Source organism: Hemiscyllium ocellatum, chromosome 16, assembly GCF_020745735.1.
Source record: "Hemiscyllium ocellatum isolate sHemOce1 chromosome 16, sHemOce1.pat.X.cur, whole genome shotgun sequence".
NCBI lineage: Eukaryota > Metazoa > Chordata > Chondrichthyes > Orectolobiformes > Hemiscylliidae > Hemiscyllium > Hemiscyllium ocellatum.
In genome coordinates, this window is record NC_083416.1 from 55,761,087 (window position 1) to 56,337,802 (window position 576,716).

Below are 576,716 nucleotides of genomic sequence, written 5' to 3' on the forward strand. Positions count from 1 at the left end.
GGATATTTTATACTAGAAAATAACCATCTGAAGTCAGTTGAACTCTGTTATATGACAAAGTATACAATAGTCCCTCCCGTACCCACGGGGGATACATTCCAAGATCTACCGCAGATGCCCGTAATCACGGATAGTAAGGAACCCATTCATTTATATGGGAAATATACCTCCATGGCAGCCTCCTGGTTCCGGGTTCTGAAATGTTCCATGTAATATTTTCTGACCATGGCAAACCATGGATAACTGAAACCACGGGTGCCAATTTCGCAGAGACGGCGGTCGCGCCGTACGTAAATTCAGGCGGCACAGTAACTCAATGAATAGCACTGCTGCTTCACAGTGCCAGGTACCTGAGTTCAATTCCACCCTACGTTAACTGTCTGTGTGAAGGTTACATATTACCCCCCACCCCACCCCACCCCCCCCCCCTCCACACCATCACCACCCTCCTCTTTCCACCAACACCCCATGTCTGTTTGGGTTTCTTCCACGTGGTTTGGTTTCCTCCTACATTTCAAAAATGTGCAGGTCAAGTGGATTGGCTGTGCTAAATTCCCCACAGTGTCCAAGAACATGTAAGTTAAATGGATTGGGCATAGGAAATGGGAGTTACAGGGATTGTGCAGGAAGTTTGGTCTGGGTGTGATGGCGTTCAGAGGGTGCTGCGGACTTGATGGATGAAATGACTGCTTCCATACTGTGAAGTTTAAACAATGGAAAACCACAATGGGCTAGTATTCAGTTAGGATGCAGATAGCCTGCCATCATGTGACAACATCCTGGGACTCTTCTTTAGCATGCTGAGCTTCTAAAAGGGACATAACTTCAAGGTGATAAAACAAAATTAGCTGATGTCAGAATTAAATCAAACTGTGACACTTTCTTTCCATAGCCTAATGCACTTTAACACTTATCAAATCGATACTGGGAACCACCCATGCTTCAGCATCCGGGAATGTCGGAGGCAAACTATGGGAAAGAAGTTATTTGTAACAAAGGCAATTCATTCCAGGAACATGGCTAAATGATGTCCAATTTGAATTTTAAATGTCAATAAGTTATTAGAATTGCTGCCAATGGTGAGATTCTGGAAAAAAAATGAGTATGAACAGCAATGGAATAAATTATGTTTTAACTAAAGTGACAATTCAAGGAGGAGCCAGTGCAGGTTGGTATTTTAGAATTTTAGAGAGGCATGTTCAGAGGAACAAAGGTAATGCTGCTCAGATTGTGTTAATACAAATTTTATGATGGAGGAAAGAGAGTGACTGGAGGCTAGGATTGATTTTCAGGCGACAGTATTTCTCTTCGACTCTCAGAGTGTTAAGTGCATTAGAAACGACTTCCTGATTTTAGTGAAGTACTAAAGCTCTGTCAATATTTAAGAATCATGAAATGGAAAAATAACTTTTTGTTTTAAAATGGGGGGATTGATCTTATGGTTGCAGCTTAGGAAAGAGCATAAAATGATTTGTCACTTAATTCCTCTTAATGTGTATGCTTCTGAGCAGAAGATTCAATTCTTCACATTGATCCATCTTACCAAATGCATGAATCACTTAATGTGATGTATGTACGTTATTCAGTGAAAGACATTTAGTTTGGATGTGTGCAAAGCAGCCAGGATGATTCCTGCGAAGGATGATTCCTGTGTGCAATACAAAATAAAATAAAATTAAAATCAAATTTTCCAAATACACTTAGCCAAATTTTGCAGACAAGTAACAAATTATATTTAAAAGTTATAACTTTAACAGCAAATGCTTAAAAGTAATACCCAAGAGAAGAGAAAGTGCCATTAGGAAGGCAATCTGTAGTAAACTAATAATATGAAACTGCATTCAAAGTTTCAAACTGAAAAACAGAGGCACAGGAGGAAGCCATTCAGCTTAAAGTTTGGGAGAAGATTTGTAGCTCGGGTGCTCGTTGTTGTGGTTCTGTTCGCCGAGCTGGGAATTTGTGTTGCAGACGTTTCGTTCCCTGTCTAGGTGACATCCTCAGTGCTTAGGAGCCTCCTGTGAAGCGCTTATGTGATGTTTCCTCTGGCATTTGTAGTGGTTTGAATCTGCCGCTTCCAGTTATCAGTTCCAGCTGTCCGCTGCAGTGGCCGATATATTGGGTTCAGGTCGATGTGCTTGTTGATTGAATCTGTGGATGAGTGCCATGCCTCTAGGAATTCCCTGGCTGTTATTTGTTTGGCTTGTCCTATAATAGTAGTGTTGTCCCAGTCGAACTCATGTTGCTTGTCGTCTGAGTGTGTGGCTACGAAGGATAGCTGGTCATGTCGTTTCATGGCTAGTTGGTGTTCATGGATGCGGATCGTTAGCTGTCTTCCTGTTTGTCCTATGTAGTGTTTTGTGCAGTCCTTGCACGGGATTTTGTACACTACATTAGCTCATGCTGGGTATCGGGTCTTTCGTCCTGGTGAGTTGTTGTCTGAGAGTGGCTGTTAGTTTGTGTGCTGTTATGAGTCCTAGTGGTTGCAGTAGTCTGGCTGTCAGTTCAGAAATGTTTTTGATGTATGGTAGTGTGGCTAGTCCTTTGGGTTGTGGCATGTCCTCATTCCATTGTCTTTCCCTAAGGCATCTGTTGATGAAATTGCGGGGTTATCCGTTTTTGGTGAATACATTGTGGAGGTGTTCTTCTTCCTCTTTTTGCAGTTCTGGTGTGCTGCAGTGTGTTGTGGCCCTTGTGAACAGTGTCTTGATGCAACTTCTTTTGTGTGTGTTAGGGTGGTTGCTTTCGTAGTTTAGGACTTGGTCTGTGTGTGTGGCTTTCCTGTATACATTTGTGGTGAATTCTCTGTTCGGTGTTCTCTGTACCATCACATCTAGGAATGGGAGTTGGATCTCCTTTTCTTCCTCTCTAGTGAATCGGACTCCTGTGAGTGTGGAGTTGATGATCTGGTGTGTGTTCTCTATTTCTGTGTTTTTAATGATTACAAAGGAATCATCCACATATCTGACTCAGAGTTTGGGTTGAATTTGCAGTAAGACTGTTTGTTCTAACCTTTGCATTACCGCTTCTGCTATGAGTCCAGAGATGGGTGAGTCCATGGGTGTGCCATTGATTTGTTCATATATTTGGCTGTTGAATGTGAAGTGTGTTGTGAGGCACAGGTCCAGTAGTTTGAGTATGCAGTCTTTGTTGATAGGTTCCCCGTCTTGTTGTCTGTTCTGTATGTCCAGCAGGTTGGCTATTGTTTCTCTGGCTAGGGTTTTGTCGATAGAGGTGAACAGTGCCATTATATCGAATGAGACCATAGTTTCTTCCTTGTCTATGTGTATATTTCCGATGATGTTCAAGAATTCCTATGTTGACTGTATGGAGTGTCTGGATCCGCTGATCAGGTGTTTCAGTTTCTGCTTTAGTTCTTTAGCCAGTTTGTGTGATGGTGTCCCTGGTAGTGATACTATGGGTCTGAGTGGGATGTCTGGTTTGTGCACTTTAGGTAGTCCATAGAATCTGGGGGTGTTGTTGCTTTCAGGTTTCATTCTCTGTGGGTCAAACCTGGTTATCTGTCCGTTTTTTTGTGGGTTCCTTAGTGTGTTGTTTATACTATTGATGAGCAGAACACCAACAGAGAAAAGCCAGGGAATTCCTAGAGGCACTCATCCACAGATTCAATAAATAAGCACATCGACCTGGACCCAATATACCGACCACTGCAACGGACAGTTGGAACTGATAACCGGAAGCGGCAGATACAAATCACTATAAATGCCGGAGGAAACATCACAGAAGCGCTTCCCAGGAGGCTCCCAAGCACTAAGGATGTCACCTAGACAGGGGACGAAACGTCTGCAACACAAATTCCCAGATCGGCGAACAGAACCACAACAAGTAGCCATTCAGCCTTTGTGTCTTTTCCATTATATAATGATCATCATTGTCCTGACCCCTTTTTAGCTGTGTTGGCTCTGAATTCCTTTTTTATCTTAGGTGAGTAAAATGCTATCAATCTCAAACTTGAAAATTTTAATTGAACAAGCATCTACCATCTTTTGGCATAAACTTCTACTTCTACATTACTTTTCTGCGAACAGTGTTTCATTCCTAAATTGCCTCACTTTAATGTGTTCCCTTGTGCTAGACTAGATTACTTACAGTGTGGAAACAGGCATTTCGGCCCAACAAGTCCACACCAACCCTTCAAAGAGCAACCCACCCATACCCATTCCCCTTCATTTACCCCTTCACCTAACACTACGGGCAATTTAGCATGGCCAATTCACCTAACCTTCACATTTTTGGACTGTGGGAGGAAACCTGGAGGAAACCCACGCAGACACGGGGAGAATGTGCAAACTCCATACAGACAGTTGCCTGAGGCAGGAATTGAACCGGGTCTCTGGCGCTGTGGGGCAGCAGTGCTAACCACTGTGCCACCGTGCTGCCCACATGCTAGAATGTGTTACCTGTGGAAAATGCATGTCTCCATCTACTTTACTAATTTCTTACAAATATCATAATCACCTGTAGACCTCCTACATTCCAAGGAGTATAACCTACTTTATGTAATGTTGATTCATAATCAAACCCTTGGAGAATTTGGATGAATTTGTGTTGCATATTATTCAAAATGATAGAAACATCCAATATCTTTTCTAAGGGCCACTGCGCAGAATGGTACACTGTACTCCAGGTGTGATGGAATCAGGACTTTACATGGTTGCTGTAGAATTCATCTCCTCCAAATTTCAGTTGAGAATGTGGTGCTGGAAAAGCACAGCAGGTCAGGCAGCATCCGAGGAGCAGAAGAATCGATGTTTCTGGCATCAGCTCTTCATCAGGAATGAGGCTTGTGGGCTGGGGTTGGGCGGGGTGGGGGGTGGCGGTGGAGGTAGACCCCAAAGTGTCCATTCTCCTGCTTCTTGGATGCTGCCTGACCTGCTGTGCTTTTCCAGCACCCGCATGCTCTCGACTGATCTCCAGCATCTGCAGTCCTCACTTTCTCCTCCAAATTCTAGCCTTGTAATTATAAAGACCAATTGTCAGCAAGCATTTTTGATTTTTTTTTAAATGTAATTATATTATTTTAAATGAACAGTGCACATCACAGAACTCCTCTGTCCCCAATTTGTTGGGTCCAAAATGAATAGCATCATATTCGTCTATATTGAAATCTATCTAATATGGTTTAACCTGTTTACTTCATCTATCAGTGTGTTGCAACATCATGCCACTTCTATAATATTGACTATACGTCAAATCTTTGTGTCCTCAGCAACCCTGCATATATTGCTGGAAAAACTCAGCAGGTCTGGCAGGATCTGTGGAGACAAAGCAGAGCTAATGCTTTCTTCAGTTTTGAGAAAAGGTCACTCGACCCAAAACAGTGACTCCGCTTTGGCTCCACAGATGTTGCCAGACCCGCGGAGTTTTTCCAGCAATCTCAGCCTATGTTTCTGATTATTCCAGCATTTGCAGTTCTTTGTTTTTTATGGATATTTCATTTTCTATTGTGTTATCTAAATTAGTTATAATCATAAGTGGTAGTGACAAATCAAGTCAGAGACGTTTTCCCCAGGTACAACAGAGTGTTACAAGGGGACATAAATTTGAGGTGAAGGGTGGAAGGTATAGGGGGATGTCAGGGGTAGGTTCTTTACCCAGAGAATGGTGGGGGCATGGAATGTGCTGCCTGTGGGAGTGGCAGAGGCAGAATCATTGGTGACCTTTAAGTGGCAATTGGATAGGTACATGGGTAGGTGCTTAAGCTAGGACAAATGTTCAGCACAACATCGTGGGCCGAATGGCCTGTTCTGTGCTGTATTGTTCTATGTTCTAAAATAAAAATGCTAGGGAGTTTGGAATTCAACTCAAGCAAAACTAAACATTGAGTACGCTTAGAAAACAGAATGGTGGCAAATAGCCAAATTTAAGGGCACTCGCTCAGAATGCATGCAGCATTCAAAACAAGGTAGAAAATCTAAAGGCATAAATAGAGGTATACAGGGTCAAATCACATTGCTACTTTAGAAATTAAACAAATAAACACCAGGACCGTGAACAGAATACTCAAGGAGGTTTGCAAAGACAAACAGGAAAGAAAAGGAAGTGAAGTTCTCCTGACAGTAAGACACCAGAAATTACATTAGTCAAAGAGTATCTCAGATCAGTAGAATAATGTGTGGAATCTGTTCAGATGAAACAAGAAAGAGCAGCAAACTTGGTTGGAGACATTTATCAGCCACCAAATAGCAGTGGGGCACTTTGATTTTCAGAAGGCTTTTACTTAAAATCCCCTACAAAAGGCTGGATGGAAAAAATAAAGCACATGGGGATAGATGGTAATGTACTAGCATGGATTAATGGTTGGCTAATAGACAGAGAACAGTGCGCAAGAGTAAATGGGTCATTTTTGTTTTGGCAGGCATTGACAGTGGGGGACAGAAACAATCAGTACTTGGGACCAAATTATTCACAATATATATCAATGATTTCATGTGGGGGCTAAATGTAATATTTCCAAATTTGTGGATACAAAACTAAGTTGGAATGTACACAATGAGGAAGATGTAAAGCAGCCTCAGGGGATTTGGGCAGGCTTAATGAATGGGCAAGAAATAGCAGGTAGAATATAATGAGGAAAAATGTGAGGTTATCCACTTTAGTAAGAAGAAATTATGAAATTCCTCTATAATTGAAACAAGAGTTCACTTCTCTGTACAAAGATCCTCTTGCAGTTATGGCTAACATTCCATTCGCCATCCTAAAGGCCTGCTAGAAGCTTGATTAGACTGCTCCTGCAGTCCTGTGTCTCCTTATCTTAGGAAAGATACTATTGCCATAGATTGTGTTGAATAAAGATTCATCACACTTGTTCCTGGGACATTGGAACTGTGATATGAAGAGAAATTAGCAACCTGGGCCCCTATTCTCCAGGGTTTTGGAGAATGAGAGATGGTCACATAGAAATTTACGAAATACTTAAAGGGTTATTCAGGGTAATGTTATGGATGCAGCCACACCACTCAAAACACTCTTAAGCAGGCAACCCAGACCAGAACCTTGAATTTGTTTCGGTAAGTGTACAGTGAAAATTACCCTCAGTAAGTTAGCTGAGTTGACTACTAGGTTTTAAAACCGACAAAAAGAAATTTATAAAATTACACAACAAAACATAAAGAACACAATAAAGAACCCCTACAGAACTCAGACTATACAAACCAGACTTAATTATGCTGTTCTAAATATACACAACAGTCCCAATAAGCAAACCCTCTTAAAAAAAAGTAAAAATGGAACAAATGCTTCTAGATTGAAGTTGGGCGGGCAGAAGGAGAAAGAGAAAGAGCCTGTTTCCACACAGCTGAACTCCTAACTAGTTCTGGATTGAATTGCTCAGCTAGAGAGCTGACCACTCTCCTTTCATTATACAGGTCACTTCTAAAACATGACCACTTAGGCCTGAAGTCTCTTCTGTTTACATATAAACAAAAGGCCTCTCAAAATCCTTTTCATCTCTGGACCAAACTAGTCACCCCAGGACCAGGAGCTGTTTATGACCCCTCTGAAAAAAAATCAAGGACACAGCATCCTTGAGAAAACAAACTTTTCAGAAACAAACTGGTAGGTAGTCTAAAACACACATATACACTATACTGACTATATACATGCACAACTGCACACACACATGCATAACACACACTATAAACATGCACAACCACATGTAAATTCAGGCCAGAGCACACCCATCACCAAACGCCTCTGTATCTCATTTGAGTCTCGATAACGCATCAGCAATCACATTTTTGCGACCTGCCACATGTGCAATCATGACAAATTGAATGGCTGCAACAACAAGCTCCTTCTAAACAGTCTGGCATTTTTGTCCTTAAATTTTTCCACAAATGTCAATGGGTTATGATCAATGTATACCATCGTCTCAGGTGCATTGCTGGTAATATAAACACTGAAACGTTGTAATGCCAACACCAAGCTTAAAGTCTCTTTCTCAGCCGCTGAATATTTCTGTGGATGAATGTTCAACTTTCTGACAAGTACCGGATGGGTCTTTGTAATCCCTCATCATCCTCCTGCAGGAGCACCGCACCGACACCCACACCACTGGCATCGATAGCAACCTTGAAAGGCTTCATGTAATCTGGTGTGTCTAATACTGGGGCAGTGATTAACGCAGTGTTTAGGCTCTCAAATGCCTTTTGACAGTCCGCTGTCCACTGAAACGTTTTGCCTTTTGTTTAACAATTTGGTGAGTGGAGCAGCCACACTGCTAAAGTTCAGCACAAACCTTTGGTAAAATCCACTCAATCCCAGGAACTGTAGTACAGCTTTTTTTGTCAATGGTGCAGGAAATACCCCAATTACTTTTGTTTTCGAATCCTGTGGGGCCATTTGTCCATGTCCAATAACATGGCCCAGGAAGGTGACTTGGGCTTTCGCAAATTCACTTTTAGCTCAGTTTACCACCAAGCCTGCCTTCCGAAGTCAATTGAATAAGTTTGATAAATGCTGTAAATGTTCCTTTCAAGAATGACGAAAAAATCACTGGGTTATCAATGCAAACAACAGAATTGGGTAACCTGGCAATGATCTTATTGGTTTGTCTCTGAAACGTGGCTGGAGATCTTTTCATACCAAATGGCATGTCTTTGAACAGATATAGTCCATTTGGCATTACAAAAGCTGAAATTGCTTTTGCTTACTCTGACAGAAGTACTTGCCAGTTTTTGTCCTTAAATTCCACAAATACCAATGGGTCCAACTTCAAAATGTAAGTTGCTTGTCCCAGGAGTTTGCACATTCTCCCCATCTCTGCGTCGGTTTCTTCTGGGTGCTTTGGTTTCCTCCCACAGTCCAAAAATGTGCAGGTTAGGTGAATTGGCCTGGATAAATTGCCCGTAGTGTTAGGTGCAGGGGTAAATGTAGGAGAATGGATCTGGATGGGTTGCTCTTCAGAGGGTCTGTGTGGACTTGCTGGGCCGAAGGGCCTGTTACCACACTGTAGGGAATCTAATCTAATCTATCACTTTTTTGACACAGACTTCCAACGGTGGAATTGGATATGCATCCGTCTTTGTAGTGGTGTTGACTTTGCGATAGTCCGCACATAACCATTAGGTAGCATCTGGCTTTGGTACCATGATGATGGGTGAGCTCCAATCACTGTAACTCACTTCGATTATGCCATCTTGGAGCATGAGCTCTATCTCCTTCTGAACCTGTGCCAACTTTAGAGGGTTATGCCTTTAAGGATGTTGCTTAGTCAGAACAGCATTTCCTATCTCTACATCATACACAATTAGGTTAGTACTTCCCAGTTTATTTCAGCATATCTCCCCACGTGATAGTAATAACTCTTTCAGGTCTTTTGGTTTTCTTGTGGAAAGTAACTTAATACTTTATCCCAATTTTTGACAACTTCCTCATTGTCCAATTTGATTTGTGGAATGTCCAATTCAGAATCCTCTACTTGGTTCTTCCTTCTGTGCTGTAATCATGAACACCTTTTCCTCTTGTTTTCCTTCCCTCCCAAAATACTTTTTGAGCATATTCACATCACACGCTCTATGAGACTTCTTCCTGTCTGGAATCCTTATCAAATAGTCCACCTCACTCAATTTCTTCTCGATTTGATAAAGTCCACTGAACCTTGCTTTTAAAGGCTCACCTATTACTGGAAGTAACACCGATACCTGATCCCCAATTGCAAAATTGTGAATTTGTGATTTCTTATCTGCTTCCTGTTTCATTGTATGCTGTGATACTTTTAAATGCTGCCTAGCCAACTCTCCATCTCTATTTAAGCATTCTCTAAAATTTGACACATAGTCAAAATGGGTGGTCTTTGAATTCTGACTCATTAATTTCTTATTACTCAACTTTAACAGTCCTCTTACTTCATATCAGAAATTAATTCAAATGGACTGAATTTGTTTGATTCATTCGGTGCACCTTTGATCACAACAAGTACAACCAAAACTCCCTTATCCCAGTCATCTGGAAAATCCTGGCCATAAGGCCTCAACATAGTCTTTAGTGTTTGATGCCATCTCCCTAATGCTCCCTGTGATTCTGGATGGTACACAGAAAGTTTGAATTGCTTTATTTTGAAGTTATCCATAACCTCTTTGAACAGTTTGGATGTGAAGTTTGATTCTTGATCTGACTGGATCTTTATTGTTTGTCCATATCTAGTAAAAAGTTTAAGTAATTCATCTACAACCCCCTTTTAGCTGTAATGTTGTGTAATGGGATTGCCTCTGGAAATCTAGTCGACACATACAATTATTGTTAATAAATACTAATTCCCACTTTTTATTTGAGGTAGGGGACCTAACAATCAATCAAGTGTCTTGTGAAAAGTTCTGCAAATGCTGGAATAGGTATTAAAGGTGCAGGTTTTATTACTGCCTGTGGTTTTCCAATTCTACTATTTGTCATTTACATAAATGATTTGGATGCGAGCATAAGAGGCACAGTTAGTAAGTTTACAGATGACACCAAAATTGGAGGTGCAGTGGACAGCGAAGAGGGTTACCTCAGATTACAACAGGATCTTGACCTGATGGGCCAATGGGCTGAGAAGTGGCAGATGGAGTTTAATTCAGATAAATGCGAGGTGCTGCATTTTGGGAAAGCAAATCTTAGCAGGACTTATACACTTAATGGTAAGGTCCTAGGGAGTGTTGCTGACCAAAGAGACCTTGGAGTGCAGGTTCATAGCTCCTTGAAAGTAGAGTCGTAGGTAGATAGGATAGTGAAGAAGGCGTTTGGTATGCTTTCCTTTATTGGTCAGAGTATTGAGTACAGGAGTTGGGAGGTCATGTTGCAGCTGTACAGGACATTGGTTGGGCCACTGTTGGAATATTGTGTGCAATTATGGTCTCCTTCCTATCGGAAAGATGTTATGAAACTTGAAAGGGTTCAGAAAAGATTTACGAGGATGTTGCCAGGGTTGGAGGATCTGAGCTACAGGGAGAGTCTGAACAGGCTGGGGCTGTCTTCCCTGGAGCGTCAGAGGCTGAGGGGTGACCTTATAGAGGTTTACAAAATTATGAGGGGCATGGATAGGATAAATATACAAAGTATTTTCCCTGGGGTCGTGGAGTCCAGAACTAGAGGGCATAGCTTTAGGGTGAGAGGGGAAAGATATAAAAGAGACCAAAGGGCAAATGTTTCACACAGAGAGTGGTACATGTATGGAATGAGCTGCCAGAAGATGTGGTGGAGGCTGGTACAATTGCAACATTTAAGAGGCATTTGGATGGGTATATGAATAGGAAGGGTTTGGACGGATATGTGCTGGATGCTGGCAGGTGGGACTAGATTGGGTTGGGATATCTGGTCAGTGTGGAAGAGTTGGACTGAAGGGTCTGTTTCCATGCTGTGCACCTCTATGACTGTATGGTTATTGAGTGTAGAACTAAGGGAGTACAAATTAAAGATAAGAGGGAATGTCACTCAATTCTCAAGTGAGGGGATTTTTTTTTTACTTAGAGAATTGCAAACCTTTGGAATTCTGTCCTTCAGACAGATGTGCAGGGTCAGTCTTCAAATATCTTTAAGTAGAGATGGTAGATTTCTGATTACCCATGGTGTATGGAATTATGGGAATGGGGCAGGGAAAAAGGCATCGAAGTTTTCAATCAGCCATGATCGTATTGTGTACATTTCTGGTCACAGCATTGTAAGAAGGAAAGGTTCAGAAAAGATTTACTAGGATGTTGCCTGGTATGGAGGGAAGGTCTTGCGAGGAAATACTGAGGGAACTGAGGCTGTTTTCGTTGGAGAGAAGAAGGTAGCAAGGTAACTTAATCGAGACTGAAGATAATCAGAGGGTTAAACAGAGTGGACAGTGATAGCCTTTTTCCTCGGATGGTAAAGGCTAACACTTCACATCTCAGGAACCTATCTACCATCCAAATGTGGAAGTGGCCAATCTAACTTCAAATTGTCTGGCGATGTATTTATAAGTATAGGCTTGGGACTTAGAAATTTTTGATATCAATTTACAACCCTCTTTGAAAAATTCAACTCATTAAGTCTATCATTTTTGACTCCTTTCTTAATTAGAGCTGAAATTATCCATTGCAATACATTTTCTTCACTGTTCCATTATGTCTCATATCGGAGTGAATGCCAGAAACTTGCCTCATTTCGCTCCTCAATAAAGTATACATGAACACCAGAAGATTGTGTTAATTAATAACTTGTGGTGGACAAGTTGTTCCTGTTTATTCCAGATTGCTGGGAGTAAATATTTCCTCTCTCTCGCCACACCACAGTTAGATATTGTTTATTACATGATGATAATAGGTGCAATTAACATTAATTAGTTATACATAATCACAAGAGTCGAAATCATACAAACCTACCTCAATGAGGACCTTGTGCAATACTCATTACTTCTTCACTCAAAGGCATTGTGTCATCATTAGATTGGGTGGAACTAATGTAACTCTTTCAAAACCATTATCTTAAATAATAGATCTCACCTCTCATATTATGTACCTGTTCCTTATTTTCTTTTTGCTACTTTTTTCAGACTTCATCCCTCTTTTCAATTTTGCTGTTGAAAGTACACTGTTGCCGAGCTTGGAGTATACTTGTTTCTCTTAATCATTGTTTTTTGGACTTTACGTTAGATACAGGTCAGATAGGGTTTAATGGATGTTTTCAACATTAAGGTAGGACACCAATTTTGCTCCCTAATCAGCGATCTCAAGTAGACACATTGCAACACTTATTCCATACATATTTACTCACAACAGATTGCTGAATCCCATACATAATGTATTACATATTGGACATGACAACCATTTTAAATTCACTCATTTTCATCTAAAATTCTTGAGTCCTGTAACAGCACTTGAATTGCTTTTATATTGCAATTGATAGGGGATTACAATGCAAAATGCTAACAGTGCATTTTCTGGCTGTGCATCTGTAGGAGTGCTTTACACTGACTTTTAAAGATTTCTTGTTGGAGTGCAATGCAGCAGAATCTTCAAGATATCATGGACAGACCCCAAGACTAACTTTCTGTGTCTAGTGTGTTCTCACTGGAAAATCCAAGGCTGGAGTAAAATGGACACACAAAAGTTGATTTTTAGCCACCTTATTATTTAGATCTTCAGGAATTACTTCTAAAACAGATCCTTGGCTGACAGACTCTTCGATGTTTTTGCATTCTGCTCAATGAATTATTCTCAGAGGGATCATCATCTTTTGCATCATCTTAAATGACTATACTACATGACTGAATGCTGTGGGTCCTAATCCCACTATGGGGACTTGTTCCGAAAATCTATGCAGACACTCCAGTCTGGAAGCACTTTCTGAGGTGCAGTCTTTCAAATGAGATGTTTAAACAGAGGTCCAGTGTCCCCTCAATACCACACAGGGATGTGGGGTGAGGTTTTTTTGTGTGCTTAAGCACTGGAATGGAAGTTCAATCCAGAATCTTGGGGTTCAGGGGCAAGACTGCAACCAACAGTTAACATAGAGTGCAATTTTGGGGTCAAAGAATTTTTCAGCTTATGTTTCTCCTTAAGTAGAAAATAAAATTTCATAGCTGACCTTGGAGAGACCTCGTTATCGGAAGTACTCTCGGCTCGGAGTTTCAGAGCTTGAAGCAGCTAAGTGTTGCGGGGTGCGTGGGCAAAGAGATAGTGAAACGAGAGAAGTCTAAAGCTGGTACACTTGAGAAGAGGAGTAAGTCAAACAGTCGGAGCAGACATGAGCACTGCAGAGAACTAGGTAAGACAGATAAATTAAACTGCATTTATTTTGAGTACAAAAGGCTTGACAGGTAAGGCAAGTGAACTTAGGGTATGGTTGGGAACATGGGACTGGAATATCACAACTATTACAGAAATATGATTCAGGGAAGAGCAGGACTGGCAGCTTAATGATGTTAATGACTGGCTAATAGATGTTATAGGAAGGATAGGCTGGGGCTATTTTCCCTGGTGCGTTGGAGGCTGTGGGGTGACCTTAAAAACGTTCATAAAATAATGAGGAGCATGGATAGGGTGAATAGCCAAGATCTTTTTTCCCAGAGTAGGGGAATACAAAACTAGAGGGCATATGTTTGAGGTGAAAGGAGAAAGATTTAAAAGGGGCCTAACTTTTGCACACAGAGGGTGGTGCGTGTATAAAATGAGCTGCCAGAGAAATGGTGGAGGCTGGTACAATAACAACATTTAAAAGGCATCTGGATGGGTATGAATAGGAAGAGTTATGATGGTAATAGGTGTAGATTAATTTAGGATATCTGATCGACGTGGATGTGTTGGACAAAGGGTTTGTTCCCGTGACTCTATAAAACAAATCACCATGACAGTGCTAAAGTAAATTATGATTGAAACAAAATAAATTCATTAATTGTTAAACTTCTGATTGACAATCTAATGCATTTTAAAACATCCAAATGAAAATTCTAGTTGTTGGGTTTTAAAGAGTTAACTGGCGTCTCATCTGATCTAGAGGAAGATGACTTTTTGTATTCCAGTGATTAGACTAAGTCACCATAAATAATGTTTAAACTTCAGCTGGTAGAAATATTGGCATATAAATGCCAGATGATGCTCATCTTGAACAAGAGAAAACCTATGGTATTGCCCCTTGAGTGCTGTAGTAAAGACACATGTAAACATAAAGAATTATGACAGGAGGAGCCTATTTACACATGCTCTGCCATGCAATAAGATCATGACTGATCTGACTGTAACCTCAGCTCATTCCTGCCTGCCCTGATTTCATCTAATGAGGAACTGGAGATGATGGAGATCACAGTGGAGAATGCATGTACTCTTGACACTGACCTGCAGTCCTCACTTTTTCCGAATTGATTCTAAACTTACTGTGAAGCCTCTTCCAAGGATGCCTACCTTGACAAAGTTCTCCTCCTCTCTCTCCAAGGATCTCAGTTAGTCACTCTCTCACTGCACCCCCAAGTCATCTCCTTTGCCCTGATGCTCTTCGTGAAGCAGACGCGCTACCACAGCCACATCCTCTTCCTCAGTCCCTGCCTATGGAACCAAATGATCCCACATGGACTCCAGACTACATTCAGACCAGCACAATTTGAACCTGAACAGGACAACCATTACCTATTACAAATCTAAAACCTCCAAAAACAGTTCTCCTTCCAGAGCCTCAGCTCCACGCTCACAGCCATGTGCCACCACCTACTCTGTCTATAGTCATCCCTGCCCCAGCTCAGGGCCACACTCTCCAGATCTGCAAAGGACCTTTGCTGTTTTACCCTGATTTCATCCCCCTACTTACAATGAGTCTATGCACCTCTGCCTCGTGATATTCACTGCTTCTTGAGAAAGAGTTCTAAAGATACTCAACTCTCTGTAAGAAAAAAATATTTCCTCACCACTCTCTTAAACAGGTGACCCTGAATTTTAAATATTGACCACTAATTCTAGATTTTCTTAGATTATAGCACAAGTAAGTCTCCTTTCCACATCTACCCTGTCAAGTTCTCTTAGGTTCTTAGAGATTCCATTCAAGCTTATAATCTCCAGCAGAAACAAGACTAGTCTGTTTAAATTTTCCTCATAAGACAATGCACCCATTCCCAGAATTAATCAACTAAACATACCACAAAGTCTCGTACCATTGACAACCTTGAAGTCAACATTGACCAAATTGGATCAGCAATATCAATACCACTTTCACCACTTTTGAGTTCCAGAAATCCACCAAACTCTGCATGATGAAAATCTTCCATTATCCCCTCTAATCCTACTGCTCCTTGTCTTAAATCTATGCCTCATGGAATTGACTCCTTTTCTAAGGGAAGGCATTTATTCCTGTTGACAGGGGCAGCATGGTGGCACAGTTGTTTAACACTGCTGCCTCAGCACCAGGGACCTGGGTTGGATTCCAGCCTCAGGCGATTGTCTGTGTGGAGTTTGCATATTGTCCACGTGTCTGTGTGAGTTTCCATTGGATGCTGTGGTTTCCTCCCACGGTCCAAAAACATGCAGCTGAAGTGGATTGGCAATGCTAAATTGTCCTTAATGTTCAGGGTTTTCTAGGCTAGGTTGACAGTCAAGGGAAATGCAAGGTTACATGAATAGGGTCTGGATGGGATGCCTTTGGAGGGGTGGTAACACTCAATGGGCCAAATGGCCTCTCTCTTCACCATAGGGATTCTATGATAGTATCTATGTCCCTCATAATTGTATTGATCCTCAGGTTCCCCCTAACCTTCTCTACTCTACGGAAAACAAAAAGCTAAAAATCTCCAGCCTGGGCAAAATCAAAACAAATTTCTGCACCCTCTCTCATGCACTCACATCTTTCCTACAGTGTAGTGACCAGAACTACTCTCGGTACCCCAGCAGTAGACTAACCAACATCCTATCCTGCTCCATCATCCCAGCTTTTTGTGGTGCATTCTGAGCCTCTCCATGGAAGGTCAAAATCACAAATGCAGCAGTACCTCCCAAAAGCAAAGCCTCTAGGTAGCTTGGCACTCATCAGGCACAGGTGACTTCATGACCTCAGGCATTTGGCAAAAATGGGTGACTGGCATACCGATTTGCTGCATAGCAAAGCAGCTGGAGACAGAAGACCAGGAAGATTGCTTGTGTTTCAAGAATGGTTTCAAAGACTGGTTCAAATATCGATTCTTGCACTTAGGAGACACTAGTTGATGACATGGGAATTGACAAATCACTTTTAGGCAGGTGTGCATCATCACGATGATCAGTGACTTCAACAGCTTAACAGCAAATGATAGCACCGAAAACAGGAACTTAGAAAGATGCCTGATAATGGATTCAAGAATGGCACTTCCCTCTCACAGGTTGGTCTCTTGAGCCATGAGCAGGTTTACCACAAGATTCTACCTTATACCACAGTGGATTTGATTTCTTGCGAGTCAATGATGTGATGTATGGGAAAGAATGCTACTGCAACCAACAAAGCCAAAATGATCCCCAAGGATTGAGATAATAAATATGAAGGATTGGCCTACCCCAGTCCATGAGAAAGACATTACTTAGATCCTGGTGGTGCACTGCAGAGTTAATAACTATCCATTATGATAAATCTTCCAGTTCCCACCAAGCATCTTACTGAACAGCTTCAAGGACACTATATCCTAACACTTTTATTTAACTTTTCATCTGTGTTAGGGCTACAATTTACATTGAAGCAGTTGCAAAACATCATTGATACCATAAATGCAAATTAGCACCATTGCTCTTGAACTCCCAGCTGTAAATGGTGACATTATTTGCTCCATTAGATTATATTAATGGCGGAGCAATTTGTTATGGGGCTGAGCCCCTTACGAGACAGCTCTTTTCTGATTTAGGTTCAAAGGCTTTGCTTGGCAGCTGTTGTTGAATATAAATGAAGACTTATGAATAAAAATTAAAGTACATGTGGCATGTAAATGAAAATACTGTCTGCTGTTAGGCGAAAATGGCTGGAAGTGATTGTAATGTACTGTTAGAATGTTTAAACCAACTCGTTTAAATGTAGAAACTGCTGTCTGTGTGATTGTGACTTGTAGACAACCAGCAACTCTGTGCTGGCTACCTCATACATGCCAACTTAGAACATGTGAATAAGCTGATAAGTAGCTTAAAGTAGATGAAAGTGACAGGATTACCTGTCCCTTTTACAACACGTTAGGGCTTTCCTTCCATTAATTCCAGTGGTAGAAAACCAGACAGATCCTGTTACCAATTCTCCACAGCAGAGTTTTCTTTCCATATTCAGGCAAGGCAATACTCAACTTTGGTGTTAAAATTAAAGCTTAGCCTATAGCCCCATGGGAGGGCTCTTCCCTCAAGGGATAGGACAAGGCAATAATGATGATGAAATAAAATGAGAATGAAAAACACCCTGATTCTCAACATTGAGAAAAACGTTTCTGATTTATTTCCCCCCAAGCAGTAAATGGCGACTTCAGAATTTCACCATTAAGGGCTGCCATGCTAATTACATTCCAATAACCGCCGCCCCCCCCCACCCCAGCACCCTATTATTGTGCCACTTCCAATTCTCCTCTCTTTCAGCAAGAAACCAGAGGATGCCAGCTCCTCAGGTGTAAATCAGAGTGGGTACCTGGTGGCAGCAGCTCCCTGAATGCTTGTCCTGGAATCCTGCAGTCGATTTTTCAGAATGATATCTTTGCATGCTCCATGTGCCCCATGATCCTCCTTGACACTTTGTCTTTACAAGTTGGCAACTGCAAACCATCAGGTTCACCACTTCATCATGCTTTGTTTCAGACTAATTCACATACTTTACTGTAGAACTCGGGGGTACCTAGGACCGTTGTACTTCTGCCAGGTCTGATTGCATTGGGACAGCCATGCATCCACATAGGATGTATCTGATGGCTCTAAGCTTGCTTTCTTATTGCTCGCTCTCTTCACTTTATGTTGCTTTCTTCACACACATTTATAATGCTCAGTTATATGCTACCAACTTCTGTGGCTGGCATTGTTTTTAGTGCAGAGGGAAAAACAGGCAACTTGTGACAATGGAGCAGTCATGGTACAGGTGTGAATATGTCACTGGAGTGCAGTACTATGCTACCTCAACATCAGTCCTGTAACTTGTGCTAGCAATTTACTTGGCAAGCATGTACTTCAAGCAAGTAGTGTTGTTAAAAGCTCTTCAATTTTGTTATATTTTCTGCTTTTTCCTTTTAAAATAAAACCCATGGTGGAGGTTACTCGATTTGTTATGCTTCCTGACTGAATACCTGAAATTATTAAGCTCCTGAGTGCAGAATGATGAATCAGCTCCTCATGGTTATTCACCCACCCCTTGGTTGATCATATGAAATTAATTTAAAATAGAACACCTCCCCTGTGGAACTTTTCTCCCAGACCCACATGAACTTATACCTTACAAGGAGCCATTTTAACCAGGCTTTCTTGCATTGCGAAACGTGTGAGTTTATTAATAACTAACCTTGAGATGAAATAGTAACACAAAACGCATACACACAGAGTAGAAGTAAGGGATAAGTCCAAAGATATAACATTTTTAAAAAAACAATCTATCTCCAAATTATTTGTGAAGAGTGGAGAAGGTGATATTGCTGCCATTATTTGATGCAATACTCTCAGGACTCTAGTCCACACATTAGATTTCAAGCTCACAATAGTTTCGCCTTTGCCTATCCTGCTTCTTACCTACTCAAGAGTTTGTATCGAGTTGTCAAGCCTGATCTCCCCTTCATGAAGCCATACTGATGCTGCTTGATGTTATGATGCATTTCCAAATGCACTGGTATTATATCCTTTTGAAACACTCTAAAACTTTCCCAGGAGCAGGCTTTAAGCTAACTGACCTATAGTTAGCTTAAAGCCTGACATTTTGTCTTCCTCACTTTTTTTGAATGAGGGCATTAATTATTACATATAAAACAGAATTATTATTTGTTCTGGAAACTTTAATAACCTCCCTTGAGCCCTCCTCCTCTTTAACTTTTTCCATAATTTTCCATGCTCCCTCCTTCCCTAGTACCGGTACCAATGTCCCATAAGTTCAAGTCCCACCACAGCAGATGATGGAATTTGAATTCATTTTTTAAAAAATCTGGAATTAAGAATTTACCAATGACCATGAGGCAGTTGTCGATTGTTGCAAAAAACCCATCTGGTTCACTAATGTCCTTTAAGGAAGGGAAATGTGCCATCCAAACCTGGTCTGGCCCACATGTGACTCCAGACCCACAGAAAGTTAACTACCCTCTTGGTAATGAGGGATGAGAAATAAATGCTGGCCTAGGTGGTAATACCCTCATCTCATGAATAAGTAAAAATGATGGCAAGAAGATTTCCACGGTTTGAAGTCCTAGCAGAGACTCTGTAGCCCAAGGGGAGATTATGCTGCTGAGTAGAAAAGTGATCATGAGGTTGTCTCAGAATAGAGGCATTCTTTCATTAATTTCAGAAAATAGCTAGTAAATAGACACTAAGCTGTGGGACCATTGGGCTTGATGAAGATTTGTTTGGATGTGGACTTAGCCTTTCACTCCGCTATAGATCTTCCTGCTCTGATGACACCCCGCCCCTCCTGACTTCCACTGAGAATTCTCTTTTTTGTGAGCTGCTGTGCTGTCCACATGGTGCTAGGAGGGTGGGAAAATATTCACACTGTCACAAAATGGTCTTTAAATGGATCCTTATTGGCTGCACGTCTCTGAAGTGAGTAGCAGATGCTAACCTCAGCCGATGGGAATGTGTTGGAATACTATCCTAATGTGTCCCCTTTCCCCACCAATTTTTTACTCCCCTTCCTACCTCTAACCAGTCTATCCTCTGTGTTAAATTGCAAAATCAAGTTATATTGTGTAGCTTGGATTTTGATAGAGTTTAAAACCATAGTTTAATTAATTGCAAGAGCTACATGAATACTGAACTTACACATGTCACAAAAACTGTAGGATTGATCAAGGGTCCATCAGCAGTAGACTCACCAACTTTAAGGGCACTTAAATGGTCATTGGATAGTCATAGGGACAAAAATGGAATAGTGTAGGTTAGATGGGCTTCAGATTGGTTTCAGAGGTCAGCGCAACATCAAGGGCCAAAGGGCCTGTGCTGCGCTGTAATGTTCTACTTTCTAATATTAGCTAATGGCTACAGTGAGCTGTTAGAACTGATTGTCATCCAGAACTAGCAAAATTAACTAAGCTTTGTTTCTAAAAGGTGTGAAGGTATAAAGGTAAGTTTGCCATAGTCTTACCAGACTAAAGGGCTGCTCTCTCATTGAAGAGATAACTGGTAGTGACTTAACCTGAGAATCACCATGGCTTAGGTGAGATAAGAGGATGAGCAGAGTCCTTTATGATAACGTCATGTAGATGTTGAATGCACGTGATTTTAGTCAGATCATAGATATGCTCATAAATATGTTTATTGTAACCATCTGGGCTCAGACAGTGACCAGTCAAATGAAATATGATAAGGCCAACCACCTCAAGAATGTGCCAAGAGTATGAGACCATCAAAATTTGAAAAAGCGGAATCCTGGTGCAGGCATTGTTGTTTAATTTACCCGCGCTTCTTTGTTTCAATGCATGTAGACATAAAACCTTACTGCCACATTCAATGTGCTTGTTACTGCCAGCACAACTGAGTGAAGGTCACAAACTCATGAGCAGTCAGCATGAGCACAATCTGTATCAGCACCTTTTAAAGCAAAGCACATTTGAGCTGCAGCTGGTGCTGGAATTGATTGCACATTTGATTTTGACTTGAAAAAAATATAGAAACATGGCACAGAGTGTTTCCACAATTCTCCAATGTGGTGCTGGACAGGAGACCAATAAGAGAAGAGAGGACCAAAAGGTCCCCATACATATACAGGTTGGTAGTAACCGCACATTGCCCTGTAAATCAGTGCAACATTCTCGCCCCCAAAGGCTCTGGATGTAGCTTTGAAAGAATTTCAACAGCCTTACATGAACGATCAAGGTCAATGAATGTATCTTCAAATGTCATTCCAACCATCTGCTGCACTAACCACAGAGACCCCTTAGTGCAACAAACCCTATCTCTCAGCCAGCAACAGTCTCCATCAATTAGACCTTAACAGAATATTCATGACTTCAGCTCACCCTCACAAATTTAGTACTGCAACAAGTTTCACTGTTTTCACACACTACCAGCTGTATAACCATGATAAACACATCCCTCTCTCATGTAGAACAAGGTGGCACACAACTGAAGGCAGCAGGAAAGAATGAGCAGGATACAGATGTGGCTGTGGGTCTTCACCCAGACTGAGGAGACAGTGGAGCTGAATTGACTGAGGCTATGGTGATGCTGGAAAAGCACAATCAGTCAGGCAGCATACAAGCAGCAGGAGAATTGACATTTCGGGGAAGGGCTTATGCCTAAAATGTTGATTCTCCTACTCCTTGGATGCTACCTGACTGGCTGTGCTTTTCCAGCATCACGCTCTCGACACTGATCTCCAACATCTGCAGTATTCACTTTCTCCCGAGCTTCTGGTGATGCTGAAGGTGATGGTGATGTATTCATATAAAACCCTTTTACTCACATCTCATGCACCCATCTCTCATTATTTCTCTAATTTCCCAAGTAGCATACTTTCCACCAACCATCTTTTTCTCTCTGAACATGCTAGAGCTGCCTCCTGCTTCAGCCTCTGAGGATCCTGACACTAAGAGGTTTATAGTCACAATAATGTTTAGAGTCACTACAGTGCCATCTTCTCCCTCTGTGAGCAGCTTGTCCACTTCTTTGCCTCCATCATGCTGCAGGCCATAAGGGAATATTAACTCTAAAATCCACGAATGGTGTAAGTGATCTGAATAGAGCCCTTGAATTGAGAGCCAAGGCCTTCACGAGGTGCAGCACCATGCCCTGTAAACTTCATCAACTTTAACTAAAAGTAGAAATAATCAGCCAGCAGAAATCTATCAGGAGTAAACATGAAAGTAGTTGGTGATCCTATTGAATAGCACTCATAGTGGTGATAGGGCTGGTTAATTGTCCTTTTGAACTGCTGAAATCATGTTCAGCTGTGTGCAGTTGAGAAGTCATTAATTGGAGAAACTAACCATGGGTTATTTGGTGATGGAAAATAAAATGTTCAATTGTGTGTAAGAGCACGTCTGGATTTAAGAAAAGTATAGAATTGCAGAAATTAGGGTTCTTGTGTTGCAGTAGTTGAGTGGGTTCAGATCCCACCTGTTCCTGAGGTATATAATAACATCTCTGAAAAACTTGATTAGGAAATATAAAATTGCAAAAATGATGCTCAAAACGCCACTGGTCCAGTCAAAACAGTATTACTGACTGATTCACTCTCTGATACCCTGTCCACATCCACGGCATGGTTCGAAAGCTCTCACCAATATTCTCACAAAATGATATTTAGTTCAGCATGCAACAGGAATTTATATATGGACACAAAATGGTGCCCATAATTTCATGAAAAATAGATAGTAACAGAGCCAAATTTTGAGGCTTCTGTCTTAAAAACAGGGCAAGTGACAAGAATAGAGACCTTGGAAAAAGTGAGGAGAGAGAGCTGCATCCACTTTACCTTCAGCAGAAAACAGGCTGAGACTCCAGGATATTCCATGGCATTCAGGAAATTACGGACCTGATTTGGTTTTGCTGCATAGAAATTCTACACACACATGTTTAGCAAGTAAAAAATAAGTGCGGACAAGGAAGCTAAACTTGTGTTTTAGAGAGAGGTACATTAAATCTTTGAATGATTAGCTCACAAAAGGGGATAAATGTGCACTCATGCATAAACACGTACAATCCTTTATTATTTACAAAGCTAAGTCAGCTGTTTGTGAAGTACTTTTGACAGCCTTTCAGCTCACTAGAGCGATTACAAGCCATTTCCTTCTGCATGAATTGGAACCCAGCTGCTGCTGAGCAGTAATGGAGCTAATGGCGCAGCACTCAGTGAATTGCATGTCTGCCTGGTGTTTCTTTACTTTAATTTAAAGTTCATGGTTTCAGATCTGTGCATCGTCTTAATTCCAACCGGAGAATCGAGCATTGTCCGGTCATGCACTCAGTATAACCCCCATCTCGCTGAATTATGAATGAGACAACAGTATTACTGCTCATTGACTGTCACTGTGAGTTTGAAGTACCTGACAACCTGAATTTTATTCGCTTTTGTAGTCTAATCATTTAGATTGCAATGTGAAGCAGTGGCATTTTTGAGCTGGCTACCTGTATTTATGCTGTTAACTCTACTTTCCTTGATTTTGTGACAGCATCAAGAGAGCTTTGCTCTTCTGCCTTGTGCTGAACCTGATCTGAGTGATGCTGACATTGGCATCAGCAAAGGAATCTGTTCCATACTGAAAAGATGAGAACTGTACTTTTAATAGTGGCAAAAGAAATGCTCTTTACATTTAACTTTTATTAATATACATTCTAATTTTTAAAAATTCATTCATGGGATGTGGGTGTTGCTGGCTAGACTGTTATTGCCTATTCCTAATGGCACCCGAGGGCAGTAAAAAGTCAATCACATTGGTTTGGATCTGGAGTCACATGTAAACCAGACCAGGTAGGGACAGCAGTTTCCTTCCCTAAAGGACATGAGTCAACCAGATGGGTTTTTTCCGACACCAGTCAATGGATTCATGGTGCTCATTGAACTCTTCATTCCTGGTTTTTATTGAATATAAATTCCACCATCTTCCATGACGAGATTTGAATCGTGGTTCCCAGAACAATACCAGGGTCTCTAGATTAATAGTTTAGTGTTGATCCCATTAGGCCATCATCTCCTCCTATGGGAGGATAGATCATGAGAAGCAATGTTCGACATTCAAAAAAAGATGTGTCACTGGCTTGGAGAGGATATACTGATCTTGCATTCAAAATGGAACTGTGAGGATGAAGGCAGCCGAATTGGAGATCATCTCTGGAAAATATTTCCCTCAGTTTTGCTCCTGGGAAGTGAAGGCTTTGCACCGCCATTTTATCCTGTCATCAGGCCTTGAAGCCTGCAGCAAAATTCTGTTTTCTGTCTCTCTACTTAAAACCAAATTGAAAGCTCAGGCTGTAGGTAGATGATTGATGATTAGATGGAGTTTTCTAAATGTACTATGCAATGTTAACAAGTTAATTTATACTTGAAAAGAAATGTAAATCAGCTGCACACTTTCAAAATTTTAATGGGTATTTTAACAGTAATTAGAAATACTTCATCGCTGCACATGCACTTCTTAATTACAACTGGACTCCCATTGTTTATCAGTTGAGAAACTTAGACTGTGAAGGAGTGAGTCTCTTGATGATTGCTGCTTTGCCCGTTCCCCTGCAGTAGTGATAACATAGAGTTTGATTCTTTAAACGCTGATTATCTCTTGGTTGAAGGTCCAAAAGGTTTCACAACCATATGTAATTTATTCTTCATTTCTATATCTGAGTTGCTCATTAGTGACATATGAGTACATTGTATCAGTAACAGCGATCTTTTTTGCCTTTATTTTCTCTGTTAGGGATGAATGAATGAATAAAATAAAATTTGAAATATAATTCTTCATTTTTGGAGTTCTCTGCCTGGTGAATCAAGGGGTAGTTAAAATGTAGGCTTCATATGATGCCTTAGGAATTTTTTTTTAATTTGCTTAGAGTCATATAGCTGTACAGCATGGAAGAAGATCCTTTGGTCCAACTTGTCCATGCCGACCAGTGATCCATCTTCCAACACTTGGCCCATATCCCTCTTAACCCTTCCTATTCACATGCCCATTCAGAAACCTTTTAAATGTTGTAATTGCACCAGCTGCCACCACTACCTCTGGCAGTTCATTCCCGACACACCACACCCTGCGTGAAAAAGTTGCCCCTTAGGTACCTTTTAAATCTTTCCCCTCTCACTTTAAACCTATGCTCTCTAGTTTTGAACTACACCTGCCTCCCCCGTATCCTGGGGAAAAGACTTTGTCTATTCACCTTATCCATGACCCTCATGATTTTATAAACTTCTATAAGGTCACTCCTCAGCCTGCAATGCTCCAGGGAAAACAGATGCAGCCTATTCAGCCTCTTGCTATAGCTCAAACCCTCCAAACCTGACAACATCCTTGTAAATCTTTTCTGAACCCTTTCAAGTTTCACAACATGCTTCCTACTGCAGGCAGACCAGAATTGCCCACAGTATTCCAAAAGTGGCCTCACCAATGTCGTGTGCAGCCACAACATAGCCTCCAAACTCCTATACTCAGTTCACTTATGGGGATATGAGCATCACTGGTTTGGCTGGCATTTGTTATTCATCTATAATTTCACTTGAAATGATGGTGGTGAGCTGCCCTCCTTACCTGCTGTAGTCCATGAGGTGCAGGTACATCCACACTGCTCCATGGACTCTGTGGGTCTCTCCACAAATGTGGCCAGAACCTTGTGAACTTCTCCAGTGTTCACTGTGTTTGTTTCAGCTCTCCAAAGTATTTTGCTTTTACAGCTCAGATATTGACTTGCTGACTAACTTGGGATGATGGCTGCTAACAGCCCATCCCTTCGCCATTCCTCATTCTCCCATTTTTTCTTTAGCACCTGATTTGCCTGCATGGTCTCTGTTCATTCTCCAAACCAGGCTATACTTCATGTAGGAAGGCCTGTTCATGTCAGGGGGCAGCGGGCTATGGAAATACCTTGAAGTCAGCAAAAATCCCTGCCGCACCTGAATTATCCACTCCTTGGGGACTTCTTTCACTTCAAATAGCTCTGGTTAACAACAAGCACTTATAAAATCATACCATTAGATACAAGAATCAATTAGCAAATAATGTTGGTAGTTGATTTTCCCTTTAAGTAACACGTGCAGAAGATCGGGGCTATCACTACTGTAAATATGGTTTTCAGCAGAGTTAAGGTGAAGAGAGGGCATTAGCTGAAGAAAACCAGCACATTGCAGGCATCAAGTTAGTTAAATTAGCATTGCACAACAATTGACATCATGATTTGCCATTTCTGTGTATTTTTGGCAGACATTACTGGGTACGCAGTAATTCTGTCACCAATATGCCATCTGGCATGATAGGTACCACAACTGTGCACACATCTGCAGCACCATTTTGGACCCCTCAAGTGTATTTGTAGCTTTGTAGAAAGAAATGCAAGCAATTCAATTCCTCGTCTCGTGATGTTCGTAGTGGACAGACAAATCAATGGCCATGATTTCAAAAGCAAACAAGACAAGTTGAATTCAATAAATCTGGTGGGCTAGCAGCAGAAAGCTGCTGAATATTTTATAACAATCCAGCTGGTTCATAAATGTCTTTCAGAAAAGGAGAGATGTATGGTTTACTTTACATGTGACTATAGCCTCAATTAGTCCAATTGCCACTTCATGAGAAAGCATACCAATCTGTCTGATTGCCTGGCAACAGATAACAATGTCTTTGTCAGAGCTGACCACATCTTAAGAACAAATTAAAAACTAATAAAAGAGTACTGTGCTCACTGATTATGTTTATATTTTTTTCATTTTGGGAAGGCATTTTGTAACCACGTATCAGGATGAACTTGGCAGAGTTTCAATATATTTCCTACTGTGTTTTGGTGCATAGGTCAGAACATTTCCTAATTCAGTGCTAATTGGAAATCTCTCTCACAATTGCCATAGTTGGAAACAAATCAAATGACAGATGAATACATTTGAGATGGCTCCTTTGAGATTAATGTGATGTGTATTGCAGAGGTTGTATTGAAAGATGTTTGTTTGCTGATGGCTAAACTGTATGTGATTAAAGGAAACTTGAAGGAAAGACTGCTTCAAAAGAGTGGGAATATGTTCCATTCTCAACCATCATGTTAGAGTCATAGAGATAGAAACAGACCTTTTGGTCCAACACATCCATGCCGACCAGGTAATCTAAATTAATCTAGTCCCATTTGCCAGCATTTGGCCCATATCTCTCTAAACTCTTCCTACTCATTTACCCATCCAGATGCCTTTTAAATGTTGCAATTGTACCAGCCTCCACCACTTCCTTTGGCAATTCATCCTACACATGCACCACCCTCTATGTGAAAATGTTGCCCCTTAGATCCCTTTTAAATCTTTCTCCTCTCAACTCAAACTTATGCTCTCTGGTTTTCGACTCCCCTACCCTGGCGAAAAGGCCTTGACTATTCACTGTAATTTTGTAAACTTCTAGCTGGACAATCATAAAAAATTCCCAAAAAGACAGAAAAAGATGGTTTAAGCAATATCTGAATGTTGGTTGGTAAGGATTCAAGTCACATTCTCATAATTCATCACTGTTGCAGCTCATTGTTGACATCAAGTTCTCTTGAATGGCCTTTACTTCGCAATTTGGGGTAAAATATTATTTCGATACCATCATTTCACTCATGTGCAGCATGACGTGAAAATTAAAGGCTATGATTTTGAGAGGTTTTGATCCCTGTAAAATTGAAACTTCAAGTTATGCATTAGAGTTGTGCTTAAAAATATTACTGACTGACAGAAAGTTGCTGCACTATTTACAGCCAATAGTTCTGGCTCCAATGATTTTTTAACTTTCTAAATAATTTCTCTAACAATGTTAATCCTTGCTTAAATCATTGAAATCAAAGTAAAATACCAGCCAGAGTACTTTGTTAAATTGACAAACGTATGTTAGTAATATAGGTGCCTGTTGAATAACTGGCAACCTGATTATGTATTATTTACAGCTCAAAAAAATAGGCCATTCCACCACTTTTATCTCATCCTATTGGAATATCTTTATATTCCTTTCTTCCTCATGTACTTAACTTTCCTCATGTACTTATCGAACTTCTCTATAAGTGGATCTGACCAGAGGAACTAGTCTAAACATATTCTTCATTCCTGATATCTTCAACCATTCAGTTCGGGTCTCATCCTTGAAAACTAATATTGTACTTTTGTCTGTATGCCTCATGGAGTGCTGTGTCTTGGAAATGCCCTGTCTTTGAAGCAGTAGCCCTAAGTTCAAGCCACACTCCTAGGACTTCTTGATATTAGAAGAAGCATTGATGATGTGGTTCAATAGCTTGATAATAATCCTGTTAATCCTACTAACATTTCCTCTCTATTCCAAAAATGAAAAATGTGTGTGTGTGGTTACAAATCAAACAGAACCTTCTATGTTCTTTTTGTAACACAGACACCAGAATTGAATACAAGATTCCAAGTGTGAACCAACCAAGGTGCTATGAATAATTAATCTAATGTCTCTTTTTCACTTATTTTCCTGTAGAATTGAACATGAATACTTTGTTCGCATTAGTTATTTGCATTGCTACGTTTAATGATTTGTGAATGTACCTACAGATCCATTTTCTCTCTACTCTATTGAGTCTTATTTTTGACGATAGATAGTTTCCTCATTTCTCCTATCAAAACGCATTACCTCACATAAAAACCGAAAGGACTGTGGATGCTGCAAATCAGAAACAAAAACTGAAGTTGCTGGAAAAGCTCAGCAGGTCTTGCAGCATCTGTGCAGAGAAATCAAAGTTAATGTTTCAGATCCCGTGTTCTGAGGAACGTTACCAAACCTGAAGTATTAACTTTGATTGCTCTTCACAGATGTTACCAGAGCTTTTTCAACAATTTCTGTTCTTGTACATTACCTCACACTTGCCCCTATTGAAAAATGTGAAATTTTGTTAAAATCTCTTTATATTTTATTACAATGTTGCTCAGTATTAACCATATCCTCTAATTTATTGTCATCCACAAATTTTGATGTATATTTGAAAATGCCACTTCACCTTGAGTGGAAGTAAGTGTCACAAGACATGATCTTATGAAATAAAAACCATATTCATTCCAAGAAGACGATGCTTTTTTTGTGCAAGAAGATTAACAAACATTTATTCTTTGACTAAAATCATAAGACAAATGATCAAATATTTCTCAAATTACTTTTCATGCAGCCAGTACCCTATAACCACATAATATCTATGGAGCACTTAGTACAGAGGTATGGGAAATATTCAAATCCCATCATCTAAAAAGAGAACTACCCAACTAATGAGCTTACTGTTTAACTGTTTCTACCTGTTCTACTACCATGGAAATGGAAGGAAGAGAAGTGGTAAATCGAGTCCAAGTTAAAAACCTGAATTACTGAACAATTAAGATCAACAGTGATGCTGCAAGCAACACAATGGGAAGAGTCTGGAACAGAAAATTTAATTGAAACTCTGCAGCTATAAGAATTAATGAGAATTTTAATGTGGCAATGGAAATACACTGTTATAGTAATGATGGTGATGAAAAAAGTCACCCTGAAGAGGGTTAAATAAAACTGAACATGAAGAAGTAGATATAAGATGGATTTCTGTTGAAATCATACTAGCTAAGTGATCTAAAATCATCCCACTCACCATGGCTCTAAATGTAGACATTTAAACATATTACATATAAATGTTCTTGCAAATGGTAACTGTCTCTTTGATCATTGTTCATTTCACTTTTGTTAATACTCTTTTGAGAATTGGACAGATCATCATGTTAGCTACAGGCAGTACAGATGCTGAGGGAATAAAGAAAATAACAAAGGATGGTAATTGATTTATTTTACAACAAATACTTGAGAATAAAATGAAAGGCTTTATCCTGGAGTGTGTCGTAATGAATATCAGAAAACTAATTAGATCATCTTTATTCAGAGCTCATAATGATAGTGAAGACGGAAAAATGAGTGGTGTAGAGATCACATTTAGCATCTGCCAAATTATGGAGTTGGGTGACAACAAAAGAACAATGTAATCCATCCGCTCCAACTCATTCTTTTAAATAATTGCTACACCCTGCAATGCCGCTAAATGGGAGTGTTATTCCTCCCCATATACAAGATACATTTCTGGAACTATTTGATGATTAAATCACATGATTGTAGCAGTCTGATTTTGATGGGAGTGAAATGTCTGATATATTTTTTTCAAATGAACAGACCAATTTCCACAATCTGTAATGGTGTAACTGGACAAATGCTCAATTTAGTCCAGTAAAACCCAGTGACATAATGGCAGTGCAACTGAGGTTCTGGCTGACAGTCAACATAAAAAGGTAATATTTGGATGAGGGGCCAACTTTCCTTCTGGGTTTGGGAAAACCAGACCATCTCAGTTCCACAGGTCACCAAGTGTGTTCACTTTTAGGAGAATTCTTTTGCACATTTTGTGAGCCACTATGGAGTGCATGAGGAGTATGGATGTGGAGGTGGGCTGGTTAGGAGGACAGTTTTGAAAATGGCAGTCCAGCTCCAGCATAATTGGAAATCGCCTCCAGCACATCTTCACCTCCACAATTTCCCCCCTCCCCCACTCTGATTTCCCCATATCTCCTCTCATTTCCATTTCCAAGCAGAGCTCCTATCAATCAATCCCATTTCTCTAGCTTCAGAAGCAGGTTACATTTTTGAAACAATCAGATCTGTAAGTAAAATTAAATCAAAGTACACAAGTTATTGAAATGGTAAACTGTATTAAAGTTGGGTAAGAACAATGACTGCAGATGCTGGAAACCAGAGTCTAGATTCAGCCCTGTCTTCTTGACCTGCAATCTTCTTCCCAACCGCTCTGCCCCCACCCCCTCTCTGGCCTATCACCCTCGCCTTAACTTCCTTCCACTTATCTCATTCCCTATGCCCCTCCCCCAAGTCCCTCCTCCCTACCTTTTATCTTAGCCTGCTTGGCACACCTTCCTCATTCCTGAATGCCCGAAACGTTGATTATCCGGCTCCTTGGATGCTCCCCGACCTGCTGCGCTTTTCCAGCAACACATTTTTCAGCTCTGATCTCCAGCATCTACAGTCCTCACTTTCATCTAGATTAGAGTGGTGCTGGAAAAGCACAGCAGTTCAGGCAGCATCCGAGGAGCAGTAAAATCGACGTTTCGGGCAAAAGCCCTTCATCAGGAATACAGTGTTATAAATTAGTCTGAACTGAGCCAGGATGATGTAGTGAGGATGGTGCTTAGCCAATGCCATCTTGCATGATAAAAGCAAATTACTGCGGATGCTGGCATCTGAAACCAAAAGAGAAAATGCTGGAAAATCTCAGTAGGTCTGGAAGCATCTTTAAGGAGAGAAAAGAGCTGATGTTTCAAGTCTAACTGACCCTTTGTCAAAGCTAGTCAGCTTTGACAAAGGGTCAGTTAGACTCAAAACGTCAGCTCTTTTCTCTCCTTACAGATGCTGCCAGACCTGCTGAGATTTTCCAGCATTTTCTGTTTTGGTGCCATCTTGCATGAACTGAGCATACAGGCAGTTGTTGTTCTCATTGTGCCTCCGAACTATCTTGTCAATACCCACATCCCTTGTGTGCTTTTAATGCTCTGCATCACCAGACAAAAATGATATGTGGAAAATAATCCAATTTGAAATGCAGACCCTGACTGTGCTGAGAGTGTTAGAGTGTTGGAGTGTGTGGGGCTGGTGCAATATGTTGTTGACAGCAATGTATTCCTGAACTGCAAACAAACTGGAGAAAAATAGTGCAAGGATAGAAGTGCAATGGACAGTTGGATTTCCTCCAAAGCAAAACTAAACGTGTAGTTATTTCCTCAATGAAATGTCCCTCGAGTTCAGACAAGCTCAAACCTCAGGATTACATTGTTGTCAACAGCATAGCTGTACGAACCCCATGCACTCCAACACTCTAATACTCTCACCACTCCAATACTGCACTATGGTACTCATTGACACTGGATATTGCAATATTGCTGACAAACTGCTTTAAGCATAGGGTCAGGTCACATCTCAGGGCTCTTAGATGCCTTCTTAGCAGTCCAGAATTCAATACAAGCTGACTGAAATTATTTTGATTAAGAGCAAACAAAATGATGTTTTTAGCCATGTCAGAAAAGGACGCTCATTCATTCACAAATGCAAATAGGAGATGTGATGCTTATTGCTCCCTTTTGTATCTTTAGCTTGTAGTTGAGGCAGACAAAACTAGGGGTTATTGCCTCTGGGAAAGCTGACACTAAGAAGCATGGAATGAAAAAGAGAGATTATTACTGACCTAAATCACCGCCCATCCTATTCTAGAATCACTGACCTTTCCAACTCTGACCTCCAGGAAGTTCCACAAACTCCCTCTTTCTCAGCTACAGGCCGAACCTCCTAAGCCACAGTTCAACTTCCAATCATACTCCAAAGCACACTCCAATGATGCTTTTTTCCAAATTCTTAACTGAAACTGTTGAGTTTGACTTTGTAGACTTTAAAATCTGGTTGAGGCTGTAGAATTTTAAATTTTAATTACTGTAACTAAGATAACAATATTTTGTCTGCAAAATGAAACCAAATCCTTTTTACAAGGTGCTTTTGAAACTCATAAATAACAATTCATTCAGTTTTAATCATATGAAGGAAAATGTTGATGTTGGGCTTGTTTAATTAGTCAGTTACATCTGAATTCATGTTCATTACAGAGAATGCGCTGAGACCTAATGATCCTGTACTCGGGTCTGTGTTCTGCCAGTGAGGTCTTTTTACCCAGGGGATTTCTGTTCACTTTCAGACCAGCTCTGGCTGCCAGTTCTGGCTGAAGATTTGGCAGATGCATATATTGTTAATAACCTTGAGAATGAGAATGCAAGGGAAAAAAAAGCCCTGGGAATATAAATATCTTGATTCAGACACAAATATCAATTATTAAAGGAAGTGAAATTTTACCATTATTCCTCCCAGGATTTGTACCCCTTATAGTCCCTACTTCTACACTGACATTGAAGTTCATTGTTGATGGAATAAAATTTGTGGGTCAATTTTAATCTTACACATTCAAAGGAAAATGTATTTGGGACTCTCTGGTTTTAAGACAGGATTTCCCTGTTCATGGATTTTTTTTTGCCTTCAGATTATGCTATAAATATTTACTTGTATGCTGATTTTTGCTAAGCCTAATGGCTGGTAGCTGAGTGCCTGCAAAAACTGAGACAGTCAGTATTGCTCGGTTGTTAAATCATGTGAACCATCATCACTGTCTCAACATTCACTTGGGATGACAAGATTGCAATCAGAGTTGGAACCTTTCGTTTAGTTTTCCGCTTCCTAACCTGAAACACTGGGGCCAATTGTATGAACACTTCATGTCATGCTGGCTGAGATCAGTGAACTCAGATCAAACCATGGATCATTTGTTCTGTTCTGTGTGCCTCTGCTACACTCTGCCTTGACCAACAGAGATACCAGATAAATATAAGAACTAATTCATGCTGGTTCCACTGGTGACTATAATGTTCTAACAATGCCATATATTAATGTTGCCTGCAGTATGTCAGGTTACCATTCAGGCACACTGGAAATACTTGGACCCAGATCTCACATTTTCTGTGAAGTCGCAACCACCATTGATTGCTGTTCCATCGTGCTCCAACATTTTGGCCCGCAACACTTCTCCACATGTCTGCCCGGGTCTTCCACTCCCATCTTCTTCAGAAACACACAGGGTAGTCCAAGAAGTGCTCCATAATTTTGAAGTAGCAACAGGGGCAAGAAAGGTCATACTTTTGTTTTATGGCACTGTCTGCTCTATGGTAAGTTTAAATGCCCACTGCAAATGCTCATGGGGTTGAATGGATGAATGAATGAGTAGGTTGTAGTGTAGAAGGATCATAAGTGGCTAAATACTTAGTGAGGTTGAGATATGTGAAAACTTTATTTGGCTGACAGTGGCTGAGGTGGCAGGTGCGAATGGGGCGAAGTGGGTCAGTTTGTTATCTGGCATGTGGCTGGTGGGTAGGGAAACATTTGGTTTAGGTAGTAAGTGGTGGGCTGGTAAGTGGGTTGGAATCAGGTATTCGTAGACAACTGGGAGGGTAGCAGATGGATGAGGTGGGTTGTAGCAAACACAGAAAATGCTACAGAAACTCAGCAGGTCTGGGACTATCACTGGAGAGAAAATCAGAGCTCATGTTTCGAGTAGACTAGGTCTCTTCATCAAAAATAGCAAGGTGGGTTGTGGGTGAGTGGGTAGATGAATCAGGGTGGTTTGTTCAGGTTAGAAGGAGTTGTCAGGTCAAATATGAGTCAAGTTGGGTTAGGGGGACAGTCAGGTAATGTTAGCTAGTCAAGAGTGGAGTTGGGTCAGAATAGGATAGGCCATCAGGTTGGGTTGGGAGTAGTTGGGAATCAGGCGGATAATAAGGGGACTCGAAGGGAATTTGAGGGCATCACAGTGCCTCATCAATTGAAGAGTTACCCAGGTTAGACACTTTTTTTTTGTCTAACATTCCTGGATAACTATCCAGGTATGCAAATCAGAATGTCCCAGTCTCCAATTCTAACTCAGGAGAGGACATTTTTTGAAAAGTTCTGGAAACAATGTAATTGGCCATTGGAAGTTTTAGACTTTCCAGGCAATTCCTATAGAGGTCTGTACATAAGGATTTTGCAGAGTTCTGACTTGAATCTTGGGTCATGATTCCAAGCTCTGATACTGAAGAGACTCAGAAATCTGGGTGTGAGTCCGACTAAATGAGACAAAGGCTGTCAACAAAATTACAAAACTGGTGAAGCCCATCAATGTTAGTGCTTCAGTTCTGAATCTTCTCTATGGACAAAGAGGGTTTGGGCTTGTTGAACTGGGGTTTGTTTTCTTGTTTACTTTTTGTTTTTATTGCTCGTGTTGTACAAGAGTCTGAAAGGGTTAATATAGAGAAGTGCCTCAAATACCACATCAATGAAAATGTCATATGGACTTACAGGCAAAACAGTTTAGGATCCTAAGGAAGTTAGAGCTAACTTCCAGATCCTCCTCATAGTCTCTGTAACAGTGTCTATTGTATCAATGGAACCTGCAACTAGTCGCTACGATACAATAATCTACTTCGTGTTCCAAGAGCTTCTTCTGGTTAGACCAGTTTCCTTTACCACAGTCAACCAACCAGTCTCTTAAACACATACAAATACAGGATGGTTGCAGGGAGGTGAGTCAGGAAATTGCATGGGCTCTGACACAAATTCTCTCTCGCTGCGGGGGTAGTGCCTGAGGACTAGAGGATGTCTGATGTGGTTCCACTTTTCAAGAAGGGTGCTAGAGATGAATCAGGAAATTACAGATGGTGAGTCTCACATCAGTGGTAGGGAAACTATTGGAGAAAACTTTAAAGGAGAGAATGATTATCCACTTGGAATGGCATGGGTTAATTAGGGATCATCAGCATGGCTTTGTCAGAGGCAAGTCATGCCTAATTTTGTTAGAAATTTTCAAAATATGATCATATGCATGGATGAGGGAAATTCAGTTGATGTTGTTTCCATGCATTTTCACAAAGCTTTTGACAAGGTCCCATATGGGATACTGATTGAGAAGATTAAAACATGATACAATTTGGGGAAACTTGGTTAGGTGGATCGGAAGTTGGCTTAGAAATAGGACACCAAACGGCATGGTAGAGCAGAGAAGCTTGAAGGGGCCATGATTGAGGTATATGAGAGCTTCTTCATCTCTACCATGCCCCCTCAGCCTTGTCTGTTATAAAGAAAACAATCCAAGTCTATCTAGTCTACCTTACAGCTCAATTTCCCCATAAGGTGTACAGACAGGATGAATAGAAAGCAGCTGTTCCCCTTGGTTGAAGGGTCAATCATGAGGGGGCATAGTTTTAGGGTAGGGGGCAGGAGATTCAGAGAGGATTTGAGAAAAAAACGTTTTCACTCAGAGGGTGGTTGAATCTGGAATGCACTGCCTGGGAAAGTAGCGGAGGCCATAATCCTTATAATCATTAAAAAATATTTGGATGAATACTTGAAATATGCTAACATTCAAGGATATGGGACGTGTGCAGGATGTTGGGATTAGCGTGTCTTTAGTGGTGGTTACATCAGCGCAGACTTGATAGACCAAAGGGCCTTTTCTTCATTGTATTGCTCAATAACTGTAAAACTCGATGAATTTCTTCAGCCAGAGCTGTGGAGACCAAGTCATCAAGTGTAATTAAGGCAGAGATCAATAAGTTCTTGATTAGTAAGAGGATGAAGGATTATTGGAAGAAGGCAGGAGGATGGGGGTTGAGAAACATATTAGCTGTGATCAAATGGTGAAGTACACTCTGGGCCAAATGGCCTAATTCTGCTCCTACATCTTATGCTCTTATAACTGGATTGATGTTGCCTAAGGCAATGTTACTTAGGATCCTTAAAACTAGTAGGGAGGAAAATGTTGCTTCCACCATTTACTAAGTCAATTGTCTTAACATAATTGAAATTGTTCCTTTACAATGGATTGTAATATCTCTGTGAGTACAGAGTAAAGCTGACAGATCTAGAATTTTTCTGTTCCCAGATCTTACCATGTGAGAAATAGAAAAGAATGTATTTTCTACTCAAATTCTGTCTTTTCTCAATAATAAGACATTAAAAACAATCAACCTTTGTTTCCTGAAGCACTGTTCTTTAGGATGCTTTCAATATTGCCTTGGTTTTTTATGAATATTCTTGCATTTTCAGATATAATGACCATCTTATTCTCGGATTTCCACTCTATCTCTAATTGCCAAATACCTTTGTTTTCTAAAATACAAAATTACTGCAAAAAGTAATTGGACCTTGCTTTAAGTTACTTACGTTCATAGGTCATATATTTTCTCGAAGTTGTCATGTCCTGTAAGGTGCCCTAAAATTATTTTAATTGTCGCACTAATTTATATTGTGTTTTTGTTAGAAGTTCTCACCTTTTCAAATATCTCAGCTTCCTTGCTATGCATCTTTTACAGCATTCATACAGCTTATAATATTTGAATTCCATTTTCTTTCAGCAGGGGTTTGATCATTGACCATCTATTCCTACTTGGTAAAGTTATTTTCACCAACACATGCATAAAATATTCAGTTTTATTTGGCATTTCCTCTTGATATGGTTACCAAACTGACTGTTTCTCTTCAACTCTCATGGCTTTAAAACTCAGTGGTGCAATCATTTACTTGAACTGTTTGATATATAGGTTGTTCTGATATAACAAACATTTTGTCAATGTGAACTGGCTACAATACAATTAACAAATTGTGGATAACACATTCTTTCTATTGAATGGTTATAGTGATTTTCTATTAGCAATCTTCTACAGTGCCATTTTCTATATCAGTTTTCCATAGCTTGATTTTCTATAACGCGAGGTTGCAGATGAATGCAACTGTTGTGTTATACCAGAATGCCGTGTAAACAGAAAACTGTTCTTGAATTCCTTTTGGACGCAAGAAGGCAAGTGAGTGAAACATCAGTGTAACATTATAATATACTCTGCTCAATCTCCCACCTTGCTAGAGACTTCTAATAGATAATCTTGCAATCCTATCATCAAAGACTATTGAGGAATTTTTGGTCTTCCTGTTATTTTTAAAAGAATGTAATCCTTTATTGAACTTTCTTGGACAGGTCAGTGATAATAAACATTAGTTCAAGAAACTGTCTTTCAGCCAAAGGCTTTTCCATTTTCCATTTTATAAATTATATCCTATTATTTAACCTCTCACAGTGTAATTCAGAATTGGCACTCAATATTCTCCACAGATAGCCAAACAATTTTCTATGTATTATCTAAATATGTATTATCTCTCAAAGGACAATCTATAATTATGGGTGACTTTAGTCTACGTATATGTTGGAAAAATTAAATTAGTAACAATGCAATAGAGGAAGAATTGCTGGAGTGGAAATAAATGTTTTCTGTACCATTGAGGAACCAACTAGTGAGTGTCCTAGACTGTGCATTGTGCAATGAGAAATGAATCATTGAATAGAAGGATTGAATTCTTCATCAAGTTGGAGAGTGACATAGTTAATTCTGAGATTAGGATCCTGATTCTAAATAGAGGAAATGCTGATGGTATGAGGCGTGAGTTGGTTAACTAGATTATGGAATGTTACTGAGAGGATGGCAGTGGATAGGCAGTGGTAAACATTCAAAGAGCATATGCGTAAACTGCAAGAATTGCTCATTCCTGTCCGGTGCAAAACTAAATTGGAAAAGGTGGCCAAACCATGACTTAGAAAGGAAATTAGCGATTGTATTAGATTCAAGGAAGAGGCACACCAATTGAGCAAAAAATTAACAGAATTGAGAAGAGGGAGCAATTTACAATTTAGTGACAGAGCACAACAGAAATGCTAGAAAAGGGAAAATAGAGTACAGAACTAAAAGTGTGGGTAGCATACAAACTGACTATAAACTTTCTATAGTCATGTGAATATACAAAGAATGGTGAAGAGAAATCTAAGTCCTTACAGTCAGAAACAGGGAAATTTATAATGGAGAAGCAAAGAAATGGCTGACCAACTATATACCTACTTTGGCCCTGTGTTCACAACGTAGAACACAAGTAACATGCCAGAACTGTTGAGGAACACAGGGCTTAATGAGATGAAGGTACTCATGGAAATCATGCTATTAAGGAAATAGTGTTGGGAAAATGATGGGATTGAAGGCTAATAAATCCCCTGGGCCTGATAATCTATATCCTAGAGTACTTAAAGAAACGTCCCTCAAAAAAAAGATCCATTGGTGGTCATCTTCCAAGATTCTATAGACACTGCAAAAATTCTTGGAGATTGGAGGGTAGCTAATGCAGCCCTCTACTTAAAATGGGAGGTAGAGAGAAAACCAGAAATTGTTGACCTGTCAGCCTAATGTTGACTATGGAGAAATTACTGGAGTCCATTATTAAAGATTTAATAGCAAACCACTTAGAAAACAGTTGCAGGATCAGAGAGTATCAGCATGGATTTGTGAAAAGGTAATCATGCTTGACAAATGTATTGCAATTCTTCGAAAAAGTAACAAATAGAATTGATGAGGGAGAGCCAGTGGATGTGAGTTATTTAGGTTTTCAGAAAGCTTTTGAAGTATTCTCACATAAAAGATAAGCAGCTAAAACTGAAACATATTGCGGTGGTTTGAAAATTGGCTGGTGGACAGAAAACAGTAAGTAAGAACAAATGTGCCCTTTCCTGAATGGCAGACAGTGAGTAGTGGGATGCCACAGGAATCAGTACTTGGGCCCCAGCTGTTTACAATGTATATTAGTGATTTAGATGACAGAACTAAATGTAATATCTCCAAATTTGCAATGATACAAAATTGGGTGGAAGGCTGAGCTGTGAGGAGGATACAGAGATGCTCCAGTGCAATTTGGACAGTTACATAAGTGGGCAAATGCAAGGCAGATGCAATATAATGTGGATGAATGCAAGGTAATCCACATTCATAGCAAAAACAAAAAAGCAGATTTTTATCTAAATGGCCATAAATTGAGAGGGGCAAATATGCAACAAGACCTGGGTGTCCTCATATATCCGTTGTTGAAGCTAGGCATGCAGATGCAGCAAGCTGTAAAGAATGCAAAAAAGATGTTGGCGTTCAGAGGGGGAGGACTTGAATACGGGATACCTTGCTGCAATTATACAGAGCATCGGTGAGATCACACTTGGAATGTTGTGTGCAGATTTGGCCTCCTTTTTCTGAGGAAGCATGCTCTTGCTATGGAGAGAGTGCAGTGAAAGTTTGCCAGACGGATTCCTGGATGGCCGATGCTGACATATGAGGAGAGGTTGAATCAATTAGGAATAAAGTCATTGGACTTCAAATAATAAGGGGGATGTATCACAGAAATTAAAAACATTCTAAGAGGACTAGACTGGGGAGATATCGGAAGATGTTCTTAATGGCAGGGGAGTCCAGAACTAGGGTCGCAGTCTCACGAAACAGGGTAAACTATTTAGGACTAAGATGAGGAGAAATTTCTTCACCAAGTGAACGATGAGCCACAGAAATCAGTTGAGGCCAAAACATTGTATGATTTCAAAAAGGAGTTGGTTTAAGCACTTAGTCTCAAAGAATCAAAGGATAAGGGACGAAAGGAGGGAACAGGCCATGACTTGGATGATCAGCCACGAGCACAATAAATGGCCTACTCCTGCTCCTGTTTTCTATGTTTCTCACATCTCATTATGTGGCCATTCCCTGCTGCCCTGCACATAAAAAAAAATTCTAGTTAATTCCCCAGTCTCACTCAAGGGCCATTATGTTTCATTGACTGTTTGATCATAGTCAATACTGATTTCAAAAATCTGTAAGCCCATTCTCAACCAGATATTAGTTCAGCTCATTTTAACAGGTATGCATCATTAACTGCAAATGATGGAAGGCTCTCCTACTTATTCATCACTCTGTGGAGTGGAAATTCTTCTAATTAACCTAATTTCAGACTTGCTAATTTTAAGCTTATATTTTCTTGTTACATATTCGAATCCGTGTTTATACTTACATCATCTGTACCTCAGCATTTTAAACATGTGTATCATGACCCATGTATTCCCCTATCTCTTCCAGTTGATACTCTGTAATGAAAACAAATTGAGTTTTGTAAATCTGCCCTTGACATTTGAAGACTAGACCTGGTGTCATCCTCGTCCTTTATCTTTATCAGTGTTCCTCTGAAGATAGCGTACACAATTAATATTGCAAATAGAGTTGCGCCAATGAATAACAACATGTCTTGTTATCGAATGCCTCAAGACACATCCTAATGCTTGATTACCTTTGTTGATTATAGCTTTCAGTTCTATTCATAGACTTCCTTTTGTGACCTAGTAAGAAAAGCATCAGTTGCCTGGATAGCAGATCATATAATTGTATCACTATCAGGTTATAATTGTCTCACTAACTTTGACTAGTTGTCATGTACAGTCATTGATCTGAGACATTAACTTTGGGTGGAATGTAATGCCCTCCCCCCTGGTGAGTTTGGTGCTGAGTGGGGGCATTTAGTCAAGTTGAAGGGCTGCAGTTGACCACCGCACCATTTCCCATCTCAGCTCTGGTTTGGTCCATGGAGGAAAAGCCTTTGGATGGCATTCCTTTCTTGCCAGCAATTTCGCATTTTATATCAGTAAGGAAAAGCAGCAGTCAAATTGATTTTATTTTATTTATTGTAGTCACATATACCTAAACACAGTAAAAAGCTTTGTTTTGTTGAGCAGTACAGGCAGCACATAGCAACCAAGGACATACAGATCATTGGGTGCTTAGGGCAATTCATACAAGGTTACAACTGCATCAAAAGTGTGCAAAGTAAGATTAACATGAACAAGATCAGCATTATTTGAAGTTAGAATGGACCAATCAGCAATCTAGTAACAGCAAGGAAGAAACTATTCTCGAGCCGGCTCATGCATGTGTTCAAGCTTCTGTATTTTCTGCCTGATGCAAGAGGTTGGAAGAGAGTATTACTGGGCCGGAGGGGTTTTTGATTATGTAGACAGCCTTTCCACAGCAATGGGAAGTGTAGTTGGAGACCATGGTTGGGAGGTTGGCTTCTGTGATGGTCAGGGCTGTGCACACAACTTTCTGTAGCTTCTTACAGTTCTGAGCAGAGCAGTTGGTTTACCAGGCTATTATGCACCTGGATAGAATGCCTTCTATGGTGCATCTGTAAAAGTTGGTCAGGGTCCTTATGGACACGCTGAATTGCCTGAGGAAGAAGTGGCATTGTGCCTTCTTGACTGTCGCATCTACTTGGGAGGTCTAGGATGGATTGTTCGTTATCATCACTCTGGGGAACTTGATGTTCTTGACTTTTTCCACCTCAGCTTCACTGATGTAGACAGGGGCCTGTCTTCTCTCTTTTCCTCCTGAAGTCAATGACCAGTTCTTTTGTCTCATAACAATAAGGCAATGACCAGATAATCTGTTTTTGAGGATTAAGTATTAGGATGTGGGGAGGACTGTCAAAGTCATGCCACCTGAGAGGGCAGAATCTGGCCTCAACATAGGGCTTAAGCCAAAAGCAAATACTACATTCTGGTGAAAGTCTGAATTGTGTCTCTCAAATGTCTAGGATGGGGCCTGAACACGCAAACTTCTAATTCGGGTAAGATTGTTCTCATTGAACCACGTTTGACAGTTATACTTAACCTGTGTAAGAAATGTTTAATCCAGAAGAGAACTTTATGTCTGTTGAAGTTTCATTCCTCAGTATTATAGCCCAACATTTTTCAGCAACCAAAGTTACTTGTATACATATAGTTTACAATGAAAAGTACCAGTCTCCATCAGACACTGGACATTTTGGAAATTGTGTGAAAGTTTTCAAAGCTTTCCACACGGAGGTTTAACTTCATAATGTCTTTTTTCCTATAGTGTATTATGGCCAAGATGGTCTGCATGGAGCTTGTGAAAAGAACTATTGTGGCCGTGGGCAACAGTGTATCATCAGTAAAGAGACTGAGCTGCCAGAGTGTGTGTGTATACATCAGTGCAAGCCCAATTACATACCTGTTTGTGGCTCTGATGGGAAGTTTTATGAAAATCACTGTGAACTGCACCGTGCTGCCTGCCAACAGAGGAAGAGAATCCACATTGTAGACAACAAAGAGTGTTTCTTCCACGGTAAGTCACTGTGTACCAAAATCATGAAGTTGAATGGTAGATTGTCATTGTTCAATGTTTCCTTTTATTCATTCTGAAAAATAGATGTAACCTGCCCTTGGAACTTGATTAAAAACTACTAAAACTGAGTAGTCCAGCAGAATTTGTGCAGATATTTTCTCAAATTGTATAATTGCTATGAAGCAACATTCGATGGCGATGCCAACAGCCTTATGGAAATGAAAACAATGCTTGAAGTAAATAATCATCTTGAGTTTACAACAACATTGGTTGATAATGCAAGAGTTCATCATATTTTTACAAAGTAGGACATATCAGTGGCAAAATCAGAATCATTTATTTTATCTGTTTGACTAAAAGCCATAGAATCGCGGTTAGCACTGCTGCCTCACAGCGCCTGAGACCCGGGTTCAATTCCTGACTCAGGCGACTGACTGTGTGGAGTTTGCACGTTCTCCCCGTGTCTGCGTGGCTTTCCTCCGCGTGCTCCAGTTTCCTCCCACAGTCCAAAGATGTGCGGGTCAGGTGAATTGGCCATGCTAAATTGCCCGTAGTGTTAGGTAAGGGGTAAATGTAGGGGTATGGGTGGGTTGTGCTTCAGTGGGTCGGTGTGGACTTGTTGGGCCGAAGGGCCTGTTTCCACACTGTAAGTAATCTAATCTAATCACATTTGTTTCATGGTACCTTCATAACATTGCTTCCCATAATGTGGTATGGTAATTTTGATCAATTTTGCTTATTCTTAAATTTTGTTCCATGAGCCTGTCCCCATCAGCAGCTGGGATTAAATAATTCCGAAAATCTTTTTGAACAGAGTTTTTATTGTTCAGAGAAGGGTAAACTTTCACTATGTGGCCATGCCTTAAAACAATATGTGAAGGGGCTGGACTCAATCCATTAAGGGCTTATTTTTGAAATTTAGGACAACTGAAATTTAACAAAAAGCAAAACACATTGTCTGCTGGAAATGCATTAATACAATTTTAATCTCTCACCCAGCAATTTTTTTTTAAAGCTGTGAAGGATCAAAAAAGCACAGTTATGGGTTAAATGGAAGTAGAAACAAATACTAAATGGCATTGTACCTAAAATATGCAAATCTGAGCACTTTTCAGATGAAGTCAATCTTCTCTGTCAAGCAGTTCAAACTCAGTGAAAAGCACATCAAAGATGTTGGAAATATGAAAGTAAAACAGAAATTGCTGTAAATATGCAGCAATTCAATCAGCAGAAGTGACAACAGGTGGCACATCTTACTGCCATTGAGCATGTTGTTGACTCACTTATCTCAACCAACTGAAAAGCACAGTTGTGAGTGTGTCATGATGTTGAGTCTGCTAGATGGATAAATCCAGTGTTGACCATGGTCCAACATCCTTCCTATTTGTCTGTGCTAGAATGCAATACTGGCAGTTGTGCAATTCAGTTTGGAAGATTTCACGAAGTTCAGATAACGATTAATCTTAAATTGTACTGCTGTTATCATGCTGAATTGTAGGTACTGTTGCACGTGTTGGTAGAGTTTCTTTTCAGTTTTGATGCTAACGTAACAGGAGTGAACTTCTCTCTGAAACCAAATCCCAGGAATTTTCCTAGATGAAGCACAATGATTCATTCATGTAAAATACTTGACACCACAGAGAACACGTCAGCAAAGGAAGGGACCATTAAAAGCATGTGGCCGCTTAAAGCTAAACGGATACAAGTGGTGGTAAAAGTTATTACAATCTTTTCTAAGGCTATCAATGTGTTGAAAATATTGATGCAGCTGATTTGAAACCTCAGCAGCTGTGGGCATGAATCAAAGATTCAAAACTATTGAACATTTAATCCACTCTCTTGTCTACACAAAATCTGTCCTGGTCATAAAAGGTTTGTGAAATAACATCTTATTTTGCAGGCTTTTCAAAGTCTGTACAGCACAAGTGATTCTGGTAAAACATATTGAAGCAAGAAAGAGAACTTGTGTGCAAGTAATGGAGCAGCGCAGTTTGGCAGCTGCCAGAGTGTATGTGCTGTAGTAAGTGTTGGTTGTGAGAAAGATCCCTTGTGTGGCACTCCAGTGTGATCTTCTCAGTCATTAGCAGTGCACTGCATACTCAACATTGTGTACCTTAAGTGTTGTACCTAGAAATGAAAAAAATACAAAGAAAGTAACTATATGTATTAAAAAAAACTGCCGAAGGCAAATCCAAACGGTAATTTGCAATATATATGACCCATAAAATGTTGTGCTTAAACTAGTTCTATGTTTAATGTTGGCCCATATAGCTTTTAGTAAGACTAGAATGAACCCACATTTGATTCCCGACAACAACTTGACACTTCACGGAAGCACTATGGAAACGGATGGTGTCAGGCCACTTAAAGAAATATTAGGTCAGATGATCTAATTAGTAAGTTTGAAAGGTGATGGCCTAGTCATTCTTATCGCTGGACTGTTAATCCAGAGACCCAGATAATGTCCTGGGGACCCAGGTTCAAATCCTGCCACGGGTCATAGAATTTTAATTCAGTAAAGATCTGGAATTAAGGGTCTAATGATAACCAGGAATCCATTGTCAGTTATTGCAAAAATCCATCTGTTCACATTAGTTTAAAGGACTAATGTCCTTTAGGGAGGGAAACTGCCTTTCTTACCTCATCCGGCCTATGTCTGACTCCAGACCCACAGCAATGTTAGCTCTAAACTGACCTCTGGCCAATTAGGGATGGGCAATAAATGCTGGTCCAGCCAGGGATGCCCACATCTCGTGAATGAATAAAGTAGTGTCCTAGAGGAGGAATAGGAAGCACAAGGGTGGAGAGTGTTAGGTAAGAATTCTCTTGCTTGTGATTTAGGTATGGTATGTCATAGCCACCAATGGTAGAATGGTTTTGACAGGAAGTGAATAAGAATCAGAATTAGAGCAACATGGATGTTCTGGAGAAATGTGGAGTGGAAAGACATTACAAAAGAATTGCCGAAACTGCGGAGGAATTTGAAAACGAGGATGAGAATTTTTAAATCAAAACACTGTTTGACAGCACTGTCCTAATGTAGGACAGTGAGCAAAGGACTGATAGGACATGAGATTTGCATAGAATTAAAGATGTTTTGGAGTTTGGATGACCTCATGTTTACACATGGTAGAATATGAGAAGCCATTGTGCTGGAAAAGTGATATAGAGAGTTAGTGAAAGCCTGGATTAGGACTTCAGCAGTATAAGAGCTAGACAGAGGTAAAATTGAATGATATCAGGAGATGGAAATAGACTGTCTTATTTATGGCATGCATATTAAATCAGATCCTCACCTCAGAATTTCATGTCACATGAAGGTTGCAAACAAACTGGTTTGATCTCATAATGTTGCCAGGGAAACCATTCAAGACTAACCTAATAGGTACATCATTGGTTTGTCCATGGTATTAATATGCAGCACAGAAGCTCAGCCACAGTTTCTGATCCTCTGATGTAGTGGAATATTCCCAGTCCCTGGATGATGCTGTGAATGTGAGAAAGCTGGCAAAATCACATCAAATGGCTAGCAGTGGGCTTCTTGAAGTTGAGAATGGAAATTCCCAATTTCTAACCAAGTATTGAACAGGAAACCAAAATTCTCATCAGTAAGTGGCAAGAGATCTATTTTCATGCATTTGCAAGAAAAATATTCTTATCATTGCTTCATCTCACTTCATACGGCTTTTCATTCTCTCATCGACTGGATAGAAACTATATGACAATTCCAAACTTGAAAGTCAGAGTGATAAACTGGTAACTTCAGCTAGCTCCTTGGTTCTCTAGCCCTCCATCTTGAACACAAGTCAACAACATCTCTGGACATGCTTCATGGACAGTGGCTCTACATGACCTATCCATTGGGACCTCCAGGCAAAGCAGAGTGTGGGATATTTGACAGGCACTGTGAAGGACATCTACAGATTGCCAGCACTGAACTAGATGCATAGTTAGGCTTTAGGGCTGGCCCTGTCACTGGGACTCATGGAGGTCTGGCACTGACTAGTACTTCCACCTGTGACACATGAGAGAATACGATGACGTGAGCCCCATGGGGGAAGAGGCATAGCCAATGAGGTGAGTTTGGTAAAATGGCATGATTAAACTGGCTAGAGCTGGTGGAAAGAATCCCTCCAGGAAATTCACCAAAACCTAAACCTTGTAAGTTCTAGTAAAACAAATTCATCCCCTAGTATTTGTTGTGGTTCTGTGCCATAAACATTAATCAATGGAAAATATATCGCACAATCTCAATTTTAGTTAACACTTCCATACTCAAGACACAGACATCTATATGAAGCTGTAACAGTCTATTGGTCAGATGTTCAAACTTCAAAATAAGAACTGGCTCTTGAGTTCTATTTGTTTTGAGTTAAGTCTTTCTTTTCCTCGAGACTAAAGTGACATATGTTGCAATATTGTGCTTACGTAAGTCAATTATTGTCTTCATATCACATACATATTTTATAAGATACTGAATTAAACAAGAAAACTATCTTAGAAGTTCTGCAGGCATTCTAGTTTTTGTGCATGCCAAATTAGGAAAATAAAACCAACAAAAATCCATTTGATTTCTTTTGGATCAGAAAGAGTTGGAAAGTGTCTAATGTAACATTCTCAGAACAAACATTCTGTCAAATTTGTTAAAGAAATCTTTGAGATCAACTTCCCCCCTACATTTTAGTCTGTGCTGCGCATACCTCCAAGGTCTGTGCTTGGCGGTGACCTTTGCAGTGTTGAAAAATGTGATGCTGGAAAAACACAGCAGGCCAGGCAGCATCTGAGGAGCAGGAGAATCGATGTTTCGGGCATAAGCCCTTCTTCAGGAATTCTGGCTTATGCCTGAAATGTCGATTCTCCTGCTCCTTGGATGCTCCCTGGCCTGCTGTGTTTTTCCAGCATCACATTTTTCAACTCTGGTCTCCAGCATTTGCAGTCCTCACTTTCTCCTAGGTGACCTTTGCAGTGTCAGCAAAAGCAAGGCCCGATGGTATTATCATTGGATTGTTAATCTAGAGACCCAGCTAATATTCTAGAAACTGGTTTTGAATGGCACCATGCCAGGTGGTAGAAGTTGAATTCAATAATTATCTGGAATTAAGAGTCTAATGATGACTATGAATCCATTGTTGAGTGTGGGGGAAAAGAAACGATCTGGCTCACTCATGTCCTTTAGGGAAGGAAACTGCCATCCTTAAATGGTCTGACCTGCATATGACTCCAAGCTGACAGTAATGTGGTTGGCTCATTACTGCTTTCTAAGCAATTAGGGATGTGTAATAAATGCTGGCCTAGCCAGAAGTACCCTTATCATGTGAATGAATAAAAAGAGCGTGCCAAGCCTCCATAGATTATATAATCCCTACAGTGCAGAAAGAGGCCATCTAGTCTGCATCAATCCTTCAAAGAGCATCTCACCCAGACCCACCATTCACCAGGTAATCCAGGACTGGAGATTTAGGGAAAGTTTGGTATACTGAGCACACAATGCTTCATGGATGGCCCAGCTGTTGAAATGGTCAATCCTGATTGAAGTTGCTGGTGCGCCCTTCAAACCAACACCCTGCTGTTGTCTCACTGAAGCCTGACTGACTGGACTGGTAAGTCTGCCCCACTCCTCTGTGGGCAGCTGTGGGCCTTCATGTGTACTAGTGGTGGCTACCACTCTGGATTGCAGTGCTGGGATTGTTGACCCTCTGCTTAGCTAGCAAGCCTCAGAGTTTTCAAAAGCAGAGCAACTTTGATATCAGGCATTTAATGTGTAAACCCATTGATTCTGCTGGAAGCGGCTGTGGTAGCATTGCCACCAGCTTTCTGGCTAATGGATGGGGCTACCAAAAAGGCCCTGAAATTCAGCCCAAAATGTCATAGCTCACTTCATGCACCTGCTAAATTGATGAAACCATGCAATTCTGTCGGACACGCGAAATATTGAAGGAATATCTAGGCTAAAGCGTGTTTCCAACTTGTTTCAAAACATGAGTGTGAGATTACAAAAATGCCCTCTCTTATCAGTTTGTAGATGCCTTGAATGTCATTAATATCAAATGTAGTATATGTTACCTATTTATTGAGATGAAATTGAAATATTAAACATTTGAAGTGGGGCACGGTCATATGTTTGTACTCTTGGGAAGGCTGTGGTGGGTTTGAGAGTGAAATATCTCTAAGAAGGAATGAAAATTGTTTGTAGTAAAAAGGAGCAGGGTTTGTATTAATTACTGATTTTCTGCCACCTATTGTCATAGCAAATGGCATTTAACCATTATAATCATCCTGTATCCAGGACCAAGTTATGATCAAATTAAGAATATTCATACAGCCTTTCAGAAATCTGCAGAACATTGGAGTCATTAGTGACTCAGAGGGAGGGAAGCAATTTCTCTTAAGGGCTTATCATGTACCTTGACCATGAAATGTAAATTACACTCCAAGGTTTAGATCACACTGAGAAAACTGACCTCACAAATTACATGTAATCTAGTTGCTTTGGACTCACACATGGCTCCATGTGGTAATTACAAGACAATTTGTTGAAGACAAATGCATATTGTAACATTAACATGTTTCATACGAATGTTGCAGGTTCACAGTGATTTCTTTCCAATCCAATCTAATTAATTAATTCTCCATTAATCAGTTGAATCTCCATTAATTTCAAGCAATAAATACTGCAGCTGGCCATCAGAAGTGATTATTTGTGAAAGGTAAATGCTTTGTGAGATTTTCACTTGTATTTTTCTCAGTAAGTTTAGCATCTGTATGGCTTAACATCAGTAAAAGCAGATGGCTTTAACCCAGGCTTCCATGATTAAATGGTGTTTACTTAAAGTAGTTTAATGGAGCCAACTATTTCCTCATCTTCAGCCTCAATCAGAACAGGAATCCCTGAGACTAAGAAAACCATATTGTAGAGGCCAGAGAGGCGTTATTGAGAAATCAAGAAAGTAATATGAGAATCGGCCATTCCAACTAACCAACTGTTCTGAAAAAGGGCCATTGGACCCAAAACGTTTAATTCTGCTTTCTCTCTCCAGATGCTGCCAGACTTGCTAAATTTATCCACCAATTTTTGTTTCAGATTTCCAGCATCTGCAGTTCTTTGGTTTTTTAAAAACTATTCCCCATATTCTGCGCATGATAAGATATCCTGATCACTTGTTCTTACATATGTCTACCCTCACCCACCAACTAATCTTCTCTTGAATGTTAATATTGTAACTTCCCTAATAATTAACTAGGAGAAAGAGTTCTACAATGTGACAACTCTCCTTGTAAAAACATTTCTCTTGTTCTCAGATTTAAATAAGACATTGGCCTGTAATCTGCAAAGGTGGAGGCCATAGTTTATGGATTTTTTTTTAATTGCAGATGTATCAGAGACTGATCTGCTATATCTTGTGATCAGAATGGCTTTTTTTTCCAATTGAGCACAAGAAACTAAAAAGACATTTCCAGGGAAACAATGACTTTATCTACAGAAGTCCTTCAAATACCATAATGAAGAAGAACCTAGATTGATTGTTAAAAGAGGAGAAAGTGAGGACTGCAGATGCTGGAGATCAGAGCTGAAAATGTGTTGCTGGAAATGCGCAGCAGGTCAGGCAGCATCCAAGGAACAGGAGAATCGACGTTTCAGGAATAAGCCCTTCTTCAGGAAAAGAAGGGCTTATGAAGAAGGGCTTATGCCCGAAACGTCGATTCTCCTGTTCCTTGGATGCTGCCTGACCTGCTGCGCATTTCCAGCAACACATTCTCAGCTCTGATTGTTAAAAGAGTAAGGTCTCACAGACTGTTGAGTAGGTGTGCATAGGCCAGACATTATTAACCAAACAGGAAACTCAACTGCACACTGACATTATGTCAGAAGGCTGTGCTTTGACTATTGAGAAATGGTGCCAATTGCCAGCTGACGACTTGTAGTTCACAATTTTGAGAAACCCATCAGTGACTTGAATGTTTCTCAATCCAGAATCTTTATGGCATCAGATTCCTCCAGGTGATGTTATTCACATCAATGTTGTCACTGGATTAAGAAGAAGGGAGCATCTTAAATAATCTCACTCTCAGTAGACTCCAGAAATTAACAGGGTAAGTAATCAACCTTTTATCAACAGAACAGATTTTCCCTGTTACAGGGTCCTCTTGTTTATAATTGTGCAAGGTAAGGTGTTGGATGTAAATCCCTTCAATAATGTAAACTTGAAGTGTTTCCATTCAATCAATGTGCAAATAATGTGTACAGTCATTAAATTTGCACACTATGAAGCTGTCCTGACTTATTTATATTTTGTCGATTGATTATGCCTTCAATAAGGAGCTGAAGCATTATGCCAGGTTGTTTGAATGCAGTTCACACTCATGGGGTGGGGGGATACAGATATAAATCGGCAGATGAAACAGTTTGTAATTTGTGTTGTTATTCAATTGAGAAAATGAAAGCCTCACTTAAGATGCTTTGACAGATCTGACAGGGATGCATAGTACACCTTCTAAAAGATATCAACAAGAATTGTGACCTGCTACATGTTGTTCCACTATACCATTCACAAAAGGCATAATACTTCTCAGAGTAGCATGAAGGAGGCTGCAAAGGCAATATATATTAGTCAGCTCCAATTTCACATGTGATGGAATGTAAGGAGATCTGATAATAAAAGATTGTAATGGCTTCTTACAGTGTCATCAGTCCCTGCTATTACCAACTTATTCCTGTCAGTTTGCCCCTTTTAAATCTCTCACTGCTTCATCTGTGTTGGTCTTGGAGAGCTGAAGTGCTTTCTCTTCATCTACATTTGAAGCCCTGATTGTTGCCATTTCGACCTTTAAAATAGCTGTGGATTATCAGAAAACCTTTTCTTTGCAAGGAGAGTGAAAAAAAATCACTCCGTTGGCATAAAATTTAAGATCACAGTGAGAATGATTTCAGTTTCAGGCTAGCAGCAATTACTTCTCTTTGGAGTATAGCATGTCCACAGTTTGTTTGAGATATTTGAATGCTGAGCAAGAACATCATGGGGTGGGGGGGGGGGGGGTTGGGGGGGTGGAGCGGAGGAGGGTGGCAGGTTGTGATGTATGAAGTTTCCTGAGAATATTAACTGTCATGTTTATTTTTGTCACTTGCACTGCAGAGGTGTCAGATTTTGAGTGTTCTTGCAGACTGCGCGTTTGTACTGCTGGCTCCATTTACCATGGCCAGCCATATGAGATCATTAAATAGTTTATAGCACCGCACGATCACGCATGGGGTGATGGAGATGAAACCGACTGGGTAAGCTACCTGCATACTCATGTGCACATATTAAAAGATTAGAGCAAAGCCCACTTTTTAAAAAGATGAATGACTGCAGATGTATGATCCTGACATCACTAATAATATTGCAGCTTGTAACTGAGAGGAGGAGGAATTTGTTCAGCTAGAAGATAGCTAATCTGTGGAACTCATTGCTACAAAAGGCTGCAGAGGCCAAGTTATTGCATGTATTTAAGACAGAGATAAATAACTTCTTGATCAGTAAGGGGTTCAAGGGTTATGGGGAGAAGACAGAAATATGGAGTTGAGAAACATATCCATGATTGAATGGTGGAGCACACTCAATTAGCCAAATGGCCTAATTCTGCTCCTTGTATCATGTGGTCCGAGATTTTCAAACAAAGGTTTCTCTGTTTCATTCAGATTTCCAGATTTTTGAGAAATTCAAACAAACTTAGAGTGAAGAACCAACTCTGAAATGATCAGCTTGACATGTGACAATATTAGGACTTTAAGAGACATACATTGACCTATTTTTTTAATGAAGAAAATTTGAGATAGAGGGATTGTGCAGTCTGGTCAAGGCCAATAAAGTAAACAGCTTGTGAAAACTTTTTAAAAAAAGTTTGAACAATGGAAGCAGCCTGAATGGGTGGGGTCAAACTCCCACAGAATGAAAATTTTTAGTTGTAGCTTTCCACAGTTGCTGGGGTCTTGAAGCTGGATGTGGAAACTCTCATTCCTTTTTCTATTGTGGCTAAAAGCTGGTTTTCTGTTCCTGCTGCTGGAATTGTATTTGAGACCATCAATTTTACTGAATTTGCCTTTGCCAAGAATGTGTTTATGGGATGTTACTGTATTTGAAGTTAATTAGTAGTTAACATATTTTTATATATTGTTAAACATTTTGATAGAGGTACAGTTAAACAAATTCTTTTATTTTCATTTTGTTTGTATTTTAACTGTAGTGTGAAAATAAAGTGTGTTTTGCTTAAAGTTGAGTAATTTGACCAGTTGAATTGCATCTGGAATGCCGTGACTTATATTTACCATTAGAATAAGAAAAAGTTTGGGTCTTCGCTATCATCTTAATATATTTTGAGGGGATTTGGTATGGTCTACCACAATATCACATCTTCATTTTTGTTTTGAGAATAAACTACGGCAATTCTTTTCAGAATCAATTATTGTCAGGGAACATTATCGTCGAGCTGCGATTACATGGTGCTGCATTATGGCATTTTTAAAATAACTTACTTCACAGGGATGTGGATGTCATTGTTTAGGCAACATTTATTACCACACCTAATTACCTGAGGGAAGGCAGTGGTGATCACTTTTTTGAACTGCGGCAATCCGTGTGGTGGAGGTGTGCCAACAATACTGCTGGAAAGAGAGCTCCAGGATTTTGACCAACAACAGTGAAGGAACGATAACATACTTTCAAGTCTGGAGGGTATATCATTTGGAGGGAAACTTGCAGGTTGTTGTATTCCTATGCCTCTGCTGCCCTTGTCCTCCTAGTTGATAGAGACCATGCATTTAGAAGATACATTTGAAGGAACTTTGTTGAGTTGCTACACTTCATCTTATAGATGGTGCATACCGCTGGCAGCATCCATTGGTGGAAGGATTGATTGGGATGCCATTCAAGCAGGCTGCTTTGTCCTGGACAATGTCAGACTTCTTCAGTGATGTTGAACTTAATACTTGTCCAGGCAGATGGAGAGTGTTTCATCAAACTCCTTGATTGTAGATAGTGGAGATACTCAAAAAAGAAACAAAGTTGATAAATGAAGTACTTACTGCATGAGTCCTTGAAATCAGCTTTCTGAAATGAATACTTGGAATATTTTTTAGATTGTGTGGTTTTCAGGAGAAAATGTAATACTTAGTTTTTTTTTACTTGCATTTATCTATTACTTTATTGAAGGTAAGATGAAATATGATAGGTATAAAAAAGTTAATAAGAAAACGTATTAAAAAATGAATGCCTTTTTCTGTTGTTCTAGTATGAAGTGATTGCTTACCTCATTTCCCATAAACCCAAGATAAAATTGGATCGATTTTTGACTGTTACGATCTTGTAACAAAATAACTCAAACTATTTAAATCATCAAAATGTTGAGGCATTTGTTGGACATTCTTTGTGTCTTTTATAATCAACCTTGATATCTTTGGGGCAGTACCGCCGCTTAGCGGATGGCACTGCTGCCTCACAGCTCCAGGGAGCCGGGTTCAATTCCAGCCTCGGTCGACTGTCTGTGTGGAGTTTGCACATTCTCTTGTGTCTGGGTGGGTTTCCTCCCACAATCTAAAGATGTGCAGGTCAGGTGAATTGGCTGTGATAAATTGCCCTTAATGTTCATGGATATGTAGGTTAAGTGCATTAGTCTGGGGTAAATACAGGATAGGGAAATGAGTTTGGGTGGGTTACGCTTTGGAGGGTCGGTGTGGACTTGTTGGGCTGAAAGGCCTGGTTCTACACTATAGGAATTCTGTGATCTTTCACCCCATTAATAATGTTTGCAGTATAGTAATGTCCTGTGATGTACCTTGATCTGAACATCACATCAACACATTACATAAACAGAATATTGTATGACTGAGTGAATCTGGACAGAAGAGAAGACAATTTGTGAGTGGGAACTGTCGCCGCTTGGAACATTTTCCTAAAATGTGAAAACACAACAAAAGATAAAATATGAGCATGCCTGCCTAGTAGTAACCAGAGACTACTTATGACATGTTGATTGTGATAATCAATTTTGCTTATCAAAATGAGCATTCCCACAACATTGTCTGAGAAAAGAAATTCAATTGGTAGCAGTGTGAACAGTAATGAAACAGAACAAAACAAACCTAAAATGACACTTATTGAAAAAATTTTCCCTTTGGAGCATCACACATAATGATAACCAGATTACATTGAAGTCACAAAATTGATCAAAAAGAGGTGGTTTTCTTATATTAAGAAAAAAAGTAAAAAGTCAGAGAAAAATAGGAAGGATAAAAAGAGAAATGAATGAGATATGCAGAAAGATTGAACCAAAGGTAAGCAGAAAAATAAAATGCCACAGCCAGAAACATGTAAGTGTGTGAGATGTACAGAAAATATTAACAAAGTGAAACTTTTTAAACGCTACTATTTCATGAGAAGTACCACATGAGGCACTTGTGTATTCTCAAAGGGAAAAGAGACCAGCGGAGTGAACAATATGGCAAAATGTATATTTTATTTTCATGTTGAGTATTTTCTTGCCACTGTCAGTATTAGGCTCTCCTGGGTAAGGTTAGATACCAGAGAAACGCAAGCTGTACTGCTCTTTGTGAATAAGAAGTCCAATTTAGGGACATTCTGAGCAGTGAGGGCTCTGTCACTATTCTCATCAGGAGCTCGATTGAAAGCTGTCAAATGCATTCCAAAAAGCATTTATTCAGCTGCAGTGAAAAAATAACTTTTATTTCAGAGTGTGGGGCAATTTTGAGCAAAGGCTCTGGTGTGAAAAAACATACAGCGAACATGACACTACCTAGGACTTTGTATTCACATTTTTGATGCATTACAGGAGGAAGAACATTGCTTGTTAAATGTATAATTCTGAATGTTTTCTTCACAGAAGTGCTGAATGCTTTGGGGAAGGAAAGATGGGAGAAACACCAATATCTCAATCACAAAAACAATGCAGCTTCTACATAGTTATTACATAATCCTATTTAAAGCTACAGGATATATAATACTAAATTATTATTTGTTTGTCCAAATATAATTTGGAACAGTTTTTTCTGAAATTTTTCACTGATTAAAATCAGATAGTTAACAAATGAACTGTTAAATTGACCCTTCACTATAAAGATTTGTAACAATCCTCATAATGGGTCATATCAAAATATTCTTGGATGGGAGGAGACATACAAGGGCATAGTTCCACTGTTCATTCTAAGACTACTTGTCACTCTTCAATGATGAATAAAATGAACAAATAACTACACCAGTAGTGGACAACCTGCTCACAGGCTTCCGTCAATATTGTTAAAAATCTGTAAAGTGGAAGTTATCTATCCTGTTTATCGCCTTCACACTTATTCATTAACCCCGATCAAGAAACAATGTGAAGGAGGCATGGGAACCTCTTCAAAGTAGGTAATCATTACTGTCTATATATAAGCAAATTAGTGTTGGTGGTTTTAATTAGATTTATCATCCACACTAAATAATGATTAGTAAAATAGATGCACAATATAGCATCATTTAAAAAAAATACAAGTTATGAATAAAAGTTATGTTATGTTACAAGGTTCTGAGGAAATTGAGAAGTCTCTGGTATTTGCATGTAGATACGTTCTCTTGGATGGAAGTGCTATTTGTATCTTATTTCATGCTTAGAAATTCTAAACTCTGCCACAAAATTAAATTTAATGCAAGTCGGAAGGTAAACTAGCAGTTTGTTATAAATGGAGTGGCTCAGACTATCATTAATAAATATTTTCAATTTCATGTATAATTTCACGCTGCAGTATATTGTATGGTAAAGTTGACCATAAGGTTTTCAATAACCTTTCCTTATTGTTGAGTTCCTTGCGCGTGTAAGAGGTAAGACTGAAGATGATCATATTTTGCACGCAGTTAATTTTTCGTGAATTCCTGTTGAAATAAATTCAAGATACGATAATTCTGCCATCCAAAACCTGTTTCATTCCATTTCATTGCTGCTTAAATATGTTACAGAATTGTACAATAGAGTTGTTCCCTTCTTGACGGCTATGTGCAATTTTATTCCAGTATCTTGTTCACAATTCCCCCTAACAGCCAAGTGTTCAATGTTAGGCAATGGTGGCAGGACACCAGCACTTTTTTCTCTATCTGAAAAAGAATTATTTTGGACTTGAAGTATTAACTTTATTTTTGTCTACATTTACTACCAGATCAGCTCAGTTTCTTCAACATTCTCTGTATTTGTTTAAAACTTCTCGTGAAGCAACTTCACAGAGGCCAGTGTCCTGAAACCAAGTCACCCTTTATCTACATCTAGAGAGTCCTAGATACTGATACAGCTCCCCTCAGAGGCAGCTTTCAGAGTCAACAGAACCTCTGACCCTCCCGGTTATATCTGTCAGCCAGGGCTCCCAAATTGAACCAGATTAACAGCCCCAATCAGGGAACCCATGTTCTGTGAGGTCCATCTGGCTGACCTCATTACATTTGGCATCTCCAATATTTAGCTTTTACACATTTACTCTTTTATTTGATTTTAACTTTAACTTCATGAACATTAAGCTTTGAGAGATAGTGGTCAAAATTATTGCTTCAGTTTTATGGTTGATTTATTTTGCGATCAGCCCTCTGCACCGCACAAATTCTTGTTCAAAGTCAAGCTGAGCCTTTTATCAAGCATCCTTGTGTAGTGCTTGGAACAGCAATTAGACCCCTTGTGTCTTTTGACCATTTTAGGACCACTTGCCTTTGTTGCACTTGTTCAGCATTGGAAGTGGCCTCCAACACACACAGGCTTGAGTTGAGGCAGCTCCACTGTCATCAGCTCCTCCTCTGCTATGCTCCCAAACATATACTCATCTCCCTCACCCCCTCAAATTGTCCTGATCCTCACTGTTGTGAGCCAGGTTCCATAAAATTTGTTCCTGCAAAAGGGTAAATTGTCAATGGAAGGGTTCCAGGCCAGCAAACTGCCTAGGTTAATCTGATGAGTCATAAGCCACTGGCCTTCTAGTTTGAGACAAATTTGTGACCTCATCACCCTTAGCAAAATAGGAATGTAGATGTTAGCTAAAGATTCTTGATGACATTCTGTTTCTTTTTCTGCACAAACTACCATACCCTATTTAATGTCAGCAATCTCTGCAGTGAAGTGCTCCAATCAATAGTCAACTTTGCTGCTTAGCAACCATACTAATGATGGACCTGAAGAAGAAAAACACATGCCCTGGGACATCAGATTTGGCAGCACTTCATCACATGTGCCATTACTCACTCATCCACTTGCATGCATCAGGCCACAGACACTTGCAACAGGGGAAATAGTAAATAAACTCTAGAAATGTGCTGATAACCAGGAGCAGCCGTCGTGTTTCCAGTGCCTTGCTTTCCTTAGGAAAAGAGATTACATTATCATATCTAGATAACCAGGTGGCAACTATTGTATGCTTTACAGCATGTTTGGCCATTACTCCAGATGTGTTTATGGAAGTTTGGAATGATCCTGCAATAATGAACTTAAGGGTATTGGTAACCTTATTAACCATCACAGAGCAGTGGTGTAGGTTGGCTGTATGTCTGGTTGTAGCATGTGACATACCTCTGTAACGGCTTCTCTTTGGAAGTCTCTCAACAGGCCCTATAGCTCGATTAAGAGCACATAACACAATATCTCCCTGCATGGTCAACTGAGGGGGTATATTGCAAGCAGCACTATCATCCTCCACTGCTACCTTGTCAACTTGAGGCTGGTGTGCTGTTTCCTTGTAGGAAGAATATGGTGTAATGGGAATATCACTGGACTAGTAATCCAGAGGCTCAGAATAGAGCTCCAGGGACAAGGATTTAACTCACACCATGGAATTTAAATTCAGTTAGTAAAACTTGGAATTGAAAGATTACCTTAACCATGGCAACCATCATTAATTGTTGAAAAAACTTGTCCATTACACTAACATCTTTAGCGAAGGAAATCTGCCATTCTTCCCTAGCCTGATCTACATGTGAAGCCAAATGCACAGTTATGTAGTTGAGTCTGACTGTCCTCCAAAATATTGCAGCAAACCTTTGTCCAAGGGCAAATAGGAATATATAACAAATGCTGGCCTTGCCAGGGATGGCCACATAACATGAGAGATTTGATTTTACAAAAAAACAAAGCTAAAAGTGAATTTCTGATTGAAGGATCATTGCACCTGATTGAAAGGGGACTTGGTTGAACAAGAGCAATGTTTGCTCTTTAGCATATAGCATAAAGGCAAATGGGAAAACACCCAGCACCAACAACACCAAAAATGATTGTGAAATTAGCTTTTAATTACAGCTGTAAATGTTCACTGTTAGCTCTGTTACTTGTCTTCTGACATTTCCTTGGTGCCCAGAAACAATTGTAATTATTTAACCTCTACTTTGTTTAATTGTCCCATACAATACCTGCTCAGCTTCCTCTTCTGTTAAAATCTCACTCAAAATTTGCACAATCCCTACCACTATTACTTTCTTATCAACTTCTTATTCCCACAACCAATGTTGCACATTGTCACTTCCCATGACTTAGTAATTTAATTGTACAAAAGGAACTTTATGATTTGCATACTATTACAACACAGAGTAAACCCTCTGCTAATTTAAATCCGACACACAGAGAAGCTCGCCTTGCGCCAAAGTCTGTTAAATTTCGAGAGGCAAAGAACTATTCCAGAGGTTACTATTTAAAGTAAAAATTAACAATTTTATTCTTTAATTCCAACAGAGAATATTAAACTAACAACTATTTACACCTCCTTTCTCTTAAACCTATCTTTTACCTCCCCACTCTACAATACTGATAAAAACGCCAATTAAGATTTACAAAAAATTCAAATTTCAGCCAGCTGTCGAACCTTCTCTTTGTATCTTCCTCTGTAGATTTACCTCTGCCATCTTTTCTTCAGTATTTTGCTTCAGAGCTCTTTCATGTGAGTGGTACCTTTTAGGGAGCTATTTGGCTAGCAGACAATGCTTGTGGGTTTTCTTGGCAGTTCTCCCCCTAACTGTTCAAATTATCTGATTTTATACCCCAAAACATCGGATCATTTAATTGGTTTGATGTCCTCCTAAACAGTACAAATTTGATTGGAGTTTGGTATCTGGGACATAATTTAAACTGATAGGCTGAATTTGAATTTGTTTTTTGTTCCGTAGCAACACAGTACCAGCTATTTGTGTCAACCAGATGTTACATTTTTACCTTTTTCAGGACACTCTGTGCTTTCAGTCAGTCCTTGCTGGCTTCCTTTCTCTCCAAAAGGGACAGTACACCTCTATACCTTCATCACAATAGGATGGTGCAAGATTTTAGCATGCAGGGACAGCAAACAATTAAGAAGTCAAGTGAAATGTTAGCTTTATTGTAATGGAGCTAGATTTTAAAAAGTAAGAACTCTCATTACAACAACACAGGGTGGAGTTGCAGCTTAGAATATTACATACTGTTTGTTTTCCTGGCAGTTCAGCAAAGGTTCAATAGATTAATTCCAGAGACGAAAAGGTTTTCTTATGAGCAAATTTTCAGCACATTGGGCCTATACTCATTGGAATTCAGAAGAATGGAAAGTGATCTTGTTGAAGCAGATAGCATTCTGACAGATTTGATTGAGCAGATGTGAATAAATGTTTCAGTTCTGGATAAGAGCTCTTCCATTTCAAACTAAGATCAAAAGAAATATTTTCTCTCAGAGGGTTGTTAATATTTGAAATTTTCTACTTGAAAGAGCACAGGTGACTCGTCATTGTAAAACTCAGCACTGAATATATTAATGTTTTTAACCTACAAGGGAGTTGAGCATTATGTGGGACATGCATGGACGTAGGCTTTAGGCCATAGCCATATCATCCATGATCTTATTGAAAGAGAGGAGCAGGTCCATGTGCTCAAGAGTTAATCCTTCTACTTTTTATTTTGTTATGTTATTACATTCTTCCACAGAGTTCAATTTATGCTCTCTGCAATGACATCAGTTCCAAATCCTGTTAAGTGGAGCTCAGTATTTTCATATTTCATTCTGGTATTATCATGAAAAGAAACAATGAGTTACTCGTGTTGCACCCATCGGTTACTGAAGTAGAACATCACAAATACATTTTAGGAAAGACTCTTTACAACATCAATTTGAAAGAGGAGCTTAACACAACATTTCAAGGATTATAATGTCTACTGTGATCAAAAATCAATTCAGGAGCATATAAGTATACTAACTGTGGCTTGCATATAACTTCAAAGGTTTTCATGCAGCATGTTTTATGTTTGTATGTATTGTTTGACATGTTGTGTTTTAAGCATGCCAGAATTTGGAATAGATTTTAACTTGATCCTTAGCAAATAATACTCAAACTTTTATACAACTCATTCTGAAATGCTGCGGCAATTTTACAGGATTATGTTTAATTTGTGATTATTTTTGTTTATGTATATAAACTGGCACCACAACATTTTGACAGGGATGTGGAGGTCATTCAGAATTCTATAACCCAGTTTCTAAGCACTCCTTATTGAAGAAACTGCGCATTCCCTCTGGCTGTACTTCATTTGAGGTGGAGGTCAATAACTTGGCTGCACTGGAGGGAATTAATTTGTATTCACCTGCAAAATGGCCAGAGGAATATTAAAATGCAGAAGTGGCTAATTTTGACTGCACTCAAATATAGATGCCAATCTTCAGTTAGCAGTTCAAAGTTCATATCCACTAACTCCAACTGACTGACTTCCTTTATTCCACTTGTGTTCAAAAGGCCTTCTAGTTTTAAGGATTGAGGTGTTTTGGTTAATAAACACTGGAAACTGTAAAACATGATTTTCTAGTTTGTCTAACAAATCACGTTTCATTTTCAAATGCTTAGGCCTGTTTAAGTTGCAATAATTCTGAGACTTAGTTGATGAGTAGGTTAGATGATGAGGTATAAAATCACAGAACCAAGATCTGAGTTTTGACTCCCAGTTTAACTGGCTGTAATCTTTATCAGATTGACAGTTAATAGTAGTTTTACTATCTTATCTCCATGTAGCAAGAACTGATTTTTGTTAAGGTTTGTGGTATTTGTTTCTGTAAATCTTGCTTATGTTACTGCATTACCTCAGTGAAATATTTTCTTTGTGGTTACTCGCAAAGGAAGATTTCATGTCATCTCAAGGGTATCATTGACTGATTTCAGAATTTCAGTGAAATGTTGCATACTCTGCATAATGCATGACTAATGCTCATAGTCTTTGATAAGCCAGTGCACCTGATTTGTAGGATGTTTAACTATCTGAATTCAATACCTTCACATTCAAAAATCACTAGACTGCATATATGTGTTCTAATACAAATAGCAAAACCTTTGTAGACCATAAGCCTGTGAGGAACATCTTATGCATATTTGTAGATTTTTTAAAAACTCTGGTAATTGAAAATATGAGCATAGTAAAAGTCTGATTAAATGCAAGGCTAGGAATTAGTGTAAACATGCATATCAAATTCTTCTGTACTTTAATGAATATATAAGCACATTTAAAATGTGCACGTCAACATTTGGAATTCTAATAACAAGCTTGCTCACAGTAATTTTGGGCCCCTATTTTTGCACTTCATTGTGCTTCACAGATTGTTTCATTGAAGAGCTTTTGGGAAACTATTCGAGGTGAATCTAAATTAGATTACAAGAATTAGAGAAATAAGGAATAGTTAGATGAGATTAGTTGTTTTCTAATGGGCTCTGTGAAGATCTGGATCCTTGGCGATAATTTGATGGGCCCCGGGAACAAATGAGCAGACTAGTGAATGCTGTAAAATTGGGCAGCATGTATTGGCAATTTTACCAACAATGCGGTGATGTCAAGAGTCTCATCTACCTATTTGTTAATGGACTTTTATTATTGGCAGTAGGAGGCTAGTATCAAATATCCAACAAGGCCCTCCCTCAAGATCTTTCCTCTCCCGGCTACTGGACCATATATCATGCCTCAGCCAACCCAAACCCCTTCTACTTCCTGTCAGAGCCTGCCAGCCTGGTCTGTATGGGGGACTGGACATAGCTGAACACCTCATCTCCATTACAACTTACTTTCCTTTGGAAGTGATACAGTCCTGGCAATGGACACGGTTATCAGTGGCACTGCTGTGCCCAGAATTCTGTTGGGCATTTGATTGGTCAGTAACTCTTGAAGCAGGATGGTTGAGACAGAGGGCCAATTCATGCCAATTCAGGGCCCGTGGGTGTTGGTACACCCCTGCTACTCCCCAACCTTTTGTAAAGTGCAGCCTTCAGCATGGATACATGGATGCTGATCAGTCGGGATATATACAACAGTGGAAGGGTTGTAGATTTTAAACCAAAATATATGCTGTTGCCTTCTGTAAGTGAGGAAAGCCAATTATCTATCCCTTTCAAGTTATTATTACCTTTAAAAGAAAGCTTACCTTTCTATAACAAATTTTATGACCTTGGGAGAGTGAAAACCACTTTGTAGCAAAACATTTTTTAAAAAAAGTGTACTTTCTATTCTAATCTAGGATCAATGGCTGCCAATTTGTATAGGACAAGATCCCACAGAGAGCAGTGTAACAATAAATAGATAATCTGGTTTTTGTGATGTTTGGTGTTAGATAAATGTTATCTAGAACACTGGGCAGAGGTTTATTGCTCTTTGAAGTAATGCCATTTGATCTTTTATACGTACTCCAATTGCAAGTGGGTCTTTGCTTAAACATCTTATCTGAAGGAATTTTATTGAGGCTCATTAATATTAACATCTCAAGAACTCCGGTGGCTACATCCTTATAAGAGTTCAAAGTCAAATGAATCAGCAAATACTAAAAAAATGATTTTGGGTGATACACAGGATAGAATATCTTTATTCTATTCACCGGGAAATGATCAGTTGATCGAGGTGGAATCTGTATTTGGGCATTAGTGAGACAATGTTTTGACCACAATGCATGACTACCAGTAGGCTTGGCTTTTATCAGGATCTTGGGTAAAATCCAGGTCTTTCTTGAGCATGAAATTGGCAACTCATTCTAAGAACATGCTGGAAGTCGTGGAGATGGGTAGGTGGGTGGATTTATCAGCATGAGAGGATTCCACCAATTTTCAAATTTGTATGATTCATATCATACCATGATTTATGCCATCATCAAACAAAGCCAACACAATGTATTCTAGGAGACCCTTTGGGCCTCACAATTATGTGCAAACACAATTAAGTGAATTTATTTATCGAATATTAAACAAAATACCCTATTGACAACATTATAATTGTCTTGGCTGGCCATGCATGTTGTCCAGTCTGACCAAAGCCCCTGGCTTGACTTATTCTGTTTCCTATATTCAGTAGCAAAAGCAAACAAAGTTTGGCAAAGAAGCAATGAAAACAAGCAGGAGAGATCTGATCATTCTAAGGCATGAGTTCCTAAAAGCTTATTGAATGAAATCTTCTCATGGGTTTATCTGTTGAAATTATCATGTATAATTTCTAGCTCAGGCTTGTCCAGCAGGCAGCCCACAGGCCACATTATGCCCTGCTAAGGGATCCTCTTTGGCCCACAAGTGTTTGTCAAATTACGCGGAAAGTTTTAAAAGCATCTGCTTCTCCAATAAGAGATAGCTTCTCTCCTGCACTGATCACCAAATGTACTGTAGAAATAATCTGTTATTGGAGGAGAAGTGCAATACAAACAATTGTTAAAATTCCTTCCGAGGATGTGGACATCACTGGCCAGAGCAGCATTTGATGTACACCTCTTAAGTACCCTTGAGATTGGTCGAGGTGATCTGCCTTTTTGAACCATAGCAGTCTTTGGTATGCAAAGGCACATACTACTGTTCAGGGGGGAGTTCCAGGATTTTGACCCATTGACAGTGAAGGCATGGTGATAAAGTTGCAAGTCAGGATGGTGTACAGCTTGGAGCGGAACCTGCAGGTGGAATACCTGCTGTCCTTGTCCTTCGAAATGACATAGAGACCACTGGTTTGGAAGATATTGTAAAAGGAGAAAACAAAAACCCATAAAACTGTGAATGCTGAAAATCAGAAACAAAAACAGAAATTGCTAGAAACACTCAGCAAATTTGGCTGCATCTGTCCAGAGAAAGCAGTATTAATGTTTTGGGTCCAGTGACCCTTCCTCAAAACTGATGATAGCAGGGAAAATGTGCTATGTATGCTAAAGAAAGGGTGGAAGGAGGTTGGAGGAGTAAATGATAGGTGGAGATGGAGCACAGAGACAGAACAGACAAAGGAACAGGTAAAGGTCAGCTTGGGGGAATGAATGGCTTTTTATGGGGATCATTAATGGCTATCAATGGTTTGTTTGTGTGGGGATTGGGATAAGAACATGGGAGAAGATGTTCGGGTCATAAAATTATTGAACTCAGTATTGAATTCTGAAGACTACAGGGTTTCCAAGTGGAAAATGAGCTTTGTTTTTCCAGCTTGTGCTGAGCATCATTGGAGTACTGCAGCAAGGCAGAGTCAAATGTTGGCCAGAGACCATGGTGCAAGCAACTGGAAGCTGGGGATCATTTTTAGATTAGATTAGACTTACGGTGTGGAAACAGGCCCTTCGGCCCAACAAGTCCACACCGACCCGCCGAAGCGCAACCCACCCATACCCCTACATTTACCCCTTACCTAACATTACGGGCAATTCAGCTTGGCCAATTCACCTGACCCGCACATCTTTGTGACTGTGGGAGGAAACCGGAGCACCCAGAGGAAACCCACGCAGACACGGGGAGAACGTGCAAACTCCACACAGTCAGTCGCCTGAGTCGGGAATTGAACCCGGGTCTACAGGCGCTGTGAGGCAGCAGTGCTAACCACTGTACCACCGTGCCGCCCACTAATTTGTGGACACAGTGTAAGTATTCAGTAAGCAGTTATTAAGCTTCATCTTCCCATTGTAGAAGAGACCACATTGTGAGCCATAGAATGCAGTAGGTCAGATTGAGTGAAGTGCAGGTAAATTGCTGCTTCACCTGGAAGATGTGTTTGGGGCCTCGGATAATGAGGAGGGAGGAAGTAAATGGGCAGCTGATACTCTGTCTGTGGTTGCAGGGGAAGGTACCATGGATTTCTGGGGATGTGTTGGGAGTGAAGGAGGAGTGGACCAGGATGTCCAGGAGGGAACAGTCTCTGAGGAAGGCTGACAAGGAAGGGCAAAGGAATATGTGTCTGGTGATGGCTTCTTGTGGGGGAGGTGGTAGAAACAATAACTAAAGATCATTTGGATGTGGATGCTGGTGGGGTGGTAGATGATAATGCTGTATTGTGAAAGCAACCTTGCTGAGTTGTGGCAGTGCATCTTAAAGATTGCATCTTGCAGAGTGTCGGTGGTGGATGAAGTGAATGTCGAAGGAACCAGTTCCCAATAATTCAGATTGTGTTGTCCTGGATAGTATCAAGCTTCTTGAGAGTATTCCATCACACTCCTGATATATGACTTGTAGATAGTGGAAAGGCTTTGAGGAGTCAGGAGATGATTTAATTGCCTCAAGTCTCTGACTTGTTCTTGGAGCCACAACAATCACATGGATGCTCCAGTACAGTTTGTGGTGAGTGGTAACATCCAGGATGTTGATAGAGAGGATTAAGTAATGGTGATACCAATGAATATCAAAGAGAGATGAAAATAGATTTTCTGTTGTTGAAGATTATCATTTCCTGTCACTTGGGTGGTGCCAAAGTTACTTTCTATTTACTGATCAATCCTAAATGGAGACCAGCAATTACTGCATATGGACATGGACTGCTTCAGTCTGAGCAGTGGCAGTCTGATGGGGAAGGAGATAAGAGTTGGATGTGCTGAAAATAGGGTGGTCTGGGAGTGCTGTCTGAGGAGATCAGTGAGTGACTCACTGACTTGCATACTGACCCAGCACCGCACCTCCCCTCCCCTCCCCCCCCCAACCCATGCACCCCCCCCCCCCCCCACACTGCCCCACTCCTAAGTCCTGCACTCACTCACTCACTCAACACACCCAGTTACTCATTGGTTGACTGCTGAAATAGCTGGGCAGGTGGATGGTGGTTGACTGTTCAGGACTTTGTGAGTCAGATGGATAACTGTCTGGGGGCTTGCAATGTGAGTGGGGGTCCAGATGTGATGGCATTAGTGAGTGAAACTGAGCTGGATAGAAACACGGCTTTCTCCCCTCCTCCTCCCTTTTCCCCAGTCCTCCTCCATTAGACCATTAGAAATAGGAACAAGTGTAGGCCATTTGGTCCCCTTGACCCTGCTCTGCCATTCAATAGGATCATGGCTGATCTCACATTCATCATGTCCACTTATCTGTATTCTCTCCATAACCTTGGATTCCCCCATTGATGAAAAATCTATCCATCTCAGCCTTAAGTATATACCAGAACATAGCCCCCACAGCTGTCTGCGGCAAAAAGTTCCAAAGTTTCTCAACACTGAGAGAAGAAATTCCTCTCATCTGTCTTTATTCTGAGACTATGCCTTCTGATCTGAGACTCTCCCATGAAGAGACACATCCTTTCAGCATTTACCCTGTCAAGCCTCTTAGAAGTCCTCTATGATTTAATGAGATCACCTCTCATCCTTCTAAACTCGAGTGCATAAAGTCCCAACCTGTTTAGTTTATAAGTTAATCCCTCCATACCAGGAGATCATCCTTGTGAACCTTGTCTGCACTGCCACCAATGATTCTTTCTTGAAATAAGGTGGCCAAAACTACTCACAGTACTCGCCAGCACTTTGTACAGCCACAGCAAGATTATCCATTGTGACTGTGTGCTAGCTTCGTGTTTCATGTATAAATACCCCAAGTCCCTTTGTGTAGCAGTTTTCTACATTTATACTTCATTTAAATAATATTCTGTTCTTTGGTTTCCTCCTTCCAAAAAGAACAGCTTCACATTTTTTTCACCTAACACTGTATTTGGAAATATTTTGCCCTCTGACTTAACCTAACATTCTCTCTCTCTGTAAATGGTTTGTATTGCTCTTGCAATGTGCCTTTCCACCTATTTTTGTGCTGCCTGCAATTTTGGCTACAGTACATTTTCGTGCAGGATACTAATATACATTGTAAACGGTTGTGGTCCCAACACCGATCCCCGTGGAACCGCACTGGTCACAACCTGAAAAATAACCCCTTATCCCTACTGCTTGTTTCCTGTCCATTTGCCAATTCTCTATCCATGCCAATATACTACCTCCAATACCATGGGCTCTTGTATTATGACAATCCTTTGTGAAGTACTTTGTCAAACACTTTCTGCTGCAAATACAGCACATCTACTGGTTATTCTCAACTCAGTCTGGTTGAGACTTCCTCAAAAATTTCTAATAAATTAATTAGATGCAAATTTCCTTTCATGAAGCTGTGTGACTCTGCTTGATCATATTATGATTTTCCCAATGTTCTGCTATTACTATACTTCCCTTCCACCCACCCATCACCATGATCAAACTCTGTGCACAAGGTAGATTAGCAGAGAAGGCTGAAAAGCAACTCACATCCAACCCACACCTACAGTTCAGAGTTGCCTATCTAAAGGAAAGCAGAGTCAATGGTAGTTAAACCCATCCCCTTACCTCCTCACCAGTCTCCATCCCCTTCCCTAATGATCAGGACTTAGGTCTAATCGTTTTCCCTCTCTCTCCATAGCTCTGTTCCTGAATGAAAAGGCAAAAGAAAATTGGTTACTCTGCTGCTTGATGCTTCTTGATTTTTTTTGTTTTTAAAGTAATTATTTATTTAACCCAAAAGGCAGGAGCAGTAAAACTGGCAAATGTCACCTTCTGGTCCAATTCATTTTGTATACTTAAAAATGAAAACCAGTATGAATAGTTTGTTCATTCAAGTATGTTCATTTATTGCTTAGGAATTGTTTTTGTCTGAAATGCATATTTACTGTAGTTGAGAACATTCCTGTCTGAAATTTGCCCACTAACACCAGACCCCACCTCTCCACTATCTCAGTATTTGAAATGCTGTTCTCTACTTGAAAAGGCTGGGCCATCATCTTTTAGCTCTTTCTGAACAACTGTAATGGAGCACATTTTAAAGTACAATTTTGGTTAATTGTAAACACTGAATAGGAAATCTTCTTATCTGCTGCCCATTATAATTTTTTTGGGGTGATTCATGCTTAGATTAATGCCAAAAGAAGGAAAATGTTTCATTGTCAAACAGTGAAACACCTCAACTTGATTAACAAACAATTCATCAAGAAAGCAGGAAATTTATTACAGTCTGATGGCTCCAGTAATGGTCCATTTGATCTCTGGTTAGAATACCCAGTTCTAAATCCCAGCCTCTCTGTGCATGTTTCATCATTAATCAGCTGTGATCCTGGAGATTAACGGTAATGCAATACCTCCCTATGAGGAATGATAGAAGCAGCCTCCATGAACTTGTGCCAACTATTTGGATGGCTGCGTCAATCACAAAATATGGGATTTGTCTAACTGCACTGAACAGCATCAGAATGAAAATTGAACAAACCAAGTTGCACATTCTTTTCTTAATATGTTCCTTTCCTGTATCTTTGCCATTGTGTTGACTTCTCATTAAGATTAGTTTCCACAGACACAGGCAAACAGATATTTGATTTGATTTATTTATTGTCATGTGTATCTTGTTACAAAATACATAGAAAACTGTTGAGTGGTGTTACCACTCTTTGGCTCCATCTTAAAACACAGAAAACTAAACCAAAACATAGAATATAAAGGCAGAAAAATGAAGAAATAAGTAGTATCCAACCTTAAAGTTCTTCTTGTTAAATGCTCCACCATGGGCCATGAGGTTGGTGGCCAGGCATGACCCCCCTCCACCACACGCTGCCACTGGATTGAAAGTTGCCATCTTGCCTCCACCTACACCCTTGCCACTATGGTGAGTTCTCGCTGGACCTCACCAATGCATATGCTGCCAATGCAGTAGTGTACCGTAGCGGTCCAAACATGCCTCTACCACCACCTCCATGAATCCACGCTGGATGCAGACACCACCAGGAACCCATACTCACCTCTGCAGCAGCAGCTGTGAGTAGATGCTAGGACCACCTCATTAGATTTTTTTCTAGATTACTTACAGTGTGGAAACAGGCCCTTCGGCCCAACAAGTCCACACCGACCCGCAACCCACCCACACCCCTACATTTACCCCCTACCTAACACTATGGACAATTTAGCATGGCCAATTTACCTGACCTGCACATCTTTGGAATGTGGGAGGAAACCGGAGCACCCAGAGGAAACCCACGCAGACACGGGGAGAACGTGCAAACTCCACACAGTCAGTCGCCTGAGGCGGGAATTGAACCCGGGTCTCTGGCGCTGTGAGGCAGCAGTGCTAACCACTGTGCCACCGTGCCGCATTGATGCAGAAATTGTCAAGAATCCAAATTCACCCAACATCACCATCAGGGGTCTGCACTGCTGAGCCCATATTTCACTTGTGGGCACAGATAGGTCGTCAAACCATTTGATGATGAGGCATTGCTGGCAAACCCAATGTTGTTCTCACCTTCCCACCTTTTGCAGCAAAAGACAGCTGGACAGTAGTACAGATTATCAGACCCTCTTTGTTTATCTTTCTCACTCAAGCCGACTGAAGTCAAATGTAACGTCCAGCTCTTAGAGCAAGGTGAGATTTGATCAATTGTTACAGTATTGAGAGCATATTTGAAATCGTCCTAATCTACGTGGCTCAGCTATTTCCTTTTTCAGATCAACTATCTTAATGGAAATGTTCTCAGACGTTCAGTTGTGTGGCCTGTCTGATGCATTATCAGATATGTCAGGTTTAAAAAATGGTCAGATCAGTTACTGAAATATCAGATTAAAGTTTGGCTTCAGTAACCATTACTGAATTAAATGGGGATATTCTCCAGTGCATTCCAGAGAACTTCTTAAAAATCCTTAACAATAAGGATGTACTAACCTGTGTTGAGGCTCAAAAGTATAATTATAACAGAAAAGTATATTGTTTCCCCAAGAGTGAACTTTTGATTAGATTCCAGTGATTAATTTATACTCAATAGGCAAAAAATCTTTTTGCCTTGTAACATAAATAAAAGAAAGTAAGTGAGAGGTCAACTATGTTTACCAACTTTGGCCAACATTTATTCCATTTATATATACACTATTGAACTGTCCACCCTTGTGCTTTCCCTCATTGCCTGTCTTTGTGTCCTTTTGCTTGTCTTGGTATTTTTCATACTGCTTTCACTGTACAGGTCACTCTGCTATAATGTGACAGTTGCATTCCTCCGCAACCTCATGCTATAGAACATTGCGGTATGGAAAACTGCTATAGAAATGTGTGCCATTGAAGATTGCTATCGAAAATTGCTATATCTGTTCAGTAGAAAGGTCGTGTTACCAAATAGCGCCCCCAATTTGTCAATTACATTATTGCCAATTTGTATTAACAAAATGCACATTATATCAGAATGATCTGTATAGCTGATAGAATGCTGCTGTCTTTCAATGGGAAAGACTGCAAATGACTTGCAGGATGCCTCCAACCAACTCCAAGCCTTGAATGCTAGCTTTGGGCTGCATCACATTCGCACGTGCAACAGCAGTCTGGGCTAACAGGCTGACTGAGAGGCAACAGCAAGTGTGCCAATGTAGTGAGAGTAATGAGAACACGAATGCTAGTGTATAGGAGGCTTACGTACCATAGAGCCATTGTCTTGGCATGCTGCCTCAGCATTCCTAACCATCTGCTCGAGGACAGATTTCTAGGCTTCTATAAAAGCCTGTAAACCTCTTTGAGCACTGGTATGCTCAGCCATGATGGCAGCATTGTGAGCCAGCCTGGTAACAAGCAGGGCTTGCATGGCAACAAACAGAGAACTCATGTTTCCATTCTGAGTTTCCATTCTGAGTTTCCAATGCGATGCAGGCACTATTTGGCTTCTGCTTGTGCTGTCATGGAAATTGAGATACCAGCTATCAGAAAGAGCATCCCTGCTGGTTCAGCAAGCGTTAGCATGGAGATGACCACCGCTTCCAAGCTGGAAAGACCTGCAATACTGACATCCCATGATTGAATGGAAAAAAAAAGAGGGGTGTGTACACATACTATTTGCAGCTTGTTCTTCACACCAACATATCAGATTGCAAGATGAGTTTTAAGTGTAGTTTGAGAAAGGGTGCAATGCAGATAAATATTATCATCCCAAGTGGTTTCAAGATGCTGCTTCCAAAGACTCAGTGATTGTCGGTCTAATAATTTGGAGCACTCACTGCACCAAAGGGCTGAGGACACAAATCAATGCTCCTTAGTAGTCTGTCATTCCATTGCATTCCATTATACACCATCTTTATTGGCACAATAGCTCAGTGGTTAGCACTGCTGCCTCACAACACCATGGACCCAAGTTCGCTTCCAGACTCAGATGACTGTGTGTGTGGAGTTTGCACATTTTCCCCATATCTGCGAGAGTTTCCTGCATGTGCTTCTGATTCCTCTCACAATCCAAAGATATGCAGGTCAGATGAATTCGCCATGCTAAATTGCCAATAGCGTTCAGGGATATATAGGTCAGGTGCATTATTCAGGGGTAAATATAGGGTAATAGTGGAGGGGAATGGATCTGAGTGGGTTATGCTTCGGAGCCAAATGGGCCAAATGGCCTGTTTCCACACTGTAGAGATCTATGGTCTAAGTGATAGGAAATAGCATCAGTGAGTATGTCACAATATACTGGAATGATGTGTCTTCATTTCTGGAAGTTTGTATTAATTAAATGATATGGATGTAAGGCATGTTGCAGAACTGGATTTGTTTGGGTAAAGTACAGCACGCAAAAGTACAGCATAAGTCATGATTTCTGTAGATTATTAATGAGGTACAATTGCAACATTTGAGAGGCATTTGGATAGGTATATGAATAGGAAGAGTTTAGAGGGATATGGGCCAGGTGCTGGAAGGTGGGACTAGATTGGGCTGGGATATCTGGTCGGCATGGTTGAGTTGGACCGAAGGGTCTGTTTCCGTGCTGTACATCTCTAAGACTCTATTGTTAATCTTCTTAAATCTGTGTTTACTGAATTACTGGCTGTCCTGCCAAGAGAAATGCTTTATCCTTACTTATTCTTCCCACTCAAAGTGGACCTACCTGAAGCACTGGCTGTAAATAGTGCTGTGAAGAAGGCATATGGTGTACTGGCTTTTATTGGTAGAGGAATTGAGTTCTGGAGTCCTGAGGTCATGTTGCAGTTGTATAAGACTCCGGTGCGGCCGCATCTGGAGTATTGTGTGCAGTTTTGATCGCCATACTATAGGAAGGATGTGGAGGCACTGGAACTGGTGCAGAGGAGGTTTACCAGGATGTTACCTGGTATGGTAGGAAGATCGTATGAGGAAAGGCTGAGGCACTTGGAGCTGTTTTCATTGGAGAAAAGAAGGTTTAGGGGTGACTTAATAGAGGTGTACAAGATGATTAGGGGTTTAGATAGAGTTGACCATGAGAACCTTTTTCCACGTATGGAGTCAGATATTACGAGGGGGCATAGCTTTAAATTAAGGGGTGGTAGGTATAGGACAGATGTTAGGGGTAGATTCTTTACTCAGCGAGTCATGAGTTCATGGAATGCCCTGCCAGTAACAGTGGTGGACTCTCCCTCTTTATGGGCATTTAAACGGGCATTGGATAGGCATATGGAGGAAAGTGGGCTAGTGTAGGTTAGGTGGGCTTGGATCAGTGCAACATCGAGGGCCGAAGGGCCTGTACTGTGCTGTATTTTTCTATGTTCTATGTTCTAAATCAATGAAGAAGAAACCGACTTATGGAAGAGGCAGTAAGTACTAGCACATTGTTCACAGTAATAAGAAGTCTTGGAGAAGACTTGCCTACATTGCTTCTGGGGCTTTATGTTTCAAGACTGTAGTCCCTTCTGATGCAATTAAATTGAAGAGATATACTTGGCAAGGTGCTTTGAATTTCAATATCCCTGTTGAATTTTTGCATTATTCTCTAAACTTTGTGTTTTAAACTCGAGCTATCTTGGCCACTTGAGAGTTTCTTGACTTGTCAACACCTTTATAAAACAGCAATCTTACAGATGGTCTGAACAAGCTGCTGTGTACACAGCAGAGAATAAAGGATGGTAAAGTGTGTTACGAGGCTGCAACATAGTAGAAGGTTCAAACTGAATTATAAATTAAAGAGCAAAACTCAAGCAGTTTACACAGGTATTACCCAAATATGTGACAGTCTGATGACACATTCTTTTGACAGTTTTCTGTTAAAATAGCTACAACTGATTTTTTTTTTGCAGTTTTATAGTAATCACCCATAATGATTAGAAAGCTTGTCTATCTATACGCAGGAAAAGATAGGAGAGTGTCTAAAACACGATAATGGTAGAGCATTGGTATAGCAGGTTGAACACTTATGCATATTGTTTAATTTACATGTATGGAAATGAAGCTAATTGAGGGAAATCTATTTCCACATAGAAAGAAAGTACCAATTACCAAGTAACATCTGCCTCAAAATGAGTCAATTACCATTTCTAGAATTGACAAATTGCCACAAATACACACAACCTACACTCTTAATGAGGTGGTCAGGAGGTTAAGATAATGGATCACTAATCCATTGTGCTTCTTCAGAAATAAGTTTGAATCTAAAGTCGTCCAAAAAGTTAATTCAACTAATTTTTGGCCCAAAGGAAGGTTCAGCTCTCTGTTTCCCTTTGCACAGATGCTGCCAGACCTGCTAACAGGTTCTGACTTTAAACAAACATAAGCACTTCTCTTGCAAATGTACAATTTACATTCTAGAAAAAAAACCCTGTCTGTGATTCACCTCCAGCAGGAATTGATGAGGTGTGGGTGTGTTTGCTTACAATTCAACATGCAGTAAGTTTTTGATCTTAGTTAAATTTCAAAATGAGGCTGTTTGAACTCCTCAGCAAAGGGAGAGAGTGAAATTTGAAGAGGGAACTGCTCATTTAGCACAGCAAGATTGGCAAAAAGCCTGACAAAATGCCATGTGCCTTTCTTATTAAAATAATTCTAACAGGAGTTCGCTATAGCACAAGTCATAATTAGCAACATTTGTCATCAAGGTAAAATAAAAGTTACTCCTTTAAAATACACCTAAATGCAATTAAATTTGAGCACAATTCAATTTCAATTTACCTTTCCCATTCATCAGTTATAAATTAAATATAATAGTCTTGAGGCTTACCTCCTGCTATCTAAATTGTTAATGAAAGGATATTCTGGAGTGATTAAGACAAAATGTATGCCTGTTTCAAAATAGATTGCTTGTTATTGTTATCTAAGGATGCAGTTGAAATTAAATTTATTGGGATGAAAAATTGATTCATGTACATATTCTAACTGTGATTATAATTTCTGTGTAGGCTTTGTTCATATATGAGAGGTGATTTTTAATCTTTAATTATCTGGTGAGAAATGAGTAAGAGCAAAGTAGTCTCCATTTTACACCATGCTTCAGTTTCTTTTTTATCGATTTTAATGAAATAAAGTTCAGGAGGTAGTGTCATACAGCACAGAAACAGACCCTTCAGCTCACCTTGTCCATATCAGCCACGTTTCCTAAACTGACCTAGTCCTATTTGCCTGTGTTTAGCCCATATCCCTCTAAATCTTTCCCTATCGATGTACCTGTCCAAACGTCTTTTAAATGTTGTAATTGTACCCACCTCTACTACTTCCTCTGGAGTTCATTCCATACACGCACCACTGTCTGTGTGAAAAAGAGCCCCTCGTGTCTCTTTTAAACCTTTTTCCTCTCACCTTAAACCTATGCCCACTCGTTTTGGACTCCCCCATCCAAGGGAAAAGACCTTGACTCTTCACCTTATCTATGCCCCTCATGATTTTATAAACCTGAGCTCACTCCTCAGCCTCCTATGCTCCACGGAAAGCAACCCCAGCCCATTCAGCCTCTCCTTTTAATTCAAACCTTCCAGTCTCAGTAACATCCTTTTAAATCTTTGTTTTACATCCTTTTCAGTTTAATAACATCCTTCCTATAGCAGGACAACCAGAATTGTACGCAGCAAAATAGATAGCATATTCATGGGCGGCACGGTGGCACAGTGGTTAGCACTGCTGCCTCACAGCGCCTGTAGACCCGGGTTCAATTCCCGACTCAGGCGACTGACTGTGTGGAGTTTGCACGTTCTCCCCGTGTCTGCGTGGGTTTCCTCCGGGTGCTCCGGTTTCCTCCCACAGTCACAAAGATGTGCTGGTCAGGTGAATTGGCCAAGCTAAATTGCCCATAGTGTTAGGTAAGGGGTAAATGTAGGGGTATGGGTGGGTTGCGCTTCGGCGGGTCGGTGTGGACTTGTTGGGCCGAAGGGCCTGTTTCCACACTGTAAGTCTAATCTAATATTCAATGTCGCCATTGTTTTTCCCATTACTGAAATTAAAGGAACCTGTTCTTTCACATTAAGCCTTGACTGATTTTATTGATCAGTTCCTAGACTTTTAGATTTTTCCTTCTCAGCTCTTGTTCCATGTAGGCAGATATATCTGACTTTCCAGAATGCATGAAGTGGATTAGCATTGATGTTCTGGGCAGGACTATTGAGCGCTAATTCCCAACAGAAAGAGAATTGCCCCAAATGTTACTCAGGGCTAAGTAGGACTCAACTTAAACCATTGCCTCTGAGCCCACTGAGATCTAATAGCAGCCCAGGGATTTAATGGAATCTACTTGAGTCTTCCCGTCCTGTAAAGTCAGCCCAGCAATCCAACTCAGGTTTCTCATTAGTCTATCAGGACTTCTTCATTCTTCTTCATTGCCTGATTGCGAGACTCAGTGGTGGGAAGGGGGCGGGACCTTGGTGGTGGTAGCCGGAGTTGGGGGTAAATGATGAAACTAGGAGAAAGTGAGGACTGCAGATGCTGAAGTACCAGAGGTGAAAAATGTGGTACTGGAAAAACACAGCAAGCCAGGCAGCATCCGAGGAGCAGGAGAATCGACATTTCGGGCATAAGCCCTTCTTCAGGAATCCTGAAGAAGAGCTTATGCCCGAAATGTCGATTCTCCTGCTCCTCGGATGCTGCCTGGCTTGCTGTGTTTTTCCAGTACCACATTTTTCATCTCTGGTACTTCAGCATCTGCAGTCCTCACTTTCTCCTAGTTGATCTTAACTTTCTGCAAATCCTCTTGCAAGGATGCCTACCTTGAAGAAGCTCTTCTCCCTCTATAAGGATCTCAGTGAGTCCCTCCCTCACTGCACCCCCCCAGGTCATCTCTTTTAAAAAGAAGATAAATGATGAAAGCCATTCCTTTTCCCTCACACCCATATTAGCTATGAGCAGAGATTAGATAAACTTGGTTTGTTTTCACTTGTATATCAGAGGCTGAAGGATGCCCTGATGGAAGTTTATAAAGTTGAGAGGCATGAATAACATTGATAGTCAGAGTCTTTTTCCCAGGGTAGAAATGTCAATTACTAGGGGTCATAGGATGAAGGTAGAATAGCGAAAGCATGTAGGAGGTGTGAGAGGTATTTTGTTTTACACGGAGTGTGGTAAATGCCGACAATGTGCTCTCAGAGGAGATGGTAGAAGCAGATATAATAGCAATGTTTAAGAGGATACTTGAACAGGCAGAAAATAAAGGGATGTGGCTTGCTTGGAGGCAAAAGATATTTAGTTTAGAAAGGCAACATGTGTCAGCACAGACTTGGTGGGCCTATTTCTGTGCTGTACCCATTCTTTATTCTTTGTAACACCACAACCTCTCTCGTTGCAACCGTCATTCTGCCTGCTCCCCTGTCTCTGGCATTCCAAATGAAACACAGATTCTTACAGGCAGGAGGGAACAACATCCAAAGAGATTTCAGAGAGAAAGTCAGTCAGGAATCATTTACTGAAGCTTGCAAATTTTTCAGACTCCAGCATCTTGTTTCTGCCGCAGCTAAACCAAACTTGAAAAAACCTAAACCAGGAGAACTGGTCACTCCCCTGCCACTGTTAAACTAAGCTCTTCCAAGACCCCTCGGCACCTCTGTCTTTATGAGCTGTTTTTAACAAAATCATTTTGTTAAAGTGACAACATTGTTCCAAAACGTAGTGCTCAAGTTATCCTGGGTTTGTAGCCATATGTCTGTGGTTCAGCAATCTTGTTATGGAGTATCAGACACTTCACAAAAAAGGAAATTGTGCTACCCTTGCTATTTTTATATAACAATTAAAGATTGGAGATATTTAAGTCATGTCACCAGAGAAAGGAACTCAATTAGCCTAAGACATTAGCCTTTATCTGTCAATTAAGATGTGTGACATGTAATGATCCTAAATTTCTGTTTACAACAGTTACTTTGGAAATAGTCTTCAGCATTCTGTAACAATAGAGATATTAACAAACAGCAGTTTAAAAAGTTAATCAAAAACTCTGACCAGATAGTTTTTCGATTCTGACTGCATTGTTAATTGCATTGTGTTGAGTTGGTGGGTATTGTCTGAAGTTTCGAAAGCACATATAAATAGGCACTTACCAGATCTCTGGTGGTTTTGGGTTAAAAGGTGTAAGTTGCAAAGGAGAATTTAAATGCTTTTGGTCAGAATCAGGGCAAACACTTTCTAGTCAAGTGTTTTATTTCGACCAACCACATACCATTAAATTCTCCAACATTCTGTCTGATTCTTCTCTATTTTAGCATTTGTTTTTAGTCAGGCACATCTGAAGCAGGTGGGAACTAGACTGGAATCTTCTGGCTTAGAGGCAGGGATAACATGACTGTGCCACACAACCCTCCTACTATTAGATTAGATTACTTACAGCATGGAAACAGTCCACACCAACCCATTGAAGCGCAACCCACCCAGACCCATTCCCCTACATTTACCCCTTCACCTAACACTATGGGCAATTTAGCATGGCCAATCCACCTAACCTGCACATTTTTGGATTGTGGGTGTAAACTGGAGCACCTGGAGGAAACCCACGTAGTCACAGGGAGAATGTGCAAACTCCACACAGAGAGTCTCCTGAGGCGGGAATTGAACCCGGGTCTCTGGCGCTGTGAGGCAGCAGTGCTAACCACTGTGCCACCATGCCGCCATTACTATACTTTTTAATACAATTAAGTAATATGTTAACAATACCTGTTTGCATTATTGACTTTAAATCTGAGATGTTTAGTGCCCTATTAAGAGAGTTAGATATTAACAGTGTATGTAGCATGTTTGCTCAGTGGTTAGCACTGCTGCCTCACAGTTCCATGGACCTGGTTCAATTCCAGCCTGAGCAACTGTCTGTATGGAGTTTGTACATTCTCCCCATTTCTGCATGGATTTCCTCTGGGTGCTTCAATTTCCCCCCACAGTCCAAAAATGTGCAGGTCAGGTGAATTGGCCATGCTAAATTTCCCATGGTGTTCAGGGATGTGTAGGTTAGGTGATTTCAGGATAAATGTAGAGAAATGGGAATGATTGGGTGGGTTACTCTTTGGAGGGCTAGCGTGGACTTGTTGGGCCAGAGGGCCTGTTTCCACACTGTAGGGAATCTATGCTTATAATGTTTAACTCCACAAAGAAACATAAGAATTGATATAGATTAGCACCAATTTGAGCTTTCTCTGGCTGACTAACATGGAAGCAGAAAATAATGTGTCAAAGTTATGGCTATAATGGATTAAATCTGAAAATGCTTTCTAAGCTTTGGTAGCCCTTCAACACTAGAAGATACCACAATCAGTCCAGGATTCTTATGTACATTTGAATTTAGTTTTTCAGATATGGTGTATTATAAAAGATAAGATACTAGAGAATGAAAAAGCCCTGCACAATAATTGGTCATGATGATGAGAACACAATGGGAACTTCAGTTTAACATTTCATCCAAAGGATAGCACATGCCGCAATGTAATATTCCATCAGAACTTAGACATTGATGATATCAAGTGGGGCTTGAGTCTGTGACTCACTGACTTATGCCAGAGCAGTACCACAGAATCTGAAATGCATTGCTCAACTCAGTCTTTTTATTTTCTTAAGTATTGGTAAATCTTAACAAAAGGAAAAGTATTCTATTGAACCATACTTATTTTGATGGACTGTAAAAAGACATTTAGAAGTGGCTGCTATTTCTCCAATGTTCCTGTAATGTTTTACTTTTAAAATGCACACAAAAACACAGGTATCTGCCTGTGTTAAAGTTTGAATGGATCTCCTGCACAACAATTAGATGAGGCTGTGGAGAAATAAAACAAAGGGGCCAAAAGCAAGATACTGAAAAAGAAGAAAATACAGCCAGCAATAAAGTTGCACTGCTGGTCGCAGCCGAGGAACCTGCAAGAAAAGGTCTAATCATTCCTAATTATGTTGGACTTGACGTATAATCATGATTGCTTGAGAGCTGCTGTAGCTTAATATTTTATTTTCAGTAACAGTTTTATTGACCCATATCTCCTATAATATATTATGTTGCAATATTGATGAGCAGTGCATCTCTGAAGAATATCATCAAGTATCCCATATTGAAAAATGATACACAGTTTTCTATAATGGTCGCCAGAGGCACACCCCAGTCTCACTCATATTTCCCTACAGACTGACAGGCTATTTCAAAGTGAATAGAAAATATTCTGGGTGGGGGGTGATGCAATTTGGGACTGGGAGTGGAATAGATGCTGCATGTACATCGATTGCAACAAAGAGACTACAAGATATTTATGTAAGAAGGACCAAATCGTGAAAGGTTCTTTCATAGTTGAGTGCCTAAAGGCCAAATATTCTGAAGTATGCTATAAATAACATACTTTATTGTATTGGATAGTGATGGTGATGCTGCATAAATTTCAAAAGCAATTTGGCTTTTAGAAGCATCTAGAGATAAGGAGTATATCAGAGCAATTTTCAGTTATTTTTAAAGGGGTATCACATTTTTTTTTAATTTGGTGCATTTATTTTGTAGAAATGTTACCACAACAAAATCAACAGCCAAATCTCCACTCTTGCCAAAAAATAAGGAGTATGTTCAGAAAAATGCTCTTCTTCTAATCCTGTAATGACTAATAAGATGTTTTGTTTGATTTATTAATACTGGTGTTCGCAACTTACTACTTTGAAATCTATAGAAATATATTTGCTCTCAGGACACTCATCTCAATGATTCTTATTGACTGGGAATGTTCACCAAGTCAACAGACTTACATCTTTTCACTGCAGTAGAGAACAATTGAGTAACATGTACACTGCTTCCCTGTAGGTGGTCTTGTGGAGGGCACTGTCAATAGAATGTGATTGGCAGCATTCCTGACACCTATCTATGGTTGTATAAAGTAATGGTTCTGAAAGCGTTGATGTTTGAGATTGGGTGAAGTTCAGGCAATCTGATGATATCATATGAACTTGGGTGGGAAAAAGACAGAACATTGTCAGAACGTGAAGGTTGAAGACCCATGTTCATAGATCTTTTCGTAGTGTTGGAAGCAATGGTTAACTTTGTAATGTAACTTGTACTTGATTGCTGTCATGCAGCAATCATCCTGTTTCAGACAAGTGCCTCTCCTCAATATTGGCTTTCCTGTACCACTGTAAACTAAGTAAGTCCTTAGACCTGGCCAATGAAAGATGATAATGATAGCAGTGTTGGACATTGTTGCTTCATACTGTAAAGTAACAAGGATAAAGATTACAGTGAATCCAAGAGCTGAGAATTCTCTTGCATCCAGGAGTTGTGATGGACATTTACAGTTTTAAAGGTTTTGTACGATGGCAGGACTGATGTACAAAGGGAGACTGGATTGGTTAAAGCTATATTCACTGGAGTTTAGAAAAATAGGAGAAATCTATAAAATTCCAACAGGATTCAACAGGATAAATGCAAGAAGGATCCTCCCAATGTTTAGGGAGATTCAAATCAGGGGTCAGAGCCAAAGATAAATTGCATAAAGAAGGCCATTTAGGACTGAGATGTTGCAGCTGTTTTGAACTTTAATTAGGCCACATTTGAAATTTTGTGTACAGTTCTGCTTGCTCCACTAACAGAAGGATGTGGAGGCTTTGGACAGGTTACAGAAAAGATTTACCAGGCTGTTGTCTGGATTGGAGATTATTAGCTGTGAGAAGATAGAGGTAGCAGCAGATTCAATATCAACATTTAAAAGACATCTTGACTGATACGTGAATAAGCAGGGAATAGAGACTGTGCAACCCCATACGTGGATGTTATTGCATGTGATCACTTGTTCATCTCTGTCACCCAGGCGGTTGGGTACTATGTAACCCATGAGCTATGTTTTCGGTTGTGGGCTGGTGCTGGAATTGGCAATCAATCCACCATGTATAAGTAAGTCACTTAAGGGTGAATGGAGGTAGCAACATGCTCAGTTAAACCTGATAATAAAATGCCCATGGCTGCATGAACAAAAGCAGGAAGGAAGGGAGGCACATCATTTAGGAGATTAAATTGGTTCAAGGCCCCCCCACTCAAAATGCCACCCTACTCTGTCCTCCTCAGCAGCTGACAACTGACCCTGGAACGCACCACTCCTTCTGTATCTCTCTCTCTCTCCCTCCCACTCTCTTTCTTTCTTTCTTTCTCTGTCTCTGTCTCTGTCCCACTCTCTCTCTTCCCGCCTTCAACCCAACTTCCTGGGCTGTATAATCTCTCGTCATCATGAAATCCCAGGACCTATCTTGTCAGTGGTGTTTCTCTTCAGACTCCTTCCTGCCTTATCCACTACTTCCAGGCTGTAAGCATCCAATAGACAGGACTTCCCCTTGAGAGAGATGGGGAAGCCCCGCTGTTATCCAATTTAACCAATCCACAGCACGGTATGCCTGTAGGACAAGCTTACAAATAACAAGGCTGCAGTCCAGCCAACTTTCCTTCTGATTCCTGCCCTGTATATTACTTTCCAAATAGCATCTGGATGATGCAGCACTGTCATGGATTCATTTCCTTCTCCTCTCTTTACTATCAATCAAGTTATCTGACATCGTTGTAAATACAAACTAATATTTCTTCTGCTGAAAATGCCAATGTATTTTTGATTTATACTGTAATTCTGTGTCTATGGGTCAGTCATTTACCAACAGGCCTACAGACTTCAATAGTTCTACCATATATCCTTCTGGTACTCAGGTATGTAATTCAAGATGAGTGAAATATTAGCAAGATTTACACAATGTTAATAACTCTTCAAATGATCATGGAGAACATCAGCTTTTAGTTTCAGCCAAACAAAACATTTCACATCCTTTGACAGTTTGTTTTCTTATCCAGTTTCGGATCCTTTCTGTGTAAAATGGGCACAACATTATTTTTTATTCTTATTATTTTCATGAGGTAAATAGATTATACAGTATGTTTCACAGCTTAGAGAAAATGTAAAGTTATCTATTTGTTTTGTCAAGACTTAAAACATGCGAACAGCAAAAAAGAGAACTTGAATTCTTGAGACAACATTTACAATCTCAGGATGATTCCCCACACAACTTCCAGAGATCATTCAGCCCCTTCAGCCTTTCCATCATTCAATGAGATCATGACTGATTTGTAGCCTAACTCCACACATGTGCCTTTGGCCTATATTCCTTAATGCCTTTGCTTAACAAAAAATTACATATCTTAGATTTCAAATTAACATCTGATTCTGCACCAATTGTCATTTTGGGAAAAGAGCTCTAAACCTGTACTACCATTTGTATATAGAAGTGTTCCAAACATCTTCCTGAATGGTCTAGCCCTAAGTTTTAGACTATGTTACCTAGTTCAATTATCTCCAACCAGTGAAAATCATTTATCTATATCTATCCAGCCTTTTTATGGTTATTATCTTAAAGATTTAAATCATATCAGTTGCTGAGGTCGACTAGACAGATGGTCTGTATTGGGACTTTGTCACTCCATCCAAAATCTAAAAAAGAAGAATGAAACATAAGGACTGTCTCCAACCTTCAGTTTTCACCATCCCTTCACCCCCGTTACACAAACTTCACATAAACTATGGCTTTTAACCCCCTAAAATGCCTGCATGTCAACCTAAGATGCATTTACTAGCCATAATAAAGAATGGCATAAGAATGATATTGTGTAGAATAACTAAAAGTGACTAAACAAAACTGAATTAAATATTCTGAAAAATTGACCAAGTGTCAAGTTTAAGAAGTTTCATGGAGGTTTTCCCTCAGTGAGCCCTAGAGCATTTCTCAAGCATATTTATTCTGCTTACCTCATTAAGGATGCACGATGCCACAATGTCATTACTCTTATCATGCAATCAACAGCAATGAAATGTTCACTAACTCCACAAGCTTCTGGCATTCACGCCACATGCACCATTTTTAGGACCTTCCTGTGCACCATGTCAAATACTGTCAACTTGGTCTGAACTATTCACCCGGGTTCAAGCAGTGTCCATTGGTCTGGAGCAATATGCAGCATGCCTGGAAGAATATTAATTGCCTTTTGCACTCTGCAAGGATAAATGCCATCTTTTTCTCTCTGCTTTTTCACATCACTCTAATCCTGCCTTTACATGTGCCTCGCACTAAGATTCATGGTCTGCCAATCACCGTATTGCATGCAAAGTCTTCCTCAATGATTCTCACCCAACCATCTCCTCAAACAACTAACCCTTCCTGCCCTCTGCACTTCCTACTCAGGACACCTCATCATCTTTCCTGACTGAAGATGGGCCAACCCCTGAATGGTCATAGTCCCCCTTCCTTGTTTGTTATTATCAAACATGACAAGATGCCTGGTTATCAGTATGGACTAACAAGCAAGTCAGAGATGCTGTGAATGTTCAAAAAATGAGTGCGCACAAAGAAAGTAAGATAAAAGCCTTCAGCTGCACCACATTCTGATGTTTGAAATGAGTGCTTGTCTCTACATATCAGGCAAACTGGCGGCATCAGTGCAATAAAAGGTGGCAATGAACTCTGACGTTCAGCCTTGAAGTACTGGATTGTGTTATAAATGAATCCCAAATGTGCCTTGATGTGGTGAAGCTTTGCTGATGCCAGTCTCTGTGGACAGATGGTGCAGGTGGTCACTGTCCTGAAATGTTGAAGAATGTTGGTTGAGGTGCTGGTCTGGAGAAGTTGCCAGTGAGCTACAGTCACCAGGTACCCATTCAGACTTTCATGTCGGGAATGATCACCGTTTAGTTTCTGTCCATTGCCTTGGAAAGTAGCAAATAGCATTTAAATGAGGTGAAATTAAGTAGTAATGAGATGTTAATGATGCAAATTGGCCCCTTGTCACTCAATAGTGAGATTCTCATCTCGCTTTTAAAGCCTCAGATGGAAAATCAGATTTTATTTTCTTGATGTCAAGCATTTCACTTTTCTTGCGGCTTGAACCTATATGAAATGCAAAGTTCAAGTTTTTATTCTAACCCACATTTAAAATGTCCCGATGCTTTGTTTTATTTCTATCATTTCCATCTGGATTGCATTAATATATCTAAAGCAGAAACTCTACCCCCATTGTAATGTGTCAGGATTTAAAGTCATTCCCAATGATGTTCCATAAATAAGCTGAAGCACACACAATGAGACCACATTGTGGTTTAAGAATTAGTGCATCCGTGTTTGCTACTTTCAGTGCAAAGATCCTCTCATTTTAGAACATTTTAAACATTGTATTAAAGTTTCCAAGGACGGTATTGCAGTTAAGAAAGTTGCTGTGGCCTGTTGCAGAACGTTGTTGATAGAGAGCATGGTCTGGGCATATCAGATGCAGAGTTCTTAAGTTAACATTCTTGTTTCAAGAAACAGAATATCAGGCACTGCATTCCTGTTTAACATTGACAATACTTAATCTGGCAATCATCCCTTTTGACCTGACAAGAGATATTGGCTGGAATTTTGAGTACCATGGTCCCTGTTCACCTTGTTAAAAAGTTGCAGGTTGGAGGAAGGACCCATTCATAATGCCACTGGCTGCCTTGCAGTAGCTTAATCCTGGGAACAATATTAACCGCTCTAAGCCAAGATGCTGACCCCTTTCCCATGAGAAAATTGTACCTTAAGAGAGTTGCCAACCACTTGGATTGACCAGCATCTCCATAGTTCCAGCCAGCAGTCCCTGGAATCACAGGCAGCTTAAGCTCTGAGAAGCTTTGGTAAGTGTAGGGTTGATGATCTAGATGAAATGATGGGGAGTGGAGACTAGTTCAAGAGGTCAAGAAGTAGGGTTGAAGATACAATTACTTTCTCTCTGCCACAAACTATCTGCTTTAGAGGCATTTTCTTAAGTATCCTCCCAAGCTACACAGATATCCTCATGGTACTGGGTAAGCATGCTAGAGGTTGTGTGATAAAAAGCCTGATTCTAACCACTAGTACTGTTTGGTACAATGGAAAAACTATGGTTTGGGAAAAATTATCACAAACTGCATGTGCAGCAGTAATACCTTGGCTGATTCTCTCAAAGAGTGATCAGGTGGTAGTTTCTATGCAATTTATAACAGAAATGTTCCTGAAATCTATGTCTTCAGAACAGATCAATGAAAATGAGACATCCTATGTGGGACAAAACTACATTGATAAAAAGTGAAAAAAAGCAACAGATCAAAGGAAATCTTTTGTACAGAATCTTTTTCATTGCATAATCTCCTTTGGCGTGCTCATTTAATGAAATAAAGCTAGAAGTTAAATAGATTCCAGATATATATCACTTAAGTATTGACAACCATTAATTGGCAACAGAGTTAGACATTTATAGAGTAAAAAAAAATCATGAGGTACCCAATGAGCATTCTTTAGTGTAATCTGTTTACTGGAATCAGACATTCTACAATAGATTTTACTTATATTGCAAGACAAATGCTATGAATTTTCAAATCAGTAATCTATTGCTTTTTCTGACCAGCCCATTTTTTTCCCATTCTTGTCAAGATTCAACTGTTGTGTTTTGTAGGCAGTGAATCATATAAATGAAAGAAAAATTAGGGGAACGTAAAATGAATGATCTCTTGCCTTTTTTCCAAAGAAAAAGACTTTTTAAATCGCTATAAACTTATTTTGTGGAGAGTGCATTTAGTTTATTTCAGTGTACTTTAGTTGCAGTTCTTCATTTCAGTGAACTGTCACTGGTTTATTTTCATTAACAAAAAGATGAAAAAGTGGGAATTTAATTTTTTTGGTATTCATCACTCCAGAAATGTTAACAGAGAATTATTTCTCCTGAGCTTAAATGAATTTTTCCTTTGTCCCAGAAAACCTCAGTCAATCGTCATGCTTGCTTTTAAATCTCTGCCTCTCCTCTCCCTATCTCTGTAATCTCATTCAGTCCACAATTCTTAGTGATCTTTAAGTTCCTCCATTGGCAATGAATGCTGTCAGAGCTCCCTCTCTGATCCTCTCTATCTCTCTTTTAAAAAGTTGCCTAAAACCTCCATTTTCACCAAACTTTTGGTCGTTGTCCTAAAGTCTCCTAAGTTGCTTGTTATCAAATTTTGTTTGATAACATACCTTCTGAAACACATTGGTTTGTGTATCATGTTAAAGGCACAATATAAATGTGAGGTATTTTTGTCATGTTGATGATTTGACTATACGCAGCTTACATTTTCAAGTGTTCATTTTCTCCTTTCTTCTTTAAAATCCTTATAATTAAGTTCATTACAGAGTCATCAAAATTGGCAGATTGCATTTAAACTTTGGTTTTATTGTATGAAAGTTGGTTTAAACCAAATAACTAACTCACAACATGGCCATTATATTTATTGCATGATTTTATGTAAATTCCCAAGCTGTCTTTTTTATTGGTAGATCATCCTATCTGTGTCTCACTCATCTCTTTCTGCCATATCCCTGCAACTCCTTTGAATCTATACCATGCTGTTTCCTTCTCTTGAACTATGTGTACGACACTAAGAAAAAGAATTACATAAATTATTTCATGATATCACCTATACTATCTCTATCATTAATGATTATATTACCCATTGCTAACTTAATTATCACAGAGATCCTGCCATTATAAAGATGTCAGAATTGCAAGAAGATTCAGGAAATGAAGCAACTATTAAAATGTTCACAACTAAAATAATGTGCGATTACTATTCAAGACTGTAATTTATGCTTGGCAACTTTTTCAAACGAGTTACATTTCCGGTCATGAGAATTAAGGTGCTGTGAATTTGCATAACACTGTCACAAATAACATACATCTACAGGGACAAGATAAAGTAGGGTGCAAAAACACCAGGTTAATTTAATAAGGTAATCAACAGAGCACATTTGCAAGTGAACATCACTTGTCAGTTTGATACCAAGTTTTCCCTGTACATCCAATTAAAAATAATGTCATCATTTATCTTAGTATTCAGGGTGTTGCTCTTGTCTTGTTGTTACAAAGTGTATTCTTCTTGGTTCTTCCAATCCATTTTGCTTGGATTTTCAGCTGACAAAGAGAAATAGAAAGGATGCCACTTACTAGATTAGCATGCAAGTTCTGTATTAGGCCGAGGCAATTTATCTTGCTGAAGGATTGGTCTTGCTTCACAAACTAATATCCAAGTGCATCCCTCTCTCAAAATATAAACATACCAGAGCACTTTGTTGCCTTTTAACATGCTACAGAAAGAGAACAGATTTAATTAATTTCTTGTAAATTGAAAGTCTGAAGGATAAATTGTTCTGTGATATGAATAGAATTTTAAAGTTATGATCTTTAGTTGAGCTTCCAGCTGTGAAGGAGAAGGAATTTCACCTATGCTCAGTAGTAATCCTGTCTTGACCTAGATTTAAACAGCAACCAAAATGTAACTGACCTTGAAGTAGTTCAATCTAACCTTTTGGATGATGTCCATACTGCACTTCATTTTGATTCTGCTATGTTGTAATGTATGAAAAAGTATCTTGAACATTCTTTCTCTGAAAATAATTTTTACCCTAGTTTTCTTTTAAAGAATTGCATCATAACTATTATAGGATTGAATCAAAGTTCAAACTGAAAATAAGGGTGAGAATTTCAACTTGTACTAATTCCTAGCAAGAAATAGGTGACACACACCAATTGTATAACAAAGATGTACAAGATAGATGCATACGAAACTGGACCTCAGGCCCCACTTTCATTGAATTAATAAACTACAAAGGTCAATGAGTTACCCAGAAGGAACCTACTAGTTGGAGCCTGACCAATTCTGGTTGCCTCCATTACCTAGCTAAACACACTTTCTCCTCATTCCTTCTCAGCAGTGAAATCATGAGTGGCCTTCAGTGTCTGTTAGACAGGTGATAGGTATTGTACCATTAAATATAATTAACATTTAGCTCAGTCAATCCTGATACAACAATGCATGTAGATTACAAAAGAAATTTAGTTTTAATTTACAGTAGAGCTCAAGTATCAACAAAATATGGGCATGGCAACAGTAATACTTACGATGCGTTCTTTCTGAACATTCCTCATTATTTATTCACTGCTCCATCTGACAATTTTTCTTTCTGATTTAACAATGAATGTGCTTGCAGAAAATGGTGATGATTGTTCTGAAGTTTTATATTCACATTCTATTATAATCAAACTAGTTATAATTACACTTAACGCTCTTCTGTCTACATAATGAATTTATTGCATGCAATGTTTCTCAGCTTGTTACTTCAAACGAATACTATATCACAGGGTTTACTCTGCGCACAGTGTGCAAATATAGTACAGCTTTAACTTCCTCCAAGTCATGACAATACATATATTTTCCTTAGACAGCAAAATGTTGGACAAATTAATACTCTACATAAGAGCATAATTGAGTATGTTGGTGTTTGAATTCAAATTTTGCTGAATATGTTTGATTAAATGACACTGTATGCAATCTGGGCATATGGTGATAAAGATTGAGCTTTAATTGTGTATCAGGCAAAGCACCACTTCCTTTTTATTAACTAATGGTCAAAATAAAGAATCGTCAAGCATTCACCCTCAATGAGGAGAGGCAACTCAAAAAGCCACTCCACCCCACCATAAGCCACTACCAAGAAACTTTTTTCCAGACAATTCAGAGATGCCAAGCCCCTTTCTCCTCTCCTATAGCAATTCAAAGAGCAATGAGCCCGCATCTGGGCGGGAGACAATTGGCAACCTTTGGTTTACGGTCACCAGAGGACCACCACCCAGTTTTCCAATACAATGGGATCAATAGCATCCACGCTGTAGGAAGAATAGAAAGGTGTAAAAATGATTACAAGGTTGTTACCGAGACTTGAAGGTTTGCATTGCAATGAATGGCTGGATAGTCAGGGACTTTTTGCAAGTAGTAGTCACTGTCTGCATCTAAGTTGCCTTTGTAGTTGCACCAAGGACTCTAGCGTCAGTAATCTCCATATGAGATCTGTCAGCATATCACCCCTAGAGAATATCAGAAGATAATTCAATGTTATTCCAGGAATTCCTGAGCCCTCACATCCATCACAGTGAAGCTAGATGCAATGCCCTCATATCGTGTGGCATGGAGTCTTTCTAAGGTGGGCTATAAGGTCCATGTAAGGGGCATGGTTACTTGAGGCAACAACTTTTAAAGGTCATTCTTAAACAATAAATGACTGCCTGATGTGTAAATTAATGGATGCGTTATTTCTGCGCTCAAATTCCTAAAAATATATTCAGCTGCCAAAGGGAAAAGCAGTATTTTACTCTGCACATAGTGTCAGCCATTTTGTGTAGTTATTGTACAGTTGACTGTCAGTCCAATATGACAAAGCTTCAATATTGTTCTTGTGTGAGTTTCAGGCTTTATATTTGATGCACTACTTTTCTTCCACATTTCATAGTCCCATTCATACTTCCATTTACAGTATTGTCCCTATGGCACAATAACCTTTAATCTTCTATGCAACCCCACCCCTTCCTGCCATTTCCTTTTAACTTCTTTATGTAATTAGTACTGTGCTTTCTTTATCCCCGGTGCTAATGAGTCCCGTGCGCTTGTTGGTTCTACACATTTCCCAAGTCTTGGGTAAAATTAGCATGGTTTGTTTGAATCCCAAACTTCCAGAGCTCCCAGTCCCCTCCTGTTCACTGAGGTCCCAATCCCCTCTTTCATAGGAACATAGGAGTAGGAGTAGGCCATTATGCACCTTTAACCTCCTTTCCCTTTCTAAATAATGGAAAAAGTGAGGACTGCAGATGCTGGAGGGTCAGAGTCGAGAGTGTGGCGCTGGTAAAGCACAGCAGGTAAGGCAGCACCAGAGGGTCAGGAGAGTCGACACACCCTCACACTCCCTTGTCCCAACCACTTCAAATCTCTTCAATTGGCTTAAAAAAAATTAAATTTTCTGCTTTTCTTAATTGACCTGACATCTTAATTCTGTTTCTCTCCAGAGATACTACCTACCTACTAAGTTCTTTCAACTAAAATAAAAACACTTGTTGTAAGTGCTGAGGAAATTCAGCAGGTCTGAAAGCATTCACAGAGAGAGAAAAACAGAGTTAAACATCTGGTCTAGTATGACTTCTTCAGAACTGAAAGGAGGTGGAAAATTATGGCTTTTCTGAGGGAGACAGAAGGATTGCTCCTCCTCCCCCTCTATCACAAGAATAAAACCCATAACTTGCTAGCTCCTTAAAGTTGTGAAGAAAAGTCATACAGGGCTCAAAACACTGACTCCTGTTCATCTCTTCACAGATGCTGCCAGATTTTCTGGGTTTCTCCAGCATTTTCAGTTTTTCTTAAAGTTCATCCAGCATTTTTTTAAAAAAAAGTTTTTATTTTAAACTGTGTACTTTTCCTGGAAAAGATTTGATAATCAAACTAAAAAATAGTTGGTAGAGGATATGCAGGAACAGGATAGGCTTTTTTTAACAGCCAATATACAACAACATCTTTGGGTCCACAGCACTGTCCAACCAGTGACAGTCTAGAACCTCTGCACAGATGTTCCCTCTACCTGCATTCTGCATGAATTGGCTGGAATTTTGCTTTGGCTTGCAGTCAATGTGTTGGTTGGTCACTGTTTCAACTGAATCTTTTTTCTTAAAAAAGCATGAAACATACTGCCAGCTTTAAATTTTAAGTTTGGCAGTTTTGAAACAGCAATTAAAGGCTGCACAGATTGTAACCATTAAATAATTTAAATCCTCACCTGAGATAAATGTTAATACAGGTCATCAGGAATCCTGTCATGTCCCTTGTGTCTGCAGTGCTTGGGTATAAATGCCAAGCATTATTTGTTATTTGGATAACATCTCAATATGTGAATAAGCATAATGTGTGGCTCCTTCCATTTCAATCATAAATTTTAATGAATGGAGAAAGGGATAATGATCTCATTTAGCTGTGTCCTACTTTTCCACACAAAAGCACTGTTATAACCTGAGGGAAAATATAGTCACTAACATCTATTCTGATTTGGTTTTGAAATGCAGTAGCACATTGATAAATCTATAAAATATTCTCTAAATGTAAATAGGATCAAGTATCATTTTTTTTTGTTGACAGTATTTCATCCAGCTAGCCATTTTCTGCAGGAAGTAGAATTTTTGTTGCATGCAACTAAATCACAATATGTTTATTTTTAATCTCCCAGTTTGATTATGAACAGATATGAATCTATACTTAGGAAATTGTCCAAAGCATGCTTATGTAACACCATATCTACAAACCTGGTGAGCAGGTTGTATGTATAGAGGTTATAAAATTGCTCACAGGTTAACTAAGTAACAGAATTCAAGAATGTGGTGCATATTTTGGTTGCATTAACACCTGTTCTTACTTTGGAGACTCGTTGTCCTGCTGAATCTAATCATAATTGCAGAGCAGAATCTTATAGCACCATGAGAAATCGGATGAGAACTTTTTTCATGATGGGAGCAACAAATCCCATTTTCCAACAGAGTTCCAGATATTGAGATGCCATCTTAACTTGGGAGTGGCAAAATGCTTGACTGGGATTATCACTCATTATCGCCCTCATTAACACTAAATACCATCTCATTAATGTGCAGTATCCAATTCTACAAAATACAAGATATTGAGAATTCCCAACATGAAAGTTAGAGCAGGTACCTGGTGACGCTAGCTCACCACCTGCTCCATCTTGGACGCCCAGTACCAACACCTCAGGGCACATTCCTGACTAACAGTTGCATGGTGACCTTTTCCCCACAAGTCTGCATATTGCTTCTATTTAAGTAATGCTCTCTTAAATGCTCGAATTGAAACTATGTCCACCACTCTGCCAGACAGTGCATTCCTCCAACCTCAGACAATTCATGTTGTGATGCTAGTCCTTTGGTATTACATCTAATGAGCATTTATGTATATATAGTATTGCTTCTGCTATCACAAAACTTCTGGATTCAGCACACACTACATGCAGGCAAACATCCTGAAGTTATGGTCTGTCATTCATGTTTCTACCTCAGGCCGTGCTGAGGGCATCTCCTCCCCAGAGACAACTGGTCATAAATTCTCTAGCTCCTGATGACAGGCTGGAAGTTGGACAGACTGGCAAAATGGTTCAGGGAATTGTCGGAACCATATTTGATATCTTCCTATTGCCAAGCTGCAGAGCTGGCAAATGTGCTACATGTTGGGAGCACTGATGAGCCAATTAAAGACCCCCTCCTGCCGCATGATCATTTTACCATTGGTAGGGGCATCAGCCATCACATGGGAAAACAATCTCATGAAACCTTGCAGGTCAGGCAACATCCAAGGAACAGGAAATTCGACGTTTCGGGCATAAGCCCTTCATCAGGAATCCTAATGAAGGGCTTATGCCCGAAATGTCGAATTTCCTGTTCCTTAGATGCTGCCTGACCTGCTGCGCTTTTCCAGCAACACATTTTCAGCTCTGATCTCCAGCATCTGCAGACCTCACTTTCTCCTCATGAAACCTGGCAACCTGTTAATGAGCCTTGGGTAGGGGCCATCCTTTTTGAGCATTCCATTACCCATTTAGGGACCCTCACCATCCAATGGCAGTATTCACTTCTGTGGCGACAGCGTTGGCTTCCCTCAGCAACACCAACCCCAAATAAACACTGGGGTCTGCTTGCCTCACTGTAGCCCCATCCTGATCCCATTTGCCAGTTTTCAAGGGTGCCTGGCTATCTGTACACTCTCAGCCTTCACCTGCAACATCAGCACTGACCACAGATAGTGATGGCAATGCTGAGGTCGTTAAGGTGCCACACCAGTGATAAGCAGCACCATTTGGTTGGGCTGCTGAGCTCAATAGGAATACCATCCATGATGGTAGCCACTAAATTCGCCATCACCAAGAGTATGCCTCTCCTAGTCCCATGACTGGTTAAAGAGTGGTATTCTCCAACTCTGAGCCCTCATGGTCAGACTTCATGTAAAAGTTCAACCACCTCATCAGAGGTCAAGCTTGTTCAGTGAAAGTATAACTGGGTTTTTAATTGCAATCTAAGTAACATCTAATGCTGAACAATTAACTTTAAAAAATGGACACAAATATTTGTTGTTAAATGTCTCCATTAAGATTAATTCATTTTTTAAAAAATTCCTCACGGGACATTGCTGGTAAGGCTGAAATTTGGTGCCTGTCCATAATAACCCTTGATCTGATTGGCTTGTTCAATATTTTCAGAGGGTAATTAAGAGACAGTCACATTGCTATGGGACTGAAGTCATATGCAGGCTAGACTAGGTAAGACTGGCAGATTTCCTTCCCTAACAGGCATGAGTGAAACAGATAGGTATTTATGACAATCGACAATAGTTACCTAGTTGCCATTAGACTATTTTCTTTTAAAGCTTGGATTCTACTGAGGAATTTGAAACCATATCTCCAGAATACCTGAGCCTCTGGATGATAAGTACACTGACATTACCACTACATTATTGCTTTTCACTTGACTTTAAAAGGAAAAGTTTTTTTCAATTACTTTTTAAAAGTTATCTTGATATAAATTCACCCATTTGAATGTCCCAACCTTTCTTATGTTCTGTGTAAACATTTTCAAAAGTGATTTGGTTATTGATACTTTTCCTGGTTAACTATCTCCAAAAATTCCTTAATGTGATTGCCTATTTGGTCAGTTTTATAGCCTCACTGCAACTCAATGCTAGAAATCCTCTTTAAAGAAAAATCATGATGAAAAAGTTACAAGTCTCACCACGTGGATCAGCATATCCCTCAGTGAGGCTTCAAGGTCAACAAGTACCCTGCCAACTGCAAAATCCAGATCAGTATGTCGCAGACCCAAAACACCTTAACATAATGTATTGTGCATCCTGGACCATTTGGAATGTGCCACATCCTTTGCTGTCCACTGTGAAATACAGAATCAAAAAGTGTGGAAAAACATAGCAGGACAGGCAATATCCAAGGAGGAGGAGAATCGACATTTTGGGCATAAGTCCTTTATAAGGAATAGGGGAAGGGTTGCAAAGGGTGCTGAGAGATAAATAGGAGAGTGGGTGAGGTAGCTGGGAAGGTTATAGGTCGATGCAGGTGAGGGGTGATGGTGATAGGTCGGTGGAGAGGGTGTAGCGGATAGGTGGGATGGAAAATGGACAGGTAGAATACCATCTGCAGTCCTCACATTCTCCTAGTCACTATGAAATATAGCACAATCAAATCTTTATTTGGGCTAAAATGAAGTAGAATTTATTTGCATGTCAGAAAATGCACAGCAGCCGTTAGATGCAGTATGATATTATTGATACAGAAGTTAGAAATCAATAAAAGTAGAATCAATTCACAAAGAGTTTAAGCTCTATTATTTATAAACATCATGGTCCAATGAGACTCGTAGAGGAATTATTCAAGATTTACACAATTCAATGGTTTTGTAATGGGCAAAAGCTCTGCCTCCTGCACAAAGTTTGACTGTCAATTAGGCTCACCTAGAGATTCTGAAGTATTTAACCAGTGTAGATATCACTAAATAAAGAGCTGTCAAAATAAAGACCCTTCAAACAGGCAAATTGAAAGATCGAATGGCATATCACTCTTAATAACTCTAAGACAGGTTTTATCAATATGTTTGTCTCACTGCCAATCCCTTATCACCGGGACTGCACAGCATTGCCAATAAAAGATTTTACACTGCCAATGGAACAACATTTTACACATCTCACTCCTCTTTGATAACCATTTTGCAATCTGTATCCTCTTATAAAATTTCCATAACTCATTATTTTGTTTTCTGTTAGAGGGCTGCTTCAGTTCAACCCTGACTTTCAGTCCTCAAACAACTACTTAAGTGTATAACACTAAACACCTTTCTTTAACTTGTGACTCCACATCTCTATATAATTTATGCTATCTTAGTATGTTTTTCTAATTTTCCTTTTATTTACTCTATTGACTTACAAAACAAATCAGTCTGTAATGATTTCCAAAGGCAAGCAAGCAAATGTATGCCCCTAAGCTTCACTCAATTTGCTGACAAGGTGATGGAAGCTTGTCAAGAGAAACTCTGTTTCAGTTCTGGAAAATATCCAAGCCAACTCCTACATCAGAAATACATTTAATATAAGTTTTGTAATCAGAGAAATTTCTTACACTAATCCATTGCACTGGAAACTGTAAAAAATTACATTTTCAAGGATTCCTGCGATTTTTCAATTTCCCTTGTCTCCAAGGAGCCTGGAATTTGATTGCCTGAACAACAAACCAATCACCTGCTGTGACTGTCACAAAGCAAGCTTTCACAAAGATAACAGATGAGGGAGGTGATTTAAGCCAGCTGGAATATCCTTCCATGGAAACCAACATTCATCATAAGTCACAAAGATTCTCTGATTCTTTCTTTCTTTACGTAGAAGAAAGTAGTTCATTTTTTTTACACTGTTGTGAATTTGATTTGTAAATTCAGCACTTTTGTGATCATGGTGTGTGGATTTTCTTTTTTAATGTAAAACTCATGCTGATCTGCTTCACTAGGTGATTTGAATGAGCTGAAGAGACATAAGTAATTAGTTAACGTCTGCTGTTAGGCACTGAGAGATATCAAGCAAAGACCTCACATCACATATATGAGGTTTAGCCATTATTTTCTATAATGTGTAATTTATCTGATACCTAAAGTTACATGAAATATCTTCAAGATTAAATAGTACAGCAATCATTGATCAAATATAATTGAATACAGAGTAGCAAATGAATAAAATGCAAGGTTACATCAAATGTATCACCAGAGTTTTGTCTTGCTCCAGTTTCTATGCTTTTGTATTCCTTGGCACATTCTATCATTTGGGCAAGTTAAGACTCAAACATGAAAAATAGTGTTTGAATGAGTTTTTGGAATCCTACTGCTGCTTATGAAAACATTTCCCAGTATGAGCCTTTGGGAAAAGAAAGGTAAGAAATACAACAGTGCAAACTGAAGAGAACGATAGTATGCATTTTACATAACGAATTTATGACTGAAAGTCTTTCAGAGTAGCTGTACTCTATGGTCAAACTTTCTTCTGCACAGGAACAATTTTTTTAGAAAAATGTTTATTAATAAGTGTTCTATTTAAAGACACATTTTAATGTCTCAAATTTTAATTGGATTATTATCTATGTAATTCTGCCAATCGTGAATAGATTCAACTCTTTTTCAGTCTAATGGTTATCGTAACCAAATTAAAGCAGTGCTTTTTTCAAACCATACCGAGCAGACATTTTAATTTGTATGCAAAAATGCTGGTGTGAACCACATTGGAGACTGTCATTCCATCCTTTGGGAATAGCATGAAAACAGAAATGTCAAACAATTTTTATTTTCTCCAAACAAAACAGAACACCAAGCATCTATTTTGATGTGACACATTAATAATACGGAAATATCAACTTAACACTCAGTTTAAATTTCAAAAGAACCATTCATCATTGGTCCATGAAATGTGCTGAAAACTACTGATACTCCATAAATGAGATTTGAAACAATTGTAGCACAGCCTTTTTTTTTAAATTACTGCTGGCTGGATATGGATCATTGCATTGACAGTCATCCACCATTTACAGTATGAGATGAGGCAATACTGTAATTCCCAAATACAGACATGTACTCTGCTTGGACAGTAAAGATGTACATCAAAGGTTCAACACTGATGCTGCAGTAATACGCTTGAAATAATTCAAAATTAATACCTGCATTCATTAAGTATTTATGGACATGATGAACATTTGAATTCTTTTGTATCTTTCTACTCATTCTAATAGTGCATCTTAATGTTCAGCCTTTTTTTTAACAGTCAGAGATACACCATTCTAAGTAGGATATTAAATAATTTTCAGTTATACATTCCTTTCAGGTGAAAGAATACAACAGGAAAAGTGGTCCAAATATGGTTAACAAAATAAGTTATTATATCCAAAGAGGAGACCTATAAAGTTGTTAGTAAAAATTAGAAAATCCAGGAACTAGTAGCAGTTTATAATTCAGCAAAGGAGAGCCAAAGGATTGATTAAGCAGGGAAAATAGTGAATAAGAGAGACCTAACAAAATATTAAAGCAAACTGTAGGAGCTTCTATAAGTATCTAAAATGCAAAAGATTAGTAAAGATAAATATAGGCCGTTTGCAGTCTGAAATGGAGGCAATATTAATGGAGAACAGGAAAATGGAAGAACAACTCTCCAACGATTTCAGTGCCGACTTCACAGAAGAAGAGACAAAAATAACTTGCCAGTAGAGCTGCAAAGGAAAAATGAAGGAGCCTAAGAAAAAGTGCCAGAGAAGTTAATGTGACTGAAAGCTAATAAATTTCCAGCGCTTGATAATCTACATCCCATTGTATCAAAGGAGGTGCTGATGGAAATAGTGAATGCATGGGTTTACATCTTCCAAACGTCTGTAGATTCTGAAACCGTCCTGGCAGATTGGAGGGTGGCAAAGCTAACACCATTATTTACAAAAGGGAAAGAAGGAGAAAGCTATGAATTAACTACCAGTTAGTCTGACAACAGACAAAATGCTGGAGTCTATTCTAAAGGATGCAATACGTTAGCAAAACATTTAGAAGAAATCAATGGGATTACATAGAGTCAACTTTGATTTATGAAAGGAAAATTGTTTGACAACTTATTGATGTTTTTGAGGAAATAACTGATAGAATAGATGAGGAATAATGAGTGGTGGTGTTTTATTTAGATTTTGAAAAATCCTCTCACAGAATAGGTTAGTATGCAAACTGAAAGCACATGGGATTGGGGGTAATCTGGCACAGATTTAGAATTGATTAGATAATAAGAAACAGAGTAAGAATAAATAGATTTTTTTCATAGTGGAAGGCGGTGATAAGTCAGCTACTGCAGACACCTGAGTTTGGAGCCCAGCTATTCACAAAATATATCAATTATTTCGATGAAGGAGTCAAACATAAAATTTCCAAGTTTGCTGGTGATCCCAAATTAAGTGGATAATAAGCTGTGAGGACATAAGGAACCTTCAAGGTGATATGGAGAAATTAAGTAGTGAGTGGGTGAAACATGGCAGATGCAGGACAAAATGGATAAATGGCGAGTTTTTCACTTTAATAGGAAAAACGATATAGCAGAATTTTATTTAAATGGTGACAATTTGAGAAATGTACAGGATGACTTTGTGCACTAGTTACTTAAAGCAAGTATGCAGATGCAACAAGCTGTTAGTAAGGCAAATGGCATATTGGCCTTCATACTAAGAGTTTGAGTACAGCAGCAAGGAAGTCTTACTGCAGCTGTATAGGCCTTAGTAAGACTACGCTTGGAGTATTGTGTACAGTTTTGATCATCTTAACTAAGAGAAAATAGACTTGCAATAGAGGGAGTGCAGTGAAGGTTCACCAGACTGATTCCTGTGATGGTACTGGAGATCACAGCTGAAAACGTGTTGCTGGTTAAAGCACAGCAGGTTAGGCAGCATCCAAGGAATAGGAAATTCGACGTTTCGGGCATAAGCCCTTCATCAGGAATGAGGAGAGTGTGCCAAGCAGGCTAAGATAAAAGGTAGGGAGGAGGGACTTGGGGGAGGGGCGATGGAGATGTGATAGGTGGAAGGGACCTGGGGGGTGCAGCGAGAGAGAGACTCACTGAAATCCTTGTAGAGGAAGGAAGAGAGCTTCTTCAAGGAAGGCATCCTTGCAAGAGGATTTGCAGTAGGTTAAAATCTTCGGGTAAAAAATGAGGTCTGCAGATGCTGGAGATCACAGCTGAAAATGTGTTGCTGGTCTACAAGGATTTCAGTGAGTATCTCTCTCGCTGCACCCCCCAGGTCCCTTCCACCTATCACATCTCCATCACCCCTCCCCCAAGTCCCTCCTCCCTACCTTTTATCTTAGCCTGCTTGGCACACTCACCTCATTCCTGATGAAGGGCTTATGCCCGAAACGTCGAATTTCCTATTCCTTGGATGCTGCCTAACCTGCTGTGCTTTAACCAGCAACACATTTTCAGCTGATTCCTGTGATGGTAAGTTTTCTGTACAAGGAGAGATTGAGTTCCTGGACCTGTATTCAATGGAGTTCAGAGGAATGTGAGGGGATCTCATCAAAATGAATAAAATTTTCACAGGGCTGGACACAGTGGATGCTTTGATGATGTTTCACGAGTCCAAAACATCCAGAATAAGAGGCCTGAGATGAGGAGACATTTATTCAATCAGAGGGTGGTGAACCTATGGACTTCTCTACCACAGAAACTGTGGAGATCAAGTAATTGATTATGGTTAAGAAATAAATTGTGAGATTTCCAGTAGTTAAAAATGTTGAGAGGTATGGGGAGAGTGTTGGTAGTAAGACATTGAGATGCAGGATCAGTAATGATCATGTTGAATGGTAGTGTGGACTAATTGAGCCAATTGGCCTACTCATGCTCCTATGTATTGTGTTTCAACATCTTCTATGCTCTAATGGCTTTGGAGGAAAGATTTGAATTGTCATGTTTCAAATTTATTATGATTACATATCATAAAAAAAATGAAAAAGATTTCAGCGGGTCACAGAGCCTCCATTAAAAGCAGATGTCAAGGGTGAAATACAATTGTACGTGTGTGACCTACCAGATATTGGCTTTTGACATGCTTTGACAGAAGTTCAAACTCATTTCCGAATTTACCAGAAAATCTATTAATGGGTAACAAAATGTGTTCTGAAAGTGACCATTAATTGCAAGCCTAACCTTTTAATTTCATTCTATAACATTTCTAATAGATTTCACAACTGTTAAAATCTGGCTTGCTAACAATTTGTGGATATAAAGGGCATGATTTTAACCCTATGTAACTGAATAGGTTTTGGGGAAGATAACATCACACCAATTCTTCTACATGCATAATTAGGCACAAACAAGTCTGTGTATGTAGTCTGCCGAGTCTGATGTATGTGCCAAAATTTCGATTTTGGACCCCATAAATAGAGGCATTAAATACAATTGAAAATGTGGTGCTGGTTAAAGCACAGCAGGTTAGGCAGCATCCAAGGAATAGGAAATTCGATGTTTCGGGCATAAGCCCTTCATCAGGAATCACAAGTTTATGCCTGAAACGTCGAATTTCCTATTCCTTGGATGCTGCCTAACCTGCTGTGCTTTAACCAGCAACACATTTTCAGCTGTGATCTACAGCATCTGCAGACCTCATTTTTTACCCGCATTAAATACAATAGCCAGGAAATTATCATGGGCCATATAATGTTCTGGTGGGGCCAATGTCGCACTTTAGGAGCAATGCAAACATCTTTGAGACAGTGCAGAGGGGATTTACCACAATAGTTCCATGGGCGGGGGTGTTGAGTTAGAACCTGAGATTGGAAAGGCAGGGTGTTATTCACTTTGAAGCAAAGAAAACTGAGGAGATATTGGTGAACAAGATTATGTCAAGCTTAGTCCATGTACACAAATAAAAAACTATTTCCATGAACTTATGAGAAGAACTAAGAGGAAACAGGTTTATGATTTTAGGCAAGAGATGAAAAGAAAGTGTGACAAAGAATGTTCTTCCACAGTAAGTACCATATAGGTTGTAGAAGTGAAAACAATTAATGATTTCAAAAAGGAATTGGATACACACATGGGAAATGAATATTCATGATACTGGGAAATGAGTCTGACTGGATTGTTCTGAGGGAGCCAGTATGGATTCAGTGGGCCAAATGGCATCCTTCAGTGCTGTCACCAACTGAGTAGAATTTAGTTGAATGCCAGGGTGTACTGCTGAAGATCCTGTTTTTAAGGGAAATACCGAAACATATTGTATCCCTTAGGAACTCAACAGAACATTATTGCTTGTTAAATGCCTTTTTGACAGTCCACCTTGCCTCATTGGTATTCAGTTTGTATGTTGTGGTTCTGTTCGACGAGTTGGGAGTTTTTGTTGCAAACGTTTCGTCCCCTTTCTAGGTGACATCTTCAGTGCTTGGGAGCCTCCTGTGAAGGCTTCACAGGAGGCTGCCAAGCACTGAAGATGTCACCTAGAAAGGGGACGAAACGTTTGCAACAAAAACTCCCAGCTCGGCGACCAGAACCACAGCAACGAGCACCCGAGCTACAAATCTTCTCACAAACTTTGAATTCAGTTTGTATCTTAACAAACTCAAACAAGCTAGATATTGAGAAAACTCAACATAGAAACCAGAGTCAATACCTGGTCAATTCAGATAGGTAAAAACAATGACTGCAAATGCTGGAAACCAAAGTCTAGATTAGAGTGGTGCTGGAAAAGCACAGCAGTTCAGGCAGCATCTGAGGAGCAATAAAATCAATTTTTCGGGCAAAAGCCCTTCATCAGGAATACAGGCAGAGAGCCTGAAGGGTGGAGAGATAAGTGAAAGGAGGGGGGGGGTGGGGAGAAAGTAGCATAGAAAACAATAGGTGAGTGGGGGAGGGGATGAAGGTGATCGGTGGAAAAGAAGATAGGCAGGTAGGACAAGTCATGGGAACAGTGCTGAGCTGGACGTTTGGAACTGGGGTGAGTTGGGGGAAGGGGAAATGAAGAAACTGTTGAAGTCCACATTGATGCCCTGGGGTTGAAGTGTTCTGAGGCGGAAGATGAGGCATTTTTCTTCCAGGCGTCTGGTGGTGAGGGAGCGGCGGTGAAGGAGGTCCAGGACCTCCATGTCCTTGGCAGAGTGGGAGGGGGAGTTGAAATGTTAGGCCACAGGGCGGTGTGGTTGATTGGTGTGAGTGTCCCAGAGATGTTCCCTAAAGTGGTCTGCAAGGAGGTGTACAGTCTCCCCAATGTAGAGGAGACCGCATCGGGAGCAACTAATTAAATAAATGATATTAGTGGATGTGCAGATGGATGTGGAAGGCTCCTTTAGGGCCTTGGATGGAGGTGAGGGAGGAGGTGTGGCCGCAGGTTTTTCAGTTCCTGCGGTGGCAGGGGAAAGTGCCAGGATGGGAGGGTGGGTTGTAGGGGGGTGTAGACCTGACCAGGTAGTCATGGAGGGAACGGTCTTTGTGGAACGTGGAAAGTGGTGGAGAGGGAAATATATCCCTGGTGGTGGGGTCCGTTTGGAGGTGGCGGAAATGTCGGTGGATGATTTGGTTTATGCAAAAGTTGGTAGGGTGGAAGGTGAGCACCAGGGGCGTTCTGTCCTTGTTATGGTTGGAGGGGTGGGGTCTGAGGGCGGAGGTACGGGATGTGGACAAGATGCATTGGAGGGCATCTTTAACCATGTGGGAAGGGAAATTGCGGTCTCTAAAGAAGGAGGCCATCTGATGTGTTCTATGGTGGAACTGGTCCTCCTGGGAGCAGATACGGTGGAGGTGGAGGAATTGGGAATATGGGATGGCATTTTGCAGGAGGAAGGGTGGGAAGAGGTATAATCCAGGTAGCTGTGGGAGTCGGTGGGTTTGTAAAAAATGTCAGTGTCAAGTCGATCGTCATTAATGGGGATGGAGAGGTCCAGGAAGGGGAGGGAGGTGTCAGAGATGGTCCAGGTAAATTTAAGGTCAGGGTGGAATGTGTTGGTGAAGTTGATGAATTGCTCAACCTCCTCACGGGAGCACGAGGTGGCGCCAATACAGTCATCAATGTAGTGGAGGAAGAGGTGGGGAGTGGTGCCGGTGTAATTACGGAAGATCAACTGTTCTACATAGCCAACAAAGAGACAGGCATAGCTGGGGCCCACAGGAGTGCCCACGGCTACACCTTTGGTCTGGAGGAAGTGGGAGGATTTGAAGGAGAAATTGTTGAGGGTGAAGACCAGTCGGCCAGAAGAATGAGAGTGTCGGCAGAAGGGTACTGTTGGGTACGTTGGGAGAGGAAGAAACGGAGGGCTTGGAGGCCCTGGTCATGGCAGATGGAGGTGTAGAGGGATTGGATATCCATGGTGAAGATGAGGTGTTGGCCGGGGAAATGAAAGTCTTGGAGGAGGTGGAAGGCGTGGGTGGTGTCTCGAACATATGTGGGGAGTTCCTGGACAAGGGGGCATAGGACAGTATTGATGTAAGTAGAAATGAGTTCAGTGGGGAGGGAGCATGCTGAGACAATGAGTCGGCCAGGGTGGTCAGGCTTGTGGATCTTGGGAAGTAGGTAGAACTGGACAGTGCGGGTTTCCAGACTATGAGATTAGAAGCTGTAGGTGGGAGATCTCCTGAGATGATGAGGTTCTGTATGGTCTGAGAGATGATGGTTTGGTGGAGGGGAGTGAGGTCATGGCTGAGGGGGCAGTAGGAAGAGGTGTCCTTGAGTTGGCATTTGGCTTCAGCGGTGCAGGGGTCAGTGTGCCAGACTACCACTGCGCCCCCTTTACCTGCTGGCTTGATGGTGAGGTCGGGATTGGAGCAGAGGGATTGGAGGGCTGCGCATTGTGAGGGTGAGAGGTTGGAGTGGGGGAGGGGGGTAGACAGGTTGAGGTGGTAAATGTTCCGTCGGCAGTTGGAAATAAAGAGGTCAAGGGCGGGTAATAGGCCAGCGCGGGGTGTCCAGGTGGATGGAGTGTGTTGGAGGCGGGCGAAGATGTCCTCGGAAGGTGAGCGGGAGTCCTGATTGTGAAAGTAAGCTCGGAGGTGGAGGCGGCGGAAGAAGTGTTTGACATCATGGCGTGTATTAAATTCATTGATGCGTGGGCGGAGGGGGATGAAGGTGAGTCCTTTGCTGAGGACTGATCGTTTGACCTCAGCAAGGGGGAGGTCAGGGGGGATGGTGAAAACTCAGCAGGGCTGGGAGCTGGGATCTGGTGTGGGTGTGGAGCTGGGAGTGGGAGCGGAGCCGGTAACTGAAGTGGGTGTGGTGGTAGGGGAATAGGGATAGAGTCATGAACAGGGGTGGTGTTCCCCTCAGGATTCTAGGGGGCGGGAATGGTGACAGTGTGATCTGTGGGGAGCATGTCAGCAGAATGCAGGTGAGTGGCGGTGGGGGCGGAAGTGATGGCAAACATGGCAGTGGGGGGTGGGCGGAAGTCACTGAGCATGTGGCATCAGCGATGATGTGAGGGGCGGAAGTGATGTCACGTGTGGTGCATGAGGAATTGTGAGGAGCGGAAGTGGCTGTGAAAGTGGCCATGATGGCGGGGGGGGGGGGTGGGAAGTGACATCCCACCTGTTCAATTCAGCTTATTGCCTGCTCCAAAGGACTTCCATGTTAGGCACTGGGTACCGCCTTCCCAGGGAATGTGGCATGGACACACCATGTTCATAGATACTGGCATCTTTTATGTGCCAGTCTCTGAGACTCTCAGATCCACTCATTGTACACTTCTGCACTTCGATGTGTCACCTTGGTAACTATCATGATAATGCAGCAGTGAGGGCACTGTATGCTCAGGGAGATACACCCAGCTGATGGACTGGGCCAGGCTACATCTCAGAGCTTACTGAACTTACTGAACTTACTCAGAACTCACTGTCAAAATTCTCACTCTGCACTATTTGGACACTCAAAGCATCATGATTTGCATTGCCTTTCTGCACATTGCCCCTCCAGTCGGACACACCAGGTTCATTTTTTCTGTCTTGTTTTGTGGTTTAGCATAGTCACAAATACAGTCCTCAGTCAAGTCGAGGGAGATTGCTTTCACTCAGGACGCCCTGACACGGTAAATCAAGGACCATTCCAATACTAATCCAGGGGTTTGAACACAGTCTGTCACTCGAGGTGGTTAGAGTCAGTATGTTCTCTCAGTACTGCTTTATATTTCTTGTTGTGAAGAGAATGGAAGAGGAAACAAAGGCTTTGGGATTTTTACTCAAAACTTTTCTTAGACTCAATATCTCAGCTCACTGCCACAGGCTAATTTCACTCTCTCCCTCCATCCACTGCCCAACCTCATGGTAAATCATGTGGCTCCCTGCCATTCAATGAAATTATGGCTGAACTGACAATCCGCAACTCTAACATTCCAGTTTTTGTCCTTTAACCCTTGATTTCCGGATCAAAATTCTGTCTGGCTCAGTCTTGCATACACTTAATGACATATCTACAACAGCACTCGGTGCTCAAGAATTCTACAGATTCACTAGCCTCTAAGAGAGGAAATTCCTCTTACTGAGCAGAAAAATCTAATTGGTAGTTGTAATAGTATATTTTCTCTTACTGATTATATATCACACGCCCTTGTGTGATTAACCTACATTATAGAAAGTGGTGAAAGAGGTTATTAACTGTCGCTGTTCATTCAACAGGAAATGAACAAGTGAACTGAAGCACTGGTGAGGTAGCTACATGTTTGCACAATGCTTAACCTTTGTAAGGTGCTTTTGGTTGGTCATTCTAATCAGTCAAGTATTGCAAGTGACATGTAAGCAAGCAGAAAGGACTATATGTCACAAATTGAGAAAGCAAATTAATCACTCAGGAGCAGCAGGAGCTTCAGGTGGATAATAGTATGCTTGGTGTCTGCTCTAGATACTTTAAATTGACAAATTCCATTTATTTTATTCAGTAATGGGATGTGAGTATCACTACCAGCCCAGTATTTATTGACCATCCTAATTGTCCTTGAGAAGCTGGGTGGGAGATATACCCATAATGTTGTTAGGAAATGAGTTCCAGATTTTGACCCAGCAACAGAGAAGGAACAGTGAAATATTTCCAAGTCAGAATAGTGTATGGGCTTCGTTGGGACCTTTCAGGTGGTGGTGTTCCAATGAATCTGCTGTCCTTTTCCTTCTAGGTGGGAGAGTTTATGGGTTAGAAGATACTGTTGGCAAAGACTTGATGAGTTTCTATAGTGTATATTTTGTAGATGGTACAGACTGATGCTACCCTGTGAAGGCGTAGGTTGAGGTGGAAATAAACTGGGCTGCTTTGTCTTGGATAGTGTTGAGCTTTCTGAGTGTATTTGGGGCCTCAATCATTTGGGGAAATGTAGAATGTCATGTGGATGATGAACATGCATTGGAAAAGCAGGAAGCTACTTGCTACAGAATTAGGGGAGGCGGTCGTATAGTGGTAATGTCACTGGACTAGTAATCCAGAACCTTACGTTAATATTCTGGGGATTTGAATCCTACCGCCCAAGATATCAAAATTTTAATTCAGTAAAATAGTCTGGAAATAAAAGCCAACCTACCAGTGATCATATAATCACTGTGAGTTGTTGTAAAAAAACCAACTAATTCAAAGTTTGTGAGAAGACTTGTAGCTCGGGTGCTCATTGTTGTGGTTCTTTTGGCTGAGCTGGGAATTTGTGTTGCAGACGTTTCGTCCCCTGTCTAGGTGACATCCTCAGTGCTTGGGAGCCTCCTGTGAAGTGCTTCTGTGATCTTTCCTCTGGCATTTGTAGTGGTTTGAATCTGCTGCTTCTGGTAGTCAGTTCCAGCTGTCTGCTGCAGTGGCTGGTATATTGGGTCCAGGCCGATGTGCTTATTGATTGAATCTGTGGATGAGTGCCATGCCTCTAGGAATTCCCTGGCTGTTCCCTGTTTGGCTTGTCCTATAATAGTAGTGTTGTCCCAGTCGAATTCATGTTGCTTGTCATCTGCATGTGTGGCTACTAAGGATAGCTGGTCGTGTCGTTTCGTGGGTAGTTGGTGTTCATGGATGCAGATTGTCAGCTGTCTTCCTGTTTGTCCTGCATGAGCAAAACATGAGATGACAAGCAACATGAATTCGACTGGAACACCACTACTATTATAGGACAAGCCAAACAGAGAATAGCCAGGGAATTCCTAGAAGCATGGCACTCATCCACAGATTCAATCAATAAGCACATCGACCTGGACCCAATATACTGGCCACTGCAGCGGACAGCTGGAACTGACAACCGGAAGCAGCAGATTCAAGCCACTACAAATGCCGGAGGAAAGATCACAGAAGGGCTTCACAGGAAGCTTCCAAGTACTGAGGATGTCACCTAGACAGGGGACGAAACATCTGCAACACAAATTCCCAGCTCGGCGAACAGAACCACAACAACCCAACTAGCTCACTACATCCCTTTTAAAGAGGGAAATCTGCCATCCTTACCTGGTCTGGCCTATATGTGACACTGGACCCACAAGAATGTGGCTGACTTTTAACTACCCTCTGGCTCTCGAGGTAATTTTAAGCAGTTCATGTGTAACCAGGGATTGCCAACAAATGTCAGTCTTGCCAGCAGCATCCACGCCCCATTGAAGAATAAAGAAAAATAAAAAGAACTCCTAACCTCCAACTACCTCGTAAAGCACCAGTACTTGTATGGCTGGCCAGTTTCTGGTCAATACTACTCCCCAGGGTTGAGAGTTGGGGTTTTAGTGATGGTGATACCATTAAATACAGATATGTACATGTATATTCAGTATCTGTACAATTGATCAGTATTTGAACAGTTGGCAGGTTATAGAACATTTTCCTTTTGAAACACTGCAACAATCTTACAATGAAATGCTAATAAGGTATTACCTCATGCCTTATACAATGTAAAATGAAGTACATTGTAAACAATATTGAGCTTGGCAACCACCTCAAGCCCAATAAGATTATGCTTCATCTACTTGTATTTCTGGACTTGGTTCAGAGGTGGACCATGTTTTACTATTTGGACCATGTTTTACTCAGTATTTCCACATTCCAAAGAGGCCCATTGCTTTCTATAAAATCCCTGGAGTAGTATCTCCATACCTGTGTCTTTGTTCTGCTTTTACAGCTTACCTCTCACATTTGGTGGTATCTCCTGTTTCAGAAAAGCTGGGATTGTAAATGATATTCCTTTAGTCTAGAATGTACCCAGTGATTTAATAACAAGGAGTTGGTCTCATGTTATAGGACAAAGCCTGCTTCCTGCTTCCCAGTCACTCAAAAACCTCAAAGAGAATCATTCCCAGTGCACCTGTGTTAAAATCTGACCATCAGAGCAGTTATTTTCTTACTAATCGCAGATTGAATTTTCTCCTCAGGTTTTTTTTTCCCCAGCACCACCTTACTGAGGTTTCCATATATTATGATCCATTATTGTCCATTTGAGCATCTTGAGCACAAGAAGGCAAGAAACTTGTGGGCAGCACGGTGGCACAGTGGTTAGCATTGCTACCTCACAGCGCCTGAGACCCGGGTTCATTTCCCGACTTAGGCAACAGACTGTGTGGAGTTTGCACGTTGTCTCCGTGGGTTTCCTCCGGGTGCTCCGATTTCCTCCCACAGTCCAAAGATGTGCGGGTCAGGTGAATTGGCCATGCTAAATTGGTAGGTAAGGGGTAAATGTAGGGGTAGCGCTTCGGCGGGTTGGTGTGGACTTGTTGGGCCGAATGGCCTGTTTCCACACTGTAAGTAATCTAAACTTTCCTGCTCTCCTCGATAAGCTGGCTTCTGCAGTATCATTTTTATCTGCTGGAGTAACAAGAAATCATGGAAACTGAACCCTTTACTGCCATGGTAGCCTGATTTGATTCTTTAATATATTACATCTAACAATGCAAGTGAAAATGCTCCAATCTTACCTGTCTGAAATAATAAACATTTTCCACGCACTACTTCAACTTAGTTTAATTTATCTTGAATAAAGAACATTCAAAATGTAGGTTTGTAACCACAGCTTAATCATATTTAGATTATCTAACGCTTCTAGCCTGTATTTGCACTCTTTTTTTTCTTACTGTGAGGATTTTGACAAAACATGGCAAACATTTTCTGTGAAACATAATTACAGTATTGATTGATTTTGTGAGTGAAAGACTGACTTGTTAATATTGTCACTTGTTTTTCTGTTCCCAGTTTGAATTCTTACCACTCATTTTGTTTCTTTCAATGATAAGGTATTGTATGCATGGAAAATAGTTATGCAAGGTGGCTGGGTGACTAATCGATGCTCCACTAAATCTACTATACCAGATTCCATTATTCTTCAAATGCAATTCATAAGTGTATTCTCCAAACTTCATCTTGGGAAAGTTTAGAGTATAAAGGATGAGAAAAAAATGTCTGCACCTTAAGAATGTAGAACAACATGCTGAATTTGTTACTGTTCATTTTATTGCACATACTTGTGAAATCTTGTTTGTTGTCCAGGAATTACCAGGAGGTTACTGACATTTAATTATCTAACAAACCTTGAAATAAATTATTTTCTGGTAGAATCTTATAGAATAGTTAATTAAGTAATCTATCAAAACACACAATTCCATCAGAAGGATTCTTGAACTGTACAATACTCAGATGTTGAAGAATGTGATCAAGCATTTCACAGCATACATCATGTTTTCTAAACATGTTCTTTAAGCTGACCAATCAAGAGAATTACAGCAACTCAACACCTTAGCAATATCTGACTTCCTTATTTGCCATCACTCCAAAATGAAGACATTTACTAACCATTTCATTATTTACTGGAGTCTGAGTGACATAGAGTATGGCAAGATATCTGGCAGAATTGGATGAGGCTTATCTCAACTTCCCGAACAACTCACACCATATTTCATGTTTTTGACCAGTGCTGTGGCAAGATTCCCACTTAGTATTCAGGTTAACAGAAAAGCTTGTCTCATTAATATTCAGCTTCTCATTTTATGAAATAAGAAAGATGTAAGGAAAACTAGAAATTCAAAGAAACCAGAGCGAGCAACTCGCAGATTCAACTTGTCACTTGCTCCAAACAGCTTCCAGTTTGTAAACTGGGCACCAAGATTCCAGGCCTCTGTCCACTGGCATGACCCACATGCACCCCACCTCAATGGGAATAGGCATTCAACATGTACCAGCCTCTAAGCTCCCTCTTCACATATTTCTGATTTACTTCAGTACTCATGCAACACTGGCAATTATTTATTGAAATGCTATTTCAATGACATTTTGCACTCAGAAACATGTACACAGCTCATGGACTGGGCCAAGCTGCATATCTGGGATCTTCACTTGCTGTAGTGGTGCTCATTTACTCTGATTCTGTTGAGATGCTAACAGCATCTCTGCATTGAGTATTGCCTTTTAGTATATTGCTCCCACAACTAGAGGTACCAGTCACATATTACTCCTGTCTTGCCATACCATTTAGTGCAGATACAAAGCCAGGAACCTTGTCATACTTACCAGTATGAGTGGTAGAGCATATCCCTTGATGGGAGATGGGTCTGGTAGAAGAGATAGAGTCTGAGGTATCAGAGAGAAGATGGTAACACTTATGCTTGTAGACTGAAGGTCATTAACCTCCTTCCTCCATTCTTGGTTGAAACTGCTTCAATCTGGATGGCAAGCTCAGACCAGGATGGTATGGACTGGTATCATCACTTTCACTGCTAGTCCTGTGTCCTTGGCCTCCTCCATCGTCAGACCCTGGCCACACGACGCCTGGAGGAAGAGCGCCTCATCTTCCGCCTAGGAGTCCTTGGCCCCCTCCATCGCCAGACCCTGGCCACATGACGCCTGGAGGAAGAGCACCTCATCTTCCGCCTAGGAACCCTCCAACCACAGGGGATGAATGTAGATTTCTCCAGCTTCCTCATTTCCCCTCCCCCCACTTTAGTCCCAACTCTCGGATTCAGCACCACCCTCTTGACCTGCAATCTTCTGCCCGACCTCTCTGCCTCCAAGCCCTCTCCGGCCTATACCCTCACCTCCTTCCACCTATTGTATTCCCAGCGCCCCTCTCCCAAATTCCCTCCCCACTAACATTTGTCTTAGCCCACTTGGCACATCAGCCTCATTTCTAAAGTAGGGCTTATGCCCGAAACGTCGATTCTCCTGCTCCTCGGATGCTGCCTGGCCTGCTGTGTTTTCTCAACACCACTTTTTTCAACTCTGGTATTCCAGCATCTGCAGTCCTCACTTCCTCCCTGTGTCAGCACCACCCTTTTGAGCAGGGCCTCTAAAATGCTGCCTGATTGGCACCAAATTTCCCAATCTTCCATGTTCAAGGCAAATGTCAGGAACTATACAGGGCAGCTCCAAGCTGGCAGTGCTTATCTGGGTGCATAATGTGCTTTTAGAGATGGCACTGTCAAGGTGCCAGTGAGCTCCTGGATATCTGCTGATGTTGTTGTGGATATAGTGCGTGATAAGATGGGATGAAATTTGGAGATGAGAGATGCCATTGGAGAATAGGAGGTAATTAATAAAGCAGATTTTGTAAAACCCATATCAAGAATTTTCCAAAAACTTCAACTTAGACTTTACTGGAAAGACAGAAGATTTAGCCTACTTGGTTTTAACACTGGATTTTCGCTCTTGTTTGTAGATTTTGTTTTAGTTTAAAACCACTGCGGTTTTCTTTTTATTCATCCACTCTCCACTTCCCTATCTCCCACTTTCATTGTATCTTTCTAAAAGCTGTTTTAAATATTCCTTGCCTGAGTTTCCCTCTCTTGAATTTCACAAATTGATTGATTTCCATTATTAGCATTTATTTGTTATCTGATACCCATTTAAGACTTATAATTGCTTGCCCAGCTCATTGAAACAAATACTCTTTGTGATCCCTGTATCTACATATCATTCAAAGAACTTTCTCACTTATAGATGTTTCTGTTCTGGTAATGCTGCGCAGATTTCCTGCTGTTATTGATTGCTCATGTTCAACACCATTTTCTGGTTTTCAGCAATCTTTGGAATATGGCTACTGGGTCAAATGGATGCCATTAGATTTGTTTCATAGCTGCAAACGTCCATCTGAGAAACGCATGCTTGGTCAATTGATTGCTGCACTGTTCATACTTCCAGATTCTACCTTTGTGTCCCAGGCTCAGACTTCACTACTTTCAGGCATAAAGGCAGATATAATAATAAGGGTAGTCTTGAGAGTCATAGAGCTCGGGAAAGAAACAGTGGGACACAAGCACAAATGGAGACACAGATTGTGTAAGACACTGCAAGAGGAGCAAAAAGATGAGCAATGGCATGAGAATCTTAATTATGTAATAGTATTGTGTTACTTGGTATAATGCTTCAATATATGTTATATTTCAGTGGATTGTTTTGTATGGTATACTATCTATGAGAAAATATAATTTTATTCAACTCACAGGTGATGTCAGAAGAGCACAAGAAAATATCTTTGAAGAAATTTTTTACTAGTTTGCAAGAATATTTCCTCTAAATTTCTATGGAAATTACTCTGACAGTTAAAAATAAACTTAAAACATTTGAGCAAGTTAGGCAGTTGTTACACAATATAATTTTTTGATGGGGCTTTCAAATATATTCTATCTAGGCCAATAAAGGGATACTTGAACTTTTAAAATTAGAATAGCCTCAGGAACACTTTTAGAATAAGGAATTGTATTTCCCACATGACTGTGATGATGAAAATAACACTCCTTATTTTCTTTTGTTAAATGGGCTGATCTTGGTCTTGTTAAAGTGACATGCTTCTCATTTTCCACTTTCACTCCTCAGAGATTATAAATCAGTCAATCGAAAAGGCAATTGCTCTGGAACATTCTTTTTATTTCGTTTTCAAAATAAAATGAGTTTGATTTATGATTAACCCACATTCCTCATAAAATAAAGGTCTGGACCCTCAATGGAATTAATAGGAACATCATCATAGACACTTTACCCAGAGCCTTTGAATTTTACAGATTTCACTGATGGTAAAAGTTTGCAAAGTGTAAAGCGTGGAAAAACAGACCAGCTTACTAACTGAGGACAACGTACAACAACATATAAATTAGACACAGGTGTAGGCCATTCGACCATCAGGCCTGCTATTCTTCTTGATATAATCACGGATGACTTAACTGTGGCCTCATCTTACCTTCCTGTCTGCAAACACCTCACACCATCACCATAATGTCTGACTCCCTTGTCAATCGAGGATGAGCAATCCAAAGACTAATGACCCTCAAAAGAAAAAAAATCTCCCCATCTCTGTCTCAAATGGGAGACCTCCTAATTTTTAAAGTGTGCCCAGATTCAAAAAAGGATGCATCCTCTTAGCATCTACCAGTCAAGCTCCCTCAAGATCGTATATGTTTCAAAAATAACACTTCTTATTTTTGGATAATAACATATGGGAATAGAAAGCCATTTTGCACACTTATCTGATATTCATCAAATCAACTTGCTTGCCTTTTCTTTATACCCCTTGATATCCTTACTGCTTAAAAATATCTATCTCAGCCTTAAATAGTCTTAATGACTCAATTTCAACCATTCTCTGCCCTCTGAGATACAAAATTCCTCCTCATTTCAGTCTTAAATGGGTGACCCCTCACTCTGAGATTATGCCATCTGGTCTGAGATTCTCCCACAGTGGAACGCAACCTCTTGGCAACTATCCTTTCAAGCCCTCAAAGAATACTGTATGTTTTAAAAAGGTCACCTATTATTCGTGTAAACCTCAATAAATACAGGCCCAACTTTCTCAACCCCTCCTTTTCAGACTGTCTTTCCCTGTCTCAATCAATCCAGTGAGCCTGTGTGCACTGCTTCCCATGCCTATTTATTCCCATGCCTATACACCCGGCGACTATGGCAAGAACTGAATCACTTCACATATTTTGAAATGAGACAGTGCAAGATATAGCAGACGACCATAAGACATAGGAGTGGAAGTAAGGCTATTTGGCCCATCAAGTCCATTCCGCCATTCAATCATGGCTGATGGGCATTTCAACTCTACTTACCTGCATTCTCCCTGTAGCCCTTAATTCCTCGAGACATCAAGAATCTATCAATCTCTGATTGTCTCAACACCTTCTATACTCATTTTGAGCAGAATTTTGGCGGAGAGGTAGCACCTATTCTGACAAGTCCTGGCCAGCCTATACCTAACAGTCACTACATCAGAGGTCAGATCAGTTTTCCTTTGTGTGAATCCAAGGAAAGCAATGGAACCAGACGGAATACCAGGCCATGTACTTCAGAGGTCTTCCCTAACATTTTCAACCTCTCCTTACAGCAGACCACTGTCCCTGCCTGTTTCAAGAGGGCCAACAGCATCCCTGTGCCTAAGAAGGCTCATACAGTATATCTCAATGACTACTGCCCAGTGGGCCTAACTTCGGTGGTCATGAAGTGCTTTGAAAGGCTAGTCCTGGCATTAACCAACTTCAGCCTCCCCACTACTCTTGACCCACTCCAATTTGTTTATTGGATGAACAGATCCACGTAAGATACCATATCACTTGCCCTTCACTCCTCCCTAGAACATCTTGACACCAAGAACAGTTACGTAAGAATCCTACTCATTGACTACAATTCAGTCTTCAACACTATTGTCCCCTCGAGACTGATTACTAAACTTAATGGTCTCGGACTAAGCCCCACTCTCTCAACTGGGTCCTAAGTTTCCTGATCCCTAGGCCACAATCAACGAAGTTTGGGGACAATATTTCATCCTCACTAACGTTCAATACTGGAGCTCCCCAGGGGTACGTACTCAGCCCTCTGCTGTACTCACTGTATACCCATGACTGCATCAGCAAATACCAGACTAATGCCATTTACAAGTTTGCTGATGACACCACCATCGTCGATCGAATCTCAGATGGTGACATAACATACTACAGAAAGGAGGTGGAAGACCTGGAGAAGTAGTGCACTGAGAACAAGTTGGCTCTCAATGCCAGCAAAACCAAGGTACTCATTACTGACTTTTGGCAGAATGTTACTCATAGCCCCCTACACATTGTCAGCACAGAGGTGGAACGAGTGGAGAGTGTCAAGCTCCTGGGAGTGGTCATCAACAACAAGCCTTCTTGAACTCTTCATGTGGATGCATTGGTTACAAAGACCCAATCATGTCTTCTTCCTCAGGCAGCTGAGAAACTTTGACATGATGGCGAATACCTTTGCCAACTTTTATAGGTGTGCCATTGAAAGCATTCTGTCTGGATGTATCACTACTTGGTTTGGCCACTGTACCATTCGAGATCGGAGATGTTACAGAGAGGGCTGACCTTGGCCCGGACAATCACAAAGGCCAAACTCCCATCTATAGAATCTATCTACCAGGCCCGGTGTCAAGGAAAGGCCACTAGCATTCTCAAAGATCCATCCCACCCTGGCAATGTTTTTCTACAACGTCTACCATTAGGGAGAAGGAACAGGAGCCTGAACACATACACCAGCCGGTTTCATAACAGTTTCTACCCTACTGTTGTTAGAATACTGAATGGACTCACAAACTCGTAGCATTCACCTGTACCTGTGTTTTTGTTTTGCCGCTGTTCACCTTTGTTTACTTACCTATGCTATTTAACTTTGTGATATGCCTGTATTGCTGGCAAAACAAAGTTTTTCACTGTGCCTCGGTACACGTGACAATAAATTCAAATTCAATTCTCCTTAGATAAAGTCAAAAACTGTTCAGAAGTTTCCAGGTGTGCTTTGATTAATTCTTGTTTAGTTTTAGCAAGACATCCCTATATTCATATTCCATGCTCTTTGAAATAAAGACTAACACTCCATTTGTCTTCTTTATTTCTCACTGAATGCCTATTGCTATCGTTTTGTGATTCATGCATGATGACTCCCAAATATATCTGTTTTGTAGCTTTCTGTAGTCTTTCCTCCTTTAAATAATATTCAGCACCTCTGTTCTTACCAAAATACTTAACCTCACATTTTCCACATAATATTCCATCTGCCAAGTTTTTGCCCACTCACTTAACCTGTCTACATCCTTCTGTGACTCTGAGTTATCTTTACCCACTTGCCTTCCAACCTATTTTGAGTTATCTGCAAACCTAGCTATAATACATTTAATTTCCTCATGCAAGACAAAAACATGTATTGCAAGTAATTCTTGCCCCATCACTGATCCACGTGACACAACACTAGTTACAGATTTCAATACTGAAATATACCCACTTATCACAACTCTCTGTCTTCTGTTAGTTAGTCAATTCTCTATCTGGGAGAAAGTGAGGACTGCAGATGCTGGAGATTAGAGCTGAAAAATGTGTTGCTGGAAAAGCGCAGCAGGTCAGGCAGTATCCAAGGAACAGGAGAATCGACGTTTCAGACATAAGCCCTTCTTCAGGAAGAAGGAAGAAGGGCTTATGCCTGAAACATCAATTCTCCTGCTCCTTGGATACTGCCTGACCTGCTGCGCTTTTCCAGCAACACATTTTTCAATTCTCTATCTGTCCTACTAAACCACCCTGACACAATGGGCTCTTATCTTATTAAGTACTCCTGTGTATGTACCTGATCACATGCCTTTCGATAATCCACGTGTATGATAGCATTGTCTATCTGGCATGTTTCCTCATCAGAGGGTGAGGCAATAGCCTAGTGGCATTATCAGTGGGTGATTAATCCAGAGACCCAGGCAATGTTTTGGTGCCCTGGATTCAAATCCTGCAATGGCAGATGGTGGAATTTAAATTCAATAAATATCTGAAATGAAGAGTCTAATGATGACCATAAATCCATTGTCAATTGTCAGTAATGTCCTTTAGGGAAGGAAATTGCCATCCTTACCTGGTCTGGCCTACATGTGACTCCTGACCCACAGCAATATGGTTGACTGTTAACTTAGGGATAGGCACTAAATGCTGTCCTAGCCAGTGATGTCATCATCTCTTAAATGAATAAAACAAAATAATTCTAATACATTTGTCAGGCATTGCTGACAGATAGGCTTCACCGGATTTCTTGCACGATTCTACCACAAATCTTGTCATTCAAACCTGTTTAAAGATTCCTCCCAAAGTGTTATATGTCATTGGTAGCAAGAATCTTCTGGTCTAACTCCTGCCTCACGACTTGATGACTGCAGATTATTAATCTGTAAATGACAGCAATACATCTAATTGCAGTTGGTAAATTTCCTGGTGGCTGCCATACAATAGCCTTTCCATGTTAACGGACTCCATCTGTTGGTTTTTGCCATGAACAAGAATTATACTAAATTAGAGAATTACCCCATTCGTAATAAAACCACTATTTTGTTTCAAATTATAAGAGCTGGGAAGTCTTACGGCAACAGTATAAGGTGCTGATCAGACCGCACTTGGAAGACTGCGAGCAGTTTTGGTCCCCTTATTTCAGAAAATATATTATGTCATTGGAGGCAATTCAGGCAAGGTCCATTATGATTATCCCAGTATGGAGGAATTGTCTTCTGAGTTGTGAGGGCAGAGTCCTGTATATATTTAAGACTGAGATAGATAGATTCATGAACAGTAGAGGAATCAAGGTTTATGGGAAATGGCAGGAAAGTGGACATAAGGAGTTTCAGGTCAGCTATGATACTTCTGAATGATGGAGTAGACTTGAGGAGTGAAACAGTCTACTCCTGTTCCTATTCCTTATGGTCTTACTGTGTTTGAAAAAGCTGAAGATAGTATGTATTTTATGGTCGCCACATATAAACACTTTGATACTCACTGAATTAGCAAACATACCGTTTTTAAGAAAAGAACCTGTTGCATCAAATTAGCTGTGGAAAAAGAAGGGAGCCATTTGACCCTATCCCTTACCCTCGCCTCATTGTAAGACTTTCTTAAAGAGTGTGAAACATTTCATGCACCCCAAATGTGATCTCATATAAGACCCTGTATAACTGTAGCATCCAACCAAACTGTTGAAATCTTTTATGCACATAATTATCGTGGGCAGTAGATTCTTCTAGATACATGTATATTCTTTAAGAGTATTCCAGTAAATCTGATAAAAGCTATTTCTTGTAAATGTCCATTGCAGCCCAGTTAAGCTCATTTCACAAGAAGGAATTGGGCAATCACCATTAAAAAAACAGTCAAAGTTATATTTATATAATTCCTTCCATTTGTTTAGAATGGAACCAAAATTGAACCATCTTGTGCACAGCAAGATCCCACAGAATAGAGATAATGAGCTGATCATTTCTTGTATTGCTATTTGTTGTATTTAAATATTGGCATGCACACCAAGGAAGACTCTGTGGCACTTCTTTGAAAGCACATGGCATTTTCTGTGTCCACATGAAATATAATTTCGAGGTGCCTGTGTTGGACTGGGATGTACAAAGTTAAAAATCACACACCATCAGTTTATAGTCCAGCCGGTTTATTTTGCAAGCACTAGCTTTCGGAGCACTGCTCCTTCATTAGGTGGTGAAGGACCACCTGATGAAGAGGCAGCGCCTTGAAAGCTAGTGCTTCCAAATAAACCTGTTGGACTATAACCTGGTGAAGAGTGATTTTTAACTTTGTCCACACGGGATATTTAAGTTTAATGTCCTATCTGAAATGCAACATGTCTGACAGTACTGCACTCCCTCAATGTATCCTGAGGTGCCGTTCTAGATTTTGTGCTCCCAGAAAATGAGACAAAAATCCATTCCCTTCTGAATAAGAGGGATAGCTACCAACAAATGGCAAACAACCATTTTAGGCCTGACTTTGACAACCTTATAAGTATAAGCCATAGCTGTCCATCATGATAACTTGGACAGAAATGTATGCCACTCTGCTGTTTAAAGTCTGTGGTCCACATCAGGAGTAACCTGTTTAAATGTGGACCTCAGACTTTGGGCTGGATTTCTTGATCTTGACATTGGTGCCACCTATCAGTTGGAGAACCTCTTGGAAGTATATGCTGCTTCACTGAGGAAGACCTCACTAAATTATTCACCTGTCAGACACGTTTCTCATCAGCTTTGGACATTCCTGAGGATTTACAATCCCTGCAAAAGAAATCCTGCCCCATACCACCACTAACACACCAAGTGTTGAAGACAAGTGAAGCTCTGCGGTTCCCTATTGTCAGCAGCAATTCCAAGAGCTGACTACACCCCCTGCTCCATCACTGCTTCCGGCCTAACAAGAGAGTTGACAGAAGTCTGCTCATGTCTGTTTCAACATGATTATCTTTCTGCGGGAGTGAGAAGAGGTGATGGGTTTGAGACTGGGAAATCAAGAAACTTATCTTTCCCAAAGTAGTGGGGATGATTTGATCCTTCATTTCAAAGTACTAAGCATGTTTGGATTCACCTCCTTCCAGTGAAAACCAGAATTGATCACCTGCCATATAGGTTACACGACTAAGCAAGGACAGAAACAGTCTTCCACCATCAACTATTTAGACCAAAAGCAATCATAGCAAGCCTGACTTTGACAACCAACAAAAGTTTGATTCATTTTAATTATGACAATGATATTTAGTACTTCTACAATGGCTCCTTCCATAGACAACCGACTAATGTTAGCAATATTCTTGATTTAGCTTAATTAGAAAGGGACATCTGTTTCATGGCCTAAATCAGTTTCTCATCAGTTATTTGTGGCCTACTTAATTTAAATCCAAACTCTACAAGGATATTTATTCTTTCTAATAAAGTACTACTAAAGTTTTTTACTGTTCATTTAGTCAAATCCAGACAAGCAAATGAAAACCAAATTAATAAAATTGATTAACTATGTCATCTTTCCAAATAGAATGGATATAATATCTAAGTTTGGTAATTTTGAAAGACATGATTTTTGATGATAAATGAGATACCAGATATATTTATGGCAATTGTGTTCCTCTCATCTCACATTTCTTTTGTGAAATTCTTTGCCTGGTGTTTCATCTTTCATAAAGGTTCTCTAATAAAGCAAGATGTGTGTCAAAGCAATCCATCTAGTCTAGTTGCCAAAATGCTGTTTATATTTTTAAAAAACTGATGCGGACTAATTTTCCCTCAAAATGTTTCATGGGTGTGGGAGAAGTATCTGGTAATCCAGTTCAACACAATTGTACCTAAGTCATCTTAAGACTGACTTCCTGGGCTAGTTTTTCATGAGAGACTCAGAAATCAAAACCACAAGTCAGCTATTCTCCTGTACTGTGTTCCTGAGCTCTGAATGAATCTACCTACATTTGTTATTTTGTCCTCAGCGCCATGAGATCTGCTTGAAGTTGGGACCATAAGAGAGAGTTATACTCAGAGAGTCAGAGGGGCATGGAACGCCCTATCTGCAACAGTAGTCAACTTACCAACTTTAAAGGCATTTAACCGGTCATTGGATAAACATATGGATGAAAATGGAATAGTGTGGGATAGTTGGGCTTCAGATTGTTTCCATAGGTTGGTGCAACACCGAGGGCTGAAGGGTCTGTGCTGCACTATAATGTTCTATGTTCTATAATCTCCCAGACTGGGTCTGAGATGGGAACAGTGTTAAATTGATACTGAGGTCAGCAGTTTAGAAGGACCACCTATGTTCATTGGATGTTGGCCCAGTTCTGTGGTTGCCTATTAGGCTTCCTGCCACTATTCTCTCATCCATCACCATGCCTCTCATGTACCCCCCATATTTCCATGCATTCTCCATACCAACGTACAACCTCCATTACCGCTAGACCTCCTCCCTTCTCCATAACCTGATATCCTCGGTGCTTTCTCCATCTAACCTGTATACTTACTCAATTTGCATAATAAACAGACCTCTTAGGCCCTCCAATAACACCAGGAAGGTTTTGAAATTTCATAAAACAAATAAACAATCACCTATTCAAGTCTATTTGAAAAATGTTCTGTTAGAAGTTCATTATAACTATCAACACACAATCATTCAAACTCCACTTAAAAAATAATTGCTTTGAAGTGTACATGGTTCTATCTAAATAAACAAAACTGTTTTAAAACAACTGTTAGAATGCTTTAATTCTATTAACTGACCTTAAAAGTGTCAATCAAACAAAGTGGTTCATTTCACATATGGAAGTCACACTGCTAAGTTAAATCCAGTTGTAATGTTTGGCATTCAGCCAAACATTCATGATAAGTTTCAGTTGCACAACTGCACAAACACATATTCCAGGTATACAATACAATAGTGCTTTTGAAGTTGCTTGAATAAATAGTCATTGGTTTATTTTTTCCAATGGTCAAAAAGTTAGATTTTAAATGGAATAAATCAGACGCCTTGAGCTATTTCAAAAGCTCAGCACATCCTTAGACTTGTACAATGCAAGTCTGATTCACCGTGCTTACTGTGCTGATCAGAATGACAGCAAAGTGTTAAGAATCAGTTGGGACATTTTCATTTCTGCTCTTCCATTGCCATCTCTCCAGTGTTCATTGTATTGACACCAAGCTTTGAGAATCATTAACCCCAGGAGCAAGTCATCATCATTTTCCTTAAAAAAAAACTAGGTTGTCAATAAATTGCAGATAGCAGAGAATAACTTTAAAAGAAATACAGAGGCATAAATCTCCATTTTCATGGTAAAGAGTACTGAGAGAAGAAACTGAAGTCAGCAAACTTCATAAAGTTGAGGACACAATGGTCCTTATGAACTTCATAATGCAGCTTCTTGAAATTAAATTCTGCAAATTTTCATTTAATGTCTAGCTATAGTGGGAAGGAAGTAGACATTGAGTGGGAAGTCTTGTCAGCCAGTTGAGGAATAGAGTCGATAGAAAGATTGAGTGGGTGAGGTAAACCATTGGCAAGAATCAGAAAGGCCAAAAGATTGGCCATTGTAAAATGAGGAGATTGTAGCATGTGACTTCCAGAGGAGCATTCCTAATACTTATGATCCACAAGGGGAGCTAAAACAAAAGTTGGCTTTGAAAACTTGTGTTGCCCAATGTTAGGCTGCAGACAATTTGACTTGACAAGAGAGCAAAACTGGCCCCTGGCTCAGATCTCGGATTGATATTACAGATTAGGCTCATGGACATTATCGGACCTGATCAACCCATTTAATGTTAAAGCTTCCTTGCTTCCTAGAGTTAAAAATCACACAACACCAGATTATAGTCCAACAGATTTATTTGGAAGCACTAGCTTTCGGACCACGGCTCCTTCATCAGGTAGTTCACAACTTTACTGCTCCCTAGGGCTTTTCCACACATGATTCACATTTCAAAGTTCACTCACCAAGACAATATACAATCCAAAAAACCTCTGACAATTTTAAGGTGCCACCTGGCTTTTAGCTCCATGGCAACCATTGCCAGTTCAGAGTTTGCAACTCCAAAGTTTGACTCAATGCCTCACAGGTTTGAAGGTCTGCATTAAATAGAGATGATTTTCAACAGTGAATGAATCAGCTGGGGATCCAGAGCTGGTATATGCTAGCACAGTAGTTGATAGGCCTTTATTCAGATTGTCAGTATAACCACTCACCTCCGCTAAGAATTTACAACACAGCTAATGGCTTAGTCTATAATAATGTTTTGGTTTTGATCTTGGAGTACAGGAAGATTTGGTGCTGCTCTATGATGAACTACCAAATCTCAATGAAGGCAGAGGAAAGGTCATTCAAATGATCTATCAGTGTCATTTCAGGAAGGAGAAATTCAGATATCAGTTCTAATTTTATATTTACATTTTTGAAAGTGTGTGATATTTGAATTTCACTTTGGCCTAATTGATATTTACAAATATGACCCCCTTCTCCTCTTCCTCCTTTTAATGAAATAAAGTAACAAACTCCAAAATGCAGGTTTGTAGCTGAAGAATAACATCTTCCATAATGCTGTTGCTACCTGTAAAAAAGCACGCAGCACTAACTAATGAGGAGGGAACAGGATTTTAGAAATTCTTGTCAGGGTAAGTGGAATTTAGACATTGATACATTTGTTGTAACTCTGTTAAGTGGAGGCAAGAATTTCTAATTTCGGGAAAGAACACTTTTAGTGCCCTGTCAGGTGGTGATAATCCTCCAAGCTACTGAGAACAGCCATCTGGTTCAGGTGTCTGGAGCAGGCCCTGAAACATTTGGAGTCTGACAGGTTTTTTTTCAAGCCCCCTGAGAAATTGACTTCGCTGAGTGAAGCAGATATTGGGTCTGTTCTGCTTTTCGAAATATCAATGTGACTGCCACATGTTGAACAGGTAAAAATAATTATTTTAGGTAGAATAATGAGAAATGAGGGGGAGCAGGCCTTTTCCAACATTCTTTAGCTCTCCAGCCCTACCCATCACTCTCCAAAGCACTTATATGAGTGTTGGATTGGTAATGTATTGTTTAAAGGGGAACGGAACAAAGTTTTGCAGAGGAGGAATATAAAAATCTTGGGGAATGGGATGTTGCAGAAAAGAACACAGCAGCAGGGGCCAAATAGCTTTCTGTTGTTGCTACTCCTTCCAGCATGAAATTCGTCCTGTCCTGAGTGCAAGCTGAGGGTGTTGTAGCTGAGCTGAGGAAGTTCAATCCTATCGATAAGCCCTGAACTCCAAGCCCATTGTTCCTATGATCAACTGTTCAGGAATGCACCCAAATAGAAACAGTCAGATGCCCAAAGATAAATATTTTGTGATTCACCTTTGGGATTGTTCACTGTGCCAATTTGGTGTGGAAAAGTGGCCTAAACAAATTTAGAACATAGAACAGCACTGCACAGAACAGGCCCTTCAGCCCACAATGTTGTACCGACCATTGATCCTCATGTAAGGTAAACCTAATGTACGAACTCTCAAATTTCTGTGACCATGTGCATGTCCAGCAGTCTCTTAAATATCCCTAATGACCTCGCTTCCACAACTGCTGCTGGCAACGCATTCCATGCTCTCACAACTCTCTGCGTAAAGAACCCGCCTCTGACATCCCCTCTATACTTTCCGCCAAACAACTTAAAACTATGACCCCTCATGTTAACAATTTCTGCCCTGGGAAAAAGTTCCTGGCTATCAACTTTATGTATGCCTCACATTATCTTGTACACCTCAATTAGGTCCCCTCTCTTCCTTCATTTTTCCAATGAAAAAAGTTCGAGCTCAGTCAACCTCTCTTTGTAAAATAAGCCCTCCATTCCAGGCAGCATCCTGGTAAGTCTCCTCTGAACCCTCTCCAAAGCATCCACATCTTTCCTATAATAGGGCGACCAGAACTGGACACAGTATTCCAAGTGTGGTCTGACTAAAGTTTTATAGAGCTGCAACAAGATCTCACGGCTCTTAAACTCAATCCCCCTGTTAATGAAAGCCAAAACACCATATGCTTTCTTAACAACCCTGTCCACCTGGGTGGGAATTTTAAGGGATCTATGTACCTGCACACCAAGATCCCGCTATTCCTCCACACTGCCAAGAATTCTGTCTTTAATCCTGTACTCAACTTTCAAGTTTGACCTTCCAAAATGCATCACTTCACATTTATCCAGGTTGAACTCCATCTGCCACTTCTCAGCCCATCTCTGCATCCTGTCGATGTCATGCTGCAGCCTACAACAGTCCTCTATACTGTCAATGACACCTCCAAGCTTTGTGTCATGTGCAAACTTGCTAACCCATCCTTCAATCTCCTCATCCAAGTCATTAATAAAAATTACAAAGATTGGAGGCCCAAGAACAGAGCCCTGTGGAACACCACTCACCACTGACTTCCAGGCAGAATATTTTCCTTCTACTACCACTCGCTCTCTTCTATCGACCAGCCAATTCTGTATCCAGACAGCTAAATTTCCCTGTATCCCATTCCTCCTGACCTTCTGAATGAGCCTACCATGGGGAACCTTATCAAATGCCTTACTGAAGTCCATATACACCACATCCACTGCTCGACCCTCATCAACTTGTCTAGTAACATCCTCAAAGAACTCAATAAGATTTGTGAGGAATATTCTACCCCTTACAAAGCCGTACTGAGTGCCTTTAATCAAGCCATGCTCTTCCAGATGGTCATAAATCCTATCCCTCAGAATCCTTTCTAACACCTTGCAGATGACAGACCTGAGACTGACTGGTCTGTAATTGCCAGGGATTTTCCTGTTTCCTTTCTTGAAGAGAGGGATTACATTTGCCTCCCTCCAGTCCTCAGGTATGAGTCCGAGGGAGAGCGAGGATGCAAAGATCTTCGCAAGCGGCGAAACAATCACATTTCTCACTTCCCAAAGCAGCCGAGGACAAATCTGGTCTGGCCCTGGCGACTTGTCAATCTTAATGTTTGTCAAAATTTTCAACACATCAGCTTCCTCAATCTCTATCTGTCCCAGCATGCTTACCTGCTCCTCAATGGTTTCATTCACTACAAGGTCCTTTTCTTTAGTAAAGACAGAAGCAAAAACTCATTTAGGGCTTCCCCTACCTCCTCAAACTCTATACACAAGTTCCATATGCTATCCCTGATCGGCCCTACTCTTTCTTTGATCATTCTCTTATTCCTCACATACGTGTAAAATGCCTTTGGATTCTCCCTAATCCTTCCTGCCAAGCCCTTTTTGTGCCCCCTCTTGGCTCTCCTCAGCTCCTTCCTCACCTGCCTGTAATTCTCTAGAGCTGAGCAAGACCCTTGCTTTCTCTACCTTCCGTAAGCTGCCTTCTTTCTTTTGACAAGAAACTCCTCCGTTCCAGTCATCCAAGGTTCCTTTATCTTACCCCCTCTTGCCTGTCTCAGAGGAACACATTTGTGCGTCATTCCTTAAACAGTCTCCACATGTCTATAGTGCCTTTTCCATGGAACAATTGCTCCCAGTCCATGCTTCCCAACGCATGTCTGATTGTATCATAGTTTCCTTTTCCCCAATTAAATATCCTCCCATTGTGCCTGCTTCTCTCCTTCTCCATAGCTATGTAGAATGTGAGGCAGTTGTGGTCACTATCACCAAAATGTTCTCCCAAAGCAAGATCTGACACCTGCCCCGACTCATTGCCGAGCACCAAATCCAAAATGGCCTTTCCCCTCATCGGCCTGTCAACATACTGAGTTAGGAAACCCTCCTGAACACACCTTACAAAAACAGCTCCTTCCAAACCATATGCTCGAAGGAGATTCTAATCAATATTGGGAAAGTTAAAGTCACCCATTGCAAAAACCCTACTACATTCTCACTTTACCAAAATCTGCCGACCTATGCTTTCTTCAATCTCCCTGCTGCTATTGGCGGGCCTGTGGTAAACCCCTAATGAGGTGACTGCTCCCTTACTGTTCCTAATTCCACCCATACTGACTCAGTAGGCAGACACTCCTCGACAATGGTAACTTCAGTAGTTGTGATACCCTCTCTGATTAGCAGTGCTACACCCCCACCTCCTTTTCCCCCATTTCTAGCCATTGCTTTCTGTTTATGAATCCATTAGTGAATTTGAATTGAGTGGGTATATTGCTTTGATTTAATAGGCAGTTGCTAAGATGTTGATCTTTGATCTATGTCTTTAACTCTCTTGGTAATTTCTTCTTACTGAATAGTTGGTTTTCCCTTCATTTGGCACTTACCCATGAGACACCTCTCGCAAATGGCAATCTTGGCCACATTAATAGTTGTCATTCCATGACTCCATTGCACAAATGAAATGCTTGCACTTGTCAAAATAGCAACCTGGTAGCTTATTATAATTATTGAGTAAATAATTTAATACAAGGCCTGTCTCTATATTCATTAAATTTATTAACTAATAAGATATTCCAGAGCTTGATCTTCTAGTTGCTATAACATTCCAAATTATTTTCTATTTGAAGTATAGCCTCAGAGATCTATAAGATTATTTTACTCAGAACTGTCAGTTTATATTGATTTTGTTTTCAATCTACCCTCATATATTGGCACATTATTTTCTCTCCTCTGGTAAGCAATATACCACCCGTAGCCAAAACTCAGAAGCCAATTGTTTCTTTAACTCTTGTCTTTATTTTCTCTATAACTAGGGACAAGAAGTCACTTGGGAGGAATTAAAAGGTATTTAGTGTTTTTTTTCCAAGTTTTCCTTCAGCTGTCTGGATAATATTGGTAATAGAATAGCATAGGCCTGCTCAAACATCACCTCGGTGTCAGCACCAGCAACATTTCACTTTTAAAATTCTCAATTACTTGTTTAAATCCCTCCGTTACCTTGCCCTCCCTATTTCTGTAATCTCTCCAGTCTTAAAACTTCCTGAGCTATCCATGCTTCTCCAATTTTGACTTCTTGAGCAACTCTGATTTTAATCACTCCGCCATTGCTAGCCATGCTTTCAACTGCTAAGTCTCTCCAAGATCTCTCTGATAATTTCCGTTTCTATCTTCATTCCTTAAAGCCTCCCTCTTTGATTGAGCACTCTGGGGTATGACCCATTAACTATGTGGCTTGGTGTCAAATTTTGCCTCAATGTTTCTGTGAAGTACATGGGATGTTTTACGACAATAAAGACAAGTGATTAAAGCACATTGCTGTATGTCTGATGCTATGCAATACAAAATAATGCTAGTTCAACATCATACACAATAGCTAGTTCATTGACAGTCAAATATTTTGAGCACATTGATTTTAACATACAGAAACTGGTGTCATCAGAGGGTAAGTGGTAAACGCCTTAAAAGTTGGGGCTGTCGCTTTCCTACTCTGCTAATGCTGGTGATTAGCCTACTACCAATTTTATAATAGGCTGGCTACTGCATGGATATTGGAAGTGTTACAGATGGTACATCCTTATCTTTGCCAAAATGCAGTTCTAGGACATAGATGGGACTCTTGATTGTCACTTTGATCAAAATTGGTTTGAGTTTATGTCTTGGTGCACCAACCAACCAGTTTCTGCAGTGATGAAACTGAAGAGGAAGAGATTTCAGATATTTTTGAGGAGACACAAGGAGTAAGACTTTTTTAATTCTTCTAAAAAAATTAATTTTGACACAGTTTAGATTAGATTCCCCTACAGTGTGGGAACAGGCCCTTTGATCCAACAAGTCCACACTAACCCTCTGGAGAGTAACCACCCAGAACTATTTCTCGCTGACTAATGCACCTAACACTATGGCAATTTAGCACGTCCAATTCACCTAGCCTACACATCTTTGGACTGTGGGAGGAAACTGGGGCACCCATGCTGAAACCCACACAGGCACAGGGAGAATGTGCAAACTCCATACAGACAGTCACCCAAGGCTGAAATCGAACCTGGGCCCCGAATGCTATGAGGCAGCAGTGCTAATCACTGAGCCTCTTTGCTGCTGTGGTTGTAACTTGTTGCTGGCAGGAAACCACCATTTCTAGATCTAGTATAATTATTTCTAATATATTTATTATGTTGTGCAAAATTTGAACATTTGGGATTAAGGCATGCTAACTGAGATTAAACTTTTTAAAAAAATTAATTCATGGAGTGTGGACATTGTTTGTTGCTCATCTCTAATGAATTGCCAATCCCTAAGAGTCCCATGTCGGCCAGACCAGGTAAAGATGGCAGTTTCCTTCCCTAAAAGATATTAGTGGACCAGATTTTTCCAATAATGAATAGTGGATTTGTGGTCATCATTAGACTCTTATTTCCAGATTTTTATTAAATTCAAATTCCACCATCTGACATGGCCGAATTTGAACCAAAGTCCTAGATCATTACTTGGGTCTCTGGATTAATAGTCCAGCAATATTACCACTAGGCTAGCACCTCTGCTATCCCCTCACCTAATTGTTCTCTACAGAATAGAAAAGAATGGGAAATAGTTAATATATTGGAACTGTATACAATGGGAATGAATGGGATGAGGTTTGGACCATGTTAAACTTTTATGCTATTTAAGGTGGAAAAGAAGAAAGAATAGGTCAATAACAGCCTGATCCTTTGGCAAACCTGGTTCCATTTGTCCCTTTGGAATCTCTATTTTAAGGCATAGGAAGTAAAGCAAGTAACAATTGAATTAATACCATCCACTACATGTACTTAACCTCAATTGATGATGTTGTATAAAACAGTTGGTACTGAAAGGATACTACCATCACAAAGTAAGCTCCAACTTGCAGGATATGAAAGACTGTTCCTGAGAAGAGTTGTTCTGTGTATCCTACTGCTGCTTCAATGTTTATTTTCATGTTAATAGCATGTAACTAAAGTACTCAGTTGTATCACTCTGAAGTTGATCCTGATATCTCACAAGAGAACATCATCTGTCTCTAATGTTAGGAGCTGGATTTTTTTAGAAGTGGCAGCTTCATGCACATTTCCACTTCACACTTGCTTTCTTCCAAAAGGAAAAAGCTTATATTTCTGAGAGGAAATTCCACTCAGGTTTCCTTCAGAAATGCAGAGACGTACTTCCGTTCTGACACTTCTTCCACTGCGTAGACTTGTCAGGGGAAGGTAAATCATACAGCCGTTTCACAGCAGTCAGTTGCCATAATCTAAAATTTAAAGGTGTTGATCGCCTCTTTGACAGCTGCTTTATAGAAGTATTTATCGTAAGTAGGTATAATTAAGTACAGAAGCCAAGTATGCTGCCAAGGTTTTGGGAGGATAGTGTACCAAACTGGGTCAAGGTCTGAGGTTGTAATGGTCTGGGAGGATGTTGTTGGGTGTTTGAAGTCAGCTTGAGTTAAAATACTCTAATAATTATTGCATAACATTTTACTTAATTTTGACCGAACTTTACACAATTTCTTCACAATTCATATGGAATCATAGAATCCCCGCAGTGTAGAAGTAAGCCATTCAGCCTATCAAGTCCATACCAACCCTCTGAAGAGCATCTCACATCCCCCCCATAAACTATAACTCTGCATTTTACTGGGCTAACCCACCTAGCTTGTACATCCCTGGACATTATGGGCAATTTAGCATGGCCAATCCAACTAACCTGCATACTTTGGACAGTGGGAGGAAACTGGAGCATCTGAAGGAAACCCACACAGACATGGGGAGAATGTGCAAACTCTGCACAGGTGGTCACAGACAGAGCGTGGAATCATATCCATGTCCCTGGCGTTGTGAGGCAGCTGAGCTAACCACTGAGCTACCGTGCCAACCCTCTTATATGGAGATTTTCGGAGAGTTCCAGGTGTAGAGGAATTGTCCAGCAGAAAATTCAATTTTGCAGGCAAATCCATCAGACTGAGCTGCGATGGGGATTCTGCAGAGTCTGCATGCATACTTCTCATCTGCACTGAAATAACAAACTGTCCAGCCAGCGGAAAATCTGGGCGAGTGTAACTATTCGTTATGTAACATGTAAAAAAAATGTATTTACTGTTCATTGAGATTGAGCCTACCTTCTGCCTGAGATAGTCTATGAACCTTCTTCCCCATATGGTATCAGTAGCCTAGGCTAATATCAGTAAGAAGGATTGCTGGTGGAAAATAGTAGCTGTACTTTACTATAAGAGATATGATTAAAGTAAATGGTTGTTCTATACCTTACTAACTGTAGCAATCATCAGTTTTGTAAGTTGCCTTCATGACCATGCTCAGTGGATTTGTCAATTTGTTAATTGTTCACATCACATATAATTTGTTGTTAATTTTAAAAGATTATTATCTAAGAAGTGCGTGTGATATGTGAAGTTCAGTCTTTTATCTTGTTTTTAGGCTTGGTGAGAAGTCTTTCAGTGATACGCAGCATATTGAGATATAGTCATCATAGATATAAACACAGGTTTTTAAATGTTGGAACAAAGTAGTTGGGGTACATGTGCCCCATTAGTGGTATTCAGGTACCTTGAGCTAAAGCGAAAGAGATTATGGGACATGCCATTGATTCTGCAATTATTGTGTGGACCAGCAATAGATAAACTTACAATGAATCATATCATCAAATAAATTAGTGCAATGTAAAAGTTATCATTATAAAACTGAATGGTCCTATAGCATGGATAACACCAAAGGAACAAGATGAGTACAAAGTGGTCAAAAAGGGCTTTAGAGCTAATGCTGTTTTTCACACAATTACTGGGAACGCTACTGGAGGAAAATATTTTGGAGTCATTTAAGAAAGACCTGAATATTTTGATAAGTGATTAATATATTTCTGGATAGACAGTCAGTACAGTCATTCACTGAGCTGTGACAGAGAGTGCTGAATCCATAAACCATAAGAATACCTTTGTATAATCTGCCAATGAGATTCATTTGCGGTAAATATAGTTAGCTTATATTTGTGGGCCTGGTGATTTTCAATATTATAGCTGGAAAAAGTTACTATTCTTGAATACTCATGATACCAATAAACAGCAGCAGCCCTTGACAGTTAGTGAAATTGATTTGTTCCAACAAGGGAGTCTAATTTAAACTATGAGAATCATCAAATGATATCCTAGGTGTTGCATTTTGACAACTTATCAGTTCTGTTTTGGTAAACTATTCATTTAGTATATCCCTTGATACAGAAACAAGGGAAATGATGAGATATGTTTTATTCTTTGCAAGTAAAGTCACTCAGAAGTATTTAAATCTGATGATAAGCTCTATTTATTTACATTGCATTGCATAACATGCTTACTGTTCCATACATATTATATTGACTTAAGTCTCAGTTCTACAAACCTGTGGGGATGAATCGAAGAATCAGTGAGTTAATCTCATTGAGTTTTTGAGACAATTGTGGAAATTTACCTTATCTTGAGTAACCAGAATGTGGTTTGGTCAAGCTGTGCTGTGGAATGAATTCCTTCTGCTCAATAAGGGCATCAAAACTTTGAGCATTTTGGATTGAATAGCCTTTTGCTATGACCATAGCCAATTGAATAAATATCCATTCAGGCATGTATTAAGTTCATCCCTATTTTTTGAAATGAGTTTTATTCTATAGATGAGGTCAAATAATCAAGTAACCAAATTCTTTTACATTGCTCATCATTAATAAATTCATAAATCTTAGTTGATACATAACCTTCACCCAAAGCCATTAAAATGATTATCAGTACATTTATCTCAATGCTATTTCTCAATCCTTAATTTGTGCAATTTGGAGCAATTGTAAAAGTAATTATGCTATAACTAAACAAAGCACATAGTAACTGACTTACGTAGAACACTTTACAATGCTTTTGTACCCTTCTATCTCCATATGTATTACTTCACTTTCCCCACATTACTTGACACACATTGCTCAGCCTTAATTTCTTTTTTGCAGCAATTATTGTTGCACAATGCCCACCGCGGCTAACTTCGGGATAAGATACATATCGTTCAGCCCAACTGCTCATACTTAATTCGAATGCATATTTTACAGGCAAGGCCATGTACCTGATAGGCATTTGTTCGACTATAGCTGATTGTGACAGCAAAGTTAGCAGTATCTTACCAGCGTTGTGATTGTAACAGAACCTTTACATTGTTCCTATCATCTGCATGAAATTACAACCTGCCAGCCATTTTCTCTGTCATTTTAATATTGTGGGAATAATGGTCACCCATTTTTACTTCCTGCTATTGTTGTCCTGTAGATCCATCAATAATTGGGGCTACAGATGGGTTACAGATAATAATGAAGAAAATCGACAAGAAGAGCTGGGAAGATCTTTCACAAAATGGGTTTTGTTTTGTCTTTGTCTTGTGCAGTGAGGAGAAGGAGGAGCTTGAGGATCAACTTACTCATCACTTAAAGCTGCTTCATCCTGTCCATCATCACTGCCACCTTTCCCTTACTACCTCTGGTAACTCTTCTCACTCTCTCATGCACCAGTTAAGAATCCTGCCCAGGAGGAATAAGATAGTTTGCTTTACAAATGCCACCAGGCCATTCAGTAAATACTACAGATTCAAAAGAATGTGAGGTGATGGAGTATGTTGTGCACCTTATATTTGCGGTGGAAGACAAAACTCAATATGGCTTCAGAGTTGTTGGACCCAAAACTGGTGTGTACTCAACTGAAAAGGATAATGATAACTGCACAACCTTTGGCCTATCTTTTCTGTGCTCACTCATTGCAAGGGCACCTTAGTTATTCCCATTTCCTTGCTTTTTCCCTGATTTTTGATTTTTCTTCAGGTGCTTATCCAATTTTCTTCTGAATGCCAAAGTTGAAACTTTCTCCACCACACTCTCAGGTAGTGTATTCCAGATTGTAGCCACACCCTACATGAAAAAAGTGTTTTTTTTTCATGTCATCTTTGGTTCTTTTAACATTCACCTGAAAGTAGACCCTCCATTTGTCAACAGTTCTACCAATGGAGTTTCTCTTTATTCATTCAGCCTAGATCCCTCATGATTTTGGACTTTCTATCAAATCTCTTCTCAACTCTATTTGTTCCTAAGGAGAACAACCCCAGCATTTCCAAACTATGCATACAACTGAAGTCTCTCATTCCTGGAATCATTTTCATGAATCTGTTCCAGATATTCTCTGAAGTTCACAACCTACCCAAACTATGGTTCCCAGATTTGTACATACCCCTTTAACTGAGGTCAAACTGCTTTTTAGGAAGATTAACTTGATTCATCATACCTTTCTCCATTTGTTCTCGAGTATTCTATTTATAAAACCTAAGGATCTACATAGCTTAATTACCACGTTCGCAAACTGATGTGCCAACTTCAATGATTTGTTTGTTAAGTTATCCACCACGTATCTGTCTATGTCCTCTTGAAAGTGATCATAATCATTCTCACAGTTCACAATATCTCCAAGTTTTGTGTTAACTGCAAATTTTGAAATCATGCCCTATAAGCCAAAGCAAATCCAAGGTCCTAGTACCAACTCTTGGTTGTGTAGTAATTGTAAGCTGTCTTTATTAAGTCTACAGAACACCTTCGTGGTCTGATATGTTTTGTTTTCCTTACAGATTGAAGTGCAAAAACCCACAGTTGCATTGTACTCCATAACAAACGTCCAGCTAGGGCATTCTACTCTATGAAAAATGTGTTTAGAGGGGAAGTAAAGTGAAACTAAAAAAATGCACAATTTAATATAAAGATGGGGTAAGCAGGGGAACAGATTTCAGTTGTTGAAGTTAAACTGGGTTGTCTTTGCTACCCTGGAGCAGTGAACAGTTTTCGCAGAGGAACGTGAGGCTCAACAAGTGCTTGATATAGTCCAGCCAAATCTGGTGCTCAGCTAGATATTGGGTACTCAACCAGTACTGGATATACTCTGTATCACTTAGAAAGCAAGGATGTGATTCATGGCAGGAAATTTGACGACATGGACGAGAGTAAACACTTTCAGTGCGAAAAGCACCATCAAATGTGAGTAGATGGTTTTGCAGATTGATAACTGGTTAAATATTGTGGCAAATTGAATTCATAGCAATTCAGTTGAAACTTAGGAAGAACAATTGACAGTGATTAAGGGAAGTTTTATTTTCCTGGTGATAGGCAAAGAGCTTGAGGCATGGCTGGTTAAGGGAAATGGTTAGAGATGGTGGCGTCTGTGATGGCAGTATGGAAGACCTGAACTAGGACGAGGTCAAAAGAGCAGTCATAAATATTAAAGGCAGGCTGTCAATGAATTCAGAAAAACAAAATTAAGGGAGAAACTATGAAGGAGATTGAAATCCAAAAGGCAAGAAGTCATTCAATGCAGAGGCTAAAGAAAGGGAGGTGATATCTAGGAATGAAAACCTATTTATGATCAGGAATTATGACTATTGGAATGTGAAAATTGATGTAAAGCAGCTGTGATAATTATTAATTTTCAGCTTTAAAAACTTTGCAAAGGGAATGACATAGCTGTGAACAGTCAAATGAAAGATCCCCACATCTCAACATGGTGTAAAATTCATCTGGTACATTTAGTGACACCATCGTCTTCCTGATAGGAAGCTACTCTGTCAGACTGGTCTCATGTAGTAGAAGAAAACATTCCACAACATCATAAATAAACAAATGTTAATCAGCATTCTAGCCAAATAGCTAATAAGGAATCATAGGAGCATATTTTTTGTCTTTAATAGTGTATCAAATAAAGCCTTCTCAAAGTGGGGCTGTATATTTTCCATTTTGTATTGAGGTCGTCCTGGCCTTTTCTGATCCTGTTATTTTGCACAATTCATGTTATGTCATAAGTGACAATTTCAAATTTTGTTACATCTCTCTAGGATGAGGTAGTAGTTAAGCATTTTCTGTGTTTCTTGATAGTAGCTTCAATCAAATAATAAACATGACAAAATTACATTTATTTCACAGTTATTATTTGGTTAATTTTGTTTTTAAATTGCAAAAAGCATGAATATTTTGTTTGTAAATATGACACACATGGCAATATTCAGAAACAAATTATCTTAGAGGTTGGTCTCAGCATGCATTGTATTAATCATGCTTATCTCAGAAAATGCTTCAAAACCAGATGGGTCTTCAAGTTCAAGTGCACAACTCAGCTAATATTGTCAGTTTACTGGAGAGGAATATTTCTGATGTTAACTCAATGTACCTGTTAGGGTTGACACTGATTTTGCTGATAAGCTTTTGATAACAGGTCTGCAGCATTATGAAGTGTAAGCTAGCACCAGGTTGCCAATGGAATAGCACGATGCTGTTTAGCAAACATTGTAGCCATTTTTCTGTCAAGGCATTTTATCTGGCATTAACATCCTTTGGACATTCAAGTTTGGAGTTGTTAAATTCTAAAAACCGATAATGGTCAATTATGAAAAAGAGTACAAATTTGGCCTGGCTCAATTTTGGTCCTGGACTCAATACTTTGTGAGCAGAGGCCCAATGACAAGGCAAAGTTGGCCAGCAAATCTTATCCAAAAATTCTAGGTTGGTTGTCAGCATTACCTCACCTTCACAAGCATCATTTGCCTTGCTAGGACCTGACTTATTTACATTCTAGCTTCACATTATACATGAGGGAGGTCAGAAAGACAGCAGAGGGAGGTCAACTTCGTCTTGGTGCAGAGCTTATGAGTACCTGGGAGCTGGCAGTAAGTTGCAGAATTGAAGAGTGCTTTGACTGGGGAAACTGCTCTGAGGGACAGGCAGCCATGCTCAGTTGGACAGCTGCCATTTGCGTCACACTGTGGTCTCATCGTCTGCCTATGTGGGACTGAGACCTGGTTTCACACTTGGTGACAAGATGTCTTTATGGTGCGATATCAGAGTATAGTTCATTTTTGATACCAGCTTGCACACTCACTACAATATGTGACACAATAGTGACCAGGAACCAGAACCTGGGATGTTTTTTCTATCCTCCATAGTCAACACACAAGGAGGTCAATTAATGCCAATATTTCTCTCCTCTTTGGATTGCTCAGTAGAAGTCAGGAACTGAATTTGAGATTTTTTCTCATCTGTACGCATTAGTGTCAAAGAGCAATCCACAACCATTGAGGGAAGTCCGAAAACAAAGTTTTTCTGAATTAACAATTTCACAAGAATATTCCAGTAAACAAATCAAAAATGCATTCTAAAATCAGTGTGATACCATTTGCATACATATTGCTTAGTCCATGGAGCACAAACATTAATTAATTCTCAATGAATATTAGATTTACTGACTGGGATTGGATTATGCAGCAGTTGTTAATTGTCCATGAAAATGTAAGTATCAGTTGCCCTCTTAGGAGTTTGAGCAGTTTGATTCCAGTAATTGGTGCAAGTTATTGCTTTGTAAATGTCAAATACTAGCTTGAATATGGATGCATTCAGAGAAAGAAATTAGATAAGAAATCAGCAAACGTATGGTTTATCTATTTCTCTTATAGAATGCAAAAATCGTGATTATTTCTATGGAGTTTTTCTGAGATTATTTTCACTCAATGGAATATGTAAAAAAAATCTAATTATAAAAGATATACGCACTGAGAATTTACAGGTTCACTAAGACTGAACTATGAATTACTGAATCACAGACATGTTACTGTCTTGACTTGCCATTTAGTGCAGATGCAAAAACAGGAAACTTGTCATGGTTATGAGGCATCCTTATTCAAGCCAAAGGTGATAGGCTTTGGTTCTGGGCTTTCACCAGAGTAAGTCAAGGACAGCCTCTGGTACCAGTACAGGGACTTAGGTGTAGTTAGTCAGCCATTCAGGACAGTCACAGTCAGAATACTGTCCACATGGGGAGTGAAAGCTGAATCTCAGGCTCCAACTAACCATATTGAGTGTTTTCACCCTATCAAGGGTCGTTTTCCTTCTGGAATGAGAGAGGCCACTAACAAAGATGTAAATGGCTATCACAGTTGTTACTTTTGGTGCAGGTGGGAACATGCCCCAAGTGGGTGAGTAGGCAGTACAGAGGGCATGCAGAGTTAGTGCCAGGGCTGGACTGGGTAGAGGTGAGTGATAGAAGGTGGTACAAGCAACAGTGAGAATCGATAGAGTATTAGGCTTGGTGGGAGGTGGGTGCAGTAGCACAGATAGAGTAAATGTGAGGCATCAGAAACTAGGTGCTGGCTGTTACCCTGATGGAGTGGAGAATGTTATTGACCTTACCTATATTGTTGCACGATCCTCTGGACGGCTGTGATTGCACATAATCTGGAGGACAACCTTGGGCCAGGCTGGTTCTGTGGGAAGATTATATTCTGTGTATATAGCACTCTGCCACTCCAGTTCCTGCCCATAACGATGGGGATAATTTTCCTTTTCCCACCATGTTCATGGCAATTGCCAGGAGTTAGGCAGGGTATCGCTGGACTAATAGCACTCGTCCAGGTGCACGATGGATTTTAAAGATGGCACCAGTACTAAAGGTGACAGTCAATACTGGGATATCCTGGCAGTGACAAATTCTTCTAAGAATGTGATGTGTTAACAAGTGGCTAGAATTGGGCAAGAAGGGTGCAATGGCAGTGGCTAGGTCACTAATGAGGTGAGTTTGGTATGAAACTTCAAGAGATCTAGCCAGGCCTCACAGCGTGAAATCATACAAGAAACTCAACAGAACCAATGCTTCTGCAAACAAAGCAAGATCCAACACCCATATCAGATAAGAGCAGGAGAAGGCTGTACGGCCCATTGAGTCCACTCTGCCATTCTCCATAAAATCATAAAGCCACATTGTCCAACAGCATGGAAGAGGCCCTTTAGCCAAGGAAGTCTGCGCTGATCTATCTACACTGATTCCACTTTCCAGAACTCGGCACTTGGACTGGAATCTATGACATTTCAAATGCTCATCCAAATACTTCTTAAAAGTTGTGAGGTTTCCTGCCTCTACTATCCTCCAGGGAGTGCATTCCAGATTCCCACCACACTCTGGGTGGAAAAGGTTTTTCTCAGATTCCCTCTAAACCTCCTGCACTTCACCTTAATATTATGCCCCCTTGTTATTGGCCTTTCAACTAAAAGAAACAGTTAGATCTCATGGAATACAGGGAGAACTAGCCATTTGGATACAGAACTGGCTTAAAGGTAGAAGACCTTTGGTAGAAGACTACGGTGGTTGTGGAGAGTTGTTTTTCAAACTGGAGGCCTGTGACCAGTGGAGTGCCACAAGGATCGGTGCTGGGCCCTCTACTTTTTGTCATTTACATAAATGATTTGGATGTGAGCATAAGAGGTACAGTTTGCAGATGACACCAAAATTGGAGGCATAGTGGACAGCGAAGAGGGCTACCTCAGATTACAACAGGATCTGGACCAGATGGGCCAGTGGGCTGAGAAGTGGCGGATGGAGTTTAATTCAGATAAATGCGAGGTGCTGCATTTTGGGAAAGCAAATCTTAGCAGGACTTTTACACTTAATGGTAAGGTCCTAGGGAGTATTGCTGAACAAAGATACCTTGGAGTGCAGGTTCATAGCTCCTTGAAAATGGAGTCGCAGGTAGATAGGATAGTGAAGAAGGTGTTTGGTATGCTTTCCTTTATTGGTCAGAGTATTGAGTACAGGAATTGGGAGGTCATGTTGCGGCTGTACAGGACATTGGTTAGGCCACTGTTGGAATATTGCGTGCAATTCTGGTCTCCTTCCTATCAGAAAGATGTTGTGAAACTTGAAATGGTTCAGAAAAGATTTACAAGGATGTTGCCAGGATTGGAGGATCTGAGCTACAGGGAGAGGCTAAACAGGCTGGGGCTTATTTCCCTGGAGTTTCAGAGGCTGAGGGGTGACCTTGTAGAGATTTACAAAATTATGACGGGCATAAATAGGATAAATAGACAAAGTCTTTTCCCTGGGGTTGGGGAGTCCAGAACTAGAGAGCATAGGTTTAGGGTGAGAGGGGAAAGATATAAAAGAGACCTCAAGGGCAACTTTTTCACGCAGAGGGTGGTACGTGTATGGAAAGAACTGCCAGAGGAAGTGGTGGAGGCTGGTACAATTGCAACATTTAAGAGACATTTGGATGGGTATATGAATAGGAAGGGTTTGAAGGGATATGGGCCGGGTGCTGTCCGGTGGGACTAGATTGGGTGGGATGTCTGGTCAGTGCTGTACATCTCTATGACTCTATGACTCTAAGATGCTTCCAATATATCCTGTCTATGCCCCCTCATAATCTTAGGATACCTCAGTCAGATCCCCTCTCAGCCTTCTCTGCTCCAAAGGAAACAACACAAGCCTATCCAGCCTCTCTTCATAGTTAAACTGCTCCAATCCAGGCAACATCCCGGTAAATCAGCTTTGTACCTCCCTCCAGAACAATCACATCCTTCCCAGAGTAAAATGACCTGAATTGCGCACAATACACCAGCTGTGGCCTGACTAACATTTTGTACAGCTCTAACATAACCTCCCTGCTCTTATAATCTATGTCAAGACTGATAAAGGCAAATGTACCAAAAGCTTTCTAATATCCTATAACCTGCTCTGCCTCCTTCAGTGATCTATGGACAAGTATTCCAAGATTCCTCTGAGCTTCCAATGTCTTGACATTCACTGAGCTTTCCTTTGTCTTGTTCCTTCTTCCAAACTTCCACAAATTTCAGGGGTAAATTCCAGCTTCCACTGATCTTCCCATTTAATATTATTTTAATGTCTGTCTGCATTCTTCTTACCAAAATGCATTAACCCACATTTCTCTGCATTAAAGTTTATCGACCCACTCTACCAAAATATCTATGTCCTTTTGAAGTTCCACACTGTGTCCTCACAGATTGCAATGCTTCCAAGTTTTGTACCATTCAGAATCTTGGAAGATTTGTCTGAACACCTAAATACACATCATTTTTATTACATATATATTATTTGGAAAAAGATGTGCGACTGAACGAATCCAGCTAGTGCCCGTAATTTCCACTCTGACTTCTTTCAACATTCTTAAACATATTCTTATCGGTACCAGAGTTTTGTCAATGTTAAGTGCCAACAGTCTATCCACTTCTTCCTTATCAATTTTGAACAGTTTCTTCTTGTTTGTTCTCATTAAAGACAGGAGAGAATTAAAGAAACACCAGAGGAGGGTACAGTCCCTATAATGACTACTGTCACAAAATATTAGATCGGGAAGTTCAAAACATTCACCCATTAATTGTGAAGGAGATTGAATCTACCATTGACTGTGCACCCAACCTCAAAAGTCATGTTTTAAAGTGAAGTTGAAGTTCATCAGATCTTATCGATTGGTGAAACAGACTCAATAAGCTCCTCTGTCTTACAGTAATTAAAAGCAGATGACCAGATTGTTCAGAGAGTATAAAAAGACCCCAATGCCAAAATTACCAACTTCCTGCAATTTCTCATCAGAAAGTGACCACACATTAAGCCTCATTGACAGCATGGATGAAATTCCTATTAGATTTCAGATGGCCCAGCAACCAAACTAGACAGGTTTGAAAAGATGTTTAATGACAACCACAAGATGTGAAATTTACAGCGGTATTAGCCTGCATGGCTAGTGGAACAAAATTAAATCCTTAGCTAATTTTCAAGTGTAAAACCCCCTCCCAAACATCACATCCCCTGGAAGATCTTCTGTGTATGTCCATAATAGCAGTTACATGAATGAAGGTGAAGTGAAGTATTATTGACAAGGTGTGGAGTAGGCATCTTGATGACCTATCTAAAGAATGTAGCTTACCAGTGTCAGATATGTTCCAATAATATACAACCAATGAGATCAAGAAGCTCCATGAAGAATAACATCCAACACCCAGTCATGGGGGTTGTAACATGAATTCAACCTTTGGATGTGCGCTTCAAAAAGCCATTCAAGGACCATGTTTACGCTAACTGGAATAGTTGAACGATTATCAGGGAGAAAAACACCTTCACAATGAATGGAAATATGTACACTGCCAATTTCATGTTGTAGAATCATATAGCATGGAAACACACCCTTCAGTCCAACTAGTCCATACTGACCATGTTCCAAACTAAACTAGTCCCACCTTTAATCTACAAGAAAAGCCTGCAACTCAGGAGTAGCTGCAAGATTCATGCTACTCTTGTTCCACCATTATTCTTTGTGTGTGGTTTCACTCAAATGGTGACATGCTATGAGTGTATAAACTCATCTGATCATTCAGAAAATGTTGACGAATTGGATGAAGAGCAAGATTACCTGTTGTGCAGAGATGAAACCAGAAGTACAACATCTCATACAATTGTTTGCATTCAATGCTAAATGAATTTTTAATAGTTCAAAACATTTTTGTTGCAGTTAAAAGTGTCTGTGTGCAGTTATTATATACAATTAACCGTATTATATTAATTTGATATAAATTACTGGTGCTTTTATTCGTATTTCAAAACTACTTCCATCAATCCCCTTTCTGGTGCTTTATGTTCTAGCATTTGTGTATCAGTCAACCACCATTTTGGAGTGATTTGTAGAGGCTTCAGTGGTTGAGTTAAACATTGATATCTATGGTATGTCCAAGTTACGATGATATATGACTTATGGGAGAACAATGAGAGGACTTTTGATATTGAGAGGTAGTTTCTGCATGCTGAGGTATATAAAACATTGAGGCACAGTCTCAAATAGAGGGACATTAATTTAGTAAAGAGAACCATGAGGCTTTTCTGTTCCAGTGATATCAATACTCCATTGTGGAATACATTGAAGGCTGGCAGCAATAGATGATTAGTCTTTCAGGGAATTCAAAGGGACATGGCAAGATGATAGATAACTGACATTGAAACCCAGGATTAGCAGTGGTCATATTGAATGGTGGAGCAGGTTCAATGAGCCATATCATCTACTCTTGTTTTCATCTTTTGTGATTTTGTTTTCTAAAATTTTGAGCCAGTGCTTGGGTGAGTTATAGCAAGAAACAAGTACAGAAAAATTTGAAATTTCCAGTGTAAACAACAATTGATGTTGGACCACTGTTCATTACAAACCTGAGATTGATCGGTTTTTATTAAGCAAATCTGTTAAGGGATCTTGATCAAAGGCAGGATTATGGAGTTAGATGACTAGTTAGCTATGATTTCATTGAATCAGAGCAGGCTGCAAGATGAAATAGCTGGCTTGTTCCTGTGTTTCATTGATGAGAAGCATTCTGCATTGAGCCTAGCTGTTGGATGTTGCCTCAGATTTGTTCATATCTGTTTGCATCAACAGTGTCAGATTCTACTTTTGGCTCAAGGGTCAAAAAGCAGTCTAATGCCAACAAAAGAGAGCCTTAATGATTATACATTCTGTAACCACATTGCCCTTTCAAAAAGATCAACATGCAGAGGGTCAGGATAATTGGTGTCTTCCACCTATTATTATATTTCAGTTACTGACATTCTTCAGCTCTGACTGAATAAACACTAGCTTTCCATGTATATTGCTGATCCACAATCTGAATCAACAGCAACTGGCTGGATGAATCAGAATGTGATTTGACAGATCAAGAAAGAAACAGAACATCATGTGCTAAAATACTGCATTTGATGTATTTAAATTATTGTTCTGTTAGTTATTTGAAAGTACTGAGCGTTTTGCATCTGGCATTCCGAATTACCAGTGTGGAATCTCTCAATATGTCGTTATTGTACTTACTTATCTTAAAAAGTGGTAATCACCTATTAAGAACTGAATTTGAATTTAAATCAATAACATTGAAATAAAATACCACTTCTGCAAACTTTCATAGCATTGAAAATACATGAATTGGATGCTCTTCTCTTGTCTGTTTAATTCACTTTTCTTTTCCCTTGACTTTCATCTCAGGACGGGCCTGCTTAAGTGCTTAACCTTGATATGTTTGAGGCAGCAGGGAAGGTACTGCAGAGGCCAGAAGCAATCATAAATTGCATAGAGGCTGGTGATGTGGAAGTGCTGCTGAGCACAGAAATCTGATAGGAATCCTACCAGCAGCAGGCACCAATCAGACTCATTTAGAGACCAACTCTGACAATTGGTGGCACCAGGGAAAGCCAGCAATTAGGTTCTGGAAATTGGATGTGAAGAGAGCCTACTGTGGGAGATGAAAAGATCAAAGATATAGCGGCTTGGCCCATTTACTAATTTGAAGATTGTGGCTTGGTGGCAATGGAGAGAGCTTTTCATATAATGGGGAAGCTCAAAGGTCATGGGCCTGGTTTGGGGTAAAGTAGCAGATTGAGCATAGAACATAGAACTGTATGGCTCAGGAGCAGGCGCTTCAGCCCACAATGTTGTGCTGAACATAACACCAAATTAAACTAATCCCTTTTGTCTGCCCTTGGTCCATATCCCTCCATTCCTTGCATATTCATGGGCTTATCTAAAAGTCCCTTAAACACCTTTATAGTATCTGTCTCCACCACCACCCCTGGCAGTGCATTCCAGACTCCTACCACTCTCCTTTGAAATGTACCCCACTCATCTTAAATGCATGTCCCCTATTATTAGACATTTCAGCTCTGGGAAAAAGATTCTGACCGGCCCTAGGCATCTCATAATTTCAGAGATTTCTATCAAATCTCTCCTCAGCCTCCGCCACTCAGAGAAAGCAACCTGAATTTTTCTAGCCTCTCCTTATAGCTCATTTCCTGTAATCCAGGCAGCAGCCTGGTAAACCTCTTCTGTATCCTCTCGAAAGCCTCCACACCTTTCCTGTAATATGGTGACCATAACCGAATATAATACTCGAAGTGTGGCCTAACCAAAGTCTTACAAAGATGCAACATCACTTCCTGACTCTTGTATTCAATGCTGTGCAAACTCCTTATAGACAGATATCTTTCAGAGAGTTCTTCAGCTAGCAGTCTACATTTGCTGGCTTTGGTAGTTCTCCCACTAACAGTTCAAAATGTCCAGTTTTATACCCCAAAATATCAGATCTTTCATTGGTTTTAATATTATTAAAATACTAAATTCAAATTTGATTGGATTTTGGTATCTTGGGGCATAATTTAAACTGATTGGCTAAATTTCAATTTATTGTTGTTTCATGGCAACCCAATTGCTGCTATTTGTTTTGACCAAGTGTTACATTGTTGCCTTGTTCAAGACACCTTGCGCATTCAGTCCTCACTAGCTTTTCAACTCTCTTAAAGGTACAGTACATCTCTACACCTTCATAATACCAGTCCTCAGGGATGCCTCCTGTTGTTAATGAGGATACAAAAATCTTGGTCAAGTCCCTAGCAAACTCCTCTCTTGCCTCTTTCAATAACCTGAGGTATTTACCATTGGGCCCTGTGACCTAGCCACCTTAATATTCTTCAAGAGACCCAACACCACTTCTTTCTTGATCTCAAAATACTCAAGTCAATTAGCATGCTCCACACGAGTCTCACTATCCTCCAGAACCTTCTCCTGGGTGAATACTGAAGAATACAGACTGCGATCAGGCATCAAAGGAACTGAAATTCCACTATCAGTGATGCTTTGAGGGGATGAAATAAGTGTTTCTCCTCTTCCTAATTTAAAATTAGTTGCTAAGTTTAATATCAACTAGTAACCAGAGAAGACATGTCCTTTCATACTGGAATTCATTGTAACAAATGATGCATGGTGAAAACAGGGATTGGACTCAGCTTATAACCCACAATGATACATAGCTAAGGAATTTTTTAAGCTCACAAAAAGAATGGTGTCTAAGTTACGGTTGCCTGGAAGCTGGCTGAACCATTTTACCATATCATACGTCAGCAGTGCGGAGAGGAGCAGTCGGGAAAAGGAGGAGAAAAGAGCTGAACAACATATTATTAAACTAAAAGTATTTCAGGATACATAAACCGGGAAGTATATATTTCTCTAGACTCATGCATGGGATGCAGGTGTCACCGGTTAGACCAGCATTTATCAACCATGCCTAATTTCACTTGTGAAGGTGATCATGAGCCGTCTCTTGAATCACCGAAGTCCAAGTGTTTTTTTGAGATTTTTTTTAGATTACTTACAGTGTGGAAACAGGCCCTTCAGCCCAACAAGTCCACACTGACCCGCCGAAGCACAACTCACCCAGACCAATTCCCCTACATTTACCCCTTCACCTAACACTACGGGCAATTTAGCATGGCCAATTCACCTAACCTGCACATTTTTGTGATTGTGGGAGGAAACCGGAGCACCCGGAGGAAACCCACGCAAACACGGGAAGAATGTGCAAATGTGCAAACACAGAGAGTCGCCTGAGGCTGGAATTGAACCCGGGTCTCTGGCGCTGTGAGGCAGCAGTGCTAACCACTGTGCCACTGTGCCACCTACCACAATGCCACAAGGGGACAATTCCAGGATTTTGACCTAATGATACTGAAGGAATAACAACATATTTCCAAATCAGGGTGGTGAGTAATTTGGTGAGAAACTTGCAAGTGGGGGTATATTAATTTGTGTGCTGTCCTTGTCCTTCTACTTGGTGGAGGTCACAGGCTTGAAAGGTGCTGTATAAGGAGCAAGATTGAGCTACGACAGTGTATTTTGTAGATGGTACATGTTGCTGCCACTGTGCCTCAGGGGTAGAGAAAATAAATTTTGAAATTGTTACATGTGGTGCCACTTAAGTGAGTTGCTTTGACCAGGATGTTTTAGAGTTATGGAGATATACAGCATGGAAGCAGACCCTTCAGTCCAACTCATCCACACTGATCAGATATCCTAAATCAATGTAGTCCCATTTGCCAGCATTCCCTGTCCCTCGAAACCTTCCTATTCACATACCATTCCAGATGCCTTTTAAATGTTGTAATTGTGCTAACCTAAACAACTTCCTCTGATAGCTCATTCCAATCATGCACCACCCTCTGTGTGAAAAAAATTGCCCCTTAGATCACTTTTAAATCTTGTCTTAAACCTATACTCTCCAGTTTTGCCTCCTCCTGTGGAAAAGATCTTGTCTATTTACTTTAACCACGTCCCGCATGATTTTATAAATCTCTATAAAGTCACCCCTTAGCCTCCAATGCTCCAGAGAAAATAGCCCCAGACGATTCAGCCTCTCCCTATAGCTCAAACTGTCTCACCCGGGCAACATTCTTGTAAACCTTTTCAAACTCTTTCAAGTTTCAAGACATACTCCCTATAGAAGAGTGAGACTAGAATTGAATGCAGTATTCCAAAAGTGGCCTTACCAATGTCCTGTACAGCCGTAACATGACTTCCTAACTCCTACATTCAATGCACTGACCGATAAATGCAAGCATGCCAAACACCACCTTCACTATCCTATCTACCTGTGACTCCATTTTGAGGGAACTATGAACCTGCATTCCAATGTCTCTTTGTTCAGCAACTCTGCCGAGATCCTTACCATTAAGTGTATAAGTCCTGCTCTGATTTGCCCTTCCAAAATGCAGCACCTTACATATATCTAAATTAAACTCCATCTGCCACTCCTTAGACCATTGACCCATCTGATCAAGGCCTGTTGTAATCTGAGGTAACCTTCTTCATTGTCCACTAAAACTCCAATTTTGGTGTCATCTGCAAACTTACTAACTATACCTCTTATGTTCACATCCAAATCATTTATATAAATGACAAAAAACAGTGGACCCAGCATAGATTCTTGTGACACACCGCTGGTCACAGGCCTCCAGTCTGAAAAACAACCCTCCACCACTACCCTCTGTCTTCTACCTTTGAGCCAGTTCAGTATCCATATGGCTAGCTCTCCCTGTATTCCATGTGATCTAACCTTGTTAATCAGTCCACCATGCGGAACCTTGTTGAACGCCTTTCATTGAGTTTCTTGACTGTTGTTGGAGTTGCTCTCATTCAGGCAAGTGGAAAGTATTTCATTGCTCTCTTGAATGTGTCTGATCGAGATAGTGAGCAGGCTCTGGGAAATCAGGAGATTTGTTACACAATGCAGAATTCCAATCGAATGAGCTGCTGATATGGCCACAGTATTTATATAGCTGGTCCAGTTCAGTGTCCGGTCAATGTCAACCCACAAGCTGTTGACAGTGGGGGATTCAGTAATGGGAATGCCACCAAATTTCAAGGTTTGACAGCTGAATTCTCTTTTGTTTTATTGCCGACTTTGCTTGGTAACTTGTGTGGTGCAAATGTAACTTGTCATTTATCAGTGCAATCTGAAATGCTGTTCAGGTCTTGTTGCATTTGGACATGGACAGCTTCATTACTTGAGGAATTGCAAATAATGCTGAGCATTGTGCAAACATCAGCAAACATTCCAGCATCAGTGCTGTAATAGTAGAAAGGTCATTGCTGAAGTAGCTGAAGATATTTGGTTATCAGACCCTGTCCAGACAAACTCCTACAGTGACATTCTGTGATTGAGATGATTGGCCTCCAATGACAAAACTATCTTTCTTTGTTCTCAGTAGGACTGCACGCAGTGGACAATTTTCCTGTTTAATTTCCATTGACCTCAGGGCTCCATGATGACAGTTATATCAATGGCAATATCAACAGCAGTAACCCTGATTTCCCCTTTTGAATTCACCTCTTTAATCCAAGATTGGATGAACTCATAAATGAGGTCTTGAAGGGCCTCTGTACTGCTATGGTTGTATCCCTACCTCTGGGCCTGAAAGCTCAGGTTCAATTACCACCTTCTCCAGAGGTGTGTGATAACATCTCTGAATAGGTTGATTAGAAAATAAAATATCCTACATTGAAGTCAGGAGCTCAATGGCCTTGGCAAGACCCAAATCAAAGGTCAGTGGACAGGTTATTGTTGAATAGGTGCTATTTAATAGCACTGTTGAGGGCATCCTCCATCTTTTTATTGATGATCGAGCGTGGACTCATGGAACTCCATTTGCTGGATTGGATTTGTCCTATCTTTTGTAGAAAAGGCATAGCTGGCAATTTTCCACATTATTGTCATATCTTAGTTTTCTTGATTGTTAATGGGATGTAGCTGTTGTAGGCAAGGCCAGGTTTCCTTGCCCATTATTAATTATCCTTGAAAGGGCTGGCTTGCTAATAGTAAAGAGGTCAACCATATTGCTGTGGATTTGGAATCACATTTTGGCTAGGTAAGGATTACATATTCCCTTCCCCTAAGAAAATAAGTGAGCCAGATGTGGTTTTATGACCATTGATAATAGTTGTCATGATCACCATTCCTGATGTTAGCTTTATACTACAGATTTTGTAATTATTGAATTTTACATCTGCCACTGCTCAAAATAGGATTTAAACTGTTGCCCCCAGAGCAGTTGCCTGTGCCACTGAATTACTAGTCCTATAACAAAACCACTGTTCCATACTTCCCCTCCTTGACAAGACGATTTTTGATGCTGAGGCCAAATATGTTTTTTTCCCTCTTGTTGGTATCCGTGCCATCTGATGCAGGCCCAGTCCAAAGCTATGTCTTGTAGCCCTCAGCCTGCTCAATCAGTTATGGTGTCCACTTAGCCACACTATGTGGTAGATATTGAAGTCCCCATCCAGAGTACATGCAATGAATCTAGGAAGCACATTAAAATCTTCAACCAATTTCCCCTTCACTGGTTTCACAACACCAGTTTGTTCATGGACCTGTTCCTCTCTAACTTGCATTACTTTGAATAGATTTGGAATAACTTGGTATGTCTTGACCTGTTGAGAGTCCCTTTGAACAAGATGAACATCTACTACGTCAAGGACGTCGAGGTCAAGGCCGTTTGTGTGTTGATTGTAATTCGTATATATTCACAACTCTCATACAATGTTTACATTGTTTGTAACATGCCAATAGTCTTAAGAGTTATGGCACCTGAACCATATATTTTCATCTCTGACAGCTGTAAGTTCTGTTTCCACAGCCATGGTTTTTGACCTGATAAGACAGTAACAATCACCTTGTATCAAGCTTAAAATGAATGAAACATCCACTAGAAAAAAGGCTCTGCTAAACTCTAATTGGTGATTCATGGATTTCAATTTGGAATCCGTTGGGTATATTTTCTAATGCTGGCAATTCTATCGTATTACCAACTTTGTATGAATGAATTTTTGAAACTGTGTCCATTTTGAAACTATGTCCATTTTCTGCACATCCATTGGAAACATCCTATAGCTTTGTAGATGTTATATTCGTTGGTCATAGCTGGACAATGCTTGTGCTCATTCAACGTTTTTTGTTCCATAGCACTGACACTGAATCTTAGCATCTGCTGCTGGCAAACTCTTTGTGTTGGCTCATCATTTCTGCCTTCAGAGTGTTTATGCCTAATAAAGTAGTTCAGTTATGTTGCTTTCCTTTGATAAGATTGTCCTCCTTTCTGGATTTGTGTATAATTCTTCCTCCTTTCTGCTGAAGCACCATTCAATTAGCTTTCCCCAAAGTTAGATGTTTCTTGGGTTACAATAAATCTATTAAAGTTGCATGTAAACTCACAGCAACATTCTGATTTCAGAGTTCCATGGTCATAGTTTTTCATTAATCTACAGAAGATATGAATGGGGAATTTATTTGCAGATTCCCCTGGATGCTGAAATGTTAAATCCTGCTCTGTAAAGAATGTTAGTTGTTGTCAAATTAAAGTAATTATCAAAGGGTTATGTTTCTCTTTATGATTTGGTAACTTACAATGTCATCAACTTTAAGTCCTCTAGAAAATAATTTTTTTCTTGTTCTGCTTGAGGTTTAGTATTGAGATTTGAAGCAATTTTGTATCTTAAGAAGAGTTTTCACCAAGATGTTCAATCCTGTGGTTAATTTGGCCCATCTCTAGTTTTAAATCTTACAGGTAGCATTGCTTTCTCACAATGTCTTCCTGTTGCGATTTACTTTGAAGCTGTTAAATTTGGCAGTATCTAAATGCAGCTGTGATCTTGAAGACATTTATATCTGTAACATGCAATGTTTGTTTTTATTTTCCTTGCATTAATGCTTTTAAACTGTGCAATATAATAATGCTCTGTTTTTGTCCTTGTTTAAAAGCTCATGGGCTGCTAAGTATTAATGTTGTATAATTGTCCTGCATTTTGGAAGTTTTCCCATATCTTTGCAGTCAAAGTGGAGATTCCTCACCTTCTGCAAACAAAATACTTTTTCCACATTTTTTGGATGAAAAACTCTTGACTTTCACAAACATATGAATAATTGTGATTCTTTTCAAAATTTTCTAAATAGAGTTTTGGCCTGTAGCCATGAATTGTTTCACTTGGATCCATGGTTTAAATTATGGATCTAACAGTTTGTTTTATTACAGCCTCAAATATCTTTTGACTATTTTCTTCTGGTACATCCTCTCTTCTTTAGCTTTTAAAATTGTCACTTTCATTGCCTTAGTTCTGCTTCATGTTCTTTTCAGTTCTGTGACATACATTATTTCAGTTGTCCTTGACTTCCCTATCATAGTTGTGCCTCGTGGTGTCCACCAGCTCTGGCAGCCACACTCATTATCAGCTGTACTGCTGTTTTTTTCACTTGTAGACTTCTCAGCTTTTTTTTTGTTGTGCTGTTAATTTAAAGTTTCTCCCTCACCCAAGAGGGATTTTTAACTGTGACTACTGAGCTCCAACATGTTCACTTCTTAGCTAAACCTTGAATCAGGGAGTGCTCCAAAGAACCTTGCTTCCTGACAGAACCTGTAATGATCAGGTGGCACTAGTCTTTAAGTTATAGTCTGGGGTACTGTTTCTCCCTTGTTAGCCATTCTCAGAGTTCTAGCTGACTGCTTCTTTGTTCAAGCACCTGTAGCTGTCTGTGCGAGTATTTGTTCAAACGATAAAGTCTTTAAGGCTGTAAATTCATTTGACCTTCTGGAAATTTCTTCTCCTGGCTCCAGTGATTTCCCAATATTGCACCTTGTAATATTAAGCAATGATACCCACTGTTGATCACCATGTGGCATTTGCCGATAGAATGTTGGCCCAATTCCTCTTACTCTTACTGGATCTAAGAGCCTATTACTTTACAGTGGTAAATGTTAAAAATCACACAACACTAGGTTACAGTCCAACAGGAAGTGTACTTCCAATTAAACCTGTTGGACTACAACCTGGTGTTGTGTAATTTTTAACTTCAGTCCACCCCAGGCCAACACCGGCCCCTCCTCCACATCATGTTTACAGAGGTAGAGGAACAATCATTACTGAGCCTTAATGAGGGGACCCTCTTGGCTTAAACCCAATTTAGGTCTGTGAGGCAGTTTCCGTTTCTTCATTGGCACTTCATGTTTAAAGTAGCCACAATCAAGGAATGCTGCTGCCTCAACTTCAGTGTGTCAGTTTATTGGTTTATGACCAAGGAAGTTTTGTTCATCATTGCAGTTGGCTAGACTCCAAAAGAATGTTTCAGACGCCAGATTGGAGAATCTTCTGTTTGCAGTGCCACGTCAGCTTCCACTTGCCGTGGTCAATGTTCCTGACACCAGTTCACACTCCAGAAGCCCCTGGCAAAAGGGAATGCCCATGTACCTTCCTTCATCCTTCAATTCCTTTTGCTAACATCTTAACACTTGCTGCACTCTCTGGTGAGATGGTCAAGCTTTTTCCCAGAAGTAGAGTTTGGCCGAAGGATTCCTGCAATTGTCGTAGTCCAAATTCCCTCACTAGCCATTGCTCACACAGTTTGATATGTCCACTGGTGACCAAGGGTTATGATCTGTGGTGAGGATACACTGGAGTCTATGAACATATGCTGAACAGAAACAAGCACTGGAATAATCTGAAGATACTGGAAGGATGAATGTAAGTTTTTTTTAGTGGAACAGATATAAGAGGGTGAGGAATTAAAATCATAAGACCATGATACAGGAGCAGAATTAAACCATTTAGACTACTAAGTATGCTCCAATGTTTAATCAAGGCTGATATGTTTCCCAACCCCATTCTCCTGCCTGCTCCCAATAACTCTTGATCCCCTTACCAGTCAAGAACTTATCTACATAAAAGCCAAAAGAACTGTAGATGCTGTAAATAAGAAACAAAAACAGAAGTTGTTGGAGAAACTCATCAGGTCTGGGGCATCTGTGAAGAGAAGTCAAAGTTAACGTTTCGGGTCCGATGATCCTTCCTCAGAACCATCTATCTCTGTCTTAAATAAATTCAATGACCTGGCTTTCACAGTCCTCTGCAGCAATGAGTTCCACAGATTATCATCCCCTGTTTGAAGAAATTCCTCCTCATCTCAGTTCTAAGGGTTGTGCTTGGTCTCTACTATTAGTTGAAACATTTTCTCCACATCCACTATATGTAGACCTTCAAGTGTTCTCGAAGTTTCAGTGAAATCCCACCTCATCCTTCTAAACTCCATTGAGTACAGACCCCCAAGTCCTCAAACGCTTCTCATATAACAAATCCCTCATTACTGGGACCATTCTTGTTGACCTCCTCTGGACCCCCAAAAAGGCTAGAACATTCTTCCTTAGATACAGGGCTCAAAACTGCTCACAACATTTCAAATGTAATCTGACCACAGCTTTACACAACTTCAGCAGGACATCTCTGCTATTGTGTTCTCGCCCTCTCAAAATGAAAGCTAATTTTGCATTTGCCTCCCTAATAACCTGTGTGTTATCCATAAGACAATCCTAAAGTAGGACTCCTAGATCCCTCTGTGCTTCAGATTTCTGAAGCCTTCCTATATATAGAAAATTTTCCAAGCCTCTACTTTTCCTATGAAAGTGCATAGCATTCCACTTTCCCACATTGTATTCCATCTGCCACTTCTTTGCCCATTCTTCTAGCATGCCAAAGTTTTTCAGCAGCCTCCCTGCTTCCTCAACACAACCTATCCCTCCACCTCATCAGCAAACTTAACAACAATACCCTCAGTTCCTTTGTCGATGTAATGAAACTGTGTCTTTAAGAGAGATTTGTTTTGTGCTTTTTCTCTTGGAAAGAGGTGATACCACAGTGACAGGGGTGTTGGAATGACTGCTTCAGAACAGTAGGTACACAGCTTTGAGCTCCTTCGGCACCTTCTCAGATTAGAAAAAAACCTGATCTATCTTCGTTCCAGGCTGCAGTGATGTTCCTGTAGCATATGTTCCTGCAGTATTGATGGTGCTATGGATCCCAGTGGTGCTGCAAGTACTGGAGAACTGCCATCCTCAGAAAGACTGGCAACTCGGAGAGATAGGATATCCTCTCTGATGATGCCATGGACTCTGATTGTGTCAAGTTAAGCACCTGATTAACCCAAAAATTGAGCCGGGGGCACAGAATGGCATGACAGTATTGCCACTGGCTTTTCAGCCAGTGAATAGGCCCACTGCCATGAGATTTAAATTCCACATCTTTGCTCTGTTTCTCTCTTCACAGATTCTGTGGAACTTCTGAATATTTCAAACATATTTTGTTCCTATTTCAGACTTCCAATAGCTGCATTCTTTGTTTTTGTGTGAAAATCTTCTTGCTGTTGAACACATTCACCTTGATAAGAAAACAAAATTCTGTGAAAGTCATTCAAAATTTTATGCAAAAGAAGACAATAGTATTTTAATTTCCAATTATTGATACTATTGTATGTCAGTTAATAGGCAGCAGCCTGCCCCAAGAAATCTCCTGCTATCATGACACTGACATACCATTCAGTTGATAAACTTATCTAACCCATACAGATCTGCAAAATGAGAAAGCAAAATAAATGAAAAAAACAACTTGAGAACTCACTGAACACTAAATGGATTTTCCTCTAATTAATTTACACACAAGAAAGGAAGAAATGTAATTGCACCTTTGGGATATCATTCATTACAAGATGTGAACCTTGTACTCAGTGGGATTTTTTGTTTACACTTACTTCCATGCAGTACCTTTAAATAACAATACATCAGGCAGAATTAATTGTTTTCATCACTGCACTTGAAGAAGAGGATGCAGACTGATGACATGAACATCAGAACAATGTTTGACTTCATATTCCCTATACTTGATGGAAATTATTTCGCCTTTTGCAATTAACATTTATATTTGAAAAGTAAGTAGAAGAAAAGCTTTAATTGTGTTTTAAAACACAATGTCACACGATAAAGTGTTTGTAAAATGCTAGGATTGCACCTTCACCTCCTGGTTCTGCCTGGCTTGCTGTGTTCTTTCACTGCCTTGCTTGTCTGGCTGTAAAAAGCTAGAGCAGGATTGTATTTAGGGATTGTTGGAATATTGAGGTCAATTATCTTGATGCCATGTTGTCCCTCATTAAATCTGTGCAACCTTAAGACAGTGTTGTGGAGAATTCTCACCATTGTTCAGAGGGAGATGATGCTGCATATAATTATTGCAACAGCATTTCTGGATTGTATTAGAATTTTTTACTGCAGATCATAAAATTGTGCTTCAAAATAAACAAAAACCTCTGTCTACAACTTTTCTGAGTCAAAATTAAACAGAAAATTATGCAACGGGAGAACTGGTTATGGTGCAGTTTCAAACCAATGCAGATAGAGCATTCTCCCACAACTTGAATTGAGGGGCTATGGCAAGGAATTTAGATGACCTCTGCTTCCAAAAAATGTTCTCAACAATAATGTTTCTTTTTATCAGTCATCACTTCTGTAATCTTTTAATTGAAGGTTGATTTTAGAGTTCATCTATAATCAATTTTTATTGTGAAATAAATGCAAAGCTTTACATTAAACTCCAGCGACAGAGCAAATTGCTCCTTCAATGTTAATAGAGGCTTTACAATGAGAGGGAATTTAATGGACGAGATGCTGGCATAGCGTAGTTGCTATTTCTCATTTTGATGTTGACAGTTTCTATTATGTAGCAGAACAGTGTAAAGCTTTAATTTCAGTTCTGTCCAAAATCATGAGAAGCAACAGCTTACCAACCCCAGCTAGCAAACTTTCGTAAATAGCATTTACTTTAATCAGTCCCCTGAGCAAAGTTACTTCATAAAATAGAAAAAGGCAGACTTATCTTCATATATTGTGGTGAATGCTAAGAGCAGATTTATGAGTACATAAAGAGTCACTGCATAGCCTTTGCTAAATAGAGACTCTCCTCATGCACAGTTGCAACACATTCTACTCACAGTCAATCTTGTTTAAAATAGTTTGCGGTTCAGCAGTATCAAACGAAAGGCTAGTTTGAAAAGCTATAGCTTCACTGAAGTTTTTATTTCTTTTTGAGCTGTAAAACATTTTTGGACCATTAGGATCTCTTCAGGGGTAGAAATGACCTGTATAAGAGGGTTTCAGCTGAATTAGAGGGGGACAAATATCTTTGCAAGGAGATTTATTAGTGCTGTTTGGCTTCAAACTGGTAGGGGTGATGGTGGAGGAGGGCGTGGGGGGCGTGGTGGGGTGGTGGGGGGGTGGTATCTATAACAATTGAGAGAAAAGAGAAGAGGCTGAGGCCGACAGAGTAGATAAGGGGAGCAAGTCAAATAGTCAAGGCAGACAAGAGCTTGGTAGAGAGCAAAGTAAGACTGATAAATTAAACTACATTTACTTCAATGTAAGAGGCCTGACAGGTAAGGCAGATGGACTTAGGGCATGGTTGGGAACATAGGACTAGGATGTCATAGCTATTACAGAAATGTGGCTCAGGAAAGGACAGGACTGGCAACTTAATGTTCTAGGGTATAGATGCTATAAGAAGAATAGAAAGGAAGGCAACAAAGGAGGGACTGTGGAATATTTAGTTGGGGCTAACATGACAGCTGTACTTAGGGAGGATATTCCTGGGAGATTGTCCAGTAAATTTATAAGGGTGGAACTGAGAAATAAAAAAGGGATGATCAACCTTGTTGGGGTAGTATTATAGGCCCCCAATAGTCAGCAGGAAATTGAGAAGCAAACATGGAAGGACATCCCAGATATCTGGAAGTAAAATAGGCTTACAGTGTTCGGGGATTCTAACTTTCCAAACAAAGAATGGAACTTCTGTAGTATTAAGGGCTTGGGTGGAGAGGAATTTGTAAAGTGTGTACAAGAAAACTTTATTATTCAATATGTGGATGTACCTACTAGAGAAGGAGCAATACTTGACCTTCTCTGGGATAATAAGGCAGAGCAAGTAGCTGCAGTGTCAGTGGGAGAGCACGTTGGGGCAAGTGATCATAATTCTATTAGTTTTTACATAGTTATGGAAAAAAGTAGAACTGATCAAAAAGTTAATGTTCTAAATTGGAAGAAGGCCAATTTCAATGGTATTCAGAAGAATTTTTAAAAGTTGATTGGGGAGGCCATTCACAGTTAGAGGGATGGTTGGAAAGCAGGAGGCCTTTAAAAATAAGATAACAAGAATTCAAAGACGGTATGTTCCCGTTAGTGTAAAAGACAAGTCTAGTAGGTGTAAGGAATGCTGGATGTTGAAAGAAATTGAGGCTCCAGTCAAGAAAAAAAAGGAGGCTAATATCAGGGATGGATAACTCGAATTGAGTGAATTCCTTGAGGGGTATAAGGGCAGTAGAAGTGTACATAAGAGGGAAATTAGAAGGGCAAAAACATGGACGTGAAATAGCTTTGGCAAATAGGGCTCAGGAGAATCCAAAGAGATTCGATAAGTACATTAAGGGCAAAAGAGTAACTGGGGAAAGAATAGGGCTCCTTAAAGATCAGCAAGGCCATTTATGCATGGAACCACAGGAGATGGGTGAGATACTAAATGAATATTTAATGTCTGTATTTACTGTGGAGAAGGACGTGGAAGCTAGGGAACTTGGGCAAATAAATATTGATATAATAGTGATGTCTTGAAAATAATTCATATTAAAGAGGAGGAGGTGCTGGAGGTCTCAAAACACATAAAAGTAGATAAATCCCCACGATCTGATCACGCATTTCCCAGAACTTGGTGAGAAGCTAGTGAACAGATTTGCTGGACCCCTTTTTTTGAGGAATTTATATCATCAATAGCCATGGGTAAGGTGCCAGACGACTGAGATTGATTAATATGCCATTATTTAAGGAAAAGCCAGGGAGCTATAGACTGGTCAGCCTTATGTCAGTGGTAGATAAGTTGTTTGAGGGGATTCTGAGGGACAGGACTTACTTGCATTTGGAAAGGCAAGGTCTATTTAGGGATAGTCAGCAAGGCTTTGTGCATGGGAAATCCTGTCTCACTAACTTGATTGAGATTTTTGAAGAGATAACAAAGAAGATTGATGAAGACAGAGCAGTAGACATTGTCCATATGGACTTCAGCAAAGTGTTCAACAGATTCTGCATGGGAGACTGATTAGTAAGGTTAGATTACTTGGGATACGGGGGAGCTAATTAATTGGATACAAAATCGGTTTGAAGGTAGGAGGTGGTACAGAATTGCTTTTCAGACTGGAGGTCTGTGACTAGTAGTGTGCCACAAGGATCCATGCAGAGTTCCCTGCTTTTCATCATTAATATAAATGATTTAGATATGAATATAGAAAGAATGGTTAGTAAGTTTACTGTCAATACCAAGTAGGTGTAGCAGACAGTGAAGATTATCTCAGAGTGCAACAGGACCTTGATCAGATGGGCCGATAGGTTGAGGTGTGGTAGATGGGGTTTAATTTAGATAAATGTGATGTGTTGCAATTTGGAAAGGCAAACTGGGCAGGATTTACACAGCTAATGGTAGGATCTTGAGGAGTGTTGCTAAACAAAAAGACCAAGTGGTGTAGGTACATAGTTCCTTGAAAGTAGATTTTCAGATGGATATGGCAGTGAGAAAGGCATTTGACATGGTTGCCTTCATTGGTCAGAACATTGACTATAGGAATTCGGATGTCATGTCGTGTGCGTACTGGTCACTGGTGAGGCTATGTTTAGAATACTGTGTACAATTGTTTTTATAGGAAAGATGGTGTTAAACCTGAAAGGATGCAGAAAAGATTTACTTGGATGCTGTTGGGACTCAAGGGTTTGAGTTAGAGGGAGAGACTGAATAGGTTGGGGCTTTTTACTCGGGAGATGAACCTTGTAGAGGTTTGTAAAATTGTGAGGGGCATGGATAGGGTGAATCGCCAAGATCTTTTCCCTGGGGTGGGGAAGTCCAAACTAGAGGGCTGAGGTTTAAGGTGAGAGGGGAAAGATTTAAAAAGGACCTGAGGGGTATCTTTTTCATGCTGAGGGTGGTGTGTGTATGGAATGAACTTATAGAGTCATAGTCATAGAGTCATAGTACAGCATAGAAACAGCCCCTTCGGTCCAACTCGTTCATGCAGACCAGAGACTTCCTATTTTCCAGCCGTCCCTGTATATCCACTCCCAATCAACTTTTGAAAGTACTTAATGCCTCTTAATACCATCAAAATTCACCTTCCTCCAATTTTTAACTTTAATTTTTAGATCCGGTCTATCCAAAAGTAGGTCAGATCTTGTACCTTCATAGGTACATCTGCATAATGAATCAGAAAATTTTCTTGTGTGCTCTTAATAAATTCCTTCCAATCAAGCCATTAACACAATGGCAATCTATGTTTGGAAAGTTAAAACCTCCTCCATAACCACCCTATTATTCTTACAGATAACTGAGATCTCCACACAAATTTATTTCTCAATTTCCTGCTGACTTTTGGGGGGTCAATTGTACGATCCTAATAAGGTGATCATCCTTTTCTTATTGCCCAGCTCCATCCAAATAACCTCCCTGGATGTATTCCCATGAATATCGTCCCTAAGTATAGCCATAATATTATCCATAATCAAAAAAGCCATTCCCCACCTCTCTTGTCCCCCTTTCTATCCTTCCTATAGTATCTATACCCTGAAACATTAAACTGCCAATCCTGTCCATCCCAGAGTCAGATCTCTGTAATTGCTATGATATCCCAGTCCCATGTTCCCAACAACGTCCTGATTTCATCTACCTTACCTGTTAGGTCTCTTACATTGAAATAAATGCAGTTTAATTTATCAGTCTGTTGCCTAACCTGACTGTTTCACATACTCCTTCTCCCAACTGTATCAGTCTCAGAACTTATCGCTTTACTCACTATCTCCCTGTACTACCTTCCCTATTCTCAAGTTTAAATCCTCCGCAGCAGCCCAAACAAGTCTCCCTGCCTGTATATTAGTCCCCATCCAATTCAGGTACAATCCATCCTTCTTATACAAGTCACTTCTACTCCAGAAGTGACTTCAATGACACTGGGAATAGTCTAGCTAATACTAGCCTTGAGGACCTCCTTTTTAAATTCCTGCCTAACTTTCAGTGTTCTCTCCTCAGAATCTCATCCTTTTCTCTTCCTATGTTATTAGTTCCAATGTGTACAACAACCTCCTGCTGGTCCTTCTCTCCTTAGAGAATATTCTGCACTCTCTCTGAGATATCATTGATGCTGGCACAAGGGTGGTAACACTTTATTCTGATGTCTCGCTGTCGACAGCACAGACATCTGTCTGTGCCTCTGACTAAAGATTACTCTATCACACTCGATTGTTTGGAACCTGATGTACCCCTCGTTACATCAGAGCTAGTCTCAGTACCAGAAAAATGGCTGTCAGTGCTACATTCCCCCTGACAATTTATCATTGCCTACATTTTCCAAAACAGTATACTTATTTCAGGTGGGGATAGCCACAGAAGACCCCTGCACTACCTGCCTCGCTCTTATACCTTTCCTGGCGGTAACCCATCTACCTGACTGTATCTGCAGTTTATCTCTCTTTCTGCAACAGCCATCCATCACACCTGCTATCTCATGTAAATTCCTCATTGCCTCTAACTGCGGATCCAACAGATCCATGCGATACAATAGGATTCGCAACCAAAGACACTTCCTCTAGACATAATCATCAATAACATGGAAACTCTCCCTAAACTCCCACATCCAAAAGGAAAAGCACTTCACTCTACTCAAGGCCATTTTGCGCCTTAACAATCTACAGACCCAGAAAACATCACAGCCTTACTGCTCTAAAAAACACTGCTCCAGGCTAACTTAGTACCTATGTTTTATATTTTTAAAGTTTTATCAAGATACAGATCTCAATAAAACAGACAATCAAAACAGAACCCATTTGATTCACTATTGTAGATTAACAAAAAAAGTAAGGCTTCACCTGAAAAAGACACTTATTTGCCTCCCTGCTGTGAGCTCTCCCACATGGATTTCTCCAAGGTCAGCTGTGAATTTCTCTGTATATTTTTCGTAGACAAACTCCGATGTCCAGAGATACTTGAAATCCAACAGCAGAACAGTCATCTGTGCAGACTTACTGCTCAGCTAAACAGCTGTGCAAGTTTATTTCTCCACTTCATTTACTTCCCACATGGTCGCTACCATTTTCTGTCTTCCTCTTTTTAATTTGCCGTTGTTTTGATCATTTCTTTCCAGAGTTCCAAAACAATGCAACAGCTTATAAAATAGTAATTGGTGCTCCTAGAATTTGAGGAAATCAGCTCCAACACTGAAAATACCTCAAAAAAGGAGCAGCTCTTACAGCCACAATTTTTTGTCCTGTCCTTCATCTTGGATTGCCCAGAATCCTTTGTGCACCCACATTCCCTCCAATACCCCTTAGTTTCTGGTGGACAGACTTGATGGACTGTCCGGACCACTTCCTTGACCAATATTACCAGATAGTCATGAGCAACACAAACCCAAACATCTGACTGGTGTCTAAATGACTCCGCAAACATGTTAGCATTGGTCCCCAGACTGATCGCCATGGATAGTGACTGTTCCTGGACAGCAGAGTTACAGACCCCCTGATAGGCGGTCTGACAATAGCCATTTAGGCTCCCATGAACTTCATTGAGAATTACTCTAACAGTTGAATACATGGCTGCTCATTAACTGCACATTCTGTATAGGCTACTGGCACAGGGAGCCAGCATAATCAATGCAGAACTGCTTTCCTATGAGATAAAGGTTGCCTTGGCAGCAAAGCAAGCTCCTGTTCTTAATGACTGCATTAACTGGCATGACAAGGCAAGGCAAGACAGGGATACTGTGAGCATACAGGTAGACACTTGGTGAATGAGTACTCAAATTACAAGCAAGCAACCCTGAGGTTCAGCTTAGACCAGTCTAGGAGTTGTGCTGCCACAAAATGTCCTATCTGCAGCCTTTCAATGCTAGTTGCCAGTGGGCCTTGTAAGACAACTCTATTCTACCAGAGTGTATTGCCAGTGTAAGGAAAATTGCCAGGATAATCAGGAAGAGTTGACAGATGCCAGCTCTGTGGATGATGGCAGTGTGCAACTGATGCCCTTGGATCATCTCCTTGGCTGTAGTTGAGTCATGAACAATTTGGAAGCTGTACAGAGTAAGCTGAACATACCAGATACCCAGCCTGATTTCCTTGTTGTATTCGTCCAATGTCCATGCTTGTCTGGTGAGTTTGGTAAAATGGGAGGCTGAATATTAATATGGCAAGTTGTGCCCTTAAGGTATTTAACAATCAATAATCACTGTCAATTGGCATCTTGTTATTCTCTGGTGAGAATCACTACATTGCTTGTCAAAAATACAAAAGGTACCACGAGCAGACTTTGATGTGATGTACATTATTGCACTTGTTTTCCATGTTCCTATTAAGTTTCCTAACCACACAGCTGCTCTGAGCTTTGCTTATGTTGTTTGGTGTGCCAACACATTCACGTCCAGTTTCCTCAGCCGCTGCTGCACACAGACCTCAGAGGTCCATGCAGTGCCTGCAGAATTTAGAGGGAGCATAGTTTGTTGTCTAATTCTTCCACATATTCTGCCATCACCCATATCACTCAAGATCTTACAAGATTCTATCAATAGTCAATAATACTGTGGATCTGAATCCCTTCTCATTTTGTCCACTGCCATCACAGAAACAGTGTCCATGGCTGCTGACCTTGACAAGCAAATAATCAGACTCTTCTATAACAAATCTATCTCAAGTAAACATTGCCCGGATACTTCCTTCATCAACTAGCTCTAAGAAGATGTTCATGTTCCAACATGTTGAAAAAGTTGTTCTCCTGCTGCTAGATGCTATATGCTGGTGTGGCCTCCTGTATCATTCCCTCACTCCTGTAGTCCTGCAGGCTGGTTGCTATTTCTTCTTTTGCAATTGCTGTTCATCTTAGTCTCACCTGAGTGCAAGGTAACATAAGTGACACCCTTGCTAGTCAGATAGATCAGAGCACTGAAATACAATTTAGATGTATGCAATCCTCCAAAGTGTAGTGTGCCACTCAAAGTTGTAAATGTGACATCTCCACACAAGTACTATTATTCAATCCTTTTAAAAAAGGAGTTCAGGAAGGAGCTGTTAGGGGTCAGTGCTCCAAGTCTTCAGCTTCTTCAATTGCCATTGTTTTCTTGCCTTGCTTTTGCTGATGAGGCCCAGAAAGGCCTTAGACCAACAGTTAACAAAGCCATGCTAATATTATTGTGATTGAGTGATTAACATATTAAAATAGGCAAATCACCTTTACCAAAGAGTTTGCCCTTACTGAGCTGGGTTGGTTGCAGTGAACATTCTAACACTCTCAGGTGTTTGCAGGAATCAACCCCCACACGTACTGACACATTTTAAAATAGCTTGCCTGCTCACCCCTTTATAATTGTTCCAACTGTTTTGTGAAAAGTGAATGGATAGTCATACCCTCAAGCCTCAATTTTAGGTATTTTATTTCCTTTTTGGCTTCCTCTAATTGAGGGGTAATAGTTTGTTCCTCTAGCCTTTAGATTAGAATCATTATTTCAAGACACAATGGTTGGCACTGTTGCCTCAAAGTGCTAAGGACCCAGGTTTGATTCCAACCTTGGTGACTGTCTGTGTGGAGTTTACACACTCTACCCATTTCTGTGGGCTTCCGCCAAGTGCTCCAGTTTCCTCCCACCCAGCCAAAGATGTGTAAGTTAGATGGATTGGGCATGGCAAATTGCCCCTTAGCGTGCAGGTTCAGTGGATTAACTATGGTAAATGCATGGTTATGGAGATGGGATGGGAGTGTAGGTGTGGTTGGGATGCTCTTTGGAGAGTCGCCACATACTCAATGGGCTGAATGACCTCTATCTGCTCAGTAGAGATTCTATTCTCAGATTCTGTGCCTCTTGTTAAATTGAGTTCCTGAAGTAAAATCCCCACAGATTTCAATTTAATTTCAAAGATGTATCAGATTAGAATCTGTTCTTTCACCCTGAAATGTAGATTTTATTCAGCCCAGATGGATGAAACAGAAAACACTCTCTCTGGTGGCTGTGAAGATCCAACATTGGATGTCTTTCACCTACTCAAACACAGTTCCCATTGGGCATGGCTCCACAGCAGAATAATTTTATATGTTAGCAAGACTGTAAGGAGCTGAGTTGAACTTCTGCACACTTCTTTCAAATAACATTTGCTGTCTCCCACACCTGGGTATATCTCTCAAAGTGTGATCCCCTGAAAAATGTTGAACCTCCAAAATAAAAAAGATTGTTTTTGAAATTATTTTACACGTTTTATATTGCAAAGAATATATCTTTCCTCTGCCATGAGAACGCTCCAAAAAGAGAATGATGCAGTAAGAAGGAATATTGAGGAGTAATCCTCTAACATCCTGAACAACAATTCTGAAGTGCTCAGACAGTGCTCTTCAATGCTTATAAAATTGTGTGTTAAACTGTAATTTTGCCATCATGAAGGCACAGCCCTTGCCACCAGGAATCCAGAGACTGTATAAGGAGAAGGAAGAGGATTCAGGAAGAAGGCGCCAGGGATCTCTGTGCTACGGCTGGGCATCTGAGCCAATCCCCTAAATCTCCTTCTCATTCCCTAACAATGTCATCACAACCAACATCACAATTGCCCATCACTATTGAGGGGGCACCAGTGAGAAGCCACCAAGGAGGATTCTGGGAGATGGTTGTGCAATCACCATGACTGAGAAGGGGTTCACAGAGGACATGGTGCTCAACAGGAGTAAGTGCATCCAGGAGGAAGTGCTGGTAAGAAGTGACTGAGGAGGATTCTGGGAGAAGTTGGTATTGCCACCATGACAGCCAGTGTTGGGTCGTAGCGTTACCTTGATTAGCAGCCAGAAAGGGGAAGTAGACATGCAGTGAGTGGAGCAGGAAAACACTCAAACATGGGACATTGTCCTTGATCTGACACAGAGAGCTGTGCTTGATCACATCACAATGTTACAAGTAATGCTTTAGACAGAAGAGCTTGTGATTTGTAAGCAGTTATCAAGTGATTTTTTTTTCTCACCTTTCCCCAGTCTTCACTATCTTTTTTAATTATTAGGTTTTAGGATAGTAAGCTTTAGGCTGGTGCTGGAGTAGTACAGCATTGAGATTTAGAATAATACCTGGACTATTGCTTACAAAATAGTGTATTTAGTATCATCTAGGGACTGTAACAGTAGGGACCATTTAGTTAGCTGTAAATTAATTTAATAGAAATTTATTTTTAATCAAATAGGTGCTAAAGGGTAAAAATGGCAGTCAGTAGGATAGAATGTGGGAAATTAGAGACAGTTCAAATATCCCTGAAGGCTACATCTGCAGGAAGTGTGTCCTGCAGCTCCTGTCAGACTGCCTGGAGTGACAATTGGTCACACTTAGGAGCATATAGGAGGTGGAGAGTATTATATATAGGGGTTTTTGATACATGCTCGCAAACAAGGCTCAGGCAGATAGACCATGAGAAGGGACAGGTAGTCAGCTCAGCTCAGATAGCCCTGTGGCCATCCCCTCTCTAACAAGTATACTGTTTTGAATACTGTTGGGGGATGAGGGGTGGAATAATCTACCATGGAATGGCAAATAGCGGCAACCAGAGCAATAGTACCACAGCTGGCATTGTTGTACAGCATGGAGGGTCAGAGTTGTAATAGAGCAGTAATAATAGGGGACTCTATAGTTAAGGACACAATTATGCTTTTCTGTAGCCACAAAAGACACTCCAGGGTGGTGTATTGTCTCCCTGGTGCCAGAGTCGAGGACGTCTCTGGACACGGAATATTCTCAAAGAGTAGTCCTTGGGTGAAAGTTCTAAATTTGGGGAGGGCTAACTACAGCAAGATAAGGCAGAAACTGGGGAATGTAGATTGGGGTTGCTTTTTGATGGTGAATCCACATCTGTCATGTAGGGATCTTCTGAAGGCTAATGGATTAGAATTCATGATCGGCATGTTCCTGTAAAAATGCAGGATAAGGATGGCAAGATTTGGGAACCTTGCACAAAGAGAAATTGTGAGGTTAGTCAAAAAGAAAAAGGAGTCATATGTAAAGTTTTAGAAAATGAAAACACTCAGAACCTTCAGAGAAAATAAAGAAAGTAGGAAAGCACTCAAAGAAGGAATTAGGAGGGCTAAAAAGGACCATGAAATGCTTTTAGTGAATAGGATTAAGGAAACTCCCAAGATGTTTTATCCATCTATACGGAACAAAGGGCTAGTGAGGCAAATGATTTGTTCAGTCAAGGATAAAGGAGGGAATGGAGTTGGAGGGAGTTAGTGAGGACTTTAACAAATGCTTTGCATTGGAATTCACAAAGGATAAGGACATGGTGGATGGTGAGTCGCAAAAGGGAATGTTTATATTCTAGGGCATGTTGTCATAAAAAAGGAGGAAGTGTTGTTTTTTTTTTAAAAGTATTAAGACACACAAGTTCCCAGGACCTGATCAAAGCTACCCCAGAATATTGAGGAAAGTGAGGGAGAAATTTGCTGGGGCCTTGTATGAAATCCTTCTATCCTCTTTAGTCACATACAAGGTCTCAGAGGGCAGAGTGTAGCCAATGATGTTCATTTGTTTAAGAAAGGCATCAAGAACAATCGAGGAAATTACAGGCTGGTAATCTTATGTTAATCGTAGGGAAATTTTTGGAGAAGATTATTAGGAACAGGATTTACTCACATTTGGGAAAATATGACCTTATTAGAAATAGGTAGCATGGCTTGTGTTTTTGAGAAAGTAACAAATAATTGATGAGGGCAGGACAGTGGATATTATTTTCATAGAATTCAGCAAGGCCTTCAACATAGTCCCTCATGGCAGACTAATACAGAAGTTGAAATCACATGGGATCAGCATTGAACTTATTAAGATTGATGTAGAACTGGTTTAGTCATAGAAGACAGAGTAACTGTGGAAAGGTGTTTTTCTCATAGTTGATCAGTGACCAGTGGTGTTTCACATGGATCAGTGCTAGGACTCCTGTTGTTTGTAACATATAAATGATTTGGAAAAGACTATAAGTGCTGTGATTAGTAAGGTTATGGGCAACACAATGATTGGGGGAGCTGCAAATAGTGAAGAGGATTGCCAGAGGATACAATAGGACATAGTTAGGCTAGAGGCTTGGGCAGAGAAATGGCAGATGGAATTTAATACAGACAAATGCAAGGTGATGCATTTTGGATGGTCTAATACAGCAGGTAGATATACTAAATGGCAGAATGCTTCGAAGCACTAACATAGAGGGATCTAGGTGTACAGAAACACAGTTTACTGAAATTGGAAACACAGGTGGATTAGGTGGTCAAGAGGGTGTATAGAATGCTTGCATTCAATGGTCAGGGCATAGAGTACAAAAAAAGTAAGGTTGAAGCTATATAGAATTTTAGTTATCTATTGTATTCTACCAATCATGACCACCATTCCTAAATGAAAAAATCACCAACAAAAAAGATCGTTTTATCCAAGAATAGTTCCAAAAACAGAATGGTTATGCACACTGAGATGCTCAGTGCATTGATAGACCTGCTTGTGAGGCTATTTTCAATGTAGAAGACCATGTAGGTTTGGGGTACCAACTTGGTGCAGGAACTCATCCAAAGTCTAGAGCCCATTCTCTCCAATGTGGGAATAGTGGCCAACTCCATGATAACATGTAGACCTAGCCATAATATCACAGCTGCTGGTTCCTATTGCAGTTTATACTGTAGTGCTAACAGAAGCCATGCAACTTCTCAGTGCTATCATGGAAACTCAGTGTGAGAGCAAACGATCACTGCTTGTTGTCTTACAAGGTCAGCAGATTCAAACTGTCAACAATATTGCTGCATAAGGCAGTGTTCAGAGCAACTTACACTCTCTCAGCAGTATAGTAATCATTTCCCCCAACAGATACTAAGATTTCTAAGCTGTCTTTACCACTGCTGGGTTATGCATGTATCTGGTATCCCCAATCAGCTTATGACATATTTTGAGCTTTTCTCTTTGATGAGCTAACCCCCAAATTGGGATAGAAATTTTCAGGCATTGCAAGATACAATAAAACCACCTTGCTCCGTTTCCCTAACCCTATTGCTGTCAAGTTAAAGGAACATCCTTTGAGTTTACATCTGTTATCAAATTCAACAGATGACCAGGTTCTTCTTCCTGACTATATCCTGCACTATGGATTCTGGTGTTTTATATTTTCATTTTGCCTCTAATTTCACATTATGTTGAAACAGGATCATTGTCGAGTTGATTGAGTTGGCAGTTAAATAGCATAGTGATTGGGTAATTGCTGTTGAAGACCCTCATATAAATGTTTGTTGATACATTACCTGATAAACTGTCACAACTTTTGTTGTAATGATATAATACCATCTTAACTTTGACTTTTTAAAGCCGGTAGCATCAGGAATTGAATTCTTAATTTCAAATGCCCACGTAAGCAAAATGCACTTTGAAGTCAAGTTTAATGTGGTGATAGGCTGCATTCCTCCATGCCAACTTCAGAAATATTTTCATTTGCTGCATTTGTCAAATCTATGGCTCAGAGATAGTGTTAGTTGTGTGTGAATCTCTATCCTTTACATGTTGAATAAAAGAAAAGCTTAAATTGTGTGGGATGCTAACAGTCAAAGGAGACTTTCATTGCATCAGCTTGAGTTGGATGTGAATGTCTAACCATCATGCCACCCAGTCACTCAGTGAGACGGGCTTTCATGTCATATCGTGTTCATTTTTCTCTATTTACCAAATGTGCAGCATATTATACAAACAGAAAGAGTAATTCTTAATCATAGAATCACTACATCATACAAAGAAGCCATTCAACTCATTGAGTCAGCACTGACCCTCCAAAGTGCATCCCACCCACACACACAGTCCCCACTCCTATCCCTGTTAACCCACATTTGCCCTGGCTATTCCACCCAGCCTGCACATCTCTGGACACTGTGGGCAATTTAGCATGGCCAGTTCACCCAACCTACATGTCTTTGGACTGTGGGAGGAGACCGGATCACCCAGCAGAAACTCCCACAGACACAGGGAGAGCATACAAACTCCACATAGACAGATAGTCTTTCAAGATGGTAAAAACAATGACTGCAGATGTGGGAAACCAGATTCTGGATTAGTGGTGCTGGAAAAGCACAGCAGTTCCAGCAGCATCCAAAGAACAGTGAAATCAACGTTTTGGACAAAAGCCCTTCATCAGGTATTCCTGATGAATGGCTTTTGCCCGAAACATCGATTTTACTGCTCCTCAGATGCTGCCTGAACTGCTGTGCTTTTCCAGCACCACTAATCCAGAATCCATAATCCAGTCTTTTAAGGCTAGAATCAAACCTAAGACATTGGTGCTGTGAGGCAGCAATGCTAAGCACTGAGACATCGTGCTGCCTCAAAGTTACATTTGCAATGACTTTCAAATTTTCTTTTTAATTCATTTTACCACTGATCATTAAAGGCAACTTTTGAGATGGATTCCCATTGCTTTTACCAGCCCTTCTAACCAGTTGCAAAGGTCACTGCTTGCACTTGCTGTATGAATAGTTAGAAAGGACAGTCTTTGCAGTAATTGTCAATGACAATTTATAGAAGAAACTGGATTTTTTCACTTGAGTTTGAGACCTCTCAGTGAAAGATAATTGAAGAGTTCAGATTAATGATCTGTCATAACAACTTAGTTTAAATCATTACTGACCTTTATGGCAGTATGCACGTTTGATAAATGTGGTTCATTATAGAGTTTTGACTTGAAAATAACAACGTCTTGCATACTATGTCAAAAAAGACAATCACGCTTTGTTTCTTTAAAATTGTCAATAAATCATCTGCCTAAGGGTACTGAAATACTGAGTAGAATTTATTATAATGATATTGCTGACCAAAATAACCATCTACAATGACCCTCAAAATGTGTGAAATCCTTTCAAGTGCAATTATGCTTTTTCTAATATAAACTCATTGTCCTGACATAATTAATTGCTATGTTTCTGTCAATTCTCATTTTCATACAATATGGTAAATTGGAGGAGGTAAGCTCGCAACATCAAATATTGCATCAAAATGCTTGATGGAAATTGAGAAAAGAGAACTGGTGTCATTTCGATTTATTTTTGTGTGAATGCTCCCAAAACAACAGTACAGGATGATTTCTTGCTTTCAAAATTATCTAATTAAATCAAACTACAGGAACTATGATCCTGTCTAGCTATTAAATTGCAAATCCAATAACTCTGTTTTGTCTGCTAAACTTAGAAAGGTGACTGAGATTGGCAAGTTTCATTACTTGTTTGTATAATTGCAAAATGAGGATTGATACATTTAGAAATAATGATGACATGTTTTGAGCCTCCGACAATAAAGAAGATATACCATTTCAAAATAGTTTTATAAAGCTTTAAGCTAACTTTTAATGATAAATGTATTTATTTTCTATCAATATTTTCCATAATTCAGAAAAATATTAACCTATAAACCATTATAGAATTCTATGCTCATACATAAAACTGAGGTCAAACAGTTTACTTATACTTTGGATAATTTTCTAGGAAAGTCCTGAGCACCTTCAGTTTTAATCTTGATTGTATCTAATATGTTGGATGTTAAAAGCTTCGTTTTCTTCCATAGCAGGTTGACTATTGCAATTCGGTCCACAAGGATGACCCAGCCCTTTGCAATGGCTGAACTTTCGTGAGATCCATCATTAAGTATTTAGGATTGTTTTGCAGCATCATCTGAACCTTTGAGCCCACTGTGAGGAAGGGGAAGGGAAAGGTGCAGAAAATCTAGGTTTAAAGCTGTAGGTTGAAAATTATTTGCCATAACCATTTCTTTCATTGAAGTGTCTTGAGCTCAATGTTCCTCAATTCACCAACCCCACCAAATGAATACCAGTGATTACAATTATTGTATTTTTGTCAGAAAACTGATAAAGCAGTGCCAAGTATATAAGAATGAGGTAATATTAATTCATAAGAGAAGAGCCCATGATGTGAGTTCATTTGCATGGATAGAGAATTGACTCATGGGCAGGAAGCAGCAAAAGGGTTCATTTTCAGGTTGGCAGCCAATGGCCAATGGGATTCCACATGGGTCAGTCCTGGGATCACAACAGTTTACAACATATACTAATGACTTGGAAGAAGGAAGTGAACGGACTGTAGCCAGTACAAAACCTTGTAAAAAAAAAAGTTATGTTGCAAGAGAAATAGCTTACACAATGATATTTATAGTTTAAATAAGTGGACAAAAGGTTGGTGAACAGAGTATAATGTGGGAAAATGTGAAGTTGTTTATTTTTGGAAGAGAGAACGAAAGAACAGAGCATTATTTAAATGGAAAACAAACCTACAGAATGCTGCAACTTGGAGGTACTTGTGCATGAAACACAGAATGCAAGCACACAGGTGCAGGAGGTAATCAGGAAGACTAATGGAATGTTGCTTGTGGGAATATAACAGTATGGAAGTCTTACTTCAACTGTACAAGGTACTGCAGAGATCACATCCAAAGTACAGTGAGCAGTTTTTATCCCCTTATTTAAGAAAAGATTTCATTTCCTTGGAGGCAGTTCAGAGAAGCTTCATTAGATGATCTCCAATATGAATTGATTGTCTTTTGAACAAAGGTTACACAGATTGGGACTCTACTCATTGGAGTTTAGTAGAATGAAAGGTGATCGCATTGAAATGTAAAGGTTTCTTTAGCTTAGTATGCTAAATGATGAGAGAATGTTTCCCTTCATGGATGAGTCGAGGACCAGAGGTCATATTCTCAGAATAAATTGAAGACTGAGATGAGGAGGAATTTCTTCTGAGGGTTATGAGTCTTTGGTTTTGTCTCAGAGAGTTGTGGGGGCAGAGTCCTTGTGTATACTTAAGGCTGAGATAGATAGGTTCTTGGTAAGTAGGGGATTCGAGGGTTATGGGCAAAGGACAGAAAAGTGGCCAGGAAGAATGTCAGATCAACCATGATTCTATTGAATTACAACACAGGTTCGAGGGACCAAATAGTTTATATATGCCCCGTTTTCTATGGTTTATTTTCTTATGAGTGTTATAGTCTTCGGAGAAGATCCATCAAGTACACAGACCCAAAAGAAGGAGGTCAGCTTGGCAGAAAGTGCTGCTGACTTTGAAGTCATAGTCATAGAGATGTTCAGCATGGAAACAGACCCTTCAGTCCAACCTGTCCATGCAGACCTGATATCCAAATCTAATCTAGTCCCATTTGCTAGCACTTGGCCCATATCCCTCTCAACCCTTCTTGTTCATATGCCCATCCAGATGCCTTTCAAATGTTGTAATTGTACCAGCTTCCACCACTTCCTCTGGCAGCTCATTCCACACACGCATCACTCTCTGTGTGAAAAAGTTGCCCCTAGGTCCCTTGTAAATTTTTCTCCTCTCACCCTAAAACTATGCCCTCTAGTTCTGGACTCTCCCACCTCAGGGAAATGACCTCATCTATTTATCCTATCCATGCCTCTCATGATTGTATAAACCTCTATATAGTCACCTCTCAGCCTCTGATAGTCCAGATAAAACAGCCCCAGCCTATTCAGCCTCTTTCTATAGCTCAAATCCTCCAATCCCAGTGACATCCTTGTATATCTTTAGCAAATGTTCAAAGGTTCATCTGCTTTCTTTTCCATGTTTGAATATTATGTTCCGTATAGTGGAATTATTCACAATTGGACAAAGTACTCCATACCTTTTTTTAAAGTAATTCAGTAGATTGAGTAATTCAAATTCAGTAAGTGTTCAGGGACAACAGGATGTGACTGTAGGTAAGGCAGGTAGAGGGATTCTGAGATCAGGACCGAAGGAGCCTCAACCCTTGACCTTGTACAACAGATATGAGATTCTTGCTCCCTGTATGGATGAGGGACAGGGCTGTAGTCAGGATGACCACAGCACGATGTGCAGAAGGCCATTCAAGTAGTTGTTTTAGGGGATTCTATAATTAGGGGGGCATATAATATCTTATGCAAGCTTGATTGGGTGTCTCGCATGGAGTGTTGCCTGCCTGGTGCCAGGATACAGGACATCTCTGATGGCTTGAAAGGATATTGGAGTAGGAGGGGGAAGATCCAGTTGTTGTGGTCCACATTGGGAATAACAACATAGACAAGGCTGGGAAAGAGACCTGTTTGGGGATTATCAAGCACTAGGAAAGAAATTGAAGAACAGGTCCTCAAGGGTCATAATCTCCGGATTACTGCCCAAGCCACTTGCCAATTGACATAGGGATAGGGAATTAAACATGTGGCTAAGAGATTCATATGGGAAAGAGGGATTCCATTTCATGGGACATTGGCATCAGTTTTGGAACTGGAGGGATCTGTACCAGTGGTACAGTCTCCACCTGAACCGATCTGGAACCAGTGATCTAGCAAAAAAGAAAAATAGGGTGGTCAGTAGGACTTTAAACTTCTAAGTCGGGGGGAAGAGAAAGTGAAAGCGACAGGGAGCATGGAGTTACATGGAAGGATCAGCAGCAGGAGAGCATGTTTTCAGGTGGGTTTAAGCTCAAGGCAGACTAGGAAAGGAGGGATTACTGAGGACATCTTATGATTTCCAATATCTCTAATAATGACAAGAAAGTTAGCATTAAGGTACTTTAAATAAGTGCTCTTAGTATTTGTAACAAAGTAGATGAGTTAATGGCACAAATCATTGTGAATGATGATGATGTCGTAGGCATCACACATACTTGGTTGCAGGGGGTTCAGGACTGGCAGTTAAACATCCAAACATTTACAACTTATCGAAAAGAAGGGAGGTGGGCAGAAGGGGGCAGTGTTGACTTGTTAGTTAAGAATAAATTAAATCTATGGCACTGAATGACATAGGGTCAGATGATGTGGAGTCTGTGTGGGTGGAGTTGAGGAACCACAAAGACAAAAATACCATATTGGGAGTTATGTACAGACCTTCTAACAGTGGTCAGGACCAGGAGTGCAAGGTGTATCAGGAAATAGATAGCACATAACAGAAAGGCAAGGTCACTGTGATCATAGGAGACTTCAATATGTAGGTGGACTGGGTGAATAACGTTGCTGGTGAATCCAAAGAAAGGGAACTTATGAAATGCTTACAGGATGGCTTTTTGGAACAACTTGTGATGGAGCCCATAACGGAGCAGGCTGTTCTAGACTTAGTTCTGTGTAATGAGTCAGACTTTATAAAAGATCTTAAAGTAAGGGAACATTTAGGAAGCAGCAATCATAATATGATAGAGTTCATTCTACAGCTTGAAATAGAGAAGGCAAAATTGGATACAATGGTTGTACAGTTGAATAAAGGTAATTACAGGGGCATAGGAGAGGAACTGATGAAAATCGATTGGATGGAGAGCAGTAGACCAATAATGGCAGGAGTTTCTGGGTGTAATTGAGGACCGTACAGAGGTTCAATCCAAAGAAAAGAAAGATTATCAGGGAGAAATTAGACAACCATGGCTGACAAAGGAAGTTAGGAAATGTACCAAAGAAAAAGACCCTATATTGTGGCCAAGACCACTGGGAAATCAGAAGATTGGGAAGGCTACAAAAATGAGCAGAGAATAACAAAGACAGAAATAAGGAAAGGAGAGGCTCAAATATAAAGGTAGGCTAGTCATTAATATTAGAAATGATAGTAAAAGTTTCTTTCAATACGTAAGAAACAAACGAGAGGCAGAAGTTGACATTGGGCAGCTCCAAATTGATGCTGGAAGGCTAGTGATGGGAGATAAGGAAACAGCTGAAGAACTTAATAAGTACTTTGCGTCAGTCTTCACAGTGGAAGACATGAGTAACATCCCAACAATTAAGGAGAGTCAGGGGCAGAGTTGAGTATGGTAGCCATTACAAAAGAGAAAGTGCTAGAAAAGCTAAAAGGTCTAAAATTGGTAAATCTCCTGGCCCCGATGGACTACATTCTAGAGTTCTGAGAGAAGTGGCTGAGGAAATGGCAGAAGCGCTGGTGTGATCTTTCAAAAGTCACTGGAGTCAGGGAAAGTCCCAGATGATTGGAAAATCGCTGTTGTAACCCCTTGTTCAAGAAAGGATCAAGAAAAAAGATGAAAAATTATTGGCCGATTAGCCTAACCTCGGTTGTTGGTAAAATTCTAGAATTCATCATGAAGGATGAGGTTTCTAAATTCCTGGGAGGTGCAGGGTCAGATTAGAACAAGTCAGCATGGATTTAGTAAGGGGAAGTTGTGCCTGACAAACCTGTTAGAAATCTTTGAAGGAGTTACAAGTAGGTTAGGCCAGGGAAACCCAGTGGATATTATCTATCTAAACTTCCAAAAGGCTTATGATAAGGTGCCTCATAGGAGGCTGCTGAAAAGGTGAGGGCCCATGATGTTCGAGGTGAGCTATTGGCATGGATTGGGGATTGGCTGTCTGACAGAAGTGAGAGTTGGGATAAAAGGTTCTTTTTCGGAATGGCACCACAAGTGGTGTCCATTATGGTTTAGTGTTGGGATCGCAGCTGTTCACTTTTTATATATTAATGATCTGGATGAAGGGACTGGGGGCATTCTGGCGAAGTTTGCCGATGATACAAAGTCAGGTGGACAGGCTGCAGAAAGGTTTCAATGGTTTAGGAAAGTGGTCCAGGAAATAGCTGATGAAATTCAACATGAGCAAATGTGAGGTCCTGCACTTTGGAAAAAAGAATACAGGCATGGACTATTTTCTAAATGGTGAGGAAACTCATATAGCCAAAGTACAAAGGGATTTGAGAATGCTATTCTAGGATTCTCTAATGGTTAGCTTGCAGGTTGATTAAGAAAGCGAATGCAATGTTATCATTTATCTCAAGAGGGTTTGAATATAAAAGCAGCAATGCACTTCTAAGACTTTATAAAGCTCTAGTTCAGCCCCACTTAGAATACTTTGTCCAATTTTCGGTCCCAAACCTCAGGAATGACATACTGGCACTGGAGCGTGTCCAGTGGAGATTCACATGAATGATCCCTGGAATGTTAGGCCTAATGTGTGATGAATGGCTGAGGATCCTGGGATTGTATTCATTAGAGTTTAGAAGGTTGAAGGGAGATCTAATAGAAACTTACAAGATAATGCATGGCTTAGAAAGGGTGGACACTGGAACATTGTTTCCATTAGGTGGGGAGACTACGACTAATGGGTACAGCCTTGTAATTAGATGGGGGGTCATTTTAGAATGAAAATGAGGAGGCATTTCTTCAGCCAGAGAGTGGTGGGCCTGTGGAATTCATTGCCACGTAGTGCAGTGGAGGCCAGCATGGTGGGTGTCTTCAAGGCAGAGATTGATAACTTCTTGATCTTGCAAGTAATTGAGGGCTACAGAGAGAGTGGGGGTAAGTGAGGTTGAAATGCCCATCAGCCATGATTAAATGGTGGAGTGGATTTGATGAACCAAATGGCCTTACTCCCACTCCTATGTTTTATGGTCTTATGGTCTTTAACCCATAACAGTGTCTTCTCTCACAGATAAATATGGAGATAAAATTAAAAGATTTTATTGAGGTAAATGCACTTTTTTACTGCATGTATTCTTTCCCTGAGAAGAAAGGCTTGCTCGCATTTTCATACATTCAATTTCCTTTCAAGAGAAAAGAGTCAAAAACAGCAACAGCTTCAGTTTGTATCTGCAGCTGGAATGCAACAACCTGGCATGGCAAATGATTCTATATTTAATGCAGCAATGGTAAGAAATAGGAGTTTTGCTGAAAGGGGGGAAGTTGTCTGCACAAAGTCCTAAAGAGCATTACAAAGGCACCGAAATTTGTTTTCAATCAAGGATTTTTGTTTTTCATCACCAAAATGAAAATAATATTTAGGGCAAGATAGCTGGATTCTGACAAGAAAGGATAACAGAATTATTGTACCAATGGGAACCTTGGTAGTTTCTGGAGACCTAACTGCCTGTAACCATTTTGCAGATGGCTCCATTATAGATAGGAAAGTGTGTTATGAAGAGGACGTAAAGCTTTCAGTTCACTATTGATAGGCCAATTGAGTGAGCAGGAATCTGGCGGATGGAGTGTATCATGGGAAAATATGAAATAGTTGTCTTTAGCAGGAAGAATAGCAAAGCAGAATATTATCAAAATGGAAAATTACTGTAAAATTTTGAGGTAGTATTGGATTTAGTTGTTCTAGTGTATGAGTCATAAAACAGTAGTGTGCAGATTCATCAGGTAATTAAGAAGGTTAGTGGAATGCTATTCTTTATTACAAAAGGAATGGAACATAAAAATAAGGATGTTATACTTCAGTTTGTTTGGTGAAATGGTGAGGTCACATCTCAAATCCTGAAGGCAGTTTTGGTCTTCTGATTTCAAGAAGGATGTCCTGAGCTGTTCTTTGTTCTTTGAGTTGGATATAGTTCAAAGGAGGTTCACTATGTTGATACTTGGAGTGGGTGGGATCTGTTATGAGAAAAGGTTGGACAGCTAGGCTTGTTTTGATTGAAGTTTCTTTCACTGGGTGGCTTGATTAAAGTATATTAGATCTGTGGTAACTTTGATGTGAAAATGATGTTAATTTTTTTAGGTGGGTCCAGAACTAGAGGACATGGTTTTAAAATTAGGAGTTGTCCTGTTAAGACAGAGATAAAGGGATTTTTTTTCCTGTGAATGTTGACTAACGTTGAACCTCTATGCTGCACAAGTCAATGGAGAGAGAGTCATTGAATACTTCTAAGGCAGAGGTTGATATATTTTTGTTAGGCAAGGAAGTCATAGGTAATGGGGAATAGATGGGGTTGTGGAATTCAAATCACAACCAGGCCAGCCATAATCTTACTGAATGGTGGCCTAGTTGTCTAATTTGGATCATGGTACTGATTTCCAATAGTATTTGTTTTATTTAAATAAGAATGCCTTTTATGAAATTGTCTTCAGAATTCCTACGGTGTTCTTAGTGATTATACAGCTAATTATAGGATCTATTGTGTCAGTGCTGAACAATTTTATATGAAAGCAAACTGGAGACATGAGCTATGGATGCAGAGAGTATTTCAGATGCTGAATAGTCATTCAGCCTCCTTTCACCAGGAAGTAATGTGAATTATTTTAAATTGGGAATCATAGAATATTTACAGCAAAGAGAAGGTAATTCTACTGGCCTTCTGAAGGAGCAATTCATCTTGTTGTTCCCTATAGACCTGCAAGGATTTCATTTTTAAACAATGATCCAACTTCATTTTGCAAGATTCAGTCGAAGCTGCCTCTACCACAGTCTCAGCCAATGCATTGCTGCATTAAAATGTTGTAGCTCCTGTTGCCATTGCTTTTAAAGTCAATTACTTTAAATCAGTGCCCCTGGTTCTTGTACCTTCCACCAATGGGGAAAATTGGTTGAAGATTGTTTGATTGGTAGGTTGCTGATATAATTTAAAACAAATGATTCATGGTAACTGTCTGGATAGAGCCCATTGATGTGTGATTAGATGATTGGCTCTACACATCAGTTGGACACTGAATGAATCATTTTTCACAAATCTAATGATCTTTTTGAGTAGAACAGGAATGGTAAAGGCAAAATCAAAACTCCGTAACACGTCAAGTATCGCTGTGGTTTTCAGCAAGGTGGAAAGAGAAAAAGACAAAGTATTAAGCAAAGGCAAACCAAAATGCTGGAGTTTTCAGAATTTTGCAATAAAAACGGAACATATTGAGATTACTTGGTAGCTCAATCATTAGCTGCGGAAAGAGAAGCATAATTAACATGAAAGTTTATTGAACTGAAACGTTAGGCTGTATTTTATGAAGTGCCAAATATCCTGCAAACCACACACTACTCCCACCCACATAAACCTAATTCCACAACTAATTGACTTTCAATACCCTATAAGTGTGATTCATGCCTGTCAGAAACAGGAAACCCCACCTCAGGTGCTAGTCAACCTACAGTTCTCCAATACTGGCAGCATCACTGGAAATGGTGAAAGTGAGGATGAAGGGCTTTTGCCCGAAACATCGATTTTCCTGCTCCTCGGATGCTGTTTCACCTGCTGTGCTTTTCCAGCACCACTGAAATCTAGACTCAATGGAAATGGTGGCCACTGCCAGTCCTATACCCAGACAATAAGAAAACAAGTTACACTGGATCACAAACCATGGTGTCTGGGTATTATGAATAGAAGATTAGCTGATTATCAGGAAGCAAAGAGTAGAAATAAATGGGTAATTTTCTGGTTTGCAAGGTTTCAAGGAGTTCAATGCCACAGGGACCAGTGTCAGGATCTCAATTTTAAAATTTTTAGAAATGACTTAGATGAAGAGGCGGAGGTAGGGTTGGAAGATTTGCAGATGACACAAGAGTAGGTAGAAAATTAAGTTTGATGATGTCATAGTAAGGTTACAAAACAATAAAGTTAGGTTAAGTGATTGGGGAAAAATCTGGTAAATGGAGTATAATGGAGCATATTGTAGGAAAGTGTCTATTTTGTCAGGAAGAGTAAAAAAAGATTAATATTCTGTAAATAGGGGAGATTGCAGAGCTCAGAGATGCAGAGTGACCTGGGTGTCCTACGACATGAATCACACAAGGCTACATAATCAGGAGAAAGTGAGGACTGCAGATGCTGGAGACCAGAGTTGAAAAATGAGATGCTGGAAAAACACAGCAGGCCAGGCAGCATCCGAGGAGCAGGAGAATCGACGTTTCAGGCATAAGCCCTTCTTCAGGAATGAGCAGTAAATAATCAGCAAAGCTAATAGAATGTCATCATTTTGTGCAAAAGGGATTGAATTCTAAAGCAGAGATACTACGCTTTGTTTATACAAGCCATTGGTAAAACCACATGTGGAATACTGTGTATTGTATTAGTCACCTTATTTAAGGAAGAATGTATGAGAAGTTTACCCAACGAATATTTGCAATGAACAGGTTGTCTTATGAGAAATGAATGGCCAGGTTGAGCATGTGTCCACTGGAGTTTAGAAAAATAAAAGACGACTTGAGTGAAACCTGTAAGACCCTGAGTGATCTTGACAGGATGGATGTGAAAGTGAATGTTTCCTTTAATTGGAGGACTCAGAACTAGGGATCACTATATAAAAATAAGACACCATCTGGGTGAGGCATTTCTTTTTCTCTCTCAGGTGGTCATTAGCCTTTGGAGTTCTTCCTGAAAAGCTGAATATTTGAATATTTTTAAGACAGATGTGGATATATTCTTGGTAAACAAGGGATAGAGAAGTTATTGGGGTGGAAGGAATATGGATTTGAAGTTGCAATCATATTAGCCCTGATTTTATTAAATAGTGCATGGTCTCAAGGGGCTAAGTGGCCCATCTTTTGTTCATATGATCAGACGCTGGATATTTAGTTGGGTGCTAAACTGACAGGGATCAGAGTTTGAGAGTCTGTGCTGGAAAAGGGATATGGCAGTGGTAATACTTTAGCTAATCCTTATAATGGAGCCAATTAAGACTGCTTGCTACCAGTCGATAGAAGGAAATTAGATCTGTGGAGTGGCATTCTGTTTAAATCCTGGGAGCATTGCAATTAGATCCTTATTGGCATCAATCACAAAATTAACAGCTGGAATGCCATATGTGCCAATAAAATTAAGGTGAAGTTGTGGTACATGTTAAGGGTCATGTTTCGATGGTGGACCGATTCTTGGTTTTGTCATTCAATCCATTCCCTTCATTCTTCCTGCCTGTGTACATGCTTAAAGCCTGTACATCTCTCCTTTCTCCCTCTGGTGAAGGATCACCAAATGAAACATCAAGCAGAAGTTTCCTGGCTCTGTAGAGACAGACTCAAACTCAGAGGCAGAACTAAGAAAAAAAATGAAGAACCACATCAGGTCGGTTCCAAGATGCATTTTAGCCTCTAGTGGAGTTTCCCAGAGCCAAGCTCACTCCACAGAGTTGGCCCTAATAGGTATAGAGAGAGGTCATTCAGTATTGAGTTTATTCCAATAATCAGCACAGCAATCCCCAATTCGATCAACCTGATTCCTTTGTTCATTCTCTATTGCCTGCAATGTTCTGAGTGCTCAACCAATTACTTTTCAAAATCATTGGTTGTTTCCGCTTCCATTTCTTGGTTGGGCAATGGATTCCAACTCATTATTACTCACTGCAGTTTTCTGTACTACTTGCACCATCAACTAATAAGAGGAGATTTTCCTTGTCTACCTCATTTCTAATCATCTGTAATTTTGTTCAGATATCTATCTCCTCCTTCATTTCAAGGGGAACAATCACACCTTTTCAAACCTAATGTTGTCAGTAAAATCCCTGCGACCCTGGAACATTACTGCACCACCTCAAAGACCTTCACACACCTCTAATGGTGTTGTGACCTGAACATTCTGCAGTAGTCCCATTGAGATTGAACCAGAACTTTATAAATATCGAACAACCACATCATATCCACTGTCTGTGTTCACCTATCACTACCTCACCATTCCACCCCTCTCTCCATCCCCACTCTTCATCTACAGCACCCCCAACCCCAATTCCATTCCTGAAGAAGGGTTATAACCGAAACGTTGACTTCTCCACCTCCTGATGTTGCCTGGCTTATTGTGTTTTTCCAGCTTCCTCCTTGTCTATGTGGGATTGCAGCATCTGCAGGTTTTTTTTTGTTTCCTTAGTAATACTCAGCATACTTAGTGGCCATTTTGCAACAGCATTAGTATTTTATTGACATTGTATTAGCCTAAATGACTCAGTAGAGGACTGCTGGCTCGTTTGGCCCAGTGACATGACCTCGGAGATCAAAGACTGCAACATTCTGTCAATGTGCATGTGATAGGATTTCCTTCTTTACCCAGCTGATGCGAATATTGGTCAATTTAGATCCCAGAATGAAATTTAGCTTGATAGATCATAGGTTTTCTTATTTTTAATTCGATTACCCTGGTGGTCAGTGTTATGGACGAGGTCCCCTCAAAATATTTCAAGGAAGTAGCCCAGGCCGTAACTATGCTAGTATTTTAAGCAGGCATAAAGCAGATATTCCATGAGGGATGCAGTTATTCAAACCATATAGTTTTATTTAAAATAGAATTTATTCCCAAGATTACCGAATGAAACATAAACAAAAGAGAACAGAATACTGAAAAACTCAACCATTCTGAAGACCCAACATATTATCCCAAAATTAATGATGCTGTTCCAAATACTTGCAAAAATCCCCTTAAACACCCCTTGGCACAAAAGGTAAAACCAATCACAAGGTCTTACAGGAGATAAGGCAGAGAGAGAGAGGAGGATCAGCCTGGACTTGCTTCTTTGGGTCCAGTAGCTTTTATAAGTACGTGACTGCTTTCATTGAATAGCCAGACCAAACATACTAGAGAAAGGCTAAGCTGGGAGAACTAGTCACTTGTCTTTCATTGTATATGTTTTTTTTACTTGAAAGCCTTTTGCCTGAGGCAGTATCTGTTACCTATAATCAAATTGATCCAAGAAAACATCCAAATCCAGACTTTTTGGAGTTGAGAGTGTGGTGCTGGAAAAGTACAATAGTTCAGGCAGCATCCGAGGAGCAGGAGAATCAACATTTTGTGCATAAGCCCTCATTCCTGATGAATGGCTTATGTCTGAAACGTTGATCTCCTGCTCCTAGGATGCTGCTTGAGCTGCTGCGCTTTTCCAGCACCATAGTCCCAGCCCAGACTTTTCAGAACCTGTGTTTTTATGACCTCCTGAAAAATAAATCAAGGACATATAACCTTGTTAAAGGAGCAGCATCATTACACTTTCCCCTTTAAAAAAGAACCATCAATATCCAAAGATGGCTTCATTTTAAAACCCTTTAATCCTAAACTGTTCATACTTTATAATACACGCACACATACATTGCATTGAGTATAAACATGCAAACATGCACTATTTCATCTGTTTTACTCCTGCCATCGTACACCTCATGTTTCTTATTCAAGGCTTGACAACGTGTCAGCAATCATGTTTTCCCAACCTGCCACACGCACAATTTTCAAATTGGCATTTTTTTTCTTAAGTTTCTCCACAAACTTCAATGGGCTATGATCAGTGGAGATGATTTGTCTCAGAATCATTACTGGTAACATAAACATTGAAATGTTGTAATGCCAACACAAAGCTCAATGTCTCCTTCTCAACTGTTGAATATTTCTGCTGATGAATGTTCAATTTGCTGGACAAATATTCAAAAGGGCTTTCTTTCTTCTCATCATCTTCCTGCAAGAGCACAGCCCTGACACCCACATCACTTGCATCGATAGCCACCTTGAAAGGCTTTGCGTAATTAGGTGTGGCCAATACTGGTACAGTTGTTATCACAGCTTTCAGGTTGCCAAATACCTTCTGAAGTGTCTCCACTGAAGTGTCTTGCCTTTTTTTTTGTAGCAATTCAGTGAGTGGAACAGCCATACTGCTAAAATTTGGTATAAATTTTCGATAAAATCTTCTCAATCCCAAAACCGTAGCATTTTGTCGATGGTATGGGAAACTCACCAAATACGTTTTTGTCTTTGCATCCCGTGGGGCTATTTGTCCGTGTCCAATTACATGGCCCAGGAAGGTGACTTGGGCTTTATCACGTTCACTTTTAGCCAGCTTTATCAGTAAGCCTGCCTTCCAAAGTCATTCGAACAAGTCTGATCAATGTTGCAAATGTTCCTTCCATGTATGACTAAAAACCACCAGATCATCGATATACAGAGGAATCTTGATTATCCAAAGGACACGGGGGTGGGGGGGGAATATTTTGTTCAGTTAATCGAATGCTAGATAATCGATGCTGGACAATATAGTTAGCCATGCATCGGGACCTTGCGATCTTGTTCAGACTATCCGAAATTTGATTAATCAAGTGACAGATAATTGAGGTTTCTCTGTATACCATACAGTTGGGTAATCCAGTGATGACCTTATTTGTTAGTCTCTGAAATGTGACTGGTGCAATTTTCATACCAAACAACATGACTTTAAACTGATATAGTTCATTTGGCATTACGAAAGCCAAAATTGCCATTGTCTTTTTGACAAAGCTACCTGTCGAATTCAACCCCCGCAACAAAAGACACCTACCATTCATTGCCTTTGACTCCAAAGACCCTCATCCCAATTTGGAAATATAAAACAAACCCCACAAAGAACCCCCAATCTGTTATGGATCGGGCCAGATTCCCCTCAAACGTTTTCAAGAAAGTAGCCCAGACCCTAACTTTGCTAGCTGTTTTAAGCAGGTGTAGATGAGGATATTCCAGGAGAGATGCAGTTGTTAAAGCTACTTCATTTTATTACATACTGCATTTATTTACAAGATTACTGAATGAAATACAACCAAAAGAGAACAGAATACTGAATAACCAAACCTATCCGAAAACCCAACAGATCATCACAACTTAATGATGCTGTTCCAAATACTTGCAACAATCCCCTTAAACACTCTTGGCACAAAAGGTAAAATCAAACACAGGTTCTTACAGGAGAGAGAGAGAGAGAGAGAGAGAGATAGAAGGATCAGCATTGACCTGTTTCTTTGGGTTCAGCAGCTTTTACAATTGCCTAACTGCTTTCAGTGAATTGCTAGATCAAACCAAACCAGAGAAAAGCTGAGCTGGGAGAACTGGCCACTCCCCTTTCATTGCACAGGTTTTGTTTTAAAACTCGAAAGCCTTGTATCTGAGGCAGTATCTGTTAGTTATAATCAAATTGGCCCTAAAATCCATCCAAGCCCAGACTTTTCAAAACCTGTGTTTTTATGACCTCCTGAAAGAAAACACCAAGGGCAACATAACCTTTTTAAAGGAGCAACAGCATTACAGTCAGTCACTGAACATATTTACACAATGCTGCTGGTGTACTTTCAGCAAAAAGAACAATAATCTTATTATACAAAATAAAATGAATATAAACAACAAAGCTAAATAAGACAATTCTGAAAGAGATGATCAAAAATAGAGTCAATCCTTTTTTCACAGCAATATCCTTTGCAGACACTCAGACCTAGTGAGGTATCACTCCTACATTGACTTTTTAATTTCTTACTCAATTTATGTATTTATTTCATTTCTGCACATTGACCAGATCTGATTCTCTCTATTACATTCTCTCCCCGAAACACCCAATCTAATTCACTGTCATTTTGGAACAGCTCCTGAGGTAAAATCAATTCACTTTGACTAGATTGAGGCTGTTAATTGGCAAGTCTGGTAATGGCTAAAATGGATTTTTCTTTTCTTCTGAACTGAAACTGCTTCTGGTCTTCTGTATCTCTCAGGGTTGTAAAATGCTAACTTAGTAAACACTTCAACCATTATCTCTCCAAGTAGTTTGCCTAGTCATTTAGCTAAATCACATGATTTCATGGAAATGCAGTTCTGACTCAGTGCTAAAACTATGTGTCTGATCCTTAAAAAATAGTTAACTTACACAGAGCTGACAAGTAAAAAACCATTGTCTCCACTTTAGAAATCAGATCCTCAAATTCACCACAATGTGCAGATTACTCTGGAGACAGCGAAGGTTGTTTTCAGTTCAGGTGCCTGCCTACAGATTTCTTTTCCTCATTCTGCCATTCCTTAAAGTTTCTCAGTATTTATCCCAATGTTAAAATATATTTTTAGGTATTCTTCAGAGTTATTTATAATTGACCCAATGCCCATCAGACAACTGTTATAATGTTGTCACAAAATTACCCCTTAAACCTTTCTTTGAAAAGAAAATAATCAACTTGTAAAATTTCATTTTCCTTTCACTGAAACTTTGTTAGGTACAGTGTACACTGGAGTAATTCTAGAGATACATGCTAGTTAGAAGAATGATTCACTCAAAAAACAAAAGTTGTTTCATTTCTCCAGGTACATATCTTAAAGACTTTTAAAGATTCTGGAATGAAGTCTGGTATTGCTGTTGCAATGATAGCAAGTTGGATTTTCTTTTTATACAAAGGAGATTTCTCTTCAATGAACATGATTTTCCTTGATCAGGAGTCCATTGCAATAAAGATGCTTTAATGGCAGAGTAACATTTAAAACTTGAATGTGTGTAGCTTCAATAAATGCCAGTGTTCAGAGTTGGGAAAATTCAAAGCAAACATGACTGTAACAGACCATTATCCTTTTGACCATGAAGGTGTGAAAACTATTAACATTTTCATCACTATTCCAATTCTCGCTAATGGTGTTTAGCTCTGATTCAATCACTCAATGGGTGAAAACTGCTCAGGTCTTTCAAGAAGCTGGCAGTCTGCTATATCATTTTACTGCTCAGGTGACAAAGTTGAGGAATGTCTCCAGATTAGATTCTCCATTGAAATTGAATTCATGTAAGAAATGTTGGTTATTTTTCTGCAAACAGTCCACAGTTGTTTCACTCGCTTCTTACTCATTTAGTTCACCTTTAGAAAATGTGAGTATTATGATTACTTACAGCAGCCAGAGAGAGAAGGGGAGACGGCAGAGATACATGTGCTGGTTCTCTTCTCATTATCTTCCTTTACAAATAACAAAATAGTTGGATTTTGAAAGATGTAATTTCCAACCACTTTTTTTTTCTGGAGTATTTACACTGTTTCATAGCTCAGAAAAATCTGAGATGTGTAATATTTATACTGAGTTCTGCACTTGGTGTCTGTCATTAGTAAGAGGTTGGCTTGAGGAAAATGTATCTCACAAAACTGATTTGAAATTTGTTTAGGGATCCCAAGTTACATTGAATTTTATATTTTGTACCCTGTAAACTTTTCTGGGGCAGGAATGTGGCAATAATCCATACCTCTCCAATTTTGCCCTTTCTTTTCAAGCTATGCAGTCTGATTTTTTGTCGAGATAGTGGAGAGAAATTCCCTCCTTTCTGAATTTGTATTGTTAGCATTACTCTCCTTTGTGAACCATCAAAACAGCGAATTGAATTATCCTGCGTTCGGAATGGAACATAGCTGTTCCTGCTGCTTGCCTTTATTCCAAATTTTTACATCAGTCTGGGTACCACCAGATGCCATTCCAAAGCTCCAAGGCAAGTTCTTTCATTTTACTTTGGCCACCATTTGTAAGTGTACCCAAAGCTGGATATGGAGCAGGTCTTTGTAGCCAGAACTGTTTATTGAATGACGTACATTATATACAGAGCAGATCCAGGCATGGCTATCTTGGAGTAAGTCCTTCTATGCATTGAAAGTCATAGAATCATAGAATCCCTACAGTACAGAAACAGGCCATTCAGCCCTTCTAGTTCACACTGACACCCCCCTCCCAAAGAGCATCACACCAGAATCCTGTCCTGGTAACCCTGCAATTCCCATGGCTAATCCAGCCAGCTGCACATCCCTAGACACTATGGGCAATTTAACATGGCCAATCCACCAAACCTGCACATCTTTGGACTGCAGGAGGAAACCAAACCGGAGCACCCAGAGGAAACCAGTGCAAATATGGGGAGAATGTGCAAACTCCGCACAGTCGCCTGAGGGTGAAATCGAACCCGGGTCGCCAGTGCTGTGAGGCAGCAGTGCTAACCACTGAACCACTGTGCTGTCTTCTTTTACAGTTTCCTCTCTCCTCCTCCTCCTTCAAAATTTAAATGAAATACAGCCTTTGCAGGCTGGCCATCACTGGGAAAGAAGTTAGGGGTAAGGAGTCCTTCTCCAGAGCAGCAAGATGCTGCTACATCAATGCAGGCAGGTAGGGGGCTTAGCCTGCTGACCCTAAGGTGTGTAGCTGATAAACTATTTCTGTGAAGCTAAACTCTTCCTCGCCACCTCTGGGAATCTGCAAACTGTCTGAACAATCCCAGTCAACCTCCTTCAATTGGCCTTCTGTGGTCAGCAAAAGAACTGAATTGGCTACCTGCCAGCCTCACCATCCTGTCTTCAGAAAGACCACTTGGGGATGGGATAGAATCAGAAGATTGGAACACCAGTCAATAGTGCTACATTTTCGCACCAACCCTCCCTGGTCTCAGCTTCAATTCACTCAAGAAGTTTTATCCTTGTCCATCAATCTATGAGCCGAGTGTTTGTCAAAGCTCAGGTTTTGTCCAAGCTCACATTTGGTTTCACCAACGTGACAAAACTGTAGGTTTTGAAAAAGAGTTAGAAAATTTTCTCATATTGACAGACTTAGCAACTGACTGCAGTGATATAGAATTCCAGAATCTAAAGGAATGACTGCAATCGCAACTTGTAGATTAAAGGGTTAACTGCATCTCTTTTCCTCAGGCTTGCTACTGAGCATGTGCGAATGGAACTATGTCATAGTGACTTTACTAGCACCTTCCATCCCGACCTCAAATTCACCTGGACTGTCTCAGACTCCTCCCTCCCCTTCCTAGACCTTTCCATTTCTATCTCAGGCGACCGACTCAACACAGACATCTACTATAAACCGACTGACTCCCACAGCTATCTGGACTACACCTCCTCCCACCCTGCCCCATGTAAAAACTCCACCCCATATTCCCAATTCCTTCATCTCCGCCGCATCTGCTCCCAGGAGGACCAGTTCCAACACCGCACTGCCCAGATGGCCTCCTTCTTCAAGGATCGCAGATACCCCCCAAACGTGATCGATGATGCCCTCCACCGCATCTCCTCCACTTCCCGCTCCTCCGCCCTTGAGCCCCGCTCCTCCAACCGCCACCAAGACAGAACCCCACTGGTTCTCACCTACCACCCCACCAACCTCCGTATACAACGTATCATCCGCCGTCATTTCCGCCACCTCCAAACGGACCCCACCACCAGGGATATATTTCCCTCCCCTCCCCTATCAGCGTTCCGCAAAGACCACTCCCTTCGTGACGCCCTCGTCAGGTCCACATCCCCCACCAACACAACCTCCACTCCCGACACCTTCCCCTGCAACCGCAGGAAATGTAAAACTTGCGCCCACACCTCCTCCCTCACTTCCCTCCAAGGCCCCAAGGGATCCTTCCATATCCACCACAAGTTCACCTGTACCTCCACACACATCATCTGTTGCATCCGCTGCACCCGATGTGGCCTCCTCTATATGGGGGAGACGGGCCGCTTACTTGCGGAACGCTTCAGAGAACACCTCAGGGATGCCCAGACCAACCAACCCAACCACCCCGTGGCTCAACACTTTAACTCTCCCTCCCACTCCACCGAGGACATGCAGGTCCTTGGACTCCTCCACCGGCAGAATATAACAACACGACGGTTGGAGGAGGAGCGCCTCATCTTCCGTCTGGGAACCCTCCAACCACAAGGGATGAACTCAGATTTCTCCAGTTTCCTCACTTCCCCTCCCCCGACCTTGTCTCAGTCGGTTCCCTCAACTCAGCACCGCCCTCCTAACCTGCAATCTTCTTCCTAACCTCTCCGCCCCCACCCCACTCCGGCCTATCACCCTCACCTTGACCTCCTTCCACCAATCACATCTCCATCGCCCCTCCCCCAAGTCCCTCCTCCCTACCTTTTATCTTAGCCTGCTTGGCACACTCTTCTCATTCCTGATGAAGGGCTTATGCCCGAAACGTCGAATTTCCAATTCCTTGGATGCTGCCTAACCTGCTGTGCTTTAACCAGCAACACATTTTCAACTGTGATCTCCAGCATCTGCAGACCTCATTTTTTACCCTATGTCATAGTGATGTCAGATAATGTGTATCTGGTGCCTGAGTTTGTTACTTCACAGCAGAATGCATTGTAAAGTGCCTTTCACAATGCCTTGTAAAGTGTTATGTCTAAGAAAGATCTGTTAATGTTCACTCCTAAGAGTGCAGTCTTTGTAACAGTGACCAGACCCATGAAACCAGAGACAAGTGGCAATAAGTGCCAAGCAACATTTCAGTATTATGGATAAATCATAAGACCAGCCCAGTAATCCCTCCTTGAAGCATGGAAATACCTGAGAAGCATTTCAGTGGTGACAGGAAGCATTGTGTGACTGTCCTTAACTCCCACCTAAGCAGTGAAGCACAGAGAGGGAAAGCTTGAAGTGTTAACCATTCATGGTTAAAGAGTTATGATTGAATGGGGTACCATAAAATAATTTGAGGACCGTATAGCAAAGACATAGCTACTGAGCATGTGCGAAAGGTGCTACCTCATAACCACGTCAGATCATTTGGAATGGGAGCCTCAGTATAAGGTTCTGTCTGATGTATTCTTTTGTAATGCCATGTAAATGATTATGGGGTAAAAACAATGACTGCGGATACTGGAAACCAGATTCTGGATCAGTGGTGCTGGAAGAGCACAGCAGTTCAGGCAGCATCCAAAGTGCAGCAAAATCGACGTTTCGGGCAAAAGCCCTCCATCAGGGATAAAGGCAGTGAGCCTGAAGCATGGAGAGATAAGCTAGAGGAGGGTGGGGGTGGGGAGGGGGAGAAAGTAACATAGAGTACAATTGGTGAGTGGGGGAGGGGATGAAGGTGATAGGTCAGGGAGGTGAGGGAGGAGTGGATAGGTGGAAAAGGAACTAGGCAGGTAGGACAAGTTCAGACAATTCATGGGGACAGTGCTGATCTGGAAGTTTGGAACTAGGATGAGATGGGGGAAGGGGAAATGAGGAAACTGTTGAAGTCCACATTGATGCCCTGGGGTTGAAGTGTTCCGAGGCGAAAGCTGAGGCGTTCTTCCTCCAGGCGTCTGGTGGTGAGGGAGCGGTGGTGAAGGAACCCCAGGACCTCCATGTCCTCGGCAGAGTGGTAGGTAGATTTGAAATGTTGGGCCACGGGGCGATGTAATTGATTGGTGCAGATGTCCCGGAGATGTTCCCTAAAGCACTCTGCTAGGAGGCGCCCAGTCTCCCCAATGTAGAGGAGACCGCATCGGGAGCAATGGATACAATAAATGATATTAGTGGATGTGCAGGTAAAACTTTGATGGATGTGGAAGGCTCCTTTAGGGTCTTGGATAGAGGTGAGGGCACAGGTGTGGGCACAGGTTTTACAGTTCCTGCAGTGGCAGGGGAAAGTGCCAGGATGGGAGGGTGGCTTGTAGGGGGGGCGTGGACCTGACCAGGTAGTCACGGAGGGAACGGTCTTTGCAGAAGGAGCGCCAGAGGGGTGGAGAGGGAAATATATCCCTGGTGGTGGGGTCTTTTTGGAAGTGGTGGAAATGTCGGCGGATGATTTGGTTTATGCGAAGGTTTGTATGGTGGAAGGTGAGCACCAGGGGCGTTCAGTCCTTGTTATGGTTGGAGGGGTGGGGTCTGAGGGCGGTGGTGCGGGATGTGGACGAAATGAGTTGGAGGGCATCTTTAATCATGTGGGAAGGGAAATTGCGGTTTCTAAAGAAGGAAGCCATCTGGTGTGTTCTATGGTGGAACTGGTCTTCCTGGGAGCAGATACGGCGGAGGCAGAGGAATTGGGAATCAGGGATGGCATTTTTGCAAGAGGTAGGGTGGGAAGAGGTGTAATCCAGGTAACTGTGGGAGTCGGTGGGTTTGTAAAAAATGTCAGTGTCAAGTCGGTATTCATTAATGGAGATGAAGAGGTCCAGGAAGGGGAGGGAGGTGTCAGAGGTGGTCCAGGTGAATTTAAGGTCAGGGTGGAATGTGTTGGTGAAGTTGATGAATTGCTCAACCTCCTCACGGGAGCACGAGGTGGCGCCAATGCAGTCACCAATGTAGCGGAGGAAGAGGTGGGGAGTGGTGCCGGTGTAATTACGGAAGATCAACTGTTCTACATAGCCAACAAAGAGACAGGCATAGCTGGGGCCCATACGTGTGCCCACGGCTACCCCTTTGTCTTTGGTCTGGAGGAAGTAGGAGGATTATGTATAATGCAGTCTGTTAGTGTTTACTCATTAAAGTGCAAAGTCACCATTGTCTTGCCAGGTCATGGGGCTGCTCTCTCATTAGAGAAATGACTGGTAGTAGCTTAACCTAAGGGTTATCATGCCTCAGTCAAGGGGAGAGATTAAGTTGGAAAATCCTTCATGATAACCTCAAGTGGTGTAGGAATTAAACCCATTCTGTTGGCATTGCATATCAGCTATTCAGTCAACTGAATTGATAGACCCTATGTTAATGTACAGTTAAATCATGCCTAACATTGCTAATTGAAAATATCTACTTCCAACCATCTTGCGTTATATTCACAGATTTTTAAATGGCAAGAGCTTACAAATTCAATTTTTATGTAGGAACACATAATAATCACTTGTGGAGTAAACTGTTTGTAGCCCAATATTTTTAGCCTATGTTCCAACATTAAAAACTTGAAGAGAGCAAATGAAGGTGTGGCTCAATGTGCAGGAGGGAGGGCTTTTGGTTCTTGGATCACTGGGAATGTTTCTGGGAAAGATGAGACCAGTTATAGACATGATAGTCTGAACCAGAACCAGAATGGGACCGTTATCCTAGTGAGTAGGTTTGCTATGGCTGCTGGGAGGAATTTAAGCTAGTTCAGCAAGGGAAGGGGACCCAGTATGAGTACAATAAAGACACAGCACATTTTAGTAAAGAAACCAAAGTCGAGGAAGTTGAGCTATGTTATGTTTCAAGGAGATTAAGGTGAGGCTGGATGGCCTCTACTTTACTGCTAAGAATATAGTAGGTAAGATTTGAATGAAGGGTGTGGATTGATACATGGAATTAGAATGTTTAGCCATCACAGGGATGGGGTTGAGAGAACAGTTGCTTCTGGGCAACTTCTCAGAAGACAGATTTTATTGAAATAAGGCAAGATCTGGTCAAAACAGGGTGGGAACAGCTACTTGTGGGAAAATCTACAGCAGAACAGTGAGGGGCATTTGAAAAGGAAATAGAGAAAGTAAAATGTTTCATTTCAGAATGAAATTCAGAGCAACAAGAACAGAAAACCCTGGATGTCCAGGAATATTGAGAACTTGAAGAGAAGGAAAAGAAAAGCTTTTCATAGGTATAAATGGAGCAAATTAATAGAAACTCTAGTGGAGTATGGAGAGCATGAGGGAAGAAACTAGGAGAGCAAAGAGGGAGCATAAGAAAACACTGACAGGTAAAAATTAGTGAGAATTCCAAGATAATCTAAGTATTTTAAGGTGAAGAGGACAACCAGAAAGAGTAAGGCCCATTAGGAATCAAGAGGGTAATCTGTGCATCAAGTCACAGGATATGGATAGGGTGTGAAACAAGTTCTTTGAATCTGTTCTCACATTGGAGAAGGACGATGTAGGTACAAATTTGGGAAGAACATTGTGATGTTTTTGAGCAGATGGATGTAGTGAGTGAGGAGTTATTGGAGGCTTTGACTGGTTTAAAAGTGAACAAATCACCAAAGCCGGATGAGTTCTATTCCAGACTGTTGTGTGAGGCAAGAGAGGAAATTACAGGGGGTGTGACCTCAAACTTTAATTTCTCTATGAGTACAGGGCAAGTGCCAAAGGGCTGGGGGGCAGCTAAAGTGGTTCCACTTTTCAAGAAGGGTGGTAGAGATATACCAGGGCAGTGCAGACCAATGAGTTTCACATCAATGATCAGTAAACCACTGGAGAAAATTAAGCTCCACTTGGAGATGCAAGATTTGATAGTTATCATGGTTTTGTCAGAAATTGTTAGAATTTTTCAGGAAGGTGACCAGGTGTCTCAATGAGAATAATGCAGTTGACGTGGTTTCTTTGGATTTCAGCAAAGTCTTTGTCAAGTTCCCACATAGGAGACTGATTAAGAAGACAAAAAGCACATGAGATCCAGGGTACTTTGGCAAATTGGATCCAAAATTAGCCTCTTGGTAGGAGACACTGGATGGTGGTAGAAGGCTGTTTATATGACTGGAGGCCAGTGTCCAGTGACTGCCTATGGGGATCAGTGCTGGATCTTTTATTGTTCTTGATACTTATAAATGATATTGAAGAAATTGTGGGGCTGATGAGAAGCAAGCTTGCAGATGAAATGATTGACCAAGTGGTTAACAGTGAGGCAGAAGGTCTTAGGATACAGGAGGATCAGACGAGTTGGGCAGATCAGTGGAAGATTGTGAAGTGATGCACATTGGATAAAGTTCCAGGACAAGGGAGTACTTGATGAATGGCAGAACACTCAGAAGCTCAGAGGAACAGAAGGAATTTGGGATGCTTGTGCACAGATCCCTGAAGATGGCAAGACAAGTTAATAGGTAATTAAGAAAGCAAATTGTACACTTGTCTTTATCGGTCATAGCTAAAAATCACACACCAGGTTATAGTCCAACAGGTTTATTTGGAAGCACCAATTTTCGGACACCATAAGACAGAATTTATAGCAAAACGTTACAGTGTCATGCAACTGAAATGATATATTGAACAAACCTGAATTGTTGTTAAGTCTTTCATCTTTTAGAATAGGTTGCAGGTTTTGGTTCATTAATATGTAAATCCCAGAACTACTTTTAAGTCACCTTTTCTCAATAACTTAAGGTTTTATAATAGGTAACATCTCAACTCAGACAATGCATTAAAGGTGTGAGGTTAGAGTCTCTCTGTCTCCCAATCTTGAGTCAGACTGGTCCTATTTCCAAAGTGGAATTTGCAAAATATTGCATGTATTGACTGCCTGCAGATTGTGTGCATTTTCTGAGCAGAACAGAATGTATCTGAGAATATAATTCTGCACATTCACCCCATAGACTCGTGTGTGCACATGCATGAGAGAGAGTGAGCGAAAGAGAGTGTGCACATGTGAGTGCATGTGAGAGAGTGTGTGTTTGCATGTGTGAAAGCTTGGTAAAGTGTGTGTGTGTGTGTGTGTAGTGCAACAGAGTCACCTGTGGTGCAACCCGAATGCAAGGTCCCAGATGAGGCCATCCCCAAACTTGGCTATCAGCCTCTGCTCAGCCAGTTTGTGTTGTTGCTTATCCCAAAGTCCGCCTTGAAGGATGGTCACCCGAAGATCTGAGACCAAATGTTCTGGACCATTAAAGTGCTTCCCCACTGGGTGGAACACCCCGTCATGTGATTGTTGAGCGGTGTCCACCCTAGTTAAACACCCGCTCCTCCACATAATGGCTTTATTAAACATGGCATTGACTATAAGAGCAGGATGGTTATTTTAGAGCTGAACAGAACTCTAGTTAGGTCACACCTGGAATACTGTGTGCAGTCTGGTCACTGCGTTAAAGGAAGGATGTGATTACACTCGAGGGGGATGCAGATGAGATTCACTGGAATGTTGCCTGGGACAGAGCAGTTCGTTTATGGAGAGAGACTGGATCATCTTGGGTTGTTTTCTTAAGAGCAGAAAAGGTTGAGAGAGATGCTGGTTAAGGTGGTTAAGATTATGAGGGGCATGGACAGAGTGGATAGAAAGCTGCTGTTCCCCTTAGCTTACAGATCAATTATAAGGGGGTATCATTTCAATGTGAAAAGCAGGATATTTAAATGGGATTTGCGGAAAACAGTTTTCGCCCAGATGATGGTTGAAATCTGGAATGCAGTGCCTGGGAGGGTAGTGGAGGTGGGAAACCTCACAAACTTTAATAAGTACTTGGATGAGCAGTCAGTGTCACAACATTCAAGGCTATGGGCCATGTGCTAGAAAGTGAGACCAGTGTAGATTTAAAATAATTTTTGTTGTTGCAATCTCAACAGGTTGAGGGGTCTCTTTTGTAATTAGAGTCATGGAGATATACAGTACAGAAACCGACCATTTGGTCCAACTTGTCCATGCTGACCAAGTATCCAAACCCAATCGAGTCCCACCTGTCAGCACCTAGCCATATCCCTCCAAACTTTTCCCACTCATACACCCACCCAGCTTCTATTTAAATGTTGCAATTGTACTAACCTCCATCACTTTCTCTGGCAGCTCATTCCATACAGGTACCACCCTCTGCATGAAAAAGTTGCCCCTTAGATCTCTTTTATATCTTTCCCCTCGCACCCTAACTTATGCCCTCTAGTTCTGGACTTCCCCACCCCTGGGAAAAGACTTTGTCTATTTATCCTATCTGTGATCCTCATGATTTTATAAACCTCTATAAAGTCATGATTTTATAAACCTCTATAAAGTCACCCCTTAGCCTCCGATGCTCCATTGAAACCAGCCCCAGCCTATTCAACCTCTCCCTCTCACTCAAACCTTCCAACCCTGGCAGCATCCTTGTAAATCTTTTCTGAACCCTTTCAAGTTTTGCAACATCCTTCCAATAGGAAGGAGGCTAGAATTGCATGCAGTATTCCAAAAGTGGCCTAACCAATGTCCTGTACAGCCGCAACATGACCTCCCGACTCCTGTACTCAAAACTCTGACCAATAAAGGAAAGCATACCAAATGCCTTCTTTCACTATCCTATCTACCTGCGACTCTACTTTCAAGGAGCTCTGAACCTGCACTCCAAGGTCTCTTTGTTCAGCAACTTGATGAGTCAAAAGTCCCAGAAGGGGAATGGAGAAAGGAAAGTAGCTGTGTATGGAATTTTCAAGACGAGGAATAATTGATCTTTTGCCAATGAAAACTTCTGAATATTAATGATATTGCATGATAATATTGGATTGTACTTGGTCTTTCACACATGGTCTCAAAAGTTATTGAGGATTATAGAACCATGACGAATAGATGGAGTTAAATATAGACCAACCATGATTTAATTGGAAGTCAAATAATGTCAAGGGCTAAATAGCCTCATGTACTGAGAATAAAAGCTTATTTCTTTTTTTGTGATGACAAGGTATTTCAATAAAGGATTTCATCAGCATTTTTTGTAAACAGAGGAAGAACCACAAATTATTCTAATCTCTGCAAATAATGAAGGTTATGTCATTGTAATATAAATTGTACTCTCTCAGAAACATTTTAAAAAGTCACATTGTTGGTTTCCTATAGCAACAGTGCATTTAAGATTATCATCCCACTTCTCATGCCAACAGTGACGATTAAAAAAATAATTTTTTTCAAAACATACTCAACAGAACAGCAACACACTGTTGTGATAAGAAAGGGGCAATAAATCATTTTAGAGAACCCATGACTTGCACTGCGAATAATCTAATACCCTCCACTAACTGGAAGATTAAATAAATAAATTGAAGATCTATTTTTTAAAAATGTGTTGCTTGTTCGAAACCACATCAATAACCAATTAATAATCATAGACATAGTGCTGTAATTTATGTATGGTTTATATTATGTTAATTTATGTAGATTAGTGCTTCATATTGGTCTTCAGGCTGTTGTGTTTTCTTAATCCACCATTTCAAAACCAAAGCCACCCTCTTTGGGTTTGATTTTGTCTTAATTCCCAAGCAGTTTCATCATTTTTCTAGATGGGATTAAATCTAAAAGGGGGTAACTTTTTTATTTAAATTGAAAGGTTGTTTCAGTGATAATATGCTTTGAATCATTTAGATGCGAAAGATATAATTGCCATTTTAAGAACTTTTCAAAAATTCAATCATGGACATGGGTATTTCTGGCTGACCGGCATTTATTGTCTGTTCCAAAGTTGCCCTTGAGAAGGTGGTGGTACTATACGTTGACCCACAATGCCCTTATAATTTTGACCCAGCAACAGGGACAGTGATATATTTGCAAGTCAGGACGGTGAGTGATTTGGAGGGGTATGTGTAGGTAGTGGTGTTCCCATCTATCTGCTATCCTTCTAGATGGAAATGATCCTGGGTTTGGAAGATGCTGCCTAAGGGCCTATTTTGAATTTCTGCAATGCATCTTGTAGATAGTCCATTCTGCTGCTCTTAAGTATTGGTAGTGGAGGGAGTGGATGCTTATGGATGTGGTGTCAGTTAAGCAGGCTGCTTTGTGCTGGATGGTGTCAAGCTTCTTGAGTGTTGTTGGGGCTGTATCCATCAGGCAAGTGGGTAGTATTCCGTCACATTTCTATATTGTGGCTTCTCGATGATGGACAGATTTTAGGGAGAAAGTGAGGACTGTAGATGCTGGAGATCAGAGCTGAAAATGTGTTGCTGGAAAAGCACAGCAGGTCAAGCAGCATCCAAGGAGCAGGAGAATCGACGTTTCGGGCATGAGCCCTTCTTCAGGCCTTACTGAAGAAGGGCTCATGCCTGAAACATCGATTCTCCTGCTCCTTGGATGTTGCCTGACCTGCTGCACTTTTCCAGCAACACATTTTCAGCACAGATTTTAGGGAGTCAAGAGATGAGTTATTCACCACTTCTTACCTGCTGTTACAGCTACTGTGTTTATATGGCGAGTTCAGTAGAGTGGCTGGTCAATGGTGACCCCCAGGATGTTGATAATGGGGGCTTCAATGGTAATAGAATTGAATGTCAAGCAGCAGTGATTAGATTGTCTTATTGGAAATGGTCATTGTCTCACATTTGTTTGGCAGGAATTTATTTGCCACTGTCAGCCCAAGCCTGAATATTGTCTAAATCTTGTTGCAATCTAAACATGGAGAAAGTGAGGACTGCAGATGCTGGAGATCAGAGCTTAAAAATGTGTTGCTGGAAAAGCGCAGCAGGTCAGGCAGCATCAAAGGAACAGGAGAATCGACATTTCGAGCATAAGCCCTTCTTCAGGGCTTCTTCAGGGCAATCTAAACATGGACTGGTTCAATATATGATGAGTCATGAATGATGCTGAACTTTGCATAATCATTGGCAAACATCCCCACTTCTGAGATTCTGATAGAGGGAAGGCCATTGATAAAGCAATTGAAGATGGTTGGGGCTAGAACGCTACCCTGAGGAACTCCTGCAGAGATGTCCTGGAACTGAGATGACTGACCTCCACCAATCACAACCATCTTCCAATGTGCCAGTTGTGACTCCAAGTCATGGAGAGTTTATCCCCAATGCACATCAATTCCAGTTTTAATAGGGCTCCTTTATGCCACACTTGGTTGAATGCAGCTTTTATGTCAAGGGCTGTCATTGTCATTTCACCTCCGGAATACAGCTCTTTGTCCATGTTCGAAGCAAGGCTGTAGTGAGCTGAGTGGCCCTGACTGGACCCAAGATGGGCATCAATGAGCAGGTTAATGCTGAGCAGATCCTGCTACACAGCACTGTTGATGGTACCTTCCATCACTTTACTAATTATCGAGAGTAGACTGATGGGGCCGTAACTGTTTGGATTGGATTGTCCTGCTGTTTATGTACAGGACATACCTGAACAATTTTTCACAATGTCAGGTAGATTCTAGTTTTGTAACTATACTGGAAGAGCTTCGACAGGAGAGCAGCAAGTTCTGGACCACAAGCCTTCAGTACTATTGCCGGAATGTTGTAGTGCCCATTGCCTTTGAGTATCCATTGCCTCCTTAATATCACATGGAATGAATCGAATTGACTGAAAATTGGTATTATGGAGGAGCATCAATTCCCTCATTTGGTGGTGATGGTTGTGTAGGGGATATGCCGGGCAGATTGGGTTAATGTATAATTCTGCTGCAATTGATGGCCCCCAGCACCACAAGGATGCCCAAATCTTGAGTTGCTAGATCTGTTTGAGGTCTGCCCCATTTGGCATGGTGACAGTGCTACACACAGAGCTGGAGGGTATTTTCAAAGTGAAGGCAGGGGCTTTTCCCCTCAGGACTGTGTACAGCAAGTCACACTTACCAATATGGTCATGGACAGATGCATCTGTAGCCAGCAGATTAGTGATGATGAGCTCAAGTATGTTTTCCCCTCTTCTTACTTCCTTCACCGCCAGCTGCGGAGCCAGTCTAGCAGTTTTATGCTTCCGAACCCGACCAGCTCTATCAGTAGTAGTGCTGCTGAAACATTTTTGGTAGTGAAGCTTCTCAATCAGAGTACATTTTGTACCTTTGCCACCCTCAGTGCTCCTTTTTTAAGTGTTGTTCAACATGGAGGGATACTGATTCATCAGTGGATGGAGAGCAGTACATGGTAAGCAACAGGAAGTTTCTTTACCTTTCTTTAGCCTGAAACCATGAGACTTCATGGGGTGCAGAGTCAATGCTGGACTCCCATCCTTCCCTTCCTCCCCTTCCCCTGACCTGTATGGCACTGTGTCACCATCTCTCCTGGGTCTGTCCTGACTGTAGGACAGGATATACCTAGCGGTGGTGATAGCTGTGTCTGGAACACTGCCTGTCAGGTATGATTCTGTGAGTATGACTGCATAAGGCTGTTGCTTGACTACTCTGATACAGCTCTCTCAATTTTGGCACTAGTCCCCAAATGTTAACAAGGAGGACTTTGCAGGATCAGCAGGGCTGTTTCTGCTGTTGTCTTTTCCAATGTCTGGATTGATTCCCAGGTGGTCCATTTGGTTTCAAAACTTTGCTGAGATTTTGCAGCAATTGATGGAATTGAGTGGCTCAATTTCAGAGGGCAGTTCAGAGTTAAGTGCTTTATTGTGGCTCTCGAGTGACTTGTAGGCCAGACCAGGTAAAGATGGCAGATTTTCTTCCTTTAAAGCCCTTAATGCGTCAGATGTGTTTTTCCAACATTTGACATTCAAGTAGCAGGATTTGAAGCAGGGTCCCTAGAACATTAGCTGAGTTTCTGGGTCAACAGTCTAATAGTCTAACAATAATATCACAAGCCTTTCAATAGGAAAGAATTTATTTACCATAAATTCATCCAAAAGTAACATGAAAATTAGATTGATCCATTAGTTTATTTTGAATTGAACTATTTAATCTGGTGCCATTGCTGAAACGTTAATGTTAAATATATTGCTAGTCTACTTTCTAACTTATCCAGTGACCAAGAAGTTGCATTAATGACAATGCCACCACCAGAAAGTGTTTGCGAATGACATCATGCTTTTTTTTATATTCACCATGACAGCCAAGATCAATAAATAAAACTACCATTTGCATAGACCTGCAATAGTCATTACTGCACAAAGCATTTTACACCAAATCCAATATTCAGTAGCACCCAAACTTAGATGCTCTTCCTGAATGATATAGAAAGTGGAGGGAGAATATTTTCAATCCATTAAAGCAAATCTGACCTTTGACCTAATCTAAAAGTGAGAAGTTCCTAATCTGTGTCTTCACCTAATTTGCAACAAAATATACTCATTTGGAATATTTTGCTTTTCTATAGGTGGGCAGTGTAAATTGGCAGACTACAGTAGACTGAAAAGCATGTTGCTGGACCTACAGAGCCGAAGGTATTTCCAAGAAGAAAATATTACGATGGAGACAACAACACTGAAGAGAGTTTTGGTGGAGAATATGTTCAAGTACTTTGACACCAGTGGGGACGGCCTAATAGACAACAGTGAACTAGCACAGGTGGGTGTTGTGCTCTGTGAAATTCAATGTAAAATTTTGGTGAGTTATTTACTTGACTTTAGTTCCTTGTTAAATCCTCTTTGGAGTGTTCTCATAATTGATAGCACTCCAATACCTGAGATCCATGTTCAAGTTTAATTTCAGAGCTTGAATAGTCTTCAGGACTGCCATTCCAGTGCAGCACTGAGGGAGCACAGTGCTGTTCAGATGAAATGTAAAGTTAAGATACCATTGGCATGTTCAGCTGGATTTAAAATATCCCATGGCACTATTTCAAAAATCAACAGGGAGTTGGCCCCAGTTAGTTTGCCAATATCTATCCCTCAATCATGATGTAGAGGTGCTAGTGTTGGGGTGGGGTGGACAAGGTCAGAAGTCCCACAACACTGGGTAATACTTCAACAGGCTTATTTGAAATCACAAGCTCATGATTTCATCAGAAAGCTCATGATTTCAAATAAATCTATTGAACTATAACCTGGTGTTGTGTGACTTCTGATCTTATCCCTCAATCAACATCTCACAAAAAATGTTGGTCATTATCGCATTGTCATTTGTGGGAGATTGCTGTGCACATACTGGCTATCATAGTTCACTCTATACCGTATGACTACATTTCAAATAGTTCTTAATTGGCCGTGACACATTTGATCAATTGTCAAGAAAGATGTTGTATAAATACAAATATTTATTTCTCTCTCCCTGTTTCAGTCTCACTGTCTGTGTTGAGTTTGAAAGACTGTAATTTGGAATGTATTTTTGTCAACTTTTTGAGGATTTGATACAAAGTAGAAAATTTGGCACTGGCTATTTGTGTTGGTTACTATTGAGATACAAATGACACTGCTGTTCCTTGTTCATCCCTGGTTATACTAGTTATCTGAGAGCATTCACCATACAGTGTAGAGTTGAGGTTGTATTTTGTTTGGACCATAATGGCTGCCAGGCCTTCTTCCCTGAAGGATATTATTGAACCATTTGAGCTTTTACAATATTCCAGATAGTTTGCAAATGACCAAATTTATTAGGTTGAGTCCAAATTGTGGGATTTGAGCTCCAAATACTCCAACTCTGTGGATCGTAGAGTCATAGATGTACAGCACAGAAACCGACTCTTTGGTCCAACTCATCCATGCTGACTAGATATCCTAACCTAACCTAGCCAGCACCTGACCCATATCCCTCCAAACCCTTCCTATTCATGTACCCATCCAGATGCCTTTTAAATATTGCAGTTGTACCAGCCTCCACCACTTCCTCTGGCAGCCCATTCCACACACGTACCACCCCCTGTGTGAAAGAGTTGCCCCTTAGGTCCCTTTTATATCTTTCCCCTCTCATCCTAAACCTATCAGTCATCAGTCTAATACTGTACTATCATCAAGAAACTGTATTTTTTTAAAAAATTCTGTTTACTAACGCTAACAAAAAATTAAATATGAATTTAAAATGGGAAACATCTCAGGTCAGTGGAGACAAAATTTGAGGTGGCAGGAAAAGCAAGAAGTAGAAAAACATGGGGCAGCCGCATTGGAATGGCTTCAAGTACATTCGTGCCACTGGAAAGTTTCCAAAATTTCTCAGAGGTTGGCAGCCAAAGAGATTGGCTGCAGCGCCAATTCAGTGTTCCTGTCAGGACTCCAGGCCTGCTGTACCCATCATTGGGACTGTACTATTATAGGCAGGCTTGGAGGGTGAACACATAGGCTATCAGTGAGAAAACTGTCTCCAGGAAGAATGTGCCACAAATTTTACTGTCTCCAAGCTCCAGTTTGCAATTCATATTTGTTCCTGACATTGACATCCTGAAATCTAGATGAGAAAACCCAAACTATTACAGTCCCATTTACTTTCTGACAAAAATTAGCAGAGGAAAGTATACCTTTAACTTCTTAATTTTGGTGTTTCTGAACTATTCCCCTATCATCTATTTAATGTTCATCATAATTGAATCTCCTGACTCATTCTGGAGTTCTGTCATGCAGTTATGGCTGTAGATTTCCTTTTTTTATTATTGTGCAGTGAAATTTAGGTGAGCTTAATCACAGCAAAGCAATATAATTCACCGAAATGGCTTAAGCAGTGAAGACCAAATTTTATCCCGCTTCCTTTACTGTTAACCTCTTTGCTGACGGAAGCCCTCACATTTCCATCAGAGAGATTGCCAGGGCTCCCCTCCATGCATTTCCATTTCAATGTACTCCTAGCTTTCCTGATGTTTAGGACCTGGAATTCTATGTAATCTTTTCCCTCCACTCTTCTACAGCTTAACTCCTTGAGACCAGTTGTAACATCTTCTTGTCACCATGGAAAGAACTATCAGTTCTTGACAACAAATTTTGCACTTTTCTCAAAGGCACAAATTCTGCACAATGATAGCTGTATTCTTATTTAATACTGTTCTTGTGCTTTATTATATAAATACATCAGTCTAAAATAAAAGCTTCTTCTAATGCTAGTTTTCCCTTGACTTTTCTGTGGTTGGAGCAGTGTGAATAATCACATCCTCCTTAGAATCATATGAGGAAATTTTATGGGGGTGTAAATTGCATGGTAATGAATTGGCAACTCATTTTACTTTTCTGCCAAGTTTTATTTCCATTGAATGTGGAAAGATTTAAAATCGGCTAGCTGTTTGCTGTCATCCTTTTTATTTACTGTTCATTTTACCATCGGGTTATTTTTCAGTCTTGAACTCCATCGATTTCTGCAAGTCTGGGAGATCACCTGCAATAATAATAGTTGCTGGATTCGAGAATTTCTGTCCACCCATCCATGTCAAAGGGTCTCCAACAGAAAGGGCTCTTCAACTTTTATGAAGTTGACACAGCTTGTTTGAGTTCCTAGTTCCTAGAGCAGGAAATGATCACGTAACGGCTTACAACCAGTATTGCTAGAAATTCTCAATCAGTGCAAAGCTGGTGATTCAATAGATAAATGAATTCAGCAGCTCCAGTAAGCACCTGTAACATCCTTCTCAGAGCAACCTAATGCTTGTATCTGCTTCTAATGCAAAGATCCTACCTTCTTTTGGTAGCTTTTATTTATATAACACCTTAATATAGAAAAAATGTCAAGATATAAACCATATGTAGTTCTTCAATGGGACTCACATTGTTTGCATCTCATTCATTCAGTAATCATCCATAACATTTATCTAATTTCTGTCATTTGATCAACCTCTTCTCTGTGTTGCCATGGATTATCAACAACTATTGTATGTGGTACCTTATCAAATGTCTTTCAAAATTCCAACGGTACCTGCAACATTATTTATTTCAAAGAATACTATTAAGTAAGCCAAAAGTGATAGATTTTTAGATATCCATTCTTAGTTAATCCAATCAATAAGAATCAATATGTGCCAAATTGAGTTATTGAATGGCACAGATTATTTTTGGCTCCTATTTATTGTGATTCATTCATTCATGCTGCTGTCTTCTTTTCAGTTTTGTCCTTGTTCCAACTAGCTTTCCATGTGAATTCCATCAAGAGTTGTTATGATCTTCAGTGTTTTGCCTGAAAGGGTGATGGAATGTGATTCAATAGTGACTTACAAAGTTAGAGCTGAATATATGCTCATAAAAAAAACGGTAGGCCTGTGGGGAGGTAGCAGGTGAATGAAACTAATTAGTTAGCTGCTCAAAGATCCAGCACAGGTACAGTAGGTCAATTGACCTCCTGTGCTGTGATTTTTCTGGATTCCTTTTGGCATGCCTGCATTAGGCAAGGAACTATTTGCCAGGGTTCCTATTCATAGATTAAAATATGGGAATATAGATAAAAGATAGAAGAGACATATGGCTCCATGTGTGGAGAATAAAATTAGTTTGTGCTGAGCTGAGCTGGAACTCTGTACCATTTCTTTAATATGCATATGTATGTAAGGGTGGGAATGTGAGAAAGAGGGTGTGAAAAATAGACAGAATGTGCATTTGTGATGATAATAAAAATAGGCTGTGGGAGCTGGGAAAGAATAATATGGTATTATAATATAATATTGCAGTCTGGAAGAATTATTGTCAAATCTTTGAAAAAAAGTTACTTTTGCTGTGAAAAAGTCAGTGAATTTAAAGTTGTTGAAGCCTACATTAAGTTGAACACCGACAAAAGTATCATCCTCTGAACCTTTGGAATCTATCTGAAACAAAGAGTGTACAGGGCTATCAAGTGGTGCTATGAACTGATTAGATTATTCTCAATGTAGCTTTCTAATTGCAATGTGATTCATTGTAAAATGAATTCCCAGTCTTGTCCAAGAAAGAGACCAAAAACCTGCTGCTCAGAAACCAGAAGAGGTGCACGATGTCAGACAATTTTAATGAACCTCCTAACAGATAGATACAGAAGGCTAAGAATGATATGCTATTTTTTGGTCAAAAGAGCTGCACAGCATAGTTCTTAGTCCAGATTCTGATGATGTTTCAGTATCAAATATTCATACTTGTATAAATTGATTATAAAATCTAAATATTTTGTTGTTTTAATTTCACTTAAGACATGTTTCATTTTGACAGGCAATGACACAAGATCTGCTTGATAACGACCCATTTGACTGCAATCTATTTGATCTTCTTCAGTATGATGATTACAATAATGACAGGGTGTTGACATTAGAGGAACTCTACACAGCATTCCGTAAGTCTAGACAAAGGAGGATATATTCATAGTCCTGTGTAAAATGCACTTAAAACAAATAATTTATCACAATCCTGTTATGGCATAAGATTAATATTTTTTATTTACTAACTGATATGTCAAGAGTTCAAATTATCAACCAGTCATGTTGGGTAGTACTGCTTTCATTACTTAAGTTTGAATTCAGAAAATTTACATAGACTGGCCTCTGGCAATTTTTTGTGCTGTGGTCTTCTTTCCAGGCTTTAATGTTTTCATTTTTAATGCATGGTAGTATTGCAGTGGTGGGACATGAATTTGACTTCTTCCCTCATAATGTTAAATCTTTGAGGATTGTATCAGTGTGGACCATAAGGATTGTAGAAAAATCCTCATCACTCACATTCTTATATGTGTCTTCTGTCAGCCACTTTCAGAAAGAGATAACAAAGAGTGATACATGGCTTAGGGCAAAAATGGGGGAAACTTAGAGGATAGTCAGTTAATTTTATTTTTCAAAACCATGACAGAAGGCATCGATTGAAAATTTGTCAAAAGACTATTCCATATAAACCTTATTCTCTGTAATTTTGATTTAATACAAATGGTCCCAGTTGGCATCCCAGCCATGTCTGGATGCTGATCTACATGATTTCCTGGGGAACTACATCATGGTATTCTATTTTGTTGGTGACAATGGGATGTTTTTTCTGATAGACTGGGAGTCATAAAAGGTAAGTCTGTAAAGGAGCTGCAATCAGCTGAAATATCAGGACTGCTGGCAGTGGAGCTGGGTTGGGATTGTGGGGAGGATGGTTGGCATTGAAGGCTGGCAGGGATTTTATGGTGATAATATCTCTATCCTAGCATGTTGCTGCTTTATTGCCTCTTTGTCACAGTTTTTGCCCTCGAGAATAGATGCTGGAGTCATCTTACGTTTCTGAAATGAGCAGTATTTGATTTTTTTTTAACTCTGCCCTGTGAGAAAATATGTCATGTTCTCCTGATTGCCATGGGAGTTCAGAAACAGTATTCTTTTGGGAAATCCTCTGTGTGTTTAGATTCCTAGATCTCCATTGCATATTCCCAATCACCCAATAAAATTAAAGGAAAACAGTTACATTCCTTGTCACGTACTAAACTTTTTTTGGTGGTCCCACTAAACAGAAACACTCTCAATTTTTGTGTCTTTCTACCCCTGCTGTGCTTGAAAGGCTGTAATATTTTTTATAGGCCAGACAATAGAGGGCAAACAATAAATAGTAAGGTTACTTATGGCCAGAATCCAGAGCATAGAACAAAAACAAATACATCAGAATTCTGTTGGCCAGCCATCTTCGAAATTGCACTTAATTTCCAGCATATAAATCTATATTCATTGTGAAGTTTTCTGCTTTAATAGTAAAATCAATGTATGATGAAGATACCAATCTAAAAATTAGCAGTAAAATAGAAGGAGCACCCTCCAGTGTTATATGCAAGAATTGACAGGAACAAATTATACTAATTTATGGGTTGATAAATTCTGTTTCTCTGTTATTTTAATGAATTATTAACTTATTTATTTTAAATAGGTTGACAGCCGATAAATACAACTTTTTTTTAGCATTGTTCAGCTTGATTTCAATCCATGAACCAATTTTTCTGAACAGTGAGAAATAATAAAGTGGAATTTTCTGTTTTGGGTAATGGTATTGGTATATTATCCATCAAATTGGAATATATTATCCATCATATTGGTATATTATCCATCATATTCTAATATTCTGTTTGTGAAGGCCATTTCAGCATTTTATCTCTGTTATGAGGCTGTTTTTTACTTCATTAGTAGGCAATGGTCAGTTTACCTGCACCACCATTTTGCGAACATTAAACACACTCATGCATATGTGTCTAATGCCAGTTAAGTCTTGCTCGCCGATGGCAATATTCCAGATATGATGCCAAATGAAACCTGTTTGTGGATTTCCATATCATAGGTACAGCTACCTTTTATCAATACTTTTCATCCTGACATTCAAAAGTGGTTTTAGAGTTGGTATGATTTGGACCTGATTCCCTTTAAAACTTGCCAGTAGGTATTCCAACTTCGGTCAGTGCCCCTTGTGCCATGAAGTTTTATTGCTGATTCTCTTTCTCTTATCCTGTTTTTCCATTTGTCTCCTTGAACGCATAACCAATTATGTTACTGGTTTATTCTCATTTTCTAGCATTATGCGTAAGGGTTCTTCATGGTAGTTCTGCATAAATACTACAATGATAGGAAATTAAAAAGATAAATCAAAAACATTTGACTTCCAATAATCTGGTTGGTTGATTATAGTAGCTGTGTAACCAACCACATAAAGTAATATAATTTGAAACATTCTCTATAATGTTTGACTTCTTGCTCCCTATATATATCACATTTCTTTATACATCTATTTTCCACATTATTTCTTTCCCTGCTACTCCCTCTACTACCACCGCCTCTAGATTTTATTTTCCCCATGTGTGCTGTTGAGGCGCTGTAATAACTTGATCAAGTTGCTGTAAAATGTTGAAAAGCTGGTATTGAATGACAAGCAAGAGCCTACTAGTGGTTCTAAGTAATGTAGCAAACTACAAATGTATAGTTTCAAGTATTTTATGATGTGGAGGTGCCAGTGTTGGACTGGGGTGTACAAAGTTAAAAATCACACAACACCAGGTTATAGTCCAACAGGTTTATTTGGAAGCACTAGCTTTCGGAGACAACCATCTGATAAAGGAGCAGCGCTCCGAAAGCTAATACTTCCAAATAAACCCATTGGACTATAACCTGGTCTTGTGCAATTTTTTAACCAAGTATTTTATGCTCATCTAAACTTTAAGTTTTCTTTGCCTCCTTCAGTCCATCAAGAGGTACACATTGTGATTTAGATTTGAGAGAAAGGCTGCATAACGGGACATACAAATATGTGGGTAGCATGGTGGCTCAGTGGTTAGCGTCACAATGCCAGAGACCTGGGTTCGATTCCCACCTCAGGCGACTGACTGTGTGGAGTTTGCACATTCTTCCCGTGTCTGTGTGGGTTTCCTCCGGGTGCTCCGGTTTCCCCCCACAGTCCAAAAATGTGCAGGTTAGGTGAATTGGCCCGTAGTGTTAGGGGAAGGGGTCTGGGTGGATTGCAGGTCGGTGTGGACTTTTTGGGCCAAAGGCCCTGTTTCCACACTGTAAGTAATCTAATCTAATAATATGAAAATTGAAATATGTATGAGATAATGCAGCTGTGATCTAAGGTAACAGTAATTTATCTCTATATTCACTCAGATATGGTTCTAGATTCTGATACTAAACATGGATTATGTATAAGCTTGGTGTGACGTTGCATATTTCAGGAACACTCTGCCTTAGAATGGTAGATGTGGGCTTTACTTAATGATCCCTTTTCATGTGGAAGTCTCAACTTCACTCATAGTGCAACAAATAGAAATATAGATTTATAAAGGGGCAAGGCCGAATGGATGTCTGCAGTACCTATACCATAGCAGTCAATTAAGGGAGCCAATGATGGTCGTCTGGAAACAGATCCTTTATCAGAACTCTTGGTTCCAGATGAAGAGAGGAGATCTAGAAAGAAAATGAACGGGAAGCCCATTAAGCATTACCTCTGGTAGACATATTTAACATTTCCAAACATTTGATTTGCTTTTTTCAGTATTTTTTTCATTTAGTTCATCAATTCAACCGTAAAATTAAAATGTCAACTGTGAAGAATGTGCAAATGAAAACTGAAATGTAAACATATGTTCCAAATCCCAAATTGTCTTACAAATAACACACCCTAACAGGGACTGTATAAAGTTTTCACACAGCATCGTTCTTGCTAGAATGCGTTATGATGGAATGAGTTGTCCTTCTCATTGCTTGTTATGATGATTTTTCATGTCGCAAAATGGTATGCTTTATACAATCCATTAAACTGCAGCAGAACATAGCCAAATATTTGAAATGTGACAGATATTTAACAATGAACCCTTCCTTCCATCTCTCCTGTGCTTTATGGTACATGAGGCAGACAAAACAATTTTTCATTTGTTTTCATCACATGTTTTTCCTAGAACAGATTGCCAGCAAATTGCTGGAGGCAATATTGATGGGCCTTTCTCTACATCAAGCTTGATTTGATCAAGAGACCCTCCGATTCTTACCATCTGCCATGGGCAGATTAGCAGGATTTGCAGGTTGGCAATTCAACTTGTCTGATCACTTTATGAATTCAGCTTCTGCGACTGTCAAATCCTGAATTACGACTGAAACCCAAAGCATTCTGCCTCATACAATTAAGGAGCACATCTACATCAGTCACTCCCCTCAAGTCTGGCCCACCATTTAGTAAGATCTAGTGATAACCTCATATCCACAATCCTGCCTATTCCTGTTATCCTTTCATGTCCTTGTTTATCAATAATCCATTCATGTCTATCTTAAAATAATTAAAGATTCTGCTTCCAGTGCATTTTTCAAGAAGAGAGATCCAAGACTTACAACCCTCCCTTAGGAAAGAAAATGCACCTTATCACTGTTTTAAATGGCAGATGCCTTATTTTTAAACTATGAACCTGAGTTGTAGATTCTCTCAGAAGAGGAAAAATCTTCTCTACATAAACATGTCAAGCCAATCAGTATCTTATATATTTCAATCAAGTCTTTTAAATTCCAGTAGATACAAGCCTTCCCTGTAAAGACAACCTACCCATTCCAGGTATTTGTCGAGTAAGCTTTCTTTATGTCCTTCCTTAAATAAGCAGAGTAAAACAGTGCACAGTATTCCAGACGTGGTCTCACCAATGTCCTGTATTACTAAAATATAAAAGTTTTACTTTTATATTCAATTCCCTTCACAGGTAACTGATGACATTCTATTTGCTTGTTCCAATTATTTGCTGGACCTGCATGTCAACCTTTTGGAATTCATACACCAGGACAACAAGATCCTTCTGCATCTTAGACCTGTCCAATATCTCACCATTTAATAATGTACTTCCTTTTTATGTAGGAGAAAGTGAGGACCGCAGATGCTGGGGATCAGAGTCAAGAGGGTAGTGCTGGAAAAGCACAACAGGTCAGGAAGCATCCGAGGAGCAGGAGAATCGACGTTTTGGGCATAATGAATCGTTCCTGTTGAAGGGCTTATGACCGAAATGTCGATTTTCCTGCTCCTCAGATGCTGCCTGACCTGCTGTGCTTTTCCAGCACTACACTCTCAACTTCCTTTTTATGCAGCATGCCAAAATGAACAATTTATATTTCCCCACAGTTTATTTTATTTACCAAATCTTTATCCACTCACTTAACCGAGCAATTTATTTTCTAACCTCCTGATATGCTCTTCACATCTTACTTTCCTGCCTATACTTTTGTGTCATCAGCAAATTTAGCATCTGTATTTTTGGTCCTTACATTGATATCTTTTGTGTTATTTGCAAACAGTTGAGATTCTAGCATTGATCCCTGTGGCATGCCATTCATTACATTTTGCCAACATGTAATAATCTTAATAATACCTACCCTCTATTCCTATTAGTCAGCCAATTTTCTACTTATGCTGAAATGCTACCCTCTATGATGTGAGCTTTTACAATAACTTTTCTTGTGGTGTTGTATCAAATGCCTTTAAAAATCTAAGTGCAAAACATTCACTTTATCAATACACCTGTTACTTCGCAAACTCAAACAGTTTTATTAAACACAATTTCCCTTTTACAGAGTCATGTTAACTTTGCCTGATTGTCTTGAACTTAGCTAAGTCTCCTGCTACAATGCCCACCCACTGCACCACAAGATTTCTTGTCAGCAATGTCTAACTTAGACAAAAACAATGAGTTTTAATGGACTATATACACAAATTCAGAGTCAAATAGTATGGTGCTGGAAAAGCACAGCCAGTCAGGCAGCATCTGAGGAGCAGGAGAGTTGACGTTTTGAGCAAAAGCTCTCAGGATTCATCATCATCCTGATGAAGGGCTTATGCTCGAAACTTTGACTCTTCTGGTCCTTGGATGCTGCATTGTAGCACCACACTTTTGGACTCTGATCTCCAGCATCTGCAGTCCTCCCTTTCTCCTATGTACACATACTGTTCTTTTTATCTTTGTAGCATGAGTTTGGATCCAGACCAGGTTGATTGAGATTAAAACTCCCTCTCCCCAATAGCTGTGGGCTCTGTTTTTCAACTCACTTGCTAATGGGTGTTGGTCGCCAGCAATAGAAATACCAACAATTCATCAGAAATTAATGCCGAGTGCATTTTTCATCCGGAGGCCGAGGGCAGCATGGGATCTTCATAATGACCAACAAAAGGTCGTGCAGTATGAGTTGACATGCCCCCTCCAAGGTATGAATGAGAAAGATAGGATATCTGTAGCCAGTATTTTCTATTCTCGATATTCTTTCCAAAGCCTCTGTCAAAAGATTTACTTAAAAATGTTTTAAAAGCAAGAAAGATATTTGTGTACGTGTGTGTATGTATGCATGCACTCAGACTTTATTGTCATTCAAGATATAATTACCATTCTGAATCATTCCACAACTATTTACACAGTGGGAATAGATACATCACATTTTTCCCGTGTTTCCATTTCTCTTCCTGAAAACCATAACATGCTACAGTATGATTCCATGCCCATTTGTATTAGTTTTGCCTAAATTGCCATCCTTTACTCATGATCCTGAAGATGAAATACCAGCTGCCAGCAAATGTATCATTATTGCATGCAGTCCTATTCTCACTAATTACCTGTATACACTCACCTTTCAGGAAGGCAGCAGCTCAATAAAATCCCAATTGTGAATTTGTCCTGCATTCCCCTTTCTTCAACATTCAAAGTGATAAGACCGTAAGAACATAAGAAATAGGAGCAGCTGTAGATACTTAATATTATTCTCTACTACTAAAGATTCTTATGGTGTGGTGGTAGTGTCAATACATCTGGGCCAGGAGTACTAGGTTCAAGTCTCAACTGCTCCAGAGCTGTGTAATAGCGTCTCTCAACAGGTTGCTAAGGGACTATTCACTACGACTGGGATTAATTAAATCAGGACAGATCAGGGGTTGCATGAGATCTTCCTGCTCTGCGAGACTCAATAGGAAACTGGGCCGAAGACTAGGTTTATAAAAGTGAGGACTGGAGATCAAAGTCAAGATTAGAGTGGTGCTGGAAAAGCACAGCAGGTCAGGCAGCATCTGAGGAGCAGGAAAATCAACGTTTTAGGCAAAAACCCTTCATCAGGAATAATTTCTGATGCAGGGCTTTTGCCTGAAACTTTCCCACTCCAAAAGAAGACTTTGTTGCAACTATGGCAGAAAGATGCACTGATAATTAAACCCTACTGCTATACCATTTGCAGCATTCGTGCAAAAATGTTGGATCAATCATCAAAAGAAAATATTTTTATTGCTAAGTAAACTTAAATCAAGTGGCAAACATTGTTAACATCTAAGCAATGATCTAAAATTAAAGCTGTATGCCGTCAAACCCTAAAACAGACATTGGCACTGAACACAAAAAGAAAGCAGTCTCTGCAGAGATGATGTTTTTCACTAAAAGGGCAAAATGGCTTCATGGTCAAGAGTCTGGAAACAAGGATAGAATGTGATGACTCTTTTTCATGCACCGTCAGTTTCCTATCGATGAAATTATACTCCTGATAGCTCTACACCGATGGAAGATGATTTGTCCATTTTGTAGTCATCCTGAATCTGAGTCTTTGCAAATAGGTCATCGTCCAGTTTTCAAAATTTTACTAGGTGGTCAGCAATACTGGTTCATCAGATGCTGAAGAACCTCTACTGAAATACAATTTCAGGAGAGCTTCTGAAGTGTCATCATTACTGACCCTGAGGTCTTTAAAACAAAATCTAAGAGTTGCTAGGTAACGATGACCCTCCAAGTCTTTTCCAAAATAGGTTATGTGATATTTAAGGACTATAAACGTGGCTCTTCTCTCCTTTCTAAAGCTTTGTTTGCCTTTTCTAGCACAGCTTGATTTTTCTAAAGATAGTCGGTGATTTTCAGCACAGATTAAGCCATTAATTTCATTTCTTGATTACCATTCAGTCCAGAAAATGTCCAAACTATTCTGTACCTTCCAATTTTTGAAATGGTCCTTAAAATATAAATTTGTATTTCCAACAAGTCAATTGTAATTGAATTATTGAGTAATTTATAAATAATAGATACTTTGTAATTTGCTTTATTGTGAGCTTGCCCCCAATAAAGACAAAGAACAAAGAAAATTTACAGTCCAGAAACAGGCCCTTCAGCCCTCTAAGCCTGAGCAAATCCAAAAGTACTGTCTAAACCTGTCGGTCAATTCCTAAGCATCTGTATCCCTCTATTCCCCACCTGCTCATGTATTTATCCAGATGCATCTTAAATGAATCTACCGTGCCTGCACTCCCAGATCTCTCGGCCCATCAACTTTTCCCAAGATTCTTCCGTTCATTGTATAATTCGCTCTAGAATTAGACTTGCCTAAATGCATCACCTCACATTTGTCTGGTCCTCATGATTCTCTGACAGTCCCTTATGCTTTCTGCTACTCCACCAATCTTCGTGTCATCTGAAAACTTGCTGATCATACCAACAGTGAATATTGAAATAAAATATTGAAAGAAAGGCATAGAGAAAGATGACTATCAATTTAGGCTCTAGAGTGATCTGAATAAAATGTAATGCTTAAATTTAACAGTTCAGTATCATTCAGGTCAAATCAAGTTTAAAAGTATTACATGACATGTCATAAATCAAAACAAATGCTATCATGTCAAATAAACATTCAGTACAATTGGATGCTGCACCTCCACATTAAATGCTATTGAATGCTGCACCTCTTTTTTGTAACATCTGATGTAAAATGATTTGGGGCATTCTTAAATCAATCCTTAGTGAGCTTCAGTCAAAACTTCAAGATTAACTAATTTTCCCCAAAATTATGAATCTCATTCGGAGCAGTCATATGCTAATGTATTAAGGAATGGTTTTTAAAGACGAGGCACTTACAGAGTCATCGAATCACTGCAGTGTAGAAGAAACAAACTGGAGTGCGATAGAATGTTTGACTCTGCTTTTGACTGTGCACTCCCTGACCTGGAAGTAATTGGTGGTCTCATTGATTATTGACATTTAATATCCTATATTCACCAGCTGTTTCATTTTTCACTTTAAGCACAAAATTAATCCAAAGCTGCTTTTAAAATTTTGTGAGTGCAGACACACTGACTGTTTTAACATTTCCATTGTTGTCAACTGATAATCACCTTCCAAATCTTCCTTGGAATATATTAGTTGACCTTAGAATGTAAGACGCACCATATTTTTAGTGCGGTTAACCTCCGTCCACACCCATTTTATGCTAAGAGGTGTTTTATTCACATTTGTTGGTCTCTATTTGACACCTCAGAAATGCATTTATTACTCAAAGTTTAAATCAGTTCAAGGTATCAACTAGGACTGTGGTGTCAAGAAGTTGCCTTGGAGGTGAAAACATGTGCCGACAGAGTAGACTATGTGGTGAACAAGCTACAGAAATTTGGCGGAAAGTATGAAGCACCATGCTGGTTTCAAGCTGAAAGTTGTACCATTTGCTAACACATCAAATAAATATCCAGCTGCGAGGAAATTTGCTTCAGTCAAAAACTGGAGTGAGAATTGAAGAAGAAGTAAGCTGTCCTGAAGAAGACACCTGAGGGCAATTTTTTTCATAAGAATGGAGATGAGGTATGGGCCTGATCTTGAGAATAATGCATCAGAAAAGTGCTTTGAAGTTATCTGAATTGATATATCATCGCCAGCAATGCATTGAGTACGTATGCAGTATGCATGCCAAATCAAACTCAAAATCCAGCAAGGGCTTCAGAGCAACAACTAGTTGGTATAGCCACAGTATGGAATGAATATTTCGCATGTTGCGCCAGAAGACCAATATTACTGAGAGACTGCCAGAAGCCTTTGATGTGAAAATTACAAGTTTCTAATGATTCAGTATCACATTGCAACAAACCATAAATACTCATCAAGCCACTTTAGCAGCATGGATATGACACCCAATTAATTCCAATGTGAACTGTGGAATGGAAAGATTTGAAAGCCATTCTAATGAAAATTACAGGATATGAGAACACAAGAGTTGAGGTAGTAGTAGCCTGCAAGGAACAAAATGAAAGCCTAGGATAATTTTTATGCCTAAAACCACGCTGAAAATTAAGTTCCTTGTAGAGGTTTTGCATTTATCTGTAGCACTGTTGTCCCATTGGCCTCCCCAAGGAACAGAACTTATTAGTCTGTTTAAATTCCAAGACACTAGAAGATCAAGAGGCATCCATGAAGAAATAACACCCAAAAGAAATAACGCCTAAAAAAATTGCAGTGATATCATGAGATCTGAGGACCACAATTCAACCTTTGGCTGTGTGCCTCAAAAGGTCATTTATGCATTCAATTCATATCAAATGGAATGGGTGCATAATTGATGGAGAGAAATCTTACACAAATAATGGGTATTTGTGTGCTGTTTCCTTTAATATTTTGTCATTAATGTCCTTAAATCACTGGGTGCTATTAATGCACAAACTGTCCAATCATTGAAAACGTGGTATATCCAATTCAGTGGATGGAGAGGAAGATGCTTTGTTAAGGAGGGACTGTTCTGAAACCCACACACATAATTTGATTCAGAGTGGGGTTGTATGATTATGCCGCTGACAAAAATGACTCAGAATGGAATTTGATTAACTCTTGCATTGGACATCAAATACAATGAATTTAACAATATAAAGACATTTTGATTGTAAAATAAATGAATTCAATAAAATATGTCAGATTGATTAAGTTTGAATTATTACCATTTTACTTTTAATTTCAAAATGGCAATCAGCTGCATCATCATTATCAGGGTTCAGCATACATCCTGATACCCATTTTTGGAAGATTTTTGAGTCTTCAAAAGTCGACTTATAAAGCAATGAAATACACAAATTGTTTAATGCCACTTCAGATGGTGTTGAGAAAGACTTTGCAAAAACATAATCACCATAGCAGCACTGAAAGTTGTAACTGAATTTGATAGAACAGATTAATTAATCAGTGCAATGAAATCAGCATTCTGAGAGTCCCACAGAATGTCCTGGTGAGCATGAAAGAAAGATTAGAATAGTGTTTGCAGAAACCTGTTACCATGGAGAGATTACTATCTTCCTGCTGGGCAAATAACACGTTTGGCAATGATGGTCAATTAAAGCTGAGAAAATAAGCAATTGTTTTTATTACAAGCAGCCCTCAACATACTCTCTAATCACTCCCTGACAGTAACCTTTCGACACTGCAGTTAACTTATATACCTTTCTCGTTTTTGCCTGTCTGAAAATTCTGTCACTGTTGTCTATAATGATAGAGGGTATAACAAGCTTCAGCTCTTTACAAGGGTAATATTTGAATGCAAAAAAGTCTTATGCGTGGCAAACTCATCAAAAGCAGCATTCTGACACAGTATAACTCTTCAACATTTTTGTGTAATGTCCATCAATATTCAGGTATTTCAATTACATGTAAATTGAGATTTTCCTGGTCAGGACACTGGGCCAAACAGCACATAATCAGGTGAGCCTGAATACAAACCTATGAAGCACTTCATCCAGCTTTCCTTTCATTTATCCATGAGGAAGGAAAACCAGCAGCTTCTTAAAGGACAACGCTATAATTTACGTGATTTTGCCATTTTTGCTGTGCTGAAACAGTTAGTTTAAGTATAGTCCTAGAAAAGTGTCCTGGTAATTATTTTGCATAGTCTATTTGGAACATAGTTTACTGTAATTTTGTGGCAATAAATGACCTGGTGAGTGTATAATGGAAATCATTGCTAGATACTGATACAGACTTCTGTTGCCAAAATAATTTGACAACATATCCATTTTAGAAAGGTAAAGAGCTGGGTAAGAAACTGTATCATATTTTGTTAATTTTTGTAATTTTCAAATCATGAAATGGTGTTCTTTAACTAAGCTTAATTGATTGTGTTAGATTTGTAAACAAGGAAAAACTATTTGAAATACAATTTTTGTCAGAGAGTGTCATTTTAAATTTGTTTGCTATGCTTGTATTTTGTTTTGTTTGCAGACAACATGTTGATAATTTCTTTCAGCAATTACATATCCTGTTGAGTATTCACTGTGTAAATGTAATACTTAAGGTGTATTTCTGTGCAGTTAAATGTCTCAGTTGAGCTAATGAGATGTTTTAATTAAACCAGACACCTGCGGTTTAAGATAGGTCTTGTGCCTCCATTTTTCATTGTACACTATATCATCCTCTATCAGCAGCAATGCATTGCATTAGTCTTTGAGTTAATCTTAATTTTTGGATTGCATTCTTCTTTAGATGCAAATGTAATTACTTTTAGACCTTTGACTTGGCCAACTTACTGCACAATTGTAACACAGAGCTTAAAATCAGGAAATAGGATCTGGATTTTGTGGTGGAGACCGGAAGCGCAATCAGCGTTTGATATATTTCTGTTCATATTCTGAATAGGTTTTCATGATGAATTTCTAAATCCACTGCCTGGATTAGGATTTCAAATGAATTATAAACACATGTTCAAGAGACTACAACAGATTAGAACTTAGCCATTTAGAAAATCTGTCATTGTCAGCACTGGTGAATAATTTTATTGTCAATATTTCTTGTCAATATTACGCAACTTGTTCATTCCATTACCTCAGAACTTTCTAGCCTGGAGCCTTTCCTTTTGAGCATTTTTTATTTCACAGAAATATAGCAAGAAAAATAGTATTTGTTGAATTAAGTTGATTAATTAGTTAATTACATTATTACTTTATTTGAAATTTCTTTATTGGAAATTGAAAGCTGGAATTTGTGGAGTGTTTTTTATAAATGTCTATTTGGTTAAAATTTATCTAGTAAAAGTTATTAAAGCCTTGCAATTGATTATTTGTTACTCCATTTCTAATAAAAATAACTTGCAAAATCAATAACAGAAACAGAATTCTGGAAATACCCAGTAGGTCAGGCAGCATCTGTGGTGAGAGAAACAGAGTTAACATTTCAGATTGATATCATTTCATAAAATGCTGCCTGGCCTTCTGAGTATTTTCTTCATCATCTGTTTTTATTTAAGATTTCCAGTTATCCAAAAAGTAATGGTTTTCTAATAAATTTTGCTATATATTGTTCATATGCCTGACATCAGATTCATTTTACTCAAAACTCGGTCATGGCCGAATGACTGACTAAATTGAAGAAGGTGTATTTAGGAGCGTAGCAAAGACATTGAGATACTTGGTCAGGAGTGTGGAGACATAATGTTGAGACATGGGAGAGAGCACATAAATCTCTAAATACCTCATCTGCTCAAATCTCCAAGTATCACCTGACCCTCTCATGGAAGAGTCAGCTGAACACATACTGAACTTAACAACCACTTCACAACCCGTAAAACTAGTGGGAGCAAGTTTTCTTAGATCCTGCGGGAGTGCCTAAGGGGAATAAGTCATGCAAATTTGCAAAGCTTCAAACAGCAGCTTCTTTCATATTAACCTAACTATTTCCCTCGTAGAATTAAAAATAAACTCCCCTGTACATCCTGCCTTCACATTTTAGCTTCCTATTGTTTTTTGGCTCTTTTCCCTCCTTTCTTTTCTTGCTTCCTTTTTCCCTCCTTGACAGTTCCATTCTAGTAAGCTTACTTTGCTGGCACAGTTAATCCTGACTTCCATACGAAGAGGAAATTAGATCCTGCTTGTTCCCTCACTGGTGGCAGGATCCCAACTATTTAGTGTTTGGTTTCATTAAGTTAATAACAACAAATTATGCATGTCATTCACTCCCCCAGTGCAGCTTCTGGGTTGTGAGAGGCTGCAGTTTGATCAATTCATGTATTCACTCAGGGTCTTAAGAACAGAGTTTAAAAGCCACCAGTGGCACCTGGTATCAGTAGACTCTTCCTGGTTCCACAATAAAGCAAATATATTTTTTTTACCTATCTTTCAGGTGCTACATTGTTCATTGAGACCCTGAATAAACTCACTGCAGCATACATAAGACATAATGTGGTCATTCAAAGTCCAATGACATTAGTTCCCCTCTCGCTCCCCTCTCACCCCAATGTACAAATGCACTCAGCTAAAGTCAGTTTCAAGCATGTGCGTTGAACACCTATTGAGCAGTCCTGGCTAACATGGTCAAAAATTAGGAGAGAGCAAGGGGAGGGTTGATAGAAGTTATTAACAGGTCAGTTTAACATGGATGATTTGCAAAGATTCAAAGTATTCTTGCATTACTGATCAGCTTTAAAGGGGGCATCTTTATTGTGTGGAGGGGGAGGGCTTAGAATAGGAAGAACAATAACTTGTGAACAAATGCACTACAATTTTTCTAACTGAACCATGTCATTGTCATATTGTTTGATGAGATGACAATGAATTTCAACAGAAATGAAAGCTTTCATAATAAACTATTAATGGGAGAAAATCTTTAATGTTTGTAATAATGTTCAAGGTGTTATAAGATTCTAAAGTTGCAATAATTTGCAATTGATAAAGATTTTGGCAGAATAACCTGCCTTTGATTGGATTAACTTTCAAGAGTCTGCAGAGAAGGAATTATAGTTGAGCTGGAAATGAAAGGAATATGTGGGCTAGATGTATTGAAATACTAAATGGATAGAATTGATGAATACTCTTGAAACCAGATTAGTTGGGTAAAAAGAGCATGAAAATGGAATTGTTAATATCAACATTCTGTAGCTAGATGTAATTTACAATGACAAGATTTAATAAATGTCTATTGTTAAAAATCTAAAACTAATTTACATGTGTATAATAGTCTGGAAAACTGATTAAAAGGCAAATTTAAAGAAAACAAGATATATGTTTGTAAATTATTTTCTATTTTCACTGTCATTCTGATGAATGAGAAAGATCTGTTGTAGAAACAGAATTTGAGAAGCTTGTAAAGAATGGGAGAATTAAAAAGAGAGAAAAAAAGTGAACACTTGGAAGTATTGAAGAACATAACATATGAAGGGTGAGCAAAGTCAATATTGATCTTGTGAGGACAGGAGGTAAAAAGTAACATAAATCTAAAATTGATTAGAGGTTTACTGTTCGTTGGTTAGTTAAATAGTTGAGTAAGACCATAGAGAAGTACTAGAAATTATTTGACTGATAAATTTGTATGAATTAATAAAGTAAGTAGACATAGCTGGACAGGTGATGTGCTGTAGCTGTATGATATGAGAGCTGGCTGATCCCATTGTGAACGGCAGTGACCACATCTGCAACATCTGTTGGTTGTTTGAAGAACTCCGAATCAGAATTGATGATCTGGAATCTGAGCTTTAAACGCTGCAACACATCTGGGAGGGGGAGAGTTACTAGGACACTTTGTTTCAGGGGACAGTCACTCCCAGTAGATTAAGTAATTTAAATTCAGTCAGTGGTCAGGGACAACAAGGTGTGACTGTAATTGAGGCAGGTCAGGGGATTCTGAGTTCAGGAGTGGAGGAGCCTCAGCCCTTGACCTTGTCCAACAGGTATAAGATTTTTGCTCCCTGTATGGATGAGGGAAAGGGCCGTGGACAGATGAGCTGACCACATGGTGCAGAAGGCCATTCAAGATGGGGGAGCAAAAAGACAAATAGTTGTTATAGGAGATTCTATAATTAGGGGGACAGATAGTCTCCTTTGCAAGTCAGATCAGGAGTCCTGCATAGTGTGTTGCCTGCCCAGTGCAAGGTGCAGGACATCTCTGACCAGCTTGAAAGGATATTGGAGTGGGAGGGGGAGGATCCAATTGTTGTGGTCCATGTTGGGACTAACATAGGCAAGGCGAGGAAGGAGGAACTGTTTGGGGATTATCAAGCATTAGGAAGGAAATTGAAGGACAGGTCCTCAAGAGTCATAATCTCTGGATTATTGCCCGAGCCACATGCTAATTGGCATAGGGATAAGAAAATTAGGGAAGCAAACACGTAGCTAAGTGATTGGTGTGGGAAAGAAGAATTCAATTCCATGGGACATTGGCATCAGTTTTGAAACCGGAGGATCTGTACTATTGGGACAGTCTCCACCTCAACTAATCTGGAACCAGTGTTCTGGCGAAAAGGATAAATAGGGTGGTCAGTAGGACTTTAAACTTCTGAGTCGGGGGAAAGGGCAAGGGAAAGTGACAGGGAGTGTGGAATCAGGTAGAAAGATAAGCAGCAGGATAGCATGTGTGCAGGTGGGTTTAAGTTCAAGGCAGACTAGGAATGAAACAAAAAGGAAAGATAACTTCGGACATATTACTAGAGATGTTGGAAATTGTGAGGATAAGAAAATTAGCATTTAGGCACTTTACTTGAATGCTCGTAGTATTCGTAACAAAGTAGATGAATTAACAGCATAAATCATTGTGAATGATTATGATGTGATAGGCATCATAGAGATGTGGTTGCAAGGGGTTCATGACTGGCAGTTAAACATCCAAGGAACAACAACTTATCAAAAAGAAGGAAGGTGGGCAGAGGGGGCGGAGTTGACTTGTTAGTTCAGAATAAATTAAATCTATGGCAAAAATGCCATAATGGGAGTTCTGTACAGATCTTCTAACAGTGGTCAGGACCAGGGGTGCAAGATGTAGTGGGAAATAGATTGGGCATGTCAGAAAAGCAAGGTTATGGTGATCATGGGGGATTTCAATATGCAGGTGGACTGGGTGAATAATATTGCCAGTGGATCTAAAGAAAGTGAATTCATGGAATGCTTATAGGACGGCTTTTTGGAACAGCTTGTGATGGAGCACACAGGGGTGCAGGCTATTCTGGATTTAGGGCTATGTAATGAGCCAGACTTTATAAAAGACCTTAAAGTCAGGGAACACTTAGGAGGCAGCGATCATAATATGGTAGAGATCAGTCTGTAGGTTGAAAGAGAGACATCAAAATCAGATGTAATGGTGTTACAGTTAAATAAAGATATTTACAGGGGCATGAGAGAGGAACTGACAAAAATTGATTGGATGGAGAGCCTAGTGGGGAAGACAGCAAAGCAACAATGACAGGAGTTTCTGGGTGTAATTGAGGACACAGTACAGAGGTTCATCCCAAGAAAAGAAAGATTATCGTTGTGGGGGGAGGGGGCGTGGGACTAGACAGTCATGGCTGACAAAGGAAGTCAGGAAATGTATCAAAGAAAACAAGAGAGCCTATAAAGTGGCCAAGAGCACTGGGAAATCAGAAGATTGCCATGGCTACCAAAACAACAGAGATAACAAAGAGAGAAATAAGGAAGGAGATGATCAAATATGAAGGTAGGCTAGCCAGTAATATTAGAAATGATAGTAAAAGTTTTTTTCAATAGATAAGAAACAAACGAGAGGCAAAAGTAGAAATTTGTCCACTCTGCAAGAAGGCTCATGCTGGGAGATAGGGAAATAGCTGAAGAACTTTCTGTGTACTTTGCGTCAGTCTTCACAGTGGAAGACATGAGTAATTTCCCAACAATTAAGGAAAGTTAGGGTCAGGGTTGAGTATGGTAGCCATTACAAAAAGGCAAGTGCTAGAAAAGCTAAAAGGTTTAAAAGTTGGTAAATCTCCTGGCCCCAATGGGCTACTTCCTAGAGTTCTGAGGGAAGTGGCTGAGGAATTAGCAGAAACGATGATTGTGATCTTTCAAAAGTCACTGGAATCAGAGAAGTCCCAATGATTGGAAAATCATTGTTTTAACCTTATTGTTTAAGAAAGGATCAAGACAAAAGATGGAAAATATATAGGCCGATTAGCTGAAGCTCAGTTTTTGGTAAAATTCTAGGCTCCATTGTTAAGGATGAGATTTCTAAATTCTTGTAAGTGCAGAGTCAGATTAGAACAAGTCAGCATGGATTGCCATGCCTGACAAACTGTTAGAATTCTTTGAAGAGATTACAAGTTTAGACCAGGGAAACCCAGTGGATGTTATCTATCTAGGCCTTTGATAAGGTGCCTTAAGGGAGGCTGCTAAGTAAGGTGAGGGCCCATGGTATTCAAGGTGAACTACTGGCATGGATTGAAGATTGGCTGTCTGACAGAAGGCAGGGAGTTGGGATAAAAGGTTCTTTTTCAGAATGGCAGCCAGTGACAAGCGGTGTCCCGCAGGGTTGGGGCCACAGCTGTTCACTTTATATATTAATGATCTGGATGAAGGGATTGGGGGCATTTGGCGAAGTTTGCCAATGATACGAAGTTAGGTGGACAGGCAGGTAATACTGAGGAGGGGGGAGGCTGCAGAAAGATTTAGACAGTTTAGAAAAGTGGTGCAGGAAATGGCTGAAGAAATTCAATGTGCGCAAACGCAAGGTCTTGCATTTGAAAACATAATACAGGCATGGACTATTTTCAAAACAGTGAGAAAATTCATAAAGCCAAAGTATGAAGGGATTCGAGAGTGCTAGTCCAGGTTTCTCTGAAGGTTAATTTACAGGTTGAATCCATGATTAAGAAAGCAAATGTAATGTTGACATTTATCTCAAGAGGGTTGGAATGCAAAAGCAGCAATGTGCTTCTTAGACTGTATAAAGCTCTAGTAGGTCCCATTTAGAATACTGTGTCAAATTTTGGACTCCATACCTCAGGAAGGACATACTAGCACTGGAGCATGTCCAGCCAAGATTCACATGGATGATCCCTGGAATGGTAAGCCTAACATACGATGAACAGCTGAGGATCCTGGGATTGTAGGAAAAAGTGAGGACTGCAGATGCTGGAGATCAGAGCTGAAGATGTGTTGCTGGAAACGCGCAGTAGGTCAGGCAGCATCCAAGAAGCAGGGGAATCAACGTTTCGGGCATGAGCCCTTCTTCAGGAAGCAAGCAGGCTAAGATAAAAGGTAGGGAGGAGGGACTTGGGGGAGAGACGTTGGAAATGCGATCGGTGGAAGGAGGTTAAGGTGAGGGTGATAGGCCGGAGTGGGGGTGGGGGCGGAGAGGTCAGGAAGAAGATTGCAGGTTAGGAAGGTGGTGCTAAGTTTGAGGGTTGGGACTGAGACAAGATGGTGAGAGGGGAAATGAGGAAACTGGAGAAATCTGAGTTCATCCTTTGTGTTTGGAGGGTTCCTAGGCGGAAGATGAGGCGCTCTTCCTCCAGCCATCATGTTGCTATGGTCTGGCGATGGAGGAGTCCAAAGACCTGCATGTCCTTAGTGGAGTGGGAGGGGGAGTTGAAGTGTTGAGCCATGGGGTGGTTGGGTTGGTTGGTCCGGGTGTCCCAGAGGTGTTCTCTGAAATATTCCGCAAATAGGCGGCCTGGCTCCCTAATATAGAGGAGGCCTCATCGGGTGCAGCAGATGCAGTAAATGGTGTGTGTGGAAGTGCAGGTGAATTTGTGGCGGATATGGAAGGATCCCTTGGGGCGTTGGAGGGAAGTAAGGGGGGAGGTGTGGGCGCAAGTTTTGCATTTCTTGCGGTTACAGGGGAAGGTGCCGGGAGTGGAGGTTGGGTTGGTGGGGGGTGTGGACCTGGTGAGGGAGTCACGGAGGGAGTGGTCTTTTCGGAATGCTGATAGGGGAGCGGAGGGAAATATATCCCTGATGGTGGGGTCCATTTGGAGGTGGCGGAAATGACGATGGATGATACGATGTATATGGAGGTTGGTGGGGTGGTAGATGAGGACCACTGGGGTTCTGTCCTGGATGCGATTGGAAGGGTGGGGCTCAACGGCGGAGGAGCAGGAAGTGGAGGAGATGCGGTGGAGAGCATCGTCGACCACGTCTGGGGGGAAATTGCGGTCTTTGAAGAAGGAGGCCATCTGGGCTGTTCGGTATTGGAACTGGTCCTCCTGGGAGCAGATGCGGCAGAGACGAAGGAATTGGGAATATGGGATGGCATTTTTACAGGGGGCAGGGTGGGAGGAGGTGTAGTCTAGGTAGCTGTGGAGTTGGTTGTTTTATAGTAAATGTCCTTGTTGATTCGGTTGCCCGAGATAGAAATGGAGAGTCTAGGAAGGGGAGGGAGGAGTTTGAGATGGTCCAGGTGAATTTGAGGTCGGGGTGGAAGGTGTTAGTAAAGTGGATGTTCAACCTCCTTGTGGGAGCACGAGGCAGCGCCAATATTTTCATCAATGTAGCAGAGGAAAAGGTGGGGGGTGGTGCCAGTGTAGCTGCGGAAGATGGACTATTCCACATATCCTACGAAGAGGCAGGCATAGCTGGGGTCCATGCGGGTGCCCATGGCTACTCCTTTGGTTTGGAGGAAGTGGGAGGATTGGAAAGAGAAGTTGTTCAGAGTGAGGACCAGTTCAGTCAGTCGAAGGAGGGTGTCAGTGGAAGGGTGCTGGTTGGTACGGCGGGAAAGGAAGAAGCGGAGGGCTTTGAGTCCTTTGTGATAGGGGATGGAGGTGTACAGGGACTGGATGTCCATGTTGAAGATAAGGCGTTGGGGACTGGGGAAGCGAAAATCATGGAGGAGGTGTAGGGCATGGGTGGTGTCCCGAACGTAGGTGGGGTGTTCTTGGACTAAGGGAGACAGGACCGTGTCGAGGTATGCAGAGATGAGTTTGGTGGGGCAAGAGCAGGCTGAGATTGTATTCAATAAAGTTTAGAAGGTTGAGGGGAGATCTAATAGAAATTTACAAGATAATACATGGCTTAGAAATAGTGGATGTGGGAAGTTGTTTCCATTAGGCGGGGAGACTAGGACCCGTGGGCACAGCCTTAGAATTAGAGGAGGTCAATTTAGAATGGAAGTGAGGAGACATTTCCTCAGCCAGAGAGTGGTGGGCCTGTGGAATTCACTGCCATGGTGAGCAGTGGAGGCCAACATGTTAAATGTCTTCAAGGCAGAGATTGATAAATTCTTGATCTTGCAAGGAATTAAGGGCTATGGGGAGAGTGTGAGTAAGTGGAGTTGAAATGCCCATCAGCCATTATTAAATGGTGGAGTGGACCCAATGGGCCAAATGCTTTACTTCCACTCCAATGTCTTATGGTCTTAACATATTTCAGCAATACTGGAGAAACATAGAAAATGTTACACTCAGAGAGATGTCTTTACTGAAAGTAGATCCATCCAGTTGCCATTCCAATGAGTTTCTGTCAGCCACCTTTGCTCTTTCCTCATACAATGCAAAATGTTGTCAATGCTGGAAATTGTTTTTATTTCCAATGTTGAAAATACTCAGGTCAGGCAACATGTGAAGAGAAACTGTTTGAAAGAAGTGACTTTTAAATTAGGTATGAAGAGGTAACCCTGCACTTGCGGATGGATGAGTTTTATCACATGATGATATTCTTTTCAGATAGTTCCATACACATGCACATAAAATGGTAAATTTCAATAGCAGGCCACAAAAAGTTCTGCACTGTGGCATGGCCTTCCAGGCTACAACTTGCAGGTGCTACATTTAAAGGTACCCTACACAGCACTTCACACTTTGCTACTCAAGAGCATCAACCAAACTTTGCTAAAGACCATGTTTCACCCCTTGACAAGTCTCAGAGCTCACATAAGGCAGCGCCATGATTCAGCAATGTTTCCCTGGAAGTGCTGTTGGAGGGAGTTCACAAATAAAGAGAGATCCTCTTTCTAGGGATAGGATTAGGAAGCTGCCCTAAAGCACCAAGATGGTCTGGGTGGTGTTGGCTGTGGTGCCCAGAAACATTACTGAATACAGTCCTGCAGGAGAATAAATTATCTCTTGGGCACTTTTCAAATAAATGCCACTGGCTTCTCAATGCCTCATGTCCACATAAGTGTGAAAACAAGGGAGTAGTGAATGAATGGCAGGGCATTTAGAAACCCAGAGGAACAGAAGGATCATAGAGTGCTTGTCCACAGATCCATGAAGGTCGAGGACAGGTTAATAAGCTGGTTAAGGTGTGTGGGGAGGTGATGGCTGAGAAGTGTTATCGCTGGACTGTTACTCCAGAGACTCAGGCCATGTTCTGGGGAACTGGGTTCGAATCTATGGCAGCTGGTGGAATTTGAATTCAACAAAAATCTAGAATTAAGGTTCTAATAATGAAACTATTGTCAATTGTCAGAAAAACCCAACTGGTTCACTAAAGTCTTTCAGGAAGGAATCTGCCATCCTTACCTGTTCTGGCCTATGTGTACCTCCAGACCCACAGCAATGTGGTTGACTCTTAACTGCCCTCTGGGCAATTAGGGTTGGGCAATAAATGCTGGCCTAGCCAGTGATACCCTCATCCCTTGAATGAATAAAGAATAAAGGGTACACTTGTCTTGTCATGATCACTCATGGCATAGACTATATGAACAGGGAGTTAGGTTAAACCTGTGCAGGACTTTTGTTAGGTTACACCTGGAGTATTATGTGAATTCTAGTCACTGAAATGGGGGAAGGTTGTGATTGTACTGGAACGGGTGCATAGGAGATTCAGCAGGATGCCATTTGAGATGGAAAAAGACTAAAGAATTGAGGGTTTGGTTAAGAAAAAGAAGGAAGCATATGTCAGGTATAGACAGGATAGTTTGAGTGAATCCTTAGAAGAGTATAAAGGCAGTAGGAGTATACTTAAGAGGGAAATCAGGAGGGCAAAAAGGGGACATGAGATAGCTTTGGCAAATAGAATTAAGGAGAATCCAAAGGGTTTTTACAAATACATTAAGGACAAAAGGGTAACTAGGGAGAGAATAGGGCCCCTCAAAGATCAGCAAAGCGGCCTTTGTGTGGAGCTGCAGGAAATGGGGGAGATATTAAACGAGTATTTTGCATCAGTATTTATAGTGGAAAAGGATATAAAAGTATAGACTGTAGGGAAATAGATGGTGACACCTTGCAAAATGCCCATATTACAGAGGAGGAAGTGCTGGATATCTTGAAATGCATAAAGGTGGATAAATCCCCAGGACCTGATCTGGTGTACCCTAGAACTCTGTGGGAATCTAGAGAAATGATTGCTGGGCCTCTTGCTGAGATATATGTATCATCGATAGTCACAGGTGAGGTGCCAGAAGATTGGAGATTGGCAAACGTGGTGCCACTGTTTAAGAAAGGTGGTAAGGAACAAGTCAAGGAACTATAAACCAGTGAGTCTGATGTCAGTGGTAGGCAAGTTGTTGGAGGAAACCTGAGAGACAGGAAGCATATGTATTTGGAATGACAAGGACTGATCAGTGATAATCAACATGGCTTTGTGAGTGGGAAATCATATCTCACAAACTTGGTTGAGTTTTTTGAAGAAGTAACAAAGAGGATTGATGAGGGCAGAGCAGTAGATGTGATCTATATGGACTTCAGTAAGGCTTTTGACAAAGTTCCCCATGGGAGACTGGTTTGCAAGGTTAGATCTCATGGAATACAGGGAGAACTAGCCATTTGGATACAGAACTGGCTCACAGGTAGAAGGCAGAGGGTGATGGTGCAGGGTTGTTTTTCAGACTGGAGGCCTGTGACCAGTGGAGTGCCATAAGGATTGGTGCTGGGTCCACTACATTTTTTTTAGATTAGATTACTTACAGTGTGGAAACAGGCCCTTCAGCCCAACAAGTCCACACCGACCCGCCGAAGCGCAACCCACCCATACCCCTACATTTACCCCCCACCTAACACTACGGGCAATTTAGCATGGCCAATTCACCTGACCCGCACATCTTTGGACTGTGGGAGGAAACCGGAGCACCCGGAGGAAACCCACGCAGACACGGGGAGAACGTGCAAACTCCACACAGTCAGTCACCTGAGTCGGGAATTGAACCCGGGTCTCAGGCGCTGTGAGACAGCAGTGCTAACCACTGTGCCACCGTGCCGCCGTGCCACCCACAAATCATTTATATAAATGATTTAGATGCGAGCATCAGAGGTATGGTTAGTATGTTTGCAGATAACACCAAAATTGAAGGTGTAGTGGACAGTTAAGAAGGTTACCGCAGATTACAACAGGATCTTGATCAGATGGGCCAATGGGCTGAGAATTGACCAATGGAGTTTAATTCAGATAACTGTGAGGTGTTGCAATTTAGGAAAGCAAATCTTAACAGGACCTATACACTTAATGTTAAGGTCCTAGGGAGTGTGGCTGAAGTGCAGGTTCATAGCTCTTGAAAGTGGAGTCACAGGTAGATAAGATAATGAAGAAGGCATTTGGTATGCTTTCCTTTATTGGTCAGAGTATTGAGTACAGGAGTTGGGAGGTCAAGTTGCGGCTGTACAGGGCATTGGTTAGGCCACTGTTGGAATATTGCGTGCAATTCTGGTCTCCTTCCTATCGGAAAGATGTTAGGAAACTTGAAAGGGTTCAGAAAAGATTTACAAGGATGTTGCCAGGGGTGGAGGATTTGAGCTACAGGGAGAGGCTGAACAGGCTGGGGCTGTTTTCCCTGGAGCATAGGAGGCTGAGGGGTGACCTTATAGAGGGGCATGGATAGGATAAATAGACAAAGTCTTTTCCCTCGGGTCAGGGAGTCCAGTACAGGGCATAGGTTTAGGGTGAGAGGGGAAAGATATAAAAGAGACCTAAGGAGCAACTTTTTCAGACAGAGGATGGCACGTGTATGGAATGAGCTGCCAGAGGAAGTGGTGGAGGCTAGTACAGTTGCAGCATTTAATAGGTATTTGGATGGGTATATGAATAGGAAGGGTTTGGAGGGATATGGGCCGGGTGCTGGCAGGTGGGACTAGATTGAGTTGGGATATCTGGTCGGCATGGACGGGTTGGACCGAAGGGTCTGTTTCCATGCTGCACATCTCTTTGACTCTAGATATGCTTGGGTTGTCTTCCTTAGAACAGAGAAGGCTAAGAGATGACCTAATTGAGATGTGTAAGATTATGAAGAGCATGAAGCAGCTGTTCTCCTCAGTTGAGGGATCAATAACAAGGCAGCTTTATTTTAAGGTGAAGGGCGGGATGTTTAGAGGGGATTTATGGAAGTTCTTTTTCAGCCGGAGGGTGGTGGAAATCTGGAATGCAAAGTCCAGGAGGACAGTTGAAGTGGTAAACCCCGCCAATGTTTACAAAGTATTTGGATAAGTGTTTGAAATGTCATAACATTCAAAGCAAGGGCAAAATACAAGACAGAGGGCCTAGTGTGGATTCACAGTAGGTTTTTATTGGTGTTGAGTGCCTTTTTTATCTGATTCTATGAGCCTGTTGCTTCGTTGCATCTCTCCATGTTGTACCATTTGCATCATAATGCTCTTGCCTTTCTGCCATTTGCCAGGGGTAATGCTTAAAATGGACATTGAGCTACAGCACTTAACAGTTCATGGACCATGAGCTCACTGACCTTTCATCACAACTCAGAGAACCTACAGATGAAATAGCTTCTCAGTAAAGGCTTCCTGGGGACTATGATAGCACCACAAAAGCTCACTTTTGGAGAAGCACCTAAATCAGTCACATATATTATAAAATCATTAGTTGATTTTCATCATCTCCAGCTATTTGACCACATTCAGAACTTTCCCACCCATAATTTCCCCTAATTCACATATTTCTTGCAAGTGATGCACTGGGACCATTGTAGTTCTGGGGATTCATATCTCTACCTGTTTCTTCCAATGCAGGCAAATTGCTCATGAACGCATACAAAAGTCTGTTCATGGAGTGGTCAACCACACTGAAGTTCCTGGTTTGTCCATTCATGCACTACTTGCTCATCCATTGCCTCAGCTCCCTGTTCCTCATGTCTCTGATTCTGCTAGCATTGTTCTTCCTTGCTTCTTCACTTCTTTACCTTGTCAATTTTATCATTGTTAACACTGCTGCTGAGTTCAGTGCTTGCAACATCTGGCATGGAAGTTTTTAGCTGTGAGGAGGATCCTCAGATGGGATGGATGCTTTCCATTTGTATTTTTTTATATATACAGACATTTTATCCTTTGGGTTTTTATCAGCCTGCTCCTGCCATGGCTGAAAGCTGCCCTTCTATCACCAGCACATGGAGAGGTGCATCCTCCATAACCAAAAGCTAATTTTCCTTTTTCCTAATGCTGGAAAGGACCATATATTTGTGCACTTTCTGTTAACAGTCACTTCCATGCATGCCGTAAATGCATTCTGTGACTACTGTTGCCACTCATTAACCCCTGCAAAGCAGCCATTAAGAATTGGAAGGTTCAGACTGCATAACAATTTCATCTCCATATTGTTAACGTTGAGAAGCAGTGGTGTGTAAATGATCTCGTACAGCTGGCTGCATGTTTCTCCCCTCAGCCCCCAGCCCCACATCTTCCCTGGAAATGCTTTGGTACCCTAGCTGCCTTTCTTGTGAAAGGCTACTGAATGACAGGATGTGCCTGGTAGGTAGCCAGTTTTAGCTTTTATATTATAGTAAACTCTGAAAGAAATGCAGATGCTGTAAATCAGAAGCAAAGACAGAAGTTGCTGGAAAAGCTCAGCAGTTCTCTGGAGAGAAATAAGGTTTCAGTTCGTGACCCCTCCTCAATTCTGAAGTGCTAGGCTGTTTCTGTTTTAGCTTTTACACATCAGTGGCCTTCAATTTTCAATACAAATGCAGATTTCAGTCAAAGCAAAGGTTTTTTTTCCTAGTTTTGATTCCAATCTTTTCTTTTGAGTGGGTTTCTGCCCTGCCTAGGTACATGAAAACATATCTGTGACCCCTCTATTTTACACATTCACTGATACTGAAGCATAATAGTTACGCTTTGTTTTGACTCTTTACTCTTATACTCACCCCTTTTGAGTACACTGACCCCACCCTCACCTAAATACTTGTAATTGCCTTCCCATTTCCTCTGCCCTCCCTGTTATTATTAATATTAATATCAGGCCATTTACAGAAGCCCCTGGAAATTTCTTCCCATCCCTTAATTTAACTTCCATTGACATCACAATACACAATGTAACTCTTACAGCATCCTATTCAGTTCCACCAGTATTTCTCCCTCCCACCTCACCAAGTCAGCTCTTGAAATCCAGCTCCCGCCCATGTTGTACGGGTTACCCCGTAGCTCTGACTCTCCCCTCTTCATCTCTGTTTTCATCTTCCATTCCCTTGGCCATTTAAATTGAATTATCTTGTTTTCCTTTGCAGCTATCCAACCTTAGAGTCAACCTTTTCTGGTGATCTCCTGATTTAAGTTGCACCTCCAATTAATTTATTACTCCTTTTGAGTTCAGGCGCACTTGGTCTCAGTCACTTTTGCTTGATTGAACCACTGTTGTTGCCTTGATTGGGCAGATTAGTGGGAACAGCCAGCCTTCAACCCTAACCCTGCAATCTATTAAATCATGGAAGCTTGAGCTCCTCTGACTTTAAGCTTTGATGAACTGTTTAATATGTGCAGCCAAGATTCAAGACACTGCAGTATTTGCAGGTGAAAAAAACTGCTTGTTTCTGAAAGAGCATGTACTTTGCATGTTGGAGCTCAGAGGTAGCAGTCTACCCTGGCAGCTGCATTTCTAGTGTAAAGTGTTGGGATTTATGACCACACCTGTTTCCCATTTTTGGCAATTCTAAATTTAATTCCAGTGGATTAGGTTTGAATGATTATGTATGGCACCTTCATAATTGTAAGACAGACTTAACTGAAAGTTTCTCAGAACTGAATACCAAATATTTAACCCATTGTCAGGAGACTGACGTTATGCCTCTCAACTACTTATGTTTCCAAGACCTTACTTCGAAAAAGTCCAGCAGGCCTGGGAAATTCTGACCTTTTGTCACAACTTTCTTGATCCTAGGCACTTGAAAGTACCTGGGTCATTAGGCCCAAAATAAAAACCATTTTATTGTCTGGATCACCATTTCAGACTTATTCTCTTCATATAAGTCTTCAGTATTTCATTTTTTGGTTCATCATTGACTGTAATAGAGAAAAAGCTATTCTGACATTTGGCTCCAGTGTCTTGCCTCACATATTATTCCAATGATTTATCATGCTTTGGATAAAATATTTGCCCGGAGAAAGTGAGGACTGCAGATGCTGGAGATCAGAGCTGAAAATGTGTTGCTGGAAAAGCGCAGCATGCCCGAAACGTCGACTCTCCTGTTCGTTGGATGCTGCCTGACCTGCTGCTCTTTTCCAGCAATACGTTTTCAGATAAAATATTTGCCAGTTATTTTAATATTTTTGCCCTACACTCAGTCAACCTGTTCTTTCCTCAGTCTCCTGCACTGCTTCAATGAAACTCAATTTCTGTTTGAAGAATGGTTCCTTGTCTTTTACTAAGGCACATAGTGACTTGGAAGTACAGAAGTTAAGAATTGCTGAGAAAGGTATATGCTTTCAAAGCTTTACATCTTGCACTCATCAAGACAAAATACCAAATCTCAAAGGAAACAACAATTTATAGTACACCATGAAGAGGCTGCAGATTAGTGAGCAAGTTGACTGAGTGGTAGAGGCATTGCCAGAGAACAGTTAACTATTAAGCTTTAGTTTAAAGTCAAACCATGCAAGTCAATTTTGATTAGACAAGAAATTGCAATGGGAATTGCGCAAGGATATGTCCGTTTAAGCATTTGATCAATTGAAAAATTAAAATGTATGGACATTTTGCAAGGAACACAGCTCTGCGTGTGAACACATGTAGCTTCCTTCATGCAAAAGGAAGCCACATTGCAAGCCCAACCAATAGTCTTAAATTGATGATTTGCATGATTCATAGGAAAATTGGGATTGTTTGCAAGTGAAATTGTCCTATTGCAGAATCACCTCAAATGTTTATGTTATGGTACTTACAAGCATGATTTGATCGGGTGTGCAGTACTCTGGCTGTTGCAAACAGCCAAAGTGCTGAGCTGTTTGATACAATCCCTCAGTCATTGCCACATATAACCTATATGCCCGGCACTGAAATTCATATAGCAATGTAAGCATTCACATGGAATGCAGAACAACATTTGGTTTATCTTTCATTTTGATACTGTGTTGTAACAGCATTTGACACCAATTTACAGCATTCTGGATTATGTTTTGTCCTTCTCTCACTCTATTTTCCCAGTTTCTGGACCTGCATAAACTTCTTATCCTTCTAACTTTAACAAATGCTGATGACTGGTCTTTGAACTGAATCATTGGGCTAAATATCTTAACTAAGAAAGACACCCCACTGTGGGGATTGAAAGCAAAGGGAACGTGGTTAGGACACCGGGCTAGCATTTAACTGGCAGTGGCTAATTAAGCAGATGACTACCCACCTTCAACAGCTTCTGGCCCAAACAAATGATGGCAGCTTGGCAAATTCAGGGCAATGCCCACCTGCTAAAGCTGCAGAACTACATCAGAGTGCTCCCATGGCTCTGAAAGACAATGGAGGTTTTTTTTAGTGAGTAGTGGCTCGAGTCTAAAGCACCTGAGATCAGTGCGTAGTGAGGGAAGGGAAATGAAGACAGGGAACACCTCCAATGCAGTAATCCCAAAGTCACGGAAACAGGTTTTGCTGCCAGATGTTATTCAAGGCCACAGATAGACTGTGAAACAGGAATACACTTTGAGGCCAAATGGATTTAACCTGGCTATTTCCCTGGGTGGCAATGACCCTCCCAACATTGGCAAAATGCCAGCAAAGGGCAGGATGTGCCCCTTAATTGGGCATTTAACTCTCCGGCAACTAGTAATATATCTAGGGACTATGAGACTTGAGAAAAATAGAAACTGAAATAGATCTTTGAAGTTTGAGGTGGGACAGGTGTGGAATCAATAGCTGAGTCAAAGAGAAGAGCTTTCAGGAATCTTAAATGCAAGTTAAAAGGATGATGTCAGAGAAAATGTGAGCGAATTGAACAAAATGTGACACAAGTGACTGAGACTAAATGGTAAAGCAAAAGAAGAAGGGATGCACAATGTAATACTATTTAGTGCTTTAGTTGGGTGAATTCTCTCATTCACCTCTTGTTTATATAAAAATTGTTCAATCATGCTTTGACTATGGATGGTGACCAGTCTGAATGGGAATTCAACTGTTGTGAAAATGTGCGTCAGTGATGAAAGGTTGCAGCACAGGACATAACCAAATTTTAGCATTTTGGATATGTGGGGGTACTATCTGGGGTGTGCTGCACTATTTAAGGAGGAAGATAGGACAGGACTTGGTATATAATTACCAATATGTTTTTGAAATTGTTACTAAACTGCTGATTTTTTTTCATTTTGCTTATTTTAGTTTTTCTTAAGGTACTGTGAGGTTAGTGAAGACTTATCAGCTTAATGTATAACACTCAATGTTTTCTGAGTAGATGTCATAGAGTCATAGAAGTGTTAATCTAAAATGACATGTCAGAAGTATTTCTACCATATGATTAGTCAATTTTCTGGGATTTCGTTTCTTGAAGAGACAAAGATGCGTTTCTGCTTTCTGATGCTTATGGTTAATTGTTCACAGTAGTATTTGTAACTATACATTAATAGACACTACACTTTCAACATAAATCAGCCAAACTAATAGATCTTCTAGGATTAACCCACAGATTGATTGAACTAATAAGCTGTTGTCAGAAAACATGTGTGATTAAATCATTGTCATGCTTCTACTCTTGCCTCATTGGTTATGCTATCTGGTGTTATAATTGTATGCATTCATTTTGCATCTTATGATAAATCCACTCTTTCTTTATAGTAAGCCAAGTGTAACAGAAAGTGCTCAGATTGAGGGACTGTGAGGAAGGATCAAATAACAGAGCAAGGTTATATATGTACCATGTAAATCTGCATTTGAATTTGAACAGAATAATTTTATTGTGTCCCTTATCCACTGCTCTAAATGAACCATGACCTTAAGGAACTTTCATGAATCAAGCAAATTAGAGGACAATTATACATACACACTATGAAATCAAAATGTGATTATTTTATGTTTGTCAGCTGAATTCCAGGATGGAGTGAGTACTTAAACCTTCACATCAGTTTCTCTTTTAATTTTTAAAATGAAATAATGAATGGATTTTCATTGCAAAATAATTTTTCTTACTGTACTAATGATCCATTTCTTTATGATACTTGAAGAGTTAGGCAGCACCATATGTCACAAGAAAAATAAAAGTGCTGGTTTTAAAGCATGTAACAGCATTTCAAGTCAACAATTATATTGAGAATTTCTTATTTACCACTGTTAATGGTGGACTGTTACAATTCAGCCCTCCATCCAGATTTGGAATCTTTGCTGGGATGACTGGTGGAAAGGTAAAAATTCAATGGTAACTTATAAAGGGATGTTGCATATATGCTTCAAAAGAAATGAATCTGCATGTCTGTAGGGAAAATGCAAGTTGAAATGCCCATCAGCCATGATTGAATGGCGGAGTGGACTCGATGGGCCGAATGGCCTTACTTCCACTCCTATGTCTTATGGTCTTATGGTCTTAAAAGGAATACAACTATTGGAAATTTCATCCAAAGTGCCACTTCAGATATAGTGAGCTGAATGGCCTTCAGTGATATATGACTCTATGATAGAAATGTCGTAATTGGCAGAGTTTCTGCTTTCTACCAAACTTGTGTTTAAGTACTGATGTGTGTAAATTTCCTCTCTCCTACTAAGGCTCTGGTTTATCCCTAATTTTTAGGACTACTTTTCATATATTTGTGATTGCTTTTTAATTTCATATTTGTTTCAACATTTATTTAGATCTTGTGATTGTCATCCCACCCAAAATAATCACAGCTGAAGAGTAAAACAAAAGGCATGCAGTTAGAATTGTACAGTACTTTTCTGGCAGTAAAGCAGATGGAGCTCTGAGAAAGGACAGAAATGGCAAAAACTGTAGTGCCCCATTAGTGCTACAACACCAATAAATGTATGTACAAACCTGCTGACCGATATGTTGGTCAGAATAGCTATATCTCATTTCCTACTAAATTACCTGAACTGCTGTCCAATGTCACTTCACTGCTACTATTTCCAAAGTATATTACTAGGTGACATACCCACCTTAAAGCTCAGCTGAAATATCAGTTTAACCATGCTTTCGTTACAATAGTTTTATATCTGAAACCTTTGAAATGGTGAGTTGTGATAATATTTTCAACTGTAAGTCTTGGCACAGCTGTATGTCTTTGGCTTGAAGACTATTGACCTTGATTCTTTTATCTCTTTGTACTTCATGGGGGATGCTATTCCTGCAGAACTATTAGTTGATGTATTACCTTATCTGGGAGGCCCTTACTTTCCTGAATTCTCTTCACAGAGGAACATTTCACTACTTACCCAACCAATGTGAATATCTTCCTGGTAATCTAGTCACTTTCACATTCTCAGTCATGTTAGAGTCATAGAGTCATTGAGATGTACAGCATGAAACAGACCCGTCGGTCCAACTTGTCCACGCCAACCAGATATCCCAACCCAATCTAGTCCCACCTGCGAGCACCCGGCCCATATCCCTTCAAACCCTTCCTATTCATATACCCATCTAAATGCTTCTTAAATGTTGCAATTGTACCAGCCTCCACCACATCCTCTGGCAGCTTGCTGGGAGATTGCACATTACTGAGAATTATTTCTGCCACTGCTGCTTATTGTTCTTCTTTCAAAGATAAAAGATTGAAATGTTGCCATTGAACTTGGGTTGCATCGTCTAGCAGTAAAGTCAAATCTATTATATCAGCACAGTCACTGTACTGTTCCGACTAATCAAGCAACTTCAATCAAATTTCCTTAATGTGCTCGAGTGAGTTCAACTAGTCATTCTTGTTCTTAGTGTTTGCTTCTTTGGGCAAACTTTGCTAAATTTTCTTCAGTGATACTAAGAATGCAAAATATTTCTACCAGTCCAGTGAAAAACTTTGACTTTCTTCTTATAACTGCATGAAACAATACTCTTCTGCCAATGTAAGTAATCACAACTGATGTTTTCTTTTTGGTACAATCATGAGTCTGATAAACCCAGTGAAATATTTTACTAGTTGTTCCTTTAAGCATAGCAACGTTGAAAACAGATGAAGGAGGAGGCCATTCAGCTCTATGAGATTGCTCAGCCATTCAATATGATCAGTATCCTACTTTCTCCTTATACCCTTTGATCCCTTTAGCCCTAAGTATATCTAACTCCTTCTTGAAAACATTAAAAGTTTTGGCCTCATCTGATTTCTGTGACAGAAAATTCCACAGGCTCACTACTCTCTGGTGAAGAAATTTCTCCTCACCTCAGTCCTAAGTGAGCCAACCCATATCCTAAAACTATGATTCCTGGATCTCAGCTCCCCAAGAATATCTTTCCTATATCTACCTCGTCTAGTTCTGTTCGAATTTGAGACGTTTCTGTGAGATTCTACATCTAGGAGACAGGGCGCCAATTCACGGAACATTTCAGGGAATCTATCTCAGACCCACATTCCAAACAACCCTACTGCCCTGTGAATGACCACTTCACCTTCCCCTCCCACTCCGCCAAGGATATGCAAGTCCAAACCACCAGACACCTGGAGGAAGAACGCCTCATCTTCCACCTTGGAACCCTCCAACCACACGGCATCAACGTCAACTTCACCAGCTTCCATATCTCCCCTCCCCCCACTTCACCCCATATCCAACGCTCCAACACAGCACCGCCCTCTTGAACTACCCTATCTGTCCATCTTTCTTCCCATCTATCTGTTCTACTCTCCCCTCAGACCTATCACCACCTGTAGCTACCTAGCACCTTCTCAGCTACCTCACCCCCACCCCTACCCCTAGTCTCCTATTTGTCCACCCAGCACCGACCCCCCCCCCATGGGATTCATGCATCAATGGCAAAACCAGTATTTTCTGACCATCCCTAATTGCCCTTGAATATAAAGGTTTGATACAAAGGCTTCAGAGGGCAGTTGAGAGTTAGTTTCTTTCTTTCTTTTTCTCTCTTCCTTTCTTATCCCCATTAATATCATGAAGACTTCAATCAGATCACCCATAAACCTTCTAAATTCTAGAGAAAACAGCCCTACTTTATATAATCCCTCCTCATAACTTAAACCTCTGGTTATCATTCTTGTAAACTTATATTTTAGATTAGATTACTTACAGTGTGGAAACAGGCTGAAGAGCAACCCACCCAGATCCATTCCCCTACATTTACCCCTTCACCTAACACTACGGACAATTTAGCGTGGCCAATTAACCTAACCTGCACATTTTTGGACTGTGGGAGGAAACCGGAGCACCCGGAGGAAACCCACGCAGACACAGGGAGAACGTGCAAACTCCACAGAGACAGTTGCCTGAGGTGAGAATTGAACCCGGGTCTCTGGCGCTGTGAGGCAGCAGTGCTAACCACTGTGTCACCGTGCCGTCCACAGTGCTCTCTCCAAGGCCAAAGTACCCTTCCATAAAATGTCGTGCCCAGATCTGCTCATAGCAGTCTAAGTTGGGTCTAACTACAGTTTTGCATAACTGCAACATAACTTCTGCATCCTTGTACTCCAGTCCTCTAGATATTAAAAACAGCATTCCATTAGGTTCTTTATTTTCTGCATCTGTTCGTGATAGTTGGAAGATCTATGTATCCGAACCTCTAAGTCTCTTTGGGTATTGATTGTATTTAACTTCATGCCATCTAGAAAATGCCCTGCTCTATTCTTTTTCAGTCCAAAATAAATGACCCGTTGGTCAACGCTAGTCTCTTTCTGGGCCAGGTGCTCACTTGGAAATTGTTGAACCTCTGCTAGCATAAGGGCATTGAGGTCAGGATTAGTCTGCAGGCTCAAAAGTGAGAATTATTAATTGTGAATTTCATACACATTCTCAACTCTATTACGGTCTCTGTGTTGAACACTACTTGTAAAGTACCTTCAATCTTAAGAGCTATTCCCACAGACCATGTAGTTTCAACTCTGGACATTGTAAGTTCTGTTTGTCCGGCCATGGTATTTGGTCTGATAAGACAATGACGTTTGTCTCTGAATCCAGCTTAAAATTAATGAGTTGTCTTCTGATCTAAATAGATTCTGTCAAACTCAAGTTGTTTGGATCACCAATTCCATCTAGTAATTCATTGATATTTTTTCCCTCCTGCTGGTGTTCACCGAAATTAGCATATTTGCATAAACATTAGCTTTTTGCTGCTCTGAAACTGTCCTACACATGCACATGATTAGATTAGATTCCCTGCAGTGTGGAAACAGGCCGTTCAGCCCAATAAGTCCACACCAACCCTTCGAAGAGTAACCCACCCAGAGCCATTTCCCTCTGACGAATGCACCTAACACTATGGGCAATTTAGAATGGCCAATTTACCTGACCTGCACATCTTTGGATTGTGGGAGGAAACTGGAGCACCCAGAGGAAACCCACACAGACAAGGGGAGAATGTGCAAACTCCACACAGACAGTCGCCCGAGGCTGGAATTGAACCTGGGTTCTTGGCTCTGTGAGGCAGCAGTGCCAACCACAGATATATTATTCTTTTGTCATTGCTGTACACTGCTTGTTCTTCTGAGGCTTTATTTTGTTGCATAGCACTGATGCTACCTCTTAGTCCCTGCTCTTTTTGTTGGCGTGTCATATGTGTTTATAGAGTATTTATATCTAATAAAGTGGGGGGATCCTGTTTTCTTTTAGTAAGCTTGTCCATCTCCTCTCAAGACATGTCTATGAGCCTTTCTTTTTGCTTCTGGCACAATTTGAATAGGTCTTCTTTATTCCCCATACTCAAATCTTTCTTGGACTGTAATAAATCTGAAAACGATTCATCAATAATTCCAACAACAATTGTCTCTTATGAATTCTGATTTTAATGCTCAATAATGATTATTTTCAATGAGTCTATAGACTCTCTGGTTGATGAACACTTCTGTCAAATCTTGCTTTTTCAAGAATTTTGTTTCTCCTGAAGATTAAATTATATATCATAAGCTTAAATAACTTCTTCAAAAGTATCTGTGGCCTTCTGTTATTTTTTTGATGCTTTATAATGTCATCAGCTATAAGTCCTATGGAATGGAATAGTGTATTTAATTGTTCAGCTCCTGAACTAGTATTCAATTTTAAAACATTTCTGTATCTTGAGAGGTTTTTTTCCTCCAAAATATTCATTTGTGTTCAATTTAATCCATCACTGATATTAAATCTTTCCATTGTATTATTTTTCCAGCCAAGCTTAATGTGGTTATTTTTGTTCCTTCCAAAGGTATTTTAAAATCTGCATAATCTAAATACTGTTGTATTTCTGGCTTTCGAGCTTTAAATCCTGCAGAAAGTCAATGCTAATGTCATATCTTTTTTGGAAAGACTTTTATAAATAGCAATGTTTTTTGTTTCTCTTCTCTGTTTTACAGGCTTTGAAGATTTTGGTATTATGATCGCTCCAGATTGTGTATTGTGGCACATTTAATACTTCCCTTCTAAAGTTTTAAACTTTGTTCAATATCAATACTGTATCTACCTGTCGACCCTACCTCTGCAGTCTATATGGAGATTTCTTGCTTTATCGCTGGCAAAATGGATGCTTTTCCACCTTTCAAACCCAAAATGAAATGCCTCTACCTTTTGCTGCGATCTTAATAAATCTTCCCACTACATCCTCAATTTAAATTGTACATCACCTAATCTTAACCCAGTCTGTAAAATTCATCCATCTTCCTCTGTCAGACACTGTCTCTAAATGACTTAAATCTGCTCCACTTTGTTCTTGCTGCTGTGCCTCATATTCATCTAATTACCCTTGACTTCGCGACTGCAACCATGCCGTTGTGGTGCCCCATGATGGCAGCATCCCTCATTGTGAATGGTCAGTCCTCCCTTTTCCTTCTATTCTTCCCAGTCTACTCCTTTGTGCAATTCACTTAAAGCTTTTCCCTTTGCTTGGAAGGATTTTTAACTTCAGTCATGAAGCTCTTAAAGAATCACATTTTGGCAGAGTCTCAAATTTGGAGTGCCCCGACAAAACCTTCTTCTATAACTGTCAATTGTGACTAATTTTTCCTAGTTTTTCTACTCTCTTGAGTAGATTTATTTTATGATAAAACTTGTTAGGCTACTTCAGAGGGCAGTCTGAAAGAGTCAAATGTTTTGGTGTGGAACTAGAGTCATATCTCAGACATGTTGTACAGCTTTTAGAATGGTTTTTGAAATAATATTTCTGAAATACTATTAGCCTTTCTAAAGGGTCAAAAAATATCACTCTCTATCCACCTTATACAGCCACTTACTTTTACAATGTCCTTTAAGAATCCTTGAGTAACTCTGTGCAGTCAATTAATGCACTCTCTAAACTAAGTTCATGTGCACAGAGAGTGCATTCCAACAATTTTAATTGCCCATTCACAAAGTCACCAAATAATTGTAAGATACAGGAAAATTTAAATGTGAGAAACAATAGTCATGGGGTTATTGTGGTGGCCCACATAATCAAATCCATGTGTTCAGATTACTATCCATTTAAGTTCACTGCATCCTATCCAAACAAGTATTTTTTTAGAAAAAGTACTGGGTTTGATTGGAATAATGCTCATTTGTGTCTGAGCCTGATCAAATCAGTTACTTGGAGATTGCTTTGTCTCTTTGACCAGCTTAATACTCTCAACTGCAGGTCTGTGTTTTACATAGGCCTTTACAAACAACTGAGTCCTGATGTATTTAACAAGAATAATGAATGTAATGCCGCACTGTCACTTGATGTGAATAAAACTGAATCTCTCAATATTCATATATTGATGCTGTAATTTCACTGTCCTATTATCAAGGTAATTCTAGTAGACTCTGGGGGCTCATGCTGATAGAATGTATTAGGTTGATGATGAATCAGCAGTCCATTTTACATGTCAAATTGTGATTTCCTTCAATTGTAATGTAATGTTAGGACCTGACTATGCCCCTCTTATCCATCTGAACTGATAATTCAGTGTTCTCAGATCATCCCTGACTTTGCCATTAAGCCTACAAACAAGGTTGGTACTGTTGTTGTCAGGCAGAATGACCTCTACGTAATGGAGGCTGAGCGCCAACTCTCAGATACCTCCTCCAATCTATCCCTGGCCAATGATCCTACCATTGAACAGCAGGTTACTGTGTCTAGACTAATTTCATTTAATCTAGTGATCCTCCTGCCTTCACCCCCTGCCCAGCCACCACCACTGCCTTCAAACTCATGGTCTCCCAACCCTACTCAGCTCACCTCCACTCTTTCCTAAAATCCACAAACAGGATTGCACAGTTAGACTTATTGTTTCTGCCAGGCAGAAGTGGGTACTGCAAATGCTGGAGATTAGAGTCAAGATTAGAGTGGTGCTGGAAAAGCACAGCAGGTCAGGCAGCATTGGAGGAGCAGGAAAATTGACATTTAAGGGCTTTTGCCTGAAACATCGATTTTCCTGCTCCTCAGATGCTGTCTGACCTGCTGTACTTTTCCAGCACCACTCAAATCTTATTGTTTCTGCCTCCTACTGCTCCACAGAATTCATCTCTTCCTATGTCAACTCAATTTTTTCTCCCTTTGTCCAGCCACTTCCCATTTATATCCACAATTCCTCTGACCCTTTACACCACTTTCAGAATTTCCAATTCGGGGACTCCATCTTCACCATGGATGTGCAATCTCTTTACATACCCATTGCCCATCAGGAATGTCCCAGGTCTGTTCCTGGAAAAAAAGGCTTGAACTGTCTCCAACCACTACCACCCTCCTCCACCTGGCCAGGCTTGTCCTCACCCTGAACAACTTCTCTTTATCTCTTCTTACTTTCTTCAGGTTAAAGGGGTGGCCATGGGTATCCACATGGGACCCAATTACGCCTATTTGCGGGGTACATGATAAATTCTTTGTTCCTGTCATACCCGGGCCCCCACCAACAATTCTTTCTCCCGTACTTTAAAGACGTCATTGGTGCTGCTTCTGTCTCTTGCCCAATTTCCATGCATACCCCTTCACCCGGTCCATCTCTGACTCCTCCCTTCCCCCTCAACATCTCTGTTTCTATTTCTGGAAATAGGCAAGCCACCAATATCCACTAGAAAGTCAATGACTCCTACAGTCAACTAGACAATACATCCTCACACCATACTTCCTGTAATGATTCTATTCCATTCTCACAGTTTCTCCGACTGTATTACATCTGATCCAATAATGCCATCTTTTATAGGAGGGGGGCTTTGAAATGTCCATATTGAGGATTCTCCATCACTGTGGTTGTTAGGGCCCTCAGTTATGTCCAACCCATCTCCCATACTTCGGCCCTCAGCCCCCTCTTCCCTCCTAAACTGTGATGCGGTCCCCCTTGTCTTCACACACCAACCCACCAGCTTACACATCCACAGGATCATTAGCTGCCATTTCTGCCACCTCCAGCAGGATGCCACAAGCAGATACATTTTCCCCTCTGCTCCCCTCCCGATCAGCTGTGATCCCCTGTGGGACACCTTGGTCCACTCCTTCTCCACTCCCAACAAGTCTCCACACTCCCCTGCACCTTCCACCTCAATCGTGGAAGGTATTACACCTAGCCATTTACTCACTATCCAAGGCCCGAGGCACATCTTCCAGGTGAAACAGTAGTTTACCTGTATTTTACTCAATCTTATCTTCTGTATTTGCTGCTCACAATATGGTCTGCTCTACATTGAGAAGATAAAACACAGATGGATGACCACTTTGCAGAACGCTTTTATTCTGAGTGCAAAAATGACATTGAGCTTCATGTTGTCTACCGCTTCACTACACTCCCATGTTCCCTTGCTAATATCTCTATCACAGGCTTGATGCAGTGCTCTGGAAAAGCTCAGTGCAAGCTGAAAGAACAGAATTTCATTTTCAGCTTTCGCTGCAACCTTCTGGACACAATATCCAGTTCAACAATTTTAGGGCCTGAGCACCTTCCCCAAATACTCACACACTGCACCCAAGGCATTAACTCTGCTTTCTTTCTACAGATGTTGCCAGATCTGCTGAGTTTTTCCAGCAATTACTGCTTTATTTCTGATTTCTAGCATTCGCGGTTCTTTTGATTTGAACACTGACTCATTGTATTCAATTACTCATGTAATTTTACGTTCACAGGACTGTTGGAATCTTCAGAGGAGTTTCCACTTTCACAATATAATGAATGTAAATTGACTGTTATATGATGGCAAACTCACAAAGTCGAAACAAATGGACCATGCATTTCATTCTAAAGAGAAAAGCCCAGAATTACTTTCCGCTGGCAAAGAGGATATATAAAACTATTGCCCACATTCCTGATGAAGGGCTTATGCCTGAAACGTTGACTCTCTTGCTCAATAGACAATAGACAATAGGTGCAGGAGTAGGCCATTCTGCCCTTCAAGCCTGCACCACCATTCAATATGATTATGGCTGATCATCCTTAATCAGTATCCTGTTCCTGCCTTATCTTCGTAACGCTTGATTCCACTATCCTTGAGAGCTCTATCCAACTCTTTCTTAAATGAGTCAAGAGACTGGGCCTCCACTGCCCTCTGGGGAAGAGCATTCCACACAGCCACCACTCTCTGGGTGAGGAAGTTTCTCCTCATCTCTGTCCTAAATGGACTACCCCGTATTTTTAAGCTGTGTCCTCTGGTTCGGCACTCACCCATCAGCGGAAACATGTTTCCTGCCGCCAGAGTGTCCAAACTTCAATAATCTTATATGTCTCAATCAGATCCCCTCTCAGTCTTCTAAACTCAAGAGTATACAAGCTCAGTCGCTCCAATCTTTCAGTGTAAGGCAATTCCGCTATTCCAGGAATTGACCTCGTGAACCTACGCTGCACTCCCTCAATAGCCAGAATGTCTTTCCTCAAATGTGGAGACCAGAACTGCACACAGTACTCCAGGTGTGATCTCACCCGGGCCCTGTACAGCTGCAGAAGAACCTCTTTGCTTCTATACTCAATCCCTCTTGTTATTAAGGCTAGCATGCTATTAGCCTTCTTCACTACCTGCTGCACCTGAATGCTTACCTTCATTGACTGATGTACAAGAACACCCAGATCTCTCTGTACTGCCCCTTTACCTAAATTGATTCAATTTAGGTAAATAACCATACATTTATCCACATTAAACTGCATCTGCCATGCATCTGACCACTCACCTAACTTGTCCAGGTCACCCTGTAATGTCCTAACATCCTCATCACATTTCACCCTGCCACCCAGCTTAGTGTCATCAGCAAATTTGCTAATGTTATTGCTGATACCATCTTCTATATCATTAACATATATTGTAAAAAGCTGTGGTCCTGGTACTGAACCCTGCAGTACCCCACTGGTCACTGCCTGCCATTCCGAAATGGAGTCGTTTATCACTACTCTTTGTTTCCTATCAGTTAACCAACTTTCAATCCAAGTTAATACTTTGCCCCCAATACCATGCGTCCTAATTTTCCTCACAAACCTCCAATGTGGGACTTTATCAAAAGCTTTCTGAAAGTCCAGGTACACCACATCTACTGGGCCCCCCCCTCGTCCATCTTCACAGTTACATCCTCAAAAAATTCCAGAAGATTAGTCAAGCATGATTTCCCCTTCATAAATCCACGCTGACTCTGACCTATCCTGTTACTACTATCCAGATGTGTCGCAATTTCATCTTTTATAACAGACTCCAGCATCTTTCCCACCACTGAGGTCAGACTAACTGGTCTATAATTTCCTGTTTTCTCTCTCCCACCTTTCTTAAAAAGTGGTATAACATTAGCCTCCCTCCAATCCGCAGGAACTGATCCCGAATCTATCGAACTCTGGAAAATAATCATCAACGCATCCACGATTTCTCAAGCCACCTCCTTTAGTACCCTGGGATGTAGACCATCAGGCCCCAGGGACTTATCAACCTTCAGTCCTAACAGTCTCTCCAACACCAATTCCTGGCAAATATAGATTCCCTTAAGTTCAGGTCCTTCAGCCACTGTTACCTTAGGGAGATTGCTTGTGTCTTCCCCAGTGAACACAGATCTGAAGTACCAATTCAATTCTGCCATCTTTGTTCCCCATAATATATTCCCCTGTTTCTGTCTTCAAGGGCCCAATTTTAGTCCTAACCATTTTTTTGCTTTTCACATACCTAAAAAAGCTTTTACTATCCTCCTTTATATTTTTGGCCAGTTTACCTTTGTACCTCATTTTTTCTCTGCATATTTTCTTCTTAGTAATCCTCTGTTGTTCTTTAAAAGCTTCCCAGTCCTCTGTTTTCCCACTTATCTTTGCTATGTCATACCTTTTCTCTTTTAACTTTATATGTTTCTTAACTACCCTCATCAGCTACAGCCACCCATGCCTCCTCCTGGGATCTTTCTTCCTTTTTGGAATGAACTGATCCTGAAACTTCTGCATTATACACAGAAATATCCACCATTGTTCCTCCACTGTCATCCCTGCTAAGGTATTGCACCATTGAACTTTGGCCAGCTCCTCCCTCATAGCTCCATAGTTCCCTTTATTCAACTGAAATATTGTCACTTCCGATTGTACCCTCTCCCTCTCAAATTGCAGATTGAAGCTTATTGTATTATGGTCACTACTTCCCAATGGCTCCTTCACTTCGAGGTCCCTGACCAATTCTGGTTCATTACACAATATCAGATCCAGAATTGCCTTCTCCCTGGTCGGCTCCAGCATCAGCTGTTCTAAGAATCCATCTCTGAGGCACTCCACAAAGTCTCTTTGTTGAGGTCCAATACCATCCTGATTCTCCCAGTCTACCTGCATGTTGAAATCCCCCATAACAACTGTAGTAACATCTTTGCGACAGGCCAATTTCAGCTCCTGATTCAACTTACATACGACATCCAGACTACTGTTTGGGGGCTTGGAGATGACTCCCAAGAAGGTCTTTTTACCCTTAGTATTTCTCAGCTCTACCAACACTGACTCTACATCTCCTGATTCTAGGTCCCCCCGCGCAAGGGACTGAATATCATCCCTTACCAACATGGCCACCCCACCCCCTCTGCCCATCAGTCTGTCCTTACGATAGCACATGTAGCCTTGAATTTTCATTTCCCAGGCCCTGTACACTTGAAGCCACGTCTCAGTTATTCCCACAATATCGTATCTGCCAATTTCCAAAAGAACCTCAAGCTCATCCATCTTATGTCTAATGCTTTGTGCATTCATGTGTAGTATTTTAATTTGTTACTGCCCTCACCCTTTCCATCAACTCCTATTTCACTCAACCTTACAGCATGATCCCTTTCTGAGTTTTCTGCCTCTTTGATACAGTTGTCTTTCTTGACTTCTCTTGTTCTAACTTTCCCTTCAATTTCCATCTTAAACATCCAGTTTGTCCCCTCCCCCTCGCTACTTAGTTTAAACGTAGCTGTGTTGCAGTAGCAAACCTGCCTACCAAAATGCTGGTCCCTAACCTATTAAGATGCAAACCGTCTCTCTTGTAGAATTTATGCTTACTATAAAACATACATGCTCCTCGGATGCTGCCTGACCTGCTGTGCTTTTCTGGCTCCATACTTTTCAAATCTGCATCCTATAAATACTTACTAATTATTCTGATGTTCTTCTATGCCAGATATATATCTTTGTAGTGTTGTTTATGTAAGAAAACAAGCAAAATAGTATTTCTAACATTTGAAGTGTATTTCTGAAATTAGCTCCTCTTTAAATTGATTGCAATTTAAAATCTGTTGTATGTCTCGCCTCTGGATGATGCAAAAGCATTGGGTAAAATATTACATCTTATATTTCAGAAAGAAATTGCTTCCAACAGTCGTATTCTTTTAAATATTTACTCTATAGTCAACAACCTTAATTGTTGCAAAACTTCAGTTGGCTTGAGGGAGTCATAGCATGTTTGTATGACAGCTCATTGTCTGTAATTTTATGTGATGGAAGCCATGTAAACATATTTGGGTAATGGGATAATAGCAAGAACAGTCAAAAAATGCTTGAGAAACTCAACAGGTCTGGCAGCGTCTGCAGATAGAGAGACTGGGTTAATGCTTTATGTCCTATAATCCTTCAGCAGAACTGCATCTGGAAAAGGGTGGTATTTATACTGACAACAGGGTTAGAGAAAAATTCTAGTAAAATCTGGAATTAACAGTCCAATGATGACTGTGAATCCATTGTCGATTGTTGGAAAAACCTATCTGATTCACTAATGTCCTTTAGAGAAGGAAACTGCCATCCTTATCCGGTCTGGCCGACATGTGACTCCAGACCCACAGCAATGTAGTTGATTGATAACTGCCCACTGGGCAATTAGGGATGGGCAATAAATGCTGGCTCGGCCAGCGCTGCTCTCATCCCATGAATGAATAAAAAAAACTTGGAACAGGCCCTCAAAATGTTTGCTAGATACAGGGTTGTGAAAATGATAGCTTGAGAGATCAGTCAAGCAGGCCAAATCCTACAGGTGGTTCTGCTATAATGTGTGTTTCATCAGCGCAAATTGGCTAACATGCAGTTGATAAATTGTGAATGTTGTTTGGACAATGCAAACTTTCTACTGAATAGGTATAGTTTTTTTTTATTTGCTACCTTCTCGAGTTTAATTTTCTATCGTGGTTTTACATTGCCCAATATTTTGAAGCATGAGGTAGCAGAGGAACACAGCTGTCACGTTACAACGGAGCGACCTTTGTAATGGCTTATGCCAACAATCTAAAATTTAAGCAGCCTTTTTTTAGCTTTACGCATTGTGCTAGACAGTTCATTGGCAGTTCCTGAAGAAGGGCTCATGCCCGAAATGTCGACTCTCCTGCTCCTTGGATGCTGCCTGACCTGCTGCGCTTTTCCAGCAACACATTTTCAACTCTGATCTCCAGCATCTGCAGTCCTCACTTTCTGCTAGTTTATTGGCAGTCCTAATCAAGCAACACTTGCCGAACAATATCCATGTAACGGATGCTAGAAGGACAATCATTCCTGACCTGATTACAGCCTTCATCTAAAATGCACCAGCAAAGTGAATTTCAAAAGTGAAGAGTGACTGCCTTGACACCAAGTGTGGTGTCAAGTGGCTATACCAAAACTGTAATCAGTGGGAAAAACTTCCTACTTGTTGGAGGCATACCTATTACAAAGGAAGACAGTTATGATTGTTAGATGTAAATCATCTTGACCCCAATAGATTTTCAAAGGAGTTCCTCAGGGTAGTGTCCTAGGCCTAACCACCTTAAGTTGCTTCCTTCTTTCCATCATAATGTTGGATTGGGACATGTTTATTGATGATTGCACTATAGTCAATACTATATATGATTCCTCAAATGCTGAAAAAAACGTCCAAATGTGACATGAGCTCAACAACATTCAGGCTTGGGCTGATAAGTGTCATATAGCACTTGTAGCCAGGTATTGACCATCTTCAACAAGAGAATATCTAACCAATTCCCCTTAACAGTCAATCATCACTGAATTCCTGATTTTCAACATCCTGTGAGTTGCGATTGACTATACACTAAAATGAACAAGCCATATAATTACTGTGCTTACACGAGTAGGCCAGGAGCAAGGAATCCTGCAGCAAGTAAATCATGTCCTGTCTCTCCAGAGTCTGACCACTTTCTAAAGGAACAAATCAGGACTGTGACTTCATTTGTCTAGATAAGTACAGCTTCTAATTGCCCAGGATGCAGTGTGAGTCTGGAGTCACATGTAGGCTAGACCAAGTGATAGTTCAAATATAGATTTACTGCTCTAAAGAACATTAGCAAACCAGATAGGCATTTAGTACAATTGACAGTGGTTACATCATCACAGTGATCTAGCATTTTAGTCCGGATTTTTATTGAATTCACGTTTCACCATCTGCAATGGTGGCATTCAAAGCAAGGTACCCCAAATATTAACCTGGGGCTCTGGGTTACAAGTCTATTGAGATTGCCACGACACCCATTACCACCCCGTCAAGATATTTTAGGAAAGCCTGTAACCTAAAATGACAACGGCATCTTACATACTCTTCTCATACTCTGTAGTGAAGTGAAGTGAATAACAAGAACATTTTATCCATGTACAGATGCTGATTGCCTATTCTTGAGAGTCTCAACATCAAACCAGCGGACAGGGTGGGTGCAGTTGTAGTTTGGCGCATTGACCTCTACACCACTGAAGCCAGGCGCCAACTCAAAGACACCTCCTCCTACTGCCCCCTCGACCACAAAGTCGCCTCCTATTACCAAACCATCATCTCCCAGACCATACGCAACCTCATCACCTTGGGGGATCACCCACCCACAGCACCCAACCTCATAGTTCAGGAACCCCACACTACCCGGTTCTACCTCCTACCCAAGATCCACAAGCTTGACTACCCTGCCAAACCTATTGTCTCAGCCTGCTCCTGCCCCATCACACTTGTCCCCACATACTTTGATACTGTCCTATGCCCCCTGGTCCAGGAACTCCAACATACCTTCGGGACACCATGCACGCCCTCCACCTCCTCTAAGACTTGCGTTTCCCTGGCCCCCAATGCCTCATCTTCACCATGGACATCCAGTCCCTATTCACCTCTATCTGCCATGACCAGGGTCTCCAAGCCCTCCGTTTCTGCCTCGCCAGACGTCCCACCAGTACCCTTTCACTGACATTCTCATTCATTTGGCTGAACTGGTCCTTATCCTCAACAATTTCTCCTTCGAATACTCCCATTTCCTCCAGACCGAAGGGGTAGCCATAGGCACCCGCATCGACCCCAGCTATGCCTGTATCTTTGTTGGTTATGTAGAACAGTCCATCTTCTGCAGTTACACTGGTACCACTCCCCATCTCTTCCTCTGCTACATTGATGACTGCATCGGTGCCACTTCGTGCTCCCATGAGGAGGTTGAACAGTTCATCAACTTCATTAACACATTCCATCCTGACCTTAAATTCACCTCGACCATCTCTGACACGTCTCTTCCCTTCCTGGACCTGTCCATCTCCATCAACGGTGACCGACTCAACACTGACATTTTCCACAAACCCACAGACTCCCACAGCTACCTGGATTACACATCCTCCCACCCTGTGTCCTGCAAAAATACTATCCCTTATTCCCAATTCCTCCACCTCCAGAGCACTTGCTCCCAGGAGGGCCAATTCCACCACAGAACACACCAGATGGCCTCCTTCTTTAAAAACTGCAATTTCCCCTCCCACGTGGTTGATGATGCCCTCCAGTGCATCTCATCCACATCCCACCCCTCCGCCCTCAAACCCCACCCCTCCAACCGCAACAAGGTCAGAACCCCCGGTCCTCAGCTTCCACCCCACCAACTTCCGGATACATCGCATCATCCTCTGCCATTTCCGCCACTTACAAACGGACTCCACCACCAGAGATATATTTCCCTCTCCACCCCTATCCACTTTTCATAAAGACCATTCTCTCAATGAGTACTTCGTCAGGTCCATGCCCGCCACCGCAGGAATTGCAAAACGTGCGCCCACACCTCCCCCCTCACCTCCATCCAAGGTCACAAAGGTGCCTTCCACATCCATCAAAGTTTCAGCTGCCACACATGTCATTTACTATATCCATTGCTCCCGATGTGGTCTCCTCTCCATTGGGGAGACAGGACGCCTTCTCGCATATCGCTTCAGAGACCATCCCTTGGGCATACGCACCAACCAACCCCACCACCCTGTGGCCGAATACTTCAACTCCCCCTCCCACTCTGCCAAGGACATGCAGGTCCTGGGTCTCCTCCATTGCCACTCCCTTATCACACGATGCCTGGAGGAAGAACACCTCATCTTTCACCTGGGGACCCTCCAACCCCATGGTATCAATGTGGATTTTGCCAGTTTCCTCATTTCCCCTCACCACACCTTAACCCAGTTCCAACCTTCCAGTTCAGCACCGCACTCATGACCTGCCCCATCTGTCCATCTTCCTTCCCACCTACCTGCACCACCCTCCTCTTTGACCTGTCACTTTTACTCCCACATCCATTCACCTATTGCATTCTCAGCTACCATCCCCCCCAGCTCCACACCCCTCCCATGTACCTGTCCACCTCCTAAGGCTCCTTCTGATGAAGTGCTTTTGCCTGAAATATCGATTCTCCTGCTTGTCGGATGCTGCCTGACCTGCTGAGCTTTTCCATCACCACACTCTTGACTCCAATCTCCAGCATCTACAGTCCTCACTTGTGCCTATCCTTGAGAGCCTGACTGTCTTTCATCTTGGAACTAATCAACACACTTGTCTACTACCTAACATTCTGAACATTTTTTCTGGGACCTTGGAGACGATCAATCCACATTAGCATGGTGCCTTTAAGCTCTTTCTTCCCAGTAAACAATTTGCATCTCCTTTAATCTTAAAAAAATTCCAGACTTGCTGTTGGCAAATGTCAGAGTTAGTCTCACAACTCCTTTGATTTTACCCTAAGTTTAAGAGACAGTCCCAAGCATAACAGTTTTATAAACTTTGTAATTGTAACGCATTGTGTTTTGACAATGCAGAGAGAATGCTGATACTTGCTAAACAATGTCATCAGCCACTGGTGAGGCCCATGAGCCCTCGAATAACTGCAAACCTGCCAAGTCAATTAAAACTGCTATAATATTTCCCATGAAGCAATTAAACACATGATCATTAGAAACATCCTGAACAACAAAGGAGAGCTATTGAGAACTCTGCAATTTCCTCCTTGACTCAATAAAATGAATCAGATCTCTCCAGTAAAGAATAACTTAGCCTATTAAACTGTGGCACTTTAGATCAAACAAGTCAGAGGCTGGATGGAACACAGTGAATGATGTTTCTAGATACACTCAAAACAGATGCTCCACTTTACAAGAAAAGAAAGCTTATTTTACAGAATGTGCTGGAACAAATTAGCAGGTCTCACAGTACCTGTGGAGAGACAAACAGAGTTAATGTTTCAGGTCCAGTATGACTCTTCTTCAGAACTTGGTACATCTGCTCCCTCCAAAACTAGCAACGCCTACAAATCCGTGCGAATCTCTGAAGTCTCAGGATTTTTTACAGGTTTCTGTATCCTCAGGCAACACATTGAACCTGTTACCAGTTGTTGAATTCTCGATCCATTTGGCTGGTTCCAGCACAATCTGTTTAACCTGCACTTGAATTGGAATGAATGAAAAAGTTACTGCTGGTCCACATTTTCCAATGCTTTCCATTAAATTGCTGCTTGGGAAACCAGGTCAGAACTGGATTGTTGGCTCTGTGCCTGCTGATTCATGACTAGGAAGCACAAAGCAGCTTTGTAATGTCCCGAAGCTGTTGCTGACTGTTTTTACTTTGTGCTAAGTCCCGACACACTTTCTACAGAAGAGCAGTCATTGCTTCCAAACGGCTAAGTATACTTTCAACATTAAATACATAGCACATATTGAACATATAGAAAATTACAGCATTGCATTTACTGAATGGTTTACAAATATTACTACATCAACATCAAATATACATAATTTGATACAATATTACATTTACATGAAATTAAAGCATATACAATAAAATAGAAATTAAGCTAGAAATCAGTTTAGGACTTTATTATGATGATTTAATTTGATAGTTGATTAAATGTTGAGTTGTGGTCATATCAATGATTTCTTTTGTTTGCTCATATGCCGATCTGTCACTATTTATGGCATTTCACGGAAGTGACTCATAATCTGGAAACCCAGTTGCATTAGAGGTATAGTTTGTCCTGATTTGTTGTCATCAGGTCTCCATTTGATCGAAGCAAGATGGGCGGAATTTTGTCTTCCTTCCTGTGACATGAGCAATGATGAGAAAGTTGTGAAAACATGGCGACAATATGAAATCATGTGTTTCGTGATGTTGGGGAAACTTTTCTCAATTTTGCCTTGAATCAGTAAATTTCTTCAGCCAGACAGTAGTGAATCTGTGGAACTCATTGCCACAAAATGCTACGGAGGCCAAGTCATTGAGTAGATTTAAGATAAAGCCAAGTTCTTGATTGGTAAGGAAATCAAAGGTTACTTGTAAAAGAGGATTAAGACATGTACCATCAATGATTGAATGGCAAAGCAGATTCAATGGACTGAATGGCCTAATTCTGCTCCTAACTCTAATGGTTTTACGGTCTTATCATCATCATTATCATTTCCTACTGCAGGAAATCTGTTTCTCAAGCCTGTTCTGCACCACAAGATAATAACTAAATTGTGCATTTATTCTTCAATGTAAGAACTGAGTCCAGCAACATAAGTTGCTCATTTCAACTTAGAAACTAAAATTGAATGTATGATTTCTACCTTTTCTCCATATCACTGGAAAATTAACCTATCACATTATGAATGTCAAATCAAATTTGGTTTATTTCAGGAGTATGTAGAAAGTGCCTGAAAACCAGGGACAACCTGCTACCCAGAAATATGATTCATGCCTGTTGTACAAGCAACAGAAATGAGGGAACCCATTTACCACATACATCAGCTTATAGCTTGAGAAGAACTATAGATAAATGTAACATTTTAAAAAAACAAGCTGAATACAAAGCATCACTGAAAATGATAGCTCTTAGCTCTCTGACTGCACTAAAAAAGCCTAGAATAAGTGTAATGGCCTGGAAATTGCTTTCTAAATTTAATATTGTAGAAATGTGAAGATCTCTATAGTTGGAGGCATTAGGTGAAGACTGGGTATCAATTGCTCCAATTTACTTTAAAGGCCTGTATTATTACTGAGAAACAGGAGCAAAACCATTCAGGGGTTTGAGTCTGCTGGACCATTTTGTTATCCATGACAACACTTCAGAAATACAGTTACAAAGAACTCCCAGCCACTGATTAAGATTACAATCTACAAATTTGATGTGCAAGATTCCTTAAAGCTTCAGAACTTTTACAAATAAAGCCCTAAAGTACATCCCTACTTTCTTAACTAGCTACCATTTGAAATGGAAACTTCATGACCTGGACTCTTAAATGTGAATAAGCTTCTTATACAGATAATCATTGCTTCTTATACCTTTGATTAGCTTATCAGATTTTGACAATTTTCATAATGATTCTCCTGTTCCATTTCTGGCAAAATTTGGAGAAATTGAGTTATGTTTCAAAAACACATCCCAAAAGAGCTCCGGCTATTTGATTGATGGAGATTTTCTGGAGCATTAGAAATATATTCTGTTTTCTAATAAATTAAAGACATAGCTTTGTTTGACATCTTCATTGCATTAAATATGAGCCTAAATGGGTGGAGAATGTCTTCTGTAACTCAACAGACTTTGATCATTAAAAACTTACATTTCCGCAGTCATTACCTCTTTCCAAAGAGTCAAAATGACTCAGAACCTGAATTGAGAATCAAAAGCCATTCTGCTCCAGTAATTTTAAATGGAAATCTTATTCAGTCACCTTTTCAAATTGAAACTGACACACTGTAAAGTTGAGCTCATGGCTATAATATCAGCAGAGACAGCTGCACCAAATGAAGTAGAAGTGAATGAGAACAAAGACATCAGTTGAAACAGCCATTCAAAGGCAAGTCAGCAAATCAGAAAAAACTATGAATGATGTACAAGCATTTGATAATGTCAGGCATGACAGGATTAACTGGTCTATCGAGCCTGTCTCCTATCATCATAGTGGAACTGGCAGTCAAAGCACCTACACACCATCCGGCATGAAAAAAAGGCAAGAGGAAAGTTGTGAACCAATTCAGAGATTAAAAACATCCTGGAAGTATGAAATATATTATCCAGTACCCCACTTACTTTTCATGTAGTATGACATATCAGTAGCACCAAGAACTTCGACAAGTTCCTTTTGAAAGTTTTTAGTGGAACTTCTGTGTAAAGCTCAATAACATTTTACATGAGCAAGTTTCCCAATGGCCAAAGGACAATGTTTCACATTTTAAGACCTTCATACTGATAGATAAACTAAAATCAAGATCAATTGAATATGGTTAATAGACAATTAATTGAACAAACTAATAGTTCTTTTGATTAACTAACACAATCGAGATATGTCTAAAGTCAATCTTCATTGTACTCTGCACACCCTTCTGTAATATGAGAACAATCTTCACACTTAATCTCATTCCATGCAATCATCAATATTTTGACATCCACCTAAAGGTTGAAGCTTGTGAGATTGAGAAAGAGCCGGGGAAAGCACAATGCACAACAAGAAAGGAGAAACTAGTTGTGATAGAGGAGACAAAAGAACCTCTTGGCTAGAGTAGAGTAGCCATTATGATTTTATTTAGGGATATGCTTGGAATTTAGTTGGCTTGACAAGGTGACATTATGTATCATCCACAACAGCAACGTAGTTTCACTGCTTACTGTACGCACTAGCACAGGCTTGAAGTGATAGCTCACTGAACTCTTTAGATGTAATGTTGGGTCATTTGATGCTGATGCTTGTTGTCAGATCTTGTTTCATGTGTTTATTGCATTCTGCATCAGTGAAAACTCACAAGCATGAACAATCACCAAGCTGAGTCCATGACCTTTGCGAACAGCAATGAGAGCAGTTTCATGGATGATGCGAAAAGCACAGTAAAACTGACTGCCTCTGTCATTGTTTCAGATGTTGCTTTCAGCTCAAGGTCAGCAACTAATAGTCATAAATTGATTTTTGCCAAGAAGTTCTCTGGTAATTTTCTTTTTGTTTTTGCTTGTCACTTAATAGCCTCCAAATATTTGATGATTTGTTTTGTGAAATCAACTACACAATGAGATTTTTTTTTTCTGTATCTCTCATTGTATTGATTACTAAAGTATTTGAAAACATCTTTCAGGGGAGTTATACTTTAGTCAGGGTAAACTAATTCTGAAATAAGAAACAACATTTGAATCAGAATTAGAAAAGCTTTTGACCACTCCAGCAATGTGAGATCCTTGATTAGAAACTTTGGCTTTTTGAGTCCCCATGATGTAGGTGGATGAAACTTGAAATACAGATGTATGAATTAGAGGAATGAGTACTCTACTCAATCCCTTGGGCCTGCTCCACCATTCAACAGCATCATACCCCAGTCTGATTACTGGACAATCTTACCTACTGATCATCTTCTTGTTCATTAGGAATCTATCTACTGCTGCCTTAAAAATATCCAAAGACTCTGTTTCCATCTCTTTTGAAGAAGAGAGTTCCAAAGTTTGATGATCCTCTGTGAGAAAAAGAACAATTCTCCTCAACTCTGTCTTAAATGAGTGACCCTTTACTTTTAAACAGTGACCCCATACTTAATTCTATCCCACAAGAGTAAACAATGTTTCCATATCTACCCTGTCAAGGTCCCCAAGGATTTTATCGCCTCTTAATTCTCTATATGCCTGCCTGGCCAACATTTTCTCAAAGAACAACCACCTGTATTCCACTTCCTTTACAACCAACACTCATCCTCCTCAGTTAACTTTTCTTTTAAAATATCTATAGAAGCTCTTGCTATCTGTTTTGATATTCCTACAGTAGTTTTGTCTCAACTTCTGTTTTACCCTCTTTATTAATAATTTTTTCTTTGCCATTCTTCATACTTTTATATGCTCAATGACAGGTATTTCTGTATAGAGCCACAACATGACTAATAGACAAAAATCCAGAAATTCTTGGCCATTCTCAGCAGGAGGCGGCTTAACTGGATGAATTAAATCCTGAAATATTGTAAAACCCTAAATGCTACTTGAAGCACAAAGAAGCAAAGGGTGTGCCACACTTGCCACACCCTATTGAAATCAGATGAATAGCAGTTTAACTTTAAAAGTAACTGCTGGTGTCAACACCACAAGGTGACTGGAAATCTTTACCTCTTAAAATTCTCTGGACTAAGAGAAGCAGGCATAACCCTCATAACCATTAAAAATACTGGTTCCCTTTGCCAATCTCTGTCCTGCCTCCTCCCTAACCATATCTGCTCTCAGCTTCCCTCAACCCAGTCTAAACTCGGGTTCACCATAGGAGTAGGCCAATTTCCTGCACTTTCACAACCAGCTGAGTCTCCATCTAATATCTCAAAACTATTTGAATACACTCAAAAGAGGAAATGGTAAGGTTCTAGGGAGTGTTGCTGAACAAAGAGACCTTAGAGTGCAAGTGCATAGCTCCTTGAAAGTAGAGTCGCAGGTAAATAGCTTTGTGAAAAAGGCATTTGGTATAAATTCTTTTATTAATCAGAGCATTGAGTATAGGAGTTGGGAGGGCTTGACAGGACATTGGTTAGGCTGCTTTTGGAATATTGTATGCAATTCTGGTCTCCATCCTATCAGAAGGATGTTGTGAAACTTGTAAGGGTTCAGAAAAGATTTATAAGGATGTTGCCAGGGTTAGAGGATTTGAGCTTGAGGGAGAGGTTGAATAGGCTGGGGCTGTTTTCCCTGGAGCGTCGAAGGCTGTGGGGTGACCTCATAGAGGTTTATAAATCATGAGGGACATGGATAGGGTAAATAGACAACAATATTGTCCTGGGGTGGGGGAGTCCAGAACTAGAGGGCAACGGTTTAAGTGAGAGGGGAAATATGTAAAAGGGACCTAAGGGGCAACTTTTTCACACAGAGGGTGGTACGTGTATGGAATAGGCTGCCAGAGGAAGTGGTGGAGGCTCATACAATTGCAACATTTAAAAGTCATCTGGATGGGTATATGAATAGGAAGGGTTTGGAAGGATATGGGCCAAGTGCTGGCAATGGGACTAAATTAGGTTGGGATAGCTCGTCAGCATGGATGAGTTTGACCATAGGATCTGTTTCCTTGGTGTACACAGCTATGATTCTAAAAGTTAAACCAGATTCAAAACATTAATTCTAATTGTTTCTACAGAGATGCTGCTAGACCTATTTAATTTCTCCAGCATTCTTTGTGTTTGTTTTGAATTTCCAGCATCTGCAGCATTTTGTTTTACAATATTCCATTGCTTTTTGAATGCCTTCATGCAGTTTATAGGAGCCATTATGTGGTTAGTGTGTGGTGCATTCTGAGTTCTCAGCAGGTTTTATTACAATAGGCCTGAAGCAAGTTGGCAGCAACTACAGAGTGAAAAATGTATTCCGATGTGAAGAAATAAACCCATTATCTATCATTGTTTGGAGAAACATGTGAAATTTAAGTCAAAATGGTAAGGTTCTAAATGTCTCATTCAGTTTCTCGAATGGATAATCATGATTCTCTTTCAGTCTCTAGAAACTTCTATTTGTCTAATTAACAAACTTATTTTGACAAAATGTAATTGTTTTTATGATTTCCAATCAGGAATAGCATTTAATGTGAACGTATTCGCAATTTAAGCATTTGCCATCTGATAACTTCTATTTGTGTCTCAGCTTTTAGCTGTTTATTATCACAAATGTTTCTTCTTTGCCCTGTGCTGTCCAGGTATCTGTTTACAGACTGATCTATCTCACTCTACCACTCTCTGTCTTTGCACACTGAGCAACACCAGCTCACACATTCCTGATGAAGGGCTTTTGCCCAAAACATCGATTTTCCTGCTCCTCAGATGCTGCCTAACCTGTTATGCTTTTCCAGCACCACTCTGATCTAAACTCTGGTTTCCAGCATCTGCAGTCCTCATTTTTGCCTACCAGCGCACAGATGTCCATTTACAGCATTGCTGTAACATCTTTTCACTTTTACAATTTCATTCTTTTGAAGTTTTACTTTGGCTCACATCATGCTGCAGGAGAGCAATAGAATGCATTTATCATTTAATACCACACTTCTGTCAGTGAACTGCACTACTTTTGTTCTCGCTGGATTTGTGAATATTTTTTGTAAAACATGGGAATAAACTTACTAATTTTCTCTCTTGCAAAGTGTTAGTACAGATGGCTCACTCAACTATCTCTTTTGCCTGTTTTCTCCCTACCTCATGTTATGCCATTGATTCTTCCAAAAGCGCTGTTAAATCATTCACGCTGACTCAATTTGTGCTAAATTGTTCAAACCTGCCAATATAGTGTGAAGTAATAGATAAGATTACCATTCATTTGTCACATTTGTTGCAGCTGATGTCTTCAGTACAAACAAATAATGATCAATTCAGATGAGTACTCCTATATCATAATTTAACTCCTGTCACCAAAGATGGAAACATTATTATATTATCTCCAGTAGAGTGCACCACAGAAGAATTAGACAATATCATTTCCTGACAGATTGGTAAGTAACTGCACCCCATGTTGTGGTGCTAAGCTGTGGAAGCCAGAAAGGTCCAAGATTTATGCATGATCCAAAGAGTGCAAAGTTGACCTGACACAGTGACATAACTGGTTTAGCGATACATCATCAGATTGACTAGGCCTCTGTCAAAGCTCTTTGCTTTGGTACAAAAACAGAAATTGCTGGAAAAGCTGAACAGGTCTATGGAGTGAAATCAGATTAATGTTTCGGGTCCAGTGACCTTTCCTCAGAACCCTTCCTCCTTACTTTGGTATCTCCTGCCAACATGTTTCATTATTTATGCTCAGGAGCAAATTAAACCCCAGATTCTTTGTTCTATTAACAACCATTTTCTTAAGCCCCAATGCCAACAAGTACAGTCTAAGATGCATCATTCTGCTGCTACCTTTTGCATACCAACCCTAGGTACAAAGAGCTCATTTCCTCTGTAATCATTTTCAAAGATTACCCTCAACTCCCTTCCACCCTCTTCAATTTCATTGTGTTGATGGAGTTGATCTTTTCTCCCTTGACTCCATTCTTACTAAACTTGTGATAGCTGACTGTATCCTGACCCTCATTCCAGCTGACAAATTAGCTCCGGTCCTTTGGCTAAATGCCATTGTTATTATGTACAATTCAGGAAGTCTTGCTTTCATTTTTATAGAGCTTTGGTGAAACCACATCTTGAGTATTGTGTGCAGTTTTGCTCTTCTTGCCTAAGGAAGAATATGCTTGCCTCAATGTGTAAGCAAGAAGCGAAGCGACAATGGAAACTTGTGATTGTACTGCACCTTTAACATCTGAACTGTTTCATAGCATCCATTTTGTTTTATATCAGGCCCCATAAGGTGATACCAGGCCAGATAGATTTTAAGGGGACGTTTAGAGGATGAAAGACAGACAGAAAAGGTTAGGGAAGGAATTCCAGCACATAGAGCTAATATGGCTGGAAAAAAAAGGGTCACAATTCTAGTGCAATTAAAATCAGTGATGCTCATGAGACTACAATTACACTTTAACAAAACTATCCAAGAGCAAGGTTTGAAACGAATTAGAGATAGTGGGAGGCAAGGCTGCAGAGGGACTTGCAATGAAGGATGGTAATTTTAAAATAAAGTTGTTACTTAACCAAGAGTCAACGTAGGTCAACAAGAATAAACGTGATTGGTGAACAGAGAACAGAGTTCTGATGACCTTAAGCTGATGAGGTTTGGACCTGCTCAGCATAGATGACACTTAGTGGTCATTGTGGTTATTGTTTGAATAAGCTGTGTCTGGCTTACATCAGTATTCCTATGGATATGAGCACTTAACATTTTTTACATCAGTTAATTATCATCTTGAGCTAGCTACAAACAAATGCAGAGTGAAGACATACAACATTAAGTTTGAAGCTCATGTCGTTCAAGCAATAATAATTATTACTATGGATGGGGTATGTACTTCATCTCGGAGATGCTAATCTTTGGTTTGAAAGAAATGTGCAAAATCTCCTTAGGGTTTTTCCTGTTTCACCCCTCCATGATCATCAAAACTGCTGTTACTTACAATTCCTTTAACAAGTCATTTTTACAGTTTCCAGCTATAAAAGCTATATGTGGTTCTTTTTAGATAGTTTAGTGTGCAATACATGACCAACGTGAAATGTCTTCTGATGTGTCAGGAGTATTGAGAAGTAATAAATAGAGTTCAGCCAGGATATTGCTTTGTGAAGAAGACCTTGCTTCGTTTCAAAAGGAAATGAAAGCTTACTTACAGGAGCTGTCTATTTTTTTGTAATGGGCACAATAAAAAAAGTATTCAGAGAATTGCAAATTCAATTACACATTTCATTATTCGCCAAGTTTTAAAAATCTGTTGAAGTAATCTGCTCTCCACCTGATGTGCAGAAATACATTTGCAAGACAAACATCGTCTGATTGAAACAGAGAGGAATAAAATACAAATAAGGTTCACCCCACAGTCTTGATAGCTGGTAAATCCACTGCATGATGGTGCAGTTAGCAATAGGAAATGCTGATAAATGTTGCAACACTGATGAGAAGAAAAATCCAGGAATTTTGTGCTTTAGTTGCTGTCAGCTCATAATTGTCAGATTGGCAATCAGTGTTAATAACTGGGAAGGGAGAAAATCATCCAGGCCATTACTTAAATGTTGCTGGGTCAAAATGCTAGAATTCCCTCCACAATGGCATTGTGGGTCTACCTACAGCACATGAACTGCAGCGGTTCAAGATGACAAATCATCCACACTTTCACTTTCTCAAGGGCAACAAAGACTGGGCAATAAATGCTGGACGAGCCAGTGATGCCCACATCCTCAAATAGTACCCAAAGGCTGCTGCCAGAGAAGAACAGAGAAGAGATTAAAAAAGAACATGATTGGAAATAACTAGAATGTCACTCCATAATCAATGACATGGTGAGGGATTGTTGAGTACTTTATTTAACAGTATTATTTTTAATTGAAGATGTACTATGTTCCTGATATTTAGTCAAATATAGAATTTTTGAGGCTAATTCTAAAAAAAGTTTGACAACTTTGTATCTCTTGATTGAGAAAGGCAGTTTCGACCAACCAGACAAAGAGAATTGGTGTGATAATTAGCTCGCCCAGGAGTTAATGATCCAGCAATTGAAACTATTATCCATAATGATCTGGAACAATAGGCAATTTATCAACTCGTTTCATACATCTTCAGTAGAAATTTGTATGAGGTATCGGAAGCCACTGTATTCCATGATGTAGAGGCTGCAATTGTCTAATAGGAATTCACTCTTTGTGAGGCCGTAACTTATCTACCTGGCATCTCTAATGCCAATCCCCTTGGCTGAGGAGAAACCAGATGTCAAATGCACAACCTCCATGCCAGAGAGACTTCAAAAAATCAAGTATATGCACATGTGAGGTTAATTGGCAACGTTTGCTGCACGATAAATAAGTTACCTAAAGACAAGAGTAGAGTTGATTCAAAGTAAGCTTTGGTCTGGTTCAGTGACAGTGCTAACCAAAGGAAATTGTGATTTTGACCCCGAAGACAGGGGGCATATTTTTTATTTTGTTCTTTACTGCAAGGAAGGACTGTAGCTAAACTGAGTTAAAATGAAAATTTACTGTTACTCTGTATTTTCACTTACTAACTGACTGATCGATTGTAAAATTAATGATTTGTATCTGATTTCATCTCATTCAAGTGCAAATTAGTCGGCCTCTTAGAAATCTGAAAACTGATGAGGGCATATACAAGCATCATATATCATTGTATCTAACAAGGGAGGCATTTAATTGTTAACCTCACTTTCCCAGAGTTATGCTGTCATTTGTCTAGGTATTAGATCATAAATTAGCTTATGAAGGTTTGCAGGTCTATTTATGAAATAAATCAGTGATACTATTCTATAAGAATAAGTAGGATAGGTTCAATGTTTGTCATTAACCCATGATCACCCAGTACTTGTGATTTAAATGTATAAAATAGAGTTGATCCATGTAAAAGCATAAATAGACTCCTTTAAGAGAAGATCACTGAAGGAAAAAAGCAAAAATAAATAACTTGGCACCTATTATTCACGTTCATCTGTGCATCAGTGAAGGTGATTATTTAATGAATATTTTGGTAACGAAATATCATGCAAAGGAAACTTGAATTTATATTTCAGCATATTGTGTCTCAAGAACATCTCAAAATGCTTCACAAAATGAATTGTTTTGACAGTTGTTATGAAAACTGGATGGACTACTTAACCCTTCATAATTTTGCAATATTCTTTTGATACAGCTGAATGCATCTATTACACCTCCATAAGTAATTCATTGTATATTTATGAATTGCAGTTCCAACCAATAAAGATGCAGATCAGCAGAAGACCTATACTTTCCAATGACTCATTTTTCCTTCAGGTTTCTTACACTAATGGAAACCATTAGGAATCAAACCTTGGACCACCCGCAAGTGGCTCCAATATCCAACATTTGCAATCCTAGGAATGTAAAAATGAATGTTCATATGCAGTGAGGTATATGTTTAAATGAATGCATCCACAATGATTTTAGTGTCAGCAATTTTTGCGAGAACTGACAGTTTGCTGTATTGAGCTTGGACTATGTTCAGCGCCTAACCTCTATATTTGCAGATCTGATTTTGCTCAACTGCAATTGGCTTGGGACAAGTCTATAGTAGCTTACACTTCCTTCACATTTTTCAAAACATTTCACATCCAATGACTTACTTTTGCTATGTAGTTTCTGTAATGACATGTAAGAAATGCGATAAGCAATTTAAACATAATGAACTTCCACAAGCATAATGCAATAATAAACAGGTGATTTTTATTTTATATTTAATACATACTAATGAATGAATAACGGCCAGGATATCTGTGTAACTCTTCTGCATTCCTTCACACCAGTGTTTTGCATCTGACTGAGAGGGTAGTTTAATATCCAAGAAGGAATAAAAACAGGAAAACTTGCAAACACATGGACTGGTCCAACTTGTCTCACATATCTCAATGTAGCTTTAGTGTGATCATTTCCAATTATTACTGTCTTTTTTCCTCTCTGATATCATCAGTACTTTCAATATTTCATGGGAGTGTTAGTGCAGAATGTTGTCCTAGAATGTCCTTGAACTTAAAACTTTCTGAATAAGGCAAGATTGCTATCAATTGAACTATAGCTGACAACTAAAGTCTTGCTGTCATTGTATAGGACCTAGGTGAGACCACATCCTGTGCACAGTTTTGCTCTTATTGAAACACATACCATTATTTTACTGTTTAATAGTTGATGATGAGCACATTTTTCCCAAGGTGGAGCATTGAGAAACAGAATTGGAAGGATAAGGGATAAGCCAGTTAAGGCTCAGATGAGGAAACATTTGTTCAGTCAAAGGTTGTACATTTTTAGAACTCTTCACCCCAGAGAGTTATAGTTGCTCATCTATTAAATATGTTTGAGATTGATTGTGTTTTGGATATGAAGAGAATAAAAGGGTTATGAGATGAAGTGGAGTTCAGGTAGAAACTCAGCTGTAATTGTATTTAATGATGCAGCTGGCTCTCAGGGCCATAATACTTTCTCTAGCTTCTGTCTCATTTTCTTCAATTGTCCTGTTCTCAAATAGATAACATCTGGCCTTTATGCCCTGAAACAATAATCAGAGACAGAGATGAAGGTCAAGGTTGAGATGATTGAGTAACTATGCAAAAGAAAAAAAAAGTCAATGACTAAGATTGAAAGCTAGGCAAGTGGAATATGAAGGACAAAGCAGCTGAATGCTGTACCCAGTGTTGCAGTTCCCAGGATAATCTGAAGTCTACAGTTAAGAAAGCAGCGTCTCTTAGGAAAGAAATTATCACCTGGAGTCTGCAGGAAGCTGGTTGTATTACTTGTTTGGCATTTACTTGCATGTCTTTTAAAGCGATCTGAAGACAGTTGTATTATGATGTACATTAATACCATTGCTGAGTTTGCATGACTTCAGCAGAAGAGAACTGGAAACCATATAGTTACTGGCAAACATTTATTAGCTATTTACAAAGTAGACTGATGCAGGATTTTATCAAAATGTTTCTTTCAGGTCCCAGCTACATGTGTTCTGACATCATTGTTAATATACTCTAATAGTTAGCATAATAGCTATAAACCCCTTATACTATGTGGTACTATTGTGAACCTGTTTAAAAACACTTTATTTCTGAAAGGCAAGTGACCTTAAGTTGGGACAGTAACTAAAAGGAAGAAATCTGATGACATTGGTGTTTTTGGGTGGGCTCAAGTTAAAGGTTAAAATTAACAAGTGTTAAGACAATTGACTAATTACCACCCAAAAGAGAGGGGAGTACAGAGGAACCTCGATTATCCAAATATCAATTATCTGAAATGCGGATTATCTGAAGAAGATCTCAAGGTCTTGATAGAAGCATTACATCAAAGAGGTGTTATCAACATCAAAGAGGTGTTATCAACATCAAAGAGGTGTTTGATTAAAACTTATATGGACTTACTGAAATGCTGCCGAGAACAGTCCTGGACATCGATGGGAGCACAGGCACTGTCTCCAAATGATTGACCTCCCATCCTCTCTCTCCCCACACATCCCTGGAGTTTTACACAGGGGTGTACCCTAAACCCCCTTCTACAGATAATCTCTCCAACATTGTCCTGTACAAGGCATGGTGGGAACTTGTCAAAACGTTGTGTGTGTGTGCTATTTTGAGACTCACCCCTCCCCCCTCACCCCAAAGGCAGCCACAGTCTTGCTGTTGGTGTCCAGTCTGGCTGCCGTCTCCATTGAGGGGGTGGGAGCGAGCGAGGCAGGAAGAGTATTGCAAAGTATACTGCTGCCCAGTCTCCTGCACGGGGAGCGGACATAGCAAGTGTTCACTCTGTAGATCCCATTGAAGTGAAGCAGCGGCGGGGAGAGGCTTTCAGCAATGGTGCAGGTCCCTCATGTGTGTGTCTGCTCAGAAATAAACCCTGACACAGAGAGAGGTAGCAAAGCAAGTAGAGCAAGGAAAAAGGAAACTTCAGAAAACTCCGAGCCCCAGAGAAGAGTCATTGAATTAATTAACTGAATACTCAATTATCAGAACGAAATACTGCCCGCCCAGCTCGTTCATGTAGTCAAGGTTCCTCTGTATAAGGTTGAAAAGTAAACTGTGGAAAGGAAGCCAAGCAGCCCCTCAAGTTTAAGATCATAAACATAGCAGGTACAATGGATAGACTATGTGGTATAATCCAGGTATGTGTTGAAAACATTGTCGTCATGGATACATCTCACAGGACCAGCAGGAAACCTTAGTGATTTATGTGAAAGTGTGTGTTTTTGGCTAAAATTTATTGATGCACCTTCAGAAACGCCAGTTTATTCTGCAAAATAAAGGTGTTGAAAAATTGCAACCTACCCAAATGGGTGCGAGATGGATGTTTGCCGATAATTCAATTTGAACTTCTTCAGAGATGTGGTTTGCAGTAAATCAGTGTTGTTTTTGCAATTTAAAATAACAAGGTATAGCCTTGTTTTAAATCATTTTTTAACAATTAAAATGAACAATCCTCTTATTTTGTTTGCTATGATTCTGAGATCACCTATTATGAATGACTTCTTACCCCAACAGCAAAAATATTTTGACAAGTAAGAAGTAATCTGGAATAAAGGTTGAAGGCCAGTCCTTGCCCTGAGCAGGGCTAATCGAGCTGATTCTGACAGGAGCTCAGCAGAGACAGCGTTCCATTCTAAAATTGTCACCTCGGCCAATGAGAAGTTGAATCAGTTATTCAAGAAATTTGAGATTACTGTCAAAGTGTGTTAACCACTTCTAGCCTCACATGGCTGACTAACTAAAGTCCAACGTGGAAGGCATACTTCAAGTATTGCTGAAGTGTGGCGTAATGATGAGATATTTTCTAATCAACCTTTTCAGAAAACACTCACATTAAATCCATTCAAATGGCCATTAAAGGCAAGGTCTCAAAATCCACAGACGCTTTTGTAGTTATTTGATCAGGGCAAATGAATAACCTTTCAGTCATTTAGAAATGAGGTTGTGCCACACCAAGTGACACCAGAAAGGTGACAACCCAATCCAAAGTTTAATGAAGGTAATTTGGTGGACTTGTATTGCAGTCTGAGAATGCCTTTATTCACATCATCATGGGATCAGAGTTAAATAAACTATATCCTAGCATTTCTCATTGAAAAATTTGCAAATTGGATACATTGATCTCTTGCAAAAGATTCAGAAGGGTGATATCAGAAGCACATTAGGTCTTTGACCATTAAATCATCTGCTTGACTAAAATCCAAAGTAAAAATAATAAAATAAACATTCCAAGCATTTTCTTAAATTAGATCATAGTGGTGCTGGAAAAGCACAGCAGGTCAGGCAGTATCTAAGGAGCAGAAAAATCGATGTTTCAGGCAAAAGCCCTTCATCAGAAATAGAGGTAGGAAGCCTCCAGGGTGGAGAGATATCTCCAGCACTATCTGATCTAAACTCTGGTTTCCAGCCTCTGCAGACCTCACTTTTTTGCCTATTTTCTTAAATTAGCCTTGTCATATTCTCTGCACATCAACTACATACCTTTGAAGAACAACGACAATTTGTTCTTGGCCTAAGTGGTCCAGAGGTAGCCTGCATTATTTCACCATCCATGATTGTAGTCACAGAATCATAGAGATCTGGAGCACAGAAAAGTCCCTTCAGGCATCCATTCCATGCTAGTCAGAAGGAACATCCAACTGTTCCAATCCCATTTTCTAGCACTTGACCCGTAGTCTAGGCTGGTTGATAGGCAATGGAAAGAGCACACACAGCAGTGAGAGGACAAATGCTGTTTCCCTAAGAGAGGACAACACATTAATGTTTAATGCTGGCTTTCACAGTCTCCAGGACAATTCCTTCATAATACTTAGAGGTTTTTTTGGAGAATGGAATGAGGGACTGCAGTGATAGGCTTTTGCCACATTATTGCAAAACCAAGATGAAAGTAGTCTGAGCTTCCAATATAATATTCTGATATTGTGTGGACTCTGCTTGTATAGTAATGAAAGCAAAGACACCAGCTACCTGGCACTGCATCATAGCTGATCCACTTCTAAACCAATGGAAACCAATTTAAACCCTGTGTAAATCCTTGTACCAAGTTAATGGTGGACATATCCATCAGGTGTGATGGAAGTGGGTTTAATTGAGGTATTCAATAGGGCATTCAATGATTATTGTTTATAGTTCAATCTGCAAGGCTGTGGGGTGAAAGCAGGGGTACAATGGATCAAATGGCCTCATTCTATGACATAACACTCAATGACAGATGTACTTAAGGGAATGGCATGAACTTCTGCCTGATTCCCATTAACCTGTACTATCATTTTGGAGGATTTAATCATTACACTACTATTTAACATGGTTCCTGGGTCATTTGAATCTAATTCTGGACCAAGTAGAAAATACATGTATTGTTCGGATTGTCTCTTTCAGTACCCTTGGTAACTGCTACTGTAAACAGAATTTGGCAAATGGTTTGAATGAATTGCAAATATAAAAATCATTTTCAGCTCACTTGTTTTCCATTAAAAGTTCCCTTAAGTTACAAATGCTACTAAAGAAAATACAGGAATGTGAATTACAATGTCCACCCTCTTTTGGCCTTTAAATTCAGCACAATAAATTGTACTAGACTTGTGTAAATACATCTGTATTCATGTCTGCAGTTGCTTCAGAAATTTCAATCTGCAGGAATATTGCAGTTAGCTCATTGCATGATCCCATAAAGTCATTTAATAAATGAAAATGTATGACTTTTTAAAAGTAAGTGGCAAAGATCCCATAAAGGACCACGAGCTAGGTCACCCTATGCCTGAAGCACTCTTCATTCGTTTGTTCCTGAAAATAGCATTATGCTGTTATGTCTTAACTGACTTAATAAGTGACTAAATTCCAACTCTAGACAAACGCTCTCCCTTGTTGTAATGTCAGCCATGCTTAAGAAATTTCGATGATTTTGTCAATTTAGTAACAAACTATGTGGACATTTTCAAGCAGCATTTGTTAACTGAATTTATAAAAAAATGCACAAAATCATTTCATGCTTGTTAAATGAGTAGAATTTATTTCCATAAATTTAAGATCCATAATTTCAAAATGTTAGAATTGAACTTAGAGTTACAGACCAGCCAGTTTTATTGATATATTGTCTAAATTTGATGTATAATTGATGTTATTTGCAACATAGCTGTCTTTTGAGTTGTGTTATTGGCAGAAACTATCATCATTTTGACATTCAGTAAAAATTGACCCAGAATTACTAATTCTGAAATCTCATTTTCCAATTAGAGTAGAATGGATGATAGCCTATTTAATTTATAATGATGATTTTTTTTATGGTTCTGTTGAGATTAATTTTAAACTCTTATTTGTTTATGAACATTCAACTTCAAGTCAGTCAGGTATAATCACATTATTACATCGTATGTGTATTATATCATTGTTAGAAGAATAGGGAGTTGGAGATGTAGTGCTATTGTCACTGGGCTAGTAATCCAGAATCCCAGGCTAATGTAAAGGAGAGATAGGTTCAAATCCAAAATGGCAGATAGTGAAATTTAAAATCAAGTCATTAATCTGAAATTGAAAACTAGCTTCAGTAATGTTGACCATGAATTGACAATTGTTCATTGTATAACCGTATCTGGTTCACTAAAGTTCTTTAGGGTGAGAAATCTGCAGTCCTTATCTGGCATGGTCTATACATGATTCCAGATTCACAGGAAAATGGTTGGCTCTCAACTGTCTTTGGAAAGGTCAGCAAGCTTATCAGTTCAGGGACAGTTAGGGATGGACAGCAAATGATGGCCTTACCAGAGACATCCACATCACATGAAGCAAATAAAAAAAAACTCTCCCAAACATAAAAAGGCTTGCTCAACAAGGGCACAAAATCATTAAAAATCCAGATCTTTCAGGCTATATTCAGTCATCAAGAGATATGCTAATGTCTTCCTGTTCTTGTATTTATCTGCTTCTGAGATGATTACGAGATCCCAGTCAAATTGTTACACAGATTGCAAAAAAAAATCAAATCACAATGAAAGCAGCGGCTGTTTGGGAACTACATTGATCACAACTAGAAGAATTATACCACCCTTACTTGATCGACAATGCATATAAAATTTCAGATTTTAAAGTTAATAATAGCATCTGATGTTATGTGGCATCAATGAAATTTCATAGATAGCCATCTACCTGTCATAACATTTTTATAACTGTAGAGTTGGAGAAGATGACGTGAGATGTAGTTGTTCGTGTTTTGTGAAAAAAGGGCATGGATGACTTGCAGTAAATTCAGTAATATTTCTTAGTTGTTTTGAATCTGTGTAACACATCAAACACAGGATATTTCACAGCATGGTTTTGTAGCCCTTTCTCCTGCTGTTTCTCATGCTAGTTATTGAACATGCATACAATATTCCTTCACTTAAGAGCCCAAGCAATCTTTACCCACTTCAGTGTAATCATATATTAAGACAAGTGAGTGAATTGGTTAAGATGAAGCACCACCTGTGTTTTATAAACTTCTGCTTCAATAGGAAAGGACTTTGATTTTACTCATCATGTCTACCAGGACCTGCTGTAAACTCACATCCTATCACTTCATAAAGTTCACACACTGCTGCACTGTATCACCCAGTTAATCAAAATATATTAAGCTGAGATCAAGCACTCACTTCAGAACAGCATTGTTCTTTGGCTCCATGCTATGTAAAATACTGGCTCTATTAACCTGGAGCAATTTCATATGATGTGGTATTCAGTATAAAATTATTGAGAATGAACTTCCTTAATTTTATAAAAATCAGAAAATGTATTTACATCTCAGTTCAGTTATCAGGTAAACTACTGTTGAAAGCTTTGTAGACATGTTGAGAATGGAGAATGAGTAGAGAATAAGCAAAATCAGAACTTATGACAAGCAGTAAAAATTTATATCCCATGAAGGTCTTCTAACAGATTTAGAAGAGAGATTTGGCACTAAAATCCTAATTAATTCATGTTCTGTCTGCTTAGAATGAATGGCCTACTTGTATAATGGTCAAAAGAATGACCTTTAGTTAATTGCTAAATCCTCCAACTACAGTCACTATAGGGAATTGTTAATAATTCATATCACCTAAACAGAATGGTTGGAATGTATGGGAAATATTGCAGAATAAATTGAATGTATGCAGTTTTGTGCAGCTCTTCACTGTTCACAAATGAGAAGTAGATTTATTTCTTCTTTTTCTTTTTGCATCAGAGCTTTGAATGTTAGCAATTATTTTCTAATTCCTCACTTTTTCACTCCTTTGGCATCAAGAAGGTGGTTTAGACAACGGACTCCGAGGTGAATTATGTTGAACTGAAACCAATTGTTAAGTGATACACAAGACCTCACGAAGGACATTGATCAACATGATTTTTGTTACCCTGAAAGAAGGACAAAAAATATCCATTCTCTGATTGGGCTTTTCCCCTGTCAACATGGTTAAGTTCAGCAATTTAGTAGAAACTATGAAGGGCTTTTTTCAAGTTAGTCAATATGCTCTTCCATTCCTATTGAATGGATTTGTGAGCAAATCAGAAGCACTAGAGCAGAGGAGAAGCTGTTTTGTCCCTCTTTAGGTCAATTGAAATATTTCCTCTTTTCAACATTTTTGAAGTCTTTGCATTTACCAATTCTGTTGGGACCATCACACAGCATGATAACTATGCTGTTACTTGCAGTGATGTCTGTCAGTTGTGAGTGGAGCTGAACGTTGCAGAAAAGATCATTCAACTGAAGATGAAAAGCACAATGTTTTGACTTCTGCTCTACCACTACTATCACAAGATAGGACCTCCACTTGCTCACTGTTACAGATGCTGACACCTAAATTCATAAATTCTGCGGTACCAGAGTATTGAAACATGATTATGAAAATGATCAGATCTCAAAGCTAATTTATTGCTACTGTCTTTGATTTTCTCTATGGCCAAAAATGTGCCAAAAGATGCAATGGTTTCCATTGGACCAAACAGAGCCATGACGGATGGAATTCTAAGAGTGGTTTAGAAATGTACCATGGACAAGGTGAGGGGCATGTGAAAGTCATGTGAATGCAGTCCTTCTAATTGGAATTTGAGTTGTGCATAAATAAGGTATTTTCCACCCTGCCAAAATTTTGCCATCTCCCTCGCTGGGAACTTTATTGCTGATGATTATCCCTCATATGAAAAAACACATATTAAAAGTCAAAGCATGGGGGGAAAATAAATTTTCATTAAAAATACCACTTTGATATAATTTGATTTAAAAATAATTTAGGATCATGCCGTACAGCAGACAATTGTCTGGGAGGTTGAAAGTGAGGACTGCAGATGCTGGAGGTCAGAGTCAAGATTAGAGTGGTGCTGGAAAAGCACAGCAGGTCAGGCAGCATCCGAGGAGGCGGAAAATTGATGTTTCAGGCAAAAGCCTTTCATCAGGAATAAGGCTGGGAGGTTCGGGGTTGGAGAGATAAATGGGAGAGGGTGGGGCTGGGGGGAAGGTAGCTAATAGTGCATAGTGGATGGAGGTGGGGGTGAAGGTGATAGGACGGAGAGGATGGTGGAGCGGATAGATGGGAAGGAACATTGACAGGTGGGACAGGTCATGCAGATGATACTGAGCTGGAAGTTTGGAATTGGGGTAAGGTGATGGAGGAGGCCCTGGACCTGCATGTCCTTGGCAGAGTGGGAGGGGGAGTTCAAGTGTTCGGCCATGGGGCTGTGGGGTTGATTGATGTGGATGTCCTGGAGATGTCCATTTCCCCAATGAATGTGGAAGGCTCCTTTGGGGCCTTAGACGGATGTGAGAGGGGAGGTCTAGGCACAGGTTTGGCAATTCCTGCAGTGGCAGGAGTAGGTACCAGGATGGGACGGTTAGTTGTTAGGGAGTGTGGACCTGACCAGATAGTTATGGAGGGAACGGTCTGTGCGGTAAGTGGATAGGGGTAGGGAGGGAAATATATCTCTGGTGGTGGGGTCTGTTTGTAGGTGGCGGAAATGGCAGAGAATGATGCAATGTGTGTGGAAGTTGGTGGAGTAGGAGGTGAGGACCGGGGGTGTTCTGGCCTTGTTGCAGTTGGAGGAGTGGGGTTCAAGGGCAGAGGTGCGGGACGTGGATGAGATGCGTTGGAGGGCATCTTCAACCATGTGGGAGGGGAAATTGCAGTCTTCAAAGAAGGAGACCATCTGTTGTGTTCTGTGGTGGAACTGGTCCTGCAATTGTCTAAATGTACTCCTTTAGTATTATTATCCAGCAGAATTGTGAACCTATGGAATTCACTATCCTACAGAGTCGTGAATACTGGGACACTGAATAAATATAAGGCGGCGTTAATTTTTTAAGGGTTAAGGAGTTATAAGGAGCAAGCAGAAATGTCAAATTGTGGCTGAGATGAGATCAGCCATGATCATGTTAAATGGCAAAGTATACTGAAGAAAGCTGAATTTCCTTCTCCTGCTCTTAGTTTTTATGTTCCTGTGTTCCCATGTAAGATGTTTCATTTTGATACAGTTTGTCACTTTGGTCTTAGAGTCTTAGCTTTGAGGTCTCCAAACTTCAGTCTTGAAACCAAGGCAACCCAGTCTGAAACTCAAAGCAAATTAGTCTGTTCATGTTGATGTTTCTTACTCAATACCATTGCCTTGAAATTCTGACCATGGGTACATTAAAATTGCTGCTCTGAGCACTCTTGCTTCATTGCCACATAAATTCTAAATTAGTACACCATGGTCTGTTGTTGCTAAAAATGAGAAATACATAGACAGTCATGTTGTTGTCAATACTAAATGTGCCCTCACTCCCTGGGGCCACATAATATGCTTCTATGTGGCTCATGACTTAACTCGCCTATCTTCTCATCACTGCAATTAGGATTTCAGCCACTCTTAGGCTGATGTATGAGATGTTCCTTCCCTCCCTCTCTTTCCTGTAAGGTACTCCATGAAGTAAATTTTAGAAAACCTCTATCATAAATTCAATGATATTGATATTTTACACAGATTCCAAACAGCAAAGAAATATCATTGAGGACATAAAATCACTGCACAAACTATCTAAATACTGAAGGAACTGAACATGCAGTGAAATCCAAGGATAAATCAGCAGCCATTCCGAGTAAAGTAGATTTTCAATGAAATTGTCCAATACTTGTCTCTACAAAGCCTCTCAAAAAAGCTAAAGCATTCACCACCTACTGTGTACTGCATGTCTTGAATTAAATCATCAGTGTGATAAATATTTTACCAGCAACTTGGAATAAGTGAACATGGAATATGATCATCAAAATGTGCAAGTCATTATCGTACTACAGCACTGATTATTTTTTATTGTGATAAAAACAGTAAAATATATTTATGGCATGCTTTTTATTATCATTTTAGTGATCTGCTTTGCGTAAGCCTACACAAGTGGTAACCGTGTGTGAAATTAATAACTTTCATATAATTGGCAAAGGCATTATCATTAAGGTTTTATATTGACTATTAAGCCTTGGTTGAGATTTATGGTGCTGATGAAGTATGAATGCTTGCTAAATGGATACAGGAATGAAACTGCACAATTTAGAAATTGAAGTTAACAGGAATAAAGGTCACTGAGTCCAGGAGAACATAGATTCAATTCAATCTTCCTCTGAGCATTTTTGATATAGAAAAAAAAGATGTGTTGAGTATTTGGGTATTGAGTATTGAGTGTTGAGGATTGTGACCTCAACATCAGGTACATTTCCAACTCCCATTTTGACGCCTGATGTGCGACTTTCAGACAACTTAGGCCAATTACGGTCCAGGGTGCTATCTCATTGTCCAAATAAAGATGGTGGGTGTGCTGCTGAGGCTGGATGCCCAGCAGAAATGGGAGCTGCCCCTGTAAGAAGGTGAGAAAGAAGGTCCCTCAACCTAAAGGCACCCACTGAAGACTTTTTGAAAATGCTAAAGAAGAACGGCACGGTGGCACAGTGGTTAGCACTGCTGCCTCACAGCGCCTGAGACCAGGGTTCAATTCCCGACTCAGGCGACTGACTGTGTGGAGTTTGCACATTCTCCCCGTGTCTGCGTGGGTTTCCTCTCGGTGCTCCGGTTTCCTCCCACAGTCCAAAGATGTGCGGGTCAGGTGAATTGGCCATGCTAAATTGCCCGTAGTGTTAGGTAGGGGGTAAATGTAGGGGTATGGGTGGGTTGCACTTCGGCGGGTCGGTGTGGACTTGTTGGGCCGAAGGGCCTGTTTCCACACTGTAAGTAATCTAATCTAATCTAATCTAAAACCCAGCAGCCAGACTGTCATCACTGCAAAGTGAATCTCTCCACAGAAACACCTCTAGCCATATACCTGCAGCCATAAGGCATTTTAAAACCAATAAATGGACACAATTGCACCAAGAGGCCAACTCTATTCATTGGTGAGAAATCAGCCTTTGTGGGAGCCACAGCTGCTAACCTGGAAATCATAGATGATGTCGGCAGATTTGACTTCACAGTACTTAATGGGCCAGTCTGCACTTACAATTCCGTTCCCCCCCCACCCAGCGTTTTAAAATTCCTTCATGGCAGCAGCAAACCGGCATGCGGGAGAGTGGGAAAAGTTGTGGGAAGAATTGGACTCAGGCTCTTTTTTCATATTTTAACTTGCGATCTTGTTCTGAGTTAATAACTCACTCTAAACTGAACAAAAGGAAGGACTTGTATTTGTATAATTTTTAATAGAGGGTTCATCTGATACAGCTACAATATCCCTTTCTTTTAGCCTGAAGACCCACCTGCTTCTGAGGTGTGATAATACATAGAACCTTACAACATGGAAACAGATCCTTCGGGCATCACCAACCAGACATCCCAATGTGAAGTAGTCCCATTTTTCAGAATTTGGACCATGAGACCATTTTCTGTTTGAAAAATATTGGAACAATCAAGGTGAATCTTCTCAACCAATTTCACCCCATCAGGCTTTGGCCCAAGCCTTTTACTATGAACAGTATTGGCCAGTTGCATCTCATACAGCACCAGAACTGAAGTTGTACCTTTAAGCTGTAAAGGTTACCCTTAACTGGTATAGGTTCTCAGTCTAGCCAAGGTCTCACACGAACTTAAGGGTTGGAGTCCAGAGTGAACTTCGTTAAAGACTGATTCTGCAGTCACTAAAACAGCTGCACCGGTATCAACCTCCATTAGTACGGGGTAACCATTTAATCAGATGTTAATTTTGATTCGGATGTTGCAAACCAATTTAACTGTTCCAAGCCAGGATATGCACTTTACTGGATACTGGCCTATGAGTTCTTTTACGCAGTCCAGGCCAAGTGGGACTCTTCTGCTGTCTCTGCAGTGGCTTGCTGGCCTGGATCCTGCTTTGGCAGAGGCTTGACTTTGCTTTGGGATTTCGATGTGGACTGACTTAGAGTCCCTCTGTTCAGGATATGTCCTGAATAAGGCTATGCAATTCCCTGCATTCAAGTAGTATCCTCCAAGCTCAGTCAGCCTGGCAAGGCTGTCCATATCCATCAGTATACCCTGTAACTCATATGGTCTACTTGCTGCATTTTCTCATGACAAAGCCAGTTAAAGTGCTTGTTTGAAGTCCAGTTGGGCTTTAGCTAGTAGACACTTTTGTATAGTTCTGTCATTAATCACACATACCAAATGGTTTCTCAGCATTTCATTACAGGTTAAAATAAAGTCACATGCTTTTGCCAGTCTCTTAACCTTAGCAAAAATCCTGACATGGATTCCCCAGTTCTCAAACTGCTGAGTAAAATGAGTAGAGTCTCAGAATTTGGGGAGGCTTGGGTTGTAATATTTTTGGAACTAAATCCATCAGCTCTTAAAAGGTTTAAGTATCTGGTGCCTCTGGGAAAGTTGGACTCTTAACAACTGAAAAAGCTACGGGTCTAGAAGCTGTCAGAGGAATTATTCATTGCTTCTCATCTGCCAATGTCATTTGCCTGGACTAAAAAATACTTTATTTCCACATGTTGGGCCAAATCTTTGACAGCAGGATCAAACAAGTCAAGCTTCCCAAATAATGGCATGTTGCCAGAGATGTTTATCCCAATTCAAAGTCAACTGTTACAACTTCAAGAGCATTTTTTTTTCTATCATCACCGCTGAAATAACTCCACAGAAGGCCAGTATCCTGTCACCAAATCACTTTCTTTTTAACATGTGCATAGCACTTGACAATGGTCCGGCTTCCTCAGAGTGAACAGGATGCCTGACACTCTTGTTCTTTTTTGTCAGCCTGGGTTCCCTGATTGGACCAGATTAACAGTCCCTCAATTCAGTGAGGTCCACCTAGCTGATGTTGTTCCAATCACTATAGAACCATTGAGAGGATCATAGGCAGTGTCACATCTATTTAGCAGCCATTTATAAGGTGGAGGAGTTATATTTCCCTTTTGGATTAGCAGCTCCCACCTCAGAACAGTGGCCACTGCGGTGAACATCAAGAAAACATTCAGTCACAGAGCAGGGCCTTCAGCTAAGTACAGGATCTCTCTCTGGTCAGGCTGACAGATACTGGAAGGGGGAAGTAGGGAGGGAAACGGGGTGGGGGGGGTGGAATGGGGAAGGAGGTGTGAGTGGTGATCATATTGGATATAGTGTGTGGGAAGGTAGTTCTGAGAAGGGAAAATTATTTGGGGAAGACTTCTGATGAGTACCAAGGTCCTAGAAAGGAAGATGCCTTACACATTTGACTGTCAGCAGTCCACAGGGTCAGCCCTACGGGGCTAAACATTAAATATAGGTCCCTCCCAGCCTCCATTAAATCAGGCGGCATTAGAACCCAGTACTTAGCTAGACACTGCCTGTTAAGGGTCTCAATTGGACCCTGGGCAGATGGTCATCCTGATATCCACCTGCCTCATATAAAATCGTGGAGATGGGGCTAGGGAACAGGCAGTAGGCATGCCACCATTGGAAAATGCTGTATTTAATGGTTCCATCAGCTTGCTTTCTTGAATTCTTGATCTTCAGCATTGCTAGTGGAAGTACTGTCACTGAGCCAAACTAAGGCTAAATGTTTGTATTTTCACAAAGTTGTCGAGGTTGCATGGACCTCTGAAAATGGCAAGAAAGATTCACCACATTTCCTACAGATTCCATGTTTGCAGATAGGGATAAGAGGTTTGACTGTTACTCTCAACTGAACACAGCAGCGTTATTTGAATTCAGTGCTAAGTTCATACATGCTCCATTTTTACTGCACCAAGTGCCTTCACCTGATTGTATGTGTCACAAAGTTTTAGAATAAATATAAATGTATTTGAATGGTGGATAAGTTGTCTTGAGCTGTCATATTGTGAAGCTAATTTACCTCTGAACCTATAAAGATTTTGCATATGTGTATATCAGTGAGAGTTGAAGAGAATTCTGTCCTAACTATTACAAAAGCAGTTGATTGAGATTTCCCCAAAGGCTGTAATCATGCCATTATGAAAGTTTGACTGCTTTACACAAGTTATAATTATCTCAGCAAGGATGTCCTAAGTTCACATTTTGATTGACAGATCAAAAAGTGCATTAAAGCATTAACTGTCTTTGAGGTGTGGCTATGAATAAAAGTATATTTGTTTTGATAAAGAATTTTCTAGTTGAAGACACTTAAAAGTGTTAAATAGGATTTCATGATTAGGAGCACCTTTTTCTAATGTAGTGAAGGCTGTAATAGATACGTAATTCTTTATTTTATTTTACCTCATTGTGAAGCCTCTTGAGGGCTGATAGATACAGGGTATGTTAGCATGGACGGTGAGAGAGACAAGAGAGTATATCAGTTGACATGAGATAATATGGGTTGGGGCTAAGTATGGATGACAGTATGGTACTTGGGGTATTAAATTGGTATGGTTGTATGGCATGTGGGCGCAGGCTGGTGGGTTGTGACAGGTAAATGCTGAAGGGTCTAATATTTAACAGCCCAACCTAACATTCACAATCCCTGTGGCCACCTCAGATCTATTCCTGGGCTGACAGGAATGCATGCTTTGCGTGCTCCTTCACTTCCTGGAAGAAAGATTATGGCTTTTAGAGGAGTTCCCTGGAGGTGAAGGCAGCAAGATGGGGAATTTCCTAAACCGCCATTTCCCAAAGCCTTAGTACTGGTGCAGTTGACAATGTTTCCTCTAAGCCACTCTGACGATTAGCACATGGTATTCGGCATGCCAATGCATTGCCTTCCAGTTTTGAAAGTTGCTGCACAGATCTCAGAGATCTGTGCAGGAATAGAAGATTCAAATTTGAATGTAGGCTGTCAGTCTTGTTTTCAAACTAATTGTCCATTCATAACCTATAAAGGTATATTGAATAGATATCACACTAGCTGAAGTATCACAGATAAGCCCCGTGGTATCCTCATTTAGCATTTACAGCAATGACAATGATTTTGAGAGCTAGCAGGTGTAAGAATGCAAATTTAACCTTAGCACATGACTTTTCAATTTATCCTACCATCCTCAGTGACTTAAAGCATGTACACCCAGTTCTCTTCACTCCTCATTCCCTTTGAATTCTATTCTATTTTTTCAATTGTCTCCCCATGTTTTTCCAACCAAAATGAGTCATTTCACGTTTCTCCATGTTGAAATTCATCTGCCCTGCTCACCATTCTGCTCTGCCCTTTTAAAATTCTGCATTGTCCTCCTTACAGTTTACCATATTACTAGGTTTCATGCCATTCAAAAATATTGCAAGTGTGCCCGCTTTACCAAGGTCTAGGTCATTAATATATCTCAGGAAGGGCAACAATCCCTTCACTGACTCCTAGAGAACTCCCTGCACACATACCTCTACCTGAAAGGCATCCATTAACCACTAATCTTTGTTTGTTGTTTCTTAGCCCATTTGATAACCATGTTGTTCTGGGGGGCTTGTTACTCCACAAGCTATAACTTTGCTCAGAAACCTGTTGTGTAGCACTATATCAAAAAATTGTAGAATTTTATGTAAGTTAAATGAATCGTATTATGCTGATCAACACTCTTTGTTCCCATTACAAAAATACTCCGTCAATGAAACATGATTTTCTCTTAAGAAATCTTTGCGAACTTTCCTTGTTTAATTGGCATTTGTCCATGTACCTACATTTTTCCCAACTGTTTCTTGAACTTGTAGACCTACCAACAAAATTGAACTGATTGGTATTTATTTGCTATCATTTTTATTTACAGAAGTTTCATATATGCAATTGTCCAGCCCTCTGGCACCCCATTGAGTTTAAGGAAAACTGAAAAGCTATGGCCAATTTCCAGTCAATTGCTTAAGTACAGCTGATGTATCTCATCCAGTCTGGGGATTTTACTAAGTGTGGCTTACTGCTTGCAATAATTGAAGGTGGAATCAATGGCACAAACATGACAATCTAGAAAATGTGTTGGAGCTACTCAATATTCTATTTGGCATAGTCTCAGAAAAACTGACAACCTAAAAGATAAATAACTGTTTGCAAACAACATTTAATCTAGGCTTCTGACTAAAACCACTCTTTTCTGGTTGAGTGAACAAGTTTAAAATCAATTTTCATTCAGTTATAAATTTTTACTTCGCATCTTGTGATCATATTCTGCTTTTTGTTCTGATATTCGTGATAGCTGAAGCCAAAAGACCTTGCCTATGCTGTAACAGTGATTGGTTACATTGAGAATGCAACGAAGCTCATCATTGTAGTTGGGCTGAATAGATCCTTCACTTGTAACACAGGGAAAACTAAAAGGCAAAGAAGTGCGGGTTTTCTTTATTTAGAAGTTGCTGAAAGGATACACTAATCTCTGAAGGTTTGAGATTTATTTCCAAATCAGTGTTGAGATAAATTGCCATGGAAAGTTTGCATTTTCTTTTGAAGTGATTGGTGCATTTGTAAATAATAATAATTCTGCCTTAAGAATTTATTCTAGAAACAACACATATGCATTAAACATTAATATGAAGTGTCTGTTACAAGTTATAATTGATTTTTGTGCAATCAAAACAAACAGTGAGTATACTGGATTATGATTAATAGACTGTGTAACATGGATATATATAAAATTGTCTTTACTTTAACAGAATGCTCTAGAATGTAAGATGGAACAAAGTTGTATTGAAATCTGCCCAGAGACAGGTCCATGCGACCTGGTTGTCCTGAGGACAATGGCCCAGGTCAAAATCTATTGAAATTCAAATGCAAGTTTTAATACGTCAAAGGAAAAGAGGCGGCAGCTGTCTTCTCTGCTGCAGTGTCAAAGTATGAATCCAAGAATTTTGTAGAGTGATGGAGATTTTCCCACTCTGCAGATTGCACATTACACAAAGTTTCAAACATCTTATCTATATAAATCTGATAAAAAGTGTCACAAACAGCATGACAATAGAATCATACCAATACTGTGGGATAAGATAATCCCATAAGCAGCAAATTTGTTATTTGGCTCTGTAAAGCTTTGATTATCTTTCACAGACAGATTCAACACTCATTACTTTTTTTTATGAGATAAAGTCCCACTGATAGAACTGAAGGTGATGTTTGTAAGTCACTTGCAAATAATGAATTTAAGAAGTTACTTATGATAGAGCTCACCATTTTATTTTTGTTTCAAACAGTGCAACTGATTAAAAGACCATTTCAATTCCATGGGGATTGTATGAAACGCTGTATAAGCTTTGGTTGGATTATGGTGCCACCATGATACTGGAGGATGAGAGTTCAAAGGCAGCAACAGAATCGTTTTCATCATAAAAATATCATCATGGTACCATAATCCCACATGGAGCTTCCTTCACAATGAGACAGGCTGCTTAGTGAGTAGATTGTCATGGTTGTGAGCTTGTATTCAACCTGTTAATGCCATCTCCCACCACTCCAATAAAGGATGATGCATTAGTAAATAACAGGATTAACTGTCAGCATGCTGTATGGGGTGTCTGGGTAGGGTATGGGAACTAATGGGAAAACAATTCTTCGCACGGAAAACTGGTGAGTGTGCAGAACAAATAGCAAATCCCATGCTACCGGTTTCTCATTTCACTCACGTTGAACGTGGTCCTCATTATCTTCAAAGGAAAGGAGGATTACATTAGGTGCAATGATCCTACTAAATGTTCTTTCTTATGTGTGGCCTGTTTATTTAAATGAATAGCATCTCTATGTTTCTGAAGTCGGCACACATACATATTATCTTCATGTTCACTGCAATAACCTTGGCTGAATTTACAACAGGTGGCTACTTTGAAACCATCAGTTCCATAATGAAAATTACCGCAGCATGTTTAATGTTACTCCAGAGTACAAAGCCATCTCTTTGTTGCTACATATATATGGAAGCATTGTTAAAATCACATTAAGATAGAAGCAATATTCTTGTAGTACGAAACTGGATTGTGAAGTAGAATGATGATTTTTTTTTCCCAATATACAGAATATAACTGTTTTAAGATAATCAGAGATGCATTTTAAGAAATATTTAATGCTTACTTGCATATTAACACTGAATATCAACTACAACTGTTTGAATCTTCTGTGTTCTGTTTGAGCAGAGACTAAGGATTTTATCCTTTCTTGTCTTTCAGACTACATCTTTCACAAACTCAGTTCTTAAAATCTTTGATGCTTGTATCTAATATATGATTTGCTTCCAATGGGGTATTTATACCTGATGCAGTACTGCTTATGTAATGCCTGGTAATATAAAAACTGGATGTGGCTAATTTGGCACTGCAATATCCACGAGATGCTTATTACAACTCACAATTATAAACGAATGTTACACTGACAGGCACAACCATGTCTATGCTTTATAGGGCTGTTCAGTTCCACAGAGCAGACTGTTCCCATCAGATGGTTATACTACAATTTAAGATGAAGTGTGAGACTTTTATACGCACAGAGCACATGTTATGATTTGTTGATGATGTCAGGAGTATGTATTTTAAAGGTACACTGTGTCTCTAAAAGATGTTCTAACTGTTGCTGTGTTGCCATAGTCTTACCAGACCACAGGGCGTCTCTCCCATTAGAAAGAGATGATTGGATTTGATTTAATCTGAGGGTCCCCGTTCCTTAGGCAAGGTTGAAAAGAAGAGTCCTTCATGGTAAACTCTGCCAGTGATGGGAATTAAACCCATGCTGTTGGCATCACACTGGTTCACAAACCTACTGTCCAACCGACTGAGCTGAACCAACTCTCGGTATTCTAACTATGTGGCATAACACAAACACACCTCACATTCATCAGTTTCATAAAAGCACTGAGTCCTAGTTTCAGTATTCGAAATTTAAAATCTGGAATCTTTTAAATTCTTCCATGGTTTCACCTCTGCCTACTCACTCTTCCAGCTGTACAGCCTGAGCTGAGCCCTTTGTTCATCTAAGTATACACCATCCTTTGTCCGATCATTGGCAGCTGCACCCTCAGCCACCTTGGTCCCATTCTCCAGAACTCCTCTACCTGTATACCTTATAGAAACATAGAATACCTACATTGTGGAAATAGGCCATTCAGCCCAATAAGTGCACACTGAACCTGTCCCTGTAATCTTGCATCTCCCATGGCTAATGGCACCCAACCTATACATCCATTGCAATTTAACATGGTCAATCCACTTAACCTGCACATTTTTGGACTGTAGGTGGAAAGTAGAGCACCCAGAGGAAATCCAAACAGATGCAGGGAGAATGTGCAAACTCCACACTGGCAGTCACCTGAGGGTGGAATTAAAATCTGGTTTCTGGCACTATAAAGCAGCAGTGCTAACCACTGAGCCACTATACCGCCTGCTTATCCATTAAGAGCTTTCGGAAAAACACGTATCTGATTTATTTCTTGGTCACTTCTTTGGTCTTTTATTACAGCTCATCACTTTGCTTTCTCCATTACACTCCAAAGGATTGTGGGAAGTATGTTTCTTTAGTGAAAGTACTACATACATTTTTTTTGTATAGTTATGATATACAGTACATACTACACAACCACTGATTTGTGCAATTTAGAGAGAATTTGATTGGGCTTATGAGGTGACCAATTTGAAGTCCTCAGTTTCATATTGACAATTTCTAACATTGCTTCAGAGCCGTTTCGTTCTTGATATTCATATGGAAACATTGCTAAAACCGCATTTAGGTACAAGCAATATTCTTGTAGTATGAAACTGGGTACAGTTGTCAAAGGAAATTTAGCTTGCTCAGAAATGTGTACTCATATCATAACTTATTCTCATATGGAATTCCCTCATTAATGTTTGCATTTTTTACAAACCTGGATTATGGGGATGACATGTTTTTAATTAGGGAATTAAAGAGTAAGGGGAATGCAGGAACGTGGACTTGTGGAATGTTGGATCAGTTGTGATCCTATTGAATGGCATTGCAGGCTGATGGGGCCCAAATGGCCTATGCCTGTTCCTATTTCTTATGGTGTTATGTGAAAAAAGGTTTATAGCACCCAATACAGTAACTGTCTGAAGATAGTCGTCTTTCTGAGACTGAGATAGCAGTGAGGCTGTTTTGCAAATGATATGTTAAGCCAAACCCCATCTCAGAAACACATAACAATCCCATGGTAGTACAAAGAACAGATGTTATTGTGATTATAATGAGATCAGCCAGGTTGACCTCGTAGAATATAAATTCCTTGATTGAGGCTGTTAATCTCGTCCAATCAGGCACCCCTGGCTGACAGGTATAACCCGGAATGTCCCTCCCCTTCATTGTTTGTTCATACAGCATTGCCCTTTGATGTGAAGGGCACTGCTTGTCACAGGCCACTCGGGTGTTTTCCTACTTTTCCTGGTGGTGGAAATTAAATAAAGATTTGTGCACTTTATGTCTCTCGCTGTGTCTCACAGCTGCACACACACACACACCATGGGTGCTGGGAAAAAAAATAAGCACTACCGCAGTTAGGCGGTAGTGTGGGGGTTAACAAAAAGAAAATAAAAGAAAATAAACAGGAATGTTTTTGATGTGAAGTTAAAAAAAAAAAATAAATTCAATTCCACACAAAAAAAAATATAACCAGGGGATGAGAATCTCCTCAGTTCAGGGGGCTGACTCTGAGCTGGGTAGAAAAAAAAAAAAAAAAAAAAACCCGGAATGTCCCTCCCCTTCATTGTTTGTTCATACAGCATTGCCCTTTGATGTGAAGGGCACTGCTTGTCACAGGCCACTCGGGTGTTTTCCTACTTTTCCTGGTGGTGGATATTGAATAAAGATTTGTGCACTTTGCGTCTCTCACTGTGTCTCACACCTGCACACACACACCATGGGTGCTGGGGAAAATAAGCACTACCGCAGTTAGGCGGTAGTGTGGGGGGATAGGGAAAAAAAAAAAAAGAAAAAAAAAGAAACAGGAGACACTACCGCAGTTAGGCGGTAGTGTGGAGCTTTTTTAAAAAAGAGAAACAGGAGATTCTGCAAAAAAAAATTAACCCGGAATGTCAGAGATTCTGTTCACCGTGGGAGCTGGCTCTGAGGGAGCTGGATCAGTGTCAAGGACCCAGGTTCAAGTCCCACCTGACTCAGAGGTGTCATAACAGGCTGATTGGAAAATTAAAAAAACCTGAGGAACTCCTGCAGAGATATCCCAAAGCTGAGATGATAGACTTCCAACAACCACAACCATCTTCTTTTGTGCCAGAACTGAAGAAGTGATCCTCCAAAAAAAAAGGTCATGTTGGACTCAAAACATTAATGTTGTTTCTTTTTCAACAAATGCTTCCAGATCTGCTGAGTTTCCCCAGCACGTTTTGCTTTTATTTCGGATAGCCAGTATCTCCACAGGGCTACTGAGAAAAGTTGGGGGTGTGCCATGAGGTGAACTGCTGTTGGATAGAATCATGACTGGCTGAATGGTCATTTTCAATGATGTAACTATTCTATGACATTATGAAAATTGAGCAACACGGTTTTGGTAGTGTACACAAAATTGATGAGTTTAACAGAGGTGAGATTGAGTGCTAATTCATTTGGGTATTTAAACTTGTTGGCGCAGATATTCTGATGGTAAGGGTGTTGTTGGAGCAGTAGAGGAATCATTGTGGGTCAATGTGGAATTGCTGACACACCTGACTCCATGGGAAATGGCTGAGGAAATTGAAGGTTCCAATGGGCGTTTCCATGAGTCTGGAACTCTCTAAAGCAGTGTATGAAATGTTGAAAGGTTAGAGGGTTCCGATTGTCTTAGGTCTGATACTTATCCGGGATGAGTTAGAGGTTTACAAACCTACTCTAAGTTCCTGGTAGTTATTAAACTTGTACCCTGACTCACCCTCTCAACAATCCAACTTTCGTTGTTGGACCCAACAATCGTGTATCAGCTGAATAAAACTTCACTCAGTGCAGCTGCTGTTTCAGTTCCTTCTGGGAAATGCCTGGCATAAAGTATTGTGTGGGCACTGCATTGCTTAACTTCAGATAATTTCAATTAACATGATCAGGATGGACTTTGTGCTTGATACCCTATCAAAAAGGATGACCATCACCACATAGGCCAGAAACCAGAACAGTGACAAGTTGCAGTTGGAGGAGGATAAAAGAGTTAATCCCTCCACTCAGCTTTGGCTGAGGAAAGCATAACAGCAGGAAGAGCAGGGGCGCCCATTTGTACACTACTTACAAGCGCTGTGGAACATAACAAATGATATCCACTATTTTCTCCCACCACCAATCCCAACCTTCACATAAAAGCATCCTTCTACTTCTTATCCACCAATTGTGCATTTACCTAATGGTTCTCAGTATGTGCTGACATTCATCACGAATATGTGAAAGGGCAAGTTAATCCTCAGGATGCAATAATGGACAAAATGTGAAAGTGTTGCAAGTCATTATGTTTTGTTGCATTATAAAACACAACGAAAATTAACAACATATTTCATTCAACACCTATGTACATAGTCTTGATAAACTACAAAATTTCTTCCACTGAAAATTCCTAAGACTTCTAGGGGTCGAGTTCCCTCTCCCAGACTGGCAAAGTCTGAATTTGAGGGTCTCACTAAATTCAGAGTAGGTGACCTGCCTACCAGATATATCCCCACATTTCCCTGTGCTGTAATTTTACCAGTGATGGGGCTTGTGTTGGGTAGTACACCCACTGTTAGGCCATTATCCCCTATCCCAGCTGCTGCCTGGATTTAATTAGTGACAGAAAATGGTCATGACAGACAGACAGCCCAGCAAGTTTTGTTTCATGAGCTGGTGGCAGGCGGTTTGCAAGGTCTAACCTTAACAGACCCTCAGTGCCAAGGTATTAATCTCTCTGCATTTACTTTTCTCCCATAAGGCCTCTGAAACTGCAGCTCCAGATCCCCCACAGCCTCTTTACACTAGTCTGAGAGCTTGGTATTCTACAAGACTCCAAACACCTATTAAAATTCTTGACCAACACTGCACAACTCTGTCCCAAATAGCCGAGAGCTGTTCACCTTTAATTGACCAGCAGACTCCAGAGAGAAGAAACAGGAAGATATCCACTAATGTCTGATAATGAATGGAATGGTCAACTGGACCTCTATTTTGCTACTCTTTGCTAAATTCTCCCCAGCTCCCCCACCCCCATTTATCTCTCCACCCTGGAGGCTTCTTGCCTGTATTCCTGATGAATGGGTTTTGGCCGAAACATCGATTTTCCTGCTCCTTGAATGCTGCCTGACCTGCTGTACGTTTCCAGCACCACTCTGATCTAAACTCTGTTTTGAAGATGATGGTTTCGATTCTCCAGTTTTACTGGTTTTGCCTCTGGGTTGCTAAGGCAGAAACTCCTGCTCTTGAGAGGTGTAAATCCTGCCTCCAGGCTATCAGCAAGTTGGCCATTAAATGCCTGTGTAGCAGTCTGTATTTCCTTAATGGTGTCTCCCACTGTAACATTTTAATCATGAAATAGGAAATCTAGTGCCTGATATCATTCAGCTCCTACATGCTACATTTCTTGTGCTTTAGCAAAGGTAGAGAAAGGCTTCTCAGATCCCTGCACTGACTGTTGAGTTGCTTTAAACTATGACTGAGTTTTGGAACATCCAAGGGCCCCATCATAAATTACTGCACCTGAACCTGGGCGATGAACTTGGTGTCTGGCAAAAGCAGAGGCAATGGTAACAGGTGAGAAATGAGTATTGTTCTCACTTTCACAATGCTTTCCACCCTTACCTCTAACTTATGCAAGCACCTTATCATCAAGTCATTGAACATTACAGCATGATGGAAACCATTCAGCAATTGATGCCTATGCTAACCAGTAAGTGGTCATCCAGTCTACTCCAGCTTCCCAGTACTCAGTCCTTGTAGATTATGGCACTTCAGGTGAATGTTCAAGTGTTAGGGATTCTCACATCTACCATTCTTTCAGGCAGAGCTCCAAATCTCATTTGGATCCTCAAATCTCCTCTAAACCTCAAACTCCTATGCTAAATCTATGGGCCCTGGTGTGATTGACTGCTCCCACTTTGCTGTAGACTGATTAGCAGGGACACATGATTTGAAAGCCATGCACATGAAAAATCATTCTGTTTAAGGCAGCAGACAAATTGTCATCTAAGGTCTGCGTAACAGTTGTCATGGCTTGTGGGAACTCCACTTGAGATATTTGTTTGAAGATCAACAAAGGCAGACACATTCTCAATAATAGATACTCACAGTTCACTATACCATCAATCCTCCAGTTCACTACACCTTCAATCTTTCATCCTCTCTACTATTGAGAGTGTGGCATGTCTGTTAGTACTAGGTTAACTTTTCAATGTACTTGACAATCATTGCCTTTCTCGAAGATAACATCTGAGATTCAGCAACCATTTCCAGCTAAGGAAAATGAGAAGAGTTAACCCATTGATGATATTAAGTTAGGGTATATGCATCAGAAATTTTTTTTTTGTTCTGTCACCAGATTGTAAATCTTTCCCATCTCTTCATCTCCAATTGAAAAGAGATTGGGTTCTGCCAATTGTCTTCAGGATTCCTGTTCTTAGCGTCAACAATTATGATGGCACACCATCTGCTCTGACCCGGTCCTTTGTAGTCACCTGCATTCTCATCATCCACAAATATTTGTAAATGCCTGACTGTGGCTAACTCTTAAATGGCCTCTGAAATGGCCTAGTGAGTCACTCAGTTCATGGGCAATTAGGGTTAGACAACAAATAGTGGTCTTGCCAGAGACACCTACATTTCATTTTTTTTAAAAAAGAGGTGTGTATGTACTGGAATGAACCAAGACAATACATGTGTGAAGTGATTTTCTTTTTTACAATCATATCATATTGCCTACTAGTTTAATACATTAAAACTGAGCTACAAGTGTATAACATGGCTACTTACTCACAACCTCCTCTTTGTTTAATCCTCTGCCTTATAGAGCAACAGTTTAAGGGTTTTCTTATTAAAATCCAAAGCAGCTGAAATGAAGCATTTTATGAATTTAACAAGCACATGTAAATCAAGGATATAAAATACTGATTAAACATTCATTGGAGCTCATTATCCAGTTGCTTAGTGTATGGCATAGCAAGCACTTAGTATTAAACTGCATTAGCAACAAAGGTTTGTTCCAACTGTGCAGGAAAGTCTGACTTCAGAGTGATTATTCCCTGTTTTCCCTGTTGAAAATCAGGAATTAAGCCAATTGCCTTCACAGCTCTCCAAGTAGGCTAATATTACTGCATTAGAAAGCAATTCATTTTAAGTGGATATTTCTAAGGGCAGAATCTTAATAAGAATCAATTGAATGCAACTTTTGGCATATTATATGGAGGCTTTCCCCAAACTCACCTCATTAACTATGCTCACTGCCCATGTGGTGCCCCCTTCCCCCCCACCAATTAACACTCCCCCGATTCCCCCACTTGCTCTAGATGGAGGTAATTACCATTGTTGGAATATCTCAGAAGCCCTGGCACCATCTTTCAATCCCAGCCATGCACCCAGTCAAGGGTTGGTAATCTGAAGTTGCACTTCATGATGCAGGTACTGGGATAGTATTCAATCTAATGCTTAGCTCAGCACATAGGTGGAACAGCTGACATTTTTTAGCAGACACAAGTGCACATTCCAACACCAATCACAAAGTTTTCCCATCCTTATCCACCATGTTAGATCCTTCTCTAAGTCACTCCAACTCTTTCTTCAGCATCCATTGTAGCCAAGCATTTTACAATTGTTCAATGTGGCACCTTCACATACAAGAAAGCCTTCAAATGCTTCAAAACAGTGCTAATTATCTGGCTTGTAAGGCTTGATATGATTTGTGCAATCATGCAGAAGACGATATTTCTCCTGCTCAATGGCCTCATTTTCCTGCTTGGAAGACTGCTGCCACTCTCCTAGCTCTTCAGGGTTCACTACATCCTCTCATTGCTTGCTCCAGTGGTGCAGAGCATGGCATGCCCCTGCCTAAGACAGCTCTAAGTAGAAGGTCCTTAACTCCAGGAGGCCTTTTGACTGTTCCACCATGGCCATAGTTGAAGATCCACCCCACCAAACCTCTCAGCCTCAATATCCATTCCTACTTGGCATTCACTGGATAGACCATCACTACTGATCCCCTACTATGTTCTCACGAACCACCTGAAAATACACCTGTAATACTTATTCCTACCTCCTGAACCCTCCACTACCTTTTATTCCCACCTACCATCATGATGCACAACCTCCTGTTGAGGCCACAGAGGTGGGGACTGTCAATATCCTCCCCACTCCCACAATATCTCATGTCCTCCTAAGTACTTTGTCTTTTAATGTCAAATCTTCCCCCTTCATTGCCCTAATCCCTCTGCATCCCAGGTTGTTGTCTCCAGTCCTCAGCATTCAGTTCTCATACTTTCCTATCTCAAAGGTGTCTCTTTGCATCAACTCCATTCCGCACCCCCCCCCCCCCCCCCACCCCACCCCCCCTCCCAACTTTCATTCCAATCATCACCAGGGCTGAATGAGATCCATCCTCAACCAATATGGATATAATCCTGACTGATTACTGACCATATCTCTGAGTGTCTCTGTGCAGCTCCCCAACAAGGAGCCAGAAATCCCCTGACAATAGACATGCTGGACTAACTATGGCTCAGTCCTTGGGCTGTAGACTGACAGACACTTGACCCTACTCACTCCAAATGAATAACTGACTGTGTCTAGGCCCCTAGATTGATCACAGACAAAGCTATGGATTGTCTTACCTGGATTCCCAAACTGACAGTAGACACTCTTGGCTTGACCAGAGGACTACTCCCTTTTGAATTTAAGATGTAGCCATTTTATTGAAGCACATGCAGTGTGTTAACTGCACAGACTCCTTGTACGTGAGGCAGGTATCAGAGTGATTAGCACAGTGCTGTCCACCTATTTGACAGAAAATTATTGACAACTTTGGCAAGCTGCTGTGGGTATCAAAGCAGGCACAAAGTGAGTGAGCACTAAGTGAATAAATGTACGGCCCTGTGGTGCATTGTGGTCAAATCCATGAGCAGGAATTTCATCTCTGAGGGGAGTGAATCCATGGAATGCTTTACTGCAGAAGGCTATAGAGGCTAGGTCATTAAGTATATTCAGGACTGAGATAAACAGTTTGTTAAACCATTAGGGAATCAAGGGTAATGGGGTAAAATGTGGGGCGGCACAGTGGCTCATTAGTTAATACTGCTGCCTCAGGGACCCAGTTTCGATTCCTGTCTGTGTGGAGTTTGCACATTCTCCCTGTGTCTACGTGGATTTCCTCCAGGTGCTCTGGTTTCCTTCCACAATCCAAAAGATGTGTAGGTTAGGTGAATTGGCCAAATTAAATTGTCCGTAGTGTTAGGTGCAATAGTCAGGGATAAATGTAAGGAAAATGAGGGGATGGGTTACTCTTCAGAGGGTCGGTGTGGACTTGTTGGGCCAAAGGGCTTGTTTCCACACCGTAGGGAATCTAATCTAATCTTAAATATAAAGACAGTGAAGTGGTGTTGAGGATGATCAGATCAGTCAGGATTTCACTGAATAGCAGAGGAGACACAATGGACCAAATGGCCTACTTCTACTTCTTATGGTCTTATCATCTTACAAAAGTTTGTTACACCTCACTGGGGTTGTGAGCTGAAAATCAGGACTGGAGTGGTGCTGGAAAAGCACAGCAGGAAAATCAACATTTCAGGCAAAAACCCTTCAGGGCATTCATGATGAAGGACTTTTGCCTGAAACATCAGTTTTTCTGCTCCTCGGATGCTGCCTGACCTGCTGTGCTTTTCCAGCACCACTCTAATCTTGACTCTAATCTCCAGCTTCTGCAGTACCCATTTCTACCATGCTGAAAGTCAAGTCCCTTTATTCCTGGATTTGTCATAAATGTTAAAAAAAATAGAAGTGTGCAAAATTCTAAAATTTGTTTGTTTTTAAGTGCCAGGTTGACAGAAAATCATTTCAATGTTTGACAAGAATGATTATTTATCACAAGTAAATAGATTGTGGCTACTTATAAATAAGTATGATTCATCAGCTATGAACTCTGCTAATTAAAACTCTAAGTCTTTATAATCTCCACATCTCTCTCTTTCATTGTCTCTGTCTCTGCCTCTGTCTCTTTCTCTGTCTCTGTCTCTCTCTCTCTCTCTCTCTCTCTCACTCAATCTCTGGCACACATGTTATAGCAGAGGGAAGATCTTGGAAGGCAGTTCAGAGGTCCGCAGACACAGGGCTGTTCAGATGATTCTAATGTTGATCGGAACACTGCCTCTTCGTTTTCCATGTCTGGTGCTTCCACTACTTTGTAAGAGGCACAGAATGACCTAAAAAAGGTCAGGTAGGTTTATAAAAGGTTTTTGACTTGTTAATTAAAAGCCACAACTTACTGTTATTGAAAGAAAAATAAATTGGGTTTCTTCAGGCTTAAGGTAGCTTTTACTGTGGAGACTTGAGAGAGATCCTGAGCTAATGGAGATCTGATGGCTTATTCCTATCTTTTTCACAACCAAAGCTTTTCAGCTGCCTGGGAATCAATCACATAGCTGTGGGAAGGCAGAAGGCCTTTGCCATCAATAACTGGCCACTAGTCCATAGACCAGTCAGCTACTTGTCTGAATCTCTATTTGTACATAACCTTGGCTCCAGCTTATCTGCACATTCTCCAATGTACCTTTACAAGGGGTGCCAAGTTACTTGCTTTTAAAACTGTACTATTCCTTCAACAATCCTTGCCTTTAAAACAATTATTTTTCCATTTTAGTCTACAGTCAAAAATGCAAAAAATAAATCATGGTCTTTGTGAAGTTTAAGGAAAAGTATAGAAGTGTAAATACTTAGAAAGTCATTTTGGGGACATTGTAATCCTATTATGCTTCCAAATAGGCAACAATACTGCAATAATAATACAGACCCCTCGTCTGTCTTACAATACGCTGCATAACATTTGCATCAGGGAGTACCTGATGCTGTCATTGCAACCAAAGCACAGGTGACAAGTTAATGCCAGCAGACAGATAGACAGATAATATCTGACAGATCCAGCCTGTTGCTGTCACTGATTATGACAAAGACGCAAGGCCATGAAAAATATAGTAACCATGTGACACTATCATATCAGTGAGAAACTGTGTATTATGCTGAAAAACTTCAACCCTCACAAGCTGTGAGGCTGAACATGGAGTAAGAAGGTTATATCTACTTTCTTTGGAGAGAATCAAATTATGGTAACAGGACAACTGTAACAGTGTTGCTGTTACTGAACCTACCTGATGTTTTCAAATCTGACAGGTAAATGCTACCCAACCATTACTGTCATAGAATGAATGGTTTACAATCTGCATTCCTACCAATAAAGGGAGGCTTTATTACAAGTGTAGTAGTTCAGTTCCTAAGTGAGTATGAATCTTTTCACAAATTTAGATGTTGCAAGATGAATTAGATTTAGATTCAAGTAAAAGATTAAGAATTGAAAGATCTGAACCTATACTTTATTTAGAATAACCATTATTTAACTAGAACAAAATCACCACAAATTGAGGCCATACAAGCACATACAACACCACTGGAATTACCAACATGCTCTCCTTTACACATAGCAAGCTGTCAGCAGACAGATACTGGAAAGTAGACTTATATATATATTGCATTCATTCATACATGCCTGTGCCTCAGTACATGGTGCTGATCAGAGTGTCAGGAAAATGGAATGTACAGGTTAGAACGACCCAGCACTAGTGAGTGATTCCACTGTATTTATTTACTTACGCAGGAACAATATGACAAATGCATTTTAAAAAATAAAGATTTGCATTTATATTGTATCTTCCTTGATCTCAGGAAATCAAAATGTGTTTTGCAACCAGTTAAGTCCTTCTCGAGTGAAGTCACTGTTGTAATGTAGAAGGTGTGCAGCTGGCTTGCAAAAGTAAGCTTTCACAAGTAAGTGTTCTTATGAAAAATAAGCTGCTTTTTTTGGTATAAATCAAGCAGAAAACATTCACAAGTGAAATAACCCCACAGAAGCTGATATCCTGTTACCAAGTCACCCTCTATTTTTGCATGGAAAGTTATTGACACTGATCCAGCTCCCTCACAGCCAGCTGCCAGAATGAACAGAACCTCTGATGTTCCTGTTTATATGTCAGCCAGAGCTCCCCGATTGGACTAGATTAACAGCCCCAATCAGGGAACTCATATTCCAAGAGGCCCACCTGGCTGAACTTGTCCACTCTGTGTCTGAGGACATAGGCCTTTTTTTTGTAATTCCTCCTGGAATTTAGCACTGGGTCAGGTTCCTTTGACTCTGCCTTTGATTCGGGTGGTGACAAGCAGCTCACCGCTTGTGCCTGGAATGTCTCTGAAGAAATTTGTTCTCTTCTTCAAGTAGCAAAGATATTGAGGAGACGGCATTCAGATTCTGAGGTAACTCCAACACTTGGTGGAGAGGGAGAAACACTGGCTCTGGAACAGTTGGAAAGGCTGTCGAGGAGCTGGGCATGTTTTGCTCCTGCACCATTTGAGAGTTTGCAGCTTTTGTATAGTCCATGTACGTGTTCAGGACTTTCACACCTACCTGAACTTTATATATCATTGAACCTGACCTCACATTGACCATGCGGGGCCATTCCCATGGTTCCTACACCAAACTTTATCCCCTGAAGAAAAGTGTCTTTCTTGTTTAGCAGAGTCTTGTGTGCAGCATTTGCATTCCTGATGCCATTTCATCCTCCCTTCCAGGTCTGGGAAAATCAGATTTAACCCAGTATGGAGCATTATGGATCAGGCCAGACCCCTCAAAACATTTCAAGAAATTATGCCAGACACTAACTTTGCTAGTTGTTTTAAGCAGGTATAAAGTGGATACTCCAGGAGAGAATCAGCTGGTCAAACCACATAGTGTTAAACAAAACAGAATTTATTTACAAGGTTACTGCATGAAACACAAATAACAGAAAACAGAATACCGAACAACTCAAACTCTCTGAAAACCCAACAGATCATCCCAATTTAATGGCACTGTTCCAAATACTTGCAACAATCCCCATAAAAACCCTAGGCACAAAAGATAAAATCAAACACAGAATTCTTACAGGAGAGATGTCAGAGAGAAAGAGACAGAGAGAGGACCAGCCTGGACGTGTTTCTTTGGGTCCAGCAGCATTTTTTCATACTACTGCTAAAAACCAAACCTGACCAGAGAAACCCTAAGCTGGATGAACTGACCACTCCCCTTTCATTGTATAAGTGTTTTAGTTTTAACTTGAAAGCCTTTTGCCTGTGGCAGTATCTGTTAGCTATTATCAAATTTGCCTTAAAACCCTAAAATCCCAGACTTTTCAGAGTCTGTGTTGTTTATGACCTCTCTGGGGAAAATAAAAGCCAAGCATAACTTGTTAAAGGAGCAGCTTTGTTGCATGGAGTCATCTCCCCATCAGCAACTTTGCTGGAGCTATTCCTGTGGTTGAATGACAGGTGGACCTATAATCAATTAGAGACTAGGGCAGTTTGGTATTTAGTGAACATGGAGGCTGTTTCTTTAAGCCTGCCTTCAAAGTTTGGATGGCTGTTTCTGCCAAAATGATGGATGGTGTGGAGCTGTCCTTATATGTCGAATACCATTCAACTTTAGGAAATACTCAAATTCCTTGTTGGTAAATGATTGACCATTATCTGTGATACGGAGTCCCTCTGTTCAGGATATGTCCTGAGTGAGGCAATGTAATTGCCTTGACTCAAGTGGTGTTCAGTAAGTTCAGCCAGACTGGTGAGGGTGTCCACTTCCATCGCAATACCCTACATCTCATTTGCTCCACTTGCTAGATTCTCCAGTGACAAATCCAGTTGTTATGCCTGTTCAAAGTCCAGTTAGCCTTTAGCTTGAAGGTGTTTTTACATTGTTTATCATTAATGCCACATATCAAACATCTCATTGAGGATTAAACCAAAGTCACATGCCTCTGCTAGTTGTCTTAACTTAGTCAAAAATCCTGATATGGATTCCCCTATTTTTCGAATTGTCAAAGAAAACTGATATCATCTCAGAATTAGTGGATGCTTGGGGGTCATAACATTCCTGAACTAAATCTATCAACTCTTGAAAGGTTTCAGTATCTGGTGCCTCAGGGAAAGTTAGACTCCAATAACCAAAAAGGTTGCAAGTCCACAAGCTGTCAGGAGAATTACTCATTACATTTCATCTGCCCCAATGTAATTTGCACAGGAAAAATAATATAGTCTTTCCACTTATTGGATCCAGTCTTGAATGGCAGGATCAAACGCATCACGTTTCCCAGATAATGGCAGATGCCTGAAATGCTGAAAGACAACTGTTGTGAGCAAACATTTTCTCTTGCCACTGAAATAACTCCACAGAAGCCGTTATCCTATCCTCTGAATCTGGGTTTCTTGGTCCAGAGGTAAGGATACTGTCACTATGCCACAAGAAATCTCAAGGTAGTGTCATTGCCCCTGTCATCTTCAGCTGCATAATCAATACCCATGCTTCAGGCTCACTGCCTTTATTCCTGATGAAGGGCTTTTGCCCGAAATGTTAATTTCCCTGCTCGTTGGATGCTGTCTGAACTGCAGTGCTCTTCCGGCACCACTGATCCAGAATCTGGTTTCCAGCATCTGCAGTCATTGTTTTTACCTAATCAATACCCTCCCCCATTATAATCTCAGCAGGTCAGGCAGCATTCGAGGAGCAGGAAAATCGATGCTTTGGGCAAAAGCCCTTCATCAGGAATGGAGGCAGGGAGCCTCCAGAGTGGAGAGATGGTGAGTGGGGGTGCTGGGGAGAAGGTAGCAAAGAGTACAATAGGTGAATGGGGGTAGGGATGGAGGTGATACGTCAAAGAGGAGGGTGGGGGAAGGTAGCAAGGAGTACAATAGGTGAATGGGGGTGGTAATGGAGGTGATAGGTCAGAGAGAAGGGTGAAGTGAATAGGTGGGAAGGGAGATTGGCAGGTAGGACAGGTCATGAGGATAGTGCTGAGCTGGAAGGTTGGAACTGGGGTGAGGTGGAGGGAGGGGAAATGAGGAAACTGGTCCAGTCCACATTGATGCCCTGGGGTTGAAGTGTTCCAAGGCGGAAGATCAGGCGTTCTTCCTCCAGGCATCGGGTGGTGAGGGAGCGGTGGTGGAGGAGGCCCAGGACCTGCATGTCTTCGGCAGAGTGGGAGGGGGAGTTGAAATGTTGGGCCACAAGAAATCTCAAGGTAGTGTCATTGCCCCTGTCATAATCAGCTGCATAATCAACACCCATGCTTCAGGCTCCCTGCCTCCATCCCTGATGAAGGGCTTTTGCCCAGAACGTCGATTTCCCTGCTCCTCGGATGCTGCCTGACTTGCTATGCTTTTCCAGCACCACTTTAATCTAAACTCAGGTTTCCAGCATCTGCAGTCCTCACTTTTGCCAAATACATACTGTGGCTATACAGCAGCTTAAATAACTCAGCTCCTGACTTTCGAAACCACCATCGACAAGGCACAACTCAGGACAGTGATGCAACACTCTCCATTTTTCTGGATTAGTGCAGCTGCAAAAACACTCAAGAGGTTTGGCACGATCCAGGTCAAAGCACCCCACTTTATATGGCATCACATCCAAAAACATTCAACCCCTCTACCACAAATATTCCATAGCAGCAGCAATGTGTACAAACTACAAGATTCACAGCAGAAATTCACCAAACAGCACATTCTAAACCTACAGCAAATGCCATTTCAATGAACAAGGGCAGCAGATACATGGGACCATCACCACCTCTAAGTTCCCCTCCAAGCCACTCACCATCCTGACTTGGAAATATATTGCTGCTCCTTCAGTGTTGCTGAGTCAAAATACTGGAACCATCTCCCTAATGGCATTGTGGGTTTACGTACTGCAGGTGGATAACTGCAAGTAGTTTAAGAAGGCAGCTGACCACCACCTTTTCAATGGGAAGTCAATATAGTAGCAATAAATGCTGCCTAGCCAATGGAATGCCCACATTCCATGAATGAATTTCAAAACTTTTTTTTCCAGCCCTTTCTTTGTTTATTGTTGACTTTGTTTGATTAATATCTTTCACAGGTCATAACACATTATTTTTCTCTATGGCTTCTTTTGGCATTGATTCAATGTTTGTTTGCACAAGATGAACAAGTTAAAGCTTCTTTTATTGATGCTTCAATGATCTATTAAATTAACACTTTTTCAGCATTTCAGGAACACCAGCTTCCCCGCGCCCCCCCCCCCCCCCCCCCCAAGATATACCATTCTGTACTTTTGCCTTTCTGAGCAATTTTTGCTGTTACTATAAACTTCATTCATTCTGTACAGATTGTGTGGTAAATGGGTCATGAGTTAGCATGAAGCATATGAAGACCAATTGGAGGTGGATGAGAGGCTTGAGTTGACATGGGGCTATGAGGGATGGAGCATGTGTGGTGAGTCCGAAGTGTTGAGGGGTGCAGGCTTGTGGCCTAAAATGGGCCAGGAAATTTTCTAATTCAACCAACCTGCCTTGGTGGTGAAAATCCAGGCTCTAATAAAAGGCAATTGATTCACTTAGATTTTCCCTCCCAACAAATGCTACCAGACATGTTGAATATTTCCAGCACTTTTTTTTGTTTTTATCTTAGCTTAGGAGATGCTGAGAAATACTATTTTGGATTCATTGCTGATACTTATAGCTAATGAGCAGCATATTAGCACAAAGTTGATTTGCAGCATATGTTACAAACAATGGCAAATGTACACATTTACCTTTTAACTCTCATTAGTGATCCCACTTGATCTTATATGATCCTCTCTCAAGTGCCTTCTTGACCAGCTGAAACTTTCCTCATATTGTTCACCTGTGATTCTAAGGGTTAAACATTGTGACTTTAATCTCTACCCTAGCTCCACAACTTCACTGTATCTCACTTAACCCGGTACCCAGAACATAACTTTAAAAAATGGTATATTCCAAGTTTGGAAAAGGATGAAGTATGTTTGATGTGTGCTCATTGTTGTAAACAGGAGGAAACAAAGTTTAAACAGTCCAGAATCAGTCTCAGAATGCTGAGATTATTCCCCTGGCTGGCCTGTCATTCTTCATTATCCTTAACCTTGTGAGTATATAAATGTTGACTGTCCGTCTTCCGTGGCATACCCTGTGCCACTTGTTCACTTTTGTCCCGATATTCACTATCTTTAATTTAACATTCTCATTATGGCACTTACTTCTTGCCATGGCCTCCTTCTTCTTAACTCTGTGATGTCCTCTATCTCTGCAACCCTCTTATCTAAGCTCTGTCTTCCTCACTATTTGGTTTATTTGGTTTATTCAGTATCCTGAACGTTACTGCATTTTGGTGGCCATCCCTTCAGTTATCAATGGTGCATTGAAGCTTGACAGCAAAACTCTCTGCCTCATCACCTTCCTTCTCTTCTTTAAAACTTTGTATTCACTCATTTTCTTTGATTTTGGATCTGTTTTCTCTGATTCTATTACTGTAATGTGCTATGAACATTTTCTATGTCAACAGTATGACCTAAATGAAAATTGTTCTCATTGTTTTTGTCACTGGTTTGTGTTTTGGTTCTGGTTTTGTACCACCCTTGTGTACACGTCTTCAGGTAACCTGTCAGCAGCAGCATACCACTTGATTCTCTGGGCCTTTATCACAAACTCTCTATGTGCTCCACAGACATTTTGTCTTCGGCTGCTCTTGAACACAATTTCAGCCCTTCATAATTTTATTTTGAAGCTCAGGGACATCTATAACTTGCAAGCTTCTGCAAAGTTGCCTTACTTACAGGAATACATACATATCTCAAGAATATACAAAGGATCCGTTTAATAGCTTTAAGCTAAATTTCTTTGTGCTGGCTCACTTTCTGCTCACGTGGAACTGCCAGCCTCTGTGGCTTGAATTTGTTTCAGTGCAAAGGGCTTGTCATGGCTTGGAATATTGAACAGTTGAGACGGTGGGCATGTGGCTGTATGCCACCATACTATGTCAATGTCATGCCTGCACAAGGTACCAGCAACTTTTGCGGCAAATTGCCATGTGTGATAGTCAAACAGGACCGAGCCTTAGTGTGGTTGAAGGTTCTTCCATCAACCGGGGTTGCTACCAGAGTCGTTGAAGGGGCTCGTCCGATTTCAGTGCAGTAGTTTGGCTATGGTCAGTTCTGCAAGTCAAGTGCAACCAGCCCAGGAATTACACATAACATCGGTTGGAGTGCAATGGAAGCATCAGTTCAGGAAGTGGGCTGAAGTTTCCTCCAATAAAACAGCAGTTAAGGCTGAGTATAATGGAAGTAGTTGGATAAGCTGTTAGCAGGAGAGGTGACGAGGCATCCCCATAGAATGAGAAGGAAGCACAGAGAATGGAAAAGACTTGTAGCTGGGGAGAAGATGGGTTTAAGCCATTGATGGGATGTTATGCATGCAGTAATAAGTTGCACCCCATGAACCTTGGTGAAATGAGTGTGCAGTGGCAGAGTTAGAGTGGCTGGTGTCCATCAACAACTCCAGTTCTCTATCAGTGAACCAGGGAGTTGTTCTGCCTTTTTGGGCTATTTCCTTTCAGATAATTGTGCAGGAATACAGTGTGAAGGACAGTTCCTTGCTCATAGCATCTAAAGTAGTTTGCAGCTGGGCTTTAAATATAGTGACAGTGGCGCGAACATCGCAAAGATCCAGCAGCAATGAACACTTCAGCCTCTCCTTCCACTGATGCCATGAGAGCACGAGGCCAGGTGCTCAAGAATATACAAAGGATCCATTTAATAGCTTTAAGCTAAATTTTTTTGTGCTGGCTCACTTTCTGCTCATGTGGAACTGCCAGCCTCTGTGGCTTGAATTTGCTTCAGTGCAAAGGGCTTGTCATGGCTTGGAATATTGAACAGTTGAGACGGTGGGCATGTGGCTGTATGCCACCATACTATGTCAATGTCACACCTGCACAAGGTACCATTAATGGGGTGAAGAGCGGAGGATTGCGTGAGAAAATTCAGTGAGTCATGGCAGATCAAGTGCCATGAATCTCACACAAGAAAATACTTCACCAAAATAATTATAAAATTCAGCTTGCTGTGTCTGCTAACTCTCAGCTAAAATGATCAAACAGCTTAAGACCACTGCTATGCTGCCTATATATTCAGAGAAATGTTTACATTAATAACAATTAATTCATCGATTATCAGTGATCTGTTTGTCCTTCATTTTATTATAATTCTGTGCACATCATAGAATGTTGCCGAGCCACCATTTTATTTTTATATTGCTATTTTTATGTGTCATTTAATATCTTTTTTCTCTCATAGATAATTGTTGTGTTAAAAAAAATCTTCCTACATTTCCTGCCTTTGAGCAACTGCAGAAAGGATTATAAACAATGATGGATTGTTGTTGAAGCCAATGAGTTATATAAATCCTTTACTTTATAACAAAGCCAAATCGACTCTCTGAATTTAAATCAGGCCTCTGAAAACCACCATGAATTGAAAATGCAGTGTTTTGTTCTTATATTTTCTTCCCCTTTACTTTGAAATATTTTCCATCATTACCCCAACTATTGCCAGTGGCATGGTGAAAGCAGGTATTTGAGATACAATGCAGTCCAGACCTGGTTGCCTGCCGATCTTATTTCTCTCGCCAGAGCATTCCTTTAAAATTATGGCCGTTTTGCTGGCTTCATTTCTGCTTTATTCCAACCTTATAGTTAGGATGTGAGGAATCTTAGAAAACAAACATTCTGAGCTGCTATGTCATCTAGTAATGCCCATTAAAAAAATACTGGAGTTCGTACCCGCCACAAAGTTATATTCTCCAACAGCTCACACAAACCTGGGTAGTTTGAGTGCTGTAATGAGTTTTAATCTGAGGGTCTTCAGTTCAGGTTCAGTATGAAAATTATGAATTATGCAATGATCGCCACAGCATGATCAGTGCATTAAGTGTTAGCTAAAAGGGTTTGAGTCCAAGCTCACCCAGTAACCTGCTGATGCATTAACTGCATTAGGCTGTTGTGTGAGTGAATCTTCTGCAATTACTAATGGCAACCAAAGCGGGTAAATGGGGTAATGGAGTTGGTTCAAATCCATAATCCATCTGATGGCCTGAATAATGCTGTGCTCGTAAGATTAAGTAACTGAGTCAGTAGGCAGAAAGCAGCACCATTGATTTTAATGAGACTGAAATTTGTTTCTGCAGTGAAAATCGATTTCAGACTTGCACAGTTGGATTGCTTGCACGTTTGAGCTGCACTGCAAGTGGTAAAATAAAATAAATTATGTGACCACAGTACTGCTCAGTGGTTTGAGTACCACTGTAAAATCGTGGGCTGAATTTTTTCGAATAACACTCAAATCCAGCTCCCAGGACTAAAAGCAGGTGCCAACCCTGTATTAGTGGGCAGCAAAATATTGAGGGGAATTTTACCAATGGTAGCCAGGCTGCCAAAAGGACCACTGCCCAGTTCAAGGCAGCAATTCAGCAGTGCTACTGCTAACATGGCCAAAACAGATAATATAAAAGCAAGGCATTGAAGGGATGTGGGGTAATGGTATAACAAGAATGTACCTGTATTTGGCATCCAAAGCCCCCGCAATTGCTATGACAATATGAGTTTGAATCCTACCATGGCAGTTGGTGAAATTTGAATCAAATAAAATCTAGAATTAAATAAAAAAATGCCAGTCTAATGGCAACAACCAAATGATTGTTATCTGATTTATTAATATTCTTTAAAGAAGGACGTTTGCTGTCCTTAAATTAGTTTTGATGACGTGTGACTCTATATCCATGGATATAATTAACTTTCTCAGATGTAGTTAACTTTTTAAGCTAGCCTGGAAAGCCATTCAGATCAAAGTTAAAAAGCAATAGGTAACAATTGCTGGCCTTGACATTAATACCCACATCCCACGTGACAATGAAAAAAGGAGAGGACAGCTCAATATTGAGTTGCTCAACACAACTATGTTTTTGGAGGGAAGCATTCCCATGTAGCCACAAGTGAAGTCATTATCGCTGTGGTCAGCTGTAAGGTTTTTCTGAATGCTAACTTGTCTTAATGCTGTACTAACGTTTTTTTTGAAGAAAGCAGTTCTTTGAGTTCTTCCCTAAATTATTTCAGGTCTGTTTCTTGATCTTCACTTCTTCATCTTCACTACTGCTGTGGTTTTCTAGACAGGGATCTCATCAGTACATTTGTAATGATGCTTTATGCCAATATCCTTGAGTTAGTTCAAGGCAGACTGGTCAAGGAGAAAATGAAGATCATGGTCTTCTCGATAACAGTCCATTTATTACATATTACAACTAAGTACAATAATTCATAACATTCAGACAGATACCAGGTTCGATATGTATTATTGTAAGACTACTCCATAAACTGCTAGAAAACACACGTGTCCAGTTTTCAGGTTTGCCCAAGCCTTCCTTTCCTTTGATTCTACCCATATTGTGTTATTTATATCCAGTGAGAAGCAGCTCTGTGCTATCATTGCAAAGTGGCTCCAAGGACCTAAAGACTCTTATGTAAGTCTCCATGCTTTAAATAGATACTTTAAGAAATATTATCATAAAGTGAATGGAGAGACAGCTAGAAATAAAGAGGCTGCTTTTAGTGGCCCTTGCAACCAGGAACTGAATGATATTTCTGTGCTATGTTCAAGAAAAATAAACAAATTAATTAGGTTTGTACTTCTTCAATACAGATCTGCCATTACAGGGCTTTCTAGTAGGAACTAAGTCACATTAATGACAAAGGACTGGATATTTAGAACTTTCTGCCTCTATTTCCAAAGCTGCACTTATTTCACTACTCTATCCTCCAATAAGTTTACTCTTTATTCCATTAACAGCCAGAATATAGTTATCCCTGAGCTCAGGAAGAGTCTGCATGGCTCCTAATTTCCTTAGGTCTGACTCCAGCATTTGGTTTTACCAGGTCATTTAAATGGGCCAGGATAGGACATATAATTGCTCCTGACATTGGACTGGTATAATAGGTTTGATTTCCAATGTTCCAGGTTAGCGCTTAGGCAGAGAAGACCTAAGATATTATGTGTCTGTGTTCCAAATAATTCAGATAGTTTTAATTCTTCATTCAAATTGAATTATTAATGATGCATCATAACTGTAATATACTGAAGACACAACGCTGACAAGTGAAAGCTTGAAGGGTATTATTACCTTAACTTGATAAGCCTCATAAACAATAGTTACAGGGAACTGGCAAAAGAAAAAAATGCAACTAAATTTTGACTGACAGCAATAAAGCTGTCATCCTTTTATCTTTTGTACTAAAGTTCAAAGATGATTATTAACCTCCTTTTACCGCATCATTTAGAAATGCTTTGAATTTTCTGCTTTGCTTCTCTACTAGAATAATGATGGGTGAATGTACTAAATTGCAGTCTTCAAATAGTCTGTCTTTCGTATATTTTGAGATTATTTAGCATGTGCAGCAATAGCTCAGTCTAGTCAATGAATGCAGCCAAAGCTTTGGTTTTGAAAAATATATTTATTTTCCCTAACAATTACATTTTTATTTCAGAAGAATTGTACTTGATCTGAATGGTAGCATATTTATATACAGTAAACTTTACTAAATCATATGCATTTCCACAGACACAAAACTAGATAATTTCTAACCACTCTGAACAACCTAAGAGAAGGTGAAGTCAACCAAATGGTTGATATGATCTTCAAAGTATACCACAGAATGAAACAAAAATTAACTTGCAAGAACTGCTCACTATGCTAAGATCATTGTGCAATGTTAATATAACAGCTAGTTTGTTAACTGTATAAAAAGAGAGTGTTATTTAATGTTCCTCACCATATCCTCTGTTCTCAGCTACAAATGTAAGTGCAATGGTCTCATAGTTCACTTGTCAGTATGATTGAAATGATCCAAGTAGGTATCTCTGCAATCTCCCTATCTTCCTCCAGCCTATTGGATTACATTTGCACTAAACTTTCTTCCTACCCTGGTCCTGAAATTGCATGTTTCCATAATTCCTCTCCTATTGTTGACTGCATAGAAGTATACAAGGCGATCAGAGGATTAGATAGGGTGGACAGTGAGAGCCTTTTTCCTCGGATGGTGATGGCTAACACGAGGGGACATAGCTTAAAATTGAGACGAGACAGGCATAGGACAGATGTCAGAGGTAGGTTTCTTTACTCAGTGAGCAGTAAGGGCATGGAACAGCCTGCCTGCAACAGTCGTAGACTCGCCAACTTTAAGGGTATTTAAATGGTCATTGGATAAACATATGGATGATAATGGAATAATTTAAGTTAGCTGGGCTTCAGATTGGTTCCACAGGTTGGTGCAATATCAAGGACCAAAGGGCTTGTACTGCGCTGTAATGTTCTATGTTCTATTCCCTGACATATCTTTCTGAGGTCACCTTGCCCTAGCTTTTGTGGCCCAAACCAATAATCATCCAACATTCCACCCTAGTTTCTAATTAGCTGCTGTTGTTCCTCATTCTTTCCATGAGCTTAATAAACCTAACTCTTTGATCAAGCTTTAGATCACATGCTCGTAAGCCTGTAAATGAATGACAATATAAACTGAAAGTTTGAAGAGTGTGCTTTCTCAGCAAAATCTGAAGATGCAGCTACACCAGTTTAGAAAATGGTCAAAAATTAAAGGTGGTGTAAAGTTAGAAAACACAGAAGTTATGCTAAACCTTTAAAAAACACTATTTCAGCTAGGCACCATAGTTTAGGAAGGATGTCAACATATTTAAATTGACAGCACACAGGTCTGAAAGAGTAGTCAAAGCAAATACAATACACATTTCAAAGACAATTCATTAAGTACTTGAATGGAAAAGAATCATACAGGTCTATGGAGAAACAGCAAGGGTCTTGGATGCATTGGACAACTTTTTTAAAGAAATAACTGGTACAGGCACAGTAGACTGAATGGCCACCTTCTGGTTTGTATCTGAATGCGATTCTATTAAACAAATTTAAAAATCTGAGCATCACCATAGGTTAGCACATGGGCATCTTTCATTGATGTAAGGTTTGAATCCCAATCATACTGGTGGAACAATGACCCCTTTGTTAGTGGAAGGTTTCAATGCAAAATTAATATCACAAATATCTCATTAGTTTATGATAAGTATGAGCTTGCAAAATTGAATTGTAAATGATCTGATATTAGATTGGCCACAATGATAAAAGTGAGTTAATAAAAGCTAGATATAATGCTATTGACATATTTCTCTAAAGGGTGTGCCTCCCATATAGAGAGGATCAGATAATTGGAAAATATGGAACAAGACATAATCATTTAAGAAATATTATATCCATGGAAGATCACATATACAATTTTACTAATATTATTAGGACAGCAAAATGTACTTATCATAAACCAAAACTTGCATAGAGGTGGCTTGTGAATATTTTCAATTTTTATTAATTTGGAAGAGCAGGGAGGACGTTTGCAACTTTTACTTTAGGAGTGAAATTAGTCAGACAAGTCCACGATGATAAATCTTGCACAAAGGCTGTGAAAATCACAAGCTCAATGTGTTAGATGAGTGCCCACTTTTAATTCCATGCTTTCATTTGAGCTACAAAAATCCGTTTCCACATTTTCCTGTTGGATTTTTATCATAATTATGCCTCAAATGAGTGTCTTCAAAAATGGAAAATTAGAAAAAGAATTTGCATATATATAGCACCTACCTTGACGTTAGGGAGACCACATGTTCTGTCCAGCTAATAAATCCCTTATTATTGTAATGTAAGGAAACATGGCTGGGTGTGAGTGGAACTATAAATGCTTCTATTTATTACCTATTTTATAATTACTGTTGAGAGGATGGTGGTGATTTGTCTTCTTGACTGCTGCAGACCAAGTGGTGGAGGTACATCCACAATGCCGGTAGGGAGGGAGTTCCAGGTTGTTGACCAAGCAACAACGAAGGAATGGTGATATATTTCCAAGTCAGTGTATGCATTACTTGGAGGTTGTGTTGTTCTCCTATTCCTATCATATTTCTCCTTCTATGTGATGAGGTCACTATTCACACGCCACCTTTATGCAACTTTGGTTCATGATAAATATTTTTTGCACATCATGATGCCGTTAACACTATGAGAAAAAATAACCGCTATTTTATCAATGAATTTCAGTGTGAGGTATAAATTGGCCAGTGACATCAGGAACCCTTCCTGCTTTTCTTTGAGAAATGCCAAGAACCTTGTTACATCCACATGAGAGAGCAGATTTGCTTCAATATCTCACTATAATGATGGAAAACTCCAAAAAGGCAGCAGTCCACTAAAGTGTCAGTCTGAAGAATGTGCTCTTAGCAGCACTCTCAATGATAGGTGATCAAACATCGGAGTTCTTACAGCATCCCAAACCTAGATTTTCATGGACTTTGCAAACTGTCATCTGTGTAAGCACCAACTACACTAATCTATTGAATGAGCAAAATGGCAGTTGAGTCTTCAAACTTGCACCATTTGGCCCCTCTGGCCTACTCTGACATCATTAAGCTTAAAGGTAGAATCTAATGATATTTTGGCAAAGTGACATGTTTGTCAGGTTCTATGGAAGAGTTCTTTGTCTAGATATTCTTATGCTATCATCCTAAACGCGCCTCATTAACTATCAGCCAGACCCCCATGGCACTCCCTCAGCTAATGCTAACCCAATATCCCCATTTGTTGTAGCCAGAAGTACTCACCATATCTGGGATATCTCAGGATCCGTGGCACTGGCCACATCTTTACAAGGCCATTATGCATCTGGTCAAATACTGTCAGTGTGGACCTGCCCTCTACATTTAGAGACATTTGCCCCAACAAGGCAGATAAGGGGAAAAACATAATTTCTTCCTTTGCAGAGAGACTCTTAGAGGTCCTAGTGGATGAAGTTATTTGGGGAGAAGTGTTCTCTTACAGCAGCACAGGCAGATGAGGCCATAGTGCCGTACCTTGCTACCTACTCTAAGGCTGCCAGTTCAGTGAAGTCTCAGCCATAGGGAAAGTCCAGATGAGTAGCAAGAAAGTCAATAAGCTTCTCTGCTTTGCCAGAGGAAATGCCACCATCTTCTGTCTGCTATCTCGCTCTCATTCTATCTCTTCTACTGCACAAGTCCCCAACCAAAGCTCATGCTTTACCGCTCAGTGTTGCATGCAACATTTTCCCTCACTTTCTCCTACTCACCCAATCCATTCAGGTCTCTAACCCAGTTTGGCCTGTAGGCTGCCTACTGACTCATCTTGGGACACTTTGCCACCTACATCCCATGTACACCAGCTGTGCCACCCATTGTTATTTCACTCAAACCCTCCCCTTCTCTCATTGCAGGAGAAAATAGCCCACAAGAAGACAGAAAGAGCCATGAGGTTGCTGGAGTCATATCAGAGCTGCCCTTGATTTGCTGTGCTCTGACTGAAAGGTGGTTCCCTTAGCATGACAGAGTATTACTCTCCTTAGATTTTGAGACATGGCCACTTGGTTGAAACACACACTTCATGTTTGGCATATAGGCTGCCGACATCTGGTGTAGGTGTGTGATTGACATAGCACACAGTTCACATAACATCAAGTCTACCCCTTAACTGATTACTGCTGACAGCATGACAATCTCCCTGGCTTTGTGTCTGCTGCAAGTGAAGACATAAATACTGTGTGATTGTTAGCTCTGGCTGCGGCAGCAATGTACAAGAAGGCAAGGCATGGTATGGATTTGGGGATAGGTACTAAGTGAGTATGCATATAGAAAGTAAGCAAGCAGCCCTGATATTCAACCTGAGATCGGTGCTGAGCCCTCAATTAGTTATACTATAAATGACTTGAATGAGAAAGAAGTGACTTAGCTGGTGAAAGTTAGTGTACTGTAGCCCCCTTAGTCAATGAAACAAAAATAGTTGGGATGGCAGGTGGCAAGACCAACACAAAGAGTCTACAGAGGGATACAGACATTTTGAGTGAGTGGGCAAAATAATTGGCAGATGGAATATAATATGGGAAAATGTGAGGTTATGGACTTTGGCAGAAAGCTTAGAGGAGGTGAATGTTGTTTAAATGGAGAAAGACCGCAGAATACTATAGAACAGATCAAAGCTCTGCAGTCCAATCACATCCAATCATGAAAGATGGTGGACAATTAACAGTTCACTGGAGGAGGATGCTCCACAAATATCCCCATCCCTAATGATGGAAGAACCCAACACATCAGTGCAAAAGCTAAGGCTAAAGCATTTGCAACAATCTTCAGCCAGGAGTGCCAACTGGATGATCCATCTTGGTCTCCTCCAGTGATCTCCAATACCAGAATGCAGTCTTCATTCAATTTGATTCACTCTATGATATCAAGGTACAGTTGGAGGCACTGGATAGTGCAAAGGCTATGGGCCCTGTCAACATTCTGGCAATAATATTGAAGACTTGTGCTCCAGAGTTTGTCACTCCATGACTCAAGCTCTTCTAGTACAGTTACAACACAGTCATCTACCCGAAATTGTGGAACATTGCCCAGGTATGTTCTGTACATAGAAAAAGAAGGATAAATCCAACCCAAAGCCAATGGTTGCCCCATCAGTCAATTCTCAAACATCAGTAAAATGATGCAAGTGTCATCAATGGTGTTATCAAGCAGTACCTCCTCAATGATGCTCAATTTGGGTTGCACCAGGGCAACTCAGCTCCTGACTTCATTACAGCCTTGGACAAAATTCGACGAAAAAGCTGAATTCCAGAGTTGAGATGAGAGTGACAGCAAGTAACTCATCTTGTGACTCCCCAAAGCCTGTCCACCATCTACAAGGTACAAGTTCGGAGTTTGATGGAATACTCCTTATTTGCCTGGATGGTTGCATCTCCAAAAACACTCAAGAAGCATGACATCATCCAGGTCAAAATAGCCTGCTTGCTTGCCACTCCATCCATAAACATTCACTCCTTCCATTACCAAAGCTCAGTAGCAGCAGTGTACTGTAAATTGTACTGCAGAATTCCACCAAAAAGTCTTCGACAGCACCTTCAAAGCACATGACCTCTTCCAACTAGAAGGTCAAGGACAGCAGATACATGGGAAAACCATTGCCTGAACGTTCCAGTCCAAGCCACTGACTGTTCTGACTTAGAAATATATTACTGCTCTTTTCCCTGCCATTCGGTCAAAAATCCGGTATTCTACTCCTATCAGCATTATAGATCAACCTACAACACATGGACAGCAGCAGTAAAAAAAGCAGTTTACCACCACCTTTTCAAGGGCACCTAGGGACAGGCCATAAATATTAACCAGCCAGAGAGGCCCATTACATGAATAAACTTTCTAAAAACCCTGAATCACAAATAAAAGCAATCGAGTTCAGTGGACAATAAAGAAGGCAAATTGAATGTTGGAGGTTATATAATAGGGAATGGAGTACAAAAGTCAGGAGGTTTGGCTAAAACTATACAAGGTACCAGTCCGCCCACAGCTGGAATGCTGAACAGGTTGGACACTTTATCTGAGGAAAGGTATACTGGCCTTGGAGGCATCAGAAGAAGGTTCACTAGGCTGATACCAGGTATGGAGAAAGTGAGGATTGCAGATTCTGAAGGTCAAGAGTGTGGCGATGGAAAAGCACAGAGGTCAGCATAAGATGAAGGGCTTATGTCCGAAACATCGAATCTCCCGCTCCTTGGATGCTACTGACCTGTTGTGCTTTTCCAGCATCACACTCATGACTCTCATACCAGGTATGATGAGACTATCTTCTGAGGAGAGGTTGAGTAGACTGCACATGTACTCATTAGAAGAATGAGAGGCAGTCTTATTGAGACGTATAAGGTTCTTAGGGGACCTGACAGTCGATGCAGAAGGGTTGTTTCCCCCATGTAAGAAAGTTTAGGACCAGCAGATACAATCTCAAAATAATTTTTTTTATTATTATTCACGGGGTGTAGCTATCATTGACTAGGACAGCATTCTTTGCCCATCCCCAATTGCCTAGAGGGTAATAAAGAGTCAACTACATTGCTGTGGGTCTGAAGTCACATGTAGGCCAAGGTAAGGATGGCCGTTTCCTTCTGTAAAGGGCATTGAAGACAGAAATGAAGAATTTTTTTCTTTCGGGGAGTGAATCTGTGAAATGCTTCACCAGTTGTTGAGGCTGGGTCATTAGTATATTCATGGATAAGGTACATTAATTTTTAATTGGGAAGGCAAACAAAGCATATGGTGGAAAAGGCAGGAAAGTGGAAAAGCCAGGGGGTAAGTATTATCACTTCAGCCATTACTTCATTGAAAATGGCGGAGCAGACTCTGATGAGCCAGTACCCTGTCCCCGCACATAATGTTTCTTTGCAGCAGTATTTCAATGATAGTTGTTAGTGCAGTCCAAAGTGCAACGTTAAAGTGCAGAAATATATTGTAAGTGGATTGAAGATGAGGCGTGACTCTGTCACGTTTTAGATTCCAGGCTCCATGGGCATGGGCTATATGCAGCTATTGACCATGGAGTGTGCACTGAGATGTTAGTAGTGGGTATTCAAGATGGAGGAGCAGCTGGTGATTTAGAGTCATTAAGTGCACACTCAGACTTTCACATTGGGAATTCTCAATGTCTTGTTTCTAACTGGCATGTGGTAAAATGGAGAGTGCATATTAATAAAGCAAGATTAAGCAAAAAATGAAGGTGAAATGATTATCCCTAATAGTAAGCCTCTTGATTTTCACGAGCAAAAATATCTTGTTGGCATCCAGATTTTAGTTGGAAAGTGGGACTTATTGCTCCCAATATCGACAGCCTCTGCTGACTTGCACACGATTCTGTCAAATACCTTGCTATAATCTACATTGTTTCGGACCTGGGAAGATTCTGCCTATGACTCCACATACTCATGTACTGTGAACAAAGCTTTATGGAGGGATATTTAGCATGTCTACTTGCCTCAAGTTTCATCACAAACAAATCCATAAAGAAAATCTCTTCATAGCAGCCAAATCACCATTCCTCATCATTGATCTTCCATCTATCTCTGGACACAACATATGTAGGGTCTTCACAGGGTAGATGTGGAAACGATATTGTTGCTAGGGGACCACTTTTTGAAAAAAATTGCCCATTTGAAACAGAAATGAGACTTTTTTCTCACAGAAATTCATGAATCCTTGCAACTCTTTTACTGAAAGGGCACTGGAAGTAGAGTTTTTCAATACGTTTATGGCAGATGGGATTAGTTCTTGTTAGGCAAAGCAGTGAAAAGCTTTTCAAGGAACATGGATTCGTGTTTACAATATGGTCTTATTAAATAACGATAGTTAGTGAGTTTTGAGAAGATTTGTAGCTCAGGTTGAGATTCTGGATGTACGTTTGCTTGCTGAGCTGGAAGGTACATTTTCAGATGTTTTGTCACCAAACTAGGTAACATCGGTGAGCCTCCAGTGAAGCACTCATGTTAGTGACCTATTTTCTATTTATGTATTTAGTTTTCCTTGGGTAGGTGATGTCATTTCCTGTGGTGATATCAGTTCCTGTAGTGAAGTCATTTCCTGTTCTTTTTCTCAGATGGTGATAAATAGGGTCCAAGTTGATATATTTATTGATAGAGTTCCAGTTGGAATGCCATGCTTCTAGGAATTCTCGAGCGTGTCTCTGTTTGGCTTATTCTAGGATGGATGTGTTGTCCCACTTGAGTGGTGTCCTTCTTCATCTGTATATAAAGATACTAATGAGAGTGGGTCATGTCTTTTTGTGGTCAATTGATGTTTATGTATCCTGGTGACTAGTTTTCTGCCTGTTTGTCCAATGTAGTGCTTGTTACAGTTCTTGCAAGGTATTTTGTAAATTACTTTTAGTTTTGCTTGTTATCTGCATGGGGTTTTTCAAGTTCATCAGGTGCTATTTTAGTGTGTTAGTGGGCTACCATGATAGTGCAAGCTCAGAGGGCTAAATGACTTAGTCCTCCTATTTGCTTATACGATCATAACAGAAAAACCTAGGGGAGTGAAGGACATTGCAGTCAAGTTAAGCAAATTGTAATCCATATTTCATTTCACTTTTTACAACAAATGGATTCCATCAAAATATCCAAAATTGAGTCTCTGACAAGGAAAGTGGTGTAATGTTTATCATGCACTTTTCCAAACTGCTCTCAACTGAATGAATTGTTTTGTATCCTTTATTTTACCTTTTCCAAACAGCATTGTAGGGCTGAATCTTGTACTTTTTTGGCTGAGTGTCAGTTTCATCAAGTTTTGTAGAGGGTTTATCTCCATGGGGCCTTGCAAAATCTCTCACCATATCATACCAAACTACCCTCACTACCCAACCAATCTCTGTGGCACTCCTCTCATTTGATTCCAGCCTAAATGTATCACGTGTCTTACCTTGAACAACACATCACTGTCAGGGACATCCAAGAATGCACTGGCATCTCTGGCACTGGTGCCAACTTTAAAATGCTGTTCTGTACCAAGGCAAGCCCTGTTAGTCTCACAGTTACTCCTGTTAGTCCTGCACAGTTCCTCCTGTTAGTCCTGCACAGTTCATTAGCTCCATTAGGGCAGAGAAGGGAAACTGTTATCCCACTTTGCAGATAGAAACCCAAGGTCCTGTTGGATGGAATGTCACAGAGGCAGGACATCAGTTTCCCTCTGAAATGGCAGTGGAGGCCATGACACCAGACCATGCCAGCCTGGGCTGAGGTAGCTACCTGGTCAGTGCAGTCTCAGCCATCTGGTGAAATGCACAGCAGTGGAGGGAGAAGGTAAATGACACGTTCCAGTCCACCAATGTTGCCACCATCTTGTGCCTGATACTTCACACTCACTCTGTCTCCTTACTGTGTCCAGCTCCCATCAAGGGTCAGCCACCACCACTCTCACTATTGCCCACCATATCTTTCCTTTCTCACTGTCACCAATCCCAGCCCCCGACACAACTAATCACCTGTGTGGGACACCTCCTCACCTACATCAAAAAAATCAGCTATGATATACAAGTACACAGAATCATAGAATCCCTACAGTGTGGAAGTTGGCCATTTAGCCCATTGAATCCAAACCATCTGTCTGAAGACCATCCCACTCCATAGTCCTGCATTTTCAATGGCTAATCCACCTAGCCTGCAGTACCCTGGGTAATGTAGCATAGCCTATCCACTGCACATTTTTGGACCGTGGGAAGAAACCAGAGCATCCTGTGGAAATCCAAGCAAACACAGAGAGGAAACCAGAGCAGCCAGAGGAAACCCACACAGACACAAGGAGAATGGGCCTTCTCCACACAGACTGCCAGTTGAGGGTAGAATCAACGCAGATCCCTGTCGCTGTGTGACAGCAGTGCTAACCGCTGAGCCACCAGGCCACCTTACATCTCCCGCATAAGAACAGAAGGAGTCAGGGTGGATGATGGGCTACCCAACAGTCAGCTCCTCATTCCTTATGAGAAAAGGATTCACACTTGGACAACTCCAAATCACTGACTATGTCCAAGTTTCTGGAGTGATATCAGAGGCTGCCCTTTACATACTGTGCCAAGGCACCCACCAAAGGCTATCTCCCTTGACTTGACTGAGGTCCACTGACAGCCATGACAAGTTTTCTGACTTTGTTTTCCTCACTAAATAGCGAGGCAAGTCAACAGTACTGTGAGTATCTCTGGCTCAGGAGCAAGGCACGAAAAGACAAAACAAGCTAGGGATTCTGTGAGCATTCTGGTAGGTCAAAGGGAGTGAGCTGGACCAGTCTATGAGCTGGGTGGCATGACCCTTATCATGATATTGCCCTGGCTGCAGCATTACAATAATAACTGCCATTGCACTGCAAAGTGCAGCTTTGAAGTAAGGAGGCATCCTGTAAATAGATCAGATATGTGAGGGTTCTTAGAGGCTGATACATGTCGGATGCCAATGTCATGAATTTTGGGTACATTTGGCCTGTGCACGAGAAGCATGCCCTGAGATGTTGGTGCCTGTATCCAACATGGATGACCTTTTGGAGTAAACAGCGAACTGAAGTTACCAGGTGTCCGCAGTGACTTTCAAGCTGAGAATTATCGTCATCTAGTCTGCTATGACAGGAAACTGCAAATTAATGAGGCAAGATGTGCTGTTACTAAGCTTCTTAACAACTAAGAATCCCCCTTAATTAGCAACTTGCTGCTGCCAAGCCAGAGTTTCACCTCAAATTCTGGAGATTAGTTTGAAGTTGCAGTAGGTTGTTCCTAATGTCAAGAGAGTCCCTAATGGATTTCTCACTAGATTTTGATGCAGTTCATGTCATTCAAGCTCCTGTAAGAATCTACCCATAACCTTTAGTTACAAAGTGTAGCATTTTTTATTTGGAGTTTAACTGTGCTAAACTGAGTTCCTGTTCAAATGAAATATCGCAAACAAATTATTTAGAAGTGCAATTATCCTCTTGAACTCCTCTGGAAATTCTGTAGAAATGCATCAACAAATAGACTAACAATCTAGTTGATGATCTATTGTTACATAACCACTCTGTAGCACTTCTCCCCAGAGTTGAAATCATATTTGAATAAAAAGGATAAGTAGAGATGATCAATTTAAATAAAATAAATTAAATCCAGATTATCCTTGTTTGCCACCTGTTTTTTTTTAATTGAAAGTATTTTATTTCAGAATACGACTGTCAATTTGGCTGAGTTGTAGGTCTTTGATTGGGATTGGGACATTGGATTAGGATCTATATATATTACAGTTATTATTGTAACAATTATTGTCTATGATTTTCTTTATCATGCCAAACCAAAATTAGCAATCCTTTTCAGCAATGTTTTCAACTGAGTTACAAGGTCACTTTTTAAAAATAGTAGAGCAAAAGCATTTAAAAGTGTGACCTTGCTTTAAAAAATATGCTTTTAATCCAAATGATTTTAATGAAAGTACCAGTCTCCCAGCATTACTACCATCTGGGATCTTGACATTGGCTCAGAGGTTTTAACCATCCAGCAAAAATATGTTGATAAGGTAGGTTCAGTTTTAAGTCCCACCTTCTCCAGAGGCGTGTACAAACATCTCTCAACAAGTTATTAAAATACCTATCAAAGATGGACTCTTGTGCATTGATAGTTTCCCTCCGCTGGGTCAAGGTTCGCATCTTACCCTCCCTATTAGGTGTGCCCTAACATGTCCAAATAGGTTGTTTAAAAAACTTGCAACCTGCAAAGGTCACTAACATTGATAGTCCATGATAATGCAGTATAGATTTATTCTAAGCATTTGGGAATGTCATTGGGTTGTTGATAACCTGACCAAGAGTTAAGTTAACAATGAAGAATCGTGGGTACCTACAATCCCTCATGGGTTTTCATCTGGCCTTCATGCTAGGAATGCATGCAATCATCTAACCAATTAAAAGTGGAGACCCTCTGGAAGCCATCCAGATGGATCATTCATTCAGCACTTCTGGCTGAATGTGGATGCAAATCAAGGCTTCTATTTTGCAAATATATCTTGGATTCTAGCATTATTGAGGATGGGGATATGCATAGAGCTGTCTCCTCCCATCAGCCACTCAATTGTCCATTGACATTCATGATTGGATGTGAAAGAACTACAAAGCTTTCTTCTGTAACATTGATCATGCTGTGATGTGTGGTATGCTGTTTTCACTCTTTAGCACTTGTAGCCCTATTTGGTACTTCAGCAGATTGACAACTTATTTTTAGATACACCTGACATGCTCTGCTAAATAAAACAAGCCTCATCCGCTGATAGTGAGGGATAAGCCAGGGCATAAGTTTACAGTTTGTGATTGTATATTATTCTGCTGCTGTTCATGAGTCACAGCGTGTTATGAAGGCCTAGTCATGAGTTACTAGAGCTGCTCTGAATCAATCCCATTGAGCCACAAAATGCAATGAAGATTCCACTGAGTAAAGATAGGAGTTTGTCCTTGCAGGAGTATGTTGTGTTAAATCCTATCAATATTGCCATGAATAGGTATTGTCAAGAGACTTGAGTCAGTGAGAGGGAGGTCAAGTAGGTGTTGGGTCTCTCACCATTAGCTAAGGACCATGTCCTTCAGGACTCAAACAGCTGAGTCAGTCAGTACTAATCCAGTCGCTCTTTTATGAGTATGGAAGTCTCACATCTAAAGGATATTCTGTGCCCTTGCCAACATCAATGCTCATTCCAAGTGCTGTTCAATATGAAGAAGCAATGACTCAACCTTTGAGAAAGAATTATATGTAGTAATCAGCAAGTGGTTTCCTTGCCCATGCCTGACCAGCTGCAATCAGATTTCATGGGGTAGAGAGTCAATGTTGAACACTCCAAAGGCCGCTCCATTCTGACTGTATGAAATTGTGCTGTTATCTCTGAGCATAATGGTGGAGGAACCTGAGATCTTAGCTCTAAGTTGATATTCTGTGAGTGTGACTATATCAGGCTGGTGCTTAACTAGACTGAAAACCAGCTCTCCCAATTTTGACACCTGCCTCCAGATGCTGGTAAGCTGGACTTTACAGTGTCACTGCCATGGATGTGATTTTGTTTTGTCTGGTACATTGCCGGATGGTCTATCTGCTTTTATTCTTATTAGAATTTGAGAGTTTGATATAATGATTTGCTAGGGTAATTCAAAGAGCAGTTAAGAGTCATGTGCATTACCATGTGTCTGGAAACACAGGGAAATGATCATGGGTTTACATGTCTAAACAGCAATTATGAAGAAGTTGGCTTTGTGTCAGTCAGTAGTTTCATTCTTACCAATATTGATAATAGCTTTGCATTCCAGATGTATTCAATTACTGAGATATAAATTACCATCTACAATGATCGGATTTGAACTCAAATTACTTGAACATTAGTCCTCTGGTTTAACTAATGTAGTAACATAACCATTATGCTACTGCACCCTTAGTTTCAGAAATTGAAGTAGTCTTAAGAGAGTAGTAGGATGGGCTGGTAAAGTGTTCCATTGGACATTTATATCAGACAGACCAAATGCTGTCCCAAGGTCTGTGTTTCTGACAACCAGAGATTATTTGCAGGTGCCCAATTTATGCTGAAAACATGATGAGGAAAGATAACTAATTGACATGCACATTAAAGTAACATTTCCTTTGCTGAAAATCATGATTAAGCTGCCTTGTTGCCATAGATTTAAGTTATTTGAGGATGGATACCAGGTAACCATTACATTAAGTCAAGATTTATTTGTGAAAGTTTTCTAGATGGGTAAGGTTTATGAATTTATGGTGATTTGTTCAGTTTGACAGAACTGACTTGTTAATAGGAAGCAGAAGAAGACTATAAATGGAAATGGCTTGGTAACTATCTAATAGAGTTTTTCAGGACTCAATTCTACATTTCCTTCTATGCTAGTCATAAACTATATGAAAGAGAACGCTTGCAATATTTTAAAGTTTATTGATAATAGCAAGTGTTGGGACCTGTTGACAAATAAAAGGATAATGTGAAAAAAAGCTGAAGACTTGCAACTGCAATTTATATTTAAAAAGGAAACATAAAATACATACGTAATGCACAGCTGTTTTTTTGGATTTAATGTTTAGTTAATTGAAAAAAGCAGATAATTTGGATTTAATGTTTAGTTAATTGAAAAAATCCAGTCAATGTGAAGATTATGTTTATCAAATTGTAATGTTCTTGAAAACATTTGACATTGATAATACAATGAGAGTGCATTCACTTCACTGAAGTGAGTTGGGTTCTGTTTACGTGCATTAGCTATGGATGCAGTCAGGTAGTTGCCATCGCTGAAGTCGTAATCCAAAGCCCAAGCCTTAATGCTGTGAATATGTAAGTTCAAATCTCACCAAACTTTAAGGGAATTTCAATTCAATTCATAAAATACGTGGAACAAAATGTCAGTTTCACTTGTCATGAACCACTAGGTTTCTGTACACAGCCCTTCTGTTTCACTAGTGTTATCAGAAAAGGAAACTGCTCTCTTTATCTCACCTAGGCCTTGAGTAACTACAGGTCTGCAATGTGACAAAGTCCCAAGTACATTGTAGGAAAATTGTATGTCAGCTGGGTCTCAGACTTCCAGATGCCATTATTTAAGCAGCTGGAAACTGCCTGGAGTGGCAGTAGGGGCAAGGTCAAGCCTGGAGCAGGGTATGTTGAGCTCTTGTGAGGAGTGTGAGCCCAGCATGGCTAAGCACTTATGGACTTATGGCACTTAAATAACCGTGTTTCTTTGTTTTTCTACTTTTTTACTTTTTTTTATTTTACATTTAGAGATTATTATTGGAGATTACACGTGAGACTGTGGTAGATTTGGTTCATTCATCATGTTTTTAACTAACCATCCTGTCCAATTTCATTGGAGCCTCTGGTTGGACAGTTGGATAGAGTAAACTGACCATGTGATCTAAACTCATACTGACAGGGTTGAGTGGGTCAATAGTTGAATTAACATTGTGGTTATTATATGCCATTTCAGGGTCTGACCTTCAAAAGAGCAATGATGTCTTGGAGAACAGTAAAATTTTCAGGATTATTTAAAGGTCTGCATTTTGGCTTCACAGTAACACAGCAGAGCCAAACATTGTTGGATTTCCTTGTTTTCAAACTGCAATTCTGCATAGCAACTGGATAATTTTAGGAATAGCACAGAGCGATAACAGTGATATTAAGAAGAGGTAAAATGATAATGTGACAAGTTGACTCAGTGGCCACACCCTTGTTTCAGAAATGTAGAAGTCCAACTACTGTTGGATAATTCAGTTCATTGTCGAGGCTAACATCTGAAGGAGTATGGCAATGTCAGAACTTAATCTTTCAGTGAATGCAGTGTAGATTTACCTGAATGACACCTCCTTGCCAAGGTTTACATTATGAAGAGAAATTACACAAACTACAGTTATATTTCTTAGAATTTATTGAATTAAGGGGTTATTTGAACAAAAGAATTCAAGATAGTATGAAGAGCAAATAGGGTAAACACAGCAAAACTATTTCCACTAGTTTAACCATCGAACTGGAGATATGTTCTAAATGTTAGGCCCAAAATTTCCAGGAGTGAACTGTGAGAACAGAAAAGCTGGTAGAAGTTTTCCCATGACTGACAACAGCCCCACTTTGATTGGGGACTACCACCAACCCACTTTCTGACATAGCATTTGGTTGAATAAAGCATTCAGTATGTTTGCCATCCAGACAGGTGACATGCATTGTTTGTGCTAGGTTGACATCTTGGTGTGCTGTACAGCCAGTTCCTCTGGGACTGATCCCTCCTAACAAGCGAGACGAGTAGACTACCTGTGCAATAGAGTACCTCACTATTGCTGGTACTGATCACCTTTGGGATTTAACTGAAGCATCAATGTGCTAACAGTTAAAGAGCAGCATAACGAGACAAAACATTGATGATGCATCATGCAAGTAGGCACTCAGTGATTCAGCACTAAAAGAACAATTGACCAGCATTGAGATTTAGCTGGTCTAATCCGTGAGCTGGGTGTTTTCCGTGTGCGCAAAATGTCCTTGCAGCAGTCTTTCAATGGTAATTACTGGAGAACCCTGAAAAAAGTTCTGTGCTTCCATAATATCCAACAGTGGATCACAGAGTGTCATGAGGATCATGAGGAGTTGGCAGTTCTCAGATGCCAATATCTGTAGATGAGGGGCATGCGAGGCTGCTGCACATGAATGGTACCCTGAGATTCTATTGCGAGTTGACCAACTGTGGCAAGCTGAAAACATCAGGTCCACACTCTTACTGGCATCTCTAGAATTCTTGGCATCCTGATATGCATTAGTAAGATATTTAATAAGTGATAATCTACTTTAATAGGCTGCTTAATAGGAAACTCAAATTGATGCCTAGCAGAGGCATACAGGTTCAACGAACATTGAGATTGGCCTCACAGAGTTCTCATGCTTTTCTGCCCCAAATTTCTGCCCCTTATCTCCTGCAACAACATTTTGAACTTGGGCATTTTTATCCACTCCAGTTTTCATTGCTTCTTGTGTCCTTTAGAAATGTTTTTTGGCCAGATCACTCATTTTGCTTAGTTTATCTATGAAAATTAAAACATAGGCTGTAAGTATAGTTCCTCATCCTTGATTTATAAATTTCTATCATAAATGTGAGTAATCCTCACACTACATGTCCATTCAAGAGGGCTGAATCCTGTGGACTCATTGGCAGCATTCCTAAAGGCATACAGTGTTAAGGAAGTTCCTGACAATAAGCTCTAATCGTGGTCTTTAAAGTTTAATTCCATGTTTCAAATACACCTTTTGGTGGTGATCATCAGAAGTTTGGAGTTGCTTTATTCTGAAGCTATTCATCATTTCTTTCAATATTACAACATAAAATTTGAACCTTCGTCTGAAGTCATTTCTATAGGGAACCCATATCTTGTAGAACAATAAACAAACTTCTCCTACAACCTTTTTGTAATTTTTCCCAAAGGCACTGCTTCAGGAAATCTTGTTAGAACAAACACAATTGTCAAAAGATGCTGATTTCCATTCTTGGTTCAAGGTATTCTTCAATCTATTAAGACTGAGGTAAATAGTTCTTTGAAAGCTGGTTCTGTTATTAAACATTTAATTAATGGTTGGGATTTCCCTCTTACTGACATGTATGACATGCCTAGAAAACATTGACCACATTTTTGTGGAATATTAGCTAATAAAAATGTTTTCATTTTTTTAGCCTGTGTTATCTGTGTGAGCTGCTATTGGAATCTCATGAGATATTCATACAATATCATCATGTCACCTAATGGACTGCTAGCAATTCAACTCTGTACAATGGAATTCATTTTTAACATCCGTGTATAGTTCCAATTAATGTTTTCTCTTTACACTTCTGGAAGACAAATTGTAACATTAGTCAGCACCAGCACTGGACTGGCTCCAGTGTCTTTCAATGTCTTTACTGGTTTACCTCCTGAACTAAAGAATAAGGAAATTCCTCTCCTCATAAAGAAAATATTCAGAACATCAGCAGTCTGATTCACTTTATCAACAGTTGAGGTAGAATGTTTTGACTGTCCTGATACATCATTCTCTTTCGAGATGTTCCTAAGGAAATATATTCTGTTTATACTACAGCCACAGTTTGGTATCCACATCCTTTCCTGACGTACCCTTTTTGTAAGGATTCCTTAGACCCTACTGCTGCAGTTTATCTCATATCTAACTTCCTGTATTTTGACTTCAATACGACTTATTAGCATGGATACGTTAGTTTCTTTGTATTGCTTTTTGCTTCCAGCTCTTTTTATTTATTCATCTGTCATCCAAATGTTTGTTCCTTACAATTAGTTTCTCTTCCATCTGTAGATTTCCTATTCTTCCAACTTCCTTGTGGATTTCCATGTAACCCTCTCCCTACATGTAATTTATGTGTGATATATCGCACCTATCTGCCAGAACTGCTGCTTCTCAGGTCTTTGAAACTTGATGTACACCTACATTTATTTTGGTTTATTGGAATGCTGTTTAAATTATTCTGTAATCATGATTTCCCTTCTGTTCTTAAAATATTTCGCTAACTTCAGTGATCGAAACCTCTGCATTTCTTTTTCTTTTACAAATACTACAAATTTCAATTGAATTAATTTATTGTAGTTCTAAATATTAATTGTAAGCTTCAGGAACAGTTTCATAAGTATTTTTAACTGTTTCATAATCTGCATATTGTTCTTCTAATAAATATGTACACAGGGTTATAGTTTTTACATGTCAAAACATTGAATGTCACGATGGCCGAAAAATCTTTTGGCCATTTTATCTGACCAGCAACATTTTCAAATGAGTGAAATATGTTTTGAATCCATCCTCAGTAAACTTACACACTAGGCATCAATTTTTAGTTAAAGCAAGTCCCTCATTGGAACCAGTTTCATCCTCCAGGTTTCTACCTCTTTCCATTTTTTCTTAATATTTTCTCCAGCTATGTCATGTTGCCTACTTCCATATGTCTTTGCATTTCAAGTATTTTTTTAAAATTCCATCTGCCTTTCTAATATCCTCTGTTTCCTCTCCTTTCTTTCTAATTCATGCTTTTTCTTGTTTGCAAATCTCTTTACTTTTCTTTCTCTTCCCTTTCCATTTCTCTCTTCTCTTATCATCCATTTTCCCCTATCGTCTTCTAGTTTAAATCTTCTAATATAGAACATAGAACATTACAGCGCAGTACAGGCCCTTTGGCCTTCAATGTTGCATCACCCTGTGAAACCATTCTGAAGCCTATCTAACCTGCACTATTCCATTCTTATCCATCTGCCTATGCAATGACCATTTAAATGCCCGTAAAGTTGACGAGTCTACAACTGTTGCAGGCAGTGCGTGCCACACCCCTACTACTCTCTGAGTAAAGAAACTATCTCTGACATCTGTCCTATATCTATCACCCCTCAATTTGAAGCTATGCCCCCTCATACTAGCCATCACCATCCTAGGAAAAAGGCTTTCACTGTCCACCCTATCTCACCCTCTGATTATCTTATATGTCTCAATTAAGTCATCTTTCAACCTTCTTCTCTCTAATAAAAACAGCCTCAAGTCCCTCAACCTTTCCTCATCAGACCCGCCCCCTCCCCCATACCAGGTAACATCCTAGTAAATCTCCTCTGAACCCTTTCCAAAACTTCCACGTCCTTCCTATAAAATGGTGACCAGAACTGCACACAATACTCCATGTGTGGCCGCGCCAGAGTTTTGTACAGCTGCAGCATGAGCTCATGGTTCCGAAACTCAATCCCTCTACTAATAAAAGCTAACACATCGTATGCCTTTTTAACAGCCCTATCAACCTGCATGGCAACTTTGAGGGATCTATGTACAAGGACACAGAGATCTCTCTGCTTATCTACACTACCAGGAAACTCACCTTCTCCCCTCCGCACCCCCCCCCCACCCCCCCTCACCCCCATTACTCTTCATTCCTGTAACTCCTTTCAAAGTGAATCACCTCACACTTTTCTGCATTAAGCTCCATTTGCCACCTCTCAGCCCAGCTCTGCAACATATCTATGTCCCTCTGTAACCTGCAACATCCTTCAGCACTATCCTCAACTCCACCAACCTTAGTGTCATCCACAAATTTACTAACCCATCCTTTTATGCTCTCATCCAGGTCATTTATAACAATGACAAACAACAGTGGACCCAAAACAGATCCTTGCGGTACACCACTAGTAACTGAACTCCAGGATGAACATTTCCCATCAACCACCACCCTCTGACTTCTTTCAGCTAGCCAATTCTGACACAAACTGCTGAATCACCTTCAATCCCATACCTCCGTATTTTGCTCAATAGCCTACCGGGGGGAACCTTATCAAATGCCTTCCTGAAATCCATACACACTGCATCAACTGCTTTAGCCTCATCCACTTGTTTGGTCACCTTCTCAAACAACCCAATAAGGTTTGTGAGGCATGACCTATCCTTCACAAAACCATGTGAACTATCCCTAATCAGCTTATTCCTAATGAGATAATTATAAATCCTATCTCTTATAACCTTTTCCAACACTTTACCCACAATCTGCCTAAGGCTCACTAGTCTATAATTATCAAGGTTATCTCTACTCCCTTCTTGAACAAGTGAACAACATTTGCTATCCTCCAGGCTTCTGTTACCATTCCTGTAGACAATGATGACATAAAGACCGAGGCCAAAGGCTCAGCAATCTCCTCCCTGGCTTCCCAGAGAACATAGGATAAATCCCATCCAGTCCAGAAGATTTATCTATTTTCACACTTTCCAGAATTTCTGACACCTCTTCCTTATGAACCTCGATCTCATCCTATCTAGTAGCCTGTTTCTCAGTATTCTCCTTGACAACATTGTCTTTTTCCAAAGTGAATACTGATGAAAAATATTCATTTAGCGTATCCCTATCTCCTCTGACTCCACACAAAACTTTCCACTTCTGTCCTTGATTGGCCTTAATCTTTCTCTAGACATTCTTTTATCCTTTATATACCTATAGAAAGCTTTAGGGTTTTCCCTGATCCTATCCACCAATAACATCTCATGTCCCCTCCTGGCTTTTCTTAGCTCTCTCTTTAGGGCTTTCTTGGCTACCTTCTAACTCTCAATCCCCCTAACTGACCTTTCACATCTCAACCTAACATAAATCTTCTTCTTCTCTTGACAAGAGATTCAACTTCCTTAGTAAACCATGGCTCCTGCACTTGACAACTTCCTTCCTGTCCGACAGGTACATACTTATCAAGGACACACAGTAGCTGTTCCTTGAATAAGCTCCACATTTCAACTGTGCCCATCCCCTCCAGTTTCCGTCCCCATAAAATGCATCCTAAATCTTGTCTAATCGCATTGTAATTGCCTTTCCCCAAGCTGTAACTCTTGCCCTCCAGTGTATACTTATCCCTTTGCATCACTAAAGTGCTCAAATACCTCCAAATCTAACACCTGGTCGGGTTCATTACCCAGTACCAAATCTAATGTGGCAACGCCCCTTGTTGACCTGACTACAAACTGTGTCAGAAAATCCTCCTGCACACTATGGGCAAAAACTAACCCATCTAAAGTACTTCAACTATAGTATTCCCAGTCAATATTTAGAAAGTTGAAGTCCCTCATAACAACCACCATGTCATTCTCTTTCTTATCGAGAATCATCTTTGCTATCCTTTCCTGGGAGGCCTATAGATAACTCCCAACAGAGTGACCTCTCCTTTCCTGTTTCTAATATCAGCTGACACTACTTCAGCAGACGAGTCCTCAAGTGTCCTGTCTGCTGACATAATACTGTCTTTGACTAATAGTGCCACACCCCCACCTCTTTTACCATTTTCTCTGTTCTTACGGAAACATCTAAATCCCACAACCTGCAGCAAGCATTCCTATCTCTGTCTTTTAAATGGCCACAACATTGAAATCCCAGATACCAACCCATGCTGCAAGTTCTCCCACCTTATTCCGGATCCTCCTGGTGTTAAAATAGACACAGCTAAAACCAACTTCTTGCTTGCCAGTGCCCTCTTGTGACCCTGAAACCTTATTTTGGACCTCACTACTCTCAACCTCCTCTATAATTGAACTATAATTTAGGTTCCCATTCCCCTGCTGAATTAGTTTAAAACCTCCAAAAGAGTATTAGGAAAACTCCCCCTTTCCCCCCTCCCGAGGACATTGGTACCCCTCTGGTTCAAGTGAAGACCATCTTGTTTGTAAAGGTCCCACCTACTCCAGAAAGAGACCCAATTATCCAGGAATTCAAAACCCTCCCTCCTGCACCATCTCTGAAGCCATGTGTGCAACTCCTCTCTCTCTCTCTCTATTCCTCGCCTCGCTAGCACATGGCACGGGCAGTAAGCCAGAGATAACAACTCTGTTTGTCCTAGCTCTAAGCTTACACCCTAACTCCCTGAATTTCTACCTTAAATCCCCCTCTCTTCCTACCTATGTCATTGGTGCTTATGTGGGCCACGACTTGGGGCTGCTCCCCCTCCCCCTCCCCCTCAAGGATTCCAAAAACACAATCAGAGACATCATAAACCTTGGCACCAGGGAGGCAACACACCAACCATGTGTCTCTCTTGTTCCCACAGAATCTCCTATCTGTCCCCTAACTATGGAGTCCCCAATGACTATTGCTCTGCTCCTGTGCCCCCTTCCCTTCTGAGCAACAGGGACAGACTCTGTACCAGTGACCTGTGCCCCATTACTTACCACTGATAAATACCCCCCTCCATACAGTATCCAAAAAGGTATACTTGTTGTTGAGGGGAATGACCACAGGGATCTCTGCACTGCCTGCCACCCTTGACGGTAACCCATCTGCCTTTTCCTTGTACCTGAGGTCTGACTACCTCCCTGTAACTACTCTCAATCACCCCCTCCACCTCCCAAATGATCCGAAGTTCATCCAGCTCCAGTTCCCTAACACAATTTTCGAGGAGCTGGAGTTGGGTATACTGCCTGCAGGTGCAGTCAGCAGGGATACTAATGTTGACCCATACCTCCCACATTCTGCAGGAGGAACATTCAGCTGCCCTAACCTCCATTCCCACTATTCTAAATTCCCAACAAAATTACTGAAAAACTGAAAGAGAGAGAGAAAAAAGAAACTAGTCACCTAATCAATCTGGCGCATAGAACTTTCTTTTTTGGTTTGAGGAGGAGGATGGGTGGGAGACACCACCCGAGTAGTGTTTTGGGTAAAGCAACCATCGAAATATAAAGCCTCACTTACCCAGCAGTGCCGTGTCTGCTCCTGCTCAGGGTGCACTCTGCCTATAACGAGGTAAGCTTTTGAACTTTACTCCTACCTTCCCATCAGCCTCTGGTCCTCGCTGTCACTCCTCCCACTGCAACTGCCACCGAGAAAATATCATTTCTTTCTTGTAATTTAAGTTTTTTTTTCATTTTCAGCTGAATCTGAGTTAATTCTATCTATGATATTTCAATTGCAGGCACCCTCCTAATTCTAACTGTTGGATAATCACATTAAACATCACCTCCTAATGAGATCCTGCTTTTATTTCCATTTTCAATTTACCTGCTAACCCTCAGTTTAGCTTTAGGCAAAGATTTTAAATAATTAACTCTTATATCTTTTTCCAGAAACATCTTAGTAACATTTAACATCAATTTAAAATTCAACCTATGCAATAAACTTCACCACAATACTTCTGTTCTATGTCCAGAACCTCCACATATACGATTCTTTAAGGACGAGACAGACCCTCTTACATTCAGTACATTAAAATCCCTACTCTTTATGTGATCTTATCTAATAGTCCTGGGCAAATCAGATCCAAGAATTACAACTGAGTTGATAGATTTTTTTTTGTTTAGTCAGTGAACATGGGGAATAGTTAATGAGATATATTCACTCAAGGGTCCAGATTTTCTTTAACAGTACTCCTGTATTAGACAGAAAAAGATACATTTAGAGAAGGTACCCAAATGTAGAATATAATTAGAATGATCTCACAAAACGCAGAAAAGCAAAGCTCTCAATGTCCTTCCCAACTCTATCTATTACAGAAACAAATCCAGAGAAATTACAGCCTCATTCTCTAATCTTTAGCATTCATCTTCATTCCAGGGTGTTTTTTTTTTCTCCCTTGTGATCTAGAGAAACAGTTTGATGAATCCATTCCAAATGTGTTGATATTAACAATTTACAAATCTGAAAGCCCAAATTTTCTCAGAATTAAGAACCTGCAGATTTATAATCACACCCTCCTATTTTAATAAAAATCACCATTAAAACCCATCTGCTGAGGTAGTTTGTTCCCTGAACTGTCTTAAATCTTTCTTTGGAGAAAAGCTATACTCTGATCTGATTTTTAAAAAAATATTGCTGGTTTTAGATTATTTGGAACCATAAACAAAGCTAATACTTTTATTCAATCTGTCATAAATCCAACAATATAAGCATTTTTCTATTAACATCACAATGGTATGCTATCATCTACTTTCTGACAAAAATGGATTTAGTCATTGATATGGAAGGACCCTCTGATTTTTTTTTCAGAATACTCCTCACATAAATAACAATCACTCATTTTTATTTACTATTTTAACATGTAAAATCCAAAAAAAAATTAATATTTATACACTTCAATCTGCAATTTACATTTTAATGACTTAGGTAAGGTAAATCATTCAGTTGACACATAGGTAGGAAATTATGTCATGAAGAAGTCATAAAGAGTGACTTGGAAAGATATAAAGAATCTGACGAAGGCTATAGATGGACTGTGTGGGACAATGTCGTACACATGAAGCATAACGTGGGAAAATAGGAAATTGTTCATTTTGGCAACATGAATGAAAAGAAAATTATTACTTAAATATAAAATATCAGTGGAAGCTAGGCGCCGAGATATTTAGATGTCCTGGTGTATGAAAAATGTTATCTGGTAGAGACAATACATAATTAAAAAGGTTCATGGGATTTTATTATTGAGCGTAATTGACTGTAAATATAATGAGGGTGTGCTTTCTTTATACAGGGCATTACTGAGATGCCATCTTGAAAACTATGTACAGTTTTGGTCTCCTGTTTTAAGGAAGGATGTAAATGCATTGGACGTGGTTCAGCGGAGGTCTATTAGATTTATAGCTGGAATGAGTTGGTTGTCTAATGACGTTGGTTGGCCAGGCAGGCTACTTTCCACTGGATGTTCGAAGAATGAGACGTGTTTTAATAGAAGTATAGAGGATCTTAATAATTTGGACATGGAAAGGATATATCCTGTTGTGGGTGAGCGCGAAATGATGAGACACTGTTCTCTAAATTAGGGATTACTCTTTTAACGCAGGGATAAAAAGATTGTATTTCTCTCAAAGGGTGGTTCAATTTTGGAACTCTACCTCAGAAGATGAATCAATTAATATTGTTAAGACAAGAGTAAATTATTGTCAGGCAATAACGTTAAGTACTGTTGACGGGGAGATCAGAATGTGAATTTGGAAACAATCAGATCAGCCATGATTTTATTGAATGCCAGAACAAGTTGAGGGTCCAAATGGCCTAGTTCTGTTCATGTGTTTGGATATGGAATACTGTGCATACCAGGTTTGGTCTCCATATTTTGTACTTACATTGGAGGTGGAGCAGCTGAAGTTCATTAGATTGGTCCCTAAGAGGTGGGTTGCCATTTTCAGAACTCGAACAAATTGCATCTTTTTCCATGGAGTTTAAGAGAATGAGAGATGATCTCATTGAAGCATAAAAGATATACTGACAGGTGTAAAAATTGTATCATTTTATTTTTCTGTAATTCTGATTATGGGAAAATGTCTGTTTCAAAAACCAAGGAATGTGGAAAGGATTATGGTACTTTTTAAAAACTGGTTACTGACTCTCATTGTATGTGCTGCTCATTCAAGCAGTACAAAAGATTTAGTTGAAGACAAACTGGAACCAGGGGAATTATGAGATTTGGATGGCATCAAGTAGCTGTTTGGTCTGTGGAATGATAACTATGACTTTGTGCATGCCAACAATTGTGTGATTGGCACCCAGGTAGCTAAACAGTTTATGGATATGAATGTTTGGTCAGAAGTCAATGGACCTCCAGAAAGGGAGGAACAGACCCTTTCTCTGCAGCAAAGACCCCACAAGCCTGAAGAAATCTAACTTATTTCCTCCCACCGGTTGCAATAATCTGTGGCTCTTTTAACCCCCCTAATAGTCAGAGGGAAATTGAGAAACAAATTTGTAAGGAGATCTCAGTTATCTGTAAGAATAATTACGGGGTTATGGTAGGGGATTTTTTAACTTTCCAAACAAAGAGTGGGACTGCCATAGTGTTAAGGGTTTAGATGGAGAGAAATTCGTTAAGAGTGTACAATAAAATTTTCTGATTCAATATGTGGTTGTACCTACTAGAGAAGGTGCAAAGCTTGACCAATTCTTGGGAAATAAGGCAGGGTAGGTGACTGAGGTGTCAGTGGGGGAGCACTTTGACCATAATCCTATTAGTTATAAAATAGTGACCATAATTCTATTGGTTTTAAAATAGTGATGGTAAAGGATAGACCAGATCTAAAAGTTGAAGTTCTAAATTGGAGGAAGATTAATTTTAATGATATTAGGCAAAAATTTTCAAAAGCTGATTGGGGGCAGATGCTCACAGGTAAAGGGACAGCTTGAAAATGGGAAGCCTTCAGAAATGAGATACTGAGAGTCCAGAGACAATTTATTCCTGTTTGGGTGAAAGGAAAGGCTGGTAGGTATAGGGAATGCTGGATGACTAAAGAAATTGAGGGTTTGGTTAAGAAAAAAAGGATGCATATGTCATGAATAGACAGGATAGATTAGATGAATCCTTAAAAGAGTATAAAGGCAGTATGAGTATACTTAAGAGGGAAATCAGAAGGACAAAAAGGGGATATGGGATAACTTTGGCAAATAGAATTAAGGAGAATCCAAAGGGTTTTTACAAGACATTAAGGACAAAAGGGTAACTAGGGAGAGAATAGGGCACTTCAAAGATCAGCAAGGTAGCTCTTGTATGGAGCCGCAGGAGCTGGGTGAGATACTAAATGAGTATTTTGCATCAATGTTTACTGTGGGAAAGGACATGGAAGATATAGAATGTAGGGAAATAGATGGTGACATCTTGAAAAATATCTGTAATACAGAGGAGGAAGTTCTGGATTGTCTTGAAACACATAAAAGTGTATAAATCGCCAAGACTTGATCAGGTGTACCCTAGAACTCTATGGGAAGCTAGGAAAATGGTTGCTGGGCCCTTTGCTTAGATATTTACATCATCAATAGTCACAGGTGAGATGCCAGAGAACTGGAGGTTGGCTAACATGGTGGCACTGTTTGATAACAGTGGTAAGGACAAGCCAGGAACTATAAACTAGTGAGCCTGCATCAGTGGTGGGCAAGTTGTTGGAGAGAATCCTGAGGAACTGGATGTACATGTGTTTGGAAAGGCAAGAACTGATTAGGGATAGTCAACATGTGTTTGGAAAGGCAAAAATTGATTAGGGATAGTCAACATGGCTTTGTGTGTATTGGAAATCATGTCACACAAACTTGCTTGAGTTTTTTTGAAGAAGTAACAAAGAGGCTTGATGAGGGCAGAGCAGTGGACTTAATCTATATGGACTTCAATAAGGTGTTCGACAAGGTTCCCCATGGGAAACTGATTAGCAAGGTTAGATCTCATGGAATACAAGGAGAACTACCCATTTGGATACAGAACTGGCTCAGAGGTGGTGGTGGAGGGTTGTTTTGCAGACTGGAGGCCTGTGACCAGTGAAGTGCCACAAAGATCGATGCTGAGTCCTCTACTTTTCGTCATTTATATAAGTGATTTGGATGTGAGCATAACAGGTATAGTTAGTAAGTTTGCAGATGACACCCAAATTGGAGGTGCAGTGGACAGTGAAGAAGGTTACCTCAGATTACAACAGGATCTTGATTAGATGGGCCAATGGGCTGAGGAGTGGCAGATGGAGTTTAATTCAGATAAATGCGAGGTTCTGCATTTTGGGAAAGCAAATCTTAGCAGGATTTATACACTTAATGGTAAGGTCTTAGAGAATGTTGCTGAACAAAGAAACCTTGGAGTACAGGTTCATTGGTCCTTGAAAGTGGAGTCGCAGGTAGATAGGAAAGTGAAGAAGGCATTTAGTATGCTTTCCTTTATTGGTCAGAGTATTGAGTACAGGAGTTGGGAGGTCATGTTGCGGCTGTACAGGACATTGGTTAGGCCACTGATGAAATATTGTGTGCAATTCTGGTCTCCATCCTATCAGAAGAATGTTGTGAAACTTGAAAGCATTCAGAAAAGATTTACAAGGATGCTGCCAGGGTTGGAGGATTTGGGCTTTAAAGAGAGGTTGAATAGGCTGGGGTTGTTTTCCCTGGAATGTCGGAGGCTGAGGGGTGACCTTGTAGAGGATTATAAAATCATGAGCCACATGGATAGGATAAATAGACAAGTGCCTCTTTCCTGGGGTGGGGGAGTCCAAAAGTAGAGGGCATAGGTTTAGGGTGAGAGGGGAAAGATATAAAATGGACCTAAGGGGCAATGTTTTCACTCAGAGGATGGTAGCGTATGGAATGTGCTGCCAGAGGAAGTGGTGGAGTCTGATACAATTACAACATTTAAAAGGCATCTGGATGGGTATATGAATAGCAAGAATTTGGAGGGATATGGGGCAGTTGCTGGTAGCTGGAACTAGATTGAGCGGGGATATCTGGTCGGCATGGACAAGGTAGACCGAAGGGTCTGGTTCCGTGCTGTATATCTCTATGATTCTATGACTTAATGAAAAATGTTATCTCAGTGAACCCTGTGGATAGGGACTGTTGAACTCTGTTCACAGTCTTTCCCTCTGCCCTAGTACCCTTTGTTTGTGTCTTATGTGTGTATAGTGGGAGGTTTATAAGGAGGTCAGAGTTTTAACTAATATGTTTATGTTGACAGTTTATAATTGTTTATCTGTAGCCAGAATATATTAATTTATAATAAATAGTCATTTTGTTAAGTACAGAAACCTGGTCCATGCTTTCTGTCAACCTGGATCCAGACGACAAATAGATTACAAAACTTTGGCTACTTTTATCTTTAACATTTGTGATGGCTTTGGGAATAATTGATTTCCAGTATAGCATCCCAGTCAGCCATATCAGAGGATTATTAAGTAAGTGCTAACCACTGTGCTATCAACTTCCTCCTCAGTGGCACAATGGCTAGCATAGCTGCCGCATAATGCCAGGGACCTGGGTTTGAATCTTGCCTTGGGTGACTCTATGTGGATCTTTCCATGGCTGCCTTTGTCTGTGTGGGTTTCCTCCCACAGTCCAAAGATGTGTAGGCTAGGTGAATTAGAGATGGTTAATGGAGATAGGATAGGATGCTCTTCAGAGAGCTGGTGCAGACTTGTTGGACTGGATGGCCTCTATGGTTCTCAGTGAGCTTGTTTGTTCTAGAAAGAGTTTGTGGACATCCACAGCCTGTGAATTCAATCACTTTCTAGTTTGGCACTGATTTCAGGTAACTGGTGCATTCCATTGGTTACTCATTCCATGCTATTGCATATGTTGCAAATTTGATGACATTCTCTCTTACCCTTTTCTTCAGACTTTAGAATGCATGCCATTTTACTATTTCTTCCTGGCATATCTCCTTTTCATCTGAGATATATCACGGTACAGTCCAAGTGAAGGCCTGTCACAGGATAACTATTTAAGCAGACATTATTCCAAATTTCCATTTGCTTCTTTTATTGCTTTTTCACATAACCTTGGCATGGGCTGAACTCACTGTTTATGTGGATGGAATGGGGAATTATTTAGAATCGGCCTTCAGGACATAAATAGAAGGACAGTGTCTCTGATATGTTGGCTTAGGTATGGTCCAAAGTGGAAAAAGTAGGCTTCATTGGACACATGACTTTTCTTCATTTCCACATTCACGTTTCTTAAATCTGGGGTAATTTGATAAGCCCTTTAAATATATTTTATTTGAAGTCACAAATATGCACATTGTGTGCAAAATGTATTGCAAAATTTGTCTTGGAAACCAAATAGTTAAGAGTTATTTTGATAAGAATATTATACTCAGTGTGTGGTCAAAATGGTATACGCTGTCTTTCATTACTCTCACTTTATGACTCTTATTCCTGAGCAGGGTAAGTTAATATGCTTTTCTCCACCATCAACCTGTTTCTGGATGATCCAAGCACTGACCTTAATTAAATAAAGTCCTCATTCCAAAATTAAACATTGCCTGTAGCAGGATGGAGATCACAGCAATCAAATAATTTCCATGTTAAAACAGCATGAAAAGCAATACCTGCTCAGATTCGTGTTGAATTCAGATGTCGTTGCTATGTAGAATGTAGAAAAATAAATATCCTATAATCCTTGGAAAATAGAAATTGGTGTGTGAATGAATGTGGGAGCATAAAGAAAGTCTGCAATAAGTTTGAATTCTTTTCCAAGCTCTTCTATTTGATCAGTGCCTCTTTAGGTAAAACATTCACGACTTTGATACCTTATTTCAAATTCAAATACATCAAGAAGCATTGTTCACCATAGTCTACTGCAATCTTCTCCCTCCCCCCACTCCGAGGAATAGTAGAATATTTTATTAGTAGAATAGAGAGTAGTAGAATAGATTATTAATAACATAATCTGTAACTCCAGAAAAATAACAATAAGGAATACCTCACATAACATATTGGAACCTGAAAGGGAGAGATAGAGATGGAAAACACCAAAACAATTTACTAACCACTGGCTAGATTTCAATGACTGGGAAGGCATTTGCCAAATTTGACCACACCGCTAAGCATGATTAATTCACACTTTTAATTAATTTCCAAAGAGTTATAGATGTGCATCCTATCTACAGGGGGTTCAGCTAACAAATTCAACTTTTCCTTTTCTGTTCTGAATCATCATCCTCAAATGCCCACAGGATGATATTGCAGTTGCGAGTCTAATCAAAGTGGGAAGTTGACAATTTGGTGAGAGTGGAATTTCAATGCAGAGGGAAAAAGAGGTGATCCTTTCAATTAAATCAAGCTTTTTAAAAACACAAAGTGAATTGATTATGTAAGAGTTCAAATAAATGTATACAGCAGTGTTAGTTAGAGATAGTGGTGCAGGAAATATGCCACACCTGCAGCATGAGGATATTTAAGAGAACATCATGATCCCAGAAAACTACAGTAAGTGTCAAGGAGGCCTGCTCCAATGTTGAGTGGGGCCCAGATCTTTCGATGGCCAGAAGAGGCGTTGATGGGATTTACACATGGAACTCTGCAGAATGTCCATTTAAGCAGACTTTGGAGGAATCACCCTGGAATTTAAAGATTCCATTGGATAATTTCCCTACCCCACCTGAAACCCACAATAAGTATCAATTTGTATTAGAGAGTCCAGAAGGTTCTGCTGAAGTGAATTAGCCACATGGGAAATTTAGACACTTAAATGCTTAATCTAACTCCTGATTAAATATGAAAACCCAAATCCAACTTAACTCTCACACCCAACTATACCTTCTGACCCTTACACCCTCTAAATGCAAAGCCCCCACCCACCCCCAAATCCCATGCATCACAGAGACAACATCCGCCTAATCCAGACCACGACTCTGACTGCAATCCACTGCCGAATGAACATTGCTTACCTCGTGCCCTTCCTGTCCCCACCCTGAGATCCAACATCCCACTTCCAGACATCTGGCCCGTTGGAACCCATCCAAATAGCATACTCTCCACGGTCTTCCTTGGACCCTTCCCCTCCCAAGATCCGACATTACATCCATCCCTTTGGTACTTAATCCCATCCCCCACCACTTCTTCTATTGCCAGATTTGACACCATTTCCCCACTTTTGGATTTGACTGCCTACTCTACCTGTGACCTGACATCACCCATCTCTCTGAACCTGACTTCCTAACCCCTGTGACTCTGGACTGGACTCTGGCACCAGACCCTCCTGGTGCCATTAGGGGCCCCAACCCCCGCTCCTGCACTGACCCATCATCACCCTCACAGAACCTGGCTCCCCTCCTTTGCTACCACAATCCAATGCCACGCCATTCCCCACACCCCTCTCTTCTCCATCCCCTGCCAGAACCGATATCTCCAGCTACATTGACCTACCCTAAACTCTCCATTACATACCAGGTCCACATGTCAACTTGCATCCTGGCACCCTCCTTGAGTGGAGTGTTTAAAGTACAAAAGGGGACAGATGGATCTGTCCTATGACTGGAATGTAATCACAGAATGATCATTTTTGCAAAATAAATATTACATGGCATTTGCCATTTGGAAAACATAGGTGAAGTAGAAAAGGGGTAACCACTCTTGACTTGGGATATTTTCCATGCCTACCATGTCATAATATTTAATAATGGTTGTTTGATGTAGTTCGCTATTGCTAATTCTGCTATGTTTTTGATTTGTCTTGGGCCTTAGCAGTGATTAGTGGAAGAGGATACACCAGAGTAGAATATAGCGAATTTTGAGAAGATTTGCAGCTCAGGTTGAGGTTCTGGATGTAGGTTTGCTCGCTGAGCTGGAAGGTTCATTTTCAGAGGTTTCGTCACCATACTAGGTAACATCTTCAGTGAGCCTCCGGAGAAAGCACTGCTGATGATTCCTGCTTTCTATTTATATGTTTGGATTTCTTTGGGTTGGTGATGTCATTTCCTATGGTGATGCTACTTGCAGATACCTACACTTACTAACAAATGGTGATGAACCCGACACCACAACTAGAGAACTGAATCACAGCCTTACTCAAAGAAATCTGGAGAAATAAATAAGGCCGACTTCCAAAAAATCAAACCAGGTGGATGAGCTGCCAGAGGAAGTGGTGGAAGGTGGTACAATTGCAACATTTAAGAGGCATTTGGATGGGTATATGAATAGGAAGGGTTTGGAGGGATATGGACCGGGTGCTGGCAGGTGGGACTAGATTGGGTTGGGATATCTGGTCGGCATGGGCGGGTTGGACAGAAGGGTCTTTTCCATGCTGTACATCTATATGACTCTATGACTTTAAATGTAACCCCATATTAAAAAAGCAAAAGAGAAAACATGACATTATTCATTCTTCAATTCATCTGACATTTATAGTAGAGAAAATGCTAGAAAGCAATTGTAAGGGAATGGTAACAGAATATTTTCCAGTGAAATTCCACAAGGTTCAATGTTTGGGGATGGGCACATTAGAAATGTGGAGCTTATGCAAGGTAAAGCTCCTATGTGGCTTAGATAAGTATGTACCTGTCAGGCAGGGAGGGAGCTGTAGAGTGCGGGAGCCGTGGTTCACAAAGGAAGTGGAATCTCTGGTCAAGAGGAAGAAGAAGGCTTATGTTAGGATGAGATGTGAAGGCTCAGTTAGGGTGCTTGAGGGTTACAAGGTAGCCAGGAAAGACCTAAGGAGAGAGCTCAGAAGAGCCAGGAGGAGACATGAGAAGTTGTTGGCGATTATGATCAGGGTAAAGCCGAAGGCTTTCTATATGTATTTAAGGAATAAAAGAATGACGAGAGTAAGATTAGGGCCAATCAAGGATAGCAGTGGGAAGTTGTGTGTGGAGTCAGAGGAGGTAAGGGAAGTACTTAATGAATATTTTTCGACAGTATTCACTCTTGAAAATGATAATGTTGTCGAGGAGAATACTGAGATACAGGCTACTAGACTAGGTGTGATTGAGGTTCACAAGGAAGAGGTATTAGAAATCCTGCAGAGTGTGAAAATAGATAAGTCCCCTGGGCCAGATGGGATTTATCCTAGGATCCTCTGGGAAGCCAGGGAGGAGATTGCCAAGCCTTTGGCATTGATCTTTAAATTGTCATTGTCTACAGGAATAGTGCCAGAAGACTGGAGGATAGCAAATGTGGTTCCCCTGTTCAAGAAGGGGAATAGAGACAACCCAGGTAGTTACAGACCAGTGAGCCTTACTTCAGTTGTTGGTAAAGTGTTGGAAAAAGTTATAAGAGATAGGATTAATAATCATCTAGAAAATAATAATTTGATTAGGGATAGTCAGCACGGTTTTGTGAAGGGTAGGTCATGCCTTAAAACCTTATTGAGTTCTTTGAGAAGGTGACCATACAGGTAGATGAGAGTAAACCAGTTGATGTGGTGTATATGGATTTCAGCAAGACGTTCGATAAGGTTCCCCACAATAGGCTATTGTACAAAATGCGGAAGAATGGGATTGTGGGAGATATAGCAGTTTGGGTCAGTAATTGGCTTGCTGAAAGAAAACAGATGGTGGTGGTTGATGGGAATTATTCATCCTGTAGTCCAGTTACCAGTGGTGTACCGCAAGAGTCAGTGTTGGGTCCACTCCTGTTCGTAATTTTTATAAACGACCTGGACCTGGATGAGGGCGTGGAAGGGTGGGTTAGTAAACTTGCAGACAACACTAAGGTTGGTGGAGTTGTGGATAGTGACGAAGGATGCGGACAAGTATGAGGTGATTCACTTTGGTCAGAGTAACCGGAATGCAAAGTACTGGGCTAATGGTAAGATTCTTGGTAGTGTAGAAGAGCAGATAGATCTCGGTGTCCAAGTACACAGATCCTTAAAATTTGCCACCCAGGTTGTCAGGGTTCTTAAGAAGGCATACAGTGTTTTAGCTTTTATTAATAGAGGGATCAAGTTCCAGAACGATGAGGTTATGCTACAGTTGTACAAAACACTGGTGCGACCGCAGTTGGAGTATTGTATACAGTTCTGGTCACCGCATTATAAGAAGGATGTGGAAGCTTTGGAAAAGGTGCAGAGGAGATTTACTAGGATGTTGCCTGATATGGAGGGAAGGTCTTACGAGGAAAGGCTGAGGGACTTGAGGCTATTTTCGTTAGAGAGAAGAAGGTTGAGAGGTGACTTAATTGAGACATATAAGATAATCAGAAGGTTCGATAGGGTGGGCAGGGAGAGCCTTTTTCCAAGTATGGTGACAGCGAGCACAAGGGGGCATAGCTTTAAATTGAGGGGTGATAGATACAGAGAGATGTCAGAGGTAGTTTCTTTACTCAGAGAGTAGTAAGAGTATGGAATGCGTTGCCTGCAGAGGTAGTAGATTCGCCAACTTTAAGTACATTTAAGTTGTCATTGGGCAAGCATATGGACATACATGGAATAGTGTAGGTTAGATGGGCTTCAGATTGGTATGACAGGTTGGCGCAACATCGAGGGCCAAAGGACCTGTACTGCGCTGTAATGTTCTATGTTCTATGCTTGTGCTCATCTATTTACAATCTATTGTTAATTACCCAGATGAGAGGACGGAGTGCATTATATTCAAACTGATGGAATACAAAGCTAAGTAAGGAAGCATGCTATGAAGGGGATGCAAAGTGGCTGTTAGGAACATTGATGACAATAGGAATGCTGCCAGTCAACTCCTCACCTAGAATGGGCACAAAGTAACCGCTGACTAGAGGGTGAAGGAGGAAGTTCACACAGTTAGAGTTTGCCAGATAGTACTAATGGAAGGTTCATCAGAAATCAGGTAAGTTGCAGTAATCGCTCACCCAGCATGACTACAATCCCAATCAATGACTTAAATGAGAGGACTGAGTGCAATATATTCAAAACTGCTGGGTTACAAAGATAAGTAGGGAAGTGTGAAATGAAGAGGATGCAAAGTGGCTGCTGTTCTGATGAAGGATCACTCGAGCCGAAATGTTGTCTCTGATTTCTCTCCACAGATGCTGCCAGAGCTTTTCCAGCAATGTCTGTTTTTGTCTCTGATTTACAGCATTCATAGTTCTTTCATTTTTCTTGAGCACTACGACAAGTTTGTTTGAGGTTTAATTTGGCCCCAGGTGCCTGACAGGAAAACTGGGGCAGCAATTGTAATCAGGCACCAGTTAAATTCACCAGGCTGGGTGGCTTCATGCTTTCACTTGGCAAGTTCCTCATCAATCTACAGAATTCTAGTTAAAATCAAGTCTCTCCCCTTGTGTCTACAGAATATCAATGGGGCAGCAGGAAAGGGTCCTGCAATTTGTCTAGGTGTTCTTAAGGGGAAAAATTAAAAATGGGGGACTGTTTAAAGGGAAACTGGATTCAGAGTTAGAGTGGGATAATGTTTGAGTTAATGGAGAAGAAAAATAGGGAAGGTAGCCAGTACATCTCACGGTTAATCTTAATGATGAAACAATCCCTGAACTCATCATGGTCATTGTTGGAGACAAGTCAAAGAAGCATGCTCTCATAAGCTAGGAAATTCAGAGCATTTCCAAAGTGGCAGGATTTTAAAATATCTAAGGAGTTGTAGTCACATGAACATGAGGACCCACTGATCAACATTGAAATGTGCATTTGAAAAGGGTGCCATTTTCACAATCTACAGCTCATTTATAACCATTTATTATCTTACAAGTAGTTTTCACAGTTTCAGGATGTCTGAAAGGTCTCTCAACCAGTTAAAAACTTTGAATTGCAGACATTTTTATAATATGGTGAACTGTGCACGAACATACACTCTGTGCTTGATAAACATTCCTCTTTTAAAATTAGAATCCATGAGCTCCAGGTTGTCAATCTATACAGGTAAGAAAAAGCTTCATCTTTGGTAAGGTCTCCTATTAGAACCTGTGCTTTTCCTTTCAAAGAGAATAGAAGGTACAAATTACCTTTTGTCACCATGACATACACTGAGACATAGACATCAATATGCAGCTCAGTATTCATGAGATGGGGCTGACAGCTACATGCACCAAATTCACAGTAAGCAGTTTTAGGAACCAATTCTTTCAGTTGACATTACAGATTAAACAGCCCTTTGTAAAATGTTCTTACTAGAATGGATATTAGGGATTAATTTCTGACTCCCCACTGTGTGCCTGTCAGACATTTTGATTCACTCACTGCACATAAGTCTCTGACCATTAATTTGACAGAACAAAAAGTCAAGCTCAGCAGTCGTTTAACTCTATATTATGAATCCTAATCTCCAGTATATGCGACTATGAATGATGCTTCCTACCTCGAGTATAAAGTCAAAATAAATCCCTATCGGGACTAAAGGGCACAAGTTTGCATTTTAATGTGATGGTGTATGATTACATTCACTTATACCTCAGTATTCTTATGCACTTAAGCTATCTCCATTGAAAAGTAGCCATTCAAATTGTAGCTATATGTATTGATAGGCTAGCTAACTATATTCAGTCTGGATTCACGTTCTTCCTGTGGACTTCCATGTGATAAGTTTTAATTTCAAATGGATCATCTGTGGGTCATACAGACCTTAAAACAAGTTTTCTCTCCACCTTTGTGATCATGAAACCTGTGTTCATGAGAAAGGCCAAAACTCGAGAACTTAGCAAGACCATTGTTTAACTTTTTAGGTTTCCAGTTACAAGCAAACTCTCAATGATTCAGTTACTGGTTTCTCAGGAAAGTTCATAGTGCATCACTTTTCTCTCCTCCATCATATTTGTCTGTTTCTTTGAAATCTTCACTGGCAAGTCAAAACATATTGTCCCACAAGCAGTTATCATTATCGCAATTTGAATTAGAATGTTCTATTATTTAGCTTCATTAAATATTCCTAATTTAAACATCTTTGTCATGCCATTAGAAATTAGTCTCTAGTGAGTATTAATGCTTTTTCTAATATATGCCTTTTTTTTCCTTTTTGCCAATAAACATTTCTTATTAACCTCCTGTAAGATAAAGGGTCTCTGGATAAACTTAGCTAGGTTGATCCAAACTGAGCCGTGAGCTGATTGCAGGAATTTTCTGCACAATGCTACATGTTCACTTCAGTGAAGAATATGTAATCTTGATCTAACTGATGATAAGCTATAGATCTAAGAAAGTGCTACAGCCTTTGAGCAATTAAATCATATTAAGAAAATTCATCACTTTAATCAGTCCCAACATTTATCTCTGATATTCTTATGATTTCTGAATTCATTGACAGCCTACAGAAAAGGTTTTTAAGTAAAACCTTTTTTTTCAGGTTCAGCATCAATTCAACAAATGAAATATTCCAGGGGAATAGATGATTTAATGAGCTACTAAATTGTTATTTTATTTCTGAAGCCTAAATTTGCACTCACCACAAATTGATGGGATGCAAATCTCTGCTTTCTGGTAGAGCTGCATGAATTGAGTTCAGACAGCTTCAATTTATGTGTGGGTCCACAGAACAAAATTGCCCTGCATTTAATATAAGTTGGAATATTAAGTTGGTTAATTTCAATTATAAAGATCATAAGGCTAAGAATATACTCGTGAAGCACTGTTTCGAAGCAGCAGATTTCAGAGGGAAATTCTATCTACAGCAATTATATTTCACCAGGTTGTTTACCATATCCAGCACATACTTACCTTTAACGCTAAGCACAAAAAATCACAGAAAGATGTGTTTAACAGCATCTTTCTACAGCTTGTCCTTTGAAACCTTTAGTATTTACCACAAACTCAATTTATACGAAACAAAAGCGTATTTCCAATACCATTGGTCATACATTTTTACAGAATATAAACATAAGAAGCAAATAACTTATACACTATGAAGGTGTGAGTATTCATGGAAAACAGTTACAACAAAATTCAATAGTTTTCAAGGTTAACTCTGAAGTGAATTTTGATTTATGGCTGATTTTGTTCTTGAATGAAAAGAATTTGGAAGGGGAATCCTGCAGAATCTATAATTTCCAAATAGTCAAAGACAAGGATCTTAACAATAAGATGATTTATTATCTACCATTTGGTGGTAATTTATCAGACAAGCAAAGAACAGACAAAGAAAACTACAGCACAGGAACAGGCCCTTCGCCCCTCCAAGCCTGCGCCGATCCAAATCTTCTATCTAAACCTGTCACCCATTTTCCAAGAATCTTTATCTCTCTGCTCCCTGCCCATTCATGTATCTGTCTGAATATCTCTTAAATGATGCTATTATGCCTGCCTCTACTACCTGGCAACACATTCCAGGTACCCACCACCTTGTATGCAAATAACTTTCTAAGCATACCTACCTTAAATTTCTCCCCTCTCACCCTGAACTTGTGATCTCTAGTAATTGAGTCCCCCACTCTAGGAAAAAGCTTCTTGCCATCCACCCTGTCTATACCTCTCATGATCAATGAGGCCCATCTTCAACCTCCATCTTTCCAACGAAAATAATCATAATCTACTCAACCTCTCGTCATTGCTAGTGCCTTCCATACCAGGCAAGATCCTGGTGAACCTCCTCAACATCCTCTCCAAAGTATTCATATCCTTCTGGTAATGTGGCGACCACAACTGTACACAGTATTCCAAATTTGGCCAAACCAAAGCCCTATGCAAACTGTGACATAAGCTGCCAATTCTTGTACTCAATATCCCATCTGATGAAGGAAAGCTTGCCGTATGCCTTCTTGACAGCTCTACCGACCTGCGTTGCCGCATTTAGGGTACAATGGATCTGAACACCCAGACCTCTCTGCACATTGATTTTCCCCAGGGCTTTTCCATTTACCATATAGTTTGCTCTAGAATTGATTCTTCCAAAATGCATCACCTCACATTTCCTCAGCTTGAACTCCATCCGCAGTTTCTCTGCTCAACTCTCCAATCTATCTATATTCTGCTGCATTCTCTGACAGGCCCCTTCACTATCTACTACACCAATCATAGTGTCATCTGTAAACTTGCTAATCAGACCAACAATACCTTTCTCCAGATAATTTATGTATATCATAAACAACAGTGGTCCTAGCACGGATCCCTGGGAACACCACTGGTCTCAGTTCTCCATTTTGTGCAACTCCTTTCCACTACTACTGTCTGTCTCCCGTTGCCCAACCAATTCTCAATCAATCTAGTTTGTTCACTGTGGACCCCATGCGACTTCACTTTTTCCATCAATCTACCAAAGGGAACCTTATCAAATGCCTTACTGAAGTCCATTTATATGACATCTACAGCCCTTACCTCATGAATCAACTTCATCATTTCCACAAAGAATTCTATTAAGTTGGTAAGACATGACCATACCTGCACAAAACCATGCTGCCTATCACTGATAAGCCCATTTTCTTCCAAATGTAAATAGATCCTATCCCTCAGTATCTTCTCCAGCAGCTTCCCTACCACTGATGTCAGGCTCATCGGTCCATAATTACTTGGATTATCCCTGCTACCCTTCTTGAAGGTGGGGACAACATTAGCAATTCTCCAGTCCTCTGGGTTCACCCGTGTTCAAGGCTGCTGCAAAGATACCTGTTAAGGCCCCAGCTATTTCCCCTCTTGCTTCACTTAGTAACCTGGGTTAGATCCCACCTGGACCTGGGGACTTGTTCACTTAATGTCTTTTAGAATACCCAACACTTCTTCCCTCTTTATGCTGCCTTGACCTAGAGTAATCAAACATCTATCCCTAACCTCAACATCCATCATATCTCTCTCCTCAGTGAATATCGATGCAAAGTATTCATTATGAATTTCATCTATTTTCTCCGACTCCAAGCATAACTTTCCTCCTTTGTCCTTGAGTGGGCCAACCCTTTCTCTAGTTACCCTCTTGCTCCTTATACATAAATAAAAGGCTTTGGGATTTTCCTTAACCCTGTTTGCTCAAGATATTTCAGCCCTCTTTTAGCCCTCTTAATTCCTTGTTTCAGATTGGTCCTACTTTCATCTGTTTTCAGTTACCTAGACCTTATGTATGCTTCCATTGTCCTCTTAGCCAGTCTCACAATTTCACCTGTCATCCATGATTGCCTAATCTTGCCATTTCTATCCCTCATTTTCACATGGACATGTCTGTCTGCACTCAATCAACCTGTTTTAAAAGCCTCCCACGTATCAAATGTAGATTTATCTTCAAACAGCTGGTCCCAATCTAAAATTTCCTAGCTCCTGCCGAATTTTGTGATAGTTGACCTTCCCCAATTTAGCACGCTTCCTTTAGGACAACTCTTATCTTTATCCATACGTATTCTAAAACTTATGAAATTGCAATAACTATTCCTAAAGTAAACCCCTACAGAAATTTCAACCATCTGATCGGGCTCATTCCCCAACACAAAGTCTAGTATGGCCCTTCCAGAGTTGGACTATTTACATGCTGCTCTATAAAGCCTTCCTGGATGCTCCTTACAAATTCTGCTCCATCTAAACCTCTCACACTAAGTGAATCCCAGTCAATGTTGGGAAAATTAAAATCTCCCATCACTACCACCACACCGTTACTCCGGCATCTTTCCATAATCTGTCTACATCTTTGTACCTCTATCTCAAGTTCGCTATTGGGATGGCCTGTATTACAGCCCCAACCTTGTTACTGCATCCTTCCTATTTCTGAGTTCTGTCCATATTGCTTCACTGCTCGAGTCCTCCGTGGTGCCTTCCTTCAGCAAAGCTGTGATATCCTCTCTGACCAGTAATGCAACTCCTCGATTCCTTTTACCTCCCTCTCTATCCATCTATATCCTGGGATATTTAGTTGCCAATCTAGCCCTTCCCTCAACCAAGTCTCAGTAAAAGCAATATCATACTCCCAGGCACTAATCCAAGTACTAAGTTCATCTGCCTTACCTACTACACTTCTCATATTAAAACAAATGCATCTCAGACTACCTGTCCCTTTGTGTTCATCATCTGCTCCCTGCCTAGTCTTCCCCTTAGTCATCCTGACTTCATTATCTAGCTCTTACAGGCTCTAGTTACTACCTCCTTACTGTTCACTAACCTCCTCATTTGGTTCCCATCCCCCTGCCACATTAGTTTAAATCCTCCCTAACAGCGTTAGCAAAAGCACCCCCAAGGACATTGGTTCCAGTCCGACCCAGATGTCGACCATCTAATTTGAAAGAGTCCCATTTTCCTGGAACCATTCCTAATGTCCCAAAAATCCCCTCCCTCCTGCACCATAACTCAAAGCCATCCAATCATCCTGCCTATTCTTTTTTCTACTCTGACCAGCATGTGGCACTGTTGCAGACCTAAGATTGCTACCTCTGACGTCCTACTTTTTGACTTGGTTCCTAACTCCCTAACTTCTGTTGTAGGTGCTCATCCCATTTATTTCCTATATTATTGGTGTCTATACAAAATTGGTGTATATACAAGATAATGAGAGGCATAGATAGAGTTGATAGCCAGAGACTATTTCCCAGGGCAGAAATGACTAACACGAGGGGTCATAGTTTTAAGCTGGTTGGAGGAAAGTATAGAGGGGATGTCAGAGGCGGATTCTTTACACAGAGTTGTGAGAGCATGGAATGCGTTGCCAGCAGCAGTTGTGGAGGCAGGGTCATTGGGGACATTTAAGAGACTCCTGGACATGCATATGGTCACAGAAATTTGAGGGTGCATACATGAGGATCAGTGGTCAGCACAACATCATGGGCTGAAGGGCTTGTCCTGTGCTGTACTGTTCTATGGTCTATGTTCTATGTTCTATATGCACCAGGACAGTTGACTATTCACCCTCCCCCTTGAGAATGTTCTGCAACTGATCTGAAAAATCCCTGACCTGTGCACCTGGGAGGCAACATACCATTCGGGAGTCTCATTTACAACCACAGAACCACCTACCTACTCCTCTTACGATTGAATCTATTATGACTATAGCCCTTCTGCTTTTTTTCCACCCTTCTCTATAGCAGAGCCATTAACATGGCTACTGCTGCCTTCCCCTGGTGAGTCAACTTCCCCAACAGTATCCAAAACGGTGTTCAAGTTTTGGAGGGAGATGACGCAGGGGACACCTGCACTGTCTCCTGGCTCTTTCTCTTTCTTTTCGTCACCCATTCCCTTTCTCCCTTAGCAATCCTAATTGTTGTGTAACCAATTCACTAAACGTGCTATCCATGACCTCCTCAGCATCTCATATGTTCAAAAGTGAGTCCATCCGCAACTCCAGTGCCATCATGCTGTCGAACAAGAGCTGCAGCTGGACAGACTACCTGCACGTAAAGGAATCATGTGCATCCCCAAGCTCCCATACTGAGTGAAAGGAATTGAGTTTTTTGAAGAAGGAACATAGAAAATTGATGAGGGCAGAGCAGTGGACGTGATCTATATGGACTTCAGTAAGGCATTCGACGAGATTCCCCATGGGAGACTGGTTAGCAAGGTTAGATCTTGTGGAATACAGGGAGAACTAACCATTTGGATACAGAATTGGCTCGGAGGTAGAAGACAGAGGGTGGTGGTGGTGGTTTGTTTTTCAGACTGGAGACCTGTGACCAGTGGAGTGCCACAAGGATTGGTGCTGGGTCCACTACCTTTCGTCATTTATATAAATGATATGGATGTGAGCATAAGAAGAGGTATAATTAGTAAGTTTGCAGATTACACCAAAATTGGAGGTGTAGTGCACAGCAAAGAAGGTTACCTCAGATTACAACAGGATCTTGATTAGATGGGCCAGTGGGCTGAGGAGTGACAGATGGAGTTTAATTCAGATAAATGCGAGGTGCTGCATTTTGGGAAAGCAAACCTTAGCAGGATTTATACACTTAATGGTAAGGTTTTAGGGAGTGTTGCTGAACAAAGAGCCCTTGGAGTGCAGGTTTACAGCTCCTTGAAAGTGGAGTCACAGGTAGATAGGATAGTGATAGTGTTTGGTATGCTTTCCTTTATTGGTCAGAGCATTGAGTACAGGCAATGGGAGATCATGTTGTGGCTGTACACGACATTGTTTAGGCCACTTTTGGAATATTGCATGCAATTCTGGTCCCCTTCTTTTCAGAAGGATGTTGTGAAGCTTGAAAGGGTTCAAAAAGGATTTACAAGGATGTTGCCAGGGTTGGAGGATTTGAGCTATATGGGGAGGTTGAATAAGCTGGGGCTATTTTCTCTGGAGCATCGACGCTGAGGGGTGACCTTTTCGAGGTTTATAGAATCATGAGGGGCATGGATAGGATAAATAGACAAAATCTCTTCCCTGGGTGGGTGAGTCTAGAACTAGAGGGCATAGGTTTAGGGTGAGATGGGAAGGATATAAAAGAGACCTAAGGGGCAATTTTTTCAAGCAAAGGGGGATATAAGCATGGAATGAGCTGCCAGAGGAAGTGATGGAGGCTGGTAGAATTGCAACATTTCAAAGGCATTTGGATGGGTATATGAAGAGGAAGGGTTTGGAGGGATATGGTTCAGGACCCAGCAGGAGACTAGATTAGGTTGGGATATATGGACGGCTTGGACTGAAGAGTCTGTTTCCATGATGTACAGCTCTATGACTCTATGACTAACAGGACCAGAATATGTGTTTGAGATCTCCTGTCATTTTTAATCTTAAACTTAACTTATTCCAACTATAATATTAAATAATAAGTAAATTATTTTTTTGAAATCAATCACACTACTTTTATTAATCAAGCGCATGATAAAAATGAAAAAGAAAAGCCATACCTTATCAACACATGACAGAGCCTTTTTTTTGGTTAGAGGAGGAGGGCGGGTGAGTGGGAGACACTACACGTGTACTGTCTCAGGTTTAGTGACTGCCCAAACATATTGGTTCACTCACCTTCCTAGAGCGCAATTCGACCGCTCTCACTCAGCTCCTTCCTATCACCGCTCCCACTGCTGCTGCAAAATGGAGGTTATTGATTCCATGAGGTGAGTATTTAAAAGGGCAATTTACCTTCTCATCAACCCCCTTGTCCTCGTTCTCACTGCTGTCGCTGCTACTGCAAAATGGAGGCCACTGATTCCACAGCTCAAGTATTTAGAAGGGAAATTTACCATCCCAGTAGCCCTTTGGTCCTCATTCTCACTGCGGTCACTGCTGCTGCAAAATGGAGGCTGCTGATTCCATGATGTAAGTATTTAAATGGGAAATTTACCATCCCAGCACCCCCTAGTCCTCACTCTCACCCCTCCCGCTGCTGCTCCAAAATTGAGGAAACAGAGCTTCCAATTCGATTTCGGGCAACAACTCATTGGGATTTGTCTGATAGCTGGAAAAAAATGTATTGATTACTTTTTCTTGTTTACATGCATTATATTTTTAAAATTCATTTTTTTGTGGGATGTGGAAATTGGACTGCAGATGCTGGAAACCAGAGTCTAGATCAGAGTGGTGCTGGAAAAGCACAACAGGTCAGGCAGCATCCGAGGAGCAGGAAAATCGACGTTTCGGGCAAAAGCCCTTCATCAGGAATAGAGGCAGGGTGTCTGCAGGATGGAGAGATAAATGAGAGGGGGTGGGGGTGGTAAGAAAGTTGCATAGAGTACAATAGGTGAAAGGAGGTGGGAATGGAGGTGATAGGTCAGAGAGGAGGGTGGGGGAAGGTAGCAAAAAGTGCAGTGGGTGAATGGGGGTGGAGATGAAGGTGATAGGTCAGAGAGGAGGGTGGAGTGGATAGGTGGAAAGGACAGGGCATAGGAGATGACCTAGGGGTTGCAATGAGAGAGAAACTCACTGAGATTCTTGTAGAGAGAGGAGGAAAACCTCTTCAAGGCAGGCATCCTTGCCCATCCCAACCAATCATTGTTGTCATGACCTGGTGATGTACCCAATAAAAATGGATATGACAATTAGATAAAGATGGAACAGTGACATACGCAAGAGACTGTGGAGACAAGACAAGTCTGTACTATTGCGAGATGTATCCAGAGAGAACAAAATTACAAATAATGGTGTTTATAAAAGAGTTACACCTATAGTACTCTGAATACAATCACTCATGTATAAAGGGAAAGCCATGAGAGATCACAAACTACTGGAAGACAAAGATAGCCATCTCTCTAATGTACAGAGAAAAGCTCGAATCTCAAACCAAGGGTCAGCGCAAACCAGGCAGTACCTTTACTTATTATTCCATGTCTTGCAAGCTTGAGTGTTTTTCTTCAATTGCTTGTGAGTGCCTCCCTTTCTCCACTTTGATTACCAATCAGTAATACAATCAACAAAAAGAATATAAACTCCTGCTGCATAACTTTGCATGAATCAGAATGGGAGATATGCTAATATAACGTCCTTCATTAAGGATCTCAAATGGGAATTGTCACATTGGGCTCTGAATACTAAGCTCTGGTTGTTTGTAGTTACAAAGTTCACTGTAGCTAATCTTCCTTTCTATGCTGAACCTATCTAACTATCTGGGGGAAGAGGATAAACTACAAGACAGTCATAACAAGAGGAAGCACTTGTCTTAGATAACAAGGTATGATTTATTGCAGAAATAAAAGCAAGATCATACAGATGCTGGAAATCTGAAAGACAGACAATGCTGAAGAAACCCAGCAGATCTAGGCAGCATCAGGGGCGAATGAGACAGAATTAATATTTTGAGTTTGTGTGACTCTTTGAAAAAGGGTCACATCAGACTTGAAGCGTTAACTCTTATTTCTCTCCTCACATTTGCTGCCAGGCCTGCTGTAGTTTATGTGTGGTAGCAATAGATACAATTAACATTTGTTAATTAGTCACAAGCGCACCGATCAGGAACCAGAGATGCCTCATCAATCCCTTTTGGGACCTCGTACCAGACTGCCTCTTTTCTGCTCAGACTATAATGTATTATCAGATTGGGGGGAGCTAATGCAACTTCAACATTAAGACTTCTCAAACCACTTGATTATAAAACAGGAATGACCACTTCAAAGAGGGATGAAAGATTGACTGACCATATCACTTTAAAAAATGATAATTAACAGAAATAAGTATGAAACAATGACAAAGCATAAAGAAGCCCTCCACGCAAACTACAAATACCACATTTGTTTCCAATACCACATCTCAACAAACTTTCTTCCCAAGGATTATATGGTCTTGTAAAGAAAATAGTGACAGTCCTACCATATATATATATATATATTTTTAAGATTCATCTTAAACCATTGTCATTTAGAAAATTTTATTATCAGGTCTTCCACTTCAGTCAACCATACCTGGTTTACTGAGTGCTACCCATATAATTGGGGGTGAATATAAATCTGTGATGCTAGCACCACTCAAGCAGAGGCTGAGGTATGAGGTTGTTTGCTAATGCCATCTTTCTGAGTGCTTCATGGAAATGTAAGTCATCTTCCTGAAGGATTCTACATCCTGGAAGTAACCATTGGCCTTCAAGGTTCTAGCTTTCCTGCCTCTGCCACTGGAAAGTTACTATTTCATTCTGTTGGCTCCAACCTGAAGCATGGGACCTTTTTCTGGACGTAGGACAACTTGGCCAAGTGTTATTACCACTAGACAAATAATCCAGAGACCAACGTAATGTTCTGTGTACTTGGGTTTAAATCCCACTATGGCAGATGGGGATTTTTGCATTTAAGGTTAAAAAAACTTGTTTGGCCTCCTTCCTATTGGAAAGATGTTGTGAAACATGAAAGGGTTCAGAAAAAATTTACAAGGATGTTGCCAGGTATGGAGAGTTTGAGCTGTAGGGACAGGCTGAACAGGCTGGGACTGTTTTCCCTGGAGCGTCAGAGTTTGAGGGGTTACCTTTATAGAGGTTTACAAAATCATGAGGGGCATGGATAGGATAAATAGACAAAGTCTTTTCTCTGGGGCTGGGGAGTCCAGAACTAGAGGGCATGGGTTTAGGGTGAGAAGGAAAAGATATGAAAGAGACTTAAGGGGCAACTTTTTCACACAGAGGGTGGTGCGTGTGTGGAATGAGTAGTGGAGGCTGGTACAATTGCAACATTTAAAAGGCATCTGGATGGGTATAGGAATAGAAAGGGTTTGGAGGGATATGGGCCGGGTGCTGGCAGGTGGGACTAGATTGGGTTGGGATATCTGGTCAGCATGGACGGGTTGGACCGAAGGCTCTGTTTCCATGTTGTACGTCTCTATGACTCTAATGATGGCCATGAAACAATTACCGATTATCAAGAAAAGCCTGCCTGTTTCATTAATATCTTGCCATCCTTAACTGGTCTAAATAGGCAGGAGGCTGGAAGAACACAGCAAGCCAGGCAGCATCAGGAGGTGGAGAAGTCGATGTTTCAGGCGCAACCCTTCTTCAGGATTTGTGTCCAGAAGAAAAGTTATTCACAAAACGTCGACTTCTCCATTTCTTGATGCTGCCTGGCTTGCTGTGTTCTTCCAGCCTCCTGCCTGTCTAGATGGATTCCAGCATCTGCAGTTTTTTTTTGTCCCTAACCATCCTTAGCTGGCCTGGCCTACATGCGGCACCAGACCACAGCAACATGGTTGAATTTGAACTGCCCACTGGCTATTAGGGATGGCCTGGCCAGCAGTGCCCACATCCCATGAACGAACAAAACAAAATGCTCAGGGACAACCACACCATCAGGTCTCAAGTGATCCTGCTACCCAATAAACCACGATGCCACTACTATTTCAATTGTGGGGAATATAAATGCAGTTCCACCTAAATACACTACAAGTCAATTAAAACCATCTCCATGGGAAAAAAACAGCTTGTATTGCTATCGTTTTTTGTGCCATCACTGATGTTAATTGAAAATAAATGGTGATTTTCAAATGTAAAATCATGCCAAAAGAGTTTATGCAAATAAACGTTGACAGATATGTGTTGATTGCTGTGGCCTGTTTTGCTTTTTAAAATAAATACCTTTTTGCTCAGTGACTTTATTTCAATAAAAATCATATCTGAAATTCTAACAACAGATGTGATTATTGTTGTCACTGCTCTCAGTAACATGTTGTAGTGCTTGGATAATTTAGTTAACTGCTCCTTCAAAAGCATTCCAAGGCAGAACTGAAAGCTGACATATTCATTTACTTGCCCAAGCTGTACAAGAAAGGTAACCTGAAAGACAGGGTGCTAGTGCACCATAAATTCATAAATGCAGTTAAGTTGTAAGCTGCTGAAAATGTAATTCAGTAGGCAGGGCACCTATCGACACCAAATTAAAAGCAAGGGTGAAAATGGTGACCATGCAGAGAACAGGAGTTTGGTAATTTTTTTTGTATTAAAAGTAATAATTTCACCATGTTGAATAAACATTCCATTGAATAAAATGCACTTGATCAATTTCTACTGATTTGCTTTTTTTTGGCTATTGCCACACTCCGATTTGCAAATAGTTGTTTCGGAGGAAGGAGTTGCACGCATGCAAACATCATGGATATTAGCAGCAGAAGATGCACTGAAGTACAAATGTCAGGTATAATTTGAAGCTTGCAGTTACAAAAATATTTAGTTGTAAATTGTTTATTCTTACTGACACAAAGTAATTTAGTGTTTTTTTTACGATATGTCCTGATTTATTTTCTGGCAGAAAATGGTTAGTTTGCTCATTTATTGATCAATTTTTCAAAGTAAATTAAGTTAGGATTAATCAATGAAAAGTGTGTAACTCTGTGTATTTAGCATTCCTGTGGCATTGCAATGCTCTCCAATATTGGATCCCACCCAGAGAGACAGCTCTACTTTAAAATTCTAAAGCTTCTGTTCATTGCCTGTCCCAGTTTATGACTGTGTTTACAACTGTCTATGCCTTCAGCTCTGGAAGTGGCTCCCTGAATCTCTCAGTCTTGATACCTCTCCTGCTTTTAGTTGTTCTTAAAAGTATATCTCTTCTCCCTTGCTTTTGCCCCAGTATCACTTTATCATTACCTGATAAGTCTTCTCCTGTGTATCTTGGGATGAACTGAAAGGTGTAAGATGAATGTAAGCTGTTGTTATTGTTGGACAAGACCAAGAAAGATGTAGGTTCTCAGTAAATTCAGTCACATCATACTGATCTTTTCTAGCTAGAAGATCTGACATGGCACATTCATCCAAGTCCCCCATATTTTGAAAGACAAAATATTATGTGATATGGCAGAGAGGACACTAAGAGTAGGCGTTACCATCTGGATGGTGGCCTAGCAGAACAAGCCACTTGTACTGTTCATTTCAATGGACATAAATTTAGTGATTTCCACAGCAGTTTGCTCCTCCAGGCTGCTCGGTAAGGGGTCAAGTTGAAAATACTTGCCACATTATTTGGGGAGGAACATCATTTATGACTTATCACCTTATTTAAGGCAGAGCACATTAAATTACGAGGCCAGTGACATACACCTATGCTTTGAGAAAAGTATGTCATTTGTAGACAGCCCGCAGCTCGTGACCCTGCCCCTCTGACCATAAATGGATGGTTGATATGTGCCTGTGGTTTCTTGCAATGTGCTTGGAAATACTGGCTGGGATTACAGATGTTAAAAATTGGCCCTTAACAGTGTTGCAAAGGGCGTAAGACGTTAAAAGTGTTGATAATGAGGTGTACCTTAAACACTACCAACAAGGATGATATTGTACAAATTTGATAGAAAAATATTTCAAAATCTCAAATGAGTAAGCCCTCCCATCCAATTCTCTTCATAGAATCAAAAAAAGTAAAAAAGTATCATATCAATTATTCTGATCTCACCCAATGATAATACTGGACAAGGCAGATCCCAAATTTAAATCTAGCATCATAGATCATAAGTTTTATTTGTGCCGATGAAGTTATAATGGGAAATAGCCACTAAATATCTTCATACAAGGCTGCCAATTATGTACAAACAAATGAGCATAAGTTTATTACACAAATGAGAAAGGAAAAAAGTTATATATTTAAAACAACTTAGAAATATTTTAGCATAAACAGCTAAGAATAAAAATTCAACCCTCTTCCCAGCAATATATTTTATAGTCCCAATGAAATATTATGCCTAATTTATTCAATTGACTCTTCCTAGCCATTCCCCTTAGATTGCTGAAATAACATTTTTTTCAAGTTCTGATGGCCAAGAAGCTTCTTTCTAACTCTGATGACTCTTGCTTTCTCTTTAGTTCTGATAACCTCAAGATTTCCACCAATTCCCATGGCCTGAATACTTCTACAAACTAAACTCTCAAAGCCTGGAATCTTCAACAAACTAAAACTTCCCTTTTGATGAGGTGATTTATTTTATTCTTCTGAATGCAGCCAAACAATGGTTCTGACCATATGTTCCCCTAACTAACTCCCCACTTACTCCTCCCCCCGCCTTTACAACAGCAAAAAACCCTCTCTTCAGTTGTGGAGAACAGTCATTGGACTCAAAATGGACTGTGTCTTTCTCTCTTACAGATACTGCCAGAGTTTTTCCAACAGTTTCTAATTTTATTGCTTTGGACGTTGGTGCATTTTAAGACAGCAGGAATTTCACAAGCTCCACATTGTATTTTTCTGTCTCCTACCATGACTGTTTCTAGAGCCCAGAATGTTCTCATGGCTACTTTGAGGCTTACTCACTCTCAGGTGTTCTCTGGAATGATTGCTTCCATGATGAACTTCTCTTGGGCTTTTTTTCTATCTTTTGTCATCATTTAGCACCTTCAACAAATCTGTGTCCAGGTATTCCTGTGCCCAAGTCTTCCTGCTGTTTCCTTATGCCTTATCCCTTCATTCTTACTGTTATCAGATTGCCTTGCTATCTGTATAAATTTTAGTTGTTTTCCTTCCCCTCTCCAAGTTTTATTTGCTGTACCTCCTCACAATAAATTGAAGTTGTGTTGCCCTGCTAGCATTAGTTTCATCACTGGAAAATCAGTTAAGTGGATCTTAAACTTTTGATTTAGAGGGCTAATTTCTCGGGACTTGAATGTTCTCAAAAATTGATGGTATTGGGAAATAGGTTCAAAAACTTTTTTGCTGTGTGTTTTAAGATTTTTCAAAACTGTCTAGATAGCTCTTGTTTCATTTTCATCTTCCGTGTATGAAACTTATGTTCCATTATTAAAGAAATTATGCAGCCTCACTTGACTATGTTTCAGTGAGTGACCGCTGTATTAACTAAAACTTTTTAAATCCATCAAGCCAGGTTTAATGCAGAGTCCTGGCTCCAGTAGTACCATCAGCTAGGATCATAACAACAACAACCCCTAAATCTTCCCATGCTCTTCTTTATCTTCAGCAACCCATACAATGGCATCATCCTATGTTTTGCTGGGTTTCATGAGACTCTTTCCACAGTCCTCAGATACACATTGACTCCTTCCCAGCTGAGCTGTCTGATTTTAAAATCCACAGTAAATGAACTACAGTATCTTCTCAATGTACTTCACTATGGTCCTGCTGGTTCTACTTTATATGAGCTTTTACCCTCTAATACTGTTATCAGAAAATACCTCAAACTCCTGGTGACTAAGGAGAAAGATCTAAGAGTATGATGGTATGATGGCATTCTGGTGTTATTGAAAGGTCTTAGAGTGTGATGTTATCTAAGGGCATTAGAGTATGATGGCACCGTAGTATTGTTTGAGCATATTATGATGCGATGCATCTCACTAAGATTAAACCCTTGCCCAATAATCTTACTGAAAATAATTTTTGCAAGTTGACCAGTCAGAGTGTTGTCCTCTTGCTGTCTTTATTATGTTTCCTACACAGAATTGTCCTGTCAATATAGAAATCCATTCAATGTGTTATGTTAGACATGCTGCATGTATTGTGCCAGAGTATTTTTATTGATCGATACAACATGCATTTGGATTAAGCTGAGAAGATTGACTGAGGGAGACTGTGCAAAGACCATCATAGACAGTATTTTATAATTTGTTCACTCTTTCAGAGAGTACTATCTCAGTTATAATGCTACTATTGATCAAAATGATTATTGATCTAACCATTGCTGACATCTTCAATCATTTCATTTAGTTAATATAAGTATATAAAGCAGAAAGCCCTACTGGTGATTAAAGGAAAACAGGGATGCATTTTACAAATGTGATCACAGTAGTAATGAAGAAAATGCAAAAGCACCAGTAGATTAGATTAGATTACTTGCAGTGTGGAAACAGGCCCTTCGGCCCAACAAGTCCACACCGACCCGTTGAAACGCAACCCACCCATACCCCTACATTTACCCCTTACCTAACACTACGGGCAATTTAGCATGGCCAATTCACGTGACACACACATCTTTGGACTGTGGGAGGAAACCGGAGCACCCGGAGGAAACCCACGCAGATACGGGGAGAACGTGCAAACTCCACACAGTCAGTCGCCTGAGTCGGGAATTGAACCCAGGTCTCAGGCGCTGTGAGGCAGCGGTGCTAACCACTGTGCCACCGTGCCGCCCACTGCCACCGTGCCGCCCACTAACAGAACAAAGATGCTCCATCTGCAGAAATTCTTATAAAAGAGGCTAAGGGCACATGTGTTGAAAAAAAATGTTACCCTAAAGCTAAAAGCCAATTTTTAAAAATTAAATTAGTAAAATCCATTTGAGTCTTCAAATCAACCAATTCCATGAACATATGCAAGGCTGTAGTTCAGCTAATTAAATTCATTGTGTAAAGTTTCATATACTCATATAATCCTATGGCTAATTAAGCTTAAATACAGAAAATTTGGGCATCTTACTTTTCAAAACTGACCCACAAATGGTGATTCACATTATCAATAGCCCCAGTCATGACTTGAGACACACATAATCTTCTCAGGTTACACACATCTCTATAAGCTTCAGTTCTATTCATCATTACTAATTCTTCCGAAGGAATTAATCACAGCATGAATTGCTTCTATGAGAGCAGCACTATCTTGTGAATGAACCAAGCTGTTTCCTGGTGATGCTTTCCAGTGAAGAAGTACACTGATACTCACTGAGTTTCTACCATCCATCAGTTTTTCAAGAAGTGCAATAAGGACCAAGCAGAAGTCTTTCCTTAATATTTATTTGTCTGTTTAATTAGGTGCTTCTCAAAATAACATTTCTCAATTCCTGGAAAATTAATTTTGGCCTGGTTTATCAAATGCTTAAGAAGTTCCAATGTGCCAATATTTTACACTCTTAGTCCAGAAGCAGGGCAGTTTCCAGGAGAGAAGCGCCTACCAAGGTGTGAGTGTCTACTGGATCTTCCGGCAACCTGGTGGCTGATTGGCTGTCACAGGCTTTCTGCCAGAATTAGGCTTAGCTGCCATGAACTGCTGGTCATTCAGAGTCTGGTAGCTCCAGAACTCAGCACAACCATGGAGGCTGCAGCTGCTGTCAAGACAACACTACCTGACTCCTTAGGGTGAAGTGTTGTCCACAGAAACGTTTAGTGTTGCCTGGAGCTGCATCATGGGGAGATAGAGGAGGGCCCTCAGTAGCAAGGGCAAGTCGGTAGTTTTCAGTGGTCAGTCCTCTGCCCTACGTCCAGCCCCTTGATCATTCACAAATTAGGGCAGATTGAAACGCACTCTTTCCTAAATTTACAGCCTGTCTGCACATTGGTAAACCAGTTGGGTAGGCCAATTCTTTCTCAACCCAACCGTGCTGACATAATTGCAATCCTGGCAGAACAAGGGCCTTAAGTGGTGATTAAATGACCTCAACTGGAACCAAGACAGAAAGGTTGGGTTCACCCAACCAGAACTAAATTCAGAAGCAGGCAAGAAGATGGTAGAGGTCTGATCTACCACCAACCTGTAAATTAAGTTCACTTTCTGCATCCAGGCTGGAAGGTTCTACCATATAAGTTTGTTTTAAATGTAGATCTTTTGATGGCTGTTCAAAGAAAGATCATTTGAGGTAATTAAAAATGTTTGATTTATTGAGCTTTCAATGTTATTTATTTCCAGAGGTTATTCAGCTGACTCTCCCTGAAGATAAGAAGATCAGTGTAACCACAGTAACAGTGGGACTGAGTGCTGTATTATCATGTGCTATTCAGGGCATCTTAAGACCACCAATCATCTGGAAACACAATGGAATCATTTTAAATTTCTTGGATCTAGAAGATATCAATGTATGTGGTCTGTTGAACTAACATGTGGTATAATTCTTCTGCCATTTTTGCCTAATATGTTCATTTAAACTTTGGTGATAATGTAAAACAGATAGTATAAAGTTAGCCATCTTTTACATACCTCTCCACAGTTTAACTTCCAATAGACTTAATTCAAGAGTGATATATAATGGCCGAGTGACATAACATCATCTGTTTCATGGTATTCACAAAAGATGAGACACTCAAGTGAACTGTAAATCTGATGGCCAAATTCTCTACTACCTGTAAACATCCCTGACAAAGTTGCATTTTTTGTCTATTGTTCCATTCTCTAGAGCAATCACTCTTCTCTTAATTGGCACAATGTTTTCTTTAATATGTTCTCTTCTGTCACTGTGCATCAAAGCAAGCAATTATTTTAAAATAACCACAGGACTTTGAAGAATATTAAGTTATTTGCCCTGTAGCTATGCAAGGCATTTAGGATTTTATCTCATTTATTTTGTTATGTTCCTACATGTTCAGTAGTATGATCAGAGGCATGTAATTAAGTCCCAGTTGTTCTATGCTCATTTCCGTAAGCAGGTACTGTGGCACAGTGCTCGAGTACTATTTTTGAAACAGTTCTAAACTCCTTGGTTTGCATAGTGGATTACCATCAAGAATGGTAGAATTATTCCTTCCAAACTACCCTAGTATTTTAAATGATCAGGGAACCATGCAATTTAAATTGCCTCAACATGAATACCCAGTAAAAACAGGGAAAGCTGTAATGCATTGGGTTTTAAGCCAAGCATCATCTACAAATGAGTAATTGTCCATTTTCATTCAGAGCTATGATTTGTGGTGACAGATGGTACACATTTTGCACTGTATTGCTTGAATAAGCTTCAAATTGCAAGAGTATTTGGCTCCTGAACCTCAGATTGTCCAAATTGTATTCTTCGCTCTTCTGCATACGTTATTCTCTCTTTTTCTCCAAGTCCCTTTCTTGCTTTACTTTTTTTAAAAAAACAATCTGGCCAAGATATTTGCAAGAGTCTTCTTATTCGCTTAATCAACTATATTTCCTTTATATTAATGCAACCAGAGAAACAATTCTTAAAGTTTCAAAACTTTATGGAATTTTATTTCTATTGATCAGCAATGATCTATCTTTCTGGACAGCATATTTTTGTCACAAAAACCGAAGTTGCTGGAAAAGCCCAGAAGGTCTGGCAGCATCCTCAGAACTGCTGAGCTTTTCCAGCAACTTCTGTTTTTGCCTCAATTGACAGAATCCACAGTTCTTTTGGTTTTTGTGGCATTTTTGTGCTTTTTTCTCACTTGGACTGTCTGCGCTTCATTATAATACTACATATTTTTCTGTTGCTTTTGCAGGATTTTGGGGATGATGGCTCTCTTTACATTACTAAAGTTACAACAATCCACATGGGGAATTATACCTGTCATGCATTTGGCTATGATGAGCTTCTCCAGACCCACATCCTGCAGGTGAATGGTTAGTAAATGTCATACCTGACAGTTATAGAGAGTCTTCAAATGCCACATAATATGTCATCTGATTGTTTTTCAATCACAAATTAGACTTTATAAATGCTGGATTAGCTGCTATAGCAACTTGACACTTGGGTAATTGTGCTTCCTATTGCCTTGCATTGAACAAATGTGTTGTTATTAGCAAGAGAATTGATCAGATATAGCTAGATATTGCTGAAAGAAAACATGTTAATAATGCACAACATTATTAATGTGAACATTGGTTTGCTAATTCGGAGGTTTAAGAGATAGACCATGATTTGGAGAACGCTAGAGCTTACAGCTTGATATACCACTCCTTTGCTTTGCAAAACAAATATTGTATTTCTTTTACCCATTATTTTAATTATTTTACACTAACTTCCCACAGTAATTAAGCTCACCACAGATTGATAACTGTTTTAACAACGTGTGAACTGTTAATTCAGTGGCAATCAAGCTCTCTGACAAAATATTTAATCAAACAAAACTGGATGCCTCATTATGTGGTGATAAGTTATTGTTTGATATCTTAAAAATGTCAAATTGTATTTTTTTTTAACTTTCTTTCTCACTAGTGGCTTTGTGTCTTTTCAAGCTATCTGAAAACAATTATTCTTTCCATTTCTTTATTTTTCTTTCTGTACCTGATCTGATTAATGCACCTTCCTCTGAGATCCCTTTATTTTACCTTTTTTCCTGTGTTATCGACTTACACTTCCAGCATAAACACGTTTTCAGTTGAAGTTTCAGAAAATAAAAAAACATAACAAGGCACAGTGCAAGGTGGCCAGCTCCAGCAAAATCCATCACATTAATTCATTTTGAGTTAACAGGCATGAGATAAGTAATGAAGCCAACACCCTTCTTATCTTTCAGATTAAGCCAGCAATACTTGACAATGACAACTAAAGATTTCACATTTGTTTCACCATCAAAATCACAACAGAATACTGTCAGTTTGTGGCTTAAATCTGTACACAGTAACTTTGCATAGGAATGTCAGAAGAATGCCCGATGACTTTAATGGTACAGCATTGGACCTTTCTCAAAACCCAATCTCAACTAAACTGGCACCAGTTTCCTTTTGAGAGGTCTGTTCCCGGGCATTCTTCTTAAATCGCTACATAAGATATTATAACATGAAAATTACCACCATGGTCTGATATAAAAGCAAAATACTGCAGATGTACAAAATTTGAAATAAAAGCAGATATGCTGGAAACATTCAGCGAGTCAGAAAGTCAAGCAGCATCTGTGGGGGGAGAGACAGAATTTCAAATCTGTGACTTTGCATCAAGACCTGTCACAATTTTTCTGTAATCTAAAGCACAGGACTCCAAACCATTTGTGGTTGAGCCTTTAGGTCCCTAGGCCCCAGTGACAGGAAAACCTTCCTACACCCCTCTGTCACAACTTCCTCCTTTAAGACATTCCACAAAACTGTCAGAACTAATATTTCCTTTCGTGGCTTGGTGATATATTTCGGGCTAGATGCTATTCTTTTCTGAAAGCAGGTTGAAGTTGGAGAGGGCATGTGAAATCCAGCAGGGGACTTTTATGATGCCTCCTTTCTGCTTATTGTTCAGCAATTTAATAACCAGCTAAGGGCCTCCTCCCATGTCCACTGGCGTTTTAGTGAATTTCAGGGCAGCACATGCTGCATGGGAAGCCCAGAAGTTTATATTGTGATCGCTGATGTCCTTTTTTTTGTAGGCCACCTGATCCAATTGTGATCATCCTCCTGAAGGCCATGATTGATTGATCTTGTTATCTAAAATATGATATTGTTTAAGGCATTTAATCGGTCATCTCGGTAACTGGGAAAAATATATTTATTTTATGTTGTGCCTCATGGAGTAGTGGGACTAGAGTGACAGTGCACTGCTCCAGCTTTGGTCATAACATTCTTTATACTTTATTGACTGTTACAGAAATAAGGAAACAAAGTGAATAAACTTTGTTTATTCAAACCTTATCAAAGGCCCGACTCTCATCTACGTGCTTGGTCACCTTCTCAAAAACCTCAATGAGGTTTGTGAGACATGACCTACCCTTGATGAAACCATCTTGACTGTCTAAAATCAAATTGTTGCTTGCTAGATGATTATAAATCTTATCTCTTATAATCCTTTCCTACAACAGGAGTAAGGCTCACTGGTCTATAATTACCTGGGTCATCTCTGCTGCCCTTCTTGAACAAGGGCACACCGTTTGCAATCCTCCAGTCCTCAGGTACTAAACCTGAGACAATGACGACTCAAATATCAAAGCCAAAGGCTGTGCTATCTCCTCCCTAGCTTCCCAGAGAATCCTTGGATAAATCCCGTCCGGCCCAGGGGACTTGTCTACCTTCACTCCTTCTAGAATTGATAACACCTGTGCATAACTAACCTCGATCCTTTCTAGTCTAATACCTCGTACCTCATTTTTCTCCTCTGCAATATTTTCCTTTTCCCGAGAGATGTTCATTTAGCACCTCTCCGATCTCTACAGGGTCCACACTCAACTTCTCACTTCTGTCTTTGACTGTCCCTATTCCTACCTTAATCATCCTTTTATTCCTCACATCCCTGTAGAAAGCTTTAGGGTTCTCCTTTATTCTATTTGCTAAAGACTGCTCGTGTCCTCTCTTTGCTCTTCTTAACTCTCTCTTTATGTCCTTCCTAGCTGATCTGTAACTCTCCATCAATTCATCTGAACCATCTTGCCTCATCAACACACCAGCCTCCTTCTTCTTCGTAACAAGAGATGTAATTTCTGTGGTAAACCACGGTTCCCTTACCTTATCACTTCCTCTCTGCCTGACAGGGACATACCTATCAAGGACACGCAATATCTGTTCCTTAAACCAGCTCCACATTTCAATTGTCCACATCCCCTGCATTTTGCTACCCCATTCTATGCATCCTAATTCTTGCCTAAATGCATTATAATTGCCCTTGCCCCATCGATAACTCTTGACCTGTGGCATGTACCTATCCCTTTCCATGGCTAAACTAAATGTAACTGAATTATGGTCGCTCTCTCCAAAGTGCTCACCTACAACTAAATCAAACACCTGGCCTGATTCATTACCAAGCACCAGATCCAGTGTGGCCTCCCCTCTTGTCGGCCCTTCAACATACTGTGTCAGGAAACCCTCCTGTACACATTGGATAAAAACTGATCCATCTGACGTGCTAGATCTATTACATTTCCAGTCAACATTGGGGAAGTTAAAGTCCCCCATAATGACCACCCTGTTCCTTTCACTCCTATTCAGAATAACTTTGCTAATCTACTCTTCCATCTCCCTAGAACTCTGCAGAGGCCTATAAAAAAACTCCAAGCAGTGTGACCTCTCCTCTCCTGCTTCTAACCTCAGCCCACCCTACGTCAGTAGACGAGTCCTCATCAAAAATTCTCTCAGACCGTTATACTATCTTTGATTAACAAGGCCATGCCTCCATCTTTTTAACCGCCTTGCCTGCTTGTAATGAAAGATCTAAACCCTGGAACCTGCAACATCCATTCCTCACCCTGCTCTATCCATGTTTCCGAAATGGCCACAACATTGAAGTCCCAGGTACCTATCTATGCTACAAGCTCACCTACCTTATTTCGGATACTTCTGTCGTTGAAGTAGACACACTTCAAACCAGTTTGCTGTCTGCCAGCACATTCCTGTGACCCTGAAATCCTGTCCCCGTCCTTCCCGCTCTTATCCTCCTGTGCACTGCAACTACACCTCTGGTTCCCATCCCCTTGCTGAGCTAGTTCAAACCCACCTGAATAGCACCAGCAAATTTCCCACCCAGGATATTAGTATCCCTCTGGTTCAAGTGAAGACTGTCCTGTTTGTACAAGTCCCACATTCCCCAGAATGAGCTCCAATTATCCAAAGACCTGAAACCCTCCCTCCTGCACCATCTTTGCAGCCACGTGTTCAGCTGATATCTCTCCCTATTCCTTGCCTTGCTTTCACGTGGCACAGGTAACAAACCAGAGATAACAACTTTGTTCTAGCTCTCAGCTTCCACCCTAGCTCCCTGAAATCCTGCCTTACATCCCTATCTCCCTCTTTCTATCTATGTCATTGTTAGCTACATGGACAACGACTTGAGGCTGGTCACTGTCTCCCTTCAGGACCCCAAAGATACGATCCGAGACATCACGGACCCTGCCACCTGGGAGGCAACATACCAACCACGAGTCTCATTCGTTCCCAACAAACTTTCTGTCTGAACCTCTATCGAGTCCCCAATGACTAACACTCTCCTCCTTTCCCTCCTTTCCTTCTGTGCAACAGGGACAGGCTCTGCGCCAGAGACCTGGGCCCCACTGCTTGTTCTTTGTAAGTTGTCTCCCTCAATGGTATCCAAAATGGTACACATGTTTTTCAGGGGAACGACCACAGGGGGTGCCTCCACTGACTGTTTTTTCTCCTTTCGAACAGTCACCCAGGTTTTTTCTTGCCTAGGAGTAACTACTTCCCTGTAAATCCTATCTATCACAGCCTCTGCCTCCCAAATGATCCGAAGTTCATCCAGCTCCCGTTCCAGTTCCCTAACACAGTCTTGGAGGAGCGAGAGTTGGGTGCACTTCCTGCAGATGTACTTGGAGGGACACTAATGGCATCCCTGACCTCAAACATCATGCAGGAGGAACATTGCTCTCCCTGCACTGCCATCCCCTGCTAGTCCCCTAGTCACAAGGTAAAAAAGAGAAGCTTACCTGATATGTCCCTGGTCTTTAAGGTTTGTAAAGCCTTTGATGGAGAAAATGCAGAGGCATGGAATTGAGGGTGATTTAGCAGTTTGGATTAGAATCTGGCTTTCTGAAAGAAGGCAGCGAGTGATGGTTGATGGAAAATATTCAGTCTGAGTCCAGTTACTAGTGGTGTGCCACAAGGATCTGTTTTGGGATCACTGCTGTTTGTCTATTTTATAAATGACTTAGACGCAGGCATAGATGGATGGATTAGTAAATTTGCAGATGACACTAAAGTCAGTGGAGTAGTGGACAGTTTGGAAGAATGTTATAGGTTGCAGGGGGACTTGGATACACTGCAGAATTGAGCTGAGATGTAGCAAATTGAGTTCAATGCAGTTAAATGTGAGGTGATGCCCTTTGGGAAGAATAACAGGAAGGCAGAGTACTGGGTCAATGATAGATTCTTGATAGTGTGGATGTGCAGAGGGATCTTGGAGTCCATGTGCATAGATCTCTGAAAGTTCCCACCCAGGTGGATAGTGCTGTTAAGAAGTCATACGGTGTGTTAGGTTTCATTGGTAGAGGGATTGAGTTCTGGAGCCGCAATATCGTGCTACAACTATACAAAATGTTGGTGCGGCCTCACTTGGAATATTGTGTGCAGTTCTGGTCGCCCCATTACAGGAAGGATGGGGAAGCATTGGAAAAGGTGCAGAGGAGATTTACCAGGATGTTGCCTGGTCTGGAAGGAAGATCTTATGAGGAAAGGCTGAGAGACTTGGGTCTGTTCTCATTGGAAAGAAGAAGGCTAAGGGGGATTTGATAGAGACATACAAGATGATTGGAGGATTAGATAGGGTAGATAGTGGAAGACTGTTTCCTAGGATGATGACGTCAGCTTGTACGAAAGGGCATAACTACAAATTGAGGGGTGATAGATTTAAGACCGATGTCAGAGGCAGGTTCTTTACTGAGAGAGTGGTAAGGGCATGGAAGCCATACCTGCTAATGTAGTCAACTCAGCCACATTAGGGAGATTTAAACAGTCCTTAGATAAGCACACGGATGATTTTGGGATGGTGTAGGGGGAAGAGCTGAGAATAGTTCACAGGTCGACGCAACATCGAGGGCCGAAGGGCCTGTTCTGCTCTGTATTGTTCTATGTTCTAAAACTTGCAGCATAGATCAGGAAGAGTTGAGTTTAGATTCCTTTGAATAGTTATCCCCAACTTCTTATTCTGTAAAACCCCCTGTATCGTATGTCAAGCAAGAGCAAGAAGTATTAGAAATGCTCAGAAAGTCGGATGACATTTGTGGAAAGTAATTAAGAGTTTTGATCCACTTTCTACAGGCAGATAGCTAAATACTGAGGCACACCCATCAGTTAACATAACGTGTCATTTGCCCCTGCTATGATTTTACAAGTGTCATGGGAGGTATTGCGTAGGGATCTGTATGTGGCCCACCTGAGGTCCTTAGCTTGGCAATAAATACCTAGGGAGACTTTAACTCATGTCATCTGATTTAATCATCATGGAAGAGGCCTGAGCCCAAAACCTAGCCTGATATGTGGCCCATAAGGTACTGCTGAGTGAAATATGGGGGGGGGCTAAGAAAAAAACCCTGATATAACTCCATAGATGCCGAAGGCCCATCTCCAAGTCACCCTTTATTTACACATGGAGACCTCTGCCTCTGATCCAGCTCCTTCAAAGCCAACTCTCAGAGTGTTAGGATATCTAACACTATTGCTTTTATTCATCAGCCAGGGCTCCCTGACTGGACCAGATTAACAGCCCCAGTCAGGGAAGTGATATTCCATGAGGCCCACCTGGCTGACCATGTTACAATCCCTACACTCCACATCAAATGGAGGTACCAATCTCACAGTCCACTGCTTCATATTAATAGAACTGACAGAGTCATTAAACACAAAACATAAGGCCATGGGATAAATTATAAGCTGAAAGTAAGCTTCCCACACCCCAGAACAAAATTCAGGGGTGAGCTCACATCCAGTTGACAATTTGTCCCACCTTAATTTTTTCAGCTGATGACTCTTTAATTAATAAGAAGCAGGTGTTCCCTTTGCCTCCAGCCAATCCGAGACCAGCAGCCCTGTCTCACACCTACCCTAGTGGACATTGCTGGTATTGCAAGAGGCCAAGGAGACTCATCTAAACCCAGGAAATTTCAACAACTCGTCAATGGCAGGCCCCAGCAAAGAAGGATGGATTTAGAGAAGGCAAAAGAGTGGAGACTGCAAACTGGCATGGAGTTGGTGGGGGACCAAAATGGGGGCAGGGAGTGATAGAGAGGAGGGCCCCTTGGCCTCTCATTGCACTGACCAGATGTCTATGGGTTAGACTTACTGTGGTACACATTGAGTGCACCCTCTATTGCTACTCATTACATTGCAGTAGCAGAGGGATGAGTTATTTAATTAGGCATTAGTTAGCCAATTAAATATCTGTACTGGACCACAGGGTGGGGCACTCATCCATATTGTGGGTGAATAGTCCAGTGCAGGTACATTTTCTAATTCATAGGTCCACCCATCTATTCTACAGCCCATAGGTACAATACAGTACAATTCAGCTGTATTCCATCTCGGAACTCCCTGAATTGAATAAGATAAAAATTTGTGTTTCATATTTTAAATTTCTATCACCTGCAATAATTTGCTTTGTGACCATGCGAAACAAACTGAAAGTTTCCAAAATGCTTCTAATTTAAATGATGTTGTAGTCACTACCTATAATGTCTCTCACAAACATTCTTCTGTGAGAAATGTTGGACAGGTATTATCGTTATAGGAGTTATTGTTATTGTTATTCTCATCTCTGATATTCAATGAAAAATGTTCTTTTTTTTTGTGTTTGTAGTTCCTCCAGTTATCAGAGTATATCCTGAAAGCCAGGCACAAGAACCTGGTGTGACTACCAGTTTAAAATGTCATGCCGATGGAATTCCATTTCCCAAAATTACCTGGCTGAAGAATGGTCTAGATATTACTTCAACATTACCTAACCAACTGGTGCTATTAGGTAGTATCTAATCTCATTAGCATCCTTTGTTTTCAAATATAGTAATAATATTTCTTTTTACACTGCACTTTGTCACATTAGAATGACAAATGGCCATATGAGAAACCTATAGTAATGTTCAGAGATTGCTCAACAGGGCACATGCAACTTCTTCTCTACAGTTTTGGACTTGTAATAGGCTACAGTATGCCCTTAGCTTCTTCAGTGGACTAAGAGATGTTCAGTACTAGTTTTATTTGTCTTTAAATTACCCATGACTGTTTCTGATTTCCTCTGCAGCGTCACAGGAAACCCAGGATGCATTACAGATATGGAAATAAAATGTAAAACCTAGGGCCAAGACCAGATGGAAACCTTGGAGGGAAGATCACAGGGACCAGGGGTGCTATTTTCTCTGGCTAAGATTCTCTTATTTGTTCCACTAAAGCATTCTTCAAGACTACAGCAATGAGACATTTGGCTGGTGTCTTCCCCAAATAGCAGGGAGTCACCATACTATTGGCAAAATGCTTCTAACACTGCAATTACGTGAACTGGCTTCCTGCATCCACCAAGCGGGCAACCTCTCCATGTCTGCTCCTGCCAAACAGACTCCCTGTGATTTCACCAGACCCCCACACCACCATCCCTACTTCTGAAGGCCTGGTAAAGTCCTTGCAACTTTGTAGCAAGCTGTCACATAGACATCAAAATGGGTTGTTCAGTATCTAGATGCATCAGCAGATATAAGTTGAATCAGCCTTGTACATTTGCATGCAGCAGATGAGTTTTTTGCTCTAATAGTGAGACGGTGTACAAAAAAGTCAACCAGAACATCTGAATTGTGACTGGTCTATGTTAGGGGAAATTCTTTGTCCCTCTGATTCACCTCTCTCTTTGTAATATATTTCTTGGAAACAGTTTGTGAAACATAGGAGCATTAAAAATGCAGGCGCTAGATTAAGACAACTTTGGAGATGCCGGTGTTGGACTGGGGTGTACAAAAATCTGATTGAAGATTTGTAGCTCGGGTATCCGTTGTTGTGGTTCTGCTCGCACAACAACAGGTTTAATTGGATCACTAGCTCCAAAAGCTCGTGTGCTTCCAATTAAACTTGTTGGACTATAACCTGGTGTTGTGTGATTTTTAACTTTGTTGTAATTAATTATGATAACAGAATAAAGTTCTGTGATGCAACAGCTTTAAAGGTTTGTTTGGGAAACTCATCTGAAAAGCAATTGTGTTATCCAGGATACTATAAACTATATTCTGGAGAAAAGCATTGCATTGCAATGTGCTTAATGGTACAATGCAGCTGTACTTTATCATTCAATGTATAAACAGCTTGGTCATAGAAGTTCCCGAAGGTCAATAATTGGATTCCATGTTCGTGTGAGAAGAGGAAATAGGAAGAAGACAGTTCAAATTTCAGAGAGTGTACCTCCCAGTGGCTAGTTTAATAGCAATCTATAACCAAGGCACCCATCCATTCTTCACATTGTAGAAAATATTGCAGTGAGAATCGGACCAGCAAAATGAAAGCAAAAATATCTCTCTAAAATACCAGTAGTTACGAATGAATAAAGGGTAATAATAATTGACTGAACTATTTTAATGGATTACTGACTTCTGACAATGTAAGGAGCTGAATTAATATTGATTGACATGATCATTAACCCAGCATGTTTCAGTTTCGGCTATGTATTGCAGTCAGCTTGTAACGCTGGCATCAGCAACTCCCCTAGGCCTAGCTTTCAATAAAGGCAGCACACCAAACAAAGGATGGTGGTGAGAAAAAATAGAATGTCTAAAATAATTCCAATTTTTTTTGACATTTAAATTGTGAGCTCAATGTGAGACTGCCACTTTTAAAGACAATTTAAAATTCTAATTCCTTAACTTCTGTCCGACCCTCATCCCTCCCGATCTGTGGAATTTTCTCCAAACCTATAAACTTCCAAGGTCTTTGCATTAATCCAGTTCGAATGTTTTGCATCCCTAGCTTTCATCGCTCCACACCCAGGATGATGGCATCAGCAACATTTTTTTATATGAATGCTAAATTCTTGTGTTTTCTACCTAAACCTCTCCAACTTTCTACTTCTCTCCTCTTTTTAAGACATAGCTTAAAATCTACTTATTTGATTGAGCTTTTCATCCCCCGTCTTAGTATTTTAATATTGCCTTATGTGAGTCGGCATGAAGTTTTGTTCGATCATTGCTTCTGTGAGATGCCTTGACAATATGAAATGGAAGTTGTCATTATGTCAAAGTCTCTGATCAATAACTATCAATTAATAATTATTTTGTTTTGTGCATTCTTGTTTGTGTTCCGTGTTTCTATAGCAAATGGAGGTGAAATTCACATTAACAGTGTGCGTTACGAAGATACAGGGGCATACACTTGCATTGCAAAGAATGATGCAGGAGTTGATGAAGATATCTCATCGCTTTTTGTCGAAGATTCAGCTCGAAAGACTCGTATGTCCAAAATGCATTAAACCACTTTTTATTGAATTCTGAGATAATTCTCTGCACAAACAAAGGTGGAAATAACACCGAATCTTGGTCATATTGATTGTTACCATGAGTACCTGAGTATCATAGTGAGTTAGAACACAGCTCTATTCTTTCCAATATGCTGGTTGAAAGCCTTCTGTCTCTGCTTGAAATGAATTTAGAAATGTTTCTCTGATCACGAGTCCACAGGATCAATTGATATAAAATTAGAGTTGTCAGCCCCAACTAGAGATAACTTAAAAGAGCTGATGGAGGCATAGCACAGCGGCATGTAGCACAGTGGGATATGTAGAATTTCAAAGCTGATGGTGTATGAGCTTACCAAACAAAACAACTCGACATCAAAGTATTTTTTTACAAATTTGAATTTAACAGGTTCAGAAGAATATAATCACTACCACTAACACAATAAATTAAGGAAAAGAAAGTTGGCAAACTAAAAGTCAGAGTCACAGAGTCTAAACTTCTGACTCCATGGGCACTCCTAATAGAGACTGGCATGATGTGGGCAATGCCGAGATTTGTGGCATCATCTGGCAAGTTTCAACCTGACATCAGGAGCAACTGGCTCCATCTTTCATGTATCTGCGGAGAGGCGTGGCGAGTTTCTCACTCGGCAGTAATGAGTTGCCAATTAAGTGGATTATTGTTTGTTAAACAGCTTGTTAATGCCTCAGCTTGCCTCAGTTATATTCATTTTACTAAGTGCACTGAACAAACTAGACATCAAGAATTCTCGACATGGAAATCAGAGCGGGTAGCTAGTAATGCCAGCTAGGTAAAAACAATGACTGCAGATGCTGGAATCCAGATTCTGGATTAGTGGTGCTGGAAGAGCACAGCAGTTCAGGCAGCATCCAAGGAGCAGCAAAATTGACATTTCGGGCAAAAGCCCTTAGAAAACATAGATCTGCATTGCAGGGCACACTGTCAACTAACACTGAAGGCTGCTGCAAAGAGATGTTGCAAATAAAGATTGGATTGGATCAGGCTACATCTTCAAGCTGCTTGCTTGCTCTCATAGCTTTTGCTCACTTACAACCTACCCGCATGCTAATCAGCTTTCCAGTTGTCTTGCCATGCTGTGCCAATTAGCACAGTCACGTAACCAGGTACCCTGTCTTGCTGGCCAATAGTGTTTGGTTAAGAAGGGCAGATATCTTTTTGTATGGTAGGTCAATCTCACATCTTGTGACTGCTGCTGACACAGTAAATACGCTGCATGTGCAGCAAGCAAGCAAGCCATCTCTCAAAGTCTCAGGGGAGTAGACCTTACTGATGTGCGTGGAGGCACCTATCAGTCAGGACGTTCTGGTATCGTAGGTCAACGGCAGTCTCCTTTATAAATCCAAGGGATTGGCGACTGTCAGGTAACCGGTTGGGGTGTTTTGGGTCAGGGCTCCATGCTCTGTAGTCTGGGCAGTGGTACATGGTAAGTCCTGTGGTTTCACAGAGGCCAGTCTGGGGAGAGTAAGACCATAGCACTGGGGAGATGTACAGGATCAGTCAGTGGTCTGGGCGCTTCCCATCCAAGGATGTCTGGTTAGGTCGCTCAAGGGGTTCGGCCACTGTTAGTCTGTCAGCTCAATGCAGATAAACTGAAGAGAAAGAGTGTTTGGGTCAGACCTGGGGTCATGGCGATGCTGCAGGAAGAGGACTTCAGAGCCTGTTCATTGGGATTGGGGGCTGCAGGCTGGGAGTAAAGGTAGATAACACTTGTGAAGTGGTAGCTGTATTTGTAAGGGGAGGAATATTGGGAAGCAGAATTGGGATCAGTATTCTAGGAACTGCATTTGGTAAGGTAGCGATAGTACTGGATGAATGGGATGCCATAGAAGTATGGCAGGGTGTTTGGTAAGATGTGGCAAGAAACCTCATTTGATCTTGTAGCAAAAAGCCCTCCAAAGGCAAATGCATCAGGGACTGAGCCATGCAAACATAAGATGTAGCCCATTACCTCGAATCAGAGACTGTGCTAAATGACAAAGCAAAGCAAAAGTAATACGAACCTTGAATTTCCAGCTGAGGAAACAAAGCATAAATGCAAGGCAGAGATGCTGTGAGCATCCAGGTAGGGGAAAGTGACTGAGTGATATTATTGTGAGCAAACAGTCCAGAAATGCATCCTGGTCCATCCCTGAGCTGGGTTCATGTCCCTGAGTGCACAGTGTCCTTGCTGCAACATTGTAGTGATCATCGCCAGTACAACCTTTGGTGCAGCATTGAAGTGCATAGGTATCCTGTAAGTGGATTGGAGATGTACCATGAGGGTTCTTAGAGGTTGGCATGTGGCCAGTGCCGAAGGAGTACGCCCTGAAAGGTTAGTGCTTGGTGTCCAACATGATGGTCATTCAGAGTAGGTAGTGAGCTGAATCTGTCAGGTGATCACTCTGGACTCCATGTCAAGTTTTCTTGATGTCTAATATGTTCACTGAGATTGTTAAGATGGATATGATTAGTCAGGTTGTCAATGAGGTATTTGACAAGCAATGATGTTCTGTAACTGCCAACACCTGCCGAGTGAGGAACTCACCAGACAGCTTCTGAAAAGCATTAAAGAATGGAGCAAAATGCTCCTAACATTAAGGTAGGCCTCAACAACCACTGATTCTGGCACAAGTTCATAGAAAGGCTTACAAACATTGAAGAAAGAAGCTGGATTAAGCTGTTTGGCCCTTCAAAAATATTCTGCTATCCAATATGATCATGGCTAATCATCCAACCTAGTACCCTATTCCTGCTTTCTCCCCAAACCCCTTGATCCCTTTAGCTCGAAGGACTAAATCTAACTCCTTGAAAATTTCTGTTTTGGCCTTAATTGCTTTCTGTGGCAGAGAACTCCATAGTGTCATCACTGTCTCGGTGAAAAAGGTTCTCCTCATCTCAGTCCTAATTGCCTACACTTTACCTTAAATTGTGATCCTTGGTTCTGGACTCTTGATCATTGGGAACATTCATCCTGCATTTAAACTGTCCTTCCTTCTTGATGAAGGGCTTATGCCCGAAACGTCGACTTTCCTGCTCCTCAGTTGCTGCCTGACCAGCTGTGCTTTTCCAGCACCACACTCTTCGACTTTGATCTCCAGCAGCTGCTGTCCTCACTTCCTCCTGTCTTCATAAGTCAGTACTACCATCCCAGGAATTAGTCTGGTAAACATTTGTTGCACTCCATCCATAGCCAGAATGTGTCTGCTCAGAGAAGGAGACTGAAACTGCACACAGTACTCCAAGTGTACTCCAAGAGGCCTAATGCAACTACAGCAAAATATCCCGGTTCCTTACTCAAATCCTCTCACTATGAAGGCTACATACCATTTATCTTCTCCACCACTTTATGCTTACTTTCAGTAACTGATATACAAGCCAACTACCAGATTTCACTCCCTACTAGGGTAAATAGGAGGATCAGTGGCAGAAGAGCCATCTGGCTTTAAAAGAAAACTCTCTACCAAATTCAAGATTGAGGTTTGATGTGAAGCTGACAATGAGCATTTTGTCTATCCCACATGGCATGAGAAAAAGTTAGTTGTCTCAACAAACTCCCAAACTTTATGTTATATTTTACATAAGTTGACTTTAAGGGTCAGAGACAAAACTATACTATTTGACCCAAGAAATCACATCATGATGATAAAAAGTGGCATTAAAAGCTAAGGCTATGATAGCTGATTAGTGTCTATTAGACGGCACTGAAATTAGGCAGTCATGAAAAGAATTTCTCCTCATGGTAAATCCTCCTCATCTACCTGAGTTCAGTGATGCAGTTAGAACTACAATCAAGATTAGTGCTACAACCCATATTGAAGCATAAAAACCTCAAAAGAGACACATTTCAGGAGTTCTCTCTCTCTCTCTCTTTAAAATAGAGTCACAACTGGGCTAACTTAAAATAAAGGAAGTTTACAATCATAAAGGGCAGATCCCATTTAATAAAGTACAGAAAGAAAATACCAAAAATTCTGCTTTCTATAAAAGCCTTAGCTGTGTCCTATCATCAGATTTCACCATCTTGCCTTCTAAAATAGTGCATAAACAAACAAAAAAGTATACATGAAGTCATCACCTCTTATTTTGGTGAGAATTCCACCTAGAGATTCAAGTTATTTTTAAAATGATGCACAAACTAACAAAAAAAAACACCACACCAAATGGTTTGAAAAAATTAACAGAAAACATAACATTACTCTGCAGATTTTTATTCTGGCATTTTAAAGTGTGTGAAAACGTATGGCATTGGCAAAGCACAGCCAGTCAGGCAGCATCTGAGGGGCAGGAGAATCAATGTTTTGGACATAAACCCCTTTCCAGGGATGGATGAGTGTGACAGAGATAGAAAACAAATATCTCGCATGGATTGGCAAGCCATTGACATTCTGTCAAAGCTTCCATTATTTAGGATTAAGCTTCAGTTCCTGGGTCAATACACAACTGTTGAAGAAGACATGCAATCAAACTCCTTAATTAGAAACAGAAAGAGCTGGAGAAACTCAACAGATCTGGCAGCATCTGTGAAGAGGGAAGCAAAGTTCATGTTTCAAGTCCAATTTAATATTTCATTGGACCTTCAGGATTTATTCAATGCTTTCTGTTTTTATTTCAGATCTTGCATTTCAGTCAGATTTCATATACCTTTGGGAAAAGAAGAATTTAAAAGAGTTAAATCCTTTGTTATTTCTAATGATGACAGTAAAGATCCTGACAAAACTTTTCTGATTTTCGTAGACCAGCTTAAGTTTCAGTCAACAGCCAAGTAAAATATTTGATTAATTTGTTGGCAAGTGTTGTTGCAAAAGCGTGCAACATAATTTAATCAACTCAAATTTAGCTGAAAGGCTAATGGAAATGGTCAGTTTCTTTCCAACTATTAATTCCTTCAGAAAAGTACTTCTATACAAACTTAAAGATTATACTAATAAATTGTTGCTTGAAGAACAGGACTCAGTTGAAGCAAATGTGGTTCGCTCGCAACACCTTCAAGTGCTTTATTTGACAAGAACTATTGTGCCAATCAACAGCTTCAACAGACCATCCAAATCTTATATGTCATGTGGCTTGTCTCATACCACCAATTCAGTGCCTAGCATTTCATGACATATGCAAGCTATATTCTAAAAGAAGTCATTGGACTAAAACATGCAAGGAATCTAATTACTTTAGGAAACCCAAGGTCCAACACAATTCTCCATTTCAGCATGTGAAAAAGAGTCAGCCAACCATGGTACATTAGAAGCAATTTCTTGACAATGGAAAGATAGGGAAGGTTCAGAGTGGAATTGATACATACAAACCAGAGAGGAGCAAATAGTGTTTGAGAAGAGCCCAGCACAATTTTCATTATTCTATCCATCATATTAACGCAATCGAAGAAGTAACTGCAACATCACAGACCGAGGCAGACAATTTGATACATAGACACCATGAGAAAAACGTTTATCCCTATCCAAAGGATATATGCCTAAAGGAATGGCCAACTTTCAGTAAATGCTAATATTGACACTGGTGCAACTGTAAACATTATCTGGTCATTCAGAAATGACCTAGGACACTCAAGGAATTTAATCTTCAAAGACAAATAGCAAATCTATAAGCAATAAATCAAGAGATGCTAAAGCATATTCATGTAGATCACAAGGTGCAGAAAAGATGTGATTATAATGAGAATTACTTGCAGCACACCTACAGGCATTGATCAACTAATCAAGTAACATGAAACCTCAAGTCTATCAATTTCAACAATCAAGAGATTCTCTCCCTCTGCATGATACACCTTCCAAGTCATGGTGCACAATTGCCACTGATATTTTTCATGTCCATGGATTTGATTACATTCTGATGACTGACTACACTAAATCCCCTCTTGTGCGACAAATCAAAGATACCATGAGCTCATCAGTTCTGGACACATTACAGTCGCCATCAGTATGCTTGTTATTGCACAAGAATTTTATCTGACAATGCTTTGCAGTACACTAGTGCATTGTTCCAAGATACAACACTTCCTCACTACTCACAGTCGATAGTTTCACAGAAGGCACTGCCCATACTGTAAAATGCATGATAATTAAATGTAAATTGACTTGCTGAAATGTTCAGAGAGCAAAGTTAGATCCATGTGTGTTCTTGGAAGCATCTCTTCTGTTCCTGGTGGAGTATCAATGTTAAGTGCAGTGACCTAACTGTTACCTCTTTATCAATTTACATTCGTCAATTCTCTCAACTACTCTCTTCACCAAGAGTTTTCTCCTTGGTGAAGGTGCAAATTGAATACACCAGCCCTGCATACACCTTCCACTTCCATAAATGTATCCCCTCCTTAGGTTCATAATAATTTCCAATCTTTGTTTTCTAAACTTTTCACAATTTATACATCAAAAAATACTTTTCAAATTCCATTTATTTTTGTTGCTGGGCTCTTCTCAAACTCTCTATTTGCTTCTCTGGCTTGTATTTTTCAATTCCACTCTGAACCTTCCCTATCTTTCCATTGTCAAGAAATTGCATCAGACGTACAATGTCCCAGATATCACTACAACAATTTGTGGATGTGTCCTGAACCACCAGGAGGATAGACAAACAGAAATGGTGGCATAAGGGTGCACAGTCTGGCAGAAGCGGAACATAGAGTCTTCCACATTGACTCCACATCCCATATAGTCTCACTGCGTGACATCAAGAGATGACAAGGAAGTCTACTCCTGTTTACCACCTACAGCTCTCCTTCAGCTAATGAATCAATATCACTGCACATTGAATGTCATTTATAAGAAGCAAGGGTGGCAGAGCATGGAGTGTACTCTGGTTGTGGAACTTCAATGTCCATCACTTAGAGTGGCTTAGTAGCTGGTTGAGTCCAACAGGACAGAGTGACTAGACTGGGTCAATGGCAGGTGATGAGGGAAACAAGAGGAGAAATCTACTTAACACATATGCATCAGTCCATGATAGGATTGGTCGGAATGACCACTGCACAGCCCTTGTGTAGACAAGGTCCCCTCTTCACAAACAGGGTATTGTCCATTGTTCTGTGTGGCACCACTGCCATACTAAATAGGACAGACTTTGGAATAGATCTAGCAACACAAAAACTGGGCATTCATGCAGTGCTTTGGACCATCAGCAACTGCAGAATGTATTCAACTACAATCTGTAACTTCATGACCTTGCAGATCCCACCAAAGAGTGTAGAAGGGAAAGTCAGAAACCGCATCAGGCATACATAAAAATGAAGTGTCAGCTGGTGAAATTACAACACAAGATTTTTTTGTGTGTGTGTAAAAGCAGCATGGAATTGGGGGCACAGGGGATGGTGGAGAAGATAAACATTTCCGCATCCAACAGACTGGATGTCACATCCAGTCATCAATGGTGTTGGACATTAAACAACTCACTGGAGGTAGAGGGTCCACAAATATCTCCATCCTCAGTGATTGTGGAGTCCAGCGCATCAATGCACAAGACAAGGTGTTTGCATCTAACTTCAGCCAGATGTATCAAATGGATGATCCATCCCACCCTCCTCCTGCTCCCTCCAACATCACAGATGTCAATATTTAACCAATTTAATTCACCATGCAAGATATACAGTCCCTTTGGTCCAACCAGTCCATGCCAAATATAATCCCAAACCAAACTAGTCCTACCTGGCCCATATCCCTCCAAACTGTTCCTTTTCATGTATCGACCCAAATGTCTTTTAAACATTGTAATTGTACCTGCATCCACCACTTTCTCAGGAAGATCATTCCACACACGAACCACCCTCGATGTAAAAAAAATTGCCTCTTAGGTCTTTTTAAAATCTCTCTCCTCTCAACTTAAAAATGTGCCCCTGGTTTTGAAATCCCCCATCCTAGGGAAAAGACAACTACCAGTAACTCCATTGATACCTCTCATTATTTTATAAACTTCTGTGAGATCATCTCCCAATCTCCAGTTTAAAAAGTCCCAGACTATCCAGACTTTCTTTATAACTCAGAGTTTGCATACCCAGCAACATCCTGAGAAATCTCTTCTGAAACCTCTTCATCTTGATCATATCCTTCCTATAACTGGATGACCAGAACTGGACACAGTATTCCAGAAGAGGCCTCACCTCAACATGTCTTCCCAACTCCTATACAGGTCGTTCTGCTGTAATGCATGTTTTGTTAATGTGAATTCAAAATAACCCGATTGATGAACTGTTGACATTGTTTCTAAAGTGTAAACTTTTAAACTTACATTGCCAACACTTTGAGTGCTGCTTCTAAAGGCCGATTTTTCTATAATGCAGGGTTGCACATAGAAGAACTGTCTATACTCAAAGGACTGAGCAATAAAGGCAAATGTGCCAAACACGCTTTTAATCACCTGTCCATGCATGATGCAAACTTCAAAGAATTATATATCTGCATAGGTCCCCCTGTTCTACAACACTACCAAGGCCGTACCATTAATTATATAAGCCCTATCTTTATTTGTTGTACCAAAATCAAGGGCAATTTGGAATGGACAATAAGTGCTAACCTAGCCAGCAGGGACAAATCCCATCAATGATTTTTTTAAAATGTTTCCTTCTTTGACCAATCTTTGGTCACATTTCCTAATGTTTGTTTATTTGGTTCAGAATTCTTTTTTTCTCTAATCACACTCTTTGATGTGCTTTAGGACATCTTTGCACATTTACAGTGTTATATAACTTCATGTTGTTGTTAATATTAAATTGAGTAACTCAGTGGAGTTAACACTAATCCAGTTGGTCAGATGTTATATTCACAAGTTACCAGGTCTGCAGAAAATTCCAATAAATAGAGCGAACGTTTTTCTACATATGTGAGAAAATCTAGAAAAATGAAATTTTAAGCTCATAATTAAAACAAAGTGCCAGTTATGTTTTTATATATTATGTTACAGCTCTGTATATTGCTTTTGTGTCCTTGCTGTGTGTTATGCCTCTAGGCTTTTCATTTAACTTTGGCTGCAGTAGAATTTAATTAAAGAGTGTTTTATGAGATAAATTATTATATGGCTTATAGCTTCCTCATGGTAAATTGCAATTGTTTTTTTTTGACACCCTTAATTTTATCTCAATCAAAAATTTCCTTTGAATTATTTTTAAGCAGTTGCTTGGACAATGCTATTAAAAGACAGGCAAGTGTGAAAGGAAGACCATCTACAACTTTTAATTTCTTAAATACCTGAGATGTAGAGATTAAATTAAAACAGAATAGGATCAATATGAGTCTTATAATGTAGAACACAAGATGATTACAGAAACTATAAAGAAGAACTAAAAATGGATGGGTGGCAATAAAAATGCCAATAGATTAGTGGATGACTTCAAAAGGATCACAGAAATATGTAATGTACATAAATCATAAAATATACAGTCAGAGAAAAGCTGGATCAATTCCACACCAAGCAGGATTTTTTTCTAGCGGAGGCAGAAGGCATGGCCTAGGTATTAAATAAGTAATGCATCAATAAAGGAGCATTGTGGGTCTACCTGCTACACGTAGATTCCAACTACTTAAGAATGCAGCTCACCATCTCCTTCTCATAGACAAAAAAAGGACAGGCAATAAATGCTGGCCCAGACCGCAATGCTCACTTCCCATGAATGAATAATAAACAAAGTAGAGGATACTACTAAAGTCACGGTAAAAGACAAAGTACTTAAAGGGTTTGCAGAGCTCAAAGTAGAAAAGTCAGCTGAACTGAATAAGCAATATCCCAGGTTGATGAAAGAAGAGAACGCAGGGGAAGTGACAAAAGTTGTCTAAGCAAGAGAAAGTAAATTAGTGAATGCTTTTTTTTAGAGAGCAATAGATATATAATGATATAACCCAGGTGTTAGTATTTAGATTAGATTAGACTCCTACAGTGTGGAAACAGCCCTTCGGCCCAACTAGCCTTCCGAAGAGTAACCCACCTGGACCCATTTCCTTCTGACTAATGCACTCTGGACAACTTACCATGGTCAATTTTAATGACCTCCACATCTTTGGACTGTGGGAGGAAACCCACACAGATACAGGGAGAATGTGCAAACACCACACAGACAGTCACCTGAGGCTGGAATCAAACCTGGGATCCTGGTGCTATGAGGCAGCAGTGTTAGCCACTGAGCCACTATGCCGTATTATTAGAATAGCTGTTATATTTTGTGTATAATGATGTGGATGTGGATATAGAGTCAAAATTTCAAAGTTTACAGTAGTCACAAAAGTCAGAAATGTAATGTGACTGTGATAGTCATCAGAAGGACATAAGCAACTTAACGGCGGTGTGGACATTTAGGAGTTTAATGTGGAGAAATGTGAAATCATGCACTGATAAGAAGAAGAGCAGCAATATGATGAAATGGTACACTATGAACAGGAAAATAAGATCAGAGAAAGCAGGGGGTGCTATGAACACAAAAGTTTGAAGAATGTAGGAAAAGAAGGCTATTAATAAATTTATGGTTTTATACTGCTAAAGCCCCAGCTATAGTGTTTTGCCAAATTCTGCATTATTTAGAAAGGATGCTAATGCCTCAGATAGAATGTAGAGAAGATTTACAGGAGGGATGCCTCAACTGTGTGTGTAGAATTTAAGATTCTTGGAGAAATTAGAAAAGCTGGAGGTCTTCCCAGATGGAAATAGATTAAGGAGAAAGATTCAAAATTAGAATAATGTTTCCCATGACAAAGAGCCAGTAACCAGAGAATAGAGATTTAAGGTAGTTGACTCTCTTAAAGAGCCAACATGGGACATTGGGTTGAATGACCCTCTTTTGTGCTGCATCATTCTATAATATTGAGAATGGTAGAATTAATTTGATGCATTTTTGTTGCAAGAGGGAACATTTTGGCTCGTTTGACATTTTCAAATAAGCAGTGAAAGGAGACTTTCGTTCCATCAGTCTGGGTTGAATTTTAATTGAGGTTCCAGAGTGTTGGGGTAATTTGCATTAGCCAGATCCCACTTCTTTCTAATTTTCATGAGTATTTCATTATTTGCTTCACATGGTTAAAAATATTCCATCTTCATGAAAATACATTTCACAAATTTTAGAAAGGGCCAAAGAAGACTGTGCATCATTTTTATAATCGTATCGTCACACATAGTGACACAAGTTGTATCAATGTGATTCATGTCATCATGGCTTTTAGACTGAAATAAGACAAGATTTTTCATGAAGATGTTATCTCTTTTTGTAAAATAATTAACATTTCTGTTTCTTCACATCTTGTAAATTATCTTTTTTGTCGTGTTTCCTCACAGTGTGATAATCTGGCTTTTATAAAACTCTTTGAAGATTGACAATGGCTCCAACAGTCTGACTCTAGACTTCAAACTCCAAGGCAGTCTATTTATTATCCTCTGGCTGAACATTTCATTTCCAATAAAATCAAAAGAATTTGACCAACAAAAGTCAATTACCTGAAGCTTTATGGCAATTTTATATTAATACTGTGAACATTTGAGAATGATTTATAAGGCTTTAATTTCACTGAAGTTGTGAATAATTCAGTAGGATGTCATAGAGTCACAGAGTCTCTTAGGTACAGCATGGAAACAGACCCTTAAGTCAAATTTGTTCATGCTGACCAGTTATCATAAACTAATCTAGTTCCATTTGCCAGCACATGGCTCATATCCTTCTAAACCCTTCCCATTCATATGCCCATCCAGATGCTTTTTAAATGCTGTAATTGTACCAGCCTCCACCACTTCCTCTGGCAGCTACCCTCTTGAAACACTGAAATGAATTATAACCTTTAAATCACGTTTGTGTCTCTTTGTTTTAAAATATCATACAATAAAGACATTGTAGGTAGTTTCTCTATAAGTAGAAACTTCATGTATGGGTAGTTTTCTGTCCCCTTTGTTCACTCAGCAATGACAAACTTGCAATTCAGAAAGTAAGACTACATTTATATAGCCTTTTAGAACCACCAGGCTCCTCTAAGTGCTTTACAGTCAATAAAGTATTTTTGAATAAAGTCTCTGTAGTAATGTAGGATTTCATTTTTGTAATTATCAGCAGATATGGATAGAAAGAAAGTATAGCAATAATAGTTGCTAAAAAAGAAGCTAATGAATAGATATGTTGCTATTTATTGCAATGAGTATATAAATAGACTTGTTGCCGATAGACATCTATCATTTGGGACCTGATTTTCTTAGTTACTATATGACGCATTTTTTCAAATCAGACCCTTGCATCACAGACCAACTCAACTTACACTTTAAACTCCATCCACGCTATTGTGAACTGAGAGTTTATCGGAAACCATGTGACCCCAAGAACTCGAACAATATAGTATCACCTAACTGGCGACATGCAGCACCTTCTTTCACAATGCTTATAATTAAAGTATGATTTAACATGCACACCTACATTTCAGATACATTTGATAAAAGGTTGTGTAATAACGTTGGTTCAGATAAAATGGACTTAAGCCACGTCACTATAGTGAGCAATGTTGTTGAAAACAACTTCCAAAATAAGCAGTTTTGGAGGAAGAATTGCCACCACGGTGATCATTACTGATATCTCGATCCAGCTGAAAAGAATTTTAGTATACAATAATGAACCCACTTCCATTTTCCACTTCTCCCCTCCAATGAATGGAAGATAAGAGGAGAATTAAACAATTGGAGAAAAGGGTTACAAACAAAATTAAATGTATTTATGGTTAAAATTAGTCTTTTTACTGAATATACATATATGAGTATGAGCAGTTTTGCATGTGTGAATTAAATAAAATTTTTGACATATTTTTCCCTTTTTTTTAAATCAATTTCTGGCTTTCTCCAATCTCTGATGCTGCAGTTGCAAACATACTGTGGCGAGAGGAAGGTACTGCAGTGCATTGTTGTGTTATAGTGATCATGTGCTTGTCCACTGTTTGTAACACAATTTATTACTTATAATAACAGGTCCTTCTCCATACTGTGCCTCTAAGTCTAATATTCCCACTACCTCTGAGACAGGCTGTATTTTTTGAGAGCATCATCACAATATTACTTACTCTTTTCAAAGTACAAACCAAGAAACTCCAGATTATTTTGAGTCTGCGAACAATGGAACACCTTCCAGTAGCATTTTATGATCCCCAGATAATAAATAAAATCGTCAAAACATTCTATGTTTGTCTATACATTGATTCTGACATGATAATTGGATACTGTTTACAGTATAATTAAGTTTTCGCAGCTTTTTTGAAGGAAGAGCCACACATGTTTTTTTAACATAGTATTATGTAAGAGGTCTTGTGGTTTATTAGGTGGTATCTGTGCTTCTGAGCCAGTTTATGTTCAAATCTCCACCAGCTGGTGGCTGCAGGACTATCCTCAACAGCCTAATGATGTGGCTCCACAGCCTAATAATCTTCCCAACTACTTCCCCACAATTCCCTAACACGGAAAACATCTGTACTAAAGAAACATCATTATGTGCAATTGACACAATAATCATCCTTATAATATCATTGTATGCTTGCAGATAACCAAAGGTTTGCCAAATTTTTCAGAAACTATTTCCATTTAATTCAAAGTCTTTGGAGCTTAGAATGTCCATACCATGTTCACAGTCTGATTGGTGTTGTAGGCATCGCCATTTGTGTCCTAGTACAACAAGTCTAGAGAAAATAAAAAGAAATATTTAGCTTTCAAGTGTGGTCCCTGACCTTTACTGTTAGCTGATGTCACCCGGGGCTGGGACAGGGCTTGTACAATGTTTCAATGGCCCAAAAAACTGAAGAAAATAAAATCAATCAGGGTTTCAGATCCATCTCCTCAAATGGTGTTGTTCTTGGACAAGTAAATGCAAGTGTGGGACAAGTTGGCTGTAATATCATTCTCATAGAAAACAGTGTGCCTTCTTATCATACCCAGAAAAGTGTGACTAATGTTAATAACTATGGATTTTTTTCTCTTGCCATACATCTAAAGACAAAAACAACCACTTGTCAGACCTTGACTGCCATGGATGAGATCAGCTAACTATGTGCCTAGTGAATCAGGGGACATAAATGTTTTGTAGTTAGCTATTTGTGTCCTATTGTATCTTAAGCTCTTCAAGGAGTTTCATTGGATTTACATATTTCCTGTCACTGTGACAGTCACTTAATGATTTTGTTTTAATTATAAAGTGCAGGAGAAATTGTCTGAAGGATTTTTTTTGCCAAATTCAAAGAATCAAGAATGAATTCTGATTAAAACCTTTTTTGATTTAAAGATACACATCTGTCACTTACATTTTAGTAAGTCATTGTAGAAAGCAAGTTTTAAAAATAAATTTATTTCATAGAAAATACTAATTTTTTGGTTCCCATACTTCATAGGCATTGAAGGTGTGGTAAATTTCTAGGATTATTGAAAGTGAAAGACATATTTTAAGGAAATGCTGATAAAACTTTTTCTAATAAAAATACAAGACATGAGTTTTTATAATTAACAATAAGCAACAGAAAAATACTATAATTCTGTAGAGAATGAATATATAATTATCTGAGTATATTATGCAATATTACAGCTTAGTTATATTGTGTGACAGTAAATACATATTACACAATGCATATATTACATATGATCAGTTTGTATTAACAGTAATCAATCCATAAATATATATAAAACAATAAATTAGAGTTCTGAATTCCAAAATCTAGTCACGTATGTTTGTTATAATAAAAATATATTATGTGGGCAATACAAGTTATATGCAGAATTTTCTATTAATCTACTCATAATGCCTTTTTTTTCATATAGTACGGTTAATAGATAAGCCATAAAATTTTTTTGGATTGCAACTAACTATTGATAAGTTAACTTGATAAGTAAACCTTTTCTTTCCCCATCCCTGATGAAAGATAAATTGCAAAATTAAGGTTAAACTGTTGAAAATTGAAAAAGTTAATGTCAGGATAATGCATTCTGGCTGCAAAGCATGCAGCCATTTGTTGTGTCTAATAAAAGGAGGACTCCAAACTAAAGGTCAGTATTTGGTCACCTGTGTTGTATATAGTCAACTGAGCATTGTCACAATAAGCAGGAGCAGCCAACACTTCAGTTGCTAACTCTTACCATTTCTTCAGTGAAAATGTCTAATTGACCATTATTTCACAGGTTATTCATATATTTCCTTGCATCTGATTATATCCATCTATTTCCCCAAGTTTGAGGAAAAAAAATCTTCAAATTAAAAAGTTTACTTTACACTAAACAGACCTCATAGAACAATCTTATACAATTTAAGTCTGCCAGTGCAGAGCTGTATATGATAGAAGAACAAAGCAGAAACTTCGATTTGGAGGTCAGAAAGTTTGTATTACAATGTGGAGAGCTTTCTATCCACCACATCATGTGGTTAATGAGCCAGATTTGCTGAACTCAATTACCAATATCTATCCCCTTTTCATGAAACACTACATCATAAGATAAATGCCCCAAAATACGTAGTACAGAACTAGGACATAGTATGTCCAATATATGGATTGTGAAATATGAAGTCAATGTAAAAATACTTAATGCATTTGTTTTAATGCTGTAAAAAAGGGTTAAACTATCAGATGCTCAATACGACAAATCAAACATTCCTAAAGCCTGTCGTTGAGGTATAATGGGTATGTTAATGTTATGCTTTGAGAATGCACTGATGGAAAATGACCCAATTGCATTTTCTCATAAATTCACTGTATGCATTTGTTTTACTGCCTTTCTGATGCCAAGTGAGACCTGTCATAGAAAATTGTTAAAGTGACAAAAACATCTCCGCGATTTCCTTTTTCTTTGGAGGCTGCATTTCTTATGCCTTCAACATTGCTTTTCCTTTTTCTTTGCACTGATTTCAAAAGTGTTTCAAAGAATTCAACCAATAATATTTCTAAAACATCTATATATTTCATTTTACAGAATGTGCAAATTAAACATTTTGTGTTTTGTCTTCAAGGACTTAGTGTTGGAAATATGTTCTATGTATTCTCTGACGATGGAATCACAATAATTCAGCCCACAGGATGTGAGATTCAAAGACAAATCAAAGCCAATGATAGGATCCTTGCAAGCTTTGTAAGTTTCAAATATTTCAACATTGTTTTTTCCTTTTAACAGCTTGCTCTTGAGTGTGCTCTTAGTACACTCCATGTCATGAAATGTTCAGCTTTACTGACTAATCTTTTCAAAGTGCTGCTGCAAGCTTGCATCAGTCTGTGCACCATTTGATTTCCTGATCAGCTAAATGAACTGTAAATAGTGGATTAGCTCTGACAGTGTGCCTGTTCCACTTAAATCACACCTGACCATAAAGGTTGATCAGGCCGCCCCCCCAGCATTAGCCTTTTCTCATTTGTGTCATATTTGACTTGTATTTGATCAGCTATCAGTGTTTTCTGCAATGCAGATTGGCATTGTAACGTTCAAAACAAATGGCATTGTATATTACTCAGGCTTCTGTCTCATCTATTGCTGCTGTCCTTTGCAAGGGTCTTAAGGTAAGGGAGATGAACTCAGGACATGTATGGGAACATGAGACTGGGACATCATAGCTGTTGACCAGGTATCCTAAATTAATCTACTCCCCTTTGTCAGCATTTGGCCCATATCTCTTTAAGCCCTTTCTATTCATTGACACATCTAGCTGCCTTTTAAATGTTGTGATTGTGTCAGTCTCCTCTACTTCCCCTGGTAGTTCATTCCATACATGATTGCTACCAGGTGAAGAAGCAGCACTCCGAAAGCTCATACTTCAAACTAAATCTGTTGGACTATAACCTGGTATTGTGTGATTTTTAACTTTGTCCACCCCAGTCCAACACCGGCACCTCCATTTCTTGAAGACTTTCAGAGATGTACGGGAATTCTTAAGAACAAAGTCAGGACAGCAAAAAGGGCATATGAGATAGCCTTGATAGATAAGGTTAAGGATAATCCAAAGAAATTCTAGAAGTGCGTTAAGAGCAAAAGAGCAACTAGGGAGAGAATAAGGCCCCTTAAAGGTCAACAAGGTCATCTATGTGTGGAAACGCAGAAGATGGGAGAGATATTAAATGAATATTTCATGTAAGTTTTTACTGCGGAGAAAGAAATGAAGGCTGGAGAACATGGAAATATTGATGTCTTAAAAATAGTCCACATTACAGAAGAGGAAGTGGTGGAGGTCTTAAAAGATATAAAGACGGATACATTTCTGGGACCTGATCAAATATATTCTAGGATGCTGTGGGATGTCAAGGAAGAAATTGCAAGATCCTCAGCAGAGAAATTTGTATTATTATCTACAGCCACGAGTGAGGTGCCAGAGGACTGGAGAGTGGCCAATAACTTGCCTTTATTTAAGAAAGGCTTTAAGGAGAAGCCTGAGTCTGACATCAGTGCTGGGCAACTTGTTGAAGGGGACTCTGAGAGATTGTATTTACATGCATTTGGAGAGGCATGGACTGATTCGGTATAGTCAGCATGAATTTGTGCATGGGAAAATGTGCCTCACAAACTTGATTAGATCTTTAGAGGAAGTAATCAAAAAGATACACGGCAGAATGGTAGATATTGTTTACTTGTACTTCAGTAAAGCCTTTAACAAGGTTTCACATGATAGATCAGTTAGTAAAGTTAGATCACATGGGATTCAGTGAGATCATGCCAATTGGATACAAAATTGGCTTGAAGGTAGGATACAGAAGATAATAGTGGAGGTTGTTTTTCGCGCTGGATGCCTGTGACCAGCCATGTTCCATGGGGATCCATGTTGGGTTTATTTTTGTTTGTCATTTATATAAATGATTTGGATAAGAATTTAGGGAACATAGTAAGTTTAGAGATGACACCAAAAATGGTGGTACAGTCAACAGTGAAGGAGTTTATCTAAGATTTCAAAGGGATATTGATTAATTGGGCCAATGGGCTAAGGAGTGGCAGATGGAGATTAATTTGGATAAATGCAAAGTATTGCATTTTGATAAAGCAAGCAAGGGTAGGACTTGTACATTTAATGGTAGCACCCTGGATAGTGAAGTTGAATAAAGAGACCTAAGGGACAACACTCGTGGACATGTGGTTGGGATGTCATATTGTGGTTGTATAGGACATTGGAGTACTCTTCTGGAGTACTGTGTACAATTCCGGTCCCTCTCCTTTAGAAGGATTCAGAGAGGCTTCTGAAAAGCTTTACTAGGATATTGCTAGGATGGGGGATTTTGAGTTTTCAGCAGAGGCTGAATAGCTGGGACTTCTTTCATTGCAGTGTAAAAGGGTGAGGGGTGACATTTACCAAGGTTTATAAAGTCATGAGGGTCATAGATAAGGTGAATAGCAAAGGTCTTTTTCCTTGGGTGGGTGAGTTCAAATCTAGAGGGTGTATTTTTAAGGTGAGAGGAGAGAGATTTAAAAGGGACCTGAAGAGCAACATTTTCACATACAGAGTGATTCATTCGCAGAATGAATTACCAGCTGAAGTGGTAGATAGGTACAGTTACAACATTTAAGACACATTGGGACTGGGTACAGAATTAGGTTGGTTTAGAGGGATGTGAGCCAAATGCAACAAGTGGGAAAAGGTACATTTGGGAACCTTGGTCAGCACGGATGAGTTGGACTGAATGGTCCATTTCTGTACTGTATGACTCAATCACTCCATGATTTTATAAAACCCTGATCTTAAAGTGCCTCCAACCTGTCATAATTTAGCACTTATCTTACACGAAGACAATAGTATAATGGTGAGATGTCAGTAATTCTTAACCTTATTGAGCAACAGAAGGATGGGTTTCCCAAGATGTGGATAGGAACATCATTCATAAACCTATCCATGCAGTGCATAATACCTGATTTTCCAAAAACTGAGAACAATCTAATTTGATTTTCTGTGAGAACAGAAAGATAGTTTCAACAAAATTTGATTAATATATTATGTTGTTAGCAATATTCCATTTTAGATGAGAAAGCTTCATTTTTCTAATTTACTGACATCTCCGACACTATTGTTGAATATAATTGAATGGGTGGACGTAACTTTCCAGTAGAGTCATAGAGTCATAGAGATGTACAGCATGGAAATAGACCCTTCAGTCCAACCTGTCCATGCCGACCAGATATCCCAACCCAATCTAGTCCTACCTGCCAGCACCCAGCTCATATCTCTCCAAACCCTTACTATTTGTATACCCGTCCAAATGCCTCTTAAATGTTGTAAATGTACCAGCCTCCACCACATTCTCTGGCAGCTCATTCCATACACGTACCACCCTCTGAGTGAAAAAATTGCCCCTTAGGTCTCTTTTATATCTTTCCCCTCTCACCCTAAACCTATACCCTCTAGTTCTGGACTCCCCGACCCCAGGGAAAAGACTTTGTATATTTATTCTATCCATGCCCCTCATAATTTTGTAAACCTCTATTAGGTCACCCCTCAGCCTCCGATGCTCCAGGGAAAACAGCCCCAGCCTGTTCAGCCTCTCCCTGCAGCTCAGATTCTCCAACCCTGACAACATCCTTGTAAATCTTTTCTGAACCCATTCAAGTTTCAAAACATCTTTCCGATAGGAAGGAGACCAGACCTTGGTCAAATGGTCATTCTACATGTGTGAACCTGCATAGTTACAGTAAAATATGTTACCGTGGCAAGTTTTACAGCAAGCTGTTCATATTCCCTCAGATGACATCCACACTCACCAATTTCCAGCAGGATTAATAACACTGGATTTTTGTTTCTCATCAGACACTCGAATACAAAATTTCCACTTGTGAGATTCCGACTGTTGTCATCGATGAGATCAGTTAACTATCGGCCTCCTAAATCAGGGAATAGTTGTACTCATGAATATTTTGCACTTAATTATTTGTTTCCTATTGCATCTTAAACTCTTCAAGGAGTTCATTTAATTCCAAATTTCCTGCTCACTGTGAAAACCAATTAATTATTTTGTTTTAATGTTAAAGTGCAGTAGCAATTGGCTGATGGTTTATTTGCCAAAATCAGGGAATTGACAATCAATTCTAGATTAATCTATTGACTTGAAAATACACACCTGACCCTCACATCTTAATAATTTATTGTAGAAAAACAAGCTTCCAAAATAAATTACTTCACAGAAAATATTAATTTGCTGTATAGACATTAAAGATGTTGTAAATTTACATGATTATTGGGAGTGCAAGACTTATTTTAAAGAAATATTGATTAAACATTTTATAATGAAAAGAGTTACAAGGATTTTTATAATTATCAATAAGCAGCAGACAAAATATGCAGTTAATATATGCATATATGCATCTATAATTATCACACTATGTTATGCAATATTACAGTTTGATTATATTGTGTAACAGTAATATATGGTACACAATCTACTTATTAGGTTATATTAATAGTAATAATTCAAAACATATATATAAATTCATAAATTAGAGTTCTAACTTTCAACCTCTAGTCCATATACTTAGAGACATAGAGATGTATAGCACAGAAACATATCCTTCGGTCTAACTCATCCATGCCGACCAGAGATCCCACTCCAATCTAGTTTCAGTTGCCAGCACCAGGCCCACATCACTCCAAATCCTTCCTATTCATATACCCATCCAGATGTCTTTTAAAGGTTGCAATTATTCCAGCCTCCACCTCTTCCTCTGGCAACTCATTCCATACACACACCACATTCTGTGTGAAAAAGTTGCCTCTTAGGTCTCTTTTATATCTTGCCGTCTCATCCTATACCTATGCTGTCTAGTTTTGGACTCCCCACATCAGGGAAAAGACGTTGTCTATTTATCCTATACATGCCCTTCATGCTTTTATCAACTTCTATGAGGTCACCCCTCAGCCTCTGAGGCTCCAGGGAAAACAGCCCCAGCCTATTTAACCTCTCCCTAGAGCTAAAATCCTCCAACCCTGGCAACATTCTTGTAAATCTTGTCTGAATCCTTTCAAGTTTCACAAAATCCTTCCCATAGGAAGGACACCAGAATTTTATGCAATATTCCAACAGTGGCCTAACCAATGTCCTGTATAGCCACAACATGACCTCCCAACTCCTGTACTCAATACTCTGACCAATAAAGGAAAGCATAGCAAACACCTTCTTTGCTATCCTATCCACCTGTGACTCTACTTTCAAGGAGTGTGAATCTGTATTCCAAGGTGTCTTTGTTCAGCAACACTCCCTAGGAACTTACCATTAAGTGTATAAGTCCTGCTAAGATTTGCTTTCCCAAAATGCAATACCTCACATTTATCTAAATTAAACTCCATCTGCCACTCCTCAGCCCATTGACCCGTCTGATCAAGATCCCATTGTAACCTGAGGTAACCTTCTTCGCTGTCCACTACACCTCTAATTTTGGTGTCATCTGCAAAGCTACTAATTAAACCTCTTATGGTCACATCCAAATCATTTATATAAATGAATGAAATGTAGTGGACCTAGCACCGATTCTTGTGACATTCCTCTGGTCACAGGCCTCCAGTCTGAAAAGCAACCCTCCATCACCACCTTCTGTCTTCTACCTTCGAGCCAATTCTGTGTCTAAATGGCTGGTGCTCTCTCTATTCCATGTGATCTAACCTTGCTAATCAGTCTCCCATGGTGAACCTTGTCGAACGCCTTACTGAAGTCTATATAGATCACATCCACTGCTCTGCACTCATCAATTTTCTTTGTTCCTTCTTCAAAAAACTCAATCAAGTTTGTGAGACATGATTTCCCACGCACAAAGCCATGTTGACTATCCCTAAATAGACCTTGCCTTTCCAAATGTGTGTAACTCCTGTCCCTTAGGATTCACTCTAACAACTTGCCCACCACTGATATCAGACTCACTGGTCTATAGTTCCCTGGTTTTTCCTTACCCCCTTTCTGAAATAGTGGCACCACTTTAGCCAACCTCCAGTATTCAAGCACCTCACCTGTGACTATCGATGATACAAGTATCTCAGCAAGCGGCCCAGCAATCACTTCCCAGCTTCCCACAGAGTTTTAGGGTACACCTGATCAGGTCCTGGGGATTTATCCACCTTTAAGCAATTCAAGACATCCAGCAATTCCTCGTCTGTGATACAGTCATTTCTCAAGATGTCACCATATTTCCCTAAATTCTATATCTTCCAATTCCTTTTCCACAATAAACACTGATGCAAAATACACATTTAATATCCCCCCCATCTCCTGTGGCTCCACAAAAAGGCTGCCTTGCTGATCTTTAAGGGGTCCTATTCTCTCCCTCGTTAGCCTTTGTCCTTAACGTATTTGTAAAAACCCTTTGGGTTCTACTTATGTACTTATTGCATATAACTGAATATTTTAATTAATAAAGATACAGTATCAGTTATACATATTGTTTAATATTAATCTACTCATGCTGTCCAAAGATTCTTACTTTTTCACATAGGATGCTTAATATATAAGCCATACAATTTCTTGTATTGCAACAAATTAAACTTGATTGTAACAATTTGTCTTCCCTTTCTCTAATGAAAGAAAAATTCCAAAATTGAGGTTAAGTAGGTAACCAGAAGATTTATTTTGTTCAAGTGATAATGCAAACACCAAGTTCAAAACCTTTTAATTTTTCACAGGAAGAGATTTGTCCAAGCAATGAACAGGAAGCCACTCAACAATGTGTCTGGGCCTCAGCTGTCAACATAAGAGATAAGTACATCTATGTCTCCCAACCCACACAGAGTCGGCTTCTTATCATTGACATTCCATCCCAGAAAGTGTTACAGGTAATTTGAACTGATGAATTAGCAATGTTTGAACGGTTATAAGGTTAAATATGCCTTCGATCTCAGCAGAATGAATTTGTCTTTAATTTTGTTTGTCAGCATGAAAATCTAGTCTCTGATAGTTGTATTAATCCAATACCAAATTGATTTAGGTAGTCTTTCCCCTGTTTATCGAAGTTGATGCACACCATATCATTGCTCTTTAAGTGGCAGTCAGACTCAAGATTGAGCAGAAGCGAAGCTGTCGTACGAAGTGAAAGTGCCGTATCAGTGTGGGAGGAAAGATACTCTTTTGAGGTGGCAACTGAATAGAGGGATTGTGTAATCTTTGTGTAATACTGTAGGGAAGTTTTTGGTAGTAAACCTGTTCTTTTTAAGTTAGTTTCAAGTCTATTCGCACCCCACCTCCATTGGGATTGAATACAACCCCAAAGTCATTGAGTGAAGCATCTTACACAAACAATACCCTAAATATTGGAAGTTGTACAGAATGCCATGTCGGAACAAAGGATTTCATTTGTTCTCCACCTTGTGGCATGAAGTTAGGACAATTTGATTTTGTAAACTATTACATTACTTCATCAAATTTGAACAATAACAAAATATCACTTAAACTTAAAAAAAATTACTTCTTGAAGAGAGAATTTGGTACAAACCATGATCTAATGTAAAACTTTGCTTGCCTTTGTTTTAGCTGTTAGGTTGTGTGTAAGAGCTCTTGTGGTGCAGTGGTAGTATTCCCTACCTCTGAGCCAGAAAGCTGGATTCAAATCCCACTTGCTCCTGAGGTGCATATTGACATTTCTGAATATGTTGACTAAAAAAAACTACATAACTGAAATACAGTTGCTCACCGCCTCAAAATGGATGTCAGTCTCTCCAAATATTTACTTAAGAAAAATTTCATTCCAACTGTAACTGCTTGTCATTTATTTTTTTAGGCTGTATCAACTGACCCTGTCCCAGTGAAACTGCAATATGACAAGTCACATGACCAAGTTTGGGTCCTGAGCTGGGGGGATGTAAGGAAAAGGAATCCTACTTTGCAGGTATGGGAGAGTTAGTATGTCCTCCTTTACTAGAGTAGAAAAAGGTAAGATCACTGACTTGAAATGAATGATTATCAAACTTTGCAAGTAATATTCCTGTACAGATTTTTATTGCTCAGGGAGACATGGTGCATGTGGGGCAACCTGGAAAGTAGAGTAAAGATCACATTCAGACAAGTTATGAACCTACTAAGTGGAGGAGCTGGTGACATGGAAAGTAGGATACCAAAAGACATTCATTCATTGAGAACAGCAAGGCCGTAAAGAACGGTCTTTTAGAAGGGAGAGAGTGGCCTAAAGAATGAGACATCAGCAAGGAGAGGGGAGCTGTGAAAAGTGAAACCTTAGGGAGAAGAGTGAATATGACGAGCAAGACATCTCAACAAGGAGCAATGGGGCATACAGAACAGGGTGTCTAGGAGAGTGGGGAAAAGAAAGAGAGGTGTACAAGGGGAGAGAAGGGTACACAGGAGTACAATAGGGTATACAAGAGGGATGGATGCACAAAAGAGGAGGGTGTAGTAGACAAGACAGGCATTTACAGGAGAATGGGATGTACAGGAGGAGAGTGTGGTGTTCAAGAGGAGAGTAGGATGTATAGGAGAGTGGGGTATACAGGAAGAGAAGAGTACAGTAACAGTGCAGTATACGAGGGTGGGGGGAAGTAGGTTATATAGGAGAACAGGATGGACAGGAGAGAATGTATGTATGGAGAAGGGTGTATAAAGGAGGATAATGGGGTATACAGGATCATAATGGGTTGTCAGGAAGATAGCAGAACCCAAATTACATAATCTCTGGATTATAACAGAACCATGAGCAAATTGGCATAGAAAAAATAAGATCAGAAGATGAAATGCAGCACTCAAAGACTGGTGTGGAAGAATAGATTTCTATTCAGAAGCACTGCCATTAATATTTTGAAAAATGTGAGCTGTACCATTGGAGTAAGTTTCACAGGAATCATGCTGATAAAATGTTCTGGAGAATTATTTAACTAGGCCAATACAGAGGTATTAAACTGAATAATGGAAGTAAGGGATCATATGAGCAAAGTTAGGATAAATTAAACAGAAACAACAAAGCAAAGAAACAGTAAGGATAATGATACATCACACTTACCTCCTGTACACTTGCTCCTGTCCAACCTACTCTTCTCCTGTACTGCTGTTCTTCCATTTTGTTTCGAATGCTGAGCACATTCATATACAAAGCCTTTAGTTCCATCATTTCATTCTGATAACAACCTTTGTCTTATAGACTGACACAAGTTTATACACTGTGTCCTTTCCTGATTACTACTTCACTATCTTTATCAAATTCTCTGTGTTTGTTTCAGTTTTCCAACATCCACAACATTTTGCTTTTGTTTGAATATTCGTTTGCCTTATTTAAACAGGGATACAATTTCATTGTAAGAAGTGCAGAACAGGTTCACATGATTGGTACCTGAGATAAAATGATTGTGTTATGAGCAACAGCTGGGCACTTCGGTCTTTATATATTGGAGTTTAGAACCATGATATGATCATATTGAAAAGCATAAGATTTTCAACAGACGTGACAAGGGTGGATGCTAGAAGGATGTTTGTCCTTTTTGTAGAGACTAGAACTACAGGACACAGTTTCAAATTAGGCGTCTTCAAATTAAGATGGAAATGAGCATTTTTTTTTCTCTCTTTGGGGATCATGAATCTATGGCATTCCCTTACCCAGAAAGCAATACTGGTAAGTTCATTGAATGTGGTTAAGGCAGAGTCAGATGGATTGCTGATTGACAAGGTAGCTGAAGGATATAGGGAGCAGACAGGGAAATGGAGTTGAGGCCACAATCAGATCAACCATGGTCCTATCAAAATGGCAGAGCAGGGTTGAGAAGTCAAATGACCTACTCGGACTCCTACTTATGAATTCATATTGTTCCTAATTAATTTGGACAAAGTTATTCAAGACACTTTCTTTCATTCATTCATGAAATCGGTGGCTGTCATAAGGTTGGCACTTATTGCCAATCTCTTAGAAAGGTAATGGTGAGCCAGCTTCTTGATGCAATGTAGAGACATTAATAGTACTCTTATGGATGGAATTTCCAAGATACTTGTCCAGTGACAAAGAAGAACAGCAATATATTTCCAAATCAGATGGTGATGATTCCATTACCTGCTAACCTTGTTCTTCTCAGTGGTAAAAGTGGTTGGTTTTGAGATTTTCACCCAGAAGGTGGTGGGAATCTGTAACTCGCTGTCTGTAAGGGTGGTGCAGGCGGGGTAGTATTAGCTCATAGATGGCTCAATGGAGGGGAATGCCTAGTACTGTATGTATCCAGAAGTTTGACTAATGCAAAGCACAAATATGCCTAGATAGAGAAGGAGGGTTTGGCAGTCATACTTGGAGTCAGGAAGTTCCACCAATACCTTTACAGGCATACATTTCTAATAATAACCAACCACAAACCTCTGCTAAGTCTACTCAAAGAGGACCAGGCAGTACAACCCATACCTTCAGGTCGAATTAGACAATGGGCTCTTACAATAAGTGCATATGATTACAAGCTGGAACACCATCCAGAGGCGAAGTAGCAAATGTGGATGCATTGAGCTGCCTCCCACTGGCAGATACATCACTGGTGGTACCATCACTGGAAGAGTCTGCAGTAGTGTTAAATATTTTGGATGTACTTCCGGTCAGAGCTGACAGTATCAGAGATTGGATGCAGAAAGATCCAGGCTTGGCAAAACGGAAACAGCAGTTGGTGATGGTGAAAACCAAAGGGCCGTCACATCCAGAATTGAATCCTTTTCGGAGAAACCAGAGCACAGAGGTTGACATATTATCATGGGGAGGAAGCATATTTGCAAAAGTCACTACCAGATACTGGCTGAACTCCACAAGGATTATCCATGGGTTTCCAAAATGAAGATGTAGGCAAGAGGTCATATCTGCTGGCCAGGATTGGTGGGTCACTGCCCAGAATGCCATCAAGGACAGAAATCACAGCCAGCAGCTCCCCTGCATTGGGGGGAATGGCTGAGTAAACCGGGACTCGGTTACACGTGGACTATGCAGGTCTTTTCATGGGCTCAATGTTTTTAGTCATTCTGGATGCTCACTCAAAGCTGCTGGATATGCATACAGTTCATTCATCAAACACAAGGACAACAATAGAAATACTGCATGCATCTTTTGCAATACAGGGGCTCCTGGAAGTGCAGTCACAGATATCATGCCATCTTTTACCAGCAGGGAATTCCAGAGCTTCCTAAAGTCGATTCGTACTTGACATGTTAGGACAGCTCCATACCATCCATCATCCAATGCTCTGGAAGATAAAGCTGTCCAGACTTTGAAGGTGGACTTAGAGAAACAGCATACAGCTTCACTAGATACCAAACTTTCTTAGTTCCTGTTTGATTATAGGACCATCCCTCATGCAACTACAGGATAGCTCCAGCAGAGTTGGTAATGGGGAGAAGGCACTGCACCAGGTTAAATCCGATCTTCCCAGACCTGATTGGATGGGGGAAATGGCATCAGAAATGCTATTGATGGACACAAGACTCTGTTAAGCGAGAGAGACAGTTTATTTCAGAAGATGATGTTTGATGCAGTAACTAAGGGGATGGTCTTGCATGCATAAGAGGCAAGGTCAGGTCCAGGGTGAAGTATAACGTTCAGGTAGGTGCAATGGACCTGAATAAGCATGTGGACCATATGAAAACTGTAAACTTGCTAACAATGCAGGAGCAAAATGTGCCCAGCTCCTCAAAAGCCTTTCCAACTGTTCTGGAATACATTGGTTCTCTCTTTCCATTGAGCATTGAATATATCTTGGAATCTGCGATGAAAACAGCAGACATCACCACTTCAACGAAAGTGCCTAATGAAGAGAATGAATTTCTTCCGAGACACTCCACGCGCAAGAGACGAGCTACTGTGCACGTCACCCATATCAGTGGCAAAACCAGAGGATCGTGACCCAGAGCTGAAACACCCCAAGAGGAGATACGAGAAAAAGAACTGGCCTATGCCCTCGAACTCAGTGGGCGAGGGACCTTGGACAAGGTCAATCAGGTGGACCTCCTAGAATATGTGTTCCCTGATTGGAGCTGTTAATCTTATCCAATCATGCACCCCTGGCTGACAGATAAGAATGTCAAACAAAGGGCACTGCTTCTCAATGGCCACTCGGTGTTTTCCTTTCTTCCTGGTGGTGGAAATTGAGTAAAGACTCATACACCTTGTGTCTCTCACTGTGTCTCACACCTGCACACACACAACATGGGTGCTGGGGAAAAATAAGCACTACCGCAGTTAGGCGGTAGTGTGGGGAAAATGAATGTGTCAAACATCCTGTTCACTCTCAGAGCTGGCTCTGAGGAAAATGGATCAGTGTCAAGGACTCACTAAAGGGTGACTAGGTGACAATATACCGGCCTCTGGGGAGTTGTTTCAACCTGTTACTTTAGTTGTGAGTTAATAATTAATTGATTAATTGAATCAATTAGATTAGACAGAATATAATAGTGATGGTAGTGTACTCTGACTGCAACATGTAGGAATCTGTGGAATGCTTTACAGTCCCAGATAACCATATCTGAGGTAAATTTCTGCAACTTGAGTGATATCACCTCACAGTTGCTGAACTGGAGTCTGAACTGCAGACTTTGTGAATAATAGGGAGGAGTAGATTTACGCATTTACTTTTTCTTAGAAGCAGTCACATCACTTAAACTTGGTAGAACTTCAGGGGCAGAAGTTTCTGACTATCCGTCAGGCAAGTCATGACGGAGGAATCTCAATCATTGACTTTGACAAACAGGTATGAGATACTTGCGACCAGTGTGTATGAGGAGAAGGCATGGCACAGGCTGAATAGACAATCTGACCATGGCAGCATGCTGCAGGATGCCGTTCAAGTGGCAATACTAAAAAAGGAATAATGTTGCAATAACAAGCAATGTAGTAATGATTAAGAAGGTACAGTTAGTGGGATAGATAATGTTGTCTAAATCATGATCAGGATAACCGAGGGTTATGTTGCCTTTTGGGTACCAAGTTTGAGGACATGTTCTTGAATGTGGAGATGAACTTGGCTTGGGACAAGGGGATTCACTTGTGATGCCCCACAAAGAAACCAACAATCTAAATAGAACTTGGAATGATTTTCTCTGAGAGAGGTTGAGGCACATGAGAAGTAATCTTGACTGACTAGAAACCCCTCCCACCCTTACTCTCTGAAATTGTTCTCTTTTGGAAGGAATTACAGATGGATGCGTAATCTATTTGGCCACATTATGCCTTGACCATCAAGTCCAGAAGTAGGACATGAAACTAGAGATTTTCACTATTAGGCAGGGGTGCTACTTACTGCAACCAATGACTTAAACATATGGAAACATATTTGAAAACAATTATGTCAAGAAAAAAAAACAGCCTGAAGAAACCAAAGTCACAAGCTAGAGTTTAGAGATAAGAACATTGAAAATCCAAGCCTTAGCTTGCAGAAATATAGCTATGTGGATCTACTGATTATTCTGCCTCTTATTTTTGCAGGTCATCACTCAGGCAAGTGGAACTGGAGACCATCACACAATCCATACACAACCAGTTGGCAAACAGTTTGATCGGGTGGATGATTTTTTCATTCCTCCAACTAACCTCATCATCAATCACATCAGGTAGAATTCTACAGATTTGTTTTACAGAGCGATGCATATGTCATTGCAACATCATTGTATATTTCTCATGTAGAGTGACTTGTATGGGCAACAAAATCTGCTTTTAGACCAAGCTATAGCGTAGTTTCATCCAAGTACTGAGAAGAGAATGGGAATTTTCTGTCAAACTAAACATCATTTGTAGTAGGTTAAACAAGCAGAACACTTTAGACATGACACTAATTCAAAACATTAATGAAAAATTTATGCATAATATTTGAGGCATGAAAAATTACTCCAAGACGTGTACAATTATTCATTAAAGCTGTACAATATATAGACTTGACTCCACCGTAAGTCCCAATCAGTGATACATCCAGTGTCATCTTTCTTTTACATCGGTGTCCATTTTTGACAGTTCTACTAAGGTCGTGTGGTTAACTCACATACTTGCACTTAACATGTAAAAATGATTGCACAAAGGCATTTGGAGCCAGAAATGGGCAAAATCATTTCAGCATACTATTACAGGTTTTGATATCACTGATATTACATAAAAGACACTGATGGTTTCCCAAACTGAAGAGAGCAATCAAAAGGTATACTTGACAATGTGTAACATGTAATGCAGGCTAAAATAAAGTTAACTTAATTATTAATTTCACTCCCAAGCAAATGCCAGAAGCCATCAGATTTGATTGGGATGAACAACAAAAGAAATCAACTGTAGATTCATGTTGTGTACACACACATTGACAACAAGCAAAATGTTATGATATGAATGCACCTAGTAAAATGCAAAATTAGTTTATGGAAGGTATTTTGTTTAACTTTAATCATTTATAGGCCCCAAATAAAGAGTGAATATTACTTTAGTTTTTAGAGTTAGCGAGAACAATTGATCAAAGCAAATGCCAAAGACCAGATGTAGAAACCAAGCAACAATTTCAGATTAACATCAATTCAAACTATATCAAACTAAGGTGCAACATTACTCTGGTATACTCCAATTGTTTGTTATTACTAGGATTGAAACTATCTATGCACTGGTTATTACCTAGCAAAAACCAAAGTCCGTCCTGCACAATGTCATGACCTTTGTGCAGTTTGGTTTGTGGACTCAGAGTTATAGGGAGGGGCTGAATAGGCTGGAGCTATTTCTCTGCAACATCGGAGGCTGAGGGTGGCCATACAGAGGTTGATAAAATCATGAATAAGGTGAATAGCCAAAGCCTTTTTCCCAGGGTAGGGGAGTCCAAAGATAGGGGGCATAGGTTTAAGGTGAGAGGGGAAAGATTTAGAAGGGATCTAAGAGGCAACGTTTTCACACAGAGGGTGGTGCGGGTATGAAATAAGCTGCCAGAGGAAGTGGTGGAGACAGGTACAATAATGGCATTTGAAAGGCATTTAGGAAGGGTTTAGAATGATGAGAGCGGAACACTGGCAAATGGGAGTAGATTAATTTAGGATATCTGGTCGGCATGGACAAGCTGGACCGAAGGGTCTATTTCTCTACATCTCTATAATTTCTTTATTTTTTGAGTTTCTTATATGAAATACCTATGAAATCTAGTGGTAAATCTGTACATCAGCAATCATTAAAAGAAAACATGTTTGCAATTGATAATGCAAGACTAGTTCATCAGTGATTAGTGTTAAATAGGTGTCCTCTCGCTGGATCTACTCAATGCTTCTGACAAGCTTAGGACTCCATCCAGTTGCATGAATGGGATTCCTGTTGCATGCACAATCCAAGCATCATCCCTGATTATGGTTAATTATGTCTCTTCCCCTATTGCTCTCCTTAACTCTCAGCAAAAACAATTTGTTGTTAAAGCCATGTATCCACAGAAACATAATCATTCCATACAGAATAACCTGCAGCTGATTACTGTATTCAAACAGAATCTCACATAGAGATGATGCATATTTTATTTACGTTATCAAAGCAGCAGAGAAGTGATTTAATAAACTGTAGTCACATAATAATGTACTTTTAAGGTTATCGATCAACTTATCGTTAATTCTGGATGCCCACAGAGTGTTAATTTTGAAGCTAATCACCATTTTATTCATGCTGATTCTGAAGTTCAAGTGAACACCATCATATTTTGTTCCTATTACTTCCATTTGGTGCAAAACACTTCTTCCACTGCACAGTAAACTTTCTATTCACAGCTAGGCAACAAACAAGCAGTCTTAGCTGATGTGTTTATCATGAGTGGAAAACCTGGCTGTTTACTTGACCTACATACAAATCAAACACTGTACCTCATTAGTCTACTCTGAATACTTCTTTATACCAACATTGGAGGATGCTACTTTTGTTGAATTTTCTCAAGTAACTGATGGTGAAGTCAATGTGAAGGGCATACAGGTCAATCTGTTTATTGGTAAATCTGTCAGTTCTGTTACTGAGCAGCATTGGATGGTATATTCGTGATGTAAGAAATTTGAGTCAAAACTAGTATAACATTGGAAGATGGTGATATAATTGAAAATGGAATTGGTCTTGAATTTCACCTCTAGTATTTACCTTGTTGCAGAAGGTAACCCCTAACCCCTTGTTGCACAAATGTGTCCACATGCAAACAGTGAACAATGCAATTTGGTGTAAGCAACCTGATACCTCGATCCTGGATGACACTATCACTGAGATAAAAATCATAGAATCCCCAGAGTGTGGAAGCAGGTCACTCAGCCCATTGAGTGCACACCAACCCTCTGAAGAGCATTCTACCCAGAGCCATCCCCTCATGTAACTCTGCATATCCATGGTTCATCCACCTAACTCACACAACCTACACATCCCTGGATGCTTTGGCCAATCCACCTAACCTGCAATTCTTTGGAATGTGTGCAGAAACCCACGCAGATATGTGGAGAACGTGCAAACTCCTTACAGTCACTCAAGAGTGGAATCAAATACAGGTCCCTGGCACTGTGAGACAGCAGTGCTAACCACTGAGCCACCATCCCATCTTATATCATCATATATTTTCTCCAAGCAGGACATGAATTCTGGGAATGACAGATAAAGGTCTGGAAAATCCCAATGGAATTAGGATCAGACATTGGTACTGATTCTGGGTCCTGAACTCAGCAGAGGGGGAAACAGCCATTCATTAGGAGTTTCTTAGAGGAACTTCTTTAATTGACATGGAGACAGATTCTTCACTCAGCTAAGTGCAGTAGTAGGGGTCTTGAGAGTGGAGGGATAATTACAGGACACCAGTTTGATGTGATGGCAGATAGGTAAAAGAGAGGTTGCTTCAATAGAGAGATTATGTAAACATTGAGCTGCCCTCTCATCAACTATTTTAACCCTTTTAATGAAAAATGGTTCTTGCAGCAAGACCCCATTGCTGGGGTCATGAAAGTGAGGTAAAATGGGAAGATGTGCTCCTGCAGGATGGTCTATGGCTGTTATCCCTGAGGTGTCCATCTCAAGGCATCTAAAAGGGCCCTGGCTGGTGCAGGAACTTTGAGGTTAACTGGAAAATCCCAGTGCATCACCTTTTATTGGACTTATTTAGGCTCTTGAGCCATGCTGGGCATTGGCTTTTGTACTTTGGTAACCTGAAATTCTGCCAGGCCACAAAAATGGACAGATCTAGGAGTGGCAGAGATGGCATGATGGCCCGTGGTTAGTACTGCTGCTTCACAGTGCCAGGGACCGAGGTTCAATTCCCCCTCAGGCGAATGTCTGTGTGGAGTTTGTAAATTCTTCTCGTGTCTCTGTGGGTTTCTTCCAGGTGCTCCGGTTTCCTCCAACAGTCCAAAGATATGTAGGTTGGGCGAATTGGTCATACTAAATTGACCATAGTGTTCAGAGACATGTAGGTTACGTTCATTAGATAGGGGAAATGTAGAGTAATAGGGTAGGGCAATGGGTCTGGATGGGATACTCTTTGGAAGGTTGGTGTGGACTTGTTGGGCTGAAGGGCCTGTTTCCAAACTGTACGGATTCTATGAAACTGACCCAATGACCAGTGCAGCATTTTTAAACCTTGCCTGCCTCTGCTCCCACCGAATACCAGGGCCAAACTGCAGAAGTCAGAAAATTCCTGCTTTAAAATGTACTCCATCAGTACTGACCAAAGTAACACTGAAGGATAACTTTTATGCAGCATGACGTTTCCTTTCTCAATAGTGATGAATGTTGAAAAGTTTACTGCTGTTGAAGAATGCAGCAAAACCACTACTTGCTGTGACCTGACATGCTGCAATCAAGAAGTTGCAAAGTGTCATTGTTGATACAGTTTAATTCTTGCTGATAGTTTTGTGTCGTGATTCTTAAAGTGACAGGGAATGTGAATTTGAGAACTTTGCCTATTTGACCATTTACATAGATTTGCATCAACAAAAGATTCAGGATTAACAAAGGTAATGAACACTAAAATCATCCGACAGCTGCAAATGCAGACGTTTGTCTCAAAATCTTAGGCTGCTTGCCTGAAGATTAAAAGGTGGATAAATATTTTGTTGTTCTAAACTGGTATAACTGGTAATAGAAATGTTTTCTATGATTTCTCTGATTCTTCTTCATTGCTCCCCAAGCATTCTTACTTGCCTGACTTTTTCCTTTCTGCTTCGTCTCTTCCAGCTCATTATTCTTGCTAATCAGCAGCATTGAGGAACCAGGGAAGCAGGCAGTGGGTAGGAGGAGAGGAACCAAAGGAACAAAGGAGGAACCAAAAGAGAAAATGCTGGAAAATCTCAACAGGTCTGGCAGCATCTGTAAGGAGAGAAAAGAGCTGATGTGTCGAATCTAACTGATCATTTGTCAAAGCTTTGACAAAGGGTCAGTTAGACTTGAAACGTCAGCTTTTTTCTCTCCTTACAGATGCTCCCAGACCTGCTGAGATTTTCCAGCATTTTCTCTTTTGGTTTCAGATTCCAGCATCCACAGTAATTTGCTTTTATTTGAGCAAAGGAGGAAATCTGGGGATGGAGGGTTGAGAATGGTTCAGGTGAAATATTTTTTAAAAGTTACATAACATTCCAAAATATGTTAAATTACTTTTTTTAAAAATCTGAAGCGTCAATAAGCAGAACTCTGAGCTGAAAATGTGAGATGTTAATCGTGGATATATCTTTAATGGCAAGGAGCAGGTTACAAACTTTTGTCCTGTTCATTTCCCTTGTACAACTCTCATCTTTACTCACTTGAATACAAGTGATAGAGACTTGAACAAAGAAGACAGACAATTGGTTTATCCAGATCTGACTGGACCACATTAAGTGCCTTTAGGTCCTGATTGCATCTGCTAAAGAAATGTTCATTCTGCATTGCAAAGGTAACCCCCAGCTTCCTTCCCATAGCCATCTTCTTAAAGTCTGTTTGGCAATTTAGAATAGTGGGGATGGAGGTTAGGGCAGTTGATTGTTCCTCCTGCAGAATGTGGGAGGTAAGGGTCACCCTTAGTGTCCCTGCTGACTTCGTCTGCAGGAAGTGTACCCAACTCCAGCTCCTCGAAAAACCGCGTTAAGGAACTGAAGCTGGACCTGAATGAAGTTTGGATCATCTGGGAGGTGGAGGGGTTATTCAGAGGAGTTACAGGGAGATAATCACACCTCAGGTACAAGAAAAGTGCAGATAGGCTACCGTCTGGGGACAGAATGGGAACCAGCAGGCAGTGCAGGGATCCCCTGTGGCCATTCCCCTCAACAACAAGTATACTGTTTCAGATACTGTTGGGGGGTTGGGGACTTACCAGGAGTAAGTAATGGGGCACAGGTTTATGGCACAGAATCTGTCTCTGTTGCTCAGAAGGGAAGGGGGAGAGGAGAAGAGCATTAGTCTTTGGGGATTCCATAGTTAGAGGGACCACTAGGAGGTTCTGTGGAAACAAGAGAGACTCATGGTTTGTGTGTTGCCTCCCAGGCATCAGAGTTCGTGATGTCTCTGATTGTGTTTTCAGGATCCTTGAGAGGGACAGGGAACAGCCCCAAGTCATGGTCCACATAGGCACCAATGAGATGGGTAGGAAGAGGGGTGGGGATTTAAGCCAGAAATTCAGTGAGGTAGGATGGAAGCTTAGAGCTAGACCACACAGAGTTTGATCTCTTGTTTGTTACCCATGCAACATGCCAGCAAAGCGAGGAATAGGGAGAAAGAGGAGTTGAAAACATGGCTAAAGAAATGGTCCAAGAAGGAAGGTTTCAGATACCTGGAAAATTGGGGTGCATTCTGGGCAGCTAGGACCTCTACAAACGGAATGGTCGACACTTGAACCAGAGGGGTACCAATATCCTGGGGGGGACCATTGGCTAATGCTCTTTGGGGGTGTTTACTAATTCAATTGTAGTTCCAGTGTCCAGGAGGTTGAGAGTAGTGAGCTTTCAAGGTCGCAAGAGTGCAACAGCAAGCAGGAAGGTGGTTTGAATACCAGGAGCATCCAGAATAAGGTGGGTGAACTTGCAGCATGGGTTGGTACCTGAGACTTCGTTGTTGTGGCCATTTTTGAAATTTGGTTAGAGCAGGGACAGGAATGGTTGTTACAGCTTCCAAGATTTAGATGTTTCAGTAAGAACAGAGAAGTTAGTAAACGAGGGGGAGGTGTGGCATTGTTATTTAGGAAACTTTTACGGTGGCAAAAAGGACGTTTGAGACTCATCTACTGAAGTAGTATGGGCTGAGGTTAGAAACACAAAAGGAGAGATCACCGTGTTGGGAGTTTTCTATAAGCCTCCAAATATGTAGAGGAGATATAGAGGAAAGGATAGCAAAGATGATTCTGGATAGGGGTGAGAGAAATTGGAAATACTATAGTTCGAGTACTTTAGATGGGTCACAGTTTTTGTCTAATGTGCGCAAGATTTCCTGACAGGCCAACAAGGGGCGAGGCCACATTGGATTTGGTACTGGGTAATGAACCCGGTGAGGTGTTAGGTTTGAAGGTAGGTGAGCACTTTTGTGATAGTGACCACAATTTGGTTAAATTTACTTTAGCCATGGAAAAGGATAGGTATATATCAAAGGGCAAGAGCTATTGCTGGGGGAAAGGCAATTATGATGCAATTAGGCAAGATTTAGAATGGTAAGGACAGGGAAGGAAGCTACAGGGAATGGGCACAATTGAAATATGGAGCCTATTCAAGGAATATCTACTGCGGGTCCTTGATAAGTATGTACCTGTCAGGCAGGGAGGAAATGGTCGAGCGCAGGAGCTGTGGTTAACTAAAGAAGTTGAATTTCTTGTCAAGCAAAAGAAGAGGGCTTATGTTAGGATGAGACGTGAAGGCTCAGTTAGGGCGCTTGAGAATTATAAATTAGCCAGAAAAGACCTAAAGACAGAGCAAAGAAGATCCAGGAGGAGACATGAGAAGTCGTTGGTGGATAGGATCAAGGAAAACTCTAAAGCTTTCTGTAAGAATATCAGGAATAAATGAATGACTAGAGTAAGATTAGGGCCAATCAAGGACAGTCATGGGAAGCTAAGGGTGGGGTCCGAGGAGTTAGGAGAATAACTAAATGAATATTTTTCTTCAGTATTCACACTGGAAAAAGACAATGTTGTTGAGAAGAATACTGAGATACAGATTACTAGACTAGCTGAGATTGAGGTTCACGAGCAGGAAGGGTTAGCAATTCTAGAAAGTGTGAAAATAGATAAGTCTGCTGAGCCAGTTGGGATTTATATGAGGATTCTCTGTGAAGCCAGGGAGAAGATTGCAGAGCCTTTGGCTTTGATCTTTGTGTCGCCATTGCCTGCAGAAATAGTGCCAGTAGACTGGAGGATAGCAAATGTTATTGTTCCCTTGTTCAAGAAGGGGAGGAGAGACAACCCTGGAAATTATAGACCTGAGAGCCTTACATTGATAGTGGGTTTAGTGTTGGAGAGGGTTATAAGAGATAAGATATATAATCATCTAGAGAGGAATAAGTTGATTAGGAATAGTCAACATGGTTTTGTGAAGGGTAGATCGTACCTCACAAACCTTGAGTTATTTGAGAAAGTGACCAAACAGATGGATGAGTGTAAAGTGGTTGATGTAGCGTATATGGATTTCAGTAAGGCATTTGATAAGGTTCCTCACTGTAGACTATTGCATAAAATACAGAGGCATGGGATTGAGGATGATTTAGAGGTTTGGATCAGAAATTGGCTAGCTGAAAGAAGACAGAGAATGGTGGTTGTTGGGAAATGCTCATCCTGGAGTTCAGTTACCAGTGGTATACTGCAATGATCTGTTTTGGGCCACTGCTGTTTGTCATTGTTATAAGTAACCTGGATGAGGGTGTAGAAGGATGAGTTAGTAAATTTGCGGATGACATTAAGTTCGGTTATGGATAATGCTGAAGGATGTTGCAGATTATAAAGGAACATAGATAAGCTGCAGAGCTGGGTTGAGAGGTGGCAAATGGAGTTTAATGTGGAAAAGTGTGAGATGATTCACTTTGGAAGGAGCAACAGGAATGCAGTGTACTGGGTTAATGGTGAGATTCTTGGCAGTTTGGATAAGCAGAGAGACCTCAGTGTCCATGTATATAGATCCCTGAATGTTGCCACCCAGGTTGATAGGGTTGTTAAGAAGGCATATGGTGTGTTAGCTTTTATTAGTAGAGGAGTTGAGTTGTGGAACCATGAGGTCATGTTGTAGCTATGCAAAACTCTGATGTGGCCGCACTTGGAGTATTGCGTACAGTTCTGGTCGCCAAATTATAGGAAGGATGTGGAAGTTTTGGAAAGTGTTCAGAGGAGATTTACTGGGATGTTGCCTGGTATGGAGGGAAGATCTTATGAGGAAAGGTGAAGGGACTTGAGGCTGTTTTCATTAGAGAGAAGAAGATTGAGAGGTGATTTAATTGAGTCATATCGATAGGGTGGACAGTGAGAGCTTTTTTCCTCTGATGGTGATGGCTAGCATGAGGAAACATAGTTTTAAATTGAGGGGTAATAGGTATAGGACAGATGTCAGAGGTAGTTTCTTTACTCAGCGAATAGTAAGAGCGTGGAACACCCTGCAACAGTAGCAGACTCGCCAACCTTAAGGGCATTTAAATGGTCATTGGATAAACATGGATGAAAATGGAATAGTGTAGATTGGTTCCACAGGTCGACGCAACATCAAGGACTGAAGGTCCTGTACTGCCCTGTTATGTTCTATGTCCTCGACGACCTATCCATCCCATCCTATTATTCATCCATACACTGCTCCTTAGTGGCATCATCCACAAGTACAATGTCAATTTCAAGGATATACAGTGGCATCCAGCACCACCACACCACCACTCCTCTCAACCCCTCCAATGTCCCTGCATTTTCATAAGGCTTGTCAAACAGTCAGAACTAGATCAGTAGGAATTTCCTCTGGTTAAATATTGGGTACACTGAAGCAACAGTCTTTAGTTCCTGTTGAAACCTCTGCTCTCTGAACACCATCACTCTCCATGACAACTAAAGGACATCTATTTTCATCTCTAGAATTTCACTCAAAAATGCTCCATTGCGGACTCTCTATTGCTGCTAATTTTATCCATGCCTTTAATAATTCTAGGCTTGGTATTATAACGTGCTCCTGGTATGTGAGATTATCGAGATCTTTCCTGCTCTTGCCCTAACCGGGTGCAGTGACAGTGATTGCCCTTGTTATCGAGGTAGTATTTGACCAACTATGACATAAAGGAGCTCCAGCCAAAGTGGAATCATTGGGAATCAGGGAAAAAACTCTCCACTAGCTGCTGTCATACCTGGCACAAAGGAAGGTAGGTATGATTTCTGGAGGTCAGTCACCTCAGTCCCGGGACAGTTGCAGGAATTCCTCAGGGCAGCATCCAAGGTCAAATTATCTTCAACTGCTTTATCAACAATCATTATTGCATCTTACAATTCAAATTGGGATGTTTGCTGATAATTGAACAATGTTCAGCACCATTCATGACTCCTCAGATACTGAAGCAATCTGTCAATATGCAGCAAGATCTAGAGAACATTGAGACCTCAGCTGATTCATGGCAAGAAACATTCACACTGGGCAATGACCATTTCCAACAAGAAGGAACTACTCATTTCTTCTTGACATTCAATGGCATCTCTAGCTGAAACTTCACTATCAATATTCCTTGGCTTACCTTTGACCAGAAACTGAACTGGATCAGCCTCATGTAGCCATGACACATCCTGGAGATTCTACAATAACTTTGATCGGGAATGCCATGGAATACCTTGATGAGTATAACACCAGTAACACTCAAGAAACTTGACACCATCCATGATAAAGCAGCTTGCATGATTGACACCTCATCCACCACCTTTAATGTTCACTCCCTTCACCAATGATCTGCAGTGACAGCAGTGTGTACCATCTACAAGCTAACTGCAGTGAATCATCAGTACCTTCCAAACCTGCAACCTGTGCCATTGAGAGGGATAATGGCAGCATGGGAGTACTGCCATCTACCATTTCCCTCTGAGCAAAACACAAAACCTGCAGCAAAGCTCAGACAGCACCTTTGAAACCTACAGCCACTTAATCTAGAACGGCAAGGGCAGCAGATACATAAGAACACCTCATCTGCAAGATCCCCCTCCAACCCACTCGCCATCCTGACTTGGAAATATATTGTTATTCCTTCGCTGTAGCTGGTTCAAAATCCTGAAATTCTTTCCTTATCACCATGGTGTATCAATCATGGACTCAAGATTCAAGAAGGCAGCTCACGACCACCTTCAAGAGCAAATAGGAATGGGCAATAAATGCTGGCCAGCTAGCGATGCCCACTTCCCATCAAGTGAATGAGTAATCCCTCATTTCAATCACTGCACTATTAATGGTTACAGTTGCCTAGGTTCCAATATTTGGAATTCCATCTCTACACTTCTCTCCCTTGTTTTCCTCCTTTGACAGTTCTTAAAACCTATCTCTTTGACAAAGCTTTTGGTCAGCAACCCTAATATTTCTTTAAGTGCTTCAGTGTCATACTGTTTCATATTGACCCCGGGAAGCACTTTAGAATGTCTTTACTATATGAAAGGAACTGTTTTGATACAAATTGTTGCTATTCTTGAGGAGAAATGTCTCCACCCAGAGAATGGTGAGCCTGTGGAATTCTCTGCCACAGGAAACTATTGATGCCAAGACATTGATAAGAGGTAGATATAGATTCTAGAACTAATGTGATGAAAGACTATGTGGAGAAAGAGGAACAGGATACTAAATTGAATGATCAGCCGTAACCACATTGAATGGCAAAGCTGTTTGAAGGACTGAATGGCCTATTCCTGTTCCTCTATATTTCTTATATGGGAAGTTGGTAAAAGCAGATTCGGTAAATAGTTTCTTAACTAAGCATGAAAAATTGACTGGGTTATGGATAAAAGTAGAGATATTGACTAAGTGTGACTTAGCTTTCAAAGAGCAAGTTGAAATAAGATGAGACTCATGGTTTCCTTTTATGTTTTATGTTTTAATTATTCTGTCATTCTATGATTTTACTATTTAAAAATCTCTCAGTTAAGCCTACTATCAGAGAGAAGTTATTTTAGAGAGCAAGGAAGAACCTGTAAGATAACCAATTACAAAGAATTTTATCAAAGAAGTAATATTTTGTCCACTCAATCACTTCATGTTTAGATCCTTGAGTTTTAATTGATGAGTCTCCTTTCTTACTGCAGCATCACAGAATAGAAATAAAAGTAAACCCAAACGATAATTCTTATCCATATTAGATTGCAATTTCAAGCTATAATTTTTGTTGATATTAGGGATGATAGCGCACAAGCATGGAGTGTGGGGGCAGCAGAAACAGCTTCTCTTGCCCAGAGAACCTTAGCCGTGGTGAAGAGCCATGGAGACTACAGAAGAATCATGTTTTTACAGGATTTCCCATGGCTTTGTTACCATAGTGACAGCTAATTAACATAAACAAAGAAATTCAGCTCTCCGTACGCTTACATTCTCGCTGTTATTTTACTTAAATGATTAATTCGTGAATCAATTTGTGTTTTGATTTTCTATTTTAGATTTGGATTTATTCTTCACAAATCAGAAGCAGTACTTCACAAAATCGATCTCGAGACTATGGCCTACATTAAAACAATCAGCTTGAAAAACTACAGCTGCTTTCCACAGGCAATGGCCTATACTCACCTGGGTGGCTATTATTTTATTAATTGTCTGGCAAATGGTTCAATTTCACAGCCACAGATCATCTTAGACAGTGTCACTGATTCTCTAATCGGATACAATGATGAAGTGTCAGGTACTCCATACATCTCCCCTGACGGGCACTACCTTGTCAGCACAGATGATTGCAAGGGGTTAATTAGAGTCCAGTCTATTAGCTATCGGGGTGAGATCAAGTCTACTTTTGATATTACTACCAATCTGCACATTGTTGATGTGATCTTTCAGCCATCCTTTACGGAAGCCAACCAATACTACATCTATGCTAGTTCTCGTCTTCAAACAGACCTGCTATTTCTGGAGCTCTCCACGGGCAATGTTAACATCATTAGGGGTGTAAAGGATCCCATTGAACAGAATGACTGGCTGTGGAATAGCATCAACAGGGTAGTAGTAGGCAGTGGCCTATTTGGACAGCACCTTGTTACCCCATCTAAGGATTCCCTGTTCATCATAGGTGCAAGACAAAACAAATTGAACTGTGAGATATCCAACATTATACGAGGCAACACAATTGTGTGGGTTGGGGAAGCATGAGAGGCTACAGAGTGGAGCTTATATCCATCCAATGACCTTTTACACTGCTTTTAAGACAACTGTACAGTTAACATCTGCATTTTTTTTACACTGAAAAGCAATCTTAATGTACACAACTATGTTGCTGAACTTAACAGTGTTTTGAAGATTATTAATGTGAGTGTTAGGATGCAACTCTTAGTTGAATGATAACTTAACCCTTTAAGTGTGAACCTTTTTCGTTTTGTAAATCACCTGATGTCTACCCCATATCTGCAAAAAAGATGTATATTTTCTATAACTTTTCACTGTGGACTATCATAAATGTGGACTAAAAGACAAGATGAGCAACAAGGTATTTCTTTTCACAGTCCTTTTTCAGTCTAGAAACAAAATTGTGGTTATTACAATCTTACTTTGAAATCAATCTCATTGCTCCACTCCTTTTATTTCGAGTGAAATGATCATACTACAGCCCTCAAAGGGTCACAAAGCAAAAAACAATAAAATGTTCATGTTGATTGGAATTATTCACTTAATTGTTATTTAAATAGTTGCCTCTACCCCATTAATCTTGTGACTCCTTTAATGTGTTTTATCAATATGGATGGCATGATCTTCTACATTTCGCAACTTTGCATCTATAATTTTATGCCATATGGGGAGCTTATGGTTGTGATATACAGTCCTAAAATGACAGAGCTAGACACTAGTGTGGTGATAAATTCACACTGTTGTTAGTGTATTGGAGTATGAGCATTGCTCAGTGCTGGATGAGTGGACTTACATAAAATTTCCACAGAGTTTTTAACCTCAGATGTAATGATGATGGTGGTATCTGAAAGTACAGCTCTAATTAGCCAGAATGTTGAAACTACACTGAATTGAATTTAACATCCAGCTCACCTTTACATATTGATCAATCATCATTATGCATGTCTCTCCAATGGTTTTGAAATGTCCCCATGCAACTGATCAGGCAAGTTCTTCCTGATTAAGAAATATTGAATATCTTTATCATATCTTAAAAAAACCATTCAGTTTTCCCTTGCCCACCCTGCATCAAAGAAAAAGCAGTTTAAAAGCTTATCTTTTAACCAAGGTCTAATAGACAGCTACCTATGGGAAACAAAAGTGAACATTTCAGCTAAACGACAATGGAATTCTGCAGGGTTCCTTAAACCTTAAGTACATTCTTTGTTTTCTGGAAATACGATTCATTTAATGCTGTACAAGACACTCTTTCATGGAACTATGAGTTTCCCTATTTCATTTGTTAAAACGTTCTCAGAATGAATGGTTGGAATGCACCTGATTTAAAAAAACATACAACTGAAAGGTAAAATTTATACAGAAACTGACTGGGAGTGGGTTTTTCAGATTTACTAGCATATTATGATAAAGGTTAAACCTATAATTGAAAATATTGTGTAGTATAACCTAATAATTTATTAATTTTTTGACAAATTTAGGACTTTTTTTCAGCTTTGTTCTCATAGATAAGCTTGTCAAAGTCTTTTTAGAAAGCAAACACAAAACCTTGACAATTATGGTATATGGTTTATGATATTGTTATGAATTACATTAACATTTTCTGTTTACATAACCAAAAATAACATCATACAAGATAGACCTAAGGTTATAATGATTTGCTACTAAAATGTTTGTCCCCACACCTTTACCATTATGAGTCATCACCACTGTCCAGTATTGAACAATTTTAGCTCTTTAACACAGTACAGAGGATTAAAATGTATGCTGAAGCTCATTACTTGAGAAGTACACAAAAGATGGATGAGAGCTTCCCAGAGTTGACCATTGCAAATATTGATTGAGAATGTGCACTGAACAAATATAATGATCCAAACATCCACAAACAGTTTGGGAACCATTAGTGTAAGCAAATATTACATGTGAGAAGCAACAGTATAAACCACATTGTCAGTTTAGTTGTAGGGGTGGGATTTGGGATTTTAATTGCACAAAGTGAAGAGCAAACACCAACAAGCACATGGTGATCTTTGCTGACCAATAAAAATCACAAGAAGATAAATTGAACTTTCATCTTTTCTCTTTGTCTAATTCTCTATTCCGTGAATTGTGTTTCTCTCCTCCTCTTCCTACATCAAAGTCTTGCTGCCAAAGAGACAAGGCAGAAAAGCTCACAGTGAGAGCTCTTTTTATTCCTCTTGGGAATTGACCAGGATCAGCTCAGTGTTTTGTACAAGCTAAAAAATTTGTTCTATGGGCAAATTGTAGATTCAAGCTGAAATAAAATGATCGATAAACAGGTAAAGTGTCTCCATAGCTGTGTGGGAACGGAATACATTCAGCATGTTACACTTATGACTTATAAAGTTAATTCAATTAAAGTTTTTGTGAAAAATATGAATCCTCAGCATGGAAACAAACATTTCAACACCATTTGCAAGGGCAAATTTAAGATGTGATAAACTCATATATAATACAGAAAAAGAAATTTGACCCATCATACCTATAGCCATCAGCAAAGGTCTGACTATGCTAATCCCATTTTCCAGTTCTTGGTCCATAGCCCTGAAGATTATGTCAGCGCAAGCAAATATCTAAGTACTGCTTAAATGTTTCAAGACTTCCTGAATAACCATCCCTTCAGGCAATGAGTTCCAAACACCCAACATTCTCCATGTGAAAACATTCTCCTCAACTATCCTCTTAGCCTTCTACCTCTTACCTGAAGTCTATGCCCCCTGGTCATTGAGCGAAAAAGTGCCTTCTTAATTATCTTATCAATAGCTCTCAGACACCTTTATTTAGTCCCCTCTTGACCTTTGCAACTTCAAGGAAAACAACCACAGTTTATTCAATCTTTCCTTTGAGCTCAGACCGTTGAGTACAAGCAGCGTCCTGCCAAGTCTCCTCCCCACCCTTTTGGGTGCATTATTGCTATACTGTGGTGACCAGAACTGCACATTGTACTCCAGTTGTGCCCAAACTTGTGTTTTATGCAATTCCAAAATAACTTCACTTCCCTTGCATTCTATGTCTCAACTAATAAAGGCAAATATCTCATATGCATCCTTAACCACCTTATCCACCTGTTCTGCTTTCAGGGATCTGTGAGTATTCATGCCAGAGTCCCTCTGATTTTCAGTATTTTCCAGGATCTGACCATTTATGTAATCCCTTGCCATGTTATCCCTTCAAAAGAATATTGCCTCACACTTTTCTTGTGAGTTGCCACAGCTCTGCAGTTTACAAAGATCCTGCTCAGTGCTTACCACTATACTGAAGAACATGTGCTGCAAGTACACCCTTAAGTCCTAATTATTAATATACACTGCAACCAGCAAAGGCCCCAACACTGAGCCCTGCTGAACCTCAACAAAAGTCAAAATAAAATAATACCATCACCCCTGTGTTGTATCTCTCAGCCAATTTTAGATCCAATGTGTATCTTTTCCTTGGATCCCATGGGCTGTTATTTTGTTGACTAGTCTGCCATGAGGAGCTTATCAAAAGCCTTGCTAAAGTCATGTAGACCATACCAAATGTATTGTTTTCAACGGCGGTCCTAGTTTCCCCCTCAAAACATTTGAGCAAATTTTTCTAATACAACCTTCTCATAATAAATCCTTGCTGACTATCCCTAATTAATCCCTGTCTCTCCAAACGCAGATATATTCAATCCCTCATAATTCTTTCTAGTAACCTCCCACCATTGAGATTGAACTGACTGGCTTGTAATTTCCTGGTCTATCACTTTCCTTTTGTTAATAATGGAGCAATGTTAGTTATCCTCCAGTCCTCTGACACCTGACATGTGACCAAAGAAGATCTCAAAGTTAGAGCCAAGATCTTTGCTATCACCTTGTTGCTGACATGAGTCTGGGATACATTTCCTCCATGCCTGAAGAATTATCCATTGTTGAAGCTGCTAAACCTGCTAGTACCTCCTCTTTCCTTATGTTTATCTCTTTTAATGTTTCACAGTCATCCACCTGATTTCTATACCTACAGCAAAATTTTCCATTATGAACATTAATGCAAACTATTCATTCAGGCTCTGTGCACATTTTCAGGTCCACTCACAAATTAACTCCATTGGCCATAATGGATCCTAGTTATTGTCTAAAAATTCACTTGCTCTTTATATATATTTTCAAAAAAACTTTGTATTTTCCTTTATTCAACTTGCACTCTTTCAGCTTTCGTAATTTTCTTTATTCAATCCTCTCCTGCCCTTTTTAAGACTCTTATTGCGACTCTGCCAAAATGAACTCCTAATACCTGACATAAATTTCTATTCGGCGTTTACTGCCACCTTTATGTCCCTTGGTGTCTAAGGTTCTCTGGTCTTGATGTCACCCATTTTAGAGGAGTATATTTGCCCTGGACTATTACCACCTTAAATATCTGTGACATTTTATCATCAAATAGCTACTCTTAGGCAACTTGGGCCACAAATATCTTATCCTAATAAATTAGTTTAGAACTTTTATTCCTGGCCTATCCTTATCCCTTTCCACAACTTTCCTACATTTAACTGAGTTATGGTCACTATCTCCAAAATGTCCACCTACTGATATGCTAGCCCAGCCTCATTTCTGAACATGAGGTCCAAAACCATTCTGTTTCTTAGTTGGGCTTTCTCTGTACTGGCTAAAAAAGATTTCTTGGATATGATTTAAGAATTTTGCTGCCTCCCTACTGTGATGTAAGGTGTGTGATTTATTTATGTATATATATATTAATATCATTTATTTTTGTGTGTGGATTTAATATAATGGCATGTGGGTTTTTGGTCTGTATGTCTGAAGGGAGCCTAATGATTAACTTGTAAGTATTTCTATATCCATGGTGATTTTTTTAAAGGTCAGTCTGAGAGGGAGAGTTTTTGAAGGCTAACAGGAATTTGTTTACATAGGGAGTATGGCATGGAAAAAAAGATTTTGGCAGAAGTTTTGGCTGAAGTTGAACATGTAAAACAGTTGTTTATCATCAAAGGAAATTGTTTAAAATTGTTTAGAAATAGATTACTTTCAATGTATACAATTTACTTTGACAGTTACAGATTGAAAATATTTGGTTTCAATCCTAAAAGAGTTATTTGAAGCTGAGAAAGTTTAAGCTTAATTGTTTGAAGGCTCCAGGAAGACCCTATCAGATTTTCAAAATGGGGAGTTGAAACCATTTTATTTAATCCCTATAGATGTGAAAGAGAAGTGAATTCTCTAAGTATGAGTCCTGTATAGAGGTGGTTTGGGGATTAATGAGATTGTATTTTACCATGTGTTTCTACGTCTTTAAACTGTGTTAAATGTGAATAGTTTGTTTGTTTTTTTTAATATTTTATCTTACTTTCTTTCATGGAATAAACTTGTTTTATTGTTAAAACCAAATCTGCAGCATTGTGTGTTTGTGTTTCTGTGAAAGACCACCTCATTAAAACCAAAATAAAATGAAATATGATTTATCATGCCAGATGTCAGTCTGGGATCAGACTTATCCAATGATACTATCAGCTGGGATCCCAGTACTTCCTTCCACACCAATAAATATATGAATAGCTAAAATCCCCTACTGTTACTGCTTTACTATTACTTTACTTCCCTGAAATTTGATTACAAATTTGATGCATTATCTCTCCCTGACTGTTTGAGGATCTATTCTGTTTGCCCCTTTTGTGTTTCTTTCACTCTAACCTAAGTGACCAATTGATGATGTGCCCAATTTTCACTGGTCCCGCCTCCCCAGAAATGGTCCCAATGCCATAGGAATTTAAAGCTCTCTCTTCTGCATTACCATTCTCCAGCCACACATTTATCTGCTCTAGCTTTCTTTTTCTATACTCATTATTGTGTTGCTCTAGAAGTAATCCAAATATTATATCCTTTGAAGTCCTGTTGTTTAATGTCCTACCGAACTCCCTAAAGTCTGTCTGCTGGACCTCATTTCTCCTTCTTCCTATGTTATTGTTCCCAGCATGAACAATGATCTTTGGCTGTTCACCTACCACTTCAGAATGTCCTGATGTCATTCTATGATATCCTTGATCCTGGCATCTAGGAGGCAACCTACCATTCTGGAGTCACATCTATGGCTGCAGAAGCCTCACTAAAGAAATCTCTTCCATATTACTTTCTACCCCTCCTCCAAAGCAGTTGACCACCAACAATGCTACAGTCTGACCTCCAAAGCAGAATCATCACTCTCACCATTTTCCAAAAAACAAAAAATGGATTGCAAACAAGACACACATGGGCATTTCCCTCACTACCTTCCTGTTTCCCTCCTTCTGTCAGTAGTCTGCCATTCCCTCTCATCTTATAGTTCTTTGAGCTGCAGGATGACCATGTCATAGTATGTACTATCCACAAACCTCTCAGCCTCGTGAATGAACCATAGTGCCCTCAGCTACAGCTCCCCCTCCAGAACCCAGAGTTAGAATAGCACCAGTCAGAGGTATCTCCTGCACACATGGTCATCCTGACACCAAGAAAGTCAAGGATTTTCAACATAGAGCAAGACATGCCAATCATTTGCCTGAGCTGCCCTTGCCTCCCCCCGGACATAATTTAACAGAATAAAAAATGGACAGTTGTGTTTATTTAACTTTTATCCTACTTAACTATACACTAGAAAAATCTTGTTTGTGTTAGACAAAGAACCAGAACCTATTAACCGATTAAACAAAGAACATACTTTTGAAGTTCTTGAAGTTTAACTCAATATCCAGTCACAGAAGACAAGAGAGAAATACCCACCAAATATCTGCTTGATTCCCGTGATCTCACATTTTAGTTTTGTTGAATCAGCTGCCCCATTCATCTATCTGTTTCTAGGAGCTCTCTGCATTCACTATTTCTTTTAACATCACTGTTTCCACTCCCAGGTGCTATATCTGTTAGCTTTTGGGACTCTTCACTCTCGCTGTGCCGTTTAACCTCACTTTCATCACTCCCACTTCCTACTTTCTCCTCCACTGCTTCCAACGTGGGCTCCACTCTCGATGCTCCTTTTAACCTCACGACCAGCCCTCCTGAATCCCACATAGGTCCAACACCAGTCAGTCTTCTTCTATCCCATTATTACCATCCATGTTTCGGTGTGAACCTTTTGAGCAAATTCATTCAAAAGTATAAGATATTTGCAGCATATTGGCCCAACTTCTGGTAGGCAAGCAGTTCTCTTTCTCTCTACCCCATCCTAATTTTTCAATCAGCAAAAAACTTAAGAAAAATTACCAGTAGGTCATCCATATGGCCTCAACATTGAATTCACCAGTTTCTAAATCTCCCATTCCGTCCCAGATCCAACCCTCTGACTCAACTCTGCCCTCCTGACCTGACCTAGCCTTCCATGTATCTTCCTACTTATCCGTTCCACACTTCCCACCAAACCTATCCCAATCACCTCCTATCTTTGCCCTTCTATTGCCATCCCAGCTACCTTTACCCAGCCACACCCCCCTCCCCCAATTTATTTCCCAGTCCCCTTCCCCCTCCCCAGTACTGATGTAGGGTTAAGCCCAAAACATCAACTCTCTTGCTGCTCAGATGCTGCCTGACCTACTGTGCTTTTTCCAGTCCCATACTTTATCAACTCTGACTTCTCCAGCAGCTGCAGTCCTCATTATCTTCTAGTTGTATTGCCATGATCAATGCTAATTCACTAACTCAGAACAGGACAAAGATCAAACCTGAAAAATTCTGAGCTGTTTGGTTCTAGCTCAAAGATGATGTATTTATCCATAGACCAATATAGGAGGAAAGGACTACTGTAATCATTAGGAATTCCAGGACATAAGTTGCTATTTCCAACAAATTTATTGAAATTTTCTTACCACTTCTTTAAATTAAACTTACTCTGCCTAATAAAAGCTTTGACTGCAATTCATTCTACTTGTATTTGTGTTAGTATCAGTATTTTATTTTCTGTTTTGTTGTTGCTCTGAATTTGTCATATACAGACATTGAGGTAGAATTGCGAGGTGGTACCTACTGCATCACTTCCACCATTCAGATAACTCACCAGAGCTAACAAGGGAATGAGATATTCTACCCTATTACAAGCCTCGAAATTGACAACCCAAGTTACCTCAAGCTGCTAGCTAATCAGAAGCCTGGTCCTTGCAGAATCCAGTGGTGAGAAAATAAGTCATTCTTATCTCATTGTGGGGTGGGGCTGCATGACGAGGAGGGTCAGGCCACCAGAGGCAAGGGCAGAAGGGTGACTTTGAGATGCCACCTCATTTCCCAACTCCCCCACTTCTCAATTTGTGCTTCTGATTGTTTCCAAATTATACCAGGTTGCTATACTTTCACAATTGGGAAACTAGCCACCTTTCCTTCCCAACGTGATCACTGCAGGTGATCATTTAAGGCCCGTGAGTAGTCCTTTATTGAATATTAATTAATTGTTTGCATATCCAAATTCCCAAGAATAATAACATAGAACTGAGGATGCTGGAAATCTGAAGTGAAAACAGAAAGTGCTGGAGAAACTTTGCAGATTTGGCAGCATCTATCGAGAGAATGAGTAAACATTTTAAGTACAAGATTACTCCCCGATAAAGTTTTCAGGTATGATTATCCATCCTTCCTTAGGACTAATGGAAGAATTAAGCTACAATCCGACCTGGGTTACTTCATTACAAAAAATAATTTTTTATCAAAACTAAAACAAAGTCGCACTTTTAGGTTTGATTATTTGAACCTGGATTAAAGATTGTAAAGCTTGTTAATTTACAAAGCCAAAATTTATCAAAAAGATAGTCTATTGACTACTTATGGGGCATGATCAGATTTTGACAAATTTAGAAAGACTGAGGATAATATCATGGAAGAATATATAATGGAATTCAGAAGACTGTGTACAAGACTGCAGTTAAGTTATTGGACTGTGTCAAAGTTGCAGTTTTTTTTATCAGAGTTAAATTTGTGAATAAACACACACTGCTAAAACCAATGTCAGTGAAACTAAAAACATCCCCAGGAAAAAGTTGTGTCCAGCAGCATTCATAGAACAAAAAGGGTAATCACAGCAATACGAGAGAAAATGGGGGAAACATTGATAAATGATTGAGACTATCCAGATGCAGATCACAAGTGACCAGATGAAGGAAGAATTGTAATTTGCTGAAATCAGGATAGAAATGTTGTTCATAATTTTGAGAAAGAAATCAAATTGGAGATTTACCATAAAGTAATGAACTCCAAAAATGCTCAGTGTAGTCAATCAATATTTAAGGTGAAATTCAAAATATCATTATGCTATGAATTATCCCAACCATATTCTAGATAATAGAATATTGATTAAAATGAAACATAAAGCATAAGGTTTGAATGGAGAAGGTGGAGATACCAATCAAGGAGAGGGCATTGTATTGTATCAGGTGTGCAGTATTGTACAATGGATGCATGTCTACAGTGTGTCGAATAGACTGACTAAAGTGATACCTCGACACTCTGAGTGATAAAAGATCAGGAGAAAGTTGAGGAATTCGACAGTTCCAGTTTCAGATTTGCAGATAACACAATAAAATATTTGGAAAAAGTGGTCATTCCTTTATAAAATGTCAAGAATCAATCATTTTACCAGAAAAGGTATAGTGGATAGTGAAATGCCATTGATATTAAGTAGGTCTTTGATGAAAAAAATGCAGAAATGACACTGGATATGGAAAATGACAAAGATTTGGAAAATCTGTATATCTGTACTTTACACAATCAAGATATTTTGTATTCTATTAATGGAACATAACCTCTGCTCAAGAAATTAAGAAGTATTATTGGCATCAGGATGTAGAAAATTAGAAGATAAAAAGTCAGTTGTATTCCAAGTTTTAGGTATTTTGCCCATCTGTCCTCTCAAAGGTTAAACATTTTCTGTACAGGTGAAAGAAAAATGTTATACAAGGAAGAAGTTTGAAAATTTGTAAGAAATATTGAAGAACATCATCACAGACAATGATATGTCTGTCCCTAGCAAAGCCTTTCAATGAGATATGGCTATGGATTTAAAGGTATAAGATTAAGATAAAAAGATTGTTATTTTACATTTAGATTTAGCAGCAGGTTTTGTTAGCGAGCAATAATACATATTAAAGATCAGAAAATAATTGTGAATAAGCAAATGGAAGAGTGGATAAGGACCATACTTGGACACAAACAAAGTTCTCAATGATAATATGGAGGTGGTAAGTTTACTAAGGATGAATATAGAGAAATATATAATTGCAAATATAAACATAATGCTTATGAATATAGCAGAAAAAAGCTCTTTTAACAATGGGGTATGTGAATGGAACCATGCAACAATAGACAAAACAGTTCATAAACGTTTGGCAAATCAATTAAGTCTTAAACTATCATCTGCACAAATGTGGGTTGTACATGCAGATAGTGGGAGGATATAGTCCACATTACCTTGTTTATGTTTGTTTGTTAGTTGGTTAATTTAGAATCTTGAAGTTCTATCAGTCCTAAGCTATACGCTCCCAGCTTGGGAAAGGGCTACAACTAGTTTTATATTTTTATGCATTTGAATGCACTGCATGCAGGCAGAAATGTTTTCATTGAAATAAAGTCAAATATAGTTTTAAAGTATGAGAGTTGAGTACAGCTATGAAAACTCCCAAGGTGGGAGAGAATACTTGGGCCAAGACGATGCTGCAAAATTTAAAATGGAGCATTATATTTAGGGGTTGATGAAGTTGCATCACTGGGAAATGTCAGGAACATGAAACTTTCTTGCCAGGGTTCTATTACAAATTCCTGTGATGGATTCTTAAGTTTAGGAGGAATAATGCATTTTTTTCTGCAAAGTGAAGGTAAATGTTGCCTTTTAGATTAGGAAATTTTAAAACAGTAGAAGAGTAAAATGCATCATAAAGGCAGAAACTCTCACTCTATAAGAGGTAGCTGATATGATATTTTTTGTTGTGAAACTATTGGAAAAACTTTTTAGAAAGAGACTCAGTAGCAAGAAGCATTGAGTTATAAATCAATAACAAGACACTATGGGATAGCGTACACAATGAATTGGGTGAATGAAAGTAATCCAAGAATCGATATTGTTGTTTTAAAACAGGTTCTGAGGAATCTCCAAATTTGTCTGCAGATGTTCAGCGTCACAATACAGTGATGGATAAGCTATCCTTAACCCATTAAGCCATTTCTTAACTATATACCTCAGCATCAGAAAACTACAATAAAACATTAAATATATTGAGTATCAGATATTTTAAATCCACTAAGCCTGGGCACACTGAAGCATATCATAAGAAAAATTGACATTCTAAACTTTTAAAGGGAATGGTTACCTGAAATTTAAATGGATTCCGGAAAATAATAAATGTATGCACACAATCTCAGTGATTTTTATATATGGACAGAAAACTGTTAGGGTCTTTTGAAAGACTAAATAAAATATTAAATCTGGACAAATTTACACATATACAAAATACCTAGTGTGAGTTATTAAATAATGTTTATAAAAAATGGTAATCTGAGAGAAAGAATGAAGAAGATTTTTGTTGCGTGGAATAAAACAGAAATGTTCAGATATTATGAGAATATATTTGATTTGATTTGTTTATTTTGTTGTCGAAGTTCAGTGAAACTATTTTTTGGATGAGAACTTCCTGTCTGACAGGTACTTACTTATGGTCCTTGAATAAGCTAAGTTCCACAGTTCAATTGAGCCCATCCTCTGCAGCTTCTTTCACCATCCTATGCATCCTAAATCTTGCTTAATCACATCATAATTGCCTTTCCCTAGCTATAATTCTTGCCCTGCAGTATGTGCTTATCCCTTTCCATCACTAAATGAAACATAACCGAATTGTGGTCACTATCACCAAAGTGCTCACCTACCTCCAAATCTAGCACCGAGCCAGGTTCATTACCGAGTACCCAATCCAATGTGGCCTCGCCATTGTTGGCCTTTCTACATACTAAATCAGGAAACCTTCCTGCACACATCAGACAAAAACTGACCCATCTAAAGTACTTGAACTATAGTATTCCCAGTAAATATTTGGAAAGTTAAAGACCCCATAACAACTACTCTGTCACTCTCACTCCTATCGAAGATCATCGTTACTATCCTTTCCTCTATATCTCTGGAACTGTTCGGAGGCCTATAAAAAACTCACAACAAGGTAATCTCTCATTTCCTGTTTCTAATCTCAGCCCATACTACCTCAGTAGACGAGTCCTCAAACATTCTTCCTGCAACCATAAAACTGTCCTTGACTAACAGTGCCACACCATTCCCTCTTTTACAATTTTCTCTGTTCTTACTGAAACATCTAAATCCTGGAACTTGCAATAACCATTTCTCTCCATGTTCTACCCATATCTCTGAAATGGCCACAACATCAAATTCCAGGTACCAACCCATGCTGCAAGTTCATCCACCTTATTCCGGATGCTCCTGGTATTGAAATGGACACACTTCAAACCAACTTCTTGCTTGCCGGTGCCATCTTGCGATCTTGAAATCTTAATTCTGACTTCACTACTCTCGACCCCCCGTACACTAGAACTACAATTTCCGTTCCCATCCCCCTGCTAAATTAGTTTAAACCCACCTGAAGAGCATTTGCAAATATTACCCCCCCCCCCAAGGACTTTGGCACCCCTCTGGTTAAGGTGAAGACCATCCTGTTGTAGAGGTCCCACCCACCTCAGAAAATGCCTCAATTATCCAGGAATCCAAAAGTTCCTTCCTGCACCATCCCGATAGCCATGTGTTCAACTCCTCTCCTCTCTATCTCTCTCTATTCCTTGCCTTGCTGGCAGATGGCATGGCAACAAACCAGAGATAATAACTCTGTTTGTTCTAGCTCTAAACTTCCAACCTAGCTCACAGAATTTCTGCCTTAAATCTCCTTTTTTTTCCCTACCTATGTCATTGGTGCTGATGTGGACCACAACTTGGGGCTGATCCCCATCCCCCTGGGAAGCAAACACCAACCATGAGTCTCCCTCATTCCCACAGAACCTCCTATCTGTCCCCCTAACTATGGAGTCTCAAATGACTAATGCTCTCCTCTCTTCCCCTTTCCCTTCTGAGCAACAGGGACAGATTCTGTGCGAGAGACCTGTGCCCCATTGCTGAACTCCTGAGGTAAGCTTTTATATCTTTTAAAATTTACCTTCTCATCAGGCATCTAGGCCTTGCTGTCACTCCTCCCACTCTTACTCAACACGGAATCCATGGTTTATGAGGGAATTTGAATCTCTTGTCAAGAGGAAAAAGAAGAAGGCTTATGTTAGGATGAGATATGATGTCTCAAGTAGGGCAGTTGAGAGTTACAAGTTAGTCAGGAAAGACTTAAAAGAGAGCAGAGAAAAGCCAGAAATGGACATGAGAAGTTGTTGGCAGATAGGATCAAGGAAAACCCTAAAGCTTTCTATAGGTATATCAGGAATAAAAGAATGATGAGTAAGATTCGGGCAAATCATGTTGTGCGTTGTGCGTGGAGTCAGAGGAGATGGGAAAGTGCTAAATGAATACTTTTCGTCAATATTCACACTAGAAAATGACAATGTTGTCAAGGAGAATATTGAGGTACAGGCTACTGGACTAGATGGGATTGAGGTGCATAAGGAGTAGGTGTTAGCAATTCTGGAAAGTGTAAAATAGAAAGACCCATGGGCCAGATGGAATTTATCCCAGGATTCTGTGGGAAGCTAGGGAGGAGGTTGCAGAGCCTTTGGCTTTGATCTTTATGTCGTCATTGTCTACAAGAATAGTACCAGAAGATTGGAAGATAGCAAATGTTGTTGTTCCCTTGTTCAAGAAGGGAGGTGTGATAACCCTGGAAATTATAGACCTGTGAGCCTTACTTTGGTCATGGGTGTTGTTGTTGGAGAGGGTTACAAGAGAAAAGATTTATAATCATCTAGAAAGAAATAGGTTGATTAGGGATAGTCAACATGGTTTTGCGAAGGGTAGATCGTGCCTCACAAACCTTATTGAGTTTTTTGAGAGGGTGACCAAACAGGTGGATGAGGGTAAAATGGTTGATGTGGTGTATGTGGATTTCAGTAAAGTGTTTGATAAGGTTCACCACAGTAGGCTATTGCACAAAATACAAAGGCATAGGATTGAGGGGGATTTCACGGTTTGGATCAGAAATTAGCTAGCTGAAAGAAGACAGAGGGTGCTGGTTGATGGGAAATATTCATCCTGAGGTTCAGTTACTAGTGGTATACCGCAAGAATCTTTTTGGGTCCATTGTTGATTGTCATTTTTATAAATGACCTGGATGAGAGCATAGAAGGATGGATTAGTAAATTTGCAGATGACACTAAGGTCGGTAGAGTTGTGGATAGTGACGGAGGATGTTGTAGGGTACAAAGAGGCATAGATAAGCTGCAGAGCTGGGCCTAGAGGTGGCAAATGGAGTTTAATGCAGAAAAGTGTGAGGTGATTCACTTTGGAAGAAGTAACAGGAATGCAGAGTACTGGGCTAATGGTACGATTCTTGGTAGTATTGATGAGCAGAGAACTCGGTGTCCAGGTGCATAGATCCTTGCAAGTTGCCACCCAAGTTGATACGGTTGTTAAGAAAGCATACAGTGTGTTAGCTTTTATTGGTAGGGAGATTGAATTTTGGAGTCATGAGATCATGCTGCAGCTGTACAAAACTCTGGTGCGGCCACACTTGGAGTATTGCGTACAGCTCTGGTCACCGCATTATAGGAAGGATGTGGAAGCTTTGGAAAGGGTTCAGAGGAGATTTACTAGGATGTTACCTGATATGGAGGGTCTTACATTGAAAAGCTGCAATACTTGAGGCTGTTTTCATTAGAGAGAAGGTTGAGAGGTGACTTAATTAAGACATATAAGATAATCAGAGGGTAAGATATGTTGGACAGTGAGAGCCTTTTTTGTTGAAAGGCGATGGATAGCACAAGGGGACATAGCTTTAATTTGTGGGGTGATAGATAAATGACAGACATCAGAGGTGGTTTCTTTACTCAGAGATTAGTAGAGGCATGGAATGCACTGCCTGCAACAGTAGTAGACCCGCCAACTTTGAGGGCATTTAAATGGTCATTGGATAGGCGAATGGATGAGACTGGAATAATGTTGGTTAGATGGGCTTCAGATTGATTCCATGAGTTGGCACAACATCATGGGCCAAAGGGCCTGTATTGCACTGTAATGTTCTGTGTTCAGTACAAGCAGATCATAACATACAAAGACATATAGATCATCGGATGTTTTGACAGAGTGAGGCATACTAGGTTGTAGCTGCACAGGAGGTGCACAAAAGCAAGATCAATATTAGCTTGGTATTAGAGAGGTCCATTCAGCAATCTAATAACAACAGGGAAGAAGCTGTTCTTGAACTTATACCTTTAAGCTTCTGTATCTCTGTCTGATGGAAGAGGTTGGAAGAGAGTATAACTGGGGTGGGAGGAATCTTTGATGATATTGGCTGCCTTTCCAAAGCAATGAGAAGTGCAGTGGGAGTCCAAGGATGGGAGGTTGGCTTGCGTGATTGTGCTGTGCGTACAACTTTATGTAATTTCTTGCGATCCTGGGTAGAGCAGTTGCCATACCAACCCGTGATGCACCCTGAAAGTATGCTTTCTATGGTACAACTGTAAAAGTTGGTGTGGGTCCTTAAGGACATGCTGAATTTCCAAAGGCTCCTGAGGAAGAAGAGAAGCTGTTGTGCCTTCCTAACTGTCGCATCTACATGAGAGATCTAGGACAGATTGTCGGTTATCATCACTCCTGGGAACTTGGCGCTCTTGACCATCTTTGTTAATGTAAATTGGGACAGGTCCTCTTCCTTTCTTCCTGAAGTCAATGATCAGTTCTTTTGTTATGCTGACACTGGAGGAGAGATTGTTATCTACATACCACGACACCAAGCATTCTATCTCCTTCCTGTATTCTGACTTGTCTTTGTTTGATATCTGACCTACAACAGTGGTATCATCAGCAAACTTGTAAATGTCATTCAGACGAAATTTGGCCACACAGTTGTGGGTGTATAGGGAGGACAAAAAGGGGCTGAGTACACATCCTTGTGAGACACTGGTATTGAGGATTATCATGGAGGAGGTGCTGTTGTCTTCCTTCATTGGTTGTGGTCTGTGGGTCAGGAAGCTGAGGATCCAGTTGCAGAGGGCGGAGCTAAGACCAAGGTCTCAGAGTTTCAAAATTGGTCTGGTCGGGATTATAGTGTTGAAAGCAGAGCTGTAGTTGTTAAGTAGAAGCCTGCCACCAGTATCTTTATTATCCAGATGTTCCAGGGATGAGTGTAGGGCTAGGGAAATGGTGCCAAAGAGTGTGGTGTTGGAAAAGCACAGCCAGTCAGGCAGCATCAGAGGAGCAGGAGAGTTGACATTTCAGGCATAAGCCCTTCATCAGGAATGAGGTGAAGCTGTGGATCTGTTGCACCTGGTAGGCAAATTGCAGGAGATCAAAGCAGGGTGGGAGGCTAGAGGTGATATATTTCATTGGACTGAAGGTCTCTCCAGGGCTCAGGAATGATGGATGAATGGAAATGATTAAGGTTGGAGAATGGTGGGAGAAAAAGCTTGACAGCAAACATAATTAAAATAATGGGTCTGATGGCAATTGAGGTGAAGTTGAATTCTAGTGAAAGGGAAGTTTAAGTGAAAGCACTAAACTGATAGCTTTCTCTAAATGGCATTTGTGTCCTTGACTTTCCTTTAAGAGAGCTGGATTTGAGCCACCACCCGCAGCATTGGGATCATATGTGGAAAGATAAGTAAAACTTCACAGATCTTTTGATAAGATCATATGAGAGTCAAGAAAATGCAGCATGGTGTTGGGATACTCTGTTAATGTGCAAGGATGATCTGAGACAAGTCTAAATAAACTGGTACAAAGAATAGGAAATAATTACACTGAAAAACTGGTTTCAATAATGTGCACCTACTTAACAAATAGCATGGCATGAAATGGTTGATGTGGCCAGAAAAGTGAGAAAACATCTTAATTTACAAGATGATGACATGTACTCTCGAGAGAAGCTAATTTTAAAACAACTGGGATCCTGCAATTTTAGCAAAATTGCAAAAAAGGAGCAAGGAGAATGTAGATTTGAATAATCAAGCACTTTGAGATTGGAACACTTAGAAAGAAGTATCTTCAAATAGATAAAGATGAAAGAAACCTGGAGAATGGTTAGACATTTTATGTTGTTAATTTGCTGTTGTTGAATGAAGTGACCTGCAGATCGAGAACTGAAGGATAACAAACTAAATTAAGGTTTAGGATGGATAACAACAGGACCACAACTTAATAGGATGGTGATGAAAGCACATGCTAAAACAATCAATCATTTGATTGGCAGAGGGCAAGAGAATACTAAGAAGGTTTGAGAAGGACAATTGAGACAAGTAGGTAAAAACAATGACTGCAGATGCTGGAAACCAGATTCTGGATCAGTGGTGCTGGAAGAGCACAGCAGTTCAAGCAGCATCCAACGAGCTGCGAAATCGACGTTTCAGGCATTCCTGATGAAGGGCTTTTGCCCGAAACGTCGATTTCGCTGCTCGTTGGATGCTGCCTGAACTGCTGTGCTCTTCCAGCACCACTGATCCAGAATTGAGGCACGTATACAGGCTATGAGTGGTAGGCCAATTAAGACAAAACCTTGACCAGCAGGGAAGGGGGAAAGGATAGTACAGTATATTAACCATAGAAGCATCAAAAAAAAGGAAGCTTGCACAGCCACATCACACTCCCCAGTTTCTGCTTCCACCCTTGCCTGCCAGGCCTATCTGACAACAAAAACTGGAAATGCTCAAGTTATTCAATGTGATCCACATCCACTTGATGGACTATGAGGAAGGAGAAACAGACCCCACCCCACACCTAAGTGAGCAATTGGGGAAAATTAGATAAAAAGTAGGTCAGACAGATTCAACCACTAGTTGCAAAAGAAAGTAGACATTCTTGAAGAGCATATGGAACAGGAATCTCAGAAATAGAAATGGTAAAGCAAAAAGATTGATGTTAAAATGCGCCCTTAGATCAGAATAATACCACATGTGGTAGTAGGAGTACAACCAGTCTTAGTTCTGACATGGGGAATAATGGCCAGTAAGCTGGTAAGAAAGGACAATAAACTGACCTTACCAAGAGCACATAGACAGGACGCTGGAAGAATACAACAAGCCAGGCAACATCAGAAGGTGATGTTGCCTTCTTCAGGTCGTGAAGAAGAGTTACATCTGAAATGTTGACTTCTCCACTGCCTGATGCTGTCTAGCTTACTGTAGACTCCTGCCTGTCTACGTTGGATTCCAGCATCTGCAGATTTTTTTGTCTCCGACTAAGAGTACAGCAGAGTGTTGATAGTAGGAGCAGTAGGTTTGGTTAAAGGACCTGTCCCTTGTCAGTTCTTATCAAAAGAGGGTATGGTTAGGGCAAAACACAAAATTAGCCTATGAAGAATGCATTTAAATAAGGAGATTACTGTCATTCTAAAAGTTTATAACAACCATTTTACATGCATCTCCAGCCATAAACATTTCCCACATTATTAACATATTTATTCTTCCTCTCCCTTTATCAAAGTTAGGGCTGCTCATGGTTCTTAGTTAACATAAATGGCTGCCCATGGATTTTAAGTTGGCATAAAAATAACCAAAGATGTTAGCTGAAGCAGTAATTTACACAGTCAGAATCATGGCCTTCATACTTAAATGACCAGGTGTGGCGAGTCCAGTCCAGTTTGGGTCAATGGGAACCCAAAGCATGTTGACGGTGGGAGATTCAGTGATGGTAACGCCATTGAATGTCAAGGGATGGTGGTTAGATTATCTCGTACATGTAATTGTCATTGTCTGGAATTTGTAGGGCATAAATTTTACTTGCTACTTATCACCCAAGCCTAGATGTTGTCCAAATCTTGTTGAATTAAACATGGACTGCTTCAGTGTCTGAGGAGTCCTGAGTGGTGCTGAACATTGTGCAATCATCAGTGAACATCTCCCTTTTGACCTTATGTTGGAGGGAAGGTCATTGATGAAGCAGCTGAAGATGGCTGGGCCTAGGACTATCCTGAGGAACATGTGCAGAGATGTCCTAGAGCTAAGATGACTGACCTCCAAGAATCATAACCATCTTCGAATGTGCTAGGTATGATTACAAACAGCAGACAATTTGCCCCTGTTACCCGTTGATTCCAGTTTTGCTAGGGCTCCTCGATGCCACATGTGGTCAAATACAGCCTTGATGTCAAAGGATATCACTCTCACTTCACGTCTGGTATTCAGCTCACTTGTCCGTGTTGAAACTAATACTGTAATGAGGTCAGGAGCTGAGTGGCTCAGGCAGAACACAAACTGGGCATCAGTGAGCAGGTTATTGCTGAGCAGGTGCTGCTTGATAGCATTGTTGGCAATATCTTTCATCACTTCACTGATGAACAGGGAAAGATTGTTAGGGCAGTAATTAGATATACATGGGCAATATTTTACATTAGCAGAGCAAATTACTGCAGATGCTGGAAACTGAATTGAAAACTAAAAATGTTGAAGATCCCAATAGGTCAGGCAGCATCCATCGAGAGAAATCAACCTTACATTCTGAGTCTACATGACTCTTCATCAGAGTTAAAGTGAAACATGGAGAGAGCAACATTTATGAAAGTGTGTGTGTGTGGGGGTGTTGGGGGGGGAGGGGGGAGGTGGTGTGGAGGAGGTAGAGTGCTGGTGGAGAAAGGATGTTAACCATTCAGATTCAATAATTGGAATGTGAGAAAGGCAGAACAATGGTTTGTCAAACTGCCAGACTGGAAAGAGCAGACAGTCCCACTGGAGTGAGTGAGTGAGGGAAGAAAATATGACTGCAAATGTAACAAATGAAGCTAAAACATTCCCACTCATTTGTCCTCAGCATGCTGCCATGCTCCAGTGGATCACAGCGCAAACTGGAGGAGCAACATCTCATCTTTAAACTAGACAATTTTCAAACTTGTGGACTCAGTGTTGAGTTCAACACCTTTAAATTGTGAACTCATTCCTTCTCTTTCTTTTAGCTTTGCATTTTCGGTCACCCTCTGCCAGACTGGAAAGAACAGTCAGACCTACTGGGGTGGGGCAAGGCGAGGGAAAGTGACCTTTCCCCATCCTAGTGGGACTGTCTGTTCTTTCCAGTCTGGCAGTTAGACACATCATTGTTCTGCCATTCTCACATTCCGAACACTTAATCTGAACTACCAACACACTTTCTCCCCAATACTCCAATCCTTCTCTTCCAACTATTGCATAAATACTGCCCCCTCCACACTTCACTTCAGCTCATGAAGAGTCATATAAACTTAAAATGTGAGCTTGCATTCTTTCTACAGATGTTGCCTGATAATTGTGAACTCCAGCACTTTTTGTTTTCAGTGTTCTACATTGTTGGGTAGATGTCAATGTTCTAACTGTCCTGGAAGATCTTGGCTAGGGGGAGTGGCAGTTTCTGGAGCTCAAATCTTTGGTATCACTAAATGGTTGTCAGAACCCATGACCTTTGATTATCCAGTACCTTCAACTGTTTCTTGATAACACATGGAGCGAATCAAATTGGCTGTAAACTGATATCTGTGATGCTGGAGATTTCTGGTTGAAAATTCCTATGAATGCTTCAACCTTAGCTTTTGCCCTGATGTGTTAGATTCTTCCATCATTGAGGATGGGGATATTTGTGGAGACTCCCCCTCCAGTGAGTTTTTTAATTGTCCACCACTATTCATAACTGGATGTAAGAGGACTGTAGAGCTTATATCTGATCCATTGGTTGAGAAATTGCTTAGCTCTATCTATCACTTGCTGTTTATGCTGTTTGGCATACAAGTAGCCCTGATTGAGTGGTGCTGGAAAAGCACAACAGGTCAGGCAGCATCTGAGGAGCAGGAAAGTCGACGTTTCGGACAAAAGCCCTCATGCTCCTCAGATGTTGCCTGACCTGCTGTGCTTTTCCAGCGCCACTCTAATCTTGACTCTAATCTCCAGCATCTGTAGTACCCACTTCTGCCTCTGCAAGTAGTCCTGTTTGGTAGCTTCATCAGCTTGACACCTCATTTGTAGAAGTCTCCCTGCATTTATATACTGCACTGGTCAGTCCACACTTGGAAAACTGTGTGTAGTTTCAAACTCTTTGCCCAAGGAAAGGACATATTAGTCCTAAGTTTGCAAGAAATGTTCACTGATCTATTCTCTGGGCTGAGGGGATTGTCCACTGGGATGGATTGTGGACTAGGCCAATATTCCCTGGACTTTAAAAAAAAAATTCCTTTTACCCTTTAATACAACTTGGTGAAGACTCATTATATCAGATTTCTGCAACCTGCTCTGTTTTAAAGTGTTCCATTATAAATAGCATTTAATAAATAAGCATTGCTTTTTATTGCCATTGCTAGGCAACTCTAATAATAATAATGATGAAACAACTGAGACAAATGGGGCCATTTTTTTAATAGAACTGTTCTCACTTGTTCACTGAAATAACTGCCAGAAACTGATATCCTATCAATAAATCACCCTTTAATTACACATGGATCCAATTCCCTCAGAGCCAGTTCCCAGAATCAACAGAACTTGTGATGGTGCTGTTTATATCTGTCAGCCAGGACTCCCTGATTGGACCAGATTAACACCCTATTCAGTGATCTCATATTCTTTGAGGTTCACTTGGCTGAGCTCATTAAAATCACTACATTAACTGTTTTGCTTTGGCAGATGAGTACCAACAAAGCAAGGAAATTGTGTGAATGCAGATTAAGGTATTTTCAGGAATCTCACTGTTCAGCTGTAGTTATGATGGAAAAATAGAAAAAGCATTGTCAGAAATTTTCCTTTTAAATTCCAGATGGTCAATCTTTGTTGGATGTTTGCCAATCGTGTGTTAATTGCTGACAATGCTTCATTTTTCTCTCTTGCTTTTGCTAAGATTTACAGAATGCAGACAGCCCAGTTTAAATAAAAAACCTGCTGCTTCTCTGTATTTATATACAATATGTTGTAAAGACTCTGCAAAGAAAAAAAAATTGGTCATGCCAAATCTGTACTGCCCTGATTTTTGTTATTTACTCACAGGATGTAGGCTTCTCTGGCTTGGCCAATATTAATTACCCGCTCCTAGTTGCTCTTGAGAAGGTAGTGGCAAGCTGTCTTCTTGAGCTGCCCAAGTCCATTTGGTGTGGATATACTCACAATTTTTTATGCAGCAAGTTCCAGAGTTTTGACCCAGTGCCATGAAGGAGTGATGACATATTTCCAAGATATTTCCTGAAGAAGGGCACATGCCCGAAACATCGATTCTCCTGCTCCTTGGATGCTGCCTGAACTGCTGGGCTTTTCCAGCAACACACTTTCAGCTCTGATCTCCAGCATCTGCAGTCCTCACTTTCTCCGTAGTTCCAAGATAGAATGATAAGTGCCTTGAAGGGAAACTTGCAAGTGATGGTGTTTCCATGCATCTGCTTTGTCCTTCTAGATGTTAGTGGTTCTGGATTTGCTCCATCTTTCTATGAACCATGGTGAATTTCTGCATGTATCTTTTGGATAGTGCACACTTTTGCAGCAGGAGATCGATGGTGGAGGGACTGAATGTTTGTCAATGTGGTGCGTATCAATTATGCTGTTTAGTCCTCGATGGTGTCAAGTTTCTTGTATGTTGTTGGAGCTGCACTCATCCACACAAGTGGGGAGTATTCCATCACATTCCTGACTTGAGCCTTGTAGACAGCGGACAAGCATTGGGGAGTCAGGAAGTAAATTATGTGCGGCAAGACTCTCAACTCTGACCTTCTCTAGTAGCCACACTAGTTATAAGGCTAATCCAGATCAGTTTCTGGTCATTGGTAACCCCCAAAGATGCTGATAGTGGGGGACTCAGTGATGGTGATGCCATTAAATACCAAGCGATGATGGTTAGATTGTGTCTTATTGGAGGTGGTCATTGCCTGGCAGTTGTGTGGTGTAAATGTTACTTGCCACTTGTCAACCCAAGCCTGGATATTGTCCAGATCTTACTACATTTGGGCATTGATGACTTCAATATCTGAGGAGTCGCAAATGATCATTGTGCAGTTATCAGCGAGCATCCCCAGTTCTGAACCTATGATGGAGGGAAAGTCATTGATGAAGCAACTAAAGATGGTTGGACCTCGGGCACTCCTCTGAGAAACTTCTGTTGGGATGTTCCAGGGCTGAGATGTCTGACCTCCAACCACTGCAATAATCTTCCTTTCTTATCTGGAACTGATAGGGCAAGATAAAGACAAAAAGAAACTTTATGCCAGATACAAAATTCATAATACTGTAGAAAGCCAAAGGAGGTATAGGAAGTATTAAGGTGAAGTAAAATGGAAATTAGGAAAGCTAAAAAGGTATCAAAAGGTATTAATGTATAAAGAATAAAATCTGAAAAATGCTTTAAGAGCATTAAGAGCATAAGGATAACTAAGTACCTGGTACATCTTATCAGAAAATGACAAGGCAACATGTGTCAATGCGGGCTGGGTTCTGAATGGGTACAATTTTCTCTGTCTTTGCAAAGACATCGAATGATGTACACATTGATAGAAGGATTAGAGGGATCGTGAATGGAGGAAAACCCTTCTCCAATTAGAGATTGACATGTTCTGGAATTCACTGTTCAGGTTGATGGTAGAAGCAGAACGCACAACTTGTCTAAAATGTATCTTTACTTACTCCTGAAATAACCTGGACAGCCACAGGTCAGGTACAGGAAGCTGGAATCAAATAAGTGGCTTGTTTTTCTCAGCTAGCACAGACACATGGGCTGATTGGCCTCTTTCTTTGCTGTAACTTTTCTTTGGTTCTGTGGTTCTATATTTGGTGAGGATTAGTGGTGAGAATAGTCTAACGTATAAATTAGGAATTGGGACCAGCGCTAGGCCGTTCAGTCCCTCAACACTGTTCTGCCTTTCAATAGGATCATGGCTCATAAGGTTGTGATGTCAACTCCATAGTCCAAACAACCCCCAATAACCTTTCACTCCTTTGTTAATCCAAAACCTGTCCTAGAAATGTTTAATGTCCCTGCCTCCACTGAAGAGAGTTTCAAAGACACACAACTTTCTGAGAGAAAGCATTTGTCCTTATCTCCTTCTTAAATCAAAGACTCCTTATTTTTAACTTGTGGCATCTAATTCCAAACTGATCTTTAAGGGAAGTTATCTTTTGCATGTTCATCCTGTCAATTCAAGATCTTACATGTCTTAATGAGGTCACCTCTTATCCTTTTAAACCCCTCTAAATACAAGCTCAGCCTGTCCAACCTTTCTGCATTAAATAGACACCCATCTGAGGTATCAGCTGAGCTTTACTGGACTGTTTCTAACACATCTAAATCGTTTCTTAAATAAGGAGGCCAAAACTATATACAATACTCCAGATGTGATTCCACCAATGATCAGTACAATGAAAGCAAAATATCTCTAACTTTATCTTCAATATCCCTTGCAATAAATAACAATATTCTAATTGTTTTGATTAAGATTGAGATGGGAATAGTATTTTTCTTTAATTGTGCCACAACTTAAATGTAATTGTTTTACCTAGCTCTTAATTACAATTGTACACTTTCTCTATATTTGAGTTAAAATTAAAATTTCCACCAAATAGGTTTCAATGCTAAAAGTTAAAATATGATTCATTGTGCACTGTCAAATACAGTTTGGAAATCCAAGTGCACCACATCTATCTGTTTCCATTTATTTACATTACTTGTTACTTTCTCAAACATGATTTCCTTTTCACAAAACCATGTTAAATCTGCACGATTGCACTGTGATTTCCTTCACTATGAACTGCATAATAAAAGATTTCAGCATTGTTCCTATGACAGATTTTAAGCTAAGTAGAACAGACACAGAGAATGTTGGAGGAACTCAGCAGGTCTGGCAGTATCTGTGGCAACAGAAAGACGATTAACATTTTGAGTCCAGCATGAATTTTTCAGGACATTCCTTCAGCTAACTGGCCTGTAGTTTCTTATTGTCTGTTTCATCTGTTACTTGAACAGTGGAGTGATTTTCCTCTTTTCTAATCTGCTTGTACTTTCCTAAAATCGAGGGAATTTTGAAAAATGCATCTATTATTTCAGCACTCATCTGATTTTAAGATCCTATGATAATGTCCTTCAGATGTTGGACTTGCCAGCTTTAAATGTTAATAATTCTCAACATACTTTTTTCTTAGTGAATGTCATTGTTTTAAATTTCTACCTCCCTTTCACCTTCTGATTTACAATTATTTATAGGAATTTATTAGTACCGTCTGCATGGAGACAAACTCAAAATGTCTGTTCAATTCACCTGCCTTTTTTTACTTTCCACTATTAATTCCTAAAACTCACTTTCTAGACACCAACTTTCACCTTATTTACTCTTTTTCTTTTTCTTTTTTAAATGCCAGTAGAATCTCTTACTATCTATTTTTGTACTTTTAGCCAGCTTTCTCTTGTCCTCACAGCACCAGGGACCTGGGTTCGCTTCCAGCCTGTGTGGAGTTTGCACATTCTCGTCATGTCAATGTGGGTTTCCTCCGGGTGCTCTGGTTTCCTCACACAGTCCAAAGATGTGCAGATTAGGTGAATTGGCCATGCTAAATTGCCCGTAGTGTTCAGGGATGTGTAGGTTAGGGACATAGTCAGAGGTAAATATAGAGTAATAGGGTGGGGAAATGAGTCTGGGTGGGTTGCTCTTTGCAGGATTGGTGTGGACTTGTTGGACCTAATGGCCTGTTTCCACACTGTAAGGATTCTACCATTCCTATTAATCTTTTCATAATTCTTTCTATTCTGTCTAATCTTCTGAATGACCATTCATCTTTACAGAATGGTGCACTTTTTCTTTCAACTTGGTCATATGTTCAACTTCCTTCATTAGCCACCGATGTTGTATTCTTCCTTTAGAGTTTGTTTCCCTTTTTTTAGAGTATTCTGAACATTGCGCTAAATATTTGCAATTGCATCTCTATTGATCTATCCTGAAATTAAATGTCCAAATTTACTTCAGCTAGTGTTTTTATGTTCTTAGACTTGCCTTTACTTAAAACTCTGAATGTGAGCATTGAGGCATACAGTACAGAAGAGGCCCTTCAGCCTTTTGAGTCTGTACCAACAAAAGACTACTCTAAATCTGCACTAATCCCACTTTCCAGCACTTGGTCTTAAATGCTATGACATTTCAAGTGCTCATCCACCCAACTACCCTCCGAGGCAGTGCATTTCAGAGTCCCACCACACTCTGGGTGAAAAAAAGTATCCTCAAATCCCTCTAAACCTTCTGTATTTCATCTTAAAATTGTGCCCCCTTGTTATTGACCCTATAACTAAGGGGAATAGCTGATTTATATCCGCCCTGTCCATGCCCCTCATAATCTTACACATTATATCAGGTCCCTTCAGGTTTCTCTGCTCCAGAGAAAACAACCTGAGTTATCCAGCCTTTCTTCATAGCTAAATTGTTTCATCCCAGGCAATAACATGGTGAACATCCTCTGCAGCCTCTGCAATGCAATCACATCCTTCTTATAGTGCAGTGACCAGAACTGTACCCAATACTCGAGCTGTGGCCTAACCAAAATTTTGTACAGCTCCAACATGACCTGCCTACTCTTAAGTATGATTTGCTCAATTGTGTGTGATAGGCAGAACATCTTGCAACATGTTGTGGAAGATATTTATGTGCATCACCACTGTACAGTAATAAAAGAGCTACAACTTTTTTTACCGAATTATCCTGTTTAGAGATGTTATTATGCACCTCAGAAACTTGAATCCAGGCCTCCAGGCTCAGTGACACTACCACTGCACCACTAGAGCCCCTAACATAAAGCCACTATGTCCCAAAGGACCATACACTGCTCTTTCATTGGATAGAGTTAATTGGTAGTGAGTTCAACCTGAGGGTCACCTCAGTGAGGGGCAAGATCAAGAAGGTGAAACCTTCATGGCAACCTCAGCTGATGCAGGAATTGAACCCATATTGTTGGCATTCACTCTGCATTGCAGACCAGCAAAAGTAAGCTAACTGACCTCCCTATCCTTAGGATCTGTTGCATAATTGATAAAAGCAGGCGTCCATATACCATATTAACTACCCTCTCAACTTAACCTGCAGTCTTCAGGGATGTTTGGACAAGCATCCGAAAATCTCTCTGTTCCTCTGAGCTTCTTAGTGTCTGGCCATTCATTGGGTACTCCTTTGCTTTGTTACAAATTGCAACTCAGCAGTTTATCAAAATGCATCAAGCTTATAATGTCTTTTAAATATAAGAATGTTCATTTATCCTTATTAGCAATGCAAAAAATCAATTGTTTTCTAATCTTTTCTAACTCAGTGATCCAAACCAAGTCATCAAAAGATGATTCTGGATCAGTGGTGCTGGAAGAGCACAGCAGTTCAGGCAGCATCCAAAGCGAAATCGACGTTTCGGGCAAAAACCCTTCATTAGGAATCCAGCACCACTGATCCAGAATCTGGTTTCCAGCATCTGCAGTCATTATTTTTACCTTTTTTTACCTCATCAAAAGATGAGTCAGGCTTGAGCATTGATTTGATTCAGTCTGTCACAAAGTGGGAGAGTTGAAAATGAAGCTTTAATGAACAAGGCATAGTGTAGCTTTGTGAAGCCTTGTTTTTGGGGTCTGTCAAAGATGCAGTTATGATGTGGAGGTGCCAGTGGTGGGCTGGGGTGGACAAAGTTAAACATCACACAACACCAGGTTATTTGGACGTCCTGGCTTTTGGAGTGCTGCTCCTTCATCAGGTGGTTGTGGGGCATGATCATAAGACACAGAATTTATCTGTGTCTCATTCTGTCTTATGATCCTGCCCCACTAATTGCCTGATGAAGGAGCAGCATTCCAAAAGCTAAGACTTCCAAATAAACCGAGTGAACTATAACCTGGTGTGGTGTGATTTTTAAAGATGCAATTATAAAGGGGTGTGAGTTGCTGAACTGATAGGAAAAGCTCAGAGAGTTGAAGCAGGAGATATCATTCATAACAACAGAGGCAAGGGAGCAATATCCAGTAAAGCAGACAAATAATTTTTATTTGTCTGCTGAAGTGGTTATTTAACACAATGGCAATGCACAGCTTCTTCTCACTGCCTCTTTGTCACTGGAGACATTGGACTAAATTCTCCCGTTCTCAATAGAAGTGTTTTTTTCAAGTGAGATTCATGACACTCAATCAGCTATGACTTAGAATGACTTCATTCACACAAACCTTCAGCTCTTCATCTCTTACTTATGCAGCCATGCTCTTAGACACCTTTTTTTTTATGGGATTGCATGGCAGGAAATACTGAAGGGCTTGCCATTACTGGAATCTTCCATTGTTTAGGCAGTTGGGGTTTTATTTAAAACCCTGACGCACGCCACTTCAGATGTTGCAGGTCATAAACTGACCATTATGCTGTGGTCCCAACCTGTTATCTCCAAGGAGATGGCCAAGAAAGGCAATTTAGCTTCCTGCTTTGTGAACAGGGGCTAGAGGTGCTGGTGGATCAGGTAATGGAGAAGACAGCTGTGCTTTATCCTGCGGATAGTCACAGGAGACCATGCCATCAGACCAAGACAGCTGGTCTCCTGTGGCTATCAACAGGATAAAGGACCCAAAATGCAGTCTGTGTGTATCCTATGTCCTGTGGAAATAATGAGCCCCGCAAAGCAGGCTCATTCTGCACTGCCTGAGGCTAAGTGCCGTCATCTACTCTCTAGATAGTGCACCCTCATAAGGCCACTACTTACTTTAACTCTGTCACTGCATTCATCTGTCACATGGGACACCATGTACAATCCTCACTATTATGTTTATATTATCCACTCAATGGCTCTCATCCAGCTCATCCTTCGAAGCTACTAACCCTTCCTGCCCTCTAAGCTTCCTATTCAGGACACCGTAACACTTCACCTCTTCCTACGTCACCACTCAGTGCTCTACCATTCACTTCAATCATACACAATCCCTCATTTGTCTCATTGCAGAAATAATCAGCTCACAACTGAACCAAGAGTTCCAAGATGAGTGTGTGGGTGGCTGACATGAGCCTCCTCACTCCTTTCATCTGCTGGATTGACTGGAGAAGAGAAAGATGGCACATATGGAGATGGAGAGACATCCAACCATATCAGTAAGCTCACTTGTGCTATCCTACACTGTACTCTCATTACCGTCTGTGCAAATCCACCTGAGCATTTGTCTCTATTAACTATTTCACTGTCTTCTTATGCAGCCAACAGCAGATCCCAGTGAACATCTGCACAGAAACCAGAGATGGAGACGTACAGCTCATCCTCACCTCAGAAGGGGAATCCATTGAATCCACAGAGAATGCAAAGGCAGGGCTTTCACCTGCACCCTCCGCTAGCACCAAGACTTACTTGTCAGTGGGTTCTCCAAACAATCGGACTCAAGAGCACAATCTATTGAACACATCACTGAAAGGTCTGTACTGCTGGTCAAGGGTGAAATGTCCCAGGTCTCTGACACTCAGTCTCTGACTGTTGGTGAATAGTCCCCCAAGATATGTGGTTGGCTGTCTCCATGGGCACCATGACCACCAGTGTCCAGTTTCTGCTGGATGTGCACATTGACTTGCACTCCTACACTGTAACAATTGGTGCTCAGCATCAATGGGAAGGCGAGAGGAGACCTTCCTCTTAGGGCTACAGAATAGTCCACCCAGTAGGCACCAATAAGGGGGAAGAGCGACACACAGGATTCCCAGAAGCTTCTTCGTCTAGAGCTGCCCTGCCCCTTCACCTCTCCCCTTGCCTGTCATGCCAAACCTGCAGAAGTCCAACCCAAAGGAGGGTGAGCCTGCATTTGGTCAGGACATTCTCTGTAGTTGAGGACTAATTACAAAGCAAGTTCCCTCTCCTTCAGCTGTGGGAGAAGAAGAATAAAGAAAACACTGAGGACACATTAGTGGCATGGGTGAAGCCTTGTGTTAGAATTGTAAATAATGTCCATAAACATATCTTCACTACCACTCTCAAAATGTTTGTTCTGGAGGCGGCAAGTTGGCTCAGTGGTTAGCATTACTCCCTCACTGTGCGAGACCTGGGTTTGATTTCAGCCTCGGGCAACTGTCTATGTGGGCACATTCTCCCCGTGTCTGCATGGGTTTCCCCTCGGTGCTCAGTTTCCTCCCACAGTCCAAAAACATGCAGGTCAGGTGGACTGGCCATGCTAAATTGTCCATGGTGTCCAGGGGTGTGCAGGCTAGATGGATTAACCATGGGAAATGCAGGGTAAATGGGATAGGTTGGGTTTGGGCGGGATGCTCTTTGGAGGGTCAAGTGTGGACTCAATGCGCCAAATGGCCCATTTTCACATTGAAGAGATTCCATGATTCTTGAGCCATTTTTGCTGTCAGACCTGGTTATACAGCAATCATGTGAGAGATAAGCAGCCTTGTCAGACATTCCAGGCATAAAAGATGTTGCCATTCTCATCACAGCTGACTCCTTGATTGCAGAAAACCTCACAGTTCCTTGGCATTCGGCAATGTTTAAGTGTTGGACTTTGATGTGTACAACAATGAGGCTAAACATATTGTGCAAGGATTGTACTTGAACCTGGCCTGCACCCATCATTCCACACTTACACCCATCTTGTAAGTGCGAGTTAATCTCCCTCATCTGCACAAAGTGCTGCCTCTCACAGGTTCAGCTACATCAATGACTGTATCGGCGCTGCCTCGTGCTCCCACGAGGAGGTTGAACAGTTCATCAACTTTACTAACACCTTCCATCCCGACCTGAAACTTTTCCTCCGCTACATCGATGACTGTATCGGCGCTGCCTCGTGCTCCCACGAGGAGGTTGAACAGTTCATCAACTTTACTAACACCTTCCATCCCGACCTGAAATTCACCTGGACTGTCTCAGACTCCTCCCTCCCCTTCCTAGACCTTTCCATTTCTATCTCGGGCGACCGACTCAACACAGACATCTATTATAAACCGACTGACTCCCACAGCTACCTGGACTACACCTCCTCCCACCCTGCCCCCTGTAAAAACGCCATCCCATATTCCCAATTCCTTCGTCTCCGCCGCATCTGCTCCCAGGAGGACCAATTCCAACACCGCACAGCCCAGATGGCCTCCTTCTTCAAGGACCGCAGATTCCCCCCAGACGTGATCGACGATGCCCTCCACCGCATCTCCTCCACTTCCCGCTCCTCCGCCCTTGAGCCCCGCTCCTCCAACCGCCACCAAGACAGAACCCCACTGGTTCTCACCTACCACCCCACCAACCTGCGCATACAACGTATTATCCGCCGCCATTTCCGCCACCTCCAAACGGACCCCACCACCAAGGATATATTTCCCTCCCCTCCCCTATCAGCGTTCCGCAAGGACCACTCCCTTCGTGACTCCCTTGTCAGATCCACACCCCCCACCAACCCAACCTCCACCCCCGGCACCTTCCCCTGCAACCGCAGGAAATGTAAAACTTGCGCCCACACCTCCACACTCACTTCCCTCCAAGGCCCCAAGGGATCCTTCCATATCCGCCACAAGTTCACCTGTACCTCCACACACATCATCTATTGCATCCGCTGCACCCGATGTGGCCTCCTCTATATTGGTGAGACAGGCCGCTTACTTGCGGAACGCTTCAGAGAACACCTCTGGGCCGCCCGAACCAACCAACCCAATCACCCCGTGGCTCAACACTTTAACTCCCCCTCCCACTCCACCGAGGACATGCAGGTCCTTGGACTCCTCCACCGGCAGAACACAACTACACGACGGCTGGAGGAGGAGCGCCTCATCTTCCGCCTGGGAACCCTCCAACCACAAGGTATGAATTCAGATTTCTCCAGCTTCCTCATTTCCCCTCCCCCCACCTTGTCTCAGTCGGTTCCCTCAACTCAGCACCGCCCTCCTAACCTGCAATCCTCCTCCTGACCTCTCCGCCCCCACCCCACTCCGGCCTATCACCCTCACCTTGACCTCCTTCCACCTATCCCACCTCCATCGCCCCTCCCCCTAGTCCCTCCTCCCTACCTTTTATCTCAGCCTGCTTGGCTCTCTCTCTCTTATTCCTGATGAAGGGCTTATGCTCGAAACGTCGAATTCTCTATTCCTGAGATGCTGCCTAACCTGCTGTGCTTTGACCAGCAACACATTTGCAGCTGTGATCTCCAGCATCTGCAGACCTCATTTTTTACTCTCACAGATTCACCACTGTCCGCAAAGATGTTCAATCAATTCAAAGCAGTTTTTCAACCTTGAAACATTTAGCGCCTCCTGATGATGAAGATATCTAAAGGAGATTCTTAAGGTTTCTTCTCAACACGCTGGCTGTCATGAGAGACTTCTCTGTACAATACTAGGAGATGATGTCTTGATGACAGCCTTAAGATCTTCCTAATCTTAAAACCATGTGATGTTAGTTCACCCATTCATTGACTGATATTTTTTTCCCTAATAGTGAGTGGGATATGTAATCAGTGGATACTTCTAAGTATGATCATGTGAAAGTATCAACGTATATAATTAGATAGATAACTAGACTTTATTCAGCAGCAGTAAACTTCAAGTCAAAAGTAACAAGATCTCAGTGGCCATTGCAGTTAGTGGGAGCTGCTTTCCAGATTACCAACAGAATCTTAAACAATGAAAACAAAGTCCAAAGCTAGCTCATTCATTCTGGAAGAAGGTTCCAATGAGGTTCTCTATGGCTTTTCATACTCAATGATATACTGCATTGTCATGGTGTCCTGGTTGGACCTCCTCATAAATGCCCTGATCTTCATCCTAATCTTTATTCTCAGAAGATTTTTGCTGATTCTCTATTCATTGTGCATCCAGAACAGTCACGTTTTGTTGCCTCCTGTTACGAAGAACATGGGATGCAAAACAAGCCCCCCAGCTGCTCCTGGAAAAGAGCCACTGTCATAAAAATTCAGGGGCAGCAGTGACCTTGATGGCAGCAGGGATATAATTGCCACTCAGTTCTTCGGAGCATGAGTACTTCATTGACAGGTCATTCATTGTCCAAGAATGCAAGGACATCGTTTATGAGGTACAAGGGTGCCTTTTCCTTGTGGTGGGTGACACCAGCTTCTCCCTCGAGAGGCTCTGTGGCAGTCACTGGAGGCTGCTGGGCCTGCTAATAATCCTTTAATTGCTGTCTCCTAGCTTGTTTTTGAATTTTAAGGATGGCCACAAGGATTGTGGGAATGGCAGTGATAATGTCAGATTTCTGGGTTATTAATCTGTGAGGAAGGTTCAAGAGATAATGCAATTTTATTGCAGGAACTCCAAAGCCCTCTCTCACTCATAAGCCTCGTGTTATTACCTTATCATATCAGCATGAAGAACACTGAGGTAGGACACCATAACTGTACGTTCAGTTTCATACTGCATTGGGAGTATAATTTTATCTGGAAGCCAACATGAATCCTGTTCTCCCCATCCCCCACCACAAAGAAAACGCACCCTTGTATCTGATAAATGATGTCCTTGCAGACTTATATTTCTGCATGGAAATATGTCACAACATTGTCATCTAATCCTGGCCGTGTTTCTGTTGCAAGTTCAGGTGATGCTTTTAAGTACAATTGTCCGATTACATTTGTTTAGCTGATGTGACAAAGATGCAATTATTAGGCACAGTGTAATGGCCATGATTGTTTGAGGCCATAATTCAAAATATGCATTGTTGGACAATGAATGACATGCCAAAGAAGTACAACTTGAAGCCAGAGAGTGGTATTACTGGATCACTGTATAATTAATATTCCAATTGCCCCAGCAGGTCTCTCAGGTTCCAGATAATTATTTCTCAGCAAATACAGCAAACTATTCCATCCACCTTGCATGCAATGGCAGGCATTTTGTGTAACTTTTCGTGCTGTTAACTTTCAGTTAATAATGGTACATTTCTAACTTAATGTGCGAGTGAGGAGTCCTTGGCCCACATGAGATGGAAAATGAACCCTTCCATCTTCACGTTCCTTTCTGTGTTGCTGTCCTTTAGCCCGATGACCTTTTTGACTCCCCTTTCTATTTCTGCCTTGTTTGTACACTGTTTATGCAACTCCCACTTTACCTTATAACTCATGGCTGTACAAATTACCATATCGTTGTCAGCCATGTGGTTTCCTTTTGTAAAGGAGAAAGTGATCATGACTATTCACCACACCAAGGGTTCCCAGTGGCCTTCTTCAATCCAAAAGATCTCACCTTTCTAGCTTGAAATATTCCTTTTCACTGTAATTATTCCCTTAATGATCCAGCCTAATGAATCCCATCTATATACTTGAGTTTTCCACTTTCATCAGGCCTCTATAGACTGCCCATTGGTAAGTTCCCTCACCATCTATGCTAAAACTCTGGAGACTTACCATGGCCTAATTCCCTTCACTACTTTCCAAATCTCCCCTCCCCCCACCTCATCCCAGATCCAACCCTCCAACTCAACACTGCCCTCTTGACATGTCCTACCTGTCCATCTTCCTTCCCACTTATCCACTCCACCCTCCCCACCAAAATATCACAATCACCCCCCACCTGCATCCACCTATCACTTGACCAGCTGCCTTCTCCCCAGCCCCATTCCCACCACCCATTCATCTGTCATTCCCCTTCCTCCTCCACATTCCTGATGAAGGGCCTATGCCCAAAATGTCGACTCTCCTGCAACTCGGATGCTGCCTGACCTGCTGTGCTTTTCCAGTGCCACACCTTTCGACTTTAGCTCTCTAGCGTCAGCAGTCCTCGCTTTCTCCTTCACGGGTTTGTATCCAGGTACAGGTTTACTTTGTGAAAAATGTTTGATTAGTCCTCATTGAACAAGCAGTTATGTGTGCACCCAGCATAGTAATAACTTCTTGACTAAGCCCCAGGCTGATCTCTGCGCAGTTCTCTGACTAACTCACTGTAGATCTGTGCACTGGTTGCACTGAACCTGCACGATTGTCAGTGGCCCACTCACCAGTCTACAGTGATACAATTCCCCGTGACCCTGGCCCTTTGGAGTCCTGAAGAGAGAGGGTGAGCAGCCCCAAGTCGTGGTCCACATAGGTACTAATACATAGGTAGAGAGAGGGATAGGGATGTAAGGCAGGATTTTGGGGAGCTAGGGTGGAAGCTGAGAGCTAGAACAAACAGAGTTGTTGCCTTTTGTTTGCTATCCATGGCACGTGATAGCAAGGTGAAGAACAGGGAGAGATATCAGATGAACATGTGGCTGCAGGGATGGTGCAGGAGGGAGGGCTTCAGGTTTTTGGATAATTTGGGCTCATTCTGGGGAAGATGGGACCTCTACAAACAGGACGGTCTTCACTTGAGCCAGAGGGGTACTGATATCTGGGGTGGGAAATTTGCGAGTGCTATTCAGGTTGGTTTAAACTAGCTCAACAGGGGGAAAGGAACCTGTGGTGTAGTTCCAGTGCACAGGATGATGAGAATAGGGAGGGCATGGACAGAATTTCACAGTCACAGCAGTACGCAGACAGCAAGCTGCCTTGAAGTGTGTCTACTTCAACGGTAGCAGTATCCGAAATTAGGTAGGTGAGCTTGCAGCATGGATAGGCACCTGGGACTTCGATGTTGTGGCCATTTCAGAGACATGGATAGAGCATGGTCAGGAATGGATATTGCAGGTTCCAGGGTTTAGATCTTTCATTATCTCAGGGAAAGTGGTAAAAGAGGGGGAGGTGTGGTTTTATTGGTCAAGGACAGTATAACAGTGGCTGAATGAACTTTTGACAAGGACTCGTCTACTGAGCTGGTATGGGCTGAGGTTAGAAACAGGAGAAGAGCAGTCACAGTGCTGGGAGTTTTTTATAGGCCTCCACAAAGTCCTAGGGATGTGGCGGAGAGGATTGGTAAAATGATTCTGGGCAGGAGTGAAAGGAACAGGGTCGTCATTATGGGGTCTTTAACTTCCTCAACATTGACTGGAAATGCTATAATGTCGGATGGATCATATTGTCCAATATGTGCAGGAGAGTTTTCTGACACAGTATGTTGAAGGGTCAACAAGAGGGGAGGCCAAACTGGATCTGGTACTTTGTAATGAACCAGGTCAGGTGTTTGATTTAGTTGTAGGTGACCATTTTGGAGAAAGTGACCATAATTCAGTTACGTTTAGTTTAGCGATGGAAAGGAAGAGGTACGTGCCACAGAGCAGGAGTTATAGATGGGGGAAGGGCAATAATAATATGATTAAGCAAGACTTAGGAGACATAGAATGGGATAGCAAAATGCAGGGAATGGGGCCAATTGAAATGTGGAGCTTGTTTAAAAAACCTGTCCTTGATAGGTATGTCCCTGTCAGGCATAGAGGAAGTGATAAGGTAAGGAAACCGTGATTTACTAAATAAATTGTGTCTCTTGTTAAGCAGAAGAGGGAGGCTGATGTGACGTTGCGATGAGATGGTTCAGATGAGGCAATGGAGAGTTACAGATTAACTAGGAAGGATTTAAAGAGAGAGTTAAGAAGAGCAAGGAGGGGACATAAGAAGTCTTTAGCAGGAAGAATAAAGAAGAACCCTAAAGCTTCTTATCGGTATGTGAGAAAATGATGACTAGGGTAGGAATAGAGCCAGTCAAAGAAAAACGTGGGAAGTTGTGTGTGGACCCTATGGAGATCGGAGAGGTGTTAAACGAATATTTCTCATCTGCTTTCAGGCAAGAAAAGGAGAATATTATAGATGAGAAGACTGAGATACGGGCTATTAGACTTAAAAGGATTGAAGTTAGTAAGGAGGAGGTGTTATCAATTCTGGAATGTGTGGAAGTAGATAAGTCCTCTGGGCCAGATGGGATATATCCGAGGATTCTCTGGGAGGCCAGGGAGGAGATGGCGGAGCCTTTGGCCTTGATCTGTGAGTCATCATCATCTACAGGTTTAGTACCAAACAACTGGAGGATTGCAAATGTTGTGCCCTTGTTCAAGTAAAGATGACCCAGGTAATTACAGACGAGTGAACCCTACATCAGTTGAAGGAAAAGTTTTGGAAAGAGTTGTAAGAGATAGGATTTATAATCATCTAGGAAACAATAATTTGATTGGAGCTAGTCAACATGGTTTTGTCAAGGGCAGGTCATGTCTCACAAACCTCATTGAGTTTTTTGAGAAGGTGACCAAGCATGTGGATGAGAGTAGAGCGGTTGATATGGTGTACATGGACTTCAGTAAAGCCTTTAATAAGGTTCCACATGATAAGCTATTGGAGAAAATGCAGAAGTATGGGATTGATGATGATTTAGCAGTGTGGATTAAACCTGGCTTTCTGTAAGAAGGCAGTGAGTGGTGGTTGATGGAAAATATTCAGCCTGGAGTTCGGTTACTAGTGGTGTGCCACAAGGATCTGTTTTGGGACCACTGTTGTTTGTCATTTTGATAAATGAGAAAGTGAGGACTGTAGATGCTGGAGATCAGAGCTGAAAATGTGTTGCTGGAAAAGCGCAGCAGGTCAAGCAGCACCCAAGGAGCAGGAGAATCGACGTTTCGGGCATGAGCCTTTCTTCAGGAATGAAGAAAGTGTGACAAGCAGGCTAAGATAAAAGGTAGGGAGGAGGGACTTGGGGGAGGGGCTTTGGAAATGCGATAGGTGGAAGGAGGTTAAGGTGAGGGTGATAAGGTGAGGGTGATGGGCTGGAGTGGGGGTGGGGGCGAAGAGGTCAGGAAGAAGATTGCAGGTTAAGAAGGTGGTGCTGAGTTTGAGGGTTGGGACTGAGACAAGGTGGCGGGAGGGGAAATAAGGAAACTGGGGAAGTCTGAGTTCATCCCTTGTGGTCGGAGGGTTCCAAGGCAGAAGATGAGGCGCTCTTCCTCCAGCCATCGTGTTGCTATGGTCTGGCGATGGAGGAGTCCAAGGACCTGCATGTCCTTGGTGGAGTGGGAGGGGGAGTTGAAGTGTTGAGCCATGGGATGGTTGGGTTGGTTGGCCTGGGTGTCCCAGAGGTGTTCTCTGAAACGTTCCACAAGTAGGCAGTAAATGATGTGTGTGGAGGTGCAGGTGAATTTGTGGTGGATATGGAACGATCCGTTGGGGCTTTGGGAGGGAAGTTAAGGGGGGAGGTGTGAGCGCAAGTTTTGCATTTCTTACGGTTGCAGGAGAAGGTGCCGGGAGTGGAGGATGGGTTGGTGGGAGGTGTGGACCTGACGAGGGAGTCACGAAGGGAGTGGTCTTTTCGGAACTCTGATAGGGGAGGGAAGGGAAATATATCCCTGGTGGTGGGGTCCATTTGGAGGTGGCGGAAATGACGACGGATGATGCGAGGTTGATGGGGTAGTAGGTGAGGACCAGTGGGGTTCTGTCCTGGTGGTGATTGGGGGGGGGGGGGGGGGGCGAGGCTCTAGGGCGGAGGAGCGGGAAGTGGAGGAGATACGATGGAGAACATCGTCAACCACGTCTAGGGGGAAATTGCGGTCTTTGAAGAACGAGGCCATCTGGGTTGTTCAGTATTGGAACTGGTCCTCCTGGGAGCAGATGCAGCAGAGACGAAGGAATTGGGAATATGGGATGGCATTTTTACAGGGGGCAGGGTGGGAGGAGGTGTAGTCTAGGTAGCTATGGGAGTCAGTCGGTTTGTAGCAAATGTCCGTGTTGATTCAGTCACCCGAGATAGAAATGGAGAGGTCTAGGAATGGGAGGGAGGAGTCTGAGATGGTCCAGGTAAATTTGAGGTCAGGGTGGAAGGTGTTAGTAAAGTGGATGAACTGTTCAACCTCTTTGTGGGAGCACGAGACAGTGCCGATACAGTCATCGATGTAGTGGAGGAAAAGGTGGGGGGGGGGGGGTGTGTCAGTGTAGCTGCAGAAGATGGACTTTTCAACATATCCTATGAAGAGGCAGGCATAGCTGGGGCCCATGCGGGTGCCCATGGCTACTTCTTTGGCTTGAAGGAAGTGGGAGGATTGGAAAGAGAATTGTTCAGAGTGAGGACCAGTTCAGTCAATCGAAGGAGAGTGTCAGTGGAAGGGTACTGGTTGGTACGGCGGGAAATGAAGAAGCGGAGGGCTTTGAGTCCTTCGTGATGGGGGATGGAGATGTACAGGGACTGGATGTCCATGGTGAAGATAAGGCATTGAGGACCGGGGAAGTCATTTTTATAAATGACTTGGGCACAAGCATAGGTGGATGGATTAGTAAGTTTGCAGATGACACTAAGTTAGTGGAGTGGGGGACAGTGTGGAAGAATGTTGCAGATTGCAAGGTGACTTGGATAAACTGCAGAATTGGGCTCAGAGGTGGCATATGGAATTCAGTACAGATAAATGTGAGGTGATTCACTCGGGAAGAATAACAGGAAAGCAGAATACTGGGTCAATGAAAAGATTCTTGGTAGTGTGGTTGTGCAGAGGGATCTTGGTGTCCATGTAATTGCCACTCAGGTTGATAGTGCTGTTAAGAAGGCATACGGTGTGCTAGGTTTCATTGATAAAGGGATTGAGATCAGGAGCCATGATGTCAAGCTGCAACTATAGAAATGCTAGTGCAGCCTCACTTGGAATATTGTGTACAGTTCTGGTCGCCCCATTACAGGAAGGGTGTGGAAGCATTGGAAAAGGTGCAGAGGAGATTTACCAGGATGTTGCCTGGTCTGGAGCGAAAGTCTTATGAGGAAAGGTTGAGGGATTGGGGACTATTCTCATTGGAGAGAAGAAAGCTAAGAGGGGATTTAATAGAGACATGCAAGATGATCAGAGGATTAGATCGGGTGGACAGTGAGAGTCTTCTTCCAAATATGATGATGTCGGCTTGTACAAGGGGGGCATAGCTGCAAATTGAGGGCTGATAGATTTAAGACAGATATCAGAGACAGGTTCTTTGGTCAGAGAGTAGTAAGGATGTGGAATGCCGTACCTGCCAATGTAGTTAACTCTACTGCATTAGGGACATTTAAACAGTCCTTGGATAAGCATATGGATGAGGATGGGATAGTGTAGGGGGATGGGCTCAGATTAGTTCACAGGTCAGCGCAACATCAAGGGCCGAAGGGCCTGTTTTGCACTGTATTGTTCTATGTTCTATTTTCTATATCAAGCAGCTGATTGGTCATGTCCAACCCCATGGACAGATATCAGACACTGCCCTTGACTTATTGTGATAGTACCTCCTGATTTAAATTTGTAACCCTCTGCGTAGATTTTGAAAGTGGTGATTTGATAGAAGCACATGCAGTTTGTTTATGGTGTAAGCTGTTGGTACATGGTGCAGGTGTAACATTGACACAGCAGGAGTGTCAGAAAACAACATGACAAACCCTTTAATGGATTACTATTGACAACCAGAGCAAGCCACCTGGCTATGTCTCTGTACTAAATGGTAAAGCAAGAAAGAAGCAATGTGAACTTTAAGCAGATAAACAGAAGGCTAGAAGAACACAGCAAGCCAGGCAGCACCAAGAGGTAGAGAAGTCAATGTTTCAGGTCTTCACCCTTTTTCCAGACTAGATGTGAGGCTGGGGGAGTGACAGATAAAGAGTGAGGGAGTGAGGTGGGGAGTGTAGCAGAATGGTGAGGTAATGATAGATGGACACAGGTAGTGAATGTGACCTGATTGGTCGATGGGAGGGATGAATCCAGTTGCTAGCTGGAAGGAAGGGTTGGTAGGTGGAATGGAAGGTAGGAGGTGGGGCTGGAGAGTGAGGTTGGAGAGCGGGGGAGGGAATGTTTTTTGAAATTAGAATCTCAATGTTAAGTCCTCCAGGCTGTAGGTTGCCCAGGTGGAAGATAAGGTGTTGTTCCTCCAATTTGCAGTCTGATTCAGTTTCAGGTTAATGCCTGAAATATTGACTTGTTCACCTTCTGATGCTGTCTGGACTCCTGTACTCTTCCAGTTTCCTGTTTGTCTACTTTGGATACTAGTATCTGCAGGGTTTTTTTTTGTCTTTAATCACTGTGAGCTTTAAGTTCTGAATGAAGTTTACAACGTGTTAAAAAGGCAAAGCAGGTGCACTATGAACATCCATTTAAGTGCAAAGGGAGGATCACAAAAAGGGCAAGGCAGAAGCCTTAATGTGCATCCGGGTCTAATTCATAAGATGGACACTTGTGCATGTGCACTAAATATCTTGGTATCAGCAGCATTACAGTGAAATATGCAAGTGCACTCCCAAATGAGGCATTAAAGTGCAGAACTGTATTGTAAATGGGTCAGAGTAGTACAATGTGATGAAGCTGGTACATGTCTAATGCCAACCTCTGAGGATAGGGGTATGGATGGTCACTGTCCATGGAACATGCCCTGAGATGTTGGACTGCTGTCCAAGTCAGTGACTCAAAGGAAGAAGTGGTGAAATTGAATCATCACGTAATGGCTGTGAAGTTCATGTCGAGAATTGTCAGCACTACTTACTCTTCAGTGCATGAGAGAATAAGATAATGCATAACAACAAGGTGAGATTTCACACTAATACAACACAAATTCATGCAAAGAGGTCTCTCACTGCTTACTGGCAGATTCTCACCCCACCATTCCAAACTTTGACAGAAAATCTGACATTGAGAATCTCATTTCTGGTGATCTTGCCATTTTTTGTCAGTTAGTTTGCCATTGCCAAATTATTCAGGGGCTGGGAAATTCTACACTATTCATTCAAAGATAATGCTGTGAGCTAATTCTACCAGATTGGTATTGCCAGTTTTTAAATTTGTTTTTATTAATCATCTTCATTATTCACTGCTAAACATAAGAGTAGAGCAAAGGGAGTAGCTTTATCACCTCTTTTCCCAATGCTAACACATTTAAGTATTGCAGCAGAGTCATTATACAGTGATTAAGACTTGGGATCCTGAATAATTTCTTTCACACTACAATGAGTAGTAGTGAGCCAAATTGTAGTACTGCTATCATGGAGGAGGCCACTTAATTCATTACCTGGGGCCTTCCCACCCTGCACAGCTAAATGTTAGATCACACTGCATTTGACCATCACGAAACCATATGTTCAACAGCTTGCAAAACATTTACATGATGATTTTATATTTTAGCTACATCTTCAATAGAAGCCAATTGTATTAACTATTAAAAAACAAATTTATTCTTAACACATTGTTTTTCTATCTAGCAATGAGATTAACAATTTACAACTTGTGTCATAACAGTTTTATGTAGTTTGCATACAATGGATTGTGATTCTGTCTCCTGTATTCCAAAGAAAAAGTGCATATAGACTGTAAAATAGACATGCTTCAGGGTGATCAGTGAACTGTATCACTAGGAATTAATTGATGCTTCTAAAGGAAACATCACAGTACACTAACAAATTTCTCGCATCATGTTGGGAATTAGAAACTATTTAAAGGTATAGTTCATGAGTTGGTTTCAAGAAGCCATCTTGGTGTGCGAAATGCACAGATCCTTAAATGTAGCAGCATAGGCAGATAAAGTTGTAATGAAGGTTTGTGGAATACTCTCCTTCATTGGAAAAGGTATAGAATACAAAAATGGAGATATAATGATGAGACTATTTAAGACACTGGGGAGACCACAAGTGGAGTATTATGAGCAGTTCTGGTCACCACATCATAGAAAGGATATAATTGCTCTGGAGAGAATGCAGAGAAGATTTATTAGAATGTTGTTAAGGGCTGGAGAATTGTGGCTATGAGAAGAGATTGGAGAGGTTGGAGTTGCTTTCCTTGAAACAGAGAAGGGAGAGACTGAGGTATACAAAATTGTGAGAGATAAAGATAGGGTAGACAGGAGGAACTTGTTTCCTTCGGCAGAGAGTTTAAAACTAGGACTCGTAGATTCAAGCTCAGTGGCAGAACTCGAAGGGATGTAAGGGAAAATATTTTCAAGCAAAGGGTGGTGAGTGTCTGGAATTCGTTGCCTGAGTTCGTGCTGGAGGCAGAGACCTAAAACTCTTTTTAAAAGTACATGAATCCTCACCTTATGTGGTGTAAGCTGCAGGACTATGGGCTATGTGCAGTTCGATGGAATTAGCAAGGATAAATGTATGGCTTTGTATTGGTACGGACAAGGTGGACTGAATGGCCCACTTTTGTATCATTTCTCTGGTTCTGTGGTTCTATACTGGCCTAATTTTTCTGCACTAGGTCCATAGCCTTGAATGTTGCAACACATAAATGTTCGGAAGGCTGAAGTTTGAATAGCTTTACCAAATTGATTTGGAGCAAACCCATGGACGCTGCCTCCTCTGCAGCCCCCCCCCCCCCCCCGCCCCCCCCCCCCCCCCCCCCCCCGCCTCCAACACACACACACACACACACATGCACACACACACACACACACACACACTTCTGTTCCGCTTTCAGTGCCTTCCTTCCACTTTCCAATCTCTAACTCCATCTTGCTGCCAAGTACAGATCCATAGGCAATGCAGATGGCAACTACAGTATCCAGACATGCTACAGCCAATGTATAATTAGGAACTCACAATATACTAAAACATCTTATACATCATCAATGATGCCTGCTAATGTTGGAACACCCTTGGAGCTTAGACTGAGGTTGCATGGTCCGAACAATTCTCCTTTCTAATGACTTGTGTATATAACGCAAATAGTTAATAAAAGCAAAACAACAGCTTCTTCTTTGTCTACATTCTCAGTATGATCTCACAAGATAGCCTTTGTTTCAGAAGATCACCAAATTCTCTATCCATCCTGTAAGAATGCAGTAACATTTTTTTACCAAATCCAGGCTCCCATCAAAACATCTCCAAAATCACTTCACTATCCTTCCATAGATTTCACAATAGCAAAACTGAATCAAAATCTGATTAGATTGATTAGCTGGATGCTGGCTTGCAATATAGAGTGACTCTCCTTCTCAACCTCTTCCCTCGACTGAGGTATGGCGACCCTCAGATTAAACCATCACCAGTTATCACTGACTAATAAGAGAATAAGACAATGGTGACTTTGCCTCTTACTTAGGTAGAGGTGGATGACAGGCACCTTAAATTGTTGGATCCTGCTTGCAGCTGAACACTGCATTTTGAATGAGAACTTTTGTTAAATGTTTTCATGTTGTTTGTCACTGTATAGTGCAATCGTTCAATTGACTTATAGCCATAGAGATGTACAGAACAGAAACAGACCCTTCAGTCCAACTCATCCATGCTGACCAGATATCCCAACCTAATCTAGTCCCATTTGCCAGCATTTCGCCCATATCCCCCAAACCCTTCCTATTCATATACCATCCAGATGCTTTTTCAATGCTGTAATTGTGCCAGCCTCCACCACTTCCTCTGGCAGCTTATTCCAGACACGCGCCACCTTCTGAGTGAAAAGGCTGCCCCTTAGGTCCGTTTTATACCTTTCCCCTCTCACCTTGAACCTATTACCTCTAGTTGTGGACTCCCCCACCCCCAGGAAAATACCTTGTCTATTTATCCTATCCATGCCCCTCATGATTTTATAAACCTCTATGAGGTCACCCCTCAGCCTCCGATGCAGCAGAGAAAACAGCTGCAGCCTGTTCAGCCTCTCGCGATAACTCAAATCCTGCAACCCTGCCAACATCCTTGTAAATCTTTTCTAAATCCATTCAATTTTCACAACATTCTTGCAGTTGGAAGGAAACCAGACTTGCATGCAATATTTGAAAAGTGGTCAAATCAATATCATATACAGCTACAACATGACCTCCCAATCCTTTACTCTGACAAATAAAGGAAAACATACCAAATGCCTTCTTCACTAGGAGAAAGGGAGAACTGCAGATCAGAGTCGATGAGTGTTGTGCTGCAAAAGCTTTTTCATTATCCCAAACACCTGTGACTCTACTTTCAAGGAGCTTTGGACATGGTTTCTTCATTCAACAACACCCCGCAGGACCTTACCATTAAGTGTATAACTCCTGTTCTAATTTGCTTTTGCAAAATGCAGAACCTTGCATTTATCTAAATTAAATTTCTATCCACCACTCCTCAGCCCATAGGCCCCTCTGATCAAGATCCCGTTGTACTCTGAGGTAACCTTCTTCACTGTCCGCTACACCTCCAATTTTGGTGTCATCTGCAAAATTACTCACTATTCCTCTTATGCTCACTTACAAATCATTTATATAAATGATGAAAGTGGACCCAGCACCAATCATGTGCCACTTCATCAGTCACCTGTCTGAAAAGCAACCCTCCACCACCACCCTCTGTCTTCTTCCTTTGAGCCAATTCTATATCCAAAAGGCTAGTTCTCCCTGTATTCCATGGGATCTAACTTTGCTAACCAGTCTCCCATGGGGAACCTTGGCAAACACCTTTCTGAAGTCCATATAAATCACATCCACCACTCTGCTCTCATCAATCCTCTTTGTTACTTCTTCAAAAGACTCAATCAAGTTTGTGAAACATGATTTCCCATGCACAAAGCCATGCTGACTATCTCTAATCAGTCCTTGCCTTTCCAAATACATGAAAATCCTGTCCCTCAGGATTCCCTCCAACAGCTTGCCCATGGCCAATGTCAGGCTCACCAGTGTGTTGTTCCATGCCTTTACCCTACCCCCTTTCTTAAATTGTGGGACCATGTTAGCCAACCTCCAGTCTTCTGGCACCTTATCTGTGATTATCAATGATACAAAAATCTCAGCAAGAGGCACAACAATTACTCCCCTAGCTTCCCTCATAATTTGAGGATGTACCCGATCAGGTCCTGGTTATTTATCAACTTTTATGCATTCCAAGACATCCAGCACTTCCTCCTCTGTCATATGGACATTTTTCAAGATGTCACACTCTATTTCCCCACATTCTATGTCTTCCATATCCTTCTCCACAGTAAACTCTGATGCAAAATATTCATTTAGTGTCTCCTGCGGCTCCACACATAGGCTGCCTCGCTGATCTTTGAGGGACCCTATTCTCTCCCTAGTTACACTTTCACCATTAATGTATTCATAAAAAATCTTTGGTTTCTCCTTAACCTTGTTTGCCAAATGTCCCCATTATTTCCCTCCTGGTTTCCCTCTTAAGTATACTCCTGCTGCCTTTATTCTCTTCAAAGGATTCACTCAATCTCTCCTGTCTATGCCTGACATTTGCTTCCTTCTTTTTCTGAACCAAAACCTCAATTTCTTTAGTCATCCAGCATTCCCTATACCTACCAGCCTTGCCTTTCACCCTAACAGGAATATACTGTCTTTCCACTCTCATTACCTCATTTCTGAAGGCTTCCCATTTTCCACCCATCCATTTACCTGCAAATATCTGCCTCCAATCAGCTTTTGAAAGTTCTTGCCGAATACCGCACCATTAGTCTTCCTCCAAAATCAGAATTTCAACTTTTAGATCCAGTCTATCCTTTTCCATCACTACTTTAAAACTTTTAGAATTATGGTCACTGGCCCCAGTTGACACCTTAGTCACCTGTCCTGCCTTATTTCCCAAGTGTAGTTCACGTTTTGCACCTTCTCTAGCAGGAACATCCACATACTGAATCAGAAACTTTTCTTGTACACACTTAACAAGCTTCTCTCTATCTGAACACTTAACACTGTGGCAGACCCAGTCTATGTTTGGAAAGTTAAAATCTCTTCCCATTACTCTTACAGATAACTGCGATCTCCTTACAGATTTGCTTCTGAATTTCCCACTGGCTATTAAAGGGTCAATAATACAACCCCAATAAAGTGATCATCCCATTCCTATTTCTCAGTTCCACCCAAATAACTTCCCTGGATGTATTCCCAGGAATATCTTCTCTAAGTACAGTGTAATGTTATCCCTTATCAAAAACGCCACTCCCCTTCCTCTCTTGCCCCTCTTTCTGTCCTTCTTGGAGCATTTGTATCCTGGAACATTAAGCTGTCAGTCCTGTCCATCCCGGAGCCATGTTTCTGTAATTGCTATGGTATCCCAGTCCCTTGCTCCTAACCATGCTCTGAGTTCATCTGCCTTCACTGTTAGGCCTCTTGCATTGAAATAAATGCAGTTTAATTTATCAGTCCTACCTTGATCTCTGCTTTGTTCCTGACTGTTTGACTCGCTCCCTTTCCAATCTGTACCAGTCTTAGATTAATTGATCTCTTTCTTTACTATTTCCCTGGGCCCTCCCCCTTCCCCCGCCTTACTAGTTTAAATTCTCCCGAGCAGCTCTAGCAAATCTCCCTGCCAGTATATTAGTCCCCTTCTAATTCAAGTGCAAGTCATCCTTCTTGAACAGGTCACCTCTACCCCAGAAGAGATTCTAATAGTCCAAATGTGTAAATTCTTCTCCCCTGCACCAGCTCCTCAGCCACATATTCATCTGCTACATCTTCCTATTCCTCACTAGCTTGCAGCACTGGGAGCAATCCAGATATTACTACTCTCGAGGACTCCTTTTTAAATTCCTGCCCACTTTCTATATTCTCCCTTTAGAATCTCATCCTTTTCCCTTCCTATGTTGTTAGTTCCGATGTGTACAATCACCTCCTGCTGGTCCCTCTCCCCTTTGAGAACATTCTGCACCCTCTCTGAGATATCCTTGATCCTGGCACCAGTGAGGTATCACAGCATTCTGATTTTTTGCTGTCAGCTGCAGAAACATCGGCTGTTCCTAAAGAGTCCCCTATCACAATCAATCACTTCGAGACTGACATACTCTTCATTACAGCACCAGAAACTTGGCTGTATTTCCCTGAGAATCTATCATCCCCTACATTTTCCAAAACACCAAACCTGTTTGAAATTGTGATAGCCACAGAAGGCTCCTGCACTACCTTCCTACCCCTCCTACCTTTCCTGGAGTTAACCCAGCTACCTGACTGTATCTATGGCTTTTCTCCCCTTTTATAACTCCCATCCATCACACCCCCTAGCTCTTGTAAATTCTTCATTGCCTCTCTCTGCTGCTCCAACCAATCTGTGCAATCTGATAGAAAGACACTTCCTGCAGACATAACCATCAGTAGCATGGAAACTCTCCCTAAACTCTCACATCTGACAGGAGGAGCACATCGCTCTACTAAAGGCCATCTTTGTTCCTTCACAATCTACAGACCCAGAAAATAGCACCATCATTTTGCTCTAAACAAAACAGTGCTCCAGGCTAACTTAGTACTTACGGTTTATATTTTTAAAATTTAATCAAGGGACAGTTTTCAATAAAACACAATCAAGAACAAGCCCACTCTACTCACTACTGTAGACTTACAGCAAGGTTTCACGTTAAAAACTATGCACTTATCTGTTCCTGTGCTGTGAGCTCTTTCACACAGGTTCCTCCGAGGTCAGCTGTGAATTTTGCTGTTTGTTAATTTTTCTTACATGCACTTTGATGTCCAGCGATACACAAACTCAAACAGCAAAGACAGTAACTGTGCAGACTCACTGCAGTATCAGTTAGCAGTGTAGGTTTCTTTCTCTCTCTACTTGCTGACCACTGCCTCATATTCGTCTTTCTTCCTTTTAAAAGTGCCGTTGGTTTGACTTTTTTTTCTCCAAAGTTCCAAAACAATGCAACAGCACATAAAACAATAATTGTTGCTCCTGGAATTTGAGGAAATCACCTCCAACACCTAAAATACCTCAAAAAGAGCAGCTCTTACAGACACAATCTTTTTTTCCCATCCTCCATCTTGGATTTGTGTGGTCCAACTTTGACATTTGGCATCCATGCTATGGGCCATTGGATTGCTACTGGTGTATATGTGACACACCTCCAGTCATGTTGCTCCAAGATTGGGGTTTTCACGCTAGAAACAGCTGGAAGCACTGTGCCACCACTCTGAGAGTCTGGCTTTATGCAGCGTACAGTGACACTACACACTCAACTATCAAGCCTGTACCGGTCTAAAATTTTTACAGTATAGTTTTCATATCTAAATACTGTGGTCAAGATTGAAGATGATTTTATTTGCCTGAGAAATTGAATCAATAAAAACTATGTGAGACTTTGCGAGATGACTGGGAATTGCGAAACAAGATGTGTGAATTTGATTTTGAGAATCTATCTAAACCTGAAGCGACTCTGGTCTACCAGAAATACACTGCAATCTCAACAGTATAAATAACCATCAAGATATTTAACAGGTGAAATATAAAGCTTGGTTCCTGATATTGCAAGACTATATTCGCAAATAAGTGTGAGGACAACAGAGTGGAAAAGTAATGTCTGTTATTTATGTCAACTAGCAAGGCTGAAAAATAGGTTGGAATGCCTGGGCAAGATTGGTATTGATAAGCTGATTTCAAAAATAAATCTTGCTGACGTTTTCCTTTTCAAAAAAAAATCAGTGTAATTCTGAAAAAGAATTAATCCAAAACAAAACAGTGGGTTGTTTGCTTTGGTTTTTATTACCTGTCTAAGGGGTCTGATCATCTTCCACTGCAATGCCCTTGCTTGCCTTTGTGCATGTCTCTAAATGAGTTTTTAGATGAGACTGTGCTCGTGTAAAACAGTTTCTCCAACTTTTTATATTTGTCGAGGAAGATACAAAAACCCCAGGAGAGCCACATGTTACTTCCATTATAATGTCGACATGAACCCAGTGCACATGGATGAATTTCAACACAATCTATATCTCTTTGTTTTGAAACAAATGGAAGGTTTTGTTAAATATTTTCAGGAAGACAATACAAATGATTTAAATTTAATTCATCCAATAGAAAGTAAAATTTTGCTTGGACTTAATTCTTACATGCTACACTCTTTTACTATGTTTTTCTTTTCAATGGAGAATATAATCAGGCAGGTTTAACATGGAAATCTGATCTAAATCTGTTGGCTTGTCGATGTGTAATAGGTTAAAAGTCCTGTCAGTGCCTATGAATAAATTACCTGTTGATGGCATTTAATAGCATTAGGTTAGTGTAGGAACAAGGATAGGAAATTCCCTCTCCATTGATAGTAAAAGCGTAGACTTTTATGTTAACTGTTTGGCATTACATTTGAACATAAATATTCTGAGGTAACATTTTACAGGCTTGCTGAGCAAAATGAAATTGTTGATTATCCTGACAACAGGATACAGTTTTGTATATATTCACTACACAACAATATCACTAAACTGTGTTTTTCGCCCTCCTCTTTATAGCAAATATTTAGACATTGAAACTTATATTTATGGTGCGGGTGGTTGTCAGAAGTTAAATGAAATGGAGCCACCTTGATTAAGATACCATTTATTACAGGTCATTTATTAAGAAGGTGGAGTTCAACTGCCTTCTTGTAGGTACACGCACAGTGGTGTTCAGAAAAGAGTTCTAGGTTTCTGATCCAGTAACAGTGAAGCAACAGAGATATGGTTCCTAGTCAGGATGGAGAGTGGATCAAAGAGGAACATGCAGGAGTAGTATTTACATGCATCTGCTTGTCCTTCTAGAAATATAGGCTATGGTGCTCAAAGGTGCTTTCAAAGAAGCATTGGTGAGTTATTGCAATGCATCATGCTTCTGTAGAACATAAATTTCAATCTCTGGATTATGAATCCTGTGAGACTACCACTGTCTCACTATCTTTACAGTAATCAGTATCCTCAGCAATTTCTTGTTGTTCTATCACAAGGCAGATGCACTTTTTTGTTTCTAGACTTAATGAGCTTTTCTTATACCTGCGTTTTGCTCTCTCACGTGGGGTCTAGTTCTCTGCAATTTCGAACTCTCGAACTAGACAGCCTGCAATGATTCCCAATTACCTGTAGCTTTGGTACACAAAATAGTGAGGTAATTAACTAGGTCAGTGAAGTCAGCAGAGATCTTGCCAAAGATTGGTAGAGTCTGCAGGATAAGCAAATAGACATCTGCACAAGGCAGTCATACAACATAACATTGCCTTCCAGAATATTTATGAGAAGTAGCAAAGCCAAAGAGAATTTTGAATTGGCTGAAAGTTCTGGTCATAATTTTAGATATTCATAGTATGAATAGCATAAGAGTTGAGAGTGTGTTGCTGGAAAAGCACAGCAGTCAGGCAGCATCCGAGGAACAGGAAAATTGATGTTTCGGGCCAGGAATTCCTGACGAAGGGCTCCAGCCTGAAACATTGATTTTCCTGCTCCTCGGATGCTGCCTGACCTGCTGTGCTTTTCCAGCAACACACTCTGAACTCTGATCTCCAACATCTGCAGACCTCACTGTCTCCTGAAAAACATATGAATCTAGTTTACAAAAATAAGAACTGAACATTTGTAATACTAACAATCCCATCACACACAAATTGAAGAATTTAGATTTATGTCTAATTACTACCAGTCTGATAGATTGACTTAAAATGGTGGAATCTGGAATCAGGTTAGCAATAGATTTAAAGAGTGTGTCCTTGTTTACAACCATAGCAGATGTGTATAAGGATATAGAGAATTGCCTTGAGGTAAGAGTGTACTTTGTCACTTCCTATATCCTACTGACAGCATTGGAGACAAGTACACCACCACTACAAGGTGTATATGATGGGTTTGCTTTTATTCAAGCAATTATGATTGTGTTCTTTTTCTTTCGGAAGCTAGTTGTTCTGCAATCCAGTTTTGATTGCTCTGATGACATTGAGAACTCACCATAATTGTTGATCATGGATCCAAAACTATTACAATGGCATGGGCTAATGTGAGCACATCTTGACCTATTGTTATGAACACCAGACTTTTCAAGACAGTTATGTTTTTAAATATCTCCTTTAGTGTGATCTTTTCTGAGTCCCAGTCTCAGCTGTTTAAGAGTCCCCACCTGTATGATCGTACCAGAGAAGGACAATTAACAGCTCCCTTCCAGGAACCCTGTCTAATTGAGGACAATGAAGTTGGGGAGAGTTGAAGGCTTAGAGAAGGGGACTTGTGAATGCAGCTGTGGAGTTCTGGCACATAAATTTCCAGGGTGGGAGTAAAATAAAGGAAATCTTGCTTATTGCCTGTCCTAATCATGGATCTCCAGACACATGCTAGGCTTGGCCTTTGGGAGTGCACCATCCACCATCAGGGAGTCCTATAGCATTGCCAAGTTAGCTGGACAGATAGCTGAATCACTAATCACTTGGCCTCATGAGAGATTGCTTCAAGATAGGAATACCTCAGTTAGAAGACCTGAGGTGCACATTTCAACATTTCCTGTCCTCAAAGCTGCCTTCATGTGGATTATAAGATTCGGCCCAATGTCTCTTCTCTGGATTCAGCATCCACTACTGTCTGATTCTTATCCTGTGAAGGTTTTTAGAACATTTCCCTGGACATTAATTTGTCCCATATAAATGCAAGTTGTAATGGCTGAATTGAAAGGACTTCTGGGCTGATGGACAATAAGAAACCCATACTTCATTGATTTAAAAAAAAACTGTCACAGAATAAGTAACCTTACCCTACTGAATAGCCAAGGCATCTGTACAGATATAAAAATGAAAATTCCTAAAGCTGTTGGACAAAATGGTTACACAGTAATAACATGACTAATGATTTAATCTTTAGTATGCTGGATGTGCATTATAAAGAATACTACAACACCTCTTTGAATGGTACACAGGCACTTTATAGTGTTGCTTGGTAAGAAATGTGAATACAATTGAGGTCAGAGAATAATCAGATTTTGTGTCTCACTACCAGAGGTTTAACATGTTGTTGGGAGAACTTCACAGCATCATGACTACTTAACAATTATTTTCATTGAAATGTGCTCTGATGGATGGAACAATCAAAAACTGTTATAAAATAAAAGAAAAAAAATTGTGATGCAGTGGTAACACGATTTAAAACAGTGGAATCCTGTGACCTTCCACTCATCTTTAAACTCTTAACTGTATTTTCAAAGAGTGACTGATTTAAAAGGAATTTTATCACCAATTAATAATGACATTCATTGTGCATGAATGAACTCTGCTGGCCGTGAGAGTATTAAGTGGTGCTTACATTTCAATAGAAGAGGTTGTTCCACAGTACATTCTATAGTAATAGTGACAGGCATTGCACTTCCATGCTATGGTGCTGAAATAGTCTACCTCTGTGCTGTAATCATTCTATGATTCTATAGCAGCTGCTCTTTGGATGCTCTATTGCTTGTTCCTGCTAACCATTTACCTAATTTTTATTGAGGCATTTAGATTCAATTGACAGAATGTGTGGTGAGCGTAACTCATTTCTATCACGCAAATACAGCAACCTCATGCAATTCAATGTATTGTGATTGTGGGACAGACAGATACAGCCTTTGCTAGGTTAGTGATAAAGAAGTGCATTTTGACTGCAACGTTTGGATTTCTGCATTAAATTTTCATTTGACTTCAGTTCTTGAAGGACATATGTGTACTAACCTGAGTTACTTTGACAGAAGATTATCGTCCATTATATTTGTAATTTTATATGCATCTATGTAAGGATTGCTTTAGTCTGTGTTGGCTATATCTGCTAAAATGTCGTTGTCTTGTTTTTAAGAACTTAAGTTAGTATATGAACAAAAATACATCATTTTGGTGACAATATTCATGTGTTATCAACTAATTGAGCTTTCACCCTGACTAATGTCATCATATTACAGTATAAGTTTATAAACAATGCATAGAGACATCTTTCATGTAGTGTACATTCTTTTAATATATTACAACTGATCAGCAAGAATCAATTTTCTTTTAAATTAAATGCCAGCCTCTGGATATTTTGAGCAGTTATAGTCTTAGTTTAGTAATCCAATTATGTTGTACTGTAAACAGCCAGACAAATTGAAATCAATTCAAATAACTCATGTTGGGCATTTTCAGGAAGCTTTTAAACAGCTTTTAAACATTCTGCATCAGAAAGCATAGTATTAACCTTTCTTAATTGATTTGTGGTTAAATTAGCAGGAAGACCTTTCCTATGGGGCCATCAAAAATACTTGTAAATTAGGGTTCAAATGAAAACTGAAAATTCCAACCCCATTTGGAAATAAACTTGCTGATGTCCCAGCCAATGCCCAATTTTATGCAACAGTGCAAAATATCACTGCAGAGTGATTGCTCAAAACTTCTATCTACTAATTCCAGCAAAACCTCAAAAGCCTCTCAAAGGCTAGACACATGTTTGAACTTAAAATCTGCATTCTAGAGGTTGGAATTTCCATTAATGTCAGTTAGGATAGGGAAACTGACACCTCTTGTGAGGGTCTGTATGTAGAATGGCAGTCTACAGTCTTGAGGATACGGTATGGAATGCTGACTTTATACTGATCCACTTAAATCTACTTTTAACTCGAACCCAATCTAACATTTATGCTGGTGTTTTGAGTGGGAAGGAAAAAATGACAGGTTTGTCATCCTCTGAAAGGCGTTCTTAATAATTTTTGCTGCTAAGAAAGATACTGTGTAAAACAAATAAAGGGACAAAAATTAGAATGATGCTCCTACCTGATCTTGCTCCTCTTTATGACACAATGGCCTAGCTTGTCTTCCTAGAAGAGTCAGTGCAGTTAAGTGTGTGGCTGTTGAAATGTTAAGTGAAGGTGCAGAGGAATTTGCACATAATTGAGAGGTTGAGAATGAGCGAGATAGAGTAAGAATGTTGAGAGGAATGCAATGGCAAATGTATGCAAACTGAAGTGAAAATGGAATGCTGCGTTCAGTTGGTGGCTGTGCACATACTAAGGTGTGCTAAGAAATTGTTGCTATTATATAGGGTGAAGGGCACAAAGAAGTGATGAGTGCATATAGACGAAACTTAGCACACGGTTGTGGTTGTATACTTTAAGGGTAATAGGGAGGTTGAGAATTATTGAGTGGGGTAAAGGAGTGCTAACAGGTGCAGCTGGGAAAGATGGAATAATCATAAGGCTCATTCATTCTTGTTTCCTTGTTGTCATCATTGAATGTCTTCCTGTACTGAAGCAAGGTCTCAGAGGTGATGCTGCTGGTACTGACTATCACAACCAAATCAAAATCTACTAATACGCCTCTGAATTCTGGGAAACATGGCTTTCTTTTCGAATTGTCTTCCTCCACAAGGATCTCAAGGGAAACTTCAAACAATCCAAGAGTAGGCCAGCAGCTCATTTTAGAGAATTTCCTCCTTACAGTGGGAAAATTTCAAAGTAGGAAATGTAAATTGGCTTTAAGAACGATAGTTTCACTTAAAACATACCGTGGGCGGCCTTTCAGAAAGTTTGTGCTGAAAAATTCATGACGCAATCAATAAGAAGGACAGTTTATTTAATTCACCATGATACAAAGTTCACCATACACTTGTTTTATTTATGGCTTTGTCTTGAATATTAATATTTGATTATTGCAATAGTTGTAAGATCAATTAATTTTGAACAAAAAAAAATTGTGTAAAATAGATGAAAAGTAAGATGAAATTTGATATATTAGCCCAGTGGAAAAAATGTAGGGCAATTTGTCAGTAAATTCTCCCAAAACCAATGAGGGAGATTTTTTATGCTTCATTACTTGAATGCATATAACTATGTCGGAACTATTTGGTAGGATTGCCTAATAATTTTGAAGTTCCTTCTTTCTGGTTATAAAATTATTTTATCAATTTTAGTCCGTTTGTATTTTATATAATACACAGCCTAACTGACAGAACAGGTCAATAACCTAATGTCAAGCCTTCAGAAATGGCAGTTTGAAGCTGAACAATTCAAAAGCTACTTGTTCTATTGTTTTGCCCCTTCGTTCTCTGTGGAAAAGTACATGGCTGCCATTTTATTCCTGTCCCATCTTGGAAATTTCAACTTAAACTTGACAAAGTCTGACAAGTTTTACATTCAACTGAATTTGATTCCCAAGCAGAGTTTGGAAAACATAACCCTACGATTCTAACACTTTGTCAGTTTATAGTTAGAGCAGTCACAGAAGGGTTGTGGTAGTGCAGTATCATGGAACAGAAAAGGCAGGTTTGGATACAATCTTATTTCCAACAAGTGGAATTTCTCCTCCCCTGTCTGGTGTTAGTAACTGTGCAAAAGTTGGGAAAGTATGGTGAGAATAAAATAAATCAGAATCTCAATATCAGGAAGATGTTTTATGATTTCAAGCTTCAATTGGTAACGTTCAAATCTTGCTATTAAGCAGCAACTATCTTGTTTCCATGTATTTGCTTCTCTTTATTAGCCAAGCTTGCCTTATTTCTACATTGCTTGCAATTTTCAACTTCTTCCTGTATAAAGCAGATGGTGCAAATTCTTAAGATGAACATCGGAACAGATACAGCTTACTGACTACCTGCACCAGCCTTCATCTGACTCTAATGTCCCTGCATGTTCCATTGAGACCATCCTCCTCAAACTTTGGTCCACAAGTGAGTGACAACAAACCAATGAACTCACCTCATCATTATAGCTGCGTCGGATCAACTTTCTCGCCAGTTCAACACTTGACTTTAGATTAGATTCCCTACAGTGTGGAAACAGGCCCTTCGGCCCAACAAGTCCACACCGACACTCCAAAGTGCAACCCACCCAGACCCACTCCCCCACACCCAACACTATGGGCAATTTAGCATGACCAATTCACCTAACATGCACATCTTTGGACTGTGGGAGGAAACTGGGGCACTTTGAGAAAGCCCACACAGACACGGGGAGAATGTGCAAACTCCATACAGACAGTTGCCCAAGGCAGGAATTGGACCTGGATCCTTGGTGCTGTGAGCCAGCAGTGCTAACCACTGAGCCACTGTGCTGCCCAACTTTGGAGCTGAGGGACACTTATGCTTTACATACTTCTGCCAGGTCACTTTGCTAACAGAGACACGCTAACATTTCACTTATTGGCTTTATTTCTTGGCATTGACTCACTTTGCCCATGATTTGCGGCTGCCAGCCTCTGCTTCTTGGGTTGCTTTTTAGCAGAATGCAAGAAGCAGGCAGTTTTTCACAGTGAGGAACATGGAACAATCAAGTGACTCACACATGTAGTTGTACTGCAGTGAGTTAAGTAAACATCACAAATAGGAAGTGTGACAAACACATGGCATATGCTTCAAACAAATTGTTGCCTTGTTTGAAAATCAAAAATGAGCCAACGTTAGTGGGGCCAGGAAGAACATAGTCAGTCGGGATACTTTCACATTCCATCAAGGGCTTTTTGACTCCAATCCAAGGGCTGACCTTCGTCAGTCAGTCAGGTCTTGAGTTGAAAGGGCTGGAGCTGGAAAAGCTCATAAGGTTAGGCAGCATCCAAGGAGCAGGAAAGTTGAAGGGCATAAGCCCTTCATCGGGAATGTGGAGGGAGAAGGGGAGGGTGAGAGATAAATAGGGGGGTTGGAGTGGGGTTTGGGGCAAGGTAGCTGGTAAGGTGATAACTGGATGCAGGTAGGAGGTAATTGTAACAGTTTGTTGGGGTGGGTGGAGCAGAAAGTTGAAGGGTCGCAAAGCAGAAGATGAAGCTGAGATGCCTAGCATTCACCCCTGCTTCTTGAATAAGATCACCTTGTAGATATATCAGACAATGAGTTCTGGTAACGTTTCTTTGAACTGTAACATATTCTTCCGCAGTCTCTTGGATTACAGCAGTACCTGTGTGCATTTTCAAGTCCTTAGTGTTACAGCATGGGAATTGCTGAGTTCCTCCTCCGTACCTTTTATCTTAGCCTGCTGGACACACTTTCCTCATTCCTGAAGAAGGGATTATGCCTGAAACATCGAATTTCCTGTTCCTTGGATGCTGCCTGACCTGCTGCACTTTTCCAGCAACACATTTTCACCTCTGTAATACAGTAAACAATAAACAGTCAATACCCTCAGTAGTTACTCCAACATTACCTAACCAGACTTTTGTTTAAACAAACCAAGACTTTATGAATAATTTCGGACTTCACTATTTATTAACTATACAATAACTTTAGCAGAGGAAAATTTTATCAATGAGGTAAACTGATTATTGTCTAAGCTTTCAACCCTAAACATTTTGTTTCAGGCCTCATTCAGGCAAAATTGAGACAGACAATCAAACACAGATTAACTAAAATAACTAAAACTGTCCAGATTATTTCTGTCCAGATGATTTTCACAATGTGTTATTTCACAGTCAAAGATTCCTTGGTTGCCTTTCTGGAAGCTCCAACTCAGGTCACCTTCTCAGTTCACTCAGGTACAGGTCATAATACGTCTAACTCAGCCTGTTATTCTCTTGGCTTCAAAAAGCTGGTTTGGGAGATGAGGCAGGGAGATTCCAAATTGTTATGTTGTGTTGCCAGCAGCCAAACTTCCAGAAAACACAGTTTAAAAAAAACAACTTCAACTCTGGTTCCACCCTGATAGACAGAACATCTCCCCCTGCTTCCTCCTCCCACTCCCAGAGGCCTCAATTACCATTCAAGATCTGCCATTGGCTTGAACATTGGGTGTCTTCGAGACTTGCTGGGACCAATTTCCAGGCACTGCCCTTGTTAGTAGTTAACTTTTGCTATCTGTTTAAACACAGTACTCTTCCTATGTTCCTATGATCAAGAGGCAATCTACAATTAGCTGGATCAGTGGTGCTGGAAGAGCGCAGCAGTTCAGGCAGCATTCAACGAGCAGTGAAATCGACGTTTCGGGCAAAAGCCATTCCTGATGAAGGGCTTTTGCCCGAAACGTTGATTTCGCTGCTCGTTGGATGCTGCCTGAACTGCTGTGCTCTTCCAGCACCACTGATCCAGAATCTGGTTTCCAGCATCTGCAGTCATTGTTTTTACCTACAATTAGCCTCAGGCTGGACCTCACAAACAAACAAAAGCTTGTTTTTTTCTATTTTCTTTCCTCCTACCACAAGCTGTTTCACAAAGTTCATAAGTCATCTTCAGCTCCAAGATAAAATTGATAAAAGAATAAATCTAAAAATCATGAAAAATCAGCGAGGGTTCGAAAAATAGTGCAACAAATTAAACGTGATCTTTTACAGTAGCACTTCCTTAAGCAGTATTCTATGATGAGGTGATTCTAAAGTGGGTAACTAGTGACACTTGGCTTTTATAGCTGCATTTACTAAGACTGTTGATCAGATAGTGATGAATGTAAAATAAAAACGCATTTACAAATGTGAATCATAGAATTCCTACAGTACAGAATAGGCCATTCGACCCATTGATTCTGCACTGAATTCTCACAAAGAATTCTCACTAATGCTCACAAACAAAATCACAATGAAGTTCACCATAATTGATATGTAATAATCAATGTCTGGTAAAATTCAGTTCGTTGCCAATACAATCATCTTAAAAACTGTATAGGCAAAAGTTCAAATTTTACCAATAATATTAACAATTACGAGCCAAATAGAGACATGACAGTGAACATCAATGCTTTTGGATTTGTGAAAGGTGTTTTTTCTAAAAGCCATTTTGGAATCTAAGGGCAGAGTCTTCCTAGCATTTGAATAACATATGTGTTAGTAGGGCCATTGAGAAAACATGACACAATTAGAAAAATTAGATTCTCGACCTCGAAACAAAATGTTTGTCTCTTACAACTAAGTTTTGATTGGTGAGTTGAGAATCTCACTGGTGGGTGGCAAGAATCCCATTTGCACACATTTGCTTTTCAGTCATACATAATCTTGTCTCATTCATGTGCTGTTTGCTATTTTACCAAGCAGTGGGAAAAATTACACAATAATAATTCTGGAGCAGGTATCTGGGCGCTCCAGTTTGCCACTTGCTCCTTTGGACCGCCATCTTGACTCACAATCTCCAATATCTTAGAGCACACTCTCAATGGACAATGTACATCTGCATCTTTAGTCTGCAGGCATGCACCAATCTCACCACATTATCATGGTACATCTCCCACTGACTTGAACTGCAGTTCAGCACTTCAATACTGCACTTTGGAGCTCATTGCAACCAGAGCATGTTGTGCGTAGATACAGACATCCATCTCTTGTATCAGGACAGGATACAATATTAAGGCTCTTAAGTTGCTCTCTTAATACTCACAAATTCTGCACTTGCTTGGGTGCTCAAAACATCTCTAGGTTGCCTTTTTTTAAAATTATGGCCTCATTCAGAATGTAAAGGCTCACAATATTTTGATCTTGTCTTGTCTTTTGGTGCAGATCTAAAGCCAGGCAGCTTGTCATGGCTGCCAACAATGATCAGTCAAGGGATTGACGTATTGCTGTGCGATACCATGCTATGTCAATGTCACACCTACATCAGTCCCAGAACCTTTCTCAGCAAAAGTACTAAATATACTTTAGACAGATGGCAATGTCTCGTAGTCTAAGCAGACCAGAGTGTAGTCAGATCAAGACACTTGTTATCAAGTCAGGTAGTCTCTCCACGGTTGGTCTCTGGCAGACAAAATTAGAAATTGCTGGAAAAGTTCAGCAGGCTTGGCAGCATCAGAATTAACATTTCAGGTCGAGTGACCCTTCATCTATTTTTGTCTGTGATTTACGGCATCCTCAGTTCTTTCGGTTTTTATTGAGTCTGATTTATGTCAAAACACTTGCACATGATCAATCAGCCCCTTATGTCACCCAGGGTCAGGGATTATGTATCCCTACAGTCCAGGTATTGGGCCACAGTCAGTCCCACAGGTCCAGTACAACCAGTTCAGAGATTAGTGGCAAGTCAGTCAGAGTGCTATATAGAGATCAGACATTCCTAATCAGTCAGGGCTGTCATTCTGTGTCGGTTAGGCCACAGTCAGTCCTGAGGTTCTAATCACTGGAAGGTAAGGTGGATTATCAGGAGGCGCTGCTCTGCTGGAAGTCAGCTCATGGGATTAAAGGCAGCATGCTGGGATTCCGAGCAGACAATAATTGTGACAGGTGCCAACTCCATATATAAGTGTTGGAGACAATAATGCATTGGAGAACATGGGTTACTGTGGGAGGGCAGGCTGTCAAAGGTCACAGCAACCCAGGCTTTGCTGGTGGTCAATACATCGTGACGGTTTGGAGGCTGTAAACCTGGATTTCAAGTTGCCACATTGAGCTACTGGGAATGAAATGGATGAGTTGAGTGGGAACATGTGGAATCTCAAAACTGAAGGGGTCTGGTAGAAGTGTAAGGAAAGAAGGAATATGGAGGTTTGGATGATCATCGAGATTAAGAGGCTGAACCTGTGACATATTCTGTAAATGCAATTTATGCTGCCTTTGATCTTCATCTGAATTGCAAATGGACAATGGAACTGGAAAAAGTTAGAAATGTATCAAAGGACATAGGCTCAACTTGTAAGAATTGTAAGACCCTTCTAGGGCATTAATCAGGCACTTACGCAGTACATGTCTGAGAGAAGTAGCAGTGTAGAATTCTGTAGATGAAACACTTGCACTGAGTTAAATGTAAATCCTAGCCACAAGCATCCTGACTATGTCATTGGTCATTGCAGATGGATCATTGTCATCTCTGTGAAGCACAAGGTATCAGAGGAGGCCTTAAACATGGTACCTGAGGGCCACAATTCACAAAGACAAACCACCGTCTCATTGGCTGCACAATATCACAGACATTTCCTCTTACCTTGAACTGTATTTGACAAGATGCAATGCTGCCTGTTTGAACATCAGTGGTAGAGGGAGTGGATGTTTGTGAATTTAGTGCCAATTATGCCTCATGTTGGATTAATAATTGAAGAGTTGTGCTGTTTAAGAGCTTAATATACTGATAAAATAGAGGTCCAAGTACTGCCTAGTACCATACAAGTCTGAAAATAACTGATATCATAACCTAGTCAGACTCTGGCCTTGTTCATACTCCGTTGGGAGATTGGCAGGAGATACAAGGCACAGCAGGGTTTTGGTGGCTCTTATGGTGCAGTGGTAGTATTCCTACTTCTGAGCCAGGAGGCACGGACTCTCATCCCACCTGCTCCAGAGATGTGTCCCTGAGCAAGTTGATTAGAAAATATCCAACTATAAACTGCAAAGTCCAGCAAGAAGCACTGCTTAGAGGAGGTTGCATGCATAGTTATCTGTAACTGCAAGTTGTAGTCTAAGATGTTAATTAGCATAATTTAGCTTTTCAAGTAATCTGAATCCACACTACTCAATCTGTGTTACTTACCAATAACTGATGAAAACACACCACCTTTTATCTTTAGTTTGCCCACAGGCAAAGTAAAAAAATTGACTGACTCAAAACTCATTTCTTGAAGTTACCTCGCATTCTCCAAGGTCGAATACATTTGTGGTTATTTTTGTTCTGTCTTTCCGTTGAGTATGTATTGAAGCTGAGTCTTAACACAAAGTGTTTATGTTACTTGTTAAATGGGATTTAGAGATTTGGTGGCTGAGTAGATTGTACCTTTACCTATTAGGGCCAAAATTTGTCACACTCAGGACAGACAGATGAAAAATTCTCTCTTTCTGATGGCTGTAAGAAATGGACGTGAAATTAATCCAGAGCATGCTGAGCCTAGTTCAATAGGTCAGCAGCAGAACTTTGTTTAACTCTGGTGAACTCATAATTCTACACATTTTGGTGTGACCATGTCAATTTTCCAAGTCAACTATTCTTTGAAGCCAGTTTTCAAACAACTAAGTCAGAGTTTCCAAACATTTTACTTCTTTCAAACAGAAGGCAAAGGCCAAACAAAAGCATAGAAACTAAGTAGACAGAATATTTAGAACATAATTTAATGCAGAAAATTATTCAAATGTAAACAATATTTCACAATTGATAGAAACAATTAAAATTAAGGTTAAGGAGGTAGAACTGGTCTTGAGCATTAACAATAGTATCATAGTAAACATGTTTAACACCTATTAAGGAAAAGATGATTATATGGGTATAAAACAAGTTAATGATCTGTTGTCACCCTTCATTCACTGCCACCAACATCAAATTTTAAATGTAGCAAGGGTTTTTTTTAGGTTTTATATTGAATATTCTATTTTAAGGCAAAAATTATAGGCTGATGTATACCAGAAATCAGCTATGTGTCAATTTTGAGGAGTTTCAGGGAGGGTTTCCCTTCGTGAATGACTGTTCCCATGCTATGCTCCACAGTGTGTGTGATTGGAGAAGCTGACATTGGACTGGGGTGGACAAAGTTGAAAATCACACAATACCAGGTTATAGTCTAACAGGTTTATTTGGAAGCACCGGCTTTTGGAGCACTGGTCCTTCAACATGTAGTTATGAAGCTGCTTTTTAACATTCTCCACAGTGATTGACCAAGTATGATATCAGGGAGCTCTAGCAAAAACTGGCATTAATGGGGATCAAGAAAAAAGCTGTCCACTGGTTAGAGTCATACCTAGCAAAAAGAAAGTTTGTTGTGGTTGTTGAAGACCAGTCATCTCAAGTGCAGGTCATCTTTCAGGAGTCCAAGGTCCAACTATCTTCAGTTGCTTCTTCAATGACCTTCCCTCCATCACAAGGTCAGAAGTGGGGATGTTTGCTGATGGCTGCACATTGTTCAGCACCATTTGCAACTCCTCAGGTACTGAAGCAGTCCATACTCAAATGCAGCAAGATCTAGATAATATTCAGGTTTGGACCAATAAGTAGCACATATCAAAAAGGCCACAGAAATGCCAAGCAATGACCATCTCCACAAGAGAGAATCTAACCACCACCGCTTGTTATTCAATGGTATTACCATCACTGAATCCCCACTATCAACATGCTGGGAGTCACTGTTGACCAGAAACTGAGCTGGATTAGCCATATACATACTGTGGCTGCAAGAGTAGGTCAGAAGAAGGAAATCTTGCAGTGATTAACACCTCACTCTCTAAAATTTATCCATCATCCGCAACACACAATCAAGAGTACAATTTGTCTGGATGAATGCAGTTTCAACAACACTCAAGAGGCTTGAGACAACCCAGCACAAAGCAACCCAGTTGATTGGCATCATATTCACAAACATTTAATCCCTTCACCACCAAAGCTCAGTAGCAGCAGTGTGTGATACCTACAAGATGCACTACAGAAATTCACCAAAGCTCCTTGGACAGAACCTTCCAAAACCATAACTATTACAATCTAAAGGACAAGGTTATGGGAACAGCACCACCTGTAAATCCACGGACCATCCAGACTTCAGATGGAATTGAATTTGGACAAATGTGAGCTGTTGCATTTTAGTGAGGTCAACCAGTGCAGGACTTATATAGTTAATGGTAGGCTCTGAGGAGTGTTGCTGACAAAAGAGACCTAGGGATACAGATGCATTGTTCTTTGAAATTGGAGTCACAGGCAGACAGGGTGGTGAAGAAGATGATGGCAGGCTTGCCTTCATTGTTCAGAACATTGAGTATAGGAGTCAGGACATCATGTTGTGGCTGTACAGGTCATTGGGAGGCCACTTCTAGAATATTGCAAACAATTCAGGTTGCCCTTCTATAGGAAGAATATTGTTAAATATAAGACAATGAAGAAAAAATTTACAAGGATGTTGTCGGTCATGGGATTTGAGTTAAAGGGAGATGCTGAATAGACTGGGATTTCTTTTTCCCTGAAGCAACTGAGGCTGAGGGGTGATTTTACAGAAGTTTATAAAATGATGAGTGGCACCCTTTTTAAAGGGTGAATAGCCAAGGTCTTTTCCAAGGATAGAGGAGTCCAGAACTTGAGAGCATAAGGTTTAGGGTGAGAAGAGAAAGATTTTCAAAGGACCTAAGGGGTAACTTTTTTATGCAGAGAATTGATCGTGTATTGAACGACTGCCAGAGGAAGTGGTGGAGGTGGGTACAAGTACAACATTTAAGACATTTAGAGGGGTATGGCCAAATGCTGGCAAATGGAACTAGGTCAGATTGGGATATCTGGTCAGTGGGGACCAGTTGGATCAAAGGGTCTGTTTCTGTGCTAAATGACTCTGTGACTCTATACCACTATTTTTTTCAGAATAACTGGTTCAAAATCATAGAATTCCCTCCCTAAGATCACTATGGGTGTATCTGCAACCAATGACAGCAATGGTTTCAGTCAGTGCACTGCCACCACTTTCTTAAGGGCAACAAGGGCCACTAAATAATGGCCAGATACTGATGCCCATGAATGAATAAATAAATAAAAAAATGTTCACCACATAGTTTCCCACCATGCCTCTTATGTGATTGTTGAAGTCCGGTCATCTTTCAGGAGTACCTCAAGTTAGTGTCCATGGTCTTGTTGATGCTCTTCTCCCTCCAGCAGTGTCATCAGGATGTATCATTGTTGGAACCTTCCAGGACACATGGTGCTGACCACCATCTTTAAAACCTAGCTGTACATCAGGTCAGGCATTGCCAATCGGCAGCTTGCACAGTGCACATAGTGGGAAGAGAACAAAAAATAAATACGTCTGATATACATTGGTATCATGTTTGATACTTCATTATGAATACAAGTATACATTCATAAATGCATTGCTATTTTACATCATCACTTGTCTGTTCGACAGTTATTGTAACTGAAGCTATAAGAAACAAGTCACAGGTTAGCTGTTCTTAGCATTACCCCTTCTTAGAACTCTGTCTAAGGCTGTACACTCTTTCCCTAACATCCAGCAAAACTGAATATCTTCTCATTATGATGCTCCCGCTCCTTTAGCAAGGTTCTGTTGTCCATGTTTTTTTTCCTGAAGGTGTTGTAGGAGGCAACATTGCCAAGGCGGCTAGCTTGGATGGGTTTTAGGGCCAATTTGATCATAGCTAACAGATATTGCCACAGGATAAAGGCTTTCAAGTTTAAAAAACAAGCACTTGTACAATGAAAGGGAAGAGGTCAGTTCTCCCAGCTCCGCTTTTCTCTGGTTTGGTTTGGGTTTTACCAGTCTGGCTGTTCAGAGAAAGCAGTCAGTAAGTTTTGAGGCTACTGGTCAAAAAAAGGTTTCGTGGAAGAAGGTGTTCCATACTGAATCTCTCTGCCATCTCTCTCTTTCTCTCTCTCTCCCTCTCTTTGATATCTTACCTGAAAGAACTTATGTTTGTTTGTTTTTTCTTTTGTGCCAAGGGGTGTTTATGGGATTGTTGCAAGTAATTGGAACACCATCTTTAAGTTGGGATAATCCATTGGGTTTTCGGATAAGTTGTTATTCTATATTCGGTTCTCTTTTGCTTGTGTTTCATTCAATAATCTTGCAAATAAATTCTGTTTTGTTAAAAACTAAGTGGTTGGGCCAGCTGCATCACTTATGGAATATCCACTATATACCTGCATCAAACAACTAGAAAAGTTGTTGAAATGTTTTGAGGGGCTCTGGCCTAGTCCATAATACATTGCTCAATATTGGAACATCGCAGGTGGCATGGTGGCTCAGTGGTTAGCACTGCTGCCTCACATTGCCAGTGACCCGGGTTTGATTCCAGCCTCGGGTGACTGTCTGTGTGGAGTTTGCATATTCTCCCCGTGCCTCCATGGGTTTCCTCCGGGTGCTCCGGTTTCTTCCCACAGTCCAGAGATGTGCAGGTCAGGTGGATTGACCATACTAAGTTGCCCATAGTGTTAGATGCATTAGTCAGAGGGAAATGGGTCTGGACGGATTACTCTTCGGAGGGTCGGTGTGGACTGGTTGCATTGGAGGGCCTGTTTCCACGCTGTAGGGAATCTAATCTAATCACACACTAGAAAACCTTCAAACGGCTAAAAATGAGCACTTTCATTCAGCAACAACAAAAGATGAACAAAAAGTAAAGAAAAGCTGTATTTGCTTCTGGGACGTCTTGTCTGTTGATCAACAACATATTTACAATCAATAAATGATTCCTGCACCCTGCTTATATCCAATGGAACTCAGTTCAGTACATTCTTGCTCTTTGAGCCTGACATTGCTTTGCTCTATCAGGATGAAGCACCATCCTCACACTGCTGACTCTCTCCCAGCACTTCATGGTCCCTCACATGCCCTCGTTGCCTGCATCATTTATGCAGAGCACGAAATATTAAGATTGGTTGCACTCACTGCCTGAAATGCACTGCAAGGACAAACCAAACATTTGAACCTTATTTTCTAAAGCCTATTGTCTGTTCAATAACGTACCTATCTTAGAATGAGCGGCATTGTATCTACTTGTGGCCTCTGTCAGGGGATTTCTTAATGTTTTTAACAATGGTTTCTTCATGGAATCGTCAGCCACGGTTGCAAAGTTAGTCCTCATCTTCCAGTAATCATCCTTGTAAGGCATATGGACGCTTGAAATGAAGTTGGAACATTGGAGTTCTCAGCGGTATACCTTGGCACTTCCAGGTACCTAGCAAAGATGTCTACAGTGTGGTACTGATGATCATAGATGACTGGTATATTGATGAAATGGAACTGTTTTCTATTAATAAAGTCTGCTGCATTATGTATGGCACTCTTAATGTAATGAGTGTACAGACTTATACAGCTCTGCACTTGTAGAATGCCACTATATTCGTAAAGCTACTAACTTGGCTGTAGCACTGACTTCGTCATGGAGAAAAGAGATGAAGCAGCGTGACCTGGCACAAACTGCATCAATAACAGCCCTGATACATTTGTGGTTGAAGGTTGTGTGCTCCCCTGGTGGATCCTTGGAAGCATCCATTTCCATAAAAGCTGTCAATTTGGCAGGCACTGAGTTAAAATGGCCACCCACACCTTGAGATTGCAGGTCCTGCTCCAGCCACTACATTGCTCAATGACTACATTCCAGATCATCTACAGTCAGTGGTGAGTCCTTGGAGTAGGCCATTTGGACTGAAATGAGGAGAAATTTCTTCACCCAGGGAGTGATCAGCCTGTGGAATTCTCAGCCACAGAAAGCAAGTGAGGATTCAAAACATTGAATGCTTCCAAGACAGTGTTAAATATAGTTATTAGGGTTAAAGGGATCAAAGGATATGTGGAGAAAGTTGGAACAGGGGACAATGTTGAATGGTCAGCTAAAATTATATTGAATGGCAGAGCGTGCTCTAAGCTCCAAATGGCTTACTCAAACTCCAATTATTTATGTTTCTAGATTTCTATCTGGGGGAAATGGTATCCATGATAGTAGATGCTGGACCTCCTGCAGCTTCTCTGCATCCTGTGGGGTCCTTCTGCTGCTTGCTCGCCCCTGGATGTTGCTGCTGGTCATGGACTTGATGGCACATCTGTTCCTCCTCAATTTTTCTGCATCTTTATTATAACGTAGCCACAGTGATGCTGACCCCATCTGTCAGATCGATCCATTGGCCACAGTTCCAATGGACCTGTGTGGGAAATATCAGAAACCGAACAGAATTCATAGTAATGTGAGCAGTTAAGCATTCACATTACAGACAAGTAATGGTTTAACATAGTTCTCACTGCAGTGGGACATAGATGACTCTGACAAGGAGGGCCATGGAATGCCTCTGTCTGAATCTTTGATGTTGAGGAATACAGTGCAAGTCAGGCAATGCAACTAATTATAGGAAGTTAGTGCAGTATGATTATTAATAATTTGTCCCAAATACCCACTCCTACATCTCCTTTAAGTAAAGTATCATTGCATATAATAGTAAGTTGACAAATACTCACAGGTCAAAGTGAGACAAAATCAATCCACTACATACCCGAGTGTAGCTCTGATACCTTTGATTATCTTGTGAATTATAGTGAACTTTTTAAGGTCTTGTGTGATTACTTCTGCTTCACAGAGATGACTATGATCAGTTTGTCATGACCAATGACCTGGGTCAAGATTGTTTGGGACCAGATTTGTATTCCATGGACACGGCACATGTTAAACATGCAGGCTGTTATGATTGCAGATGTCTTCAACCTGTACTGTGTGAGTGCAGTGTATTATTGTTATTATTATTATTATTATTATTATTATTATATTACCGCTTAAGGGACTAACCACACTCCCAAATGGAGCCCACATGCTCAAACAAAAAAAATGCATTTGGTCCACTGCAGGAATAGTTTCAGCTATTTTGCAGATCCATTGTGAATTAATGATTCTTATGAGTATGGAAAGCAATGTAGATCACTCTTAGCACAGTGAGCACAGGTTCAGCCTGTTAATCAATTGCACCCCTCTTTGTATTGACCCGTCTTACAGAATTTAAAAGCTTCTGTCTTTTCTGGTCATTTAGCACAGATAAAAAGCCAGGCAGTTTGTCTTAGTTGTCAGCAGTGATCATTCCAGGGATACATCAAAGTTTCATTTTGTGTGCATGACGTATGCTTCAACAAATGGCCACGTCTCAAAGTCTAAAGGGAGTAGTTCTTGATCAAGTCAGGGGAAACATCTTTATTCATTGGGTCCTGACACAGTAAGCAAAAGGTAGTGTCTGATATCAGTCTGCGGGCTAGGATGCGAGCAGTCAATTGCTTGATATAAATGAAGCTGTCCATATCAGTGCAGTCCCGGGAGTGAGCCACAATCGGTCCTGCAAGTCTAGTGCAACAAATCCAAGGATTTGCAGGAGGTCAGTTGAAGAGCTGCACAGAGATCAGTCAGGAGCCCAATCACCCATCTGTTGGGGTTGTCCATCCAATTCAGTCTTAGGGCTTGGCACAATAAAAGTCAAAGGGGGGGCTATCAGGGCCAATGCTATGTTAGGGAAGTGAGAAAAGTCAATTCTAGAGATTGGAATCAGAAGGATGGGATGCTGGGACAATATTTTCCTCCAGTTATTATCTGCAGATAATGATTGTGGATGTAGGGCACTCAACATATCAATATGACATTGGAGGACATGGTTTACTGCATTGGCTGGGGAAGCAGTTGCTCGGTCATCAGTTATCATTATCACTATGGCTTTGATGGAGGAACAGTGCAACATTACGACAGCCATTTTAGATTCTCTACAGTATGGAAACAGGCCCTTCAGCCCAAACAAGTCCACACCGACCCATCAAAGAGTAAACCACCTACACTCATTCCCCTACAGTTACCCCTGACTAATGTACCTAACACTACAGGTAACTTAGCATACCCAATTCACCTAACCTGCACATCTTTGGATTGTGGAAGGAAAGCAGAGCACCTGGAGGCAACCCACGCAGCCACGGGGAGAATGCCATGACTAAGTTGGAGGGCCAGGACTTCAGGGGTAATGTTGTGAGTTGATGTTATAATTTAACAAGACATATGAGAATGTATAGAAGCTCAGTGCTAATGGGCTTGATAAAGAATGCAAGGTAAAAAAAAATAGATGTTCAGGAATCTGCAATTCACTGTGCCAAGAGGGACCTATGTTGCTTCCCATACTCATGGGAACTGTAAAGGTCAAAAAGACAAAGCAAGGCAGAGATGCCATGAGCATCTGAGTAAGTGCAAAGTGAGTGAGCACTAAGCGAGCGCAGAAGGAGCCCCATGTACATCCTGCTGCATTTCATGAGCTGGATACTTGTTCCTGTATGTAAAATATCAAGGCCGCAGCATTACAGCAAACGATACTGATGCACTCTGAAGTGCAGAATTAATGCACAGACTCTTATCTAAGCAGGTCAGAGATGTTCCTGATGATATAGTGAGACTGGTATGTGTCTGATGCCAACTTTGTGGACAGACAGTGTAGTACTCACTGCCCATGGAGCATGCCCTGAAATATTGGGGACCATTGTCCAAGATGGAGATCCAGAGGGGCGAAAGGTGAGCTAAAATCACCCCATATTCTGACTTTCATGTCAGGAATTGTCACTGGTTGGTTTCTCCAGCACTTGGGGGAATAAGAAAACACATGAATATGAGCAAGTTTGGATATTGATAGCATGCAAAAATATCTCTTGCCTTTCATTTGTGCAATTCTCATCTCAGTATGCAAAAACTCATTGCACAATCAGACTTTTTAATTTCAAGTCCAGGAATCTTATTTATCCAATTTCTAAATATTTTTCCAGCTGACTTTCCATTTCCCACTGTGTTCAGGTGTTGGGAAGATTAGCCTTATTTATTTCTTTATTGTTCAAGCTGATGAACCTAAGCCATTTCTGAGCATTCACTCTCAGTTATGAAAACACGCTTACAGCTAGAAATAAACATGGAAATGGTTTAGCTCAGATTATTGTACTTAAGATGGACAGTGAAGGAGGATGATTCATATTTATCCCAAATGGTTAGGAAAATGAATCAAGGCATAGATGAGTTATCAACTCAGGATAGAATTTTACTGGCCCTGAGGGATTGGGCGAGGACTTGGTAAGGGCAGTAAAATGGCAGAGGAATGAAGTGGATCAGGACCTTGGCATGGTCACCCCCCAATTGGTCAATTTCTCAAAAAATGGTCTGTCAAATCGAGACTATGCACAATTGCAATGGCCAGACAATTGAAACAGTTAACTAGCAAATTATTTCCTATTTTGAGGATTCCTTTCTTTTTCTGAAATTTTCAACTTGTTAGCTAAAAGGAGGTAAAGGTGGAAGGTAAGTGGTGGCTGGTTGTGGACATTATTGAGAGATCAGTGTTTCAACACAGGAAGGGTTAAGAAACATTAAAGTTTCAGAGTGATAGGTCAAAGGAACAGTAACACATATTGCACGCAGAGCATTCAACGTATCATTGTGAGTTATAGCACCTCCATGATGAATCAGGAGATTGAGAGGCTTTGAGTTTTGAGTGTTTCAATTAGTAAATGGTTACGTGCACTCAGATTTTGACTCATCTAGGGAGGTGGATAGTGTTAACAGAGAGAGGCTTTCCTGGAGATGCCAGCACATCAGTGTAAACAAAGTCTGTGGCTGTCCAGTGGTGTCAGCTGTGCACAGTGCAGCAAGAGGAAATAAGAATCCACCAGCGCACTCTACCAATTCCATATCCAAATTCCTACTGTCCTTTTTATTTCATGAGCTCTAACTATTCTCAAAAGTAGCTGCTATGCTTGCACTTATTCTCATTTCTGAACAAGAGTGTAACATTTTGTAATTCTCCATTCTGTAGCATTACTCCTACAATCAGGAGGATTACATTATAATGGCCGTATGGTTCCTCCAGTAACTTCAGATGCATCTTATCTAACCCTAGTGACTCAGCAACGTTCACTCCAGCCATCATATCTACAACTTCCGCTTGATTTTATATTTAAGGGAATCAGACATAGTGACCTGTTGCAATGAACTTCCCCATAGCCTTCAAGTTTTATTCCTCAGGATCATTCCAGAGATGTTCTGAAGACATTTGTTGGACAGCCACTCAGTGGCAGTAAGTTGATAACATTATACAATTACAAAAGGGATATTGATTGACTAGATCTGTGGGCAAAACTGTGACAGATGGAGTTGAAGTGTGCATATTTCGGACTGAAAAGCAATAGATCAAGATACTTTCTAGATGATATGATGTTAAATACAGCGGATGTCCAAAGAGATTTGAGGATTCTGGTGCCTAGCTCTTGAAAATAAACAGATGCAGAAATAATCAAGAAAGCTAATGGAATGCTGGCCTTTATATCAGGAGGTCTGAAGTATAATAATGCAGAAGTTATGCTGCAGCTATACAAAACCCTAGTTAGATCTCACTTGAAGTACTGTGAGCAGATTTGGGCACCACAGCTTAGGAAAGATATATTGGTCTTGGAGGAAGTACAATGTGGCTTTACAAGAATGGTACCTGGACGTCTTGGGTTAAATTACGAGAGATATACAAATTAGGCCTGTTTTCTCTAGAATTCAGAAGATTAAGAGATGATCTGATCAAAGTCCTCAAGATATTAACAGTAAAAGATAGTGTAAAAAAAGCTACACTATTTTCACTAGTTGGGATTTGTGAAACTAGGGAACGTAGTTTAAAAAATTACAGTCAGGCTCTTCAGGCTTAGGAAGCACTTCTATATGCAAAGGGTAGTAGATATTTGGAACTCTCTTCTATAAGTGGCAGTGGATGCTAGATCCGTTGTTAGTTTGAAATCAGGGATTGCTTATGTTAAGCAAAAACATTAAGGGATATGGATCAAAGATAGTTAGACAGAATTCAGCCACAGATCAGCTATGATGTCATTGAATGTTGGAACATGCTCGAGGGGCTCAATGGCTTGTTACTACATCCCCATGGGCATGGATACTCATTGTTAGATGAAAGATCTATACATAACTAACTAAAAATCAGTAAGTCAAGCTGACAGGTTACTTGGAAACAAGACCGTTGCTGGATACCCACAGTGGGAGAAGTGACCTCAGTGATAATGAGAAGCTGGGAAAGCTTGGATCTGTGAGACTGAAGAGTTCTGGCATTGCCATTGCAAGACGGTTATTCAAAGCCATTCATATCATTTCAACTAAATAATTATTAACTTCTTCAAAATCCTTTCACCAATGGAGCACTTCACTCACTTTTAGCAACATTTCCCCTCTATTGGTCTCACCACAGCTGTGAAACAGCTTATGCAGCTGCATCTCCCACCTCTGCTGGAGGTAAAGAGTAGAAGCAACACCAAAACCATCAACCCCAACAGAAACATTATCAGCACCAGTTGTCCTGTCCTCAGCTGCATGTCCCTGCACAGGCCATAGGGAATGGAAAGTGAATGGTCAACTGGAAGAAAACAAAACTCAAGCCCTGCATATTCAGGTAGAGAGAGGATCAACTGTCTTGACTTGTCTGAGTCCAGGGCCCTCAGGAGGACCAAACTCTATGTTCAACTCTTGACTTGCGTCCACAGTCTTCTGAAAAAAAACCCTCCATCTTAGTGCAGCAGGCGGCTAAGTATTGAAATGGTCAACAAGATGGTCACAATTTAATGGGAACCAACCCCATTGCAGGACTCTGTTTCACGTCAAGTTTTACAATGAGACAGAGAGCAAAGGGTATTAAAATAGACATGGATTATGTGGAATGGAGGTAGGACACCAGTTGTGGAGGCAGACAGTAAGATATGGGTTTGAGAGGACAATCAGGTGGGGAATGAGTTACCTGCAGAAAGTTGAATGAGTAAGCTATAAGCTGAGTTGATTTGAGGAAAACTGTATAAGAAACTTTAAGGCTTGGCATTTCAAAGCATTATACCATGTACATACCCTGCTGTACCGTGCTGAGGTTCTGGATTCTCTTGGTGCAACATTCTAGGTCTGAAGTACCTACATTCTGCTGCAGACTCCCTTTCATCTATGCTGACTTAATTAGAGAGGTCATAGAGTCTCAGATCCTACAGCACAACATCCAGGCAAGAGTGAGAGGTGACTCAGTAGCCTTTTCAGGTCTCCTCTTCATTTCTGTGATTGCTGCAGCTTCAAAACTTCCGGTACTAGTGATCTTGCCATCTGGGCCAATGTCATTTTAATTAGAAATCGAAGCAGTAATCCACAGTATTATACTTTTATTTCCCCTAGACAGAAAGGGCACATCATCCCACCTACCCCCCCCCCCACTGCCAAGAAACAAGATTTCCCTGGGAACGAAACACTATAAGCAAATCAGTGTTTTTCATGCTTCACTGATTTGAATGAATTGTTTCGGTAAGTGCCTAGAATGGTGAGTAAATTTGAGATGTTGTTTCTCTTCAATCCCAAACAGTGTTCTATTGTGTTGTTCATTGATAGCTGCAGTTACAGTGTCTCCCCTCACTGGGCGAAGCTGATTGAAATCTCATATTGCTTGGTTACAATGCAGCTTCTCAGCAGCCATCACTGTGCATCAATTGTAACAATAATTTGGAGTCAATTCTGATAGTAAAATATTGCACAAGAGTTTGTTGTGGATAATTGATAGGCTGTGGACTAATTTGGAAAGTAACGGCTCAGGACAAACGTAGGATGGATATATGACCAAGTGACCTTTCTTGGGGCTATAAAAGTCTTGGCACATCTATATTAAGCAAAAGGTGTTCACTAAATTGAAAAGAGATCAAGAAAAAACTTGGGAATATAAACTGATGGGGAGGCAGCCAGAGATAGGTTACAGGCATAACTCATGAGCTTTTAGATTATATTGCTAAAATGATTAGATATAAAACGAAAGGTGCCAACTTGGGCTAGGCAATAAATTGGTGCATTTGCATTTGAAGCTGTACCATGAGTCTTCCCATAGAATATCACTTAGTCTGGAAATTGGAGGAGAGGAATAAATGACAATACTCAACGATATGTCAAAACAGTAATCTTATTGACCATAATTGTAATAATGTAATGTTTATACATAATTACAATTCATAATATCATATAGAAAGAAGAAAGGATAAAAACTGCTCAGAAAGAAAGAAATGCCATTTTATTATAGCACAAATATTAGTCCCAAATTGATGTGCCCACAACCCAAAATACTGAATAGTGTGTATGGGTTTGGGCTTTAGTAAAAGATATTAATAATATAAAGAAAAGCAAGCATGATAACAAATCTTTCATAAATTATTTTTAAAATGCCAGGAATTAGAACCAAAAACATAAAATTATGGAAATTTTCATCAAGACTGATCACTCCGTTTTCTTTCCACAGAGGTTCTGCAGAGATGGACCCTGCAGCTAGATCAGCAGCAACTTTTTTTTAAAAATGCAACAGCAGGGCAGCTCCTTACCACACTGCCAGCTTTGACTGGTCTGGGCAGTGGTCAGGTAGACAAGTAGCGGGTAGCCACTTAACAATAAAATGCTGACTTGGGAGAACATTGGTGATGCCACTTGGATCTTTGTGATAACAGCCAGGCTCCTGGCTGAGGCCAAATGTTAGCTAGTGCCTGGAGGTAACCTTCTGGAGCTAAGCCAGGGGATTGGCAATTTGGCACTCATTGAGACTTCCTCGGAACTCTTCCCATATTCATGCCCTTTCAACTATGGCCAAAGTTAACGTTAAATTATAAAAGCATTCAGAGGCCACTTCCACTTTGAGGCACCAGCTTGCACTCTCCTATCTAGGACACCAGCACCCAATCCTCAAAGTGGAGCTGTGAGTCATATGTAGCCTCAAGGGCTGCAACTGATCATCTTGCCTGCACAGTCCATCCACTGTACAGAACTGAATGGTGAACATAGATTTAGTCTCTTAATTTTGTGACTCTGGAAGGATGACGCAGAGTTATCAAACTGCTTCACAATTTGAATCTGCTGAGATACCTATATTTCAGGTCAATGAAACAATGGGTTAATGGAACAATATCTTACTACTTAATTATTATAATAGGGTCCAAGAATTACTTTTTTTGTACTTTGAAAACCTAACTCTATGGAGCAATATTATTGACACTTAAAATGCATACAAAATTGGATGCATCCCAGTTAAAGGGCTACTTGAAATAAATAGAAATGGCAGGACCATTATCATTGTGGGTGGCACGGTGGCACAGTGGTTAGCACTGCTGCCCCACAGCGCCTGAGACCCGGGTTCAATTCCCGACTCAGGCAACTGACTGTGTGGAGTTTGCACGTTCTCCCCGTGTCTGCGTGGGTTTCCTCCGGGTGCTCCGGTTTCCTCCCACAGTCCAAAGATGTGCGGGTCAGGTGAATTGGCCATGCTAAATTGCCCGTAGTGTTAGGTAAGGGGTAAATGTAGGGGTATGGGTGGGTTGCGCTTCGGCGGGTCGGTGTGGACTTGTTGGGCCGAAGGGCCTGTTTCCACACTGTAAGTAATCTAATTCCTATAAAAGTGCATGGAAAGGTTGCGTTACCTTCCAGAAAGTACGTCTTTTCACAATGAGTCATTACCCTTTGTAAACAGTCATCTGAAATGTGCAGTGAATTTGGAGTCAGTGCAACCCTTTAAACTGAAACTTGGTAATTGAGAAAACAACATTGTTAGCGATAAAGTTGAGTGGTTAGTTGGTCTACATTGTAGTGAAAGATGTAACAATATGATTCCCAGACCTTTCATGTTTGTACAAGACATCAGATGCAAATGCCCTAGCACTTTTCCTAAATTTCCTACTGACCTTCTTTCTGCCTGTTTTGTTTCTTCCAGGAGACAATAATGAAGTTGATAGGATGTGAATAGGTTTAACATTGCATGAACATTTGATTCATGGATCTGTTTATAAATGTAAAGGATGGTATCAGAGCAAGTTTTGACGTATTGTTCATGCAACTCCTGCAAGATGATAAGAAAAGCACAAAGCCTTGCGACGCAATGATAGCATCTCTGCCTCTGATCCTGAGCTTCAGCTTTAAGTCCCACTCTAAGACTTGATGGAAAAAAGGTGCATTAAAAATGCATTCAAATCAATTTGTAAATCCTTACAACATGTATATGTGTGTATATATTTAAAGCAAGCAGTGGGAAAGGTTCCTGACCGGTAAGGGGGAAGAATGTAGATGGGAAGAATGTAGAAGTCTCTACCATCTCCAATCATAGTTCCAGGCTACAACATGCATGTATAATTGTTTGGAGATACAAAAACCCAGTCTGCTCAGAGGGCATGTGGCTGTATGATCAAAGAGGAAGATGTTGGCACCAACAGACCAGAGATTAATTCCCATTCTGGCTGGAGTGGATGCTGAAACTGCCACCTTGCCTTCCTGGAGATGCTGTGGTTGGATCTGTCTTTTTGGAAAAAACTGAATAAGGAAAAGAATATATTTACAATGAAAAGTTTCCAATTTTCATTCTTGTAAGTGCTCATCTACTAATTAGTCATCCACATACTGAGGAATATTCATCATAAATAGCATGCTGTAAGCGCTTTAGGCAATTTTAAAGTGGACAATTTATTACCTCCTGATGCATAACAAAATGCAATTTGGTACATATCCAAATGACAGAAAATGGTATTGAAAAGAAGAAGTGCTTTATTGTGGGGAAATGTTGTAATTTTTTAAAATTTTTAATAGACATAAGGGCATATTCTCTATTTAAGGGGAGTTCAAAATATTAGCACTCATTTCCCATAAGGAGTTGAAGATTTTAGAACACTTTCATAATCACTGTCAATGAGTAACTGTACGAGTGCACTCGTTGAGGTGAAATAGGACTGAAACAGTTGAATCCAGCACAGTTGGAATCCAGCACAATAGAGCAAAATTCCATCAACATTTGGTGGGAGATATTGGAAGATACTGCAATATGGTCAAAATCGAGTAAACTACAGACATTAGGATGAAGAATTAATTAGAGAAATGTGACATAGTTCAAAATAAATTCACTTTGGCAATGATTAATTGTGTTAAACCTTGCTTGTCAGTAGGGAAATTAAATCCTACTTAATCATGCAATTTATGAGGTTTCCACGTATGATCCAAGCTTTGTATGTGATCTCCTAAAGTGGTTGCTAACCTGTTCTCAAATCTTAAAAATAACTACTTTTTTTACTCAAACCATATTTGAAACACTATCCAAATTTGGTAAGACAAGATAAGTTAACCTTTAAATAAATTGAACCATTGAACCCTAACTTTACTAATTATGATGGAGATAAATCAAACGTTTTCAATGCTGTTCATGAGATAATTATTTTAGATGGCATCCATTCTCAAAGGGAACAATGAAGACCTCTTGTTAGTCAAGGTAAATGGCCAATGTTACAGCCAGCCTATCAATTTGGCCCCTATCTGTTGGGAAACCAGTTTTAGGAAGCCAGAAGTGATATAACTAAGCTTGGTGTTGGTGGTCATCGATCTCACAGGAGCGAGTTGGAGTTAGACATCGGTGCTAAGCAAAGCAGCCCGCTTCATTGGTGCCACATTCAAAAACATCCATTCCCTCTACAACCTTGCTCAGTACACACTGCTGTTACTATCTACAAGATGCACCACAGAAATTCACCAAGACTCCTTAGACTTCAACTTCCAACTACATGACCACTTCCATCTAGAAGGACAAAGGCAGCAAATACATAATAATCACCACATCCAAGTTGGCTTTGGAAGTAGTATGAGAAAGGCACTGACTGCCAGAGGGCAGGGAGTTAGTGGTGAAACGTGTCCCAGAGGTGCTGTCATGAGAGGTTAATGTTAAATCTTGGTAGGAAGAACAATATTTTGACATAATACTTCCGCTTTAGCATTTGTTATAAGTTTAAAGGGGTTATAGAACATTGCAATATTTTAGCCAGATGTGGGCGAAGTACAAGAAATAGCATAATAGCTGCTACAACAAAATGATAAAAAAAAAGTTTGTACAATGGCTCTTTTTTTACATGATTACCTTTCTAAATACTTCATCTATTGTAGTTCATAGATAACCATTTTCCACCACATTAACTTTAAAAATGGCATAATAGCTCAGATAATGTAAAGAGGAAAAACACTTTCAAAGCTTGCATTTCTCTGGGTTTGGAAGAGAAAATGCAATTATTTCACTGCTAACATCTTTTTTGATGCTTAACCCAGAGGCCTCTGTTGCTAGAACTGATGCTGGGAAATAGATAAGGGGAAGAGTTGCAATTTTCTATAAAAAGGGCTAGGAGACAATTTTTTAAAAGTATTGTCCAGCAAAGCAAATTAATACTTTTTGATTCATTTCTGAAAAATATAAAGCAATTCTACACTCAGACAGTTAAATAAATAGATTCATAAATCATTTTTATATAATACGGGGAAGCGGCTCTTCGCAATTGTTTTCATAATGAAAATTTACAACCAAACAACATCAAAAACAAATTGTTTCATAAATATTACTGAAACAGTAATATTCCTTAAATGTTAGGGTTGCTCCATGTAGTATTTTGAGTATCGAGGCACAGGGCATTACTTTAGAAGATCCATTGAAATTGGATGCAGGTGCATTCCTGTTCTATGAACATACTCTGAAATATAAAACTGCACTCACAGATGAGTCACTCTCCCTTGGCATGACACAAAGTAAATTAAGACGAAGTGTACTGTGATTCTCTGGTAAAGCAGAGTTAGAATTCAAGGGATAATTGGACCAAGTGCACAGAAGAACACTACACATGAAGTCATACACACTTTCCTTATTTTCATTTGATATGCAGACATTATTATTGACTAATTATGGAACCTCTGACGACCTGAAGAACAAGAAAACTAAAGCCAATTTGAATGTTAGAGATACACTGCAATGTATGGCAGTTAGTAAGCACAAAGTAATTGGTCTGTAGCACTCCACAGGCCTGAAACTGTCACTGCAGCATGGCAATTTAATGTATCTTAACCAGCTAGATATAAAATCAGATGGAGCAATTTATAACAAGAACAAATGGCCTACATGTAGACGTACAGGTTTGAAGTTTGGTCCCAAGGTGGGAAATGGCCTGACTTGCAAGATTTGTGCCCCTCCACACAATCCAGGAAAAATTACACTCTAAAAAGGAGAATTTATAAATACTTTATGGACAAAACTAGGAATAGAATAAAGCCCCTCTGCAAGGCAGCCTATGTGTGGAGCAGCAGGAGATGGGGGACATACTAAAGGAATATTTTGCATCAGTGTTTACTGTGGGGAAGAACATGGCAGATATAGAATGTGGGGAAGTAGATGGTGACATCTTGAAAAATGGCCATATTACAGAGGAGGTGGTGCTGGAATTCTTCAAAGGCATTAAAGTGGATAAATCCCAAGATCTGATCAGGTGTACCCTAGAATTCTGTGGGAAGCTAGGGAAGTGATTGCTGGGCCCCGTGCTGAGATAATTGTATCATTAGTAATCACAGGTGAGGTGCCAGAAGACTAGAAGTTGCCTAATGTGTTGCCATGATTTAAGAAAAGTGGTAAGGAAAAGCCAGGGAACTACAAACCAGTGAGCCCGACATCAGTGGTGGGCAAGTTGTTAGAGAGATCCCTAAGGGACAAGATTTACATGTATTTAAAAAGGCAAGGAGTGATTAGGGATAGTCAGCATGGCTTTGTGCATGGGAAATCATAAATCACAAACTTGATTGAATTTTTTTGAAGAAGTAAGGAAAAGGATTGATGAGGGTAGAGCGGAGGACATGATTGAAATGGTCTTCAGTAAGGTATTCGACAAGGTTCCCAATGGGAGACTGGCTAGCAAGGTTAGATCTCATGGAATACATGGAGAACTAGCCACTTGGATACAGAACTGGCTCGAAGGTATAAAACATGCGGTGGTGGTGGAAGGTTGCTTTTTAGACTGGAGGCCAGTAGTATACCGCAAGGATCAGCACTGGTCCACTGCTTTTCACCACTCATACAAATGATCTGGATGTGAGCATATGAGGTATAGTTAGTAAGTTTGCAGATGACACCAAAATTGGAGCTGTAGTGGACAGCGAACAAGGTTACCTCAGAGTGCAATAAGATCTTGATCAGATGGGCCAATGGGCTGAGGAGTGGCAGATGGAGTTTAATTTAGATAAATGCAAGGTGCTGCATTTTGGAAAAGCAAATCTTAGCAGGACTTATACACTTAATGTAAGGTCCTAGGGAGTGTTGCTGAGCAAAGAAACCTTGGAGTGCAGGTTCATAGCTCCTTGAAAGTGGAGTCACAGGTAGATAGGATAGTGAAGAAAGTATTTGGTATGCTTTCCTTTATTGGTCAGAGCATTGAGTATAGGAGTTGGAGGTCATGTTGCAGTTGTACAGGACATAGGTTAGGTCACTTTTGTAATATTGTGTGTAATTCTGGTCTCCTTCCTATCAGAAGGATGGTGTGAAATTTGAAAGAGTTCAGAAAAGATTTACAAGTATGTTGCCAGGGTTGGAGGATTTGACCTATAGGGAGATGTTGAATAGGTTGGGGCTGTTTTCCCTAGAGAATCGGAAGCTGAGGGGTGACCTTATAGAGGTTTATAAAATCATGAGGGGCATGGATAGGATAAATAGACAAACTCTTTTCTCTGGGGTGGAGGCTCCAGAACGAGAAGGAATAGGTTTAGGGTGAGAGGGGAAAGACTTAAAAGGGACCTAAGGGTAATGCGTGTATGGAATGAGCTGCCAGGGGAAATAAAGGCTGAATATATGAATAGAAAGGGTTTGGAGGGATATGGGCCAGGTGCTGGCAAGTAGAACTAGTTTAGGTTGGGATATCTGGTCAGCATGGACGAGTTGGACTGAAGGGTCTGTTTCCATGCTGTACATCTCTGACACTATGACTCGATAATGGGATCTTTGTTCAGTGGTGGGGTAGAGCACAGGTAGGTGTTGCAGTCAGGTCTTCCACCCTCAAAAATGGTTCTGAGGGCAACCAGAAGTGCCTCCTAGTATCAAGGCAGATTGCTCCAGAAGCTAAGACGCAGCTGTTTTACTCATTATTCAGCCCTCTAGTCGAAACATCTTACATACCCTTATTGCCTCATCTATTCTCCATGCCAACACATTTGGTAGTATCCACCACTATCAAATCTCAGAAGCCATGCTGATGTGAGATAAAATAAAACTCTAAGAAGCTATTATAAACAAGCTATATAAGGCCACAACAGACCATGAGATCTTCGTACATAGATGCAGAAGTAGTCCATTCAGCCTATCAATTCAGGTCTGCCATTCAATGAGATCATGGCTGATTGGAATAGCCCCAACTCCATTTTCCATTCATATCCCCAAACCATTTGACTCCCTTACACATTATAAATCTGTCAATCTCAGCCTCAAATATACTTAACAATCCAGCCTTGACAGACCTCTAAATAAAAAATTCTACAGTTAACCCTCCTCAGAGAGAAAATTTCCCCCTATCTTGGTCTTAAGTGGGTGATCCTTTACTCTGAGATTGTGCCCACAGTACCTGGACTCTCCCACAAGGGGAATTCAACCTCTTGATGCTGACCTTATCCAGCCACCTAAAAATCATGGATGTTTCAATAAGGCCTCCACTCATTCTTTTAAAGTCCAAAACGTATAAGTCCAAATACTCAAGTTCTTATAAAAAATCCCTCTCAGATCAGGATCCAGGATCAATCCGGTGAACATTCTCTGGACTGCCTTGAATTCCGCTATATCTTTCCTTCGATAAGGGGACCAAAACTGTCCACAGTAGTCCAGGTGTGGTCTAACTGATGCCTTCTATAGTTTTAGCAAGACAAAGAACAATGCAGCATAGGAACAGAAATGCATGATGCCTTTCTACACTAAAAACCTTTTGCTTCTTCACAATCTATATTCATCTATTATCTGCCTAATCATATGTCAATATCCTCTTAAACACTGCTGTTGTATCTGCTTCTACTACCTCTGGCAGTACATTTCAACACTTAACACACTGCACAAAAAGATATACCTCTCACATGTCCTTTAAATTTTCCCCCTTTTAATGTAAAATTATGTCCCCTAGGAATCGACATTTCTATCCTTGGAAAAAGACTCTGATATCAATTCTCTCCATGCCTCTCATAATGTTGGAAACACCAATGAGGTCGTCCCTCAGTTCTAACGTTCAAGTGAAAACAAACCAAATTTGTCCAATCTCTCCTCATAGCTAATAATCCTGGTAAGCCTTTTCTGTGCCCTCTCCAAAGCCTCCACATCCTTCTCATAGTGTGGTGACCAGAACAGTAAGCAATATCAAAGATGTGGCCTAACTAAAGTTCGATATAGCTGCAAAATGACTTGCCAATTATTATACTCTGTGCCCCAGCCAATTAAGGCAAGCATGCCATTTACCTTCTTGACCACCTTACCCAAATTGAGTTGCTACTTTCAGGGAACCGTAGACCTGCACATCTAGATCCCTCTGTATATTAATGCTTCTAAGGGTTCTGTGATTTACTGTGTACTTCTCTCCTACATTAGATTTCCCAAAATCTGTCATCTTGCATTTGTCCAGATTAAATTCCATCTGCCATTTTTCTGCCCAAATCTCCAGCCTATATACAAGCTGTTGTATTGTCTGGCAATCGTCTTCACTATCCACGGCTCCCTAATCTCTGTGTCATCTGCAAACGTACAATTAGACCACCTAGATTATTGTCCAAATCATTTATATATAATACAAACAAACAGACCCCCAGCACTGAATTCTGTGGGACACCATAGTCACAAATCTCCAGCCTGAAAAACACCTTTCTACTGCTGCTGTCACTCTCCTATGACCAAGCCAGTTCTGTATCCACCCTACCAGCTCACTGTAGATCCCATGTAGCTTCACCTTTCTGTGTCAGCCTGCCATGAGCAACCTTATCAAAGTTCTTGTTGAAGACCATGAAGGGCAGCAGAGTTGCTCAATGTGCCAGGGACCTGGATTTAATTCCAGTCTTGCGTGACTCTCTGTGTGGAGTTTGCACATTTTCCCTGTGTCTGCATGGGTGTTTCCTTCCACAATCCAAAGATGTGCAGGTTAGGTGAATTGGCCATGCCAAATTGCCCATAGTGCTCAGAGATGTGTAGTTATGTTGCATTAGTCAGGGGAAATGTAAAGTAATAGGGTAGGGAAATGTGTCTCGGTGGGATACTTTTCATAGGATTGGTGTGGACTTGTTGGGCCAAATGGCCTGTTTCCATACTGTATGGATTCTATGAAGATAACAATTACTGCTCTGCCCGCTTCAGTCATCTTTGTCACTTACTCAAGAGGTCCATATTTATCCAAATGTGAGTGAATTACTAACACCTTCCATCCCGACCCGCTACATCGATGACTGTATCGGCGCTGCCTCGTGCTCCCACGAGGAGGTTGAACAGTTCATCAACTTTACTAACACCTTCCATCCCGACCTGAAATTCACCTGGACTGTCTCAGACTCCTCCCTCCCCTTCCTAGACCTTTCCATTTCTATCTCGGGCGACCGACTCAACACAGACATCTATTATAAACCGACTGACTCCCACAGCTACCTGGACTACACCTCCTCCCACCCTGCCCCCTGTAAAAACGCCATCCCATATTCCCAATTCCTTCGTCTCCGCCGCATCTGCTCCCAGGAGGACCAATTCCAACACCGCACAACCCAGATGGCCTCCTTCTTCAAGGACCGCAGATTCCCCCCAGACGTGATCGACGATGCCCTCCACCGCATCTCCTCCACTTCCCGCTCCTCCGCCCTTGAGCCCCGCTCCTCCAACCGCCACCAAGACAGAACCCCACTGGTTCTCACCTACCACCCCACCAACCTGCGCATACAACGTATTATCCGCCGCCATTTCCGCCACCTCCAAACGGACCCCACCACCAAGGATATATTTCCCTCCCCTCCCCTATCAGCGTTCCGCAAGGACCACTCCCTTCGTGACTCCCTTGTCAGATCCACACCCCCCACCAACCCAACCTCCACCCCCGGCACCTTCCCCTGCAACCGCAGGAAATGTAAAACTTGCGCCCACACCTCCACACTCACTTCCCTCCAAGGCCCCAAGGGATCCTTCCATATCCGCCACAAGTTCACCTGTACCTCCACACACATCATCTATTGCATCCGCTGCACCCGATGTGGCCTCCTCTATATTGGTGAGACAGGCCGCTTACTTGCGGAACGCTTCAGAGAACACCTCTGGGCCGCCCGAACCAACCAACCCAATCACCCCGTGGCTCAACACTTTAACTCCCCCTCCCACTCCACCGAGGACATGCAGGTCCTTGGACTCCTCCACCGGCAGAACACAACTACACGACGGCTGGAGGAGGAGCGCCTCATCTTCCGCCTGGGAACCCTCCAACCACAAGGTATGAATTCAGATTTCTCCAGCTTCCTCATTTCCCCTCCCCCCACCTTGTCTCAGTCGGTTCCCTCAACTCAGCACCGCCCTCCTAACCTGCAATCCTCTTCCTGACCTCTCCGCCCCCACCCCACTCCGGCCTATCACCCTCACCTTGACCTCCTTCCACCTATCCCACCTCCATCGCCCCTCCCCCTAGTCCCTCCTCCCTACCTTTTATCTCAGCCGGCTTGGCTCTCTCTCTCTTATTCCTGATGAAGGGCTTATGCTCGAAACGTCGAATTCTCTATTCCTGAGATGCTGCCTAACCTGCTGTGCTTTGACCAGCAACACATTTGCAGCTGTGATCTCCAGCATCTGCAGACCTCATTTTTTACTTAAAAAATTATTTCCAATATTTTTTTGCCACTGGATTTTCGCTGTTTCCCTACTTTAACAAATGAACAGCATTGGCTAATCTCCTTGGACCTCTCCTTTGACTAAAGAGGATACAAAGATTTCATACAAGGCCCCAGCAATTTCCTCCCTTGCTTCCCTCCGTATTCTGGGATAGATCCCGACAGGTCCTGGGAACTTGCCTACTGTAATGCCTTTCAAAACAGCCAACAACTGCTCCTTTTTTATATCAACATGCCCAGTAATATGAATGTACTCCTCTTTAGATTCACTGTCTATCACGTCCATCTTATTTGTGAGTACCAATGAAATGCATTCATTAAGGGCCTTATCTACTTCATCCAGTCCACACAGACGTTCCCTTCCTTTGTCCTTGAGTGGACCTACCCTTTCCCTAGCTACCCTCTTGCTCCATATATATAAAAATACCTTGGGATTTTTAAAAAATTCTGTTTGTCAAAGAAATTTCATGGAATTTAACCCTCCTGTTTTCTTATTTGAGTTCTTTCTTTTTCTGTATTCTTCAAGGGCTCTGTCTTCAGTTTCCTAATCCTTCATATGCTTCTTTTTTCTTTTTAACTATACTCACAATTTCTTTTGTCAGCCAAGATTCCCAAATCTTGCCATCATTACCCTACATTTTCACAGGAACATGCTGGTTCTGAAGTCTAAGCCACTGGCCTTTAGAAGATTCCTACACGACAGATATGGATTTACCTTCATACAGCCACACCCAATTTACATCCTCCATTTTCTACCTGATATTATTGTAGTTAGCCTTCCACCAGTTTTGTATTTGCACCCAAGGACTACTCTTATCCTAATCCATAAGGACTTAAAACGTACCAAATTATGTTCATTATTCCCAAAGTGCACCCCAATGAAACTTTTGATCACCTAACTGGGCTCATTCCCCAATACCAGGTCTAGCATGGCCCATTCCCTATTTGAACTATTTACATATTGTTTCACAAAACACTCCTAAACACAACTAACAAATTGCATGCTTCCACCATGCCCCACCCCCTCCACACAACCAATCCAAGCCCCTGGTAATAAGGAAGCCCCAGTCAATATTAGAGAAATTAAAATCACCTTTGTTTTTACATTTTTCCACAGCCTGTCCACATATCTGTTCCTTAGGGTGTAGGTTTGCTCACTGAGCTGTAGGTTTGATATCCAGATGTTTTATTACCTGGCTAGTTAACATCATCATTGGTGACCTCCAAGTGAAGCGAAGCTGTTGTCTCGTGCTTTCTATTTATATCTTTCTCCTGGATGGTGTTCCTGGGGTTTGTGGTGATGTCATTTCCTGTTCGTTTTCTGAGGGGTTGATAGATGGCATCTAAATCTATGTGCTTGTTTATGGCGTTGTGGTTGGAGTGCCAGGCCTCTAGGAATTCTCTGGCATGTCTTTGCTTAGCCTATCCCAGGATAGAGTGTTGTCCCAGTCGAAATGGTGTTTTTTTTTCATCTGTGTGTAGGGCTATGAGGGAGAGGGGGTCATGTCTTTTTGTAGCTAACTGGTGTTCATGTATCCTAGTGGCTAACTTTCTTCTTGTTTGTCCTACGTAGTGTTTGTGGCAGTCCTTGCATGGAATTTTATAGATGACATTGGTTTTAGAAAGATATAACTAGAAAGCAGGAGACAACAGCTTCACTTCACTTGGAGGTCGCCACTGATGATGTTACCTAGCCAGGTAATGAAACGTCTGGATATCAAACCTACAGCTCAGCGAGCAAACCTACACTCTAAACCTCAACCTGAGCTACAACCCTTCACAAACTTTGTGATATCTGTTCCTCTATCCCCCACTGGCTATTGAGAGGTCTGTAGTAGAATTCCATCACAGTGATTACATCCTTCCTACTCCTGAGTTTAAGGAAAGGCAAGACAGGCTGGGACAATTTTCACTGGAGCATAGGAGGTTGAGAGGTGACCTGATAGAAGTTTATAAAATAATGAGAGGAATAGATACAGTTAATAATTGTTGCCTTTTCCCTTGAATGGGGGATTTCAAGATGAGGGCACACATTTTTAAGGTGAGAGGAGAGAAATTTAAAAAAGACATGAGGCAAATGTTTTACACAGAGGGTAGTTCACATGTGGAATGAACTTCCTGAGGAAGTGGTGGATGCGAGTTTAATTACAACTTTTAAAAGACATTTGAGTGATACTTCTCTACTGTGAGTCTGACCGTCCCAGATGGAGCTTTGGTAGTATCCTTCAGAAGGGTTTAAATTAGTGTGGAAATAGGCAAGATATTAAGGTCAGCAAGTGAAATGATCGAGGAGGAATTTGAGACTAAGACCAGTAAGGCTAAGAGGATGAACAGAAAGGAAGAGGTTACTGAAAATGGTGGGACTAGGAGTCTGCAATGTATTGTTTTTTTAATGTGAGGTATATGGCAGCTGAGGCAGACCAACTTAGAGCTTGGAGTAGTGTATATAACGATGATGTTAGAGCTATTACAGTGACTCGTACATCAGTGCTGGCTGTGGTGCCAATAGGCTGGATGCTGCTGTTGCCACTCCTCATTTCTGCCCCCAAATAGTATTAAAACTCGTTTACTTGTTAGATGAGGAGAACCAAAAGGGGCTCCTGCACTGACTGCCTGCCTGCCTGTCTGCCTGAACCTTGGGTGTGACCACATCTCTAAAACTTCTGTCAATAATGCTTTCCACCTCCTGCATGTTCCTAGGTGTGACTAACTGCCACTCCAGGCAGTCTGACGGGAGCTGCAATAGGACACACGTCCTGCAGATGTAGTCATCGGGGACATTTGAACTGTACGCACATTACCCTGCTGACTGCCATTTTTACCCTCTAGCAACTATTTAATTAAAAATAAATTTCTATTAGATTAATTTACAGCTAACTAAATAGTCCCTAGTGATAGATTCTCACTAAAAAGAACTAAATGCAGTATTCTGTCAGCAATAGTCTCAGTACTATTCTAAATCCCAGTACTGTCTCCTCTACCATAAGCCAAAATCCCAATACTCCAAATCCTTATTGATGTGAAAATTAAAGGAAATTGAAGGTAAGAGAAAATAGAAGCCCCTCTGTTCAAAACATCTCTTTTGAACTTGAGATGTGATGAAGTGCAGCTTCCAAGGTACACCCTGTGCAGGGGATCAAAGTCAATGTCCCATGCTTGAATTTGTACCTTATGATCGCTGTCTCCTCCCTCCAGCCTCTCTGGTGCTGCTTCCCAGCTGCTGCCAAAGATAAGGCTGTTACTTCAAAGTAGCAGTTCTGGTGACTGCACTGAATTGCCCCAGAATCCTCCTCAGACACTTCTCACTGGCACCATCCAGCATGGAAACAGACTCTTCAATTGAACTCATCCCCTTTCCATTTGAACTGAAAGCTAAGATAAAAATGAAGTCTGATTCATGAAAGACCATTTAATGCATTTAAATCTCCTCAAATATTCATTCCTTACCAAAGCAGACATTTGTATTCATAAGCTGAAAATGTGTTGCTGGAAGGGCAATTCCTGAAGAAGGGCTCACGCCCGAAGCGTCGATTCTCCTGCTCTTTGGATGCTGCCTGACCTGCTGTGCTTTTCCAGCAACACATTTTCAGCTCTGATCTCCAGCACCTGCAGTCCCCACTTTCGCCTCGAAGATTTGTATTTATAACCCCACATCAGAGTCAAATTATCCCTTAATAATCTATTGCAGCTGTCAGTTAAACTGCAAATTTCTAACTTCCAAATAAGATAAATTTTGGAAACTCAAGCAGTAATAATACTAAAATGATCACTTTTAGGATTCAGTCTGCAAGCAACTTTTCAAACTCAAAGGCACTTTTTTTTTCCTACTTGGATATAAAGCAGGCTGCATTTATCAATATTTAAAGGAAAGGGAACTGAAATAACTTGACAGTTCCACAGACCTTCACCTTTTGCAAGAATTCACATCTGTTTTTAAGTATGCTATGTTGCAAAATGGATTTGTGCCAGTGAAAATGGAATCTGTTTGAATTCTACAGTAGTCTAGATTTTTTTACCAAATTGGAGAATTTGGAGAACTTTGGCACTGATGTCAAGAATCCCTAAAAACAAGAAGTTTCCCTTCCAAAGGCATCAATTCTAATTTTCATGCGGATGAGTTTTGGGATGGTCTGTGCACACAGCTGACCAGATCAGAGTGGGTCTGAGTGTACCTGTTTTGGATAGCAAAGGTAATCATTTGGAAAGCTGTGCTATCACTGTTGTTATGGCCCTAACACATCTAGATGGGACAATGGTGTTATAAAATTCAGGGAATCAGATGCTCTAAAGATGGGTTCTGGTATTCATTGATCTACCAGGTATTCTTTTGTTATTGTCAAAAGTAGATAAGAATGTGCCAAAACCTACATAAATCCATTGCTTTTGAACTATCAAATAATTTTCAACTGTGAAAGAATCATCAAACTTCCAAAGAACTCTCAAAGCTGCCAAAGAACATGTAATACAAATGTAATAATACAAAACAAAAAATAACATATTTAGGAGATTTGAAATAAAAACAAAAATTCTAATGAAGAGTCACTGGACTTGAAATGTTTATACTATTTCCTTCGCCAAGATGCTGCCAAAACTTCTGAGTTTCTTCGGCAGTTTTGTTATAGACAAGGACAAACTCGTTCAAAACATTTCAAGAAGGTAGTCAGGATGGTAACTTTGTTAGTTGTTTTAAGCAGGTGCATGGTGCATTTTCCAGGGGTGATACAGCTGGCCCAGCCACTTCCTTTTAAACAAGTCAGAATTTAGTTGCAAGATTACTGAATGAAACACAAACAAAAGAGAACAGAATACAGAATAACTTAAGAATCAGAGAGATTCAGCATGGAACACCTTCTTTCATGTCGCTGTTTCTTTGACCAGCACACTCAAAACTGACTGACTGCTTGCCTTGAACAGCCAGACTGTTGAAACCAAAGCAATTTATTAGCTATGCAATTTATTAACTCTGTTATCTGCCTGTATTGCTCGCAAGACAAAACTTTTTACTGTGCCTCGGTACTAGTGACAATAAATTCAATTCAATTCAATTCAAACCAGAGAAAAGCTCAGCTGGGAGAAAAGTCCACTCCCCTTTCATTGTACAATGTTTCTTTAAACTTGAAAGCTGTTTTCCTGAGGCAGTATCTGTTAGTTATAATCAAATTGGCCTTAAAACGCATTAAAACCGGAACTCCCAGAGCCTCTGTGTTTATGCCCCGTCTGAAAGAGAAAAATCCAAGGACAACATAACCTTGTTAAAGGAGCAGTATCATTATTCCTCCATCCTTAAAAAAAGAACACCTTAATCTTAAATTGTTAGTACACTACAACACCAATATACACTATATTGCAATAATGATGCAAGCATGCACTACTACATTCTGTTTCAGTCTGTTTTCCTACTGCCACTGTTTCTCATTCAAATCTCGACAATGCATCAGTAATCACATTTTCTCGTACTGCCACGTGCACAATTTTTAACTTGAATGACTATAACATCAAGCTCCATCTTAACAGTCTAGAATTTTTGTCCTTAAATTTCTCCACAAACTTCAATGTGTTATGATCAGTATGTATGATTGTCTCAGATACATGACTGGTAACATAAACATCAGAATGTTGTAACACCAACACCAAGCTCAAAGTCTCCTTCTCAACTGATGAATATTTCTGCTGATGAACGTTTAGTTTCCAGGAGAAATACTTGATAGGTCTTTTTATCTTCTTATCATCTTCCTATAAGAGCACAGCATTGACACCCACATCACTCACATTGTTAGCCACCTTGAATGGCTTTGCATAATTAGGTGTAGCTAACACTGGGACATTGGTTACACAGCTTTCAGACTGTCAAATGCCTTCTGACTGTTCGCTGTACACTGAAACTTCTTGTCTTTCTTTAGCAACTCAGTGAGTGGAGCACTCACACTGCTAAAATTTGGTATGAATTTTCATTGTAATCCACTCAATCCCAGGAATTGTAGCACTGCTCTTTTGTTGATGGTATGAGAAACTCCCCAATTACTTTTGTTTTTGCATCCCATGAGGTCATTTGTCCATATCCAATAACATGGCCCAGGAAGGTGACTTGGGCTTTGACAAATTCACTTTTAGCCAAGTTTATCACCAAGCCTGCCTCCTGAAGTCAATTGAACAATTCTGATAAATGTTGCAAATGTTCCTTTCATATGTGGCTAAAATCTCCATGTCATCAATATAAATTACACAACTGGGCAATCTGGAAATGACTTTATTGGTTAGTCTCTGAAATGTCACTGGTGCATTTTTGATACCAAATGGCACAGTTTTGAACTGATACAGTCCATTCAATGCTACGAAAGCCGAAATTGCCTTCGCTGTTTCTGACAAAAGTAATCCAGTATCCTCTGAGTAAGTCCAACTTAGAAATATAAGTTGTTTGTCCCATCTTTTCAACACAGTCTTACAAAGACAGAATTGGATATGCATCACTCTTTGTTCTTGCATTGACTTTGCAATAGTCCACACATAACAATGAGCTCCACTGTAACTCACTTTGATTATGTCATCGTGGAGCATGCATTCAATCTCCTTTCAAACCTGTGCCAACCGTATAGCATTATGCTTCTAAGGATGTTGCTTGATCCTTATCCCCTATATTTACATCATGCACAATTAAGTTAGTACTTCCCAGCTCATTTCCACAAGAAATGCAAGCACATTACTCTTGTCCCAATCATCTAAATAGTCTTGACAATAAGCCCTCAATATGGTCTTTAATGTTTCGTGCCACCATTCCAGTGCTCCCAGAAATTCTGAATGGTATGCAATAGATTTAGATTGTTTTATTTCTAAGCTGCCCATAACTCCCTTGAATAATCTTATTGAAATTCGACCATTGATCTGATTGTATCTCTGTGGGTAGTCTGTATCTCATGAAACATTTGAGTAACTTCTCGACATTCTTTTTAGTTGTGATATTGTGTAATGGAACAGCCTCTGGAAATCTAATGGACACATCCATTGTTAATAACAAATACTGATTCCCACTTTTTGTTTTAAGTAACATCCTAAGCAATCAATTAAGACGCATGTAAAAGGTTCCTCAAATGCAGGAGTAGGTATTAAATGTACGGGTTATATCACTGCCGGTGGTTTCCCATGTATGACACGTCCGGCAAAATTCAATTACATCCTTAGACATCCAGGGCAGTAAAAATGTTTTTGTATTTTAGCTTGAGTTTTCCTCACCCCTAAATGACCCCCTACTGGTAATTCATGTGCCACTCACAGCACCTCTGTTCTATATCCTACTGGCAATTTTATTTGATGAACTTCTGCCCATTTCTCATCTGCCTGAATACTTGATGGTCTCCATTTCAGCACTAAAACATCACTTTTAAGATTGTTGCATTCAGGGATACATTCAGATTATTTTCCATGTATGCTTTTTGAGACAGTCACTTTACATTTTCATCTTTCTGCTATAACTCCGTTCATTTATCTGAGCTAAAGATGTCTGCTTTATCATCTATCTGCTCCTGATTTGTCTCGACCATTTGATCAAACAGGGCCTCTGCTAACTCTATTCCAACTTTTTATCTGTACTCTTTGATGTCTCCTGTTTCAACTGGTAACTTTGTGATCTCATTGCCACACAGTAAAAGAACAAAGAAAATTATAGTACAGGAACAGGCCCTTCAGCCCTCCAAGCCTGGGCCGATCCAGAACCTCTATCTAAACCTGTCGCCTATTTTCTAAGGATCTGTATCCCTCTACTCCCTGCCCATTCATGCATCTGTCTTGATGCATCTTAAATGATGCTATCATGCCTGCCTCTACCACCTCCACTGGTAACACTTCCCACGCACCCACCGCCCTCTGCGTAAAGAGCTTTAAATGCATATCTCCCTTAAACTTTTCACTTGTCACTTAGCTTCTTGCTATCCACCCTGTCGATACCTTTCATGATTTTGTAGACCTCAATTAGATCTTCCCTCAACCTCCATCTTTCTAATGAAAATAATCCTAATCTTCTCAACCTCTCTTCACAGTTAGCACCCTCCATACCAGGCAACATCCGGGTGAACCTTGTCTGCACCCTCTCCAAAGCATCCACATCCTTTTGGTAATATGGTGACCAGAAATGTATGCAGTATTAATGTGGCTGAACCAAAGTCCTATACAACTGTAACATGACCTGCCAACTCTTATACTCAATACCTTGTCCAATGAAGGAAAGCATGCCATATGTCTTCTTGATCACTCTATTAGCTTCAGTGTACAATGGATCTGAACACTCAGATCTCTCTGTACATCAATTTTCCATTTACTGTAAAGTTCGCTCTTGAATTGGATCTTCCAAAATGCATCTCCTTGCATTTTCTTGGATTTAACTCCATCTGCCATTTCTGCACCCAACTCTCCGATCTACCTATAATCTGCTGTATTGTTTGACAGTCCCCTTCACTATCTGCTACTCCACCAATCTTAGTATCATCTGCAAACTTGCTAATCAGACCACCTATAACTTCCTCTAGATCATTTATGTAAATCACAAACAACAGTGGTCCCAGCATGGATCCCTGTGCAAAACCACTGGTCACAGTTCTCCATTTTGAGAAACTCCCTTCCATTACTATTCTCTGTCTCATGTTGCCCAGCCAGATCTCTATCCATCTAGCTAGTACACCCTGGACCCTATGTCACTTCACTTTCTCCACCAGCCAACCATGGGGAACCTTATCAAACATCTGACTGAAGTCCATTTTTATGACATCTCCAGCCCTTCCCACATCAGTCAGGAATATACCCAGGATATGTGTCCTGCAATTCTCCAGTTGCCTGAGTTTCCATTGGCTTTTCAACCACAGTAGGCAGCACTCTTACCTGTGAACCAGCTATATCTTTAGCAAAGATAAATTGCGTTCCTGGAGCTGAGAGTTTGTCCAATACTCCTACCATGACTTCTCCACTCTTCTATGGACACTCTTCTCTGGACACTCTCACTTCACATAATTTACATAATTGAGTGCTTGTTGTCTCACTGTTAATTCCCATTACTAGTACCTTTTCTGGCAATAGTCCTTCAGAGGTATATATCTCCTCAACTTTCAACATCAAAGATTCTGTATCTCTAAATATTGTAACCTTTTTACCTGCTGCTCCTGGCAGATAAACCTTACCTTCACAGGTATATGGTTTCAGAAGATATTCCTTAACCATCCACCTACCGGGTTGTATATTTTGGTGCAGCTTTCTAGCCGCCATTGTGCTTTCTGTTACTACGTCAACAAAATTCACTGGCTTATCCTGTTTTCCCAGTGCATTTCCTAAACCACCAACACGGAGATCTCATGTGCCCTACTTCATTGCAGTGAAAACACTGGAGTGTTTTAACTTCGTTTTCCTTTCTGCCCAGCAGTGGATTATCCCTATGATCTTCACCGAGATCTACCTTTCCCTTATCACATGCGGATATAACTTTTCCCCAGTTTTCATCCCTGACAGAATGAAATTGATTTTTGAAGCCAAACTTTGCTTTATGGACCAACTCATAATCATCAGCCATTTCAGCTGCTAATCTAGCCGTTTTAACTCTCCGCTCATCCACAAGTTTTCACTACTCCAAAAAGTGAATTTTTGAATTCCTCCAAAATAATAGTCTCTCAAAGAATGTCATAGAGTTGCTCTATTTTTAAAGCTCTTATCCACCTATCAAAATTGTTTTATTTGACTCTTTCAAACTCAATGCAGTTTTGACCAGGGTCCCTTCTTAGATTCCTGAAACGTTATCTGTCGGCTTCTGGTACAATCTCATATGCATTTAAGAAGGCTTTCTTCACCTTTTCATATGCCCCAGATACCTCCTCTGACAGTGGTGCAAATACCTCACTAGCTCTACCTCCAGGTTTTGTTTGGATCAACAAAACCCACATGGTACCTGGCACTGCATTTATTTAGCCACCTTTTCAAATGAGATGAAAAAGGCTTTCACATCCTTCTCATCAAATTTAGGCAATGCTTGAATGTAGTTAAACTGATTTTCACCAGGCCTTTGGTTACCACGAGTTTGCTCTTCCTCTCTCTCTTCCTTACTAAGACTGCCTTCAGCCTTCATCTCCATCCTTTTCAGCTGACTTTCCTGTCTAAATGCAAATTTTTGAAGTTCAAACTCCCTCTCTTTCTTCGTTTCCTCTCTCTCCTTTCCCCTCTATTCTCTCTCTTTCTTCTGCTTTTAATTGTAATTCAAACCGTTTCACTTCTGTTGTCCTTTCCTTGTCTTTTGCCTCCACCTCAAAGCTGCTACACTTTCAACTGAATTTTAGTCATCTCCAAAGATTCTAATGACTTTTCCAGCAAATGTAAATGCTGAGTTATTACTGCAATTATCTCTCCATTTCTCACTGAAGGAGGGAGCTCCAACTCCAGACTGTTGGTTAATTCCAGCTGCTTGGCTTATTTACATTTTCCAAGGCCCCCAAATTCACTTCTTCCACATCAAGAAAACCTTTGGTGACTGAAAGAGCCATTGCTATCCCGAGCACTGTTTAAACCAACAAAATTCAACACCCGGAAAAAAAGACACTAACACTTACCACTGCCTTCGAATCCAACAACCCAAATCCCAGTTTGGAACTATAGAACAAATCCCTCAAAGAGCCTCCAGTCTGTTATGGACCAGGCCCAACTCCCTCAAAACATTTCAAGTAAGTGGCCTGGACCCTAACTTCGCCAAATGTTTTAAGCAGGTAATACGTCCTGGAGATTACAGGACTGATGCAGCTGACTCAACCATTTAGTTTTAAACAAAACAGAATTTATTTGCAAGATTACCAGATGAAATACAAATAGAAGCGAACAGAATATAGAATAATTGAAACAATCTGAAAAGCCAACAGATTATCCCAACTTAATGATGCTGTTCCAAATACTTGCACAAATCCCCATAAAGACCCCTTGGCAAAAAAAGAGAAACCAAACACAGGCCTTACAGGAGAGCTATCAAAGAGATTCAGCATGGAACACCATCTTTCATGGAGCTGTTTCTTTGACTAGCAGCCTCAAAACTGACTGCCTGCTTGCTCTGAACAGCCAGATTACTAAAACCAAACCAAACCGGAGCAAAGCTGAGCTGGGACAATTGGCTGGTCTCCTTTCATTGTACAATTGTTTTTTTTAAACTTGAAAGCCTTTTGCCTGAGGCAGTGTCTGTTAGCTATAATCAAATTGGCCCTAAATCCCATTAAAACCAGACCTCCCAGAGCCTCTGCATTTACAGCTCCGCTAAAAGAAAACTCCAAGGACAACATAACCTTGTTAAAGGAGCAGCATTTTCACAATTTCTGTTTCTGTCAGGCTCCTCTTCCAATTATCTCTGGTCAGCTCCTCTCTCATGTCTTTGTAGTTACCTTTACTCAATTGTAATACTGTTACATCTGATTCCATCCTCTCCCTCTCAAACTGTAGGAACCAAGCAGGGAACACACCATGCAGGATTCTCGATGCTGCTCACAAAGGATGATCATTGTCCCTTTAATGATACAATTCCCTCCCCCTTTGTCACTTTTCCTTGTGCTCACTCTGCCTGACTGACCTCTTGCATCACAGTGCAGTGGTCAGTTTACAACATCCTCCCTACAGTTCTTTTTCACATTTCTGAAAGGGAGAAAGTATCTAATTCTTGTTGAACAAAATCAAGACCAGAGGCACCTCCATTGCTAAATTCAAGATCCTTCTACGTGCCTCAGTTGTAGTCATGCCCTCCTACCCTGTCTCATTTGCCAAATTTAAAGTACTTACTCTACTGAGTGTGACTGCCTTCTGAAACACAAGGTCTGGGTAACTCTCCCCCTACCTGATGTGTCACAGTGTTCAAAGGTCACACTTCAACATGTCAACTAGGAGTTAAAGTTCCAGTGGAAGTCAGGAGAAAATGAGGACTGCAGATGTTGGAGGTCAGAGGCGAAGAGTGTGTTGCTGGAAAAGCACAGCCAGTCAGGCAGCAATTGAGGAGAAGGAGAATCGACATTTCAGGCATAAGCCCTTCATCAGGAATGAGGCTTGTGGGCCAAGGCAGCTGAGAGATAAATAGGAGGGGGTGAGGCTGGGGAGAAGGTAGTTGGGAATGCAATAGGTAGATGAAGGTGGGATGTGAAAGTGATAGGTCTGAGAGGAGGGTGGAGCAAATAGGTGGAAAGGAAAATGGGCATTAGAACAATTTAAGAGGGCGGTGCCAATTTGGGAGGTTAGGACTGGGATAAGGTGGGGGGGACGGGAAATGAGGAAACTAGAGAAATCCACGTTGATCCAGTGTGATTGAAGTGTCCCAAGATGGAAGATGAAGCATTCTTCCCCCAGGCATCGGGTAGTTAGGGTTCAGCAATGGAGGAGGCCCAGGACCTGCATGTTCTTGGTGAGTGGGAGTAATTTTCAGTGGAAGTTACTTTAAATAGTAGTTTCATCAATGGGCACATGATTCTGTCTTATGTCTACATGGCTTGTAAATGTTTTCTATGTTGGATACGAAGTGAGTTGGTTTGGTTTGGGTGGAGGGAAAATGGAAGTAAATTGCGGATTTGGGTTATGTGGATATTAAGCTGGCAAAGGGATTATTAAAGAACGTGTGGATGACAAGAAGTATTGATTTCTAAAGTGATAGGGGAACAGTGGGGGGTTTGCCCAGTAGCATACAGTAGCATAAAGGGATATGGAGAATGTGAGGGGTTTAGGAGGGCGGTACAGTGTGTTAGGTGGCATGAGTTAGCACTTACAAGTATGGGAAATGTACACGGAAGAGAGTGACTGAGGGGTATGGGCTAAGGGATTATTTGAGTTTCCTTAGTTTTTAATTCATCGTTCACACTTTGTTGGTGCACTTCAGCCCTCAGCCTCTGATTTCCTTCCAGGTTCACCCTGCTCACTTCCCAAGGAAACCCACCAAGCCTAAAGAGAAACAGACTTCCTGAGCCGGTTTTCCCAGATCAGGTTTGCAGAGTCGAGAAGTGTTCCATCTCTACACCTAGAAACAAAACTCTGAATAAAATCGACCATCCCAGGAGGAGATTTTCCCCATGCTTGAATCACATCCTGGTCCCTTTTCCCGCCTGGTGAAAATAAGGTCTCCCTGAAATAGTGCAGAATTTCCACCCCAGGGTTTCATTGGCATTTTAGATAAGGCGTTGAATCTCTATGACACTGTAAAAATACAACATGGTATCCGTTGTATTAATTTAGATAATACACTATTTAGCACAAAAGATGTAATAACACATGTAAAATGCAGTGCATTATATTACAGTAAAAATAGAGTATCTTTTGATCTACAACTCCAGTCCCTGAATAAGAAGCCTAATTATTCTTCAGTGAGCAGAACTTCACATCAGTCAAACTTGAATTACTGTTTGTGTAGGAGTAATGCAAATTAAAAAATGGAAACTTTTTTGGCTACTGGTCAACAACACCCACCATTAAATGCTGGTTTTTCTTCATTCTATTGTAACATTGATTCCATCTGTTAAAAAAAAACAGTAAAAAATATTTAGATGAGCACTTCAAGCATCATAACATTTAAGAATATGGGACAAGTGCAGGAAATTGGGATTAGCACACCTTTAGTGGTAGTTATGTCAATAAAGACTCGATGGGCCAAATGACCATTTCTGGAATGTATCAATCTATGAATTGACACACCTCCAATTCCATAATAATTGATTCTATGCACAACCATGGCATAAGTGCCTTGATGCATACCATATGAAGATTGGAGCTGGCTGACTTTTGCAATCAATCACTCACCCCTAGATTGTCTTGACTCTTTGCGCATGGGAAACACAACAACGTAGTCAGATCTGTAAGCTGGCTAGCTGCCATTTGACCATTTGACAGGTACTAATGGAAGTTTGCTCACCCTTAAAGGGGAGGCATTGTTCTCTATCAGAAGCACTAATAGCTGTCAGAATAGCTGAAGGCAGCCATGGGTAACGTTTTTGGTAGCAGTAGTTATCCTGATACAAATGTAGAATGCCAAGCTGCATGGAACAAGGTGACAGAACAGATCAGTAACATTTCCCTGGTTCCTCAGACCTGAGAGTAATTGTTAAAGAAGTTTCAGTCAACCATACCTACCAACTGTCTTAGGCAAGCTGATATTTCTCCACATGCTCCACATTTTAGATTAGATTAGATTCCCTACAATGTGGAAACAGGCCCTTTGGCCTAACAAGCCCACACTAACCTTCCGAAGGCTAACCCACCCAGTCCCATTTACCTCTGACTAATGCACTTAACACCATGGGCAATTTACCATGGCCAATTCACCTGACCTGCACATCTTTGGACTGTGGGAGGAAGCCGGAGTACCTGGAAATTCACGCAGACATGGGGAGAATGTACAAAATCCACACAGAGAGTCACCCAAGGCTGGGATCAAACCTGTGACCCAGGTGCTTTGAGGCAGCAGTGCTAACCACTGAGCCACTGTGTCACCCTATGAAAACTATGCATTCAAAATTTAACTTCCTCTTGCCTTCTCCAAAACACAAGGGGGTACTTTTTAAAAAAAATATCACTTACATGTTTTGAAGATGGGAGCATTTTTGCAGTAGAAATTTTAAATCCATGCCACCTTGGAGTTATGTGCAGTGTTTTGCTCTCTATGTTTTGAAAGGGTATGGAGGGATTGTTTAAAGTGCAAGAAAAAGGTTATAATGATCAGGAAAATCTGAGCAAATTAAGGCCTTTTCACTAGAATGGAGATCTTAGAGATGTCTTTAAAATGATAGGGTTAGATAGGGTAGACTGAAAAATTTTGCCATTTGTATTGGGATGAGAAGCTAACCGCCATAAGTAGAATCCAATCACTAATGAATCCAACAGACAATTGAGGAGAAGCCTCTTTTAATAAAACATCTTTAGACTGAACTCATGAACAAAGAATAGATATATAATTATTATTAAAATATTCAAGGGAAGTTTGATAAGCACTTGAGGGAGAGAAGAGTGGAAGTGTATCCAAATAAGGACAGGTGAAGAGCAGTGGGAGAGTACTTACATGGAACATTCTCACCAGCAAATCAATTGGACTAAATGGCCTATTTCTGTGCTGTAAACTCAGTGTGACTCAATGCAGGATGCAGCTTCATGCTGGTTTGGAAACATCAGATCCTCTGTCTCAAAGAAGTTCTCTTTGCCAGGATATTGATCGTGAAAACTTGATGATAGTAGTGCCATTGAATAGCAAAGACAGGTGATTGGGCATTAGGTTGTTGGCTCTTGTGTGGTGTAAATTGTTACTTATGACTTATCAACTCAAGCTTGAATTTGATCCAGTTTAAAATGTATATAAAATTGGAATATTTCATTATTTGAGTTACTTCATATTGCCAAGTTGGGAGATTATATGAAACTACTTGAATACCAGCATTAAACGATTCAGCAGGTCTTGTAGTGCTCTGTCAATGCTTGCTGCAAATGGTCTACACTGGAAGGGCATGCACTGAGCAAAATCTACTTATCACATTTTGTATTGTCAGCAGCCTCCCAAACTGCTTTGAATAGTGATTAGCAGCTCACAAGGGGTAAGGTTGGAGTGCCCAATAAATCAACAGTTCGTAACAAGTTTCAATTTACAGTTACAAAAGAGTACATGCATGTGTACCTGGATAATGTTCAGTTGCCTATTGAAAAAACTCAATCATTGTTTAAGTATGTACATGCAAGAAGTAAAACAAAATGTATGGCAAAAAACCATGAAATGACAAAACAAATGTAAGCACACGATAGAGTTCATTGTCATGTGATGGATTAGTACTGCACCCAACTCCATTTAGATTGATGTCTGCAATTAACATTACAAATCATTGGCAAACAAAGTTATGTAAGGTCCTCACACTGAAAACCATTATGACACAGCCTAGTTCCATGTGATGCATGGTCAACTAACTAATTGGCGTACATTGTGAATATCAATATGAAGCATCACTTCTCAGCTTGCTCAAGGTAGCACCTAATACGCTAATGTAGACTGAATTGAAAGAATATCTAGAAGTTACGTGTTCTTAACCTTTTTTGTGGAGTCTCTGTGAATTCCTTATTCTGTAAAAGCATCAAGAGAATAAGGAACACCGAACTCAATAGTTGTTAGTAATATGTGGATTTGTAATATAATTCTAGTCTTACGGTTTATTTTCCTACTTATTCTTGGATATAAAGATAACCAGAAAAATATTATAGTGAATTAAATCAATTTTAACTTAAGTTGTAAAAAGCAGAAATCCATATTTCTTGACATTACTAAAATAAATTCTCTGCTCATTAACTTTAGTACTTTTGTGGGACTTGCTGCTCAAATTGACTGCTGTTTCCTTTTTTCCAACGAGGATCCCATTCCAAAACTCACAAAGATTCAATTTGCTCACAACAAACTCATACGAACAACATTTTGATACTAACCAAATAATCTGTTTTAGTGAGATGTTTGAGGGACAAGTGCCGGCTGGGAGATCTGGGATAATTCCCTTTATATAATTCCCTTTACTCAACTGATTTTTTGGAATCTTTTTACATCCACCTGAATGACAGGGCCTTAGTTGAGCATCATCTAAAAGGCAATGCCTCCAATAATGTAGCACTTATTCAGTACTGCTCAGGAACATCATCCTTTATTTCTTGGTGTTCATGTATCTGGAGTGGATCGGAGCCCACAAAACTCCAATTCAGAAATAACAGATTGACGCACAGCTAATGTTCTCATGTTATTTTAAACTCTGTATCATATCACTTCACTAGAATTAAGTACTCATGGCAATGACATTTTAAAGAGCATTGAACAAATGTGTTTCTCTCCAAAAAATTCCTGGCAATTCTCCATTTAAAACACTACCATCCCATAAGGAGCAAACCGCTTGACATAAAATAGTAGTGGCATTGTCTTTCAAATCTTTGCTAGTCAGTTCTTATTTAAATATATCATCTCACACATGAGGAATTTGCTACCTCTTCACTTAATTTTTTCCACAGTAGCTTCATGTAATAAATGATGCAATTTTCTCAACACACAATAGTTAGTGTTTCAGTGGCTCATGAGAAGAATGTCCTTGACGTGCCCACAGAAAGACACATTCTGTGGATCCGGTTCTGCATGAGAAAAAGTGCAAGGATGAATTACATCTGAAGCAAATCAGCATTTTGATTCTTTTTGGTAATAATTATTACAATGAGAAAGACTAAAAGCTTCAAGTAAACACAATAAATTTCTTTCAGAATAAATCGAAGCTAAAACAAGTTGGACTGAAGGGTCTGTTTCTGTGCTGTATAACTCTATGACTAAACTGTTTTTGATATATATCTGTGTAAGTAAAGCTGTAAAACTAAACTATACTCAATCAACCATAATATGCAGTGTGTTATTCTTCACAACACTTATCGGGTCTTTTATTTTCCTTTTTTTTTCTGATCCCAAAGGTTTTGTCTCTGAAACAGTAAATATTCCTATGGCCCCAATACAGACAAAACATCCAGTGTAATGATGTATTAAAAATGATCTGACTTGTTATCTCAAACCAACTCCAAAGACAAATATTAATACATTAGCCATAGTTGCTCATGTTCTGATAGCCAGTAAATGTGCTACATAAAAGCAAAGTTACTTTTTTTCTTCTTGAGGGGGTGTACAGTGGTTCAGTGGCTAGCACTGCTGCCTCACAGCATCAGGGATCTGGGTTCAATTCCAGCCTTAGGCAGCTGTCTGTGTGGAGTTTGCACACTGTCTTTGTATCTGTGTGGGTTTCCTCCGGGTGCTCTTGTTTCTTCCCACCACCCAAATGTGTGCAGGTTAGGTGAATTGACCATGCTAAATTGTCCTATAGTTTGCAGGATAAATGAATTAGCTATGAGAAATGCAGGGTTACAAGGGTTAGGGTGGTGAAGTGGGGTGCTGTTCAGAAGGTTGGTATGGACTTGATGGGCCAATGACCTGCTTCCACACTGTAAGGATTCTGTGATCAGCTAAGCCAGAAGAGACTGAGATCAAACCAAAGTCTTCCTTGATCATAACCAGCTGCATGGTACAGGATTTGTGGCTGAAATTCCTCAAATGTCACACTGACATCCCTAAAAGAAGTACCCAAGAAAACGTATCTACATGGCAGCTAGGGTTCGAAGACAAATCTGGAATGTTGTCCTGCAGTCTTATAATTCCTGAGACGTTTTATCATAGCATCAACATGGGCTTATGATTCCTGATGAAGGGCTCCTGCCCAAAATGTCGATTTTCCTGCTTCTCGGATGCTGCCTGACCTGCTGTGCTTTTCTAGCACCACTCTAATCTTTACTCTGATCTCCAGCATTTGCAGTCCTCACTTTCACCTTATGAGAAGGCCTGGCTATTTGACTAGGACATTATTGTATGGCAAATAAAGTTTAGGACATTCTACAGAAGCTAGATTAAAAATAATGAATTACACAAATTATGGAGAATACCAATTATTGAATATATACCAAGTTATTTCAATGTGCTTTTTCACTGAGAAGATAAGCCATTGTAGTCAAAGATATATTTGATTTTGATTTGAAGTTTTATTATGTTTTAGGTTTGATCCCCAGCTCAACTGGGTTAGCTGATGTTAGCATAATCAATGTTGAGCAACTGTCTTGATGCAGAATATCCCAGAAGATTTCAATATTATTGTATTACTATTGTAAGGTCACCATCATTGTAATAATGTGACTATTCAATTAATAACATCAATTTTTGCACACAAGAGCCTTTTAAACATCAGTAAGATAAATGATAAACTAATGCTAACAAAAACAGAAATCGCTGAAAAATCAGCAGATCTGGCAGCATCTGTGAAGAGAAATCTGAGTTAACGTTTTGGGTCCTGTGACCTTTCCTCAGAACTAATGCAGATGCAAAACATTGGCTGAGTGCTTAGCATAGGTCAGAATATAAAAACTCAGCATCACATTTTCAAGCCATACCTTGGGATCTTTCACATCCATCCACAACAGATATCTCAAACTCAAAAGGAACAGTCCAAGTGCTGCAAGGATGGCAGATTTTCTTCTGTAAAGTACATTCGCGGACCAGATGGATTTTTGCAAAGATCTGAGTTTCACCATTAATTAATACTAGATATTTATTTCAGATATATTTCAGATATATTTAATAAAGTACTGCTGTCATAGGATTAACTTATGAATGTGGATCACTATGTGGGTTAGCACTGCTGCCACACAGCGCCAGAGACCCGGGTTCAGGCGACTGACTGTGTGGAGTTTGTACGTTCTCCCTGTGTCTGCGTGGGTTTACTCCGGGTGCTCCGGTTTCCTCCCATAGTCCAAAAATGTACAAGTTAGGTGAATTGGCCATGCTAAATTGCCCGTAGTGTTAGGTGAAGGGGTAAATGTAGGGGAATGGGTCTGGGTGGGTTGTGCTTCGGTGGGTCGGTGTGGACTTGTTGAGCCAACGGGTCTGTTTCCACACTGAGAGTAATCTAATCTAATCTAATCTATTCTAATTTGGGGTGTCTCCAGATTTATTTATTATTCCTATATGTAATGTGGGCATTGTTAACTAAGCATCTAATTGTACTTGAGACATGGTGGTGAGCTGCCTTCTGTATTATTATGCAAAACTCCCTAGTATTAAAACATATGGGTAGACCCCTGGACTTTGGCCAGAGCCCTGAACCTTGAAAAGAAATGTTGACAAAACTGTGCTGAACCTGTAAGGAATAAACAAAACCACCAGCAGACTTGGGAACATCAGAAATACAAGCTTAACAATTCACATACTCTCTGTGAAACAATCGATCCAAAACCAATGGAATCTAGCCTAGAGACAGTTTTCACATCTCTGGTACACAGCTCAGACAGTGTGGAGCCTAGAGAGGGGATGTGAAAGACCTCAGCATCCAACATCCATTGAAGACTATTTACACCTCATCTAACAATCGGAAAGCCAATTAAATTCAAAGAGAATATCAACCGAACAATGAGATTATACACTTGGCTCAGAGATAACAGGGGCCCACATTTTATATAACTGTCAGCCGTAATCTCATTAAACTAACCGACATTCTCTACAATTTATGATCATCTGTGAGCCTATCCAAGAGTTTCTGAAATGTCCCTAATGTATCTGACTCTACTGTCATCACTGGAAGTGCATTCCACACACCCACTACTATCTGTTTAAAGAGTCAACCTCTGACATCTCCCCTAAACCTTCCTTTAAACACTTTAAAATCATGCCGCCTTGTGATAGCCATTTCCACCCTGGGTATCCACTCTATTTATGCCTCTTGTCATCTTGTACACCTGTATCAAGTCACGTCTCTTCTTTCTTTGGTTCAATAGAAAAGCCCTAACTCCCTCCCTTCATAAGACATGCCCTCCAGTCCAGGCAGCACCCTGGGAAATCTCCTCGGCACCCTCCCTAAAGCTTCTACATCCTTCCTATAATGAGGCGACCAGAACCAAACTCAATATTCCAACTGTGGTTTAACCAGGTCTCTAAAGAGCTGCAGCATTATCTCATGGCTCTTAAACTCAATCTCCTTGCTAATGAAAGCCAACACACCATGCACCTTCTTAATAACCCTATCAACTTATATGGCAAATTTGAGGGTCCAGTGGATGGTCCTCTGTTCTTCACATTGCCAAGAATCTTGTCTTTAACCCTGCAATCTGTTTTCAAATTTGACCTTCCAAAATGAATCACTTCACACCTTTCCAGTTTAAACTCCATTTGCCTCTTCTCAGCCCAGCTCTGCATCCTGTCAATGTCTCATTGCAACCTACAACATTGCAACCTATCCACAACTCCACCAACCTTTGGGTCATCAGCAAACATACAAATCCACTCTTCTACTTCCTCATCCAAGTCATTTATAAACATCATAAAGAGCAGAAGTCCCATAACAGATCCCTGTGGAACACCACTGGTCACTAAGCTCCAGACTGAATACTTTCCATCTACTACAACCCGCTGTCTTCTATGGACCAGCCAATTCTGTATCCAAGCAGCCAAATTTCCCTGTGCCTCATTCCTCTTTACTTTCTGAATAAGCCAACCATGGGGAGCCTTATCAAATGCCTTGCTAAAATCCACATACACCACATCTACTGCACTACCTTCACCAATGTGTTTTGCCATATCCCCAAAAGAATTCAATAAGACTTGTGAGGCATATCCTCCCCCTCACAAAGCCATGCTATCTCTAATCAAACTGTGGTTTTGAAAGTACTTATAAATCCTGTTTCTCAGAATCCTCTCCAATAATTTTCCCACCACTGACATAAGATTAACTGACCTGCAATTTACAGGGTTATCCCTACTCCCTTTCTTGAACAAGGGAATAACGTTTGCCTTCAATCATCTAGTACAGTGGCCAGTGAGAACTCAAACATCATCACCAAAGGCACAGCAATCTCTTCCCTTGCTTCCCATAGTAACTCAGGGTATATCCCCTTTAGCCCAGGGGACTTAGCTAACCTCATGTTTTCAAAATTTCCAGTACATCCTCCTTCTTAACATCAACCTGCTCAAGCATATCAGCCTGTTTCACACTGTCCTCACAAATGACAAGGTCCCCCTCACTAGTGAATAATGAAGCAAATATATGTTAAGGACCTCCCCTTCCTCTTCTGATTCCAGGCACAAGTTCCTTCCACTAACTCAGATTGGCCCTATTCTCATTCTGGCCATCCTTTAATTCCTCACATCAATGTAGAACGCCTTAGGGTTTTCCTAACTGTCAAGGCTTTTTCATGCCTCCTTCTAGCTCTCCTAGGTCTATTTTTCCATTCCTTTCTGGATATCTTACAACTTTCTGGAGTCCTGTTTGATCCTGCTTCCTCAACCTTAAGTAAACTTCCTTCTTCCTCTTGCCTGGATGTTCCACATCTCTTACTTAAACAATAAGTCCAATCCACAACTAACTGCATCAACGAACACAACCCAAACAGAAAAGGGTTACACATCTCAAAGTCCTTGGCCGTGCTCTGAGTATGGCAAGCCAGAACAGTCAGGCGAACTTCAAAACTGCATTCTGAGTAGTGAGCAGAACTCCCCAACTCCAGGTTAAACATAGGTAGCAGTGCTTTGGGGCTCTATTGTTGGGATTTTGATTAATAATGCATTTAAATACTAGTGCCTTCTCTGTGTCATAAAAACTAGATGTGACTCAGATGGTCACAATCTAATTAACAGTGTATTTTAAAGTACTACTGTTTCCTGGATATTAATTGTGTTAATTTGCTTAAATTACTTAGTCCTTGTATTATTGCCACCCTTTTGCACACAAATAAATTCAGAGATTCTTTTGCCCTTAAACACCGGTCCACTGTCCCTTCATTACATCCTAAGTAATAAATCCAGTGTCCAGAACCAGGGGCTGGGAGTAATTTAAATGGCTTGAAGGTCAGAAAAATAGCTGACTGAAAACCAAACCCCTCTTCTTGAACTGCTGTAGTCTATGAAAGATCTGTACACTACAGTGATTTTGGGAAGGGAATTCCAGGAATTTGGACAAGTGATTAAAAAGGTTTAATGATATAGTTCCAAGTCGGAAAGGCATGAGGCTTGGAGAGAACCTTGATGGTTCCTGCTACCCTTGTCCTTCTAAAGTGGTTGGGCTCACAGTTTTGGAATGGAATATAATGGGATTCAAATTGATAACCCTTTGGTTCTGGATTATTGCTTCTCTGAAGTTACCACTTCACCAGTGCCTCCCCAAATATGTATCATCTCAATGCATCTGTTCCACTTAGACAAGTGGAAATGTAACGCATCACACTCCTGATTTGTGCCTTGATGATGTTGGGCAGGCTTTGGAGAGTGAGATTTATTACATGTCTCAGAAATCCTACCTTCCAAAATGCTCCTTTAGCAACTGTATTCATATGATCTGTCCAGTTAAGCCAATGGTCAATGTGTTGCATGTAGAAGAATAGAAAGTCAGATGGCCAGGAGAGGCAGTAATTCTCACTAACAATTATAACTTAACACACAGACCCATAAATCCAGCTAGGGAAAACTGGGGTCTGAAAGCTGTCACAGTCCAGCGAGGGATAAGGCTGAGTTAACTATCTCTGATACTAGCTGGAAAAAGAAGGGGAGACAAGCAGTGAAAATGGAAATATCCTCAAGCATGAAAAGAGGAGATCTTTAAAGGAGACAGGTGAGGAATTGCTCCAATAGCTACCATTATATTAAATCAGGACAAGTATTTGGGATAATTACTTAAGACTATCAGAAGGCACTTTGGACCACATAGGGATTTTATGCAAGACTTCTGGATTTTTCACTGTGTGACATCAGATTGAGTAGAACTTCAATATTAACTCTTTCAGAGGTGCTACCTTATATATTGCCTGATGGACTCTCTTCAAATTATATCTTTATTTTCCTCATTCTTAAATGATTCAAAATGGCACTGTTTCATGACAATAAATGAAAGCTGTTTACTGTATTTTACAGTATTCTTTCTGTAAAATACACGTGACAACAAAATCAAATCAACTTAGATAATATCACCACAAAATATTTTCCCACATCATTAACATTTATAACTTTACATATATAACCTACATTTATATTTACCATGATGCCATCTCCTCCAAGTCTTTGACTTCACAATTCAGGTGGTCCAGAGGTTTCACAATTCTTGCAAAATGCTTTCGCTTTGGTTATAGAACATTGGTAGATTTAAGACTGGAGGACTGTTGACCTTGATTGGTCTGTGAATCATTTCTCTGTGAGGAACACTTACCTCTTGGATGTATGTCATCGAGGATGCTAGTCTGATAAACCTGATCTTTAATCCATTCATTACCTTACCAGGGGAGCTGTTATTTCCTGAATTTCCTTTCGAGAAGGACTTTTCCTGACCGACTCTAGGTGGTTGTCCCACACCCTAATTTGTGTGACTTTTAATCTTGTGAATGTCCATCATAGGTGATGGCTGCGCTGTTAAAAGAAGTGCTTTCTTCCTTACAGTATTCTGCATTCCTGAACCTGAAACTGCTTTCCGATTTGAATATGTAATCTCTTATGTGCTATCCTGGATATACAGACCATCATTTTCCGCTTTTCAATTTGTCCTGAATTTGTGGACATGAAATGCAGATCAGCTATGTTGTTATACACAACTCATTTCTATTCTGTTGAAGCAAATCTTTACGCTATTCCGCTAATACGTGTGAGTTAAAGTGATTAAACACTTTACTTCAGCATATAGATAATCTGACATAATGGTATTCAAACCTATATCCCTAAACCTATATTCCCAAACATTGCCCTTGGATTCTGGATTACTGATCCTTTGGCATTAGCACTACACCAGTTCTCTCCAAATATGTAGTCTCTTGATTCATCTGTAATCAGTTATCCCCAAGCTAGTATTCTTGTACTAAATCGATACTGTTTAAATTTCTTTGCCTTAAAGTTTGAATGCTTCTTTAATATAACACTGTGGGGTTCCTTCTGTCTGCAAGCTTTTAGGTTTTGTAAAATCTTCCAATCAAGCATTAATGCTAACTTAGAAATATAGAAGATAGGTGTAAACTATTTGACCCCTTGAGCCTATTCTGCCATTCATTACAATTACAGCTGATCATTGAGCTCAATATATTAATCCCACCCTCACCCACATCCTTTGATCTCTCTAAGCCATAAGAGTGATATCTGTCTCCTTCTTGAAAACACGATGTTTAGGTTTCAACCACTTTGTGGTAGTGAATTCCACAGGCTCACCACTCTTTGGGTGAAGAAATTTTTCCTAATCTCAGTCCTAAAAGATATACTTCTCATGTTTAAGCTATGACCCCAGTTCTTGACTCCACCACCATTGGGGACAACATTCCAGCACCTAACCTGTCCAGTCCTGTTAGCATTTCATAGGTTTCGAGATGCATCTCGTTTATCTAAAACTCCAGTGAATGCAATCTAAGCTGACTCAATCTCTCCTCAAACATCAAGCCTGCCATCACAGGAGTCAATTTGGTAAACCTTCATTGCACTTCCTCTATAGCAAGGATCCTTTCCCAGATAAGGAGTCCAAAACTGCAAACAATATTCGAGTGTGACCATAAAATTTACCTTCTTTACTGCCTGCTGCACGTGCAAGCCAACCTTCAGTGACTGATGCACAGGTCTGGTTGAACATTCACCGCTCTCAACTTCAACAATTTGTTATGACCATACCTGATTGATTCAAATCCTAATCTGCCTTCTTCATTTTGTTACCAAAGTGGATAATCTCACATTTATTCACGTTATACTGTATCTGCTATGCATTGTCCCATTCACTCAGCCTGGAACACACTGCAGCATCTCTGCATCTTCTTCAGAGAATACCTTTACACCCAGCTTTATTTATCTCCAAATTTTGAGATATTACACTTAGTTCCCTCTTCTTAATTATTAACATATACTATGAATAGCTAGGGTCCAAGTACTGATCCCTGAGTTACCCCATTCATCACTGCCTGCTATTTAGAAAAAGTCAATTATTCCTACTCATTATCTACTGCCTGCTAACCAGTTTTCTATCAATCTTAATACACTTGCCCAAAGCCATGAGCTTTAACTTTGCATATCTACCTCTTATATGGGACTTTGTCGAAAGTCTTCTGAAAAGCAAATAAATTACATCCATTGGCTCCGCTTGATCAACTTTTCTAGTTACAGTTGATTTGTCAGGTATAATTTCTCTTTGGAAATCCATGCTGACTGTGTCTAATTCTACTGCTGTTTTCTAAGTGCTCTGTTATGAAATGCTTTAATAAGCTACTCTGGCATCTTCCCACAACTGATGTAAAACCCAAAGGTTGAAGAGAACTTTAAGTCACCCTTCTATTATGTCCAAAGATAAAGTAACTTGGCTTCCAATTCACACCATTTGTATTTTACTGCCAAGAACAAAGCCTAGTAAGCAGTAATAATGTACTAATTCATTGAGCAACTAGGGATTGAGCCATCCTTGTATAAAGTTAAAGTATGCACCCAACTTGTATAAAATCCATGTTGCATATTTTCAATTAAAACTTGAGATTGTGCCCAAAAGGTAAAAGGATACAGATTTACTATATTTAGCTGAAGCACCAATGCATAACATTTGTGCCCAAAGTGTACAGCTTGTAGAAATATTTGTGAATCTTCTTATTGCCAGCATGGTAATGCCACAGCAAACACTAATAGGAATGACAGGCAATGTTTATCCTCCAATGGAATCCTTTTTACCCCACTGACTTTCTAAAGATGGGACATGTGAACATTTGTGTCCTTGATAAATCTGGTAACTAGAATTCCATTTCTGAGGTGCTGATGCATTATACTGTAGGTGTCCCTAAAGGCACCTCAAGATTGAAAACCTTGACCTTTGTTTCACTCTAGCGAATCTAGTCACAGTACATTGACTTGATATATGACTACCACAGAATGAAAGAATGAGAAATGGGAAGATTTTAGGAGAGATAAATATTTGTTCAATACTTTATACTAAAATCTACTGTATTGTTCCAATGAATTTAAAAATCAATAAAATAACACCCAGAATGATAATGATAAGGGTGTGAGGAAGGCTTTTATTTCATGATTAAAAATATTAAAAGGAAGAGATTTATTGAGGGATGATTATAAATGCCAGCGATCTAGTTTATACCTCAGTTACAATATAAACATTCAAAACATGTCTGGTGCAATTTTCAGGCAGGTCTGTCCCAGTTGCTAGCTAAATATATAAATCAGAACCGCATATTGATTGTTGTTGTAACGCAATTTAAGTTAAATACACTGCCTATTCAAGTCTTTAGAGAAAGTGAATCAATTCTTAAGGGATCAAAAGATCAGTAAGAAATGCATAAAACGTATATAATAATCTTCCTCGGAGCATTAATGGCACAGTGATAGTGTTCTTACCTCTGAGCCAGAAGGTCAGGTTCAAATCCCACCTGCTCCAGAGGTTTGTCACAGCACATCTGAACAGATTGATTAACAATAACTAAAACATCCTTCCTGGGAACTTCGGAATCTCAGACCTTCTTCAGGCCATATCAAGGCTCCTCCTAGGATCATTTATGTGCATGTTGCAGCAAACCCAGATCAGGTAGCTTGACTTCAAATTCCATTAATATTTTCAAACTGCAACATCTAACTAACTAAGGCAAAAGAACTTCTCATTCTCAAGCAAGTGCCTGTGATCATATTTGTGCTGTCAGTGAAGAAATAAGGGCCAATGAAGTAATAAACAACAATAATTCACAATGCTGATCAGCTTTGGATATAGAATGAACTTCCCGAGGAAGTGGTGTGTGCGGGCACAATTACAACATTTAAAAGATCGTTGGATAAGCACATGTATAGGAGTGATATGGGCCTGGAGCAGGCAGGTGGGACTAGTTTAGTTTGGGAAAATTTTCAGTATGCACTGGTTGAATCCAAGGGTCTGTTGCCATGCTGCATGACTCTATAACAAGCTGTAAGGTGAAGTCAATTAAACAACTTGCATGCTAAGCCTAACAAATCTTCCACCAACTTTCTTACCATTTCTGGATAAAAGTATGCTTGCTACTTTAATCAAATCTCCATCACCAAAACAATTCAACTTCTGCATATAGGGGAACCCAAATCTAGCTGGAAGATGCCAGACCAGAACCCTGTGGAAATGCTAAGCAAAGCCTGATGAGGTCTGAGGATAGGCTGTCCACCAATATCCATTAGAAACTTATCACCTCTGACAGTCACCTTAATTCTCCATCTCAGTCAGATTTGTTCTGTTGATTCACACCTCATGTTGGGCTCTAGCAAAAATCAGTGCAATCTGGAAGACTAGTATTTCATTTTCTACTTAAGATTCTGCAGCCATCAGGACTCAATATAGAGTTCAATTATTATAGGACCCGAACACCTTATTTCATGTCCTCCAACATCATTCCTAACACTTGCTCACTTTCCCATGCAATAACAGATAGTATAACACTTGCCCATTCATGTTGTCCTTCCTCACTGTCCAAGGCTGTAAACACACTTTCCAGATGAAACAGTGTTTCAAAAACAAAATTGCTGAAAAAGTTTAGCATGTCTGCCAGCATCTGTGGAGAGAAATCCATTGTTAATGTTCTAAAAGAGGGTCGCTGGACCTGAAACATTAACTCTGCTTTCTCTCCACCATCTGCCCCCTTGCTCCACTTCTGCGTCTAAAGTATAGAAAAGCACTAATGCCTTTCAGTTCTAAAGTCAGAACTGAAGTCAGAAACAAATTAAATCCATTTCTCTCTACACAGGTGCTGCTAGACCTGTTGAATTTCTCCAGCATTTTCTGTGCTTCTTTCCATCTGTTAGATTATGGCATATCTCTCAGTTTTCTCTTTCTGGGAAGAAAATCCTGTGTCTTGGAATAGTTAGCCAATAGGTGCTGAACAAATCACTTGCACTTAGCTTATCAGCATAATTGTACTTAGAAGATAATCCTTCCTCTTGGTGCTGCACAAAAATGCAGCAAGGCAATGTGAAAAACTTGTTTTGTAACTCAACAACTAATGGTCATTGATTCAACAGCATGTAGCTTACATTCTGCTAGATCATTTGAGCATGGATAAGGAGTGATGATGGGAAGTGGGTCATCACAGATTTGGTACACATCCTAAAACAGTTTACCAGTATACAGTGGTCCATTGTGAGATATTATCTGATCATTGCAACCTGAAAATTATGCTCATCATGTCCACGATGGTTGGGCTCATTGTGTTTGCAACGTTGCCAAGCAATGGAAAGATAGAGAAGCAATTCATCACAGAAGTGAAATATTCCCTGTTCACTTTGAATAGGACTGTTGTGACTTTTGTCCAATAAAGAAGAACCATTCAGAAAAGGAACAGGCTCTTCAGCCCATCAAGGCTATCAACTCATGATGCTTTTTGCCTTTATGTGATCTATATCCATCTATTTCCTGTTTATTCATTTATCCGTCGAGATACCTTTTGAATAGTGCTATTGTATCTGCCTCCACCACTTCCTCTTGCACTGCACTCTAGGCACTGTAAAAAAAACCTGCTTTGCACACCTTTAAAAATTTCCCCTTTTATCTTAAGCCTACGCCTCCTAGTAATGGACATTTCTAACCTCAAGAAAAGATCCTGTCTATCCATTCTATCCATGCCTCTCAATTTTGTAAAATTCTATTTGGCCACTCCATGTCCATCAATGTTCAAGTGAAAACAAAACAAATTTGTCCAGTCTGTCCTCATAGTTAATATCCTCCAAATCAGGCAAAGTCTTAATAAGTCTTTTCTGTATCCGATCCAAAGACTCTACATGCTTCTGGTAGTGTGGTGACTAGAACTGTACATAATATTCTAAATGTGGCCTAACCAAAGTTCTATACAGCTGCAAACATGACTTGTCAATTTTTATACTCTATGCCCCAAATGATGAAGGAAGACATACCATATGCCTTCTCGACCACTTTTTCCATTTGTGATCCAACTTTCAGGAAACTGTGAATGCGTACAACTAGATCCCTCTGTGTTTTAATGCTTCTAAAGATTCTGGCAATTTACTGTATACTTCCGTCCTGCACTAGATCTCCCAAAATGCATCACATGCATTTGCCTCAATTAAACTCTATTTGCCATTTCTCCACCCAAGTCTCCAGCCTAAGTATATCCTCCAGCAATTGTATCCTTTGGCAATCCTGCTCATTATCTGCAACTCACCCATCCAATCTTTGTGTCAACTGCAAACTAACCAATCAGGCCACCTATATTCTCCACCACATCATTTATATAAATGACAAACAACAGGAGTCACAGCACTGATCCCTGTGGAACATCACTGGTCACAGATCTCCAGTCAAAAAAAAATCCTTCCACTACCTGTCTGTCTTCTATGACTTAGCCAGTTCTGCATTCATCTTACTAGCTCATTGCAGAAGTCATGCAAATTTACCTTTTGTATCAGCCAGCCATGAGGCTCCTTGTCAAAGTCTTTGGTAAAATCCCAAGTGTAGAGCTCACCGGCATATAATTTCCCAATTTATTTTTATCGCCTTTCATAAATAAAGGAACAATGTTAGCTTTTGTCCAGTTCGCTGGGACCTCTCCAATGACTAAAATGGATAGAAAAATTTCATACAAGGCTCCAGAAATTGCCTCACTTGCCTCCCTCAGCATTCTGGGATAGATCCCATCAGGTCCTGGGGACTTGTCTATCTTCATGCATTTCAAAGCACCCAACATCTGGTCCTTTTTTCTATTGACATGCCCTAGGCTATCAATATTACCTCTCCTGTGCCATCCACCACATCCTTCTCCTTTGTGAATACCAATGCAGAGTATTTGTAAAGTACCTCATCCACTTCCTCCACCTTCACACAAATTCTCTCCTTTTTACCTGAAAGGGCTTCTTCTTTTCCTTTTGTTCCTTGTTTAAGACACCATGGATTTTCCTTAATCCTGTTGACCAAAGATATTCCAAGGCCTCTTTTAGCCATCAGTATTCCTTGTTTGAGTCCTTTCCAACTGTCTTTGCATTCTTCAAGTTCCATGCCTCTATCCATGCCTCTCAATTTTGTAAAATTCTATCAGGACACTCTATACCCTTCAACGTTCAAGAGAAAAAAAACAAATTTGTCCAATCTCTCCTCATAGCTAATATCCTCCAAATTTGTCTGTCTTCAGTTTTCTAATCCTTACATTGCCTCCCTTTTCTTTTTGACTAAGCTCTTAACTTCTCTTGTCATTCAAGATTCCCACAATATGCTACCTATGGAAAGGACAGAACATTATGTGAATTGTTATGGACTAGGCTAGACCACTCAAAGCATTCTTAAACAGGTGGCTCAAACCATAACTTTGCAATTTGTTTCAGTAAGTGTGCAGTGAAAATTACCCAGATTAAGGTAGCTAGGTTGACTATTAAATTTTAAAACAGACAAAATTTTATTCACAAAATTGCACAATGAAACACAAGAACAGAATAAAGAACCCCTACAGAACTCTGCCTTTCCAACTAAATTAATTATGATTATCCAAAAATATAGAACAATCCCAATAAGCAAGCTCCCTTTAAAACCCAGTATAAATGGAAACCATGCCTACAGGTTGAAGTTGAAAAGCAGAAAAGAGAAAGAGAGTTTCCACACAGCTCCCTGTTAAACTTCCAACCTGTTCAAGACTGAACTAAAACTGCTCAGCTAGAGAGCTGACCACTCTCCTTTCATTATACAGGTCACTTCTCAAACATGACCACTTTGGCCTGAAGTCTCATCTGTTTACATATAAATAAAAAGCACCTCAAAATCCTTTTCATCTCTATACCAAACCAGACTGATCGGAGTCCCCTCTGAAAAAAATCAAGGACAGAGTCTCCTTGGACCAAAGAACAGCTTTTAGGATAAAAAGGGATTAACTTTATGACACCTCTCCACCTTAAAAAAAACCCTATCAATACCAAAGGATGGCTTCATTTTTAAGTCTTCAAAACCCGGTTAGTAGTCTAAACATACATATACACTATATTAACTATAAACATGCAAACATGCATAATCACATGCAAATTCAGGCCACGGTACACCCACCACCATATACCTCCATATCTCATTTGAGTGTCGATAATGCATCGGCAATCACGTTTTCATGACCTGCCACATGCGCAATTGTCAAATTGAATGGCTGCAACAGCAAGCTCCTTCTAAACAGTCTGGCATTTTTGTCCTTAAATTTTTCCACAAATGTCAATGGGTTATGATCAGTGTGTATGAATGTCTCAGATGTATTGCTGGTAATATAAATATTGAAATGTAATGCCAACACCAAACTTAAAGTCATCTTCTCCACCATTGATTATTTCTGTTGATGAACATTCAACTTTCTGGAAAAATACCTGATGGGTCTTTCTATCCCTTCGTCATCCTCCTGCAGGAGCACTGCACCAACACCCACATCACTGGCATCGATAGCCACCTTGGAAGGCTTTGTGTAATCCAGTGTGGCTGATACTACTGCAGTGGTTAACACAGTTTTTAGGCTGTCAAATGCCTTTTGACAGTCCGTTGTCCACTGAAACTTCTTGTCTTTTTAACAATTCGGTGAGTGGAGCAGCCATACTGCTAAACAAACATTTGGTAAAATCCACTCAGCCCAGGAACCATAATACTGCTTTTATTCCCCAGTTACTTCCATTTTTGCATCTCTTGGGGCCATTTGTCCATGTCCAATAACATGGTCCACGAAGATGACTTCGGCTTTGGCAACTTCTCTTTTAGCTCAGTTTATCACCAAGCCTGCCTTCCAAAGTCAAACAAGTCCAATAAATGCTGTAAATGTTCCTTCCATGAGTAACTAAAAATCACCAGGTTACCAATATACATCACACAGTTGGATAACTCGGCAATGATCTTATTAGTCAGTCTCTGAAATGTGACTGGAGCGTTTTTCATACCAAATCGGCATGACTTTGAACAGATATAGTCCATTTGGCGTTAAGAAAGTGGAAATTGCCTTTGCTTTCTCTGACAGAGGTACTTGCCAGTAGCCTCTGAGCAAGTCAATCTTAGAAATGTAAGTTGTTTGACACACTTTTTCGATACAGTCCTCCAACAATGGAATGGATATGCATCAGTCTTTGTAACGGCGTTGACTTTGCGATAGTCCACACATAACCATTGGGTACCATCTAGCTTTGGCACCATGACTATGGGTGAGCTCCAGTCACTGTAACTCATTTCGATTATACCATCTTGGGAGCATGAGCTCTATCTCCTTCTGAACCTGTGCCAACTTTAGAGGGTTATGCCTTTAAGGATGTTGATTAATCAGAACAGCATCTCCGATATGTACTTCATGCACAATTAGGTTAGTGCTTCCCACTTTATTTCAGCATATCTCCCCATGTGATAATAATAACTCTTTCAGGTCATTTTGATTTTCATGCGGAAGGTAACTCAATAATTTATCCCAATTTTTGACAACTTCCTCATTGTCCAATTTGATTCGAGGGATGTTCAATTCAGAATCCTCTGCAGTGAGTTCTTCCTTCTGTGCTGTAATCAGTAACAACTTCTTCTCTTCTTTCCTCCCCTATCAAAATACCTTTTGAGCATATTCATAGAACACACTCTGTGAGATTTCTTCCTGCCTGAAGTCCTTATCAAATAGTTCACCTCACACAATTTCTTCTTGATTTGATAAAGTCCACTAAACCTTGCTTTTAAAGGCTCACCTGTTATTGAAAATAACACCAATAACTTATCCCCAATTGCAAAATTGTGAATTTGTGATTTCTTATCTGCTTCATGTTTCATTGTATGCTGTGATACTTTTAAATGTTGTCACGCCAACTCTCCAGCTCTGCTTAATCGCTCACTAAAATTTGGCACCTAGTCCAAATGGGTGGTCTCTGAATTCTGACTTATTAATTTCACCTTAATCAATTTTAATGGTCCTCTTACTTCATGACCAAAACTTTATTCAAATAGACTGAATGTGGTTGATTCATTCAGTGCATCTCTGATCGCAAAAAGTACAAACGGAACTCCCTTATTCCAGTCATCTGGATAATCCTGACCATAAGCCCTCAACATGATCTTTAGTATTTGATGCCATCTCTCTAGCACTCCTTGCAATTCCAGCTGGTACACAATAGATTTGATTTGCTTTATTTCCAAGTTATCCATAACCTCCTTGAATAGTTTGTAAATGAAGTTTGATCCTTGATCTGACTGGATCTCTATTGGTAGTCCTTATCAAATAAAAAATTTAAGCAAATCTTCTACAACTGCCTTTTAGCTGTGATGTTGCATAACGGGATTGCCTCTGGATAAATGTTAATAAATGCTTATTCCCATGTTTTGTTTGAATTAGGGGACCAATGCAATCAATCAAGACTCTTGTGAAAAGTTCCTCAGATGCTGGAATAGGTACTAAAAGGTGTAAGTTTCATTACTGCCTGTGGTTTTCCGATGAGCTGACATGTATGACACATCTAACAAAATTCAACTACATCTTTGTGTACTCCAGGCCAATAAAAACATCTTTGAATTTTTGTCTGTATTTTCCTCACCCCTAAATGACCTCCAAGTGGTAGCTCATGTGCCACTAGCAGCACTTCCATTCTATACCCTATTTACAAAACAATTTGATGAATGTCTGCCCATTTCTCATCTGCTTGACTGTGTGCTGGTCTCCATTTCCTCATTAAGACATCATTTGTTAAGTAATAACACACAGGAATGCATTCAATTTCTTTCTTTGTAAATGCCTTTTGATATAACTGTTTTAAGTCCTCATCTTTCTGCTGTAATTCAATCAGCTTAGCAAAGCTAAAGATACTGGCATGATTACCTATTTGCTCCTTCTCTGTTGCATTTATCTGATCAAAGAAAATTTCAGATAACACTATGTCAACTTCCTTATCTGTGCCTTTTGATCTCTCCTGCTTCAGATTGTGATCTTGTGATCACACAATCAGAGAAAGTTCCTGGATAAACATTCTCCATATTTTCAGTTACCTGCATTTCCACTGGTTTTTTAACTAGGGTAGGTAGCATGCATACCAGTGAATCATCTATATAATTTGCAAGGACAAATTGTATTCCTGGAGCTGTGAGTTTGTCCAGTACTCCTACCACAAATTCTCCACTCTTCTTTGGACTCTCTAGCCTTACTTTACATAATTGAGCACTTTTTGTCTCATCATGAATTCCTGTTACCAGTACTTTTCTGGCAATAGTCCCACAGGAGTACATATGTCCTCATCCTTCAGCATTATAGACTGAGTGGATCCTGTGTCCCTTAATATTGCAACCTCCTTACCTACTACTCCTGGCCTATGTGAATAAAAATTACCCTTGCATGTATACTTTTTAAAGCAGATCTGGCACTTCCTCCTTAATCAATCTCTGATCATCTTGTACACTCTGAGGCAGTTGTCTAACTTCCTTTGTGCTTCTTGTTACTAGTCCAATAAAACTTCCAGGCTTGTTGGGTTTTCCTACATCTGGCTTTCTCCTAGCCCACCAACACTGTGATTTTGTGTGGCCCACTTTATTACAATGAGAAAACCGGAGCTTTTTTAACTTCTTTGACTCCTTCAAGGATTTCTTTTTTTACCCTGTATAAATTATCCTTAAGATCTTCACTGAGATCTACCTTTCCCTTTCCACGTGATGATTTCTCTTTGCCCCAGTTTCTATCCCTCATGGATTGAAATTGATTGTGGAAGCCAAATCGTGTTTAGTGGACCAGCTCATAACCATCAGCCACTTCAGCTGCTAACCTTGTTGTTTTAAGTGTTTGTTCTTCCACATGAGTTCTCACTACTTCAGGCAGTGAATTTTTGAATTCCTCCAAAATAATTCTCTCTCTAAGGGATTCATTTTTAAAACTCTTCGCCATTTATTGAAATTACTCTGATCCTTTCAAACTGAAGAAAGGTTTGACCACAGTTCCTCCTTAGATTCCTGAAATATTCTCTGTAGACTTCTGGTACAAGCTCATATGCACTCAAAATGGCTTTTTTCACCTCCTCATACTCCCTAGATACCTTCTTTAATAGTGATGCAAATACCTCACGACCTCTACATCCAAGTTTCGTTTGAATCAACAAAACCTACATTGCACATCCTTCTCATCAAATTTAGGCAATGCTTGAATATACTTGAACAGTTTCTCATGAGGCCTCTGACTATCAGGGCCTTGCTCATCCTCACTAAGCCTACCCTCAGCCTTTATTCCATCTTTTTAAGCTGACTTTCCTTTTTAAATGTCAGTTTTTGAAGTTCAAAAGCTCTTTCTTTTTCTTTCTCTGCTCTCTCTTTTTCCCTGTCTCTGCTTTAATCGTAACTCCATCTGTTTCACTTCTGCTGCCCTTTCCTTATCTCTCACCTCAGACTCAAGCTGCTTCATTTGCAATTGAATTCTTGCCATCTCTACAGATTCTGATGGTTTCTCTAGCGAGTTTAAATGCTGAGCTATTGCTGTAATTATCTCTCCTTTCCTCACAGAAGCAGGCAGATCCAATTCCAGCTTCTCTACTAATTCTTGCAACTTGGTCTTATTCACTTTTTGCAAAACTTCCAAAGTCACCACATTTTGGCGACTGAAAAAGCCATTACGATCCAAAGTTTTGTCTACCCAACCAAACCAACACCTGAAATAAAGACACTAGCACCTACCATTCATTGTTTAAAATCCCGCAAAGAGACCCCTGTCTGTTATGGACTAGGCCAGACCACTCAAACCATTCTTAAGCAGACAGCTCAGATCATAACTTTGCAATTTGTTTCGGTAAGTGTACAGTGAAAATTACGTGGACTGAGGCAACTAGGTTGACCATTAGATTTTAAAACAGACCAAAATTTATTCACAAAGCTGCACAATGAAACACAAAGAACAGAACAAAAAAGCCCTATAGAATGCAGCCTTTCCAGTTAAACTTAATTCTGCTGTTCTGAATATACACAACAATCCCAATAAGCAAACTCCTTTTAAAACCCGGTATAAATGTTTACGGGTTGAAGCTGAAGGGCAGAAAAGAGAAAGAAAATTTCTACACAGCTCCCTGTTGAACTTCCAACCAGTTCAAGACTGAACTAAAACTGCTCAGCTGGAGAGCTGACCACTCCCCTTTCGTTATATGGGTGACGTCTAAAATCTGACCACTTTGGCTTGAAGTCTCCTCTGTTTACATATAAACAAAAGGCATCTCAAAATCCTTTTCATCTCTGTACCAAACCAGCCTGATCAGAGCCTGGCCTGGTTTATTGCCTCTCTGGAAAAAAAATCAAGGACAGTGGCTCCTTGAGCCAAGGAACAGCTTTTAGCTTTGTGACAGAATGTAGAGTCTCTCTGCTGCTGGAGTTGGTGTATTTGGGAGTGTCTTACATGCATTCACAAATCATTGAATATATGGTCCCATCCTCTGTGAGTGCACAAATTTATGTGTTAGCATGTATCTTGTGCTTTCAGTATCCTGGAGAAAAATGGATGTGATATCTTGGCACAATGTTTTCATTATTTGGACTTAACCTTGAAAATGCTTGTGTTATGAAAAACAAAGTTTGTCTCTGTTTGACCATAAAGGAGAAAGTCTTCTGAGGTACTTCTTTAATACTGTCAGCCCAGTGCTACATAACAATCCTTTGCAACTTTTGTAGTTGCTTATATTCAGTTGTTGCTGGTCACCACTGTCCACACTTGCTCTGGCAAAAGTGTAATAGCTGAGAATGTTCTCAACTTCTTTATGAAGAGTATCAGTATAGATCAAGGAAAATATATTGGTCTTTGTGTGGGTTGAGTGATCTGTTTAACATGTCAGTTATAATCTCCTTGGTATCTGGATTATATCTCATTCAGAATCATATTCTTGCAAGTGGTGGAACTGATTCAATTACGTCATATACAGTATGCTCTGCTTTGGTAGCTGTGGTTTGAATCTCATGAATTGTGATCATACAGAGAACTTTGCTTACTGGTAGAATGGCCACTATTGGATTTTTGTGATCTATCAGGCAGAAGATTTCAGGAAGCCCGGTTGAGCTGCCAGGATAGAAATACAGCAGGATTCTATCAATGCATGAAATTGGTGATCTGTTATACACTGCATGATAGTATCTTGTCAGTGCACCATGAAGTATCCCTTACAGACTGTACTTCCTTCTTTCAGCATGTACAATGGTGGTATGTCAACATTAGCCCTTTTGATTTTAGCTTTAGGTTTGCATTGTCTTGTCTTTTCAGGATATATGTCAAGAATGATTGTAAAAGCTTTTGCTTACTTTATGACAGCCTCTTTTTGCAATATTAGAACACTCAATCATCTTCTGAAATTTCCCCTTCATTTGGTTAATTCGGCATCTCATTAATTTGTTATATTTGTGCACCTTAACACTTTCCTTGCTGCCAGTGTTATGGAGTTGTACTGTCTTGTTAGTTCTTTGCATTTTGTTCTATGATGTAGCTTGACCTTTGGAACCAAATTTCCTGCACCTATGCCTAATGTCCATTGACGTCACGTGTTTATGGATATCAAGAAATTATGTTCCATTTTGACAAAGCACATTTTGTTACAGATTTTGATATACTTTGCTAGCTATAGCAATAATGTCAGCTATACATAAAGCATGTAATGTTTGTTAACCCACCACTAAGTCTTCATTCTTGACTTCTGCCTTAAGTAGTACATTAATTATATGGCTCTTTTTCTTGCTAAAAGGTATTTTCTAAAGACTTTGATTGGAATAAAAGGAATTACTGAGTCAACGAGTCTGACTGACTGTTCTTCTTTGAAGAGTCACACATATGTCTTTTCTTGTGACATCTTCTGGGAAAAAAAAAGAAAAAATGGTTGATAGAACGTGGGATTGTTGTCTCTTGAGGTCTATTAATCCTGAAGTTTACTCTGACTTTAAGCTGTTTCTTGAGCTTCAAGTACCTTCCAGAGCTTTTCTGTGTCTTTCTGGTTATCCCTGGAAAGACCAAATGTGTAAATTCTGCAAAGCCCCTACTCATCAATGTCAAGCAACATTTTAAGAGCTCTTCGTCAGGATCATCTATCAATTGGTTGATAAAAATATTAAGTTAAAAATCACACAACACCAGGCTATAGTCCAATAGGTTTATTTGGAAGCATACTAGCTTTCGGAGCGACGCTCCTTCATCAGGTGATAGTGGAGGGCTCGATCGTAACACAGAATTTATAGCAAAAATTTGCAATGTGATGTAACTGAAATTACACATTGAAAAATTGATTGTCTGTTAAGCCTTTCGTCTGTTAGAATACATTGATAGTTTCACTTATTTCATGTGTAAATCACAAAACCTTTTTTTGAAAGTTGCATTCTCGGGTTAGCTGTTAACAACAGTGACAGCTAAACAATATGTTGAAGATGTTAGCCCCCTGTGTTCTCTGTCTATGACCTGATTGATTCTAGATCGTTTAGATTGATTCTAATCTAAAAAGTGAGATAACAGAGTTTTACATAAATTTATGCAGTTTTGAGCTCCGAGTTCTACATGAATGTATGCAGTTTTTGAACAAAGTGCAATGTTACTCTGCAAGTACAAATTCACCCCACACAAAATATATGTGTGCATGTGGGTCTTTGTCTGTATGTGTGTGTCTATCTGGGGTGGGGGTTGTGAGTGTGAGAAAGTGTGTGTGTGTGTAGTGAGTGCAGAATGTCTTAAGTCTGTGAGGGGATGCATGTGTGAGTGTGTGTTTCTATAAGGGTGTGTGTGGGTGTCTGCTGCACGTCTGTGTGTATCTGTGTCTGTGTGTGTAAGTGAGAGTGTGTGTGTGTAGTGCAATGGTGATCACCTGTAATGTGACATGAACCCAAGGTCCCGGTTGAGGCCCTCCCTATGGGTACCGAACTTAGCTATCAGCCTCTGCTCGGCCACTTTCCTCTGCTGCTGTCCCAAAGTCCACCTTGGAGGATTGTCACCTGAAGGTCTGAGGCTGAATGTCCTGGACCACTGAGGTGTTCTCCAACTGGGAGGGAACCCTCCTGTCTGTTGATTGTTGTGCGGTGCCCATTCATCCGTTGTCGTAGCCCTTCACATTATCAATGAGGATGAGCACCTCACCAAGACTTTCCCCACACCTCCATTACTTGCCTTTAAACAACCGCCAAACCTTAAACAGATCATTGTTCGTAGCAAACTGCCCGGCTCTCAGGACAACTCCATTTAACCCTGTCATGGTGGACGCTGCAAGACGTGCCAGATTGTGGACATAGATACCACTATTACGTGTGGGAACACCTCACACCTTGTACATGGCAGGTACTCATGTGACTCAGCCAACATTGTCTATCTTATACGTTGCAGGCAAGGATGCCCAGAGGCATGGTACATTGGGGAAACCGAGCAAAGGCTACGACAACGGATGAATGGGCACACTCACACATGCACCCCCTCACAGACTTAAGACATTCTGCACTCACTATGTATACACACACACACACACACACACACACACACTCAGACAAAGACCCACATGCACACATATATTTTGTGGGGTGAATTTATACTTGCAGAGTTACATTGCACTTTGCTCAAAAACTGCATGAATTTATGTAAAACTCTGTTATCTCACTTTTTAGATTAGAATCAATCTAAACAATCTGGAATCAATCAGGTCATAGACAGAGAACTAACACCTTCAACATATTGTCTAGCTATCACCATTGTTAACAGCTAACCCGAGAATGCAACTTTAAAAAAAAGGTTTTGTGATTTACACATGAAAGAAGTGAAACTATCACTGTTTTCTAACAGATGATAGGTTTAACAGACAATCAATTTTTCAATGTATAATTTCAGTTACATCACACCGCAAATTTTTGCTATAAATTCTGTGTTACGATCGAGCCCTCCGCTATCCCCTGATGAAGGAGCGTTGCTCCGAAAGCTAGTATTCTTCCAATTAAACCTATTGGACTATAACCTGGTGTTGTGTGATTTTTAACTTTGTACACCCCAGTCCAACATTGGCATCTCCAAATCATGGATAAAAATAGAACAAAAATGCTGTTTGAGCAATTGTAAATCAGTAAGTGTATTACTGGATGCATAATCTATAAAGTGGTTTTGCTATCCATGATTCCACCTTAGAATCAATGTACATGAAGCTGTGTTTCTGATTTGTGTGAGTATAAATTAAGGCTGCTCTTTCTCCAAAACAAAGACCTTGCAGCTATCATGCGAGGCTGACACTTACTGATCAATGGCCAGGAGAAGAGAATTTGGTCTGTAGATACCTGTACTACACTAGCCCTGTATCCTATCTCAAGGGTGCAGCCTTTTATTTTATTCTTAATTAAGGCAATTTTAGATTGGTTCAAATGTAAGATCTTTCAAGACAATGAAAAGCTTTGTTTTCTTAGTGGTAATGCACATACCAAGTCCTGTAGCAAAGTTTCCTCATAGGAATGAATGACATTAAGTTTAAGAAGCTCTCCCCTTTGTTCAACTTTTCTGTTTTCCAAAGCTATTGTCTGATTGATCTTCAATTAGTTTTCCCAAGCATTGACCTTCAAGAAACCACCTTTTAGGCAAGGCCATGGCTTCTACAATGATGTGGGTTTGCCTCTAATGTGGTATTATACTTGATGCAGCAACGCTAATGTTGTCTCGAATACCATAAAGAATATGAACATGGATATCCAATAGATATTTATTGCAAATATCATGTACAAACATTACAGCCTCAGGCTTGAGCTAATAATCAGCTGTTAGGTTACAATACAGCAGTTTGCTTTGAGTAGAGTATCACACCTTAAGTGATCTGGGGTAAGATGGCACATGAGACCTTTATCCTCAGGTAACATGCTTTAATGCAGTGTTGATAACATAAGCACATCTTGAGGGCATACTGACATATTGACCATGAGACATAATGTAACAAAAAATACTGTTCAAGAAATTTTAGCAAATTTTCGAGTTGTTACTTTTTGTACTTCATTATATCCATATCAATTTAATTCTGCTACAATTTGATTTCTCCCAATTTCCCACATGAGCATCATTACTTGTTGTCTGCCTCCCTACTCATCTGACATGGCAGCCCTTGCTCATTCCCCTGAGTTCGTCACTCTGGCAGAATTGACACACTGGGACACTGGAGAAGGAAATCATGCCATCTAAAATTGTAGGACTTTCTTGGGAAAGCTGTTGAATATTTGTTTATATTTTTTCTAAGATAGCTGTTAGAGAGTTGCATTTTCTATGGTCTGTTTCCATACTTTAACAAGTTATAAATACTTCTGAAAACTAACGATTACTTCCACAAATTTAGCAAACTATGGTCACATTTAAATGCTATCATTATGCTCATTGAGTGCTGAGTCTGTGATCAAGATTCATTCTAAGTTAGACCTTTGTTTTCAAAAGGTCAATGCTTGGGAAAACTAATTCAAGCTCAATCAGACAACAGCTTTGGAAAACAGAAAAGTTGAACAAAGGGGAGAGCTTCTTAAAACAAGCATATTTCAAGAGCACCATAGAACACTGAATTGATGCAAATATATATTCTGGTGGAGAAAACAAGCAAAAGTTAACAATTCAATAAAAGGAACGCTCCCAAGTATAGATCTGGTCATAGGGACTCATCTCAAAGGAACATTTCACAAAGAAACAAATACAAAGAAACGGCAAAAGTAAGAAATTCTGTTTTGCCTAAGTCAACTAAAGCTGTGCTTTGATCATCACAAGGAGTCTGAATGCAACTCAGATATAGCTGAGGATATTGAAAGCCACCAGGTCTCATGATAGATGTCAAGTTAATAGAATCCTGTGGGTCAATTCTCCAAAAATTTTCATTGAGATGAAACAACATCAGAACTCTGTTGCCCTACCTTACCTGAATGTATTGATTGCTGTTGCTACTTGAGCACAGTAATTGTGGCCTTCAGAAGAAATCAAAAATAAAACAGTGAGCAACCAGAAATGTTTCAAGCTTTCTTAAAATACTGTCCGCTCAAGCATTGCTGAATAAAATTTAGATAAAGCTATGTATGGACATATAGAAAACTGGTGCATTTTTAAAAACTGTAGGAATCAATTTGTGTTGATGAAATGCATGAAATCATTGTTTTTGAAAATCATCACCAATCTAAAAATGGCAAATGTTCAGTTATTTTGGATTCCAAATCTATGTAATATAACTTTGTCTGTTTATTGTATCAATGCATCTATCCAACTTGTTATTCATCCAGTGGAACACTTATTTAATAGGATGTCTTGTAGTAATAGAAGTGGATAAGAACTTAACGGTAGTGTTATGAAGTTGAAGGCATGTACTGTACCTTTAAGAGAAAGTGAATGCTATTTTGCACTAAGAGCTTACACGTACCTGTCATATGACTAACTAGCAGTTTCAGAGTGTACTAGAAAATTGAAAATATGTAACATTTGGCTGTGAAATAGATACCTGAGTTGGTTGCAGTTTTGACAACAGTTCAAATTTCACCAATCAGTTTAAATTATGCCCCGGGATACTAAAACCCAATCAAGTTTGAATTTATTGTTTTTGCCAACATCAACCAATGAGACGATCCAATGTTGGAGGTATAACAAAACAAGCATTTTGAAAGTCAGATAGAGTAACTGCCATTGAGGGAGACTGCTGTTCAAAAACACTCTATCAAAGATACCTTTCTAAGGAAAAAATATTCAGAATAAAAGAAAGATGACGACCCAGGGAGATCTTCAGTTAGAAGAAGACAGCCACCAACGATGACATCCCTCGTATGGTTTTGAAATTAAGTTGATGTAATTTTAATAAGTTTTTTTATAGGAACAGTATATTGTTATAGAGTTGGAGGCAGATTAGAAGCAATTAAGAGAAAGGGGGGCTTAGAGTTTTGAATAGTTGTTGTTTAATATTCACTTATCTAGTTAAGGAATAAATTGATAGTAATTTCTTTAAAGAGTGGAATTTGGGAGTTCCTGTCACTCATATTTTAGTGAGGTGAGGTGAATTTTTCTGGGTGTTTGGTTTAATTAACAGAAGGGTTCACCACTGTGTCGTACCAGTAGAAATAAAAAAAATTGCAGCATAATGAAATAGACATGAATAAACATGTTGACCAGGTTTTGTGATGTTGTGGATATTGCTCTGCCTGAGACAGACCTCTGTGTACATTCCCACCACAGGACTTGGTCAAGGAGGGTGCATTCATAACAGTCAAACAGGAACACAAAATAGGAGGAGGGGGAGGCTGTTTCCCTCAAATAAATGGACAAAAATTTTAAAATTCAGTTCAATAATCATGAACAAAATGATGACTGACAATCAATTTTCCAATTCAATCTACAACAGCTATCCAAGTTGGAAAGTTAAATCATTCAATCAAGTGAAACGTGACTGGTGAAAATATGGAGTCAGTCATCCAACCCTTTGAGCCTAGTCAACCATTCAATATGATCATGGTTAGCCATACTAAGTCCCCTGTTTCTGGTTTCCCTCCAGTCTTTTTGATCTCTTTAGCAATAAGAACTCCTTTTCGAAATTATACAATAATTTTGACCTCAACTTCTCTCTATAGTTGCGAATTCCATACTCTCTGGGTGAAGATATTTTTCCTCACTCAGCTCTAAATGACCTACTTAAACTGTGACCCCTTGTTCCGGACTCCTCAGCCTTCAGGAACATCCTTTTTACCTTTTTCCTGTCAAGTCTGTTAGAATTTTTCAGGTTTCTATGAAAATTTCTCCCTTACCCCAACCTAAACTCCAGTGAATATAGCCCTAAAAAAGCTAGTCTCTCTTCATACATCTGTCCTGCCATCCCAGGAATCCATTTGATAAACTTTTTTGTACTCCCTCCATAGCTAGAACACCCGCCCTCAGGTAAGGCAGCCAAAACTGGACACAGTACTCCAGGTGTGGTCTCACCAAGGCCCTGTGCAAAAGCAGTGGGTCATAGTCATAGCGATGTACAGCATGGAAACAGACCCTTCAGTCCAACTCATGCCAACTAGATATTCTAAATTACACAAGTCCCATTTGTAAGCACTTGGCCCATATCCCTCTGAATTCTTCCCATTCATTTACCCATTCAGATGCCTTTTAAATGTTGTAATTGTCTCAGACTCAACCAGTTCCTCTGGCAGCTCATTCCATGCCCCACAACCCTCTGTGTGAAGAAGTTGCCCCTTAGGTCCCTTTTAAATCTTTCCCCTCTCACCCTAAACCTAGTTGTGGAGCGCGCCCCCCCCCCCCCACTCCAAGGAAAAGACCTTGTCTATTTACCCTATCTATGCCCCTCAATACTTTATAAGTCATCCCTGCTTCTTCACTCAAATCTTCTCACTACAAAAGCCATCATACCATTTGTCTTCTTCAATGGGGCACAAGGACAACCATGTCTCTTGGCACATACTCCTTTCCCAGTCTATGACCATTCAGATAATAATCTGCCTTCCTGTTTTTGCTACCAAAGTGGATAACCTCGCGTTATAATATCAGCATTATACTTCATCTGCTATTCATTTGCTCCCTTCACTCAACGTGTTCAATCACACTGAAGCATCTCTGCATCCTCCTCACAGTTCAATGTCATCTGCAAACTTGAAGAGATTGAATTTAATTCCCTCCATCTAAAATATTAATGCATATTGTGACCAGCTGGGGGTCAAGCAGTGATCCCTGAAGAACTCCTCTAGTTGCTGATTGACACTCAAAGATATAAATGCAGGTGCAGCAAGCAGTGAAAAAGACAATTGTATGTTGACCTTCATTGTGAGACAATTTAAATACTGAAGCAGGGATATCTTACTGTAATTGTACAGGGTCTTGGTAAGACCACATTTGAGGTATTGTGTACAGTTTTGAACTTCTTATCTGAGAAAGGATATTCTGGAGGGAGTATGATGAAGGTTTACCAGACTATTCCTGGGATGCCAGGACTGATGGCAAAAGACTGAATAGGTTAGGGCTAAATTCAGAACAATTCTTAAGAAAGGTCCCTGGAGCTAAAAAGTTCGCTCTTCCTTCTCTCTACAATGCTGTCAAAACTGCAGAGATTTTCCAACAATTTTTCTTTTGTTCTGACTTCCAACATCTCCAATTCTTCAGTTCTTTTTTTGTTTAGTCACTAGTGGGAGTGATCTACAGATTCCCCTGACAGTAACCGCAAAAGAGGACAAAGTATGCAAGAAAAAACATCGAGTACTTATGATAAACGGATGGCAGTAATCATGGCGAACCTTAATCTACATATAAATTGGAAAAATCAGATTGGCAGTGGTAACGTGGATGAAGAATTCATTGAATGCTTAGAGCAGCGTGTTCTGTCACAAATCACTGGGGTAATGTGCTGGAAATCAAGCTCTAATATTCCTGGAGTCATGACAAATATGAAAAGATTTAATTAAGCTATCCAAAACCTCCAATTTACCTAACTGATCAAACCAGGTTACAAGAAAACACTCACCGGCTTTCTGCATTTAACAAAAACAAAAAGCCATTTCTTGAAGCAAATTAAAAAAAACAAATAGCAGAAAAGAAGCGTACATTATGAATTTACAGCACAATAACCAACTCTAACCTTTTACTGAAAAGAAAAACCATGTATGTACAGACACGCAGATGCAATGCAATTATTATGGGTGGGGGAGTAATAAAAACAAATCAAAGTCATAGAATCATACAGCATGAAAACAAACCCTTCAGTCCAACTAGTCCAATCTGACCATAATCCCAAACTAGTCCCGCCTGCCTGCACTTGGCCTGTATCCCTCCAAATGTTTCCTATTCATATACTTATCTAAATGTCCGTGAAATCTTGTAACTATAGCCTCTTCCACCACTTCCTCGGGATGTTCATTCCACATATGAACCACTCTATATAAAAGACATTGCCACTCATGAACTTTTTAAATCTTTCTCCTCTCACCTTAAAAATATACCCCTCAGACTCAAAATCCCCCACCATAGGGGAAAGATACCTGCCATTCACCTTTATCTATACCCCTCATGACTGTAAAAACCTCAATAAGGTTACCCTCAACTTCCTATGCTCCAATGAGAAATGTCCCAGCCTAACTAGCCTCTCCTTATAACTCAAACCATCCATTTTCAGCAACATCCTGATGAAACTGAGAGTCATAGAGATGTAGAGCATGGAAACAGACCCTTCGGTCCAACTCGTTCATGCTGACCCGATATCCCAACCTAATCTAGTCTCATTTGCCAGCTCCTTGCCAATATCCCTTCAAACCCTTCCTATTCATACACCCATCTAGATGTCTTTTAAATGTTGCAATTGTACCGCATTCCACCATTTCCTCTTGACAACTCATTTCATACATGCACTACCCTCTGTGAGAAAATGTTGCCCCTTTTATATCTAGTTCTAGACTCCCCACCCCGGGAAAAGACCTTGTCTATTTATCCTATCCATTAAAGTCTGGTTGAAGATTTGTAGCTCGGGTGTCCGTTGTTGTGGTTCTGTTCGCCGAGCTGGAAGTTTTTGCTGCAAACGTTTCATTCCCTGGCTAGGGAACATCATCAGTGCTATTGGAGCCACCTGTGAAGCGCTGCTTTGATGTTTCTTCCGGTATTTATAGTGGTTTGTTCTTGCCGCTTCCGGGTGTCAGTTTCAGCTGTAGTAGTTTGTATGTGGGGTCCAGGTCGATGTGTCTGTTGATGGATGTTCTTGCCGCTTCCGGGTGTCAGTTTCAGCTGTAGTGGTTTGTATATGGGGTCCAGGTCCATGTGTCTGTTAATGGAGTTTGTGGATGAATGCCATGCCTCTAGGAATTCCCTGGCTGTTCTCTGTCTGGCTTGTCCTATGATGGTAGTGTTTTCCCAGTCAAATTCATGTTCCTGGTTGTCTGAGTGTATGGCTACTAGGGATAGCTGGTCGTGTCGTTTTGTGGCTAGCTGATGTTCATGGATGCGGATTGTTAGCTGTCTTCCTGTTTGTCCTATATAGTGTTTTGTGCAGTCCTTGCATGGTATTTTGTAAACTACGTTAGTTTGGCTCGTGCTGGCTATTGGGTCCTTTGTTCTAGTGAGTTGTTGTCTGAGTGTGGAAGTTGGCTTGTGTGCTGTTATGAGTCCTAAGGGTCACAGTATTCTATCCATACCCCTCATGATTTTATAAATCTCAATAACGTCAACCCTCAGTCTTCGATGCTCCAGTGAAAACAGCCCCAGCTTCTCCCTATAGCTCAAATCCTCCAACTCTGGCTAAAACCTTGTAAATCTTTTCTGAACCCTCTCAAGTTTCACAACATCTTTTCTATAGGAAGGAGACCAGAATAGCGCGCAATATTCCAAAAGTGGCCTAACCAACGTTCTGTACAGCTGCAACATTACCTCACAATGCCTACACTCAATGCTCTGACCCATAAAGGAAAGCATACCAAATGCCTTCTTCACTATCCTATCTACCCGTGACTCTACTTTCAAGGAATTATGAACCTGCACTCCAAGGTCTCTTTGCTCAACAACACTCCCTAGGACCTTACCATTAAGTGTATAAGTCCTGCTAAGATTTGCTTTCCGAAAATGCAGCACCTCACATTTATCTAAATCTCCATCTGTCACTTCTCAGTCCATTGGCCCATCTGATCAAGATCCCGTTGTAATCTGAGTTAACCTTCTTCACTACACTCCAATTTTGGTGTCATCTGCAAATGTACTAACTGTACCTCCTAGTCCTTTTCTGAACCCTCTCCAGCTGAATAATATCATTCCTATAACAGGGCAGCCAGAATTGGACACAGTAGCCCAGAAGTCCACAGTACTCCTCACCAACATTCTATACAACATCAACAAGACATCTCAACTCTTATACTCAAATGTCTGAGCAATGAAGGCAAACACTGCACTAAACACTTCTTAACCACCCTGTCTATCTGTGACGCAAACTTCAAACGATTATGTTCCTGAACCTCTAGTTCACTTTGTTCTACAAAATTACTCAAGGCCCAACTTTCAATTGTTCTAGTCCTGCTCTCATTTGTTTTACCAATTTACACAGTTCTACATTAGCTGAGATTATGCCATCAATGAGATTTTTTTCCTTTAGTTTCCTTTCAGCTCTTTGAAGAGGACCAGAGATATTTTGATTCTCAAACTTTCATTCACTGGTTGAGGATTTACCATTTCAGTATCCCTGAATCCAACTTCTTCTTTTCAACAAGGGAATTTGCACAGTCAGAGGGAGAGATACAGACAGCCAGACAGAGTGACAGAGAGACAGAACATGCACAAGAAAGAGAGAAAGAGAAGAATAGATAGCTACTTGGAATGTTGTTTTACTTTTCCATTGACAGCAGGGACAGAGGGAAGGAGACATTTCTTCTTCGTAGCTGGATATTTATTTGTATTGTCCAAACACTAAGCTGTAGTCATCCACCTAGGAACAAATCAAGAAGCTGTTAGTGTTCTGAGTACTCTTAAACACACACAACTGTTCCTGGTCAGGGAGAAAAAAACAAAAGTCTGTCACCAGACAAAGCTATCCCTGGTCACACATCCTCATTGTGCCCTACTACTTAACTAAGCCTGTCATGAAGATACAACACACAATGAATTCCAGTCATTTATTTCCTTTTAAATCTACATTTTATTCCATAGTATCTTGCTTTAAAGCAGCATATTTTCCCATTTTTAGGTCCACCATCCAGGAAAATAAATGTGGTTTATGCAGTTCAGCATCTGACCAGAGAGCTATTTATATTCGATTGGCATTGTGTAATGTGACAGGCTTATTTAATGTCCACTGAGTAAAGGCACCCTGAGGCAGCAGCAACTATATTATGATTGAATCCAGTTTGAAAAGGAAAAGACGGGGTTTAACACGAGTATTAGGCAACCATGTGAGCATGAAAGCTGAGCTAACAGAATCGAACTGCCATATTAAGCTTCAGGATAGATCAATAGAGACAGTTTAAGGGGCTAATTTAGAATACTTAGAATAATTTCTTCCTACTACAAATAAAAATTCTAAAAGGGAGGATCCACCATTCATGATTAAAGAAAAAGCGTATCATCGATAGTCACAGGTAAGGTGCCAGAAGACTGGAGGTTGGCTAACGTGGTGCAACTGTTTTAAAAAGTGGCAAGGACACACCAGGGAAATATAGATCAGTGAGCTTGATGTTGGCAGTGGGCAAGTTGTTGGAGGGAATCCTGAGGGACAGGATGTACATGTATATGGAAAGGCAAGGACTGATTAGAGACAGTCAAAATAGCTGTGTGCTTGGGAAATCATGTCTCACAAATTTGATTGAGTTTTTTGAAGAAGTAACAAATAGGATTGATGAGGGCAGAGGGGTAGATGTGATCTATATAAACTTCAGTAAAGCGTTTGACAAGGTTCCCCGTGGAGACTGGTTAGCAAGGTTAGATCTCACAGAATACAGGGAGAACTAGCCATTTGGATACAGAACTGGCTCAAAGGTAGAAGATAGAGGGTGGTGCTGGAGGGTTGTTTTTCACACTTGAGGCCTGTGACCAGTGGAGTGCCACAAGGATCGGTGCTGGGTCCTCTACTTTTTGTCATTTATATAAATGATTTAGATATGAGCATAAGAGGTATAGTTAGTAAGTTTGCAGATGACACAAAAATTGGAGGTGTAGTGAACAGGAAGAAGGTTACCTCAGATTATAACAGGATCTTGATCAGATGGGCCATTGGGCTGAGAAGTGACAGATGGAGTTTAATTCAGATAAATGTGAGGTGCTGCATTTTGGGAAAGAAAATTTTAGCAGGACTTACACACTTAATGGTAAGGCCCTAGGGAGTGTTGCTGAACAAAGAAATCTTAAGAGTGCTTATTCATAATTCCTTGAAAGTAGAGTCGCAGGTAGATAGGATAGTGAAGAAGGCAGTTGGAATGCTTTCCTTTATTGGTCAGAGTATTGAGTACAGAAGTTGGGAGGTCATATTGCGGCTGTACAGGACATTGGTTAGACCACTGTTGGAATATTGCGTGCAATTCTGGTCTCCTTCCTATCAGAAGGATGTTGTGAAACTTGAAAGGATTCAGAAAAGATTTACAAGGATATTGCCAAGGTTGGAGGATTTGAGCTTTAGGGAGAGATTATATAGGCTGCGGCTGTTTTCCCTGAAGCCTCAGAGGCTGAGGGCTGACCTTATAGAGATTTACAAAATCATGAGGGGCATGGATAGGATAAATAGACAAAGTCTTTTCCCTGGGGTGGGGGAGTCCGGAACTAGAGGGCATAGGTTTAAGGTGAAAGGGGAAAGATATAAAAGAGACCAAATGGCAATTGTTTTACATAGAGGATGGTACGTGTTTGCAATGAGCTGCCAGAGGAAGTGGTGGAGGCTGGTACAATTGTAACATTTAAAAGGCATCTGGATGCCTTTGTGAATAGGAAGGGTTTGGAGGGTTATGGGCCGAGTGCTGGCAGGTGGGACTAGATTAGGTTGGGATATTTGGTCGGCATGGACAGGTTGGACCGCAGGGCCTGTTTCCATGCTGTACATCTCAATGATTCTATGACTCTAAGTCAGGTGATTAGTCAGAATATAAAGGATGGCAGGGAAAGTTGAAAAGATTAATCAGCAGAAACAAATGGGAGTACAAAAGGAAGCCATCAAGAAATGCAAAGATGTATCGCAAGAGTTTCTACAAGTATTAAAGGGAGAAAGAGAAGGTAAAGTGAGTACTGGTCCTCCAGAGAATGAGGAGTTATTAAGAAAATGGCAAATGAATCAATACTTCTGGCTGACTTCACTACAGAGAGAAAAAAATGTAATAGCTTTAAATCAACAAGTAGAAAGGATGGGAACATAATTAAATTGAAATCACTAGCAAATAAATTGAGCTGTTGGTTGACAGGTCTCTGTGCTCTCATACACTTCATTCTAGGGTCTTAAAATAGGTGCTTAATGAGGTGATAGATGGGTTGGTGTTAATGTTCCAGAATTCCCTTAATTCAGGAAAGATTCCAACAAAATGCAAAGTTGCAAGTTTAACCTGTCAAGTCAGGAAGGGAAGGATGCAGAAAATAATGAACTGTCGACCAATTAGCTTGACATCTACTGTGAGAATGTATTAGAATTTTTTATTAAAGAGGTTATTGTTGGGCACTTGAAAAAAACTCAAGGTCAGAAGAGACAGCATGATTTTGTGAACATGTTTAACTAAGTTATTAAAGGATTAACATGAGCTCTGGATAAAAATGAGCCTGTAGATGTACTGTATTTGGATTTCCAGACGGCATTTGATAAGGTGCGACACCAATGGTCATGAAAGAAAATAAAATACTGATGGTGTAGCGATAACGTATTTGCATGGATAGAAGATTGTTGGCTGGCAGAAAACAGAGCATGCATAAAGGGCCTGTGTCTGGATTAGCAGGATGTGACATCAAGAGTCTTCTGGGGTTCAACTTTTTACAAGTTACACAATGACTTCGGTGATGTTAGTGAAAGCATGGTAACCTATTTAATTGGTGCAGCAAAGATAGGGAGGAAAACATGTTTTGATGATGGTAAGAGGAGTCTTAGGGCGGAGCATTTTAGAATAGCTATTCACATGTATTTGGAAAGGCAAGGACTGATTAGGGATAGTCAGCATAGCTTTGTGCATGGGAAATCATGTCTCACAAACTTGATTGAGTTTTTTGAAGAGTTATAAAGAGGATTGATGAGGGCAGAGTGGTAGATGTGATCTATATGGACTTCAGTAAGGCATTCGACAAGGTTGCCCATGGGAGATTGGTTAGCAAGATTTGATCTCATGGAATGCTGGGAGAACTCGCCATTTGGATACAGAACTGGCTCAAAGGTAGAAGATAGAGGGTGGTGCTGGAGGGTTGTTTTTCAAACTGGAGACCTGTGACCAGTGAAGTGCCACAAAGATCGATGCTGGGTCCACTATTTTTCATCATTTATATAAATGATATGGATGTGAGCATAAGAGGTACAGTTAGTAAGTTTGCAGATAACACCAAAATTGTAGGTGTAGTGGGTAGCGAAGAGGGTTACCTCAGATTAAAATGGGATCTTGATCAGTTGGGCCAATGGGCTGAGGAGTGGCAGATGGAGTTTAATCTAGATAAATGTGAGGTGCTGCATTTTGGGAAAGCAAATCTTAGCAGGACTTATACACTTAATTGTAAGGTCCTAGGGAGTGTTGCTGAATAAAGAGACCTTGGAATGCAGGTTCATAATTCCTTGAAAGCAGTGTTGCAGGTAGATAGGTTAGTGAAAAATGCACTTGGTATGCTTTCCTTTATTGGTCAGAGTATTGAGTACAGAAGTTGGGAGGTCATGTTGTGGCTGTACAGGACATTGGTTAGATCACTGTTGGAATATTGCGTGCAATTCTGGTCTCCTTCCTATGAGAAGGATGTTGTGAAACCTGAAAGGATTCAGAAAAGATTTACAGGGACATTGCCAAGATTAGAGAATTTGAGCTATAGGGAAAGACTGAATAGGCTGGGGCTGTTTTCCCTGGAGCCTCGAGGCTGAGGGCTGACTTATAGAGATTTACAAAATCATGAGGGGCATGGATAGAATAAATAGACAAAGTCTTTTCCCTGGGGTGGGGGAGTCCGGAACTAGAGGGACTAGGTTTAGGGTGAGAGGAGAAAGATAGAAAAGAGACCTAAGGTGCAACCTCTTCACATAGAGTGTGATACGTGTATGCAATAAACTGCTAGAGGAAGTGGTGGAGGCTGGTACAATTGTAACATTTAAAAGACATCTGCATGCCTTTGTGAATCTGAAGGATTTGGTGGGTTATGGGCTGGGTGCTGGCAGGTGGGACAGATTGGTGGATATCTGTTTGGCATGGGTGAGTTGCACCAAAGGGTCTGTTTCCATGCTGTATATCTCTATGACTCTATAATCTTGGCTGGAAGAACAAGAAATAAGATTATTACTTAACAGAAAATGACTGCAGAGTTCTAAGGGTGCAGAGGGATCTATGCGTTCTTGCACATGAGTCATCAAAAGCTAGTACGTAAATATAACAGATAACCAAGAAGGCTATTAGAATCATAGAAACCCTACAGTATAGGGCAGGCCATTTGATCCATCAAATCCACACTGACCCTCCCAACAGCATTCCACCCAGATCCTATATTCAGGATACCATCTTTATGAGAGAAATTGAACATAAAATTAAGGATGTAATGCTTCAGTTATACAAGGCCATATCTTGAATACTATGTAAAGCTTATGTCTCCTTATTTAAAGGGGAGGGTGTATGAACTGGAAGGGTTTCAAAAGCAGATTATTAGATAAAAAACTGGAATATATGGGCTGTTTTGTGAGGAGGATAGGTTGGACAGGCTGGTATTATTTCTGTAAGAGTGAAGAGAGATGGGTGATTTGATTGAATTGTATAAGATCCTGAATGAACTTGATAATGTAGATGTAGAAAGAATGTTTCCCTTTATGGGTGAACAGAGGGTGGAGGGATACAGTTTTAAAATTAGGGGTCATTGTTTTTGGATGAAGATGGGGAGAATATTTTTCCCTTAGAAAAGACTGACTTTGGAAACCTGTCTCAGAAGATAGCGGAAGTGGGGTCATTGAATTTGTTTTTATGGCCGAACTGTACAGACTCTCATCTCGGAAATGACTGTCCAACTATTCAGACCCTTTGGCATCATGGTAGCCACAAACCCAGCAAAACACTAAAACAGCAGCAAATGAACTTGAAAGAACCTATACAGACAACAAGCAAAACTAACGTCATTTACAAACACCTTGTAAAAACTGTAATAAGCACTACATTGGACAAACAGGCAGAAGCTAGCCACCTGTATACATGAACATCAACTAGCCACAAAATGACATGACCCTCTCTCACTAGTATCCTTACATACAGATAAGGAAGGACACTACTTTGACTGGGGTAATACATCTATCCCAGGACAAGTCAAACAAAGACATGCACAAGAATTCCTCGAAGCATGGCATTCCAACCGGAACTCTATCAACAATCACATTGACTTGAAACCCATTTACCACTCTCTGAGAAAAAGAACAGATAATGACATCACCGTAGGAAATGACATCACCACAGGAAATGACATCACCAACCCAAAGAAACCCAAGCATATAAATAGAAAGCAGGAATCATCAGCAGTGATTCATCTGGAGGCTCACTGATGATGTTACCTAGTATGGTGATGAAATGTCTGAAAATGAACCTCAGCAAGCAAACCTACACCCAGATCCTCAACCCAAGCTACAAATCTTCTCAAAATTATCATTAGGTAAAGGAACCAAAAGGTTATTAGAAGTTAGATGAAAATTGAAACCCCAATAGAGCAACCATGATCTTAATGAATTATGAAGCTGCCTTAAAGAACCGAATGATCAATTTTCTGCTGCTTTTTCATATGTTTGTAAACTCCAATATAATTGAGTGGAGAGGATGCATGATATGCAGTTCTCTCAGCCACTACTGCAGACATCAGTTCGGCTTTTTTGAGAGTGATTCCACGAAAAGCAGCTAACCCAGATGGAGTCTCCAGTTGTGCACTCGGGTAAAGAGCAATGCAAAATATTCATTTAACACCTCAGCCTCTTACCTCTAAGTGCAATTCTTGTTTTTGATGGATAATAAGCCCTAATCGCTCTTCCACCCCTACCCTTTTAAAAAGTTATGCATTTACAAAGACCTTTGGATATACTTTTATGTCAGCTCCCAGTCTTAATTAATAATTCCTCTTTGCTTTCTCACCCCTGAACTTTTTGTATCCTGGTTGGTTCTCAAATCTACTTACTATCTGACACTGATTACAATCACATTTTCTTCTTTAATTTATTGCTACTCTGGTAACATGAATCGATACTGTCATCCTAAATCTACGGTACAATAATCACTGTCCACTGAATGCTTCCTCGCTGTCATTTGATCTACTCAGCCCATGTCATTCCCAACAACCAGATCGAGCAGAGCCTCTTTTCTTGTTGGATGAGACACACAGCTGTAGGAAATTCTCCTGGGTACAATCTGGGACAGTGTGTCTCTTGCTGCCTCCCTACCACTATTGCAGTCTATTAACTACCATTTTTACATTGCACAATGAGGTAATTCAGCCCATCGTGCCTACACTGGCTGTCCGAGTCCCCCAATATTACATCACTATGATGCTTACATTTCTCTAATTTCCTTGATCCTCCAAACCCTTCTGACCATATAACAGAAAGCAATCTAATTGGAAATTTTCCATTTCTTAACTATATTGATTTGTCCTTTGACCTTCAGAAATATTCTGTTACTCCCCAGAACTGTAATACTCTCCCTAAGCAAAAACATCACAGTAGTGATTGGAACCAGATGGATCTTGGAGACTATGAAATCTTTGATTGGGGTTGTTAACCTGGGCCAATCAGAAAGCCCTGGCTGACCAATGTACTGTAAACAGGGGATGCTCAGGGCTCTTGTGATGCAAGGGTGGTATCCATACCTTTGAACCCCTAAAGGCTTGACTTCAAGTCCATCTGCTCTGGAGATGTGTCATACCATATCAGGACAAGTCGAATTTTAAAAAAAACTATAAACAGGGGATTTGGAATCTCCTTAGTTCAGGCCACTGACTCCAAGCTTGCTAGCCATAGGCAGTATACAGTGCACAAGTAAATAAAGGGTGACTTGGTGATGGGATACTGGCCTCTGTGCAGTTATTTCAATCACCCACCCACCTTTTTCCCTTTTCCTATCAGTTATGAACAAGTTGTGACCAGAAACAATTAACATCAAAATCAGTGTTACCACAACATTATAATTCCACAAGGCAATCTGTGCCTGCAATTTCCAATGTTGTTAACTGTACTCTGACAACATGTAGGGAACAGTGAAGCATCAATGTGAAAGGGGAGTAAAAATGGCTGAAGGACACAGGGCTGCCTCAATATCTGAAATGACACATATTGCTTGTTACATCAACATGCAGTGTAACCCTGATTTAAGTTTTACTGCTTTATCCTCACTCCAACTCAATCTATTAACCTAATATTCTCTATTTTAGTGCTATCTGCCTGTCCAATTACTTTGTACACTTTTTAATGTTCTTTCTTGCTTCCCCTGCTGCGTTAGTTTAAACCTGCCTGCCCATACAGCACTAGCAAACATCCTGCAAAGAAAAACTCAATCCTAGCTCTACTCAGATGCAACCCATCAGGGTTGTACACGTGCCTTCTCACCCACCGCAGAAATTTAAAACCCTCCCTCCTGAACCTTCTTTCCAGTTAGGCATTCACCCACCTTATCTTCCTATTTCTGCATTATTTTGTATTTGGCATGGGGTGCAATCCAAAGATTAACTTCAAAGATCATATTTGTTAATTTTCTACCCAGCTCCTTAAATCCTGTTTGCAGCTCCAAATCCTCCTTGTACATTTGTCATAATGCGTAACACAGCCTTTGTCTATTCATTCTCCCGCTAAAGAATGTTCTACAGGAGTTCCTGACCCCAGCAACAATGAGTCAACAATCCATCATGGAATCACACTATTGGTTACAGGAATTCTTGTCCATTCCCCGAGTGAAAGAATTTCTACCCTGTGCTCTTATTCCTCCTGTGCAGCTGGACCTGAGCTAGACACATGTAGCACTCTGTTTAGGAATTTCTCATAAACCATTAGTGAATGGGATACTTCGGGGTTCCTGCACTACCTCGGTGACTGTAGCCTCTGAAACCTGGAGTTGAGGTTGATGCAGCCAGTAGTATGTCTGCAGATAATGAGCTGTGTCCACAACATTCCCACATGCCACAGGATAGCCATTTGGCTTGACTGAGTCGCACTACATTTCCTTAACTTATATTTTAAGTTAGGTACTCCAACGTGCTCTTGAATTTAACCTTAAAACTAGAAATTTGTACAAAGTCAAAATTCTTTGCCTTTACTCATAATAAATACCACACTCCTGTGTATATGTGTCATTACTTTCCCTGTGTCAGTTTAGAAATTTGGATGTTTCAACATTACAGGGGTTGAAATACAGTCCTAACAGCAGCTCCTCAGCAGCCAACCAAATTCATAACTTTCCTGGAATGTCACTGTTAGACATTTTCTATCTTCTTCTCAACTTGATTTAGTCAGCGTCCTCTCTCTCACTCACATTGGTGTTGAAGACTGTCTCCAGGTCCTTCCCCTGCCCGCTCTTGCACAGATGTTGTTGACTATCTCTGTTTCAATGGATGGTGTAAGATAGTATGATATATAATGACATGCTCCGTGGAACATGGAATTGAAAGAAAAATGGTTAGTATTGATTAATCATTAGACACGTGTTACTCAGTTAGCCCTTCAGATGGCCTCACATTTCAGCATAAGTCCGGCCTGTTTCCAATAAAAAGGTGTTGCTTACTCCTTTCTCTGTGGGTGCTGCTTTGTCAATATTGAAAGCTTATTATGTAGTTGATTTTTAAATCAATACAGTGAGCTTTAGAATTTGTATTTGTTATAATTTTGCAGAAGCCAGTTTGACTCATGATGTGATCCCATTCTTCTCTTCCCCAATTGTAACACAAACGCAGTTTCCTTGATGACTCTTCACCCTTCCCACATTTTGATACAAACAACCAATCTCACTATTATAACCCAGGAGGCCATAACTATTGATGTTCTGATACTTGCCAGACCTGCACTCTCGCCACATCAAGGCCTCTGCTCTTTAAGGCCTTTTAGTCCCCTCCTCTATCCAACCAGTTCCTATCCTACTATAGTTTATTGCCACATATGACTATGACCATTTCATCAGCTAGCACATATATTCAGGCTATTCACCTAGCATTAGCTTCCCACAGCCATAGCAATACCATGGAAAAATCCAGAATGCTCCAAGAATCATGTTGGATGTACCTGAGTGACTATAGCTCATTCCCCAGACTGATGCGGTATGATGTTCCTCAGTAAAGGGGTAGCAATGCCAGGACGGACTTTGCTTTACTTCCAGGAGTGGGCATGACTCTATCCGCAGACTTGATTTGGATCAAGTGCCTGAGTGACCATAGTCAACAGCACCAACTATTAAATGGCCGCAGTCTTTGACTGATTGTGGCAGTCTAATCTAAATGACTTAGAGTCCATCTCTGTCTCTGTGACCATGCTTCTCCTTATCCATTCACACAAAGCTATGCTTTTCAAGCACATTGCTATACATGCTATGGCAATATGCATCATTTTGGACATTGAGGCAGCCCTGTGCCCTTCAGCCACATGTAACCCCGTTTGACATTGATGCTTCACTTCGTGGGCAAGGGTCTCATGGGCACATCCATTGCTATGGTGAAGACGGCAGTAAATGTGAAAACAATAGACATTGAGAAGGTGTTGATCGAGGCATTAAAATAAACACAATACCTACACACCAAGACTGAGACAGAAAATCAAAGTCAATAGTTAAACACTTGACTTATGAAGTCGAGTGTCTGATGCATTCACTATCTCAATTGGACAGAAGTTAATTGGAAAGGGGAAGCTAAATTCTATTGAGTTATGCAATTAATTGGATACAAGTATATGCTGGTAGCCTACCAGAATATTTTGACAGACTTGCAAACTCAACAGTGTTTGTTGGCATTTATTTGCTGTGAACTGCAGTGTTCATTCAGTCATCATATGACATCTAATAGTGATCTAGAAAACTAAGTGACCCTGAAATGGAATCACACAGCATATGAACCACATCAATTGCAAACATTTACTTGACTTTAATGCGGTCAGCAGCATTCAACTAAAATCATTGAAAATCAACTAACAAGGAATGAAGCTGAAACAAAAGCACTAAAGCAATTTCTCAGCCTCGAAGTGATCAAGGAAGAAATGCTTTAAGCTGGAGATACAAGTCTCACATATTTTTCTAAGTTGTAAATACAATGGCATGAAGTGTATGATTGTTGAACACAGACAAATCATTGCAGTGATTATTGCAGTACTATCCAGTATTAGTTATATCAATTATAATTACTACCTTTATTATATTGTCATATTATTATTGTCCTGTCCTCTCCCTCTCTCACACCATCATTCTTCCACAGTCCCTACTTACCTTCCCCACTCCCCCTACACCTTACCCCTTTCCATTCTACTATTCATCTTCATTCTGAGCTCTCCTGCACTCCTCCCTCTTTTCTACCCTCTCCTCTTCCTATTTTTCTCTACTCTGTCCCCTCTCTCCCCCTTCCTAATCCCTTTTTCTGCACTCATTCTCCTGACCTCAAGATGGGTTGCACTGTTCTAGTTCCTAGCATTTGTTTCTTCTGGCAAACTTTGTTAATTTTAGCATACGAAATTGGAAAATATTTCCACCACTACATTATGAAATAATTTGTTGATGCCGAGATAGAATCTATTAAGGTTACCTTTCTAACCACATGGTAAACCAGTTTACCAAAGTAATACTTGGAAATGAACATGCTGGATCTCCATTTTGAAACAGACAAGGTAAGTCTGGCCAGTATGTGTCATTCACAATTTTTAGTTTTTTTTCCACCCCTTCTTCCGGATTCTTTTTGGACTCCATCATATTTTTGGAAATGCAATAAAGCCTGCTATCAGCTGGTTAACAATAGCTTGTTGCTCTCTCAGCTGTTCTCTGGGAACTAGTTAAACTATTTCAGCTACTCCTTCAGATGTGAAGATCAAGATGTGTACAAGCTCAAAAGCATGAGGATGATTGCGGACATTGTATAGTTATACATTTTCAAATCACTTATATCCTTGTATTGCAGTGATACTCATACCATATCTTTACTCGAGAGTTATTCCACCTAGAACATAGTCTCATCTCTATAGACTGTAACTACTGTTTTTCTTGCAGCCATAAAAATAAAAGCAAAATACTGCAGATGCTGGTTAACTGAAATACAGAGGATGCTGAGGAAATTCAGAGGCCTAGCAGAATCTGTAAGAGGGAAACAATGTGAAAATTGAATACAGTGTGATGCTTCCACAGAGATGTCATACCAGACTTGAAATGTTCACACTGTTTCTCACTGCACAAATGACCTGATGATATTTGATCTAATTGGATAATGATAGGTATCCTTGTATCAAGCATAAAATCAATGAGATTTCTATTGATATAAACAATTTTTGTCAAACTCATGATTGAATACCAATTTCCCCAAATAATGTCTTGGGTATTTTCTCTCATGGTATTTGTGCTACTATTATTGATCTGTGTTTGTGTGTGTCTGCATGTGCAACAATCACCATTTTGCTGCTGTGCAGCTGTGTCCTACTCTTATATATATTCTGGAAAGTTGCAAATGCAGCATTATTTTCTTATAGCAAGGCACTGCTTGGGCCTGCGAGTCTTCTTTGTTCCATAAGGCTAACTCTCTTAGTGTCAATTGTTTCATCCATTGTTTGTGTTAGCTTGTCACCTATGTCTGCACCTTAAAAAGGTGATAGGCTCAGTCGCTCTCCTATGGTAATGCATTTCTTCTCTCAGGATTGGTGGGAGTGTGTTCCTGAATTCTGCTTCAGACTGTGCAATATCATCAGATTGGATGGAGCTGAATATATTCTCCACCATTCACTCTTTTGGAACAGTATGCATCTCCAAAATGTTTGGACGATTGAGGTGACTAACCTAGATCTATTGTTTCACAATCAATAATTTAAAGATAATTATTTACAAAATGGATATCTTAAGCATAATGCATGAATAAATTATGAGAACATAAAAAGTCTTTTTGTTATTGAATCAAAGCAGAAAACTAGGCTACTCAAGGTTATCTATTCCTTCTACATAAATTACAGTGAGGAAAAGCTCACTATGCAATTTTCTGTAAGCAACTTCCTGCTGCATATCAATATTCCCACTGAGCTTGCTTAAACTAAAAGGTATTTTCCCTGCCTCAAAATAGTTAACACAACCATTCTGTTGAACAGTGACTTTTTTCTTATTTCTTTTTTCTGCAATTATTTTGAACAAACCACTTCAAGTGAAGATGTTCAGTTAGTCATTCAGTGGCAGTCAGTCAGTCAAGGTAGTTAAATGAATTTGCCTTTCAAAATCAGTGCAATCACAAACCTCAAAGGCATTAAGTATTGTTATGTCTGCTGGTGATTATCATAAAACACTGCCAATAGGAGTACTGAGCCAAAGATATCTAAGCTTTATATTCTATTTGTATTGTAAAAAAAGAATTACTAGTAGAAACAAAAACAAATTGTGCAAAAATGCTGACAACGTCTTTTGACTGCATAGAGTTTGAGAATTTTCATTGTTAAAACAGTATAAAACAAACATCTGTTAGCTGCACTTAGGGGATTTTATATATAAACAGAATTTTAAACCTTCATTTTACCAAGATTTTGATCTTCATATGTAATGAGATATGCTTATCATCCAGAACTATTTACCTCAGAGCACCGACTAATCCAAATTCCGAGTGTACCCAGCAGTCATCTACAAAATGACGACTTTTCATTAGATTTTCTAATTCCACAGAAAGACCAATATGGACAAGAGATATTGATGTGTGACTGCATTGCCTTACTTTAAAACGTAGTGAATAATAGTTAACCCCGAAGAATTACTTTGTTTAAAAAAAATGAATGCTATTCCTTCATTTCTGCAATTAATGCATTAAGCTTTTCAGCAGTTAATGTTTTCAACATATTAATTATACAGGTTATGGAGATAACAATGTGGCTCAAAAATATTCAAAATTTTAATTCCTTTAACCTTCCTTCGTATTTTCAAATTGCAAAAGTATTTCCATTTTCCTTAGAATGAATCCTGTAATGCCAGCCATTGACACTACTACTTCCCAATCATCTGATTCATTGAAGGGAAGTGTCTGAGCAAGTAACAATGAAGGAAGCTGTGAGCCAGCGAGTAATAGGGCTTACCACTTGATGGTGGCTATCTGGAATGTGTTACTCCAGGTCAGGAAGTCAAATAGAAACTGAAAGGGTTGGCTGAGGCAGAGCACGAAAATGTGTCATCCTTAAAAAGGAGAGGTAAAAGTAAAAGATTTGGCTGTTAGCCAATAAAGTTTGTCTGATTAAAACACCTTCCTGACACATACAGAAAGGTCATGAATCAATTCAAGCAAGCATCTCTTTCACTCCCAATGCCATTTTATCTGCTGACAGAGAGAAGTGGGGGAAGGTGTGAGGCCTTAGCAACAGCATCCCCACCTCTGGGTCAGATGAGCCAGGTTCAAGTTCTATCTGCTGCAGCAGTGTGCAATAACATCTCTGAATAGATTTGAAAATACTTTTTGACATCTCTTGGGGCATAGTGGTAGTGTTTCAACCTCTGTGCCAGGAGGCCTGGGTTCAAATCCCACCTGCTCCAGAGGTGTGTGACAGCATCTCTGAATCGGAAGAAAGTGATCAGTGCAGATGCTGGAGATCAGAGTCAAAGAGTGTAGTACTGGATAAGCACAGCAGGTCAGGCAGCATCTGCAGAGCAGGAGAATCAATGTTTCAAGCATAAGATCTTCATTAGGAATGAGGGGGTGGCCCAACAGGGCGGAGAGATAAATGGGAAGGGAGTGGGGCTGGGGGGAAGGTAGCTGGGAATGTGATAGGTAGATGAAGTTGGGGATGAAGGTGATTGGTTGGAGAGGAGGGTGGAGTGGATAGGTGGGAAGGAAGATGGGCAGGTCAGACAGGTCAAGAGGGCAGTGCTGCGTTGGAAGATTGGATCTGGGATAAGGTGGAGGAAGGAAAATGAGGAAACTAGTGAAATCAAAACTGATCCCGTGTGGTTGGAGGGTCCAAAGGTGGAAGATGAGGCGTTCTTCCACCAGGTGTCAGGAGTTTCCTCATTTCATTTCCTCACACCTTATCCCAGATCCAACCTTCCAATTTGGCACCACCCTCTTGACCTGTCTAACCTGTCCATCTTCCTTCCCCATCCTCCTCTCCGACTTATCACCTTCACCCCCAATTTCATCGACCTATCGCATTCTCAGCTACCATTCCCCAAACTCCCCCCCCCCCACACTTCTGTTTCAGCCCCCTTGGGCCACCCCCTGATAAAGAGCTCATGATCAAAACGTTGATTCTCCTGCTCCTCGGATGCTGCCTGACCGGCTGTGCTTATCCAGCACCACACTCTTTGACACAGCGTCTCTGAATAGGCTGATCAGAAAATATCTGTATTCTGACAGACACACAGCCAGCTTTGTAGAACAGAAACAGTTCCTTGAAAAAGCTAGGAAAAACAGCAATGTTCCTTAGCACACAACAAAAATTTCTACAATTACTGCTCTGAACACACCCTATCCTTTCCTGTGAAATACTCCTGAACTTACCCTAAAGCTCAGTATTGTCAGCCTGGCAGCCTACAAGTCGCCTAATGTTTTCAAATTCCAGGCAACCTCAGGGTGCCATCTGGGCTGCTTAATAAGGCCTGGTCAATCAAATGGGACCGACATCATGATTCATTGTTGTGGTTCTGTTCACCGAGTTGGGAATTTGTGTTGCAAACGTTTTGTCCCCTGTCTAGGTGACATCCTCAGTGCTTGGGATCCTCCTGTGAAGCGCTTCACAGGAGGGTCCCTAGCACTGAGGATGTCACCTAGACAGGGGACGAAACGTTTGCAACACAAGTTCCCAGCTCAGCGAACAGAACCACAACAACGAGCACCCAAGCTACAAATCTTCTTCTAAACTTTGATCATGATTCATCTCCAGGGTCAGCAATATCTGTGGCTGTTCAATAAGAAATTAAAATTTCCCTGTAAATTTTGTTTTGATACCTCCTTACCTTCTAATTTGTCACTTCATCTGGTCACAGGCACATACGTTCAAGACATTTGTCTTAACATATCAAAGGTTGGTCCGAAATATCTCTAGATATCATTACAACCCAAAGCAATACACAATGCTGCAGCTGAATTATTGCACAGGACATTGGATTGATCGACAATTTAGTGGGGATAGAAAGATTTGTGACTGCTATTGACCGAGTCACTATATACACATTTATAACTTCATTCACTTTGAAAGTTCTTCAAAAGAAAGCTAATTTACAGCTCAAGCCCAACTCAAAAAGCTTTTTTTCTCTGGGAAATGCCCAGTTAAAACCAATTTTAAGAAGTTAGTTAAACTGATTACCTCAATGGCCCTCAAGAAGTCACTAGTAAAATAATTCATTCCTAATGATTAACACATTTAGAAGAACTTGCCAATTGTATTTTCTAATCGCAAGTTTTGTTTACCTATTGTTTCTTAATGCTTATAGCCAACACATTCCTATCCCATAAAGAAGTCAGCACATATCAAGCTTTAACATTACATCAGCCTCAAATACTACAGCTGACCTTTGCTAAATTCATATCAATTTTCATCATCCCAGAATAAATGCAGTCAACTCTCTGATTCGTCTCACAAGTCTCAAACTTTTATGGGTTGCCATAAATATAATTGACTGTGTTAAGTTAAACTGCTGGATAATTGCTGCTGCCCGAGGCGAGTGGAGGGAGCATCTCAGGAGTATGAAGACAAGTAACAATCGACTCCTATTTCAGTTCGTCCAATAATGATTTTAATTCTTTTGTCCACACTCAGCAATGATCTTTGTGACCCTCATCAAATGACAAAGCAAGCTCATGTGCTGCCTGACTACCTCACTTGAATTGAATGTTGTATTGTCATTACTAAACTATCGCCCTTTCTTTTCAATAGGTTTCCACCTACATTTTCCTTGTCACATTAAGTCTTTCTCTATGTAAGTTCCTGTCTTTTTGTATTAAAGCTTGCTTCTTCCATCTGTTAGATGCAATGTACCATGCACGTTTTCTGATTTCAACTCATCGTTTACTGTCATATCCTCAAGAATGTGATGTTGGAAAAGCACAGCAGGTTAGGCAGCATCCAAAGAACAGGAAAATCAATGTTTCAGGCAAAAACCCTTCATCAGGAATGAGGCTGGGAGCATCAGGCTGAGTGGAGAGATAAATGGGAGAGGATGAAGGACTTTTGCCCAAAACTTCGATTTTCCTGGTCCTCGGATGCTGCCTGACCTGCTATGCTTTTCCAACACCACACCCTCCATTCTAATCTCCAGCATCTGCAGTCCTCACTTTCGCCTTGTCATGATTATCCTGTTGAGCACTTTTTTTTTCATTTTTCCAACTTTTCTTCTTTGGGGATTGTACGTAGTAATGTGAGAGGGTGAGTTTGATGCCTCAGGAGTAACTATAAACTCAGTAGCAAGAGGGTGACTTGGCATTCTATTTTGTCTGAAGCAGAGATACCTTTCATTGTGAGGCACTTAATTGACTTTGTGAATCGCACAAAAGGTCCATTGAGAGGTTGTATGAAAGTAATACTGGGGTCTCACCAATGTAGGTACTGTGCTTGTCTCCATAATAACAGTCTTCTTTGGATAGAAGTAACAATAGTGATTCAAGTTGATAACCTCATTAGAACCCATGGCCAGAGCTCAGTTTGCTGATCTGCTGAGTATTTTCAATGTTTTCTGCCTTGATTTCCAGCATCTGATGGCACAGAACACTGAAGAAGGAGGCCAAAACCTTGAAGATGCTGTAGGATGCTGTGCCTCATATCCTCGCTCCCACAGAGTCTGCAGGACACAATGGCAGCTGTACATGGAGTACCAGTTGAGCCAAGAGGATGAGCTGATGAGTAACGGTCTACAAGAGCTAGCAACCAAAAGGCACAGTGCGCATGTAAGCAACACCGGATATATGAAGTTTGCATTAGGCATAATTGGGATGAGGAATGAGCAACCCTTAATCCTTACATGTTTATGTTCTCTCCTGTAGATTGGGGTCGAGTCGAAACAAGAAGGGGTCAAAATGCCCCAGACCAGCCATCCATTTCTGTGGGGAGGAGCAACTATCAGAGGGAGAAGCTGTTCTTTTTTGATCAGGGAAATGTGGACATTGCTGGCTCTGACAGCATATTTTGCTCATTCCAAATTGCTGATGAGATGTAGGTGAGTTGCCTTCTTGACGTACTGCAATCGTTGGGGTCCAGTTACACATTCAACACTGTTAGGAAGAGAGTTCCAGGTCTTTGAGTCAGTGGCAGTGAAGAAATACTGATATAATTCTAAGTCGGGATGGTGTGTGAGTTGGAAGGGGTCTTGCTGGTGGTGGTGTTCTCGTGCATTTGCTACCCACATTCTTCTGGGTGATGGAGATTGTGGGTTTGGAAGATGCTGTTGAAGGAACCTGAGTGAGTTGTAGTAACGCATTTTGTAGATGATATGCATTGCTGTGATGGTGGTAAAGGAAATGAATGTGAAGATGGTCCTGGATTAAAGATGGTTGGGCCCAGGACACTAAGCTGAGGACTTCCTGCAGTGATGTCCTGATGCTGAGATAATTGACCTCCAATAACCACAACCATAACTATATGCCAGGCATCATTCCAACCTATGATTCCCAGTCACTGCTGTTTTGCTAGAGTTCTTTAATGCCAGACTCAGTTGAATGCTGCTTTAATGTGAAGAATAATCACTCTCACTTCACTTCTGGAATTCAACTGTTTTCACCAGTTTGGATCAAGGCTGTACTGAGGTTGAAAGCCCAATGGCCATAGCAGAACCCAAGCTAAGTATCAGTGAGCAGGGTTATTCCTTTGCAATGCTGCTTAATAGCACGAGGAGTGAGTGAGGATTGCAGATGCTGGAGATCAAAGTCAAAAAGTGTGGTGCTGGAAAAGCACAGCAGGTCAGACAAAATCTAAGGAGCAGAAGAGTCGACGTTTTGGGCATAAGTCCTTCATTAGCACTGTCAACAACTCATTTCTTCACGTTGCTGATGATTGAGCATAGATTGACTAGGCAATAATTGGCCAGATTGGATATGTCCTGCTCTTTGTATAGGGGACCTCAGCAAAATGTCAGTGCACTCAAAAAGCTTGACTAGGGGCACAAATATTTTGGAACACAAATCTTCAGTATTATTGCTGGGATGTTGTAAGAGCTAATAGCCTTTGCAGTATCCAACGCTTTCAACCATTTCTTGATGCCACATGAAGTGAATGGAATTGGTTGAATGTTGGCACTTGTGATGCTTGGGACCTCAGGAGGATGCCAAGATAGATCATCCATTCAGCACTTCTGGTTGCAGATGGAAGCAAAAGCTCCTTCTAATTTGAACTTGTGTTCTGTGTGACCCCATCATTGAAGATGAGGATATTTTTAGAGTCTCATATCTTTGTTAATTGTTTAAATGTCTACTGCCATTGACAGCTGATGTGAAAGAGCTTAGATCTGATCTCTTGGTTGTGGGATTGCTTAACCACGTCTATTGGCTGACACGTCATTTTCAGGTATGCCTAGTGCTGCTCCTGGCATGACCACCTGAACTTTTCATTAAGCAAGGGCTGACCTCATGGCTAATGGTAATGGTAGATTGTAGGATATGTGGGGGATGAGCTCAAAAACAGGATAAACATGACTTTGGAATTTAACTGTGAATGCAAAAATCTGCCAGGTTTCCTCACGTATCAGTGAAATTAAGGTAGGAACACCAACAATTGAAGAGGCTGAAGACAAGAGGAAAAACAAATCTGTGAGTACTGAAACCCCACTGATACTATCCCAATTGATGTCAAAGTCCCCATCCTCCTCAACCTCTTTGCCTCTGTCACCTTTCAGAGCTCTATTGGAGACAGTTGTAGTGTTTCCCAGTTCATCGCACACAAATGCATCAGACAGGTTACTAACCTTACTTAGGCGGAGGTGAATACTGCAGATGTTGGAGATTAGAGTCAAGATTAGGGTGGTGCTGGAAAAGCACAGCAGGTCAGGCAGCTTCCAAGGAGCAGGAAAGCTGAGGTTTCAGGCAAAAGCCTTTCATCAGGAATGAGGCTGGAAGACTCAGGGTGGAGAGAAAAATGGAAGGGGCTGGGGCTGGGCAGAAGGTAGCTGAGCGTGCAATAGGTGGATGGAGGCGGGGGTAAAGGTAATAGGTCTGAGAGTAAGGGGGAGTGGCTGGTGGGAAGGAAGATTGACAGGTAGGACAGGTCATGAGGATGGTGCTGAGCTGGAAGGTTGGAACTGGGGTAAGATGGAAGGAGGGAAATGAGGAAACTGGTGAAGTTCATGTTGAAGCCATGGGGTTGAAGGGTTCTGTGGCAGAAGATGAGGTGTTCCTTCTCCAGGCACCTGATGGTGAGGGAATGGAAATGGAGGAGGCCCAGGACCTGCATGTCCTCGGCAGAGTGGGAGGGGGAGTAGAAATTTTCGGCCACAGGGCAGTGGGGTTGATTGGTGCGGGTTTCCTGGAGATGTTCTCTGAAGCGCTCTGCGAGGAGCATCTGGTCTCCCTAGTGTAGAGGAGACTGCATCGAGTGCAATGGATACAATAAATGACATGTGAGGAAGTCTGACCCCACTCCGCCCCCACCCCTGCGTCCCCCATCTGCCCCCACACCACCAGTACCCCACCCCCAGCCCCACTTTCACTCCCCCATCTGCCCCCACCCACACCTAATCTGCCCCCAGACCCATCCCAGCCTCACTCCACTGACCACTCCCACCCTGCCCCCAAAACCTGATCAAGTGTATCTTAAAACATTGTGGGAAGCTAGGGAAGAGATTGCGGAGCCCTTTGCTGAGATGCTTGTTTCATCTGTAGCCATGGGTAAGGTGCCAGAAGACTGGAGGGTGGCTACCGTGGTGCCTTTATTTAAGAAAGGCTGCAAAGAGAAAACTGAGAATTTTAGGTCACTGGGTCTGACTTCACTGGTTGGTAAGTTGTTGGAGGGGATTCTGAGATGCAGGATCTACATGAATTTGAAGGGGCAGAGACTGATTAGAGATAGTCAGCATGGCCTTGTTCATGGGAAATCGTGTCTCACAAACTTGATTGAGTTTTTGAAGATATGACCACAAAGATAGATGGGGGCAAAGCGACAAACTCCATGTAGACGGTGTTTCTTTTCAGCAATATCTATATCTAAAATTAATGAAAAAAGACCAAAACTGTCAACTAAATTAATAATATTGAAATGATCATTCTTCCAGTTAAACCAACTCTTCTGTTTGGTGTGTCTCTGTATATGCATGTGTGTGTGTGTGAGAGACAGAACAGAGATAGCACATGTTGGGAATTCTTTTCACTCTACACTGAAATGTCCAAAGTACATGAGGAAAATGAAAAACTCACTAAAACTTTATAGAAATGGATCAAGCTCTAGCTACTGCGATGGAACTCTAGCTGTGAAAGACAGATACAACATGGGCACTATAGTTTAAGTTTAGCTATTGTGACCCATAATATCCAAAATGTGTCAAATCAGAATAAAATATCAGCAATAGCAGTTTAGCAGAAGTGATGTGAATGGTATTGGATTGAAAGTCAAAGTTAAAAATGTTATGGGCTGCACGGTGGCACAGTGGTTAGCACTGCTGCCTCACAGTGCCAGAGACCTGCGTTCACTTCCTGCCTCTGGCAACTCTCTGTGTGGAGTTTGCAAATTCTCCCCGTGTCTGCGTGGGTTTCCTCTGGGTGCTCCAGTTTCCTCCCACAGTCCAAAGATGTGCAGGTCAGGTGAATTGGCCATGCTAAATTGCCCGTAGTGTTAGGTGAAGGAGTAAATGTAGGGGAATGGGTCTGGTTGGGTTGCTCTTCAGAGGATCGGTGTGGACTTGTTAGGCCAAAGGGCCTGTTTCCATACTGTAAGTAATCTAATCCAGTCTCATGTTTATTTTTAGATTTGTTTTCTTCAGAATTTTGGAGGTTGCATTCAATTGAAAATGGCATATTTCTGTAATTGTTAACACTGTAGCCAGAGTCAGTCATCCAGAACTATATGATGGCAATGGTTAATGGTTTTTGCTCTCAGCAAAAGTACTTGATCAGTGCAACATCAGAAACAACTTTACCCCAAGAGCTATTCTGCTCTTGGGAGAAAACTGTCAGGATGTATTTCCATGAATATTCTTCTGATTACTGAACCTATCTTTGATGGATCTGTAGAAATTCCAGAGAAACAGAATGAATGAAGGAGTCGGTAGGTTTTCCAGCAATATTATGGCAATTCAATTCCAATACTTTGTTACAATTATACAACTAACTGAGAAAAAGACATATTTTGAGGAAAGCAGCAAAAGAGTGTAAGTAAAGTACTTGCAGCTTAAGTAAATGCTACAAATCCATTAAACAATAATTAAATATTTTACAATGTAAATAATTGAGGAGCAATAATAAAAATGATTCACATCTTAAACATGATTTGTAAATTGGTACATAAATATTATCACAACCACCATAACAGCGAGAACGATATCCTTCAGTTTCATTAAGTATGTAATATGTGAAACATTGCTTCGTAAATGTGTTTTATTACAATAATGGGCAAGCCAACATGGCTTTTAACCAATAAAGATACAGCATTAAACAGTGAAAATTGCACTCCACATCCTAGACTATCGATAACATATAACAAAACAATCACTTCAAGGTTAATTAATCAATGAACACTATGACTATGAGAAATCCTTCAAGAATCCTTCCTGTGATTGTTTCATTTCCTTATTGAAAAAAAGCAGTTTAAGATAAAGACAAGGCAGTAAGGCAGCAGGGTAATTTTAATTGGTAAACACTTGGTTTTCATCAGATGGAGGGAGCTTAAATCAGTGTCGATATCTTGTTATAAGGTTGAGGCTTATCCTTTACATTAAGAAATAGTATAACGAATGAAATGTGGGAGTATAGCTAATGTTGAGACTCAACAAAGCATTGTTGAAAAAGCGATGGCTGGCAGAACATAGCAAGACAAACTCTAATGGCAATAATAAATAGTGAAATTATAAGAGTGTTATTACATTAGGAACTATTTAGGGTTTAAGCTTTGTTTGACTCATGAAACAAACTCTAGCATATCAAGTACTTGTGATAAAAGAATGTCTTACTACTGCCCAATAACTACACGAAATATACAAGTGAGTTAGGGCTATACAAATTGCTACAAATAACAATTTGTCAATCAAGCTGCCATCATTAATTTCTTTGTGTGTTGTAATTTTAAACTCAACAATCAACATTTCTCCAAAGTGAAGCAGTCACTCAAGGGATATATTTTTGCTCAGCTCTGGGTGCAAATTAAATATAATTTACTTACTTAAATGGGGAGGTTTGCAATGTCAGTTTAACACAGCACATCTTCCTTAATGGATTATTGTTTCTTTTTCTATTATGAAATGGAACCTTCAGTTAAGAGGAACCTTCCTTCTCCTGCTCCTCATTTGTATGTTTGACAAAGTCCATACAAGGGACATACTGACTTCATGCAATGGTCAGTTTCTGTGCTGGAAGATTAAATGTAATCAGAAGTAACAGTGTTTAAATTGTGCCATGATCAAAGAAAAATGTTCCATACTGACATCCAACCTTATGGACAATAGTCCCACCTCAGAAACCTACCTGTCGATGGGAGGCTGGCAATTCTCCAGCGCTTTGAGCATGTGGCGTTGGATCATTTGAACACATCTCGCTGGGTGCCCAGACCAGGAAATGGGGCCAGGCTGTGAGAGGCAATGGGGTGCAGCAAGTTGACAGCGTGATACCTCGGGTGCCTCCTGTGGGCTCAGAGACCCACTACGCTGGACTACCCCTGCCATCTGTAACTAGCCTGCACAGCTAAATCTGCTGGGATGGCTGCTTCTGCAATTACAGAATAATGGAGTGCTGAATAGAAGGAGGCTATTTGACCCATCATGTTTATACCAATCCTGCATCAGTTATTTTGCACCTAAGGTCCATTTTAATGGGTCAGGTTCAGAGGAGATTATGCAAGAAGTGGAGAAAAACAACCAGGGCCACACACAGTTCCTTGTGGTATATTGCTATAATGTTTTAAATGTCTGTGTAAAATAAATCAGGAAGCTCTTTAGCAGGAACTGAAAAAAAAAGTATATAGCATTTCAAATTCAGAAAGAATGTGCTCCCTTCAAAAACTGCTAAAAATGTGGGAAATTGTAACAAATGATTCAATAGGAAACTAATTGCTTCTGGAGGTCAAGGAATGCTTTAAATCTCTGGTTTCAACATTCTAGTGAATGAATATTCAAAATCACCATATCACATATAGAGACTGGCATTAATGCGAATTAATTTCTATAGCACAATTCACACCAACATTCCCATTTTTGGTCAAGCACATGGCGAGATAACTACTGCAAAGAGCCATGGGATGTTGAGTTAAAGGTGCTATATAAATATGTGCTATTGAAATTCAGAATGCTGATTGAGATTATCTGCTTTCCAACTGGGAAAGGAAAGGAACTCCAAGGGTGAGGGATTTTAGAGATAACAGAGAAAGGTCAAATTTAATAACTTTTAAAAGGTTCAGGGAAAATGCTAGAATTAAGAAGTAGGATGCTGTGCAACCAAAAACCATGAAATCCCAGCTTTATCACAAATGGGATTACATGATCAGTAAAGGGAATTATGTCTCTGCAAGTTCCAACTTTCTCAGCGAGCTTCAGTTGATAAGCAATGCTGTTTCTACTGTGTAAATTACAGAGAAGGTTTCCCTCCATGAATGACTCAACTTCATGGCGATGTGCTCATTACAGAGACTCGATTTCCTGACTTCAGGGAAATCTGGACCTTTGTTAAAGAGTGCACCAGTCTTATCTTGACAACTTGCCTTACTCCTGTGTATGTTCCATGCTGGGTTTGAATGACAGGCAGCAGCTGCCCTGGGACTTAAACCTACAGCCATCTGGTATTGAAGCTGGTATCATTTTAGTACAGAAGCTTGTTTATCTTTTAAAAGAAAGGGGAGATATTTTCCATTGTACTTTTAAACTAGATGTACCCATTTTAGACATCAGGCAGAATTTCTTTAGCCAAAGTTAAAAATCACACAATACCAGGTTATAGTCCAATATAGCTGAAAATGTGTTGCTGGAAAAGTGCAGCAGGTCAGGCAGCATCCAAGGAGCAGGAGATTCGACGTTTCGGGCATAAGCCCTTCTTCAGGACCGAAACGTCGAATCTCCTGTTCCTTGGATGCTGCCTGACCTGCTGCGCTTTTCTAGCAACACATTTTCAGCTCTGATCTCCAGCATCTGCAGACCTCACTTTCTCCTTATAGTCCAATATAATCTTGTATTGTGTGATTTTTAACTTTGTCCACCCCAGTCCACCATTGGCACATCTACATCACTTCTCCAGCCTGGTGGAAGGACAAACCAATGTATTGTGAATATTATTGACATTAGGTTAGAATTCCAAAGTTAACCTTGGCTTGCTAATTTCTTTCCAAGTATGGAATCTGAGTCCAGCGGGAAAATCATAATTGATCTGGCAGGAAAGCAATTGACCCTATTAAAATACATTTAAACCTTTTACCCATGAATTCTTTCTTCCCCAGTAGTACACAGGTTCCATTCTGTGTTTGTATCTTGCTCAGCCTACCAAGTAAATGCATGGAAGCACCGCCAGCTGCAAGTTCCCCTCCAAATCACGCACTACTCTGACTTGCAACAATATCACCATTCCTTCATTGTTGCTGGATCAAAATCCAAGAATTCCCTCCATAATGGCACTGTGGTCGCACCTACACCCAAAACACTGCAGCAGTTCAAGAACATGGCTCACCACCAGCTTCTCCAGGTGTACAATGGGTGGGGAAATAAATGCTGGCCTCATCAGCAAACCCATGAACAAATTAACACAAAAAAAACCAGGAAAGGCACTGATCAGTCACATTGAGAAACTCAAGATAAAGTTTTTGAGAGACTGCTCAATAGTGTATATTCTGTCACTGTTTGCCAATGTTTCAAAAGACCTTTCATCAGTCTACCGCTGCACTCATTTCAGTTGAATTTCTCTGCTGTCGATATTCTGCATGGTGTGGTGCAACTTATGTAGCTCCACCATACCACTTTGATGAAGGGCAAAAGCAGAAGCCCCACAACTGTCAAGAGTAACTAAGACCACCAGCTGCGCTCTCCTCAGTCACTTTCATCCATGGAGCAGAGTAGATAGCCATCAAGATCCAGCTAAACAGAGATGAGACCCCAAATACAGGGTCTTGTGGTAGAGATTCTCCTGTTATGGCACTAACATCATGAATTTCTTATTTAAGGACACGCGAGCACATTGCCAATGATTGACAAGATCCTGTCACTGGATCTGCACTGATATCTGCATCAAACATGATGTCTGCTTGATCCTCTAGCACTGAGCAAGAGTAGAGTGGAATGCATGTTGATAAAGGCTTATGGAGATGAGAGAAGGATGCCACTTATGGTTAGAACATGAGATGGGGACTACACCAAGGGATGAGTGTAGAGGACAACAGGCTAAAGATGAATGTAAGGTTGACTGTCCAGTTGATGTAAGGTGTCAACAGAAAAAATGATGAGTGGAGATTCAAGGTGCATTAACCTGAATAAAACTGTAGAGGAGATTGCTAAGCTTGGCACCTGAACTTGTTTTATATTTTGGCTCATTTTCTCCATTGTAATGAGATTGCATTCCTGCTGCATACATCCTTGGCTACTCCATCCACAATTACGTTGTTGGAAAGCTTGTTCTCTTCTTTGTATTCTTAAAAGTCCCTCAAGCCTCATAGCAGAATCTCCAGAGGTGTAAGGGTAACAAGGAGAAAATGTCTTTGGTCCCCGCACTATTTCTACTGTTGCTGCAGCCTCAAAAATCCAAGTGTTAGTTTATCTTTATAACTTAATTGAGTTTTGTTTGATTAGAAATCCTTCCCTTGACTGAATAAATGAGTCATCCACGCACCGTCCCTAATTGGGTGGGAGCCCAAAGGTAGAACGCTAATGGTGTTGCTCAGGGAAAGAGCCTCAGAAAAACTCACCCATTCATCATTCACAGAGTCATAGAGATGTACAGCACAGAAACAGGGCCTTCGGTCCCAACTCATCCATGCCAACTAGGTATCCTACCCTAATCTAGTCCCATTTGCTAGCACTTGGCCCATATCCCAATAAACTCATTCTATTCATGTGCCCATCCAGATGTCTTTTAAATGTTGCAATTGTACTAGCCTCCATCACTTCATCTGGCAGCTCATTCCATACATGCACCATAGGCCCTTTCCTCTCTCACCCTAAGCCTGTGCCCTCAAGTTCTGGACTCTCTCACCTCAGGGAGAAAAACTTGTTTATTTATCCTATACATATCCCACCATTTGAGAGGCTAAGAGTAGACAATTCTGTCTACTAGATCTAGTAGACAGAATTGCTGATGACATGCCCCCTGCAGATCCTGCAGTCACCACCTCTGCTCCCCAACCCCACCCTGATGCCCCAGGGGAGCGTCACTTCCATAAATGACATCACCTCCCAGTCCCTCTACTACCACTCCCCCTCCAGTTACAGTCCCTACCCCCACTCCCAGCTCCACACCTTCACTAGGTCCTAGTTCCCTGCCCTGCCGTGTTTTCACCATTCCCTCACATCTCCCCCTCATTGAGGATGAACAAACAGTCCTCAGCAAAGTCCTTGCCTTCATCCCCCTCTGCTACCAGATCAACAAATTCAACGCACATTGTGACATTGAACACTTATTCTGCTGCCTCCGCCTCCGGGCTTACTTTTTCCACCAAGACTCCTGCCCACCTTTCAAGGACCCCTTTTCCCGCCTCCAACACACCCCATCCACCTTGACACACCGTGCTGGCCTATTACCAGCCCTTGATCTCTTTATTTCCAACTGCTGCTGGGACATTGACCGCCTCAACCTGTCCATCCCCCTCACCCACTCTAATCTCTTATCCTCGCAACATGCAGCTCTCCACTCTCTCTGCTCCAACCTCACTATCAAACTAGCAGACAAAGGGGGGCACAGTGATAGTTTGGTGCACTGACCTCTACACCACTGAAGCCAAGCGCCAACTCGAAGATACTTCCTCCTACCACCCCCTTGACCATGACCTCATGCCCCCATCAGCAAACCATCATCTCCCAGACTGTACATATCCTCATCACCTCAGGGGATCTCCCACCCACAGCTTCCAAACTCATACTTCAGGAACCCTGCACTGCCTGGTTCTACCTCCTACCCAAGATCCACAAACCTGGCTACCCCAGCCGACCCATCATTTCAGCCTGCTCCTGCCCCGCTGAATTCATCTCCACATACCTTGATGCTGTGCTAACCTCCCAGTCCAGGAACTCTCCACATATATTCAGGACACCACCCACACTCTCCACTACCTCCAAGACCTTTCTTTCTCAGGCCCACAATGCCTTATTTTCACCATGGACATC

At 40.4% G+C, this 576,716-nt stretch overlaps 1 protein-coding gene across 1 annotated transcript; it reads left to right on the forward strand.

Moving 5' to 3' along the window:
- The first annotated feature begins 37,623 nt into the window (after positions 1-37,623).
- LOC132823080 (follistatin-related protein 5-like) lies at positions 37,624-414,628 on the forward strand. Its single transcript, XM_060836620.1, has 15 exons — positions 37,624-37,677; positions 41,406-41,541; positions 42,610-42,858; positions 200,624-200,814; positions 205,332-205,452; positions 360,658-360,824; positions 362,187-362,307; positions 369,905-370,066; positions 372,393-372,527; positions 385,369-385,395; positions 388,486-388,604; positions 395,104-395,253; positions 396,195-396,302; positions 401,856-401,980; positions 413,929-414,628. The coding sequence occupies exons 1-15, from the start codon at positions 37,624-37,626 to the stop codon at positions 414,626-414,628; spliced, it is 2,565 nt and encodes an 854-aa protein (XP_060692603.1).
- Positions 414,629-576,716: the final 162,088 nt, after the last annotated feature.

Bases quoted from the DNA above. Each gene is read 5' to 3' on its own strand.
- LOC132823080 (XM_060836620.1), top strand. From the start codon at position 37,624: ATGCCGTGTAAACAGAAAACTGTTCTTGAATTCCTTTTGGACGCAAGA. The intron at 42,859-200,623 runs GTAAGTCACTGT...GCTTTTCTATAG, and splicing joins CAAAGAGTGTTTCTTCCACG to GTGGGCAGTGTAAATTGGCA. The intron at 372,528-385,368 runs GTATGTCCAAAA...CTGATGCTGCAG, and splicing joins AGATTCAGCTCGAAAGACTC to TTGCAAACATACTGTGGCGA.